The sequence below is a fragment of the Nilaparvata lugens genome, chromosome 1, assembly GCF_014356525.2.
Source record: "Nilaparvata lugens isolate BPH chromosome 1, ASM1435652v1, whole genome shotgun sequence".
Taxonomy (NCBI): Eukaryota; Metazoa; Arthropoda; class Insecta; order Hemiptera; family Delphacidae; genus Nilaparvata; species Nilaparvata lugens.
The window spans coordinates 71,517,793-71,947,596 of record NC_052504.1 but is presented as its reverse complement, the minus strand read 5'-3'; the positions used below and the strand labels follow the sequence as shown (position 1 = coordinate 71,947,596).

The 429,804-nt window shown below is 34.6% G+C and overlaps 11 protein-coding genes, 2 long non-coding RNA genes and 1 pseudogene across 71 annotated transcripts in view; 5 read left to right on the top strand and 9 right to left on the bottom strand.

Annotated features, from left to right (window-relative positions):
• LOC111053438 (leukocyte elastase inhibitor-like) overlaps positions 1-16,092 on the bottom strand; it is a 98,906-nt gene extending 82,814 nt beyond the window's left edge. For 6 of the 19 annotated variants that reach the window (XM_039442091.1, XM_039442105.1, XM_039442110.1 and 3 more), the window contains exons 1-7: positions 13,336-13,483; positions 12,815-12,921; positions 12,391-12,579; positions 10,891-11,098; positions 9,242-9,456; positions 6,013-6,213; positions 5,008-5,146 (exon numbers count right to left, since the gene is read on the bottom strand). In XM_039442091.1, the coding sequence (XP_039298025.1) occupies positions 5,008-5,146; positions 6,013-6,213; positions 9,242-9,456; positions 10,891-11,098; positions 12,391-12,579; positions 12,815-12,921; positions 13,336-13,465 (1,189 nt within the window). In that variant the 5' untranslated portion in view covers positions 13,466-13,483. Of the gene's footprint in view, positions 1-2,233; positions 3,166-5,007; positions 5,147-6,012; positions 6,214-9,241; positions 9,457-10,890; positions 11,099-12,390; positions 12,580-12,814; positions 12,922-13,335; positions 13,485-14,758; positions 15,153-15,898 lie in introns of those variants that run through there. The other 13 variants (XM_039442169.1, XM_039442115.1, XM_039442151.1 and 10 more) reach the window with 13 other exon arrangements.
• A 10,644-nt stretch (positions 16,093-26,736) lies between these two features.
• Positions 26,737-31,646, bottom strand: LOC111056389. The gene is made up of 4 exons (XR_005573095.1): positions 31,596-31,646; positions 29,454-29,692; positions 28,654-28,823; positions 26,737-27,155 (listed from the first exon to the last, which is right to left on the bottom strand). It is a non-coding gene; the product is annotated as an uncharacterized LOC111056389 (long non-coding RNA).
• An 11,153-nt stretch (positions 31,647-42,799) lies between these two features.
• On the bottom strand, positions 42,800-105,289 carry LOC111058361 (leukocyte elastase inhibitor). 30 transcript variants are annotated; one of them, XR_005573094.1, is made up of 10 exons: positions 80,112-80,226; positions 78,442-78,548; positions 77,118-77,306; positions 75,655-75,862; positions 74,006-74,220; positions 72,118-72,318; positions 71,102-71,240; positions 60,527-60,612; positions 46,758-46,944; positions 42,800-43,415 (listed from the first exon to the last, which is right to left on the bottom strand). XR_005573094.1 is itself a non-coding variant. In XM_039441993.1 (9 exons), the coding sequence occupies exons 1-8, from the start codon at positions 105,021-105,023 to the stop codon at positions 46,799-46,801; spliced, it is 1,266 nt and encodes a 421-aa protein (XP_039297927.1). In that variant the 5' UTR covers positions 105,024-105,197; the 3' UTR covers positions 42,800-43,415; positions 46,758-46,798. The 30 variants fall into 30 exon arrangements, 27 of the variants coding, with proteins under 27 accessions (XP_039297927.1, XP_039297897.1, XP_039297874.1 ...); XR_005573093.1 differs by lacking the exon at positions 42,800-43,415 and adding an exon at positions 44,309-44,688; XM_039441993.1 differs by lacking the exons at positions 60,527-60,612; positions 80,112-80,226 and adding an exon at positions 104,963-105,197.
• Positions 105,290-106,267: 978 nt separating this feature from the next.
• On the bottom strand, positions 106,268-140,444 carry LOC111053434 (tyrosine-protein kinase Shark). Its single transcript, XM_039438911.1, has 15 exons — positions 140,276-140,444; positions 139,125-139,223; positions 136,272-136,412; positions 134,449-134,634; positions 133,622-133,806; positions 132,549-132,636; positions 131,363-131,521; positions 129,023-129,225; positions 128,063-128,215; positions 127,259-127,519; positions 124,088-124,240; positions 123,342-123,447; positions 118,248-118,416; positions 110,312-110,438; positions 106,268-107,823 (listed from the first exon to the last, which is right to left on the bottom strand). The coding sequence occupies exons 2-15, from the start codon at positions 139,198-139,200 to the stop codon at positions 107,629-107,631; spliced, it is 2,202 nt and encodes a 733-aa protein (XP_039294845.1). The 5' UTR covers positions 139,201-139,223; positions 140,276-140,444; the 3' UTR covers positions 106,268-107,628.
• Positions 140,445-143,852: 3,408 nt separating this feature from the next.
• Positions 143,853-154,335, top strand: LOC120354576. Its single transcript, XR_005573091.1, has 3 exons — positions 143,853-144,280; positions 149,286-151,579; positions 154,321-154,335. It is a non-coding gene; the product is annotated as an uncharacterized LOC120354576 (long non-coding RNA).
• On the bottom strand, positions 150,232-174,415 carry LOC111053436 (gamma-glutamyl hydrolase A). 8 transcript variants are annotated; one of them, XM_022340327.2, is made up of 5 exons: positions 158,256-158,510; positions 156,300-156,520; positions 155,254-155,365; positions 154,299-154,528; positions 150,232-152,330 (listed from the first exon to the last, which is right to left on the bottom strand). In XM_022340327.2, the coding sequence occupies exons 1-5, from the start codon at positions 158,328-158,330 to the stop codon at positions 151,961-151,963; spliced, it is 1,008 nt and encodes a 335-aa protein (XP_022196019.2). In that variant the 5' UTR covers positions 158,331-158,510; the 3' UTR covers positions 150,232-151,960. The 8 variants fall into 8 exon arrangements, with proteins under 8 accessions (XP_022196019.2, XP_039297826.1, XP_039297821.1 ...); XM_039441892.1 differs by lacking the exon at positions 158,256-158,510 and adding an exon at positions 174,312-174,415 and having other exon boundaries at positions 151,573-152,330; XM_039441887.1 differs by lacking the exon at positions 158,256-158,510 and adding an exon at positions 173,338-173,369 and having other exon boundaries at positions 151,573-152,330.
• Positions 160,853-168,117, top strand: LOC111053435. Its single transcript, XM_022340326.2, has 3 exons — positions 160,853-162,620; positions 164,801-165,092; positions 166,097-168,117. The coding sequence occupies exons 1-3, from the start codon at positions 162,225-162,227 to the stop codon at positions 166,489-166,491; spliced, it is 1,083 nt and encodes a 360-aa protein (XP_022196018.1). The 5' UTR covers positions 160,853-162,224; the 3' UTR covers positions 166,492-168,117.
• An 871-nt stretch (positions 174,416-175,286) lies between the features above and the next one.
• LOC111055194 (lipoma-preferred partner homolog) lies at positions 175,287-197,298 on the top strand. Of its 2 annotated transcripts, none has more exons than XM_022342359.2 (10): positions 175,287-175,725; positions 177,949-178,095; positions 180,824-180,956; positions 182,004-182,210; positions 183,641-183,810; positions 184,536-184,755; positions 185,915-186,084; positions 191,038-191,216; positions 192,661-192,781; positions 193,848-197,298. In XM_022342359.2, exons 2-10 carry the CDS (start codon positions 177,958-177,960, stop codon positions 193,974-193,976), a joined length of 1,467 nt encoding a protein of 488 aa, XP_022198051.2. In that variant the 5' UTR covers positions 175,287-175,725; positions 177,949-177,957; the 3' UTR covers positions 193,977-197,298. The 2 variants fall into 2 exon arrangements, with proteins under 2 accessions (XP_022198051.2, XP_039297797.1); XM_039441863.1 differs by lacking the exon at positions 175,287-175,725 and adding an exon at positions 175,796-175,961.
• Positions 197,299-197,587: 289 nt separating this feature from the next.
• On the bottom strand, positions 197,588-255,804 carry LOC111055197. Of its 2 annotated transcripts, none has more exons than XM_039441912.1 (4): positions 250,093-255,804; positions 201,759-202,038; positions 199,358-199,489; positions 197,588-197,783 (listed from the first exon to the last, which is right to left on the bottom strand). In XM_039441912.1, the coding sequence occupies exons 1-4, from the start codon at positions 250,127-250,129 to the stop codon at positions 197,624-197,626; spliced, it is 609 nt and encodes a 202-aa protein (XP_039297846.1). In that variant the 5' UTR covers positions 250,130-255,804; the 3' UTR covers positions 197,588-197,623. The 2 variants fall into 2 exon arrangements, with proteins under 2 accessions (XP_039297846.1, XP_022198054.2); XM_022342362.2 differs by lacking the exon at positions 250,093-255,804 and adding an exon at positions 206,788-207,027.
• On the top strand, positions 228,365-241,991 carry LOC111056946. Its single transcript, XM_039441919.1, has 4 exons — positions 228,365-228,518; positions 232,674-232,858; positions 238,084-238,333; positions 241,027-241,991. Exons 2-4 carry the CDS (start codon positions 232,675-232,677, stop codon positions 241,124-241,126), a joined length of 534 nt encoding a protein of 177 aa, XP_039297853.1. The 5' UTR covers positions 228,365-228,518; position 232,674; the 3' UTR covers positions 241,127-241,991.
• Positions 255,805-263,527: 7,723 nt separating the features above from the next.
• Positions 263,528-297,751, bottom strand: LOC111056945 (chaoptin). The gene is made up of 3 exons (XM_022344355.2): positions 297,446-297,751; positions 272,626-273,078; positions 263,528-266,162 (listed from the first exon to the last, which is right to left on the bottom strand). The coding sequence occupies exons 2-3, from the start codon at positions 273,000-273,002 to the stop codon at positions 264,464-264,466; spliced, it is 2,076 nt and encodes a 691-aa protein (XP_022200047.1). The 5' UTR covers positions 273,003-273,078; positions 297,446-297,751; the 3' UTR covers positions 263,528-264,463.
• Positions 276,918-277,006, bottom strand: LOC120349532 (annotated as a pseudogene).
• A 21,098-nt stretch (positions 297,752-318,849) lies between the features above and the next one.
• Positions 318,850-419,362, bottom strand: LOC111056947 (chondroadherin-like). Its single transcript, XM_039441854.1, has 3 exons — positions 419,209-419,362; positions 363,386-363,503; positions 318,850-323,543 (listed from the first exon to the last, which is right to left on the bottom strand). The coding sequence occupies exon 3, from the start codon at positions 323,523-323,525 to the stop codon at positions 321,798-321,800; it is 1,728 nt and encodes a 575-aa protein (XP_039297788.1). The 5' UTR covers positions 323,526-323,543; positions 363,386-363,503; positions 419,209-419,362; the 3' UTR covers positions 318,850-321,797.
• Positions 419,363-422,694: 3,332 nt separating this feature from the next.
• The window catches only part of LOC111049290 (PI-PLC X domain-containing protein 2), a 7,413-nt gene continuing 303 nt past the window's right edge, over positions 422,695-429,804 (top strand). The window contains exons 1-7 of one of the 3 annotated variants that reach the window (XM_022335325.2): positions 422,695-422,831; positions 423,628-423,802; positions 424,603-424,923; positions 426,113-426,330; positions 426,960-427,158; positions 427,840-428,131; positions 429,745-429,804. The exon at positions 429,745-429,804 is cut by the window's right edge and continues 303 nt beyond it. In XM_022335325.2, the coding sequence (XP_022191017.2) occupies positions 423,745-423,802; positions 424,603-424,923; positions 426,113-426,330; positions 426,960-427,158; positions 427,840-428,131; positions 429,745-429,804 (1,148 nt within the window). In that variant the 5' untranslated portion in view covers positions 422,695-422,831; positions 423,628-423,744. The remainder of the gene's footprint in view (positions 422,832-423,627; positions 423,803-424,602; positions 424,924-426,112; positions 426,331-426,959; positions 427,159-427,839; positions 428,132-429,744) is intronic. The other 2 variants (XM_022335326.2, XM_022335327.2) reach the window with 2 other exon arrangements.

Here is a 429,804-nt window from a genome sequence, read left to right as displayed (position 1 = left end):
TCCCTTTCTATTGAAACACTGTAATAAAATATTTCTTTCTCTATTGCATAAATCACAAACTATCATCATACCTGAAAACTAAAATGTAGGCAGGTTTATACGATGCCAATTGACAAGACAATAATATTGTCTTCTGAAGTTTATAGCTGGTGTAAAGTATCAATTGAATCTTTTAATTCTAGAACCATCATCTAGGCATAGCTAAATAAAAACTAATTGACAATTATTATTGTTTTGCCAATTGGCATAGTTTAAACCTGGCATAAATGTCAAGTAAAAATTTAGATGATCTATATTATTTGCTAGAAAGAATTGAGCTATTTTTGCTCACCAGAGATAAAATTATCATACTAAAATTCTAGATTTTTCAACAACTGCTGAATTCTTAAAATAATAGTTTTAATTTATGTTTCTTACAGACATAAAATGTTTTTGAGCTTGGCAGAGTATATTAAATTACCATGGTAATTTGGTTGTAACCATCTTAGTTCTTTAAACAACCTTTCATCATACTATTTTTGTGGATCAAAATTGAAGTAATATGGAAATAGAAAGAAAAATAAAAATCTCAGTATCCTTTTTGAATCATTTAATAATGATTAATAATAGTGATTAAATAATTCGAAAAGGATACTGAGATTTTTATTTTCCTTTCTATTTCTATAAAAAGTAGCCCTATACAGAAAAGAGATGAATATGGTTTTTATTGTGTGTTTTTAATGTCAACTTACCAATGTACCGCATTGCAGGGTAATATTTCTGTTACATGAAATCATATGTAAATAAATGGAAATATGATTTCGTATTTTCATCTCTTTTCAAATGATTTTAGAAATATTACCATGTAATTGATAAGGTACCGGTTCAAAAGTATGGCTAATTCAACGTCTATTTATAGTTGAAAATAATGGTTGTCACAACATGCTTTCAACGTCTATTTATGGTTGAAAATAATGGTTGTCACGACGTGCTTTCAACGTCTATTTATAGTTGAAAATAATGGTTGTTACAATGTTTTTTCAACTATTATTCAACGTTGAAAATAATGTGGAAACGGCGGACATTTTCTTGTGTTTTCAACGTTGAATTTAAACGTCTTTTCAACGTTAAGGTATTACGTGTTTCTAACGTTATTTCAACGTTTCTGTGCTACCTGGGATTCAGCTACTACTGAAATCTTTATATCTTAAATTTGTCTTCTGGGGATAGTTTTGTCTCTTGGAATTTTATCCATCCCTGTACAAGGGAGGCCTCCCTTGCTAGAGAGGGAGCAAGAGAAGCTTCCTGGCATACCTATGAAGATGACAACCCTTGTGAACAAGATTTGGTGAATCTTTTTAGTCAATTTTTAATAGTTACCGGTACTTAAATTCCAGTCATATTGTAGCCTACACTTAATAAGCTATTTATGAGAGACGATGACGGTGCTGCACTAACATCAAAACTTGTTCAATTCCAACAGTCTAAACACATCAGCAGTCCACTGATGTTCAGTTCTCAGTTCTGTACGTATGGTCAGTACCCAATGCATATAATATTATCCAAATTGGATAATATTATCCAAAAAAATAATTTGGTCCAAAAATTAGATTTTTTGCTCCAAAACGTAAGCAGACGCAGCACCCGACTTCAACTTACTTACTTCAACTACTACTGTAACATAAATACAACACATTTTTTATCACAAGTTTAGAGTCGCTTCTCGTATCCCCTCCGCCATAGCTCCTTGAAAATTAATAACACAAATTATACCGATAACTGGAATACTACATAATGAAATGAAATCATTATGACTGAGGTGTAGTGAACATTTTTATATAAAAAATTACCAAAAAGATACACCAGATCTTTTTCACAACAGTTGAATCTTCATGGTTGAGTCGGAAACTTTTCAAACTGCCCTCCATTATACCCTGAAATGCTTAATTCAGAGCTCATCACATTCACAAGTAACACTATCGCTGTAACTGTCATGCTCTCCGTTGGCATTCGGCGAGAACCGCCCGACAAACAACGATACGCAGCTCACCCGACTCGAGATCAAAAACATGAACGGGTGATCAGCTAAGAATTCCATTTCTTTGAACAACAAACTTTTATTTCGAAGAATTTGCGCTGAAACAGATATTTCATGTGCAAACTAAGTTCTCTTACAAAAATTTGATCATGAGTGATAAAATGTTATCATTAAAACTTTCACTTTTATCGGTAACTGGACATTAATGAACAATAATTCTGCAAATACTGCGAATAATTTATTGCTATTGAACAAATTTTAACCAAGCCTTAGAATATAGTTCTGATTGTTTGAAAGAATAATGTAGGCTAGAGTTATGTTAGAGTATTCTAGAGTTAGCTCTTTAAATATACTAAATTGATAATTTTTAGATATGAATAAATATAATCTGCTCCTAAATAGATTATGATCATAATATGTAATACAAAGCACAGTATTTATCTTTGGTTTTTTCGGTGGTATCCAATAAATATAGGTACCAAATAATAGGTAGTAGCCTGCAAGCTTTAATATTGAAATGTGAATAGAATTATGAACACTATCATAATAAGGAAAACACCTTCAAATACAAATTAACACCTACTATTAATATATTGGAAAACATTTGCAAACAGTCAGAGGTTATAGAAAGCTACCGAACGTGTTCGTAGATTTCCAATGGAATTTGAACTTGAAGCCTTGTGCATACCACTGCGAATCGCATGACGGCGACGGGAGCGGGAGCATTTTCAAGCCGAGCTTAAATGGTAGAAATCGTCCACTAGCCATCGCTGTAATGCGAATCGCAGTGGTCTACACAAAGCAGTCAGTTTTCAAAGCATAATAAGAATACATTATTATTATACAAAATAAAAAAATTAAAACTAATCTTCTATTACTAAAAATAGAGTTTTAGCATAATTGGAAGCATGGACGGACATCATGCATGAGAATACTGTAATCATAAATACATTTAGAAATAAGACATAAATATCTGGATACTTTATCAGCAACTCAATGAATGAGTTAGCCTCTGAAAATGCCTGAGAATAAGGCTATGCACCCATCACACGTTTGAAGCCGTTTTGTAATGAGAAACATGAAAGGATGATCAGCTGTAAATTCCTCATGTCGCGGAATGAACAAGCTACGCTGAGCAAAGCCAATAGCTGAAACCAAATAACAATAAATCCTGTGATATCGAGCATTTTATCAATTCATTTTACAGTTATTGGTAGATCATATTTGTCTCTTCGCATCATTTCTATTTAGAATCTAATCTATTTAGAATTTAATTTCTATTAGAATCTAACCGAAGTCTAACCAAAAAGACTACTAAAGATGAAGCCTTAGTGCATTGAAACTTAAATTTGGCTGAAATAAATTATGTGGAACTGACAATTTTGTTATTATTCTACCTTAATATGGAGTGCATTGAAACTCAAATTTGGCTGAAATAAATTATGTGGAACTGACAATTTCGTTTTTATTTCACCTTAATATGGAGGAGCACGATATCTCTGTTCATAGTGTAAATTATATTGACATTTTATTGCTATTGTAAAACCTAAATCTGTTTGAGGTCGTATAATAAACCTTGGCTCAAGTTCATTCACACTCCTATTAACTTGTCTGTAACTTGATTACAGACACCAAGTACTTACAGGCATCAAGTGCAGCTTTCTCAGACAGAGTCCTCCATTCTGAATGGTTTCTTATGGTGTTTGTCACGATTTTTGTCAAGTATGTTATTTTTACATATTATTTTTTCCTTAATAAGAGATTAATTTGAACAATATTGATGACAAAATTAAATATAATGGATGCTAATATTGTTATTATACTGAAAATACAATAAACAGAAGAATCGAATAAAAATACTCGAAATTGTCAGAATTGCCTATTTATTGGAAAATTGAGAAACAACTTCATTTAAAAATATATTTTCAAATGTCGAGTTACAAGAGGCCGTTGAATTGAGATAATTGGAATTTTTAATACAGTAAATGAATAATAATTATACATGCCAAAATATAAATCATTTGGAATTTTTATACACCCACACAGGTTTTCTAACCTTTGGGATTATTATTCAACAACGGAAATCGTTCACAATAAACATATAGTAAATATGTTGTATAAGAGGGTTTTAAATTTATCTAATGTAAGACTGTAGCTCAATAAAATTACATTAATAAGCATTATATTGTACTGTTTTTGAAATAATAATTTGATTTAATTATAATCAGAACGGTTGGAAAACTAATATGGGTTAGTATTCGAAAATATATTTTTGAATGTGGAGTTACAAGAGGCCGTTGAATTGAGATTGTTAAAATTTTTACAGGCCTTATAAAAATAATGGCTAGCAATAACTGATTTCAAAATAAGATTTGAATAATATGATAATCATAAAAAGGAGATCAAAAATGATATAAAATTACTGAATTATTTCACTTGAGTTTCAAATAGATTCTCATAAAATGGCTAAGATTAGGCCTATAACTGAGCTTGAATGTATTATCACTAAATTAAGTACCAGTATAATTTGAGTATAATTCTATGTCAATGATCATTACTGCCATAGCCACCTCTAGTAACACATTATTCTATTAGAGGTGGATATGATATATATTGCATAGTCCAAGATTATATATGTATATATTCTATAGTCCAAGATTCAGAAGATCAACATAATATATACATGCTTTCAACTATAAAAGTGTGAGAGAATAAAAACATAAACATCTCTGGAAAGGATAGCTATTTATACAGCAGTCAGAATATCCATTCAAGGACAAACCTGGATAAGGAAGGAGAGAAAACGTATTTACAAGAACCGGGGAAAAGGCAAGCAGAAGCAGTAGAAAGCTGAAGCAACCAGATGCAATTGAGAATTATAATAGTATTAGAATTATAATTTGTTATTTGATTAATATTGTAGATAATATTTTTTGTAATTTGGCCAATATTATGGATAATAATTATGAGATAGTGTGAATTTAACTGACCAGTAGCCGCGGCAGCCTCGGTTCCCTTCTCATCGACAGACACAAAGGCCTTCTGGATCACTTTCGAAACTTTAATGTTATTTTCCGAGTTGATGTTCGAGAAATTCGCTTCATCGCTGAACATCTCTTCGACACCAAGCTGCAAAAAAAAACAATTTTATGATTTAATCAAGAAATCATCGGCTATCTATCATTTGCAAGGTGCCTTTGAATAATCTTGTTGGCTTTTTCAATTATTATAAAAATGAGCAGAGCTGAATATTTTAAAATTTAAAATGATATTGTTGAGGGAGATACTAAGAAATCAACATGGAAAACATGATGCAAGACAAGATCAAGCTATAGGTACCATTAGTTACCAGTGTTTTTGAAATGATGAAGCAATTTATTTTGTACAATTTGATAGGTATTGTAACAATTATTCAAATCTCAGTCTTTAGGCTATGAAACTTTGAAATGACAATTCTATAATAGTAAAATCCAATGACATCCACTTATTTAGACATCAACAAGAGGTATAATAATTTCACATAAATTAATTCAAAACGTGAATTTCTAATCCAATAATATTTCATGAACAACATTTTTGTAAGAAATCAAAGAATATAGTGTGTCCGGGCTAGTTCTGGCCTGGACGGTCATAGTTCAAGTCACACCTAAAAATGACAGAGCCTCTGACGAGACTGGTCTGATTGAGACTGGTCTAGGAGGATCAACCGATTTAAAGAGTCCCAGAAAATCTCTTGGAATCGAACTGAGACCTCTGGATTATCATATCAAGATAATCTTAATTAAAAACAAGGTATAAGTAGGGAAACATTCAAGATACACATTTCTTGGAGAATAACAAAAGTTTCTGTCAAATTCAAACACCAAGTATTTTATGTAAGTGTAACCAAGCTTAGCGTATACCTTGTGCACAATAAGTGCTATCAAGACATAACAATTTTTTGTTTTTAACAGCTCTTGATACTAGAAATAACAAATTAAATACAAATAGCAAACCTCTTTTAAAGTTTCTTCCAGGTTATGAGTTGATTCCATTTCAAATTTCGGAATGGAAACCATGACGCTGACGGGGCTAGAGTTCTGGATATTTTCGATCTTCTTGGTCAGATCAAAGTTCTGGTTGGTGATTGCCTTTTCCAAGTCAGGGAGACCGGTTTTCGAGTCGGGGAGCACGAGAATCATACTGAACTCATCTCCCTGAAAACAAACAGCCACTATCAATCTATTTTCCAATACATTCTATAATTATTTTATAATTTTGTATAGAATAGTTAGGGTCAATTCACATAAATTACATATAACTTTATATAGAAATGGAATGTGAGAGTCAAGGAATTTAAGAATCCAATTCTCAAAGATGACATTTTTCAATCCTTTTTCTGAATGGAGTCATCGCCTTAAACCCAGGCTTCATACTTCTAATGGCAAATATAATGCATTTTGAGGAAAGTAAATCAAAGGCTTGCGCATACCACTGCAAATCGTCGCCGCCATGCATCAATTTTAACCATTTAAGCACGGCTTGAGAATTATCCCGCTCCTTTCTTTGTAACGGAGGGTAGAGGGTTAATACCTGGTTAATAACTGGAAAGGATATTCTGAGTATTCTCTCCAAAGAATGGACATTGATATGTTCAAAGCTCCGCCAATTTGTGAAGATGCATAACAATATCATTATTTATAGTAATTCCCAATAGATTTTTTCATATCATATACAGTTAATCAATTATATTTTTGGCTTATATTATGTAAATTCATTTAAAACATTGTAAGATATTGTGTATATGTGTATAAGCCAGTATACAGAGTGGGTGAAAAGTCCGAGAACGGCTTAATATCTCAAACACAAAGGTAATTTGACGGTGGGTGTGATTGAGGATCCTAGTAAAATTGAAAATACTACTTTACTATGACTAAAAAAATCTGGTCCGCCATCTTGGATCCGCCTTATTGAATGCAACTTTGTTTTTTTAAATAGGAAGGTGGTCATGTGATACATGATTTCGATACGGAATTTCAAGAAAAAATGAATGGCGAAACCCGCATATCGATATATCAAACCGTTTCGAAGATATTCACATTATTAATCACTACTATTCAAAGTAGAAAGGGAAGAAAAAAGTATGATAATGGCTCATGAAAAAATGTGATTTCAAGGTGGGTGTGATTGGGGATCCTACTAAAATTAAAAATACTACTTCACTATGACTTCAAAAATCTGGTATGCCATCATCTTGGATCCGCTGTATTGAATGCAACTTTGTTTTTTTTAATAGGAAGGTGGTCATGCGATACATGATTTCAATACGGAATTTCAAGATAAAGTGAATGACGAAAACCGCACATCGATATCACAAACCGTTTCGAAGATATTCACATTATTAATCAATACCACTTATATATTTCATTTCTGATTGGCATTGTATTGATTAATAATGTGAATATCTTCGAAACGGTTTGTGATATCGATATGCGGTTTTCGCCACCTTCCTATTTAAACAAACAAAGTTGCATTCAATATGGCGGACCATATTTTTGAAGTCATAGTGAAGTAGTATTTTCAATTTTAGTAGGATCCCCAATCACACCCACCGTCAAATTACCTTTGTGTATGAGATATTAAGCCGTTCTCGGACTTTTCACCCACCCTGTTTATCGTAATCTACATAAATAAAGTACTCAATCGATCAATAAATCAATGCCGCGTGACAGCGACGATAAATACATGTATACTCAATAGCAGTTCAACTGAATCAAGATATAGTCGCATTTATTACACAATAATAATGGTTCAATACTGTTTAAACTTCTATCAAGAAATATTCGTTTGAATAATAGATAATTATAGTATAGTCAGTATTCTATAATAGTAGATTGGAGTTGTGTTAGTATTGGGATATTAATTATCTAATGTGTAACGGAATAATAAATTCGATGACACATTTCTACACATACATTATATCGTTGGGAAGCATTTATTACATGATTTTAACTTGAATAAATTAATCTAATACTTCCACAAAGTAAATTAATCTAAAACGATTTCCACAATAATTATTTGAATGATTGACTAATTTCAACTAGAATGACACTGGTCAATAAAAAATTATGACTAGGCGCATAACTGTCAGTACAGGAATGAAAGACTTTAAATTGTTCACACACTAGAATGTGAGTATAGAATAGTGCATGTTCAGTGTGCAAACACCTTACAGTCCGTTCTAAGTCAACCTTTCAGCTAAGTCTATTGAACTGTGAGTTCTAATTTGTCATGATACGCAACTTGATTCAGTTCTGAGGAATTTAATTTTTTTATAATCCCAGATTTCTATTAAAGTCCCGATCATAACACTCTGATTTTAGTTCTCTGGAGTTTTATTTATTCATTTATTTATTCACAATATCTCTTTGGAGACAACAGGTCGAAACCCACAACTGCCTCCGTAACTTAGATTAGATCATAATAATGTAAAAATACTATAAATTATAATATATCATGAAAATTCTCATGCATAATTAATTATATACCGTATTTAAACTATAATATTAAAATAATAATAAAGTAATTAAACTATTGAACAAATTATACCAAGTGATGATGCAAATAAAGTTTTGAATTAAGTTTGCAAATTAATCATGCTGATGAGTGCATATATATCAAATTATATAATTAAACCATAATATAAACATAATAATAAAGTAATTAAACTAAAACTTACTATTAAAGAAAGATGAAAAAGAAAAGCATTACTCAAAATGTCTCAGTAATATACTAACGAAAAACTACCACAACTGCAACAAACCTTATACTACAAATAAATTAAAGAGAAAAACAATCACCAGACACAAAACTGAAAAGGGAAAAAATAACTAACGTTCATTAAGGTATTATGGAAATGCATTAATGATGATGAAGATGATGACTAAGACGATGACGATGATGAAGTTGGAGTTGGAGTATTAATAAAATACATAATGTTAATATGAACCAACAACATAAATTGGTTTGGTTTCTTTAACGAGTGAGTGCACAGCTGAAGTTCTTCAGTGACATTCATTTAAAGCTGTCGTCATTCCTTGTAAATAATAATGCTAACAGTTTGAAGTGAATCTCATTATAGCTATTAAAAACCCTTTAGAGACAGAATTTTCCTGTATTATTTTCAACCAATTCTAAATTAACTGTATACTATTTACTAGATGAGTTCGATTCTACAAAACCCACCTTGTAAGGCATCTCCAAAAATTTAGCTTTCAGCTGTGTATCGTGGAAGAAATTGTACTCTTTCTTAATGTTCATCATGTCCACATCAACAGTTCTGGTCTCATCAAGATAGAATTTCTCCTTCTTAGTTAATCTCGCTTCAAATGCATACTTCCAGTCGGCTTTGAAATGGATGGCATTGATAAGTACCATCACAGTACCTGGTTTTAGAGCTCCTAAAATTGAGAATTCGATACTGTAAAAAGCTTCAAACTCATCCTAGACTAAAAATATAAAATACCGGAAAATCATTAATTTAAAGTTTACACAAAAATCTGAGTTATCTAGTGTACACTAAATTTGAACACAGAGGTGTTCACCAACACTAATATTTCACAAGTATGCATGAAAAATAATTAAGGAGACATACCTAGTATTGCTAAACATTTTTTCAAATGTGAAAATACGTTTGGGAATGAAATGACCTAACAAGCGGATAAGCTTTCTGAATCACATTGACATACCATGAATCTATTTACTTGCTTATTTGGCAATCAGCATGATGACGAAATTCCACCATGCATATATGGGATGTCTAAGAGTGTGATCACATTGAATGCGTATATATATGTGCAAGTGCACATCAGATCATGCATGAGCCGAAAAACAAAATCTGGAAGAGCCATTGAAGCACGTTGTGACTTGCATGTAGCTGCTCACAACCAGCAAGTGCACGCATGCATAACCAAGATGCTTTCAATGTGATCACACCCTAACCTCAAATTTTATATTAGACATTGATAAGTGAAATGAACAGGAAAATTACTTAAGAAAACTGAACATGTGTATGTGTGTGTCTGTAGTTAGTGGTAGCCTTATTCAAACAATTATGATATCTATTTTTATATTTATTTATATCTATATATTAATTTGTGAGTTGCGTGGAAGAGTTTAAGTGGAAGAGGGGGCTTTAATTGTCTCAATTTCGCCCACATCATTCTTAATGTTACAAAGTGCAAACAAAAATACATTTATCCATCTATCTATTTTTCATCTGATGATAATATTCACGCCCTTGGATTGTGCTTGTGCTCGGGTAAAGGAAGAATGATGTTTCTAGATTGTTGGTTGTATGGTAGTTTCAGTTTTGGTTTCCAAGCACATGAAGAGCTCATATCAGATAATTAGCTAATCTGACCTCAAACGGTCACCCAACCGACGGAAATAACAAAAGATCGGCGCTTATCTAATCTATAAGATTATGTTAACCAAAAGGCATTCATAAAAATTGTTTTCTTATAAGTTTAGTGTATTTGTCCTAGATAGAAACAGTGTTATTGAATAATTCATCTTGCAAAGAAAACTAGATCTGATATTGACTTATGGAGGCTATTTATGCTTTCTATCAACATAATTGACCACTAATTTTCGATCCCACATGTCAATATTGTGAATCTTGAAACATTCAGGCACTCAATTTAATCATGTACGTACAAATAAGTTTAATAAATGAGATAATAAGATTATACAATGTTGGCCTCTTCATCGGACAGTATTGTTAGATTAAATCACAACCATTGCTCAAGTCTTGTTGCTAATTACAGAGCTAAATTTTAGTCTAATTTAGTATGCTGTGTGACAGAATTGCAAAAACTGCTTTTATCTCTTACCTTCGGGAATCAATCCCTTGATTTTGTTGTTAGTCTGCTGTTCTACCCAGCCATTGATCTCTTGTCCTGCGTTATCAGCGTTCTTCTCAAAGTCAACTTCCTTGGCATCAGATTTGAAATACTTCTGTGTCGTTTCCAAATATTCTGGCTTCACTTTGAACTTCTTGTCGATGTATATTCTGTTTGCCATTTTCATCACATCTGAATTCTAAAAATTAACAAGACTTGTGATAACGAATAATTCAGAGAAAGGAAATGTTTATGAACTAGATCTAACATAGGTAACTAATCCCTAAGAAAGCCTAGAATTTTAGTATAGTACCTCGACATACTCATTGGCATTTTATTTTGGATTTATATGTTCAAAATGTATTATTCTATTTTGTATTCTCTATAGTGTTTGTAGAATTTTCTAATTTTGCCAATGAAAGTATAAATGAAAAAAGTTTAATATATGTGAAGTCTCAAGTTCAAAAGTTACTATTTACTATTATAAGAGTAAATCGACTGCTAATCAATGATTGATTTCAATTAAGCCATGAACTCATCAGTATCAAGTGTTTTCTTGAAATGGATACAAAACAGGAATCAACATATTCTATTAAATAAATTACAATTCACAATCTATTACAAATTTAAAATTTAATTAACAAGTATTCGAAAAAATGTGCGAGACCTAAAGTTCTTGGCAAAGAAGAAAAACACTATTCATAAAATGCCCATTTTGTAATAATTCAGAAATATAGTTATCTTTACATCCAAAATAGAATTAACAATTAGTAATAAACATTTCAGTTACTTGAAAATACTCAACAATTAATGAGAGGTAATTTTTTTCAAAGAGCCATTGATCATCTTGAATGTTAGGTTGTGCACCACGTTTTTGGGACATTCCTCTTACTGGTCCTGACAATCTTCAAAGTATTTCGATTTGAAAAAACTCCATGAATGAACAAAATTCTAGGGAAAACCATTTTCATCATTTCTAGGTTTTGAGATATGAACGCCTGAAGTTGAAATATTGGGAGAGATTCATTTCCGAATTGGGAGCAAATAAATTCATTAAATGTTTTGAGGATCATTCGCTATGATATTGTACTCATTTGATTTCACAGAATATCAATTCTAGGGAAATTTGTTCTAGGTTTAAAAACCTAACCCATTCTGAGTTTCCTTTTTCAAAATTGAATAAATTTTCCTAGTATGGATAATTCTGAGAAATTGAATTGGATATGTCAAGAGATAGACAATTTCTTAAAGAATGTATCCTCAAAATCGTATGAATTTATTTGCTCCCGATTCGGCAATGGATCTCCCTCAACATTTCAACTTTAGTTGCTCAAATCGCAAAAAATGAAAAGAATAAAAAACAAGTTTTTGCTTATAAATATGTTCTATTTTGCAAGCGTGATAGCATCCAAATCGAAATACTTTGAAAAATGTCACCAGTAATAAGGATTGCAGAAGTGTGGTGCACAGTCTCAACAAAGGAGCACTTACGGTAAGAGCATCAGACAGCAAACTGTAGCTGGAAAGCATTTTGGACTTGTCATCGGGAAATCTCAGCAATGCTTTCATCTCATTGAAGGTCTTGGAATGGTCAGCGGCGCCAACCGCAGCCATCGCAAGTGCCACTTGCAGGCTGAGCGGCGAACAAAACATATTTCCCGCATTTTCCTTGGACAAAACCTGAAAAAGGTTATTTCGAATAGAAGTTGTAAATTTCATGGACACCTGTTCAATTTTCCGATTATAGAAATAATTATCCAAAATCACTGGAAATCAATTCAATAGTAATATGAAAAAACGTTAGTTTTATTATTCTAATTAAAATTGCAATTTTGATGAATCATCCAACCATTTTTTACCAGATATTTTTTAATTAAATTAGCAAATCAAAGTTTGGATCAAAAAGTTGATTTACCTTGTGCAAATCAAGTGCGAAATGATTAGTTGCCGCAGCAACTTCTCTCAGTTGGTTTTGGGAAGTGACATCTGGCATCGCCATTATTACTTGGATGAAGACTAGAACTGAAACAAAACACTGTTTAAAATACATCATTCTTTTATGAGAGATCTCTACTCTAACAATGAAACGCTAAGACTGAACAGATGAGCGTTGAATAGACATGACTTTTACGACCGAGCAAATAATTTTCATCATCATCTAAGCAAGCTGATCTTTTTAAAGCAACTTAAACAATTCATACTTCAATTGGAAGTTTGAATTTTTAGTGTTGTGAATACTATAAAATCTACCAGCGTCAAAACATGAAGAACTTTTTATAGAATTGAATCACCAAGTGATTTGTCATTCTTATTTTTGCCCGAGATATCTTGATTTTTCTTGAAATGCTTGCTTGAAAGAGTTTATTATAATGAGGTGAGAAACTGGATATACGTGGAGGTATACTCGAAGCTTGAAATTTCTGAGTACTTGCTTACATTTCTTTAGTGGTCTTTGCGCATCAATTATTTTTATTTCTTCATCTACATACTTGGACCACCTGTGTTCTGTTTTCTTTGTGACCCGTTCTCTTGTCATACAGATATTTCTTATGGCCGGGACACACATAACCGCACCGAGCCCGCGCCGCGGACGTACTACGGCGAGTGAGAAAACAAAGGCTTTCAAACGTGTAGGGACACATACTACCGCACCGCGTCAGCACCGTCACCATGTTTGTTGACCGAGCCGTGCCCGCGCCGTCATCGACTAGTCCAGTTTACTTTTTGACGGTGACGGTACGGTCTCGATTAGCATAAAGAGTGGAAAACGTATTGAAGAGAAACGGAATTTTCCAGTTTTGTACGATCAAAGTGATGAGAAATATGGTTGAACGGAAAAATAAGTTAAACCAAAAGTAAAAGTAGAACCAAATAAGTTAAGCCAGAGGTATAATAGACATAAGTAATAAATAATGAAATAAACAACAAAAAGTATAAAAGAAGGAACCCGTAACTGTCTTAAATTTTAAATTTAAAACTAATTACGTCTGGATGCAGAAGGCAGAAGATAAAAATTTTATTGCTGATATATATTTCCGATACATGACTGATGATGGTATTGTTATGCACCGAAATATATACCAGCACTATGATTTTAATCTTCTGTGTTTACATGTAATTAGTTTAAAATTGAAAAATTTGAATTTAAATTGGATGTAACAAGCTTTTAATAGTGTTATATTATTAGCAATAGTTTAATACATTCAGAAATCAGACCACAGTAGCGCTATAGAACTGAGACACTGCTGCCACTCGGCTGTTGCATTGATATGTGTGTTCTCCCACTACCATCAACGTGTCGCGGGCTTAGCTCGGCCGTACGTCGGCGCGGGCTCGGTGCGGTTATATGTGTCCCGGCCATTAATAATTGTATTTGTAATAATTATTATTTGAACACCCTTCCAGAGCTCAAGCTTCAAGCTTTTCTGGAAGGGCCTGTATAATCATTTTTGGTCATTTTATTAATATACAGTATAATATGATATTTTTTATTATAATATCATGTATAATTTTGAATTCAACAATAACAATTATTTCAATTTCTAGGTCACACATGAATACACATGATACATAAACATCAATTTGTAACGAAAAACTGCAATCTATCTTTAAGAAAAAAAATTCAATTTAAGCAAAATTACAATCTAAAAATGTCAATTTTAACAAAAATAGTAATATTCAGCAAAAAAGTTGAATATGGGATTTTGAAAACATCTGTGATTATTAAAAAAAACTGTTTTGGTTATATCATAATATCAAACTTTGTATCATTCAAAAATATTTTAATGCAAATGTAAAATTCTGCAAGGGCGTCAATAATGAGTTTCTACAACTAGATGGATATACTGTATATGATTACACATTTGTTTGAAGACCACCATTTGAGGTGATGAATCCAGACTATAAAATGTTCCACTATAAAATGAAAGTTATTTTCTCGTGTGACAAAAAATGGATAAATACATAAAAAGACGGAGCTGCATTCGATGGAGCACGTAAAATCAGTAACGGATACACGACATATGAAATTAATCATAAAATTGAGCACGTAAAATCAGTAACGGACACATGACATAAGAAATGAATTATAGAATTATCACATAGAACTTATACACAAAATATTAGCATCTGAATGTTTCTCAAGAACCGACTGCTTATAAATCCTACAGCCATTTCCCAAAAACCGACTAGTTATAAATCCTTATTTTGTCATCCCAAAAAGTACTACTAGAGAGCAAAAATATTGATAAATTAATCTAATCGAATTGATAAGATGATTATTAGACAAGTAGAATCGATTTACCAACTTCTGATGAGTCCTAGCACTGAAATTTAATACTGATGTGCCTATAATTGCTATGATATTTCAGAATAACTTATTTGAAACATTTCAAAAATATATTCCACTCGAGAGAAACAGTTCGATTTATTCTGAAGAGGACGAGCCATGTCAGCTTACTTCGATATTTATCATATAACATTACAAATATAGAATTTGAAATATAATAGAATGAGTACAAATGAATAGGCCTACACAAAAATAAGTAACGATCAAGTGAAAAAAATAACTCGTGTTTCAAACATCAACAGTTATAATAAGTAAATGGGAGTGAGTTTTCAAACGTGCAATTGTGACATTTTTCTACCAAAGTTTCATATGTGCTATCAAGACTAATCAGGAGCGAATCAAAGTTAATCCAATTACAGAACTTTATTGACACAATTCAAATACTGCACGGTATATAACTTGATAGCTTGAACCAGAGTTATTTTTTACGTGTAATTTGTAAGATTGGATAATTGCATATGCATTAACGATTGGGAAGTCTACAGTGAACAATAAGTATCACAACAAAACACATGGAGCAATAAATAATTTTTCAATACGAGGAAAGTATGTTTCATGTAGAAAATCTTGGTTCTATTAACTTAATTGAATTCTAGTGAAAACAGTTTCCTGAAGAAGAATAATGAAGAAAAAACTAAAAATAAAACTTACTTTGATAGAAGGTGATTTTCAAGCAAATGAATAAGTATTGAGGTGCTTCAAACGAAGTTTAAGAAGGGCAAGTGTTTATGCCGACAGTGTATTGATTAATGTGTCATGTTCAGTAATACATTTTATTTTATAGCGTAACTGTTATTATGGAACAAACTATAATATTTTCCCGAGCATATATTTACAGTGTGAAGGAAGCGGTTGGTTTCAGGGTCACACTAATAAGATACCGCTATTATCTTATTAGTGTGACCCTGAAACCAACCGCTTCCTTCACACTGTAAATATATGCTCGGGAAAATATTATAGTTTGTTCCATAATAACAGTTACGCGATAAGATAAAATGTATTACTGAACATGACACATTAATCAATACAGGGAAATCATATAGGGAAATCATACGCTTATTCTGTACCGAGGTATGCTTAATTTCTTATTCTATGCTATCGCTTGAATAAGTCATCGCCTGCTATCCCGTTGGAAGGGTGACTCCCGGCCCCTCTAAATATCATTGATGGAGCACTATAAAAATAAATAATTTATGTATTTCAAATTTGCTTTCCGGTGGTTCGGAACACATAAAAAACTGTAGGTCAACTCATCTCTCATCATCATCATGTATCTTAATACACATGGTCTTCATGAACTAATAATGAGCTCAGGAGATGAAAATATGACAATGCCCTCAGCCAAGTTACTTAGAGTGGAGTTGCAAAATAATCTAAGATAGAATCATCACATTAGAGTCTTGATTGGCAGGTAATGTGTCCAGTCAAAGAACGACTCTCAGGGTATATCATGGTTATTTTCTGTCATTGATTCGCTACAGTGTTTTTTCTGGGGTGGCAGTGGATCTGATATGCATGATATTTTTATGGTGCAAAAGCAGTTTGTTATCTTGGAGTTTTAAATCATTTTCGTCGTGACTCTTGCAGACCAATATTTGGGAACCTGAGACTGATAACGGTTCCAGCTATATATAATTTGGAAACAGTTTTGTTTGTGGTCAAAAATAGCCATAATTTGATTCAGAGCCCAAAATGCAAATCATAGGCCAACTCGTCAAAAGTAATACATACCATATTATCCTAGACACAGAACAGCGTATTATGAGAGAGGAACTTATTATTCGGTTATGCGACTTGACAACAAACTATCCACATATTTGAAAAATGTGGACATAAAATCTCTCACGGAGACTGACTCGAAAGACTGATCGAAGGATGTCCCTACACAATAGATGATTGCTGCAATATTGCAATATAATAGTAGGGATCAAGGAAATTCAAAATAGAATAGGAATACATAATAGCATATAGAATATAGAATGACATGTTGCATGCTGCAGAAGCTCTGCTAACTTAAGCAGCTTGACGCAACAAATAAATAATAATAATACCCATATTTACCCCAATAGATATTTATAGAGCTCTATAAAACGATACATTACTATTATACAACTTGCGTGAGGGAACATAAATTTTAGCTTTCCATGAATCTTAGGTACGGTATTTTGCGTAACTATAAAAGTAATCTATGTAAATAAATGTTTTCAAGTATTACCACATAAAACGGAGTTAAAGACCTAGACAAAATATGGCATAAAATAGGCTATATTGTCTCTATGTTAATGATTTGTGGAATTACAAGGAGTAGAATGTATTCAACGAAAGACTGTGTGAATTAAGAAATAAATGTGCGAAGTAATTAGTTACCTGATACGATGAAGGCAATATCACAATAATTGTATCATAAGATGAGGGACATTTATTTCACTTTCCAGTGATAATTTTCTTATTCCATTGAGTGTTCTTTGAATTATTTTCTGTATAATTATTTTATTGTATCAGACATTTAATAGGATTCACCCCTAATATAGTGAACAGAAGCTAAGCAGTAAGCCAGTAAAGGGAGCTAAGTGAACTGTTTAATAATTTGATTTCAAACAAACTACTGTATCAAGAAAGAGTTGAGAAGAATGCATAAACTTACTGTCAGCAACCAAGGCGAGAAACAAAAATAAGTTATGAAATTTTATCAGGTAACAGAAATATTCTATTTATGAACTTGAAACGAACATGAGTATCTGCGGTTTTGGACCGTTTTAAGCAGATTTGAGGTGAATTTGAATCTAGCGCCTGCGCGACCGATCAATTTATTGGAAATTTTATTATCTTTGTAGAGAATGCTTTTTCTCGAAAAACTAAAGGTTTTCGAAATAAAAGGCCGGTTTCCGAGCTCGGGATTTAGCTAAGTTCTAGACTTTGAACAGCTGGAGTCAGAAAATTAGCTTTCCGAAACGGGGTAAATTCGCAGTTTTTATGATATAATCTTGATTTTCTCATTTCTATATTGGAAACGCTTTTCCTTGATGAAATGAAACATTCCTAAATAATTCAAGATAGTTGAAAATTGACACTATTTCTCTTTATTTTATTTTCAATTTTCTAGTTTTTCGAATTTTAATTTAAACGTGGACTGCAACTACGCCCCGTTTCGGAAAGCCAATTTTCTGACTCCAGCTGTTTAAGTCTAGAACTTAGCCAGGCGCCAGGCCCGTAGAGAGGGTACGGCAGGTAAGACTGGATCCGGGGGGCCCAGTCTCCCAGGGGGCCAGGCGTCAATAAAAAAATATATTTTTGTTTGTAACTGTGTGAGAAATAAAAAAACTACAAATAAGTTGGAGTAAAGAGCTATTGATAAAATGACTAAAGCAGCAATACAAACGCACCCTAACTAAAATAATAATTTTTTACTGAAACTTTCCTTATTTGATAGCAACTGATTCAATACTGGCCGAGCGGCCAGTATGGCCAGCTGGTTCGAATGAAGCTCCAGAAGACCGGTTCAAGGTTCATGTTTCTATGTTTTGATGGACACCATCGTTGAAAGTGTGACTTCTCGTTTTACAGCTGTTAAGAAAATCAATAAAATGTTCGGTTTTCTGTGGATGTATCCGAAGCTCCAAACAGATTAGCTATGTAACCAGATTAAAACATGGACTGCACTGCACAAAAATCTGGTGTGGCCCGATTTCAACTTTCCTTGCCGTTATGAAAATTGATCACCTGACGCTAGTGTTCACGCACATCTCAAGTCTACAATTCAAAGATCTGAGCCAGCTGGTGACAGGGCAATAAGTCTGGAGACACACGAGGTCTGCTATCTCTTCTTAGTGGATGACTAATAGAATCAACAGTTGCCAACAGTTTGAAATTGAATAATCACATTTTCTGGAATTTCGAGCTTATTTTCAATTTTAGGTGAAAATTTTACTGAACATTAATTGTAGAGACTTTCATGATCAATCTTTTCCACTGAAGATTTTTTGTTTAAATTGTGTCTAAAGCCTGATAATTGGGAATCAAAAATAAAACTTTGCATAGATGGGGCGGAGCTCCTGAAATTTTTACAGATATGGGACTTGTGGTAGTTGATAGAGCTTACGAATGACTATTTTAAGTATAAATTTGATCAAAATCGTTGGAGCCGTTTTCGAGAAAATCGCGAAAACCCATGTTTTTTATAACATTTTCGCCATTTTAGTCACCATCTTGAATAGCATTTGATCGAAATTGTTCGAGTTGGATCCTTATATTGTAAGGACCTTAAGTTCCATATATCAAGTCATTCCGTTAATTGGGAGATGAGATATCGTGTACACAGACACACATACAATCATATATACACACACACACACACACATACAGACCAATACCCAAAAAACACTTTTTTGGACTCAGGGGACCTTGAAACCTATAGAAATTAATTTGGGGTACCCTAATTTTTTTGAAAACAATAATTTCCTTACCTATGGTTTTATGGCAAGGAAAGTAAAAATGATGTTGTTGAAGAAGAGCTTATTTCAGAGATGGGACATCTCAAATGCATCCAGCCAGCAAACTTTAGTAAAAAGCTGAAACCTTAGAATTATTAAATGTCCACGTTCAACAGAAGATTTCCAGCCTTTTTCCCAGTGTAATGATTGCTTTGAAGATTTTCTGCACTTTGCCAGTAACTGTTGCTGAGGCTGAAAGGTCATTCAGCTTGCTGGCACGTGTGAGAAATGTTCAACGATCCACCATGGCTCAAGATCGCCTTTCAAGTCTAGGGGTGCTGACAGCTGATCTTAGAAAGCTGACCACCACAGCTGACCTTAGAAAGTAAACTAGCCCGATAGTTGGACTTTAGCAAAATCATTGAAATTTTGCTAGTTGTAAAGCAAGGAAAGTCAATTTGAAAATATATGGTATCTGTTTCAAAGAATGAAATTGGCATTCTGTCTCACTAGTATTTTTCTGTGTTTCTAATCCTTCAACATAGTTTTTTGCCATATTTTTACTACATGAAACATGAATATGTGTGTGTAATAAATAGACACATACTTGAATTATTATCAAATTATGTTATGTAATTCTGTTATCCTAATGAAAAGAGAGAATATTTGTGTATCATAAGTAACGTTGTAAAACATTGTACTCGTGTGTAGGCAATCTGGGGTTTCGTTGTAGTGATCAAGTACTATATGTCAATTATTGTATAAATATGTCGGGGCCCGTTACGGGTCTAGTCGGGTGGCACGCTACCGCTCTCTACGGCCCTAAACTTAGCTAAATCCCCCAGCTCGGAAACCGGCCCTAAATGGAAAAAATTAAAAAAGTCCGAACATTTCTGGGTTTTAGGGGTGAAGTCGCCATTTGGCGGGTCAGCAGATTTCAGATTCGAATTAAGCGCCCCAAAATACATTATAGAACCGTAGAGAAAAATTCTTTCGGGGTTGTTTCCGGGGTTGATAACAAGGCACCAACATGGATTCAGAAAGGGATGCAGCACATCGACACCGGTCTCGGAGCTATGCAATAACGTAAACAAATAATGGGAAGAAAAAAATAGTGACTGGTATTTTCATCGACCTCCAAACAGCTTTTGACAATTTTCATTGGAATATACTGAAACAGAAACTGAGAAATCTCAATGTAACTGGAAGAGTTCTCCAATGTTTAGAGGAATACCTCTCAAAAAAAACTTAATATGTCGAGTTGAACTACCATAAAGAAAACAGTATTACCCAGTATAAATCCTGTGGCCCAGGCCACACCAAACTCGCTCCCGCGGCGGTAGCGAAGTTGAAAAAACTTGCCTTCCATGTTATTAAATTGAGCAGGTCACACCGAGCTCGCTCCCGCAGAGGGAGTACCTCGGCGGTAGTTTCAGTTGGCCGTGCCAGGCGAACTTTTGAAACGTCTGCTGGTGGTAGCCTACTACCGCCGAGGTAGCGAGTTCGGTCTGGCCTGCACAATTATTGAATAACATAGTCCAGTCAAATGGTCGTTTCTCAGGAAACAGCCCCGAAAGAATTTTTCTCGACGGTTCTATATGTATTTTGGGGCGCTGAATTCGAATCCGAAATTTGCTGACACGCCAGATGGCGGCTTCACCCCCAAAAATTTCGAATTTCTCATTCCATCTCGAAAACCTTGAGTTTCTCAAGAAAAATCATTCTCGACAAAATTGAAGAAAATAGAATTTTCAATAAATCGAGGAGTGGTCTTGCAGGACTCTACCGTTTTTGGTTCCGGAGCTACGAATTTTCAAAAAAGGGGTATTTTTTAAGGGTTTTTCAAAATTATGCAAACTCACCACTTTCACCCTATACAACTTGGATATTTCACTAGTAATGATGAAAAATCACACATCATGTGAAAGAGCAATTAATTCTGAACAGGATTACTTGGGAATTTTCAAATTTAGTTGTGGTGGGAGGGGGGGGACACCCAAAAATAGAAAACAAATCATTCTGTAAAAATACAAATTTTTCATTATAATACCTTTTCAAGGCCTTCCTACCAAAAAAATAACATATTTCGGCTGAAATCATCAGAAGAGGGTTATTTTCTATGAGAATCACCCGTTAAATACACTCAATTCCATTATTTCCGGGTGGGGGGACACCCATAAGAATACGTCAAGGATCAAAACTTTAAACACTTATAACTTTTGAAAGACTTATAACTTTTGGCAACTTGATGCCAACCTGACAAAATTTTTAATTTAGTTACCAGAACAACTGTTTCAAAGAGGTACCTACTCTCTCTAGATTATAGTTCTATATTAACATATGGTATGGACATTTCAATTATAATTTTAAGATATTGGAATAAGAAGAATATACATGCTAAAAGAACTTTAAACCCTTAAAAACCACCCTTAGAGTTAAAATATCGCCAAAAGATTTCTTAGTGCGCCTCTAAAGGGCCAACTGAACATACCTACCAAATTTGAACGTTTTTGGTCCAGTAGATTTTTAGTTCTGCGAGTGAGTGAGTCCCATTTCGCTTTTATATAGATGAGTGAATTATTATGTGAGTTAATATTGGATAATACCTGTGTTACCTCTTATATAATCAATAGTGTAGAGTGTATGTTTCTGTCCCATTATTCTGAGGATGAGTTTCTGGACTTTAAAAACAGGATTGATATGGCAGAAATACGTAGCTCCCCATGCCAGGATTCCATATCTTGCTATTGACTCTACCAATGCGTGATATACAATTTTTAACGTATCCAGTGTGAGTATCTGTCGGAGTTGAATGAAACTGTAAACCAGTTTCCTGAGTTTTGTTGTTTGCTGTATGATGTGTTTGTCCCACCAAAGTAAGTCGTCTATTATAACTCCTAAATATTTTATATTATCTGTTCGTTCTACTGATGGACAATTGCAGTCTATGCGATTTATTTTGCAGTGATGTAACTTGATTGTATTTCGTACAGGTTTTTTGGAGTCCGTCAGTGAAAATGCTAGAAATTTATTTTGATGAATTGAGAGTCAGGATATTACTGTGGAGCCAAAGTGTAATTTTTTCCATGCCTAATTCAGCGGTTATGAAAGTCTCGTTCCAGTTGTTGCCTTGAAATATCACAGCTGTGTCGTCGGCAAAGACAATAATCTTGCCACCAATGTCGAGTGAGCACAACTCATTGGCAAAGATGAGGTACAGTATCGGACCAAGAACTGTTCCTTGTGGCACGCCGAATTTTACAGGAAGGCCTTCTTCTGCACTCAGATTTTTCCCTATTCTCACTCTCTGTTTGCGAATGGTTGAGAAATGAGAAAAAACAAAGAATACATTTCATATAAAATTTTAATTTTGCAATACTTGTTTATATACAATATTTTTTGTTTTTCCACTGTCTGCGTAAATATAAAGACTATCTGGTTTGCCGACTCGGGAACACGCAACATACAGTTGTCCATGTGAAAAAAAAGCATCGGTATGCTTTCTTTGTTCTGAATTGCGAAAGTAATTGAAATCCAATAATTGTACCGGAAAACATACGGTAATCAAGAGTGTAGTTTACCGGTACTCTATATCTCACGAACCTGTTGAAGCTGCGTTTTGAAACATGCGCGCTATCTAGCGGTCAGATTTTGCACTTTGATTGCAGCAGCGCTCAGCTCAAATCTGGCCAAAAATGGCCAAAGTTTCACCCCCTCCCCCCGGGCCACCCTGCGAGCCCGGTCAATTTTTTTTTTTTTAATCGACTTATTTTCGCGAGCTGACCCCGAATGTGAAGTCAAAAATCGGAAAAATCCATAAACAAAAAAGTTAAAAATTTTCGGGCGAGCGTAGCGCCCCTGAAAATTGTAAAAAGTAGATAAAAACCATCCTTGATGCGGATTTTATATCATGATAACACATTGACTGCCATGTGTATCATATATGAGGACAAGCAACTTTCCAATCCAGCCATGTGCATCATATTTGATCACATGCAATGGTTCAGTTCTCTGCCTTGTGCATCACAGAGAAGCACAGCTGGGTGCTATTTACAGTTGTGACGTTCAGTACTGGCCTGTAGCAAAATAATTCTACTCTTGGTTCAGTTGGCAGACCTGTGATTTCTGTAAACAAGACTCTTGAAATATACAGTATTTCTAACCTGAAATTTCTGATGTGTAGTTCATTTGATGTGGTTGAAGATGCTAAAACGTTTGTGTTAGACCTATTGAGTGCTATTATGTTTTGTTCATAGTTTATTGAGGCTAATAAATATATTTTGAAATGAATCAAAAAGAGGTTGAAGAATTTCTTGCTGCTTCTTCATCTGATGATGAGTATTTAGAACAATTTGATGATAGTGATTGTGATCCAACATACAATAACTCTGACAGTGACTCAAGTGACAGTATTTTCGAAAAAACGCAGTGTACTTCAAAACGAAGGCGTTTGAATGAATCCATTTCTTCGTCTGATGAAAGTGACAGAAATGTAAGTAACATAAATGACCAAAATGCTCCAATCCCAGATGTGATAGATAATAATGATGGTGTTCGTGGTCCTGATTTCAACATAATGTGGTCTGATGTGGAAGGAAATCTGACTGAATTCATATTTGATGATATTTGTGGGGTAACCAATGAATTCCTAGACTCATGCAATCCCGAAGTTGATCCAGCTAACATTTTTCTTCAGCTAATTGATGATGATCTGCTAAATTTTATTGTTGAAGAAACGAACAGGAAAGCAGACCAGGAAATAGTTCATGGTATTACAACTGAAACATTAGGCCCTTCAGCCAGACTTACATTATGGAACGATATTGATGTGTGTGATTTGAAAAAGTTTCTTGGACTAATTATTTGGATGGGACTGGATAGGAAACCAGAAATTTCCAATTACTGGTCTAAAAATGTTTTGTATTCTAATAAAATTTCACAAGTTATGTCTAGAAATAAGTTTGAGCTAATTCTAAGTTTGCTACATTTCTGCAATAATGATGACAGAGATGAGAATGATAAGTTGTATAAAATAAGAAAATTAGTTGATAGGTTGAATGGAAATTTTCAAAAAGCATATACCCCATCAGCAGATGTCTGTATAGATGAGACCATGGTCCCTTTTCGTGGACGCTTGCATTTTAGACAATATGTGCCAGGGAAAAGATTCAAATATGGTGTCAAATTATATAAAGTGTGTGCAGCTGGGGGGTACACTTGGAATTTGAAGGTTTATGCAGGAAAAGAAATGTCAGCTAGGGATGTAACTGCAAACACAGTGATGGAGCTTATGACTCCACTGCTTGACACTCATAGAACCTTATTCACAGACAATTTCTACACAAGTGTAGATTTAGCTTGTAGGTTACTAGAGAAAAAGACTCACCTTGTAGGCACTTTGCGTTCTAGGAGAAAGCACAACCCATCAACTGTTATAGGGAAAAAACTGAAAAAAGGGGAGATGTGTGCTTTGCAAAGCAACAACAAAATAATTGTAGGAAAGTGGCATGATAAGAGGGATGTTTTATTTCTCACAACGAAACATGTTCCAGAACTGGTCGAGGTTCAAACGAAGAGAGGCCCTGTCATGAAACCAAATGTAATAATTGATTATAATGCAGCAAAAACTTTTATTGATTTGTCAGATCAAATCAAAAGCTATTCTAGTCCCATAAGGAAAGGCATAAAATGGTACAGGAAGGTGGCAATTGAGCTGCTATGCAACACAGCAATGGTAAATGCACATTTCCTGTACCAAAAGATTTCAGGCAAAAGAATAGGCATTATTGCATTTAGGGAGTTTGTAGCTCAAAGCTTGCTTGGAATAAATGATTCCTCTCTTCAAGTAGTGCAGCCTGCCAGTAGGCCTAATCATAAACTGATAGAAACCAAGAGAGGTCGTTGCAATATATGCTACAATAACCTAACAAAAAAGTTTGGTCGACAACATGCTATCAAAAATAGTAAACAAGTGGCACTGAAATGTAGTAGCTGTGTTGCCGCATACATGTGCATGTCATGTTTCTTTACTATTCATAAATCACAATTATTATAATAGATAGGCCATATCATGAACTGTAAAAATTGCATAATTATATCGATATTGTAATGATAATATTCCACATTTGAAATAATCAATTTATGAAGTGCAACTAGGCTATTTTGTTATCATGTGTTTCTGTAGGTAATAATTAAATGAAATAATAAGCATTCTTATCATGGAGTTCTCAGTTTATTTCCCAATAATGCAACTTATTTATTCAGTAGTGGTGAAATGATGAAATTCCAGTTTATTTGAGTGTAATCATATATAATGCACATGGCCTAGCAAGGAAAAATCAAGATTTTTTTCCAAATCGGCCATGTGCATCACATATGATCACACAAATATTTTCATGAAAAACATTATTTTATTGAAAAAAATTGTATTTATATCAATCTAATCACTCCTTGAGAAGGATCAACCAATAGAATTACTCTGGCCAGAATGGAAAAATTGATGGAGTTGGACTGGCAGTTAAATTTCAACTCAATCGGTCCAGTACTTTTGGAGTTTTTGCATTACACACAAACCAACATAACATTTTTATATATATAGATAATAAAATATATATAATAATATAAATATAAAATAATAGTGTATTTTAATTTTTGTGTTTTTAATCTATTATTTTATATTAATTTCAAAGAAGGTACTAAATGCTATTCTATAAATACTTCATTTTATTATAATTCAGTGTACTTAATCATATTGTTAATTTAATTATTTGCCGCTTATTTATTTTGGAATAGTGAACTCATAACAAAAGAATGTAGGATCAACTTTACTACTTTTCTCATAGCATACTGTGAAGCACAAGTCTACTGATAGTTGTCTGCCTCTGCCTGTCTTGGGCTGCAGAACCATATTGTATGGAGAGTAATCTCAATTGTCTTAGGCTATTTGTCGCCTGTCTTGGTCTTTGGTTATGGAATTCTACCAAGCCCCACCCCACACGCAATACTACTACTATTAGGAAGGCTACAAACAATAATAATAATAATAAGAAGAAGAGACAGTTGATTTGGCATACATTTATTACAAGTTCTCATGAAAATATTAAAAAAGCAATTTTGAAAAAACACTTGAAACTAGGTCATGTTCATGAGTCAAAAATCTTCATCATCCTTGATTTTGGCAATCATTATCGTTCACATGGAAATCGCCTTTTATCGAATACATTCAATAAAAGTTTACATGTAAAAATTGAAATAACCAAATAAAAAAAAAATACTACTCGAAACTAGGTAATGTTCATAAGGCAATCTTTTTCATCATCTTTGATTTTAGTCAAAGAGCTGCTTAACGTCGGGGCTTATTGTCCATTTTACATTAAAACACCTAACGTAGGCCAGTCACTGTGTTTGTTCAAAAGGTACAGATTTGTAGCAGAGTCCACATATCTTCCGTTTTTTCAACTGATTGAGCAGTTAGGTACCTGAAACATTAAAAAACAAATAAAATAGAATCAGCAAATTGGTTTCTAGTTCAGAAATCTGTAACAATAACATGGCTCTTACAGAGAGGGAGAGGTGGAATACCTGTAAGTACCTCCCTACCAATAAAAGCAATAGACAATTGATGATCACTATTATTGCTATATTGATATATTTCATTATTAAATCAAATCTAAAACTCTTCATTGCTAGAAAACAATACATACATTTAATAATTAATAACAATTCAAGCATACAGAAAGAATTTAACTGACAAGAACCAGTCCCATGCAAGGGAAGTTTCCCTGTTTACATGGAGGAGTTGCTGAACACCTGAGAAACTATTATTTTTAATAGCCCAATGAATAAGTATGTAATCTAATTTTGAAAAATTATATGTCAAGTAGGTGAAAGTAAATGTTCAGTCTTCAAAAATTCTAATTCTAAAGAATAACAGACATTCTTTTGACAAAATATAGAGGAAATATAAATAATAAGACTTGGAATAACTTAAGGATAGAACTATTTGGGATAGACTCTCGAGAAATCATTGAACAACCTATAATAATGCCTCAATCTCTTCTGGAAGATGATTGAATAGTCACTTTCTGACTAATCTACAAAATGAGGAATATGACTGACAGCAGAAATTGCCACTATTACTGTTAAACATCTCTAATACTTTGAAAGCATACATGTATCTAAGTAGTATATAAAGAGTGTTCTGAAAAAAGGTGCTCATAAGTCAGGGTGTGATTCCTCACATCAAAAGAAGAAAAATTGTTCTAATTAACGTAGGTCCGAAAATGCTTAGTTAACAAGTTATACAGAGTGAAAGATTTCGTCTGCATTTTTGTGCCACTGCTGAAACGAAGCCCTACAGATATTTGTTGGCTACTAATTAAGATTTACAATTTAGCGTAATTTATGTGAAATGAACTGAGAAATTGAATAAAACCGTTTCCAGACCTGTAGTTACAGTAATTTTCATGATATGTGACACCCTTCCAGCGTAATTTATGTAAAATTAACTGAGAAATTGAATAAAACCGTTTCCAGACCTGTAGCTACAGTAATTTTCATGATATGTGACGAAATACGCGAAACTTGGTCCTGAAAAGCAAGTTCCTATGGTTTGAAGCAGAGTTACTATGTTAAATGTACGATAAATAAAGAATAATTTTTTACAGAACTTGTAGAAAAATTTAATTTTGAAGAGAGAGTTGTAGAATAAGTCTATAATAGACAAACGCAACCTTAAAAAATAATCCTTAATTACATATGAAACCGCATGAAAAATAGAAAGCTTAACAGATTTTGCCTATTTTATAATATTCAAGTGCACAAAGAGTAGAAAAAATTCATGCCATCTTGTCTTCCTCAAAATAATTCTTGTTTATAAATAATTCTAATTTTGCAACCTAGATAGCAGTTTTATTAGATATTCCTACCATGCTAAGGAAAATTCAATAAAAAATATTGAATAAATTCAATTCATACCGGTGAAGCTGTTTTCTCCATATCCATATTAGAATCTGAATTAAAATGAATGTCATTTTCATAATCTTTGTCGTTGTTGTCGTCTTCATCATTATCATCATCACAATCAACATCATCATAAATATAGAGGAACAAGATTCGGTTTTACTAAAAAAATTACGCTTGGCTCTCTGAAACAAAAAAAGAAAGATTTTTATACCTCAATAATGATTATACTACGTATAGCGAATTTTACTAAGTAATTCAAACACAACGAATTTCCTTTTTCTCACAGGTTTTTCAGCATCAAATTGCTTATTTATAAACATTACTATTTTTGCTCATGAACCGGGAAATAAAATAAACCTTTCAAAGATTGGGATGCATTATTTGGCATTATAACTCCAAACTTACAACAGTACACTTTTACAACATTAATTATTAACTAATATTCAATCAACAGTTGAAGATAGGATGACAACTGTAGAAATATTTATTATTCATTATTATAAAATTACAAATTCTAATGATGCTGGAATACGGAGAGTTCAGACCTGATTTAAAACCGAAAATCAACAGCCCAACATGAGAAAAATAGCATCTAACATAACAGAGCGCTTTCACACCATCCGATAGTCAGTGCTGACCATCTGTTTAATGCAATTTTTATCAAGTAATATCTGGCCGATAATGTTGACTGATGTGAAAACAACCATTAGATTGCTGTACTTTCAATGTGAGGGTAGCCTAACCACTTGAGGCCTACTCTGCAAAATATGAATTATGAGCATTAAAATTGCTTCCCATCGTTTGGAACCCACCTAAAGCTGTAGGTCCATTAACCCACTTCTTCCTTATCATTGCTCAAGACCTTTAGTGGGCATCACCTTTAGGAAAAATAGAAATAAAACAGAGAACTCGAGCAATACAGTACACTTACCAATGATGTGTTAGCCTTAATTTTTATCTCTGTTGTATCTATTCTTTCATTCAATTTGGTAATTCTTCTTTTGTAGATTCTTTCAATGTGGGTAACTATTTCAGCCGTTGCTTCTTGTACCTGGAATGAAATATTAACAAATTGTTAAAAATATAAAGTTTTGAAACTTGAACCGGAAATACTAAACAAATTCCGTACCGTATTCTACTGATTCTACATGAATACGGTTATCAGTGTTCTACTTGTCTCTGGTTGAACTAACAAATAATAGCAGCCTACTAAGGTACGGTACCTAGCCTAGGTCAAAATACAAGTTATGAGAGAAGAATGTAATAAAATTTCATTATGTTATATATAAAATAGTCACTATACTTCATAATCATACAATAATTAATTGAGAATAATTCAAATGGTACGGAATAATCAAGCATGTTTCTCCTAGATTTGTGGATTATTTATTTTCTCATCAGGACAAGTTCAATTGAAAGTTTGAAACTAGTGATAGACGATCATTTAAGCCGCGTTTACACCGAAGTTTCAAACAAAAAGTTGCAAACTTTTATTGCAAACAGCAGTTGCAAACAGTAGTTTCAAATAAAAGTTTGCAACTTTTATTTCATGGTTTTATTTCCATGTTTCATGAAAATGTTTTCAACCTTGATTATGACTCGCCTATGTTCTGGTTCCTGGGATCAGTCCTTCCGAGGATGTCAAGTGTCAAAAGGATGTCATTTTAGCCGCGGCGGCGTGTGTCGTGTTGTCAAAGCAACGTAGGCCGAGACGATACTGGGTGAGGCCGTCTCTGAATTCCAGAGCTACGTACAGTGGAAACGACCTGTTGGACGATTTAAATAGAGATGATGTCGACCCTCTATCAGGTGAACTGAGAACGGACGGAAGTTTTAAAAACTTTGTAAGAATGACCAGTGAGGATTTTGAATATATAACTTTAATGATTGGTCACAAAATTTCGAAAATGGATACGAATTACCGAAAGGCTATTTCTGTAACGGAAAAACTAGCCGTAACCTTGCGTTTTTTAGCTACCGGAGATTCATACACAAGCTTGAGTTACCTGTTCAAGATATCAAAATCAACCATATCTTTGTTTGTACCTGAGGTGTGCGAGGCTTTAATAGATCTTCTGAAGGATAACATAAAGGTAAGACGTTATAAGTAGACTATACATAGCCTATATTTGTTATTTTGACAGCCATTTTTAAATAATATAATATAAAATATTGTTGTTAACACTCAGAACCTGTTTAAGAACCCCCCGCTCTCGCCCCTAAAAGGTCCTAGGGTATTTTATGGCAAATATATTTTTATAATTTTAAGCAATAAATCTACTACTGGTATTTCGCTTTATTTGTACCAGAAGTGTGTGCTGCTCTTATACTAGATGCTACAATGCTTGTATTATAAAGTTAGGTGACCAAGTTGGCGCATTTAAGTAGTAAGTGGCAGGCCGGTAAAAGTGGTTTATTTACCAGGTAAAAGTGGTTTACATAGTCTAACCTAACCTAACCTCACGATAGCATTAAGCTGAGTCTTAAAAAATGCAGAATTAAAATATTTGTCGTTTTCGTAAAAACTCCATTTGTGCTAGTGCGCATGCGCAAACATCGTTCCCCTAACTTTGTAATACAACCATTAGGAACTAATCTGCTTCAGATAGGTTTGTTGGGAGAGACAAGGTGGTTCAAGTGATCACGTGAGTGAGAGTGGAGGTGGCAGCGTAGGGGATGGCGGGGAAATGTTTCTGTTTCGTGTTTCAACGGCACATAGTGACCGAAACTAGTGTTGCAAACAAAAGTTTGCAACTCCCTTTGATCTTTACCGACTTCAGGTGGAAACAAAAATTTCTGTTGCAAACACTGAAAAACTGTTTGCAACAGCGAAATGTTTCGTCTAAAAATGCGCGTTTTTAGAGATGTTTGCAACTTCTGTTTGCAACTCGTGTTTCAAACTCCGGTGTAAACGCGCCTTAATTAAATAATAATTTGAATGTAGGCCTACTTACTTTTCTCAGGAGGAGGCATTTATTTTTCTGAAGCTCACCGTTGATTAATATTGTGGAGCGGTATTTTACTCGCCTCACATATGTAGAGAGATTTGCCAAATCATGTAGTGTTGTATCTAAATGCCTCACGTTGGACCGGCAAATCATGTGGTGCGTTTTTTAACGGCTTCACACATGTAGAGTGAATCTTGTACTGAATCAATGGTGTAGAGGCTATAAATTTTGCAATGGCGTGTGTGGACGCTGAGTGTACACCAGACAGATTGACTCACTACAAGATTCAATACAATTGTCGGAATCGCGGGAGGCCTAAACGCTCGCTCACCCTTGATTCTTCTAATGACAGATTGTATAATGATGAAATTTTTATAAGCAGTGTAGCGACCGCTAAACACTGAATACGGATACCTTAAAATTATTACCTGTGAAGAATGAGCATACAAAATCATACAGGTCGAGCAAAAATCCCGATGTAGATAATTTACGGGACTGCGTCTCTAATAAGTTCTGAAGGATTAAAATACGGTATTTGGACCAAATATCGTTCAGAATATACTTCGAGAACAGAGTCTTGTCGGGTTTTAAGCTCTATTGTAGGAATTTATATGATCTCTGGCTGCATCTGCTGTACAATTGATGTATTCGCTCCTAAGTCGAGGTTGGTAACAGATAAAAGCTGATATATGAGCAGGTAAGGACAAAGAATAAATATATCGATCTGACCCCACTCGCTACATCCACTTAGACCTGTTCCAATATCCAGCTTAATTCAATTATTTCAATGATTGTATTCGATCGGTTCTTGATTATATAGAACGTATCAGACACAATAATTGACAGGCTTAAGAAATAATCGAACTCAGAAAACGAATTAACAAAACTGGAATATATTATAATAAAATATATGATCTCACAGTGCAGATTCAGAATATAATTTATAGATTGAAAGTGGTTTAACATTAACAAAATGATTAGCAAATTTCTTGTACTTGCATGATATCATGCGTGATTCAACAGAATTTTACACTTGATAAAATTGAACCGTTTTGAAAAAATAGTGAAAATAAATTATAAAATATTTTTAAAAAAGTTTGCTCGGGGTCGTGGTTCTGGCAGCGGAGGATAGCTAATCAAACTACGAATTCTTAGAAATGCTATATGGATAAATTCTAGGCTCTTAAATGCTAAAGCGCTTGTCGGCGTGGCCAATAATTTAACGAAGAAAAATTTATGTTTCTGCACTGAAATATTTTCGAAGCATAGATTGGGGCCCCTTTTAACTTATAACTCACGTGAATTTCCTTGGCGGTCGTGGTTTTCTTCTTTAGATCAAAAATCGTTTGATCGGCAGCAATCCAGGCTTCGGTTTCAGCACGTGGGGAATTTTAATTTAAATATCTCCTTCACCAAATTAATTAAGGGATGATTTAACTTTAAACTTTTAAATTTATCGATCGATGAACATAGATTTACGAATAACAAATAGAATAGCCTAAAATATTGGCTCACAAATAAAACATATAAAATCGAACGAAAATTTTACAAATAGGTCTTGGTAACTATAAAGAGATCTGAACGGTGAGGATTTCAAAAGGGAAGTGCTGTCTTTTTCTCTAAGCTTCTTGGCTAGACCTTTCTTCTGAGAATCTCGATGTAATAATTTGCATGAAAAATTTGCTATTGGTAGAACGATTGTGACATAGACGTGACGTCAGTGGCAGGCAGTAGAATATAATTCCTTTAATTACAATAATAATTCAATTTATGTAGTTCTTAAAACTGCTTAATCTTCTAGACATAGTTCCTCTCATACAATGTACATGTGCTAGCGTATATGATAAGGCGGGTTTGTTGTCTGATAGTAGATTAACATGTGTTGCTTTCAAACGATCACCTTTTTGGTGCTATTTCTATGCACTATGATTGGCTTAGGCTTGCCAAAGAGATTTAATTACCATGTGGTTCAGTTGAATGAATCATTAATAAATTAATATTCTTATACAAATTTTATTATGTTTGAGACTGTTATAATTAATTTCTGCCGTTTTATCAATAATATGCTGTTCATGCTATGACCTAGTTAGTTACAATAAGACCTGACATATAATATAATTTCTTAAGTAATAAATAATTTCAACGATAATACATACATTTTATTTTTTTATTTGAAATTCTTGGTCCTTTATTGATAGTTTTATAATTTTTAGAAATGGTATTATATCTTGTGTGAAGCCAGCATGACATTTGACAATACTTTGAATCAGTCAGCTGCGTTCGAACTGTTTTAAAAACATCTGATCGATAGTAAACAAAGTGTAACCTCAAAATCAGTGAGCAATTCACAAATAATTCGTTCTTTATTTGCAGAATAATTATAATTTTATTGAATAATTTTTCTAGAAAATATTCGGTACAGAACGGTACTCTTATCTAATATACAGTTACTGATAAGTAAGCTTTATCGCTCGGTTGCTAACTATTCCTTTAGCAAATTCTTTCATTTCAAAAGGTAATCACAATTTTCTCTCTTCTCATGAGATCTATTTGAAAGATTCATCACACAAAAGCCCCCAGGATATTTTAAATAGGTAATTGGGAGACGAGTTGAAACAATGACTATTTGAAAAATCCGATATTGTGATGAATACACCATTTCATCTCCTTACTTTTACGAAAACTCCACACTTAACACTAAAAACAATATATCGTGCACTTTTGGCTACGAGAAAATAAATAATTGATTGTTCCTTTCATTGGATACAATCAAAATACAATAATTAATGAGGTCTCTTTCGATCCTTCATTAAAACAACTCCACAACTTCCATTCACGGGTGGCTTATGAGCAGACCCATAACTATAACAAATATACAAAATTCAACATATTATCCTCTTAGGATTCGAACAGTATTGGCAACAAATATAGATTTTCATCATTTTTCATGGTTATTACAGGTTCGACTCTTTAGTTGGCTTTCATAAATTGGGTGAGAGGTGATTTAACTTCGGTGACTTGACAATTGTCTACCGTTTGACTCGAGCAATTCCTTTTTCACGCTTAGTACATTGTGTACAAGCAGGGTTATACTTGAAATGGTTTTCTTGATTTTTATCAATGCTGGTTATAAATATTATGCTTTCAAGATTATATTCATCAATTTGAATTACAATTCATGATCTTTGATGCAACAATAATAAATTTCACCTTTGAAGGTAAGAATTTCATTTTCTTTTTGGCTTTTTAGAGATACATTATATGACATAGAACATGCACATTTCGTGCAATTTAACATAAATATATATATATATTTTTTTTTTTTTGGTTGCGTTTTTTACTTATAATTTCACATTAAATAATAGGTTACAATAATTAATAACGATATTGCTTTGATTCCTATACATTGACTCTATGATTTCGCACACATTGGTTGGTGTGACGAAGAAAATTATCGAACAGGCTTTGGCTCTGAATAGATTTTTCTATCAATTCTGTATTTCGAGGTTAGATTTACACATTTTTCAAATAAACTTTGTTTATTTTCTTTCCTCCTATTCACTACTAACTTCATCTGATTTCTAATTTACAAATATTTTCTGTTGATAATATAATTCTTGTTTCTATTTTTCAGTTGTGCAGATGATACCAGGCGATTGTTTCGGTGATGACTCTGACACGAGGTGGATGGCTTGATCAGGTTGGTAAATTCTTAAAGTTGTTTTCAGTTTTATTTTCTTGACTTAAAGTTGATAATAATTTCTTCATTTGATGTGGATTTATAATATTTTCCTCATTAGCTGAGATGCGGCGAAGTTTAGGTTATGTTGATTAGGCTGCAGTAGAAAGATTCCAGTCTGCTAAGATATGATTCGATGTGTAGGCCGTGATTATGAAGTGTTTGATAATTGGTGTATTCCACAAATGTAGTTTTCAGTTAATTAAAACATTATTTCTTTCTTAAGCCCCCATCTAAATTTGATTTGGTGTCATTCAAGGTCCAATTCCGATTTGTGACTGTCCGTTTTACTAAACTTGGCTTAAAACGAACATGCCTGTGGTGTAAATCAATTCTTTCAAAAACTCGTTTCCTCTTTGTCGGCCGGTAACATGCAGTTTGATCTTTTTAAACCTGACATGCCGGTGGTGTCTGTGGGTTCTTCTAAATAATATTTTCCTTTTCTGCATGCTAGTGTACAGTCTGTTTGATTTCAACCTGACATGACTGCGGTGTGAATAGATTCTTCCTGATATGGTCTTCCTTTTTCCTTGCATGCTGGTAGGAAGTTTGATGTGGGATTTCAGCCTTATATGACGGCGGTGTAAATGAACTCTATTAGTTGGTTTTCTTCTTTGTCGTATTGTAATCCTTCTTGTTTGTTGTTTTGATTCATAGGTTTCCGGTTTTGGTTGTGATTCTAGTTTGCTGTGTGTTTCTATTTTACTTCTATTGTTTTGTGGATGATCTTCATGAGTATTGGTTTCACATGTTTCAGGTGCTGTCCTCGGTGGATGGGAGATACGTGCGGTCGGCGGTCCGGGCTGCTCTTCAACGTGGTGGGCAACGTCCTTGGACTCCTGGTGTCCGGCGCGCGGTGGTACGGGCTGCCCCTCTATGCCCTGGATGACGTCCTCAGCTTGGCGGGCGATGTTGTCTGGTCCCTCTCGGGTGCTCTGCAGGGTGCGGCGCGACTTCAGCCTTGACATTTTCGGTAGGTTGGTCTTCCATACATGTATCACGTCCGCTTGCTTGTTTGACTTCCTTTATTTGGTTGTAGTTCTTATTTATATTGTTCAGTGTTTCATTCCTTTGATCATAGTTCTTATTTATATTGTTTAGTGTTTCATTCATTTGATCGTAGTTCTTATTTATATTGTTCAATGCTTCCAGGATGAGACTCATCTGTAACACGGAAGGGGCGGGTATGTAGTCTTCGGTTGGCTGCAATGGTTCTATGACATGAGATGCGGGTGTCTGGACCTCTGGAATGGCGATGCATGGGTGTTTCTCCCGCACGACATCTTTCGTCTCTGAAATCGCTGATGTGGCCTCCAGGATGCGGTGTGGTTCTTCCATAATTTATTGGATGATACAATGATGCGAGTGCAGTGAAACGATCGCAAATATGTGGGGTTATGTGCAAGATTACAAATGAATGACCACAAGTTGAAATAGTGTAAAAAATTCGTTGAAGTGAAGGAATACAAAAGTGTGCTTCAATAATATGTTCAGTGATGAAGTGAATCAAAGTAGCAATATCGTTAACATAAAATGATAACAACATAAAGGATATACAGTGGATAATTATGCGATAACGAAGGTACGTCTCTTATAATTTATTATTATTATTATTATAAATATTTTACTCTATAATTTCTTGCCGCAATTCTATATATAGGGCTAGTATTCTTTGCAAAATTTTATATAAAAGCAGCAGTGTTCTGTTTGAATTATTCCGCAATATATCCGTGATTTAATTTGGCTTCCCTCTTTATGCTTTAAAAACTTTAAAAAATGTAAATAACTTCAATCCTCTTTTCCATAAAATTTTTATAAATTGTTTTAATATAGACCTAATGTTCATAAAATAATATGACTTTTCTTATGGTATTTCTTATACCTATGACTTATAGTATGACCAATTCTCGAATAACACAATAATGAAATTCTGAGTTCGATTTTTTCTCTAAAAATTCATCAATCGATAAATTCCTTTTCTGTTCAAAAATTGGGTATGGTACGACTGGTTATTTTATATAACAGTGAACAGTTAATATTAAATTTGAAGAAATTCACAACCATAAATTTTTTCAAAAACTTTTCCCATTGTCAGCGCTATAGTATACTGAGCAACTAAATAATCTTCGTAGTCGATTATCCACCTCATCAATGCCTATCACAGTTGGGCGCCAAATCATGTGGAGCGGTATTTTACTCGCCTCACATATGTAGAGAGATTTGCCAAATCATGTAGTGTTGTATCTAAATGCCTCACGTTGGACCGGCAAATCATGTGGTGCGTTTTTTAACGGCTTCACACATGTAGAGTGAATCTTGTACTGAATCAATGGTGTAGAGGCTATAAATTTTGCAATGGCGTGTGTGGACGCTGAGTGTACACCAGACAGATTGACTCACTACAAGATTCAATACAATTGTCGGAATCGCGGGAGGCCTAAACGCTCGCTCACCCTTGATCTTCTAATGACAGATTGTATAATGATGAAATTTTTATAAGCAGTGTAGCGACCGCTAAACACTGAATACGGATACCTTAAAATTATTACCTGTGAAGAATGAGCATACAAAATCATACAGGTCGAGCAAAAATCCGATGTAGATAATTTACGGGACTGCGTCTCTAATAAGTTCTGAAGGATTAAAATACGGTATTTGGACCAAATATCGTTCAGAATATACTTCGAGAACAGAGTCTTGTCGGGTTTTAAGCTCTATTGTAGGAATTTATATGATCTCTGGCTGCATCTGCTGTACAATTGATGTATTCGCTCCTAAGTCGAGGTTGGTAACAGATAAAAGCTGATATATGAGCAGGTAAGGACAAAGAATAAATATCTCGATCTGACCCCACTCGCTACATCCACTTAGACCTGTTCCAATATCCAGCTTAATTCAATTATTTCAATGATCGTATTCGATCGGTTCTTGATTATATAGAACGTATCAGACACAATAATTGACAGGCTTAAGAAATAATCGAACTCAGAAAACGAATTAACAAAACTGGAATATATTTATAATAAAATATATGATCTCACAGTGCAGATTCAGAATATAATTTATAGATTGAAAGTGGTTTAACATTAACAAAATGATTAGCAAATTTCTTGTACTTGCATGATATCATGCGTGATTCAACAGAATTTTACACTTGATAAAATTGAACAGTTTTGAAAAAATAGTGAAAATAAATTATAAAATATTTTTTTAAAAAAGTTTGCTCAGGGTCGTGGTTCTGGCAGCGGAGGATAGCTAATCAAACTACGAATTCTTAGAAATGCTATATGGATAAATTCTAGGCTCTTAAATGCTAAAGCGCTTGTCGGCGTGGCCAATAATTTAACGAAGAAAAATTTATGTTTCTGCACTGAAATATTTTCGAAGCGTAGATTGGGGCCCCTTTTAACTTATAACTCACGTGAATTTCCTTGGCGGTCGTGGTTTTCTTCTTTAGATCAAAAATTGTTTGATCGGCAGCAATCCAGGCTTCGGTTTCAGCACGTGGGGAATTTTAATTTAAATATCTCCTTCACCAAATTAATTAAGGGATGATTTAACTTTAAACTTTTAAATTTATCGATCGATGAACATAGATTTACGAATAACAAATAGAATAGCCTAAAATATTGGCTCACAAATAAAACATATAAAATCGAACGAAAATTTTACAAATAGGTCTTGGTAACTATAAAGAGATCTGAACGGTGAGGATTTCAAAAGGGAAGTGCTGTCTTTTTCTCTAAGCTTCTTGGCTAGACCTTTCTTCTGAGAATCTCGATGTAATAATTTGCATGAAAAATTTGCTATTGGTAGAACGATTGTGACATAGACGTGACGTCAGTGGCAGGCAGTAGAATATAATTCCTTTAATTACAATAATAATTCAATTTATGTAGTTCTTAAAACTGCTTAATCTTCTAGACATAGTTCCTCTCATACAATGTACATGTGCTAGCGTATATGATAAGGCGGGTTTGTTGTCTGATAGTAGATTAACATGTGTTGCTTTCAAACGATCACCTTTTTGGTGCTATTCTATGCACTATGATTGGCTTAGGCTTGCCAAAGAGATTTAATTACCATGTGGTTCAGTTGAATGAATCATTAATAAATTAATATTCTTATACAAATTTTATTATGTTTGAGACTGTTATAATTAATTTCTGCCGTTTTATCAATAATATGCTGTTCATGCTATGACCTAGTTAGTTACAATAAGACCTGACATATAATATAATTTCTTAAGTAATAAATAATTTCAACGATAATACATACATTTTATTTTTTTATTTGAAATTCTTGGTCCTTTATTGATAGTTTTATAATTTTTAGAAATGGTATTATATCTTGCGTGAAGCCAGCATGACATTTGACAATACTTTGAATCAGTCAGCTGCGTTCGAACTGTTTTAAAAACATCTGATCGATAGTAAACAAAGTGTAACCTCAAAATCAGTGAGCAATTCACAAATAATTCGTGCTTTATTTGCAGAATAATTATAATTTTATTGAATAATTTTTCTAGAAAATATTCGGTACAGAACGGTACTCTTATCTAATATACAGTTACTGATAAGTAAGCTTTATCGCTCGGTCGCTAACTATTCCTTTAGCAAATTCTTTCATTTCAAAAGGTAATCACAATTTTCTCTCTTCTCATGAGATCTATTTGAAAGATTCATCACAATATCTTTTTATATAACATATTAAAACCAAATACCACAACAAACATCATAACATAACCTCAATTGCAGAAATCACAATAATTATTAAGATCGCAGAAGTTATGTTTGTATTATCACAATATTATCAAAAGTTGTTAGCAGTATTATTAATGTTGATGGAGATTTGAAATATTGAAAAGTATTAGAATTAAAGATTCTGAGCTATGAACACAGTTTACATATCAATAATTGTAAAATCTGACAAAGCATTTATTGGAACGGTTCCACTTGTTACTCGTTCCGTTACTACGTAGACATCATGTCGTCATTTTCCGTCTGCGCTGTCCGGTGACGTCACAGTCACGGTTCTACAGCACTGCTAGATTCAAGTTGGTTTTCTATACTTTTCGTCGTGTTATTTGTCGTTTCAATTTTAATATTTGTACTATTCGATTTTTTGGAATTTATTTTGTCTTTAGGCATCTTACTTTCTAGATATTTGTTACTTTTTCACCAAACGTTTGTAAATGTTTTGATCTATTGATGTCTATCTTGACATTCAATTCACTGAGGCCACTGACGCCTATTAATTGTTCTATTGATGTCTATCTTGACATTCAATTCACTGAGGCCACCGACGCCTATTAATTGTTCAATTGATCTCTAACTTGACATTTAATTTACTGAAGGCCTATGCCGCCTATATTTTAATGTATTCTATTTGTTGAGCACTATCTACAGCTTATTGTCATTTATTATTATTCCTTTTGTCAATTGATGTCTAACTTGACATTTAATTTACTGAAGGCCTATGCCACCTATATTTTAATGTATTCTATTTGTTGAGCACTATCTACAGCTTATTGTCATTTATTATTATTCCTTTTGAAAATCATTAAGTTTGAAATTTGCAGCAATAACTTTTCATTATAGCACTCAATTTATATTCGCAATTCAGGTATCATTAATATTACCGTTCCGATTATTGTCAGGCTTCAATGGTCATTAATGTCATTGACCTAATTTCATTTAAATTTTGTATTTCTCTAACGTTTTTTATCACATGTTGTAATTATCCCAAGATTTTTCGACTCAATCTACTTACAATTGTTTTTGTATGTGGCCATCTGCCTATTATTATTTTATTATTATTAAATCTTATCTTGTTGACTCATTTGGTCTTTTATTGGTGTACTTACCACACTTCAAGCTATCAGTATTTTTATGCACAGAATTCAAAGATTTATTTGTAGATATTAATAACAGCTATCATTCACAGTCCACTGCCCTAAATTTGGATTCTGTCAATAATTATAATATTTTATTCAGTGAAGCTCACAGAAGTTATGTTGGTATGGGGCAGTTGTCAAGGTTGGCAACGCGTGTTGATCAACCAATGAAAGCGCGGTACAAAATGATACTATTAATGGTACCGCGGTACGAGAAACGAACGGATACCAAGGGATACCGTAATGCCCAAATCGATACCTAGATAGATAGATAGAAGATAGATAGATAGATAGATAGATAGATAGTAGATAGATAGATAGATAGATAGATAGATAGATAGATAGATAGATAGATAGATAGATAGATAGATAGATAGAGATAGATAGATAGATAGATAGATAGATAGATGATAGATAGATAGATAGATAGATAGATAGATAGATAGATAGATAGATAGATAGATAGATAGATAGATAGATAGATAATAGATAGATAGATAGATAGATAGATAGATAGATAGATAGATAGATAGATAGATAGATAGATAGATAGATAGATAGATAGATAGATAGAGATAGATAGATAGATAGATAGATAGATAGATAGATAGATAGATAGATAGATAGATAGATAGATAGATAGATAGATAATAGATAGATAGATAGATAGATAGATAGATAGATAGATAGATAGATAGATAGATAGATAGATAGATAGATAGATAGATAGATAGAAGATAGATAGATAGATAAAGAATTTATTGATACTCATAACAAAAAGCACAATTACAATTCCAAAGCAATAACAAAAATTCAATTGGCATGGCACATGCCGTCAGCCAGAGTTGGTAGTTTATCTGTATCATATCATATCTATTTTTCGATAAGCTGATTTCTCGAATCAGTTCTAAATTATTTCGGACAACATCTTATCGATACTCTCTATGCATTCAATCGCTCCGAATGAAAGCTATCAATTTTAGAAAAGAAAAATTCATCATCAGACCTTAGCGCATCATATAATTATTCTAAATGGCAGCAAGACTTCTCAAATCATTCACCCAATAAATCGAAGAGATATAGTATCACTAGATTATAGTCCTATATTAACATATGGCATGTTCATTTCATGTGTGCCTTTTGCCAAATATTCGTCCACTTTGATGTTCGACTCTGACCGGGAAAACAACGAGCACGAATGTTCACTGCTAGCCGAATACCAAACATCCATCCACACTACTAGCAATTCGGCGAGTCGCTGCTCGATGTTTGCCGAATGACGGCATGTCTGGAGCCGGCTTTTTACTTGATAGCCAGTATATTATCGAATTCATAAAGATACATATATTGAAAAATCATGGAAGATATTTGCTATGAATAGATTAACGTGAACATTCTTCAAAGACATGAAAGCAAAAACCTGAATTTCCTAGAACACAAGAGTACCTATACGAGTATATGAAGACAAATTGATCATAGGGATTCCAAGGTTGATCCTGTGTATGATCCTTTTGATCCTGTATCTTGCTCATTGCATGCAACACAAACAATATAATCTTCCAATAAAACTCTATATTGGCCAGAATAAGTTTTTTATTGTGATGAGAAATATTGCTGTCATTAGTGAATTATATGACAATAACCATACGGTATTCGAAATGGAATAATTATAATCAACATTATTAAATAATTATATTGTCATTGTCGGTTGAATGTACACTTATTACAAATTATTTTTGGTAACACTTACATTATTCTTCGTTTTTATCAATCATTTGTCCAAATGGGTTCAGTAATATAATTATTGAATTTTCATGGAATTTGTTAGATTATAAAATTAATTATACAGTAAATATATAGAATACTGTATTGCATCTACAATTTGTATAGTCTGTAAATGTAGATTTTCAGATTTTTCTTACAATACGTCCCGTAATCCCAAACCAAACCTTTTGTTATTTAATATTCTCATTTTCAATCAATTTATAATTATTGGAACAATAATTATTTTCATAAATTCATGCAAGAGTAATCTTGCTTTAATTTCCAACATATTTTCCACTGAAAATGAGGAAGTTAGTGGCTGCCATTTTCCTTGTTATCAGGCATAGGAAAGGATGATCAGCATGGAACTCAAAGGTTGGTGGTGGAACTGGTTCATATGAACTGGAGTATGCGCCGAATATTATAGCTGCAGAAACAGAAAATAAAACATGTAAAATAATATGTAAAACTATGTGCAGCAATTACATAATACTGGAATTTTTATATGGTTTTTTTTAAATGGGCGGAGCCAATTTGAGCTGGAAAAATAATTGAAGAAAAAAATTATTGGGTATATGTAGTTGGTAATTGGTGTACTTTACTGGTTCACTAATATTGAGAAGGATTATATTAATTAGAAAAGATGTTGTTCCTTGATTGAAAATGATATAATTCAAATATCGATATGAATTTCCTCACATTCACCAAAAGTTTTGTCTTTATGAAAATTTCAAGTTTTCAAATGTTAATAGAGTTTTCAAATTTCAATATCAAGTTAGAAATAACTTTTATGCTAAAAACATGAAATAAAACTGTATTGATAGATTTTTGAACTTGGTATATTATATTGACAATAACATTGAAATGACATTTTTTACTGGATGTTGTTAAGCAAACTTGCAAAGCATGTAAACAGCACTGACAACAAAATACATTAATCTCTATAATTAATTCAGGGGTGACCCACGAATATCTCAAACAGCCCTTCACAGGTAAGGCACCCTTGCAAAAAGAGTTGTCAGTCGTGAGTGAAATTGAATTGAAAAAATTGTAAACTCAGAAAAATTATTGTCGTCAATAGTCATCTTGAACAGAGATGATCTTTTGTTGGATCCTCCCACCACAAGATTTGATTTTGTGCCTCTCTCCCCCCACAAAGAGTTTCAAAGACGCAGTCTGCGTCCAAATCCCCCTCCTCCTCTGTGAGCACTCCTGATTAATATTGATCGGATCAATACACCACAGCAGGTACCAACAATTAACATAAATTATAGTACATTTAGGCCTACGATATGGATGTGTATGAGTATATATCAAATATTAGGCTATCAATTTGTAATTTTATTGATCTCAGAAATTTTCTCATTTTCAAAAATATACACTTTCCACTTTCATACTTTAGTTTTAGAATTTACAAAATACGTAGAAATCATTCTAAACTCGTCGTCATTTTTTAACTTTGATATTGAAATTGTTAGGCTACAATTGTAAAGAGAGAAGTATATCCAGATTTTTCCAAAGCCAATAATTACAGTATTATTGTTTATTTTGCTCTTCAATTCCAGACAATTTTCCACTGAATAGCACCAAGTTCTTTCTAACGGACATTTTCTTGGTTATCAGGCATAGAAAAGGATGGTCAGCTTGAAAGATGTAGGAGGGCAGAGGAATGACGGCGCTGATGGGAATGACACCTATACCTGCAGGAAAAAATGTGATAAAATAATGAAATAGGATGTATAAATGATAAATAAGCTGATTCAGCAAATAAATTCTATTCATTATTGAGAAACCAATTATTTGAACAAGCGTAGTGAGTTCTTTTACTGATTACTGGAGAGAGCCTCGAGTTGTCTGTTTGTTTTTTCGACTAGGTACCTATTAAATTACTTCAGATTACTTTTATCAATCAACCTCAATTTTCAAACAATACACTTTGCACGGCATAAGTCTCATGTTCTCAACAAATATAACATGCATAGGCCTACTATAGGTAGTATTGCATCGGAAGGGCACAATTTCCTTAGGCCTATAGGCTGGATGCATAGCCCTTTTGTTTGTTCACTATTTTTGTGAATGGCTTCTCCACAATACAATAAGAGACAAACTTTTCGAAATCGAGATTTTGATTCTCACGATCTATGTATTTGTGTATACATTATTATGTAGGCCTTCAACATCATAATGTACACTTTGATGTATCAGGCCTAATAATTAGGTCCATTCAAATTGTCATTTTTCAGGAAACAGCAATAATTTTTCTCAACAGTTTTATAAGTATTTTGGGGCGCTGAATTTGAATCTGGAATTTTCTATCACGCCAGAGGGCGGCTTCACCCCTAAAAAACCCAAAACCCCCCCAAATTTTGAGACCTTCTCAATTTTTCCGTTTTATCTCGAAAACCTAAGGCTTTTCTATAAATAGAATTCTCTGCAAAATTGGAGAAAATTAAGTTTCCAAAGACTGAGTAGTCACGCAGGACTACACGTCTTCTGGTTTTGGAGCTACAGATTTTTCAAAAGGTTACTTTTTCCAAAAGGGGGTATTTTTCAAGATTTTCTGAAAACCTATCACTTCTACCTTATACAACTTAGAGTATTATCAGGTAATGATGAAACATCACATATGATGTGAAGTAGAATTAATTCTGAAAATGATTGGGAATTTTCAAATTTAGTATTTGAGGGGGATGGGAAATACTCGCTAAAATCAGAGAACCAAGTCCTTCAGCAAAAATAATAGCTTTTCTAGGCCTTCCTAATCAATCAAATCAATATTTTGGCTCTCATTGTTACACAAGAGTTATGTTCTATCAGAATCACCTGTTTATTATATTATGCACTTAATTCCGGCATTTTCTATGCTTTGTGGAGAGGGAGAGGCGCACATAAGGATACCTCAGGAATCAAAATTTTAGACACTCAGAACTTTTGACACAACGATTGTATCTCCTCGTACAGCAGCTCATTCTTCTCAGCTTGTCAAGATTTGAAATCAAGTAACATAAGTTGAAATCAATCAAAAAGTTGTATGGGGTAAAAGTGGTAGGTATGCATACTTTTGAGAAAATCTTGAAAAATATCCTTTTACAAATTTGTAGCTCCGAAACCATAAATCGTATAATCCTGCGCGACCACTCAGTATCTTGGAAACGTTATTGTCTTAGATTCTGTAAAGAATGCTATTTCTGAAAAAAACCTGAGTTTTTCGAGTTAAAACGGAAAAATAGAACAAAGTTCCAAAATTATAGCAAAATATGGGTTTGGGCACGGAATAAGCATAAATAGTGTTTCTTTCCTCTGTGGTTTGGGGTTATTAGGAGTGAAGTCCTCTAGCATTTCAGTAAATTTCAGATAATAATATCCCAAGAGTCCCAAAATAAATATAAAAAGAGGCTGATTTAAAATTGCAGATCAAGTATCGTGAATAAGTAGACGTCTATAGATAAATGGATAGTAGGTCTCTCCCATTTCTGGGAAAGGATATTCTCTTATGTCTGACTTATGCGTAATATTCTTACAAGTAGGTAGATATATATAGCATACAGCAACTCTTTATAGTTCTTGAATTAATAGGGTAAGTGCAGCTTACAGGCAAACTGCACTCAGCGCAGCATTTATTTTCATGATTCCTGGAAGGAATCCAAGCAGTAGATAGCATGGAGGAAGATTTTTTCTTTAAAAAATCTTAGAAAATAAACAGACAATAGAAAAGGAATAAACAGATATATTGCAGCTACAAGAAATGATAGAATTGATAGATACACACATAAAGCCGATTATAACAGGTTACGCAAGGTTGATTCCAGTTCAATTTCCAGTATATTTTCCACTGAATAGGATCATGTTAGTGGCGGTCATTTTCTTCGTTATCAGACATAGAAAAGGATGGTCAGCATAGAATTCGAAGGACAGAGGAGGTGGACGAGGGGCTGCAAAAACGGCTATAGCGATACCTGTAGTAAAAGACATGCAAAAGTAAGTAACAAAATAGGTAATAAAATATATGGTAATCAGCACAAGAAACTAATCTATTAAGTAAGTATTGGATTGAGAAATGGATAATTGATAGAGATCTGAATTGAGAATACCTGCAGATTTCTTGTCTGATGTTGTTGAAAATCTAACCAATAATTTTTAACTTTCATAGGCTACTATTGAAAACAAATTGGGTGACACGATCTGAGAAAATCTAATTGCCAATTTCAAGAACTGAGGAGATAGACCGAACTATCAATCTATCTAACAGTTTGAATCAATTCGTTCAGTACCTGGCCACTTAGACAATATACACTAGCAGAGATTTTGTGAAACTACTTTGCTAATAAATATTAAGGTTGGTTTATCAAGAAATCATTTAGGCATAAGCCGCCATATAGTGATAGAGAAAAAATTCCAATAAAAAATTATCTAATGCTCGATTTACACGATTCCATTAGACTGCATTTGAAACCATGTTACAGGTTCAAGTGTACGTGTCCAAACGATTCAAATAGCATATTTTTGCATTTCCCTGCCCAGTAATCACTAACAAGAATATCTATACTGATTGAATCGTGAAAACTCGAGAAATTGGACATTATGATAGTGCCATTTACATAGTGCCAGTTCGAACGAAATCTCAATTTAAACTGTTACGGTATCAGATGCATTGAAAAATATATGAGCCATGCATTGAAATTTACGACATGCGACATATACGACATGCATTGAAAAAATATACCCCAGCCAAGTAACAAGGATTTTATGGAATGATAATAATTTATATGAGAGTACCGTGGTGAGCCTACTCATAGAATGGTAATTATTATGGATATAGAGTTTTAGCAACAATATTATTTATTGAAATAAAAGCTTTATAACCAAGACTACCATTGGAATGATAAGGTGTTCAGTTTACAGTAACTATATTTAGAATATTTTTTCAATATATATATAACTAATATTTAATAATATAATAATAATTACTAATATAGTTACTGTAGTTCAGTGCTGGTATTAGAATTTTAGCTTCAACAAACTGCTTCTAATCACCTGAATTCTAAAAAAGTCGAAATAACAATAATATTTTTGTTATGAATGTTCGTCTACATATTATATAATTTCTCACAACAAACAAGATTATTTCCAACATTACATAAACATATTTCCCAATGTTTCTAGAATCCAAAATCCCAGAAACTAATACCTTACATTACAATGTAGTATATAAAGGAATTTTATTACAGTATTATCATATTAAAATTTATTTTAAAAGATATACAATTATTTAATATACAGGGTGTTTCAGAAGTAGTGTCGAGAATTTTAGGGTATTGTACCTGGATGCTAGGAGACTACAAATGTCATATTTGAAGTGTCCAAAACTCAGCGGTTATCCTTATAGCTGCCATTTTGTTTTTTTCACTTAAAAATTTTTATCTCAAGAACGAAATGTTGTATTGATCTGAAATTTGGCATGAATATTTATGCTATAAAGACTCAACTATAAAAAATAAAAAAATTTTTTCGTTGAAATTTTTCAAAATGGCGGCCATTTTAAATTTTTGATGGCGAATATCTCGAAAACCGTCCATTTTACAGAAAATTTACAAGAGACAAAAAAGTTAGCAAATTTTTTCACAATTCCAATGATACCTAATTTATTAAGATTGGTCGAAGAATAACAGAGAAATTAATTTTTTTCGTACTGCATGCATGACCACTTTTCACCATTTAAAGATCAATATTAATTTTTTTTATAATTTCATGAAAACCGTTCTTATTACAGAAATATACAAGAATAACTTTCCTCCAAATTTTATTTTACATTGAAAAATATTAATTTCACTCAAATCGGTTCACTGATACTAATGCAGCAATTGCTCAAAATGCCGTCCTTCAACTTGATTACACAGTCTGCACCTTTCAATCATGGACCGTCGAACTGCTATAAAAGCATTTTCATCATCTTGAATGGCACCTGCTGCAGCAACCACTCTTGCCACAAGGTCTTCTTCGTTTTCTACTGGCGTGCTGTAAACAAGGTCTTTCATATGGCCCCAGAAAAAAAAATCTAAAGGGTTGAGGTCAGGTGAACGTGCGGGCCACGGTACTGGTCCACCCCGCCCAATCCACCGCTGACGATAGGTCATGTTTTTTTCGTACTGCATGCATGACCACTTTTCACCATTTAAAGATCAATATTAATTTTTTTTATAATTTCATGAAAACCGTTCTTATTACAGAAATATACAAGAATAACTTTCCTCCAAATTTTATTTTACATTGAAAAATATTAATTTCACTCAAATCGGTTCACTGATACTAATGCAGCAATTGCTCAAAATGCCGTCCTTCAACTTGATTACACAGTCTGCACCTTTCAATCATGGACCGTCGAACTGCTATAAAAGCATTTTCATCATCTTGAATGGCACCTGCTGCAGCAACCACTCTTGCCACAAGGTCTTCTTCGTTTTCTACTGGCGTGCTGTAAACAAGGTCTTTCATATGGCCCCAGAAAAAAAAATCTAAAGGGTTGAGGTCAGGTGAACGTGCGGGCCACGGTACTGGTCCACCCCGCCCAATCCACCGCTGACGATAGGTCATGTTCAGAAAGTCCGTAACAACATTTCCGAAATGAGCAGGGGCACCATAATGTTGAAACCAATTATTATATCTGTTTGCAAGAGGCACATCCTCCAAAAGTTCTGGTAGTATGTCTCTTAAAAAAGTAATGTACGTGGGAGATATATTAATATGAAATATTTTGATAGTTCATTGTGTTTCTTCACAGTCAACTTACGATTTCGCAAGAGCGCGGAGGAAGAAAATGATAGAGTTATATGCTTTGTCTTCTGACATACAAGAATAGCAAACCAACGTTGATCAGGTGCTGACTTGAAAACGTGAATCTCACTATCCTAGAAAGGTTGGAGAATGCCAAAATGACAGTAAATGCGTTTAGGTTCAGAATGGGTTTGAAATAACAACATTTCAAGTATCCGAACTGACTAAAATGAATACTAAAGCTGGGTTTACACCAAAGTTATAAACAAAATGTTAATAACTTAATCCTTATAGATTCTATTAGATTGAATGGAACTTGACAAACACATATGTTCATCATATGAATGATAAGTTATGTTCAATCTAATAGAATCTATAAGGATTAAGTTATTAACATTTTGTTAATAACTTTGGTGTAAACCCAGCTTCAGCAAGCACTGAAATAAAATGTGGGGTTATCTAGGTTAGTATTTAACATAATATTTAGGTTTATTATTTATCCACAAAAGACACATTTTGGAAGCAATAGATGATATGGTACTCCATCCATATTGCTTTCATACATACAAGATATTATTCAAGCTTGCAATCCTAATTTGATAAATAAGAATAAAGAACCAATAAGAAAATTATTTTACAAACATAATGAACATAAAAATGAATGAATGAATAAATAAATATAATAATGAATGATATAACTTAATGCTGATAATATAATAATAACAATAATACCAAATAATTACAATAATTTCAATTATTAATGAAATTTACAAATTAAAAGTTAATTGTAATGTGGGAAATGATTCTCAGTATTAATATTGAGTTAGAAAGATGATTATGTTGGATTTGTGTCAATTATATACAATAATACATCTTTAGGAATCTGCAAAACATGGATTTTCCAGAAAATAGAGACACTGATTCATGATTAAAGGGATTGATAAACTACAGAGAATATTACATACAAGAGGAAAGAAGAGATCTATCAGGGAAGAATAATTATTGGAAGGCCTTTACTGGGCATTATTCTGTCTTCTCAACAGAGCTTTTCTAAATTCCCCTTAAAATTCACCTTTAGACTTGTTGAATGAATCTATATTTCTCCACTCTCTCATTGAACAACTGAGGCGCCCTCATTAGTGTAAAAAGTGATTCCAATGAGATCAATGATATGTAGGAAATTATTTATAATAATATGTAGACACATTGAATTGTAATAACAAATATGAATTATTACATTATGATATTATGATATGTTTGAAAAAACTTAAGTATTTTAATAGAAGTAAAATAAAAACTAATCAGGTTAGTTTTAAGGGGATAAAGGAATCATACTTTCTGTCTCCATGAAAGATGTAAGAATCATACTGGATAAGTCAAGTTTTTAGTAAGAAATTGGAATAACAACTATTCAAGTAGGTCTATTTGAATGATGGACTTTAATGGAAGCCGTTATTTTATCATCAATTTTTGGTTAAAAATAATCATTATAATTGATACTAACTTGGAACTGGGGATTATGAAAAATATTAGTTTTAGGTTATTTTTGAAATTTAGAAGTAGATAAAATGATGATTTCCTGTTATGCTCTAATGGCACGCTTGTCAAACTTGAAATAAATATCATAGAAAAAACGGTTACTTTTGAAATGAGCAATTCTCTCATGTCATGTTTTCAAGTTTAGATTTGTTAGTATTGAGTTGTATTCAAGGTTTCACGTTAGGTTTGTAGTAGCCTAATATTACTATTTTGCTTTAAAGTGAATTAGACCGTATTCAACTAGTAATCCAATAAAAATATTGATATGATACAGTAATTCACACTTCAAGAGAGCATTGACCTACTTTTCGAACGAGTGATACATCGTCTGCTCTCAATATGAGCAATTCCGATTGTTGTACTTCTTATACTTTATAATAGGACGCTCTGAGAAGGGGTCTGTAAGTCAAGATTAGAACTGCAGCGAACCTGGTGGAAGATTGTCATACTGATTCAATTTTTAAATGCGGTACATTCAAAATGCTTCAACTCAACAACCTTGCAAAGCTTACTTTTTTCAGTTTTACATTGATCAATACAGTCTTTCATCCTGTTGCAAAGGAACTCTCACTCGTAGAATGAACACAATAAATTATTTACTTATTTTTAATGCTTAAATGAAATTAGTTCTAAAGTAACTCAATTACTAAAACATGATTGAAATCATTTAGGTACCTACACTTTGCATTGCACAACAGAATATAATAGTCTATTCTATAAACTATAAAGAAAAACTATATTTATACTGAAGTAGGCCTAGTAGGTAATAAAAAGTTACTGATAACCATGGTACCTATCCGCAGATACCGTACCGTATAACCAGTAAGTGATATGCTATGTAAATATTAAATGAATGTTTCTAGTGTGCGGTACCCATTTGGAACATTGATAATTTCTAGAGTATGGTACCGTAAGGTAGCCTAATCTCTGTGGAATGTCATGAAAATTAAATTTTAATAAATCAATGACATTTTTTTTCATGCACTGGCTCACCTTTCAGAGACAGAGGTAAAGGAATAACTGTAATAAAGCAATGTTTAATTTATTATCGTCGTTTATTGTTGAATATTATTATATTATCAGTTTTGGTCCATTTTATTTGGACAAAAACTATTTTTTCTCATTGACCTAATGATTAATGAAAAATAATGGCTGTGCAACATTTGAGGGACACGCATCACAAACTTACAATCACGAGGGCAATGGTGTAGATATGTTCCTGAAGGAACGAAGTTCGAGGGAAATCATGACGATCTGGAGAAATCCAAGCACATGTACCTACTATAGGCCTAATTATTTTCTCAAATCTGCTAAAATAATTATAGGACAGTAAAGTAGGATTTTTGGGATCAGTGAGGCGAGAATTATCTGTAGAGACTAATTATATTACGGTATTGCACAAAAAGAAAGCATATTCAGCTACTACTGAAATCTTTATATCTTAAATTTGTCTTCTGGGGATAGTTTTGTCTCTTGGAATTTTATCCATCCCTGTACAAGGGAGGCCTCCCTTGCTAGAGAGGGAGCAAGAGAAGCTTCCTGGCATACCTATGAAGATGACAACCCTTGTGAACAAGATTTGGTGAATCTTTTTAGTCAATTTTTAATAGTTACCGGTACTTAAATTCCAGTCATATTGTAGCCTACACTTAATAAGCTATTTATGAGAGACGATGACGGGTGCTGCACTAACATCAAAACTTGTTCAATTCCAACAGTCTAAACACATCAGCAGTCCACTGATGTTCAGTTCTCAGTTCTGTACGTATATCAGGTCAGTACCTAATGCATATAATATTATCCAAATTGGATAATATTATCCAAAAAAATAATTTGGTCCAAAAATTAGATTTTTCGCTCCAAAACGTAAGCAGACGCAGCACCCGACTTCAACTTACTTACTTCAACTACTACTGTAACATAAATACAACACATTTTTTATCACAAGTTTAGAGTCGCTTCTCGTATCCCCTCCGCCATAGCTCCTTGAAAATTAATAACACAAATTATACCGATAACTGGAATACTACATAATGAAATGAAATCATTATGACTGAGGTGTAGTGAACATTTTTATATAAAAAATTACCAAAAAGATACACCAGATCTTTTTCACGACAGTTGAATCTTCATGGTTGAGTCGGAAACTTTTCAAACTGCCCTCCATTATACCCTGAAATGCTTAATTCAGAGCTCATCACATTCACAAGTAACACTATCGCTGTAACTGTCATGCTCTCCGTTGGCATTCGGCGAGAACCGCCCGACAAACAACGATACGCAGCTCACCCGACTCGAGATCAAAAACATGAACGGGTGATCAGCTAAGAATTCCATTTCTTCGAACAACAAACTTTTATTTCGAAGAATTTGCGCTGAAACAGATATTTCATGTGCAAACTAAGTTCTCTTACAAAACTTTGATCATGAGTGATAAAATGTTATCATTAAAACTTTCACTTTTATCGGTAACTGGACATTAATGAACAATAATTCTGCAAATACTGCGAATAATTTATTGCTATTGAACAAATTTTAACCAAGCCTTAGAATATAGTTCTGATTGTTTGAAAGAATAATGTAGGCTAGAGTTATGTTAGAGTATTCTAGAGTTAGCTCTTTAAATATACTAAATTGATAATTTTTAGATATGAATAAATATAATCTGCTCCTAAATAGATTATGATCATAATATGTAATACAAAGCACAGTATTTATCTTTGGTTTTTTCGGTGGTATCCAATAAATATAGGTACCAAATAATAGGTAGTAGCCTGCAAGCTTTAATATTGAAATGTGAATAGAATTATGAACACTATTATAATAAGGAAAACACCTTCAAATACAAATTAACACCTACTATTAATATATTGGAAAACATTTGCAAACAGTCAGAGGTTATAGAAAGCTACCGAACGTGTTCGTAGATTTCCAATGGAATTTGAACTTGAAGCCTTGTGCATACCACTGCGAATCGCATGACGGCGACGGGAGCGGGAGCATTTTCAAGCAGAGCTTAAATGGTAGAAATCGTCCACTAGCCATCGCCGTAATGCGAATCGCAGTGGTCTACACAAAGCAGTCAGTTTTCAAAGCATAATAAGAATACATTATTATTATACAAAATAAAAAAATTAAAACTAATGTTCTATTACTAAAAATAGAGTTTTAGCATAATTGGAATCATGGACGGACATCATGCATGAGAATACTGTAATCATAAATACATTTAGAAATAAGACATAAATATCTGGATACTTTATCAGCAACTCAATGAATGAGTTAGCCTCTGAAAATGCCTGAGAATAAGGCTATGCACCCATCACACGTTTGAAGCCGTTTTGTAATGAGAAACATGAAAGGATGATCAGCTGTAAATTCCTCATGTCGCGGAATGAACAAGCTACGCTGAGCAAAGCCAATAGCTGAAACCAAATTACAATAAATCCTGTGATATCGAGCATTTAATCAATTCATTTTACAGTTATTGGTAGATCATATTTGTCTCTTCGCATCATTTCTATTTCTCAAGTATTGGAATAAATTATCCTCAGAATAATATAATATAGTTCCTCTTTGGTGCACCTGAGCAATCATACGCAAAGAAGCTTGGTCTAGAAAGTCGTTCACTTTGAATGGACAAAGTTGATACTCAAGATAAGATTCCCATCAAACTATATATGTTTTTGCATTAAATGAATGCACAGCATAATACTTGATGAGCAATAGCAGAAATTCAATGTGCATAAATTCTAATGAAAATAAGACTGCTACGAGTTTTAGCTGAATGCATTGCAATTCTAGAGATGATTGTGATTACAAAGATAGATTTAAAAATAATAATACTGAAAAAAAGATAAACGTTATAATAGAATATTAAAAATTTAATTAATACAGATTGATTGATTTGCTGTAAAAATTCTGCATAAATCATCACAGTAAGCTAAGCAGCAATTTAATTGCAAAATTATTGTACCTAGTATTAGTAAGGCATAATTTAACAACATATACAAATATACAAGTACAGTGACATTCAAAAACGTTCAAGCTGATTATTATTTTTTATTTAGATTCCAGTAGATACCATTTTAAAACCTACAGGCTAGAAATAGAATATTATTGCATTCATTAATTTATAATCGTGAATACAATAATATTGAGATAAGACTACAGGCTGAGCCAAAACCTTCCGTGAACCTTTTTTCCTATGGAGTTGAAAAAGGAGGAAGGACAACATTGATTGACAGAGAAAACGATTAGATAATAATGATATTTCATGAGCATTCATACTTTCAATTTGTTAATTATTTATTGTTTTTCCAATACTGTTTAGTGATACAAAATTGAAAATGAGTGGACGGACAATACTATCAATTACTATCACTAATAGCACCTTACAAATGAAAAGGATCAAAATTAAAATAAAAGTTCAAAGCTGGAAATAATATACATTATGAGTGATGTGTTTCACTAATACCAACTTATTATGATTTCATTGTATTCCACAAAAAAATGATAGAATGTAATTGAAAGACTAGAAAATACCTCTAAAATAGGTGAACACCTTGAATTCAGTAAAAGGCCCAAGATTTATATCTAATCTAGAATGTAATCACAGTATAAACAGTCATAGCCAAAAAACATTTTTGATTACTATAATTGAGTGGATAAAATTCGTTCCAATGTTTCAATAACGATTTGATACGCGCAATTAAAATAAGAAGAACCAGAGCCAAAATTAGATAAATGATATTTTCAAAGGCTGAATATACTTAATCCTATCTTGCCAAATCAGACTACAGTTATACTCGTATATTTTATTGTAATTTTATTTTTGCAAAAACATTTAAAATCTATAAATGATCAACAGTGAAAAATAGTCAACAGCAAATATAACTTAAAACTTATTTACTAATAATATAGAATGAATATTTTAAAATCTTACATTTTTCAAAAATATCAGATACGTTCTTAATAATTATTTATTATAGTAAATTACGTAATATTATTTTAAGTTGATAAAACTAGAAACAGTTACAGATGGAATTAAATAGAGAATGCATTTATTCAAATGCTAATTAGCTGTTAACCTAGTTAAATCCTAGCTGTTAACCTAGTTAAATCCTAGCTGTTAACCCTGTTGTCAATGTCTGCAATAGCAGAAGTCTTCGTGGTGATTTACAGCATTTATTTAGGATTTTCGTTAAATCATAATTATAAACTAGAAACAGTTCAAGTATTAACTTCAAAAAATTGGTTAGAATTAGGCTACCTGAGAACCGTAATAAAATAATTCAATAATGCCAAAATTATAGAAAATTAAAAAACTATAAGGAACAAGAGCAATAAGGAGGGCAATATAACATTAAACAGGTTATCATCATCGATGACTTCTATTACGAAATAGTTCTGTTTCGCCCTGCAACTATGTATTGGGGAATATGATGAATCACCTTACTTTTAAGCTGGTTACAAACCAAATTTTAGTAATAAGAATCACTAAAATGAACTGGCCAATCGATACTTGGCAGATTTTCACCAGATCTCCAACTAATAAAGGAGATTTTTGCTAATGAAAATAACATCTTACAGCATCTTTCCAGGCAGTTGTTATTAGAAACTTATGGAGTAGGAATACAAAATATAGTTTTTAGTAAAAGTATAGAAATGAATCGAATTATGACTGCCAAAGTAAGAAATACTAAATACTAATACTCAAAAAGACTACACACTAACAAACTATCTTTATAAAAATGCAACTAGCCTATAGGTGATGTTTTCTCAATAATTGATAAAGTCACTAAACAAGTGTAGTCTCTTAATAATTCATAATTTGACAATAAATATTATATATTCATGAGATTAAAAATATTATACGCAAATACAATACTAAAAACCATATGTAGGCCTACTATATTCACATTCATGATATAGAAATTCTCTTATAATCAATAAAATTTCGATAAAGCACAACTTATAATACATCATAATTTATAAAAAAATATGAATGAGTTCTGACCTTAGTCTGTTCCTTGATTCCTATTGTATTAATTTCATGTTCGAATGAATAAATAGATTAAACATTATAGTGTAGAACATTATTGAAGACTCATATGAATACTGTAAAGGCTAATGTTGGAAAAATGCATATTATATAGAACGCCCAAAAACAAAGCACGAGATATTACTGTGGTACGATCAAATAAACAAAATATAAATTGATTAACATGATTCCTGAACTCATTATATAATGGAATAGGAGTAAGAAGAGGAATATTATTGCTTATGGGTTAAGTAAATAATAATAATAGATGAATCGACAAAATAATAATTTTCTAAAAGGATACTGTATTCTTAGAGGCACGAAAATATCTCTTAGAACCTTGGTGATTGAGTGATTATATTTGAATAAATACTAGTGTTTATAGCCAATAATGTTTTCAAACATCAATATTCCAGATCGATTCTAAAAAAAAAATTTTATCACTGCCATAATTTGATTTTTTTTCTGCCATAAATCAACTACGGGGTTCTGGCTATTCAATTTACGAAAAACTAAGTGTGGGTTCAAGTCTGGGCTAGATTATTTTTGTACCAAATATAATTTACTACACATAAGACAAACCCATGATAACATCCATAAAAGATTAAGATCTGATTCATGGTGAAGAGTATCAAAGGTAAAGTAAAGTAATTTATTTTTCCTACAGATACCGTGAAAAGTGACCATTTCTGAGCTGATTGCAGGCCGCAAAGAATCACTTTTCCGCACTAATGCACAAAGTAATACTTTGCGTACTCCAGATTTGTAGCATGACAACGCAATGAAAATTATTCATATAATTTTGACGAGATAAATATTAAAAACTAATGAATAAATTATTAAGATTAAAAATTTGAAATTAAAATTTTTTAAAATTTGAAAATTTATAAATAGAAAATTATAAAATTTGAAAATTCAAATTTTTTAAATTTAGAAGAAAACAATTTTTTATTGAATTTTCAATTTTAAAATTAAATTTGTTATTAATTACAAAATCATACAGACAAACAAACATTGGATGGATTTCAGGACATTTTACCCATAATTACTCACTTTTCATAATTCAATGGTAACTGTAGGAAAAATTTAATGTGAAATACGTGCGCAAAGTTCCTTTGCTGCACTCAAGAAACCCTTCCGCACTCACCTACGGCTTGTGCGTAAACGTTTCTTTCGGTGCAGCAAAGTGTCACTTTGCGCACTAGTTGCACAAATAACTATACTTGTTTAATAGGGAATTTGGAACGGATTAAAAAATACGTCTGATGATGATATTTTCTGAACTTTTCATGAACTTTTTTGTAGAGCTGAATTGGGACAATCAAAGCAATAAGAAAAATTATTGGAGAGTAATAATAATCTATTGGAGAAGATATTTCGTTCCTGAACTTCTTAAAGATATTCAATAATTGGATGAAATATTTTTGTGAAATCAGAACCCGAATATAAAGTATAATTCAAGAAATTATAACCATTTGTCCTATATAATCTAGCTTGACTCAAATACATCCTAGCAGCCTGTATAAACATCAATTTATTAGTTGAATAAATTTGAATTAGATCTTTCTAAAACCCCTAATGAGATTATCATGAATGAAAAGCTGCTCAATAAAACGTCACATGTTAAAAAAGTTTTTTGAAAACTACTCAATAGTAGATTCAATCCCATGATTAAGAAAATAATACAGTAATGGTCGAATAAGATGCGGTATCCCATTCATCAAATGAAATGACAATAGTTACTTTTTCAAATTAATTAACACTCAGAAACTAGATTTAGAATATGTGATTCGATGAGAATATTAAAAAAGCTCTTCTGAAACTGATGACTTCAAACTTATCAAATTAATAATTCACATTTTCTGTGAAACGGATTTAAATATGGTGTATGAACAGTGTCACTCCCTTATTTGAAATTGGTGGGCCGCTTAAAAGCTAATATTAATGCCTTGTACGATTCGCATGACAGCGACGGGAGTGGGAAAATTTTCAAACCGTGGTTAGATGGTTGAAATCGTCGCCGTCATGCGAATTGCAGTAATATGCACAAGGCCTCCAACGACCAATCAATCAAATATAGATGCATCATACATGGATATCAACCTGAGCAAATATGGTTGTTCGACATTTTAACGGGCACGCATCACAACAAACAATTATTACACAGGGTGTTTCAGAAGTAATGTCGAAAATTTTAGGGTATTGTTCCTGGATGATAGGAGATTACAAATGTTGTATTTTAAGTGTCCAAAACTCAGCGGTTATCCTTACAGCTGCCATTTTGTTTTTTTCACTTAGGAATTTTTATCTCAAGAACGAAATGATGTATTGATCTGCAATTTGGCATGAATATTTATGCTATGAAGACTCAACTTTAAAAACTTTTCCATGTAAATTTTCAAAATGGCGGCCATTTAAATATTTTTATTGCAAATTTCACGAAAACCGTTCACTTTAGAGAAAATTTACAAGAGACAAAAAAGTTAGCACATTTTATCAAGATTTCAAGGATACCTTATTTATTAAGATTGGTCAATGAATAACAGATAAATTTTTCATTTTCGTATTGCATGCATGACCACTTTTCACAATTTTAACATCAATATTCCATTTTAAATTCCAACTGTATTCAAGATAAAGCTTTGAAACTCGGTATGGCTCCATATGGCCATCCAGTGATTTTAAAATGTTTTTCAGATGATCTTTTTTGTTCATGATCATTCATGCTGTACGAAAATAATCAATTTCTCTGTTATTCCCTGACCAATCTTAACAAATGAGGCATCCTTGAAATCTTGATAAAATTTGTCAACTTTTTTGTCTCTTGTAAATTTTCTGTAAAGTGAACGGTTTTCGTGAAATGTGCAATGAAAAAATTAAAATGGCCGCCATTTTGAAAATTTACATCAAAAAGTTTTTATTTTATTATTTTTAATTTGAGCCTTTAAGTGAAAAAAACAAAATGGCAGCTATAAGGATAACTGCTGAGTTTTGGACACTTCAAATACGTCATTTGTAGTCTCCTATCATCCAGGAACAATATCCTGAAATGTTCGACACTACTTCTGAAACACCCTGTATATGACGCAGAAATGATGAATTATTCACAACTCGTCATGATCGCTGCCATGCTCTCCGTTGGAATTCGGCGAGAACCGCCCGACAAATAACGACAAGCAGCTCACCCGACTGGAGATCAAAAACATGAACGGGTGATCAGCTATGAATTCCATTTCTTCGATCAACGAACGTTTCTTTCGAATTATTTGCGCTGAAACAGATAATCCATGTACAAACGAAGTTCTCTTACGCATAAACATTTTGAATCAGTTCGGGTTTGGAAATATATTTTCTTCATATTGAGCCACTCTCAAGCCTCTGCTCGCTCATATATCAAAGTTGATCATCTTCTTCCCAATTGTAATGATTACTTATAATCTGAAGTCGTTCCAACTTGTCTATATACTAAATTCTCATTACATTGATGACGTTAATTGAAAAATCAATTGAAAAAACTCCTAACTGAAGATTTATTCTAATAACAATATATCGGCAATACATTTGATACCATTATTAAGATTATAATATCCATCATGGAAAAATAATTCCTTCTATTTAGGTTGCATGTTTTTTCTGAGTTATAGGAAATTAAAATAATCCTGCATACCAGACTGCTATAATACATAATAGTTCCAGCAAGCATTCTCAACTATGAACGAATCGAAGTTTTAGTTTTTGACTACTTAAATGAATCAATCAAATATTCGTAATATTTATAACTAAAGGGTGAAATTTCATGCTTCTTGAATTAATATATTATTCAAGAATAATATAATGGAATATAATCATGATAATATGATTACATACACTGATAAATACACTGAATTAAATAAATTAGTCATTCATCTGCAATAATTAAATAGTTTCATTTTAGAATTAATTATTTAACGGACTGTTTTCATAGACAATAAAATTGCCAATGAATTGATAAATTGATAATGTTATGTTATTGTTCATATTAACTGATGAAGATTGTAACAAAGAATACAAATTTATTTTTATAAAAAACATATAAATAGAAGACTAATATTGGTGAATACAGAATAATTAATGAAGGCGTTAGAACCAAAAATACAATAAACCGATTGTGAATAGCATTCAAACCGCGATATTCAGAATTCAGTTCCTCGAATACGAATGATAAACACAAGCTATCCTACCTATTTGTAAGGACAAGAAAATATTGAATCGATCGATTAAATGAACTTAAGGGTTTTATAAATATTTGATCTGTCAATGAATTACAGTGATAAGCTGGTCGAATTAAGACACACCAATGCCTACGCCACTATTCACTATAAGGTAGCCCATGCTTTTTTATGTGAAATCACCAGGGGTTGCACAAAAAGCCTCACTACTGCAAATAGGAGCTCAAATGTGAATAATCTATAATAACCACTACACAAAAACGCTCATGTCAAACGTGATGAAAACCACAAAAACCAATTTGTTGTATAGTACAGATGACATCACAAAACAAAATCTCAAGGAAAAGCAGTAAGGTAATAAAAAGGAAGTAACTAGAAAGGATGATGACTTTAACACCTGCAGAACTACAGACAACTTGAAAAGAGGATATAGAATCAATAAGAGTATCAAATTCAAGTGCCTTATACATATCTTACTAAAAACAAGATTGTCCATTATAATGTTCAATATGAGTACAATTCATGAGTAATAATATGGTGAGAAATTAAATTAGTTTAAAATTAAATTGAGCCTTTTGTGTAATTAAATACTATACATTTTCTATAAATTTCTGTAAATAAATTTTCTGTAAATTTTCTATACAGTTTATAAATTTTACAGTTTCCATGAGATGCTCTAGTAAGTGGAATCTAGTTATGTGTAGACACTTACTTGAACCTGTTTCCCTTGTAACTGTTCAAGTAACGTACATGTCCATACGGTTCAAGCCACATGACTTCTGTATCCTCTGTTTCTGTAGAACGTCTACTGGAGTCATCAAGCATTAATGTTTAAAATATGGTTCAAATTTGAAGTTGAAATCCAAATTATCTTGAAAGGATATGAATTGTCGTAATATGATCTCAAGAGTTTTATAAAATATTATTTTTTCAGGTAATGGATGTTACAAAAAGAGTATGCATATTTTGAAAAAATCGACCAAAATTATTATTAAAATTATCAGATATCTATCCTCGCTATCTTTGAGCTAGTTAATGTTTGATAGTATTAAAATTAGTTAATTATGAAATCAATCAATGGTTATTACGTTAACAATCCTTATGTTTATTGAAATACTTTGGAAAAACGGATGTTAGTCACTATGAACGTTGAAATATGATAAACCATATGTTTTCGTTGTCATTGATTCATTCATAAATATCAAATGTTGTTGATCCGTTACTAGTAGAAAGTCATGTTCAATTTTATTTGATTAAAGCTCTACAAATGAAGAGTTTACTTATTTCAATTTAATCAAATAAAATGCCGACAAAGAAAAGGACAAAAACGATTGAAAACCGTAACTACGAAGAAGATAAGATGGAATCACATATTGACAAGTTTCTCAAGCAAAAGGAATTATCTATCGACCCAGATTCACCTACGGCAGAGAGAGAGTGGAAACATTGGAAAAAGACGTTTGAAAATTTCTTAGAAGGAACGACAACCAAAGACAAAATGAAAATATTTGTAAACTTTTCATCACCTGCTTTATACGAAATTGTGGAAAGCTATACTTCATATGAAGAAACTATATCCATGTTGGAAGATATGTTCGTTAAACCAAAGAACGAAATTTATGCACGATACTGCCTTGCTAATGCAAAACAACAAATAGGTGAGTCCATTGATCACTACTATTCTGAACTAAAAAGATTAAGCTTATCATGTAACTTCACTAGAGTGTCAGCCGAAGAAAACAAAAACGAGCATATGCTCTTGTTTCAGGGTTATGTTCTATTGAAATTAAAGAGAAACTTTTTCAACAAGGAGATTTGAGTCTACAAGAAACCGTTTCCCAAGCACGTGTTCTTGAATCCGCAAAAACATATGCCGACTCCTTTAAAAGTACTTGTTATACAAACTCTGTTGAAGAAAATAAAAACATAAGCTTGAGTGAATCTTTCTCAGATGTTAATGCTGTAACCCAAAATCGACAGGCAATTGTAGAGAAATCCGTTCAATGCCAACGTTGCGGATATAAAAAACACTCAAATTCTCAAGAATGTCCTGCAATAGGAAAGACTTGTCATAAATGTTCCCGAATTGGACACTTTTCCCATGTGTGTAAAAGTAAAACGCTCAAAGAAAAACTAACTACGTCAACTATTACTGCAGCTGGTATAGCCAGTAATCTTTCTAAAGCTACAATTATTGTTTCGGTGAATGGAATAAATACACCAGCTCTTATTGATACCGGAAGTGTTGCCAGTTTTATTGATGAAAAATTTGCAAAAACAAATAAATTTAAAACTGCATCAGATTCTTGTTTTATAAGATTTGCATCTGTTCAACATAACACCGCTACAAAAGCATGTGTTTATAGCAATATTGTGTACAAAGGAAATGAATACAACAATATTAAACTCTTGGTATTAAAAGAATGCTGTTGCAATGTGATACTTGGTCACGATTTTTTGATGAATCACTCTACAATAAGTTTAGCATTCAATGGTAATAAACAGCCTCTTGTAATAGATAATAATTCTACAACCACACCACCCTTGAAAGATTGCCTCTTGGTGGAGGCCATGATAAAACCATGTTCCCTTTTCAATGACTTGACTCCCGATTGCCACCCAATAACTACCCGATCCAGAAGACACCCACAAGATGACTATGAATTCATGAAGAATGAGGTCAATCGCCTCCTTACAGAAGGAATAATTGAGGAAAGCCAGTCCAGTTGGCGTGCCCAGCCTTTCATTGTAACCAATGGACAGAAGAAACGAATGGTCATAGACTATTCACAGACTATTAATAAATTCACAAATTTAGACGCATACCCTCTCCCATTGATCGAAGATCTTGTAAACACAATTGCCAAGTACAACATTTTTAGTACTGATTTCAAGTCAGCTTACCATCAAATACCGATTCTTGAGAATGAACGACATTACACTGCCTTTGAAGTAGGCCGAAAACTTTATCAGTTCAAACGAATACCATTCGGAGTAACCAATGGAGTAGCTGCCTTCCAACGTACAATAAACGGACTTATAGAAAGAGAGAATTTGAACGACTGCTTTGCCTATTTGGATGATGTTGTCATTTGCGGTTCAGATCAAGAAGAACATGACAGAAATCTTAAGAAATTTCAACAAGTAATTGAATTGTATGGCTTGACTATAAATGAAGAAAAATGTAAATTTTCAAAAAAATCATTGAAGTTCCTTGGTATGAGATAAAACATGGAGAAATTAAACCTGACCCAGAACGCCTTGCACCACTCATGAACTTTCCACCCCCAAGAAATGCTAAAGAAATGAAACGACTCATGGGATTACTGGCTCATTACTCCCGATGGATTAAAAACTTTTCTCAAAAGATTCACCCCCTTGTCCACATACAGAAATTCCCTCTATCTCAAGATCAGATGGAAACTTTGGAATTGTTGAAAAATGAAATTGCTTCCGCGGTACTGCTCTTTGTTGATGAAAATGTACCATTCATAATTGAGACAGATGCATCAGATTTTGCAATTGGTGCAACATTAACACAAAATTCTCGACCAGTAGCCTTTTTCTCACGAACTTTGTCCCAAAGTGAAACCAGGCATTCAGCTGTTGAGAAAGAAGCCTATGCCATTGTGGAGTCTATAAGAAAATGGAGACACTATTTACTACGAAAACAATTCACTTTGATCACTGACCAAAAATCAGTCACATTCATGTTTGGCACTCAACACAATAGAAAAATAAAAAATGAAAAGATACAAAGGTGGCGCCTAGAATTATCTGAATACAAATTCAACATAGTCTACAGACCTGGAAAAGAAAATGCACCAGCTGATGCACTCTCTCGTATATGTATTACAGCTGGTTGTTCAACATTGAACTCAGCTTTGGCAAAATACCATGATGAACTTTGTCACCCTGGTGTAACTCGTTTCTACCACTGGCTCAGAATGAAAAATCTCCCCTATACTGTAGATGATGTAAGGAAAATTTGCTCCAATTGTGCAATTTGCTCTGAAATAAAACCACAGTATATGAAGACAAAAGGAAATCTCATAAAGGCAACAAAACCTTTTGAACGAATTAATATGGACTTCAAAGGACCCGTACAATCAAAAACAAGAAATAAATACCTACTGGTGATGGTTGATGAGTACTCAAGATTCCCTTTTGTATTTCCTTGTCCAGACATGACTGCGAGAACAGTCATAAATTGCCTGGTCTCATTAATATCAATGTTTGGCCTTCCAAGCTATATTCACACAGACAGAGGAACATCCTTCATGTCAACTGAGTTGAAGAGCTTTCTTGGCTCAAAAGGGATAGCAACTAGTAGATCAACGCCTTACAATCCGAGAGGGAATGGTCAAGTAGAGCGATATAATGGAATTATATGGAAAGCAATAACACTAGCTCTAAGATCACGAGGACTTGATTCAAATCGATGGGAGGAAGTGTTGCCTGATGCACTTCACTCTATTCGATCTCTTTTGTGTACTACAACAAATTGCACCCCTCATGAACGAATGTTCCTACACATGAGATCCTCAACAAATGGACAGTCACTACCATCTTGGCTAATGAGCCCAGGACCAGTTTGGCTGAAGAAAATGAACCGAAATTCAAAGCAAGATTCATCAGTAGAAGAAGTTGAATTGATTGAGGCAAACCCAGAGTATGCTCACATTCGTCGCCCTGATGGACAAGAGTCCACTGTGTCGCTCCGTCATCTTGCCCCTAAGATAACACGAAAATCTATCCGGGTAGAATGATATGATAAACCATATGTTTTCGTTGTCATTGATTCATTCATAAATATCAAATGTTGTTGATCCGTTACTAGTAGAAAGTCATGTTCAATTTTATTTGATTAAAGCTCTACAAATGAAGAGTTTACTTATTTCAGATCTCAAGAGTTTTATGAAATATTATTTTTTCAGGTAATGAATGTTACAAAAGAGTATGCATATTTTGAAAAAATCGACCAAAATTATTATTAAAATTATCAGATATCTATCCTCGCTATCTTTGAGCTAGTTAATGTTTGATAGTATTAAAATTAGTTAATTATGAAATCAATCAATGGTTATTACGTTAACAATCCTTATGTTTATTGAAATAATTTGGAAAAACGGATGTTAGTCACTATGAACGTTAAACTATGTCAGGAAATGATTAGTAAATCTATATATATATAAAAGTGAAATGGCACTCACTCACTGACTGACTGACTGACTGACTGACTCACTCACTCACTCACTCGCATAACTAAAAATCTACCGGACCAAAAACGTTCAAATTTGGTAGGTATGTTCAGTTGGCCCTTTAGAGGCGCACTAAGAAATCTTTTAGCAATATTTTAACTCTAAGGGTTGTTTTTAAGGGTTTAAAGTTCGTCTTTTAGCATGTATATTCTTCTTCTCTCAATCTCTTAATTATAATTGAAATTTCCATATCATATGTTACTATAGAACTATAATCTAGATAGAGTACCTCTTCGAAACAGTTGTTAACTGGCAACTAAATTAATAATTTTGTCAGGTAGGCATTAAGTTGAGTTGACTTTGTTAGGTTGGCACCAAGTTGGAGATTTAAATGCATTTATCGCGGAAAAATTGATTGGGCACTGCTACTTCAATCCTGGGAATATTATATTTCTAGCCGTCAGGCTCGCTTCGCTCGCCATATCCGTTTAGCCAGACGTTTAGTCTGGACCCCCGACTGGATTGTCCTAACATATGATAAAAATGCTCAAATGGAAAATGCAGGCGAACGAAGCAAGCCTGCTGATCTCATTCTTTGACGACCCAGTCGGGGGTCCAGGGGGCGGAGCCCCCTGGCTAGACGGATATGGCGAGCGAAGCGAGCCTGACGGCTAGTTATTAATAAGATTAATAATATAATATCGAATGACCTAGCTTCCTAATAAGATTAGCATATACATCCATCTTCACTATAATATTATTTAATTTTGAATATTACTTATTTAATATTCTATTCTAAATAGTATTGTTATTAAATATTACGGTATTGAAACTATGTAAGGGATTTAATCAATCGTTATTTATACAGTATAAAAATACTTGGGCGAAATCCGAAACGAATGTTAGTCACTGTAAACGTTAAACCAGAACGAATTAAATCATATCACGTTGTACTAGTTATCAAGTAGCAAAATATAAACTAAAAGCTGAATGAGCTATTTGTTCATCAACAGAACATCAATAACGTCAACTGTTAAAATAGTGATTATTACAATACAATTATTTAATTACGGATTACGGAGTAGGCGACCAAGAGAGTAGTATTTTGAATGGAACGCCATTCGCATATACACATTATAATTCTTTGAGATAGAATGTGAAGAAGATATACGCGTACAAGGACTGAACAAGGACATTTTTTCTTATTCTGACGGTGTAATTTTGTGACAGTTGTTCAATGATATTCAACAGTATTTTAAATTATTGTTACTCTTCTTTGTATTTATACAGTGGGAGCCATTAAGTGGTAAATTATAATAAGTAGTTATTATCTAAATTTGATATTGAAGTTATTGAGTATTATCAACATTCTTCTCTCCCAATTGAATTCAGGTATTGAAGCATTTTACCATCTCCACATCCTAATAAGGCTATATCAAGGTCTATAAATACAGGTCATGACACTCGTGTTCCTTATGGAGCGGCCATTATGTGGGGTCTTCATGGCGGTACATTTAAAATTCCAAATCTGATCATAACAAAATCATGCATTATGCTTTTTAAAAACAATATTCTGGTTCGGATAATATGAAAATTCAGGTTTTTGATTTTTTAATAATGAAATTTCAATAATTTATTTATTTATACAATATGACAATTTCCACTGAGTCTAACAAGACCCATAGTGGTACAAAACAAAATAGCACTGTACATGAATAAACTATGAGTATTAATGTAAAACTAAAATTATAATAATTTTTAATTAAAATAATAATTCATTTTTTTAAATTAAAAATTGTTCTTATTATTGTAAATTGTTATGATTCATAAGGCATTGGGACAAAAGGCTAACCTCAAAAACAGTTTAAAGTTCCCAATCAATTAAATCTAAAAATCAACAATAATTCAGTTCCTATTTGGAATCTAAATATTATTATTCTGTCGGAAGAATTTAATTTACAATTCAAAGCCAAGCAATATTCCTTGAACAATATAACAAAATAACACATCATGTTGTTCAATTTATAATGATAACAGCTGATAAATTTGAAAATTGTTGAACTAGAACCCCATAAAATGGCGATTTTGCAATGCATCACGGGATTGTGTCATGACCTGTATTTATAGACATTTGGCTATATGATCGATCGAAGCTCATATGATACATCTGATATGATCGAAAAGATAAAGAGATCAAAAACGAGAAGAATCACACAAAATAGAACTTCAAATAATCCACTTGCTTAGGAATTAATAATGCAGTTCACGGAATCATAGCTTTCCAATGATAATTCGCAAAGTTTGAAAGGCTTCAAGAATATATACAGAAATTGAATCACCAAAAGAGCAATGAAAGTAAAGCAATTTCATTTCCATAAGCATTCCATGGAATTTCAGTCAAGATTGGTTTCCCACCACTAAAATAGATTGCACATTTGTACATCATTCAGCTATTTTGAAAAACCTTGGATAACGATTTTATTCTGTTGAGAATATATTGACATTTTAAGGTGAAATAAAAACGATATTGTCAGTTCCACATAATTTATTTGAGCCAAACTCAAGTTTCAATGCACTTAGGCTCAACTCACACTACCTCGACTCGAATCGTACGACTCCAGTCTCTCGACCTTACGACTTTTTCGCTCATTGTCACTACTTCAGTTCCATGCTACTCTATTTTCTAACCATACTTTATTAAAAGTATAAGATCTAATTCGTCACTAATATGCATGTAACAAATTTTATAATAATTATTATGAATATATTGTCTTATCTCAAATGATAAAACATCACTTTCATAAAATATAACCTCACTTTCATTGAAAATGCACGGTGCTATGCAACTCAAGTCGAGGCTCGACCAACATGTCGAGTCGACGCTCTTCTCAGACTCACAGTCAAGAGGTCGCGGAGACTAGAGTCTACTGGTCTAAGAGTCACCATTTGAAAACACATGCTGCGTCGATAAGGGACTGGAGCCGCAGTCTCTTCTCGACCTGAGTCGCGTAAGTGTGAGTTGAGCCTAGGGCATCATCTTCAGTGGTCTTTTTGGTTAGAATCTAACCGAAGTCTAACCAAAAAGACTACTAGAGATTAAGCCTTAGTGCATTGAAACTCAAATTTGGCTCAAATAAATTATGTGGAACTGACAATTTCGTTTTTATTTTACCTTAATATGGAGGAGCACAATATCTCTGTTCATAGTGTAAATTATATTGACATTTTATTGCTATTGTGAAACCTAAATCTGTTTGAGGTCGTATAATAAACCTTGGCTCTAGTTCATTCACACTCCTATTAACTTGATTATACTACTAGGAGAATAGATTACAGACAACAAGTACTTACATGCATCAAGTTCAGCTTTCTCAGACAGAGTCCTCCATTCTGAATGGTTTCTTATGGTGTTTATCACGATTTTTGTCAAGTATGTTATTTTTACATATTATTTTTTCCTTAATAAGAGATTAATTTGAACAATATTCATGACAAAATTAAATATAATGGATGCTAATGTTGTTATTATACTGAAAATACAATAAACAGAAGAATCGAATAAAAATACTTGAAATTGTCAGAATTGCCTATTCATTGGAAAATTGAGAAACAACTTCATTTAAAAATATATTTTCAAATGTCGAGTTACAAGAGGCCGTTGAATTGAGATAATTGGAATTTTTACAGGCATTATAAAAATAATGGCTAACAATAACTGATTTCAAAATAAGATTTGAATAATATGATAATCATAAAAAGGAGATCAAAAATAGTATAACATTACTGAATTATTTCACTTGAGTTTCAAATAGATTCTCATAAAATGGCTAAGATTAGGCCTATAACTGAGCTTGAATGTATTATCACTAAATTAAGTACCAGTATAATTTGAGTATAATTCTATGTCAATGATCATTACTGCCATAGCCACCTCTAGTAACACATTATTCTATTAGAGGTGGATATGTTATATATTGTAAAGTCCAAGATTATATATGTATATATTCTATAGTCCAAGATTCAGAAGATCAACATAATATATACATGCTTTCAACTATAAAAGTGTGAGAGAATAAAAACATAAACATCTCTGGAAAGGATAGCTATTTATACAGCAGTCAGAATATCCATTCAAGGACAAACCTGGATAAGGAAGGAGAGAAAACGTATTTACAAGAACCGGGGAAAAGGCAAGCAGAAGCAGTAGAAAGCTGAAGCAACCAGATGCAATTGAGAATTATAATAGTATTAGAATTATAATTTGTTATTTGATTAATATTGTAGATAATATTTTTTGTAATTTGGCCAATATTATGGATAATAATTATGAGATAGTGTGAATTTAACTGACCAGTAGCCGCGGCAGCCTCGGTTCCCTTCTCATCGACAGACACAAAGGCCTTCTGGATCACTTTCGAAACTTTAATGTTATTTTCCGAGTTGATGTTCGAGAAATTCGCTTTATCGCTGAACATCTCTTCGACACCAAGCTGCAAAAAAAAAAAAACAATTTTATGATTTAATCAAGAAATCATCGGCTATCTATCATTTGCAAGGTGCCTTTGAATAATCTTGTTGGCTTTTTCAATTATTATAAAAATGAGCAGAGCTGAATATTTTAAAATTTAAAATGATATTGTTGAGGGAGATACTAAGAAATCAACATGGAAAACATGATGCAAGACAAGATCAAGCTATAGGTACCATTAGTTACCAGTGTTTTTGAAATGATGAAGCAATTTATTTTGTACAATTTGATAGGTATTGTAACAATTATTCAAATCTCAGTCTTTAGGCTATGAAACTTTGAAATGACAATTCTATAATAGTAAAATCCAATGACATCCACTTATTTAGACATCAACAAGAGGTATAATAATTTCACATAAATTAATTCAAAACGTGAATTTCTAATCCAATAATATTTCATGAACATTCCAACAACATTTTTGTAAGAAATCAAAGAATATAGTGTGTCCGGGCTAGTTCTGGCCTGGACGGTCATAGTTCAAGTCACACCTAAAAATGACAGAGCCTCTGACGAGACTGGTCTGATTGAGACTGGTCTAGGAGGATCAACCGATTTAAAGAGTCCCAGAAAATCTCTTGGAATCGAACTGAGACCTCTGGATTATCATATCAAGATAATCTTAATTAAAAACAAGGTATAAGTAGGGAAACATTCAAGAAACACATTTCTTGGAGAATAACAAAAGTTTCTGTCAAATTCAAACACCAAGTATTTTATGTAAGTGTAACCAAGCTTAGCGTATACCTTGTGCACAATAAGTGCTATCAAGACATAACAATTTTTGTTTTTAACAGCTCTTGATACTAGAAATAACAAATTAAATACAAATAGCAAACCTCTTTTAAAGTTTCTTCCAGGTTATGAGTTGATTCCATTTCAAATTTCGGAATGGAAACCATGACGCTGACGGGGCTAGAGTTCTGGATATTTTCGATCTTCTTGGTCAGATCAAAGTTCTGGTTGGTGATTGCCTTTTCCAAGTCAGGGAGACCGGTTTTCGAGTCGGGGAGCACGAGAATCATACTGAACTCATCTCCCTGAAAACAAACAGCCACTATCAATCTATTTTCCAATACATTCTATAATATTATTTTATAATTTTGTATAGAATAGTTAGGGTCAATTCACATAAATTACATATAACTTTATATAGAAATGGAATGTGAGAGTCAAGGAATTTAAGAATCCAATTCTCAAAGATGACCTACTTTTTTCAGTCCTTTTTCTGAATGGAGTCATCGCCTTAAACCCAGGCTTCATACTTCTAATGGCAAATATAATGCATTTTGAGGAAAGTAAATCAAAGGCTTGCGCATACCACTGCAAATCGTCGCCGCCATGCATCAATTTTAACCATTTAAGCACGGCTTGAGAATTGTCCCGCTCCTTTCTTTGTAACGGAGGGTAGAGGGTTAATACCTGGTTAATAACTGGAAAGGATATTCTGAGTATTCTCTCCAAAGAATGGACATTGATATGTTCAAAGCTCTGCCAATTTGTGAAGATGCATAACAATATCATCTATAGTAATTCCCAATAGATTTTTTCATATCATATACAGTTGGTTAATCAATTATATTTTGGCTTATATTATGTAAATTCACTTAAAACATTGTAAGATATTGTGTATATGTGTATAAGCCAGTATACAGAGTGGGTGAAAAGTTCGAGAACGGCTTAATATCTCAAACACAAAGGTAATTTGACGGTGGGTGTGTTTGAGGATCCTTGTAAAACTGAAAATACTACTTTACTATGACTTAAAAAATCTGGTCCGCCATCTTGGATCCGCCTTATTGAATGCAACTTTGTTTTTTTAAATAGGCAGGTGGTCATGTGATACATGATTTCGATACGGAATTTCAAGAAAAAATGAATGGCGAAACCCGCATATCGATATCTCAAACCGTTTCGAAGATATTCAAATTATTAATCACTACTATTCAAAGTAGAAAGGGAAGAAAAAAGTATGATAATGGCTCATGAAAAAATGTGATTTCAAGGTGGGTGTGATTGGGGATCCTACTAAAATTAAAAATACTACTTCACTATGACTTCAAAAATCTGGTATGCCATCATCTTGGATCCGCTGTATTGAATGCAACTTTTTTTTTTTTTTAATAGGAAGGTGGTCATGCGATACATGATTTCAATACGGAATTTCAAGATGAAGTGAATGACGAAAACCGCACATCGATATCACAAACCGTTTCGAAGATATTCACATTATTAATCAATACCACTTATATATCTCATTTCTGATTGGCATTGTATTGATTAATAATGTGAATATCTTCGAAACGGTTTGTGATATCGATATGCGGTTTTCGCCACCTTCCTATTTAAACAAACAAAGTTGCATTCAATATGGCGGACCATATTTTGAAGTCATAGTGAAGTAGTATTTTCAATTTTAGTAGGATCCCCAATCACACCCACCGTCAAATTACCTTTGTGTATGAGATATTAAGCCGTTCTCGGACTTTTCACCCACCCTGTTTATCGTAATCTACATAAACGAGTGAGTGCACAGCTGAAGTTCTTCAGTGACATTCATTTAAAGCTGTCGTCATTCCTTGTAAATAATAATGCTAACAGTTTGAAGTGAATCTCATTATAGCTATTAAAAACCCTTTAGAGACAGAATTTTCCTGTATTCTTTTCAACCAATTCTAAATTAACTGTATACTATTTACTAAATGAGTTCGATTCTACAAAACCCACCTTGTAAGGCATCTCCAAAAATTTAGCTTTCAGCTGTGTATCGTGGAAGAAATTGTACTCTTTCTTAATGTTCATCATGTCCACATCAACAGTTCTGGTCTCATCAAGATAGAATTTCTCCTTCTTAGTTAATCTCGCTTCAAATGCATACTTCCAGTCGGCTTTGAAATGGATGGCATTGATAAGTACCATCACAGTACCCGGTTTTAGAGCTCCTAAAATTGAGAATTCGATACTATAAAAAGCTTCAAACTCATCCTAGACTAAAAATATAAAATACCGGAAAATCATTAATTTAAAGTTTACACAAAAATCTGAGTTATCTAGTGTACACTAAATTTGAACACAGAGGTGTTCACCAACACTAATATTTCACAAGTATGCATGAAAAATAATTAAGGAGACATACCTAGTATTGCTAAACATTTTTTCAAATGTGAAAATACGTTTGGGAATGAAATGACCTAACAAACGGATAAGCTTTCTAAATCACATTGACATACCATGAATCTATTTACTTGCTTATTTGGCAATCAGCATGATGACGAAATTCCACCATGCATATATGGGATGTCTAAGAGTGTGATCACATTGAATGCGTATATATATGTGCAAGTGCACGTCAGATCATGCATGAGCCGAAAAACAAAATCTGGAAGAGCCATTGAAGCACGTTGTGACTTGCATGTAGCTGCTCACAACCAGCAAGTGCACGCATGCATAACCAAGACGCTTTCAATGTGATCACACCCTAACCTCAAATTTTATATTAGACATTGATAAGTGAAATGAACAGGAAAATTACTTAAGAAAACTGAACATGTGTATGTGTGTGTCTGTAGTTAGTGGTAGCCTTATTCAAACAATTATGATATCTATTTTTATATTTATTTATATCTATATATTAATTTGTGAGTTGCGTGGAAGAGTTTAAGTGGAAGAGGGGGCTTTAATTGTCTCAATTTCGCCCACATCATTCTTAATGTTACAAAGTGCAAACAAAAATACATTTATCCATCTATATATTTTTCATCTGATGATAATATTCACGCCCTTGGATTGTGCTTGTGCTCGGGTAAAGGAAGAATGATGTTTCTAGATTGTTGGTTGTATGGTAGTTTCAGTTTTGGTTTCCAAGCACATGAAGAGCTCATATCAGATAATTAGCTAATCTGAACTCAAACGGTCACCCAACCGACGGAAATAACAAAAGATCGGCGCTTATCTAATCTATAAGATTATGTTAACCAAAAGGCATTCATAAAAATTGTTTTCTTATAAGTTTAGTGTATTTGTCCTAGATAGAAACAGTGTTATTGAATAATTCATCTTGTAAAGAAAACTAGATCTGATATTGACTTATGGAGGCTATTTATGCTTTCTATCAACATAATTGACCACTAATTTTCGATCCCACATGTCAAAATTGTGAATCTTGAAACTTTCAGGCACTCATTTTAATCATTTACGTACAAATAAGTTTAATAAATGAGATAATAAGATTATACAATGTTAGCCTCTTCATCGGACAGTATTGTTAGATTAAATCACAACCATTGCTCAAGTCTTGTTGCTAATTACAGAGCTAAATTTTAGTCTAATTCAGTATGCTGTGTGACAGAATTGCAAAAACTGCTTTTATCTCTTACCTTCGGGAATCAATCCCTTGATTTTGTTGTTAGTCTGCTGTTCTACCCAGCCATTGATCTCTTGTCCTGCGTTATCAGCGTTCTTCTCAAAGTCAACTTCCTTGGCATCAGATTTGAAATACTTCTGTGTCGTTTCCAAATATTCTGGCTTCACTTTGAACTTCTTGTCGATGTATATTCTGTTTGCCATTTTCATCACATCTGAATTCTAAAAATTAACAAAACTTGTGATAACGAATAATTCAGAGAAAGGAAATGTTTATGAACTAGATCTAACATAGGTAACTAATCCCTAAGAAAGCCTAGAAATTTAGTATAGTACCTCGACATACTCATTGGCATTTTATTTTGGATTAATATGTTCAAAATGTATTATTCTATTTTGTATTCTCTATAGTGTTTGTAGAATTTTCTAATTTTGCCAATGAAAGTATAAATGAAAAAAGTTTAATATATGTGAAGTCTCAAGTTCAAAAGTTACTATTTACTATTATAAGAGTAAATCGACTGCTAATCAATGATTGATTTCAATTAAGCCATGAACTCATCAGTATCAAGTGTTTTCTTGAAATGGATACAAAACAGGAATCAACATATTCTATTAAATAAATTACAATTCACAATCTATTACAAATTTAAAATTTAATTAACAAGTATTCGAAAAAATGTGCGAGACCTAAAGTTCTTGGCAAAGAAGAAAAACACTATTCATAAAATGCCCATTTTGTAATAATTCAGAAATATAGTTTACATCCAAAATAGAATTAACAATTAGTAATAAACATTTCAGTTACTTGAAAATACTCAACAATTAATGAGAGGTAATTTTTTTCAAAGAGCCATTGATCATCTTGAATGTTAGGTTGTGCACCACGTTTTTGGGACATTCCTCTTACTGGTCCTGACAATCTTCAAAGTATTTCGATTTGAGAAAACATCATTTCTGGGTTTTGAGATATGAACGCCTGAAGTGAAATATTGGGAGAGATTCATTTCCGAATTGGGAGCAAATAAATTCATTAAATATTTTGAGGATACATTCGCTAAGATATTGTACTCATTTGATTTCTCAGAATATCAATTCTAGGGAAATTTGTTCTAGGTTTAAAAACCTAACCCATTCTGAGTTTCCTTTTTCAAAATTGAATAAATTTTCCTAGTATGGATAATTCTGAGAAATTGAATTGGATATGTCAAGAGATAGACAATTTCTTAAAGAATGTATCCTCAAAATCGTATGAATTTATTTGCTCCCGATTCGGCAATGGATCTCCCTCAACATTTCAACTTTAGTTGCTCAAATCGCAAGAAATGAAAAGAATAAAAAACAAGTTTTTGCTTACCGTATAAATATGTTCTATTTTGGAAGCGTGATAGCATCCAAATCGAAATACTTTGAAAAATGTCACCAGTAATAAGGATCGCAGAAGTGTGGTGCACAGTCTCAACAAAGGAGCACTTACGGTAAGAGCATCAGACAGCAAACTGTAGCTGGAAAGCATTTTGGACTTGTCATCGGGAAATCTCAGCAATGCTTTCATCTCATTGAAGGTCTTGGAATGGTCAGCGGCGCCAACCGCAGCCATCGCAAGTGCCACTTGCAGGCTGAGCGGCGAAAAAAACATATTTCCCGCATTTTCCTTGGACAAAACCTGAAAAAGGTTATTTCGAATAGAAGTTGTAAATTTCAGACATAATTCAGGGTCATAATACAGGATGGAGTAGAAAACCGGAAAATTATGAAAAAATTGCATTTCCTTCAATAAATTCATAAAATGAGTGAGCTACTAACGATAAGGAATAAATTCACCCTCCCATTTATGTTTCCACCAACAACATGCTGAAAAGTGCTTCTTCACTTTCACGATGACAATGGAAACATGTGATCCCATTCGGTGTTCACGGATTTTTATGAAAGCTTTAAAATGACAGAAAAACAAATCTTGAAGAATGACAGTGATTTAGTTTTCAATGTTATCCTCTAGTTCATGGATTGATGCAGAGCGTGTAGGGTGCATCAAGCCTTCAAGATACCCCACAGGAACACGTCCATTATAGCTAAGCTGGTAATGCTATAAACTTGTCTGGCTGGTCAATATCACAATTTTACAGAGTCCTCTCATAGCAGATTACAATCCAGTCATGATAACATGATACATGATAACTGAATGACAATGCATTCACATCAATTGTGCATTAACAACATCACCTTGTATTTATTTGAAGAATCAATACTTATTTTAATAGTTTTTAATGTGCTTCGACAATTTTCATTTTAACCACTGCATTTCAATACTTGATCGCAACTAGTTCTAACACGATGTTATCTACATTCATTTTCACAAAATTGCACGAATACAGATAATGGGAATAGAAGTGATGGGATTCGTGTTCAAAATACGTACTGCTCATTAGAAATAATCCTCTGTTGCGTGAGTTCATATTACATTAGTTTTAATTCACAAAAAGTGATGACAGTTCTATAGAACTAGGAGGAAAAGTTAGAAATTCACAGGTAGATAAAGCTTGAGTTTGATAAATGAATAAAACATGTTGAGAGAACTGGCGGCTCATGTCAAGTGTTTTCAGGTCACACCTGTTCAATTTTCCGATTATAGAAATAATTATCCAAAATCACTGGAAATCAATTCAATAGTAATATGAAAAAACGTTAGTTTTATTATTCTTATTAAAATTGCAATTTTGATGAATCATCCAACCATTTTTTACCAGATATTTTTTAATTAAATTAGCAAATCAAAGTTTGGATCAAAAAGTTGATTTTACCTTGTGCAAATCAAGTGCGAAATGATTAGTTGCCGCAGCAACTTCTCTCAGTTGGTTTTGGGAAGTGACATCTGGCATCGCCATTATTACTTGGATGAAGACTAGAACTGAAACAAAACACTGCTTAAAATACATCATTCTTTTATGAGAGATCTCTACTCTAACAATGAAACGCTAAGACTGAACAGATGAGCGTTGAATAGACATGACTTTTACGACCGAGCAAATAATTTTCATCATCATCTAAGCAAGCTGATCTTTTTAAAGCAACTTAAACAATTCATACTTCAATTGGAAGTTTGAATTTTTAGTGTTGTGAATACTATAAAATCTACCAGCGTCAAAACATGAAGAACTTTTTATAGAATTGAATCACCAAGTGATTTGTCATTCTTATTTTTGCTCGAGATATCTTGATTTTTCTTGAAATGCTTGCTTGAAAGAGTTTATTATAATGAGGTGAGAAACTAGATATACGTGGAGGTGTACTCGAAGCTTGAAAATGCTGAGTTGAATTTTAAATTTAAAACTAATTACGTGTGGATGCAGAAGGCAGAAGATAAAAATTTTATTGCTGATATTTCCGATACATGACTGATGATGGTATTGTTATGCACCGAAATTTAAACCAGCACTATGATTTTAATCTTCTGTGTTTACATGTAATTAGTTTAAAATTGAAAAATTTGAATTTAAATTGGATGTAACAAGCTTTTAATAGTGTTATATTATTAACAATAGTTTAACACATTCAGAAATCAGACCACAGTAGCGCTACAGAACTGAGACACTGCTGCCACTCGGCTGTTGCATTGATATGTGTCTTCTCCTACCACCATCACCGTGTCGGGGCTTAGCTCGGCCGTACGTCGGCGCGGGCTCGGTGCGGTTATATGTGTCCCGGCCATTAATAATTGTATTTGTAATAATTATTATTTGAACACCCTTCCAGAGCTCAAGCTTCAAGCTTTTCTGGAAGGGCCTGTATAATCATTTTTGGTTATTTTATTAATATACAGTATAATATGATATTTTTTATTATAATATCATGTATAATTTTGAATTCAACAATAACAATTATTTCAATTTCTAGGTCACACATGAATACACATGATACATAAACATCAATTTGTAACGAAAAACTGCGAAAAACGAAAATCTATCTTTAAGAAAAAAAATTCAATTTAAGCAAAATTACAATCTAAAAATGTCAATTTTAACAAAAATAGTAATATTCAGCAAAAAAGTTGAATATGGGATTTTGAAAACATCTGTGATTATTAAAAAAACTGTTTTGGTTATATTATAATATCAAACTTTGTATCATTCAAAAATATTTTAATGCAAATGTAAAATTCTGCAAGAGCGTCAATAATGAGTTTCTACAACTAGATGGATATACTGTATATGATTACACATTTGTTTGAAGACCACCATTTGAGGTGATGAATCCAGACTATAAAATGTTCCACTATCAAATGAAAGTTATTTTCTCGTGTGACAAAAAATGAATAAATACATAAAAAGACGGAGCTGCATTCGATGGAGCACGTAAAATCAGTAACGGATACACGACATATGAAAATTAATCATAAAATTGAGCACGTAAAATCAGTAACGGATACATGACATAAGAAATGAATTATAGAATTATCACATAGAACTTATACACAAAATATTAGCATCTGAATGTTTCTCAAGAACCGACTGCTTATAAATCCTACAGCCATTTTCCAAAAACCGACTAGTTATAAATCCATATTTTGTCATCCCAAAAAGTACTACTAGAGAGCAAAAATATTGATAAATTAATCTAATCGAATTGATAAGATGATTATTAGACAAGTAGAATCGATTTACCAACTTCTGATGAGTCCTAGCACTGAAATTTAATACTGATGTGCCTATAATTGCTATGATATTTCAGAATAACTTATTTGAAACATTTCAAAAATATATTCCACTCGAGAGAAACAGTTCGATTTATTCTGAAGAGGACGAGCCATGTCAGCTTACTTCGATATTTATCATATAACATTACAAATATAGAATTTGAAATATAATAGAATGAGTACAAATGAATAGGCCTACACAAAAATAAGTAACGATCAAGTGAAAAAAATAACTCGTGTTTCAAACATCACAGTTATAATAAGTAAATGGGAGTGAGTTTTCAAACGTGCAATTGTGACATTTTTCTACCAAAGTTTCATATGTGCTATCAAGACTAATCAGGAGCGAATCAAAGTTAATCCAATTACAGAACTTTATTGACACAATTCAAATACTGCACGGTATATAACTTGATAGCTTGAACCAGAGTTATTTTTTACGTGTAATTTGTAAGATTGGATAATTGCATATGCATTAACGATTGGGAAGTCTACAGTGAACAATAAGTATCACAACAAAACACATGGAGCAATAAATAATTTTTCAATACGAGGAAAGTATGTTTCATGTAGAAAATCTTGGTTCTATTAACTTAATTGAATTCTAGTGAAAACAGTTTCCTGAAGAAGAATAATGAAGAAAAAACTAAAAATAAAACTTACTTTGATAGAAGGTGATTTTCAAGCAAATGAATAAGTATTGAGGTGCTTCAAACGAAGTTTAAGAAGGGAAAGTGTTTATGCCGACAGTGTATTGATTAATGTGTCATGTTCAGTAATACATTTTATCTTATCGCGTAACTGTTATTATGGAACAAACTATAATATTTTCCCGAGCATATATTTACAGTGTGAAGGAAGCGGTTGGTTTCAGGGTCACACTAATAAGATACCGCTATAGGGAAATCATACGCTTATCCTGTACCGAGGTATGCTTATTCTATGCTATCGCTTGAATAAGTCATCGCCTGCTATCCCATTTGAAGGGTGATTCCCGGCCCCTCTAAATATCATTGATGGAGCACTATAAAAATAAATAATTTATGTATTTCAAATTTGCTTCCCCGGTGGTTCGGAACACATAAAAAACTGTAGGTCCACTCATCTCTCATCATCATGTATCTTAGTACACATGGTTTTCATGAACTAATAATGAGCTCAGGAGATGAAAATGTGACAATGCCCTCAGCCAAGTTACTTAGAGTGGAGTTGCAAAATAATCTAAGATAGAATCATCACATTAGAGTCTTGATTGGCAGGTAATGTGTCCAGTCAAAGAACGACTCTCAGGGTATATCATGGTTATTTTCTGTCATTGATTCGCTACAGTGTTTTTTTCTGGGGTGGCAGTGGATCTGATATGCATGATATTTTTATGGTGCAAAAGCAGTTTGTTTAAATCATTTTCGTCGTGACTCTTGCAGACCAATATTTGGGAACCTGAGACTGATAACGGTTCCAGCTATATATAATTTGGAAACAGTTTTGTTTGTGGTCAAAAATAGCCATAATTTGATTCAGAGCCCAAAATGCAAATCATAGGCCAACTCGTCAAAAGTAATACATACCATATTATCCTAGACACAGAACAGCGTATTATGAGAGAGGACCTTACTACTCGGTTATGCGACTTTACAACAAACTATCCACATATTTGAAAAATGTGGACATAAAATCCTCACGGAGACTGACTCGAAAGACTGATCGAAGGATGTCCCTACACAATAGATGATTGCTGCAATATTGCAATATAATAGTAGGGATCAAGGAAATTCAAAATAGAATAGGAATACATAATAGCATATAGAATATAGAATGACATGTTGCATGCTGCAGAAGCTCTGCTAACTTGAGCAGCTTGACGCAACAAATAAATAATAATTTACCCCAATAGATATTTATAGAGTTCTATAAAACGATACATTACTATTATACAACTTGCGTGAGGGAACATAAATTTTAGCTTTCCATGAATCTTAGGTACGGTATTTTGCGTAACCATAAAAGTAATCTATGTAAATAAATGTTTTCAAGTATTACCACATAAAACGGATTTAAAGACCTAGACAAAATATGGCATAAAATAGGTTATATTGTCTCTATGTTAATGATTTGTGGAATTACAAGGAGTAGAATGTATTCAACGAAAGACTGCGTGAATTGAAAAATAAATGTGCGAAGTAATTAGTTACCTGATACGATGAAGGCAATATCACAATAATTGTATCATAAGATGAGGGACATTTATTTCACTTTCCAGTGATAATTTTCTTATTCCATTGCGTGTTCTTTGAATTATTTTCTGTATAATTATTTTATTGTATCAGACATTTAATAGGATTCACCCCTAATATAGTGAACAGAAGCTAAGCAGTAAGCCAGTAAAGGGAGTTAAGTGAACTGTTTAATAATTTGATTTCAAACAAACTACTGTATCAAGAAAGAGTTGAGAAGAATGCATAAACTTACTGTCAGCAACCAAGGCGAGAAACAAAAATAAGTTATGAAATTTTATCAGGTAACAGAAATATTCTATTTATGAACTTGAAACGAACGTGAGTATCTGCGGTTTTGGACCGTTTTAAGCAGATTTGAGGTGAATTTGAATCTAGCGCCTGCGCGACCGCTCAATTTATTGGAAATTTTATTATCTTTGTAGAGAATGCTTTTTCTCGAAAAACTAAAGGTTTTCGAAATAAAAGGCCGGTTTCCGAGCTCGGGATTTAGCTAAGTTCTAGACTTTGAACAGCTGGAGTCAGAAAATTAGCTTTCCGAAACGGGGTTTTTATGATAATCTTGATTTTCTCATTTCTATATTGGAAACGCTTTTCTTTGACGAAATGAAACATTCCTAAATAATTCAAAATAGTTGAAAATTGACACTATTTCTCTTTATTTTATTTTCAATTTTCTAGTCTTTCGAATTTTAATTTAAACGTGGACTGCAACTACGCCCCGTTTCGGAAAGCCAATTTTCTGACTCCAGCTGTTTAAGTCTAGAACTTAGCCAGGCGCCAGGCCCGTAGAAAGGGTACGGCAGGTAAGACTGGATCCGGGGGGCCCAGTCTCCCAGGGGCCAGGCGTCAATAAAAAAATATATTTTTGTTTGTAACTGTGTGAGAAATAAAAAAACTACAAATAAGTTGGAGTAAAGAGCTATTGATAAAATGACTAAGCAGCAATACAAACGCACCCTAACTAAAATAATAATTTTTTACTGAAACTTTCCTTATTTGATAGTAACTGATTCAATACTGGCCGAGCGGCCAGTATGGCCAGCTGGTTCGAATGAAGCTCCAGAAGACCGGTTCAAGGTTCATGTTTCTATGTTTTGATGGACACCATCGTTGAAAGTGTGACTTCTCGTTTTACAGCTGTTAAGAAAATCAATAAAATGTTCGGTTTTCTGTGGATGTATCCGAAGCTCCAAACAGATTAGCTATGTAAAGGCCATTCCATACAGCACGTGGCGTGCATGGCTGGACGCACGCCACGCCGGCCACGCTAGCCACATGCCAATTCACACCGCCACGTCTGTTGCGATGCTATACCGGCCACGTTTCCCGTCAGTATGCAGGAAGATGTCAACTCCGACGGTCCCGTGGTGTGAATCTGGATTTTCTTGTGACTTACCTTGGTTTGATGACTCCAGCAGCTCAAGGTCGCGCATGTAATGATGGAATTCGACATAGGTCTTCCTTTTTTTATTGATTGAATGTACCCACTGGTCCCGTGCTGTCACCGAATACAATAAAACCAGCTCATTATCACTACTACTGCTGGCTGACAATGATAAATTTTGTACATATTTTAGGTTAAGTTGTGACCAGTTTAATGAAGTGTTGTCGATGGTTAATGGTGACATAAGGAAGACCAATACCACCTTCAGGGAGGCAATTAGTAGCAGAGAGCGACTAGCAAAAACCTCAGCGATTTCATCCCATGCTTCAACCTTTAATGTGTTGTCTCTGTACAACTCTGATGTGGAGTCCCAAATCACTGGACGAGTACGGACCTCTTCAATAAGCTGCTCCATATCAAACTCAGAAAAGAAGAGCCATTTTTAAATAAAAACCACTACAAACACAACAAAACCAGTAGATACAACAGAGAAGCATGTGTGTTGGACAGCCGTTCTAAGTGAACTGTCTGTTTCCACGTGGTCTAGTATACGTTCTGCGCATGCTCGGACCAAATCGTGGCCGGACACGTTTGAAAAGATCGCTCAGAGAGCGAACGGTAGCCACGCGTGGCTAGTATAGCAAGCGTTGCCGCGTGGCCGTCGCTGCTATGTGAATTGCTTCATTTGATTAGCTGGGAAGCGATGTTTTGAAAAGTAGCTAGCGTGCGTCCAGCCACGCACGCCACGTGCTGTGTGGAATGGCCTTAACCAGATTAAAACATGGACTGCACTGCACAAAAATCTGGTGTGGCCCGATTTCAACTTTCCTTGCCGTTATGAAAATTGATCACCTGACGCTAGTGTTCACGCATATCTCAAGTCTACAATTCAAAGATCTGAGCCAGCTGGTGACAGGGCAATAAGTCTGGAGACACACGAGGTCTGCTATCTCTTCCTAGTGAATGACTAATAGAATCAACAGTTGCCAACAGTTTGAAATTGAATAATCACATTTTCTAGAACTTCGAGCTTATTTTCAATAGCATGTGATCGAAATTGTTCGTGTCGGATCCTTATATTGTAAGGACCTTAAGTTCCATATTTCAAGTCATTCCGTTAATTGGGAGATGAGATATCGTGTACACAGACACACACATACAGACCAATACCCAAAAAACACTTTTTTGGACTCAGGGACCTTGAAACGTATAGAAATTGAATTGGGGTACCTTAATTTTTTTGAAAGCAATAATTCCCTTACCTATGGTTATATGGCAAAAATGTAAAAATGATGTTGTTGAAGAAGAGCTTATTTCAGAGATGGGACATCTCAAATGCATCCAGCCAGCAAACTTTAGTAAAAAGCTGAAACCTTAGAATTATTGAATGTCCACGTTCAACAGAAGATTTCCAGCCTTTTTCCCAGTGTAATGATTGCTTTGAAGATTTTCTGCACTTTGCCAGTAACTGTTGCTGAGGCTGAAAGGTCATTCAGCTTGCTGGCACGTGTGAGAAATGTTCAACGATCCACCATGGCTCAAGATCGCCTTTCAAGTCTAGGGGTGCTGACCTTAGAAAGTAAACTAGCCCGAAAGTTGGACTTTAGCAAAGTCATTGAAATTTTGCTAGTTGTAAAGCAAGGAAAGTTAATTTGAAAATATATGGTATCTGTTTCAAAGAATTAAATTGGCATTCTGTCTCACTAGTATTTTTCTGTGTTTCTAATCCTTCAACATAGTTTTTGCTATATTTTTACTACATGAAACATGAATATGTGTGTAATAAATAGACACATACTTGAATTATTATCAAATTATGTTATGTAATTCTGTTATCCTAATGAAAAGAGAGAATATTTGTGTATCATAAGTAACGTTGTAAAACATTGTACTCGTGTGTAGGCAATCTGGGGTTTCGTTGTAGTGATCAAGTACTATATGTCAATTATTGTATAAATATGTCGGGGCCCGTTACGGGTCTAGTCGGGTGGCACGCTACCGCTCTCTACGGCCCTAAACTTAGCTAAATCCCCCAGCTCGGAAACCGGCCCTAAATGGAAAAAATTAAAAAAGTCCGAACATCTCTGGGTTTTAGGGGTGAAGTCGCCATTTGGCGGGTCAGCAGATTTCAGATTCGAATTAAGCGCCCCAAAATACATTATAGAACCGTAGAGAAAAATTCTTTCGGGGTTGTTTCCGGGGTTGATAACAAGGCACCAACATGGATTTAGAAAGGGATGCAGCACATCGACACCAGTCTCGGAGCTATGCAATAACGTAAACAAATAATGGGAAGAAAAAAATAGTGACTGGTATTTTCATCGACCTCCAAACAGCTTTTGACAATTTTCATTGGAATATACTGAAACAGAAACTGAGAAATCTCAATGTAACTGGAAGAGTTCTCCAATGTTTAGAGGAATACCTCTCAAAAAAAACTTAATATGTCGAGTTGAACTACCATAAAGAAAACAGTATTACCCAGTATAAATCCTGTGGCCCAGGCCACACCAAACTCGCTCCCGCGGCGGTAGCGAAGTTGAAAAAACTTGCCTTCCATGTTATTAAATTGAGCAGGTCACACCGAGCTCGCTCCCGCAGAGGGAGTACCTCGGCGGTAGTTTCACTTGGCCGTGCCAGGCGAACTTTTGAAACGTCTGCTGGTGGTTTCCTACCTACCTACCTACTACCGCCGAGGTAGCGAGTTCGGTCTGGCCTGCACAATTATTGAATAACATAGTCCAGTCAAATGGTCGTTTCTCAGGAAACAGCCCCGAAAGAATTTTTCTCGACGGTTCTATATGTATTTTGGGGCGCTGAATTCGAATCCGAAATTTGCTGGCACGCCAGAGGGCGGCTTCACCCCCAAAACCCCCAAAAATTTCGAATTTCTCATTCAATCTCGAAAACCTTGAGTTTCTCAAGAAAAATCATTCTCGACAAAATTGAAGAAAATAGAATTTTCAATAAATTGAGTGGTCTCGCAGGACTCTACCATTTTTGGTTCCGGAGTTACGAATTTTCAAAAAAGGGGTATTTTTTAAGGGTTTTTCAAAATTATGCAAACTCACCACTTTCACCCTATACAACTTGGATATTTCACTAGTAATGATGAAAAACCAGACATCATGTGAAAGAGCAATTAATTCTGAACAGGATTACTTGGGAATTTTCAAATTTAGTAGTGGGGGAGGGGGGGACACCCAAAAATAGAAAACAAATCATTCTGTAAAAATACAAATTTTTCATTATAATACCTTTTCAAGGCCTTCCTACCAAAAAAATACCATATTTCGGCTGAAATCATCAGAAGAGGGTTATTTTCTATGAGAATCACCCGTTAAATACACTCAATTCCATTATTTCCGGGTGGGGGGACACCCATAAGAATACGTCAAGGATCAAAATTTTAACACTTATAACTTTTGAAAGAATGGTCAGATCTCCTTGTTCTACAGCTCAATCTTCTCAGCTCGTCAAGGCGGTTCAAAATCATGTATCATAACTTAAATTTGATGGAAAAATATAAAATTCCTCTTTTAGTGTATTTTAGCCCATATTTAAATACACAGAAAAATGCCCAATTTCTATATTCAAAACTGTGTATCTCGGTAACCCGAAATTATAAAAAATGGTACTTGGTCTTGATTTGAAGAACAGAATCTCCTCTTTCATGTGCGTTGAATGAATTTTGTAAATAAATAATCATGAAGTAAGATACGTTTGTTTCAAAAAATCAAGAAATTTGCGATATTTTCCTCATTTTCACAGTCTCGACAGTTTTTCGATAATAAACAGTCATGCAAGATGGATTTGAGGCAACGTAGCTTATAGAGCTTGTAATTCTCTTTCATTTGAGACCAATCGCAAGTTTCTATCATGTATCTTACTCGTTTTACAGACTCTTGAATAACAGTGGAATAGCAGAAAAAATATAAAATGGAAATAATCATTTTTTCAATCGGTTGTAACTTTTGAACGGTATTAGAATGAGAAAAACTGTTTATGGTAGCGAAAAAAGGAGAAAATTCTCTACAACCTTGACTACTTTTTGGATTTTTTATCTGAAGTATTTCACAAGATACGCCACTTTGAATATGCGAAAAATTAGTGATATGTTAATCATTTTCACAGTCTCGCATATTTAAAGTGGCGTATCTTGTGAAATACTTCAGATAAAAAATCCAAAAAGTAGTCAAGGTTGTAGAGAATTTTCTCCTTTTTTCGCTATCATAAACCGTTTTTCTCATTCTAATACCGTTCAAAAGTTACAACTTTTGTTTTTGAAAATTCGTACTCCGGAACCAAAAACGGTAGAGTCCTGCGCGACCACTCAATTTATTGAAAATTCTATTTTCTTTAATTTTGTCGAGAAGGATTTTTCTTGAGATACTTAAGGTTTTCGAGATTGAATGAGAAATTCGAAGAAAATCTGAAATTTTGGAGGTTTTGGGGGTGAAGCCGCCCTCTGGCGTGTCAGCAAATTTCGGATTCGAATTCAGCGCCCCAAAATACATATAGAACAGTCGAGAAAAATTCTTTCGGGCTGTTTCCTGAAAAACGACCATTTGAAAAACCAGCACTTGCTGGTTGAATTTTTGAAGTCATCTATTCATAGTTCTAATGTATGGTCATTTATAAAGTTCAACATTCACTCAAGATCAAGATGAACAGTTGAGAAGAGTGTTTGAAAAACAATGTATTCACTCATATCATTCAGGGAATAGAGCTGTTCATAATATTTGGGATTTCCTCCATAATGAAATAATTTATGTAACAAAATCTAATAATGTGATAACATTGAATCAATAAGCTGATGTTAAAATGTTATCACATTATTAGATTTTGTTACATAAATTATTTCTTTATGGAAGGAATCCCAAATATTATGAACAGCTCTATTCCCTGAATGATAAGTGAATACATTGTTTTTTAAACACTCTTCTCAATTGTCCATCTTGATCTCATGTGGTTTCACGTAGTTTCGAAATATTAAGATTTCCTGTAAGCTATTAATGATTTTTTAATTCAGTCAGTTTTTCAATTATTTTAGTCACATACCATATTTATGTCTTACAATTTGAATATCTAACATCAAATCAATAATAAAACATTGTGGATAAACTTTTTGAAAAAATGGGAAACTGTATAAAATGACATCGCCCACATATAGTTAAAAATGTGTGGAATTTGATCTTACCTAACTAACTTATTCTATCTACGGGTTCCAAAGAATTTTTCCATCCTGGTCAACAAAAATGAATTCATATGCATTTCCTTTGAGCACATTCTCTTCAATATTTTGTTTGTAAATGGTACCTGAAAAAAGAAACATATTTAATCTTTCAACATATATCCATTTTGGAGATAAAGTGAAGTTAATCATCAATGATAATACATAGTTTGGACTTTGAATAAATTAGAAGTGAACTGGGCCTCAATAAACTAAAGAGTCCTAAACTGGAGTCCTAAAGACTCCAGTCATGGAGTATAAGACAAGTCATGTTATTACATAATAATTCTAACACTAAGTAGTTCAACCTAGTTTAGGTTTGAAAGGAATTCTTGTACACTATAAAAAGCTCTATCAACTAAATATTTTTTAATTTGTTTTTTGAAAATCTTCAAATCATCATTACTTTTCAAGATTTGAGGTAGCTTGTTATAAAATTTCCTACCAATATAATCTGGTTTTTGTTCAAATAACCTACTATTGTGACCCATTATATGATAATCTGCTCTGTTTCGCGTATTATACTCATGAACATCTGAATTCTGGATCACACCACTCGTTTTCACATGCATTACAACTTCATATACATACAAAGATGGCACAGTTAATAGACCAAGCTTTTTAAATAAAGGCCTACAAGAGTCTAACCTATTCACTTTCTCTATACATCTGAGTGCCTTCTTTTGAATCTTAAACACCCTGTCCATATTTTGTTGAGATGAAATAGATAGCAGAAACAAGTGCATACTGTTTGCAAATGATACTACTATACTTGTCTTGTACCAGGAGCCAAATCGAAGCACTGAAAGAAGCCACCCACAAATGCAATAGACTGGACCTTACTATAAATAAACAGAAAACAATACACATAAAATTCCAACCTACAAACAAAAGCCCGGAAGTTTCTCCAAATTGCCTAACCTCGCATACAATATTCTTGGGAATCATCATCGACCACAACCTAACTCTCATTGAACAACTAAGTAAGAAGTTATCATCTGCAATTAATGTAATTCGACAACTGACAAGTATAACAGGAGAAAAGACAGCACTAACGACATGTAGCATGCCCTGTTTGCCTCCCACATGAGATATGGCATAGTGGCCTGGGGCCCAGCATCACAAAAACACCTAAACAAAATATTCATACTACAAAAGAGAACACTCAAGACTATTCTTGGAATAAACATAACAGAGCACTGTAGACCACTCTTCAATTAACATAAACTACTCACCGTGGTCTCTCTGTTCATCCTGGAAGCAAAGATTCTGGCAAGGAAAGCAAACCACAGCGGGGCGACAGGCATGGAACAAAAAATTCCAAAAACATAGACCTTCTACAACATCGACTGAAAAAGTATGAAAACTCACCAGCATATTTCTATACCTGATACCGGCTACCTTGAAGGCGAAAAGCTCTTTACTGCTGCATTGATGCATTATCTGATAGCCAGAACATACTATGCGCTATCAGAGTACATCCGGACAACCACACCTATCAGCATCTGACAACATCCACTGACCTCCTCAAACATGAGGAAATATTGACAATTCCCCGGTCACCGACTGCGGCGAAGACGGACCAAGTTATTAACAAGTAAGAAAGTAACAAGTCTGCTACCTATAACAATAGAGCCGGTGTAATGAAAAACCGGTAAAATTTTTGATGAAGAAGAATTAGGCCTAATTTAGTTTGCTAACGCACTATTAATCTATCTTACATTTTTTAAAATAATTAGTCTTAATCACTTACCAAGACTTAAAATCAATAATTCCAAAGTCATCAACAACTTTAGAAACGCTTTTGAACGATTGACACCAAGTTTTTAGTACGGTCAAGTTAAAAAATCAAACCACACCTACTTTCATTACCAGAAGTAGGCACTCAAGTAGATTGCTATGATATGAATCACACACAATGACAGAAAAATATAATCAACTTCAACATTGCAATTTATGACGCCATTCAAAGATTGTATTATCCTTCTTTCTAAACGGAACGACAAAATCACTTAGGTTAGGTTTTATTTCTCGGAAGAGGAATAAGTTATTGATTCAATGATTCTGCTAGTATATTGATTTTATAGTACAAGTACATCACATTCAGTAAATCTTGTAATAGAACAGTTAAAACAAACTGCTCTGTTTATATTGAAATAAAACTTCTACTCATTCTACTATTTCTACTGTATAGCCTGGGCGTTTTGTTTTGGTTTCAGGTTACCATTAGAAACGCGCGTCTCGCTGTAGAAATGCTCCTCTAGCATAGAGGAGTATGCGCATGCGCTAGTAACGTATTTGTTGAAGCAGTTCTGTTAAATGTGAGAGCTGTGACTGGCTTTCAGTGGCGTCGGCTCAGTTCCATAAGGTTCTATGTGACAATTTTGGGCTTATTGAGTTATGCACATAGATCGATCCCCAAAAACAAAGAGAATGCACCAGTAAAAGGTTCTATGTGTTAAACTGTATTTTAGTTATAGAAATTGATATTTTCATTATGTCCCATGTGCATTACCCCTCCACTGATTTTAGCCATAAGGTTCTATGTGATCATACTGAAACATAGAGCATAATTAGGTCTGAACAGCTGCACTTCCTCCAAGTGGCTAGTGGTTCTATGTTATTAAATGCTTCATTTTTCCCAGTTTTATACAAAATGTGGTAGAAGTATCAATACAAACATATACATTGTTAGTTATTAAATCATGAAATATTTATTGAAAATATAGACTTACAGAGAAGGTCCTAAAGTAGGAATACACTGAAACAGATTTCTTAAAAAATCATGGAAACATAAATTTTCCTTTTACAATAACAGTTTCAACAATTTCATTGGGAATCATATTCTTATTGGAAAATAACTTCAAGTTAGAAAGCTAAAGAACCTTAAGCTGGTTCCATAATTTTCACAAACTCTGTACATACATTGATTGTCTGATTGCGCCCTTTCTTCTGCTTTCACTGTGACATCTTGTAACTTGTTAATTCTCACGTTGAAATATATGCAATAACTCACTTATTGCTCCCTGATCAATAATAGTACCTATTCTGTTTTAAGCTTCAACTATACCACAGAGAAAAATATATTCTCTATTACTCCGTACCCGTAGCCATACCACAGTATACATACAGTACGGAAACTTGGCTAGTACCCTGACGCTAAAATCCGCCATCTTGTTAGGAAGCGCCGCATTGTAATAGTATTGATCACTTCAATGATCCGGATCAATTGATCTCGTTCACTGTCACGAGCCAATCAGAAGACCAGGATTGGAACTTCCCAAGGTCACGTGAAGTGTTTAATATAGGCGTCATGTAAAAAGCATTGGTTAGATAGGCGATTGATTACAAGTTTCCATTCTGTATATTCTGTGGCCATACTTCCAAGGCAATTTTGCTACATTGTTGATACTGTAGGAGGAATAATTATACTACTGCTGTTTAAAAACAGTATTAAATCAGTATGAGATTTTAAGGATTCGTGTAGATAGACCCGCATTTTAATTATTTATCTGATCTTTGGGGGGGGGGCTAGGAACTACGTATAGCGAATACTTCAGAAAGATCTTTTTGAAGTAAGTCAGTTTTGTTTTTACAATTGAAAGTTCAATATTATAACATGTATTGATAATTGTTCATTCAGTTTCATGCATGAATATGAATAGATCATGGATGTAAATCATTTCATGTGATTGAAACGTAGTTCCCTCAGCCAATGTTTCAGCACCTTTTTTTTAGTATGGTACCCACAAAATGTCGCAGTAATGTTATGATTAAAGAGTAGTTTCCACCGGGGACAGGAGGATATACAAATCTCCTGTAATAACTGGGAACATGGATATATCTCCCCCAATATATTTTTTTGTACTTGAGTGAAAATCATAGGTTTGAAGACTATAACTTTGAAACTATTTTTTGAAACAATTGAATGACTAATAAAATTATGTTTCCATTCTATTTGTTATATGAACTGAAATATCATAGGCCTATGATATATTATTTTCTATGAAAATTAAATAATGATTTATTTAATAAGGAAACTTAATTATTAGGATGTAGTTTTACAAGTAGAAATTGCTTGAAATCACACCAAATTGAGGGTATTTTCTAAAATTTTCCGGGGGAGGCCACCCAGACCCCCTTCTCGTGATAGGTATAGAATTTTCTTGTTGTTTGAAGGTGTTTTCATTTTCACTTTCTTATGTTTTAATATTTTAAACATCAGTGGAAAAACATTTTAAATATGACTTTGTGGGTAATGAAATTGTTCAGAATTCAAAGACGAACCCCAATTAGAAAGTTAATAGCTTAATCCGAACTTAAACCTGCCTCCTAGCAGGTCTAAGTTGGAGTCCAAAATCATCAATTTTGCTCCTGATATTATTTCATTTTAGCCTGATCCCGATCTCAGCAATTCACCGAGATTATCTTTTAAACCCAAGTTGATGATCTACGCTTGAACTCAGAGATTAATTTTTAGTCTGATAATGAAGAGTACGTATTGATTGAGGCTCCGTAGCTTTTAATTTGTTTAAAATGTTCAATTCATACACAATTATCTATTTTCTTAGTTTGTTCCCTTCATAATAATTATTATTCCAGGTAATAAACGTTTGAATAAGCTCTAAATCTTTAATCAATGACCAATAATGTTTGATCAATAGAGCCTGCTTGCACTGTTAATAAAATGCTGGTATAATAGTTAATAGAGTTGGCTATCCAAATCCATGGATCATCATTTACTGTATACTAGAATTATTACTAGATTACTAGAATTGCATTTATAAAAAATCGATTGCTTGCCTTACTGCAGTCATGATTGTATAGATGTAATCAAGGTTTAACAGAGTATTGTAAAAATCTAAATTCTTAGATTACTGAAATTCTCAAATTCTTATCGATAATTAATAATATTTATAATAGTTTTTTGATAGAGAAATTGTCATGGAGTGGAGATATTCCAGTGATTTAAAAAATATCAACAGTAGAAAAATGGAGAGATAAAAGGTTCTATGTTACATAGTGGTTTCAAATGTGTGATGTAAATGAATAGCCAGAAGGTTCCATGTGGACAGTCTTCTATATTTTCTCAATTCCCAAAACTATTCCTCAAATTACAACATTGTTTTAGTTCCTATGATGATTGAAAAGGTATCTGTTCCATAAAACATTGAAAACATTGGAGAAAAGATGGTAAGTTTTGGTGTGAGTGTATTTCGAGCCTGCTTGAAAACTTTGAACGCTGATATCTCCAAAGTAGCAAAAATACACATAGAACCTTATGGAACTGAGCCGACGATGGTACTGCAACTGATTCGGCTTTCAGTGGTACTGCAACTGATTCGCCTTTTATGCAAGTACTGATTTATAATAATTATGTAAGTACAATAGAGTGGCCACTGCAGATTTCTTGTAATTTTATTGGATTATAGGAGGTCAATTCAAAATATTTTTTAATCTATTCCAACCAAACTTCATCTAGCACTAACTAAGTCTAAATTGATGAACTTAAATCAACCTGGTAAAAAATGTTTGAAGTTGAATTATTGAATTAAAGGTAAAGATGTACCACTAAACATCAGACATTACTATCCTTGGTCGAAGTCGTACGAAGTTGTTAAGGATGTTACTCTCATTATTTCATATTATGGCACTCTCTCTACATGTATAAAAATGGAGGTACCTAACATTGATGAAGAACCAAAATGCATTTCACAATGCATTGAATAATGAATTTCTATAGAAGAAGGGGATTCTGTTCAATTCCATTACACTAATAACTTTCTTCAATTGAATGAGTTAGATTGTCTTGAACTAATTGAACAAGCCTTAGCAAGTTCTCACTTTTGACTTACTGAAAGTCGTTGTCCGTCTTGATAGGGTGTCGATCGATATTGAAAAGTTGAGCAATAAGAATAATAATAGCAAAAAATGAAGAAAAATGTGTTTTTTTTTCAAAAATGTCACACCTTCGAAAGCGAATATCTCAAAAAGTAGAGGAGATATAGGCTATATAGAGAAATTTGTAAGATCAGTATTGTAGGAAATTATGTAAGCTTTAATACGCGACAAATAAAAAATGGTACCTTTGAACCACCCCCACCCCCATTCAAGAAATGAAATTTTTAACGTTTTATTGTTTCAAACATTTGAACAATTGTCATAATTGTTTTGTAGCTTTGTCTTGTCATAAATGAATGTGCAAGGTTTCACTTCCGTATGTTCAGTCATTATTTAGAGAAAAAACAAAAATGGCGGCTGTGTTTAGGACTTTCGGACAGTTTTGGAAATGATATTCAGATATGTTTTTTACTTTCCTTGCCCTACTACCATAGGTAAAGAAAGTATTGCTTTCCAAAAAATCTGGTGTGGTACACTCACACAACTTTCCTTGCTCATTGAACTGGGAGCCTCATTCTTAAACGACAATAATTTATAGAAATAACATAATTATTTGAAACTACGATCAGACTACTGTATATGTGTGTATATAATAAATTGTTTTCAGAGTACTTTTTCCTTTGTGTAAATTTTGAAATCCGATGATTTTTTAAAAGTCGTCAAAACAGCTGTTCTACAGATGAAATGTCTCGACTATGTGTTATTTTTATAGACTGCTCTACCTACCTACCTCATGCACGAGAAGGAGGTTACAAAGTCCATTTCTCAAGGATGGGGTGAACCCCCCATTAGTTTCCCAAAAAGGAGACTCATGCCAGTTGATGGAGCTGACAAATAACTATACAGAGTATGAATTTGAAATAAATCAGTCGAGCAATTTTTGAGAAAATCGTGAAAAACATGGTTTTTCAGTAATTATCCGCCATTTTTCTCGAGAATATTACGCAGCTCCTGCAATTTTCCTAGAAATGTGACTCATGTCAGTTGATAGGGCTTATAAATAGCTATCCATGGTATAAATTTGAAGAAAATCGTTAGAGCCGTTTTCGAGAGAACCGTGAAAAACATGGTTTTTTAGTAATTATCCGCCATTTTTCTCGAGAATATTACGCAGCTCCTGCAATTTTCCCAGAAATGAGACTCATGTCAGTTGATAGGGCTTATAAATAGCTATCCATGGTATAAATTTGAAGAAAATCGTTAGAGCCGTTTTCGAGAAAACCGTGAAAAACATGGTTTTTTAGTAATTATCCGCCATTTTTCTAGAGAATATTACGCAGCTCCTGCAATTTTCCCAGAAATGAGACTCATGTCAGTTGATAGGGCTTATAAATAGCTATCCATGGTATAAATTTAAAGAAAATCGTTAGAGCCGTTTTTGAGAAAATCGTGAAAAACATGGTTTTTTAGTAATTATCCGCCATTTTTTCCGCCATCTTGAATTGAATTTTATTGAATTTCTTATTGTCGGGTCCTCATTGTATAAGGACCTTAAGTTTAGAATTTCAAGTCAATCGGTTAATTAGGAATGGAGTTATCGTGTTCACAGACATACACACATACACACACACACACACACAGACCAACACCCAAAAATCATGTTTTTGGACTCAGGGGACCTTGAAACTTATAGAAAACTTGAAATTGGGGTACCTTAATTTTTTTTGGAAAGCAATACCATAGAGAAACAATAGCGTAAGTAGATATCCCATGATATAGGGCGTTTATGTCGCAACTTTTACTGTTATCCCAAGCCGATTACTGTCGATTATTGTTGATTTTTACTGTTTTGACCGGGTAAGAGTGTATGACCGGTACAATATGAGAGACTACCAGCGTCATAAAGCTTCACGGGAAAGAACTACGTGGGCTATCGGCTTGAGATAACAGTAAAAGATGCGACATAAATGCCCTATGCCATGGGATATCTACTTATGCTATTGTTTCTTTATGGCAATACTTTCCTTACCTATGGTAGTAGGGCAAGGAAAGTAAAAAAATTAAGGTACCCAAATTTCAAGTTTTCTATATGTTTCAAGGTCCCCTGAGTCCAAAAACATGATTTTTACTTTCCTTGCCCTATTACCATAGGTAAGGAAAGTATTGCTTTCCAAAAAAAATTAAGGTACCCTAAAATTTCATGTTTTCTATACGTTTCAAGGTCCCCTGAGTCCAAAAAAATGATTTTTGGGTGTTGGTCTGTGTGTGTGTATGTGTGTGTGTGTGTATGTGTGTATGTCTGTGAACACGATAACTCCATTCCTAATCACCGATTGAGTTGAAATTTTAAACTTAAGGTCCTTATACCATGAGGATCCGATAATAAGAAATTCAATAAAATCCAATTCAAGATGGCGGAAAAAATGGCGGATAATTACTAAAAAACCATGTTTTTCACGTTTTTCTCGAAAACGGCTCTAACGATTTTCTTCAAATTTATACCATGGATAGCTATTTATAAGCCCTATCAACTGACATGAGTCTCATTTCTGGGAAAATTTCAGGAGCTCTGTAATATTCTTGAAAAAAATGGCGGATAATGACTAAAAATCCATGTTTTTCACGGTTTTCTCGAAAACGGCTTTAACGATTTCCTTCAAATTTATACCATGGATAGCTATTTATAAGCCCTATCAACTGACATAAGTCTCATTTCTGGGAAAATTGTAGGAGCTCCGTAATATTCTTGAGAAAAATGGCGGATGATGACTAAAAAACCATGTTTTTCACGGTTTTCTCGAAAACGGCTTTAACGATTTTCTTCAAATTTAAACCATGGATAGCTATTCATAAGCCCTATCAAATGTCATAAGTTTTTTCCTGGGAAAATTGCAGGAGCTCCGTAATATTCTCGAGAAAAATGGCGGATAATTACTAAAAAACCATGTTTTTCACGATTTTCTCAAAAATAACTTGACCGATTTTTTTCAAATTCATACTCTGTATAGTTAGTTATTTATCAGCTCTATCAACTGGCATGAGTCTCCTTTCTGGGAAACCAATCCTTGGGAAATGGACTTAGTAACCTCCTTCTCGTGCATGAGGTAGGTAGGTAGCGCAGTTCATAAAAATAACACATAGTCGAGATATTTCATCTGTAGAACAGCTGTTTTGACGACTTTAAAAAAAGAACGACTAAAAAAATCATCGAATTTCACAATTATTCACTCAAAGGAAAAGTACTTTGAAAACAATTATATATACACATATACAGAAGTCTGATCGTAGTTTCAAATATGGGCAAGGAAAGTTGTGTGAGTGTACCACACCAGATTTTTGGGTATTGGCCTGTGTGTGTGTGTGTGTGTGTGTGTGTATGTCTGTGAACACGATAACTCCATTCCTAATTAACCGATTGACTTGAAATTTTAAACTTAAGGTCCTTATACCCTGAGGACCCGACAATAAGAAATTCAATAAAATTCAATTCAAGATGGCGGAAAAAATGGCGGATAATTCCTAAAAAACCATGTTTTTCACGTTTTTCTCGAAAATGGCTCTAACGATTTTCTTCAAATTATACCATGGATAGCTATTTATAAGACCTATCAACTGGCATAAGTCTCATTTCTGGGAAAATTCAGGAGCTCCGTAATATTCTTGAGAAAAATGGCGGATAATGACTAAAAAGCCATGTTTTTCACGGTTTTCTCGAAAACGGCTCCAACGATTTTCTTCAAATTTATACCATGGATAGCTATTCATAAGCCCTATCAACTGACATCAGTCTTATTTATGAGAAAATTTCAGGAGCTCCGTAATATTCTTGAGAAAAATGGCGGATAATGACTAAAAAGCCATGTTTTTCACGGTTTTCTCGAAAACGGCTCCAACGATTTTCTTCAAATTTATACCATGGATAGCTATTCATAAGCCCTATCAACTGACATCAGTCTTATTTATGAGAAAATTGCAGGAGCTCCGTAATATTCTTGAGAAAATTGACAGTATTACTAGAAAACCATTTTTAACACGATTTTCTCAAAAACGGCTTTAACAATTTTTTTGAAATCCATACCCTGTATATAGTTATTTATTAGCTCTATCAACTGACATGAGTCTTTTTCCTGGGGTACTAATGAGGGGTCCATCCAATCCTTGAGAAATGGACTTTGTAACCTCCTTCTCGTGCATGAGGTAGGTTGGTACACGGTTTTTACTTTTTCTTCTTCCATATACCGTGGGTAGGTAGAGCAGTTTATAAAAAGAACACAGTCATAGTCAAGATATTTCATCTGTAGAACAGCTGTTTTGACGAATTTCAAAAAAAAAAAAAAATCATCGAATTTTACAATTTACATAAAGGAAAAAGTACTCTGAAAACAATTGTATATACACATATACAGTAGTCTGATCGTAGTTGCAAGTATGTTGCCGTCAATCATCATTATGTTATTCCCCTAAATTATTCTCGTTTGATAATGAGGCTTATAGTTCAATGAGCAAGGAAAGTTGTGTGAGTGTACCACACCAGATTTTTACCATAGAGAAACAATAGCGTAAGCTATTGCTTACGCTAAGCTAATAGCGGACACTCGTCTGGATCCATCAGTCATTTGCTTTGTCGTTGTTTGTAGCTATTTTGTTATACGCGAAGCTAATAGCTTATGCTATCGTTTCTCTATGTTTTTACCCAGTAACAATGCTCTAGAAAATTGGTAGGGAATTTGGAAACACGCTGTAGGATCTTTGAATAACTCAGCTTTTTATTTGTACTTTAAAATTATATTGGGTTTTCCAAACCTATACAAATTGATTATAGGAGGCCGCGAGATTTAGTTGTGCCCTCTTATAAGGCTGTGCAAAGACTAAAAATAAACTTTCTATTGCATGGTGATATTTTTCAAAGTTCTACGATGTGTACCGTATATAATTAAGCTATCAAAATGGAAAAGTTTTCTCAGAAAAACATTTTTTTCCGATCATTACTTTTTGAGATATGAGCGCTTAAAGTTCAAATTTTTGGGACAGAACATTTCAAATCCGGTAAGAGATAAATCCATGAGATTAAGAAGATATAGATTCTTTATGGTATTGTTGATCTAGTAAAACAATTTTATTTGAAAATATCAATTTTTGAGAAAGTTATATCATTATATTTTTGTGGTGTGATGCCACAAATTCTGAGCAGTGCTCAAGTGGCATACAACATGTCATTTTAAGAATGTAGTCACATGAATGCTCTAAAACACTCCTCAATGGTATAAGGACAAGCCTCTACCAGTGTCCTAATTATCTTTGATACAAATAACTTATAGCTGCTACACAGCCTTATATCCTCTGGAATGCAAATTAAAACACCTGAGTCCTGAATAATACGGTCCCTTTTCGAGAAGAGTCAGTCTATGGATAGGGAACTGGAATAATCCTGTATTTTTACCTCGTGTTTCATGAGTACGGTATGACAAATTCGGTTAGCATTAAAAATATTTTTGTTTTTGAACACAAACGAAACAACTTCAAGGAAGTAAATCGCTGGAACTGTAAGTAGATGGAGTGCTTTCAATATGGTCTTATAGGAGAAAGATGGACCCCCCCCCAAAATCCGAAGTGCTTTTTTCTGCATTTTTAGGTTTGTGTTCAAATGAATTCTTCCAGCCCCCCAAAACAAAATACTATATCTAATGAGTGAAAGAAAATACCCATGGTAAACCTTTAGAGCTGTCTTGAGATTTGAATTCGACTTAACAGTCCTCAGAGCAAAGAGAGCATGGTAAAGCCTTTTCTGGAGTTTCTCTATGGGACTATCCCATTTTTTCAAGTTTGCCTGCAATTCAACCCCCAGAAACCTTGTCATATCAGTAGCAGGATACTCTCATCCCATAATAGCTGGATCATTCTCATTACCTCTCATAGAGAACTTAATAAAATTTGTCTTGCTTAAATTAAGCTTCAAGGAATTATCATAAAACCATCAATTGAGCTGCTGCATACCAATCTTAGCCTTCTCCATGACATCTTGATAGTTGCTTCCTTCAAGTAAGATTGTTGTGTCGTCAGCATACAACACCAATTTACCATCAACATTGTAGGGCAAGTCGTTAATATATTAAACAGTGTAGGCCCAAGTATTGAACCCTGAGAAACCCCTCGCTTAACCAGCTGCCATTCAGAAAGCACCTGAGAGCCCCCAAAATAATTTTTCACAGCCTGGTATCCATCCACAAGATAGAATCTCAAAAACACCTCTGCATGACCATAAAAATCAAGCTTACTCAAAAGGAGTTCATGATCGACCATCTCGAACGCTCTGGATAAGTCACAGAAGACACCCACAGCCCTCCGCGACCCATCCTGAGCCCCCAAAAAATCGGATATAACATCAAACGTGGCCGACTTAGTTGTTGCACCCCTTATGAAACCATATTGTTTATTATAAAAAATCCTTTCACTCTCCAAGTAAGCGGACATCTGTTGAAATATAACCCTTTCGAAAATCTTGGAGAAAGTCGTCAATAATGCAATAGGCCGATAATTCTTTACATCTTTTTTACTTTCTTTCTTATGGATGGGTTTAATGACAACGAATTTTAGTTTCTGTGGGAATATCCCTTCCTTCATACACAAATTTATAACGTGTGTGAGAGGCTGCAATATAATGGGACATACCTATTTCACTACCCTGGAAGAAATTTCATCCCAGCCACACGAACCAGTATTTTTCAAACCCAAAATCGCTCCCCTCAACTCACTCTCAGTAATAGCTCTGAATCTAAATATGCCATATTGTTCAACTATTTTATTTAGATAACGCTTCTCATGACTCAGCCCAGCAGAGCTCGACCGTTCAGCACCACATTCCAAAAAATAATCATTGAACAAAGATGCAACCCTTACTGGATCAGAAACATTAGCATTTCCATTAGTTAACTCAATTCTTTGCTCACTACAGTTCGACAGCCCCAATACTTTCCTGACAACAGACCATGCTCCGTTTTTCTTGATCACAATCATTACTGCCATCTTGATCCTGTCTCATCATTCCATTTTTATTTTGGGCTTTGTCAGTTTGGGCAGATGATTTTCTTTTACTATAATTTGCATCTATATTTTCATTTTCCTTATAAGACATAGCTAATTTTCCAGTTTGGCTAAAAACATTGAAACAATTGTCTACTCTTATTGCACCACACTCGAAAGATGAATCAATTATAGTGTAACCTGGTGAATAGAAATTTCTTAATTCTTCTGTCTCAATTTACAGAGATTTATTTTCGGCTCTCAATAAGATATTTTCTGCCTCCAGAAATTCTATTGTTGTCAACATTCTCGCATTGTTTTCACTGATGTTTTTCATTTTCCTGTTTCAATAAGGTTTGATATTGAAGGGCCGTTTCAAGTTTATCAATCTTCGCCTGGAGAGACGCTAACAAGGACTTTTTTCCTCCAACTCTATCTGTAAGCTCATAGAATGTGCAATTATGTCGTCTATTTGTTTTTGGAGTTCAACTTCGCTTAGAGATTCATTTATTAATGACACACAAGGTGATGGAGAATCTCCGAAGGTGTGTTCACCTCTGCATTTTTTATCGTTGTCTCGTCAGATTCACCTCCTTCTGCAGGTGTTTGAGAATTACTGGTGGCTAACATAGTTTGTTGATCATCATTTTTTTTTTACATTCAAAGTTGGTTGGGGAATTCAACACACCATTTTTTACCCCAGGAGATTTCAAAAAAGAATGAGAATGAATACCATCAGTTTTCACAACTTTACACTCGCTTGAATCTGTTATTACCGTAGCTGGACACGACCGGTCCAGACACCTCCACACCACTGTATCATCAGCACGTCAATAATCTTGCCTATATCTATAACCTTTCACGATTAAACCAGGTTTTCTTTGCTGCGTCAAAAATTTTTCAATTTTGTGTATGTGTGTGTGTGTGGTGTGTGTGTGTGTGTGTGGTGTGTGTGTGTGTGTGTGTTGTGTGTGTGTGTGTTGTGTGTGTGTGTGTGCATGAGTGTATATGCGTCTGTGTACACGATATCTCATCTCCCAATTAACGGAATGACTTGAAATTTGGAATTCAAGGTCCTTACAATATAAGGATCCGACACGAACAATTTCGATCAAATACAATTCAAGATGGCGGCTAAAATGGAGAAAATGTCAAAAACAGGGTTTTTCGCGATTTTCTCGAAAATGGCTCCAACGATTTTGATTAAATTCATACCTAAAATAGTCATTGATAAGCTCTATCAACTGCCACAAGTCTCATATCTGTAAAAAATTCAGGAGCTCCGCCCCATCCATGCAAAGTTTGATTTTAGATTCCCAATTATCAGGCTTCAGATACAACTTAAACAAAAAATTTCGAGTGGAAAAGATTGAGCATGAAACTCTCTACAATTAATGTTCAGTAACATTTTCACCTAAAATTGAAAATAAGCTCGAAATTCGAGAAAATGTGATTATCCAATAATTGCAAACTGTTGGCAACTGTTGATTCTATTAAATGATTCACTATGAAGAGATAGCAGACCTCGTATGTCTCCAACGTTATTGTCCTGTCACCAGCTGGCTCAGGTCTTTGTTTATAAGTAGTAGACTTGAGATGCGCGTGAACACTAGCGTCAGTTGATCAATTTTCATAACGGCAAGGAAAGTTGTGTGAGTGCGCCACACCAGATTTTATTTTTGAAAACTTTTGCTTCACTAGATCAACAGTACCATAAAGAATCTATATCTTCTTAATCTCATGGATTTATCTCTTACTGAATTTGAAATGCTCTGTCCCAAAAATTTAAACTCTAGGCGCTCATATCTCAAAAAGTAATGATCGGAAAAAAATGTTTTCCTGAGAAAACTTTTTCATTTTGATAGCTTGATTGTATACAAATCGTAAAACTTTGAGGAATATCACCAATAGAAAGTTTATTTTTAGCCTTTGCACATACCTTCCCTCTTAATTCGATGCATATGCAACTGACCACTGGAATCGTAATCCAGTCAATATAGACATGAAAAAGGGGGTGTGCTGGCAATATATATTGTAGTTCTGAATTTTTTATATATTATTTGGATACATGAGTCTAGAACCAATTTATTCATGCAAAATTTCCTTGTACTAGATACAGAGTGGGCCAAAAACCTCGTATTTTCGGTTAATTTTCCAGCCAAATCCGTTAATCGGACAGAAAAATTTGCTCTCACCTTTTCGTAAATTCAAAAATTCTGAATGAAATGAGATCTTTTGGAACTCTCAATCTCTAATGAGAACTGAATTATGATTTTTCAAAAATGAGTGCAATTTAAAGAAAAAATCAATATTGATGAATTTTAGTTTTTAAACAACAATATCTTCAATAACTGCAGATAAGGAACTTGACAGTCTACTTCTCGTTCTTGGGGCACCCTAATAGACCGATCTTGTTAATTTCATATAATGTAATATTTGATATAATAACTATTATATATCATTTTTAGGACAGTGTGCAAGCAGATAAAGAAAAGGATTCGCTGTATATGATACTGATACGCTGTGATGTGATGGAATGTATGGAATACACATAGGCTATATGTGCGAGTGATAAAGTTTCCAACTAGTGAGTGAGTACCGGTATTTAGCATACACTTTCACCGAAAGAAATAACCTCAAGACCTCTACATTATGTATATAATTATGTATAAATGAGCTGATCATTACCTACGCACAAGTAATAAATAGGCCACTTAAGTGAGCATCATCCATGAAAGTTACATTATAATGATTGATGGTAAATAAATTCAATTCAAATCTGTGTACATATATTACACACTTGATTACTCGTACTTGAATTTTCCATTGTTATTGAATGAGATAGGAAGCGATGGGACGATAAACAGAGAAAATAGTCAATGTTCTGTTGATATACGACAGAGCAACAACTTACCCAATGACAAGGTGAGAATCAGAGGCGGAACACTCCGAGATCGATCTGATCGCTTCACCATCCTGGATAATTATTATACTCGACTAGTTACACAATTTTCACTGACAAGTTAGAAGCTACACTATCTCAGTTTACCGATATTTTCATCAAAGCTTTTTAATTCAAACAACCAGTTCTACTTATACGTGATGCTCAGTAATTAGCAATCCAAATTATACTTGTTGACCTTCTCCGCTGGTAGTTAAGTAGACGATTTCTATTTAAGTCCATGCACAAATTAGATTCTAAACAAGGAATTACATGAAAAAATTACAATAAGTCTTTTCCTTTATGGAAAGTAAGTTCAATCAATCGGATAATTTATTTACGGAGCTTCCTCTTCTACTAGGAATTATGTGACATCAGAAATAAATAAAATTTACTTCAATGCCGACAGATTCACCTTATTCTTGCAGATTTTTTTAAGTCTTGAATGATATTCCTGAAATGGTGGGTTTATACTATCATAAACCTAATATAATTGAAGATTATATTAAATATGTACCTATTGTGATTGATGTTTAAGAGTGTTTTTTTAAATAGGCCTACCATGCATTCATTCACTGAGAAATGTAAATCATAAATATGATATGTTGAAGTCTACTTAACTAGGTAAATTTGAATAATATTTATAATCCTACAGCAACAACATGTCCATGAGAAATTTTTATGGATGGAACATGAATAATGCACGAAGTCGTGAAAAGTTTATTATACTTGAATGTGTATTTGAAACTTTCAATGACAGTGTGTTTTCAACTTTTACTACCACTCAAACTATTTTTTGACCAAGCTTTTTGTTATGAATCTTTATTTATGTTTTACAAGGTACTTGAAAGTCATCACTTAATAATCTTGATGGAGTTTTAATTTTTTCCCAGTAGTTGCAGCGAAGATAATAAAAGCTCAATGTCAAATCGACTTTAGTCTGGGAATGAATTCTTCGTCACGTACCCACAACTTTATGATTCGAATAGACTTGCATACCTGGATCACTAACTTAGGCCCATATTACACTAGGATACCAAACTGGGACACCAGTGGTGCAATGTGAAATAGCAGCAATTCGGTTGAATGTCATGCAATGATTGTCGGATACTAGTGTTGGGCCAGATCTGGTGTGATTATGGCTCCTAATAATGAGTGCCATAAAAACGAATTCTCTGCGATTTGCTCGTTGGTGTCTCACTAGTGTCCTAATATGATAAGAACCTTAATATTAGCATTAGTATTATGAAGTATTTTGACTGGAAATCAAACAATATAAACTTTCAATCAACATTTTTAATAGAATTCACATGAAGAAAAAGTTTCATAAAATATCTGTATAATATTCATTTCAATAGATTATAAAAATACAACAATGATAATAATATATTCAATTGATGCTAAACTACTAAATAATCACAAATGATAATCACACTACAGGATATGCTCGAGATAGATTTGAGGATGGAAGACTTGTGAAATGCAGTAAATCAAAATTAAACAACGTAGAGAAATAATTGACAAATTCCAAAGTTGTCCCAATGGACTCCAAGTTTGAAATTTATTGCAGTTATAGTTTTATAAACAATAAAAACCTATAAATAGCCTACTCATCAAAAATTATTTTTGAAGAGTATTATAGCTTTTATACTATGGCACGGATTAAATAATGATAATTCATAAATACCAAAAGTACTCTCAGTCAATGAAAAAAAGTTATAAAATCTTAATCTCAGGATAACGTTGAAAAGTTCGTTTTCCTACGTTGTGATGCAGAGTAGTTCTGCGTTGTGGAAGTTGATCGAGTATAAACTGAATAGTGTTGACCTGCGCTGAAGCAGATATGTGCGTTGCAACGCAGCTAGGGCAAACGCGCCTCAATATCAGAGAAAGAGCGACAATAAGAATTTTCCAATATATTGATAGTAAGATTCTTTACATACATGACTTCTTTACTTCTTCAGAGTTATGGAGTTGCAAAATAATAGTTTGATTTTGTTGAAATTTAACTATAAGTTACTTTTACCAATAGATATGCAGAATAATAAAGATGTACATCTATTAAGGTGTAACGTAGCTCGATAAAGCATCCATAACTAAAATAGGGTGAAAACGAATAACACCATACATTAAAAAGCCCTATTTCTGTCAAAATTGAGAAATAATTTCTTAGATTAACGAAAAATAAGAGGAAATAAGGCTATTGAAACACACATCATTGAAGAAATGTAGATTAGAGGAAGCTAATTGTGTCTTTGATTAATCTCAGCAAAGCTTAATCCGATAGTGATCGGCCTAATATACGGTCACACCTGGTTTTCTAGATTCAGGCATTTTGAGATAAGTGGAGGAGAGATTACAGCTTACCAATTCTTTTAGCTTCTTTCAAATAATAATCCATATTAGAATTTGAATGCTTTTCAAAAACCGTGTTACTCTCTAACAAAATTATTTCCGTTTCTAATAAACCTTTGAGCGAGAGCTTATTGAAATGATAAGAGAGTCACAAAACATTAATGATGATGTGGAGAGTATAGAAACAATCACAGTAGAATGAACGCTGAAGATGAATCATGAGAATGGATTCTCATAGAGAGTAATACATTTGGAAGACGAATGAATAGTGAGGAGGGACAGTATCAGCTGATATCCTTTTCAGTGACTAGTTGGTGTACATTGATGTAGGTTGTGTCAGTGAACGTTTCAACCAATTGATCGAATGTTGGCCTGTCCCTTTCGTGATAGTGCCAGCACCTTTCCATGGTTTGGTAAACATCGACTGGACAGTTCTGGGGCCTCTCTAGTCGTTCTCCTTTCTCAACAAGATCGATTGCCTAGGAATAAATTTTGATTATCATGTTTTTCGTGACGAAAATAATTTTCCAATTTCTATCAAAATAATACAGGGTGACCCAAAAGTAAAGTGCCAAACTTCGGGAATAGGTTCTATGGGTCAAAAAAAAGAGGAAATGTAGAATAATTTTTTCCTAAAACGCTTCGTTTATGAGATATTCGCCATTTTTTATTTTTTACAAAATAATTTTTATCTTCGAAGTTATCCAACCTATCGCTATAAAAATCGCTAGGTATGTTCAAATAAGAGGATGAACTGTAGAAAAAATATTCAACTTTGTCCAATTCGAAAATTCAAAATGGCGGCCATTTTAAAGTTTCAATCCAAAATTGCGGGAAAACGGTGATAGAGAGGATAAGAGGATGAACTGTAGAAAAAATATTCAACTTTGTCAAATTCGAAAATTCAAAATGGCGGCCATTTTAAAGTTTCAATCCAAAATTTACCAAGAAAAATTTTTTTTAGGAAAATTTTATTTACAATCAGTCAACACAAAAAAGGAGAATCGGACAAGGCAGCAAAACATCAATTTGTTGTAAATAGCAAGGAAGCCTACTGATTTTCTTGTGCTTGGATAAGAAAATTCATAATTCTGATGTTAATACAGACTGGTAGGCTTCCTTGCTATTTACAACAAATTGATGTTTTGCTGCCTTGTAACACACATTTCATTGTATCTCTGTTATGCCTTGTCCGATTCTCCTTTTTTGTGGTGACTGATTGTAAATAAAATTTCCTAAAATGGATTGAAACTTTAAAATGGCCGCCATTTTGAATTTTCAAATTGGACAAAGTTGAATATTTTTTCTACAGTTCATCCTCTTATTTGAACATACCTAGCGATTTTTATAGCGATAGGTTTGATAACTTCGAAGATAAAAATTATTTTGTAAAAAATAAAAAATGGCGAATATCTCATAAACGAAGCGTTTTAGGAAAAAATTATTCTACATTTCCTCTTTTTTTTGACCCATAGAACCTATTCCCGAAGTTTGGCACTTTACTTTTGGGACACCCTGTATATTTTAAAATGATTTCAGTAATAAGTAAATTTTGATGTAATGTGAAACATCATACATCGAATGAGTATTGAGAAGCTTCAATTAACCAATGGATTAAACAGAGTGACGCGGGGAGACTAGAAATGTTGAATGTTAAAGTTCGCAGCACAGTTCGTAGCTGTTCAAAAATTTGCACAAATGATTTGAATGCATTGCCATTTAGTTATCATTGACCACTGGACTGGTTTTGAAACTTTATGAAAATATCAATATAACTGCCACAAATTTAATATTTTGAAAGCACTACCACTATCCCTGTGTAAAGGCAGGGTGTTACAAAAAAACATGAACTGAAAAAAAGGTAAAACGAAATAATTGCAATTCCCCAAGATTTGTCACCCTGTTATTCCAGACTTTCCATAACAAGCTGTGAACGCTATAGTTTGAGTAAAATAAGTTGAGACTTGGCCCTCCATCCGAAGAAATCACAGGGTTGCCAAATCGTGTAAAATTGCAAATTTCCAATTCAATTTCAGAATTGGATGTAGAATATCATCCTCGATATCCTAGTAGTACAAAAAAGCTTCAGGGTTAAAGGATTGAAAGGAAATTTAACTTTTATGATAAAATTGGAAACATCGCGAAGATTTGTTTTTCTTTTGAATATCACTTTATAAAATTTTGAATATTATTTTATATAAAATTATTACACATTACGACGCCCCATGATTCTGAGAGAAGTGATATTCAAAAGAAAAACAAATCTTCGCGATGTTTCCAATTTTATCATAAACGTTTAATTTCCTTTTAATCCTTTAACCCTGAAGCTTTTCTAGTACTACTAGGATATCGGGGATGATATTCTACATCCAATTCTGAAATTGAATTGGAAATTTGAGAAAGTTGCAATTTTACACGATTTGGTAACCCTGTAATTTCTTCAGATGGAGGACCTCAACTTATTTTACACAAACTATAAATAAGAGAACATTCTTCAAAGAGACACCTATGAACAAGTGACGCCAATTCATTGGCAATCAAATAGTTTCATGAGTATGTTTATTCGTGGAAATTGCATTATTCCGAAATATTTGTTTCTCTGCGCCACTTGGTAAACTGCAGGACAGGCTTGACTGAGGCTATTAGACGCTAGGTAGCCTAGAAAACAGTATAATCTCTGGAAATTGAATTAAATTATAAAAAAATCAATCATTATAATACTGATGTTTTATTTGTAAAGTGAACACGTACATTCATCATAATTAATCAAAATTACTTTTCAATATTGACAAAGAATCTGAAAACTAGATTCGCAATCATTTAAAAAAAACTTTTAAATATTGCATTTTCAGATGCTGGTTCGTGCTTCACTGACCACAGTAGGTTTTAGTATTCGTTCTCTTGAAATTCAACTTGAAAATAATATTTTACAAAACAACAAAACATGTTTTATCTCAAAATACTCACATCTTGGCCACGCATTTCACCATAGGGCTGCTTTCCATAGGAAAACATTTCCCACAGTGTAACCCCGTAACTCCAAACATCGCTAGCTGAAGTGAACCTTGCCAGATTATAGGATTCTGGCGCATACCTGAAAAATCATTCAAGAATTTAACCAAATATTTTAAACTCGTTATGTAACATTTCAAGACAACAATATTTTTAATGCGAATGATGCCCACATAAGCTCTTTGCTTGTGCATGGGTAGTGGAATCAGTGCGAGTGTGATCTACGAGATGAACAGACATCCATTCCTACCAGCGGGATTCGAACACACGATCAGGTTGTGCTAGAAAACATGTAATAACTGAATGATGAATGGTGTAACGCGCTAACGCAAATGCCTTGAACTCGGTTGGTCGAGCGAATATAGAAAAAAATGTAGTAATAAATTACACATATTTTTTAAACCAAGGTGAAAACATTGAGAAAAAAATTGAACTTCGAAAATCTGGAGAAATATTATAGATTATTATGGTTTGATTCAAATTTGTTGATTAGTGGGGCCTTAAATGGCGAAAGATTATGACGCTTAAAATCTTTAAATATGTAGTTGAACAAAATAACAGTATTTGAAATTACATTCAGGACATTCTTACTCCTTAGAGAAAAATCTATAAAATTAAGAATTTCAGAGAAAATTCCATTTTTGCGAAAAGGTGCAATATCTAATTATTTTAATCGGAATATAAAAGCTTAAATTATTTGAGTAGGAATAAGAAATCATATTCAAATATTGAAATGAATAGTTTCCAGCTTAACTGAAAACGATTTAGAAGTTGAAAGTAGTTATAAACAACATAATTAATAAAAAGTCGTTCAACTACTCTATTATGAAGAATTCCACTGATCTAGTTGTCTGAATAATTATGAGATTTTAAAACTCACACTGTAATCCTGTTGGACAAGTTTTTATTGGATAAAAAGGTAATTCTTTAAAGAGAAGTGATCTTCTAACTATCTGTATAGTATAGCGCCATAATATTTTACTTTTCCTCCTTGTAAACGAGGCTTATGCTATTACCTTTTCTGTCAATATCAATTAGCTGTAATCACGCTTTATGATTATTATTTAATTTTATGTGGTATATTTTCTTGTGGAAATATTCAGCTCAAAGAGTGCAGCTCATTACTAATTACTCATTTTTTGAAATGTTATTACACCATTCAGTTAAAGTCTACTTCTCGTTCTGAACTCAAAAATTCTTTAAAAAAAACCGAGTGATTTTGAAGTCCCGCTAATCATATTGCAATACTCTTCAAAAGTCTAATTGAAATTGAAAGTACAATTTTTTCCATTTTTTTATTCTCATTAAGTTATGTCATTATCATTGCAACCTGCAGGTTCTTAATAAGAAGTGGACATTTCCAAATGCTGTCAATTAAACACACTTGTGCCTGAATAAAGGATAACATACACCCACATGAAAATCCTATTCAAAAATTAGCCTGTTACTACGTTATAGTCTGGGGGCAAATGTTTGAAAAAGGAATCGTAGGTTCCCGAATTATTCAAACGTAAGGACTGTCCCCTGTTTGCTATATCTGTAATATAAGAAGGGTTTTTATAATGTTAATGTCATAAGAAGTTATGTCCCAATAATGCATTTTAATTGTTTCTGTTTTTTCGGATTTTTGTTTTGAAATGTTTCTGTTTTTGACTATTGAATTATATTCTATCCTGAAACAAAGGCCGATGAGATGTATTATAATTATCCACACTGAATTGAAAGACAATGCCCCAGTTGCACAAAAGCCTGTTGAATTTTAATCATGATTAAGTGCTACGAGAACCAATCAGAAAAAACTTCTCTGGAAAGAAGGCTTCTCTGATTGGTTCTCGAAAAAATTAAGCATGATTGGAATTTAACAGGTATTTGTGCAACCGGGCCTAGATATTGTCCAACCACATATTTATTAAAAATCGAGATCAGTTTTTACACCATTATCAATCTCTGCTGATAAACTTAAACTGAAAGTAAAGAGCAGCAGTAACGGCCGAGCACCCCTCCAGAATATTTAGCAGTCTGCCTTTGCTATCAAAATTCAAAAACTTAACTTTCTCCTTGGCCATGAACTTGTGATCGTTTGTTATCGAATGTTCAGCGAAGTTTGATTCCCCATTACAATTATTCCATTTTCCGATATGCTCTTTGAGTCTACTTCTAAAACTCCTACCTGTCTGACGTAGTGTTGCAATCGCCACACTTGAGTTTCTACAAAATTTATGTATGGGACAAGAGTGGGGTGTATAAAAATAGCTGTGTGGAAAACAGCAGTCTTCTAATTTATACTGAGTCTTCGTGATACTCAATATAAATTATTTAGAATTCCGTTAAATTGATTATTCTAGATGAGATCATTGATAATTAATTAGTTGAATTCAAGATAGGGTATTAATAAAAAAAAACAAGTTACATTATTATTTTGGAAACATTTTTTATGATCCAAATCCGGGAGTGTGACAGTTTTGACGGGTAAGCCTGTTGTCCTCTCACAATCAAATTAAATCTCTCTCTATATATATATAAAAGCGAAATGGCACTCACTCACTGACTGACTCACTCACTCGCAGAACTAAAAATCTACCGGACCAAAAACGTTCAAATTGGTAGGTTCAGTTGGCCCTTTAGAGACGCACTAAGAACGGATTTGAAAAAAATTTCCAAAGATACGCCCAAAATCTGCGTTTTTCCAGCGTTTTTAGCGTTTTCTCAGCTTTATCGAGAACAAATGAACAGAAAATGTTCATATTTAGTACAGAAGCTCAGCTAGGGTGTAATAATGTTGTGTTAGAAGGAATTTACAATAACGTCAAAGATACACCCAAAATTAGCGTTTTTCCAGCGTTTTTTTTTTGCTTTTTCTCAGATTTATCGAGAACAAATGGACAGAAATTGTTCAAATTTAGTACAGAAGATCAGCTGGGGTGTAATAATGTTGTATTAGAAGGAATTTGCAATAACATCAAAGATACACACAAAATTAGCGTTTTTCCAGCGTTTTTTTTTTGCTTTTTCTCAGATTTATCGAGAACAAATGAACAGAAATTGTTCAAATTTAGTACAGAAGCTGAGCTAGGGTGTAATTTATAATACTGTAATGTTGTGTTAGAAGGAATTTAAAATAACGCCAAAGATACGCACAAAATCTGCGTTTTTCCAGCGTTTTTAGCTTTATCGAGAACAAATGAACAGAAAATGTTCAAATTTACTACAGAAGCTCAGCTGGGGTGTAATAATGTTGAGTTAGAAGGAATTTGAAATAACGCCAAAGATACACCCAAAATCAGCGTTTTCTCAGTTATTTCATCAAGTAATAGACAGAAAATTTTCAAATTTGATACAGAGGTTTAGCTAGGGTCTAAAAATTTTGTGATGAGGTGACTTTAATATTTTATGCAGGCGAGCGAAGCGAGCCCGCTGATCTCATTTTTGGACTATCCAGTCAGGGGTCCAGGGGCGGAGCCCCCTGGCTAGACGGATATGGCGAGCGAAGCGAGCCTGATGGCTAGTAATATAATAATTGTACCGGGTGCTTCAAAAAATGTATACACACTTTAAACAATCGTAGTTTTACCGCTCTACAAGGCTCATGTTATAATAATCGTCCAAAGTTAGCATAATCATCCCTCATCATCCTAATCATCCCATAAAAAGTTAGCATAATTGTCCCTCTATGTTATATTGTTAGTTGGAATTTGTAATATCAACATGGCGGACGTACGTTTGAGTTTTGAAGAACGTAAGCAGGTTATTAAGTGGTACTGGAAGTTTGAGAATGTAAATGAAGTTCAAAGACAGTGGAGAAGGGAGTATGATACAGAACCACCTTCAAGATTAACAATTACACGCATACGAGACAAATTCGAAGTTCATGGAACAGAGTGTGATGTGCATAAAGGTCATTCAGGTCGGCCTCGAACAGCTACAAGTGATGAGTCATCAACAGTCTTGGAACTGTTTCAACGGTCTCCTAACAAATCTTCAAGGCAAGGGGCACGTGAAAGTGATGTAAGTGCTAGCAGCGTGCTACGCATTCTGAAGAGAGGCAAGTATCGTGTTTACATTCCAAGGCTGGTGCAACAGCTAAATGACGACGATCCAGATCGAAGGTTGCAATTTTGTGAATGGATTCAGGAGATGGTGACGTGAACCAGGATTTATTGGTAGCATCATTTGGTCGGATGAAGCCCAATTCAAACTTAATGGAACTGTCAATAGGCACAATTGTATTTACTGGGGTGAAGAAAATCCTCACATTACAATTGAAAAAGCTGTAAATTTGCCTGGTGTAAATGTGTGGTGCGGTTTGTCTTCAAGGGGACTCATTGGACCTTTTCGATTTGAAGGCACTGTAACTGGTATTAATTACCTAACAATGCTTGCTGATTCCATATTTCCTGCCATTCGTGCATTATATGGTAATGATGATTTTTATTTTCAACAAGATGGTGCTCCGCCGCACTATCACAGGGACGTACGAGCTTACCTGGATCAAAATTTGCCAGGTCAGTGGATAGGACGCAGGGGGCCAATCGAGTTTCCACAGTAGAAGATGAGGTGTACAAACGTAAACCACGTAACCTAGACATTCTTTGGAATGAGATTCAAGCAGTGTGTAGAGAAATCTCATTGGACGTTTTGATACGATGTACAGAATCAGTGGTGACACGTACTCAGAATTGTATTGATGCTGCAGGTCACCAATTTGAACAGTATTAGCATTTGTTATTTATGTTTCATTTACATTGGACTTCCAGCTTTCTATTTTCCTGAAATTTAACTTTGTAGAACGGTAAATAAATTTTCAATGAAAGTTCAAAGTGTGTATACATTTTTTTGAAGCACCCGGTATAAATAATAATATAATAATTGTATGAATAATAATAATGATGTGTGGTTGATAATGAATGAATGTGAACTTACCACTTGATAGGCCAGCGTCCGCCCTGCGATGCGGTGTAGTAGTCACGGTCGCCGCAGCGGCGCGACAGTCCGAAGTCGCTGACCTTGGCCTGGTTTCGCGAAGCCAACAGGATGTTGCGAGCTGCCAGGTCGCGGTGCACTCTCTTCTGCCCAGCCAAATACTGCATCCCTGCAACAATTTATTTATTTATTCATGGAGACAACAGGTAAAACCCCATTTTGCCTCCTTCACACTATACAATAATTTCCAACATAATAAAATTTTCAATAAAAATAAGATAGAAAATATGATAAAATAATAAATTATAAAAATAGCCAATTATAAAAATGAAATAAGATGAAAATTATAAAAATAGCTAATTATAAAATTATGAAAATAGAAGAAATGTAAAGTCGTATATAGAAATACGATTGGAAATTATTACTCGTAAATAGTAATAGAAATGCAGTAACTGAATTCAATATGAAAAATGCACACATACCTTAGTAAACTATAATCATTACTATTGAGTGTTTCAAAAAGGACGCACATCGAAGTTTGAGGGAATATATTTTCTGTATAGGGAATATTTTGTTCCCCCAAATAACAGTTGGCACTACCGCACTCATTGTTGAACCGGCATGCACCATTTTACATTTACTAGTGCTTCTTAGTATTCATTTGTAATCTGTAGTGTCTGTGTATGTTCAACTATGGTTTTTTCAAAGGATGAACGTGTGTTTATTATTGAAAGTTATTTCGCATATAAATCTTACGAACGAGTGAAAGACGAATTCAGGTTGAAATTTCCCAATTCTGCAGTACCTAATAAACGCCACAATAGCGCGTCAGATCGATTAATTTCGTGAGACTGCAAGTGTACAGGATTGGAAAAGCACAGGTCGACGTCAGTGTTAACAGAACAAGTTCTGGACAATGTGAAGCAACGTTTGACTACCTCACCCAGGAAATCACTAAGAAAGTTATCTGTATAGGCTGGATTTTCACTATCTTCCACTTTCAGGGCTACTAAAAAATTGAATCTGCGTCCTTACCGCATCGGAGTCGTTCATGAACTGAAGGATGTTGACCATGGGAAACGTATACAGTATTGTCGTTGGATACGTTCTCTTGTCAATGACAACGGTATTGAAATATTGGATCGTGTTTATTTCAGTGACGAAGCGTGGTTCCACTTATATGGTTACGTCAACAGCCAAAACTGCCGAATATGAAGCATTGAAAATCCTCACGCATTTCAAGAACGACCATTACATGCACGTAAAATTGGTGATTGGTGTGTGATCTCCCGGCGTCGTATTGTAGGGCCTTTATTTTTTGACAAATCTGTAGATGGTGTTGTGTATCGCAGCCTTATTGAACAATTTATAGCATTGTTAGAGTTAGACCTTAGAGATTGTTGGTTTCAGCAGGATAATGCAACATGCCATACTTCTGCTGAAACGATGAATATGTTACGAGAATTTTTTGACCATCGTGTGATAAAAGGATTGTGGCCGCCAAGATCCCCAGATCTTACTCCAGCTGACTTTTTTATTTGGGGGAATTTAAAAAGTGAGGTTTTTAATAACAATCCTCATACACTTGACGAGTTGAAGGCTAATATTGAAAGTGAGATTAAAATCATTTCTGAGCAAACACTACGAAAAGTGGCTGCAAATGTTATGAAACGTGTTCGAACATGCATTACTAGTGGAGGAAGCCATTTTGAACATTTATTGTGAAGTTTTAAAGGTAATTTGAATATAATAAAGGTAATAATTTCATACAGCATAACTTATAAATAATCTAATAACTTAATATAATAAATTCACATTCTCAAACTTCCATGTGCGTCCTTTTTGAGACATCCGTTAGTATATAGTCAAGAGGCAAAAAATGTGTCTGTGTAATGTAGTATCACTAGCCTTTATGAGGATAATAATTGAATAAAAGAAATGCAAGCGCAAATCACTCACCTTCCTTCACTCACTGATTTCTCGGCTCCAAATTGTACCGTTTACTCATATTTTGGACTTTTTGTTTTCTTTTAACTCATATTAGATGTGCATTAGGATAACAAATTGATTAAATGAATAAATTCTGCGTTTTAGTGTTGATAATTTAATTCCAAATGTGACCCACATAACATGATTTTATTTGGACTTTTATGTGAATCGAAATGGGTTAAGTTTTAGGATTGAGCATGTTGTTCTATTCCAGAAGTGTGTTCAAAGTAATCATAATCCAACTATCAATCAATCTATACAACTTCTAGAAAAGTACCACAGACCAAAACGTTTTCAAATAAAATTTATACAACAATCCAAATGTTCTAGATTATAATTAACTTTGTTTCACATTATTAAATGACACTCAAATTAACAAACCAAAACAAACGAGAACACATAATCAAATTAATTATAGCAATTGTGTATCAAGTCTTACACGTCCTCAACAACGTAACTACATTCCTGTTTTATTTTAAAATAGCCTAGCTACACTACACTGCAACATTTTCCTTAAGCCGGCTCCAGACATGCATCATTCGGCAAACACCGAGCAGCGACTCGCCGAATCGCTAGTAGTGTGGATGGATGTTTGTCTATTCGGCAAGCAGTGAAAATTCGTGCTCGTTGTTTCAGCCGGCTCCAGAAATGCGGCATTCGGCGAACACCTAGCATACTCGCCGAATCACGAGTAGTGTGGATGGATGTTTGGTATTCGGCAAGCAGTGAACATTCGTGCTCAGAATTGTATTGATGCTGCAGGTCACCAATTTGAACAGTATTAACATTTGTTATTTATGTTTCATTTACATTGGACTTTCAGCTTTCTATTTTCCTGAAATTTAACTTTGTAGAACGGTAAATAAATTTTCTATGAAAGTTCAAAGTGTGTATACATTTTTTTGAAGCACCCGGTATAATATAATAATTGTATGAATAATAATAATGATGTGTGGTTGATAATGAATGAATGTGAACTTACCACTTGATAGGCCAGCGTCCGCCCTGCGATGCGGTGTAGTAGTCACGGTCGCCGCAGCGGCGCGACAGTCCGAAGTCGCTGACCTTGGCCTGGTTTCGCGAAGCCAACAGGATGTTGCGAGCTGCCAGGTCGCGGTGCACTCTCTTCTGCCCAGCCAAATACTGCATCCCTGCAACAATTTATTTATTTATTCATGGAGACAACAGGTAAAACCCCATTTTGCCTCCTTCACACTATACAATAATTTCCAACATAATAAAATTTTCAATAAAAATAAGATGAAAATTATAAAAATAGCTAATTATAAAATTATGAAAATAGAAGAAATGTACAGTCGTATATAGAAATACGATTGGAAATTATTACTCGTAAATAGTAATAGAAATGCAGTAATTGAATTCAATATGAAAAATGCACACATACCTTAGTAAACTATAATCATTACTATTGAGTGTTTCAAAAAGGACGCACATCGAAGTTTGAGGGAATATATTTTCTGTATAGGGAATATTTTGTTCCCCCAAATAACAGTTGGCACTACCGTACTCATTGTTGAACCGGCATGCACCATTTTACATTTACTAGTGCTTCTTAGTATTCATTTGTAATCTGTAGTGTCTGTGTATGTTCAACTATGGTTTTTTCAAAGGATGAACGTGTGTTTATTATTGAAAGTTATTTCGCATATAAATCTTACGAACGAGTGAAAGACGAATTCAGGTTGAAATTTCCCAATTCTGCAGTACCTAATAACGCCACAATAGCGCGTCTGATTAATTTCGTGAGACTGGAAGTGTACAGGATTGGAAAAGCACAGGTCGACGTCACTGTTAACAGAACAAGTTCTGGACAATGTGAAACGTTTGACTACCTCACCCAGGAAATCACTAAGAAAGTTATCTGTATAGGCTGGATTTTCACTATCTTCCACTTTCAGGGCTACTAAAAAATTGAATCTGCGTCCTTACCGCATCGGAGTCGTTCATGAACTGAAGGATGTTGACCATGGGAAACGTATACAGTATTGTCGTTGGATACGTTCTCTTGTCAATGACAACGGTATTGAAATATTGGATCGTGTTTATTTCAGTGACGAAGCGTGGTTCCACTTATATGGTTACGTCAACAGCCAAAACTGCCGAATATGAAGCATTGAAAATCCTCACGCATTTCAAGAACGACCATTACATGCACGTAAAATTGGTGATTGGTGTGTGATCTCCCGGCGTCGTATTGTAGGGCCTTTATTTTTTGACAAATCTGTAGATGGTGTTGTGTATCGCAACCTTATTGAACAATTTATAGCATTGTTAGAGTTAGACCTTAGAGATTGTTGGTTTCAGCAGGATAATGCAACATGCCATACTTCTGCTGAAACGATGAATATGTTACGAGAATTTTTTGACCATCGTGTGATAAAAGGATTGTGGCCGCCAAGATCCCCAGATCTTACTCCAGCTGACTTTTTTCTTTGGGGGAATTTAAAAAGTGAGGTTTTTAATAACAATCCTCATACACTTGACGAGTTGAAGGCTAATATTGAAAGTTAGATTAAAATCATTTCTGAGCAAACACTACGAAAAGTGGCTGCAAATGTTATGAAACGTGTTCGAACATGCATTACTAGTGGAGGAAGCCATTTTGAACATTTATTGTGAAGTTTTAAAGGTAATTTGAATATAATAAAGGTAATAATTTCATACAGCATAACTTATAAATCATTTAATAACTTAATATAATAAATTCACATTCTCAAACTTCCATGTGCGTCCTTTTTGAGACACCCGTTAGTATATAGTCAAGAGGCAAAAAATGTGTTTGTGTAATGTACTATCACTAGCCTTTATGAGGATAATAATTGAATAAAAGAAATGCAAGCGCAAATCACTCGCCTTCCTTCACTCACTGATTTCTCGGCTCCAAATTGTACAGTTTACTCATATTTTGGACTTTTTGTTTTCTTTTAACTCATATTAGATGTTCATAAGAGTAGAAATTTACTCTAAATTTTTTTTAAATCATATTAGATGTGCATTAGGATAACAAATTGATTGAATGAATAAATTCTGCGTTTTAGTGTTAATAATCTAATTCCAAATGTGACCCACATAACATGATTTTATTTGGACTTTTATGTGAATTGAAATGGGTTCAGTTTTAGGATTGAGCATGTTGTTCTATTCCAGAAGTGTGTTCAAAGTGATCATAATTAATTATAGAAATTGTGTATCAAGTCTATAATTGTGTTCAAAGTAATCATAATCCAACTATCAATCAATCTATACAACTTCTAGAAAAGTACCACAGACCAAAACGTTTTCAAATCAAATTTATACAACAATCCAAATGTTCTAGATTATAATTAACTTTGTTTCACATTATTAAATGACACTCAAATTAACAAACCAAAACAAACGAGAACACATAATCAAATTAATTATAGCAATTGTGTATCAAGTCTTACACGTCCTCAACAACGTAACTACATTCCTGTTTTATTTTAAAATAGCCTAGCCACACTACACTGCAACATTTTCCTTAAGCCGGCTCCAGACATGCATCATTCGGCAAACACCGAGCAGCGACTCGCCGAATCGCTAGTAGTGTGGATGGATGTTTGTCTATTCAGCAAGCAGTGAAAATTCGTGCTCGTTGTTTCAGCCGGCTCCAGACATGCGGCATTCGGCGAACACCTAGCATACTCGCCGAATCACGAGTAGTGTGGATGGATGTTTGGTATTCGGCAAGCAGTGAACATTCGTGCTCGTTGTTTTCCCGGTCGGTGTGGGACTTTTGAACACATCAAAGTAGACGAATGTTCATGTGAAATGTACATACCATATGTTAATATAGAACTATAATCTAGAGATACTACCTCTCCGGTTAAAATTGGTAACTAAATTATTACCCAGTCCAATTTTGTAAGGTTGGCATTAAGTTGAGGAAGGTTTCTAAACAAGATTTGAGCTCTGTCACTTTATTATCATGGGCATGCAAGGAAAATGCACTAAGTGCAATTTTTCATTATTTTGAATTAATTGTATAAACTATGCATATTAAATCATATCAAATAATAAATTATCAAACAAATGAAGAACACTTTATTTCTTGCACTATGATATTATTTTGTGAAAAATCACTATAAGGAAATTATGATTGATGTTAGAAATTAGAAATTGATTTCCTGAGAAATTTACTTTTATGGATTTAGTGGATTTTCCTTGTATGCCCACGTATGTTAGTACCAAGTTGAAGAACTTATCTATATTATAATAAAGAAAAAACTGGCTTATACACGTACGGGATAGGAAAATTATGTTTCATGCATCATCACGCCTAAACTACTGGACTGAAATTAACTTAAAATTTTGCATATAATTAACTAAAGATGGTTTTAGGCCTACTTCAAGCTCTTCAAAGATTCTACTCGCTCATGCTTTTAATTAGTCAACTTTTAAAATAGACCCTTGCTGAGCAAGGGTTACCTGCTAGTTAATGAAAAATTCAAATCTTGATGAAAACTAGATAATAACCAGTACCGTCCAGGTTAATGAATTATTAATATATTTCTACAAATATTTTTTTCTAATCAATTAAAGTTAAAATTCTAGGGCTATTCATGTCCTATAGTTATTGACCCGGGTACATAGGGTTAGTTTGGTTTATTTATAAAAGCAGAATTAGCATGAAGAGCATCTTCAATATCGAGATCCATGTTTATTTATTTATTTGGTTAGCACAAACAATACAATGATCAAGAAAGAAAAAACAAGCTATTGCCTTAAACTTTTCCAATTTCCTAATCTAGTTTCAAATTGTCCAAATATTATACATAGGTTATGTCCATTTCAATTTCTACACCAAATCACAATCTGAGAATATAGATTAGAATAAAACAAACAATTTTAAATTTGGATAGATTGATAGTAGAACTTTCGTAAAAACGTGAAACAAACTTTAAATTCACAAAATAAAGAATGAAACCACTTAAATTTTGAGCTCAAAAATATCATGTTCACCTTAGCTGTTTCATGTTGACGGTAGATGACATTCAGTTGACGAGTATTTGCTATACCCAAAACGATCAACTGCTCGGCAAACCACGCATGTGTGTAGATGTGTGCTCGTTAATCGTCAAATATCTATACGAATAGTTCGCTGAACGCCGAACATTTGCTGCTTGCCGAATGACACATGTCTGGAGCCGGCTTTAGAGGAGTGAATAATTCAACGGCAATATTTTTAGCTCACGTCAGCAAATTGTTTCAAGGTAAATTTCTCACTGCAGTTGACAATTATTGTTTCATTACAAAATTTCCATCTCACTTCAGTGTGTTGTTTTGTTGCATCATTTTTGTTCCTTTTTTGTACAAAATTAAATTGAAAATACTGTGATCATCACTACTTCAAATCAAATCAATTTTATTGCATAAAAAAAACAAGATACAATAGTCACTTATTGAATACAAAATATAAATAAGAAAAGCAACTTGAATATAATATAAGTTGATGCTACACGTGGTATTTGATGTTTGTAGGGACAGTCCCAGATTGAATACAATTTGAAACTAGAGCCTGCTAAAAGCAATTGTTGCAGATTCCAAGGAGATAATTACCTTATTTTATATCTCATGTAAAATTAACAATTATTCAAAGACATGGCTTTTAAAAAAGGCAAAACTTGATAAGATGCGCAGCCCTATCATGCAAATTGCAATTTGAGGGGTCTATATAACACAGAGTTTCTAAAAAAAATCATATGAAATCACATAAGGCTAAACAATATTTTCAGACCCAAGCTGTATCTGTGCACTAAATTAAAACATTTTCTGTCGAATGGTTCTCGATAAGCTGAGAAAACTAGAGAAATGCTAGAAAAAGGAGTCGAAAGTTCATTCAGATTTTTAAAAATCTGTGCGAATTGTCTTGCGCGATTGGCCTATGGAATCCCAAGTTGAAAGTAACACTTTATGACATCAGAATCCTTCAGAGAAAGCATCGTTCATCAGAGGAGGGAGAGATGAGAAAAGTTTATGAAATTTCAGTGAATATTAGGTTTAGCATCATGTATAATTAGATAAACTAGACACTCACCACAAGCAATCTGCCACGCCCACAATTTCAGATCACTTACTGAAATATTATTTTGATTTTTCAGAATATACATCAACATAGAGCCCAATGGCGCAAGTTCCTGAACCTAGAAAACGCAAAATTTCATGTATTTGGAGTTTGATCATATTGATACATCAGTTCAATTGATATAAGGAATTATTGGAATAGGATAGGAAAGAATATTCTTATTCATGACGTGGCGAAGTTTGCACAGTGAACCACTCTACCACTCAAATACTGTAAGAAACCACAGGTAAATTAAAACAGGATAAAATAAAAAAAAATGAAAATTGAAATCTTCACTATAATAAAGGAAAGAACTGGCTATACACGTACGGGATAGGAAAATTATGTTTGATGCATCATCACGTCTAAACTACTCAACTGATTAACTTGAAATTCTGGATATAGATTCTTAATTAACCGAGGGTGGTTATAGGCCTACTTTCAATTCTTCAAGATTTCATTACAAGTTTTCAGTTTGTCAAGATTTAAAATAGACCCTTGCGGAGCACGGGTTTTCTTCTAGTAACGAATAATACTAGACATTGCATGACTGGCTTTAGTTATATCAGTAAAAAGGGAGTGAAATTTGATCAATCAAATTACAAACCCAAGAACCAGACAGCGCTAGCAGACTGAAGGTACCTTAGGGCCACATTACACCTACATATATTTTGATAAGAAGTAACGATCCATAGCAAAGGAAGATAATATTTACCAACCATCAACAACTGCGGCCCCGATGACAGTCCAATGAGCCGAACTATACAATGGTGATTCAACCCAACCATTACTTTCACTTCTTTCAAAAACTGATCTTTATTCTTTGATCTATTTTCATCATGTAAAGTCTTCACAGCAACTTCTTCCTGAAATTGAATAATAGTATCATAAATTCATAATTTCATCACCTACATTTTCAATCGTATATTGGACACAGGGACAGTTCCGGGGTCATGGGCGTTCTTGAAAATGTTTCTATTGCAAAACAGGTAGTTCATCGGATCCAAAAAATTATAGAACTATTGCAATTATAAATAGCATTTTGAAAATTTTCACTAAATTATTATGTAGAAGACTGACTCATTGGGTTGAATTCTGTGGCATACTAGATGAGAGCCAGTCTGGGTTCGGCAGAAATTGAAATTGCTTAGAAAACATTTTCGTAATGAACACTCTTGTTAAGTATTATTTAATAAATAAAAGCAAAAATGTTTTCGCCGTTTACGTGGATTTTGAGTCCGCATTTGACTCTGTTCCTAGGGATATGGAATCAGCTGGGATCTTTAGGTGTGAGTAGAAATATTTCTTACAATATTTATATTCGAAAGCTTGCTTTAGTATTGAGGTTCAGGAAGAGGATTATTGTGAAGTGCAATCACAGCACATAAAGGTGACAACGGGAGTTTTGCAGGTGGACTCTTTGAGTCCACTCTTATTTGCGTTGTACATATCGGATATGGAATAATTTGTTTAGACAGAGGGGACTGAGCGGCCTGCGTCTTGGAAGGATCATGATATTTTAATGCTGCAATATGCAGACGATATTGTCATTGTCATTTTTGCAGACAGTATTCCAGATACTCAATCAAATCAAATCAAATCAATTTATTTTCCATTTTTACAATATATACAGAGCATAAAATTACATAGTCACTGAAACAATCACAATATAACTAAAAAATCACAATCATACCCTGAAGAACATTACCAAAAATCAAATATACATGGAAAATAATCCGAAAGGTTACAGAAACCTGTTTGGGCAGAAAAAAAGAAGTGTTACAGTTTACAAAGCAAATTGAGAAAGAGTAAAAAAAACTAAAAAGACAAGAAAAAAGGAAACAAAGGATACTAGAAACAAAGTTCGTTGTTTGTTCGAACTTAGTGAATCACTGGGGCTAAAGCTATAGCATAAGCTATCTTAAGACAAAAGTAATGCCATTCCATAAAGGACGTTGGCCGTCTTAGTAAAATGGAGAGTATTGCATGTCAGGGAGGAAAAAATCATTATTGCAAAGAATATCTGGGAGTAGTTTTTCAGTCATCGGGTGGTTTCAAAAATATGTGTAGTAGAGTGTTGAATAAATTTAAAGTACAGACCGCTGCACTTATGAATACGCTATCAAACCTCAAATCTGATACTTGGGAGACTGAAACAAAGTTATATGAATCTATCTTGATTCCAGCTACGCTCTACGGAGCTGAAATTTGGGCGCAGGGCATGGAAGAAGCATTAGAGATAGCTCAATTGTTCTTTTATAGATGGCGAATAACCGTTACTGGGGCGGGCTTCACCAGGATGGGCAATTGGGATGGAAATTGGTCCATCTCATTTAAAATTCTATATATTCAAGTTGATTCTAATATGACTCATAAAAATTCTAAACATGCGTGAGTCTAGGTATCCATACGTTTGTTGTAGAGTTCTGCTGGAGGCTGAGTTGGAGAACGAAATTGGGTTACCCACGTGATGAAATCCCGGTTTCGCACATTGAACTTCCGTCAAGTCTGGGGAAATTATGGTTTTTGTAGGGTTGATCTCACAAACAGCTACAATTGGATGATTATATGACATATATAAGGAATGAAGATGTCCAGTATGCGTTGGCATCGCAGAGCTGTGGCATATATTGGAGAATAAACCCTAATTCAGAAATGTCTAAATTGTTGTCATGTAGGATTCCGATTAATGTTTCAAGATGCGTGACTCAGCTCAGAATTCTTACTGTCTTGGGATCTATACTCAACTTTGGTAGTAGAGGATATTTACTTGACATAAATAAAGCCTGCCCATCTTGCAGCACTCAGAATCAGTCTTTGAGCTATTTTCTATTGAGCTGTGGAGTATATCAGGATATAAGAGAACGGTAGATTGCGACGTATGTATATAACTTAATATTGTGGACGATATAGATAAGGTTATAGTTTTACTTTCAAATGTCTCAAGGCAAAGAATATTAGATATTTATTCGTACAATGTGGAATCATTGAATAGAAGAGGATATGCTCTGGTTTGCCATAATTGATGAATCTGTAATGTGCCATTTTTTAGTGTACCGGTAGCTATATGTGATCGTTACCTATTAATCCAAGATCATTTATTCTGTTTGTTATAGTCTTTATTGCGTTGATGTTATAAATTGTGCTTCTGTGATTATCAATATTTCCCTGTATCCTACTCTGTTTTTGATATTGTTGTAATTTATGTATTCATTATTGATGATCGTGTGCAACTCTTTGTATAGGGCATGGCCCTTATGACAAATGAAAATTTCTATTCTATATTATGTTGTAAATTGAATATGATTTACACTTAATTTATTCTTCTCTCATAAAAAACATTGTTTGTAATTTGTAAATAATTATTCTGCTTTATTGATTATTAAATTTTTATTTTTGAACTCCACTTACTAAATTTCTCGTTTCAACTTATTCTCCCTCTTTTTATAGCCTACATCTTTTTTCATAGCTATATTTCTACAGCTATCTTGTGATTTAAATATGTTATGGAATACCTCTTCAACTTTCCTGAATCTAACCCAATTATCATCTCCTCTAATCTTATTAGTTATACTGAATCGCTGTGGATATTTAATGAATTGCGAAATTATATTTCATTTGTTTCCATTTTTAATTGTACTCTTATGCTATCAGACATGTCATTAAGGCTTCTACCGGAATTTGTCCGAGAGCCTTTCTATGTTTGTATCAAATGAATAAATGAAGTTTCAAAGTGAAAACCATAATAAATACAGCAGTGGACTGAAGAGATTATATCTAGTTATTCGGTGCGGGGGCGGGCGGACGTAGAAAGAAGCCAACTGCGCATGTCTGACTGCAGCATTCCTAATTATAAAATTACGCCATGCTGGCCGGTCGACTCAAATAACTGGGTACGAAGTTCTTAACTGTGCATGACTTATGAGTATGAGAAGCAAATAGTTACCTTCAACATTCTTTTCTAGCGACTGTTTTAGCGGAACGGGCGGAGGTGAATTTAGAAAATTGGCATCAGTTTCGAATCTTGAAATCACAGGCTTTGTTTTATGCTTTGCCGGCAAAGGCAGCGTGGAAGTGTGCAGTAGCGGCTGCTTCGATGTTCCATCTTTCTGATTATGCTTATGATGCTTTCTTGGCATTGTTAGTGACATCTGCAAAGATTAAAGACAGACACAATTATACAAAAATAACATTTTTATTCAAAAATAACTACAGTAAAGGATGAATGAAAAACGGAGTTTAATTACTAGTAAATTCCAGTAACGTTGACAATAATTCAGTAAAGTGCTCTCAAACCACTCACCGATGGTTTATAACCAAGGGATAATGCACAGCATCCATTCAGCATATTAATTCATTCTGAGCACAATTTCAACAAATATACAGGATGTCATAAATGAGGAGTAACCCGATTCAAATAAATTTATTTAACAACTTTCTTGTTTCAAATCAACCTTTGTTGATTTACATAGTTTGAACAAGCTGCTTGACTTAGTGCTTAAAAACGTTGTTGAATCGTGCTACCTGTATTTTGACTTCATTTCTATAAATGTGAGTGTATAGAATGAGATTAATAAACCAACAGAAAAAAATGAACACGATACGTTCACAAAAAACCCTACAACCAAAGAGAGGGAGAATTGAAAAATGAAAGTCTTAAGAGAACTGAAAGAACATAAAATGAGAAAAATTACCTCAGAAATGGGCGGAGGGAGGGGTGGTTTTGGTCTTGGAGGTATTGGCAATTGAAGCGTAGTTGGCAGTCCGTCTGGCATCAGACTGTAGTGCTCTACCACTTGTTCCAGGGAGTCCAAGAGTGGCCCATCGTCAATGTAATAATATTGACCCTATAGAAAAGCATTACATTATTTACCATGATTGAATCAACTAACACATTATAATTCAATCATTACATTTCAAAGTGATTCATCAATAATTATTAAAAAAATCATCAATAAACCTTCATACATTAATAAATCTTAAATATTGATAAAAATAAATTTTCATTTAATTGAACAACAAACGAACAACATAAAAGATGTACAATAAACCTCAAAAATTTGATCACAAGTAAGAGATGAAATCAAATCAAGTTTTACAATAAATTATGAAATTAAGATGTGGAAGAGCTGTATGCTTGAATGGACGTGATGAATAATGAAAAATAGTACTAGAAACATGAAGCTAAAACTTCCATACAGGCAGGAGAAACATGGAATGCTCAAGAATAATAAATAGATTCAAATCATACTTGAAGTTTCAATCAAATATCATAGAAGCTCTTTCGTTTTTCTAATGAAAATGAATCTCTTGAAAAGTATTAATTACTAAATGATATTAAATTAGTTGATTCCATGATAATGTTATGCTGGATTTACAATTTAGAAGTTATCAAACTATTTATTAATCCAAGTTTTACACAGTATCTTTCAACATATTTTTCTAGGTCCGTCATGCTTCAAACTGCAGTGTCCGACAAAATTGAACGTTCCATACTGATACAATTAAATTCTAGGTATAGTTCCCAACACAAAGACATCAGTTGTGAACAGTAAAGTTCATGAATAGATAGTAGGCTTAATAGAGATCTGGTGAAAACATTTAATAGAAAAATAGAGTTTAGATGAAAGTTGCAGATGTGATCAGATACGAACCTCTCTGCGAACTTGAAAATGGTAGTTCTTCTCATCGTAGATCATGGTCAAGATATCAGCATTACTCCGATCACTGAAGCGCACAACAAAACTGCCATCCTTGTTGCCTGCATTCGCCAGCAGTGCTATTGCCTCAGCTCTGTCCAATGTACCGTGGTACCAGTCACATTTCGACGTTTTTGGCTCGGGACATACAAAGTTATCTGCAAGGAAATTGAATATAAGACAATAAAAATAATCATTGCTATTGGGTTGATACTTTATCCCAGAGTAATTTTTCATCAAAGAGAATGGAAGCTTTATTTGAATGAAAGAATAACTTTTAGAGCAGAATCGGCTCCATTTAGAGGAAATAAGAAAACTTATAGTTAACAGAACGAGTTCTGAAGAAGGTCCCAATGTAAGATTATGGATAATTTGGTACCATTTTAGTATAAAATTAGATCTATTTAGAAGTTTATGATCTATAAACTATGGAATTATAAATTCAAATGTTGAACTTGAACTTTTTAAAACTCACTACAAGAACATGTGAATCATTTCAACACACTAAGAGAGAGGTAAAATAAGAAAGTGTATATTCGATTACTATTACAATTGAAACATGGCTTTGAGAATACTTTGCTCTCAGATCAAAATACATTGAACATCCTTGATTAGTTCCTTTAAAACTATAAAAGCATTCAAATGACATGTAATGAAAATTGTTTTACCTTAATATTGAGACAGGACCCACTTCTTGCGGAGGCATGCAAAAATGTAACATTTCTATTAATAAACAGTGAAGCCCTGTTGGTGAGTTTCAAACTGACTCATGAGCTTGATGAGAAGAAAAAGCCAAAAGCACATATGTTTTAGGTTTTCTTTACGGAAGTACTGTGAAAATTCCTAAGCGATTACATAGCTCAATAGGGAAAAGGAACTGTACAAGTTATGAAATGTAAGACCCGTATTACGTTGGAACACCAGCAGGACACCAAGAATGTTGGCCGGGTTGGCGACCTGAGTAATGCTGGACACTAACGATACGGTAGACATGTTATGTACGTTGTACACGACATGACACGTATATACACGTAAACATACATGTACACCTACATGTCACGTAGTTTGTACACGTTTTTGTGTCTGGCGAAAGCAACAAGCGAAAAACAGCTGTTTGAATTTGAGGTTAGGTTTGTCTGTCTACATGGCTTCGTTGTTTATTTTTTCTTTCACCGGTCTATTTGTCGTTGAATTATTTTTGTATAATAATTTGTGAGCTTCTAGTGGTTTATTCATTGCTATTGGTAGTTTATTTCATGTCAGAAACTGTTCAAGTCGTTTCGACTGATGAAACCATCGTATCATTAGTGTGCTCTTTCAGGTCAGGAGAGCATGACATGCCTACCGTTAGTGACCAGTCCAAGACAAAATGTGGTTCCCGGCTGGTGTCCCTATTGTAACGCAATTGAACTAATGCCCTGAGATTCGCTCGGAGACTTGGTGTCCTCATGTAATAAGGGTCTATATTATAGATTATTATTGTTATGGCCAATTACAACGATGACCAACAAGTATAATTCTTACACTCGAACTAATATCAAAGTTCTTCCAATAGTCAGTATGAGTACTTGGCAAATATAAGGAGTCAACTCATTATAAACTTTCTGAGGAATAAGAATATAAGACAATAATAGAATAGAGGAGAAATAATTTGATAGAGATAATAAATGACCATCTGAATTATGAATGGTCAGAAAATGAGTACGCAAGAATATTTCATTACTTTTTCAAATAATCTCATAACCAATCAAATGTGCTCTCCGAGCTACAATAAAATTACATACACTAACATATTAGACTTCATTGACTATTATACAACTTACCTACAAAGTCAAGTCCATCTCCCGGTTCGCAAGTACATCTATTAAATTCAACCGTGATTAAATGCCACGAGAACCAATGAGAGAAGTGAATGACGTCTTTGATCAGTGGTTAATCACGGTTAAATTTAATAGACGTACATGCAACCGGGCTTTCAACTTCGAAGTATTAAACTTGACATTTAGATCATTCCTGACAATCTATAAAAATATTCACCATTCAATTGAATAATGGAGATCATAAGAATTGTTATTTCAATTTTTGAAATTATTCATTCAGGAAGTAATGTACTTAATATCAAGATTTAGATTTTGTTCATTCACACACTTGAAGTATTTCAATTGCAAATTCAAATTTGGGAGAGAATTAGCACAAGTTTAATCTTATTTTTTCTCTCCCAAAAAAATGCGAAGTATTTTTTTTGTAAAAACGGATAAATGAATGAAAATGAAACCGAAATTTCTAATATCTCACCCAAAATTTTGGCGCAGTCTAAGTATCCATTCCTCTCGGCTAGACAGGCTGGTGTTTCTTTGTCAGTGGTTCTAGGCCTGAGGGGCGCACACAGGCTGATCAGAGTCTTCACAACCTCAGTATAGCCTCGACTAGCGGCCTCATGTAGAGGAACCCAATCTGACAGAGTCCGAAAAACATTACATTAATTCAACAATATCAATTTATACTAACTTATGATTAAATACAAGAGAACAAGTCTAAATCTACTTCATAGTCCTATCAAATGGCAGTTCTGTAAGGAAAGAGATGCGATATTATTTTTTCTTCGTTTCCGTATGTACTTTGGATGATGGATCAAAATCTTCTGAAGAGTCAAGGCGCGGCTATTTCCAAGAAACCAGAGGAATCAGAGGTGATTTTTCAGTTTTTCAATATTAGAAAAATCACATTTAAAAAAATTAAATTCCCTTGAAAATTTCTTTAGGGAAATTGAAGTATCCTTATACTTAAATATCTCATGATCAATGAGCATTTCACGAATTGTCGTTCCAGACCTACAGCAAACCAAAAAAGGATATTTTGGGCCTTTCACCAAAGGAATTAACTCCCTTTTTCACTTAGTACAACTTGCATTAATGATGTCAAATCATTCATCATGAGAAAGTAGAATTGATTTGTTATAAAATTTTTACTGAGTTTCATATTTTTGCATCAGGGAAAATATATTATGCTAATATTCTGTCAGGAAGGCTCTAACATATTAATCTATACAAATAATTATTAAACAAATTCATGGGTTCACGCTTCAGCTTGGAATCAGCTATTAAATTGTGATTTTAAACTAATTTGAAATTTAAGATATCGATTATTATAGATAAGCCTAATTCATTGAAATTGAAAAAGTCAAGTGTTGCTTCATTGATTTGGCTTTGATAGAAAAAATAGGTTATTAGTGTCAATTGAAACAAAAGTTTCAATAGGAGATAAGCTAATCTCAATAGGCTTAGGCCTATATCAAAGTTTAAAAGATTTATTCCAACGAACACAACAATATTCAAACAGTAGTTTTTCATAACAGAAGACCATAACTGGAGGTCCATTTGCAACTGACGGTTATAATGGGGAAAATGAATGGGAAAGAGAAGTGTAAAGAAATGTAAGAAACTGAAAAATATTATAAACATAATATCGCCAAAAAGCTTACTTGTTTGTGTGTTCCTAATTTGTACATTGGCTCCACCCTTCTCAACTAGTATTGCTACCGTATCTGGTAGATTCATCTGACAAGCATACTGAAAATAAAACAGAAACTCATGAAGTTGACTTGCAGCTCATTGAGAACCCGCATACAAATTGAAAAATGAATGAATACTGCTAGGCTACAAGCATAATATGATTGTAGCAGTATTTATTCATAATATGAATTCATTTTTCAATGAATATGTATTCAGGAGTTTTGATACATTGAAGAAGAGAAAGTAACATTATGGTATGAAAACAATATTTATTCTATAAATATGCAAGCACATGATCAGACATTAATCCTTTTGAATAAATGTATGTGTTTATGGATTCTTTGAATTTATTTATGTATTTATGGAGAACAAAAAAATTTGAATGGATAGTAGTAGACAAAATTTCTTTACTCTACGCAGTGCAACCACAATGAGCGGAAAATTTGATTTGAGGTCGATGCACAATATTTATTATATTGTTCAACCTGTGTGTTAGGAAACAATTATTAGATCTGTGCTGTCGTATACAAGATACTGGAGGAAAATTAGAAGTCAGGTTATCATAACTAATAAATTATCGAGTCTACTACAGGTTTATATGGAATGAGAATGAGTATACTATTAATATAGTATTCAAGTACTAGTTCCCAAAATGTAACTGACTTCCTGAATCACAGCTGAGGTTTTTCTTAATCAAGCATTACATAAGTTGGTAGTTGGTATTGATATTCAAAATTATCTTGTCAAATCCTCTAAGGAAGAAATCAAGTTATGAAGTTGGAAGTGATCCCCAAGGAAACTGTTCATGACGACAAATCCAATGTAAAAATTATTTTTCATCTGGATAATCTCAAACTTGAAGGTACCAATACGGAGATTTTTAAAAATATAGTGAATGGAGATGAAATCAAATTGTTTGAAATTGTATTTAAAATAAAATTCACACGCGAACCTGGAAACCTCAATTTTTTGTTCTATTATCTTCTGAAATGGAGTTAATCTATACTCGCCAAATATTGCTATTATTTATCGTTAAGCTTACATGCAAAGGAGTGCAGCCTTCAGTATCCCGACAGTTGACACTTGCTCCATGACTGATCAATTTTTCGAGAATATCATTCTTGCCTAAGCGACTTGCCAGATGAACAGCTGTTTGGCCATCTTCGTTTTTCGCTTCCAAACTTCGATAGCCGCACTTCAACAGTTCAGATACCACAGTTAGATTACCTGAAAACAAAAAAATACATTGATTGAAGTTGATTATGTTTGTTAATTAAATGGTGAGACATGAGAGTGAACAGTTCCTATTGATCGATCACAATCAATGAGAATGAGAGAATAAATACTAATTGTGTCTTTTTAGGAAACTTCAACAATTTTATTTGAATTGTAGTTCTCTAAACTAGCCAGTGTAAATAGTATTGCTCTTCATTTTTATAATCGTTTATACTTCCATATTAAAGACAATTTTAAGATGTGTCACTTGGAAAGCATGGCATAGGCAATACCATCGGGGGAATGTACTTCGTCCCGTGATTAACACAACATTTTTCGTCAATTTACAGTTATAAAAATATATTTTTATTATCTGCAAAATTGTCCTTTGCTTCAAAACCAGTCCACACTTCAAGCATAACCACAGGACGTGAGAATAATAACGACACTTTCAAATCACCATCGGTCACTATCATCATTAAAACGACTCTATCAATCTTGCCTCTGTCTCTCTGCTCTGCGAGCGTACAGAAAAAAATTCGGTGCGCTAGCCCTTATGTGCACTAATGATTATAATTCATGGGTCCGCAAGCCCTAAAGGTGGACAAATAAATAATTATAATGTGATGATATGGAATTAAAAGTGCTTGATACCTTCTTTGGTTGCGCGATGCAGAAGATTGGTGCGACCGTGCAGAATGGAATTGTGGGGCGGTCGGGTGCCGTTTATGGCACGAGTCAGTCTTGTCCTGTCGGCGTACAGAGGATGCGATTGCAAATAATCGATCAGCGTTTCCAGTCCATGAGTGATTTCCACATGCGTCACTTCTGGCTCTGTAACTGTTCATGCAAAACATTCATGAGTTCCATGTCCAACAGCTGGTTTCAAAAAGGAATAGAATTCTCAATTCTATGAAACAATCTAGATACTGATTCATTTCAGTTGAGAATTTGCATAATTAGGTCCCGGATGCACATAAACTTGATAAATTTAAATCATGGTTAAATGCCACAAGAACCAATCAGGGATGGCTTTTTTAAAAAGGAGACTGTTTTGTTCTCTGTTTTTTTTCATTTTTTTGTTGTGGCATTTAATTACAGTTAAAATTTTACAGGCTTTTGTGCAACCGACCCTGGGAGTTATTTGCCGCAAATGACTTTTCCAAACAAACTAAACAAAAGTCTTTAAACCGATTACAATGGTGTATTCAAGTCATTTTTGGCAAATTTATCTGTACATAAAAACCTTTCAATCACAACAATTTATCTTCATGGCAAGTAAGAATGGTAAAAAATGTTTGGTGAAGAATAAAAATTGTTATATTTACTAGTCCTAAACTACACCAATCGGTGGTAGAGAAAATATGCTTTCTTTATTGGATGATGTACTCAATCTGTACCACAGATTTCCATAGAAAACCAACAATAAAATACCTCGGAATAATACTGGGTTATTTTCGCTGGGACCATCATATATCTCTGCAAGAAGCTAAGAAAAAAAACATTCAAGTTCAAAATGCTTAGAACATTAAATTTATAGACGAGAAGTGCATGAAGATGGTCTACTATTCCTCAGTTCAGTCTTTGCTTAACTATGGAATTGTAGGATGGGGAGGAACAAACTGCGTTTACCTCGACCCCCTTATAGAAGTGCAAAAACTGATCATTAAAATCATCAAGCAGAAGTCACCTCCTTATCCGATGGACGCAAGACAACTCCACTCCCTAGAAATTATTTGCAGACTACACAAGAACCCAGGAAGCTTTCAAAACAGAAACCACTGTCAAAATGAAAGAAATAGAAGCCTTCTTATCACAAACGTGGCTAGGAAGGCAACATACCAACGACACTTCAACCACCTAGCACCAAAACTCCACAATTTACTTTCTGTACACATCAAGATAATAGAAAACTCAAGAAAATTTAAATGCGCCGTTAAAAACTGGAACAAAACAACTGGAAATCATAATATAGAAAGCATAATTTTGAACAATACGTGAGCTCACTTACCCAATGTATTTGCACTCCCACCCTAAATGTATTACTACTACATCTGCTCTAGTATATGGGTTTCCCATAGTTGAATAGGTTAATTTCCGAAAAAAATCAATTTATTTATATTTGTAGTAAATTTCATTATATTGTATTTTTGATTATTATGTACATTATTTGCTTTGTATTTTAATTGAAATGAAATGTATTATTTATTCTATTTAGTTATTCAATCTGATACGATTTCATGAGAATTGAGGCCTATGCACACAGCCACAGACAGATGGAGGTATAATCGAACGTCTGCATGCAAACGGGAGCAGACAGACGTCTGTATGCGTTCCAACATTTGGTAGCCTGGACGGGGAGATTTTTCCTCCGTCTGTCTGCATATGTCTGTCTTTTTTATGTGTGCGTTGGCTATTAAATACTTGTTTTGATTGTAAAATGTGAACTTATATTTTAAAATAGTTGATAGTCTTACCAATCGAAAAAAACGCATCTTCCCCATGCCTCCTGATTTGATAATGATCAACATCACCCAGATGAGTTACAGATAACACATAGTCACCAGCTGCCGTGCTGCTGTCTCTTATCAGGAATACGCCATCTTCTCCTTGGCATTCTAGAAAATAAGCAATAGATCATTTATTGATGTCGTTTCCCATGAAGAAACAATTGATAATAGTTGATCAATGAAGAAATAATTCCATAGTAACCTTTTCTTCTTTAAACTTTTTTATATAAAATACAACCAGTTTTAGCTTTCCCAAGCAAAAATTTTGGGAAAAACTTGAGAATGGATTGGGAAAGCCGAAACTAGTAAGTTGTTATTGTGTTTTATATAATTATAAGAAAAGTTTTGAAAACAAAAGGGTACTATAGAATTATTTCAAGGTATTAACTAACAAATCAAGTAACCCTATTGAAATATTTCACTTATAAATAGTTTTATTGTAGTCAAGACACTGTGTTTCTACGTGAAAAACTCATTAGGAGTGAAATGCATTTTTCATCAAAAAGTAAGTAGGCTACTATTTTTAATTTTCACGTGGAAACACAGTGTCTGAACCACAAAAAAGAGATCATCTATGTTTTTATTCGGAATAATATTTTTATTGTTCCAGTGGAATCAGGAATGTGTCCATAAGACTCTAGAAATGAGTTAAATGACTGTTGAGAATTAATTCAATGGGGACATTGTTTAAATCGTTTATTGATACAGCGTGGATATTTTTATTCGCAGTGTATAAGAGAGGCCTGTATAAGGTAGATAAGGTTTCAGCCAGCTTTCCATAAATTCAGATTACCTGACTGCCTGAGAACTGGTGTTTTTCCAGATTTCCTGAAGACCTCAAAAACCGTTCCTGTCTACAAGAAGGGGGACCACCAGAGCCTTAACAGCTTCAGGCCAATTTCAGTGACTCCAGTGTTTGGAAAGGTGGTTGAAGCAGTCATCAAGTCCCAGCTTGAGAACTTCTTTGAAAGACAAAACCTTCTCTAGAGTATGCAGTTCGGTTTTCGAAGAGGGAGGTCTACTGTGGATGCAGTAAATAAAGTGTCTGAACGTACTGGACAGGTGTTTGAGAATGGAGAGTCTCTGGAGCTGACCTTGTGCGACCTGAGCAGAGCCTTTGATTGTGTTGACCATTGCATCCTGATTGAGAAACTGCGCTACTATGGTGTAGTGGACTCAGCGCTATCCATTCTGGAGTCCTATCTGGCTGGGAGGCGGCAGGTGGTGTCTCTGGGTGGAGCTTCTTCCTGTCCACTCCCTGCCTGTGAGCCACGGTGTACCTCAGGGATCAATCCTGGGACCAATCCTATTTATAATTATGATAAATGACCTCGACAGTAATGGTTCAACGCTCTTGTTTGCGGATGATACATCATTGATGTCATCTGGCCGTGACCTTCAGCAGGTGTTGGAGATGTCAGCTGAACATCTGCGTTGTTCAACTTCATGGTTCCTGACAAACCGATTCCAGTTGAATGCGAACAAGACCCAGCATGTCACCTGCAGCTTGTCAAGAAACCTTCCTGGTGATCAAGACCCTGTCAAGCTGCTCGGTTTTGTTCTGGACAATAAACTCAACTGGGCCAGCCATATTCAGCATGTGACCACAAGACTGTCCAGAATTTGTTTTCTGCTGCTGAAGCTGCTTGGAGATGTGACTGAGGCCTATTTAGTCATGGTGTATCACGCGCTCTTCCACTGTCACGTTTCCTATGGCCTACTCATGTGGGGTCATTTAGCAAAGGTTGTGGACATACTGAAGCTGCAAAAACGGGCTGCCAGAATCATCACCGCAAGCGATTATCGCGCACACTGCAAGCCCCTTTTTGTTAGACTTGGTATTCTAAAAGTGATCTGCCACTTCCTACTTCTCTGTCTAATGTAGGCCTATGTCAAGAGGAACCAGCAGTACATGTTGACTCGGACTGATGTTCATGAACATAACACCAGACATCGAGAGCTGATTGATATTCCCAGAGTACGCCTTCAGAGATCACAGGTGTGCTTCAGGAGTTCGGCATTGCGATACTTCAATAGGCTGCCTACAGGTGTAAAACAGTTGGATTTAGGAGCGTTCGAGAGAGTTGTATTCAAGCACTTGAAAAGCAAGGCGTACTAGAGTGTTAGTGAATATATGAGTGATGATTTGTCGGAAATGCTGTCTTGCTAAACATGCCTTATGTATGTTTTTGTGTATTGTATTTTATGTTTTTGACGCCATCAATCCCATATCATGGGTAAAGGATGCAGATTTAGGTATAAAGATAAGCACAAAATACGGTTATTTCTTGGAAAATGATGAAAGTTTTTATGACGCTTGAAAAAAGTTTTTAATGAAGCTTGAAAGTACCACATCAATTGGCGTGACATTCACACTATTCAGATAGGATTAAGAATCTAATTCACGTAACTAATAAAACACCAACGTTTCACATGGATACGTAGTCAGAGACCCTTTCCCATTCGACAGCATCAAGACGCTATTAGACTATGCATAGCAAAATCATTTGATCAACTACCTTAATTTTGCCAGCTATTTGAGTCAAGAGCCTAAGCACGCAATAATATTATATTTAGTGCGGCTTGCACAGTGCCACTTTCAACGAAATACTATTTTAACTGGATTAAGTCCTCGTTTGATCCTAGATCAAGATCTCATAATGTGGTTAGTTTAAGCCACCACCTGATTCAATTTTGTTTGACCTTCTACTGTCCAAACGGCCCTTGGGAATATAGCAGTCAGATATGCGTAGTTGGCTATGTCAACGTCCCCACACCGAACTAGAATTAATAAAATAAAATTATCATATTCCAACTTACCATTTAGAAGGATTGTTTCCGCATCAGCTCGCTTCAGATTTTCATGGTACCAGTTGACATTATCTTCATTGATCATTTTGTCTGGAGAATTCTGTGATACTGAAAAGGGGAAATTGAAAACTAAAAAGACACTGTGAATCAGCTGAAATAGAAATGAAAAATGAGTAGCATTTATTTGCAAAAGGAATTGTCATTTTTGTGTAAGGACCAAAGGCTCCAGCATTGACACCAGAATCTATTGACAGAGGACTGTTTTAACTCATCTGTTTTATATAGGTTTTGACTTTGTTATGCATTTTGAAAAAATGTTACAGCAATAAAAGAATTTGATTTGATTTGATGTCAAGACAAGTTTAAATATGTGTGGATGACAGAAATGTTGTATGATATGCAGATGCACCACCTTGAAGTTGAGTGTTGCAATGTTGGAGACGAGGTTGTTTGCCTCGGATAGGTTTTCTGCAAGCCTCTTTCTCCTTAATGAAGAGAAAACCATGTCAATCATATTCAGCAGGGTATGAGTATGATTTTGCAAAACTCTTTTGGTTAGTCATGAACAGGAAACTGTCTTGGGCTGACCTCATTATATTCCACATATTACTACATGGGTACTAACTACCCTTCAAATCTATTCCATTTTTCAAGTAATAATGCTCCGATTGTCCATGAGTTTCCATCATTACTGAACTTGAAATAATTAAATTTTAGAGACCATTAGGCTAATCTGGAAAATTAAATTGACAAGCGCTTGATGTTTCTTAAAACGCTTTAAAGCTAATATCTAAGCTATGCAATTTATGGTTTTGAGAATGATATTATGCTCGTTGAGATATTAGCTCATTTAGTAACTAGACAAGTTGTCAAGACGAAGACACAAAGGAGAATTGCGGATTCCTGGAATGTTTTCCTTCTCAAATAAGAGGTTAAAACGTAATTATTGACTCTCATTTAGACCTAGTATAATATCTCGTGGATAACAACCCGATTGGACTCTTTATATAAGCGATATTTAAGAACTAGTAATATAATATTGTTTTACAATTAGACTCAATGGAAATACTGTTAAAGAATTTGAACGTAAATATTTGAGCCTAAATATATCAATAGCCTAGAACTATAACAATCATAATAAAAAAATATCATAAACGTACTTATATCAGTAGAATTTGAATACTGCAGTAGAAGAAAAATTGTTGAATATTGTCATTTTTACCTTAGATTAATAGCATTATTGTAAATTGTCTGAATAAATGAATAAAAGAGATACATTTATTTGACACTTGACACTACGTTTCACGTTTGCATTATTGGATTGCAAGTTGATTGTAACGCAGAACGCATATTATACGACGGGTGACATTCATTTCATCTGGGATTTCAGTTGTTCAGCTGTTAGCAAAGGTCTCAGTTTCTCGAAATTTTATTTAGTCTAGTTTTCTTAATAAGAGAGAACTCAGAACTTCTCATTAATTGAAATTCTTTTCTTTAACCTATATAATTAATGAAAGTCTACTAAATACAGTATGATTTGATATTCCAATTATATCTATAATATATTTCTCATGAATCAGCACAGCCTATTGCAATTAAAAAGTAGAGCCCCAACCTCCTAACCTACCATTTTATCTTCAAAACTTGAACAAACAAGAACTTTTATGTAATTCATTAATTTTTCAGGGTAAAATATCACAATTTTGAATTGAAATAACAAGCTCAAAACTCCATCTCTTCCTGAAATCAGTTTTATAAAAATTATGTCTTGTTATTTGCCACGTTTTTGTTACCATACTCTATTTGTTACGGAACTATACTCTTTGGCTCAACTCACACTTACGCGACTCCAGTCGCGGGGACTATAGTGAAGTCCACTTTATAATGGCAGTGTAGGATTGACAATACTGTTGCTGCCCTTTTCTATCATACAACAAAACAGATAGCGCTATCTCTCTCTAGCTTTGCGATGTCTGTTGTCCAGAATATTATATTTTCACTTTTGACAGTGTCTGTACAAAAGTAGACAAAGAATTCTCAGTCGCCATTTTTTTTCTTCATTCTATCAAAATACTTCAGTACACAAGTCATATAATTGATTTAAAATGTATTTTTGAAACAATTAAATAATTTTTAGACATTACTGTATGAGAAACACAAATTAAAATACCTGAAATGACATTTTAAAAGTAGATAACTAACCATCCTAGACTTCATTCATGCTTTAGTTAGCCTACACATATAGGTTAGACCTACTCGTACCGGTGTATGAATAATATTGAAAGGTTATTTCAGAATTATTTCCATTGAAATTCCTTATTTTTAATAGGATTATTTCTATTTTTCTTTCATTTTTAAAAGAAATTGGAATAGAATACCTGCCAAATAACTTAATTTCTGTTGTTTTGAAATTCAGATTGGTGTATCACAGCTTTTTAAAATAGCTGTCATTTCAGGCTTGTATAAAAATAAAGTCTGATCTCAGTTATGGAAGCAAATTTTTGAATCAAATTATGAAAAATATATATTCTTGATTGATTTGACATTAAATTGATTATTCTATCAAGGAAATTATAATTATTATTGGATCAAATTTAATGGAATTGAGTAACAGCTGTGTACACTCAGTGGCAAAATGGAGAGACTTGGCAACGTTTTTCTCCTATCTTTCTTCACTGCCATTATAACGTGGACCTCACTATAGAATCGACTGGTCTGAGTGTCACCATTTGGAAACACATGCTGCGTCGAGAACAGACTATAGTGAGGTCCACGTTATAATGGCAGTGTACGATTGACAATAGTGTTGCTGTCCTTTTCTATCACACAACAAAACAAATAGTGCTATCTCTCTCTATCTCTACAGTGTTGTCCATTTGCCGGAATATATTTTTTTACTTTTGACAGTGACTGTATACAAGAGTAGACAAACAATTCTCAACCATTTCAGGTTTGTATAAAAATAAAATCTGATCTCAGTTATGGAGGCAAATTTTTGAATCAAATTATGAAAAATATATATTCTTGATCAATTTGACATTAAATTGATTATTTTATCAAGGAAATGATAATAATTATATCAAATTTAATGGGATGAATCAAGTAACAGCTGTATACACTTAAGGCACTATAAAGACTATTAATAGAGCCCTATGTATCAGTCATTGCAATAAAAAGGCTAGGCAATCAGCATGGACTATTATATTTGAATAGATAGGTATCATTTTCAAAAATTATACTCGTTGCCAACTTGCAAGTGTAAAACTCACTCACCTGAACATAACATAACATACTTGACATTAAATTGATTATTTTATCAAGGAAATTATAATTATTATTGGATCAAATTTAATGGAATTGAGTAACAGCTGTGTACACTCAGTGGCAAAATGTAGAGACTTGGCAACGTTTTTCTCCTATCTTTCTTCACTGCCATTATAACGTGGAGCTCACTATATTTTGTTGAGCCTAAAATATAGATTGAGATGGACTGAGATCCGAGATAAAATGAATGTTACCTGATATGATACCAAACAGCTGTTTGCTTGTCACAAAGAGAGCGGTGAAGAGAAGTGTGTTCACCAAAGAGCGTTGGGTACCATCACAGAGAAGAAATAAAGAAGAATTGAAGTACATAATGTAATAAAGTTTGGATTATTTTACATTTTTATAATGGACAATAGTTTATCTGGCCACTGATGCACTTATTGTTTTCTAGTTCTTGTTGATTACAAATAAAAATTAATCCTCTTTGTCATTGGAGATGTAGCACTCATGCGATCTGGAGAGTTGAGAGTAGCAAGTGATTAGAATAAGAAAAATGAATGTCTAAAGTGCGAGATAAATTACTTTTAACATGGCTCTTTCTTGAAGAGGGAGAGGTCCGATGCTCTATCCTCCACTAATCACTCCCACTACCTAGCAGCATTCTCCTTCTTTTGTGTCTGAGTGAGAGAGCTTTGTAATGCAACGTGGCAACACTCCCCTCCATCTATTGCTGACAATGTTCCAACTGGTCAGCAGGTATATTGGTTTGTGTATGTTACAGAGATGTTTTCATCACAAGAACATGAAGCAAAATGACACATCGCACGCTACAAACTGTGGAGGGAGAAAAGGGTTTCTCCTCTTCATGTTAAAAGTAATTTATCTCGCACTTTAGTCTATGTATTATTAGCAAAACAATGACATGCCTCAAGCCTCAAATGCTGCCAGCAGTTGTTTTGCTGGGGGGAGAGAGTGGTGTGAACAGGTTTGTTGGAGAGGGAAGTGTAGGATGCCAATGACTCCCCACTACGTCCCCCTACTACAGCACTAATCCAGCTCAGACAGAAATCGTCATTTGCGTATACAAGCGCTTTCTACCGGTATAAGTTGATACTACACATTAGGCGAAACAATGGCCGGTAAGAATGTTCTCTCTGATTCCTCCTACTTTGTGGTACCATTCACTTCATCACGGATTTAAGATGAAAATAGTTGATCACGAATAAGCTGTTTGCTGTTCAGTTCATCAAGGTCCCGTCGCTTCAGAAAATCTAGTCGATACAGAAATAAATTGTAAATAAATATAATGAAAACAATGGAGACAGTTATGATTCTGAAGAAAGTCAAAGAGCCTTCAACTTATGAGAACAGTAATGTTATCTGCTTATCTCATAAATAATTGTTGGCCTATTAATGAAAAAATTAATGATATTATCCGTTGTCTCAAACGATGAATTCATTGCGAAGCACGGGCATATACCAAGGTACAGATAGAACTATTATAGCCAGACATGTATTTTTTTGAAAGAAAGTGTTTTATGGTTTGTTCCCTAGCCTAGCTCAAGCTCGCTATAAATAGAAATTTAGTAAGCCCACAGGAATCCAAATGGATGCCACACCCCACATTTAATTTAATCATTTTCATTTCTTCAAATTGAGGTTACGTACGTTGTAACTTGATTACTTGATTTTGAACGTGTTCCACTCAAGCCAGAGTCAATACTACTGATTAGGCAGTAGGCTACTGAGACTGAGTTTGCTGTTCTACCTGTTGAATCGTTGAATGCAAATTTGAATCTGTCCTGTAGCCGAATTCAGTTGCTTGCAAAATTACTGTACTGTACATAACTTGACAAAGCAAGAAATATCTTTTACGTTAGTGCCAAAAAGTTTTAAAGGTAAGAACTCGTCACTTGATTTGTAGGTTTACAATCTAAAATGCTAACCTATATTATATTCTGTTCTTGGTCTTATAACTTGAAAAATAGTCTTCTATTATAAAAGTACCACATTTTAGTTGTGTTTTATGAGTTACCAAAAAATTTTGATTAAGGTGATGTGATGTCTTTTGGTTGTTAGCCTTCATGACTTTAATAAAACCCCAAAAATCTGCTGATGAATTCGCAGACTACGGTACGGTGCCCACTTTCTGATTTCCGATTGCCACTTCCCTTGAATATTTAGAACAGGCAATTTTATTATTTCTCATTAATTTCTCTGTGATCCATTTATAACCTGATAGCTGTGTAAAGTTTTAGGCACACATTTACGGAGATTATTGTAATTTTCGTAAGCGTGCGCTAAATCCTAACTTAGGCCTATATTATGATCTCTTTGGACTCGTGTATGTGAAATGAATTGAACGTCAGAACATGAATGAACCGAAAAACAAAATTTGGAAAGTGCCATTGACAAACGTTGTGACTTGTCTGCAGCTGCTCGCACTCAAAGTTATAGTAGACAGAGTGTCTACTAACGTTGGCTTGCACTGACCGCGTGCACTTGCCTGTAGTTGCGTCTGCATCCAACCGACAAGTGCACGCGCTCAGTATGGGTGTTCCTTCATTGTATTGCTCTTTCCATATTTTTATCATTTGCGTGCTTGGTCATGCAATGACCAGTTGTACACTTGCACATTTATACGCATCCAATGTTATTATACCCTTATGCCCCAATTATACGGGCGTCTGAAGGCACAATTCCTTGCGGCTAGAATCGTCGCTAAGAAATTGCACCTATAGACGCGCTGGAATTTTTCCGCTTGTTGACTAGATGCATTGTCTTTTATGAGGTAAATTATACGATAAAAATGAACGCTCATCATAAGAAGCCATGCAGGTGCTAAATACCAAAAAAGAGGTTTCTCACGACTCAACATCCCTAGTGATTAGAGTGCCTTTCAACGAGTCTGTTCTTCACAATTGTGTAGAACCTAGAGTTCGGTTTGCTTTGTATCTCCTGGGGAAGGCTGTTGAAGCATTTTATAGTGAGAAGCTGTTGTAAGTTCCAGCCAGTCTGCTGCTAGGTGGGCCTATCTCCTATGAGGCAGCATGACCAGTATTGCATGCATGAATATCACCTCTTCATTGTAGTAGATCCTCTTTTTTGTTCATGTACATCGGTGAGCACAGTACATACTGGTTGTATACTGTGAGGATGCGAAGACTCCTGAAGAGAGGCTGGCAGTGATCCTTGAAGTCTGAGTACACTATCTTCAAGGTTTTTCTGTAGGGGCAACTCATCAGTATGAATAAACGCATCTAGCAATTCAAACACTCGACCGTTCAATTACCACACTCCGCACGTTCAACGTGTTTTCCATAATATGTCTTACACAAATACTTAAAATGAGATAGCTCAAATCTTTCTATTATTGTAGTAGAATTAATTTTGCATTACAAAATGGCTGAATAGATCCGATATTCTCAACATTCATCAAATTACAGGTGATTTCCTAAAAATCTACAAGTTTTTAGTCGCCATCTTGTATTGCATGATGGCAAATATTCTCGAGATCATGGATATTCTCTCTCTTCACCTGATTACGATAAAATTGATACTATTTTCAAGTCTGTATCTTCAAGGATTCATAATATAAACGGTTTTCTAATTGTTAGGTTTGACATGTCAAGGTGCATACAGACTTATGCGCCACGAATACGCGCATTTCAATTTTTATCAGCTGATGGTGTGCCTATTATATCAAAGCTATTATATTTCTATTTGTACAGATCAGATATAAATATCGGGGACCGAGCTTCGCTCTGGAGTACGAAAGCATAAATAATTTATAACGAAAGAAGAAATTATAATAATATTCATAGTAGTTCATACAGAATTGTTCTATCTAATCACAGTGAATTGAGATTAATTCCCAGAGGAATGCAAAAATTTCCCTCACAAAGGCCCGGTTGCACAAAAGCCGGTTCAATTTTAATCCTGATTAATTTCACGTGAACCAAATCAGAGAAGACCATTTCAAAAAGATGGTTCTACTGGAATTAATCAGGATTATAAATAACGCGGCTTTTTTGCAAACGGCACTAAGTACCTGGGGCCTATTTCACAAAGGTACAAGCATTGTTACCAACCATGGTTATGGACAAGTACTTGTAGTTACAAGTTTACAAGTACTCACGTTTCACGAAAATTTATGATCTACAAGTATACAAGTTTAGAATTTTACAAGTCTACAAGGGCTCCAATAGTAAACATAACCTATTTTGATGATAATTTCCTTTTTTCATGCTTTAAAAAGGTTACTTGTACTTTTTAATAATTACTTTGAAATTATTTGAAAGCAATATAATGTTTTTGTACAGTCTACTTCATTGATTGCTGAATTTATAACCTACACAGTATGTACTGTGTATACTGTATATAATATAGTATATGTACTATATATAATGTAAACTATATACACTGTGTATATATACCATAGTACACATAACCTATGAGGTAACTTGAAATTGGATGAATCTCTTCAATATTATAGTTTTGTGAGTCTAAAAACTCAAGTGCTAAAAGCTAACCGATACCTTTTAATACCATCAATATCGGGGACCGAGCTTCGCTCTGGAGTACAAAAGCATAAAAATGTATTACGAAAGGAGAAATTATAATAACATTCATACAGAAATTTTCTATCTAATCACAGTAAATTGAGATTAATTCCCAGAGGAATGCAAAAATTTCCCTCACAAAGGCCCAGTTGCACAAAAGCCGGCTAAATTTTAATCCTGATTAACTTCACGTGAACCAAATAAGAGAAGACCATTTAAAAAAGATGGATCTACTGGATTTAATCAGGATTGAAAATAACCCGGCTTTTTTGCAACCGGAACTAAGTACCTGATTGAATAATTACAAAAGTTCAACAGCTGAGCCATAACTCGCTCACTCACTTCATCGCCAACAGACGACGAAATAATTATTATCAGCTGTTTTTCTAAGGATGAATAATAATTATCCTTCTAATGTCCTTCAGCGAGTTTTCCCAGGGATGAGACCTAGTGCAATCGAATCTTTATATTATAAACCTACTATGTTCTGAATTTCGTGAGAATCGTTAGAGCCGTTTTCGAGATCCGGTGAAATACAAACATCTAAACATCCAAACATCTAAACATATAAACAGAAGTTGCTCGTTTAATAGTAATATCGGGGCACCGAGCTTCGCTCGTTATTTATTTATTAATAAACAGAAAACACTTCTTTTACATGATTGGGGAAGGACTAACAAGCACAGCCCAAAACTGTTTCTTCCCCGAATTTTTATTTATACACTACCAGCCGTCAGGCATAAGGTACTTTACAAAGTAAAGTAAAAGTAAGTAAGTAAGTAAAGGCTCGCTTCGCTCGCCATATCCGTCTAGCCAGGAGGCTCCGCCCCCTGGACTCCCGACCGGATCGTCCAGAAATGAGATCAGCGGGCACTTTGAATTTTTTATTTGAGCATGCTTCATTCAAGTACTGAGAAAACGCTGAAAAGCTGAGAAAAACGTTGGAAAAACGCTGATTTTGGGCGTATCTTTGATGAAATTTTAAATTCACCTCATCAAAAAATTTTCAGACCCTAGCTAAACCTCTGTAGGCTACCAAATTTGAACATTTTCTGTCTATTACTTGATGAAAGAACTGAGAAAATGCAAAAAACCGCTAATTTTGGGCGTATCTTTGGCGTTATTTCAAATTCCTTCTAACACAACATTATTACACCACAGCTGAGCTTCTGTAGTAAATTTGAACATTTTCTGTTCATTTGTTCTCGATAAAGCTGAGAAAGCGCAAAAAACGCAGATTTTGGGCGTATCTTTGGCGTTATTTCAAATTCCTTCTAACACAACATTATTACACCCTAGCTAAGCTTCTGTACTGAATTTGAACATTTTCTGTTAATTTGTTCTCGATAAAGCTGAGAAAACGCTGGATAAACAAAGATTTTAGCCATATATTTGGAAATTTTTCCAAATCCGTTTTCAGTGCGCCTCTAAAGGGCAAACTTAACATACCTACCAAATTTGAACGTTTTTGGTCCGGTAGATTTTTAGTTCTGCGAGTGAGTGAGTGAGTGCCATTTCGCTTTTATATATATAGATAAAAATTCAAAAAAGTAGTTTATGTTCCATACACTTGAATTCAGGTACAATTTTCAGTTCAAACTTTTAAAAACAGAAAAGTTCTAATTTAGATTGTTTACAAAACAAATTGAATAACAAAATAACACTCACTAATCACTTAAAACTGTAAAATAATGATCAACTTTGAAAATTATGATAATTATACTCTTATTTAGAATGATATACCATGTCATGTCAACAAATCAGATTATTTTTATCAAATCGATTAAAATTTCTAGATTAATATTTCTTGTGAATAAGCTGATTGATTGAAAATAGTTGAACCGCTGAACATAATTCTTTCTCTCTCCCACACAGGCACTTACATCTTCTGTTATCGACAGACGACGAAATTATCATCTGTTTTTCCAAGGATGAATAATTATTATCCTTTTGAATTTTTTATCATAAACCTACTATGCTCCAAATTTTGTGAAAATCGTTAGAGCCGTTTTCAAGATCCGTTGGACAAAAATAACCAGATAACCATATACAGAAATTGCTCGCTTAATATAATAGGATAGGATCTGTAATACTGAATGCAACCGACATAAAAAAAAACTCTGCCAATTATGGCCGCCATCTTGCATTTTTTTACAATGATTACGAATATTTTCGTTGTTTCAATTAAATCATCAATATTCTCATTCGGCTTGTTGTAACAAAGAGATTAAGACTTCGAGAATAAATGAGTTTTCATGGATCCATTGTTATTTCATTCTTATTTCTTGCATTTTAATAAATTTCCAATGGTTTTGAATCTGGTATATTTTGTTTGTTGCAGAACTTACCAGCCATGGAAGAGAGATATAAGCGTATCATCTATATGGTCATCATAGCTATAGTGCTGTTCATAGTGCTCAACTTCGTTTTGGGTTTGCTGTTTTCCTTCTCTGGCGTCATCATAATCGCAGTAATTGTCGTCATTCTCTTCTTGTTTGGAGCTTCGTGGTGGATGAAAGCAAAAGGAATGCTGCAAAGTGAAGGAATTGGAGGGGTGTAACCCATTGTGTTGCTGCCATCCAGTTGAAATAATTATGACACATCACCGTATTCACTAACATAATTCACTAACATCATATGGGTAAATCCGTTTTATTACAAGAATCCTTCTTATCCAAAACCATTTTGAACACATTATGTACGTATAGCCTAATAATGCTTTCCATCACATTCTTATTCTAGAAATGTGTATATTACAAAGTTTTAATAATTTATTCTATATAGTTTGTTGGCTTAATAACTTAATTGAATTGTAGAAAAAAAATCTATAGGTTATAATTATGGTGTTTTTCATGAAAAAAATAATTATTGAAATTTCATGATTGATAATGATGATCGATCTGGAAAAGGAGTAGAACACTTTCTTGTGATTAAACTGATAACATCCATTAATATTTCATGCTCTAATTATGCATTTAAGAATTATCTGCTTAGATATTTTTAATATAGAGTTCATATATCAGCAGCTATTTTAATAATGATATAAAAGCGTAAAAGATAAATATTTTTATACTGATACTCGTTCCGTTGAGTCATCGTGAAGTCCCAAGTATTATTTGAATAGTAGTGAAGTGATATAGTATAGTATACTATTGATCTATAGTATTATTTGATTGTGTAGATCGAATTGAGAGAATCATAATGACTCAATGTTTTGTTGCCATCCAATTAGCTTTAGTTGAAATCTGTCTCATAGTTGTCCACTAAAATATTGTTACTTGTTTTTGAGCATCCAGGGACCAAAGTTCACCTTTTTCCTGTGAGGAAAACGTTTACACAAAATGGAGTAGTTATGGAATATTCGCCTTTGTTGCAAAAACACTTTTCCTCCATCTAAAATTGATCTATTGTTCCACCTATCCTTCATTATGATCATTTGCACCAACAAATCTATCAATATGCTCCAATAACTGACGCTAAACGGATCGTGCTTTCAGTCTCATTGAAAAAACCTTGTTTCTTTCAAATTCTGTTGCAGAAAGTGAAATACTACCTACTATTAGATACCTGTGGAAGATGGAAAAAATGTATAATGTCATACCGTACTGTATTAGTTTTTGTTCAAAGTGAGGAAGCTATTGAAATCTTTTATTCTGGTGTTATAACTTGATAGGCCATAGCAATATTGCGGAAATACTGTAGATACCTATCAAAACATCTTTATAACAAAATTATTGCTAAACTTCAGTTAAAAAAATAATAATTGTGTAACATTGATTCAATAATTGAATAATAAGTAATAAATATACTCATAGATAATTGATAAATTATTAGTCTAGTGAAGTCCTCTGCTGAGGAATCTGAAATCAATTTTAAAACTAAAAGTACCTTACTGCCCAGTGAAGTTATTACTCTCATTATTTTTAAGGCAATCCGAATTATAAGACTATAATCTATTTTAAGATGAAAATAATATAAAAAAAGATATTGATACTAGGGAACTCTGGATAAGACTGGAAAATGCCAAATAAACAGCATGAACTTGTTAAACTGTGCATATTGAATTTTAACTACGTTATAACAGCATATTGTTTTTATTTTTAATCAAAGAAATTAAAATAAAATTTAATATTTCTAGAGCGTTTCAAAGTTATATTCGTTTCCTTTTTCCTCTGTTATCATTCTGATTATACTAAATTTAGATTTAGGTATGAAAAATGACGGATTCGTTTGAATTTGGCAGATAAGACAATGTGGCCAGTTGGATATTCCAATTGCAGCAGGCTAATCATTGAATTATTCAACAAACTTGGTTGAAAATTATTCTTTAACTATAGACGTGTTGAAATTATGAACCGTTATTATCAATACCGTACTGTAAATATAACATGATTACTTATTTACAATTAAATGTTTCACGTGTTAGTCCATAGTGCACCCAAAAATTGAAAACCCGGTATTCTATTAATGGAAGCATACTGATCATCCAATTTGATTTTTTTGTTTTTATGTTTTGACACCGCCAATTACTCATTTCTGATGTTTGGGAGCTTCTGCGCATTCTACGGTATCTTCAATTATCTACTGAAGGATGCAAGGGATCTTGATAACAAAATGTTAATTTTATATTTTTTGGTGAGTGAACATTTTTTACTTTAATGAAATTTTATTCAAGTTTTATTTATCTAAAATACAAGAATAGAACTATTTTATCTACAATAGTTAACCCTCTTCATACTTGAAAAATGACTATAATGATAAAAATGACAGTAATATTTAATCTACACCATTGCACGTTCTTCTCAAGTTGATTCATATCAACTAAACATACTATTCAAGTTTAAATTTATTAGTTTTCAAATAGTATAATTGCCATATTTAGCAAATTGAACGTATTTTTCTGGAAGTTTCAAAGATAATTTCTCTGTTGTAGTAGCGTATAGTTTTTAACCGATCGACTACGAAAAAAATACGTATAAGACAAGACACTCAAATTAATGCAACATAGATCATTTTTTAAAATGCATAGAATTCCTGGAATGTTATATTTTCATTAGTAGTGTAGATGGGAGAGTGATTATTTATTAAAGAGTTTATCTCAATGGATTGATTCAGGAACTTATGTGTTGATTTTCTTGACTCTTTAACAAGCCAGTCGAAGAAAAATCTTGAAGCATAGATGGAGTCGATTGAGTGGGAATTATTGTGTGAGATTTTCCAATCGTAGACATTCTTCTCAGGATGATACTGCAAGCCCACAAATGGGTACTTTTTCGATTCGAAAGTAGAAACAAATTCCAATGCATTCGAGTCATCGTTCAGCGAGAGGATTTTCCACTCCTTGTCCAGTCCTTGTTTGGTAAAGTTCTGCTCTGTTACACAGTACCTTCAAAAACATGAAGAAATGTTTAAATGGTCAGGAAAAATCTCTTGAAAATCAAAATAGAGCTGAACTACTCACATTCCATTTTGTATCTTTATAATTTATTATTGGGCCTCATCCTACTTCTATCTTAAATTGTTTGATAAAGTTCTGCTATATTATACGATACCTTCAAAAACATGAAAAGTTTGAATGGTCACGAAAAAAAATCTCTTGAAAACTAAAATAGAGCTAAACCACCCAAATTCCATTTTGTATATTTATAATTTATTATTGGGCTATAACCTTCTTTTATTCGTTTGAAAATCCTCCTTAAATTTCTTTTGTGAAGTGAAATATCAAAACGTGCTGTAGCCTTCAATCACTATCCATTAGTATACTCTTATGTCCGGTTTCACCAAGCTCGTTCTATAGTCTGTCCAAACAGGCGTAAGCTCTGAAGGATTAGGCCGACCCACCACTACTCACACACACAAACGCGGACTGCGCTTATGCGTTTGAGCGCAGTCCGCGTTTGTGTGTGTGAGTAAAGGGACGGTCTGCATACCTGCCCGCTAATGATTCATCTTCTATGAATCGCCTTGTGCTACTAAAAAAATACATTTTTCCAACTGTCAACTTCACTTAATTTGTACTCCAATTACTGAACTCTAAAAACTATTCCTTTCAAAATGAGCCCAAACACGGTACAATTGTGACAACAGTTTTATAGTCAATAGGTTACAATATAATAAATAAAATAGACTTTTTTAAAAGCTTAAAGTTGTCACAAATGTACCGTGTTTGGACTCATTTTGAAAGGAATGATATGTCGATTTCAGTAGAGTACAAATTAAGAGAAGTTAGAAAAATGTAATATTTCTCAGCACAAGGAATACTTGGTGATAGCACAGGCATTCTATTGGTTTCAATTGAATTGTTCTTCGTTCATTCCTAGAAGCCCCAATAGCGCAGGTAGGCAGGGCGTGTGTGCCTTCGCGTGGGGGAGCGAGGGTCAGCTTAGTCCTTTAGGGCTCACGACTGCTTGGACAGACTATAGACTTGTAAACATGGTCAGATCGTCAACGCTTTACAACGAGGGCTTTCCTACATTATTATGATTTCCATGTCAATAGTTACTATCAATATTTCAGCGCACGCGTGTAAAGCGTACCCGGTTTGATCATGTTCAAATGTCTTCACTGAGCTTGGAAACCGAGCATTAGTGTTTCAACTTGAAAGGTAGCGTGGAGGGACATACTAACATTGGAGTGAGATGAAGAATCAGCTTAGCTAATAAACAAGGAGAATAGCGGAACGCGGTTGTCAGGACTTACTTCCGGTTCTACCCTTATATGAATTTCTTTCAAAGCTACGATAGTGACCAATTTTTACAAATTCACAGTACAGTAGCCTGTACTCTTAGTACTTTGTATATTGTCAAGACTCTCTATAGAGCACGGCCTACGGCACGTTCGGCCACCATGGACGCTCCACCAGTCGTGCGATTCTGGTGGTAAAATATTTAGAACACTCCACCGATATTGCCATCAAGCGGAGCAAACATCTGTGTGATTATAAATAAAAGAATATTTTATATTTCAACCAATCAAACATTACGAATATGGTAGTGGTGAACTGACTGTTCGCGATTTTGGCAGCGTAATGGGAAATTGGGAAATGGGAAATATCATTCAATGAGATTACTTGGTCGCGCCACCAGCCGGTGGATCAAAAAGTCGGGTCCCACTGCCACCACACTTTTGGTCGAGCTTCCAAAACGTAGTGTGACATGTTCCCATTTGAATCTATGATATTGCTTGGTGGCTCCTTCACGGTGGAGCCTCCATAGTGGTGTGTGCAAAAATCTCGCAAATCAAAAATTAAAATTTTGAAAAAAATACTTTTTTCAAAAGTACCAGCGCGTACTTTATCGCGTCAGAACCAGCACTATCATAGTGATTAAAATATTGTTTAGGAATTAAAACTTACTTATGAAAATTTGCTGTTACAGGTTGTGTTGACAAAATATGTAGAATGCTGGGATCAGCGTCACTAAATAGTTTGCTATCTTGAAAGTCAGGTTTGAATCTAAGCGCCAGCATTGTGTTTGTTGCATTGCAATCGGTTCTCAGCTCTTTATTGTTGTTGGCAACGTGCATCAGCAGCTCAAATCCCAGGCAAATGCCGAGTATAGGCATGTGTCCACCATTATCGTTGACCTGAAAATTATTTCATTCAGACCATGAATTCGATTCACAAAACATCTTGAAATATTTATATTTCAACTGCAATAGCAAAGAGTAGTTAACAATTTAGTAGGCTACAATGGTGTGTACTAATAATAATAGCTAATAATTTCAGAGCAGTGTTAATTATGAGATTGAATAATAAAGTTATTCAGAAGTGCGTGAAAAATCTTCACTTGTAGAAGATTCTTAATTTTCATCTATTCTTTATTAACTATTTTAACTACCTCCGTATAAATAAATATTATTTATTGGTTTGTTCGAAGCAAGGAAAGTATAATAGAATAAAGTACCTAGGTACCTACTGTGTTCTCTAGATAGCCTACATTATTTTGAAGCATCAGCAAACAAAAACTACATTACTGATGAACTTGAAATTTTGCTTTAAGATTTTATATTATTGGAAATTTACTGAGCATGGGGCACATAATCATAGGCAAATTGCTGACTAATCTGTATTAGATATTTAATTAATTATAAATACATTTTATACCAATGACTTATTCTTACTTTGCATTATTACTAAAGAAACTATATTAGTCTACATCATGGTATATAAAACATTCCTAACTTGATAAAGACTGTCTCTATTCAATTCCATGATCAAGTCATCATGTATGAAGTCATCACATTTTACAACATATCAAATCATGTATGAGTAACTAAACAATTTGATACAATTAGAAAATGATGAACACCTTTTTGGCCATTTTGTATAATATGTGACCAGTTGAAGCATAACCATTTGCCACATCAAAGTCAGCATCTCCTCCCGGGTAGAGGAGGCCATTGATATTTTTCATTAGATCCCTGAAAATGAAGAAAATATCACGATTAACAATTCATCTTTTTCAAGCAAAGAGATAAGTACACTTACATATTGATAGATTGGTAATGTATATTCCGAAAATACCTTTTCAGTTCAATAAGTTATAGTTGAAAGGAGTATTCACGACTTTGGTTTGATTTCCAATTTTGTCTGAGCTCTATGGTATGATTCCCTTATTTTATTTATTATCTAAATACGTCGTTCGTGTTCATCAACAGCAAAACATTTTTTACAAGAATGAATTTTAAAGTCAAATACCTCAGCTACTTGACCTAAAACTACCATTGTATAAAAAAAATTGGAACTGTTTACTAGGATTTTATTTGGTACAAAATGACTTGTCATTGATGGTTTTTTACATGAAGTTAATAAGATCTCTCATTTATATAGATTTCAAATTAAATAGAAAAAATAAGACTACTAGAGCACTTCTCTTCTTCAGATATCTAGCAAAGTGAACAAGGAATTCACTGTCCGAGTGAGTGAAGGGAAAAATATACAAATAGAAGATTTATGTGATAACATTATCAATTTAATAATATTAATATCAAAATTGATATAAACTATCAATAATTGAAAATATTATTATTTTGGATATTTATGTACAATAAGTAAATTAAGGTTATTGAAGAGAAAAAGTAAGAAATTATTCTTTTAGTGAAGTGGCTAGTGTATGGAGCTATACTCAAAAAATAATTTTAGTTCTGCATGGTATGATAATTCTTCATAAATTCTAAATATTTATATTAATATTTTCCAGACTAGAATTTTTTACTATCACAGAAAACAGATTGAGTCTACAGATTAAAGGATACCTGTCTCAGCTTGGCAAAACTAGCAATTCAAAAATGGCTAATAAAATATTATTTTAGCATATAGTTTCAGGCCATCATGATTCACCATGGTAAAACTTACAAGTAATATTCTTCATCTTTTCCCAAAAAAATCGGCACAACCCTGGCACCTGATCCTTCAACAGCTTTCACATAAGAGGTTGGTAGGAAAGATGTGGAATTTGAAGTGATGTTCCTTAGTTGATCAGAGGTGATTTCATGTGTCAATATTCCGATAACTGGTCGATCTGTTGCCCTTACAAGACCCAACATGAGAGATAGTATTTGTAAAACGTATTCCATCTGAAAACAAAATTTTAATAATTGGTCTTATTTTATTAATCCAACATAAAGTATAGATGAGGATATGCAGTATGGTATCAATCAAATATTTCAATTTATAAATGATTAATTATAGAACAACTAGCTTACCCGGCGAACTTCGTAAAAAAGTAAAAAAGTCAATGTATCTCATGTCACACTTGACTTTATTTGGTGAATCATTAAATTTATCACAAAATCAATATTTTCATATTTTATCTCAATACGGACTTCCTATGTGCTTAGTCATGCAGCATTTATTATTCCGAAAGTAAAGTGTTGAATTAAAGAAAAAATAGGTTAAATCAGTGTTTCAAAGATGAATTTGTTTTTATAGTTGTTTATTGTCAATAGATGGTCCAGGAAATATGCGATGTACTATGAATTTACACAGAATTCCATATTCATTCCATCTTCCATTTTAGGATGAATATAAGATAGGCTAAATTAAAAAAAAATGTAAATTAGTCTGTCATTCTTCAGTAAAAATTAATGAATGCAATATGAACAACTCTATTCCATGAGGTGAATAATTTTTTCCCAACATTTTTCAGTTTCTCAATGATAGGGGAGTGATAATTATTTGTTAGGTCTTCTAAGGAACGATTATCTACAGCTGGTAACAATCAACTACACTAACTTCAACTCCAAACTACCGTTTTAATACCAGTACACAATTTATCACAGGGTGACGTTTTTATTATACAGCTGGTAACTTTAGATGCTAAATCATATTATCTCAATATGATCTTGAATCATGATCATCTTTCCGTTCTTCGGTAGCCGCTCGGCCAAAAATTTCGAAAACAGGTCTGTAAAATGGATTAATAAATAATATTATTATTAGCCACCCTATTAAAATTTCTGGTCAGAAACCATCCCCAATATTCACAGAACATATTCCCAAACTTTCATGCCGTTCTGTCAAGTAGAATTGGAGTCTATAGGGAACAAACACACAAACAGACATTCATTTTTATGTATATAGAACAAACTCATACAATTTGTTCAAAGGTTGAAACTCAAATACCTAATTGAGTTAGAGATTCAAGGAATCTGTGGAATTCATTTTTCAAAAAGAAGCTACGGCACGGTACTTGTCAGTTTCTCAAGTTATTGGTCTATTCCCTAAGTTATTATTTAATACGTTGCTAACCGGTGCCAATTATTGTTTATTTTTTCTACATGCTTCTAGATTTCTCAAAATCTTTTTTTTTACGTTTCTATTCAGCTGGTTATTTAGAAAAGGTTTTATGGAATTATATCATTTTTGATACACAGTACGCTCAAAACTGGATTTATCAACAAATAAGCTATTCACCCGAATTTAGCTGTCATACTGTATAGCTGATTATAGCTACAGTAATTATATAACCATATAACAAAGTTACTCTAATCATAGCTAATAATAACTGGTGATAGCATACACTATACACTTTATTTGTAGTCATAGCTAATCAAATTACTATAATATAAACTTTTTAATAAGATATTAGAACTTGAATTATTCAAGAATGAACTACTCTTACTGAAACTAGTTTCTAGGTAAGAATTTTAATTCTAAAATTTATTGCATAATATATAATTTCACTGCTTTGTAATTAATTTTTTTATTCAAAAATAATTATTCATTTCAATAGCTATAACTACGTTACCGTGAATAAGAAAAAAATGCATTATTTTTATTCTAAAATAATTGAGTAACTATCAAACTTACCAACACTGTCAATGTAAATAGAAATCTACATTTTGAGTAATGCGACATGCGGTAAATGGTTAAAACAGATATCATAATGAATAGACTAGTAGTTGGTAGAGAAGTCTCTTCAGAAATGTTTGTCAAAGACTTAATTAAATTTTGAAAAAGTGGTGATTAAAAAAAATTGATAAATGTTTCCTTTGAATGTACTTGTTTTGATAGATCTAAGCAGAAAGAGATCTATCAGCTGCTATAGAAATATTCCAATTATTGAATAGACTTAGAATAGACTTTTGTCAAAAATCCACTTTAATTAAATAAAAATTAATATTTTACAGGAGCATGCTTTCGTGTGTGCTCACACATCATATAATATTCCAATTATTAAAAAAATACCTATATTGGTAATTATGAATATCAAGGGCTATAGAAATAAAATGCTTTTTGTACCCTTTTTTCAAAATTACCTTTTATCTATTTTTACAAAACAATAAACTTTTTCAAATTATAAAACCACATTAAACATTCATTTAAAACACTACGGTATACATCTTAGAAGATTTATCCTATCCTCAGGTGCAATTAGAATAAAAAAAAATAATATTGGATATAAATGAATAATAGAAAATAGTTACTCGCATCATCGAGAACTATACGGTATTTCACTTGAATATATAACTTGGTGTACTTACTCCTGCGTGTGTGTTTGACAGTCGGTTTTGTAGTTTCTCACGTACTGACGATTGAAATCGAACTATCATGACAAACGACAGGAGTTTTCACTTGCAGTAGGCGCCCCTCCAGCACATCATAACACTCAAGGGAAAGGAAGAATATCAAAGAGAAAGAAAATTCGAGACGCTGTCAACAATAGCGGAGAAAAGTCGGAAAACTACGTTTTACGCATGAGGGATCCATTCACTGTCTTATGAAAAATTTTTCACGCACGGCTGTGATGCATGAGCTCGCGCTCAGGCGTGCGCGTGCGTTTGCTGTCATTGATGAAGATTTTGACAACAGAAAAACGGTTGTAACAAGCAGAAAATTACATAAATATCAACTGTGCATAACGACAACATTGTGACACCAAGCACGGTAGGGAAGTTGGTTCAAAGTAGCTGTCTCTGTAACTGTAACTAAGATCTTAGATTCACCATTGTTGCTTCTCAGATAAGGCACGTCATTAGCACCCACACATTCTTCTTAACAGTAAAACTGAAAGTGAATGGAAAAACTCTTATCTAAAGCGTTACACCATAGGATACCAACTTGCTATTTGTTGGTAGAGTGGATCCTCTTATTAACTTGATTGAGAGATTGAACAACGCAGTGCAGTCTGGGAGAGCTAAAGCTCAAGTGTCCTTTTGGAAGGACCGTCACCGTATTAAATATTTTTGTGTCCCTAGGGAAAAATATGGTGCGATCCCCTACTATGAAACCTCATAGCACAGAAGAAAGAAAGAATAAGTGCTCTCTCCTCCGTGCTCATAAGCTTTTATCTAGAATATTATTTCTTCGGTGAGTGTTGGGTCACAATATTGTCAATCTGAAAACATCTACTAGGCCTGCTGCGGTTGAAAACTTTATTAGATGTGGGATGTTTTAAGAGATATTTGAAAACTTTCTTATATGTATCCAAATCTAGCCATCACAGCTAGATTTGTTCTACAAGTTCCTCCACTCATAAATTTTTATTCCACATCTGTCTTTCCGCATACCACTGAAGACTACAAAAAAAACCATATTGGTTTACACTTACTGAATTTTATATAACTTGATACCCTTCTTCCTGTTATTTATTATCATTTCATCTCGAGTTGAGTCTATCCAAAAACTTATTCTATAAATTCCATGATTAATAGCCTAGACTGCCTATATTATAAGTAGGTACTTTCATTAAATGTACCGTATTAAAAAATATGATTTTATGTGACAAACATTAACTTCAAATCTTGCTCAGCTAACTCTAGTGGAGTAGACATATTTAAAATAAATCTTGGCTGTGAACTTGAGTGTTATAATTTTTCCTTAAAATTGTTCAACATTCTCCACCTTTTCCCTCGAATTGTCTGACATGAAGTAAAAAAATCGATTTGGTAATTTCTTTAAATGGATAACAATAAAGTGACGTGCTCTCAGGATTGCGATTGGAAGAGGGGTACTGCTTCAGGCCAGCTCCATCAACTGAGCTATGAGTTCTTAATAAAATTAACTTTCTGATATCCTGAAAGTTGGGAGCAAAGCTAGAACTGGATAGTTCATCCATCTCCTATTATCTTCATTCACAACGAATATGTTAAGTACTAGCTTTGATTATGGATACGTTTAGTATCCATAATCAAGGTACTAGTCACTCATAAGCAAGGTATCTAGAAAGAGAGGTTCTCTGTAGGAGTCTTGAGGGCATAATCCTGAGCTTCTTCTTTTTCTTCTTCGAACATGTCTTGTCATTAAATGTGTCTTTATTTACATGCTACACCGGCCGAATCATACTTTTTGTGAGTGAAGCACTGAACGTTGTGACCGTGTTCTAGGTCACAAAACCGGCCAAAATAATCAGTGTGTGACATGCGACGTGTGTCGAGACTCGTGACTCGTGACTCGTGTCGCGCAACATGTAGCCTGCTATAAGAACACAGAGGAGATGCGGTAATGACTGGTCGGTCAAAAGGCAAGCCATGCTATACATACTATGTCACACAACACAGCAATAGGTCGCTATAAAGCCAACGACCTAGGACCTGGTCGAATGTAGGTCGTCTCAGCCTTCTCCACTCATCCACACCACATTTTTACTCTTTCAAACACATTCTTTCTTACTTCTCTATCTCTCTTTATTTTTCTTCCCATCTTCAATCCTTATCACCAGCACGTCTCTTCATTTTACTTCTAGTCTCTATCTCCTAGTTATGTTCGTTTTCCTTTCTACAATTCTTCGTAGTGCTGCCTCCTCTAACATTATTACAACTCGTTCTCTCTATTTCTTTCTCTTTTCACATTATTCTATTGTTTCTCGCTAGCTTGTCTCAAATTCTCACTGCTTCTCCTCGTCATCTTTTCTCTCATCTTCCTTCTTCCGCTTCCTCCTGATGTTATGTAGGCTACCCTGTTGAAACTCATTCCCATAATTATCTAATTTCGTTCCCTTTATTATATTGCGATCTCTTCCTCTCCACTTCCTTTACATCCTCTTTCCATCTATTATGAAAATCATCCTATCCATTTCTCCACTCTCTTTTCTCGTTTTACTCATATCTTTCACCAGCTTTCTACAATACCTCATCTCTTCATCATTATCACTTTACTCTTTCAACACAATTTTTACCACTTTTTCATCCATTTTCAGCTTCCTCTTCATCTTCATTCCTCCCCCACCTATAAGTTCTTCTCAATGATTTTCTCTCCCATTTCCGACCATTCTAATAATATTAAGTACTCTCCCTCCAATATTTTTCTCTCCTGCAACTTCTAACATATTCTCTAGCATTGTCTCTCTTATTCATATTCTATCTTTGTCATGCTCCATCTCTCTCTTCATCACGTTTCCTTCTCACTTGAATTCTCTCGTCCTTTTCTTCTGTAATCAGTCTCCTTCCTTGTTTCCTTTCGTGTGCCCCTCATCTCACTTCATCACCTTTCAAAACTCGTATATTTTTCATCGTGTTTTCTTTTCTCATCCTTCCTCTGTTCACTATTCTTTCGCCTCACTCGTTCTCTTGTACTCTCTCTCGCATATTTTTCACCCTGTCTTCTTTTCTCATCCTTTCTTTGTTCACTAGTCTTCCCTCACACGTTCTCTTGTACTCTCTCTCTCTCGCTCGCTCTTTCTCGCCGCTCTTCACCGTCTACTTTCAATGTCAGTACCATTGTGTGACGAGCGCCAGGAAGATCAAACAGTAGAGGTTAGTGTAGGCAGCAACCTTGACCGTGCGTGTGACCGTTGCTGCAACTTTCTTTGCTGTCGCCGCCGCCGCCGCCGCTTCCTCAATGACGACCAGCATGTCTTCACCGGCGTCGCTCCTGTTTTACGCGCTGATCGCCTGTACGTTGGGCGTCGGTCGTGTCAACGTGTCCGTGTCGTCCGACAGTTCGGTGACAGTTGCCGTCAGTGAACATCCGTCTCCCGTCAGTGATCATACACATCCTGAAAGTGTCGCTACCCCAAGTGATCAAATAAATCCCGAAAAACAAGAAGTTGCCAGTGGATCAGATCAGCCGCAAACCGACCGGCAAGGCAAGAACTTGCTGCAGTGGCTGGGCATTGAGGAGCCGCCGGACGCAGATCCCTATCTGGCTAGAGCCAATCAATTGTGTCTGGAAGGCGATTTGTACGAGTGCTTCAAACATCGCGTTTTGTCCACTTTTGACGAGTTCCTCCTTCAGGTGAGCCTATTATTACTGACATTATATGCAATAATACCGTATTGAATTATAAGTGGTATATAATATCTAAGAACTTGCAATCAGATATAGGTAATAATGATAAAGCATTATATGGGCGACTTATTTATATACGGTAGGTAGGTTAATATTAATTTATACGGCTATTTATGTGATTTTATAATATAATATAGGGTTTGTTGGTAGAGAGATCCTTTTATTGAATATACTGTCACACCGACATTTTTATAGCTAATATGCATCTTCCCGTAATCAAAGTGTGAACTAAACATTTTTGTACACTATTTTGAGCTTGAATATTGACCACTTAATTCAATTCACTTTTCAATCATATAAACTGTCCACAGTAACACTGTAACATATAAAATGTCCACTTTATAAAAATAAAATTAATTCTTATGGAATTTTTCAATTTATCAAGTCCAAAAGTATTATTAAAAACGCCTCATAGATACTGTAACAACCTAATTCACAAGACAATAACAAAATACTAATAATACATTATGATGATAAAGTTAATATATATAGAGCTGGAAATTTACATTCGAATTTCCACTATTGAATCCTATCAACTAACTACGGTACTCAATCCTACACTGCATTACATAGACATGTGTAAAGTCTACTACAGTAAATAGCCTACCAGAATGACAGTTCATGAGTGTACTGTACAGTATTATTATCCTCTAATAATGGTGTCTACGCGAACACGTTATTTGGTACCTAGCTGAAAAAATGCAGTTATTTTCGTAGATTTTATATTATGACGTATTGACGTTTATTTCTCTGAGAAAATCATATTGTGATCTGTATAATAGAATAATAATTATCATTATATTCATAATAGATTTGATGTTTATTCATGGTTATTAATTAACATATTATACTAAACTAAATATTTTCATACCGTATTTGGATAATCCATTAGTGTGCTTGAATATTAATTATCATCTGAACAAATCTCGAATACTTTTCACATCAAGCTAACAATCTCCTTGATTTCTCCATTCACTTGACCCTTCAACTGTAATAATACATCAAATTCAATTCCAAATAGAAAATTCAATTCCAATTCTAACATAGAAAAACTAAATGATAAGTTCTTCCTGAATTGTTTTCTTCCATCAAAAAATTCCAATTTGCAAAAATTACCGTACTCTGTTAGAAGCAGAGACCAGAAATTGGAAATTTTAAAAATAAATGTCTGATGTTATGGGAAATAACAATTTTCTCCTAACAATGTGAAATAAATGTTTGACAAGAGAAACACAGGTAAGCATAGCACCGGCGTTACGGTACCTACCGTATGTGAGCTTTGGATAAAACAGTCGATGACCTCATTGAGAACACTTTAGAAAGGAAACTGTATTCGATATCTCTTTCACATCTTCAAATGGTAGACCAGACGTATTCAAGTATGATCTCATTCCACACTTTCACCCGTCTATCGGATTTTTAAAAATCCTCCACAAAAAGAGCAAACTTTCAGTGATAGGACATGTTCAGTTACATTTTTTCCATATCATTATATATTTATTATTATAATATATAATAATTATATTATTTGCCTGGGAAATTATACGTTGATAGTTGTATTCCAAACAATTATTGGACTATCGCAGATTAGATATAGTATCCTAATTACATTTTAACTGTCCTAATCCAATGAGATGTTAATCCTTAGATGAAGATGATAAGGTTCAAATATACAGAATTGACAGATGAGTACCTAGCAATAAAATACAGTATTTATTTGACAATATTTATTGTCACAGGGTGTACAGTATTTACATTCGAATATGATATTTCGGTGAATGACCCAATATATAACTAACGGACACATTGACTGTCAAATAATTAAACAAATTCACCTACCAATATATTCGGTCTGACTAAGTCATTCTCTATAAACGAAGTAGCCCAATGCTTTATCACATTGTCACGATAATATTCGGATATTTGTTTCTCGGTTATATAAGAATTGTCTGTTAGTCCTTTGAGCTGTGACATAAATGCACGAATCATATTTAAAATTACATTTTTTTCTTAAACAAGAAAATTTATTCCTTATGATATATATATCCCTAGCTATATATTTTATTTTGTTTGATGATATTGTGGAGAGTGAAAACTGATTAATAAACCAACAAAACTTTTCACAGGATAAATACAACCTGACGGAGAATGTGCGGTTGGTAAGAATGCCCAAAGAGGAGCTGCGTCGCCTCGCCACCGAGCCGTACGAGTTCTCAACGGAGCCGCGTGCCGAGGAGCCAGAATGGGACCAGTTCGTCAAGTTCGTGATGCGCAAAGTTGAGCGCTTCGTCAAGTCGGCTGCATTCGAGGTGCAGGTGCCCGATGACGTCACCGTGCAAGGCAGATATGCGCCCAGGTTCATCGACGAGATCTACAGTGAAATCGACACACTCGAGGACAAGAACGACAGTCCCTTCTGTAAGTTGCTCAACTATTTTCAAATAGCTTGTCAATACGGTACTTTATTGATGTAGTATGGTAGAATAGTATGGTGATATGATAAAATCTAGAATTGAATAAAAAATATAAAAATGGATAAATTATTGTTCGGAACAGTCACACTCACAACCCACCATGTTCTACTTATCCTATACAAGAAATAATTCAATCTCATTTTATATATTCATTCATTAAATTCTATTATATTTTCAACATAGCTCAATTAGCTACATTATATTAGTCTATTACTGTAGCTTAGAGATCCCAGGTTCCAACACAATTATCATCAAAAATAACCAGGTCACTCCCGTGTTTATCGGATGGGAACGTTGAACTGTCGGACCCGACTGAAGTATGACAGTCGTAAGGCACATAGACTGTTCAAATCAGGCGAGGTGGGACCTTCCCGCAAAAGGCTCTCCACCAACAAAAGCCACACAAATCACAAATCCACTTTTTTACAGTAAATATAAAAAATGTTGGGTTTGTTGTCAATATTTCAGATTTCAGCCATTCATTGAATGAGAACTTGAAAATTCAATTTTAAATAAATCTCATACTTCTGTGATTTTTGTATCTACTGTATTTTATGCTTGATCTGTATAGGCTATAATGCACCAAATCTATATTTTGTGTATCTCTGAAAGTACGGTAATTGAAACAATATAGGCCAAATAGTACTATGCTATCGTTTTCATCATTGATATTTCAATCCAGTACCTAATACGGTAATGTATTTGTGAAGTGTACAATGTCTAACTTTTTCAAGAATGAATAATGAATAAATGTTATAAATCCTTGCCTTATATGTTGAAGAGGGAATCCAGTATCCCAAAATATATCATTATTCATCCTATCCAGCATTGTTGTCTAAATAATTTATTCTATTATTACTTAATCTATGAGCTTTAAATAAAATCAACATTACAATAATATATAATCAACTGACGATCCATTGTGTTGTTTGGATGTTTGTGTTGCAGCTAGGACCAAGTTCAAGAAGCTCTTCATTCCGATGCTGATAATTCTGAAACTATTCAAACTGAAACTCCTACTTTTCCTGCCATTGATACTTGGACTTGCATCATTCAAGAAAGTGCTCGGATTCATAGCACTGGTGGTACCAGGAGTTATAGGCTTCTTCAAGCTTTGCAAGCCGGATCTGCACCACAACTATGGCAGCTATGGTCACAGCAGCTTCTATCACAGCCCACCACACAAGTACAACTTGGCTGGATTCGCTCTGCCAGATCGAAGGGTGCAGGCTGATCGAATACATTCCTATCAGATGCTGGATAGTTCTGGCCAAGTATCGTTCAAAGACTCACCAACTGAAACCGATCTACCTTATCATGGATATTATCAACAACAAAATTAGTACATAAATAACTCATCATATCCCAAATTATTCTGTGAAAATCTATAAATAATTAAATTGTAAAAACAACAGCAACAGCCCACATAAGTAAGTGTATCCTAAATCGTAATGAAGCTTTATATTCCTATGTTTTGTTTGATAGGATATTGATTTTATATAGCCTAAAAGTGGAATTTTCAGAAGAGAAATACTGCTTGCTGCCAAACAGTAGGCTGGCTGAAAGTAGAGCGAATTTGAGAATTGTAGATTATAGTATGCTCTCAATATATTGTAAATAATTTAAACCCTATTATAATGTTATTTACAATGTGAAAACATCATTTGTATGGTACGTCTTCTGGGATCAATTTTGTGATCCAAGACTGGATATTTTTTCTTATCACGGAATCAACTTATTTTGTTGAAATTTGACAGTTGAACGACAGAACGACATTACAAGACTGTAATGGGATTGTACAGTATGTACTTTGTAAATAATTTGTTTAAATTCTGGTAATCCAGTTTTGAACTTGTATAAAAATAACACTAAAGACGTTTTATCGTTCATTAAGAATGGATACAAGACTGAAATAGTTAGAAAAAAATAAATGTCTCAACATGTTTGTGTTTGCAAGTATTTTTCTGCCTTAATTTTCATCAGAAAAAAACGTAATTCTCATAGAGAGGAAAATCACTGTAGCCTACTGAAATAATTTTAAAATTATCAATAGTCTGTACAATCTTTAATATTGATTGAACCCTTATTTATTATAATATTGGTTATTGAATCATGTAGCCTATTTTGTAGAACATTTCAATATTATTATTATTATTTAATCACCGATTTTTTGAACGAATTAAGCTTCAATATCAGCCATCAAACGATAAATATCCAGTTATAGTTTTGTTTTTGTTACCATTAGAATGTTCATAGAATAAGTAGTAAAATATCTTGTGAAGTCTCATCTATTTTGAAAATTTTCAGGTAACCACCTATTTGCAACGTGATTCATATTCATCCTGATTGATCTAGGCTACTTATATGGCTAACTTTCAAATTGGAAGTGGATAAGACAAGTTTTGTGTGAGATCATGATTTTGGTCCGTCATCTTGAATAGCCTACAACTTCATATTGATATGCGGTTTTCGCCATTCATTTTCTTTTGAAATTCGATCTGTATCAAAATCATGTCCACCTTCCCACTTAAAAACTGAATTTGTATTCAAAATGGCAGTCCAGAGTTTTGCAGTCACAAAATTTTTTTCAATACAAATAAAATCCCCAATTTTCAAATTAACAGAAATAAGGCTGTTTCCATAATTTTCATCAACTCTGTAGAATATATAATAAATTATAGGTAGTGTATAAAATTAAAAATCTGGTGTGGCACACTCACACAACTTTCCTTGCCGTTATGAAAATTGATCAACTGACGCTAGTGTTCACGCGCATCTCAAGTCTACTATTCTACTTAGAGTCTACTATAAGCCAGCTTTTGACAGGATAATAGCGCTGCAGAAATACGAAGTCTGCTATCTCTTCATCGTGAATGATTTAATAGAATCAACAGTTGACAACAGTTTGCAATTGAATAATCTCATTTTCTCGAATTTCGAGCTTATTTTCAATTTTAGGTGAAAATGTTACTAGACATTAATTATTGTAGAGATTTTTATGCTCAATCTTTTCCACTTGAAATTTTTTGTTTGAATTGTATCTGAAGCCTGATAATTGGGAATCTAAAATCAAACTTTACATAGATGGGGCGGTGCTCCTGAATTTTTTACAGATATGGGACTTGTGGCAGTTGATAGAGCTCATCAATAATAGAGCTCATCATGAGATATCGTGTACACAGACGCACATACACTACATACACACACACACACACACACACACACACACACACACACCACACACACACACACACACACACATCAATACCCAAATACCACTTTTTTGGACTCAGGGGACCTTGAAACGTATAGAAATTTAGAAATTGGTGTACCTTAATTTTTTCGGAAAGCAATACTTTCCTTACCTATGGTAACAGGGCAAGGAAAGTAAAAAACTACACTACGGTAACCTATTTAAACTTACACATAAATAATCTCATAAATATGACAATCAATTTGAATATGAGAGTATAATAAACATAACCAGTATCAGGCTATTTAGAACGCTGGAAACGTTTAGATTTCTGAACCCTTTAGAATAAGAAAATCACCATAAACGAGTCTATAAAATAAGAACTGAACCATAATAAACCAACTCCAGAGTGTCAAAACAAAAAATTAGCAATTGGAATGTCAGAGTAACGTGAATATGTAGGTATAACTTAAAATGTTATATTCATATATAACATAATACATATATATATATATAATATATATATATATATATATTAATCATGGTAAAAAAGTACTCCTCTTAGTAACGGTAACAAAGAATCTGAGTAATAAAATTGATGACCGCGACATAAATCAAAACTTTGCTTTACAATATGTACCGCGTACGCTATTATTCAATAAGCCTATACATGTTAAATTGATCATTGAACTTTAATATTACAATAACAAGAATCTAGAAAATCTATGAGAAGTTCATCTCTTTGTGACTTGACTAATTATTTACTTAATCTAAGCCTTGCTTTAACCAAGCATTTTATCTTAGTTTCCATTTAATAAAAATATAGTCTATAGTCTAAACTATTGTCAAAATATAGTTAGGTTCTTGATTTAGAAATTTATTATTCATTTTCAAAATCTTATTTGATTCTTGATGTTAACTTGAAAATCTTATGTGATGTAAATAAATTAATGCTAATAACCTCAACTATTTGTGTCTTAAGCTGCGTGTACACCAAAGTTATTAACAAAATTTTAATACCGTAACTTAATCCTTATAGATTGTATTAGATTGAACGGAACTTGACAAACACATATGATCATCATGTGTATGATACCGTAAGTTATGTTCAATCTAATAGAATCCATAAGGATTAAGTTATTAACATATTGTTAATAACTTCGGTGTAAACGCAGCTTTATCCATTTATTATCCATATCTTATATTATTATATTCATGGCTAATCTCGTAACTGTAGGGTTTCCAAAAAATGAAAATTTAATTTGTTAATTAAATTATCGTCTATAAATATAATTCTACAATATTTTCCATTACAATGGAGAGTGCATTTGCGGTTTATTGTGGAACACAATATCATATAAAAATGCCCTCCACTACTTTGTTGATTCATTTTCACTTTTAAACCAAAGAAGTGTCTCCCTGGAGCCCTCTGAACTCACGGTGACACACTTTTGGTTTGACAGCAGCAATGTTCTCGATAGACCGGCCAAGAAAAGGGCGTCCTGGAAATCTAATGTTTCCTCAAACTTTCCAATGAGTGTTTTAACTTATAAAGTTAGTGAAATGTGTCGACCGAATATTCCACGAACTTTTCGGTTTGGCATAAATGTAGCGTTCCCCTACTTATAATGAGTTGCTACTTCATGTTACACTCCATGTCGACCAAGTACTAACCGCAGATATTACAACTGATGACAGAACAGATATAGGCTAACAGTAGTGCTACGAACGTAACATACCAACAATGGCCTGCAATTTAAATGTAGCGTTCTTTTTGGGACACTCTATAATGTTTGTTTTAGTTTACCCATGCAGTTTTAATATTAGGCTACAGTATATATGTATTTGTGTGCTCTACAGGAAAGATATACATCTTCTCACCATTCCATGGCCCTCTGCCCTCTGGGGGCACTCCCCCGGAATTCGTTGAAAAAAGTACCTAAATAGCATTTCAGAGTGATATTTAAGTAGAAAAACTTATTAGATACGGTACCTTACAGTACCTATGTGGAATTTTGCAATCTTTAGTCGAAAATACTCGAATTATCAAGCTATGAATTTATAAAAAAATATATATATATATATATTCATGCAGAATTTCATAGAAAATTTTTGAAGATAGATTGTAGCTCATACATTCATCATACTTTTTTGCAAGACATATGCTGGAGTCATATGGAAAAATATCTGAAAAATTGAATAAAACTAGTCTGGGAGCTGTGAGTAGTTTTTGAGAAAAAAGTTGAAATATGCAAAAAATCTAAGTAGAAAAACACTGACTTCTACGTTTGAAGCCTAATAACTTTTTTTAATGACCAGTAAACAAATAATTTTTCGCAATAAAAATTGTAGACAATTTAATTCTGAAAATAATTATGTAAGCTGTGTAAACTAAATTTAAATAAAAGTTGAATAAAATGTATTCCTATATGTAGTACATTACACCACAAAAACTTGCTGTTTTATGAGGAGAGAACTAATAACTCATAGGTTGTAGCTGATTGCAAATAAGACATGGATTTTAATTACAGCTGTTCCAAAACAGCTGATTTATTTTGTTTTAAATGAAAAAATATTTAAAATAAATTATCAGCTGAAAATTATTTTCCTTTACATCAACGCACGACCACACACTGCAAATGTGATGGAAAAACTTCTACAGGGATTTGGCTAGGATGTGTTTAACCATATGAAGTGATTGATCTACTACATAGGAACCGAGTGGAGGTACAAAGCAACACAACAATGGACGAGGTAGACATGAAATTGTGCATTTGAGTGAGATTAGAAGATCGAAAAGGAACTATAATGAAGATGAGTAAGGAAAGATTTCCAAAATGTTTTATTATGTTGTTTTCCATGTTTTGTTTTTATGAGTTCTATTTACATCTCTATAATAGAGATAGTAAAGACTGGAGGGGGGTAGTTACGGAAGCCTCAGCTGAAGTCTTTCACTATCTCTATGGAGACAGCTAAGATTATGATGTTGATTAAATAAACAAACATTCTTTGTCTGAGTTTGAATGAGACGTTTTATTCCTATCTACTTAACTTATATATTCATGCAGAATTTCATAGAAAATTTTTGAAGATAGATTGTAGCTCATACATTCATCATACTTTTTTGCAAGACATATAGGCCTATATTAGCCTATACTACCTACATGATTTCCCTAGAAGATACAAAATTTTTCAGTTTCAGTAGGTACTGTATTTTACAAGTGAAAATATATGGTTTTCTTTTAGATATAATTTCTCTGAGTTATGAGATGTCGCAATAAGTAAGAAGGATAATAACACCAATTTCAAGCAAATACTGACATTGAACAAAATAGGCCTAGTACTAATCAATAGTATTTATAATTGGAAGTAATAATAATTATATAAGTTATAATTTATATAATGATATAGTGTTTATATTCAGATAGACCTATGTTTTTATAGTATTAAGAATCAATCAAATACTGTCATATAACATGAACGTTATAACTTGATGGCAGTGAAGAAAGATGGGAGACAGGGTTGCCAATTCTTCATATTTAACTCCATTTTGCCTCAGACTGTACTAAAACCATAGTCATCTACAGGGTAATTCTTAATTATGGTAAAATAATTTAATACGTGATAGTAGAGGTGAAAATAAGAAAAAAATCTTATAAACATATATTCATAAATGCTTCATTAGCGAGTTATACAGAGTGAAAGTTTTCACCCGGAATTCAGTTCCTCTGGTGAAATACACCAATGCTGAATTGTTTGGGGACTAGTTTTTGAAAAACTTATGCTGGAGTCATATGGAAAAATATCTGAAAAATTGAATAAAACTAGTCTGGGAGCTGTGAGTAGTTTTTGAGAAAAAAGTTGAAATATGCAAAAAATCTAAGTAGAAAAACACTGACTTCTGCGTTTGAAGCCTAATAACTTTTTTTAATGACCAGTAAACAAATAATTTTTCGCAATAAAAATTGTAGACAATTTAATTCTGAAAATAATTATGTAAGCTGTGTAAACTAAATTTAAATAAAAGTTGAATAAAATGTATTCCTATATGTAGTACATTACACCACAAAAACTTGCTGTTTTATGAGGAGAGAACTAATAACTCATAGGTTGTAGCTGATTGCAAATAAGACATGGATTTTAATTACAGCTGTTCCAAAACAGCTGATTTATTTTGTTTTAAATGAAAAAATATTTAAAATAAATTATCAGCTGAAAATTATTTTCCTTTACATCAACGCACGACCACACACTGCAAATGTGATGGAAAAACTTCTACAGGGATTTGGCTAGGATGTGTTTAACCATCCTCCTTACAGCCCTGACCTTGCTCCTAGCGACTTTCATCTGTTCTTACATCTCAAGTCTTTCCTTGGCGGTCAACACTTCAACAATGATGACAAGCTGAAAGAAACTGTTCCCAACTGGTTGAAGACATAGGTGGCAAATTTCTATGAAGAAGGTATCAAAAACTTGTGCCTCGCTATGACAAATGTCTGCAAAATTTTGGTAGTTATGTGGAAAAGTAGTTTAAGAGTTGTAGAATTTCGTGCAATAAATAACTTTTCTGTATCTGTACACAATTTAATTTGATTACCAAACGGAACTTACTTTCTGGACCTACCACGTATGATAGAAAAGGATATAGTGAGGTCCATGTTATAATGGCAGTGTACGATTGACAATACTGTACTGTTGCCGTCCTTTTCTATCATACAACAAAACAGATAGAGCTATCTCTCACTAGCTTTGCAATGTTGTCAGTTTGCCAGAATATTTAATTTTTACTTTTGACAGTGACTGTACAAAAGTAAACAAAATTCATTATCAGTCGCCATTTTTTCCTTCATTCTATCAAAATATTTGAGTACACAAGTCATATAATTAATTTAAAATGTATTTTTGAAACAATGAAATAATTTTTAGACATTACCCTATGAGAAACACAAATTAAAATATCTGATCTGAAATGACATTTTAAATGTTGATAACTAACCATCCTAGACTTCATCCATGCTTCAGTTAGCCTACACCTATAGGTTAGACCTACTCATACCGGTATAAATAATATTGAAAAGTTATTTCAGAACTATTTCCATTGAAATTACTTATTTTGAATAGGATTTTTATTTTTCTATTATTTTTAGAAGAAATTGGAATAGAATACCTACCAAATAACCCAATTTCTGTTGTTTTGAAATTCAGATTGTTGTATCACAGATTTTTAAATTAGCCGCCATTTCAGGTTTGTATAAAAATAGAAATCCAATCTCAGTTGTGAAAGCAAATTTTCGAATCAAATTATAGGAAAAAAATTTTCTTGATTAATTTGACATTAAATTGATTATTTAATATTGAGGAAATGATAATTAATTTAGATAAAATTTAATGAGATGAATTGAGTAACAGCTGTGTACACTCAGTGGCAAAATGGAGAGACTTGGCAACGTTTTTCTCCTATCTTTCTTCACAGCCATTATAACGTGGACCTCACTATAGCAGCACTATTCTCAATCCAAAACTGCCAAGTCTCCTTCTCATTTATACTATTCTTCTTATATTTATACTCTTCTTCTATTGTCAATCCAAAACTGTTAAGAATATAACGTGGCTACCTTAGACCAGTTATAGAATAGACACGCTCGGAAGTCTAGCCTCTGAAGCCAACATCTACTGACAAATCCACCCATCTTGACGTCACACATCGTATGGAAAACTTTCAGATTGTGTCTATTTCAGATTCATGGTGTTTGTAGGTTATTTCTAGCTACGGGAAAAAACGATATCGGTTAAGTTATAATGTGTTATGCGATCTCGGCTTCAAAGCTATGATGTGTTTTGAAAATAATAAGGTACGGTAGCCTACAAAACTAATTTATTGTCATGCTGCAATGAGTTCACCTACATCATAACCAAGGATAATATTACAGTTACAACTTACAATATTTATTTGTATAAATTTCAACCTACGCATGAAAAGATATTCCAGTTTTATTCCTAAAAAGTTTTGTGCAATTATATGCTGCGCAGGAGATTACCATTTTCATAAATAATAACATAAATAAATAACAATCTGCTATGGAAAACAAGCTATGTTTAACAACAATGTAAGTTAAACACCACAAACTCAAAAAAGTATTCTATAATATTATTTCTATACGATGCGTATCGGCACTGTTGTGACGTCAAGATGGGTGGGTTTGGCAGTAGATGTTGGCTTCATCGACTTTTAGTATGAATATACGACTTTTAGAATTGACCATTGATATATATAGTTAGATGACTAAGCTATACCTTCAAGCGTTTGGAAGCATGATGCCTCCTTCATTTCTCGTCGCCATTGAATATCGGGCAAGAAGTCAGGCGCCCAGACAGACTTATATGGGAAAACATCGACTTTCATTGCGTTATATCTTTCGACATACTTTATGGATTTCAATATAATTTGTTTTCAACTTTTCATCATTTCCATTACCATATGATACAATGATTTGTTCATTGAACTTTATTTTTAACTCGACCAAACATCTAATTTAGTGAACCTACCTCACTACAGATTTTGATCCATTCTATTTGCAAATGAATCTTATTTTTACAATATTTTCCTATTACCATGTATTTAGGATATGGAAAATAAAACATTTATTATAGATTGCTAATATTACCATATATTTTATTAGATGGCAAATAATAATAAATTAACCATTATCACGATATTTCGTGAAACTGTTTCTCATTCGTTTTGCAACTTAAGTATAGGTACCTACTATACTCTATACTCCTATATTTAATATAAGATAATAATAAACTACATATTAAGAACGGGAAAAATAAAACAAAAATTATAGATCGCTTATATTACCGTATATTCTATTAGATGGAAATAATAATAAATTCCCTCCACAATACTAGCGCTCAGTGGGGATTTTATTAACTATTTGTAAAAAATAATAATAAATGTAGGATACCTATATTTTCTTTTAATAGCAGGAAATTTTGGTTGGAATAAGTTTTGAACAAATAGAAACATGAATATTATTTTTATTTCTTAATTGGATGTGATTAGTTAAAACTTACAAATAAAAAAATATAATATCAAGTTGAAGCATATACGGCACTGAATAGTCAGCTGTTTTCAGCTATTATAGATGCCAGTCTGCCAAACGCCAAGTGAGAAAGAAGTGAACAAGTGTTGGGTTGGGAGTTGAGAGAATGAGTGACGACTGACGAGGTATTTGCTTGGGTGTTGGACATAGAATGACTCAAATCTTGTGTTGATTTCTAGAAATATTGTAATAGTATTTTCCCTAAAGATCTATGACTCATCTTCCTGCTGAATTATACTGTATGAATTCTTGACTAGAACTGTGCAACAATTATAACCGTAAGTGCATTCACTAATCACCAGTTATCAACCTAGTTAATTGTAATAGATCAAGTTGATTTAGTTGAGGATAGTGATAATGTTAACATTAAATTAATTACTAATACTTACTCAATATTTGGAATTCCAAAGTGGATTATCATTATATAGTAATTGATAATAATTTTTGTATAATCTGGTCTGTAGGCTACCACTTTCAAAACTTTAGCAACTTATGTTTCTTCTTATTATAGAAAGTAAGTTATTCAAATATTTTACATTAATTCTACCATCTGGGTACATAAAGTGTACTGCTACATACTATGAATTTAAAGTTTCTACCAATTACTAGGCAGTTTCCAGGATATAGTTTAGTCAATCCTAGTTTATTGGACAATGCATCACGTCTACTATTTATAGAGGTACCAGAGGTAGGCTACCTAATTAATGAGTTCAATGTTATAAACTAAACGCTAACTATTCTCCCTACTATGTTGATATTGATTGACTCTAATTACCGTACGCTAGACATATCAAACCATTCATTTGCACAAATCTTAAATTTGTAACAAAAAATATTAAGTTAGCTTCAATTGGCCGGCACATGCTGTTAGTTATTGTAAAGTTGAACAACTCACGTTTTTTTCAAATTTGTTGACAGTCAAGCCATTTTATTCAAGTTACTTGAACCAACCAATACTTGGCATTTATATCTCAAAGCACATGTAGGCCTACAGTGAAATATCCATAAATGTAAGCTAGTTTATTCAATAAGGACAATAATTGTCCATTTAAATATGTAAAAAATTGATGTAATTTTCAATGTAAAAAATAGTATGCAAAACTTTTATTAATTGGAAATATTCAGCATGTCTCATGATTGGAAATATTCAGCATGTCTCATGACTGAATCAGTAGCCTACATTGGTTTTTGATTACATTGGCAACTTATCTTGGTTGCCGATTTTGCTAAGTTGTAAATTTAAAAATAGCTTCTAAAGTGGGGTGATTAAAATTGAAAGTATGTCACTAAATTTTTTTAATGCGTTGGCATAATTGAATAGATAGCATTAATTGAATGGGTCGAAACTAGTTTCTTTATTAAGTAACTTAGTGTAAGTATTTTTTTAATTGTGTCTAAGTCTATTTTATCATCTTCATCTTTATCTACTGTAGCCTATATATAAATCTAACCATTCAATACACCATTCAGTAGTTCATCAGCTCATGTAGTTCTATCTCTTGAATTTCGTATTCACAATATATGAATTGTAGTCTATTCGATAATGATGAGTGTAAAAGGAAACAAACAAATAATAAATATTAATACGTCTCATCTTTCAATCAGAAGACTGATCGCATAAAACCAGCTCCTATCAAACAGATATTGTTTTCATAATGTTTTTGAACTATTCTAATAAAAGTAAATGCATCGAATAGTTGGCATTCTATATTTCAACATTTTTAAGTTATTATGCATCACTCAACAACCTGTCATTAGAAATAGTGTCCAATTCTAGTAAAAACTGTGATAGGATTGTTCGAGTATCGATCTGGAACCAACATTACGTTCTACTTTAATCGGGGTTCAGCTTAAAGCACACAGGAGACGCGCCGTGCCTCCCAAATTAAAAACATCTAGTTGAATATTTAGCATCTATGTAAGTTAGAATGGGAACACCGAAAGCTTTAATGCTAATGCTAATTTGAAAAAGGCGGCGCGCCTCCTGTGTGCTTAGAGATGTATTTCAACCTCCGATAAAATTCTCAGCTCTATACAATCAATGATCATATCATTCAATAAATCGCTTCAAGTGCTAGTAGTAATAGTCATAATACTTTTTACTCATTTTTGTTCATTCACCTGAGTAAAATAATATTATTGTTTCTTTCTTCCCTTATTCGTCATATGGAACTGCAACAAGGAAGCAGCACTCCTGCAGTATATGTCACCTCAAAGTGTATTCTGATATTACTTTTATACTCCATCTGTACAAACACAACAGACAAGATGACACAAAAAGTCTCACTTAATAAACATGAAAGAAATTCTTCTTTTAAGGAAGAACGCTGATTTTTATTGACATAGACTAGTTCAATAAGGAATTCCCTAAGTGTTTTTACTAATTTGAGAAAATCATTCTAGTTAAATTCTGCAATGAATAATTGAAACGTGACCTTCCAGTTGATTTTGTAGTTGAAATTATTTTATTATGTAATAATTATGATAATAATTTCTTTCAGCTGAGTGAGATGGATTTGAAGAAGAAATCGGGCTCACTACAGGAGCAGATGGCCAAGTTGAGCATTGACAATGTAGCCACTGGGCAGCAGCCTGTCAAGAAACTCGGACCTGCCGTCCCCCCCAAACCAAAGAAACCTCAACCACAGGTGAGCCGAGCAAATCAAAAGTTGATACTCATTCAAACAGCGTGTCAGGTTACAACCAGTTGAAAACTTACCACACTACACACCATCTTATGTAATACACTATTTCATTAATGATTTGGAGATTTCTGGAACAAGAGCTACACTAGATAGTGTGTGCTAACTATAGAAAATACGAGGCTCTATTATTTTACACTACTGATGAATCTGGCGATTAGAAATTTCTAAAAGTAGATAGTGAGTTTCCGAGATTGAACTTATAAACGGGAGAAATGCTCTATAAAGAACAGAAAAATAAATCAAACAGGAAGAACTCCTATAAAATTGTTTATAGACTAATCGCATCTTAAAACCAATTTCACACTTTAAAATTATGATCAAAACAGTTTCAAAGTCCTATAAAATTGATATAAATTTCTTCAAATATTTTCCAATATTGAATTCCCCTTGAATAATGGACAAGATTGGAATCAATTCCAATTTCGTTCATATCTACATACATTTTAAATGGAATTCTACATTCATTTATTTGGTTGTGTGTAAACGGTTTGAGTGATGTCGATCAATTTGCATACAGTTATCTGACAATTAACTTTTTGGTTAGGACTACTTTTATTTATCAAGAAATACAAAATTCAAGTAGGCTACCCTTTTCAAATACTATTACTCACAACATGTTTCAACATTAATGTCATTTTCTAGTTGTGAGTAAAATTTTTAAAAAGGGTACTCAAATTTTTTGTTTTCCATTTCTTCTTTATAATTATATATGACCTATCAACTTTTTGGTGAGAGCTACTTGTATCTATCTAGAAATTAAAAAAATCAAAGTATTATTTTTTACTTTCCTTGCCCTACTACCATAGGTAAGGAAAGTATTGCTTTTCAAAAAAAATTAAGGTACCCCAATTTCAAGTTTTCTATACGTTTCAAGGTCCCCTGAGTCCAAAAACATGATTTTTGGGTATTGGTCTGTGTGTGTGTATGTGTGTGTATGTGTGTGTGTGTGTGTGTGTGTATGTGTGTGTGTGTATGTCTGTGAACACGATAACTCCATTCCTAATTAACCGATTGACTTGAAATTTCAAACTTAAGGTCCTTATACCATGAGGACCCGACAATAAGAAATTCAATAAAATTCAATTCAAGATGGCGGATAATTACTAAAAAAACATGTTTTTCACGTTTTTCTCGAAAATGGCTCTAACGATTTTTTTCAAATTCATACCATGGATAGCTATTTATAAGCCCTATCAACTGAAATGAGTCTCATTTCTGGGAAAATTTCAGGAGCTCCGTAATATTCTTGAGAAAAATGGCGGATAATGACTAAAAAGCCATGTTTTTCACGGTTTTCTCGAAAACGGCTCTAACGATTTTCTTCAAATTTATACCATGGATAGCTATTTATAAGCCCTATCAACTGACATGAGTCTCATTTCTGTGAAAATTGCAGGAGCTCCGTAATATTCTTGAGAAAAATGACAGTTACTAAAAAACCATGTTTTTCTCAAAAACGGCTCTAACGATTTTTTTCAAATCCATACCCTGTATAGTTATTTATTAGCTCTATCAACTGACATGAGTCTTTTTCCTGGGGTACTAATGGGGGGCCCACCCAATCCTTGAGAAATGGACTTTGTAACCTCCTTCTCGTGCATGAGGTAGGTAGGAACACGGTTTTTACTTTTTCTTCTTCCAGGTAGGTAGAGCAGTTTATAAAAAGAACACACTCATAGTCAAGATATTTCATCTGTAGAACAGCTGTTTTGACGAATTTCAAAAAAAAACATCGAATTTCACAATATTTACATAAAGGAAAAAGTACTCTGAAAACAATTGTATATACACATAATTATACAGTAGTCTGATCGTAGTTGCAAATATGTTGCCGTCAATCGTCATTATGTTTTTCTCCCAAAATTATTCTCGTTTGATATTGAGGCTTAGGTTTATTTAGCGAACTATATTGGAAATTTTAAGGTAGGGTTATAAAAAGGGCACTTTGTTCCGTAGATGTTTTTTTTACAAGAGAAATATTTGATCAAAATAAGGGGAAAGGTTTTTAAGCGAAAATAGATGTAAAATTTTAAATAGTTCAATGAGCAAGGAAAGTTGTGTGAGTGTACACACCAGATTTTTACAATTTTATTTTATCACCCATGACATGTTACGACATATTAAAAAACAGTATAAATAAAAATAGAAATCTGAGTACCCTTTTTAAATTATTTTATCACAAAAATAGTCACGATTTAAAAAGGGGTACTCAGATTTCTATTTTTATTTATATTAAAAAGTAGCCTTAAAGAAAAAATACAATAAAAACCGTTACTTTTTTCAATTTCCATTATCCGACTTTTATCTTGAGGGTATTCGAAGTATGGACTTTGAATGGGGGAGTGTAATATATCATGTAGAATCTATCTTTATTCCACACTGTTTTTTTTTAATTCTATTCGCAATAGTGCTTTGTCTTAGATTGTATATAAAAACGAAAAACAAAAATATGATATCAATCTTATTTCTTGTTACCTACAGCTTTTAATTCATCAATTAATGAGGACTAATAAATCTGTATTTTTTAGACTGTTCAATTATAATGAAAAGGTCGGCTGTTCTTACTCAGCTCCAGTTTCAATCCATTCCTTATGACTAGACCATCTATAATTGTATGTTGCTTTGTTAAAAAAATAAATATGAGTTGTAAAATTATTATTCATTGTTACAGGTACCAACACAAAATAGTATTTTAAATGGACCTTCTCAGCCGGCCTACAGTCCTGCTCCCCCACTCACTGCTGGCTCGTTGGATCGGCGAGCCAGGGACTCACCTATTTATTCCAATATTGAAGCACTCCCAGGTTAGTAAAAATATAATACTATTCGCCTGCTTAGTGGTTCACTGTTTCAAGTCTCGTCGATCACAAAATATCGGGGTTGTCGAGCTTCGCTCGAAACCAAAGGCTTAGGGACAGTTGCACGTGCGTCGATTGAATATGAAAATTGATGTCGATTAACAAATCGCCGTTAGTTCTATGGATTCATTTCTGTTGCACAAAGCTCCGTTAGTTTTTAATGCAGATTTAAAGACTTTATCGGTATCACAGTCTGGCAACACTGTAATTTAACCAACTGATTTATTCTGAACAATGAGTGTCATCTACAGGCACAGAATTGAGGTTAAGTTATTGGAGTTGAAACTGAAAAAAGGAGCCAACAAACGAGATCATACTCCGTTCTATCATAGAGAAAAGAATACTAATACAGTAGTTGAACTCTGATTCTATTCAGGAGTTTGATTTTTTAAAGAAGTTTCTATGAAGAATTTCCATTCTATGAAGGAGTCTGATTTTAAATCTAATAAGAGAAAGTATTCACATCATAGAAAACTTATAGCCTATAGCATTATTGAGGAAGATGATTGAACAAAAATTGTGAATGATATTAATTAAAATTCATTGGTCATCCATACCAATATTGTTGTTTTTTGAAAAATGAAACTGCTACGATAAATGAGAAAGATAAACAAAAAATACAACTACCACAAGGACCTTAATACAGGTCCTTTTTGAAGGACCTTCAGCGAGTTTTTCCAGAGTTGGGACCTGTTCCAACAGGAATTATATATATATACGAACCTACTATATTCCAAATTTCATCGAAATCGTTAGAGCTGTTTTCGAGATCTGTCCGTTATACAAACATATATTCATACAGAATATGATATGATGATTAAAATGTCAAACCTGATTTAAATGTGTTGAATTGAAGAGAATTAATTTTTATGAAGAAAAATTGTATTTTTTCGCTTGAGAATGTTTATATCATAGTCATAAAGAGCCATTATAGAATTAAGTTGAAGAATCAATGATAGAATTTGATGGTCTACAAATTGATGCCTTTTTTAGACCTGAGAACAAACGAAGTGCCAGCGCCAAGCTCGTCTGTGATGTATAGTAACTTGGAAGCGTTCAACCAACCGGCGGATCCCTACACACGGAGAAGCGACCAACACCAAGCAGTCTACTCTAACATTGGAAGCAATGCCACTTACAGTAATGCAGGAGTTAAGGACACATCGACGTATAGTAACATTGCAGCTTATGCTAATCTAGGTAAAAATACACATTTGTATAAATATAATATTGATTTTTATGCATCTCATCTTCAATACTGGAATATGCTGTATAAATACGTGTCAATTCAAATTTGTTTAATTTGTTGTAAGAATCAAATCTATAAGTTTATTACTGTAGATTACACTCGCAAATGCCAAAAACTCCACTGCTTGCTCCCTGGAAAAACTACTCAAAATCAGTCAGAGGGCACATGGGAGGCTACAGAAAAAACTCCAGTCCCAAGAAATGCTGCCCCCAAATTTTTCTTACACATTTAAATCAACTTTGCTCAAAAAATTCATTATAACTTTTTTGTTCAGTTTGACAAGATTAGTCTATATAAATGGAAAAAAATCGACCACCAGGTTTGGAGGGGTTCAGGAAAGGTCGTTTACATAAAAAAAATTACATTTTCAAAATTTGATTAATTTACTGCCTCAGTGAAAAAAGTGATTACAAAATCAATTTTGATTTTTGATTCAGCAGACTGGAAGTTACAGGAAAATTTCCAGATCTGTAAAATTCTGTCCCCCTGGCACCCCTGGGAACCCCAAATTTTCTTAACACTGTTCAAAGTAAGTTGTGCCGTTTGTTGTAAGAAATATCAATTGTAATTGAAATATCAATTGTAATTGAAATATCAATTGTAATTGAAATATCAATTGTAATTGAAATATCAATTGTAATAGGTAGCGTTATTATATTTTATTAATGTCTGACATGTTTCAGCACATTTAGAGTCAATTTCAAATGACTAATGAGCTGACCAGGTTAGGTTAGCCGAGACGACTAAGGCATTGCACCCTTCAGTCTGCTATATAGCGACTATATATATGCTTTTATAGCGCTATCCTGGTCGTGGTGCTATTTAATTGAAAAAAAGTTATGTGAATGTGTTTTTAGAAATGGTTTTTATTATTTTCGTTCTTTATGAAATAAAACATTGTAATCAGGAGGTGAAAGTGAAAATTTCTAATGATGAAACGTCAATCCATTTTAACCTATAAATTTGAGTTTCTATAGGAAATACGGTATAGTGCATAAACATTGTAATATCCGAATAATCTCTGCCAATAAAATCCATGAGAATAAATAAATGGATAAATAAATGATCAAGTAACTTAGTTCTGCGTAACTAACATTTGAGTTGTCGCCATTCGCCTTATAGATAATTTTTTTCTTCGACCTAACCCATTCACGTAATGTCATTCAAAATAGAAATTAAGCCTGCTCACATTTGACCGCTAACATTTGTTTTGGTACAAGTCACATGTAAATTGTTTCAGTACAACGTTCACACTGGCTAAATGTGTAGTACAAGTAAGGTTGATTATAAGTTTTCCAACTGATGTATTCTTAAATATGTTTAAGAATAAGGTGACTTATAAAGTGATTATGGTTTGTGTAACTTGACTGCTTGCTTCTAGATGATCTGCCTCCACCGCCCCCCGAACCGGTAGAATACTCAGACTTCCCTCCTCCACCGGCCGATTTACCCCCTCCACCGTCTCCTGTAAGTAGCAGTTACTCGGAGCTTCGACGGGCCACTCATACTGGCTACCAACCTGACTATTCAACGTATTCACCTCCCTCTCAGGTACAAATAGTAGAATAGATTGGTTTGAAAGTTTGAATACTAAAATATAAGCAAGAAACTCTATGTCTATGCTGTTAAAGAGTGACTTTCGCAGGTAACGTCAGTGATTTATGCACCCGAATGTATAATAGTTAATCCTTGAAAATATAAATCAATAATCAATTATTCAAATGCACAAATTTTGTTGTTAGTAATTTGAAGGCCTGAAAAATTTTGTTCTGCGTTTTGTTTTGCATTCAATCAGTGCTCCATTCTTTCCTATCGTATGATACTGAATATCATTATAATGATTGATTTTTTTACATTCGTATGAATAAATAATTGTCTAATCAAATAATTTGAATCAATTATTCAATTTAATCAATTACAGTATTCAAATTAAGCTATATTATTGGTAATAATTGTATATTAATCAATTAAATTCTTTTAATTACTGTGTACAAGTTATATTATTGAATTTATATTCAAAGAGACTTATAATTGGTTCATATGAGATGAAAAGAAGAAACTACTAACATGAGCATTGTAACGCTTGGTTCTTTTGTGCATGAACATCTATTCTTATTGTTGAATCGAGCATAATATACATAATATTGGACGATCTGAGACAAAATTAAGAAATAGTAGAAGTTTTGGGCAATAGCTTGTTTTTAATTTTTAGTTTCCTACTATTGTATTGTTTACTCTATCAAATGAATAAATGAATAATATAATTGCTATTACAGACTTCTTCGACGTACGAATCGATTTACGAGCCGATCAACCCTCGTCCCCCGAGTGGCATGTCGTCGCGATCCAACTACTCGCTGTACGCGCCCTACGTAAAGGGGGCGCAGACCGGCCCCAGGGCGGGGGGCCACATCCCCCAGGAGGCCGAAGTTGATGCTCTCACCGATCTACTGGTGCAGTCCATGGACTCATCCACCCAGGATTCTGAAGTATTCGGTAAGCTAATCACTATATCAGTTGTTGCGTATGAGTTATTGCGTTTTCCTGAGCTCTCTGTCCACAGGTGTTCTGTGTAATTTACTAAGTTTAAAAGTTCTTGAAAATAAATAACTAAAATGAAGATAATTTTCAATGTCATTCTTTATAATTATCTCATTAATTATGAATAAATTCTCCGGGTATCTCATGCAGAGAGTAAATTAAACATTTTAATTCAATACAACTACAATATTCTAGGAATTATTCTGATGAGGTCCACATATGATTCCAGCACACACACTGAACCGTTTGCGCCATACGTTTTTATACTCACATATAGCAAAGATTGGCACTTGAGACACGATTTTAAGAACATGAGTAGTTGAGCCGCGACGGCCGAAGCTTACCTATGATTCCAGCACACACACTGAACCGTTTGCGCCATATGTTTTTATACTCACATATAGCAGAGATTGGCACTTGACACACGATTTTAAGAACATGAGTAGTTGAGCCGCGACGGCCGAAGCTTTGTGCTAGTGTCCCATAACTATATATATTTAGTGTCCAACTATACAGGATACGTATACACCGGAAGCTGTAATAACAGGATAAAATACAGTAATCAGCTCTGTTTCTAGGAATAAGTTTGTTTTTCTTTCCCGGTTCAAAATTTTATTCATTTATAGAATAAGTACATTATCAAAATGATAGGGAGAGGAAAAATAAGGTAACCTTGTGCTATTCTCAAATTTAGATAACACATAGTCCGAAATAGTTTAAGTCTTGCAGTTCTTCAATTCACAAAATTTTCAGTCCTCAAGTATTTTCACAAAGTAGATTTTCAAATTTAGATGCTTCAAAACTAAACATAGGAGAAATATTTCACATTATTATAACTAAAATAGGAAATACTCACATATTTTGAAAGCACAATTGCACTGCTAGAGCCGTGCGGGGCTACAGTCGCTTCAGTCGGCGCTTAGGAATTGCACCTCCATAGTGGTTATTCTAGAGCTATGAAACGAGCTTGAAAACGATTAGAGCATGTAAAAACCTCAATAACATAAACCTCGGTAGCTAGAGTACATTGTCAATATTTTTCCTGATCCTTGAGGTTTGTATTATCGAAGTTGCACTTGGAGTGGATATGTTTTTATGTTGATTGTGTGTGTAGGGGACTGTGTGAAATGCGGCGAGAGAGTGGTTGGAGAAGGCACGGGTTGCACAGCCATGGACCAGGTCTATCACATCAGCTGCTTCACGTGCGTCCACTGCCACATGCCGCTCAAAGGCAAGCCATCCTACACGCTGGAGGGCCTGCCCTATTGTGAAGCCGGATACCTGGTGAGCTATGTCATGGGAGGCTAAACACCAAAGGGGATGTTAGGGGTTAATTAATAATGATTGATATAGTACCATACAATAGTACCTATATCGTTACAATAACAAAATTCCTGATTTGAAATTTTAAAATGACCGAATAATTTTTAATTTCATATCGCCATTTAATAGTTAAAACCTAACCTTGACTAGCCCCCTGTGGGTTGGGGAGCTTTGAGTCGAACATCGCACTCAAGAATGTGTTGAAAACCAGAATTCACCCACAGTATCCCTGCTTGTCGTAGGAGGCGACTAAAAGGTAACTCCAGAAGTTGCCTTGCCTTCAAATCCACAGGATCTGCCCCATCAGGGCAGTTTCGGAGGGACAAAAAGAAAAACCCAAGAGACCAGAGATAGGTGAAACTCCAGGCACAAATGTGGGTCAAGAGTCTGAGTCGAGGGTAACCAGGTGCCTTAGAGGCAATTTGGCGACCCCTCCTTCAGCGGAAGGATCTAAAAAAAAGCCAGGAGTGGAACTCACGTAGGTCACGAGTTTGTGGGTGGAGAGACCAAGCCTCGCCACTGCTCAAAGAAGGGCGGCCATTCAGGCAAAACTTCTTGGGAGAGGTGAGGCTCTAGACCCTGCAGAGTTTCGGAGGGGCAAAAAGAAAAAATCAAAAGACCAGAGATGATTGAAACTCCAGGCACAAATGTGGGTCAAGAGCCTGAGTCGAGGGTGGCCGGGCGCCCTAGAGGCAGTTTGGCGTCCCCTCTCTCAGCGGAAGGACCTACAAAAAGACTAGGAGTGGAACTCACGTAGGTCATGAGTTTTGGGTGGAGAGACCAAGCCTCGCCACTGCTCAAAGAAGGGCGGCTATTTAGGTAAAACTTCTTGGGAGAGAGGTGGCTTTTGACCCTGCGAAGTTTCGGAGGGGCAAAAAGAAAAAACCCAAGAGACCAGAGATGGGTGAAACTTCAGGCACAAATGAGGCACAAAACTTGGCCGCCCCTTCCTCAGTGGAAGGACCTTCAAAGAAGGCCAGGAGTGGAACTCACGTAGGTCACGAGGACTAATCAGTCTGAAGAGACTGCCATTTATAACACCCTGGATTGCGACAAGCAACCAGGTGATAAATGGGATGTTAGTATAAGGAGAAACTCCTGGTTCTTGTATAGGACACAGGTATTGGTTTGCCTAACTAACATACTACTTGGGAACACAATAAGCTTCGGTTGACATGTGGGGTTCTTTGAATCTTTGGATCCTTGAATCCGTCCCTTCAAAAACAATAAATAATAACTCTGACTAACTTCTCCCTAACCTTATCTAGTATGGCTTTCCCGGTTTGGATGTTTATGTAACCTAACCTAGCCCTTCGTGTAATGTCTAGCCAGTTACAGAACGTTATATTAGGTTAAGTAACTATCATTCAAGACCGTGTATTTAGGTGGAAGACTGAACATTTAATTTTCTTATCTCATTAACACTTTGCCGGTGGTTCAGTCCTTCCCTTAAAATATCAAGAACAGTTCATCATCTTATCCAAAGTTTGGTAGGGTGATCGGGATACATTGACTTTTCATTTATTTCTGTCAAACAAAATAATAAATTGAATCTTCTGAAACCCTCAACCTATAAATAATCTATTAGAGGGTATAAAAAAATATTAACCAATAACATTATAAGTAATTTTCTAATTCTCTTAGATTTAACCAAACTATTGTAATTGAATCGGCCTGAGGAGAAAGGGAACATGTCAACATTTTTCATTCTTTTATGGTTGAAATGAGTTGTTTACTGTGGGATACATCGATTGGAGTTGAAAGGGAACATGTCAGCATTCTCTTTATACGAGAAACAGATATCGTATTATTGCTGTACTAGTGTGAAAGGGAACTAGCATGGCTTACTTCTATCTATAGTAGGCTAGTAGGCTAGGCTATGGAACTAGTCATGACACACATGTTTCCTTTCAACGCCGAACATTTGAGAATCAACTGTTTGTCAGTTGTGATTTTTATGCTATTGTTAGGTTACCTTTGATTAACGCGTTGCTTTGAGGTTGGATTGCTTTCGGTTGAGGTGTTTATTGTAAAAGTTGAAGAGTAATAATTTATAATATGAGTAAATTTATATAATAATTTAATATGATAATATAATAATATAATATAATAATATAATAAATTTATATAGTAATTTATATAATGAGTAAAAGGAAGTTAACAAAAAACTCAATTTTGAGGGGTGAATCTTATATAAGTGCTTATACAGGATTAAAATTGTTGTCTTAAAAGAGTTTGTACCCTAATGACAAAAAACAATCTTGAAATTATCAATACTTTTATCTGTATTCAGTTTTTTCTCTCCCCTGAATTCTGATTTTTGACATGTTCCCTTTCTCTTCAGACCGATTCAATTATAATATCATTCCGTTATTAACCAAGTAAGATACATGTTTCTATGGCTAATATCGTCTATATTTTTATTTGTACATTAAGATTGCTGATTGCTGCAGAACAAAAGCAGTTTGAACATGTTCATTCATTATCTATTTTAACACTTTGAACTTGATAATTAATTCTTATGAAGTATAAATTTAACTTCTATCATTTTCGATATCAACATTACACATTCTATGCACATTTATCAATCGGGTTTACCTTGTTCCCGTTTAACGTTTACAACGGTGATCAGAAACCAATGTCCAATGTTATTGTTGTTTTTCAACTCAATCTTAAACCTAACAAATTTTGGATTTCATCACCAATGTGATGTCATTGTCATATCATTACAAATTATAATTTGATCCATTCTATCTCTGTACAACAAATGCACCGAAGTTGAAAAAAAAATCAATATTCATTGAAAGTATCCCAACAACTGGAATGAGAACTGGAACCTCTAAAAACTCAGTAGCAAATTGAAAAGCATTTTCATTCTGTAATGTATTTGAAATTTGGGTAGATGTAAAAATCCCTAGCTGAAGTACTAATAGGTCTGAGTAAAGTAACTGGCTAATATCGCCAATGAGATAACAATAAAGATTAGATAGCATCAGCTTGTTCTGGCTAAACGGTACAATAACCTAAAAAGGAATTGAAATAATTTTTGCTAATATATAATATATTATATAAAATTTTTGAAGATTGAGGTTAGGTATATACATTCAGTGATCGGCGACCTAACGATCGACCGAGCCATGCAACGTAGAATCTGACCAGACACCTTGGCAGAGATCTATTGCGGCAAAACGGTATGCAATTTGAAAGAACAAATGGTCACGTGGCTAACTATTAGGAAGCATGAAATAAATAGTAATATATATAGAATATTAACTAGCATGTAGAGAGCATACTTAAAAAGCCTTATAAAAATAATTAAGTGTATCCAGGAAATAGGAGGTTACCAAGCGCATGAATACTGAAACAATTTGCATGCACCAATCGCATAATGGCAGTTAATAGGCGGCAATAGTATGCCAATTCAAAAATATTTATATATATTTCTATAAATGATTGGGATTTATGTAAAAATGTTATATAGTCTATGTTATGGATATGGCCCGACGGCAAAGAAATTATTAAACATACAACATAAGTAATAATTTAATATTTTAGTACGGTCTATTTGAACCTTAAACGGCGGAGGACTAGAATATTCAAATTTTATGTAAACTTGAAAGTCGGAAATAAGAATTGTAAAATTGAGAAAGGAGAACCATCACTCGCCTGCCAAATGCCACCATGAGAGGACCCTAAATATTTTAGAGCGTAATACCTTGCTATAACTTGTAAAAGCTAAAGTTAGATTGAATTATTAAATTTCTTAAAATACTTTGTGATGCTCTTATAAAGCAGAAGTCATTTTCAATTTCAAATAATTTTTGTAACCCCTTGGAAGAGACGATTCCGGCTACCATAGCCCAGGACCACCAGGATTTGGATCGACATCAGCGGCTTATAAGAAGATTTCGACACGTGAGTGAGAAAATTGAATTAGTGATGGGCGCCCTTAGTGCTTCGAATTACCTAATAATCAAAGCTAGCTCGTCGAAAGGGTTTTCTTATAAATTAAGAATTTAATAAAAAAATACTTGCGCAAGTAAATATAGTATTAAAGGTATTTTATTAAAGGAATAATGAATCAGTACATTTCAGAAAATTCTAATAAATCAAAGAAGTATAAAATCTAGGCTATTAAAACATATTCATATGATCTTTAATTTTTGCAATAATTTGCGATAATTTGTTGTAGCTCTAATTCACTAGATGAATTGCTCTACTTATTCCATCAGGTGCCGAATCTTGCACCCTGAGATAAAATATATATTCAATACAAAGAAATCTACTAGATATTAGAGAATTTAATATATATATTTGGATTATTAGTTGCCAATTTATCAAGTTGATTTAAGGAACCTATTTTTAATTGAATTGTCCAAGTCGACAAGTATTAGCAAGCTTATATCGCAGCTACATGCAAAAGGATGCATATGTTTTAAAAATAAAGGCACATGGTAATGTTTCGTGCTATAAATCTAGAGTATAATGTTTAGCCTGTGATATTTTACTGATTTCAATTATTGTTCTATTTTTACATTTTATATTTTTATCGCTCTTTATATTTTTGCCTTGATCTATTTTTTGCATTATTTGTTAATATATGTATCAAATTGTTTATGGTGTGCAATTTATTTTTAATTCCTCAACACTATAGGATAAGTATCATATATATATATTTATTTTTTCAATGAATTACAAGAATTATAGGGGAAGCTCATACCTGGGCCTATAAAGATTTTTATGAGACTATGTCCTATTAAAAAACCATTTTTATAATTATATCAAATATTTCATGCTCTACCGACTGATGCCAAGCAGGAGGCTAATCGTTATTTAAATATAAAGAATAACGTCAGAATTCCTATATTTGTGTTATCAGCACATTGAATAAAGTTGGCTTTTGTGTGTTTGCAGGATACTCTAGAAAAGTGCTCGGTTTGTTTGAATCCGATCCTGGACAGGATACTGAGAGCGACGGGTCGGCCGTACCACCCTCACTGCTTCTGTTGTATTGTCTGTCACAAGTCATTGGATGGCATCCCTTTCACTGTCGATGCTACCAACCAAATCTACTGCATCGAAGACTTCCACAAGTAAGTTACTGTACTATATTAATCATTGATCGTTTAATCAAGTCCCTGAAATAATGTACGTTTTTAAACTATTTTTGACGTCACTACAGTCAGGTTTTTGTGTAAAAGTCATTAAAAACTAATACTCACGTGTGGAGCGCCTTCGGATTTTCAAATCCGTTTTCAACTCTGGATTTGAAAAACTGAAAGCGCTCCACACGTGAGTATTAGTTTTTAATGACTTTTATACAAAAACCTGACTGTAGTGACGTCAAAAATAGTTCAAAAACGAATTATCAACTAGCAGTTTGTCATGGATAGATGCAATAATGAATTCCGTTGAATAATTTTCCTGTTTACGGAATGATTGTGGGAATGATTTGGGTCATTTTAAATTCTAATGCTTAACCTAGCGATGACAATGATTTGTTCCTATTCAATATATCTCAACGCTTATTTTATTAATCTCTAGTGGTTTTTAATGTTCATTCAATGAAATATGGACATACAGCCGAGTAAGATCCTTCTCTCTTCATGGAAGAGCCGCTTGCTTTGCTCGGATTTCCAACCGTTCCTGTACTTGGGTGCAATCAATCCTTTCTTAAAATGAATCCTTTTTTAATGAAGCTGCATGTATAGGAACGCTAAGCTCAGGTTTCTTGCAATCCGCGGGTAATCGCCCCAGAATCAGGTTATCTGTGGTTGTCATTAGTTTTGCAGGAGTCTCAATATATAAGTATTACTGTACTTATTAGTATAAGTTATTACTACTAGTTTATTGAAATACTATTATGTATTTATCTCGCGGTTTCAGAGAATATTCTCACTAGTAGCATCATTTGTGGAAAAATGATGGAAAGAGGTATACCATAAAATCTTCCAAGTCATATCTGCTCAGCTAAGAAAATAATTTAGAGCAGGCAAAAGTTTTTGCGAAAAAATGTGTTTTTTAGGGATCTTCATGTATTTCTTCTGTACAGCTTAAACTTCTTTCTTTAGGTAGTTATGCCTCACTGTTCATGTGTTTCATCAGAAATATCCAAATGTAAGGTGTAAACAAACAACCAAGTGCTTAGAGAACAATGTTCTAGTTTAAACAACAGAAGTATCCTATTTGCTTTAAATAATCTCATCCATTGTAAAACACAATGATAAGTTAATATTCATTGTAATTGAACACATTTCAATTCCACCATTTTGTCCAAATAACTAAATGCAATGAATTTCTGATGTACAACGAATTTACTAGCGGTGGATTGAGTATGATGTGTAATGATACTATGCTGATTTAGAATCAACATCTATCTTCTATCTTCAATTGATTCTTGAAGAGGGCCCAACTTACATTATTTTTAAAGTATGGTGTTTATGTGTCTTATTTTAAGAATTCTTAAGCCTATACTTAGCTTATCAATTATTAGCAAAACCGAAATGTTTCAATGAAGATTATTTGTGTGCTTGACAGGCAATTCGCGCCAAGATGTTGTGTATGCAATCTGCCCATAATGCCGGAACCTGGTCAAGACGAGACAGTTCGTGTAGTAGCTCTCGACAAGAGCTTCCATGTTCAATGCTACAAATGTGAGGTGAGTGTTACTTAACAATCCGTGGAAATCAACTCTAGCTGGAAATCAAGGAATGCACCATATCCACTATTATAACCTCTCATTTGCAAATAATTCCTTCGGCACGGTTTAAGCTTTTATCCATAGAAACGGGTGAATCCGAAACAATATTATGTAACATGAACTGATTTTTTCAGTTGAAACTAAAAACAAAACTGGTATACAATGCAATAAGCTAGAGAAACGTTCCACTACTTTCCATCTGTGATACGTGTAACTTACATGCCTTCTGATGGTGTAGCAGATCTCAATATTACTTATCTCAGCTCTTAAATTAATGCAATTCTGTAAAAGAAGGTCGTAGTAAGGACAATAAAACTGCGTTTATCAAAGTTGAAATTTAAACGAAAAGAAAAACTTATTATTTTTATTGTTCTCTGTAGCTTACCCTTAGTAAAGCTGCCTCCTTCCTTGAGCTTGCTCTTTCGGTTTAGATTTTATTTGTTTTTATTATAATTTCCTTTGCTTTTAAATTTAATATTAAACTATACTGTTACTTGATATTTAATTTCTGTTTCAGTTCAGTGCTGTATTTTATTACTACGTATGAATTGTTCAAAATATAAATTTTAGCTTTATTACATCTGTTTATACAATTTTATAGATTGAAATATAGTTCAAGTGCTTTATAATGACTTTCCTAGAGAAATATATTTAGGATATTTTTGTGACTAATAATAAAGAACAAACTGCTTCTTGCAAGCTTGGTTACAACTTTCATCCCAGTCATATGTGAGCCTTCTACAGTGAAGGCTGACGTGTATTTCTTTTGTGTTAACAACTCATGCTCGGCCAACTAGGAACTAGGGCATTTAAAATTAACGATGGCGTTGTTCAAACCGCGTCTACATTACATCAATCTAGTAATCAAGCTCTCCCATAATATAATTAACTCATCAATTCTGTTCTTCCCTCAATTCATTGCGTAACTGTGATCAGTAAGCATTTTAATCTATTTCGTTGTATGTTTTTGTAGTCAAAGCAGCATTAAGTTCAGTTTCTCAATTTATTCTATCTTCTTTTCTAGGACTGTGGTTTAGTTCTTTCTACCGAAGCCGAAGGAAGTTGCTATCCACTAGATGACCACGTTCTGTGCAAGAGCTGCAATGCCAAGCGTGTACAGAAACTATCAATGAGTATGACCACCGAACTGTAGGATACATAATAGTTTGTATGTTTACATTGAAAGCATTTGCAGATATCCCATAAAAGCGTAGCTCCATTACCGCAACCGTTCTTCACATTTCACAAGCAGGATCAAACTAAATATGCCTCTTATCTTTCGATTAACGTCAGGTCAAAAAAACTGACTTAATAAAACACGTCAATTTTTTCTTGGAAAATAGAATTCTGGGAGATCAAAAGAAAGTTGAATGTCGTAATGTAGAAATCGGAGGTATAGAGACTCGGCTGCCATTACTCGTGACTGAACACATTGTAGGCGACTCGCTTTTATGGGACACCTTGTGCTTTCAAATTCTATAAAGATTATGCTAGTTGAATAATAGTCATTCACCATAATATTGTATGATATTGCATTTATTATTAGACTTATATTCGCTTAGTAAAACCGAATGTGGGGGTTAAAGATATTTTAGTTATATTGTTGACTTCATACCAAACTACGACACTAAACGATGCTTGATAATTTTGCTAATATTATTATTCGTTGGCTCTTATAAAATTATTCTAAAATATTCAATCGAAGTAAATTTTTAATAGTTGTATCAAATTGCAGAATTCACCACCCCTGTAAATAATTATCATGAATAATACAGTACCTAGTATGTTTGATTTAGTAAAATCTCTATTCAATCGTGTATAGTGAATTTTACTTTTAATTCCCATTTTTTCTAGTCTGAATGAGTCATCATACTTTTCTAAATATGATGAATGTTTTGTCCTATTCTTCTCGGATTCAAAATATTTCAAGTGTTAACATTATTTAGGGACTGTAGCTTGTTTCAGATAATTCCATCAGTGAAAGTTGAAAAATTATCATTAATTTATATTCATACATACTACATAATATTCATTGTTCTTTTAGTATTGTTATGACATTTCCGATTTTGTTATCAATTCTATGTTTAAGATTTTAGCCTCTTAAAAATTCAATATCATATTTTATCATTTTTATGCAGTTTGTTTGTAAAATCTACATTCATCTACTTTTCCATTCTAATAAATGTAATGAAAACTCGGCTCAATTTAGTTGAGCAATGGTTCTGTGACATGTATTGGAAATATTGTTGTTTGAGTCTGCAATGTTATAAGATATACTCGAAATTCATATTATATGCCTTGACGGTGATTCCCACATAAGCTTCAGGCCTGTGCCTGGGTAGTACGAATCACGATGAACGATGAGGAAATCTATAGCTTTAGGTGGATTACATCGGGAAGTAACTTTTAAACTCAAATTATATCTCAGCAGGAGTGGTATGATGTGCATATATTTTATTTCAATGATGAAAACCAGCCCTATCATGGACCCACTGCTTCCCTAATACCTATTCCATACCTTTGAAATACCTCGTTCCATTTTACTTACCGTATATCCACTATTATTTGCTTGAAGAAAATTGTTTATTTTATTTACATGAAATTGTTTTTATCTTCTCGAAACATATAACCAAACTGTAACCAATCTCAATTTATAATATGTATAAAAAGTGATTATTCTGTATCAATGTTTCTACTACGGCTGTCAATTCTAGATAAATGACAGTGCTTTCTATAGTATTAATATTGCTTGAAGTATTACTTGTGATGGAATATAGGCTATTTACATAGAATAAGTAGCTGCTAAATAGGCAAAAACTCATATAACGAGTACCTATATTGTCCAGAAATTTATTGTTTTCAAAGCCCTTCTCAAGTTCTACCAATATTGGTAGTGATTTGACAGGTCTTTGAATTAATACCCTAATTAATATCGGCTATTTTTCGCTCTCGTTGAGTATTTAATGATCAGTTGATCGAAGGAGCTGCAGATGTGGTCTGATGAGTTGATTCCTAGTTTTTGGGTGCGGGAGCGGCCGGAAGTTGAAATAAGCAAACTGCGCATGCCTGACTGGTGACTGCTGAGTTCCTAATTTTAAAATTACGGCGTGCTAGGCTCAAATAGATTGTAACAACTCAGCTGGTTAATTAAATGTTTTTGCTTTGCATAGTAGCGTCTTGGTGATGTGTGAGGGGTGAATTGGTCCAGGGATCACTCGTGAGACCGTGTCTGTAGTTAGAAGCACACAAACTGCGCTCCAATTTATTTCTTGTCCATTTCTTCCCATTGTCTATCTCCCTTGCATTATAGGTCCACGTTTTATTTTTTTCGAAATATATCAACAACCCGTATTGTATAGACGGCTAGTAGGTACTCATACGCTACATCTACTAAAAAATTAATCTTTCATACAAGCTTTTGAAGTAAGGTTTTATGTGAAAGGTTGTTCTAGACTGGATTATTAAATAATTACTCATAACAAATTATTCCTCCTTATTCACGAATCTATGAATTGAATGAATTTATCTACTATACATACTGATATATTGTAAGATATTCAAGATCTTCCTTGTACATATATGATATTTTTGTTATTTAGTTCTAAGTATCCATGCCGTTCATCTCGAATAATTTCTTCAATAGCATATCTCTGTCTTTCCCATGTTTTACATGTAACGAACTGAGAATCATTCTTTCCATGGATGTTCATTAGATCGATTGAATAAAAGCTAGTAATATTCTAATTCCAAGTCATACTCTAGCAAATGCTACAATTTGAGTATTCAATGCGAATAAACTTATCAGCTGTATAATATTATTAGCTGATGGCACTACAATTCTCTTAAGAATTTCTACGCTAACTCTTAGCTGATGTCTAGAGAACTAGCAATTACTTTTTCATCCGAATTTTAGCAATAGCTAGAACTAATGACTAGTTGATAGCCAATAGATTCTAGTTTTCATTCACTCGACCCATTGTATCCAGTATTTTATACAATCACAATTTACTTGGAAATCTCCAAGGTTACAGAACTATGATTGATCTTGGTCTAATTTTTGCTATGTCAATTATAATAATATTATAATATTATTATTATGTCTTGGTTCATATTACTGAGGCTTTTTTATTAAAAATGTTGAACTCTTGTAAAACAGGAATAGCTGACTACTGCATAAGACTCCTACACACTTGATATGCACAAATCATGTACATTATTTCAAGTATAATGTATGGGAATCTTGTAGTCAGCTTGTTTCTTCTTTCCAGACTTCAAATTTCTTTTGAAACAGGTTCCTGGTCTTTCTTCCAACAATAATAAATAATAATCGTTGATATTTTTACACATGATTTTTAAATTGTATTTGTTATGGTCATTTACATTTTTATATTTTGCCATTATTTATAAAAATTTGAAACTTATATGCCATCTAATGTGATGTATGTATCATTAAATGCATTTGTGATGAATTTTAACTGAACTAGTTTATTCATTAAATACATTTTATCACTACAAAATTTCTGCAAAAATGTTGCTAAAGATCTTCCTTGAAAAAAATCAATAACATTTTTTATCATTGTCGTTTTTCACAGTAACAACTTACAGGGTATCTTTTTCAGTATTAATATTTATTTTTTATGCGAGTAGAGTAGGTACTGGTTTATTTCTAGTAGCCTAAATAATTCGATGAATGAATAGGCTTCTACTATACATTTGAATTTACGAGTAACCTCAAAATTCAGTTGAATGAATAAGTCACTTGGAAACTTTTTCCTTGTATTTAATTGACATTTTTCAACACTATCCAATCGAGTTGCTCTTGTAATATTTAACCTGTTTTAGGGAATCATTGTCATTGTTTTCACTTGGTAAAACCGTGGTGCATTGTGGGTACAGCTGCCTGCAATCCCTCCTCTCTGGTGATCGTGGATCGAAATCTCTGTATTTTGCCAAATTGCTTCTGAAACAGAGAAAATATTCAAAGTATCAAACAAAAGCTTCATCCCCAAATCAGTTTCTTAATAATAGAGCCTTCAGTTATTAAGTAGGTATATTTCCTTGATAGTTATACTCGTCCACACTCACCCACACACACATCGACACATGCATGATGATTTCATAGAAACTGAGAAAATATTCCAAAATATTACACAAAATCTTCATCACCAAATCAGTTTTTCCAGTCTATTAGTTTTTCCGTCCTCATCCACCAACTAATATACTACTTGGGAACACAATAAGCTTCGGTTGACGTGTGGGGTTCTTTGAACCTTTGGATCCTTGAATCCGTCCCTTCAAAAACAATAAACAATCCTCACCCACACACGCAAACATGATGATTATGGTTGATAATAGCGCTTGAAGGGCTACTATAGGCCTACCTTCAACGCTCAGTTGTAGGATATCAAGGATCAAGCTTCAAGAAATTGATGAACTACGATAAGAAGTTCAGTTACGCTTTTGCCCAAATATGCTACTAAATTTGGTCGAGGCATATTCAAACATTCTAAAATTATAAGGGTTGAATTAATGCTGATAATAGATTAATCTGTACCACCCATCTACTAAAATACACTGCATAAGAAGTAGCACTGATATGATAGGGGACCGGGAGTTCGAACGCTACTGCTTCCGTGTTGAAGATCAGATGATAGAGGCTGAGTGCCTAATTTTTAATTCGAAAATATACTACTTAAAATTAATTTGTTTGATTTTTTAAAATAAGCACGAACACTAGCGCTTCCATGGGGAATGTATGAATTTTTTTGGGAAAAATTTTGCCACCAGATATGATTTTTCAGCTACAGTGTCTATAAATAAAGTAATTATATATTATAGTATCTGTATTTTTCAACTAACTTCTGTTCAATGTTGAATGAAAAAGACTGAGAAATTGTCAAAAAAAACCACTGATTTATTGATAATTAGAAAGACCATTTCGGTTATTACACCATTGTCAATCTCTGATGAACTCATAATTACCACAATATCAACTTCTCAACTACACAAAAAGTAACTTCTGTTCCCCTATAGATTAATACAAACTGACTGTTAAGCTGGGCTGAGCCCTCGACTTATTGTAAGAAGAAAATGAGAACTTCAAAGTGGAGTTCAAGCTAGTGGGGTCTGACGTAATCCGTCCATATGACCAAAAACTATATAACCAATGCGTTATCAATCTGTATTGTCAGGGCTTGTTTGAAATTATTAGCCTAGTTTGCCTCAGCAACCACTGCTGCTTCTTTCAATCTACGTGCAACTTGATAATATTAAACAGTTGGCTACTGGTCTTACAAATTTCCAATATACAAATTCATGCGCTCTCATTCATTAAGTGTATTTTTTTGAACAGATTTTTCTTTCACGAAGTTAGTGAGACTCAGCCCCACTAAATTATTGATGATCTCAACAAGCCATAGAAGTATTGGAATTTCTCAATCACAATAATTACTTTATTGTTAAGTCTTTATACAGGAAAACATTGGTTCACTTGAAAACGTTATCCCTATAATTACACTGTAAGTAATATCTTACCCTAGCAGCTGCAGTGCATATTCAAATATTCGATTGCCTTTGGCCTCATTGTCAGCCAAACATACGAATTTCTTCCGGCATATATCATCCTCGATGCCAAACATTCTGAAGCTCATGTCCATCACATCAATCCTGAAAAATTGACATTCTATTAATCATTTTCCATCTATCAATCTCTGGATAGAGCAAACAAATTATAGTATGTTATTCCTCGCATCAGTCAACAATAAATTAACTTGAAAATGATAAATTATTGACTTAATAATTTTGTATCCCTTAATACTATTGTCTCATTTCCCTCGCCTGTATACGAATTTCAATGTCTCTGTTCCTCCTTCAGCAGCTTCAAAGCTATATCCTATCTAGAGATAATATTCAGATATGCTATTGCTTCACTTCCATATATCATTGAAACTTTCAATAAAAATAAAACAATATCATTATATTGTCAAAAACATGACAATACACCAGCACAATAACATTACATAGAGAAGAAGATTTACTTGAGAAAATATTCAAATTCACTGCTCTATCACTTAGGGCCGGTTTCCGAGCTCGGGATTCATGTAAGTTCTATAGTGAGGTCCACGTTATAATGACAGTATATGATCAACTTTGGTTTTGCTATCCTTGTCTATCATTCGACAAAGCCGGTGGTACTATCCTTTTCTAGGTCCACAACGGTGACAATTATGTTTTTGACAGTGTATAAATATAATTTATTAATGCAGAGAATCAGCATCACTATTCTGCTATCTTTATCCACTGCCATTATAACGTGGACCACACTGTAGACTTAAAACAGCTGAAGTCAGAAAATTGACTTTCCGAAACGGGGCGTAGTCGTAGTCCACGTTTAAATTAAATGTCGAAAAACTTGAAGCACAAAATAAAATATTTTGACTTATTTAGGAATGTTTCATTTTCGTCAAGGAAAATCGTTTCCAATTATAGAAATGAGAAAATAAAGATTAAATACGACTACGCCCCGTTTCGGAAAGCCAATTTTCTGACTCAAAAGCTGCGTTTACACCGGAGTTAATAACACAAGTTTTTAACATTTTTGTTATCAACTGATGTTAATTACAAAAATTAATAACATCATGTTGTGTTGCGTTTACACCGGAGTTGATAACATGAGTTATTAATAAAAAGTTGTCAACTTGACAGAATCGACAAAAAATTCTCTTGAAAAAAGTTGATAAGTGTTTTCAACAGAAATTTTCTTGTTATTAACAAGATTTATGTTATTCATCGAGACTCGGTAACTTTTGTTAATGACAGGCTACTATCTTCCCCGCAACCCGCTCGCCCAGCATCCCTACCCTACTACTACAGCTGTTCCCTAATAACTACAGCTGCAGACAAAACACGTGACAAAGTATTAACTTTTGTTGATAACAAAACTAGCAGCGAAAAGAAAATGTTATTAACTTATGTTGAAAACTTTTGTTTTAAACTCTGGTGTAAACGCATTATAATTTATTTACATTAGATCAGATGAAGATCATTATTTTAATGATCACACACATGTTTCAATTCAGATTTGAAGACAATTTTTTGCTTTTTATTCCGGCTGTTATATCATATGAATAGTCTCGTTAAATGAAATCATATGGAAGTCAATTATATTGATAACAAGATCTTGTTAATAACAAGGAATTTTCTGTTAAAAACATGAGTTATTAACTTTTGTCAACAGAAATTTTCGTCGATTCAGTCAAGTTCATAACTTTTTGTTGATAACTCGTGTTATTAACTCCGGTGTAAACGCAGCTTAACTGTTTAAAGTCTAGAACTTAGCTAAATCCCGAGTTCGGAAACCGGCCCTTAAGTTATTACTTACTAGTAGTTCTGTGAACAGTAGACCTCGCGCAGTATTCTCATCCACAAGTACCTGATTGAACCTATAGACCTTATGGAAATACAGCAATAGACTGGCTTCTCCACACATCTGTGTACCTAATCACTTGGCAGCTGATTTATGATGAATATTCTATAGTCTGATTTTTACTCTAATATTGGGGTATGAGGTATGGGGTATTGAGGCTCCTTTTCCCTTTTATATTATCCTTGAAATGCAAAATTTCCAAAAAAAAACCTTGTATATACGTCGACGCGCAATTAAAAAAGGAACATACCTGTCAAATTTCATGAAAATCTATTACCGCGTTTAGCCGTAAATGCGCAACATCATAAACATTTAAACATTAAGAGAAAATGCCAAACCGTCGACTTGAATCTTAGACCTTACTTCGTTCGGTCAATTATTATTGCCTTGCTATACTTCTCCAGATGTAGTAATTATACAAAATCCTTCAAAAGTTGACAAATAATTAAAAATCTTCCAAAAATAAGGATTTAAAATTACAAAATTGATGCCAAAAATTCATAATCTCACCGTTTATAGAGCGAGTCAAAAATGCTTGGACTGTTGGATTTGCCCCGGTATATCTCGAAGCTGTTGTAGTCGGGGTTGTAGGTGGAGTAGGCTGAGAAAGCGGCAACACCGGGCGGACAGGCCACTCCGAGGCTGCTGCATGTGATTGTGCCAATGCCACCTAACAGCTTCGAGATCAGAGCCACTATGAAGAAGGCGGTGATCAGCGACAACACTATCTTGAATTTTATTATTCCAAGCGCTGCCAGTAAACTTGTCAAGCCACTCAATCCTCCTTGCACTGTAAATGGAGGAATAATATGAAGGCTGTGAAAATTGTTATAAGATATAGCCTACAACGAAAATCAATTAAAGATAAATAAATACAGACTAATGATTTACAGATCAGATTTGTAGTGAGCAGCCTACTACAATATACAATAGTCAGGGGTGAACCCCCAAGTCCATGGATGAACCCCCTCCAAATTTAGAAAACATCCAGCTTCCACCCCTCCCCTAAATTGGGAACTGTCAAAAAACTCCCAGTAGTCATTTATACACTGTTGACATTTTTGGGACACCCCCCCCAGGAATTTCAAGGACAGTGTTTACGCGTCCACCCCCCCCCCCCTGTGGGCACCCCTGCAATATATTAATGAATGTTCAAGTAGTATTTGTAATAATTATCGATAAAGAGAGCAAGAAACCAAATCTTCTTCAGTGTGTCGGAAATTATTTTGCAACAAAATACTCTATTCATTTCTCACACAGTACTGTTATGTATGTATATACTGCAAATGTCTGTATATAATACCAATACAAGTGCATAATATGCACCTGTGCTTAGTAAGGTAGATACACGCGAATGTGCAGAATTTCAGTAAAAAGACGTAGTATTATAATTTTTAAAAAAACTTTTTAATATAACATACAAAAATTTTCAAGTCTTTTTTGTCACCCCGCGAAAAAGAAATCTTGAAAATGGATTGAACATCCGAAACTATTTGTTTTTGTATTTTATATTAAAAAGTTTTTTACTAACTTATGGTATTTTTTTTAAACTAGTCTGATTCTTATCAAATTCTATTTATCTTAATGAGTAGATTTACGTTAAAACTCCAAAGGAAAACAAAGATGCATAGTAATTAGTTTTATGAGATTGAGTTTCTTTTGGAGCAATATTAGAAAGTTTTGGAAAATGGTCATTGTTTTTGAACGGATAGTATTGAACTCTAGTGGCTTCCACCGACAGGTGTAAGTTCTGTTGGAACTCTATTCAAATCTCACTCAGCATATACTGCAAACTGCTAAAAGTGAAAACACAGCATCTCTCTCGAAGAAACTGGGCATCCCAGATACATTTCTCTCAAAATGTTATTCTGCTTCTTTTCGAAAAGTGAATTTCGAGCTGTATGAGCAGTAGCATAGTCAACTGGCCGTAATTCTTGAGCAATAATTATTTTAAAATTATTGAAATTCAAATCAAATTAAGGCTAGCGGATTGAGCCTGCCAGAGCCTATAGGAAGTGCATGAATGGCTACGGTGTACTGAATCAAATAAAGTGAAAAGTCGAATTCAGAAGTGAGAAAGTTTTCTTCAAGAGAGAGGGTAGCTACTGTGAACTTCAGTAACATGTGCTCTGGATTACACTTGCAAGTGTTCCCTCTATGGGAATTTTTGCATACCCATGACAGTATAAGAGAGAGAGAAAGAAATAGAGAAGTGGGAAATTCAAGTGGGGCAACCGAGCGAGAGATATTGATATTGATTGCTGGTTAGACAACTTTCTTCACAAGGATATTATTGAAGATATCAATATACGATTATGCTGGTTCAGACCATAGTTCTTCACAATCAAACATTAATAATTTTTTCAACTCTTATGAAGATTATCTACATAATTTTTAACAAAATAATAAGTAATTATCCTATTTTTCATATTTCCTGGACATAAGGAGATTGTATTTTAAACCAATTTTCACCCAGTGCAAAGCACGTGTTATATGCTAGTTTAAAATGAAGATATCGATTGTCAAATAGTGTATACATTTTGTAATACCACTCTAATTAAGGCAAGTGAAGTCCTAAAAATCTTTACATATAAAAGGTTAACTTTGAACCTATTGTTTCGTGGATTTTGAATCCCCTATTTACACGGTTCCTATGTAACATTTTTTGGACATTGGACCTGTTAGTCAAATTAAAACTTTTCCGTACAAGAAGTTTTCAAAAAGTTAAAGAATAATAAGGAGTTAAATGCCTGATCAAGTTTTCAGATAACTTCTAAATTTCTCCCTTCAACTTCTGATTAAACCTTTATTGGCCACTGTTGAAACACTCCGATTCTCAGCATAATTCCAAAAATACTCACGGCCATTTGAAGAAGATTCGTATCACATTAAAGTGGATTAGTAAATTGGTATGACTTTGCTTGGTGGGGAGACCCAGGCATGATGGTCCCACCTCGCTTGATATAACATTTAAGCCGTCAATGGACCTTACGACTGTCATACTTCAGCCGGGACCAACAATGCTCATCCGATAAGACGGGAGTGACCTGGTCAAAAACTTTTGGTGATGGGCGGGTTTGAACCCGGGATCTCTAGGCTGTTACGCAATGAAATGGAATGTGATCACTCATAAAAGATACAAGATTATAAATATTAGATGAGGAGAGTATTGCTATCAAAAATAAAATTATCTTGCATCAACAAAATTGTATCAATATATTGAAGGCAAATCATGGCTTTTATATAAGGAATCTGTATCTTCAATCTTTTCCGGTTAAGGCTGTGCGAACGGCTAAAAAATCTTTTTACTGGTTATATTTTTGAAGGTTTATCGATTTGTATAACGTTATCAATATGGAAATATATTCTCAGAAACATTTACTTCCGTTTATATTATTTTTTGATATCTGAGTGCCTTACGTTTAAATTATTGAAACAGATAATTTAAAATTCAGCAAAGAGATTATACATTCATGAAATGAAGCGGATACATTCTCCATGATATTGTTGATTGATTAAAGAAACATTTCTCAAAACATCAATTTTTGCAAAAGTTATTCCATTTTCAGATATTGATGTTTTCTGAAAAAATCTTCATTTAATCTTTTTCAAAAATTTTAACCTTGGGCGCTTATATCTCAAATAATAATAATCGGATGAAAATGTTTTTCCTGAGAGAATGCTTTTATTCTGATAACCTAATAGTATTAAAATCGAGTACGGTAACTTTAATAAATATTATCAGTGAAAAGTTTTTTTAGCCGCTCGTACAGCCTCAATGAACCGCATTGGTTGAAAGGCCGCGTGCACAGCCTTTATTGCAATAACAAGAATACCTTTCTCAAGGAATATTATTGAGGCCTTTATATAGGAAAGTGGTAACATAATTTGAAACATCGAGAGATTATAAAAACTCTGTACTTTCATGAATTATTGCACCTAATTCATGAAAAATATTGAGTAATAATCATCACATATTGAGTTGACTGTTCTCATATTCATCGGTCAGTTGGTAGAGATTTTACTAGAAGCGGTAGATGCTATTAGATGATAACATTTTAAAATATTTTTCTGTGTAAATTCCTCAATACTGACATTTCTAATTCCTCAGTTCTTACATGCTACTTACTTGGCAACCGCACCATGAAGCATGAATATACAACCTTTTCACAGAAATAATTAATGCAACAGTGATCTTTCTTTACGATATCCAAAACATTGAAAAGATGTACGGCATTCAACTTCTTTCTTCTTCGCTCTATGTTTAATATCGAAAATCAATCATAACTTGGGGGAGGGTGGGGTTTTAATATAACTTTGAAAAAATAGCTGCTCATCTCTACATTGTGAAATGAGATATCGTTTTCATGTTAGGAAAAACTGTATCGAATTTGGAAAAATATGGCTAAATCTCAACTTTTCCAATGCTTAGATCTTATGTTTGATCCCTTAGATGTTATAGAAATAGCACCTCATAAGCGATGAAGCTCATATCAGTTACTTTCATTCATATTAGTAGATCATTCACAGATTTACGATTTACTCTATTTGTAAGAGTCCACGTCTCTTTCCGAGGAAATACGGAACCTAATAATCAATCGAAAGCAAGGAATTCCAAATCATCATCAAACCATTCTGAAGCAATGTGTAGCTTTTAAGTGACGACAACATCCCTTGCGAAATAGTTATCTTTTCGGAATCGATTCGACAGAAAAAAGCCGGGTCGGTGTCAATGTCAGCGTGCGCTCAGCTCAGTCACTGTTAACGTTATCCGCCCTCATTAATCTCGTTTGACACGACTTACACATTAAATGGCACCACTCAGCACATAGAATAGCGGCAGACGAACCCATATCCACACTGCTTTTTCCCACTTTTTTGCTGCATTCAGGGCGTGGGAAATGTTGCCGTCTGAAATGAAAGTTCACTTCGAAAAGTTGTAGTCTGTGATTTTTCCCTGTCTGTAACTCTGTAAGTCTACCACTACTTCTGATACGCTTCTGTTAATTTTTCTACCGTCGAGACAAGTCAGCTTTAAAAGTTCGCCCTTGTGTTTGAGCTGGGACGTATTTTATTTTATCTCCTTCCTTTTAGTGTACATTTGTGATCCATGAGGATTTTATCATTAATAGAAACGAAATATGTTCCATGCTGGAGGGACTTATAATTGGATAGAATAGAAGTAGACCTATTCGATAATATTATCTCCTACCAATAACGTAGGGAAGTACAGTAACTTCGAAAAAATCCTAAAGCCGCCTCATCACTACGCCGAATGGCACGATTGTATTGCCAATTGCCTTTTTCTGATGCACTCCAACAATAATTATTTCACCTCTCAAGCGAGTTTTTCGATAACAACAGAGGGGCCACAAACAAATGAGAAAGATTGATTGCCTTTATTAAGGGCGGAGTGAGGACTCCAGGTCCTCTCTGCCACACAACTGACTCCCATAATTTATTTCTACCTATCAACAGCGGAAGAGGTTTATGCACGGTTACTGAAAATAAAAAAAATTGAATTCCCATTTTCACTCACTGATATTTTCATCCGCTCGTATTGTGAGAAGTTTTCCTTCGTTCTTGAGGTTTCCATCACTACTCACTTCAGCTGACACTATCACTGATAAATTTATGCCGAAAAATAGTAAAAATGAAACAAACATTGAAGAAAAGTACACGGCCATTTTAGCATCACCGAACTAGCGCACCAAATAACATGTACTCGAAACAGACGACTTGGTTTATAGTGAAGTATGTCCCTCTCCACTAGACCAGCTCCATATGTAGGCCCTATATGTATTATGAATAGCTAATGAATGTGAGGCATTGTTTCGTTATGATGACTGTTATTAGAGTATGTCGCATTTTTGTTTTTCAAACACTGGAAACAGAGAGAAAATAAGACTCAGATCCTCAGTTGACGTTTTCCGTTACTTATCATTCGGACGGTGTCGCGCTACTCTAGTTCATCGTCATCATCATCATCATCATCATCATCATCATCATCATCATCATACATTTTTCGTCCTTACACATCCTTTATCATACTATTCTTTCGTTTCTCTTTTATCAAGTTTCTCCTTCTCTTGGACTTTTTATTCTCGACAAATCCACGCACCCTATCTCTCATCTTCTTTTATTGCTTTTATTTCTTTTCGTCCTTACACATCCTTTTTGATACTATTCTTTCGTTTCTCATTTATCAAGTTTCTCCTTCTCTTGGACTTTTTATTCTCGACAAATCCACTCACCCTGTCTCTCATCTTCTTTTATTGCTTTCCTTCTACAGTATTTCGAACTGGATAGCTTTATAATAATTGAATTTCTATTCACTTTCACACAATCAGGAAGATCAAGAGATGCATGGAATGTATTCTTTTTAATATTTATGAATTTAGTATCCATTCAGAGGCGTACTTGTATGAGTCATTTCCTTGATTATTTGTTACAATTCTATTGCTGGCAACTTTTAATTACAGCCATAACAAATTCTTCTACCAAAGAAAACTCATTGAATCTATCAGTATTCACAAACGTTGTAGACGAAAAAAAACAAGCGTACTAGATAGATAACTAGACTACTTTGTACACTAGATAGGTAATATACAAAGCTACAAAAAAGCAAACATTTCACTTTCGTATTCTCACTTCGTTTCAAGGAAAATTTCTTTCAATCGATGGGAAAGAGTGACAGCAACCACAGCTACAGTATTCAGTATACAGGAGGCAGTGGTGGTGTTTTCCCGCGTTTCATATTGGCTGCGCGCCAAAAGAAAGCGTTTCGTTTTCACATTGTGAGTTGTATTCTTATTTTCGTATACTTCTTCTATTACCAACTCCTTTTTCCTGTTCTTCTTTTTCGACTTCTATTTTCAATGCGCGCTGACAGTGTGTCGACTGTCGAGACGATGACAGGCATGCAGAAAAGAAACTCCACGATTTGCGATGTGTCTCAACAAAGAAAACATACAGCCATCTATGGGCATTGGAAAACTTTTCGTTGGATAACTTTCACGTGTAGAGCAATGTGCAATCGATTCACGTCTCTCTATCTTTGCCACTTGAAATTTGAATCTTGAGGAACCAATTTCATGAACTGATCATGCATTTATATCTTCACTCACGGTCTCTGTAGAAGCACAATGATCAACACTTCTACAGTTCAGTTCAAGTTCGGATTGTCACCATGAAGATGGATGATGACTGATTTATATCTTGGAATAACTGCGTCCCAGTTTCTGGAGAATGGTCGGTATCGAAGGAAAAAACTATGCTTCCATGTAAAATTGAATTTAAATGTACTTTGAACATTCCTGTTTCACCCTTGACCCGCTGATCATTTCAATAAGTAAAAAGAATTAAGCAAAAGCCCAATTCATCTATGCGAGTGCAAATCTTTTGTTGAAAGATATGAGTTCAATGGAGGGAGTGTGATTGAAGAGACGAACCTACTGATAAGTCAAGCATCAATGTTCAATGAAGTGAGTGATATACGTCATGAATAGTCTACTTTCGAAATGTACTGAGGGGGTGGGAGTGGTTCAAAGGTACCATTTTTTGGTTTCTCGCATATAACTAGAAAATTATGCATCTTACGGACATGACTACTCTTTAAAAAATTGAAGCTTACATAATTTCCTGCAATATTGATCCCACAACTTTTTCTTTATATCTTTCACTTTTCGAGATATCCGCTCTTAAGTTAGTATGTGACATTTTTGAAAAAACACATTTTCCTTTAATTTTTTGCTATTTTTTCTCTTATAACTTTTTGAATATCGATGAAAAAATCCATGCTGATCATGAGCTTATAAAGCATCAAATTCTCTTCAATTTTATGTATAATTTTACAAAATTGAGCACATCCCCAGACTGTTTCAGCAGCTTCATTGTTGAGTGTGAGATTTTCAGTTTTGCAACAATAGACCAATCGATAAAGGAATTCGGAGGGAATGTTTTGAACACAATTTTTTACTTTGAAGCCTTGTTGGGACCAGTTGGGGGGTGAACATATCAAAAGTCCCTATCCCTACCCCATGTGCTAAAGGGATGAGGGTGGTTTAAAAGTTCTATTTTCAATTTTTGCTTACACGCTTATATCTTGAGAAAAAACGCGTTCAACCGACATGACTAACTATTCAGATATAAAGCTTGTTGAATTTTCTACAATTTTTGTTAAGTAGAGTTCTGTGATATCTGAAACAGTTTTCGGCAAAACTGAAGATCTCACACTCAACACTGAAGCTGCTGCAACAGTCGTAGAACTGTGCGTAAACTTGTGAAATTATACATCAAATTGAAGAAAATTCTATGCTCTATAAGCTCATAATCAGCTTGGATTTTTTTCATTGATATTCAAGAAGTTATACAAGCAAAAATAGCAAAAAATTGAAGAAAGTGTGTTTTTTTCAAATGTCACATCCTTAAGAGCAAAATATCTCGAAAAGTGAAAGAGATACAGAAAAGGTTGTGGGATCAATATTGTAGGAAATTATGTAAGCTTCAATTTTGTATGGAACAGTCATGTCTGTAAGATGCATAGTTTTCGAGTTGTTCGCGAGAAACCAAAAAATTGGTATCTTTGAACCACCCCCACCCCCTTAGCACAGGGGGAAGGAGTGGGGACTTTTGATTTGTGTACCTCCTTACTAACTTGAACAGAACTGCGGGTTCAAAAATTGTCTTCCAAACTTTTCCCTCTATACCCTTTTTTGAGAATTCATTGTCTGGACTATGATGTGTGTTAGGTACCGTGTGATTCAAACTTTAAGCAAAGCAATTTTGAATTCCCCTAATTTTCATCATTGATGAGGGAAACCAATCGTTGCTACTTATAGATAATTTGTCACATTCAGGAAAGAGTTATTCTCCAACACAGAGATAACGGATAAGTTTCAAAGAGATAAAAACCTACAGGCATTCAATACGTTTCTTTTCAGGAGAGAACAAGGAAGGAGCTAAAAGAAGTGGAGAAATGTGTAAATAAGCTATTTTTCACGGTTAGTGGTTGGGTTTGCACTCAGCTTTTGAAAGTTTTTCAGATTGCCCCTCATTTTGCTAAAGGGAGGATGAAGAGATAGGGGAGAGGGAGGTTGAGCGAGAAAAACGATGAAGATGAAAAACTCGAGAAAAGCTCCACGACCGGGAAAATGTTTTTCGCGGCGAACTTGGGCCCATAAAAAATTCATTCCTCCCGCTAAGAAACCGAAATTAGAATGCGCAGAGTGTTTTGGGGCAGACCCTAGACCCGCAATAGGCCACCTGGACTATGACCGCTACGGGACAAAAACTGCACTTTTTCCAAACCCGTTGTGGAGATTGATATTCTGCTCGAAATTTCATCTGTTACATGTTTTTATCATAGCATAAACCATCTTCCTTACACTATATTCATATGCTTTATTATCGAAGTCGAATTGGTATAAGAATCAATACATTGGCACAAAAAAACCACCGTCTGCATCTACTCGTTGCTGATGACCACTCATGAAATCCATTACAATCCAAATGGTTATATAAAGGAAATAATTATTAGACTAAACTTGAATTAAATACTATCAACCACCCCAAATACTCTCCTTCTACTGCAAATATTGACAACTGGATGAACAAATAATGATACATTGTTTAATTATTCATAAGCATTTGAGCAAATACAATTCCTCATCTATCATTCTTCTATTGAATTGAATTGTTATTCGCGTGAAAGAGTTGTGCCTGAGTTCCTCAGGTTGAGCCTTTGCAATTCCAGTGCCTCTGAAATAGCTTTAAGCCTATAAATTATTTATGCAATCAAACTCTTTATCCGAATTTTGTCAATATATATTAAGACTATCCAGAACCCGCCTTCTTTGTATTCTCCAGGGTACTGTATTGGTGTTAATACTGTAGCTTACTCATTTCTTGGTATCCAATGCCCTGCAATGCCAAGAAGTCTTTCATTGATGTTGTTCATTAGTGAAATTGTCTCAGCTGCATGCCTCATATAGAGTTCGATGTGTTTGAGTGGAGGAAATGGCTGGAGGTTAGAGCATGAGGTGATAAGAGATAATACTTTCTCTTTTTGTCCAAAGGACTTCAACATCCTGTACGATAGTAATCACTGAGAAAACGTTCAATTTCCATTTTAGTCAAAATAAAAGAGAGAAATCGCAGTCATTGTGTATCCTGGCCGCTTAAGAGAGAGGCTTGTTAGTTACGAAACGACGACGACTGTTAGTTTTTCTTTTCAAATGTAAATGAAAAACAGAAAAGAAAAAAGAACTGGTAGCGAAAACCCCTCGCCCTGTTTCCCAGCCACGCCCATCCTGTGTCTCTTTGCTTTTTAATTAGGTCGCAGCTGCTGCTGCTGCAAGTGAAAAATAACGGATAACAAAAGAGAATTGACGGTAATAGCCAAACACAAGAAAAAACACCGATATCGAGATCGATAGAGAAATTTCCACGAGCGATTTTAAAACATGCTGCAGTACGAGTACTTTGGCCATTCATTAATCATCGTGACTGAAAACAGCTCTACTGTTTCAATCAATCCAATAATTATCATTAATTTGAATGAAATTTGAATACACCCGTTCAGTTCTGCGAAAAATGGTTGAAATTGAATTTCAGTTGATAATAGTATTTTGACAATTCAAATTTCTTGTTTACTCTATACTAGAATAATTTTCCAAATGCGAACTCAATGCATTTCTTATTTATCTTATTCTGTATTGAACTCTGCATACATCCCTATCCTACCTACATATTTTATGTTGGGAATGCTTTTTCTTATCCTATTAGCCTGGAAAAGATGGATAAATCTTGTGTCCCGAACATCAAATTATGAGTGCTCTCTTGAGATTTTTTTCAATGCACTCATGAGTCTTTCTCCAACAATTTCGACAAGTACTTTACTCTTCGCAGAAACTTGCAATATTGATTAAATAATGCATATCGGGGCACCGAGCTTCGCTCGTTATTTTTATTTATTGATAAACAGAATTCAATTCTCTAGAATGATTGGAGAAGGACTAACAGGCACAGCCCAAAACTGTTTCTTCACCGAATTTTTATTTATACACTATAAATTAATATTCCAAAAAGTAGGTTATGTTCCATTCACTTGAATTCAGCTCAAATTTTCAGTCCAAATATTTGAAAACATAGAAGTTCTAATCTAGATTGTTTACAAACCAAATTGAATAACAAAATAACACTCACTAATTACTTAGAACTGTAAAATAGTGATTAACTTTGAATATTATGATATACCATCTCATGTTAACAAATCAGATTATTATGATCGAGTCAATTAAAATTTCTAGATTTCTCGCGAGATACGGTAAGCTAATTGATTACACAGCTGATCTCCCACACAGGCACACACATCTTCTGTTATCGACAGACGAAGAAATTATCATCTGTTTTTCCAAGGATGTTTTATCCTTTTCATGTCCTTCAGCGAGCTTTCCTAGGTATGAGACCTAGTACAATCGAATTTTTATATCATAAACCTACTATGTTCCAAATTTCGTGAAAATCGTTAGAGCCGTTTTCGAGATCCGTTGAACATAAATAACCATATAGATATCCAGATAACCAGATGCAAAAATATATACAGGAATTGCTCGCTTATTATAATAGGAATACTGCCTGATTATAAGTTAGTTGACCGAGCGAAGTGAGGTCTAAGATTCAAGTCGAAGGTTTGGCATATCTCTCTATGTTTGAATGTTCATATGTTGCGCATTTACAGCGAAACGCGGTAATGGATTTTCATGAAATTTGACAGGTATGTTCTTTTTTAAATTGCGCGTCGACGTATATACAAGATTTTTGGAAATTTGGCATTTCAAGGATAATATAACAGGAAAAAGGAGCCTCCTTCATACGCCAATATTAGAGTAAAAATCAGACTATAGAATTATTATTATCATAAATCAGCTGTTTAGTGGACTATAATACTACCCGTTCAAAAACATCGAACATCTTGAAAATGTATCTTTCCATCAACGTTGTAGACAGTTGCAGGGTTGCAGCCAGACCTGATAACAGCGCTCACACTCACATTCCGGGACGACACGTCACGGTACGATAGGACAGAAAGCTCTATGTTCATTTGGGATTTTTTCTAGACATTTTAAATTGATAAATTATTTATTAATTTTTGAGAAAACATAGCAACAGGTCAATGTAACTTACTGAGCGCGAGGTCCACTGTTCACAGAACTGCTAGTATTTATCTAGATTTTTCAAACATAGGCTACTAGACAAAGAATGCAGATTGGTTCGCATCCGTCAACACAGGAGTGATACATCCGAAAAGTTGATCTCGACAAAAATTTGCATGCAGAGCAGCCATAACTCACGCCTGATCGATTCTGGAACGCAAACGCATTTACTAGCTGTCATAACGATATGAATCCTGCACCCAGCTGCTGCTGCCAAACTGAGTCTACGACAGTTTATTCACGGCCCAAGAAAAAGTTATAAAAAGTAAGTGACCGACCAGCTTCCAGTCCATAGATCATATTTTATTGGCGAATGCATTATTTTCTTGGGCAGATATATATCGGGCCACGTGTGCACTCGTTTCCTTGGCAACGTCACTCTCAGTTCTGCAGCGGCCATGATGCTTGGTCCATCCACATTTTCCGCGCTGTATGACAACAAAAAATTGCTTTCAAATATTCTTCGAGGCAAACTTGATTTGCTACTATATCTTCGTAGAGTGACCAATAACCACTACTGTATACCAAAGCAGTACATATTCATAATTTTTTATCCTCATGGATTATTCTGATTACTTCTGAAATGTAGAAGGTGTACTAAGCTCAGAGTCTCGCAGAGTTTGCATAACAAACGATCATAGAACAATGATCGATAACAATTAACGTCAAATGATCACTGTGACCACTTCGAGCATTAATACAGATCAAGTAAAATAATATTGTTTTCCCTTTCCACCGTGAAATTAACTTTTATAACTTATTTGAACATATTCGATTTCAGATTCAATTATTTCCAGTTATCTAGTTCAACACAGCTAACTTATCTAGTAAGGCAGCTAACTAGTTAGATGAATATTGATTTTTTGTCTCAAAACATGATTCCACCCAGTCATTCGAACTCCTATTTTTTCAAAATAAATTATAATTCAACTCTTATATCCAATAAAATCAATGTATCAACATATTGCATTCTCAGCATTCTAAATTAACAGGAAGGTTATGAAGTGAATGTTAATTAACAGGCTACGATGCTCTACTATTCAGGTCCAGTGAGATATAATAATACAAGTTTGGGGTAAAGCGAATGGGCCCAACTGATTGTGGACAGTGGGCTGATTGCTCTGCTCTGCTCTGCTCTGCTGTGTGCCTCAAGCGTGATCCATTGCCAGGCTAATGAGTGGAAATGTGAAATGGAATGACGCCCCAGTTTCGGCCAGTAGTTAATCGTTGGAAGTGGACGCTGCTGACCACAGGGCAAGGGCTGGCTCCTCGGGGTGTGGCCACATATTTCAAATATTCACTATAAGAACCACAACGTCCCTCAGCGCATTTCCAAAATACTAATGCCAATCTCATGCTTCTTTTTCTCCTTCATCTCATTCTCTGCTTCTCTCCTCTTCCTGGTTTCTTCATTTCCACTTAATCTGTGTTTCATCTCTCTTTACATTCTTGATTTGATTTTTTACAGCTTGTTTCTTCACCTTCTTTTCTCTTCTTCCTTTCAGTCCTTCCACTTATCATTCATTATCTCCTTGTTTTTCAACTATCCCCAACCCTTTTATCATTTTTTCTTCTTAATTCTGTTCCATTTTCCTCCCACCGTACATTCTTTCTCAGCTACGTATTCTTCCTCTCATTGATGTACTCCTTTCTCCCGCACTCCTTCTTGATCTACGTTTTCTTCCCATGTTGCTCTGTGACTTCTTCTTATTTTCTCTGTTTCTGAATTTTCAATTACATATCATTTTATAATCTTCGAAATAATAGAAATATTTTTGCTCTCTTCCTTCCAACTACAGTATTTATTTGGCCTTTCTTCTCCCCTTACAAATTCCCAGTCAAGTTCTTTCTCTACTTGTTTGTTATTCTATTATTGATCTAAAAATCCTTTTTTCTTCTTGTTTTCTTATTCCTCTTCCTCGTTTTCTTCTTTTTCTTCTTCCTATTCTTCTTCTTGATCTCTCACCCTCTCTCTCTAGCTCTCTCAGGTAGGTAGTGGGCCTACATTCTCGTACAATACGTGGGCCTATATATTCATGGTGGCTTGAAGCTGCGGTTTAGACTCATCTCGTGAGTTGGCCGTCGACCGACGTGGAGGAGTAGGAGGAGGAGAAGGAAGAGGAGAAGGAGGAGGTGGCGCTCTTGATTAAAAGGCGCGTTTCGTCTTCGTCATGGTTTGGCCTCCTCATAACAACGCCTGCGATGAGAGCAGGACCAATATGTCAGCGTCCTCTTTCCAAGCCGGTCGGGTCCAGTCCGGTGCTGACAAGCCGCCAAATTGGATTGTCCAACATCCTAGCCTAGGCCCGCCCAATTGGACAATTTAATTCGCTTTAGTGGTGGCATCGTTGCAAAGAGCGAGTCTGTCTCTGCCCAAAGCTATCTCCGGATAACAATTTGTAGTGCTTGTTAAATGTTACGGCATTTAGAACGATTTTATCGCAATTATGAATTATTACTCAACACCTCAAGCGAAAATGTTCAATATTTCCAGATTAGGCATTTTTTATTTTTCATAATAAAAATGAGAATTCTCACATGCTGAGAGTTTCGATGAATATAGAGTAGATCAGAAAACTTTATTACTCTGGATCATAGAACATAATATTAAAGCTCACGTTTCAGATATAAAGAAAATAAAAATCTCAGCACCCTTTTTGAAAATGGCATCAATGTCCGAAACATGTTGTGATAACATTTTTCAAAAAGGGTACTGAGATTTTTATTTTCTTCATATCTATATTACAAGTAGTCCTATACAGAAAAGAGATAAATAAGATGGCATATCAACACGTTTCAGTTATGGCTTTAAAAAATGTAAGTGTTTTATGAATATAAAATAAATACATGTAAGTATTTTATGAATTCGTCCTTTTCCAGGATATTAATAAATAACATAGAAATTGCATAATAAAAAATTGTTCTATCATATCACGAATCATGAACTGAAAGATCATTCAACAACCTGAAACGTTGATGAATTGTGTTCTGTGTATCTTTGAATAAATAAATAAAAAATGAGATGAGATGGCAGTAACTTGTTCAATGACAATTCAACGGTTACGTACGACTAACTACATGACTACTAACTACGTACGACTTGGGATACATGTAATTGAACGAGCGTCAGCGAGTTCTCACTTTTGACCCAAGGCCAAAGTCGTTGTCCGTATGCTCTACAATAACTTTTGGAATATTTGATCAATCATCTACAAATTCCAAACACATATTCTTGAAACCTTTTTACAGATCAAATTCGTATGACAATAACATTAAAATTAACTCACTCCTTCCTTATTTTTCAGGATATTACTGAATAACATTGAAAGTGCATAAGGAAAATCAATTTGTTGTGATTTATCATTGAGTCAGCTGAATTATTAATTGCATGAAATTTTCCCATTCATTCATAACAGCTGATGCTATTTGGGAGCCATTACACAGACTGTTCTTTATGCGCCGACACATAATTTCAGCTGTTAAATTATACAATTTTACATAAACTCGTTCTCCTTAATGTCTGTCTGCCTGTCTATTGTCTGTCTGTAACTTACGCGTATAATAATATTTCTTGTGATAGCAATTTCAATCCGTAACTCATATATCATTTATACGAGAATAGAATCAATATTCTTGTATCTATTGTTTATATTTTTATTTGAACTTGTTTTCGCTTTACATCATAAAAGTATGATTGGTTGAAGCTCCTAATTTGGATTGAGAAATGGAACAATGATTCAAGATTGTTTATATACTTCTCTCATACATCCTCACATATCTCTTTGTAAGATTTTTAATCAACAGCTTTTTTGACAAAATACTCTTGTTGAGTGGTTGTCCAACTCTCACATGTTGCTCGAAATGCTCGCCAGGGGGCACTAGTCACCCCTTGCTCAATTCTATCCTTCTTCTCCAATCATTACTCTATCTTCCTCTAATACTGTATCATTCTCCTCCTCTTCCTATCTGCCTTTCTCTCCCACAATAGTTTCCTTCCCTCCGCACAGTCAAAATGGCGCCAGAGAAACACGGAAATAAACTTCGAGTGTATTCTCATGTTCAAAATTGATGGACACTGCTCTCTTTTTCTCCACAACTTCCTTCTTTCATTCTCTATTTCTCTCTCACACTCTCTCTTACTCTATGAATCATTCTCTCTCCCTCTGTCCTCCCTGTATCTGTGCGAAATATTGTCCTCGGAGGAGAATCGTCGACTAATGGGTGGTCAAAACGTTGGCCCCGACTTGCCTCAAGGTGGCTTCATCTAGCGAGAAGAGTGGTAATATCCCCTTGCTCCTCTGTGCAACAAAGAGAATATTATTTCACATTTATAACGAAAAAGACCTTTTGTAGCCTACTCTTCTCTCGCCCCACTGAATGCGCACATTGATTCATGCTTGCTTTTCAATTTTTGACAAGAGAAAAATGATTATTTCCCTTCTAATACCTCTGTGCAACTGGCTTATTCGTTGATATTTGATGAAATTGAAATTGTGGATAAGCGAAGTTCCATATAAGGTAATATTAACAAGGAAATAACCAATACCATTCAACATAATATTGAATCATATTTCTACATGATTACAATGTGTATAATTTTTTTCGTATTTCATACTATAGTTTTAAGTTGAGTATCCCAGTTACTCATATTAGATAGTCTAGATGTCTAGAGTGTTTAAATACTTTCAGATTGAATTTTCTATATATTTTGATTTATTTTTTGGCGTTGAATAGGGATTCAAAGTTTGCTGAGAAACAATATTATAGAGCCTCACCAATCAGACGCATTTAATCAGAAGTTCTTAATTAGTATTATTTAAAATCAACGAAGTTAAAACTTCTAATATTACCATTGAGGTTGCCGCAATTGGGAATTATTTCTAATTAGAACTGATACTCGTTATCTGGGAGGCTCTTCAAATGAAGAGCCAACGTTTTTATTAGAATGATGCTCTACTGTGCGGTGTAGAATAATTTACATAGATTCTCACAGACATTCACTCAACATCAATATCTCTAATAAGCCTCGATATCAAACCAGCTACGAATATCCAGATTTCACAGGATAAGCAATACCTATCGTACTGTTCCCTTATTACCCTTGCCACATCAAACCAATCAACAACTGTATTAGAGAATAATTCTAATTCTGTCGTCTGAAACAGTAATATCACGAACATATCGATTTCCGAGAGATAGGATCATCTCCAGTACTTGGAATTCGGTTGTGATTTGTAGGGAGCAAACAATAATTAATTAATATATTGGTTGAGAGTATTTAATATTTAATCGGCTTAGAATGAATTGAATACGACGACAAAGGTGATCATTCCAGAGTTTTATGATCCGGAAATATGATGGGAAATTATAATTTTGGATGTTTGCTTCATAGCAATGAATCTCTAATGCTCTTCATTATCATTAGATTAGAGGCTTTTCAATTCAATTTGATTCTTATGTGTACATTCAAGAGGTGATTCGAATAAGTTCTATTGATTATTTTGATTCAAAAAAGAAGACACTGTTCAAAATTAGTTCATCATTATTGTATTGTTGATTTAATATTTTTGTAATAATGATGTCACTTGAATTCCAAAACTACAGACCAACTAGAAAAAGAGACGAAGGATGCCAAGAAAGAGATGGGTATCGAACATGTTGATCAATAAACCTTATCCCTGAAGTGAAGATGATTATGGAAATGATGATTATAATGGAATGTTGATAGAATGAATGATGATGGACTATTGAGTCTTCTCGAGGATGAATAAACGACATGATAATTAATGATTGAGGAGCTAGAATAGGACTGATGATATTATATTATTGTAGCTGTTCAAATTATTTTGTTTTCTTTTATTTATAATTCATTGTTTTATGATGTTCTGTTTCAGTTTGTGACGTTATTTTTGGCGTCGCATATGCCCTGCTGGCAGCAGTCGGTAGAGCAAAAGATTTTTGAATACTATTAATATTTCCTGAAAGATTTCCTGAAAGAGAAATACCACAAATTTCTTACCAGCTCTTCAAGAAGCTCAAATAATTTCCTGCTTTCAATGGCTGCAAACGGTGGCTGCTTTAACAATTCACAGTTCTGATGACTGATCTGGTCGACTCCACAATTATAGATGCAGAAGATGTAGATAGATATAAGGGTTCTGATTTTTGTACTAGACAATATGGTATCGACACCAATGACACTCGCCACCATCAAAGGGGTCAGCAGTGTGAGATGATACCGAGCGGAATCAAAGGCGACACTCTATCAGAATACCTTATAAATTCTATTAATTTATAGTGCTGCTGCAACTTAATACTATGACCCTTGGGTTCTTCCAAATCGGATGTGATAGTTCTGAATAATTTGAATAAATCTTGAGAGCGTAATATTTCTGAAGATTCAATAATCAACGTTGTATATCGCCGATTTTAATTGATAAGCTGACAAATACTTTGAGGAAAACTAGAGAATTGCTAGGAAACGTAAGAGAAAACGAGAAAAGAAAGGTTCCAAGAGAGATTATTAAGCTATTGGAGAAAAGAAGAAAGCTTAAAAGACTTGACAGAGACAAAATAAAACTCAGTGAAATTTCGAAGCTCATCAGAAAGAAATGGAATGAATGGATAACTGAAAGAAAAACAAAGAAGTTAGAAGAGACCTTGGAATTTGGAAATAGCATTAAAGAGTTCAACAGAAAACAACTACTTGAAAGAACACAATGATTTGTATGAAAGATGAGAGAGGAAATGAAGTGAGAGAAATAGAAGGTATACTCGAGATAATTTGCGATTTCTATGAGAATCTGTATAAGAAAGATGAACCAGAAGAATGTAACTCAGAACAAGAAATTGGAGAACATGAATGTAGAAATGAAGAATGTCCACCGATATTGAAGAGTGAGGTAAAGCGAGCAATCGAGCATCTCAAGGAGGGGAAAGCAACAGGCCCTGATAGAATATCAAAGGAGGAGTTAAAAGCAGGTGGCGAAAGAGTTATTGAAATAATAACAAAAATATTCAATTTATGCCTTATGAGTGGGAAGATTCCTGAAATATGGCTCAAAGCTAACATGATATTACTCTTCAAGAAAGGTAATAGAAAGGAAATCAAGAATTACCGACCAATAAGACTCCTGTCAAATATTTACAAGATATTTATGGCAGTAATTTCCAACAGGATAGATGGATATTTGACGGCAGCAACTTCAATCAACCAGACCGGATTCAAGAAAAACTTCTCTACGCTGGATAACATCCTAGTCTTACAGGAACTGATAAGGAATTCTAATGAATACAAATTTCCACTAGTGCTGCTATTCATTGATTTCGAGAAAGCATTCGATAAAATCACCACTTCTTCCTTATTACGAACGCTTGAAGACTTGGGAATTGACAATAAATACCTGGAATTTCAGAAATGTTTCACATTCATGTTCTCCAATTTCTTGTTCTGAGTTACATTCTTCTGGTTTTCAGAATTTCAGAATTTCAGAAACATGAAAATTGGATTCAAATTGAGAGGAAAAGGTAGAGTGGTTAAAGTAAATAGAGGCTTAAAAGCCATTCCACACAGCACGTGGCGTGCGTGTCTGTACGCACGCCACGCCGGCCACGCTAGCCACATGCCAATTCACACCGCCACGACTGTTGCGATGCTATACTGGCCACGTTTCCCGTCAGTATGCAGGAAGATGTCAACTCCGACGGTCCCGTGGTGTCAATCTGGATTTTCTTGTGGCATACCTTGGTTTGATGACTCCAGCAGCAGCAGTAGTAGTGATAATGAGCTGGTTTTATTGTATTCGGTGACAGCACGGGACCAGTGGGTACATCCAATCAATAAAAAAGGAACACCTATGGCGAATTCCATCATTCAATGCGCGACCTTGAGGCTGACTATGATATTATACGTTCTATATGATAGTATACGTTCTGCGCATGCTCGGACCAAAACGTGGCCGACACGTTTGAAAAGATCGCTCAGGGAGTGAACGGTAGCCACGCGTGGCTAGTATAGCAAGCGTTGCCGCGTGGCCGTGGCTGCTATGTGAATTGCTTCATTTGATTAGCTGGGAAGCGATGTTTTGAAAAGTAGCTAGCGTGCGTCCAGCCACGCACGCCACGTGCTGTGTGGAATGGCCTTAAGGCGGGAAATATACCATCAGCGAAAATATTTAATGCAGTTCTGGAAAAATCTCTAGAAAAGAATAAGTTTTAATGTAACCGCTTCTGAGGTCTTCAGAAGCATTACCTCCGTCACAATGTACAGCAAATGTCACACATACAATACAATAATTGGAAATATACTATTCTAAAAGAACTACAATATCATGTCCAAACAAAGAAAGATATTAATATATATATATATATATATATATATATATATATATATATATATATTCAAATATAAGATATTCTGGTCTTGAAATATAATGCAGTCACACAAATAAAAAACGAACAAACAGAAATGAAAAGTAGCAGTAGTGATACAGTATTTACTTAATGTAGGTACCTCAACATAATATTAATAATTTTACAAAGTCCTAGCCTTCATAGAACTCCTGGAAAGTGTAAATGGGGTTTATGATTAGGAATATCTTCAGCCTCTGCTTGAAAACTAGATTTGGCAAACCTCTAAATTGTTCAGAGAGCAAATTGAAAAGCTTCACACCAATGAATAGAAGTGTTTTTTGCGTGCTAGAATACTCGTAGCGGCTGGTGATCAAATTATTCCTGCCTCTAGTCTGATGCTCATGGGATACTCCCTGCTCAACAAAACCATTCAAATTCTCCCTCACATAGGTCAGACACTGAAGAACAAAAATAGAGGGAAATGTCAGTATTTCTAATTCTTTGAAGCTCTCTTTGCATTGAGCGCGTTTTGGCAGACCACAAATAAGCCTGATTGCCTTTCTTTGAATACGAAATAGTTTTGAGCTATATGCCTTTGACCCCCACAGTACAGCACCATAAGACAGGTGTGACTGAATGTGAGCAAAGGAAACTACCTTTAGAACATCAACACTGACACAAGTCCTTAACTTTCTTAATATAAATATTCCTCTATTAAGCTTTCCAGCGGTTTTATCAAAGTGCCTGGACCAACTCAAACAGTTGTCCAGAGTGAATCCCAGAAATTTGGCTTCCTTCTCCGCATCTACCACCAGCAGTCTCCTATTATATTAGTGAATCTCAAATCTTGAACCTTGTTGGAGTTCACACACAGCAAGTTTGAGTTGCACCACCTCTCAATTGACTGAGTCACCTCTTGTGCAGCAGCATTCAGGGAAGCCTCTGTTGGCGTGCTCAGAAACACACAAAGATCATCAGCAAAAAGATAACTCTTAGCTGGAGGGTCAACTATAGTTGGGAGGTCATTAATGTAGATTAGGAATAGTATTGGACCTAATATTGACCCCTGAGGAACCCCATGAGAGACAGGCAAGTACTGAGATTTTGATCCATTGAATGCAACTTTTTGAAAACGATTGCTGAGATATGATTTAATTATCCTTATGGATCTGGACTGAAACCCATAGAATAAGAGTTTATCTAGTAGGAGTTTGTGAGAAACCGTGTCAAAAGCTTTCGACAAATCAAATAACTTAGCCTGAGTGAAGCACTTATTCTCTAAGGAGTCCAAGCAATCCTTATAGAGATCCTCAGCAGCTCTAATTGTGTTTCTTCCCACTCTGTACCCAAACTGAGAGTTACTGAAAAGACCATTAATCTCAAAGTAGTTTACTATTTGCATATTCAAAACACTCTCAAGAGCTTTGGACACAGTGGTGGTTATATTCATCGGCCTGAAGTTATTTAAGTCGGATTTGCAACCTTTTTTATGGTCAGGTAAGACTTTACTCAATTTTAAAGTCTGTGGAAAAACACCATCAATAATTGAACTATTCACTAAATTTATCAAAGGATCTATAATATAATCACAACCCATTTTCAGCATTTTTGGACTTATATCAAATACATCTGTGCTATTGCTGGCTTTCATTTTCCCAAGAACACGAATAACATCGTCTTTTTCAATCAATTCAAATTCAAACTTAGAAGAGGGTTTACAGTAACCAGAATATAAAAAATCAATTGGACTACTTGTTGAATTCCTACTTTCAACCTCAGCAACAACTTTACTAATATTTTTCATGAAGAATTCATTGAACTGGTCTGAACTTAATGGACTATTGTTTTTCACCAACAATGATTTACTAGACTGTTTTTTAATTACATCCCAGATTGCCTTGCTTTTGTTCTTTGATTCAGAAATTATCTTGTCATTCTTATTTCTTCTGATAGTCTCTAGTTTGTCCCTAAACTCTTTTTTGTTTCTCTTATATTGTATTTTTATGTCATTATTACCAGTAGCAAGGTAAGCGCTGTACAACAGATCACAGATGTTCTTTATAGCGAGCAGTTCTAGATTGTAAACCTTACTGGGTTTGGGAGCAGTTGATTTAATTTTAAGTATTTTCAATGGAAAAGCTGTATCTACTATCTTTTTCAATGTATCTAGAAAGAATGACGTTTTCAATTCTAAATTATTCTCTACATACAAACTAGTCCAATTCATGGAAGTCCAATTCAACTCTAGATGAATTACAATGGCAGGAAAAAGGAATCAACATTAATGGGGTGAAATTGAATACATTGAAATTCGCCGATGATATTGTTATTAGAGGAAAGAGCACCGAAGAAGTAGGTAGAATGATGAAGGAAATGATTGAAGTAACAAAAAAGGTTGGATTGAACGTAAATTTTGATAAATCAAAAGTAATGATTTATAACAGTGAAAGTAACGAGAGAGTATTAGAGACCGAAGAGATAGAAGCAGTTGAACACTTCATCTACTTATGACAGAGAATAGGGAGAGATGGACAATGGGGAGAGATTACTAGAAGAGTGGCAATAGGTTGGTCAATGTTCAAGAAATACAGCTATCTCTTCAGATCTAATATTCCCATGGAAAGCAAGAGACGCCCACTTCAAACATGTATTCTACCAGCAATTTTATACGGCTGCAAAACGTGGACTCTCAATGAGAAAATAATCAAGAAACTCAGAACAAGTGTGAGATCGATGGGAAGAATAATGATAGGAGTGAAAAGAATAGATAGGAAAACCAAAATATGGATCAGAAATGAAACAAGAATTGAAGATGTAGGTAGAATGATAATGGAGAGAAAATGGAATTGGGCAGTCCATATCGCAAGGACAACGGATGGAAGATGAACCAAAACAATACTCGACTGGCACCCACGCACGCTGAGCAGAAGCAGAGGAAGGCCTCCGTACAGATGGGACGAAGAATTCAGGAGAGTATGCGGCGGAGTGACGTGGCAGAGAGTAGCAAATGAAAGGAAGGAAAGGGAGAGAATGAAAAACGTATTCAAACAAGTCTGGCTCTACAAGGATTGAAATGAAGAAGATGAAAGAAATCTTTACTAAACGCACTCGTACAACACTTTCCTTCTATGGAAAAAGGATAATTATACCCCAGCATCTGCTGATTATTGCCTTTTGAATTGTATATAGCTTCTGATTTTGAAATTTTTTTTGTAATTGTTTAAGAAAGCAATAAACGGGTTATTTATTTTATTTATTCATTTATATCGCCGATTTATTCAACTTATTCGGTGAAGAATATAGTTGAATGATAATTTAAATATTTTGTCAATAATAGAAATAAAACAGACTAGAACAAGATTGGTCATGCATGAAGATAGGATCATAAATGAATGATACACCATTCAACAAATAAAATATATAATATATATGAAAATATCAACAAGCAATAATAAAAAATAGAACAATAAATATATAAATAATATGAGGATATATATTGCAAAAATATCACAGATAGCTCACAAAAAGGTTTTACTTTGCTTATTAGCATAAATAATATATCTCGTCTCTAGACAATTGATACTGTAACTGGTGATAAAATTTTCCAGCTTCTTGTGCTGAGACCTAACAATTTCTTTCAATATTAGTTTTTGGTAAACACCCAAAAAATATTGTTATAAAACGTAATTTAGAATTGTATGGAGGGTTAAGTTAAGAGAGTTGGAAATATAAGAGAGGACCGGCTGCGCCCTTCTAGGCTTTAAATAAAGGCAGCAAATCAATCAATAAAATGTGAATAGAGATGTTGATATGGCAGGTGCTGGGGTAGTGAGGGTGCTTCAACTCAATAGATTAGGTTGGCGAATAATTTCTACGAACAAGGTTAGGCTGATGGTTGTTCATGTTCATGCTTTGGACTTTATAATTAGATGTGAAGCCTAATTTTGGCTTTAGAGCCTAGATTTGGCCAGTCTAAAGTATAATTTATGCTTTAAACGTTAAGAATAAGGTTTAATAAGTTATGATAAGGTTTACCGCGGTTTAACGTTTAACGTTTAAGGTTTAACGTTTACAACGTTATGATAAGGTTTACCGCGGTTGGGCACTGAAGGTTATAGGCTTTTTACAGCTTGTACCAAAGATTATTGAATCATTGGTTGCTCATGATTATGCTTTAAACTTATTTATTAGTTTTTAAATATCAAAATTTAAAATTTTCAGTTAAGTCATTAGTTTTGAAGTGGAAATTGGACTTTTTGAAGTGAAAGGGAAATCTAACCTCATTCTTTTTTGAAACTTTTATTTGTAAAAATTTGGGAGAAGACAGTTTTGGGCAATGCCTGTTGTCTTCTCCCAATCATATTGTAATTATGATTTGTGATTGCCAATGAAATAAATAAATAATATTTAATGCTTAATCTAGGCTTTGAAGCCTAGATTTGGTTAATCAAAGAGTATAATTTATGCTTCGAAACTTATAAGGTTTATACCGCGATTAGGCACTCAATGATTAGGCTTCTTACAGCTTGCACTTAAGATTTTTGAATCATTGAACAATCTTAGCTGATGAGTACGAACCATGTCATTACATCATAGGCTCTCTGCCTCTCTCTGATTTGGGATCAACCACTTAGACTCCGTATTCGCAACACGAAGCATCGAACTCTGAAAACAGTTCCACGTCCACCGTTCTTGGGCGAATTGATAAGCTATACGAGCCAAACCAATTCATAAGCGCAAAAATAAAAATTTAATGAGGCAGAAGATGTGGGGTGCAGCCGAGCCGAGTAGTGAAGCGCTCGCTGTCAGGTGAGTGAGTGAGTAAGTGGCTAGGACAGCTAAGTGAAAGTATAGTGAATGAGTGTAAGCGGAAGGAAGAGAGGAAGATGGCGGAGAAGGAGAAGCGAAAGAGTGAGAAGAAGAATGATGCAGAAGAAGAAGAATTGAGGTAGTTGAGTTGAGGTATGGTCGGACGCTGCTTTGGCAATGGGGCTGAGGCTTCTTAGGGGATGAATTTTTGAGGAGGCATCGCTTAGTGACGCCACACTGAGGCAATCTGCAGGTGTTGCTTGCCACTGTGAGCGAAAGAGTGAGAGAAAGAATCGATGGTTGAAGGAGAGAAGAGAATGAGGAGAAGGAGTGGAAGAGCAGAAGAAAAAACTTAATATAAATTTACGACGGCATCTAGAAAACCCAGCGGTAAGCGGACTGAAAGTAATGGCCGGCTAAATCATGAGCGAGCATGCGACCTCTCGTTGCAATTAATTGCATCTCCTTTGTAGTGAGTAATACTTTTTTGCGCTGCCCAGGCTAGTTGGCTTCAGGCTCAACAATATCCAGCCCTGTAGGCCTACATGTACAATCCATCACTGTTTGTAACGTAGCTTAGCTTTTCCACATCAATGCTGAAATTTTCCATTTGGTTGCAAAACCACGCTTTGAAATTGTTATTTATTTGTAATAGATATAATCAAAAGTGTTCTGTATTCATAGTTCATAGCGTATGGATGAATGTTGAATGATCCATAATGATGATAATATCATTCCTATGTTGAGACTCATGTAAAATATTATTTAATACATACTACTATTATGTATGTCACTATTTCACTCATGTTTGGTTGACATAGTCCTATAGACATTCCTTCTGGCCCAAATGGTGTTATGCGTGGTGATGGTTGGGTTGGTGTATGGTTATAGTGACTTTCAAATAACCGGCAAATAATTTTGAAAGTGTTGAACTGAGTAAGAGAGCCCTCAAAAAGCAGTAGAGCAGTCACCCTTCCAACCAGAGTACATATTATAATAATTATCGCATTGTCACTCCTCTAACCTTATTGATTAGGATTAGACATGGCAAGGCTAATCACTCATGCTTCTTACATACCTTGCATGCATTTAATGCATTGAATAAGGAAAATTGAATTGCAATTTATGTCTAACAAATTTTTAGATGGAATATTATTAATTATGAATAATTTCAAAATATCCAACATGCAGGAACACCATTGAAATGTGCTTGTTCTTCTCGAAAGGTCTATTGAATTGCTTAGTTTGCATTAAACAGTTCGCTTTTGACGTTAGCAGGAAAGTTTCTAGTAACATTGTAGTGAACTCGACATGCATTCTGCTTTGAGTGAAAGAACAAAACGTCTGAAAAAAGTTTGTTGTTGTCTTTTGACTGCTGGGCGCATGTAAACAAGATAGCTTATTTGAATTATGCAGATGAGAGCAGCCTGTCTCTTATCTCACTCAACTTCTCATTGAAAAGGCGAAGTATTTCAAATTTCATGAGCGAAAAAAGTGGCTTGCTTTCAGAGCATTTTAAGTTGGTTCTAACTTTGTTCTAATGCTGAGTAGCTCAGCTACAGCTATGGGAGAAACTGGTTAATGAATCATTAATGGAAAAATGTCTTACCCCAAGATAAACATTCCACCTGTTGGGTGGAACGATCATTTTTAAAGAGAAGATAAGAAAGAGCTCAGTTGAAAAGGGTGTGGGAAATGATGCCCTATCATTTTTTACCTGGTTTTCAGTTCATTTCCTCATTCCATGGGTGGTTTCTCATCCCCTCTGTGATTGGTTCAGCAAAGGTTTCTTCTGTTGTATAAATAGGGTGGTGGAGAACATTTTGAAATAGTCTGTGAATGCCTAGTGAAGTGGACTCATCACCAGAAATCTTCCAACTCCATAGCTGATCAGGTATTTCAAAACAACCTTTCTTTATCCATTTCCTGGAAAAAGTGAGATGAACATCAATTTCTCCTATCTAAACTGTAATGTCTTATACTGGATTCTCTCAAAATTATTGGGAATTCACTTGTTACTGTTTGAAGAAGCTAAAACCTATCAACACAAGTACAAAAACATTCCCTTCTCTTTCCAGTTTGGACAAGAAATTGAATTTTTTATAGTAAATAATAGTTTTCCTCATGCTTGATTACCAGTACAGACATACGTCCATTCAGCTAGTTCCAGTTATCGGTAAATAGGCAACCATAGCGTGCTTGACTAAAAAAAATCAAAATAGTTACTATTTTGATCAACTGTTGATAAATACAACCCGTATATTGAGGAAATCAAGCCAAAGTTTAGTAGAGCAATGCAATTGATATCGATGTGCCGGTCTCTGTATCAATGAGTAATAATAGGTCCTGAGGAATCCACATCATATTGAAACCAAGTGGGTGTTTCTCGCCCTACCACTCTCTAAATGGATATTCACATGCTGTAATTTCATGTAATTTCATACACCTACTCTAGTACATGTGTTTCCCATAATTTAGTAGGTTAATTTCCAATAGAATTAAATTCCATACATTTTTTTATAGAACTATTGTATTGTATTTTAGATATTTTGTGCTTTCTATGTTACAATTGCTTGTTTGTAATTTTTGAGGGAAATATATTTATTAATATTATAGTTTCACTCTAGAACATAAATTCATCAATTTCCTCATCACAGCTTGCATCTTATCTTCATATTCTCAAAAAAATCTGCAGTTCTTGCATTTTTATACTCATAGAAGTACCTATATCTTTCTTATCATATTATAATCTACAGTTTGGAGAGTGTTTTTGATGCAATGAACATGATTTGGACGACCACACATCGATTAATGGACGTCCGATTTTCTATCGTCCTTATTTTAAGATTGAACGAAGCTACATTTTGTTCAATTCAATAGAATTTATTAAGGACGACAAAAAATTTGACGTCTAAAAATCGATGTGTGAATCAACCCTAATATTATACGAGTTTTCTCTTTGTTACAATGTGGATTGAATTATATTGTAATGAATTGAATTAAGTAATTTTTTTTCGAGTGAATGAGCTATGAATGCATGTTAGAAATTTTAATTGCATCATGAACACAAGAAAGCAGATCAAGGTAACCCAAACCATTAGGTCAGAATATTAAAAAATATGATAATGGTCAGTTATTCAGTCATAAAATCGTTGAATAAACTCAAGCTGCCTCATGACTTCAGAAATAATATAAATAATCATTCCGCCATAATTGGAACATTATTATTTGAACATCATCATCATCATTGGACAAAAATAATGAAAATATAAAATTGAATAATTCAATTGAGATTCAGTTTTCAGTTTGGCAGACAAACAAATCAAACTGCTTCCAGAATTCGGAGATACCGAATCAATTCACAAAATGAAATTACGAATTCAGTATAAACAGCATTAAAGCCAGCTCATAAATTGGTACTATCTAGTCACTGGAGGGACAGGGACAGTATCCAAACATAATATTGTTTGGAAAGAGAATGATTTAATAATAATTGAATACCAAGTGCTGTAGCATCCTCATCTATGCAGACTTCAAACCAGATTGGAATTGTAATTGGATGCATTTTAATTTGTTGTTAATTTTTAAAATGAAAACACTTTTTGTATATCACAGTTGAGTTTGCGTCTGATTATAGAGAAATTTTCAACAAAGTGGGAAAGACCAGCACTTTTTAATCAGCGCTCTTTTCATTTTCTATCCTCACAACTCAAATTGAGAATAAATTGAATTCATTTCCACCCAACAGCACATACTTAAAACTGAGTCTTTTAAGTTATAGTTTCATCAGGATAATGCTGCTCGAATCAAAATATGGATCAAAATACCAAGAATAACGAAAAAAAATCAAACACAGGTGGCTCAGTACTGTGATTTATTGGTTTGCTATTTGTTAATGAATCGAATTTCCAGGAAGGATTCCTCAAAATAGCTGGTGACAGATTCATGTTCTTGGGAAATTAAGAGAGACAATGAATTTGAGTTGAATCTCAGCCAAGTTGGGGATATTTCACAAGATTTTCAGTGTAGAGAAAGAACGATCTGACATGATAGCTTGATAGGTCAGGCACAGTTGTGATGTCTAGATGTCTGTCGTTTGTCAGGCCAGGCTTCAGTCAAGACCTCCTATATACCTATATCTAGGTAATATATAAGAAGCCCGGCTTCAGTGCATGTTCCACTGACAGGTGAAGCAAACCATGATATTTCACTACAAACAGAATAATAATATTTTCCACGCTTCGGCTGTCTTTTCTTTGTGTCTCTGTCCTGATCATCCTCGCTTATTCTCCACTGGATTTCTTCCACTTCTATTTTCAAAAGATTTGCTAGTTTGGAATGAAGAAGTAACTGAATTTGAACCTAAAATATCTTCTCGATTTTTATTTACTGTAATAAGCTAATAGTGTGATTACTCTATTTGATGATCAGAAATCATTAATTTCGAGTGCTTAAGTGTAATGTGCTTGATAGCACATTCATTCATTTACTTCTACTATTTGTTTGTTTTATCAATTTTATTATTTGCACATCATCTATCACATTGTTTACACAACATCTATCAAATTATCTATTTTTACTATTATGTAACAATCGCAATATCTCAGATTTGGATGAAAATTTTAATCTACTGTTTGAAAAATCTTCTCAACTCACAAAAATATGCAATGGTTGATCAATATGTCAACAGCAATTAGATAATACAAGAGCAAGTAGAATTTAATAATAAATTATTTATTGATGAATTCAGTTTCATTTTTAATTGTTATGCAACAGTTCAACTAAAAGTATCGTGGTTAAATGACAAGCTCTTGTCCTTCACTCTCATGAAACCTATATTTGAATACTACTTATACTCTAATCCTATTTCTTTCTCTATCTCTATCTGTTTATCATACTCTACTTATCAGACTCTCCGTGAATTGAATTGAATATAGAGGGTCAAAGTACTCATTCAAAGAGGTACTCCTCATTCAAAGTACTCTCCAGACACTAGACACACATTAGCTCTAGTTCTTCATTGCATAAATAGAAAAGTATTATTTACTCATTGATGAGGACATTTTTCTTAATGAGAAAATCTCATCCTATAATATTATAGTTAGTTGGAAAATGATTCCATAGTATCCATTAAAAAAAAATTGTAGAACAGTTTTTAGTTTTGAGATAATTTCAAAATAGCAAATCCTCCACAATGAGCATGATTATTATCAATATAATAATATTACTATACCTTCTTTCAAATGTCCTACATTATTTGAATTCTTACTATATATATATATATATATATATATAATATATATATATATAACGAGTTTTTGCAACTTCAATTATGTCGCTTCTCGCACCCCAATCGCCATCTTTCCTTATTTATCCAGTCTCCTTCAAAGAGACCTCTACTCTCCATTTGAATGTGGACATTGGATACTCATTTCTTTCGCGGTCTTCCACGCCTATTTTTGTTCGCTGGTACCCAATTCCATACTTTCAAAGGGAGTCTTCCTTCATTCATTCTGCGCAGGTGTCCATACCATTATAATTGTTTCTCTCCAATGACATCCATTATTGTGTTTTTTGCACTCATTCTCTCTCTTATTATATCATTCCTGATTTGATCCAGCAACGTAAATCCTAAACTCCTCCTCCAGTACATCATTTTCGCTGAAAGAAGTTTTTGAGAAGTTAATTTGTCCACACACCACACTTCTGACCCATAAGTCATGACTGGCTCAATCATTGCCTGGTATATATTTTTTTGTATTTTTGGTTATGTTTTATTCCATAGGTTTGGATGTAGTGCTCTTATCATATTTTTTACCTTCCTTATCTTCCCCATGATAACTCCACTCCACTCTATCCCTTCCATCATCACTAATAACAACGCCGAGGTACTTGTACTCCTTAACATTTCTAATCAATCCATTTTCAGTTTCAATATCCTGTCCTGTGCCTCCGAACTGCATTTATTGTGTTTTTTCTGTGTTAACCTCCAAGCTCCATTATTTTGTACTCTTCTTATTCTGTCGTCTTACTGTGTGTGTAATTGCAGGATGGTTTGTGCACGTGGCTCGTCGTCGGTTTGCCTGGCCGTGGCCGTCTGCTTTGTGGCGCTTGCATCGATATCAACCGCATCCACTGCAACGACATCATCAGCATCAACGGATGCCACCAAAGACAATATCGACCGCAACAGCAATAGCGCTGTCGCTCCGACACCCGTTCCTCATAATGATGGTATGTGTGTGCTCTACAATAGTTTCACTTTGTTATCTGATATTCTCCAATAATTTTTTGAAAATCTTTTTTCCTGGGAAAACTACTCATTCAACAGGGATAACATACAGTAGACAGTTCTTTCATCTATCCTCAATTAATACGTTTGGAGAAGCCAGTATTAAAATTTAAAATGTGATAATAGGACCCTTCAGATCTTCAAATTCCATAATAAAAATATTGGAAAGATGTCGATATTCAAGGTAAATTGAAAATTGAAGAATATGCAATTATTTTTTTTAATAATATGAAGAATATAAAAAGAATAAATAAAAATAATATAAAAAGAATGATAAATAGAATATGCCATTTTTTAAGTCATTCAATAGGGATGAGATACAGTAGATAGTTCGTTCATCTCAAGGTTCTCAAGTTACATTGATTTTTTCCTGGGAAATCTACTCATTTAATAGGGATAAGATACAGTAGACAGTTCTTTCATCTATCCTCTATTAATACGTCTGGAGAAGCCAGTATTAAAATTGAAAAATGTGACGATAAGTCTCTTCAGATCTTCAAATTTCAATGGAATAATAAATAATATCAGAAGGATTCAAGATAAAATGAAAATTGAATAATATGTCATTATTTTTTTTCAATCTAATTGATTCAATGCTCTTGATCTCTCATGATCTGCCCCTAGCAGTTTTATGTTCCAAAAGCTTTTGTCATGTTATAAATTCGGGAATTAGTTTAAATTGAAAAAGAGAAGTGTAATAACTGCCATCTCTTGAAATCCCTTCATCCCATTAGTTGTTGAGATCAGAGACGTTTCAGAATGATAAAACTTGTTAGAGATACTTCAAAATATGGCAATCCTAATTATGTCAAAAAATGATTTTAAATTTGTTTCCGATGGAAGGAGGATAGATGCTTCCCATACTAGAACTGGTGCTAATACTCTGGGCCGTTTGCACAGTATAGATTGCTAAACTCGATTAATTAATCGAGTTTAAGTTAATCTGAAAGTTTAAACTTGAATCGGTTTTCTCAGTGCATTTACTAATATAAACTAGTTTAGCGTTAAGTTGGTGATAGAATGTCATCGTTTATAATATCAGGAAGGGTAATTTTTACAGGAAATTTGCTATTTGTTTACAAACCATCAGTGAATTGAGGTTATATAGCTACTATTTCCTGGTTCAAAATCTACAGAGCAGTAAGCCGTATGGTAATAAAAGTGAAAAGCGATCAAGAAATTCTCCAAATAATGATGAAATGCTATATTACTATTAGAAACAAACTTATATTTAGTTGGCACCAAGAAATATAATCTAGAATGTAAGATAAAAGCCTTATTTTGTTATGAAAATCTACTTAAATCTACTACGGTCTTCCTCGTTTATTAGAAATCTCTCGAAAGCAAAATATATCAGTTATTTGTTATTAAAAACATGTTTTCTAATCAAAAATCACTGATAAAAATTGTCTTTTTTCTATCAAGTGGCTTATTTAATCAAATACTAAATTGGCATTCGCTTTACTCAAGCAAAACCGTTAAAAAATTCTCTATCATCCCAGAAATTTAAATGATTCGTTTTTTGCCCAATTTTTCTCAGTTCAAAATTTCTTCGCAGTCATCTTCATCAATCGCATTAAAAACTTTTATCAATTCTATCAATAATTATTCACTATAACCTAAATAATTATTATCGTCTACAGAAGCATTAAAAACAAACGTCGAAAAATAATTTACTATTAGGTGTTTCCCCATCAAATTTTACAGATGACTAGTTGATCCAAATTATTTGGTTTTAACCTCCTGTTTTGGAGGTTTAAACTTTCCCAGAGTTTAAACTCAATACAGCGTATCAGTTTAATGATACTGCGCAAACGGAATTTTAGTTTAAACAAAAAAAAAAAACCAGATTTGGTTTAAGCTTTAGCTTAAACTTACTCTGTGCAAACGGCCCTTAGGATACCTAATCACCGAACTACTATCTATTCTAAATCGTTCCTTGTCAGTGCTTGTCGTGAATCGAATAAACTTTACAACTCTATTAGATGCATTGAGAGCCGAGCGGGCTTTATTTTGTCCTTGAAAAAATATATTGTAGAGAAAATGACTGAGTCTATCCAACCCTAGAGCACTGCATGACAAATATTCTAATCTCCCTTCCTTTCCATTCTTCATTCCATTCATTCATCCATCTTACATAATACATATTCATCATCTCATCTCAACATTTTCTGTCATTTAGTATTGTATATCGTCATTATTACTCAATCAATTTCTAAAATCTTAATAAATCCCACCCTATAACGTTTGTTCCATTTATCTATTTTTAATCATTAATGCAATATTGTATTCACTATTACTCATTCTAATATAATTCATATTTTTCATCCATCCCATAATTCTAAGATTCAAATCACATATTCACATGTTATATTATTCCCAACAGCTCTATTCCATCACAACCCGGTCGTGTGTTGATGGGTAGGATATTATTTCATATCCTTCTTAAAGAATCGACAATTATTTGTTGAAACACCGCCGATTTATGAAGTTACATTATAATTTTATAGTACCATTATTGCATTCAATCTTTATTCTCTTTGATTAATTTGAATTATCTATAGTTTGTAAAATTCGTTGAATAATCAGCATTACCATCATTTGATTTAAATTAGTGTATAAGCCAGTAAATATTGTAACATACATAAATAATGAAATCTAATTCTAATCTAACTCTGGCTAACATTTCTCAATTCATTTATTACTTCTTCTTCTCATTCATTCACTCTCTCTCCAGCATTGCATCTCCATATTAGTAGACTGGAGACGATCGTATCGCTTGCTTTCTCAAATTGAATCACAGTATTTTGTAAAAAGCAGCACAAACTCGAACGCCATGAACTCTTGAAAGCATTTGCAAGCGATAACTAAATGCAGCAATGCTCGAATTTCAAATTCGAACCAGGGGCTACACTCCCTTCACAATTCGGAGTAGGCGAGATAGGATGATGAAAAAGGGCTTTTCTGATGAAGCCCTCCATGTGCTCACGGCTATGTAGGAGATTAATTAGATTTGCAACTCAATCCAAACGGAAATATTCCAGAATAGTACGCTCTGTGTTCATTGCTAACAAAATACTGTTCAGCAGTACTGTAATTCATCTTTCCAAGATATTGTTTGAATAAATTATTATTCATCCTTGAATCCCGAAGCTTGTTAAATCTGTGAACGCTGAAAATAAATTGCCGTAGTCAATATAGAAAGTTGTTGAAATGAATAATTTCTTTATTATAGGATAAATTTGGCACAGAAATAAAGCAGACTCTGGAAAAATAGATCTATTACCTAGTAGAACTTGCTTTTATGGTATATAAGCTCCTTCTTTCCAATGATTCAGATTCACAATGATCGGGAGTTAGAATTCCTTGACAGAAATACTTGTTGCACAAACAAAAAAGATAAATTCAAACTTCAACTTTTCTAACTCATGAGATAATAATATAGTCAGCTGTATTAAACTATCACCAAAAGATTTCTATATCTATTGAGGGAATATTTTCATCTGAATCACAAGGACTCATAGAGATTTATCACAAGGACATAATTATGTCATATTTTTTATTGATACTAAAAACAATCCTGATATAAAGTAAATAAAATGAACTATTAGCACTCATACTAATCATATCTTGACACTGGAAGTATTGGATATTATTCCTTCCTCTCAATACTGAACACATAACTAAACACACTTTTTCTGCTACTGGAGCTCCTTCTTTCTAATGATTCAGATTCACAATGATCGAGAGTTGAAATTCCTCGACAGAAATACTTGTTGCACAAACACAAAATGATAAATTCAAACTTTAACTTTTCTAACTCATGAGATATAATATAGTCAGCTGTATTAAACTATCACCAAAAGATATGAAACTTCTTGAAAGATCACAATTTTCATAGTAAAAAACCAAGGAATTCATCGTGAACTTTGCGGTGTAAGATGCATGAAACCATCTCCATAACCAAGTTTTGCGGTACGAGAGAGGACTGGATCTGAGATGGTGTGATTTGTGAAATTGGGAAAATGAAGACGCCGCTCTTCAGTTTCAGCTGCAGTCGCGAAGTAGAAGTAATAGGATAAAAGTAGGTAGGAGTAGACTAATTGAATTCGAATTTCCCGAGCTGTAGAAATAACGAGTGGATTATTTATGACAGGATATCCTCTACTAATCTAATTGCAGTTCAAATTTGGCTGGCTTTGTTCGAGAATTTCATTCTATCGTGAATAAGGAGGGAAGGGGGATCTGGGTAAAGTTTCATTGAACTTCTCCGTCTCCCTCCTCACTCGCTCTCTTCTACTCTAGAGGTCTTTCTGTTCCACTCTGCATAGCAGCGCACTCAACTTGGCTCAAAGTTTTCGAAGCGCTCATGTAAATTTGGCGGAATTAAATATATATGAATGCTGCTATAAACAGAGCCCTTAAACCAACTGGGAAATAGTTGGAGTTGGGAAGTAGTGAGCTCTTAAGAACGACCTGGTCTTTTTGTCCATCCTGAAGGTGCTGGCTAACTTAAGCACTTCGAATCCCCATTTCGAATAAAAAGTTCCAAGCTTATACCATTTACTTTGATGAATACGAAAGATACTGCGTGCAAAATGCAAATTTCACATTGAGATGGCAGACAATTAATTTTTTCATCTATGATTGAAGCTCAAATTGGAATTCCTTGGTTGAACTACTCTCATATCGAACTCCGGAAATAAGGAGTAAGAGTTCACTAATCATGAGCTTAGCTATGTCTGACAATTAAAAGAAAAAAGTATTTTCCACGCATGTGCAGATCTGGGATTTTTAATGTGAAAACAGGTTGGTAACTGAGCCTTCAGCACTGAGCCACAGTCATTTGTAATAGGACTACTCAGCACATCCGGATGATTATGGAATTATGGTTGTATGAATCGTTGAAGCCATAGACAAGAATCATAGTTGCTTGACAAGCAGATAGTTGCGTCTGTGGTTGCAGCCTTTTGAACAATGTACCATAGAGAAAATAAAACCTCATCATTTAATTATTTAATTTAGTAATCATTTAATCTCTGACTCTCTCTACGTTTCTACCATGCACAGCTTAGCTCGTGAAGGATTGACTGTAGTACTCCATTCTTGATAAATTCTTTATTGCACCTGGATCCTACACCCCTTTCTGATCGATGATTGTTTTCAGATAGCGAAATGACATTGAGCAACATTCTGTCGAACCTGACGTATCATGGTGGCTTCGTGGCAGCAGGGGTGTTGGCTCTGTCGGCGCTGGCCGCCATGATCATGCCCATGTTCGGTCTGCGCCTCTGCTCACTGATCGGCACCTGTGATGCCGTCTACCCCGCCACCAGCTACGCCTCCGGATACTCCAACGACGCCGCCTATGCAGGCTACGGTCAGGCTATGTACTCGCCATCCTCCTACCAGAAAAGGTATCTTATAAACTTTCTGCAAAGAAAAAATAAACTATGCAGAACTTAAATAATCACTTATGCAATAATGAATAGTTTGTTCTAGGCTACATAATTTATTCATTCATCCATCTGGTACAATATCTTTACATAATTTATTCATTCATTGAACCGGTACATTTATTCATCTGGTACATTGGCTCATCATTTGAATTATGAACTAGCAGACAACCCGTGCTCAGCAAGGGTCTAATATTAAAAAGTTGACTAACTGAAAAATTTACGTAATGGAATCTTGAATAATTTAAAGTAGGCGTATAACCATCCTCGGTATATTGAGACTATATGCAAAATTTCAAGTTGATCAGTTGAGTTGTTCAGACGTGATGATGCGTCATTCGTTAATTTCCTATCCCGTACGTGTATAAGCTAATTCTTCCCTTCATAGATGATTGGAAAAGGAACAGAGTTTGTCCTCTGCTAAATTTCGAGATAGTCCAATTCAGATTACCACAAACAATAACCTGAAACCTTACTACGCAAATCTGATTTTGCCAATAATTGGAAGTGATTCTCCTTACACACCCTCCCCCCCAAAATAGTGCTGTCATATATGAGTCTTACATACAGTATAATAAACTTTAGACTGTAGACTACAAGAGTACCTCATGCCTTTTGATTTGAACCTAAAAACCTACCCTAAATCTGATCTCGCCAATAGGCAGTGATTTCCCAAAAAACAAAAATTGATGCTGTCATGAGTGCTGGAAGAAACTTTAGACTGTAAGATATATTGCTGGCTTTTGAATAACATCAAATGGCTCCAGGGGTAACCAGGAATTGTTAAAGCACTAAACAAATAAATATTATACAAAGTAATCCACCTGGGGAATTCCAATAGAGTTCATCAGTGGTGGATTTTAATTATCCACGTGATTTTCATTAATAGAGTTCTTTATATAGAGTAAATTAGATATTCAAGGGGCCCCTATATCCCTCCTGGGTGCGATTCTGTACTGGAAACATACAGTTTCTGTAAAGTTCATACCAATTTTAGTTATAGTACTCATGCTAATTTCAATTTCACAGTGGTTGACTAATTATTAAGTTTATGAGACTTTTTCTGTTGATTCAAAACAACATTTGAAAGCAAAGCTGATTCAATAACAAACTCATTTCAGAATATACTGTAAATAATGCTTTCATTTCCACAACATTTCATTCTCATTATCTCGTTATTATGATTGTCAACAGCAACATTTTCATAAGTGAACATTATAATGACTGTTTTGTGTTGGACTGGCGGCACCAGATTTGAATTTTGTGGTTGGTTACTACTACTACTTAGTTCAAATCCATAATAATAATTACAATGTGAGCGATGGCAGCCTCAGTCAGTGGCATGCAACCACAGCATCATATCAAATTCGGACAGCATGTTTCAAAACTTTCCATCAAACGTCCGTCTGTTGCCCAAATCTAATAACATAGCTCAAAACACATTGCTCAAATAAGCAGTTTGTGGAATAACATTTGCCTTGTTTCGACCTTACTTTGACAGAATATGGTTTATCAAGCATCATGGAAGAGGATACAATATTTTGTAACTCAATTATCCGTGGTTATGGCTATGATGATTCCTCGAAAAATGATGAATAATCAATAGATTGAATGTTATGAACAAAGCTGCTCTTCTCATCAACTGTGACCTCACAATTAGAAATTATCTCCATATTATTAAATATTGAGTACGGTAGGTATTATTTAGAAAACCAATTTCAATCTTTCCATACTCCCCATATTGATGATGTCATATCCTGATATACCATATTATGATGAATGATATCTGAGTTGAAGGAGTGAGTAAATTTCATTGGTCAACGAGCCAGATCTGTAGGCTACAGAAGTTCAAGAATGTGTGTTCAAAACGTGACTATGATAGGTTGAAGCATTCGATTGCTGTTGTCGAACTTACATAAGTAAATAGTCTCGATCATGAACTTACAGACTTGCACTTATTAACTTAATAAGTCTCGATCTTCCTTTCCATGAATACTTTTATAATATACGGGAGAATATTCAATGACTCTTGTAGAGGATCTTCAGAATAACTCCTGTTCTGTTGACAGAATAACAGTATTCATAATATAATTCTGAATCAATTTACTACATAGGAAGTTCTTTGGGTTATATAATTGAATAGTGAAACTCGAAAATCAGTTTGGAAGTTCTTAAAACTTCAAAGCTTCATAAATCAATTCAGTGCCATCAGCTTATCAATACTATGTCTGGTGATGCGGAATAATGTTCGATCCCAAGATTTAGTTCTGCGGGCTTCAAGTTCATCTCTGGAGAAAGGAGTTGGTTATGAATATTAATGTACTTTGCTAGTTATTCACTGAACAAACTTTGAATTCGTGAAAGCATGATTTATGTTATTTTATAAGAGTGGAGCTTACATCTCTTGTTGAACGGTTCGGAATAAATCGGTGGAAGAGGGAAATAGGAAGAAAGGGAGAGTAAAGGTTGAAGGAAGAGAATGGATAGAGAAGTAAAATAAATTTCTCATCTTTGCAAAAACCTGTGACACACGCGAGATATCCGAGCTGAAATTCACCGGATGAACTTTGGTAACGAATGAATATTTATTACTCTTCCATGTAAATGTGTGAAGAACTCAATGGCAGGTGTCAATTACTAGTTATAATTTTCAGGTCGATTGAATACATCGGTCCTATATTGAAGGCTCTCAGCTCGGCTTATGACAAATACGGCAAAGCAAGTGCAGTCGCGTCAACCAAGAAATCAACGTGAACAGGAATATAGATCCATAAGACTCCACACTTGACTCCAGAAGAGACGAGAATTCTGATCGCCTCAGCTGGATTTAGCATTAATTTTAGATTTACATGCCTTTCAATGTTATTTATACGTGTAAGTACTGTGAGTAATAGACTAATAGACTGTTAAGTAGTTTCTAAAGAGTGGATATTTTAGAGATTTTTAATTTATTCAATTCCAAACAGAACATCCAATTTAAGGATAAGGATCTTCTTCTTAGGGTGTAGGGTACTCAATCAATCAATCTTGAATCTAGAAATATCTTGATTTTCACAAAATATACAGTTTGAAATAATCAATAATTCAGAAAATTATTCCTTAAAGCATCCAGGAGTCTTACCATGGAATTTCATCTCATTTTATCGTTGTATATTTGGAGTGACTATCATGTAGTTACAATAGATTCCCAGCTATCAGAAGGGAATTGGCTAGCGAAGAATCTGTTTGGCCGCATTCTCATTGTATTTGTTAGAGATTTCAAACGATTTGATTTTATCCCATATGAAGTTGAAAGTTGAATAATAGAGGATAGTACTTAGTAATGAATTCCAAGATTCATTATTAAACTTGATACGATAAAATTGGATTCTCTAAAAATGTGAACGAAGCTAAAGAATACAATTTGTAGACTTTGAACCTAACCGTAGTAAATAATTTTCAGACTGAATAAGGTATATTGTGCCACTTCTATTGTCTCTCGGGAAAATAATTTTCATGTATATTTTATCCAACGGTGAAGGTGTAAGGAATAGGATATGATAATGACTGATATATTTTGTTACCCAATTGTAAGTAGATTTTATATAAATAAATACGCAATGAGCTCCAAAGAAGAGAATGTCTTATTTATTTGTGAGTATACTTTTTCAGTATAGTATCCAGTTCTTGAGATGATGTGAAATTGTGAGTGTTGAAACGTCTTGATGAATTCACAATCCATGGAATGCGAATAAAAATGTAATCCATAGATTCATTCATTGTTTCTAACGAATAGATTGGCAATCTTATCAATTGGTCTCACTTGGGGGCAATTGTGGACTCACTTGCCTTCTACTAATACGATATTCATCATAACCTGATAAGTAGTAATTGATTTGCTGTTGGTGGTTCTGGGCACTGGAAATTAGAGATAAACTTATGGTAGTTATAAGTAGCAGTAGTAGTTAGTAGTACCAACTTATTTATTTATTTTTTGATACAATTACGAATCATATGAATATGATCGGGATAGAACAACAGGCATAGCAAAAAAATATTTTGTTCCCAAATTTTGATAAATGATAAAATATACGAAATAATAGGTTATGTTCTTACTGAGGAAAGTTGAAGTTGAAAGCTCTGTCCAAAAATATATATGAGCTAAAATTTTTTGAATTTAGAATGATTGAAATACCAAAGTATAGTCGGATATTGCACTCAATATCACCGCACTTTGAATAAATTAAGTTATTTCTGAAAATTTTGAAGCCAAAAATATACACACAACTTTCCACTAGGCACAGCTGTTACCACTTGTGATAACTTATTAGTAGTTTATTGAGTTATAAATTTATCTGAGGAATAATAATTGATTTTATAGGTGACAGGAACCAAACAAAATACGGAATCATATCTTTTTTGGTGCTCAGAACCACCACCAGCACATCAATTACCAATTATTAGGTTATAATAAATATCGTATAAGTACGAGGCAAGTGAGTTACTATCACATTTTCCTTTTTACTGTGTGAATATTGTAAATTCGTGAAGACATATATCATCAAGTTTAGCTCTCGAAGTCTCAACACATGATGGACGCGATAAAATAGATTATTCAACCCACATCAAAATTTACTTTCAGAGACGTGAATAGGGAGTTCTGATCAGTGGAGTTGGCGGCAAGCAAAAAATGGTTGAATGTGTGAAACAGTGCGTTACATAAATCTGGAATTAGAAGGTGATGGTTGGATAGAGAAATATGAAAACGTGAGAGAGTAATAGATGTAAAGAGAGAGAAGCCATGAGTGGGAGAGAGTGAGATGAACAGATTAGAAATGAGGGATTGTGGCGTGGAACGACCACCGGAATCCTCTTAAACCGAGACTCCGGAGCGGGATTTGTCTTGACACGAGTTCTTCGGTCGGTCACCGCAGGGAGCTTCCGGGGTACTTCCGGCCCCCTTCAACCCCCCTCCTGTTCCAAAAACTCACCCCCTTGCCCCAAAAAGCATCCCCTCTCACTCTCCTGATTTATGCTGGGTAGTTAGTCTGTAGTTGTGAAGCGACCATGTAGAAAGTGCGGTGCTTCGATTATCCGATATTTTATATGTGGGAGATAAAGTTATTGAAAGTTCTTCGAGGCTACTTCATTCTCTCTCCTCCAAATCCTCTCTTCTCCCTGATCATCACTATATTTCATTTTATATTTCTCTTGTGAAGTTCTTTTTACTCCCTCCAGGATTTTGTCTGTAACTCTATATATCCTCGTCTCTCTATTCTCTGCACTCTTCCTGTACAATTATTCTTCACCTCTCAGGTCTCTGTAATCCTTCGTTGAACTCCTCTCTCCTTCGATTATCATTCGCTTGTTGGCTGAGTGCTTCATAGCTCAGCATGCAGGTGTCAGAATCACTGAAAAACTGCGATCAAATAAGCCCTTTGTTTTATAAAAATCCATAGTAAAGTGCCGTTTTAGGCTGTTCTACGTGCTACAATGCAACATAAGTGAATACAGGTGAACATTTTTGAGGTGAACTCTTACAAAATAATCACAAACTTAACCTGTATTTTCTTCAACAAAATTCCCTACAAGTAAAACTTTCTACTTCATAGATTTCTTTCAATTAACATAAATAATGAAATAATTCTCACTTGACCTGCACCTTATCAATACAAAGTTCCCAGTGTCCAGTTATTTTCTGAATACAGCCCGTATTCGATGATTAATATTTGACCTTTTTTGAGTGTTTTGGATGTGTTATCGCAGCTTCCTCTACAATCCCTTGGCCGGGGTTGACAATACATATTTGGAAGTACACCAAATAGATATTGGGAAGGACGATGCCATTCCAAGTGTCTCAATATTTTTTCAAAATCAAGCTCCAATTTGTTTTCCCTAGAACTATTCGTCGTTACAAAGTACTTGAGAAGCATTGGTCTCTCCATTATTAAAGTTCCTGAAAAATTCAGCATTTCAGGTGTACATAATTGAATTCTAAATATCTTAGAAACTTGGAAAGCCAGATTTGAAAATATTCAATCTATCGTTTCATATTTCATATTTCGGATTTCATATCTAATCTATCTTCTAGAAATCCGGAAAAAGTCGTCCCTGAATATGAAAGCTGGCAAGTAGCAGTAGAAGGATAGAGAGAATGCAGGAGTTGGAGAGAGGAACTCAGGCTTGAAATGATCATTCAAGCATAACTACAATCTAGTTGATATGCTTTTTCACATCACTTTTGGTTTAAGTTGAGTTTGTTTCTGTTTGGTTTATTCGAAATATGTAATGCTCATAACGATATATTTAAAGATGGAAATTACATTTATTCGAATACTAATTAATGAATAATAAATCACAATTTATTTCATGACAAAGAGGTACCAGTACCTATAATCTTTCCGAGGAAGCTGGGCAATCTTATTGAACTTTCGAATAAATAATTTCAAACTATTTAACAGTTAGGAATTATAACACACTCAGTTTCCGATCTCTGGATTCAATAACTGTTATATAGAGAGGTGAGTGAGCTGAATGTGGATGTGAATCTAGACCTGTGACTTAAGCCTTCAAATCTGATGAATTTTAAATTGACACAGCACTCAGCTTCTGGAACAATAGAACTGATACTTAATATTCTGATGGGAAAATATATATGCATATGGGTGGAATTTGAGAGTGTATGAAGATGAGAAAAGAGAAGAAGAAAAAAAGAGTAGAGATAGAAATAATAGAAGAGAAGAAAATTTGAAGTAGGAAATGAAAAAGTAGAAATACCTTGCTTGTGAAGAATGAATGCAGGTCCCAATTACAACTCTCTTCAGAAGAGGGCCCTTGTTGAAAGGTGTGCTAATTACCTCCATCCACATCGCAATACACAATCTGCGAGGAGAGTGCTAGGCCAAGGCAGACTTCAGATTTCAAAAACAAACTTCAAAAAAGATTTCTTGCCCAAGTTCAGAGATGAAAACACAGCCAGTCGAGTAGAGCTGATTCCTGCCATTGATAGACAAGCTGACCTTAGCAGGTCTGCAATTGGTTTAATTGATAAACTCCTTCATTCCTGATCCCTGATTAGGCCTGATTTCATTCACTCTTTCCAGGACTTATATTTTCAGCCCGAAGAGCGTGGTTATAATAAATTACTAATACCACATAAATTTACAACTTATGAATACATTTATTGTGGTCATCATCTACAGCAGAGGAGTGTATATAATTTAAATCAATCATTTGTCCTGAACATCTCCTGAAATACAGTGAATAGACAACCACAATTCAAAATCGAATAAATCTTCTTTCTCAATTAAGTGGTAAGTCAGTGCAACTACCAATATATTCTTCCTACACAATTAAAATATACAGGATGCTTGAAGGTAATCTTGTTAGTGCCAATGTTTGTAGGCATGTTCATGATGATTGCACCGCTGTTCAGAGTGACAAGTACCTGCGAAGGGCATTCTGCCAGAAGGTAAATCTTCCACCAACCACCACACAAGTAAAACACAAGGCAACCCCTAACCCACTCACTCTCAACCACAATCTACAGTATGTCAGTTGCACATTCGCACACTCACACATGTTTTCTAATGACATTTGCAATTCAGATCTGTAAGCCATGCTCTCTAATGTGTTTTATTCATGATGTGCCTTGATAAAAATGCGCGTGCTCTATTTGAATTGCCGCTGACAATGAGTGGGGACACCGCAGACCACAGACCGCCATTCTCATCTTTCTTTTCTTCCCATATTGCCACACCTATTCTTTCATATCCGTATTGAATTTCACAGAAAATTTACATGTCTGTCTACTGGTGAATGCGATATGAAAGAAAGGAAGTATATTTCATTACGGTCTGTTCAAACATGTCTTTTATCAGCTTCTGTACACTGAAACACTAGAACAGCTATTCAAATTCGTATAAGAACATGACTGCGAAATACTATTTTATTGGTCAAATTTTTTTCTCCACTATGTGTAGAAAATACCTGGAAAGCAAATGAGGAGATAATAAAACAGATAATGAAACACTAATAAAATTCAAAGTGTGCCATAACAATGATTTATGATATAATTTTTTCAATTACTCATCAAATTTTGGAAAGTACTCCTTTCTGATGCACAAAAGGTTGACCAAGAATTTACACTTGGGAAATGTCTAAAAAATAATCTCAAGTAGTATTTGAAGAAGTTTTTAACCTAATTTGCAAAGGAAATTTTTAAATGTACTAGAGTGCATCCCATTGAGTAAATTCATATTATCATCATGTAACTTGCTAGAAGTGGATGTGTTCTTCTTTTCTTCACTTATTCTTCAACGTCCTTCTTATTCTCCAACTTTTTGTTAGTCTTTTCTCAGACAAAATGGAATGTTACTGTTTAAAACAAGCACAAACGATGGAAATAATGAAATTATTAAAATTATAATTAAACATCAGAGCAGAAAGATGATAAGTTGGAAAAATATATACAGAAATTTATCTTTGAAATATAAATTTCATGATAATATGCATGGTTCCACTGTATAGAAAATGAGACTATTGGTAATTCAATCCCAGTTTGTCTCAGTCTATCGATGAATTATTCTGAAAACGTATGCGTCTTTAATAATAATACAACTAGCCAACTTGAAAATCTATGAAACTGAATTAATTGATGAACAAATTTAGCTTGTGTAGTATGCATTATGCATAAATGTATTAATTTTTGAGATTCACTTTTAAGTAGAGGTTGTTGTCGTTATTCTTACTTCTCATGTAGTAGGAATAAAGCGATGATTGAAATAATTTTATTCTGTTCATTCGTTACAAAAATAAATAGATAAGATGACTGCATAATTTGATTGAAAATTTAAAATAATGGATTGTTCATTCTTCTCGGTTAAGATAACTACTGAATGTAGTAGAAAACCAGGAATAACATTCAAAGATGATTTTAAATTATCTGAACTCAAATTAAACCGATCAAAATGTCAAGTACGATTTGCCTGAATGCTAGCAATAGCTCTAGGCCTCCATTGATAACTTTCTTCCAAAATTCCTATCTAGACTGGTGGCCTTCAATATGATATGAATAAATCAAGAAAGTTGTTAATCAGTGCTAAATGTAGGCCCACGTGCAACGTGAAAGTGAAGTTCATCGTGAATTTCCGGCCGCTTGCAAATGAATAATCCGAAGCGCAGATAATTTCATCCGATGATTCTCACTCCTTTCCTTGGAAGAGAAAATTAAGAAGCGAAACTTGGAGCAATCGAAAGTTTTAATAGCAGTCGACTTTTCCTATCTCATCATTCTTAGTTTCTGTATTGAAATTAAAAATTGTCTCTTCCGCCGCCGACGCTGTTAATGGAGAATGCCGGTCCGAGTCTCTCCTTCACTCCGCAATCAAATCTTTTGTACTTTTCCCCCCGGGGGCACAAAATTCAAAAGTGTATTTCCTTCATAAATAATGCAGTATCCCTACCGTTATTCTTCTTATTTCACAACTCTTCTACTCTTTCAATACTCTATGAATATTCATTAACAATACATAGAGTATTATTTGAATGATAGCTGAGAGTTTTACTCCCCGGATTCAATCGTTCGTATCATTTGAAAAATGATGTTTGTATTCATCAAGAAGGGAAACCAATCCCAAGCAAGAACTTATTCCATCAGTTTGTGATGAATCGGTGATCCACTCAAAGGAGATTTGTCAACATTTAGCAATCTAGGTTATCATGCTCTAAGCTATAAATTGGAAGTTACTGATAACACTTATCAGTGCTGTTTTGCTAAAATGTTCTTGTTCTGGTATTCAATCTTTGGGGGGGGGGGGGTGGCTCTACGTTTAGAGTATATGCTTAGAGTCTATGATTGAAGACTATGTTTTTGAGAGAGGGGTCTAGCCTTTTGTGTGGGGTTATGCAATACTGAGAGTTATTTAAAAGGAGAATAAGCCCCCGGATAAACTTTTTAGATTTGGTCTTAAAAACTTTGTTTGAAGCTATTTCGGATCAATGGAAAAATTGAAATCGTAAAATTTCGAAAGAGAAGGATGAAAACTTTCCCGATAGGTACTGGTACGTCGTACGGGCCCTCTCAAAAACAGGACTGCGATCAATAATAATGAATATGTAACCGAAATATAGGTGGGGTGGTAAGGCAGAGAAGATACAGTTTTCGGAACCAGGCACTATAATCTACGCCCTTCCACCGGCTCACAATAACTACAATAAACTACAATAACTACAAAGCTATAATAACTATAATAATAATTAATAAAATAGTCAAATAGTTAATAGTTAAATAGTTAATTAGAGTCAAAACTATAATAACTACGATAACTACAATATTAAACTAATATTCAGTAATATTATTATATTCCCTAATCAATATATCAATAATGTTGATAATCCCATATCAACAACTTCCAAATAACAAATCCTCAACCTTATTGAATAAACAAAGTTCAATGGGCAAAAATCAAACCCAGTTCAAATAAATTAAATTAAGTCCATAACAATATAAAGAAATCAAACAAGAATATAATAATCAAACTTTTCAATCCAATTCAAATAAGACATTGTTGTCTACAATTAAATTGTAGACAACAATAAAAAGCAGATCGAAGTGAACTAATAAAAAGCTGAATAATCGAAAGTTAGATCAGTCAATTATTCGAAATTTCATCTATCAACAATATAAAATATTATTACAGTAATAAGGAGAAACAACAAAAGTTTTCTAGGCAAATGTTTATCCAACTAGCTGATTTGAATTACCAATCGATACCGCTCGAATAAAACAAAACTACAATTTGGTGGTATCCTCACTTGGATGAGGTTTTAAAAAATATACATATATAATTTCAGTTATTTCTAGTTTACGAATAGGCCTAATGGTGTATGAGCTCGTTTCAATTACAACCAATTTCCTAATCGTTTCAGTTTAAAAAATTAAAGAATATCTTTCGGTAATAAATTCGAATAATTACATTGGATCCTCGAGAAACTTCAGAATATATCGAGCATAACTATAATATCATTACGATTAAGATATTGATACTAAAACAGAAATAGGTATCGTTCAGTGATAATTTAAACGAATAATAATATCGGGTGGGTGCTTATGACAAAGAATAATACAGCGAGCATAAACTGTATCACTACGGTTGGAATATTACAACAACTAAAATGTCAACAGAGAATAGTTATCCTCCAGTGTGGATTTCAATAATAATATCGGGTCCTTGAGAAAATTTCAATACAATAATAGCAAGATTAACGGTATCAATATAGTTGGGATATAACTACTATACTATCAATAGAATTGGCTATCCTACAGTGACAATTTCAAATGATGATTAAGTAATACTAAAAATACCGAGTACAATATAATAATATCCAGACACATATTATGTATCTATACGGTTGGGATATATAACTATGTTATCAAGATAATATTAACAGAACTGGGTATTATACAGTGATAATTATTTCAATTATTATGTCGTCAATTCGATAATAGTTACACTGAATTCCAGATTAAAAAGATAAAATCAACAGCTCTTCCAACTACATATTATGAAACAATATTATGACCTCTATCTACTTTCTCTCTCTGAGTAAAACAATTACAGTGGAAAAGAAAATTGTATTCTTGAACAAAATTCGAAAAGGGAGCCCGCCCTAGTCTGCCGAAAATTTGAATATGCAATAAAATTTGATGATTTTGTATGTTCAAAATTGTTTTCACTCACCGATCACAATTAACAAAAAGATCACTTTTACGAACATTTTTGAGTCTTCTGCTTGGCCTCTGGAACCCGTCCAGGCTGTGTTTCAATCTAATGCTCGGCCATGACTGCCTTTTCAAGACCTAATTTTCCTTGCTGGTCACTCGGAAAATCACGCCACTTTTCAGAGAGAGAAATTAGTTGAGAAATTAACTAGAGTTAGAAAGATACAGCAGCGAGAGCGGCCTGCACTGGCTGGCTTCATACTGCTGACTCCTCGTTCATTGTTTCCGTTACAATTCACAATCATTTCATCAATATTGATTCCCAATCTATTACAAATAGTTCCGATTATCACAATTCCATAAGATTCTTTAATAATAATATACCGAAAATTACTAATAATATGATGAATAAATTCACCTAGGCTATCACAAATTTCTCCGATTGTAAAATACCAGTACTAAAGTTCACTGACTTCTTCATTTACGTTTTTTTACAGTTATTATCATTATATGAGTCGGAGAGACTCAACGGATTTCCCACCTCGCCAAATACCAGATGTTCCAGTTATATAATGTATCATTTTGAGGTAAACACCTTGAGGCAAACGGTGAGGTGATAAACCTACAGATGTGGGTATTCCTAAGTTGTGGAAACAGGTTCAGGTGTATGTTGAATCTACTGGGTGTTCTACCACACCAATCTGGAGTAGAATGCATATAACTAATCTATTTCAAGCTTCTTTCAACTCTATAGTAATGTAACGCTCCCATTTTACTGTAGTCGGAGTCTCATAATCCTTCAAAAATAACGCTATTTTAAAAATCTGATCTTGATTTTAGATCAGAGGAATATGATACCTAGATGTTATCAAAAAAAATATTAACAACCAGGAAATAAAACTACCAAAGTTGAATATGTATATGAACTGAAATTGACTGATGTAATTTAAGAATTAAAGTACGGTAATTCATTAAAGTGGCAATCGAACTTGTTACACTCTCTCAATAGCATTACACGATGCTCATGAATTGTTATTAATTCAGTTCAAGAAATGGCAGAGCATGTAGAAAAAGGACCAGGCCAATAATAACTAGACAAACTGCGACCTCCTCTTTCTCTATGATAAACAGATATTGAGTTTGTAGAGTGAATTTGCTGATGTGTGAGCACACACGAGAGCATGCTCCTATGAATTAATAATTTTTATTTAAATAATGTGGATTTTTTGAAAATATCTCAAGTCTCTTTTATTGGACAGATTTATATGGGAAGAAAGTAACAAGTTATTTTATGCAGTTTTTTAACGCACAAGGAGCTGGTCCCTGGAATGATCGACTTGGAAATCACCAGAGTAATCAAGTCAAGCTCAATACCATGATAATGAATGACTCATGCAAGTGTCAGACGCCATGAATCCCTAAGTAAACTTCTGAGGTTTTTGCGCTTGATTTCATTTTGTCTGAACTGCCAGCAATAACTTAAATTGCTTGAATAAAATAAGGGGGAAACTGCTTTTATCAGCGCTACCCGTATAATTTTTCGATTAAAACCTTGGATTGCTGTGCGCTCTAATTTTGTGTGGCACGAGGCTGGCAGGTCTCATGGGTGTGAAAAGAGAGGAATATGAAGAGAGAAAGTAAATGATGAAAGAGGTGGGATGAGAAGGAATCTTTACGGTTAGCAATTCGGTGACAGAGAGAGCTCAAGGGATCTCATCCATCGTGCAGGTGTCATTCTGTTCCCTACAGACTGCTCACTGCTCACTGCTCACTGTTCACCTTCCAACATTCCAGCCTCATTCATCAACACCTAATCAATCTTTAATTATTATTACTCTGAGAAAACTGGACTTCACGTAGAATGTTGTAGAAAAATCGCTTCTTTCTACAGAGTAATGAAGCATAAGGATAACAGAGATGGATTCAGGGGTCAAATTCCAAATTTTCTAATCAAATACTGATTTTACTATCCATCATTGAAAACGTTGCTTTAAGCTCTTCAATCTGGAAAATTCTCTCTCTGAATGAGGGATGGATGTGAATGTGAAGTTCACAGAAATAGGAATGATCATTCGAGGTGCTATTACTCTTGCTTGAAGTGATTGTTGAGTTCAATTGAAAGATAAACTTCGCTGGAAGCTAGATTGAATTTATCTAGCTGAGCAGTTGGACTCTGCTCTTCTGGAAGATTCGCTCTGACTCATCATCTCGAGGGGTTCAGAACTCATAAAATATTCATTTCCTTCAGACATCAACGAGAAATAATTTTTACCAATCATCACTCTTATTTTGAAATAAGAGTTCTGCAATTTTACATGCTGATCTGATACTGTTTCATGTTGGTCTTATCAGTAATACTCCTTTTTTTAGACTATTGAATGCGTGGATCGGATGAGGAAATGTGATTCGAAACACTCATCCTGTTCCCAGTTTTGTATATTCCGTTTTTATTTTGGAATTAATCCTGAAGTTTAACTTTTTGTATTTATTTCCTATTGCAGGATCATTTTAATCGACGATGTAGAGTAAATGGCTCATGAGCTTTTGGATGGATATACGAGACAAATGAGTGGATTCCCAAAAACAGATAAGATTATCACGAAATACAGTGGATAAGTCAGATGAGTGTTGACCATCACTACAGACACGCATTCGACGGAAAAAAGTTTTGCAATAATTGCTCAATATTCCCCAGTATGAAATTTCCTAAATTTACGAAACAACTGCTTATAAAGTGCTTGAAGTTTTCAAACACAACTATTGAATTAATCTTCGGAGATGAACAAGGAAGTCATTAATGTTGAATACAATAATCTATGTCGTATTGATATAATAAAATTACTCACCATACAAGTGTTTTGGTCTTACCTACTATATATATGCCTCCACATTAACTAATCACTTGAAAAATAGCCTCTAATGGTCTAACCAGTAACTGGAATAGAAACCCACCTTTGAAATCATGGTAGTGTGATAATCTAATGAATTAGCGCTTCCAGGTCACAGATTTCAAGGTAGTTGATTGGAGGGTACTTATGTGCAGATTTTCCACATGAATGGAGATGATGATGAATTGGAGCAGTTTTTCTGTGTTGTTTCCACTCGCTGCGATGTTTTAATTTATCGGAGCCCGTTACCAGTTACGAGTTACGAGTTACGAGTTACGAGAGTAATCACCTTCAACGGTCACCTACTGAATTCGACGGCTGGGTTAATTTATTTGATGTGGCGTTCCGCGCGGCGATTACTCGAAAAAATCGCTTGGAAGTGATGACGAGTGTCATTCGCACTAACAGGTTAATTTTGAAAAATTGACGAATATTGGCCCGGTAATAGGCTGTCACTTCCAATTTGGGGAGAGTGCGTTGTTCACTGCTTCGTAACTGTCGCCTAAAACTGCACTTCTTGATTAATATTTACGACCTGTTGGGGTTCAAAAAAGGCATTATTTTTCAGAATATTTGCCTATCAAATAGTGGATTTTGTTTTTTCTTTCTGTAGATCCATTATCACTCGAAACTTATCAAAACCCTGTAAAAATTGCCTAATGGAATTCAATTCCATTTCTAGCGGCCAGAATTTTTTTTTGCTCTTAGTATCATATTTAAAATTGTATTCCCTACTGATTACAAGACTACTAAATCGTTCAGGGAAACATCAAGAATCCGTGAATGAATAGTAGTAGTTTGATTCCGAACCAGGATACAGAAGGAGAGAAATAGTTTAAATAAGAATGATTATCAATTTTGGAAGTACAGAGAATACAGGCAAACTTTCTGCCAATTCCAGCACTGTATCTATTTTCTGACACAGTTTGAAACTCATCTAAACACAGTTTGTATAATGTACCTTGATTAAAACTAACCTTTATCCTCCATAGTTTGTTATAATTATTATATTTTGTGATTATTATTATTTGTAAGTCGAGTAATTATTGTTCAATCTTACCATCCTTCTTAAATCCTTCCAGGTGAGACAGAAAATATAATTACCAACTTATCAACGTTTTGGTAATTCATTTAAAGACGCGATGCTTAATATGTTGATTCATATCGAATATTGTCATGTCAAGCTCAAACTACAAGTTGTTGAAAGCTCAAACTACAAGTCGTTGAAAATAATACTATTCATCATAATACTGTTTATGGTTATGGTGAAATTCTTTCTGATTTGCGTCAATGATAGGATATTATTTTTTAGTGATGTATACTTGAGAATATGTAGTATCAATGTACCCATTTTATTATTGATTATCCTTACGGCGGTCCAGAATCACTGAATGATAATAAACATTTGTTCATGGTTCCATGAAGCCAATCCTGACAAGCGTAACGTTGAGGTGGGTGGCATTTTAAAATTCATACAGAGAAGCAGTAATATTTAATGGCCCTATCTGATTTTCGGCTGTTATTAAAGACTAATATTAGCTTTGCGCAGAAAGTAGGCGTAGGTTATTAATTTGCTGCAAGTAGTCAAGGGCGTTGAGTTGCTGAAACACATTGAAGCCTTGCAGAGCGAAAGCAGAGATCTGCGATTCCCCCTCTCATCATTGAGTTAGACATTTCCCGAGGGGTCAGCAGCTTTCTGTTCATTGAGCTTTTTGATGACGTAATGAGAGATCACTAGTGCTCTGGAATCTGAGGGGAATCTTTGTTGTCTTTGCTGATTGGGGAAGAAAGAGGGAATTATTCTGGCTGAGATTTCTGATTTGATGAGACAAGGAGATCTGTACCAACAAAAGAGCTTCTACGAGCAGGCTTGCACTAAACATCTTGAAAAATTGATATCGACGTGTAATGAATAAGAAGAAGACTCTATTGTTCCAGGAATTCAGTTCTCTTTAAGGTAGTCATTATCATTCAAAATATTATACTTGCTTTGAGTAGTACAAATAGCAGTTTTGCTGAGAAAATAGATTGATTGAGGATTTGTATTGAATCTGGAAAGTTCCGGGTTACAAGCTTCTTGGATTAGTAATGTTATTACATTATCATGAATTTGTTATTTTACTATTTAGATCTTTCAAAAGTGATTTCCACCACCAATTATACTCTTAAAAGTATTATATCTTGGACTGCAGTCGTATTCAGAATATTTGAAAGTAGATAATCACGCTGGAACTGGAACTGGAATTATAGATTAATACCAATCGACAAAATTTGTCAATTTTTTGTCTTACCACATTGCTATTTCCATTTTGAAGGGGTAGGTTGTCGTTGCCTCAGCCTTGCAGATCTCCACGCCTTCTCAATGCATTGAATATATTCAGTGGTGCCCCCCATGAAGCCAAGCACGCATCCTTCCCTAATATATCTCCTTTCCTTCTCCGCTGTGGTCACCCCTAGTGTATTCATTCCTATTATAAAATGATTAAAATATTGAATGAATTGAAACATCTAATAGATTCATATTGAATATTATTTTAGTTGAATGAAACATCTAATGGATTCATATCCATTCATTAATTAAATTTTGGGAAAGTCGCATGAAGCTCAAAGCTGAGAACCACTCTTCGCAAAAACGATAATAAATAACACTTCTGAAGATTTATGTATTATCCACATATGAATACTCCCAGTTTGATCACTTCTTATTGAATTCATCCTGATTCATAAGATTTCATCCACCCTGATTCGAGATATAATAATATGGCTTTCAACCCTCAACTAGTTTTTCTTGCATATTGATTTATTCATTCATACAATAAGTACATCATCAGAATGATAGGGAGAGAAAAAATAAGATAACCTTGTGCTATTTCTCTCTCAAATTCAGATGGGGTTACACATAGTCCGATATAGGCTGCCTTGTAGTTCTTCACTTCACAAAATTTTCAGTCCTTAAATATGTTTACAAATTTAGATGCTTCAAAACAGAAAATAGAACTGATATTTCTCATTATTATCACTTAAATAGAGAAGATTAACATATTATTTTCATATATTGTGATTATAAGCCATTAAATGTATGAATGCGAAAAAATCAACATGATACTGATTGTATGTTGTTGTTTGAAATATATATTCAATCAATGGAAAAGTGACATAATATACTATTGTAGTCGTACAACTGAAACTGTGATTTTTTTAATTACAACAGATCATCGTTCAGAGCAAAAAAGTGATGGGGTCAAAATTGATGTTTCAATAGAACAATAGTTTAACTGTGTAAAGCTAGATGCATAGATTTTGGGCATTATTAGTTCGAGCTGCGTTTGTAAGAGTATACGGAAATTTAGATTATTATCATGTACGACGGTAGCATGGTAAATGTAGTTGAGTGTCGAGAACAATAGTTTGAGAGAGAATGAAATGGGAAGTAGAAAAGGAAGTGGAAGACAAATAATAGGAGAAATAATACAATGGAGAGTGATGAGGAATGTAAGAGAAAGTGAGTGAAAGCGAAAGAGAGATATTTTTTGAGTGAGGGACGACTGGAGATTAAATGAGAAGTGATAAGAATGATAGAATGTGAGGGTGAGTAGAGAAAGATTGATAGATGGAGAGAGAGTATGAGAGAGAGAGTGTGTGAGAGAGAGAGAGCGTGAGTCAGTGTGAGAGAGAGAGAGAGCGCGAGTCAGTGTGAGAGATAGAATAGAAAATCGGACAAATGGAAGCATGTGAAGAACAAAAGGAGAGAGTTCCAAATAGAGATTAGAAAGAGGACGAAGAGAGAGAGAAATAAGAGATTAGCCGATTATTAATACGGCTCCAGTTGAGTTGAGACGCGATTATTTTTTATTCGTCACATGTGTGGTAGAGCATTGATGCGAAATAATGCCACACCATGTGACGTCACGATGGTCACAGGCGACTGAGCACAATCACGTCACATCATCCATTTCCAACGTTGCCACTAGATTGCTAGTAAATTCTCATATTTATTTATTCAATCTGCCACACATTGAAAATTTTCATTCAATGGGGAACAGCGCAGAAAATCGATTGTCTTTTTTAAATTTGTGTCGACTTTGTTCAAATTTATATCATGGATAGCTATTTATGAGCCCTTTCAACTAGCATAAGTCTCATTTCTGGGAAAATTTCAGGAGCTCCGTAATATTCTTGAGAAAAATGGCGGAAAATGACTAAAAAACCATGTTTTCACGGTTTTCTCGAAAACTGCTCTAACGATTTACTTCAAATTCATACCATGGATAGATATTCATAAGCACTATCAACTGGCATGAGTCTCATTTCTAGGAAAATTCCATGAGCTCCGTAATATTCTTGAGAAAAATGGCGGATAATGACCAAAAACCAGGTTTTTTACGGTTTTCTCGAAAACGGCTCTAACGATTTTCTTCAAATTCAAGCCATGAGTATTTCAAGCTATTCATAAGTCCTATCAAATGACATGAGTTTTTTCCTTGGAAAATTGCAGGAGCTCCGTAATATTCTTGAGAAAAATGGCGGATAATTACTAAAAAACCATGTTTTTCACGATTTTTTCAAAATAACTTAACCGATTTTTTCAAATTCATACTCTGTATAGTTATTTATCAGCTCTATTAACTGGCTTGAGTCTCCTTTCTGGAAAACTAATGGGGGGTCCACCCCATCCTTGAGAAATGGACTTTGTAGGTAGGTAGGTAGAGCAGTTCATAAAAAGAACACATAGTCGAGATATTTCATCTGTAGAACAGCTGTTTTGACGACTTTAAAAAAATGACGACTAAAAAAATCATTGAATTTCACAATTTACACAAAGGAAAAAGTACTCTGAAAACAATTATATATACACATATACAAAAGTCTGATCGTAGTTTCGAATATGAGCAAGGAAAGTTGTGTGAGTGTACCACACCAGATTTTTTAAATTTGTGTTGACTTTGTTCACTGCGGATTTCCTGTGGAATTATGAGATTTTCAAAAAGTAAAATCAGTTTCCATCATCACTCTGTAACTGTATTGATATACGTGAAAGATATCTGAATATATCAAATTAATATAAAAGATAATTGATTATTATTCTTTGTGGAAGTCACAACAACTCAATTGATAGGAGTTTTATTACTAAAAATCATTCCATTTCTAAAACTGAGAGTAGCTTTAAACTTTCAGGATTTCTCGTGAATTACATTGATACATCCCACTAAACAAACAGTTTAATTTGCATTCTACTGTAGTAAGCCAGTTTGTCTGTATTGCAGTGAGAAGTTTGAAAAACTAGATTGTTGAGATACATGAAGTTTCCTTATTCAATGAAATTGAATATTCATGACATGATTTAATTTCAAAATCAAAGAGGACAATATTTTTTTTCAACGGTAGTATAGATGACTGATGAGTACATCCTGATTTCCTGAACTCTGTTCCTGCCACCAGAACAGTAAGAACGTTTCACAGAAGTACTTTCAGTTGAATTCATAACGTTGGTCCATAACCTACACGAAAATATACGCTACCCAGTGCATCTATTCCACGGCGGATAATGCAAACCATTTTTCTTCATGAAGGCGAACATGTGATACAGTGATGGTAATAACGGAGGGCGAAATGGACTGCATTGTAGCAGAGTTGGGCAAACTACAATGAAAAAGGTGGTGAAAAAAGAAGAATATTTCTGCCTCACTAGACAGAATAAAGCGACATACGAGAATAGAGGAATCATGATTGATGACAATGATTGCATATTATGAGGATTATGATGTTGTTGATGATGATGACGAAACTTATGATAATGATGATGATGACGATGATGATGATGAAGACAGGGAAGGAGTGAGAAGACGCTTGAAGGAGAGTAGGACAATGAAGATGAGAAGAAGATAGAGGATGAGTTTGAAAATGGAAAGGTGTGAAACAGGAGATGAAAAGGGAGTAAATGAGGATAAGGAGAAGGTGGAGAGGGAGAATGATAGAGGAAGAGAGAAGAAATAGAATTTTGAAAAAAGAGGAGAGGGAGAAGTAAGAATATGAGAAAGAGGTCTGGTGAAGATTATAGCATAATAACAGTGAGAGGACAAGGAGAAGAAGAGGAGGAAGAATTAGAAGACAGCAATGTTAATGATGATGATCTGTGGCCTTCGAAATTGAAACGCAACGGGCCGCGCGGAAAGTTATTAAATCATGAATTGATAACGACACGGCTTACAAGGATTGTGTTTGTTGTGCACCCGGGGTGGCAGACATGGATATTATGACGGAATGAGGGATCACCATTCTCATTCTTGACTAAATTGTGGAGGGGATTTAAGATCGGCTGCCATAACCTCCTTGGTGCAGAAGAAAGCGTTCTCGTCCCGTCCTGGAGCTATCAACCGAAATAAAGCCTAATTCTAATAACCGGCACTCATTAACTATTTACTAACTGGTAGGGTTGCAAAGTAGCAGCCGGGAATGATACAGTATCATTAAGTGGGCATCTCATTGGAGAGCATGTTGCAGGCTGACTAACCGAGGAGTAGTGTGCGCCGCTTCTTTTGTTTCAATGATTTATTTGTACAGATAACGGCAATATAAAGTGGCACAGCTTCATTAAGTTAGACTAGAGAAGCGAGGAAGACATCATTTTAGAAAGAAGGAAGAAGGTGATATGGGAAGAAAGGTATGAGGTAGTCGTTTGAAGAGGAGAGAGGATCAGGAGGTGGTAAAGAGGTGAAGTAGTAGGAGGAGAAGAAGGAGGAGGAGGAGAAGAAGGAGAAGGAGGAGAAAGAGGAGAAGGAGGAGAAAGAGGAGAAGGAGGAGAAGGAGGAGAAGGAGGAGAAGGAGGAGAAGGAGGAGAAGGAGGAGAAGGAGGAGAAGGAGGAGAAGGAGGAGAAGGAGGAGAAGGAGGAGAAGAAGGAGAAGGAGGAGGAGGAGGAGAGGAGAAGGAGGAGGAGGAGAGGAGGAGAAGGAGAGAAGGAGGAGAAGAGGAGAAGGAGGAGAAGGAGGAGAAGGAGGAGAAGGAGGAGAAGGAGGAGAAGGAGGAGAAGGAGGAGAAGGAGGATGAGAAGGAGGAGAAGGAGGAGAAGGAGGAGGAGGAGGAGGAGGAGAAGGAGGAGGAGGAGAAGGAGAAGGAGGAGAAGGAGGAGAAGGAGGAGAAGGAATATAAGAAGTAGAAGGGTATGAAGAGGGAAGATTGATTGATTGATTGAGAAAGACACAGGGATTGGAGAAGAGGTGAAGTAGTAGGAGGCGAGGAAGGAGAAGGATGAGTGGGGGAGAAGGTGGAGAAGAATATCCTGTAGGATGGGAACAGGCAGAAGAAGGAGAGGGTGATGAAGAAATTAAAGATAGAATATCAACGGCGAAGATTTTTATGAATGAATAGGAGAACGTTGGTGGGATAAAAGGAGAAGAAAAACAACGGGAAAACAACAAGCAGTGAGGGGAGACAAGGAATGGGAGAAAAATGAATGGAAGAGATTAGAAGATTAGGAGAAAAATTCAAGTTAATAGAAAAATTAGATGTTCAAAGAAGGAAAGAAAAAATAATGAATAATTAAAAAACATATCAGTGAAAATGTCACCTATACAGAAGCCTATACAGTTGTAAAAATAATGAGTTGCATATACTGGGTTAACAGTGAGATAAAATATTCAAAGTAGTAGACGGAGAGGACACGGATGAGTCAGACGATATAGCAGAACCAGAGGATGATAGAAAGAGGAATCAACAGGGATGAAGGTGATAAAGTGGTTGGAATGAGTGACTATGATGGGGAGGAGGAGAGGGGGTTGCGATTGGTGGCTGACTGAGACAATAGCTGCAGGCGGATGAGTGATGAACCGCTACTACTGCTGCTTCTGCTGCTGCTGCTGTTCCCTTGCAGCCGAGCACGAGCTGCGCGCTATGCCATGCGATAAGGTCGTTCCTTTCTCGCCCACACTAATTCAACTGCCTTCGCTCCTCTGCGCCATCTAGCAGCAGATAACTGAGCAAATTTTAATTTCGTCAAAGCTACAAACGCCGCCGCTCTATTTATTCATCCTGGTTTATTCATTATTTCATTCCCATGCTACACTTTGCCGAGTCTCTTATGTTGTGCGGAGTGGGACTTGATTTGTATGAACTAATCAAATGGAATTATAGGTAGAAAAATGTGTAGTAGAGAGATTTATTTATTCGAGAGATTGTAGGACATTTTTTGACATTTCTGCCACCAATTATTCATTCTCATAGTAAGATAAATGTCGGTAACATTCAATAAGTATATTTGCACAAAGCAATTCTAGCATTAGTTAGCAGCACAAACTATCTTCGCTGTACTCACGATAGGTACTATTTTTAACTGAACCAGGATTTGTTCAATACTAAAAAGTACAGTAAATGAAACTCCTCTTCCAGTGTCAAATTACAGTGAATATTCAGTGCTCTTTCTAGAACTATTGCAATTAAAGTTACTTATTAAATACTAATAAAATCACTTTATCAATCAATATAAATTAAAATCACTACTATTCATTAATTTCCTATAGTGAGGTCCACGTTATAATGACAGTGTATGATCAGCAATGGTATTGCTATCCTTGTCTATCATTCAACAAACTCTTTCTCGCTTTGCTGTTGCCAGATCGTCTTTCAATAATGTAGAATTATTAATTAACTAACAAAATACTCCATCTTAATTATGTTTTAAATAATGAAGACTGTAAAAAAAATTTCGGTGACAAGTTTGTTAGAAAAATAGTAGGTGAAGGGAAGGAAATTTGGCACTTACTTTGTTGTCCAGCGAAGGATTTTCAGGGCACAAATAACGTCGCCAGCGGTGGACGTTTGAGACGGCAAGGGTCTCCACGTAGACGGCACGGTCTCGTTGAAGAAGAATAGAGACAGCACGGGTCTCGAGCTAGCTCACGGAGCCGGCATGGCGTACAGCCGTACAGTAGAACGTCTGATCGTGCACTGAGTCGTAGAATAGCGAAATACAATTGTACCATTGTTCTTCACCCTTATCGCAAATTGCGTAATGCCAGGAACGGGCGGAGAAAGAAGAAAGAGAAATAAGAGAGAGAGAGAGAAGTAGGATTGAACATTATGCAAATTCATTATGAAATTATTGAAAAATATAATTTCCTATTTAATAAAATATAATTGATTATTTTAAACTGGGATGAACAGTTAATATTACATCAATAAACCTGTATCAGCTACCGTCTATAGATGGCATTGACAAGACGGAGGATCGGCAACGTTGTTCTCCTATCTTTCTCCACTGTCATTATAACGTGGACCTCACTATATAATTAATAACTGTACTGAGATAAAATTATTTGACATTTTGATAATGAGATAAAATTATCTGAGCATTTTGATAATGAATTACATATTTTATCCAGAACCATAACTTGTGCATGGCTCATTATGGCCGTTGAACCTTTTTCTGACGTTGAGAAGCATTTCAGTGTTTCTCGTTACACATGAATGACTTTATGTGTGGAAAATGTAGAGCAACAAAATATGTCTTGTACAAAACAGCGAATATTGTGACAAGTGTAGTAGGCTCATCAAAGTGGCGTGGAGGGGGAATTTCTGTGGAAACAGATTCATCCCCTGAATCCGCGCTTCGCCCCCTTCCTCCTCCATGGGCCACCCTTTTCATTTGCAGCTGTAGGCAGTGTATTTTACAACTTGCATTATCAGCCAAATGCGAGTTGCGCGCCTCGTATTCGCATCTAATAGACTCTCCCACCATCACAATGTCTACTTTCACTTCTATCCACTTTTCACTGCTTAAAATATATAATAAAATTATCACTCCACTGAGGATATAATCAACATTTATCACACAACTTCTTACCCAGTCTGCTGTACAGAAATTTCCATTTCAAAAGAGAGAAATATGGTTACAAGATATACAGACAAGCAGACCCAGCGTGAAATGAGATAACTTTCAGCATCACCTATTTATCTCTCCGGGTATAATATTCTCTCTGAGTGAGTTTGTTTATATTTATCTCTAAAATGTAATCCAAAAATTTCACAGGACGAATTGTATCCATCTCTAAATAAGAATATTCATGTTCATAGCATATAGTTTTTGCTTCTCAATAATATTATTATCGATTGCTCCTTCATATTTTAAAAGACAAAAAACGTAATATTATTTGAAGAAATTCAGAAATCTTTCAAACAAGCATTCTGTTAAGTTGGAGTGAGTATAGCTGTGAATTATAATAAATAAATTTAACTCAATCCATCATTGATGATATTCAGACTCCAATAAGATCATCTAATTGGAGTGCAGATTCCATAATAGCCTAAAACAGTGTAATTGAGAGCAATAAATTGTGAAGAAAAATGAGATTTGATGATTAATTTTGAAAAAGACGTTATAATTCACAGGAAAGCAGTTCTACACATATTAATACTAAGGAGTCTTTCAATGGCATAAATATCTTTATTGTTGTATAAGTTCAAATGGAGAATTCATAGTTTACTGGCTCATATTTACGGCTCATATTTACTGTAGATAAAAAATATGGAAGTGTGACATAACATAAGCTATCCATATTTGTACTGTTTTATACTTTGGGTTTCAACATTATGTGTCACTTTGGGCTCAAGTCTGTACTCAGTAGTACTTTTCCGATAGTCTTATAAATCCTGAATGATGTAATAAATACTTCAAGACCGCGACTCAAGAAGTAATATAATTATCGAGTAATATCAATAATATATCAGTAATATACAAAGTTTATCTATGATACTGTATTTTGTATTTTAATTATTGAATATCAAATGAGTATTATTGATTCAGGCCTTGTAATGAATGGATTTTCAGATTATTTACTGATAATAAATGCATATACATGGAAAATTCTCTGATGAAGTACATCATATCATAAATTCAGGACTCAGTGAAAAAAAATATGTTTATTGTTACTTTTTATTTCAAAATTTCATACAATAACGTGAAGCACAATGAATGCATTCATGACGAATACATTATTTTCAACAAAGTCAATAGAAACAAAATACATGAGACTTGATAGAATACATCAAACAATAGCGTCAAGCATATTGATAAAAAATTAGGAATGTTGAAAATGAGAGACTTTCAAGACAAACTCACATTTATTCAATTGAGAATCAAGTGCCCTTATCACCTTTCTTTATAAAACGGGTTTGCTCTTGTTTTAGCTTCCTCCTTCAGTATTGTTATTACCTTTGACTTCTCATTGTATTTGGATGTTCTTATGCTATTTTGTTGTTTATGTGCTGATGAATAAATTAATGGCTGACAAGAATAAAGTTGCACAATTAAAAAAATAATAACAGTACAATTCCTAATAAAACTCTTAACACTGAATACGTCCCAGGGCGTCCCAGATTTTCAGCCCTTCTTACCGCAAAACATAATTGAAGTTTCTCATCTTTTCCTACTTTGTTTGTCATCATAACAACTCAACAGAAAAAAATCTGTTACTATCCCCTGCCCCTACTTATTTCAAACTATTCTTATTTCAGACAGTTATCGGCTGACTTTTCAACAATCGAGCAGGTCTTAGACGAGCACTTGACTCACAATCTGCCTCCCTGACATACCTGGCCCAAGTTCTATTAACATTATCCACAGAATCCTTGCGAGCCGGTTTCCTGAACTGAATATCCTTGCTGATCGGAGAGGTTTTCGAGTCGAAATGGCACAGGAGTCCCTTCTTCTTCTTCCGTCCGCCGGTGGATATCGCTTCGGGATCAGTTGTTGAGCCAATCAGAACTCCTAGATCACCTTTGACTGTAATTGCCCACTCCCACATGTCAGCTATATGACAACCGCATTTCCATGGATTACCCACCAGTTTCAGGGCACTCAACAAAGTGTTGTTATCGAAAACACTTGGAGTAATATCAGTCAGTTCGTTTCTACTCAAATCAAGAAACTCCAACTGAGGGAACTTTCTCAAAAACTCTAAGGAATTTCCTACAGAACTATTAAACTTGTTGCCAGCCAATTGAAGTCGTGTAATATTCACAAAAGATTTCAAGGTATCCGGGGGAATGTATGTGAGATTACAGTCTGAAAGATCTAAGGTTTTCAGACGTTTTATTTGTACAGGAAGCAGCATACCTTCCTCTGATATCTCTAAAGGATTACCAGCCAACCTCAACTCTTCCAAATCAGGATAAGTGAAGTTTTCTGGAAATACTGTGGAACTGAGCGACTTTAAGCCACAATTGTTGAGCTCTAATGTTTCTAAATGTGTAAGTTTCTCAAACAGACCTGATTCAAGGCTAGTCAACTTGTTTCCAGATAATATCAACGTTCTCAGTGCGTCCATGTTTGAGAATGTTGTCTGAGATATATGGCCCAAATTACTATAGCTCATATCTAAACGTTCCAAGGAGGTGAGCGGAGAAAGAAGTTCAGTGAAAGCATTATTCAGAGGATTTCTTGAAATATCCAGTTCTTGGAGGTTTTCAAGGTTATGAAAAGTATTTGCAGGGAGTCTTGTCAAGTTACAATTTTTCAATCCTAGTTTTTGGAGTTTTGATAATGGCGGTAAGGCTTCAGCGAGATCAGCAGCTGATAGGAGATTACCAGATAGAATCAGAGTTTTTAGCTTTGTGCAGTTAGTGAACGCATTTGCAGTAAGACGGCCACTGAAATGACAGTTGGATAGATCTAGATATTCCAGATGCTTGGGGTTATCACCAAGGATGGACGATATTTCCAAACGCATGAGATCATTTCCAGCTAGAATAAGACTCCTTAGCCACGTGTTATTGTTGAATGCATCCTCAGGGAGATTTGATATGGCTGATTGTCTGAGATCGAGATATTCCAATCGTCCCAATGCTCCAAGGACAGCAATCCAATCTGTTGGTACCATCAAATTGTTTTCAGCTATTTCTAGATATTTTAGATGTTCCGTGAACTTAAAGGCATCGTTGGATATATAAGTGAGGTTGCATCTATTCAGATTGAGAACCTCCAAGCTTATCAAAGGATCCAAAATGGAAGGATGCAGTTCTTTAAGTGGATTGCCGGACAGGTCCAGTTTGTTGAGAGTTGTCAGGTTCTGAAAGAATTGTGGTGTCAGCTTTTCCAGCTTACAATCGCTGAGGTCCAAGTACAGTAGAGAACGAGATATGAGGAAAGGTCCTTCAACGGGGTCAAGTGGATTCATTTGCATCTCCAAGGTTATTAGGCCGGGGCTGTCCCTGTAACATAGAATATTTTCATGAGCAATTTTCCATTTCACCAGTAAATATTGTTAGTGCAATCACTTTCATTTCCGGTTCCACCAAGCTAAGTCAAGACATTTGAACTTGGTAAAATTAGGTACGCTTTACAACGAGTGCAATGGAACATATGAATTCTATAGCGATAGTAACTATCGCGATAACTCCAGGACACTGTTGTAAATTGAACCTGGCTTGACCATGTTAACATTTTTCAAGGGATCTTGATGAAACCGGGCATAAATGAACATTATGAAAACGCCAAGCATAAAAAAATAATGACTTTATTATAGATAACCGTTAAGAAATAGTCAAATGGAAATTGGAATGGGTGAGTAGCTTCTCCCCCTCCGAGTCCTTAGAAGCTACCAATTCGTTAGATGCATCATAAACATATTAATCAATACTCTTTAAAATTAATAACCAGTACTTACGTTACCATTTGTATTCTTGTTTTATTATTTTATTAATTTTAAAGGGTACTACAATTCTATTTTATGATTACAAGAAAGTAGCCCTGAATCCATACATTTTAATCAATACTCAGTTGAAAAATAATCCCATAGTACAATTTTTAAAAAACTTTCTTTAAATAAAATTCAAAATTCAAAAATTCGAATTCTTTATTTTCTGCACAAATACAATAACAAGAAATGTCTGTATATTGCCGTCGTCATAAGTAGACATATAGGTAACATGTTTTTTTTTGGATTTAGTCAACATAATAAAAGGTCAGAAAAGGTCAGCCAGACAAAAACTCATTCAACGAGTAAAGCTCTCCTTCTACAACAAACTTTTCAAGGTTTTTTTTGAACAAAGCATCATTATTAATCGACTTCAAGCTATCTGGTAATTTATTTTAATACCAGTGACATTTATATCCCCTTCAGACAAGGCAAGACGATGTTAGGGAAGTAGCAAATTGGTACCATGTATTGTATCAACTAACAAATCAAGTAGCCCTGAAGAAATAAGTTATTAATCAACTATAGGAATGTTGCAATCAATGTCCATATTAAATCAACATTGTACATTGTTCTCTCATATCTGTTACACTCATGTTGTCTCATATCATATTATAGCCAACCGCACGAAAATAGTCTAATGGAAATTGGAACGTAACAGATGAGTCCAATATTTCCACATAAGTTGATCAACGGTTACGTGAAGAATTGGCAACATTTATGGGTGAGAGGTGAGGGGGACTCATCTGCTCCGATTTCAATCGTACTATTTTCGTGCGGTTGACTATAGTAATTTGGTATACAAGACAAAGTCAGATTTTGTGAGCAAACTTGGTATGACTGACGTTTGTGACTAATATGGATATTGCTTCTATGTAATCCCAATCCAAAAATCCCCTGCAAGTTCACAAAATTGTCAGCTCTTTTGTTCAAGAGCTTCTTTCATGGGAACTCAAGTCGTTCTTAATAGTGGATGCCATCATATATTTCCATGCCATTGAACAGGATGCAGAACAGTTGAAGTGGTAATATGCTGCAACATGTTACGGTGCAACATGATTGTAATGGAAAGAGGCGTTGACCGGCGGCGATTCGCTATTGGTCGACGAATGGGTCAGCAAGCTTTTCAAACTTTCACGCAAAGCTAACTCAGCTTGATGTCGACAGGTGCTGTTGTACTTTTCAAACTTTAACTTTGGATATGTGCAGTCAGAGCGGGGTCTAAAATTGCCCGCCACTTGTGAGTGAGAGTTCAGTATTGCATATAGAGAGAGCCCATTACCCTTGATTACCTGAGAAAATTTATTTCACTTGAAAGTCGCAAACCAACAAGGCTGACGGCACGGAATAAGGAGAGTCACGATTAGAAGAGAGTCAAGAAGCAGTCATCTCGGCATTATGGAGAATGCAGATTTTTGTCTATAATGCACTCGTGCGATAAAATTTTAAAATGATACTGATTGAGAACATTGTATTAATCACGAATTTCGAACGCCAGTCCACAACTCTACTGTTCTCCTAACTCAAGAGTTAAGAATTATTGGGACCTTGTCCCATACAAGGTGGGCTTAAAGCTTTCTGCCGTATTTAATAGAGAAGCTACTCATACAAACAGAAATGACTGGCTTTTTGAATGGAATAAATTATTCATTTAATCCTCAGTTCAACATTTTAGAATAATATTATCCAGACCCGTCATGTATATTACAATAAGTTTTCGTTCTTTTGGTATAAGAGCTGATTGACTTCTTCTTATCTCTTCTTATCTCTTCTATCACTCAAAATCTACAATTGAATGTTTCTTGTAAGGATATCCTGAATAAAGAATAAAAAGAGACTCACTGGTATCCAATTTAAACATATGCTACGAGAAGTACACTTGCTGTTTCTGCCGTTGGACAGGTAACATCCCTCGCACAAGCGTGGGACTCAAGAAGGCATTTTTCCTCAGGGAAAAAATTCATAATATAATTGAAGACAACTGAAGAAGCTCGAATAATTGTGATAGTGAGAAAATATTGGTTTTACAAGAAAAGCAATAATGTAAGAAAGGCACAGTTTTCCTTTACGGAACAGCATCAATCTTCCCCAGGCCTACCGAGCAAAAAATTAGCTCACTTCATCCCCGATGTTTTACGATAGCCATAAGCCATTTTAATTCTCTACTTGCGAGATAATTTACAAGTTGGTATCATCTCTAATCTATCATTCGCTGGCAACGTTAGCTTGAAACGCATAATTTTTCCATTAACTTGGTCGTAAAATTGAAATTACAACAAGTGAGTGTATGATGGCGGCACAATATTAATGGTTTAATCTTGGTGGAGAGCGTGTGATGCCAGACTAATAATGTGTTTTCAGAGCAATAATTGGGAAGTATTCAAAAATGCAGGAGCGGCCCTGCTATCTTCCAACAAAGAGCAATAATTTCCGCAAAAGTACATCACGCCGGTTTGGTCTGTGGAGAGCATTAATCTGTTATCACAATACGCCACTAGTGTAATTAGAGTCACATGGCTGCCAAAGTACGTCAGCATTCACTCAAAGCTCTTCAATCAGCAAAATTTATTTTCTGACCGAGCTTTATTTCCAGCTTTATTCTTCTGAATCTATTCTGATGGGAAATTACTCATTTTGATGAGTTTCAGTGAGTTTCCATTTCTGGAGCTATTAATCAAGGGAGGAGTAGGACACATCTGGTCCTGTAAATTGGTATTTGAGTAGTTTCACAATAATTATTTTCTCATAGGATATTGGGCTATACTGTAGACCACATATTAATTGTTTCTTCCCCTTCATAACTGAGTTTTAGTTATTCAATTATTCTATTCAAAGATTATAAATATGATTCTTCGTATTTTGAAGTGAATTCAACTAGAATTTCATCCACATATGAATTGAGAGAATAATAACAACTTATCACTATGAAAATAATAAATTATTATACAAAAGATCATACTCAATCTATTGTGATTCGAGAGCAAGTGGTAGATTGTAACATACATTTTAAGATTAGCATGTCATACTGGTCATAAAGTTTAATAAAAATACGATATAGTGTAGTAGGAATATAATTATATTTATTGCATGAAACTAGCAATCATTTGATGAGAAAATAATAATTTATTTTAGTATGATGATGCGTCGTCAACTTGATCAAACGTATAATCCAATAAAGACAATAGTTATTTAAGTAATGTCGCCGACGAGTATCAACTATTTACTATTCGATACACCTTTTCACCCTTCACCAATCCAACATCGTTCCCCTCCTCACCATCGGTCAATTCCAATTAAGCTGCGAAAACAGTCACAGCACAGAGAATAAACACCCAGTTCGACAGAATTTGCACACGAGAGAAGAGCCAATAACTGCTGATGAATTTTATAAGCCACCATCGATACATTTCAGCAGGATTATAAGAGTATATCACTATGTACTGATCGATCCAGCTCTCAGACATTTAGAACTGAAAAGTTTCTATCACTCTTTTAGAGTTCGATAATTTTCTAGTCGGTCGGAGTTGATGATGATCATGAAGGTAAAAGACCCTAGACTGGTTTGCGAAAGTTAGCAATTTCAATTGGAAGTTTATAGCTATCTTATGAAAGAAAGCAAAAAGTTAGTATTGTTCTCATCTGTGTTCAATCATTCTGTGTTTGATAGTATATACCCACACGACCGTTCCAATTGTACGTGGATGATGAGACCATGAACAGGTGCTTGTATTGGTGAAATTTGGACCCACCACTTTTCTGGAAGCAGCATCTTCTGCTATGATTCAACAACTATTGGAGTCCATCCGCTGAAGTCTTCTTTATCTGATTGCTGTATTTTGCTCTTTTCCATTTATCAAATTGCTTAGTGTTTATCCAACTTATTACTGTAATGTCCAAGTCTTGTATTTATAATAATATATTTCTTATATATTTTACAATATTATATATATTTGTACTCATCTCATTTGTATTCCATCACATTTGTATTCCATCTCATTTGTATTCCATCTCATTCAGATTGAATCCTCTTGGAGTAATTGTATAGTCTGAAAAATTTGTATTATCTGGAGTAATTTGATACATCTAGGAGGACTCATATCAATTATTCTTTTTGAAGTATCGGAATGTATCCATTTGGCCTAGAAATAAATCAATGTACAGAGCGGCGCAGGGGAACGGAATATTTTGAATGTTCGCAGAACTGAAGATTCGGTAGTTGGTCATAACTTTGCATAATCCATGTGAATGTATTCCCATTCATTGGTCCATTATTGGACAATATCGTGGAACGTGTAATAGAAGTGGAAGCATTCTATCAGAATGGTAGCATACCTAAACCACCCTACGTAACCCACCTACTTAACTTACCTTACCTAATAGCTGCGACACAAAAATATTATGATGTAGCATTGCCATATTTCACATCATAAACTGTTATCACAGTTATATTTCAGGGAAAGTTGAATCCTGTCCTAAATGCTTCAATTACTACTAAAACATACCAGAGAGGATTTATCAAAATTGAGTTTTCACATCCAGTTCTTCTCAACACTTTTCTATCTGCCATGTCCCAATCCCTTGCCACCAAATCTCTACTTTTCCCTGTTCTACCCCTTAGACCCCCTACCATAGTTTCAATCTCTTCTTAAAAATTCATCTCCCTTCTTATCATATACACTACTGAGTCAATGGGAGGAGCACTTGCCATCAAAACGTTACAAAGACCATCGATGCGAATATCAGCAAACAAGCGCCAAATGCTGCCTTTCAATTGGCTGGCAGGCTGGCAGTATTGGCAGGAGGGCAGTAGTGGCAGTATGGGTGGAAAGGCAGGAGTGGCAGGAGAGGCATGCAACAGACGTGCCGCATATTGCCGCCGAATTGCGCTTGTTGTTCGGCAGTTGAAATGCGGGTAGTTCTGATTAGTGGGGGAGGAGGAAGATAGGGGCAACAACGGGGGATTAATTGAGGGGTGAATAGGGGTGAAGTGAGGGGGTCTCTGTGCCGAACAAACGCTGACAATCACCGATGCAAGTTGCACAGCAGCATTCGGCATTCCTTGAGCATTCGGCATGATCCTGAATTAGCAGGTACAACAGCATAACGAGGCACCCTATATATAGATGTCTGGCACCAGCTGTCGCGTTTTAATTATAAAGCAACCTATGCGGATCTGACACCCCCAGCTTCCATCTTCCGGTTCAGCTCTGTTATTGAATCACGAGAGATGTAATCAACGTTTTGTTGATGAATTTCAGAGTATTCATTGATACAAAACATTCATCCAAATTTTTTATTCAAAATTAATTTGGTAAGTATTGGGAGATCTAGATACTCTAGGTGATTGAACAGTGCAAAATTTTAATCTATTATTTCTTCATGAAAATATTATTATTCTATTTATTCAGTGATAATGAGTATATATTTGGTGTTTGAGCATAAATCGTATGTTCAGGGAGCTAGAAAAGTAGAAAATCTATTAGAAATGTTAGTTTTGGAAAAAACTTCTTTTTTTTACATTGAAGCAGAGATCGGGAGAGAAAAACATAAGAATACCTTGTACTATTTCTCTCCCAAATTTAGGTAACATCAAAAGTCCGAAATGAGTTTATGTCTTCTTGATTTCCACAAAATGTTCAGTCCAAAAATATTTATACAAACCATTCTTTTGAATTTAGATGTTCCAAATACCAGAATAATAATAATAATTTATAAAACTCAGTTATTTTTAAAATAGAGATTATTCACTTATTAGAGAAATTTTTAAACACGAACCGTAAAACAAACTTACTACTAAAAGTATAACATGTTCGAGACCAACAAATTCAGACCGAATCAAAATCATAAAAAATGGATTGCAGTAAATGAAATTTTATGTTCAGGATTTGTTTATTATTTTTTTAGCTCTTTGCAGAGTTTTACTGCATACTAACATGCTTGCTGAATTGAATTGAAATCTAGTTTACAAAATAACTCACCTGAACGCATCGGGATGAACACTGGTGATTTTATTTTCTGACAGGTCTATTTCAAGCAGGAAGCCCAGACCAGCAAAGTCATCCTTGGTGATGTGAGTGAGTTTGTTGTCAGCCAGCTGCAATCGCCTGAGCTTTATGTCGGCGGGGAACGGCGCAATGGCAGTCAACTCATTGGCATTCATGTTCAGGATGTAAACGTTGAGACTGAGTCCATCGTCGGGAGTAGGAATCTCGGTGAGGTTACTTTCGGAACAATCAGTGACCCAGTTGATTCGGAAATAATGGCAGTCACAATCATCGGGGCACTCGAGATCGGCCAGTTCTCCTTTGACTGCGGCCAGTAGTGCGACTAAAGTGATGATTGACTTGGCAATCATTTTGATTGGACGCTTGTCGATGTCCGATCAATCTGGACTCTTCTCTGCGGGTGGTTTACACTCGTTACTTCTCAGCCTGTAACAATAGAAAATATGGATATATTTTAAATAATCAATTGAAATTAGGTACTGGAGCTTATTGAAACATTTTATGACATTTTAGCGCTAGTATATCAGACAATGATGTGTGATTGTACCGCTTCAGTCCGTTTTGTACCCTTCAGTCCGCTAGCGCTACCTGGTCATGGGTTCGAATCCCGCCGGTAAGCATGACCATCCAATCAAATCACCAACTTGCTTTCTCCTACCCACGCACATGCTGAAAGTTCATGTACGAAAAATAAACAAAAAATATAATTTTGAGCATTAGATTGTTTTTCAAAGAACAATCCATACCTCCATATTCACATATGAGGGGAAACCTATTTTTTCAATTTCCGTAAATGAATAATAAATAAATTCTCATTCTCCATATTATCTCTTATACAGTTGGAAGTAGAAAAATTTTCAAAAATTGTTTTGATTTGTACTTTTTTCATCCTCTACGCAGCTATCCAGCAGCTTATTCTATGCAACTTTGCAGCTGTTCTGCAACTATTTATCGAATTTGATAATTATTGTTCCTGCTTGTGAATACTTTATTTCAATGTACAGTCTCTGTCAATCATAGCCTTTCAATTTATAAAGGATGTTAATTAATCCTAAACAATTCAATCTCTCAAATATACCTTCACCACATGCATCAATGCGATAGATCAGGTAACAAAGACAAAGATGTGGTCAATTTGTAAGCGAGTGAAAAGAGTTTTCTTTATAAGACAAACTGGTTCAGTTAACATGAACCAGATTATAAAATCTTCGCCGTCGAACTCAAACTTTATCCCTATTCCGATTCATCAATATAAGTTTATAAGATTTAATTGAATCATCAAATGATTCGAAATTCGGAGTTCATTAATGAGATATATTTGTGAGTTCATTCATGTGATTGAGATAATGTAGTTGGAATTTCATTCGAGCAATTTTATATTGTTGGAAATTGGAATTCATCAATAATGAAATATATGAAGTTGACGAATCTCTGCCCAGTTCATTATAAGAATAGTTTTGAAGACAGACATACATTTTCTTTCAACATTCTATTCATTAATACAATCACAAATAATAATTTATTGATAAGCCTGAGTGAAAGTTTTTATCGAATTAAAAATATTTTATAGCAGTAATGAGTGAAGCAAGACTTGAAATGACTATTTGGCTGGAAGTTGAAACTGTTGGACCTTCTTACAGCAATCCCTAGAATACAAGAAGGAGATCTTGTGTCAGATCGAAAACTTATCTGTGCAGTTCACATTGTTCAACTTCGCAGCAAGAATGTTTCAAGAAGATAGAGCCAGTGTAACCGAGAAGTGGGTAACTTTTGATGAGTTGAACTATGTCTTATGGAAGGAGAAGTTTATTTTTCCGTGGATAGAGCAAGATGAGATGAGCAGCTACGCTTTCTGAAGACGTGTGTCTTCCCGAGTACACCAGTATTTTCCAGTATATTTCTTCATATGTATATATATATTTTGCATTTCACTTTCTACTTATTCATCTACAATATTAATTTATCCATCAGAGATGATTTGACATCGCTCTTCCAATTTCTACTTATTGCTCTACAGACAACAGTGAATCAGGGATAAATTCCAAAAAATATATTGCAAATATAATCAATACACTATTTCAATATTATTACTCCCATTTGTTATCAATAATAAATATCAACTGTATTTTTACCTCTTTAATAGAGGTGAAAGATAAAGAGTAACAGGACACTTCCAATCTATGGAGATTTTCTGGATTTGGGTGATCGGTTAAAGTCAAGGCATCCTCCCATGTAAATGGCAGAGCAACTGAGGAGAAGAAAAGTTTTCCATAAAAGCAAGCTGAGAGGAAGAATGGATGAAAAAAGACAACCCCCCCTCAGCATCTGCTTTGGCTACTCAGTTGGTGTAAAAGTGGCTGAATTCGATCTGTCAAGACAGCCGAGGATGGTCCTCAACAGGGTTTGAACTGGCCACGGGAAATGTGGGGCTTCTATTTATGACGGGCAGTTTACCCTCCCCTGCTTTTGATTGTGGAGAGGCTAGACTGACAATGAAGCACTCATCAGGAATTGCAATGAATGTGCCTACCAAGGCGATTTAAATGATTTTATCTCGGCTTCTCCACAATCAATACACTAAATACACAATCAATAAAATCTTTGTATTTTGATCATTCTAAATTCAAAATTTCTAGCTCATATATATTTTTAGACAGAACTTTGAACTTCAAAGTAAGTTATGTTCTTTCTCAGTAAGAACATAACCTATTTTTTCGGACATTTTATTATTTATCAACATTTGGGAACAGAATAGTTTTGGGCTATGCCCGTTGTTCTATCCTGATCATATTCATATGATTTGTAATTATATCAACAAATAGATAAATGAATAAATAGATAAATTGACATCCTCGACATCAACATTTTATATATTTTTAGAGTATTTTATCAACCTGACAATGGTCTCATGACCAGATTTTCTTTGACTACTTCCATGTATTTGTGTACGCCTATATATTATGCCATACGCTGATAATAATAATAACCTTTTTAATCTTCCGTAATGGATGTAGCCTAAATATTTCTTAAGAGTATTTCCAATGTATTCCATATATTATCCCTCTACGTACAATATATGAACTTCTAATTCCATATGGATCAGAATAAAAACACCTTTTCCATGCCAAATTCAGTATACTCTTGCTCTTGATCTGACTCAGTCCTTCCAGAATCAAAGAGAAACAAATGCAAATGCAGGGAGCAAAGTAACTTGATAAAGGTTGGAACACGAATAAGTTGATCCATCTCAATTATTATTCCTCTCAGAATAAAAGAAAAACAGATGAGCATAGTAACTTTAGAAGTGTGGGAACACAGATTAGTTGATGGGGTGGAAATGATATGAGTAAGTGGAATATTTCAAAACGGTGAAAGATAGAGTATGAAAAGAGTAGAAACCGACAAAAAACGTGTATATAGAGATAATTCGATTTTTCAATTCAATGAAGAACGAATGAGCAGGTAGGAGCAGTTGAATTTATGAAGGTGGTAATAGGTGTGAAAGAAAAACATGATAAAGCTGAAAAAAATATTGAGAAATTGATTATGAAAGGAGTTCTGAAGAAGAGTAAAAAACTATGGGAAATGTGAAGTAGGTTATCACGTCGGGCCCGGGACGCAACGTGACGGAAGCTCATAATTCGAGAGTGTGACGCGACGCCAAACTCTCAAATATTGGCACTGTCCTCGGTTCCGGGTTGAGGAAGAAGTTCCAGTTTCCTGCCGCAGATAGCGCTGAACTGCTAGGCAAAGAACAACGCTGCCGCCGCAAAGAAATAACATTAACATTGAACTTCACTCTTCCAGTACCCGTCCCCTATTTGCATAATCCCCGCTGCTCTCGATATATGGAGGAAATTACTTCTTGGCCCGCTTCCATAGTTACACTTAACATACAAGTGGCGCAAGATGTGAACCGAGTGAACAATGCAATGAGTGCCGGCTGATAATACTGTTCAACTCCAATGGCAACAAATGAAAGTTCAAATCTGAAACACCTTGGGAACTTTTTTCAACTTTTCAACTCTATTCACAATATTTATGTAATAGAATAGTTACTTTTCGAAGTAACTCAAGTAGAAATAATCCAAGCTCTTTATATCTTATACATATTGGTTAACTCTACAATAATTATTGTGAATTTTCCTATAAAAATAACTCGAGAAGTTAGGCCTTCCTTGTTCCAGGTATAACTTGATTTCATGAAGCAGCTTTCAATCTATGGACATAATATAATATTATGTGACGGTTCAAGACCTTTAAGTTCAGACTTCAGCAACATACTTCAGCAACAAAAGTTGAGATTTAGATGAGAAATACATACTACAGAAAAGATCCTGTCAAGTATGATTTCTACATCATTTTACATTTGGAACTGCAATCAAATTTCCTGATAAAATAGATAAGCAGTTGTTCTCAGTGAAACTGTTGAAGAGTTGAAGTGGAGTTATCAATACATAATATGATTAATTAGGTTCATGCAAAGAAGTGATACTTCTAATCCCAAGATGGAATTTTGAAGTTTGGAATAAATAATACTCATACATTGATTTTTTACAGGTTAAAAGTATCTCCTAAATCATTCATATTGTCAATAATTATTTTTTTCCATTCAAGAGAGAGAAACTGCGAGAAATTCCTTATCGTTATCGGATGACCCAAAATATCTCGAAAACATTATTTATGTTTAGTAATAACTCACTTGAACTTGAGATCTTGGAAAATTGAGCATATAACTTATATTGAAGTTTCACGGATGCTTCAAATGCAAAATGGGATCTTTGTTTCTTGTATTGTACGTGCGTTTACTATACAAATTTTCTTATCATATTCACAAATCTTGAGTGTTTGTTATATTGATGTATTTTTACAGACTATCTCCATGCTAATAATATCAGAATCCTGATTTTATCTGTTCCTCATAATATCATTAGTATAATTGGTTACAGGCTAGACACTCTTGAACTCGACGATCCTCAGTCACCTATAACATAACTATTGTTCCTGTATTTCAAGAGGATATAAAAAAGAAAAACCGGTAATAGTCATGTATAAACAATGAGGTAATGCATAGATTATGTTGCAGTTGATGTTAATAATTTAATGTTTATAATAAAATATGTCTAACAAAAAATATAAATAATTAACCAGCACAGTGAATATTATAATTTCCTTGGACTATTTCCACTCTGCACTCAAACTAGGCGAGTATAAATTGTCCCATTAGAAGGGGAATAGAATTCTGACTGTACCGGTCACTTTCTCTGTCACTGATATGTGAGAATCCAGCTTTATAGTTCACACAATCCACATAATAATCATATAATTTTGTGTCGAGAATCAGCTTCTCAATAACACCTCATGAATGAAATAAAAATTAAAATAATTTTGAAGAGTCTTGTGTTGCTGTTGGCCTCGTTCATCAATTTATCATGATATTTGAGAGCTTCTGAGCTCACCTAGTTTCTGAATACAAAAAAAATCCAAAACCATGAAATCCAAAATCCAAAATATTTATTCTTGCGTTTCTTTCTCGTTGTGTCAGAGGCCAAATTCACAGTGTTTCAAAAACATACCCGAAAGTTATAGAACTTTGAACGAATGAACTATAATGTGTGTCACTTTCAGGGTTAAAAAAATAATGTAGCGTTCCCATTACTATAGATACTGTATAATTTCATGATAATAGAGTTTCTATAGACATCAGCAATAGCACACAAAGCAGTCACATATGGGAACAACGCAATTTACATGACTAGTAGCTTACATGGTATCAATAACGACAGAATAGAAGCGACAAGACACGTCAAGTTGGTTCTAACTTGATGTTTGAGAGTTTAGAAGCAGCGTCGGGATGTCATTTACTTATTAAAGCTTCCATTGCCGAAATCATGTTCAGAAGGTAGTTTAGAGAGGCCAGAGAAGAGGTCTGGTCTGGTCTGGTCTTCTTGTCCGAATTATCAGATTATTTCCCCGACTAACATGAGAATACATCTCGTATATCCAATTAATAGGTATGAGACAGAAATGGAGTAGCGTTATGATTCGGACGCGAATATCCTTTTCAAGTCGCGAATACTCGTTTCACATGGGTAAATGTGTCTGATTTACCTATTCATGATGAAGCTCGTGAAATTTTCAGCTTGACTCTTTCGGCTGGAATCGGATCGTCCTGTCCAATCAGATAAGTGGGGAGGTTCAAATTTATTTCTTTCCATGAGGATTTTCGCAGATCTCAAAAATATGATAGATACCCTATATTTGTGCAGTGTTTCACTGTCAATGTATGAATGTTAGTTGAATATTAATTATGATTTTATCATACACAATGCAGAAGAGTTGAATTTATTCTTGCGGTGATTACTTTGATTATGATAATCTGAAATATTAATCTGCATTTGATGAATTAATAAATGAAATTCAATTCAATAATACGAATAAGTTCTGTCATGAATAATGATAGGCTGATAGTCAACTATGCCACAACATAGAATGGATTCTTTTATGAACGACTCACATTACACGGGTAACTCAAATACACGGGTATTGGAAATGGTTGCAATTAAGGTAAATTAAATTATTCCCCCATTTCTTAGAGCGGGGTAACTCACGATGAAAAGGTATCTTATTGTTTATCTAATTCTGCCTGATAAGTACCATCACGACTGTCGTTACCGTCACTACCGTCAGACAAGATTGCGAAATAGTATCCATCAAAAAACACTAAACTATTATGACAATACACTCGTGATTTTATTTCCTCTGTCCACTATTTTATCGTGTGATATAATTTGATAAAAAATGAAATGATACTTATAATTTCGATTGTCTCAATATTACTCACGAGTCGACAAGAGGCCAACATAATAAAAATATCAAAACCCCGTCTCTGAATGACAGTACAGTGACTTATAAATTATACTGATTCATATTATAGATTGTTGTTTGCACTATCTGTATAACAGTCAACCGCACGAAAATAGTCCAATGGGAATCGGAACAGGTGAGTACAATATCTCCAAATAAGAGTTGATCAACGTTGTCCACAGCTGATTATGAATGATTGACCGAACGTAGTGAGGTCTATGTTTATTGTGGATTATTCATTGCATGCTTTACACAGACAGATGTCTGGCCATGTCTGTATCTATAAGGTAGGGTTTCAATATTTTTTATGATTCGTGTCCATCAGTAGCCTATTCTCACATTCAAAAATATATTCTCAAATATTCTCACATTTGAAAAACAAATTCAATAGGTGATTGGAAATGAAATAAAAAATGATTAAATGAACTAAATAATGCTGAAGAGATTATAATATTCTTGATTGAAAAAAAATAATTTTAAAATATTGAGAAATATTTTTCTCAGATGGAAGGATTATCAACTGGATAAATTATCATATGAGATAAAAATTCAAACGTGAACTGAGTTTATTAACATAAGTGAGTTTTTGATCTTGGAGAAAACAAGTAGCAGCTTTTAAGAGTAAATTATGATTCAACTGTGAATTGTGATTCAACTGAATCAACTAGAACAGGTGACATCAGATACTTGTGGATGAAAAACAGCGTGAGGTCCACTGTTCACAAAACTACTAGTAATTGATTAAGACTTTCATATTACACCTGACGAATTGGCAACGTTTATGGGTGCGAGGGTGAGAACGGTACTCAGCCATTCCAATTTTGATCGGACTATTTTCGTGAGGTTGAAAAGACAGATTCACAGAGATATTTATCTTAATTTACTGGTTGTTGGTTGAAACTTGAAAAGTTGTGAGACCAGAAAAAGATTAAAGGACTATTTATGTGCAGAACAGTTGGTTTTGTTATCTTCAACTATTTCCAGATAGTTCGGATTCCACAAGAACAAGTAACATTGAAGACTATCAGTTTTTCAAGTAAAGAAAGCTTGAACTTTTGGTAATGAAAATATTATTCTTCCATCTTCAATACCTCATCTTTATGTCTTATTTTTCCGTACGAGAGAGAGATCCAGAATCTCTTCGAGTTACCTCTACACTATACTCCGGGTATACCTTGAAAGCGTTTGATTGAGTTTCGATTCAGTGCCGTGCACTTTTGTGAGTGCAGTCATAGCAACACTGGAGGAGGCGATCTTGATAGTTGGAAACTTTAATAAACCTATTAGTCGGATCTGGCTCGAGTCCCGGTCAATTTCGAAAAGAAGCAATCTTATTTCCAGACCTTATCGTATCTATCGCGGCAGTCGGAAACTTATTCAGCTCTTTTCTACAACGCACACGACTAGCTCTTTTCAGGTTCCCGGAAACTTTTGCTCAGACTTTGAAACGCGTCTGTTTGGTGGACTTGGACTTGTATGGATGGGGAGGGGTGAAGCGGTCCGACTTAATTGACCTTGTCGAGTACAAACGGCCCGAAGAAGAGACAACATTTCCCCAGTGACATCTTCATGAAACGAGACCAAACAAAACGAGACCGGACAATATGCGAGCTTTCCATTATTATTTTCCCTTTCATAAAAATGACTTCGGGACACTTACGAGAAACTTTCAAACGAGACTATTTGTACTTGTTCAAATTAATAATATGGGTCTTTACTGTGATTGGGAATTTCATGTGCCTTATAATGCAGCACTGGATTATTCAAACATACACTTTTTTCTCTTGATTTCGGTCGGTTGTTTTGCTTCACATCATAAGTTCAAATGACGCTTCTTTCCTGTCAATTTTCATTATCTAGTACAGTATAATATACATTTCCTATTTTATATAACATATCTAGTCATTGCATGATATACAGGACTTCAAGCAGTGCAAAGCAAGCACAAAGCTGACCTTGTTAATTTGGCAGAGAAGTCACAACTAGCTGATTCCTCTCTTTTGAAGCTGCTCACTTAGTTTGGACTCGAAATCAAATTACGCTCCACTGAATAAGCATACCAATTAGGCTACAATAGACTGCAGAGTCCACTATCAACACTGAGGCAGGCCTGATTTAATACAATAATTTATATTTAGCCACTCAATAAGGCTACATATTACTAGCCATCAGGATCGCTTCGCTCGCCATATCCGTCTAGCCCCGACTGGGGCTACCAGCTACCCTGGACCCCCGACAGGATCGTCCGAAAATGAGATAATCGGGCTCGCTTCGCTCGTCTGCATTTTTCATTTGAGCATGCTTCATTCCATCAGAAAGTCAAAGTACTTCCTCGCTCGATTCAATCTGAGCTTGGGCTGTCCAGATGAGCTTCTGTAGTAAATTAGAACATTTTCTGTTCATTTCTTCTCGATAAAGCTGAGAAAGCGCAAAAAAACGCTGGAAGAACGCAGATTTTGGGCGTATCTTTGGCTTTATTTCAAGTTCCTTCCAACACAACATTATTACACCCTAGCTTAGCTTCTGTACTGAATTTGAACAATTTCTATCCAATTGTTCTCGATAAATTTGAGAAAAAGCAAAAAAGCGCTGGAAAAACGCTAATTTTGAGCGTATTTTTGACGTTATGGCAAATTCCTCCTAACACAACATTATTATACCCTAGCTGAGCTTCTGTACAAAATTTGAACATTTTCTGTTCATTTGTTCTCGATAAAGCTGGAAAAACGAAGATTTTGGGCGTATCTTTGGCATTTTTTTCAAATCTGTTCTTGTGCACCTCTAAAGGGCCAACTGAACATACCTACCAAATTTGAACGTTTTTGGTCCGGTAGATTTTTAGTTCTGCGAGTGAGTGAGTCAGTCAGTGAGTGCCATTTCGCTTTCATATATATATATATAATATATATATATATATATATATTATATATATATATATATTATATATATATATATTCTGACGTTATTCTTTATATTTAAATAACGATTAGCCTCCTGCTTGGCATCAGTCGGTAGAGCATGAAATATTGATATAATTATAAAAATTAGGTCGTGGTTTTTTAATAGGATACAGTCTCATAAAAATCTTTATAGGCCCAGGTATGAGCTTCCCCTATAATTCTTGTAATTCATTGAAAAATAAATATATATATATATGGTACTTATCCTATAGTGTTGAGGAATTAAAATAAATTGCACACCATAAACAATTTGATACATATATTAACAAATAATGCAAAAAATAGATCAAGGCAAAAAACATAAAGAGCGATAAAAAATATATAATATAAAAATAGAACAATAATTGAAATCAGTAAAATATCACAGGCTAAACATTATACTCTAAATTTATAGCACGAAACATTACCATGTGCTTTTATTTTTAAATCATATGCATCCTTTTGCATGTAGCTGCGATATGAGCTTGCTAATACTTGTCGACTTGGACAATTCAATTAAAAATAGGTTCCTTAAGATCAACTTGATAAATTGGCAACTAATAATCCAAATATATATTAAATTCTCTAATATCTAGTAGATTTCCTTGTATTGAATATATATTTTATCTCAGGGTGCAAGATTCGGCACCTGATGGAATAAGTAGAGCAATTCATCTAGTGAATTAGAGCTACAACAAATTATCGCAAATTATTGCAAAAATTAAAGATCATATGAATATGTTTTAATAGCCTAGATTTTATACTTCTTTGATTTATTAGAATTTTCTGAAATGTACTGATTCATTATTCCTTTAATAAAATACCTTTAATACTATATTTACTTGCGCAAGTATTTTTTATTGAATTCTTAATTTATAAGAAAACCCTTTCGACGAGCTAGCTTTGATTATTAGGTAATTCGAAGCACTAAGGGCGCCCATCACTAATTCAATTTTTTCACTCACGTGTCAAAAACTTCTTATAAGCCGCTGATGTCGATCCAACTCCTGGTGGTCCTGGACTATGGTAGCCGGAATCGTCTCTTCCAAGGGGTTACAAAAATTATTTGAAATTGAAAATGACTTCTGCTTTATAAGAGCATCACAAAGTCTTTCAAGAAATTTAATAATTCAATCTAACTTTAGCTTTTACAAGTTATAGCAAGGTATTACGCTCTAAAATATTTAGGGTCCTCTCATGGTGGCATTTGGCAGGCGAGTGATGGTTCTTCTTTCTCAATTTTACAATTCTTATTTCCGACTTTCAAATTTATATAACATTTGAATATCCTAGTCCTCCGCCATTTAAGGTTCAAATAGACCGTACTAAAATATTAAATTATTACTTATGTTGTATGTTTAATATTTCTTTGCCTTCGGGCCATATCCATAACATAGACTATAAAACATTTTTACATAAATCCCAATCATTTATAGAAATATATATAAATATTTTTGAATTGGCATACTATTGCCGCCTATTAACTGCCATTATGTGATTGGTGCATGCAAATTGTTTCAGTATTCATGCGCTTGGTAACCTCCTATTTCCTGGATACACTTAATTATTTTATTAGGTTTTTTAAGTATGCTCTCTACATGCTAGTTAATATTCTATATACTACTATTTGTTTCATGCTTCCTAATAGTTAGCCACGTGACCATTATTTGTTCTTTCAAATTGCATACCGTTTTGCCGTAATAGATCTCTGCCAAGGTGTCTGGTCAGATTCTACGTTGCATGGCTCGGTCGATCGTTAGGTCGCTGATCACTGAATGTATATACCTAACCTCAATCTTCAAAAATTTTATATAATATATATATTAGCAGAAATTATTTCCATCCTTTTAGGTTATTGTACCGTTTAGCCAGAACAAGCTGATGCTATCTAATCTTTATTGTTATCTCATTGGCGATATTAGCCAGTTACTTTACTCAGACCTATTAGTACTTCAGCTAGGGATTTTTACATCTACCCAAATTTTCAATACATTACAATATATATATATATATATATATATAATATATATATATATATATTATATATATATATATATATATATATAATATATAGCTGATACTAATGTGGATGAATTCAAAGAGCCTCTTTTTGAGATTTCTTCAAGGTACGGTAACTACTATAATTCAATGAAGAATATGCCATCAGATAGAAGAATTGAAAATTATGTCTGTATCCAATTCTTCTAGCAATACAAATAAAACTTTTAGTTAGTTTGCCAAGTGTGAGAGAGATTTTCCAATTAGTTTGTGAGTAAGAGAGTAGCAAGCCTGTTTATCACATTGTATCTTGTATTCCACAGTTCACAACGTGTCCTTGTGTCCTTGGGAACAACAAAAATAACGATAAGTCGATTTTGGGTTTAATATTCAGAACATCTTCAATCTCTCCACAAGATGCTCGTGCACCTCTTTGTCTATATATGCTATCATGAAGATCCTCAGTCAAATGTACACAGTCCTGTGTAATGGATTCTGAATGTTTCTGGAACTGCTTATTGGAATGTGTAATCAGTAAAAACTATCAAAATCATCCAGCGCACTAACTTCTAAAAGCCCTTGGAAGTCTCAAGTGTTAAAAGCCGTCTGTAAAAACTCACTGTGCCACAGTTGAGCATCGTTTACTGCTCCATCCTATGCGTGTGCAAGATCATTCCAATCTGGTGAGATAATATAGCTAACTGAATTAGGCTCTCATTCGCTGCAACCAGTAAACATGTGTGGATACGGAAGGCTATGTATTGCCTGGATTTATGTACGTTTAAATAGACAGTGATCCAGGGACAAAAGTGAAAGAGGAAGGGATGAGAGATTGAATGAATAGGAAACTGAATGAGTTAATGGTGTTGATTTAACATGGAAACAACACAGTAATATAGAGCCCTACAGCATCATGTGTTGAACAAAACCGTGTAGCTGACATTAACGTTATGTTACGCTGTTTCTGTTGTAATGGACGAATTGAACCATCCTCATCATCACAATATTCAATAACGTATGTTTAAATAATCCATGAACAGTAGATCTGACTTCTGTCAATGGTTAACAGCTGAGGCTTGATTTAGATAGCATATTATTATCCTGATAATCGATAGTCGGATGAATTGGTCCAGAAGAACCTTGGATTTCGGCTTCCGAACGATTTTTGTCAAGTGGCTGTAATGGAGTCCAATGTCCAATTGCCCAAGAGTGCAGTAGACTGTTAAAATATAAAATAAATAAGCTTGGGTTTTATCAATAGTGTATTTATATGACTCAACAACTGGTTTTGTTTTGTATGTTGAATAATCAACATCAAGATTCAAACTTTCATATTGCTTCGCATTCTTACAAGTAAGGTACTATTGGGCTATTATCTTGAATAGCGGCCTACATTGATTATAATTTATAGGCCTGGATCCGATCATAATGTTACTACTAAAGCAAGATTTGCAAAGTTATGAATGCTTGCTTTGACATAACATCACAAGAACTTGGCAAGAGATCATCTTCGGCTGCCTATTAAATGTTTTATGACGTTGTGATTGTTGACAGGTCGTAACTGTTGTGTTAACTTTTTACTGCTGACATCGTCTGAGTTGAACAGGGATGTCGGGTCGGTTGAGTGGAGAAGGAGGGTTTTATATTTTGCCATTGATTTAACAACTGGAGAAGTGATTAAATTGAATAGTTAAGAGGAACTTCATTCCAAGTTCATCATTACCTCTCCTCTTCATAAAACAAAAAAGGAACATGATGAAAACGAGAGATTTGTACTCATGCGAGGCGTTATCTCATTGCTGCATATTTGTATTTTCTTATACTTCTATTTTCTCATTCTCAATTTCTTCTATGAATATGAATAAAGATAACTAATTTCTCTTTTTCATTCCACTCCATCGTTGTCTTCTTGCTCCTTATACTTGTTAATCCAATTCTTTTTCAATATTACTCAAACTTCACCATTCGTTCCTCCGTATCCACCTTCTGTTTCACATATTATTTGCTTGTCTCTTTTTTTGTTATTCTGTTGGTAAATATTTTGTTTTGAAGATAGTTCTGTTTTGGTTTGCTCCTGCCCTCCTGTCATCTTCTCACCATTTTCTCCCTCACCCTTCCACTATTCATTCTCATGTTCTTGATAATATTATCCTCAATTCCCTTCTCTCTCTTCATCTGAAGGGGACGGTATCATCCAATGGCTTGGGAAAATATTAGTTCGCTACCATTTTGAGGTTATGTCAGGAGAGTCTTTATCGCTCATAGAGACGAGACCGTCGCTCCCACTTTTATTGCACTTTATTCTCAGTTTTACGCCAGTATTTTACGACTTCATCCTCAAACTATTTGTTTTTTATTAAAGTTTGGAGCTTGCACCAAGGTAGCTTCGTTCCGTTATAAATTCCTGTTTATGGTGTTTCTAACAACTTTTCCATTGCCCTCGTTATGATTAGAACAGTGAACTCGTATACCAGAATGCACTGGATGATAGGCAATCAAACCTGTTTATCGCATTGTTATCTTGCAAATTAGAAATAATTAGAAGTGGGATGTATAAATGGAAGGCTTTGCTAGTGATTTTCAACTCTTCCAGGCTGATGTATCCATGAGTAGTATTCTCGTATTTACTGTATAATCTTTTTCTTCTTCGGATATCAGTCCATATTGATATCGAACATGCGTTGATATTGTTATTAGAACATGTGTTAGCCTAAGAAGAGAGAAAAGGAAAATTATATAAACAATGAAATGTGAGTTTTGATTGTGAGAAGCTAGTTTGTGATGAGTGAGAATTCAACCAAATTACTCGAGCGCTTCATTCCGCTATCTATTTTATTTTCAGTGAATTTCGCAATGATTGTAGCAATTTCGCAATAAAGTCTTTTAGGGCCGCTTTCCGATCTCGAGATTTAGCTAAGTTCTAGACTTTATAAACAGCTGGAGTCAGACAATTGGCTTTCCAGAACGGGGCGTAGTCGCAATTTTTATGATAATCTTTATTTTTTTCATTTCTATAATTGGAAACTTTTTTCCTTGACGAAATGAAACATTTCTAAATAATTCAAAATAGCTGAAACTTTACATATTTTCTCTTTATTTTATTTTGTGTTCAATTTATAGCTTTTCGAATCTATATATATATGAAAATGAATGTCTGTATATGTGTTTCTTAGTTCCCTATAGACTTGAAAACTACTTGACAGAACGGCATGAAACTCTTGGAATTTTTTGTGTGAATTTGTGAATATTGGGGGTGGTTTCTGACCAGAAATTTCAATAGGTAATAATATTTTTTTATTAATCCATTTCACAGACCTATGTTTTCGAAATTGTCGGCTGAGCGGTTACCGATTTAACATCATGTTGTGATAATTGACCGAGCGAAGTGAGGTCTAAGATTCAAGTCGACGGTTTGTGCATTTCTCTTAATGTTTAAATGTTTATATGTTGCGCATTTACGGCGAAACGCGGAAATAGATTTTCATGAAATTTGACAGGTATGTTCCTTTTTAAATTGCGCGTCGACGTATATACAAGGTTTTTGGAAATTTTGCATTTCAAGGATAATATAAAAGGAAAAAGGAGCCTCCTTCATACACCAATATTAGAGTAAAAATCATACTATAGAGTTATTCAACATAAATAAGCTATTTAGTGGACTATAATTAATACTACCCGTTTAAAAACAGTAGACAGTAGACAGTAGACAGTAGACAGTAGACTTAGTAGACAGTTGACTATAATACTAGTATGTTCGATGTTTTTAAACGGGAGACAGTAGACAGTAGACTTAGTAGACAGTTGACTATAATACTAGTAGTTCTGTGAACAGTAGACCTCACGCAGTATTCTCATCCACAAGTACCTGATTGAAACTATAGACCTTATGGAAATACAGCAATAGACTGGCTTCTCCACACATCTGTGTAATCACTTGTCAGCTGATTTATGATGAATAATTCTATAGTCTGATTTTTACTTTCCTTGCCCTATTACCATCTGGTAAGGAAAGTATTGCTTTCCGAAAAAAATTAAGGTACCCCAATTTCTAAATTTCTATATAACAGACCTCATGTGTGTCTCCAGCGTTATTGCCTGTCACCAGCTGGCTCAAATCTTTGAATAGTAGACTTGAGATGCGCGGGAACACTAGCGTCAGGTGATCAATTTTCATAACGGCAAGGAAAGTTGTGTGAGTGCGCCACACCAGATTTTTACTCTAATATTGGCGTATGAAGGAAGTTCCTTTTTCCTTTTATATTATCCTTGAAATACAAAATTTCCAAAAGGTATATAAATTATGTCAAGGCGCAATAATTAAAAAAGGAACATACCTGTCAAATTTCATGGAAATCTATTACCGCGTTTCGCCGTAAATGCGAAACATATAAACATTCAAACATTCAAACATTCAAACATTTAAACATTTAAACATTCAAACATTCAAACATTCAAACATTCAAACATTCAAACATTCAAACATTCAAACATTCAAACATTCAAACATTCAAACATTCAAACAGTCAAACATTCAAACATTCAAACATTTAAACATTTAAACATTTAAACATTTAAACATTAATAGAAATGCCAAACCGTCGACTTGAATCTTAGACCTCACTTCGCTCGGTCAACTAACCGTTCAAAAACATCGAACATCTTGAAAATGTATCTTTCCATCAACGTTGTAGACAGTTGCAGCCAGACCTGATAACAGCGCTCACGTCACGGTACGATAGGACAGAAAGCTCTATGTTTATTTAGGATTTTTTCTAGTCATTTTAAGTATTATTAAATTTTGAGAAAACATAACAACAGGTCAATGTTACTTACTGAGCGCGAGGTCTACTGTTCACAGAACTACTAGTATAATATAGCATTTCAAGTTACCAGCTGCAATAAACAGATAAATTGTGCTCTGGTATTAATACGGTAGTTTGGAGTTGAAGTGTTGTTGATTGGTACCAGCTCTGTAGATAATAGTTCCTTAGAAGACTTATACAAATAATTATCACTCCTCTATCATTGAGAAACTGGAGAATGTTGGAAAAAATGATTTACCTCATGAAAGAGAGTTGTTCATATTGCATTCATTAATTACTGAAGAATGACAGAATAATTTACAATTTTTTGAATTCAGCCTAGCTTCTATTCATCCTAAAATGGAAAATGGAAAGAATATGGAATTCTGTGTGATTCATCGTATATCGCATATTTAATGGACCATCTAGTGACAATCAACAACTATGAATGCATTGAATTCACATTTGAAACACTGATTTAACCTTTTTTTTCAATTCAACACTTTAGTGATAAATATTACTATCAATTGATTGAGAAGAAAGTGTTTTTAGAATAATAAATGCTGCATGACTAAGCACACAGGAAGTATGTATTGAGATGTAAATGAAAATATTGATTGTCAGATAAATTTCATGATTCACCAAATAAAGTCAAATGTGACATGAGATACATTGGCTTTTTGGCGGTACGAAGTTCGCCGGGCCAGCTAGTATAACATAAACGTGGACTGCGACTGCGCCCCGTTCAGGAAAGCCACTTTTCTGACTCCAGCTGTTAAGTCTAGAACTTAGCAAAATCCGAGCTCGGAAACCTCCCCTGTGTTTCAGAGAGTATACAGTATTTATTTGGAATTTCGATCAATCAATTATTACAATATTACATTTACCCTCTTTCAAAAACTGAAAACCTACTGTTTGTTTTCCGGACAAAAGGCATAGTTTTCTCTCCTTTTTGGTTCTTTATTGAACTGTCTATCTTATTATTATGTTGGAACAAAGTGAAGAGTTGTTTATTAGAAAACTGTGCAATAGGTTTTTGTAAAATTATGACAGTGAAATTTTTCTAAAGAGTTTTTTGATTTGGATATTGTCAAGTTATCAGTATAAAAAATCTTTGTAAACGATTTTTCTATAACTTTTTATATGTAATATGAACGTCTAGAGTTGAATTATTATAAATATATTACAATTGCTTGGGGGTACATTTATAGAATTGAAGAATACATTTTTTATTCAATTGATTGTTCATAAAATGTGATACTGAATCTCATCAAATACAAATTTTGGATAAATTTATCTCACTTTTAAAAAACAATCAACCTCAAAGTGAGAAAACTTTGTATACCTCAAATTGAGAAAAATGTGATTTCAGCATCTAATACCTTATGGTAGTTATATAGAGAATGAAAAGGTTATTATGTTTTCAAGGAATGCTCTAGGGCATATTATCTAATCCATATCTTACTTCAAACTAACCTCAAACCTCAAGCCTTCGCCAGAGACAAAATAACCTTAACTCTATGTATCTAGTATCTTTCCTCTATGCCTTGGCTCAAAAACATGTGGTCATCCTCTCCATCGTCAATATCCTAGAAAATCTCCCTCTCCAATCACATTGAAACTTCGAAACTATTCCCCAGATTACATAGTAGAAGAAAACTAGAGGAATATAATAGAATAGTGAAAATGAATTATTGCCATTGGAAAAAGGAGTTGACTCAGAAGGAGCAGTGGGGAAATATAAAATTCAAGATAAAGAGAGGAAACGGAAAATTAAAATTGTAGGAAGAATGAGAGGAGCAGAATGAGGAGAAAACCGAAGGGCTTATACTTTATCAATTCAGGTTCGCTGTACCATAGATAACAGGAAAGTACAGAATACTGAGTTATCATTATCGCTTTCCCATGCATAAAGTAGAATGCACTCACGCCCAATTCATTTATTTAGCAAGTGATCTGACTCCCATTCTCAACTTTGCACGTTTTTCAATTTTCCGAGATAATAGAATTTTTTATCAAGTTGCGTCAATTTTCATTAGCAGCGTGAAACTCAGCTCTCAAGCATTTGATAACATGTCCATAGCAAACTAATCGGACTCCTGTTTAACTCAATCTGGGTCCAGAAAAGTTTTCAAACTCCATTCAACGATTCCCAGCCTGGTTGCAGCAAGGACGCACGTGCAACTCCTTCAAGCATCGTATTGCTCTCCATGGAGTATATCAAATCATTTTTTTGTTTGACCAGCTTCATTTTTCCGATATCCAACTATACAATATAATTACGCCTGTAAATTTGATGCAGTTTAAGCAATTCATACACTGTTCTTGTACAATTTGGAAAAAGTGTTAATTCTCTGTTTAGTGAGTTCACTCATAACTTTCAAAAACATTAGGCTACTACATAATAATCTACAATAGGAGAAAGGAATGGATCATCACAGCACCGTTATTCTATGTTATTCTGTTTTAACGTGGCAGTATATCATGCCTGAAAAATTCAATTAATTTACATTCAAAAATCGAAGTAGCAGATACCACCTATGAATAGTTTTTATCCAGGAAACCCAATTTTAATATGAATGTACAAGTTAATAATTATTATCTTCTTCAATTTTGTTTTCCATCACGAACTGCTTATTATTAGATCACTTTTTTTTGCTATTAAAAAGTACGACTAGCAGTCTGATTTCTCAATTTGTCAACGAGGAAGATGGTGGACCTGCCGAAAGATTTCGTTGTCATAGTGAGTCAATAAATTCATTCATTGAAAAATCAGACTGCTAGCAAAAAAAAAACGAATATCATCTTCTGGGAAGATGATACTATTTAACAAAATCACTCAATCCTAGCTAATCCTATTTTTCGTATCATTTGGTCTGTCTTCCGGTTCCAAAATAGTGTGAGAATTCTTCATGTACAAAATTAAATTCATAATGACTGCGATAAAATCTTCTCTCCTTTCCAAACTCAACCAAATTACCGGAAAATCATCAAAATGTTCTCACACGACAAAACTCAAGAAACCCAAAAACATTGACGATCAACAGTTTCTCGACAAACTTGCTTGAATATTCTGCTAACAGAATTCTCACGCAGCTTATTTATTTTCAGAGAACAACAACTTCTGTCGTCAAGACTTTACCGCACGTTCAAGTTCATTAGCAAGTTCTCGCTCCGCTGTGGAGTCTGGAGGCGGCTGACTCCTTTTCATCTGCGATCAGAGCGCACCGCTGTCTGATGGCGGCAAATGGAACTAGGCTTAATTAAGAAGCGTCTCTGTTGTATAGGTCTGAAGACGAACTTATAACGAGTGAGCAGGCCTTTGTTATCAGCTCCAACTATTATTATCGTAAGATATTATCTTGTGGACATTGGCTTCCGTCTTGTGCATATCCGTTTTCGTTTCGGCCGGACGTGGGCCTCATCCACACAGCCGCCTCCAACTTAGTCCACGTATCGATAACTTAAAGCGATCTCAAGCCCCAACTTCACCCAAACTTCGCCGAAGTGATCCGGTAACTCGCTAAGCTGACAAAATTCTACACAGCAAATTGAACCCATATCGTTTGAATAATGAGCTGCACATGTAGGAAGACTATTCAGCTAAGTTCAAAGTTGCAGGCTCCAGTCAACAGTCTGAACTTCAATCAAGTTCAAAGACCCACCAAGATAGATCGTGATGGCAGGAATGCATAATTCAGTTGACTCAGATCAATGATAAAGTTTCCAACTGAAGAGGATAGTAGTTTAATGGAAACTTGGATGAAATTAGAGAAAACAGTTATTTAACAGTTACTGTCCATGGAAACTAAGGTGAATAGATTGAAATGTGGGCTGTGAGCTATGAGTGGACTCTACCAGTAGTAATAACTACTCAACTGCAAGAGATCGCAGGTAATTCAGTTATTGGATAGTGTTCTACAAGGTTGTCAGGGGTCAGAGAATTGATATGAAATATCTTGACATTGGCCCAAGAAGCAATTGAATGAGAAAGATCTCTATAAATTATATACCGTTTTGAGAGCCTGACAGGCTTTTATCCAAGGAAAATTTGAATAGCCTTTAGTGAGTATGAAGTCATTTACTTTTTTCTCTTCATTCCTTATGATTTCTGGAAATGTGGGGTGCATTTTAAAAGCCGCAAAACCCCTTATAAAGCATTTTGATTCTGACACCTTGTTCAAAGGTTTCTGTTGACGCTTGACTACAGTACTTGTACGATGCAAAAAATAATAATCCTGGAATTTCTGTCGATATAGCAATTTATTGTGGGGAGTTCTCTGAATTGATTGAATACAAACCACTCTTTGGTCGATCTGGAAAATAGCGGAGCAATGCGTATGTTTCTAAAGAAAATGAATGCTTCCTATTGCTAGGTTTCGAAAATTGATTCAGCATTATTACTAATATTTATTGATCTGCATTCATCAATCGATCGATTTATAATGTGAAGCTCATCTTATTATTATTTCATATAATACCTGAATTATTGTAGCCTTTGGCTTTGGCTATACTTCAAGCTGCTTGTTGAAATGCTATCGGATAACATATAGTGCATACTGGTATAAAAAATATTTGAATTCTTGTCTCCTCTTGAATTTTTATTTTTGTGTCTTTGTATTTTTGAGCAGCTATTCCTGGTATTATAAATATAATTTAGAATCAAGGCGTAACTTGACAATATTTACCCAGCTACTTAGCATATAAATAGGCCATATCAGTCAGATCAATGAATCAATTCTTAATTTGAAGCCGTGACATACTTGTTACTTGTTTAAAGAAACCATTGCAGTTTCGAACTTCGGGGGGGGGCGTCCCTGGGGGGGGGGGTGCTTGTAAGCAAGCGGTGAAACAATGGGGACTCTTCGTTTTTCTAAGGTACTACGTGCCGGTTGCACAGAAGCCGTTTAAATTCTAACCGTGATTTAATCTCACAAGAACCAATCAGAGAAGGCTATTTTAAAAAGATGGCTTCTCTGATTGATTCTTGGGGAACTAATCACGGTTAACATTTAACCGGCTTTTGTGCAATCGGGCCTATGTATACAAACAACTAACATCCTGCAAGAATTCAGCTTTCACCCAATTTGTTGCGCAAATCCCTTTTTTTGGGAGAAAATCAATTTTCTCATATTATCAGTATAGTTTCTATGAAACATAACCAAGCTGTCATATCAGAACTCGAATACAGAACGGTTCCATTGTCATGAACAAGTAAATGTTTTGACAAAGTCAATAAAAATTATATTTATACTGATTCAAGTTGTTATTGAATAGCTTCAATTTTTTTTATTATATTATTTCAGTAGAGTTATAATTTGTTGTGAAAGATATGGTATATCTACTCACTGGCTTGATCATGCTTTCGAATCGCATGATTGCCCAGGTTGACAATGCATCCCATGTGATTCGAAAGCATGTTTCAATCAGTGAGTAAACATTCCATGATTTTCACAATAATTATTGTAGACTGAAAGTCATAATTCCAGTGTTATTGATGAAACATATAGCAGTTCATAATGGATGAAGAAATTCAAGACCTCAGTGAATACTGTATAAACTAGCTCTCTAGCTCAATATTCGCTAAATAGTTCACTTCTATCACTACCATGCCTCTGTTCATCCAGCAAATCTTCAATACATTGTCTATACTTATGACCTTGGTGACAAAGATGTCAACCTACATTTCGTAGAAGCTGTGTAGCAGTGTAAATAATATAACGTGTCAAAGTGCTTCTGCATTTTGTTCTTGCGCTACTGACGTTACGTTGTTTCGACGAAAACACTCCAAAGATTAAGAAAATCCATTCCAACAACCTGTTACCACTACATCCATTCTACTGTATAGCAGCTCGCTGGTAAGTACTTATTGGCAGTCCAATCGATATGCTGTAGTCGGGTGATGGCACTGTTAGTGGCTCCACCACACTATTGAGATTCCACTCTATAGAATCGTTCTGTATAGAATGTAGGCTTCTATAGAAGGACGCAGATTACAGAGCCTGCCAATTCCATAAACACCGGACGCGGCTCGAAACGCGTCTTCCGTCACGTATCGCTGCCGCGTTGCTCCACCCGGAACGGTCAACAAACCGCCAATAATTGCGTCTCGCTCACGTTAAACACTACGCTATTAGATCGGGCCGCTCACACAATAGGACCGCCCGCCCGCCCAGTGACACAGCCTGTAATAGATGATACCAGCAGCTAAAGCGTCGTCAAACTCTCTGTTTACACCGATGTTCAACACACAGTGGGTCTATATTGTCCGGCTGTTATTAACTATTAGCACAACATTATCGGTTTATGTCGACGGTTATTGCCAACACTAAAAAGTGTATCACATAGAACTGTACAAATTCTATTGATTATCCCAAATGTTCATTGATCAACTCCAATCGAGTGTGGTGCATTACTATGTCGTTTGTGGATCAATTTGAAAGTTTTATCCCGATGTGTAGTATTCTATAGTACTTGGTAGCAGAGCCTAGGAAATATTAATGCACTATTGTATAAAGCATTCTTTTGATTCTAGAGTACTTTGTAGAGAAACCCCAGAGTAGGCTACTTAGAATTATAGAGACTATCAAGTTTACTTCAAGTGAATAGTTAATAACAATAACATCATTCTACTGAAAAAAATCCATACAGTTGAATATTTACAGAATAAGTAGGCTACTCACTTACATTGGTATGATCATGATAATTTTCAAATGAATATTTCAAATTGCTAGTTCGTGACATTAACTATTCAGTAAATCAAGGTGGAGAATATTATCGATGATTATTAAACAAGGTCAATTAGAGAACTCTAAATAACGCTGTACAGTTTGTTCCAACAGATCTACTGAACAACTTCTTATCACGAGAATCCAGAGATTAGACTTGAGGCTAGACTTTTTCACTTTACACTGATAATATTAAAGCCCGCTATACATAAGATGGTAAGAATAATACCGACTATATTGGTGTAGGGAGAATGTAGGGCGTAGGGAGTTCGCATTAACGTTTAGTTTATGAAGAATATTTTTCTATTATTTCTCCAAAATTGAATTTATAAATGATAAAACTGTACTTCTGTGATTCTGTATTTCTTTACTGTAATGTCCATTATCCAGTTATAATTCCATAAATGGATAAATTTGATATATTAGAATCGAGATTGAGAGGACTTTCAAGTCCTATCTCAGAGCTTTAAAAAAAACAAAACAAAAATAAAGATTTTCCATTTAATTTCATAATATACAATTGAAGAGAAACCATCAGCAAGGGTATGAACATTGATTTTTGTTGTCTCTTCTAAACCAGATGACACAGTCAAAGTGAACTACCAGATAATGATGAAGTCTTTCAAACCACTTATGTAATCCGAGGAATTGCATAACAAGGTCATTGTACTATGACCAGGAATAACAGACGATCTTCTCATTCATGAAAGACTGTCGATCTTCACTATCATAACTGGTTACGACTTTGCAAATGTTGAATCTAACAATAATTCATTCACAATCCTAGGCTGTATTCACTAGATATAATATGAGTATGATTCTCATGTGCTTATTCCCATTCAATGACTCTCATGAGCTGTTCTTGAGCTTCTCGATTCTACGATTATACTATTTTAATATAATTGTTCAAAATAGTACAAAAATCTGGTTTCAGTGAACTATAAATCATCGAAAAATATGAGGAACAATTTTTCTGAATAATAGTTTGTATAATTGAAAATAGTGATGATTTGGGAATAATGAATTTATAATTATAGAATTACTTTTACAATTCTTCGATGAGCCATTAAACAAATATTGTGCCAGAGCACTAATTTTATTGATTTTTGTACATGAAGCATGTAAATCATATACGTTTGTTCGTGAGTGTCAGGTGATCTACATGCCAATATTTATGTAAATCATATACAATAATAGCGTCTGGCTAGGTGATTTCATGTGTAAATTCCTTGATGATTCTATGGATATTATAAATAATTTGTAATATGACTTGAGTGGTTATATATTATAGGCCCAAAAACAATTTCAAGTATTGGCATCCCTTAATTGTAAAGAATTGTGAGAAATAAACAATATTCTGATTCAAATCTACAATAATATTGGAATTGTTGAGGTTTCATAAGAATTATTTAGGAAAATAACAATTCAAATAAATAAATTGATGAAAAACTGCACTTACATGTGAAGAGTGTAGCAGCAAGGTGTGTGAGAGATTAAGCAGGTCGTCGACGAAAGAAGAGTTGTGACGAGCTTCGGGTCAGCTGCACCAACAACAACAAGCACTGTCACTGAATGAATAATGAGATTTGAAATGCGACACACAACACTGTACTGTGTACTGTACCTTGAATTCACAGAGGTTTTGGTCAGACTGATCACTGATGCTTTGCCGCCGCTTGTCAGTGAGTGGCCAGTGGCTGTGACGTCACTCAATCGCCTTGTGCAGACTAGCACACGCAGCGAAGGTCACTCCCATCCTAGTGTTGTTGTTATTTGTTGCTTTTGTAAGTGGCCTGTAGTAGTTGTTATAGTTGAGTTGTTAGAAAAAGTAAGCGAGTGGGATGTTTGATTGCACCGGCTAATTTGTTGATTGTTAATAGTGACCTCACTCATTGCGAGTTCTTACTATTAAATTTATGATTGCTCACTATAAAGAATATCTCATTAAAGATGATAGGTTTTATTGCATTCTGTGCAATACTGACTGTAATGATTATATTATTCATACACAAGATTCAAGATATAATAGCAGTGGAGAAAGATAGGAGAGCAGCGTAGCCGGTGCCTTCTATAGAGGACAGCTGATACCCTATATATGATGTAATATCAACTGTTCATTCTTGTTAAAATGATCAATTATATTCTATTCGTCAAAAAATAATATCCAATATAATATATTTAATATTATATTTCCAATATAATATACTGAATAATATATTTCCATAATTGAGATGGAATACTTTGTTAAATAATCTGCATTGTTAAAAAGGGTCTAGCTTCTGGCATCATTGCAGAGCTGGAAAAGGATAGCGCTATTTGCTTTGTTTAATGATGAAAAAGATAGAAACACTCAACATAATGTTGATCAAATACTTCCATTAAACGAAGACCTCACTATTTCATGGTTCAATGAGAATTGTATTAGTTTGGCGGCTACTTGCCACACTTTACAGCAACCGAAAAGATTCGTTTCGATTATAATAATCATTATCATAATAGTTTTTTTAATCCCAATGAATGTACCTATTCAATAATATTCAGGGTTCTCTCTGAATTTCTGAAGTTCTTATTACTTCTGCTCCATCCTCTATCTTCTCTATTTCCTCTTGGCGCTTTAACATCAATAATAATAATAATTATGGATACAGTAATCTTATTAACTTCTCCTCAACCACCAGCCAGTTGTTCACTAATTTTTGTCATATTTCTTCTCTTCTTTATTTTATTCGAAATTCTCCTTGAGGAAACTCTTCCTTTCTTATTTCTCCTGGTTGTCGTTTTCATTCGTCATGTGATTGTCCCTACTCCCTTCGTTTTCTACATCACTATAAAGAGTCCTATTTTTTCTTGTTACATGTCTCTTCCTTATCAACTGCAGAGTTTTCTTAGTTTTTCTGCATCTTCCCTGCAGTGAGTGTCATCTCACGGTTTCACTTTTCCTATTCATTATTCTCTTTCTCATGTTTCAAATAATGTTTTCATTTCTGCACTCTTGAATCTTCCTTTTCCTCATCCTCCTCAACCTTCTCCATCATTTTCTCCTTTCGAGCAACAAATTCAGCTCCTCTTTTTTTGAATGGAGTATAAGTCAGGAGGTCCGATTATTTTGCCAGCAGGTACTCCAACTCATTCTTATTTCCTCATTCATCCACGTCTTTGTGTTCTAGATCTGCCGGAAGTATTGTAGTGTAGTTGAATCGATCAATGCATTGAATCGATCGGAGCTTCAATAATTGAATGCATTCAGAATTGAACTGGGTCACGGGTCACGGCCTTCACGCGCTTCCGCCAAATGAAGAAAGTCTCTTAGGAAGCAAGAATTGCTTTCAATGAGTAAAGGAGTCAGCTTCTATTGAAATCAATGTAACATCGGTAACATTTTCTTGACTTCTCATGAATGATTGAAGATTATATTAACAAAGGAAGTTATTTCATAGAACAAATCTGCCTGAACTTCTCAACTTCTTCAGTGCAAAGCGCTGTTTGGTTTATTCAAACTCTGGCACTCTGTAGGCAGTTCATGTATTTATAATTCACAGGATATGGAAATTATGTATGTGTTATTTGAAATGTCCAACATAGGCAATATTATATTTCAAACAAACTTGAATTTCATCTAAACAATGTCTAGCTCAATATTACACTGTATTAAAGTTCTCAATCTCTCATTAACTTCTGCAGCCTCATAAAAAGAACCAGTATGATAATACGACAATGCATAATTAGAAGGAAATGGAATTAATTAATATACGAATAATTATAATAGAATTTGAAGAAACACCCTGATTCGAGTTATCCGTTCCTCGTTTCCAGTTTTAAATAAAAAACCATCAAAATCTGTTCCAATGAATATTAGTAATATATATCGGTATTGAATCATGATCTACAAATCAATTTTTTCTGCAGAGAATTAATCACATTTTCATAAAGAAAATAGAGACTCCTGATAGAATTGAATACCTAAAAAAATACCATAAATAAAAACAAAATTTGCTCAGTTCCAAATTATCATTTACAATATGGTTGATTAGAGGAGAAGAAATGAGAACAACAATGAATAAAAAACGCAGAATAAATTAATTCTTATTATGGAACTCTCATTACTTCCGAATCATACATGATTATTCCATTAATGTCCAACTATTCTATCCAAGAGTAGGACTACATATTTTCACCAGAAATCCAATTCAAACTTCAGAAAGATATTAAAGATTATTAAAAAAGCATGATAATCATGCAACGGTACTTCATATACCATGGAAACATGAATTCTAGTGTGATGCTAGCAGGGTGCGCATTTCTTGAAATCGCTTTGCTGGCATTTTCCATGCTTGTGACGCGTCGCGTCGCGTCAGTGGCAACGCTGTAAATTTTTAAAAGAGTTGCCAGCCGAAGTGGAGAGGGAGCAATTAGTGACTCGGTGTTCGCAGTAATGAATAATGAATTATTAAAAACGGCCACTACCATCCTAAAAGCAACATGCCTCTGCCAACCATCTGCGTTATTCCGGCCGTCATGTTGCCATCCTGCTTCACCATTGTCAAAACCAATTGATAAATATTTGCTTGCACCAAATACACTCTCATGGCTCCGCTTGCAACTCATAAATGATTCGTTGAGTTATAGATGCAATTCTAGAGGTAGTAAAAATTGCAAGATCTTTGTTTGAAAAAAATGCTGCGTCGGTAGTCAGTCATTCGACTAGTATAGTAGAGTATAGATATTTCAGTATTTTTCATTATTATTTTAGATTTAGAGTTTTAGTTGGTATTGAAGTTTTAGAGCTTGATCAAGAGTTTCTAATGTAAATTTCCTTGACGATAGCGACCAATCGTCAGTGCTGCTAGATGGACTTCTTACTTTCTTTCTCTCTCTCACTCTCTCACACAAAATAAAAGCACTCTAATAAAAAAAAAACCGAAACAATGCATAAAAATAAGGCATTTTTAAAGATATTTATTTAATATTCTGCTCTACAATTTTAAGTACAAATCTACTATTTCCAATAAAATTCAAGCAAAACATTATTGTAGATGACATTACACCAAGAAAGGAATGAGATAAATCACTTTCGACACGAATACTCTACGAGTTTATGGCGTTGATTTTCAATTGTGAATTCCAGTAGATTGGGAGGAGGAGGAATGATTGAAGCTCATTATTTTTTCCTATGTTCTAGAGTGGAAAGTTGTAGGATGTCTAGAATAAGAAATGGTTCAATACTACTCTAGACTTCATTAAAATGTAATCTGAATAGCTTATTTGAATAACTAGCACAATTTATGGTCATAGGTTGGATCGTAATGAATATCCAAAAGCCTATGAATCTCATCATATAGCTGTGGGTTACGGTAGCGATATTCACGGTGGATGTTCAGATGTCTGTCTCGGCTGCTGGGAGATCTCTCTCATCTCTCAATCACCAGGTCTTTCGCACTCATTCCCTCGCTCATTTTCATATGACCTCTCTTTGTTCAGGTGTCTAAACTTACCTTTCCTCATCATTTAATGGTATTAGGGTGATGGGTGGTGGTGGTGAGGGTTTGACGGTGACAAAGCCATAAATCAGCAGCTGGCCGGAGTAGAGGGGTTTGTTCGGTGGTGTGAGGTGTGGTTTAATAAAACCGAGCCAGAGATTGACAGCGCTGTCTCTTTATTAATTTGTTCACCATTTCATTTATCACCTATACAACTCTTTCCGACGTAATCTACTCACTGTGGGTATGAGGAAAAGCCGTCCATTATAAACCTGCTCGTGGAAAAATGGTGAACATGTTTTCCCCAAAATGTTGGGATTGAATTGAGTCTACAAAATCTGGGATTCCAGGCGATATTAAATTCTTCAATAAACTTTATGAGAGCTTGTTCGTTAAAAAAAATGTTCTATTTCCAATACTAGATATAGAAATGAATAAGTAAGTTATTCAGATTTATCCAAGTTTATATATGCTGTTGATCATTATCAGTTAGTGATTATTATATATGTATTGAAACATTGACAGACCAGAACAAATCGAAAGTGAATTGAATATTAGGGGCAAAATTCATTGAGATAAGAGCTAGCAGGTGTAACATGTGCTCCGCAAGAATCTGTTAAAAGCACAAATTGTTTGAATAAAGTTCTGAAGTTTCATGATTATGATGATGACTAAAAAAATGAGTCTGCATTTTCAAACAATTCGTAACATAAGTTGTGATAGTATAAGACGATAAGATTGATAAGTTTTTAAAATAAGCTACTCAAGTATAAGCAAATGAGAGTTTGTGTGTAGGTGTGCGGTGGTTGCGTCTTCCCCTTCATCATCATAGTCATCTTCCTCCATTCGCCCTTCTACTTCGTCCCCTTCTTTCCCTTGTTTACGACGACGGGGTGGGTGGAGACTCACTGTAGACTCGAAAACGGTGTGTGGCAAAGACGTGAACACTGCTAATTGAGCCCGCTCGACTTCTAACATCCTTTAATTTGCTGAGTCATGTCTTACAGAATGGGAACCGCACCGCAGGCAGGGCAAATGACTGCCGCTCGAAATTAGCTACTGCACAATCAGAGAGTCCAAATTTCTCGGTTTAACGATTCTGCCTACCAAGCCAGACTCGGGCCTAACTAATAAGGAAGTCATCACACAGTGGCCTTCATCTCATCACAATAGCCGCTATTATCTTAGTCAAGAATGTCCTCGTCGAAAAATCTTTTATTTAAGCCAGAAAGAGAAGAAAAGCTTTGACGTTTGAAGAACGAGTCTAACAAAATGTTTGAAGAATGAAGTGTAGTTGCTCATATGAAAGGAAAGCCTTAGAACAGAAGCAAATTTAATATTTATGTTGTTAACGGACTTTTTAAATGTATTCAATAATAGTGGTGCTGTTCATTGCACTTATGCTGAAATTATCTTCAATTTATTCAACCAATCACACAATGCGATATCACCCAATCTTAGAAACCAGCCAGAAAAGTAAATTCATCCACAAGAGCACACATAATGTATTGTGATGCGGTGAGTATGAGGACAGAACTGATAACTGATTTTGTTGGAGATCAATAGACTGCTGATGAAATTGACAGTATGAAGGACCAATAATCCCACAGTAGATGATAAGGGAATCAGCTCGTGTTGTCTTCACGGATGAGCTCGGTACGGAAGCCCTGCTAAAATAAGCATGCAGGGCCAGCCATTGTCATGGATTAGTCAAAGACATATCGGTCAATAGAAGCAATATATTGTCGACATGCACAATATTGTTATCCACCAAAGTCGCAAGGCAAGCTCACAAATGCCAATCATCAAGGACAGGATAAAGCATGTGCTTACCTTGCGATGCACTCATTGTTGTACAATGTTGTATACATAAACTATATTCTATATAACGTATTTAATCAATGTTCAATGAACATCAATAATTCACATACAATACAATACTCACACTACAGCATGATAATTATAACCAGCACAATCAGAAATCAAGATATGCGTAACAGAGGAGCAATAATTTCTATTTCAACAAATCGTTTGGTGGCAATAAATATACCTTGGATAATGCAATTAAAAAAAAATATTTACTAAAAATTGAAAAACGTAGGAGGAGTAACTTAAGATAATTGAAAATATACACATTTTCATAAAGAATGTTACATTCTATACTCACTGGTAGTAATAGTCCAGGCACTGGCTTACATTGAGCATACATGAGAGAGGCAGAGAATTTGACTTCGGATTATTGTTAGGGGGTCTTTAGTGTATATGAAACTCGATGTCGTCACGTCCCAGGGTGGTCGACAGCTTGGTGGGGAGGGGGGTAAGTTGTAAAAAACGTGCGCTTATAAAATCGCCTGTCCTGCAGTTACTATTCATAGTACAGCTTTTAATTTTTTCTCAAAATTATGTACACATAACTGTTTTTCAATGTGGTCCTGTACATTTTTGCGATAAACTGCATAGTTTTTCCGTAAAAAAATAAAATATCTCGAAAAATGTATTTTTTTATTATGGACTTTTTGTTATTTCTCGAATATTCAAGTCATTAGCCGACTAAGAGGAAAATGCTCCTAATAAACGTTGTAGGCCGTTTCTTCCTGAATCCAATGATATATATATAGTTTGGGGGTTACGATCATAGATGCGGCGGTGGGAGGGGGATAAGTAGCATTGTTACGCTGCGGCGCGGTCCTCCCTCATGATTAATGCGCGTAATGGCCTGTCTATCGCATCGCTCCTACTAGTTATGCATTCGAATTATGTATTTCAGGAACGCTATCTCATGTATTTTCGGTCACTGAACACGATTTTTCAACTCTCAAGCCTCAATAATTGATAATTCTCATCATAATATACAAATTATGGTCTCCTCATTAGTGTGTAAACCAAAAACAAGTCAATCCGAATATAATATAAAAAGCTTTGGGTAGACTGAACTCATAATTAATTAACTTGCAATAAAGTATGACCTTTTCATATTGTTCATTGTTTTTTCTTAGATCTTTTCAATTGATCTATTTTTGTGGTGTGGAATCACGATTCTGGGATGTGAAGTCAACCCAAAGACCTTAAAGATGCAGACCTTATCTCTTTAAGGTCTTTGAGTCAACCAATAAATTTTGTTTTGATGGACTTATGGATGATTTTGAAATCTTCGAGTCAGGTTTTTAGTAATGAAAAGTAATAATTAGAAAAATGAAATTCGAACTTGAAAATTGGGAGTTTTCTCTTTTCCATCATCAATTTGTTCCATTATAGCCGGCAGACTTGCTTATTTTTTACTTTAGGATACTATTCAACTTGAGAGATTTTTTGTACTCTTTTGAAACTTTTTCAAGTTCCATAATGATGAAGGGGAGTATTATATGAATAATGTGAATTCATCAAAAGAATTTGTTGGCCCCTAGTACACTGTATTTGATTCAATTATTCTTTATTAAAGTGAAAGTAAAAATTGTCATTATTTATTATTTTTATCCATAGTCATTTTACTTTTGTTCCTTGAAATCTGTAACTGGCTATTATTGGAGCTCAAATAATAACGTGCTACCTCTCCTCAAACTGAAAAATTGATATTCGATACTCTTGATGAAAGAGTGATTTATTGATAGATCTACTATTATTCAACAATAGTATAAAAAGTAATGAAATTACTCATTAATTCAAGTTGGTTGGATATAATCGATTGGGGCAGGTAGGTCTCATTTGAAGTCTCTCTCCAATGATATTGATTCCATAATGGTACTCTATAAATAGTCAACATTCAATCAAGGTAAGTCATTTTTGAAAAGTATTGTCAGTTTTTTGTCATTGAATAGCTTCAAAATCCCGTGAAAAAATAAATTCCCAACAGATTGATATTTTGCAATATTGTAAACCTTAATCAATCTCCAAAGAGAATCAATCATAATGTCTGTTCCCATTATCACGAAACACTCATCAATAATAATCCTGTCTAGCATTTTGTGCATTCACTGCAAGATATTGAAATATTTTCCAGTTGGAAGGCAGAGCAAAACTCAGCAAAAAGGGTTATTCTTTTGAAAGCGACTATTAGGAGATTTAATTAAATTATAAATGAGATGAGTGAAAAGGGGACAATGCAAAACGATTCGAGCGATAGAGTGTGAGGGAGAAAGAAAAGAGAAAAAGTGAGTGGAGAAGTGAGTACGAGTGAGGGAATAACAGTGGGAGGAAGAGAGAAAAGGAGTTGGAAAATTAAAAGTAGTCCGATGCCAGATTGCTAGCCGAGTCGTCAGGTGCTGTGCTGGTCCGTCATGCTCCGAATTAATCTCTGGAGAATTGAATTCGCAAAGTTCAGATTGTCCATCTGTGTTCTATTATTCGGAATAATGATTATTTACTTCGCCAAAGTCATGATGAACTCTTTTCAGTGAGCTGAAAAAAGCTGCTTTGAGTTATCTAATAATTTATACAGAGTCATGAATCATTTATTCATGATCCAATTATCAATTTAGAACCGACAGATAAAAGTTTCTGTGCAGTCCAGAGTCCACTGTGTATAGAAGCTATCAATGATTGTTGTTTGCAAATTCAATTATGTGATTTTCAGAAATGTAGACTGCTTCAATGGGAGTTTATTGGAGCATCCGTCAAGTTTCAATAATTTATTGATTAAATGACAGTTGCATTTTCAAATACTGTAAAGTGATTTTCAAAGTGAAGTAGTGCTTACTGATCTAATGTTTAATAACGTAGAGTGACTAAACTATCTTCAGATTTTCCTTGACGAAGTATAAAACTACAACTCGAATCAAAATGTTATTTAATATATTCCACCACATGAGAAAGGTTGCTGAGGAGCATTATGCGTGTCAGCGTGTAGTCCGATTGTCGGCCAACATTGTTGAAGCCTCTCCCACTTAACAAAATAAATAACACTTAACCGAATCTGTAACCTTTACACACAGGCAGGGCTCCAACTATTATTATTATTATTCATATTAGTGAATAGTCATAGCCTATTATTCGTTTAGTCCAGGCACTATAGCCTTATACATTGATGCATGCAATTTGGGTACATACTGTAAGAGAAATCCAGAACCAATTTCTTCATGCAAAATTTCCTTGTGCTACATACAGAGTGGCCCATAAACCTCGTATTTTCAGCTCATTTTCCAGTTTTCAGCTATTTCTGCCAAATATCGTTATCGGACAGAAAAATTTGTTCTTGACTTTTCTTTAGATTATAAAATTCTGAATCAAATGAGATTATTCGGAACTCTCTATCTCCAATGTTATGATTCTTCAAAAATGAGTGAAATTTGAAGAAAAAATCAATTTTGATTAATTTTAGTTCTTGATCAACAATATCTTCCGATTGTTACCATTTAGATGTATAACTCAAAATCCCTCTAGGCGTATTTTTGTGCTCTACAATCTGAGATCAGGTAGAGCGCTCTATCTCATATAGATTTCCAAGTACACCTGACAACAATGCTCCTTGTATTGTGAAAAACACCTAATTTTCAGCTTCAACCATAATAACCAACTACATTGTCCTCACATTGATATTTAGCATATTGATATTTTATCAATGGGGGACAATGTAGTTGTGATTATGGTTGAAGCTGATATTATTTAGCACATTGATATTTATCAATGTGAGGACAATGTAGTTGGTGATTATGGTTGAAGCTGAAAATTAGGTGTTTTTCACAATACAAGGAGCATTGTTGTCAGGTGTACCTGGATATCTATATGATAGCTATAGAGCGCTCTACCTGATCTCAGCTTGTAGAGCACAAAAATACGCCCAGAGAGAATCTGAATCATACATATAAATGGTAACAATCGGAAGATATTGTTGATCAAAAACTAAAATTAATCAAAATTGATTTTTTCTTTAAATTTCACTCATTTTTGGAGAATCATAACTCAGTACTCATTGGAGAAAGAGAGTTCTGAATGATCTCATTTGATTCAGAATTTTATAATCTAAAAAAAGTCAAGAACAAATTTTTCTGTCCGATAACGATATTTGGCAGAAATAGCTGAAAACTGGAAAATGAGCTGAAAATACGAGGTTTATGGGCCATTCTGTATCTAGCACAAGGAAATTTCGCATGAAGAAATTGGTTCTGGACTTCTCTTATGCTCCCAAATAATATATTAGGAAATCAGAACTACAATATAAATTGCAAGCATACCCCCCTTTTTTATGTCTATATTGACTGCACTTGTTCTACTTGTGCCTTGAAACTTGTAAGTGGCTATTGGAGCACAAATAGCAGCGGGCTACCTGAAACATCAAACTGGAAAAATATTGTATTCAAAACTCTTGATAACAAAGCGATGTCGACCGATTCAATCGGCAGCTATTAGTGGGATACTCTCAATGACACGATAACAACTGTCAGTATGGGTGGAAGCTGTTTCATATGGGATATGACACCATGTAATTTTGAGATTACATTCAGGACTACGATTGATAATTTACTCATATATTGAAATATTACAATCAAGTAATATTCATAAAAATGCTTTTCATTAAATTTATAGTGATGTCTCTCTTGAAAATTGGTAACAAGAATTGAAATTCCCGTTTGTTCACAATCAATATTCTTGTTATTCTGTTTGGACTTGCTTAGCAAAATATTGTTGACACATAATTTTTTTACTAAAATTGAGGAAATACCGTATCTGTTATGTGACAGTTCCTACCCAGTACACCCAAAATGCACAAGGGAGTGAGGGGCGGTTTACTGAATTTATTTGTGCATCGCCACCAAAATGGAAGTCTGTCTTTGGCTGGTGTATATGGCGCATAGTAGAAGTTCAGGTTTCAGTGGAACAACGGGATTATTAAGCGGACACGGTAATGCAATTACTGCCTTGTCTTGCATTCGCATCGCCTTTGATTAGCTAAGCCGCTGCTGTTGTCTGTGCCCTTTACCTAGCAGCTAGCAGCTAGCATCGCTCCCATCATTTGGCGCATTGATAGAGGGAGCTGATTGCGTTGCAAATTCTTTTCAGCGCTGACATCCACGTCATTATTCGCATATTCCGTGTCATGATGATAATGATGATGACGACTTGGCTTATTAGCTTTGTTAGCTGATAAATTCAAGTTACGAATTTTTGGACAGATATGAAACAAAGGATAATATAATACAAGGGGAAATGCACAATGATGTGGTCCAACGGGTATAATAAGAGAGAACATGATAAAATGATGGAACACAAGATATGATAAAGGATTTTAGACGACAGATATTTTTACAAAATATGAACAATATTTTCACAGAGGGAATAAAAGGGAATTATCAAAAACTGGAACGATTCATAATAGAACTCCATGTGTTCGAGTGCTGTAATAAAGGATACCAAAGAAAATATATTATTATGATGCACACACTATGAAATGGTATGTTATTAAAGCAACTATTCAAAGTTGGAAAATTCTTGATGAATACCCCTGCTGAACTTTTTCATGATACCTTTTCAAGCTTTGATAGGACAAACATGAAAGGAAGGAGAAGGTGATATTAATTCAAAACTCATGGTAGCACTGCAATAGATGAACGCCTGAAAAATCAAGTCAGTGTAGTTTGATGCACAATTCCTTTGCATTTTTTCAATAAGACTTCAGAATCTAAGTTGGAAGTAGGATTAGTTGTTTAGTTGGTGAGACAGAGCGGTTTGATGAAATTTGAGTTCATCCACGATGTGTTTGTGGAATAAATAGAGCGTGCTTTGTTATTATCGATTGCACTTGGATTTTGAGGGGGAAATACGAATTGAATAAAAGAGAATAATAATTTTCTCATCCTGTTCCTTGAACAACAATCCCATCAATCTTTTGTTATTCATTTGAAAATGAATAAGTCTCCACTATGAATATTACAATTTGTCTTAAGTTTGTTTTTGTGAAAAAGTTAAGTGCTCCCAGAATTTTTGAAATGATTATTCAAATGGTAACCATGATTTACTAGGATTTACTAGTACGATATCGACAGTGGGTCTTGGGACCAGGTCTTAGGTGTTGAGGCTTTGAGACTTGTTAACACTTGTAAACAAGTATCAAATGATGAACAAGATTAGTTCAAATATTTGTATTCAGACTGAAACAATCCGAAGATGCAAAGTTGAACTCTAGTTGTATCATCATTGTTGAGAGAATTGACCCAATATAACTGGATTGTCTGAATTAACATATTCCTAATCATACCCAGGCTGAAAATTTCCTTAACGAGAGCTCAATTGATAAGATCCAAGAACTTCACTGTTTGTTAAGTTCGGAACTTGAATCGCTATTCTATAATTGAACAATTGCAGCGTGGCACTTGGATGCGGGTCGACAGGTAACAAATGAGATTTATGCTTCAGCCTAATTAGCATTGTCTCCTCGCAGCCTCATCAGATGAGTTCCCACATCAATCGGGATCAACGCCCGTATAATTTAATAATTAGTAGCCTAATACAGGAGGAACGTCGAACAATCAAGGCTAAAATAAGATGGATTTGTTATGAAAATTATGAGATGAGAAACAAGAAACTCACGATGCTAAGTTGGATTCTCTTACTCTTTTGTGAATGGTAACAATGAACGGAACTGAACAACAACCGCTCCTAGTTTTATATTCTCTTCCATCTCGAGTTGAAAGGGAGGTGGTTCTCAATCTGCCACTGTTCGGGGTTCAACTGTTTATAATTAGAATAAAGAGAACAATCCTTATGCCTTCAAACCAATAAACCGAATGAACCATTTGAAATATTATTCATGATGAATAAGTCAGTAATGAATCAGTTGAAATTTCATGAGAAAATATTCAGATGGATATTTGAAAGTTAACCTTTGCTCTAATAGAAAGACTGTTAAAACCAATCAGTGCTGTTAATTTCAATAATAAATTAAGAATCAATCCAACTAGCATCACAAGCTTATTTAGGTTTAAGAAGTTAATTTCATTTGAAGATCAATCAGTTTGGCATTTCAAGCTCATTTAGGTTTATGAAGTCTCTAAATTTCCAGGAATGGTAGTGAACAGACCCAATTAACTCGAAGAAAATTCGCTTGGAGATGAATGAGTATCGACCAAATCCTTAGATATTAACTCGGTATTCCCGCCAAAATTCATTGCTGAGCAATCAACAAAGTTGATTATGAATATTATTTACCAGAGCGATAATATCATTAAATTTAATTTTATATTACTTCGTATTTGACTTGAATTGAAGCAGAATAAGTGAACTGCAACTCACTGCCAACACACAAGGAATCTTATGTTGGCAGTGCCAAATATTACATTGATATTATCGTTATGCTCAAGTTAAGATCAAAAATTTTTCATTTGTATTATATACTCTTGTAATTATTATATTGTATGAATATGTATTTATGATTTTTGGCAATGAATTCGAATTCAAATTCAATTAATTTATTCTAGGTAATTAGAATTGACAGCTTTGACTTCATGGTAGATTATGAATCTATTTCCATGGTCAAGTGAGAGGGAGTCTTCTAGATCCTGGATCATCCTTTTTCAGGAGAGGTCTTTTTGATACTCTCCATTGATTTTAATCATCATATTACAGCACTATCATAGTATAATTATCATCATATTAAACAACTATAACGTTAAATCGCCAAAAATCTTAATCCACCATGCAATAAATTGCATTCTCCATTCCAAAAACTTGCGTTCCACATCTGAAATAAACTAGGATTAGATTGGCACACTTCTTTTTATTCTAGAAAAATAATAATTATAGAAATTTCAAAATAATATGTGGAGAAAGTAGCTGAATTTAAAAATTGAGTTCATGAAGTTATAATGGAATCACAATTATGAAATTTACATATTTTGAATAAAAAGAACGCTTATCAAAAAATCTAAGTCAAACCTTGCAACTGATACGTTAGGCAACAAGCATAACAGTGCTGCTGTGCTCATGGTATCTAGATCTTTGAAGGCGCTGACAACGCTCATGAAGGATAGAAAATGAAAATTTCTAGTTATTTAAAATACTCGAGAATGAAATCAACAACATTGAATTGGACTCGAAGGAAATTCCGATGAACTTGAAGAAAAACATTTTAGAAGCTGAGTTTTTATCAAGTTGCAACTGTATGAGAGAAAAATTGTAAGATTCATTCTAAGAACATTTTCAAAGTGATACAATCGCTTTTAGGAAAAATGAAGTGGCTTGGTAACCAGCTACATCTGAAAGCTGACTTGGGGCCCTTTTGTATTGGAGCTCAGATAGGTTCTGTCAAAACAAGAAAATTGAATCCTCACCCGATCATTTTCCAAGAGATGAGGAAAGGAGAAAGTAATCTTGCTACTCGATATCACGGAAGAGTCAAATGTCGTCGAGCAGGCAGTAGGCAACTACTAGCCTACTACTTCAATGCAATCTGACGAAAAAGCTGAATCGAAAAAGCTTTTTCTTCTTCCCCTCCTCCTCTCGTATTCTTACATGTGGCAATGGATTTCACTTGACTTGTTTCTGTCAAAGCATTCATTCATTCAATGAATCTGTATTCGAGAAATTCCAATTTCCTCTAATGTACTCACTACTGAGAATAGAATTTTCAGAGGGACAGATGAAAACTTGTTTACAAAAGCGTCTAGATCAAGATTGTGGTAGTGCTGTGGAAAGAAATTTTTGGGTAGTTGATGATAGATATTCAAAGAACAGAAGTTGAAAATTCAATGTTGAATTTTATTAAAGAAGAAAGATTTGTCCAGAAAGTATAAAAAATGGGTTAATTATATTTATCATTTTGTAGAAATAACCTAAATGATATCCATCAGAGTTAGATATTTCCAGCAAAAAAATGAGATCGATTGGTCTCGAACCCGCAACCCAATCTTGAGTTGCACTTGTTACCAACTAAGCTTTTGAAACATTTCGAGAAAGCTCTATTCGGTTGGGCTCTCATATAACTTACGTAACATTTGAATGAATTTGTTTCAACTATTAAATTAGAATTGATTGATTAAGAGCAAAGAAAAAATCCTATGTCGGTAAATTTTGGCATCTTCATTGCTAGTTAATCAGCTCATTAGTTCATTACTGATAAACTGATAAGGCGTAATTATTCTTGTCTCTCTTATTCCGTACATGTATAAGCCAATACCTTCCTCTATAATATTGAAGATTATAATATAGGCTAAGGTGTCTTATATGAGTCTGTGTCAATCAGGTGGAGCTTGATTTGGAATATGAACTGTTCACCTCCAGCCAATATACTGCATTTCCATGGAGTGCACTATGAGGGTTTCTATATTATAAGAAATGAAGTAAACAAACTGATCTTTTGATGACCAGTTGATGAATTTTTGACGAACTGATGGTGATCAGTTGATTTGTTCTTTAAATAACCAATTCAGTGAGAGAAGCCCATATACTCCACTTCTCCATATAAGTTTCTTCCATATTGTGCAATATATGGGACTCCGACAAAAGCCCATATATTATGTTTTATACTGTATACTTGAAATTTCAAGCTCAAGGGTTGATACTATAACAGGCATCCATTCGATGAATAGAGTCATTCAATTGATGATACATTCACTGGGTATATGATTATAGTAAATCAACTGAATAAATTTATCATTAAATTCATATCTAAGAAGCTGTATAGTAATATAATAATATCAATGAATAATAAAATAAACAACAAAAAGTATAAAAGAAGGAACCCGTGACTGTGTCTTAAATTTTCAATTTAAAACAATATAATAATAATAATATAATAATAATAATATAATAATAATAATAATAATAATAATATAATAATAATAATAATAATAATATAATAATAATAATATAATAATAATAATATAATAATAATAATAATAATAATAATAATATAAAAATTTATTTCCTTAAAAAAATACAAACAAGCAATTAAAACATATAAAGTACAAAATATCTGCAATACAATAGGCTTATGAAAAAATATGGAATTTAATTCTATTGGAAACTAACCTACTCAACTATGGGAAACCCATGTACTAGAGTAGGTGTTAGTAGTAGTAATAGATTCTGGGTGGGGGTGCAAACTGCAAATACGTATTCAGGTCATCTGATAACCATAAGAAGACTCATGATTTGATGTACTGTATTGGAACAAGACACTACAAGATCAAACTGGGTATAAAATATTATAAAATTGAATATCAGTGACTGTTATAATCACACGAAATGTTTTGTAGAATTCAGTGGTTTCCTTTGAAAATCCTTGGCCATTAATGAAGTAATTTATGAGGCTGTAAGAGCCGGGAGATAAGCAGTCTCTGGAGCGCATTTATATTCCCAAGGGAGTACTCCAGTGGGGGCCGAGATAAGCCTTTAGGCCTCTCCTCCATCACTAGACCCCTACCCTTCCTCACATACCTCTCAAAAACTAACCACTGACCAAAGTCCTCCCCCGAAAGCCAAGGGTCAATTTCGCATCCCTTACGCTCGGTCCCCCTGTATCTCATGGATTACGTGGAAAAACTTCATTATGATTCATACAGGTTGACCAGAATATAGACTTCAGAATATAACTATAATTGATGGAATAGTTCGTATGAGAATGAGTCTGGGAATAGTGTGATATAAAGATTAAACAAACTGTAGATTAAACTGTATGATGTGTGACGGTTTCCGTGTAGAACGGACAATGAACACTAAATTTGGTCAATTAATTGTCTGAATAAGAATAAAAGAGATATTCAGGGGGGAATAATAAGGGTGAAACTAGGTACATCTTTTTGAAAACACATTTCAAGTTTTTTTAAAACCACAAAAAATGTCAAAATTGATAACTGGGAAGTATTTTATTACAAGCACCATAATTATATCCCGTAGATTGTTTCAATCATCTGAGATGAGTCAATATAATATTATAGTGCTTTTAGATTTCTTGATGGTTTCAAAAATTTAAAAGAGTTTGTTGTATATTTCAAAAGAAGTAAAATATGTTTTGGCAAAAATGTAATTCACAGACTTTTAAGTAATCAGCTCTCAATTATTCGTTTCTTCTTTACTATTCAACTCCACAGTAAAAGTCTTATTCCTCTCGTATAAAATTCCAAAAGTTCTGATTAGGAAAAGCCACATCCACTGATGAATTGTTTGGGAAACATATAATCAGTGAGATGAGGGAAGAACAGGGTAAGAGTTTCTCCATTTGTGTGATGGACTTTACATCCCGTTGTGACTGGGAAAGAAGGGGTCGGAATTCAGTCGTGGTCAAGATAAAACATCAAATTAGGGAAAATCGTCGAACCAGGCGAAGTGGAATCGATGGACATCTATGAATAAAGAAGGAAGAAGAGGTGAAGATGGTAGGAGGGGAAGGAGGAGCCGATGATTCCCCTGAGCCGCTTTGGGGCTGTAAATTTGTAGCGCACTGAAAATGGGGGAAAATTGAAAAAAGCAAAAACCAGGAATCGTCGTCAGATTTTGTGCTGGAATAAGCTGATAGAATTTATTTACGATGGTATTTTTGCAGAGATCGGTGCGTAGCGTTGGCTCTCATTTCTTGCGACCAATCTAGCGTGAAGCATAGATACTGTATATTTATTGGAATTATTGAACGCTGAACGAATTATTGTTATTGACAGGCAGCGTTCTAAGTGATTACGCTTCTTAAATCGTTTTAACGGAAACTAAGAATTTTCAAGTTTTAAGAAAACACTTATACCTTGCAGAACCTCATTGATTTGTGCAGTATTAGGTGAATTACTGCACCTGGTACGTAAATGCTGGTTCTTTAAATTTAAATAGCTCAAAATACAAACTTTAATTACTCTGATTTGGACTGTAAAACGAATCAAATCTTTGTGTAGAATAACATATCCATTCAGGAAAACCACATACATAGAACATAGAAAATCCGAAAAGGTACTCACCAAATCCCAAATCCAATATGTTTGTCTTGAATCGAATTGTTTGCCTATTTGTGAAAGGTGGACAGTTGGATAGGATAGATGAGAGGAAAAGATAGGTGAAATTATGCAAACCGAAAGTGCGACTATAAAAGTAGGTTCCTTGCTGTTTCCCGGTTCTAAGATGGAATTTACTGACTGGATATTTAACACTAAGATTTGAATAGGAATAGAAACAGAAAACTAAACTTGCGTTCTGGCATTCACTTTCCACTTATTGATACGAAACGTGAGTAACTTTTCACGTAAAACGAAAATGTAGTTTATGTTCACGAATAAATGTATAGGCCGAATTTCCTATGATATTAAATGACACGAATATTCAGGCAGATTCAGGACGAATTTCCTGAATCTTAAAGCCTCGACAGGGCGTGCTAGCAGTACGAGAGCTGATTTCACACTGACACTCAAACCGGCCGATGCCTAAGCGATAAATTTATGAGTAATAGATATTATAAAATTATAGAAACTCTCTTACCATCTGGCAGTTAATGAGCGAATGAATACAATTTCAAAATGGCCTCAACAGCACCTATTTTAAAGTGTTAAATTATCATGTTCAAATAAAACTAAAACTTCTGAAGTACTTATTACCAAATCCAAATATTGGAATTCCTTGTTGATTTTGATAGTTCTCTCTTCATTTTTCTGCTGTTGGCTTTCATTATATTATTTTAAGTATGTCGGACTCAACCAAAGTCTACACTCTCATCAAAATTAATATAATATCATATCATTGGGAAGTGCTCAAGTTATCAGAGAGAAGTATTCTCGTGTTCTACAATTTGTAATATGGATAGTGAACATTTCAGCAGTTGTGTAAATCATGTAGTATACCAATGCTGGCATTCATTTTCGAGAAATTATGCTATAGTTTGTCAGTTTTATTGTGAATAAATGAAAAGAAGGTGGGTCTGAGTGTAAAATAAACTTATTCGGAGACTATGAAAATGGTAATTCGGGGATGTTGAATAGTAGAGGATCAAGAGCTGGAGATAGAAATGATTATGATAATCTTATTGGAGATAAAGTAAAATTTGAAAATGTATACTCTTAACCATGATAACAGAGAGTAGGAAGGCACTAAACTGCTGAGTTGCAGCACAGAATAACTATTGTATAACTTTGTTTCTCTATGGCTGAGATGACTCATTCACTGACTGGCAAGTAACAATCCATCAGCTCAAATAATAAATATTTCTACTAACTTTATCAATATTCATCGTATCAACGATCTTGAATTTGGACTTTCAACTCGAATATCATTCTACAGCAACCGTATTGTTATGATCTGGAAATCTCTTTAGTTGATGTTGATAATATTTGTAATTGAAGATTGGAAATAGGAAATAAATGAATCGGAACAATTATTACTGCTAATACTGCTTGAAACTCACTAAATGCCTTCACACTACACCACGCTCATACACTAGTTGATCCTCGAAGATGTAATTTCTCATTTTCACGCTACATGTTTTTTGTTTGGGCTTAAAGTGCAAGTCAAACATTTTCACTTTCATGTCATGATCTATCGTTTCTTGTTTTCTCTCACCAGAGAAAGCAATCTAGGTTCTCCAACAGAGCTAGTAATTCATCCAAGTCCATTCTTATTGGTGTTTGAACTACAAATTGATACTGCACTAGGCAGTAATACTAATACCGTGTGTCCCAGACATCCGAAGGCTGGGACACCCGACATTCCGCATGGTTGTTTGTTATCCTATTCTGCTTGCAAAGTTGAAAGTAAAAAGTATTATTCAAGTTAATTTTTCAATTTCTCAATAGCATCAATATATCTTTATATTTAATACATCAATATATATTTAATACTTTTTAATACATCAATCTCTTCTCTTTAGAATAAGGTCTGCAAGAACGCATTGTATTAATCTTATGAATTATCCTAATGGCTTTCTTCTGCAGTATGAATAATCCATTATTCTCTATACTTTTTCCCCCAAAAATTACTCCATATCTCTTAACTGACAGAAAATAAGCGTGATATACCAAAAGAACAGTTTTTTCACTCCCTACTCTAGCCATTACTCCTAATGCAAAAAAGGCTCTATTCAATTTACTAGTGACATGAGAGATATGTAGCTTCCATTTCGAATCACTCTCCACCATCAGACCCAAGAATGTCGTGGAATCAGAAGTTTCAACTCTACTCTGAGTATTTAAGTTTATTCCAAAACTCTTATACTCTCTACTAAAGGGAATTACTTCAGTTTGTTTGTAGTTCAAACTAAGACTAATCTGAACAAACCACGAATCTAATTCAGCAAGACACCTCTCAGCTTCTCTTATCAAACATTCACTGTTCCTACTGGAGATTAAAGCTGTAGTGTCGTCCGCAAAAAGAGAGAGTTTGAAATTGACGTGACTCTCGATGTCATTAACATTGACCAGGTATAAGAGGGGACCCAATATTGAATTATCATTTAAATTATGATGTTGTTGCCTGGGGTAATGATACAAATGTAAAAAACTATTTGTGTTACAGAAACGAGCAGTAAGTTAATGGTCATTGCTAATGTGAATAGTCGATTTCATTGTGTAGATTTATTTTAAAAATTCAAAATTCTGACTACACCAGCTATTTACATTCTCAAGTGTCTCATGTATGTAAAAATTAATTTAGCAAGCATTTTTGTAAATAGCATCGTTCAGAAATTCCATTACAGAAATAGCAACCATTACACTAGAAATTCTGAATTTCTTAGAGTAAACCGGTGAAATTATGCAAATACAATGAACTGCTTTTTCCTGAAAAAGGAGTTTGGTATAAGAGCTTATAATAAGCTTCCAGCACATTTAAAGGGGATAATTTCAAGAGAGCCATGAAAAAGGTTTTAATAGGAATATGTCCATATAGTAAAGAGGAGTCTCTAATTTGAAGGTATTTTGTTTGTTGTTTGTATGCTTGTGTACGAGTTTTTATTTCTTCGAATGTGAATACTTTGTATCTATCATGTGTGTTCTTGACGATGCTATGCATTCGTACAATTTTTTCTGCAATAAAGAAATCCTGAATCTTGAATCCTGTATCTATGTCTGCTCACGTCTGCAGGCAGGCGTTCGGTTTGTCTCCGTCAGAGAATTATCCACTGAACTGAATATCTTGATGGAATATTGTTGTACAACCTCAAATTCATGCGGTCAATAGTATCTTGAAATAAGATTGATAACGTTGAAAACTGGTAATGTGTTTAATATGGCAATTATCTTCGAGAATAATATTAAGTACTGTAACAAAATAATACATGTTGATTCTGAACTTGAAGGACAGATAGGGTGAGTTGTATCTGTGCTTGTAGGTGATTGCTGAGCCTTAGACAAAAGCCTTCAGTTCAACTCATAATATTGTTATTTTCCCAATCAAAGGATGAATGAAGGAATCCTCTTTCTATTATACTGCTCTTTGATGCTCATAATAATCAATTGAGAAGAAGGGTGGAATAATAATTGTTACAAGACAATAAATGGAAAAAATCGAGCAAGAATTTATTTTGATAATGGTAAATAAAATTCAAACAATGTTCATAGAATAACAAACAATTCATTACATAATTTGAACAACGGAACTCCGCAGTTTCTTCTTATGTTCATTTCAGGATGGATAATAACTACAATCTTATTTCACAAAACTCAAGTTCCGATATATTACTTGTACAATGTACACATTTAAAAAGTTATTCTATAACCTCCATAATAGACATAACAAAGGCATCAGTCTTCACGTGAATTATATTCATTTTTTTCCATAATTCATAAAAATTACAATTACATAAACATCTTCTCACAGATGAATGATAAATACTGCACATTACAGTCTTATCCTAGTTAGAAAAATTTGGATCATAGATACAAGTGATAGAGTAGTTTGGCTACGATTATATTATTCATTCAACTTTTTTGGAAGGTGATCTGTTATCAAATGAGTTTGACATCAGCTCCTCTAAATGCGATTTCGATGCATAATTTGAAATCATGCTTCAAATTATATTGCAATGTATTCATTTGTATGATATCTAAGCGATGTGACATCGAATATGACTCAAAAACAACATGTCTCATAATTGGAAAAATTAAATGATTGATGTTAAATGTCTAAACTTGATTTGGTTAGTTGGAGAAGCATACATCACGTTTTCCAGAAATTTGAAAAGATTCTCTTATCATGCTCATCCAAATAACGAGCTCAATGACTCATTATCAAAACAATTAGAAACAGGTATATTAGCATCAAATGAATAATATTATATAGCTACGAAAACCCATCTTTTTTAATTATTTGAGAACGTCAAATAATTATAGTTATTGAGAGTATATTTTCCTAAAATCTGGGGAATAGCAGTTCAAGAAGATTTAATTTGAGAAGCATGCTCAAGACAAATTTTACTCTGAGGAACTAATATCATCTTCTGATTCTAAATTGATCCCTGTTGATTAGAAATACTGTGATTCATTCTTCATATTTTACTGCGATTGATTGAGAATAATCAAAAATTCAGAGATTTCACATACTGGGATTCAGCTAATCAAAAGCATAAATCCGATTAACTCAGAATGACACACACAAATATAAGAAAATAGCTTGCCATGAAGTTTTAACAGCATCTTTTAAAATTTACTTGTTGACAAATATCAAGAAGTAGAAAAATTCTAGTCAAATTGAAGTCAATATGAGTGTATAACAATTCAGAATTAAATTTTATAACTGGCGTTTCCTTTGCATACGTATTGCACAAAATCACAATTGCCGCACTATAATTCAGCCCGGTCAAATCATATACAAAGAGGGCTACAACCTGCGAAGAGTGTAGTTACTCATATATTTATATTATGATCTAGAACTCAACTGGCATCAGAAATAGTAATATCCTTGAGGTTTGAAAACCCAAGTTTATGGGGATAACTAGGCTGAAAGATCTGAGAATTCGAGAACTCATGTCCTAATAAAATGAGAAGCTACATATTTTGCAGGTTGCATGTAATATTTGACTGGACTGATTGGGCTATAACTATAAATATAAATTCACCAAATACTATTACTTCATACGTACTTAAGTGAAGTACTCCATTGGGAATAATAAATATACTATCTATAGTGTACTGAAATAACATACCGAGATATTCACACTTTAACAAAAATATATATTTCTTACTTTTTCACCTCCCCTTATTGCAAAATGGATGAATTTGTTCACCAATCTGAGTTCAATTCGATATGCGAAATGTTATTACTATTCATGAACACCATCACCACTTGAAAAACCGCTGGAAATCAACTCAATATTGATATAAGATGAAAAATAGTAGAATCTTGATTTCCATTCTTGATAATTATGAGTTGTTTATTTCTTTACTAATGATGACTAGAAATGAAATTGAATGGAGATGCGGTGCAAAAAGAATTAACATATACCAGAGCTATCATTGAGTTTTTTTCTCTATCATTGCTTATTAATATTCTTGCTGCAACTTATTTCTCATCGTTGAAATTTCAGAAGTCTTTAAAATTTTGAGTGAGTGAACGATGAATATTGTTTTGGATGTGATGAGTACAGTAACAACATTCCGCAAGACCCAATCTTCACTCCCATGTGGCATAATAGATTCTAGCATTGTATTATACTTCACGCACATTTAATTTATTCACTTTTTGTCAATCCAAGAACTGTTCTGTACTAACTTATATCGACTGAAATGCATTATAGACTCCATTAATTATTTTTTAAATATTGCTTCCAATGGCCTTTGGACTCAGCAGGGTAGAAGTGCACTTGACTCTTCTAGGAAGATTGTTGATAGAAATGGAATGTGTGCTCTTGTAATAATTCGAATATTTTTGTGCATAGAAACATTCAAGAAACAGGAAAAAATTTTGGTTTGGTGTTCGTTTTGCAAAGTCTATGTTTTTAATAATTGTTGGAGCTTGATATTCATCCAGAATTAATGATAATTGAATACCATACCGAGGTTTTGCTTTATTAGTTAAATTTTGGTTTGCCTGAAAAAGCATGAAGGTTTGTACTGAACTGAACTGAGCTCGAACTCTATGCAAAATGACTATTCTTACTCCATGGAATAGAATCAATTCAATATCCATAGAATAATTAATAATGTTGGAAATTATATTTCATATTGAAGAATAAAAGCTGGTTCGACTCGACTGAATGAAGAAACTGAAACGGACTAGTGCTCATAATATGTTTCTTATATTATTATGATCACAGTAATGTCTTATTAGAAGAGGCTGTGATATAATACATTCCTATAATAATCATTCCATTCCTCTCAACAATCACAGCTGATCCATTAGACCTAGCCTTTACAAACATACGTCAACAATAAAGCTCACAGTCTAACTTGTAAATTAGTGTCACATATTATTATATTTGTCTCAAGAAGCGAGCTGACCAATTCAGACATAAACGATGTGCGGCGCTTTCCTGGCAGTCATATACTCGTTTTTGACAGACATGTTGGGCCAGGGCTCCATGTAGGCGGGCTTGTCAGGCATGAGCATGACCATGGGTGGCGGCATGGGCCCTGCGGCCAGCCGCTGCGTCTCCGCGGCTGACACGTGGCTCTGTTCCTTGTCCCTGCCGCAGGTCCACGAGCGCCGCTCCGTGCCAATCAGCAGCAGAACTATGCAGAAGGCAGCGAAAAGTGCCATCACAAATGACGTCACAACTGCCACATTCGTCCACGTCGCCTCGCAGCGCACAGCCGATTCCGGCACTTCACTCAGCAGAACTCCATGCAGAGCTTCTGGCTGATCGCATCTCAACTCTTCTACACTCAAACTCACAACAGGTTCTTCGTTGCTGCCCACTGTTTCATTTGTAGCTTCTGACAAAATCTCCCTATTACTTTCCTGCTCGGCCAACTCCCACAGCCACAGCAACGAACAGTTACAGTTGAACGGATTGCCAGAGACATCCAACGACCTCAAACGCTCTAACGGAAAAAACGAAGCATCCAGTGTCGAAATAGAGTTGTCTCTCAACGAAATATGCATCAAATGAGGATTGCCATGGAAGACCCTTTTTGGCAGTGATCTAACCAATCGATTCTCATTCATCACAATCCTCTCGAGGTGTATGTTGTCGACAAATGCTCTCGCATCGATTTGCTGCAGGTACGGCATTCTTGATAGACGAAGCACTTTCATCTGAAACAAACTTTGAAACGCTACGGGTTGCAATGTCCTAAACGCATTGCCACTTAAATCCAACTCATTCAACAAGTTCAACTTTGCCAATTGTTGTGTTGGCACTGATGTGAGGTTGTTGTAACCCAGGTCGAGAGATGTGAGCGCGTGTAACGGATTAAAGCACGAACTGTGAATGTCTGATATCACATTTTCACTCAAGTTCATCAGTTTTACATTCCTGAATATCACTGGTGGGAAAGCATTTTCGTCTAGATTCTCGATTAGATTGTCTGAGAGGTCTAGTATTTCGAGGGAAGGAACAGGGAGGTTTTTGAATACTGCACCAGGCACATCTAAGATTTGATTGCTATCTAGTGACAACACTCTGAGTTTTTCTAGATTCTTGAATAGGGTGTCATCATGGAAAGCGGTGATTTTGTTGTGTGACAGGTCGAGTATTTCAAGCTGCTTGGTTTCGTGTAGAGAGCCTTGTTCAAGTTCTTGGATTTCATTGTAGCTGAAATCAAGAACTCGCAGAGAGCGGAGGCCTTTGAACGCGCCCTTTTTGACAGTTGAGACTAGGTTGTGACTGAGGTTGAGGAAGATGAGATGCTCCTGCAGTTCGAAGTTGTGTTTGCCGAGGTAGCCGATCTTGTTGTGCGACATGTCGAGGGTGTGCAGGTGCTGGTAGATGCGCAACGTGTAGTCGACGTTGCTGATGCGATTGCCGCGCAGGTCGATGAGTCGCAGGTCGGGGTTGAGCTGGATTGGCACGAACTCGAGGCCGGTGTCTGTGCAAAGGGCCTGCAGCGTGTCGTCGCGGCACGTGCAGCGGGCTGGACACATGGCCAGCGTCACCGTCAGAGACGCCATGAATATGCACACCGGCAGCAGCAGCCAGGTGCCGTGCTTGGCCGGGCGTCGCAGCCGCAGCGCCACCGGCGTCGACGTCGACGCGCGACCACACGTGCAGCCCTGCTCATCATTCTCCATTCCACGTTGGCATCGGATCTGAAACAAACCGTACACAAATCATCATTCATATGGACACAATTTCATAATAGTTGAATAACATTTTCTACAATAATACAAAGTAGATTGAAAACATTTCCAATCTCTTGATTATAGATAGGCATATACAAAATAACACTTGGTTATTGATTACAAAAGTGATGCATTGACCAATCCAAAAAGGTTTGCTCCATGGCCAAATAATTTGAACAACCTTGATTCACTGCAATCGAATTATCACACATTTATATTGTCAATGATCCTCTCATCCTCCCATGCATATTGTAATCTGCATAAATAAGTCACTCGATCAATCAATCCCTACAACAGTTAATAATCCTAGTATGTTGGAGAAGCGAGGAAATATTATCAACTACTAAGCCATTACGGTTTTTTTCAAATTATGGAGAAGTGAGGAAATGTTATTAACTATCAAGCCATTACAATTTTCCAAATTATTCGGCATGTCGTATTTTTTATTAAGTTATTAATGAGAAAAATTATTTTATAAATGCTTTGTTTTTGGATAGAAAATTGATATAATTATTTATGTAAATTTTAAAATTATCCAGCTCAATACTTATTATTGAGTGATTATAATAATAACAATAAAAATGTGATCTGTTGGATAGAGTGCTTGCGTAGCAACCCCGGTTTAAAACTGCTCATTACCAAAAGCTTTTGACCAGGTCACTCCCGTGCTATCGGATTTGCACGTGAAACTATCGTCCCCGACTGAAGTATGATAGTCGTAAGACCCATTAACAGTTAAAATAATATAATTAATCAGGAGAGGTGGAACTTCCGTCAGGCACACCCCATCAATAAAAGCTATAAAAATATTATTATTATTATTATTATTATTATTATTATTATTATTATTGAGAAAAATAATAGAATAGAGTGAGAGAGGAAAGAGAAAAAAATGTCAAGCGATAAGCAAGTAAACCGAACGGTGCCAATCAATAATAACTCAAGCAAGGAACCAATATCCATATTGTGAAGTGATAATGTATTCTGATATCCATTCTTGAGAATGATAAGTGAAAGATAAATTTATTTTAAGAAGCAGTAGCAAATCATTATTGAGAAGGATATTGTTAAGGTGCGTACAGACTTTCGCTCTGCTCCGCAATCGTCACTCGAGCAGATCGATTGATGATCGCAGGTGGAGCAAGAGTGGACGCGAGAAGAGCGTGTACTAACAGAGCTCGAGCTTGGTAAGTTCCTAGGTCGAACTAACCAATAGTTTCGCATGCGCGGTCTACGTTTTTGTTTGTAATGTTTGTTAATAGTTACGATCTTTGTGTTAGCAAATAAAATTATCAAAATAATTAATTGATTAATAAATCAAATAATATGAAGTTATAAAAGCATTTATAATAATAGGTACCGGCATATTAGCATTTAGAAGAAAGAAGCCAAACTCCAAATCAAACCTTTCACCTTTTGAAACATTGACAGACATAAAATGCAATAATCATAATAATATTTATTATAAATTTATCACATAAACATAATGTATTATTAGGCTACCCAGCAATCCCCTGGTAAGAATATTTTTTTCAGTTTTGTCACTCGATCAGCTGGATTGGAGGTTTCACATTTGTGAGGTTAGGTTGTAGTCAATTCAAGAATGAGAAAAGAGCGGAGCGATCATCCTTCGAACATATCTAAAACCTCAAGCGAACCCTTGTGTAACATCTTGAGTTAAGCTGGGTCTTCCTTTGCGCGTAAATGCCGTCGTCGACCACGACAGGTAGAGAATCTCAGATTGGATAGATTCCAATTGTTCACATAACCTAAAAGATTATGTTCAGTTATGTTTTTTTAATGGGACAGGTTGAGCTTATACTTTTTCAATACTTTCAAATGGCAATATGTTGATATTATTAGAAATGTTCAATTCTTAATAAAGACAGATAATGAATAGTTATTTGTATATCTAGAGTGAAAAGTACTGTTTTTCTCGCTGAGGGAAAAGTTTGAAGCCCGAGGCGAAGCCGAGGGCAACAATTTTCCTGAGGGAGAAAAAACATTTTTCATTCGTGATATACACAACATCATTCCTCCACCTACATTTAAAACTGCAAATAAAATAATTTTTAAAAACGTACGTTACCAAATAATGTGTTACAACATAATCTAATAAAGAGTAAACAGAAACAGTTGGCTTGTAATCACAGTTCTCCGCCGACAGCGCTATCTGTTGGCAAAAGTTGTAACAACAATGGCCGCCACGATTACAGACAGCTATGATTAAGTTCCCGTTTAAAATTTCAGTAGTTAATGAGAAATACTCGTTGGCTGGTATTTTGAATAACATGGAATAAGAAAAAACGTATACATTTTTTTAGTATAGTGATATGAAATTTGTAATAGTTTTAGCATACAAACATTAATTTCATAATATATTGATCAAATTTCTGGTTGAGGTGTTGAATTTAGTTGGTTTAATGACTACTCTATATGCTTCCTCATCTGAGCTTAGACCTCCTAACCTATTTGAAATGTACTTCTTTAAAATAGAGATGCTTCCCATGTTATTTGAATGGAGTCACTTTTACGCTCTAGGGAGTTTTCCTGTTTTTTCCTCCCGAGAGCGAAAAAGTGACACTTTTGTATTATGTTCCAGGGAGTAAAGTAAGCACTTTAGATAGGAGGTGGAGGAAAAAGTTATTTGATCTGCTGTTTTACACACTTGAAATTTGAACAATATAAATGTCAACAATGCTTGCCGTTGTCGACTGCAGAAATTTATGCATAAACGAAAATGCACCTTAACGTTCATGATCGGAGCGAGTGCTGAGCGTGTTCGAGGCGTGTATATCTGTACGCACCTTTACATCAGTTCTAACATTATCAATTTTCAAATCCACCTGATTATCCTGAGATTTTAATAACAGGATGATAATGAAATCTTGAAGTTCAATCGTAATCCTCATTCAACTCTCCTAGAGGTTCTTGGAATTCTATTATTTTGATAGAAAGGAATGGGAATGGCAGATGCTTTTTCGAAAATGTGACAAAGTTCACATTGATAAATTCGTAGGCGGTGACTCAACAAACACAAACAAGAAAGTTATTTGCATTTGAGAAACTTCAGTCTCAGTTTTTTTTTGTGAGATCCGGGAAAACAACAAACTTTTCTGTGGTTAGTTAGTTCGCCCTTCGTCTCTCCAGTCTTACTTCTTTTGTTGTAGAAGTCAAACTAGGTTATGAAGTTGCATGGAAGTCTTTTAGGAAGGCCATCATGTGGTTACGCGTTTTTTGTTGACCATGCCTTGTTGAAGACTTTATGTCATTTTGAGCAGCCTCGTCATTACAAAACTTTGAAATTTGAATTTCACCCACAAAAAGGCTGGAAGTTCCTCGATATTTATGAGAATTATCGTAGCTTACTCTCAAGGCCTTCCTATCACAAATAATAATTATCTGTTACAATTAAACCGTGTGGTACGATTGTAGTTTTTGATTTTTAGTCTTGATACCCAGTCTCTTATGTATTCTATGAAACGAAAATTCAGTTGTAATAAAAATGAAAGCTGTTATATACGAATATTATACTGAATTTATATAATTATTCAGATACATCAACATAATTGAAGTATAGCATAAGTATAGTTAAAAATTCCCATTCATTGAGGTTATACACTTTGACACTTTTCTCCATGACAGAATTTCACAGAGCACAAGGATAATAAACTCGCACTGTCGATTGAGTAGGGCTATCAACTTCGAGTGACAAGACAACATTTTCTTCTCTAAGAAGAAAGTAGATCAATTACCATACACTTAAAATGGGTAACAGGGCTAGAAAATCTATGTGCATTATTATTATTTTCGAGGCTAATTCAGGGGCAGTTTTTGGATTCAGCGTTGATTATTATAATAATAGCCTATCTCGAAATATTATCCCATGCAATCAGATAATTCAAGTCTGTTACCAACTGGTTTGTTTTCTTTCAATCTCCCTATTATTTATGTTTTTGGGAGCGTGAGGACGGGACAAGAAAAGCGAGCGCTAGCGTACTATACTGCGTTGCAGATCGGTTTTGTTTGAATTAATCATATCTAGGAGGCAGTGGCTGCCGTCTGCTGGGTACCATGAATATGCAAATGACTCTCTGTGACGCATCGATAAGGAAAGGTCCTGTCGGAACCGACTGACAAAAGCGAGACGATGCATTAATCAGCCACCGACCAACGAGGCTACTCAGCTCAGAAGCCTGGAAGCTGTGCACTGAGCAGTGAGCAAGCTGCTCTAATAATACCTATGTCTCCTCCAGTCTTCACCAAGTAGAGGGGTCTCTTCACTGTCAGGTTTCAGGTACTGGGTTGCACAGGTGGAGTGTTGTTTTGAGGTGACAATATGGCAGCATGCAAAATACAGCAGAGACTAGCCGGATTAGCCTAATCATACGGAGCATTTGAATTCAGTGAATAATTTATACAGATTTCAGTCTGTGTATTTGTACTGTACTGCTGTGAAATGGAAAATAAACATGGTGGATTGTTGAGGTTGTCGACTGCAGAAATTTATGCATAAACGAAAATGCACCTTAACGTTCATGATCGGAGCGAGTGCTGAGCGTGTTCGAGGCGTGTATATCTGTACGCACATTTACATCAGTTCTAACATTATCAATTTTCAAATCCACCTGATTAACCTGAGATTTTAATAACAGGATGATAATGAAATCTTGAAGTTCAATCGTATCCTCATTCAACTCTCCTAGAGGTTCTTGGAATTCTATTATTTTGATAGAAAGGAATGGGAATGGCAGATGCTTTTTCGAAAAAGTGACAAAGTTCACATTGATAAATTCGTAGGCGGTGACTCAACAAACACAAACAAGAAAGTTATTTGCATTTGAGAAACTTCAGTCTCAGTTTTTTTTGTGAGATCCGGGAAAACAACAAACTTTTCTGTGGTTAGTTAGTTCGCCCTTCGTCTCTCCAGTCTTACTTCTTTTGTTGTAGAAGTCAAACTAGGTTATGAAGTTGCATGGAAGTCATTTAGGAAGGCCATCATGTGGTTACGGGTTTTTTGTTGACCATGCCTTGTTGAAGACTTTATGTCATTTTGAGCAGCCTCGTCATTACAAAACTTTGAAATTTGAATTTCACCCACAAAAAGGCTGGAAGTTCCTCGATGTTTATGAGAATTATCGTAGCTCACTCTCAAGGCCTTCCTATCACAAATAATAATATCTGTTATAATATTAAACCGTGTGGTATGATTGTAATTTTTCTAGGTTGATTTTTAGTCCGGATACCCAGTTTCTTATGTATTCCATGAAACGAAAATTCAGTTGTAATACAAATGAAAAGCTGTTATATACAAAATGAATATTATACTGAATTTATTTAATCATTTAGATACATCAACATAATTGAAGTATAGCATAAGTATAGTTAAAAATTCCCATTCATTGAGGTTATACACTCTTTGACACTTTTCTCCATGACAGAATTTCACAGAGCACAAGGATAATAAACTCGCACTGTCGATTGAGTAGGGCTATCAACTTCGTGTGACAAGACAACATTTTCTTCTCTAAGAAGAAAGTAGATCAATTACCATACACTTAAAATTAATGGGTAACAGGGCTAGAAAATCTATGTGTATTATTATTTTCGAGGTTAATTCAGGGGCAGTTTTTGGATTCAGCGTTGATTATTATAATAATAGCCTATCTCGAAATATTATCCCATGCAATCAGATAATTCAAGTCTGTTACCAACTGGTTTGTTTTCTTTCAATCTCCCTATTATTTATGTTTTTGGGAGCGTGAGGACGGGACAAGAAAAGCGAGCGCTAGCGTACTATACTGCGTTGCAGATCGGTTTTGTTTGAATTAATCAGCCACCGACCAACGAGGCTACTCAGCTCAGAAGCCTGGAAGCTGTGCACTGAGCAGTGAGCAAGCTGCTCTAATAATACCTATGTCTCCTCCAGTCTTCACCAAGTAGAGGGGTCTCTTCACTGTCAGGTTTCAGGTACTGGGTTGCACAGGTGGAGTGTTGTTTTGAGGTGACAATATGGCAGCATGCAAAATACAGCAGAGACTAGCCGGATTAGCCTAATCATACGGAGCATTTGAATTCAGTGAATAATTTATACAGATTTCAGTCTGTGTATTTGTACTGTACTGCTGTGAAATGGAAAATAAACATGGTGGATTGTTGAGGTTTGGGTGCCGATTAAAGTGAGAAAATAGTTATCTCAATAATATTGATTTTTCGTGTTGATATTGATTCTTATATTTTCTGTCTAACAATAATTTTCATTCGAGAGTGTCCACTTAGGGGGCTTGGACGAAGACTCAGTCCTTGATTTTTCCTGGAGGGCTCAAAATCAAATCTTGAAATCGTGTTTAGAATGACTACTGACGATATTTTTGTGTTTCCAATTAAAGGGGGTATAGCAGCTGAATTTATTGTTTATAATTTCATGGGAGAGACAAGAACAAACGTTCATCGCCTTGGGGGGAGCAACCCTGTATCTCAATAACTTTAGTATACAATCACCTGACATCATAATTCCTGATTTTATAATAATTATTATTATCATCATCATATCAGTAAATATACTGATGATTGAATTTTTTTGTGGAAGTAAATGAACTATTGAAATGAATGTTATATTATGTTCTTTCATTTAGTGATAACATTTTCGAAAGTTTTTGTAAGTTACGAGATCAGTTAAACTCATACATTTGAATCGGCGCAATTATTCGATCATATTCTTTCTTCTGTGGTATTCTGAGAATTTTCTATATTTTTTTGTCATATACTTGAGTATTCCCAAGCGTTCGTTGTTTTCTGTCAACCTCAATATTTTGTGATTCATTATTTGATATCCAATTTAAATATCCTCTGCTTGAGGGGATTGATTGTTAATAAAACAATTCCAATGCTAGGCATAAACTAACATAGAAATTTTAGGCAACTTAATTTCGGAAAAAAGAAGTCATGAGGAAATATTAATTTTATCAACTAGAAGCTATGAATACAAGATAAAATTAATATAAGATGATACATGGATGCTGATCTTCACAAACCGTTATAATTATAGTGAATAATGATCAACGACCAAACAGATATAATAAGTTGGAACTTTCAAATTATTCAACTTAATCCATCCAGAAAGATACATTGTTATTCTGTCATTCAATTACGGAATTAATTATTTATTTTAAGGGTGCGCCACCATTAATCTCAGCCTCGTAATAAGCAAGCATGTTGGTGATGGTGCTGGTGCTACTCAACTTGGCCCAGCCAGATAATGCAATGCAAACTGAGGCGACGAACGCTGCTGCATTAAACAACCCCACTTGTTTTTCTTTTTTCTCTCACTACACCAATCTCACTCACACTTTTATCAATTCTCACTATTCTTCCCTCTTCTGTCCAAACTCTGTTCAATAATCTTGTAGCTATTTCCTTCTTTCTTCGGTTTTGTTGTTCTTCTTCAATTTCTTCTCGGTTTATTCTGAATTTTTCTTAATGAATTATTTCCCCATTATCTTCTTTCTCAGTACGTATATTTTCTAATTCCCCTTTGATTCATGCTTATTAACCTTTTCCATTCCCTCATCTTGTCATGCCTTTCAATTTTTATGCTTTTATCTTGATGCTTCATTCGACGTTCTCTCTTCTTGTTCCACTTTTTTGGAATCCTTTTGCTCCTATATATAGGCTACTCTTCTTCACACTCCTGTCACAAAATACTCTCTTTTCGCATAATCTCTGTCTCTCCAAATTGCTTCTTCAATTCAACATCCTGTCTCACTTACATTAAACAGCTTTGTTTATCTTTTCTCTCCTGTCAATCCCGCTATCTCTCCCAATTTGATTACTTTTTCTCCTTTTTGCACGTTTCTTTTCTCGCTCACTTTCACTTTCTCATTCACCCTTCTGTTTTTCTTATCCGAGTTTCCTTCCTCAACGTATTATCACTTTGACTGTCTCATTCGCACTCAGTCACTTTGACTTCTGTCTCACTCTGCCCGTCTCAACGGAGAGACACGTGACATTGGCAACGAAATTCTCTAATAGAGGGTGTAAAACAGGAACAGACCCGATAAGGGATAAAGATGGGGCGACAACAGTGAAAAGCCGGCTGAATATACAAGACGTGCGCTGTCGTTTTCTTTGCTTAGAAAAACACAACGCCTCATTTTACCCCTCTCTCCCTCACACCCTTAATAACATTCCCCTTTCCACCATTACGTCTTATCCAAATTACCCTTTATATCATTGCACACTTACTAGTGGTGTGGCAGTTGTGGGGGGGGGGATTTTCGATCCAGCCCTTAACATAAATTTAGCAGCTGGCCGAGAAAATTGGAGCTGTCAAAATAAGGAATTACGTTGCATTATTTCGTCTGCCGCTGCTGTTGTTATAATTAAGATCCGGAAACCCGGCGGAGGCAGCGTCCGAGAAAGTCCATTTAATGGAAGTTGGTTGGTTGGTTATTCGAGAAACGTTCGTTAATCTTTCAAACGCCACTACTGCGAAACTCCAACTGCAACTTCATGGGAACTCTGGGATACTTAATTGTATAGTTGACTGCGATAATGGATAATTTGTGAATATTTTTCGAGTAGCAGAAATAGCTCTTTAGATAATACAAAGTAATAAGATTTGTTGGGTATTACGTTGAGTTGCGATGCGATGTCATATTCTATGACGATGGTGCATAACATAATATGGTTTAATATTTATTCATTAATAAATATTGATATCTCTAACATTTTAAAGACTGGATGAATGAATCTTCCTTACCATATTGATTGAGTATGCAACTAAGGTGATAAAGACACAATATACTCTGTAGTAATCTATATGAACAATATAGGATTGAACATTCTCCATGGATAATCATGTTGTTATAAATTTGAATTTGAGTTCAAATAATTCAGGCAGTTTCAAATACTAGCAGCAAGCTAAGAGAGTGAAAAAATAAAATAATAGAAGAAAAAGAAAATTGTCATAACTCTATATGATCTCAACATCATTATATCATTGAATACTGTTTGGATGATTGTTTTAATGTGTTTGATTGAAGTTCACTTTGAAATTTTGCTAAAAGGATTTGACTGTGATATTCATTTTGCATGAATAAACTCTTATGGATCATATACAGTTCATATTCTCAATATGAGTCAACTCTTATGAATCATATCCAGCTTATATTCTTCAAATGGATCAACTCTCACGATCTGATTCAACTCTAAAAAATAAATACAAAGATTCATTCACATGCTAACACACAAATAACTGTATAATACAGTATCACGCGTCAGTATTTTCTCCGCCCAAGTAGGTGGATTTTGTTCAAGAGCATGTTTATTCTGGATCCAATCTATTCGCATACGAAATGCTGGTTTTAAAATAGTGGCTTCCACCCTCTTATTGACTCGGGGAGTCAGGTCGCGGTACCCCTATTTGCCCCTATAAGTCTGTCGCAGGGTACGCCTTTGTTATATTATTTGGGAGCTGGAACTTTGTAAACTTGATGAGAGCAGCTAGTAGTAAACCTCAACATACCATATTGTTCTCTTATTTTATCGTTTTTCCATGACATCAATACGACATGAGAGTACAGCACATGGAGCCAACACGCCAGTTCGACATGTAGCTGGTTTCCAGTTACCGCAAACATGGAATGAATAAACTAGAATGTTCACTGTGTCTTATTCCAGAGATTGAAACCATTTCGCATGAGCATATATAAACAGTATCATTCATTAATTTGTAAATATGGGATCCATGAATCCTATCAAGATGGAAATTTATGATAATTTACCTATATCATTTATAATCTTCGGGTTCAATGCAATATATTGAATATGTAGTCTGTAAAAGATGGAATGTTGTCAAGTTCAATTCAGTTCGCCACGATTGTCGGTGAAAGTTGATAAAATTGTATTGTAAAATCGATGAGCATTATTGAAAATCGTATAAAACCTTATTCCAATTAACAAGTATAATTTCGCATGCAGGACTAACTGACAAAAGGACAGTTAATATTTGAGTGGAAAGTGAGAAGTCACGATACCTCGCTCTATAAATATATTTCTGAGATAATCATAGTCTATCCAATGATCGAATAGAAAATTATTATATTGAATGATTAATACGTTCAATTTGAATAATTTATTGCAGATCGTAAACTGAATTCATTGCTATACATGACATATTAATATGAGGAAGAGGATGGAGTGGGCTGGGGTTAGAGGGACAGGAGGCGGCGAGAGAGATAGACACCAATAAGTCGAGAAGAGGGAGTTGTATGTATGCTTTCGTGAGTACAGTATAGAATCGGACACATACCGTTTGGGAGGGAAGTCGATGATAGAAGAGTTTTCTACATTCGCCGTTTCACAGGATTAAGAATTTGTGTGAGTTGATACCAACCGACTCACACACATACTACCTTAAATCTTTCTAGAGAATGAGCGAATGAAGTAGGAGTCGAAAAGATAGGCGCGTGTATGTGTAGTGCGTGCGATCCAAGTTGTTGGTGAGAGTTATAATGAAGAGTGCGAATATTCGATTTAGATTTGGTGCGCATGAAGTTCAGTTGGCTGTTGTTCTTGCTCTCTCCATTCCGCAGCTAATTGAGAAATATAAATATCAGAGGCAGTGGGAGAGAATTGTCAAGTGCTTGAAGCAGGAGATATGGCCGACGGGAAGTTGTTGGCTCAGGATTAAATTCCGAGATAGGAGCGTGGCGACCGGACAGGCGCGCAAACTTTGGTGCAGTAATGAGAGCAAAAAAGCAACGGAAACCTAGTAAAATATGGATTCAAATTCCCCCTAATTCGGTCGGTCCTCTTTAATCTACCGCGCGAAACAAAAGAACCATAAAGCGAAGAAATTCGTCTCCTCCCGCACATTCCTTCCCTTCCTCCCGTCAATCGTTTCAAGAATATTACCAGAGCAATTGGAAAGGCAAGCAGTGAGGCTGCACCCCTTGCAAAAAGCAACACAGTAACGAGCGATGATGATCATTGAAAGAGATGTTGCACACCCATGAAATGTGATGATCAATCATCTTCATCTCTAATTTCAGTTATTGTTACCCCTGTTAGTCCACAGTATTTGTCTTGGTAGAGGAACCCCATGATTATGATTAACTTATTTCCACTCCACTACAGTCGACAGATATAATAAATCAATCTTGAATCTATTATATTGTTCTATATTTTCATGGTTTTTTCTATTGTGTAGAATGATACCTTTCTGGTTCTCATGTTATGTTTCAAAAAGAAATTACTTAATTGTTTTAACATTCCAATTATAAAGATGAGACTATGCTGTTAATTAGTGTAGGAACGTCTACCAAGGATAATCATCATGTTCATGTTTCGGAGTTATCACTGTTCAATAATTATAAACGAATCATAATTCAAGTGACAATGGATATTCCCGTTAATTTATATCTAGAGAGAATGTAAGTTCCCAGAGAACTTATTCTTATCCGACAATAGTATACTCATTAATGTTTTGTAACTTATTAAGTGTGTGGAGTATTCGTTTGAAATTATTCATTGTGATACTAGATAATGGTAGTGCTAATGGATTCAATTTTTCGAGAGTGGGCTCAGGAAAGACTTTTAAACCGTCAGAATTTCCACTCATTTCAGATATGTGAATGGTGAAAAGCTTCAAAATATGAATATTTTAGAGACCATTATTTCGGTTCCCACGAATCATTTATCACTAACTCTAGAAGTGTTAACAAAGTTGGAATTGCTATGCTAGTCATGATTTCCACTCAACCGAACTGTCATAGAATTATAAACACCGAAATCTATGAAACTTGTAAACAGTCCTCCCCTCAGTCAAGTTTCAGAGTACTTTATGTATTCTGGCACTGATAAGAATGCATTATTATAGATGTAACCTATATAGAGGCCTAGATAGAGAATGCAAATCAGAGAGTTATTACCGTAGAGGAAATTTACAGGCGAGGAGAGAGAACATGGCACAGGAAAACTTTCAGAAATTACATCCAGGTGTAGTAGAGTCTGATGAATATGCACGACGTGTACGAACCAGCTCTCCCCTCTATCCACTGTCATTCTCATTCGCCTCTCACTCAGAAACACACTCAGTCACCAAATCTCTCTCACGAACATATAAACAAAATCACTCCCTCTCTTCCACATTCTCATTCTTATACATCACAAGTTAATCATCTGAAACCTTTGATTTCCCCAGTGAGAATCAAAATGATAGGTTTTTTCGAGATGCTTAAATATGTTTGGTTATAGCAGTGAAAAATTAGAACTATTGTGACGGAAAATTTTTTCAAGAGATTGCTATTATCCAATAATCATCATTGTGTTAGCACTGTTGATAGGACAAAATAGTTAGAAACATGTCAAAAGATAGACAAACTTGAATTGAACATATTCTTCATGAAATAATTATTGATAGGAGGAATAGGGAATAACAGATGTAAATAACTGAGATATTGCAATTATTAAAATGCTAATGAATTAATCATTATTATGAAACGAAAATCCAAATTAAATGCTGTAATTCACCCCGAAGACGTCTGCTACTGCAAATATTACAACAGGGTAAACAGCAAAGATGGAACCATTTTCACCTTCTCCAAAATAATCAATTTTCAGAAATTTGCCTCTATCAGCTCGTGTATACTCGTATTATTCACAAGCAACTCTTATCTCTTCATGCTGTCTATTCTCGAAAATTCGTGTCATTTCATTACCACATCCCGGGAATCGAAACCAGTACCTCCTAATTCCCTGACCAGCAATTAGGAAGTATTGGGTTCGATTCCCGGGCTGACAAATAATTTTTGAATAGTAGCGGTCATCGAATTTCCATCTTTGCTGTTTAAACTGTTGTCAATATTTGCAGTAGCAGAAGTCTTCGAGGTGAATTACTGCATTCAATTTGGATCTTCGTTTAATTATAATTATTAATAGGAGATAACTCAATGGGAGATCGAATATTAATTACACCTAAATGGAAAGAGTGGAACAGCTTCCCTTGAACTTCAAGGAAGGGACGCTTCAAAGAAGTAGAGGATATGAGCTCATCACCACAGGCGAAAAAATTCTCAATTAAGGAAAACCTGAATGTAAATAAATGAGTTTGGTAACTATTGGTAGAGGATTAACTAGTTGATGACTTAGTTTTATAACTAGAAACATAATATAACCATGGTAATATTTACTTCAAACTGGTTGGATGGGAACCATTACAAAAGTTAATTTTAGTAGGATGGAAGAGGAAGGGAAAAGAGAACACAATAGTCATACAATACAGTGAGGTTTTAAAGATGAGCAAACAATGAGCGAGAATCGAGAATTAGGTAAGTGAAGAGAAACGGTGAACGAGAGACTTGTTTGGAGGCTGGTGAAAGCAGTGAACGGTCGGTTGCTGTAGAGAAAATACGTGGAAGGATAATTTGCAGAGAGAGAAGAACGGTAATCGGGTTCGAGTTTAGTTGGAAATGCATGATAGCAGTTCGGTTCAATTTCCATGCTTCACCAACACGTGATAGGAGTATCCACTAGTGCTTTGGGGACTAAAAGCTCCCATTCAGTTAACAATCGGCGCGCGGTTGTCTACACTTCCACATACACACACACACACACACACACACACACACACACACACACACACACACACCACACACACACACACACAACACACACACACACACACACACACACACCACACACACACACACACAACACACACACACACACACACACACACACACACACACACACACACACCACACACACACACACATATACATACAAGGTAGAATTGTTCAAGTTGAGCTTTACAAACTCTCCACTCAGCAACTTTCACTGTCAAAACAACCGAAATATCAGTCCGGGAAAGACAATCATGTGAAGATACTGTACACAAATCTTCAATAACTGGGTCTGTGGTAATTGAAATGACATGAATTTTCGAGAATAGACAGTATGAAGAGATAAGAGTTGCTAGTGAATAATACTCGTATACACGAGTTGAAAGAGGCAAATTTCTGGAAATTGATTATTTTGGAGACGATGAAAATGGTTTTAATGTATTTGAGAAGTTGCAGAGAAACCTCACTTGCAATTAATGGGAATGCCATCCTGAGAATTGGAAAATCCAAACAGACATATCCTGAGAAAACATATTATATGTGATTTGTCTCAGTTATATTCTCATGAATAAGAGTGAATTATTGCACTCCCCACAACTTTTAAAGAATGAATAACTCAAGATTATCTGAAATAATCTCTACTCAATAACTGGATATGTGAGATAATTGAATGTAACTGAGTGTCCAGGAATAATGTGTTAATACAGATTACTCGACAGGATCTGGTTATGAATTAGGGTTAAATGGGTGGAAAACTTGATCAATTTTTTTTCTGTTATCATCGGGGAAGAAAAAATATATGGTAAAGTGGGAGACTGCTGCAACAAGAAGAGGATAGAGATAGAAGAAATCGGGAGCGAGTAGAACAGTGAGGAAGTGAGAAGATTATCAAGCCCGGGGCACCTAATTCAGCTGTCTGATCAAGTTCAGGTACCGATGACTGTTGCATGGCTTAGAGATTGGAAGGTGGGGGAAGGGTGGCTGAAATCGTTGTGGTCGCAGATAGGGAAAATAAATTGGTTGCTCGTACAGTACCTCAACCAATGAATAACCACCACCAGTCTTCCTATTCTCATCCCTTATAATCCGACCACAGGCACAAAACTCGATAAATACTTCTTTTTTCCCGCCAACAGCGAGAGGAAAATCTCATCAGCAGACACCACCACCACCACCACCACCACAATGCAGTCCGAGTTGAGTTGCAGATGAAAGATTATCAGCTGAGAACATTTTCTTCTCTCTCTTCTCAGCTTGTTTGTCTCTCTTATCTTCTCCACGATTGTCTTCTTCTACTCCTCTTCTTCCCACTTTTTATTTTTTCTTCTCATTCCACTTTCATTCTTAGTCATTGTGTAAGTGAATCAGGACGCCGATTCAGCAAAAACTGACTGATGCATTTTCTCATGTTCAAGTAAATTTACCACTTAGTTGAACACTGATTCAGCAGCAAATCACAGGTCTGTTGCCACGGTCATCCCCCAAATTTAGAGATAACTGCTGACTCTCGACACTTTAGCTAATCAATGTCTCTGAACTGTCATCATCCAAATTATAGATGTGAATCTATATTCTTACTAGGTTGAATAGTAGCTAGAGATATCTCAAATTATAACTATCATTAAGTACATTTGAAGTCGTACATTTCAACAGCGACACACACACACACACACACACACACACACACACACCACACACACACACACACACACACACACACACCACACACACACACACCACACACACACACACACACACCACACACACACACACACACCACACACACACACACACACCACACACACACACACCACACACACACACACACACACACCACACACACACACACACACACACACACACACACCACACACACACACACCACACACACACACACCACACACACACACACACACACACCACACACACACACACACACACCACACACACACACACACACACACACCACACACACACACACCACACACACACACACACACCACACACACACACACCACACACACACACACACACCACACACACACACACACACACACACCACACACACACACACACACACCACACACACACACACACACACACACACCACACACACACACACCACACACACACACACACCACACACACACACACACCACACACACACACACCACACACACACACACACACCACACACACACACACACCACACACACACACACACCACACACACACACACACACACCACACACACACACACACACACACACACACACCACACACACACACACCACACACACACACACACCACACACACACACACACCACACACACACACACACACACACACACACCACACACACACACACACACACCACACACACACACACACACACACACCACACACACACACACACACCACACACACACACACACCACACACACACACACACACACACACCACACACACACACACACCACACACACACACACACACACACCACACACACACACACACCACACACACACACACACACACACCACACACACACACACACCACACACACACACACACACCACACACACACACACACACACACACACCACACACACACACACACACACCACACACACACACACCACACACACACACACCACACACACACACACACCACACACACACACACACACACACCACACACACACACACCACACACACACACACACCACACACACACACACACACACACCACACACACACACATTAAAGATGAGCAAACAATGAGCGAGAATCGAGAATTAGGTAAGTGAAGAGAAACGGTGAACGAGAGACTTGTTTGGAGGCTGGTGAAAGCAGTGAACGGTCGGTTGCTGTAGAGAAAATACGTGGAAGGATAATTTGCAGAGAGAGAAGAACGGTAATCGGGTTCGAGTTTAGTTGGAAATGCATGATAGCAGTTCGGTTCAATTTCCATGCTTCACCAACACGTGATAGGAGTATCCACTAGTGCTTTGGGGACTAAAAGCTCCCATTCAGTTAACAATCGGCGCGCGGTTGTCTACACTTCCACATACACACACACACACACACACACACACACACACACACACACACACACACACACCACACACACACACACACACACACACACACACATATATACATACAAGGTAGAATGGTTCAAGTTGAGCTTTACAAACTCTCCACTCAGCAACTTTCACTGTCAAACCAACCGAAATATCAGTCCGGGAAAGAGAATCATGTGAAGATATTGTACACAAATCTTCAATAACTGGGTCTGTGGTAATTGAAATGACAAGAATTTTCGAGAATAGACAGTATGAAGAAATAAGAGTTGCTTGTGAATAATACTCGTATACCCGAGCTGATAGAGGCAAATTTCTGGAAATTGATTATTTTTGAGACGGTGAAAATGGTTTTCATGTATTTGAGAAGTTGCAGAGAAACCTCACTCGCAATTAATAGGAATGCCATCCTGAGAATTGGAAAATCCAAACAGACATATCCTGAGAAAACATATCATATGTGATTTTTCTCAGTTATATTCTCATGAATAAGAGTGAATTATTGCACTCCCCACAACTTTTAAAGAATGAATAACTCAAGATTATCTGAAATAATCTCTACTCAATAACTGGATATGTGAGATAATTGAATGTAACTGAGTGTCCAGGAATAATGTGTTAATACAGATTACTCGACAGGATCTGGTTATGAATTAGGGTTAAATGGGTGGAAAACTTGATCAATTTTTTTTCTGTTATCATCGGGGAAGAAAAAATATATGGTAAAGTGGGAGACTGCTGCAACAAGAAGAGGATAGAGATAGAAGAAATCGGGAGCGAGTAGAACAGTGAGGAAGTGAGAAGATTATCAAGCCCGGGGCACCTAATTCAGCTGTCTGATCAAGTTCAGGTACCGATGACTGTTGCATGGCTTAGAGATTGGAAGGTGGGGGAAGGGTGGCTGAAATCGTTGTGGTCGCAGATAGGGAAAATAAATTGGTTGCTCGTACAGTACCTCAACCAATGAATAACCACCACCAGTCTTCCTATTCTCATCCCTTATAATCCGACCACAGGCACAAAACTCGATAAATACTTCTTTTTTCCCGCCAACAGCGAGAGGAAAATCTCATCAGCAGACACCACCACCACCACCACCACCACAATGCAGTCCGAGTTGAGTTGCAGATGAAAGATTATCAGCTGAGAACATTTTCTTCTCTCTCTTCTCAGCTTGTTTGTCTCTCTTATCTTCTCCACGATTGTCTTCTTCTACTCCTCTTCTCCACTTTTTTATTTTTTCTTCTCATTCCACTTTCATTCTTAGTCATTGTGTAAGTGAATCAGGACGCCGATTCAGCAAAAACTGACTGATGCATTTTCTCATGTTCAAGTAAATTTACCACTTAGTTGAACACTGATTCAGCAGCAAATCACAGGTCTGTTGCCACGGTCATCCCCCAAATTTAGAGATAACTGCTGACTCTCGACACTTTAGCTAATCAATGTCTCTGAACTGTCATCATCCAAATTATAGATGTGAATCTATACTCTTACTAGGTTGAATAGTAGCTAGAGATATCTCAAATTATAACTATCATTAAGTACATTCGAAGTCGTACATTTCAACAGCGAAACTCCCATAACAAATGTTACATTGATATCTTGAACAGAATAACAAGTTTAGAGACTATTTATTAAGTCATACAAGTTTGGTAAGGTTCCATATGAAGTCAATTGAGCTTTTAATACGTTTGTACTGTTGATACATGATGATATATGAAAATTATTTCCCTTATTCTTGAGTGTATGATGATCCCATACTGTTATCCGATACTTTTCAGATTCAATATTTTTTTGAGATCACGGAGTCCACAACAAAGATATTAGAACTCATCATTATCCAGATTAGGTCATCACAACAAGGACTGTGCAAAACGATCACACACAACTCACTTGACTCAGAACTGTTGATTAATTTTCTGTTGATTAAGGAATAAGCGACTATCTTTAGAGAAATTGATTCAATTCCAACCATGAAATAAAAAATGAATATTATCAAAACATGTTTTCATCCGCTGAGAATCAATTCCTCTCTGTTTATGTCAGCTTGTTCAGAGGTCAAATGTGTTGAAATGGGAAAAATTCAAGATAATCGTTCATCGATCAATTCACATACAAGCTCCGTTTCTGTTTGCCGTAAGGTTATGGAGAAAGTATCATCTGAATGAAATGCTCCAATATCCTCATGCTATAATGGGAACGATCCAATCCCGGCACTCAAACCAATCCAGTTGATATTCCGCTTGGATCGCATATCACACACACGCACACACGCACACACCAACCTTGAAAGATTCAGAATGCGGTTGAGGGTTTGCTTTGCTTTGCATTGGTGAGGTCAGATGAAGAACTAGCGCCTGATGTGCTCGGCAATATTTATTGAAATAGGAATTCTGGCAGGAAGAAATACATTTCCGCCTGAGGGACCTGGGCTGGCCGATATGTAAATGGGGTGGTGCGGCCATATCGTATATCGGTGATAAATAAGTGCGGCCACAGTGGGATCGTTGAGCTGCTATGCAGTGTGTAACTTAACTGGGCTTCCTTGAATTCCATTCCAGTTTGAGTTTTCAATTTCGCTAACCTTGTTCGAGCGATACTTTTCAGATACAGAAACGCGCCATTGTTGTGAATTTCCAATATTCAATAATGTATTGTTATAATCGAATTTGCCTGCAACGATCATAGAATTTTCTCTATTATTTTACCTTTATGATTGAAGTAACCAAGCAAACATTTCTTGGATAATTGAAATTCATCTTCGATAATATACATGTATATAATACAACCTCATGAAGGTATATTCAAGGTTGAAAAAAGTAAGTTCCCTGTCCCTTGTAGAGTTTCTTCATTGCCTTTTCTATTTAATTCTTAGCTTTTAAAACTTCCTCAATATAACTTTTCTTTTTATGCTCCCTTATTCTCTCTTTCCATCGTTATTCTTCCAAGGCTCCCTTTTTCTGCATTGTTTCCTCCTTCTATCTTCATTATTATATGCTTTTCTTCTCCACCCAACGCCTTCTTGATATTAACAACATCACGCTATCTCTATCTTCTTTCATTGAGATGCTTCTCACCATCCACTTTCATTCCATTTCCATTCCATCATTTCTGACCCTCTTTGGTGTTTCTTCTTATCTGGGGGAAGCTTAATCAGCGCCCCCTTAAGACGTTTTAGGCCTCGTCTTGCTCATAAATAGCTTCCACTGTAAGGGAGGCCTGCATTAATACAGACATTGCATAATTACACGGTCGGGGAATAGCAAATAGTTGGTGGGGTAACCGCGATGAGACGACTTTTCCATTTGCTTTCCGAGTAAATCCAGAACACACCGGAATTCTGAAAATGCACAGCCCCTGTTTGGGCGATGGGAATGGAAGCGTCTGTGTACCAAGTCCATAATTCTCCTTGATGTTAACCATTATTGACGCCTGGGGAGTTATTCTAGATGCCAGCACAAGATCAATACTAACTGTACTTGAACTTTGGTTAAAGGCATCTCACAATATTATTCTCTGAACAGGGAGTTTCACACACGCTATGGCATTATTTTGTTACATACCAAATGTATTATTGTATTAATATTTGGTTACAATAATAATTGTAATTCATGTTGATATTTGACTTTGGAACTATCGTCTTAACAACCAATTTTATCCATATTTTATAACAGGATCTCAGTGTAATACGTAGGATGATACTACTCAGGATAATTGAGTCCTAGCGGAGAGAAAAGATACAAGATATTTTTTTTCAATTCTCATTGGTCTTAGCAATAACGGTATGAATGTTATAACGATGCATTTTGGCACACATAAAATTTATTTGATAAAATGAATTATTAGGTCTCATGGAAAGAAACCAGAAACTTTTATCAATTGTATTATCAGTCGAATAACAGAGATAAGATAATAGCGACTCTAAAGACTATGATTATTTGCAACAATACGAAAATGGAATTCATTTTTCAATTATTTTTTAAAAAACAATAATAAAGTATTGAGGTAAGGTTCTTCGGTAATAGAGCTTGTCGGCAACATCAACAGCGGTCAAGCTGTACATCTGAAATTCAGTCAGATACTTTCCAGCAAAATAATTGCAAGTATACAGTACTCAATAGGGTGAGGACAAAGGGGTTTTCTAAATTCTAGCATGCTAAATAAAGGACATAAACGTTTGAAAACGTATAAAAATATTCATTGTGTATAAACAAGCAGATAAATTTATAAAAATATAATAAAAATGAAAAGGAAATGGGATCTAGTTTCTATTAAGCGCAGTAACACAATAGCACATTTTGTACAAAAACTGGTGATGTACCAATTAGAATCCAGTATTTAGTAGGCGCTAAAAATATATATTTCAAAAAGTCACCACGTAGTCTTTTATAAAATTATATAATTATTGTAAAATTTATGTGTAATCGTAAGTAGCATGAGATGAAATTTAAGTGTGAATATGTTTAGGTATAATTAAGTATTATGTCTTTGTATTGCGAACTATTCGACAGAGTCAAATTACATCATTGGGGATTTGTTGGAGTCCACCAATAGTAGTAACTATGCTAATTTATGCCAATTTGGAAAAAGGAAGTATCATCGAGAAAGAATAATGGAGGATCACCATACCACATGCTTGCCAGATATCGACCGGGATACCAATCAATATGAGAGCATTAGACTGAACCCCTTATAATATCAATTCTCTTCTGCCAAAGTTTAAATTTAAATGTTCCTATTAAGCAATCGCTATAACTCAGTGAAGTTGCTCTATGACAAGAGTTATAAAACTAACTATTTCCACTGGAGAAGACGAGGTCAGCCCACCAGACCAAAGGCACATGAGGCGGAAACCATGCTACTTTGCTACATTCAAGAATCTGTGCACGTGAGTTATAAAATATTTTAGAGGGCCCTCAGTGCTACGAATCTATAAAAATGTGATAAAGCTCGTCGAAGGTTACATTTAAAAATCAAGCTTCATTTAGACTTATTTGCACAATTATTTAGAATAAGGGAAAGTCTTATTAAGGAAATTGATGAGAACTAAATATTTAAATATCCAAAGAATGTATATCTATCAATATTATGCTGATAGGAATATTACGAGAATTATAAATAGATACTAATAAGTATAGTAAGATTTTTAGTGAGCTATCTGTGATTTTTTTTCTTGTGTAGTTTTTCATTTTGTTTTTATATTTATCGTTTCATATTTTATTATTGCTCATTGGATATAAATTGGTGCAAAATTATATATTTTATCTGTTGAATGGTGTACCTTTCATTTGTAATCCTGCCTTCATTTATGACCAATTTTGTACTAGCATATTTTATCGTTGTTGACAAATCAATAAATTTACCAACCAACTATATTCTTCATCAAATGTGTTGGATTAATCAGTGATATGCAGCATTGATCGTTAGATCTTCAGAAATATTACGCTCTCAAGATTTATTTAAATGGTTCAACATAATTACTGAAATCGAATTGACTGAAACACAGGGTCATAGAATTATGTTGAAGCAGTACTACAAGTCATAGAAAGTATAAGGGATTCTAACTAAAATACTGTCGTTGATCACACTCGGTATTATCTCACACTGCTGACCCCTTTGTCAGATGGTAGTGAGTTGGATTGGTGTCGATACCATATTGTATTGTGCAATATTCAGGACCCTTATATTTATTTATATCTTCAGCACCTATAATTTTGTGGAGTCAATCAGAGCAGCGGTAAGGATTGCAGATTGATAAAGCGGCAGCAGTATGCAGCATCTGATAGCAGAATTTTATATAAGCTCCTTGAAGAGCTGGTAAGAACTATATGGTATTTTTATTTCAGTAGGCGCATAAGTAGTATAAAATACATTCAAATCTCATTCGCTCTACTGACTACTGCCAGCTGGGCACATGTAACCCCAAAAGGACGTTACATAAACATGTCACTACCAACGTGGGACATTTATTATATGTACAAGTCAATACAGCTTTACAATGTGTATTTGATGAGGTATGATAATTATTATAACTTGTATAATAAACAGATGAGAAATCAAAATTTTATTCCATTTCTGATTGGTGAAGATTTCCTTACCAATTTATCGGATAGAGTTTTGTATATATCTGGACTGGAGTATTTCCACACTCTAGAGTAGAAACACTCTTTCCAAGAAGATCTTTTTCAAGAAGACAGTTTTGTGTACACATTGATGAAGAGAACTTTACCGTCTCTGAGTATTTCTCATCACTGTAGTATTATTTGAGAATGTGCGAATTTAAACTGAAACATGTGGGTTTTTTCAGATAATGTACTCATTAGCTTACGAGTTTCGCTACTTCCAATATCATTCCATTCAGAGATTCCTATCTCAGTAGGAAAGTTGAGCTATGATAAATTCACCCTTCAACATTTTTTGTAACAAGATCAGATCAGATTTTGTAACACAAAGACGTATTCCATTGCTTTGTGCAACAAAGTGCGCCACATGTTACGGCAACGGAAATTATTTGCTACGTATCTCTTCTGCTCTTTAATGGATCCTTTTTGCTGGTCTACAAAGGACAGAGCCGCCGCCGTTATTAAATGCCTGTTTCTACTAGGGAAAAAAGAACGAAAAAGCGAACCGAACGGACGATATTTCGCTCGAGCAATTACTCGAAACTATTGGCCGTGAAATCGGGAAAAGATGAAAAGATAATTTGTTGACAAAATTGGAGAGAAGCATTCAGTCGTGACGCTATTAAAACAGCAACGTTGACAGATGTCATTTTCCAGCTTATCGTTTGATTCAATTTGCTGACAGCCCGATGCACACACAACTCGACTCAATTGAAATGATGGTCTACTTTTGATCCTTTTCTATTCGGTGGTGTACTTTTCTCAAAATACACAAATTAGAATGCAAAATAGAATCCTATTTTGTAGTTACGATCTGCTACCAAATTATTTCGAATATCAAATTCCATTATCGAATCAATATTATCAAGTTTACAGCTCCAGTAGTGACCAGAAGTCACTTTGATTAATTATTCTAATACAGTACCCCATGCAGTACGAAGAACATGCCTTCCCTTCCACTTTGGAGACTCGTTCTTCACTTTAAACGGATTCTATTGAAATGAATTATGTTAATGAAAACAATCCTTTCGCTGGTGATGCCGGATTACCATTGAGAAGTATCTAATTATGATTTTGGTATTATTATTTATGATTAATTTTTATTTTATTATTTTATACTTTTGATTATAAAATTATATATTTTCTTTTAATATGTATTTATTGTATGGCAAATAAATGATTTGATTTGAATCCAAACATGGCCAAAAACTCCCCTCCCCCCTCTCCACCATCAACAAACCATGCTGGAGCCGCCCCTATGAGTTAACACTGGGATAAGCAAATTTCTGACTATTCAGTGATGAGATTTTGATATTGACCTCTTTTTCCATATCAACTATCATTGCCCACAACATTCCAACTTATTTTTCTTCTTCATCTAGTGAATAATATGATAACGCCCAAGATCTAGTTCATGCTACCTAGAGGAGGAAAAATATTTTTTATTTCCACAATATGGATATATTTTTTTTACATCTCTATAGCATTATTTTTCAAACACTATTCAATTTCTCTCAAGTTATCTTATTATGCTAAGGGAAATATTATGATCTTCCACCTTTACTATTCATGTAGTTTATGTTTATGTAAAGTATCTTATATATTTTATGTAATTTTGTCGATTTCTTGGTATTCGTAACAAATAAATCTCATTCGATTTGAATTGGTTCTTTGATATTTGGTATTTTTTCCGAAGTGTTTATTCAATTGCTTTACTGTGGTTTTAGTCAGCAAGGCAGTGTTCCATCTAGTATCTTTTTAATTGTGATAGTTTTGCAATCGTGTGAACAGATTGACAATATTCAGTGGTTTGCGTAGGATGACAGATATGAAGACAATGTCTGTGGTTCATGGCACGTAACAAAATCACTACGGAGATCCCTTCACTTCGATAACAGGTCGCAGGGGTGATCTCACAACACAATCGGGCTGTTCCGGAGAGCGTAAAGCTACTAGTTCTCTTCTCTCTCATCTCGATTGTCCTTACATGATCCTCTTTTTCTCTTCCTCATATCATTTTCTGCATCTTCTACATTGAACGCATCATCGCTATTAATATGCTTTCCTAGTTCTTTCCTCACCCTCATCCTATTCTAATCTCTCTTTCATAATTTTCTCATAAATAAATTTATTTAAAATGAGTGGATTTATTAAAAATAAAATCATGGTTGTAATTTTTCACAATTTACAAATAATACAGTACAGTTACAGTACATTTATATATACCCTCACGTTGTGAGAGACTCACATGTAGACTTAAGCCTGTGTTTGTGTTGAAATAATAATATTATTATAATTATAGTGTTATTACAATAATATAATAATAATATTATTATAATTTTAATAATAATAGTATTATTATTACAATAATAATACAGTATAATTGGAATAATAATAGATATTGTGTGGTCCTGAAAAGAGTTAGTTGTTCTATAACAACGTTATCATCGCCGTTATCTTCTCATAATATCGTTCTCCTCTTAAGGCTGTGCAAAGGCTAAAACTAAACTTTCTACTTGTGATAGTTTTCAAAGTTTTTTGATTTGTATATCATCAAGCTATCAAAATGAAAAAGCTTACTTAGAAAAACATTTTTTTTCGATCATTACTTTTTGAGATATGAGCACCTGAAGTTTGAATTTTTGGGACAGAACATTTCAAATTCGGTATGATATAAATCCATGAGATTTAGAGGATGGTATTGGTATTGTTGATCTAGTAAAATGAAAATTTTCTGAAAATATACATTTTTGAAAAAGTTATTCTATTTACCAAAAATAACTCAACTAAAAGTTATTTTTGGTTATTTCTAGTAAATTGAATAACTATCTTAAAAATTGATATTTTCAGAAAATTTTTGTTTTACTAGATCAAAAAAACAATGGAGAATGTATCCTCTAAATCTCATGTATTTATCTCTTACCGAATTTGAAATTTTCTGTCCCAAAAATTTAATCTTTAGACGCTCATATCTCAAAAATAATGATCAGAAAAAAAAATCCTGAGAAAACTTTTTCATTTTGATAGCTTGATGATATACAGATTGGAAAACTTTGAAAAATATCATGATTAGAAAGTTTATTTTTAGCCTTTGCACAGCCTTAAGCCCCGCACACACACATCGATGGACAGATGATTTCAAACAGATGATGTTTGTAAAGTTCCGTTTAATCTGATAGAATTCATAAGGACGGCAAAATATCGTAGGAACAAAAATCGGGGCTTCATGCTATTCTATTCGTACTTCTTCTAATAATTATCCTTTTTCTACTTCTCATCCTCTTCTCCTACTCCGGATTCCTTCTTCTACTATCCTACTATCATTTTTATGCTCCAACTCCACTCGCTAATCACAAAGATCTCCTTCTTCTCTTGCTCCTCAATTGTCTTCCTAGTTATCCATTTTCTCAATCCTTTTTACCTTGCGTTCACAAAGTAACATTCTCTTGTTCACCATGTTCGCTATAAATTTACTGTTTCTGCGTCCTTCTACTCATCTCGCTCCTCTACTCTCTCCCCTTACTACCTTCTTCCTTTATTATTCTTTTTTACGCCCTCCTACTCCTCCCTCTCTCGTCACAGCTGGAATGCTTCGTTTTACGCCTGTCGAACCGAATTTTATAGTATTCACCACTGTTGGAAAATTGTAAAGATTTTATTCGGACTAATAAAATGCTGAATAGCCAACATTCTTTTGGAACGACAAGCGAGATGTCTGCATTCTAGTCTTTGCCTATACCGGGATGAGTTACTGTAATGTAAGCACTTCTAGTAGCACAAGTGCAATAGTAATTCAGATTCAGAGAATGCTACATTTCAAATGTATGCTAGAATCTTGAGAGGCATTCAATGAAAGAGATGAATATTTCATGAATTCACTAATACTAGCTATATTGAATTGAGTTCGCATCAGCATAATCCAATTTCTATTTCATATTATATGGTGTATTATTTCTTCCATAGGAATGTCGAAATCGTATTCTGAAAGAATCGTATTCTTTTCATTCAGTTTTGAAAGTTCATCAGCATTACTATTCCGTCCAACAGTCTGTTGTCCTTTGTGGATTGAAAGTCCTTCGCATTATGCATTAAAGTTAAATAATTTTTCATTGGATTCATCCACAATTGAACTTTCGCCAACAATTAAAATATACTAACTTGCTTTATACAAATTACCATAAAATCGAATGATTTTGTTATCTCAATTGGTTTCTTCAGATTTTCTTCGATACTTCAGTTTCAGTTCACAATCAGTGGTAATGATATAAGGAGGTTGAGAGAAATAATATTCAAAATAAAGGAGTTCTATATGAATCATAACTTTTTGTGTGTTCATTAGTAAAAAATAAGTTTGTAGATATTTTTCTTTTCGGTGCCGTGATACAAGTCCTGATTTTAGAATCTATTCTGGTGTAAATTAGTTACATAATAATTTTCATCTGGATTCAGCAAGATATCATCAATATTCTCGGCTACATTTCAGTTAAAAATAATGTTGTAACGATTTGATGAGCTGATATTACATCACTGATCCATGTACTGGAACTCCTGATGCTGCTCAGTTGAATAGACACATTATGACTCAAATTTAGATCACATGACCCCGTCACCTAAATTGACATCTTTCTGTGTCCGATCTTATTTTTGGATTCGATTGCAAAGACGTAATCAAATGCGAAGCCACTGCACATTTAACTCTAGTGCAGAGCAGTGCAGTGCCGCTGTTGAAGTTGACAAGTACTGTATTTCACGTAAATCATGTACATCCATCTTTATTTCATTTTTGTACTTGTTATGGAGTTCATGAAATAATGAAGTCACTTTCTGATGTTGGTTTTCATCCAATAATTGACAATGATGATTAATACACAATAATCGACTCAGTTCTTTTAAATTTATCTGAAATTGACTTTAATAATATCTTACTGATTTATGAATATCTGATTGATAAAGTCATTTAATACATTGTCAAATACCGTAAATGCAAAACTGGGCTCTCATGGTCTTAATCGTATTCGCAATAACTAGTCTTCTTTCTAATCATGGATTTCTTCCGAACAATTATCTAGCAATAAAATTGGAATAACCAAACACATTGTAACTACTTTTCATAGTATGTTATGAATAACTTTTGAATGCTAGCAATCATAAATACTGTACAAATCCGTCTGCAAGTGACAGGCTTCAAGTATTAATTTCGCACTAATGGATGTAGGGCAACCCTACCGCTGCCCCACATAGAAAATCAGGTGTGAGACCATACATACATCACACAGCATGTGAACGGAGCTGCTAAGTTGCGCTAACTACAATCTAATTTGAGAAGCCTCATAGCTGCTGCCGCTGCTGCTCAGTCCAAACTTGATTAATTAGTTTCCTAATGAAGGCCGGCACACACCTTTGGTGCCGCTCGCGCGAGAAGGATAAAACAACTTTCATTGTCTGCCAGAACACTTCACCCTCCCACTTTCATTGTATTTGAATACAGCTTTCAAATTAAAAACAACCCTCGTGCGGAACTTCAAATATTGGAAGACTTCCTTCCTCGCTTCCTCTCTCACACACCATATTACTCACACTTCCCCGTCTCTCACATCCTCTCTCTCCCCTTTCGATTTTCTCCTTCTCGCTAGAAACAATTAATGGAATAGCCCATTGTTCCTGGAACGCCGAAGCTCAATCCAAACTTTCCAAACGTGATTAATTTCTTTGATCGATCTAGTAGAGGTCAATTGCTTGATAAACCTGCCACGGAATTTTTCACTTTTTCATTTAGAAAGAGCTTTTATTTTTAGCCTTTTTTCCAAGATTATAGAAAAGACGTACAACATCAATTGCATTCTCTTCTCTCGCATCCAAATAATAAAATTATGATACGCATTTCAAGATATCTCAAAACACGTAGAGTAATGGATAAAAAGTTTTTGAGATTGAGTGCTCCAATAGAACACGACAATAATATATCGCTTTATCACAACATCATTTTGAATAAGGAACGAAAGATGATGGAGTATAAGATATAAAGAACAAGGATAGTAGGATCTATTTGAGTGATAGTATTGATGGCTTTGACAATGAAAAAAAAATCCCAAGCTCCTGCTAAAGTATTATTTTCATAGGATTGACGTTTTTTAAAAATATGAGAGTATTATTCTCATTGTATTGAAATACTGAAGATTCCATCATGTAAGTACTCTACAGATAACATTCATATGACAAGACCCATCTGGAGCAGAATTCAACTGGATTCTTGGTGATAGACTCTAGATTTCGTGCATGAGGCAAGTGAATGCTGTTTTCACAGTACAGAAAAACGGCTGCCTCCAGATTGCCCCCTCTGGGCCTGGAGGCTGTGAACCCCCTTCAACCCCCCTCACAACTCATGGGTTTTGTTGGACTGCCTCCTTCCAGCCGGAAATCACATCTGTGGCCATCTTAAATGCACAGACAAAAAAGGATGGTTCACAAATAGGGGGAGTGGATACTGAGGAATGGAGAGAGGAGGAAAGAAAGATGTAGGAGAGTGAAATACTGGAAGTGAAGGAAGAAGTGAGATGAGTATAAAATAATAGTGAGGGAAGAAGAGAGGATAGGAGAAGATGAAGAAGACTTTGGAGACTGCAGAGAGGAATGAAAAGAAGATATGAACAATTGAAGGACCAAGGAGTAAGAATATTACTGAAGGAATTGGTTGGATAGAACAGGAGGAAGGAAATCAATGATTATAGTAAAAATAGGAGGAATTGAAGTGGGAAAAAAGAGATAATAAGAAGAGAGAAGCGTTTCAGAGAGAGAAGAATGGTACAAGAATAAGGAGCTGAAAGTCTAAGAATGTGGGATTGATAAGTTGAAGTACAAGAAAACAAGTGGAGGATGATTTGATAAGAAAAAGATTATATACGAGTAGTATAGAAAATAGAATAATGAGAAGAAGAAGAGGATAAGAACAGTGGAAAAAGAGAGAAGACGTGAAAAGAAAGAAGTGCCAAGAAGAGATATAGCAGAAGAAGTACAAGATGGATTTTGTCAAGTTTCACAATGGATGGTTTGATGAGGAGAGTGTGGTGACATAGAACAGATGACATAGAGAAATATCGAAGAAAGGAAAAGGAATTATTCAAGAAAGAAGAAACAAGAAAAGTATGAGTGAATGGGAGATAGAGAATGAAGGCATAGCCAGATATTTGATATTCAATATTTATTTGAATACATCGTAGAGAGAGAAGAATAAACAAAGAGAGAGATAAAATTGAATTGAATAATTTCCTTTATTACGGGCGGAGTTAGGACTGTAGGTCATCTCTGCCACACAATCCCAAAGAGTGAGTGAGAGCCACAAAGAGATAGGGAGTGATGAGTGATAGATAGATAGATAGATAGATAGATAGATAGATAGATAGATAGAGAGAGAGAGAGAGAGAGGAGAAGAGGGAATTAATGAGAAAAAGTAGGTGAGTGAGAGATTGATTGAGAGAGTCAGAAAGAGAGGAGGAGAGAGAGTGAGAGAGAGAGAGTAAGAAAGGAAGGTGATGAGTATGTGAGTGAGAGATTTCAGATGTATTTATATCATGGATTAATTTATTTTATTACAGAGAGAGTATGAGAGAGAAAGAGACAGGGTTAGAGAGGAAAAGAGAGACAGAGAGAGAATGATAAAGGAAGAAAGTAAGTTAGGGAGAAGTACAGAATTGAGAGGCAAGATTCTTTACCAGAATTATGAAAAAGAGAAGCTGTGATAGAAATGAATGGGAGAAGAATAACTTCAAGAAGTAGACGGAGGATGAAAAAGCAGCTATTCTCAGGAAATCACATCTGTGGCTGACTACCACGTCGACAAAGGAATGGTCCAGTCAAGTAGTGGAGTCGAGTCTTTCCTGCATTATTCAGTCCCAACACACAATCTGAATAAAACAGAATGCGTGGCGACTGCATGTGCCTGGCGCATTTCACTGGCTCAAATCGTCCCACTGCCTCTAACTTGTCCCCTTCTGCACTTGTCCATACATGTCACACTGCAATCCACGCCCAAGCCATCGACTAACCTGTAAACTGATCTGAGAAAATCAAATCTTCATAGATGTTCTTGAAAGCTGAAACCTTATACTTCAACATAATGAATAATATTATGAAGGCTGGATCTGTGCTCAGATTTATAGAAGACCTTTCTAGAAACTATAATCTACTAAAGTCTTGAATGTTAAAGCATTGTTAATCTAGTCAAGTTATTGTTTTTTTCGTTCTCTGTTTTTTCATGCAGAATTCCCAAATGAATGGTTGTCTTATGTTATCTTATTTATTATCAAAACCTTGTTTCCATTTTGTAGTATCTACGCTCAGCTCTTTCCCACATACAAAACTAATATAAGACGTTATTGGAAAAAAGTAATGTATTGATGTTTGTGATTGTTGATTATGATCATCATGGATAATAATATTGACAAGGAATGGTTGATTGGCCACTCCTTCCTTTATCAATGCAAGTGAATTTATATGCTTTAAAATGAATTTTTGTTGACTCTGCACTCTACAAGAAGGGATTCTACTTCTAGGTACGGAAATCTTTCATCACTGTTAATGGCTTGAATCCATCCCCCTCCATTTTTCTGCCCCGCATATCCTTTCAAGTCGGAAGTTGTTTCAATTCAACTAGGCCTATAGTGGCATGGATCATAACCGAAATCAACACCGTGAATTCATCGTTTTCTTCGAACCTTTAAAGCTAGTAGTTATACACCATCGATTTTTGAACGTTCGATTTTTTCCGTCCTTTAAAATCCTATTAGATTAAACAGGGATGATGTTTGTCAAGTTTCGTTTAATCCGAATTTATAAGGATGGCGAAAAATCGTTCGTCCAAAAATCGATGTGTGTGTAACTGGCTTGACATACTGACTAGTTAGACGTACTAACTAGACTACAGTACCGTAAAGAAGGTGCATTCGCACTCATACTAGCGAATGCTTATTCTATGACAATACGGACTACATTTATTCACCAATCAACCTTTGTTTGAAAAAAATAGAAAACGTGTTATTTGCGCCGTTTTTCAGCACTTGGGGACCGAATAGCGAATAACAAACGTCGAAATAGCTGGGCATTGTATTGAACAAGCAGCGCCCAATGCCGGAGTGGAATGCACGTCACGTAGAGTGCAATGGACTCGCCAGGGGATTCAGAACGATCGGTTGTCGATTCCGCCGAAAACTCAACTTGTAAATGGCCGCGTTGAACGTCCGTTTCCTTTGTAGAACAAGGCGCGCGGGCACTAAGCCATGGCAGACACGTTTCGGCGCGTAACACGCCTTCTCAGCACAAATGTCAAGCTTCTGCAATAGTTCTGCCTACCCTCGGTCTTTACCTTCCCCTTTGCAGCACCAACTACTCATAAGACTTCCTTTTTTGTTCTATGACTACTCTCTGTATGATCTTCCAAGCGTGATATTTTGATTGTGAGAACAGAAAAGAATCACGTTCGTTAAATGATTCTTTCCTTTACTCCTTGTATACCGGTACCCCTAGATGAATGTATCATCAAGATCGATTCAAACCTTACATGTTCAGTTTTGTTCCTTACAATACCATCTTACTGAGATCAAATCTATACAATATTACAGTAAATAGCCTAAATTGAAAAAAAAGCCGACCAAATGTGTCGATTTAGAAGTCATTCCCTTGTGACATGGTGATAAGGGCCAAGTAATGTAAGATCAAACCGTTCATTCAAAGCGACTGAAATGAGAGCTTGGATAGATCAAATTGAATTGGATCAAAACATTGTGCAACAAGGAATAACACTAAAGCTGGTCGAGTATCGAACTCGACTTGTTTTTGGCCACAGAATACCCTAAAGTAGATTGATAGGAATAGTATGTTCTCATCACAGCATACAAAATAAATAGATCTCTTCTCCTCTCTTCTCAAATCATTTTTATCACCAAGTACAGTTGTTAATTTCAACTATCAGAATAGTGATAAAGTTGAACTCATTAGACTGAGTGGTTTTGTTTGTTCAGACTTTGTCAAGTCAGAGAAATAAATGAGTCATTACATGTGGAACCTGCCAGTTAAGACTAGGAGAGCACACTTTGAAAACCTCGGCTCAAATGTCTTCTTTTATTAACTCTAGTTTGTATTTGCTATTTTCATCTATTACAGAACCAGTATGATCCATTGTCCAACAACTCCACTTTCATAATTCCAATAGATGTAGACAACAGCTTTCCCAATTCAATTTATTTCGTAATCAAGCTGTGAATAGTGCAATTCACTTGAAAAGGTTATTAATTCCTTATCAAAGTAGCAGGTATAGTTAGGTTAAATGTAGGTCTGGGTCCAAGTATCAATGTCGTGTCTGGGACAAAAACTGACTGATTGTATCATCAAGGGAAAAGAAATAATCTACTCTCGTCGTCAGTAGAGCAGACCTGCCTCATTTCTATGAGACCAGAACTGCCTTATTTTGTCTATCTCACTCATAAGAAAAAGTGGAATTAGCCCTATTTTGTCGATACTAAACGAATTAATCTGTTATAAAACACATTTGCAGTTTTGCCCCAAACTCAAAAGAGAATTGGAATTTTTCGAATTTTGAGAACTTCTAAGCCAATATTTGTAACCTCATCTCTTAGAATTTCGTCGACCGGAATTTCCAATATCCAACCTCCATTGAACAGTTGAACAAATATCAACACACCAGTTCAACCTGGTGTATAAGGCTACATGTCTTAAGGATATTCCCATTAATTCAATTTATATCAACGCAACTTATTTGATTCAAACATTTATTTCAAAGTTTCCCTCGAAGATCTGGAGTTGAACGGGATATCTGCAAATGAGAATCGTTGCACAGCACTGCACAGCAATCACTCTCAAGTTGAATCACTTCTATACGAATCGAACATCAATCGAAGAGATTGGAAAGTGCGGTCACTGAGCTCAACTCAACAGTTCGGGCTCTGCGGTGGCTTCACACTTTTAGCTCTTCAAAATCAGAGATAATGGCCTGAAATGCCAGGCCTGTACATTCGATATCTGTCTTACGAATGCCACGTATATCTGTATATATACTCGATTCTCAGCTGCTTCTCCTTGTTTTATTGACTGGAATGTCACCCTCTGTCTGAAACCACACAGCTGTCACAACAGCGCTTGACAATTCGTTAAAATCCATTCTGATGGAGAAGTGCAGTGTCACACAGCTTCTACTTGATGATCATAAAGGGAATTGGAAAGAGGAATATAGGAGTGGAAAGAAGAATGAGTGAAAATGATGTGTTGGAGAAGTATGATATAGATGATAGAGGATTTTTGTGTTGTTGTTAAGGTTATGTAGTAGATGTCCAGATATGCTGTGAAGTTTGATAGAAATAGCAACTGAAACTTGTAACTTGAATTGTTTTATGAAAAATGAGAGGTTTTGAAGATATCCAGTTGTTTCCATTGAAGAAGATAGAGGATATTGAAAAACGATAGAGTGAAAAAATCGCAAGCATAAATAACAAAAGCCAATGAAAATATAATATATACTCTAGAGCAGCATAAAGTTATCAAAACAATTCTACTTTTCACATCTTGATAATCATACTATTTCTTGTTTTAATTCTCTTACTTCTGTTTTTTCATTTCACAACATAATTTTCATCTATCCTTCCCTTATTCATATAAATTGTTTTCATTTTTTCTCTTCCTGCTTAAGAAGTGGATACTTCTTCTCTCTCATTTTCTCACAATAGATCCTCATTTATTCATATGAGAGTACAATGGTAATATCCCATTGTTGCTCTCTTAACACATAATACAAGTGAAACAATTGAGAATGCAATATTTAATACAAATATATGCCTATACTCATCCTGGAATTTGAAGTCTGTACAATTCCAATTTTATATGATATTTATATTGTTTTCTTCGTGCTCAACCTTCCCCATTCACATATACCTCTCCTTTTTCTCATATTTAGTGTTATCTCACTATTCCAATTTTCATACACATTTGTCTCCCGATTTCTTATTCTTATCGTCCTTTCCACGTGTTCTTGGTTCTTGTAACGACAATGGAACAGGAATAATATTGAAGTTGATTCAACATGAAGTTGATTATCATGATGAAGATGATGCTTTTGTTGTTCTAGGCACACCCTCTCCAATTACTTTCGCACCCCTCTTTCATCAACAATCAACCGAGCTTGACGATTGCATGTTTAACAATGGGACGAGTTGAGACTTACGCTTGTAGGATGAGTTAAAATATTCAGAATTCTGGGTAATAAAGGTTCGGGTACAGAATTCCAGTATTTGTGTATGCAAACTCAGATATTTGGTAGTTCAGGAATATCTAGGCTCAATTACATTTTTCCTAATTAATCATGTCAATTTATCATAGTAAATCCATATTAAGATGGGGAAAAACACCAGACAAATACAAAAGAAGAAACACGCTATGGTACAAGAGGTTTTCAAATTTGTGATTTTGAATCAGACATTTATCAGACACGTATCCCTTGTTACCTAACTTACTCTTTCATCAAGTAATGCTATATCAATATTACGATGTTACGATGAATATGCCAATATCAAGCGATCTTACAACATTGATCACATATTAAGGATTCTCATATACGTTTCAGGATGGATGATTGGATTAGAGTTTGGACGTTTATGATAATTGAAAAAGTCCATAATATATAGGCCTACAACCCAGGAATCAAATTATTCTGTTGCAGTCTTGATACAAAACAGTACAATCAGATTGTAAATTGGAGTATAATAAAAAAAATTGAAAGTGGCGTATTGATATTACCTATAATAATGTAAGTTACCTATAATACATTACCTACTATATAAGTTGGAATTATTCAACCGTCTTGGGCTTGAGCCTGTGGTACTTTCCTTTGAGTTGTTGAATTCTGAATGATTGAAATTGAATAAATAATGGGAAACAATAATAATACTCGTAACATAACACATCTTACCTCAATACCTTCCCTTAGAAATAATTTATTATTATATTGTGATAATGCTGGATGTGGAATTAAAGATATGTAATGTTTTTTGAAGGAATTCATATTATGTGAGGCTTATGCTCGATCATATAATATACAGTAAATTCTAGGTAGAACCTCAGTATAGAGATCTTTGCGTTCTTCATACGCAACTACCTGTATCTCAAACTAGTTGCATATTGCAACTTCTCCTTACAATATTCAATAAAAGAGACAAAGAATTTGTCTCTTGTATAGTTTGTCTCTTTTTGTATGGTTATGGACATTACATAATGATACTTGCTGAAATAGAAAACCTTAAAGAATATTCTTCACATAACAACCATTGACACTTCTTTGAATAATATAATTCCTTCATAATGTTTGGTGAATATTATATTTACCATATTATCATATTCGGTTAATTCTCTGTTGTCATTCAGGTATAATAATTCTTAATTATTCAGGTATTTGAGATACAAAGTTCTTATATTCAATTGAATCGATTCAAAAATTGATATTTCATGTTGATTACTTCCAAGGATATGTACAATTTATTTTTATTCATAGTAGTGCATGTTCAACGTCATTTCAGAGGAAGTGATATTAGATTTTCTGAATGAAAAATGGTGTGCTCTCGATGACACTGAAATATCTAAGACTAGATCGTCTCAGCACTTCAAAAACTAGATTCATCCAGTTTCAAACGTACTCTACCTAACCATTATTTCCAAGTACTGAACGGCAGTATTCACTGTATGTATCAAAGAATTTCTCAAACTGTTACTGCGGCTATTTGGCACCAGAAAATGGAGCTGGGGATGTCAGTTCTACTTGTTATTACCCTTCAACTGCGGAAAAGGCAGGGATTTGGCATTTTGACGTATTCTCTTATGTATTTCTAGAGAACAAAGAGTTGCAAAATCACTTTGAGTTAAGAGTTTCTTCGTTGTGACGAAGAAGAATAGGAATGAGAATGGAGAGCCGTGTATCCACAAAAGTATAGTTACAATGAACGTTTCCACCAAATCTGTTCGGAACTTTATAATAATAATTTGGTTAACGATCCACTTTCTCATCTCAGTAACTTTGATAAATCTGACATGAATATCAATAGAGTGAGGTTGAATTGAAATCAGTGAGATTGGTGCAGTTAACCAACATAAACATGTTGTATATCTAGAAGAAAGTATAAATAATAATTAACAATAATGTGTTACAGAAGTTCCACAAAAACAAATTATGAATCATAGAATCACTCAATGCATTTTTCAGTTTGATGCCTTTATATGTAATGATTCACTTTGAGAAATGAAATGTAAATATTGGTAGTGAACTTATTGAACGAATTAAAATTTTCATGATTTAGGTCCGTAGATTTCAACTTGCATCTAAAAATATACAAAACATAGTTACTATATAGCCTTTTTCATGGGAAATGTAGTGTTTACGGTACAATACTAGTTTATTATCAGACGTTTTATATTATAGAAATAAGCCACATTTTGTTTGAAATCTGTTTCGTGTTTGTCAAGACTTAACGAATGCAGTAAACTGAGCCAAAACCGAATTCGCTAATAACCAGGATTTGACAAACGTTATTACAACGTTGTTTCGCGTTGTGGAAATTGGAATTGGCAGTACTATTCCATCAGGAGTCCATCAGTGATTGGAGCGCAGCAATTATTGCCAAGCATATGGGACCCAATTCGTATAATTGACTGCTGACGTGTGTGTTGTTCTCGTTCTTTATTGGCGAAATTTTCTCGCAAATCCCATGGCGATATTCCAATAAAAAATTCATTGCATTCCCAATTTTTCATTTCCAAAACATATTGGATTGGTATCCTGTTGCTGATCATCATTTATAACAGCGAATGCATTGCATAGCATTATTATTCATTATTGTGGAGTATTGACATCAGAGAACTCCTCATTGGATACAGTGCATTCAGAACTGTCATGTTTGAGCTCTTGAATTATTCCTTCTTCGAAATTATTGAAGTGAGTTCCTGTATTTGAACTTTATATCATATTTATTATAGATGTAACGTACAAGTTGAGAGGGTAGAAAAACTGTATGAATCGATTTTCCAAATATACTAGATTGGATAGGTTTCTGACTCATCATGGTAATGAACAATTCAAGAGATATATTGAGCCAAGAAAGGTATATAGAGAGTCATATCGAGAAACAATATCATGAGATATTTCGAATTATAGAAGATTATCAATAAGGATTATTATCATTATTAGAAAGAGAGGTCGGGCTGAACTTTTTCATCTATCTCACAATTGAATCGAAATCTGTTTATCATCATTCGGGGTGAGAAGGTACAAACATATCACTGATGAAAAATGAAGCATGGAAATGTAAATTCTCAATAAAGAAGTTCGAGTTCTTTAGGGAATACAGGGAGATAAGTGGAGAAAGAGGAGAAGAAGAAAAACAAGAACCTATGCAAAACTTTATTGAATATGATCAAGTTTCACAGCTAATTTAGACTTGGTAATATATTCCATCAATTTGTTGCAGGTCTCTGTAATTGAAAGCGATTGTCATTGATAGCTGGCCATTCGCTTACATCAGCAATCTACTCTCAAGTTTTGCAAGATGTGATCCCTCCTATCCGGCAAAGTGACAAAGATAGAATTTCAGCAAGAGCTACTTGAACTTGAAACGTGAAGCTCAGTACTTAACGGGAAATTGCATTAGTGTTTGAAGTGTTCTGAATATCGGTGAGGGAGGAGTAAAGTGAGTGAGGAATCATGGTAAGGAGGAATAGGAGAAAGAGAGTGAGGGAAAATATGATGGGGTAGGAGGAGAAAGAGGAAAAGGAGTAAAACAAGAAGCACGAGGAATACAAGAGAGGGTATAGGGAGTGGTGTGAAGGAAGAAGAGGAGAAGGAAAACAAGTAGGGGATGTAGAAATAGAAAAAGGCAGAGAGAATGAAGGATGAGGTAAAATCGATGGAAGAAGAAAGTGTAGGGGAAATATGAAAAAAATATATTAAAACATAGAAAAGGGAGAATAGAGGAAAAAATGATAGAAGAAGAGAGGAATCAGCTGATAATGAAAATAAAAAAAAGTAGAAAGTGAGTTGGAGGAAGGAATTTGAGGAGGAATGAGATATATAAAAGAGCGGGAATGAGAGAGAAGGATAGAGATCTGCTCTTGCAATTTTCCTATCATCAGCTTTCAACTCACCCCTCCTTGTTTAGTGGAAATATCAATACACCTCACTCCATGTCATGTACTTCATCCATTAAGATATCTATTATTAATAATGCAAAAGGCTCAAGTATCAGGTTTCAGGAGGGAAAATGGGAAATTCTTCTCTCTTGAAAGTTGAATGAAAGTGTAAAGTGAGATAAGTCTGAATTGGTGGTGGATTTCAAATGCGAAATAATTCAATTTTCTTCCATTGGTAAAGTTGAATCAAAAATAGTATTCAGTCAAAACAGTCCTATACAAAAGCGATGAGAACATGACTATTATGACATATTGGCTAGTTTCATTGTGCTGATGCTGATGTTCACATTGATATATGATTTACGAGTAACACCCGACATCATCAAGCGCATTATTAATGAAGCTCAACTTAATCATGTTATGTTGTTTATGGCAAATAAGATTATCATTTTTATCAATATTATTATCAGAATATACTTACCAGTGGATCGCTCACCAACGTTTCTTCTATTAATTCACCTCTCACATTCACACTATCTCTATTTCTATTCAGAATCATTCCACAATATACTTGTTTTCAGTTAATTGATATCAATCAACCTATGAATTTCAAATTGATTGTGGTTAATTAATTTTTGGAAATATAAATTTATGCATTTAAATATCAGTGATCATTTTACAACTCTAGATTCTATCCACAGATTCTAAACCACTATCTTCATATCATGTAGAGGATAGCCCTCATCAATAATTATCGATCGCAAATTAAATGGAGAGCTACGATGATGGAAGCAAATACCTTGAAATGTGCTGCTGAGCTGCTCCAAGAGAGAAGGTTTTGGTGCGCTGCCAGAACTCGAGCTCTAGCTAATCCACTTGGAGCAGGACCCGTCCATTAATCCCGGAACAGCTCATCTCTGAAACCAAGAGTGAAAAATCATGAGTGAATCTTGGCTGTAGCAAACTTCAGGACTTGCGAATGATTATGATTTGCACTTGGTTAGTACAATGAAAATCAGTTATCGTACAAAGGAAGATCTATTTACAATATTGATAGCACCTATTCCACAAGAAAACTATTCAAAAACTGATAAAACTCATGAAATAACCATTCTAATGTAACAAGTATCAAGTTCTGAGATCATTATTATATATGGTTGAAGAGGTGATGATTTTGATTTAATCTCTGGAATTATGGATTGAAAAATGTATAGCCTTGGCAAGTTATCACACAGTTACCGTAATATTATTCAGTCCGTTTATTCCATCCTTGAATATTAACTTCTACATAAGTGAGGGAATTTTGTTCATGTTGATCCGTTGTCTACAAGCAAGGTTCTAATTTACATTTATGATCTGATGGTTATAATTGATCTACCCTCGGATAAGATAAGAGTTCAATAGAGAATAAATGGATGAATGAACATGCATATTCAATCAAATCCAAATCCAATTCATGCATTCAGAAATTAATTAGAATTATCAATTTGTAGTAAATTTCAGTTATTCACATTTCATCAGTAATATAACTTTTATTATGATGTGTTTTTATGATGACTATAGTTTTTGATAGCTAGCTTGTAGTAGCTATTCCTTCTTGTCGAACCTGAACAAAATTAATACTGAGCTATCTGGATGAATGTAGAAGGTTGTAGGCTTGATAGATCAGAGTGATATAATTCATGATTGTAATTTCTTTTCTAGTGGGACCACGAGATTGCAATCGGCCTACTGTCCGATAGTTTTATTGTGATGCCTGCCAAGAATTTCATTTGTTACTATTATAGGTTGGTTGGTTAAAGGTTGGTTAGAGAGATCCGATGGTTGGTTGGTTAAAGGTTGGTTAGAGAGAATCGATGGTTGGTTGGTTAAAGGTTGGTTAGAGAGAATCGATGGTTGGTTGGTTAAAGGTTTGTTAGAGAGAATCGATGGGGTTATTCAATACATTTGAAACACGCCTCAAAAATACAGATTGATAGTCGAAGACAAAGCATTTTTTATCATTCCAGTTATAAGGAATTAAGAATAGATGGATAGATATGTCTTATATCAGATAAAGTTATTGAATTATTTGTCAATTTGAATCATTCTATTGAATAACCACAATTCCAACATTAAACACATATTGATTCCCATAGGAACAATAGGGATACAATGCCCGACAATATGATTATGATGCTATTTTGACAATCAACAGACCATTCCATCAAGTGGATTTGATCTCATTACCACACTATTGCAATGCCTAGTTTCCCTAATCCAATAATTGACTCCTCTCCTCCTGCTCTTTCCCGTCTCACTTTCTCGTACTGGATGGTTATGTATCTCTCTCTCTCATACTCTGTTTTCTTCTCACGAAATCGCTCTCGCTCCCCATATATTCGAAATGCACCCCAAAATACCGTTACGTGAGTTCTTGTCGCACAATACACTGATGAGAGTCCCCCTAATGACCAGCAGCTTCCCCTTTGTCACGTCTTGGGTGTGACCAGCTACAGTTCATCCCTCTCACGCCTCCATCCAGCTGCTGAAATTCATATCACATAACCCTCCTCACCACCAACAATTATAGCGTTTGCAAGTAACGCGAGAAATCAGTTTGGTTGCAGCGATTCAAATGTACGATCTGTCTCATCTATTGATCTAGCCAATTTACAATAATCACTCGCTTGCAACTCGGAGGGTTCATAAATGGACATTGAACCTGAATCTGCACTCGACTAGCGACTCTGTTGAGCATTTATCAAAATTTCTCCAACACTCAACGTATAAAGTACAGTATGGTCTTTTTCAAATCACAAAAATAACATACTTTTTGTTGATTGATTGATCAACAATCAATAGACTAGCATAGCCTGTGAAGTGAAAGTTCTACTGCCAGGAGTTGATTTCTTATAATCCTCTTCAGTCCATATAGAATTCAATCTATAAATATCTAGAATCTACATAGCACTGTTGACCTTCCTCTTTAAAATCAGTTAGGTAAGCTGCCAGTTAGCTAAGAGACAACTGCTTTTCTCAAAATATTAATGATATGAAAATAGAGAATGAGAAAGAGGGAGAAATGAATGAAGAGTTCAGAGAAAGCTGACAAAGCAAGAAATAGAAAGGAGGAATTATAAATGGAGAGTATCCTTAATATCAATAGTCTTCATACTATTTTCTATAGTTATTATGAATCAATTTTATTTAGTCTATGGTGATTAACTAGCTCGTACCATAGAATAACAGCTATATCAATAGCTGATCAGTTACTTATCAGTAGCTATATCAGTTACTTTATTACTATTAAACAGTAGTTGTTAAAGTAGTCCTTCATAGTTACTCATTGCTCGTAGTTTGTTGTGATCCACACTCAGCAAAAATATTGACATTTCACAAACAATTGCTTCTTGACATAAGAAAATTGGAGTAGCTCCAGAATTTACGCTAAAAGAAGACACTAGAATAATTGAAGTGTATTAAACAAGGCTAACGAGGCTCTCAGCATGTTTTAATTAGTTCTTCATTTCTTTCTTTTGTTGTTCTCCAATTGTGAAGGACTCTTTCATCTCCCATGTTTTTTTCGGTGTGACAGCTATGGCTTCTCATTTAGACATTTGTAGTGTGATCCCAGAAATGACCCCAAAAATGGCAGGTTGCCATTTATAAGGCCATGACGTAGGTATTGGCTGGTACATCGTAAACAGACCAATTTACCTCAATGCGTATTTCGAGGAGTGCGCTGCATCAATCAAAGTTCTGCACCTGCTACTAATCAGAGATCTTGGAAATTTGACAAAATGTAGCAGATTTCAACGTCTGATGGTTCATTTATTCTCTAAATTAGTCTTTTTGCAGTCATCCAGATTCTAATCGGAATCCTGGAAGTATTACGGTACTGTGGAGTGAAATTCATGGTAATGATTTTTCATTTAAAGGATATAATTCATTGTGAGACAAATAATGTGATCGGATTGATTGGGTTACCAATACTTGTAGTTCGCAAAATCCAATCACAAACAACTCTTAATTATTTAGTAAACGTAAATAGTCTGATGGGAATTGGAACGGTTTAGTACCTCATAATTTCCTCGCAATCATAGAAATGATAAACTTATTGATATTGCATATTATCTTTTATTAGCTGTGAAGAACATTGATCAACTTTTATATTAGGTAGGCCTACTTATCTGTTCCAAATTCCATCGGACTATTTTCGTGCGGTTGACTATAACACAACAATGTTGTGGTAATAATAATACCTAACATCCTTGGACGTATGATCAGTAACGTCTTCGGATGGCTTCTTGCATTTGACTTTGGTTTTCCGTTGAATAATGATGATTATTATTTTCATTTCATATTTGTTGTCTATCTTATATTTTTAGAAACATCATGAATGTATTCAAGTTGATGTATGGATTGAAAGTTTCAAGTGATGCCTCAGAATAAACAATGTAGGAGTATAGAAGTTTTCCTGGTGATGCTTTGAGAGAATAGTTCCATCATATCTATATATATATATATAGTCGAAAAATATTGCACGAACATGTATTAATGGATTCTTTAAAAAACGTCAGAGCCCTACCACCTGTAAGGGGATGGATGAATGAGTGATATTTCTGGTATGAACCACGTAAAACTGTACTAAGATTTCTACACGAGCAGCGTTTTCCGCTGGAAATAAGTGATAAATGTTTGTTTGGAAACCTCCCCCAGCTCCTAGTGGTCACCCACAGATAAACTATAGGTACCTATATGAAAATATCATGATTTGCAACAACATTTTCCAGAAAATCTATCTCGAGAAACTTATAGTGATTGAATCAAATTATTGATTCAGTTGTTATCAATTCACTTATTAACTTAGTGATTTACTTTTATCATCATTATTTTTGTTGACAAAATCCTTCTACTACTAAGCCTCTCCAAATGCAGGGCGCTATTGATGTTCGTCTTCAGTTCTCCACCTGTTTAGGAAACGGGCAATCAAGGAGAGTAGTTCTCTGAGCGATCCCTGCTTCAGGCACACAAGATATTCATAACAGACAGAAAGTGCAGTAGTTGTGTGAACTGTGGTGGTCGCATGCAAATGAGTAGCAGGCAGGGAGAGAGAGAGAGAAGGATTGATCGTGAGGTAGAGTGAGCGAGCACCCACACACGGTCGAGCTATCAGAAAGCGTGCGCAGCAAGTTTGTTGATTAGGTTAGTTGCCGATGTGGTATGAGGAGTAGGACCGTGTGTCCTGGTCCTAGGATGTCTCAAAGGAATGCCTAATCCTCGGTGCCTCATAAATAACAAGGAACCCCCTCAACTCCCCAACCTAAAGGGAAGGTGATATCAGCAATGACCGTTATAATCTGCAAAATTAGCCGTGTGTTATCGGATTAAATACATACGCGCGCGTTTGCTGCATGCTCGAGTCGTGTCTCCTATTAATGCAGCACAACCTGGCACAAAGCACAACAGGCTATAGACGAACAGACAAGCAGCCCTGGAAGACAGACGTATGTAGCAAATGGATTACCTGCACATCAAGCACCAACCTTATGAATAGTGATTGTGACGGTACTCCATTACATTAGTGAAAGACTCAATACATGCATGGATTAAAATTGATATTGAGCGAAGAGTATCAAGTGAATGCATGAAACCAGTTAATTCATCTTTAATATTTTCGTTTTCAAATGAAATAATGACTTGGATCATTGACTGGAAAACCACAATGAAATTTTAATGTAAAAAGTAAGTGAGAATATATTGGTGTCGATATGAGCTTCATCCAATTCATGTACTGGGATGGAAATATGATAATGTAGGAAAATGGAATGTTCGAATGAGTTAATATCAACGGCGAGATTATCAATGTTATCAAAATTGACTATAATATCATTATATCACTGAAGAATTGAGAGCATTTCTTGTACTTTTCTTCCAGTCATCTATCTCAGAATAGAGAGATATCAGGTGCATAGTATTTTAGGATAATTTCAATTAATTCGGTACTGTGTTTTTGGTCTCTTCTTCATCGTTCCATTGTTACATTATCAGTCATTCCATTATTCTTTATCAATGAATTAGAACTTACTACTCTTACATCCATCAGGCAGTCACTTATTCATTTAATTATTTATGACTGTCTTTTTTCTCCAGAGCTACTTTTAATAAAAATGAAAATATAAATTTCAGTACCCTTTTTAATTATTCTGTCACATCATGTTTCGGACACGAATTCCATTTTTCCAAGTCACAAAATGACTCAAATTATGTTATATGACAAAATAAAGAGTACTGAGATTCATATTTTTATTTATATTCATGACTGATATGCTGTGATAAAAACATCTTTTGTTCCAAACACGAGGGATACAACTTAATTGTCATTGTCCTACATCTTCCTCCGCTTTGTAAGCTTATTTTGATAATCTGGATTGGTATTCGTATTTGTGATTGATATTATCTTCTCCCTTCTGTCTTCTTTACAATTTTACAATCTTCTTGCCATGCAGTTGTGACAAAAACTGGATTCTATCACCATACTCTATCTCAAAAACTGTCGTTGAACGTATAATTTGGCTTGGAACACTGTATACAGCTGTGGACCAGCAATGGCAAGATTAAAAGTTGAAATTGCTTTTTGAGAGGTGTGTCGACACAACGGTCAAACTGTGCAGTCGTTTGCATTCACAGCATATAGGCGGCTACGAGCTTACATACATGCTTTCACATAAAGTCGACATTTTACATGTGGAGGTGAGAGGTGTTCGCTGTGAGTGGACAGGAAATTGAATTCTAACACGTTTTCAAGTGTGTTCATCAAATTAAATCTTGCCGAACTTAAATGCGAGCCCGTGAAGTATTTGGACACTACATGTAGGAATGACAGACATGGCCAGAGGAATGACAAAAACATTTCAATAGTCTTGTTTCGTACTGATATTCAGTCCAGCTACTCGTGAAGTCATGACTTTATACTTATGTGGATTTAAGTCTTAACTTGAAATATCGGTCCTGCGCGAATTGTAAAATTCCGGTTCTGTGCTACTGGAAAGAATATTATTTTATATCCTCTTCCAAGAATCGACAATAATTACTTGTTGGAACACCGCCGATCTTTGCAGTTAGGCGGGATGCACACCGGAGAAACGCGTTTCGTGAAAAGAGTTTCAGGAAACGTGAAACGAATGTTGCTTGCAATCGACTGATAAGATTACAGAGGATTGTGCACACTGCGTTTCATGAAACTCCTGTTTCCTTGATTGCGTGAAACAAGATTTCGTGAAACTCGAATAATCGGTTTCCTCTAGTTTTAGTTTCACGTTTCGCATCGAGAAATTGTGTGATTTGTAGAAATTTGTGTGATAGCTATTTGTAATTTGTGTGGTAGGTTTAATTTTACTGAAAATTATGGCAGGAATTTCATTCTAAGTAAAGTTGGCCGAAGCTGTAGAAAAACGCCCGTGCCTTTATGATTTTAAACTGAAGGAGTACAGCAACAGGGACAAAGTACAGATTGCATGGGAAGAAGTGAAAATTCTGGTACTCATTTTTATTTATTATTTGAAATAGTTAATCGGAACCAGTGAGTCAACAGCACACACAATTCAGTTTTGAGGAGAAAAACTAAATATAAAATGAAAATGACAAATAACTATTACTTAGCATTTGATCCCACAACGTCAAACTTTATATCTCATCAAATAGGTACATTCATTACTATAATAATAAATAATATTAATTAGATAATAATACCTGATAATAATACCAATAAGATACTGAACAACACCATCACGTTATTTCATTGTAACTATAGCCTATACATAGAATTTAAATTTCTGTTATTCGAAGAAATTATTGTAACATGTATTTTTTATGCAATGAACGATTTGATTAGAGAATTGAATAGAGAATTTACAAATAAAAACAAAGAATTTACATTATTATTCATTTCTATATTTATATTCATTTTAATGAAGAATATATTCGGGCTGATCCCTTATATTTTTACTAGATCAAACTTGCTATTATGGATTTGACTACTTTTTCTGAACAAGCTATTAGCACTCGGAACTTTGACGTAAACATTCCAAACGTGCATTCTACAGTCTTGCGACCCATGTCATTCGATAATTGAAAATTCGTTTCTCGTCAGTCAAAGTAGCCCTCGGATATGGCCTCATTAGTTAGGGTTTAAGACATTCGGAGAAAATCCTTAAATTTGATAGGATCACTTATGAGCAAGTTCGCAACAACGAGGGAACTATGGTCTCGATCCCTGATCAGTGGATGCACCCTGTATTTTCCTCTTTTCTTTTTATTCCTTAGCCACCATGACAAAACAACCACATCGTCATCGGAATCCATCGTTAAACTGACGGGAAAACCGTTTCTTTTGTATGCATGTGCGAGTGAAACGGATTGCATGAAACAAGTTTCATGAAAACGCGTTCACGAAACACGTTTCTCCGGTGTGCACTCCGCCTTACATTACAATATTGAATAATCGAAATTCAAATTGCATTCAATCTTCAATCAAATTAATAATTCTCCATATTCATTGTATAATAATTATAATTGACTTTAATTTGATTTAATGTGAATAAGTGTTTGAGCTAGATTTATTGTGACATACATGATCAAGAAAAGTGGAATAAATACATCTGCCAGGATAAATCCACAAATCGAAATAGTGAGTCATTCATTCTCATCTCCTCTATTACACTTTTTTCGAGTGATAGCTATCCCATTCTGTGTGGAATAATATGTATTTTACACAAAACACTGATTTTAGAATATTTAAACCATAATCATCTAGAAGAGTGTATCATCCTAATATTGAAATGTAACAACACGAAATTCTCTATAAATAATAAGGGTTGAAGAGGATCAGGCATTTATGCACTATTCTTAGGGATTGGAGTAAGATCAAGCAGCAACGTTACAGAAATACCGTATTGGATATTCACTCAAAGAATGTGACAAGAAGGGAATCTACAGAAACGTGATGTTCTCATTCTCTTTAGAACACAAATCCTCTCCTTAGTGTAGCATTCATCAACGGAATCCCATATTGACATGTGAAGCCCCTCACAGAGTCACAACACAATCATTGCAGGCGGTTTGTGGCGGCAGCAGCTATAACAGACGAGATCCTTTTCATCCTCAAATAAGTGGATACATCGCAGCCTAATGAAGCCGCGACGTCGAGCTTCAGTTCAACAATATTCGTTGTTAAGTTAATCCGGTTATATGAGACAACTTACATGTGGAATTGCGATGGTTGGCCACAATCGTAGAGCGGTCTCGAACAAGAAGATGGTGAAGAAGGACTTAGATTTGGTAAGGAAAGGAAGAGAGTAGAAAGATGGTGGAAAAGAGAGAGTTAAGAGTACTTTTCTGATAGGAGATCAGAAGATAGACGACACGAGTAGGACAGGAAGGTGAAGAAATGAGAAGTTATTAGAGATGTTAAGAGGGGGGAGATATTGAAAAGGAAATAAGAAGGACATGAAAAACAAGGAGCACAAGGAAGTAGAGAAGACTAGAAAATTGAAAAGAATAAGGGTGTGAGAAGAGAGAAATAAATGCATGGACGATCAAAGAGAAAAAGAAAGGGGATAATGGAGGGACTGAACTGAGATGAGAGAAATGAGGGAATGGGAAAGAAAATGTATAGAATATGAAGTAAAAGAAGGAACAAGAAAGAATGTGAAGAGACTAGCAATGTTAGTGAGTAGAAAAGGAGGAGAACAAGAAAGATAGAAGAATAAGGAGAAGGTGAAAAAAGAAGAAAAAGAGGAAAAGAAGATGAAAGTGATGAGTGAAAAAAGGTCTATGAAGTCGAAGAAGAAAACGAGAGAAATGACAAAAAGTAGGTCAAAGCACGAGAAGGAGAAAAAGCTGGAAAAAACAATGAGACATCATAAAGAAGAGGAAAAGGAAAATAAATAAAATCAAAACTCCAATCAAGTTATCAGGTTGAATAATTTGATATTATTGATGGTAAAGATGAAGAGATAAAACATGTTTGAAGAGGAGAGGGAGAATAATTAAGTAACAAGTAGGAGAAAGACAGAAAGACAGAGAAAAGGCGAAAGAGGCGACAGGAGGAATGAAAACACCGTAGAGGATGATAGGTGACACTCAAGCCAAGAGGATTGTGGCTTGACTTGAGAGTTGAGACTCGTCTGTCAAGTGTGCAGAGCAGAGCAATGCAGCTGTCTGCCGCGCATTTTATATCCCTGTTTCTTTGACAGGCAACCATCGCCAACACAAATGTCACATGAAAATCTATCTTTTCTCATTCTCCTGCTACAAATCAAACTCTGTACACATGAATCCTATTAGATTCATTTTCAAGAGATGTTTCAAAATTCTCAGGGAGGTCTGACAAATGTTTATGGTTGTTTTATTTGTTGATGATACTTGCTATGTGGCTACTATTCTCCCTGTAAGTAAACTACTGGTTTATTAACAAGATTGTACCTGTGACAGAGTGATAGAAAACATGCGACTAATTTGTGAATTCATCCGCATTTGGTGTTTGAATACTGTAAAAAAATAACGATTGATGCATGCGACAGACTAATCAAATAGGATCCATCAAATAGATAGAATATATGACAAACATCATGATTTGACACGAAACTATTGCAAGATCATACGATGAAGCCAGAAAAGATACCATGAAAAGGTATCATAAAAAGATACCGGTCACAATCTTGACATATTTTTTTTAATACTATTCCTAATAATAATATTATTATTCAATCGATTAAAGGATTCTCATTCCCAGACTACATAATCAAACCAGTTATTTCTGCACATGAGGTTCCAGCATGATTAAAAACAATGAATGATAAGACGAGCAATTGCAACTGTCAGCGAGGCAATTCAGAATGGGAGATCTGTTCATTGCTGCCTTCTGCCCTGGTTGGTGGATGGAGAACGCTTTTGTTTTATGGGCAGTGAATTCTATATTTTGTATCACTCAGTTTTTATTGTTTTAGGCCAGTGTGCGGTGGCTTTATCGGACATTACAAACAACTGGCGACCGTAAATTTCGTTTTGCTGCTACCGAATAGACTATAAAAAATTCGGAGCCGACAATAAAAAAGTAAATCTGTTTTACGACGACTGGCGGCTTGAAAGCGAATCTGTTTTCTCGACTCAATGTCAACTATGCTGACAGTAACTATTGTGCAATTGACGGACGTCTCTGAGTTATGAGGCTTCTTCTGAAGGATAGTTCTCTCTATTCCAAGAATGGGGTAGGAGTTGATAGACTGGAATCAGTAGAATGGATGGCATGGCAATGGAAGGAAGTAGAAATCATGTTACAATATAGCCTATACTCTACTCATCCAAACATAATTATTGCAAAGGCAGATCGCTAGATTTCACGGACGGTATAAAGTCGATCGATTCATTACTGATCTATTATTTTTTCAATCGCGTAGAAACCGCATGAATATATGCGTCATTCATTGATCTTTATGAACAGTTCCCTTGGAACATTGATACTTTAATTGAACTGATTTTTCGTCATTCAACGAATCATAAGCCACTCTAGCTAATAAACGGGCGGGATGGGCTATGTCCAATCGTAGGGAGCAGAATAAGAACATCATTGAAATGATTCATTATCAATTTGATTGATAATTATTGTTTCTCCGTAATCTCCAAGTTGATTTCCCGTCCATTATTATTTTCATTAGTCCTCATATTCCCTATTCCTATCACTAATCTCATCGATAGTTTATATCTATCTATGAATGTGTGATATATTAGAATTAACCCATTTCAATCTCAAACCTGTTCAATTGTCAATTGCCCATGAATGTATTTTCTCATGATTCATTCGAAGATTTTTATCTTAAACTATCCAGGAAAACTTGAAAATAAAAATTTCATACGAAACTTATTTTTCATGATTGGTGTTGGAAAGTTGCAAAAGAGATTTCCAAAATAAGTGACAGTGACAGTTTATATGAAAATATTCTCATTCTTGAAGAAGATGGAGAAAACAGCTGTGGCAAGGAGAGAAAGACCCGAAAACTTGGTGAGAACACAGAAGAGAATAAATAGTCAGATGACGAAAATCCTTTAATATCTGGAAAGCATCCTTAAGCCGTCCGTGTCCACACTGAACAAATGTTTGACATAGACTACATGTTCGGCAAACATGTTTGTTGCGGAACCCAGGGACAAAAATTTAAAATTTTGGACAATCATTATGTTGTCAAACATAAAAGAATTTGCCGAAACTTTTCCCACAAACAGGTTTGTCGAACATTTCTTTAGTGTGGACACAGCTTAACAGAAAACTCAATAACTCAGTAATTAACAAATGGTAAAAAGGAGCTTTGATTGGCTTTCATATGGTTCAAATGCTTTTGTACACATAGTATGTTACATATTTTGTACATATAGTATGTACACATATTTGTACACATAGTATGTGGTGTGATGAATGATTGAGATGGTTTTATTATTATTTGAATGACAAAGATAATCAGAGAATTCAGTTCAACCACTGAATACGAAATCTATGATCTTCATTGTTTGTATGGAATTGGCACAAAATACAACAGCTGTATTCTGTGATAATAGCCAGAGATCAACGCTTAGTGGGCTAGTGAATATGGCAGTCTGACAAACTTATGTTCTACTGACCAAACTCTACACAAGATCTCGAAGAAATAGAAATATTTATACAGTGTATATGTGGCTTTGAGACTTATGAGCTCTATGTGTGTGTTGTGTACCTATACGCTGAATAAAAATAGCTAGAGAGTAAAATCATCTTAGATCTTATAAACAACTCAATATTAACTTTATCAGATTAATATGAATGATCATAAAGCCTAGGCCTAGGGCATGGATGTCCAAGGCATGCTCGTGAACCAACGTCAATAACTGTGAATAGCGATAGGTTACAATAATACACGAGTCAAATTACATTTCTATATTATAAAAATACTAGCTTTCAAGAAGCAAAATTATCTAGAACTCACACGTATTTATTGGGTCTATTTCAGTTGAATTGGAACTTGAGGAAAACAAACCATACACAGTTATCTCACAGCTAACACTGCCGAGGCCAGGAGATAAAAATGTCTACTCTATTTTATGCGCAAATTTGCAATTTCCAAGCTAGCTCCATTTGAAATGAAATTAGAATAATCTAGAAACTGTGCAAAATAATTGGCGAAAAAGGAGCGTTTTGGACGGATTCCAAGTCAATGCCATGAGACAGGTACACACACACACACACACACCCACGCAAATAATCTCATTCACCAACTTGTCCTAGTTGAGAGTTGAGAAGCGAGTATCAATCCTATGAAGCAGCAGATCTCAAAGCGCTTGGAGCGTCTCCAACCAAACAAGCAAGCGCTTTGTAGCCAGAAGGAAGTTTGTATTTTTGGACTGTCACACGTTACGCAAATCTACATCTCGAATGAAACTTCTGACTAAAAGTTTGTAGCGTAGGTGAGATAATAAATAGCGTTCAGGTGGTCAACCACTTGCAATTATAGAAAGAAGGCAAGAATAAATACTAAGTAACGTGTTTATAAATAAGTGGCATGAGTAATAAACACTCTCACTACTCTTGTTTGTCATCCAATTAATTTCACCACTACTAAATTCTCAATGGACTAATTTTTGTTGTCTGTGAAGCAATTCCTGAACGAGTCCGACCTGATATTCGAGTTCTGAAACTTTTTATAATAGAAATGCGATTTCTTTGTAATCTCTTTAGTATGTATAATAATTATCATCAAAATTTTAGACGATAATTTAATCTAAAAAACAGACTTAGTTATTCAGTATTGATATTATCACTTGAAAATCAAGAAATTTCATTCACAAATTGGTTATGAATTATGGAATTTGTATTGTCAACAGCATTTTATCAGTTATTGTTCAGAGGTGACATTTTTGTCGAATATAAACGTTTATTAACAGCATACTAGAACAATGACCATAACATATAATAATGAGGTATGTAACCAAGTTAAAAACACTGTTATTGGTAAGTTCACATTTTACATTTTACACCGTTTTTCCATACATTCATTTAATCAATTCAATTTATTTATTATCATTTTTATAATTTTAAATAATTATCTATTTTTTCCCTTGTAACACTGTTGTTAATTGGCGAATAAACTTCATTCGATTTGATTTGAATGACTTCGAAGAGCGATTCCCAGGTAATTCTTTTCTGAGCTGAGATATCACAGTTCTAAGTATAGGTTTCACCCTAGCACAGTTTAGAATTACTTGAGATGAAATAATATTGAAAATAGCATTGGGATATGAAACTACTTGATAACAGTGCTATAAAACACTCTTGATCTATTGGTGATTCTGTATTGTATATTCTGAAATATTTTTCCTAGAACTGTCCCGTGTTTTGTATAAACAAGTTAACCGTTGATCCCGGCTTCATCGAAACAGCCTTTAGGTCATGTCAGAAGCGATGAAATCGATCAGGTATGAACTGAAAACTTCGACACCAGACCTGAGCCACCCAGGTTACACGATATTATTATTATTATTATTATTGTTCTGCTTTTAAGATTTCATATCATCAATTGCATTTCATCATGTTCATATAATTGTATTTTCACATTATTATGTGATTCGATGAACTCAGCTTATTCATTCATATTGATAGACATTTTAGTTGGATATTCTATAGTTGGATATTCTGCTACTAGGAATGAACTTTGATGTTTCAAGTCATACTATCACAATAATCGACCATGAGATGGACGACAAATTGTTGAGCAGGTTGGTCGACGCAGAAGCACTCAGCTGGGGCCGAAGCCAACCAACGAAGCTCTATTCGCTTGTGTTAGCGAGCGAGAGATTAATGACGCGATTTTCTCTGCGCGGCTCTGCGAAGTGCCTCTATATTACTGGATTAGTTTCCATTGTTCAAGACAACAGAGATGCTGTCAGAAATGCGCGAGTAGAGAGATGGTACTGCACAAGATAGAATTCGGCGATGATGTTCCTGAGAATGAGTAACAAATAATGGTTGGTGGGGCATTGATGCAAACCTAAGTGGGATAAGATGAGGTAGGAGGAAAGGTAGAGTGAGTTGGGTTGTTGAGAGTCCAGGCTATGGGAAGAAAGATAACATGAAGAAGGAGAAGAAGAGATGGAGAAGGGTTGCAGCCTGTTAATCTGCACTTTATTGGTGAGTCCGGTTGGTCCCTTCCTACTCACCAGTCCCCACAGGTTTAAATCGTTGCACACAACCATTTTTCACCTGACCCTTGAAACGTAACCCGTGTTTCTAATCTTCTTTTAAATCCTTGCCGTATTTTAATTACTGGACCGTGATTTCTGGCTTACTCTCTAAATCTCGAGCGTTAAAAACGTCTGGAGGTTTTTTCTTGTTAGAAAGCACCTAGAATAAAACCGACTGGTGTTTCTATAGTCTCTTCCAAATGGATTTACGAGACACATTATTGAGTACTGTTCCATGTTGATGTACAGAATGTTCTGGTAGAATAGTAAAAATACATCACTGACATATCTTATAGATCACACTCATAGATCTTATTGCTTATGTTACACTCAATATCAAAATGGATTTGCCAAGTACAAACCCTTTAATCTTGGCCGATCTTGAATATTTTGGTGTTGATGATGCATTTAAACTCTATCAATGGGAGAAAAATGGCATTTATTATAGGCTATTCTACATTCAGAGAACTATATTGAGACAAAGTTTCATACAAAGAAGTAGTATAGTGTCTAGAAGTAACTTACCGCTCATATACGGACAGGCGTACTGACGCAAGGAACTGGCGAGTTATTATTGTATGGCAATTATTGATGTTTCATTATATGATACGTTGCACATTATCCATCACCAAAGACTGTAATTGATGTAAATTATGATAATAAGAAGGGGATCACAACATAATCCTGTATCGTTTTGAGTTGTTTTTCTGTACTCCTGGTTTTTTAGTTCTCTCCCATCTATCTCAAAGTAATCAGAGTCGTAAATGCAAGAAATAGAAGATTACAGATAACCGGCGGATGCAATAAGTTATCTGTTTCCACCCTCCACATGTGTCATCCCCCTTGTTAGGAGGTGATCGTCTGTGTGTGAGGGTGAGTGTGCGTGCAGTCGCGTACTGGTGTGAGCACGTGTGCTGTATACGTGTTTGTTTTCGGCTGAAGTCATTCAGTTTATATGTGTGACTAGCTTTCCTCTTGAACCCTGCCTTCTTCACTCACACCGTCTCACTCTTTCACAGTGGAACATCAGGATGAATTTCGACTGCAGCGACAGCCAAAGAAGAGGGTATCAGATGTGCTTGTAACGGAAAGACGCTTTCAAATCGTCTGAAGGCTTCATAGCATCTGTGTACGGGAAGAAGTAGAAAGTGATCAAGGAGAAAAAGAAGAAGAAGAAGTCAGAAAAAGAAAAAGAAGAAGAAGAGCAATAAAAAGAAAAAGAAGGAGAAGAAAAAAAAGAAGACGACAGAAAAAGAAGAAGTTGGAAGATGATACGAATGAGAAGATAAAAAAAGCAATAGTTGTTTTAAAGGAAGAATACCACAAAGTGAAGGAGTTCAGGAAAACATGAGAAGCAAGATTAATAAATGATAAGAATCAAGAAAAAGTGGAGTAATATGAATGTGCAACGATTAGTGGGATGAAGGCAGAAGAGGGGAGGCTGGTGACAAGTCAGACAGAAGAGAAACTTTTTATAGCCGAAGAAAAGAGGAAATTGTCGGGGTATCAGGCGAAAGGAACAACCCTGTCCACTGACTTGGTCTCGTATTGTTGTTCTCCCTGCAAGACATGCGAAATGAAACCCAGCTTCAGATTGACTTGTGTCATCTGACAAAGCAGAATGAATTGACAAAGTTGAATCTGACGAAGCAGAACTGTTATAGAATGAATATATATATATATATATATATACATACATACATATATATATATATTATATATATATATATATATATATATATATATAATATAAACTCAAGTTATTTTTATCATCCACTGCATACTGTTGTATATTACTGGAAGTTGATAACCCTGATCTACTCTCAGCCTACTTCATTTTATTAATCAATAATTTGATCTTATCCACCTATATAATTATTTTACTTCATCAATTTTCTGTTTTTTTTTCTCTCAAATATTCATATTAATTAAAACTTTTACAATATTCCCATTTAATAAATAAATCCTTAGTTTAATTAATGAAATTAACGTTTTGGTAGAGAGTTAGTGGGGAGGATATTTTTAATATTCTTTCAGAAGAATGGACATTGATATGTCCAAAGCTCCACCAATTTTTGTAGATGCATAACAATATAATTATCTCTAGTTATTATATTACAAATTGCTTTTTCATATTATATGCAGTTCAATAATTATTTTCTTAGTCTATATTTTGTAAATTCATCTATAATTTTGCTGTATTGTAAGCTATTGTATATAAGTGTATAAGCCAGTATATATTGTAATCTACATAGATAAAGAACTCAATCAATCAATCAAAGCAGTGATAATGACAGAGTATTCCCTGCATTGCAAAATATTGTTTCAGTGTAACAGAAGAGATATCCTATGATGACACTATGGTTTTATAGAATCAGCTTGTATTATCTGTAGCTTGTATTAGAGCTATAAAACTAGTAGATGCATGAAATGGATAACAATGATTTATATTGCCAATATTTGATTAATGAGGGAAAGTAGTTTATTAGTAAAAATAGACTAGCAAATAATGGCGGTCAGACAAACTTATGTTCTCCTGACCGAAAACTACACAAAATCTCAAAGAATTTGGAAATATACAGTGTATATCCAGGCATTTGAGACTCATTAGCTATATATTTGCTGTGTATCTGCCATACGCTGAATAATAATAATAAAAAGATTAGTAAAATAGGGTTTTGAGGAGAGGCAGAACATCTCTCTGCAACGAGGATTTCTCTGCTAAAAAGTATAGCATAAAATGTATGCTTATTAAAAGAAAATACTATTAATTGATAATTTAAAAATGTTAAAAAAAATTCAAATTTATAATTGCAAACGTCTGAATAATAAGGAATCAAAAAATGTGAATTACTCGCTCCTAGTGATCTGACTTACCATTTTTTTCATAAGTGATGATCATAAAACTTTTTCTTCTTGATTTGAAAGATAAACTTTTGCTGCTAGAGATATACTGTGGAGATATAATTTTGATAAAAAATAAATTTTTCAAGTTATAGATAAGGCATATTCAGAATTCATGAGGGTTTTATCAAAGAATTATAATTACTAAAAATTTAATGATTCCATAGAAAAAACGGTTTCTTTTCTATAATTTGTAGCCCAGCAAAAAATGATTCCCAAGTGAAATGGAAGATCAAGGATAAGGGTCTGAATTAATTAGTTAGAATTGGGTTGGTAACTAGAGAGTGCCTGGAATGCTCATAATCAATAATAATATAATAATAGTCAATAATAGACCACTTTCCTGTATCCTTTCACATGTTAACGTATGTACCTTTTTCTTAAGAACCATACCGTGTAATCGGATGGGCACGTTAAACTGTCGGTCCCGGCTGAAGTATGACAGTCGTAAGGCCCATTGACGGCTCAAATTATATATTCAGGCGGTGGGACCTTCCCGCAAGGGACTCCCCACCAACAAAAGCCATACGAATTTACTTTACTTTTAAGAACCATGAAAGATATCATAGTTCTGATTGCACTTTCAGAATGAGCAACATTTTCTGTGTAAATGGAAATGATAAAAACAATGCTGTCATTAATTTTTAGTTTGTGGAAAACTCTCAAACAAAACATTACAAGAAGTTGAAAAATATATTTATAATAAATAATAATGGAAAATTTGTTTAAAGATAATTTGTGATTTTCGGAATTTCCAATTGTACAGAATAACATCAGGAACATAGCAAAAAAAGAATCAAACAGATATCTTGAATGGTTTCTGAGAAAAAGGTACATAAAGTTGAATGAATATGATTTTGAGAAAATTGCAAAAAACAAAAAAGTTAGTAATCACACACTTTTAGTACTGTCCTGGAGCCTAAGACGGGGTGTTTTCGTCTTTCTCTTCGAATTGGTCTTCCAGTCTCCTCTTCAACACATGTCTTTGTTGTTTGATCTTTATTTCTAGTTCTTTTTTGTCCCTGATTTATATGCCTCTTGTCCAACATCTTCATCACAATTTATCCCAACCCTAACACCAATTTTCCAAAATATCATGCACTTTCCTATGAGTCCATCATTGAAGTTTCTTACCACCTTATATGAACCAAATCTTAGAGTATTCAACCAAACAAATTTTTGCTTGGAAATATAATTCCAAATCACATTATTCAGAGACTCATTCACATTTTGCATTCTACCCTGAACAAAAATTAAAAATTCCAATATGAATAAATTAGCTGTTGGATTCAGGTTATGCAACGGATAAGTCATAAAAATGAAAATAAATGATGAGATATTCAAAGAAAATAGAAATATATGACATTCATTCACAGTAAAACCTGAAATGAATAATCCGTAGAAATAACTGCGTGTTCTTGAAAAAAATAATTAAAATATTTCTAGCCATCTAATCGACATGAAACCTATCCCATTTTTAAGAGGAAGATCCAAACTAGTAGATAGAGCAATAAAATGAAATTTGATAATTTTTTCAAATCTTTGAAAAGTGCTCCCCTTCTTTCGTTGACTGGACCAGTAAACTAATTGTAGATTAGCGCATTCTTAAGGTCGGTGTATTGTAAATTAAAAATTGAACACAAATAAAAAAGGTGCTTTCCGTAGTGGATGAAAAATTGGTGAAAAATCAATATCTACGGACTATTCGTATATGTATACTGATTGTAGGTTTGCACACTCGTGAGACCGGTGTATGATAGAATCATCATTTATTAGTTGAACATGAATAGAAAAGGTTGTTTTCCCTAATGAATTGTGCATTGGTGAAAAATCAGTGATTGGACTCACCCACAGGGAAATCGTTGGGCTGCAACCAGGATAAAAGCTCCCCCAGGTAGCCGAAGAGGAACGATCCCTCGGCCAGGCCGAGATCGTCGACGCGCAGATCCTTTTCCGGAGGGACGTCGGCGAATTGGATGCTGGCCTCTGGGATCGCGTGTGCCTGTCTGAAAGCCGAATTCTCGATCTTGCCCTTGCTTCCGGATGCAGCCCCCGTCACCGGAAGAATTCCCAAATCACAACCTGAACAACCACCTTCTTCCTCTTTCTGATTCTGTAATTGTTTGATGGTCTTATTCCTCATGAATTCATCATCATTCAACATGACATGCTCAATATGTTTAGAACTCAATTCACTGGCTCTAGGTGGCTCATTAGTTGATTGGTTGTCAGAACTGTGTCTCGGAAATACTTCACTATTCATAGCCGTTCCATTATCAATAGATTCATTCTTTCTGTCATCTTCAGAATCTCCCAATAATGAATCACTTCCTATATCGTCATTTACCTCAATTGGAGCTACATAATGAAAGAGGTGGTTTTCATTCTCTATAAAATCGGAATTGGAAGATTTTTCTGTTGATGCATCATCAATGCTCCCAATGACTTTGAAGTCACTTTGTTTAATCGTTTTCTCAAGTTCATCGTTACTAAAACTTGATAAAGTTTCATGTATATCTTCAACTTGTTCTATGATAGTTTTTGTATCAATAGATTCGAGTCTTGTCCTCTCGTCTTGATTATCCAAAATACTTTGATACTCAGTGTCCATCGTTCTAGGATTCCTTGATTTAGTTAAACTTTCTTGAGAATCATCTGTCGATCTTGAGCGAAAGTAGTTCAAACTCTCAGTATTGATCTTATTGAACAATGAATTCTCATTTGAATGCAGCTCGCTCGTCGATATTCTAAAGTTCTCAGTTGTAGTATAATCTTCACCAGTAGTAGACTTTTCGGTGATTGGCTGAGTGGTATCTTCTCCATGAATATCCTCTTCATTATATGATCGCTTCAATGAACTAGTTTCTGTAGTAGTTATTCTATTTGAATTACCTGTAATGTCATTATCCCTTCCTTGAATTTCGTATTGCTTCGAGTAATCCAAACTGACCTCGTTGTATTGTTCTGTTGAATGTCCATTTTGAATTGTTTCGATAATTCTATCAAGTATTGTTGAGGTGGCTGTTTCACTCTCGAAGTGATCAAGGTTTTTTGTTTCGTCGGTAGCTGTAGTAATAACTAATTCACTCTCATCCAAGTCACTCAAACACTGATCGCCTGGAAGTTTCGAAATAGTTTCCTCCTCACAGTCATTGTACCCCGACACTACGCTGCACGTTATTAACAGAGTAATAAATATTAAACGAGAAATTTCCATGTTTATCACTGAGTCAAACTTCAATCTGAAGGCTAGCTGTTCGGTAGACGAGTTCTAATAACATTAATAACTGTGGAGTAATTTTTGTGAGGCAAAGTCAAAGTTTATGATTCACTTTTAAAGTTTTTACCAGTGGTCCTGTTCCATTTGTTGGTCGGTTCGTGGCGGAATCATTAAAGCAAATACTTGCACCTTCACCCTGAGGGAGGCTGTATTTGCATTTAAATGAGTCGGTCGCGCACTGAGATGCGTGAACGCGGCAATGCCCTTACATTATTTTAAGAACGTGAGGCGTCATACTGCGCGCTGAGGGAACTAGAGAACAGAATGGCCCTAATTGGCACAAGCGTGAAGCTGCCAAAGCTTAGGCCACACTAAACTCGGCGTACTTGCAACGGCGACTTAGCGCCCCATTAACCAACTGAGTAGGGCTTCTCCTTCACTTCTCCTCTTCTCCGTCTTACCCCCTCCTCGTCATCTTCGTATCTCTTGTCTCGCCACCTTCGCATTCGATCTCGTCAACTATTTTACCACTCGACCAGCCCTTCACACCGAATGACTTATTACTCTCTGCCAACTCCATTTTCTCTCTTCTTGCCAGATTTATCCGCAACCGCAGAATGCACATTAATTACTAGGCATTCATATTAAGCCTTACATGAATTCAGCATTACGCGAATAAGTTTTCCATTGAGGTTATTTGAATCTTAACTGTCCTCTTGAGCCAATACGATCAAATATTAGAGGATTAGTGATGGAATTCAGAATTCTAAAGATATCAAATTTCTATAACTAAGATGGAGATATTCTCTCAAGTTTCCTGTGTTGCTGTGGTGAATATCAATATCAAATAAAACTTTGTCAAACCAAACGGGCGACTGGTTTTAGATACTAGATAATGTTGATAGTTCACTAGAGATAGTTAGTGTAGAACCGAATCTATTGACTAAAATTGTTTTAATAAACCAGTGGCTTTGACAATATCATGTAGTTTCAATCCAATATTATCTAAATTATAGACAATATGGAACAGTTGGCATGCATTTACCAACATATAGTGAGGTCTACGTTATAATGGCAGTGAAGAAAGATAGGAGAACAACGTTGCCGATCTTCACTCTCTTGCCAATATCTTCTTGACGGTAGCTGATACAGGTTTATTAATTGTTCACTTTCGTTCAAAATAATCAATTATATTTTATTAAGCAATAAATTATATTTTCAATAATTTTATAATGAATTTTCAATTCAAAAATGTTTTCAATAAATTAACAAAATAACGAATTGCTTATTTTTAATTCAATCTCCCAAGCTGGGCAAGGGATGTTTCAAACTGAACTGAAAATTTAATTAGAATAAATTTTAATTGAACTGAAATTGTAATAGAATGTGCTCTATATGTGGACTGCTCTGCTCGAAACCGCTCGGTTGACTGAAGACATGTGTACGCTCTCATGCCTGTTCTAGTATATCGAGCCGCCCGGCAACCGAGCGACAACCGAGCGGTTGGACTGGAGACTACAACCGCCGCGATTCGCCGGCGACTACTAAAACCGAGCGATGCATGTGTACGGCACAACAACATTAAGTTGGCTCTCCACTAAAATATTTTTGACTACTAAAACCGAGCGATGCATGTGTACGGCACACCAACATTAAGTTGGCTCTCCACTAAAATATTTTTGAAATCTCTCAACGCCATCGTTTTGAGCTCGTTTTGAGCTGATTTGAGCAACTTTTATTTCGTTTTGAGCACCCACCGTTTTTGAGATATGACGTCTCAAAAATTGGAGAGCCAACTTAATGCCAGCTCTCCACTTTTCGAAATCGAAAAACTAAACACGCCATCGTTTTGAGCTCGTTTTGAGCTGATTGAGCAACTTTTATTTCGTTTTGAGCACCCACCGTTTTCGAGATATGACGTTTCAAAAATTGGAGAGCAGCTCTCCACTTTTCGAAATCGAAAAACTAAACACGCCATCGTTTTGAGCTCGATTTGAGCTGATTTGAGCAACTTTTATTTCGTTTTGAGCACCCACCGTTTTTGAGATATGACGTCTCAAAAAGTGGAGAGCCAACTTAATGCCAGCTCTCCACTTTTCGGAATCAAAGAAGTGAACACGCCATCGTTTTGAGCTCGTTTTGAGCTGATTTGAGCAACTTTTATTTCGTTTTGAGCACCCACCGTTTTCGAGATATGACATCTCAAAAATTGGAGAGCCAACTTAATGCCAGCTCTCCACTTTTTAAAATCGAAAAAGTAAACACGCCATCGTTTTGAGCTCGTTTTGAGCTGATTCCTAATTCAGTTCGCACGGCGGTGTGTAGGCAACCCGGCGAACGCGTTTTAAACCAGAATCAGATCCTGCAAAGATTCATATTCCATCTTCATAGATAAATGATTTATGTTTATATTTTGTTTCAAAAATCACAATGAAAATTATTGGATGAATATTATATCATGAATAAAACCTCATCGTTCAATCGTCCTATTGAATATTATTAATATCAAATTTTGTTTATTGTTTTTATTATTGTAGCCATAGAATGATATGATTATAATGATTAATGGATTATATTATTATTGTATGATTATAATAATAATATTCAGGTTAAATATGCTACACAACATAGAAGCTGTATGAATATAACTTCCTAATGAAATTATTTTCATATTAGCCCGTCAAACAATTAATCATAATTGAGAGAGAATCTCACTGTGAATTCCCACATTTCAATAATTGAAGGAGCACTCTCCACTCATGTCTCCTGGTAGCTACTCAATCACTGGTTGTAAACAATTTAATCTGAACTATTCCATCAAACAGCACTGGAGCATTAATGATAAGTAGATAGAGTGCTCCCTCCAAATACCTCCACCATTGAGAGATTGAACTTCAGTCTACGTAATCCTGTAATGTCTAGTATCTATTATTCTACAGTCGCTCAACTGTAGCAAACTGAAGGATCTGGAATCGATTCATATGAACTCTGAATCATGAGAACAGGAATAATGAAAGTTGTGCTACTGATAGCTATATAGTATTATTCAATAGCGATAGCTCATAAAATACTCATCTATCAATACTGAATGGACTTGCATGATGAATACCCAGTATGTTGGTGAATTGTTGATAGAGTTATCAGGCATCATCAGCCGGTAATGAGATGGATGTTATTGGAAATTACAAAGGAACAAAACCTGATATGTGGACCAAACAGATCATGTCAACTTTGAGTCCAGTCTGTCAAGTTCTACAAAAACAATGTAGGTGGTGATACAGTATGATTCGTGATCTATTGATTTATTTTTTAGATAGTTTTGAAATGGAATGTTGAAGTGAGATGCATGTTCAGTGCTTTGTAATCTTTTGCCTTGAAATGAAGATTCAGTCTGTGAATGTTCTGATTTAAAATCAACTCCGCTCTAAAAAATAATTAGTTGCAGTATTTCTTGTTTTTCTTGATGATGCCCAAATGAGTATTCAATTGAACACGGATAATGAGTTCAGATTAGATAATGAGTAGAACAAAAAACCTCGTGTTTAGCGGGATTCGAATCCATAACTGGTTTTATTTTAACAAAGGTTGATGAACCTTTTTGATCAAACTATCTTAGTGGGTGTCATAGCTCGTAACACTAATCTGAATAGATCTACAGTATGATTTATTATGAGGATTTATGATCTAAATGAACGGGCTTATTGATCGGTGCATAACATGATCATTCCAACAACAGAATCAGCATACAGATTATAGATTGAAATTTTGTTCAAAACCGACAATATTTATCATTCACATTTCAATTAATCCGATCTCCAATCTGATCTGTAAATTTGATCCACCGTTATCTCTAATTGATATAATGGAAATAGTTTTCATGACGTTCAGTCTTCTGCCTTTTTTGCTCGCATGCTCGAATACAAGACAGAAAAAGCATGAATAAAATGTCACGTTCAATTCATGCATTATGATTGCAAAAGTTCCTGGTACCCGGCTTTCTCATACTAGTAATGAAACTCTCCAAGAGTCAAACTCTCCGGCTGTGACATTCTTGCTTTGAAATTCTCCCGGAAAATGTACTATGATTAATCACCTCCAATTTGAGGGGCGATTCACACAAAGAAAGAGATCATTCTCTTCACCGAAAAAGATGCTCTGACGCTTTCACTGGCCGTCATTTGAGTGGCTCCAACACAATCCAGCCTGATTATCCCTGAAGTACCTATTAATGATCCACTCAAGAGGTTAAAAGAATGTTTCCAGTTGAAGTTTGAGAGAAATAGCTACTCTCACAGAACAATTCCGATGGTGGGGCTCGTGTTGAAGATTGCTACAAGTTAGTGTGTGCGTGTGAGTGTTGGTGCGAGGGAGGATGCGCAGGAAATGTGGGGGGTTGTGGGATGATTGAGGGGGAAGGAATCTGCTCCGTTGCAGATCCAGTCCGCAGTTTCACGCGTCAATTCCATCTCTAAAGAACGCTCACGTCTCTGCCATCGGCACACCTTGCTGTGAGTACATCAAACTTTCATAAACTTTATCTCAAAAAAATTTAATTTTTCATTCTTGTTCTCATAAAAACTATTCTTTGACGAGATTTATTTAAACAATTTTCCAGATGATAAATTGCTCTGAACTAATCTCCATGTGTCGACTTGGAGAAAAGAACTATTCCGCCAAGCCCAACACAAAGAAGCGCCAGATTGCAAGTACAATTTACTTGAATTTGTATTGTTAATAGAGTCTTGTTTTCAAAACTGTATGATCAAATGTTTGAAAATTATGAACGAGAATAGGATAATGTTATCAAAAAATATTGATTCGGTTTAAAACCAAATTTTGGGTTGGTTTCTAGAAAAGAAAACAATAATTGATTAAGTAGATAAGAACAAGGAAGAAAAATGATGGAATGATGAAGTTTTTTTTCTAAATTACGAGTGATTCGATGTATTTCATATTAATAACATTCCAATAGCGGTGACTCTCATAAATAAAACTATAAATAGCTTCGATGGTTTTGATTCTTCCAGTACCTTCTACTTCTACTATTAATGAGAAATTTTCAATGGAGTACAATTCTATGATATCACATTATTCAGTAAGACGTGGAATACAGCCTAAATTTTCCACCTGTCTCGTACTGCCCTGCTGAATTTATGTAAAATCAAACCAACAATTATTGAAAGAAACAATTAGTAGTGAGGTTGATAAAATTACAGGTGAACATGAAATGAGGTATCATAATAATTCATATCAATGAATCAATGTGATTCATAGAAACTTCGACTCCAGCAGAATAAATTCTTCGCTTTATTATAAAGAACTAACTCATCATTATTCTACCACATAATTCTTTTATCGATTCAATGATGCAAAATAATAACCATCCGTAATTTATTCTATGATCTGTATCACTTATTGTTATGTCGATAGCAGACTACCACTAGGCCTAGATGTCTATCCACTCACAAATGAATATGCATGGTGATACCTGATATGGTCTCAATCACATTATTTGGATGATTAAATCCCATAAAACTCAAGTAAACAGTTGACATCTATACTCATTGGGCAGACAAATCTGGAAATTCTATTATTGTGAAATGATCAGGAATAAAATTCATCGATAAATTGGAACGATATTTTCAATTAAAAAAACGTTTAAAATAAAAATTATTCTCTGTAAATCTATGATGATTCAACTGAATTCTTCACTCCATTCAAGGGCTTCAGCTACAAAAAAATGTTTTTAATTATGTATTATCGAATCATGCTTATCGTTTATATTATAGAAAAATCATAATTCAATAACATCCAATCGATATTTTGAATATTTGATAAATATGGAACGTATTTTAAAATCTCTTAGCTCTTCGGATTTGCTAGAGAATGTGAATTGTTGCTATTTCAGTGTTATAGATTTATCAGCTCGAAAACAAGTTCCAATATGGAAATTTTCCGTTCTCTCTTAGAAAAAAAATAAAAAACCGTCTTAAATAATAAAAGCCGAAAAAATAACCGTCTTAGATGAGAGATGCAAAATTTTTGATCAGTTTATTAATCCCCAGGCTTTGAAGATTTCAATTTGTTCATTTCTATAATACTATAAATTTCAGGGATGTATGTAATTTGAGGGTGAGAGTGAAGTAAAAAAAATATACATTCAAGAATTGGAGTTTCTTCGGACTATTTATTCCATGTGTCAGCTTCAGCTTTGAAGATTTTCAATCTCCTTTTATAAAACTCAAAGACCTCATTGCATTAAAGTAATAAGTAATTATCATAGAAATATTAACATTCATTATAAAGAAATCATTTCGAGGTGTCTCGAAAGTGGATCTCAAAGTTCGAAATGAATAAAATATATGAAACATCATGGAACATTGTTTTGAATAATTTAAACATGATGTTATGCAGTGAGACTTGAAAGACCAATTCAGGTTTGGAGAGGGATTGGTGATACTAATAGATGATCATAGCGCAGGTAGTTTCATAGTAGAGCTAGATAAATAGCAACTGTAGAATACAACGCTGATGAACAACTAGGTAATTTGGATTTTGGAATGATTCAGTAATGTGATTGTTCACGAATATAATGCAGTAGGACGGGGAAAAGGTTGTTGTGATTTGTTCATGTGCCAATTAAGAGAGATAGAGTTGAATCTACAATGAGGAAGGTAAATATTATTCGTAGCTGCCGGCACAATCAGCTATTCGAATGTGCTTTTTAACATCAAGCGATACTGAACACCAATTTGGCCATAAAGTTTGTCTCCATCCGAAACTCCTTTGAGATCAAATACTCCACGTTCAGTGATAGGTTAACGCTGATTTATTACAAATTAGATCGTTTTCGGAAACTTGCATCGAATTCGAGGGATAGCGAGCTTTGTAGGCGCCGATCCCACTGAGAACGTCGAAGTTTAATGTCTGGCCACATTCTGAATAATTCATCATGGCTGGTTGAATTCACTCGGATCTCCTCTATTACTTATAATATTCTGTGTAGAATATAATCCGTAGGCTACAGTGAAAATGAATCCATTAATTGGTCTGATCAGATTTAAAAACATAGAGTGCTATGAATAGTTACTCATTCCAATAGAATTTGGAATGATGCAGTAAAGTGATTGTTCACGAATATAATACAGTAGGACGTGGAAAAAGTTGTTCTAATTTGTTCATGTGTCAATAAAGAGAGATAGAGTTGAATTCACAACTGAATGAGTTGAAAAGCACAATAAGAAAGGTGGATATTATTCGTAGCTGCACGGGAGGCCTAGGAATATGTCAATTAGCAAGTTTCAAAATCATTAAGGAAAATCAAATGTCACGAATCCAATCAATCAATCCTTTGTTACGAACAATTATTATTATTGGAGCTTTTCAATTCACTGTTGATTACCACTGAGTGTACTTTAAAGTTGATTGGACAGAGCTCATCCTGATAAATCTACGCTTGTTTGAATACCGTTAATTCCAATCCAGTGAATTCCAGGTTTTCAAATCAGAGAATCTGATTCTGAACTATAATAGAGGTGGAAGAATATCAGATAACCAATAACCGTGATCAAGGCCTCCAAATCAGATCAACTCTGAACTGATATTGAAAACTTATATCGGAACTACTTATCTTAGCCTATTTAACTAGTGCAGTTTATGACCCTTTCCAAGGGCTATTATCCATTTTCATTTTGTTCAATCAAAGAGTACCGAATTTTTACATAATATTCATAATTTAAAGATTCAGATCCGCTATCAACCGGTATTCATTCTATATCGATTAAAAATCATAATTTGTAAAATCTGTTCATTATTTTATTCAATATTTGCTGTAAAAGTATATCTTTCAGAATATATCCATATTACCGTTTCATTAAACTGGGTTTACATCATTACACCTCCAAGTTCGTTCTTCCTCGACTGACACATATTGATCGTGCAGGACACATCCTGTTTTGCAATAGTCAAACATTATCAAGTATAGTATCTATTATTAGATTATTATTCCTTCTGGTGGTAAATGGTGGTCGATTTTCTTATCAAGTAATAAATCTTTTTATTGGGAATATCCCGCAGAATCAAATAATAAATCGACTCCCACTAGCCTACCACACCGAGGTGAAGTGATTCCTGCATTATCAGCCGATCAACGTTGCAAGGAGAGATAATAGATCGTATAGACAACGTTAGAATTAAACTCGGTACTCGAAATATTTACTATTTTGGTTCAGCATTTTGCCTTCTTACAACCTATAGTACTTATCAGAGACCTGGTTCGCATGGATTTGCCATTCTGTCTGTTGTTTCATGCGGTCTAATATCTTTCCCAACCACGGCACAATTATTGGATTCTAAATATATTAGTCATCATTTGGGGAAAAAGTTCACTCCAAAATTACTATCTCCGTCTGATCCTAGTGACAGCATAATTTTTACTCAGCAGATTCAAGTTGAACTGCATTTTATTATTAAATTGGATTTAATTCCATCTCACTATAATATAACCACCTACAGTGTTAAGTCAGAAATTCAGATCCCTTACTTCGGCTACCTTTGTAGACCGCCAAACCCTCTATTGAGCAAATTAATTTTTTCAATCTGTTCCATCCATACACCAGTCATTCTACTTGGATACCCTGAATTAAATAATATCGATAGTTCGGTTAAACAAAGGCTGGTCAACCTAACCTACAACTACATACCGTTAAATCATAACCTCAAATACTGTAATTGTTCAATTATTTTATTTAATCCAACCATTTTAATTATTAACTCCCTTTTTACTGTACATCCACCCCCCTCCACGGAGCAAAATAGGCTGCAATATTCGCCAACACAAGGTAAGACCTACTATACGAAGAAATCGTACTCATGGTTGAACGATTATAATCTTAGTTTATTGTCTTATAATTCAAATCATATATTTCCGTGTCCCCCCCCCCTTGGAGTAAGATTATGACACATGTCCTCCCCATGGAGCGGATCTGTCACACATGGCTTCAACGTGAGGCTGGACTGTAACATTTAGTATGTCGATATGTTTATATTATTAGTAATGTTTTGATTCTTGAATAATAAACACAAATAATGAAAATAAGTATTTATACTATTAATTTTTATAATGAAATGTAAATTCAAAAATGTTTTTAATAAATTAACAAAAATAACGAACTGCTTATGTTTAATTTAATATCCCAAGCTGTCAAGGGATGTCTTAAACTGAACTGAAAATTTAATTAGAATAAATTTTAATTGAACTGAAATAATTGTAATAGAATGTGCTCTATATGTGGACTGCTCTGGTTGAAACCGCTCGGTTGACTGAAGACATAAAAATGTACGCTCTCATGCCTGCTCTAGTATATCGAGCCGCCCGGCAACCGAGCGACAACCGAGCGGTTGGACTGGAGACTACAACCGCCGCGATTCGCCGGCGACTACTAAAACCGAGCGATGCATGTGTACGGCACCATTTGTTTCCCTATACCTGGCAACCGCTCGGTTGGTCAACCGCGTGACAACCGAGCGTAAATAATTGCTGTTATGTGAAAAGGCTCTAAGTAACTCCAATGCATCTTACTCCAATATAACAAAAATGAGTCGAGACCAACAGTACAAAAATATTGATGTTTCCTGAGGAGTAACAAGGTGCATAATTTACTGTTCTGATCCAACCATTGAGGTTGAAGAATAAAAACGTTACATTCTTCCAACCAACATAAGTAAACTAAGTCAATGATTTTGATTATGGAGAAAATAGCTTGTGATTGACCAGTTGACCAGCAATTGTATCGTAATGATACCAGCAATAGCGATCTGATTGATTTGTTTATTCCGCCTATTGGTGGAACAAAGTTTCTTTCTTTCTACGATTGAATTACACTGGGCTGTGTCCAGTCAAATTGAAGTTCCGCTTCAGTAATACTCCTGCATAATTCATTATCAATGGGAGCATGATGGCTCATTTTGTCGTCATTATCATGATTCAATCTATTATTTTTTAACGTCAGGGGTTCATAATGGACATGATTATCACATCGATCTGAACAGAACCATACTATTCAATTCTTTGACCTGTTTGAAAAATATTATACGTCTTATGCTGTATATTTCAAGTTGCAATCTTCATTCAGGTACATTTCGAGAAGTTCTTGTTTACTTATTTGATTTTGAATTATTCACATCTATTATAATTCAATCTCTCTGAATATTATATAACAAATATATTATAATACTAAATATATATAATATAAATATATATCTAATAATAATAATAATAATATTATACCTCTCCACATACAGAGCGTCAAGTCGGTCTCCTTTAGAATATTATAAGTGGAGAACTTGAATTCTTAAGTTTATTGATACCTTACTTAAAATTACAGCATCAAACTTTTTCTTATATAATTTATCGTATATGGAATTTAATGTAAATATGAAATTCATGGATGATCTTCCTGCATGTTAAGCAACTTACGATGGATTTCTAGAGACTCATTGAAAAAGACTTGTCATAAGAATTCTTTTCGAGTTTTTCGATTATTGTCGATAGTCAAGAGGAATTCGAGTGATTTCTGATATATGACTCAAAGTTGGAGATCTCTTATCGTCTCCCAGAGAGACTTTTAAAATGAAGTTTGGGAAGATAATTAAGTCTATGACAATAAAGAATGCTTAGATGAGTTAATAACTCCTGTTACAGATATGTGGGCAATGAATGACGAATCAGAGTGGTTCTTGGAGTTAATTATGAACATTAAAGTACCTTCATCACTACCCACCTATTCATAGGCCAATCGATAAAGCACCTGAGATCATTTCTTAACTTTCCAAAACTCCTGTTTTCTGTAATCTGAGAAAAATATTCTCATTTTCCAACACTTTTTCTCAAGCCCTCAATACTTGTAGGAATTAGGTTGACAGCTACAAACTCTGGCCGTCTGAAATTAAGTTTGCACAAGTTTTTTCTAACTTGAAAACTTTTCACGACTGAGGTTTGCTGTGGAAGACCGCGCGCCTGAATCCTCAGAGATTTCTCCGAACTCTGACTGGAAACTTTCAGTCACAACTATGAGAGAGGGTTATTGTTTGAATCAGAGAATTGATGTAAATATGATGGTTGACTGGCTGAGACAGTAGAGGATAGAATTTTTCAGAGAATAGGCGCAGAAATTTTCTTTTTAATCCAGCGACAGGACTTCATGATTCACTATTACGTATCGAAAATATCCAAGTCCTTCCTGTTTCTAAGAGGCTGGGATAAGACCATACGAGCGAATGCTTGTTGTGAACAGGAATCTGGAAAAAAACCAGTATGAAAGCTCTAAAGCCATGATAGATAACATTGGATTCATACCCATTCGGAGACATAATATTCAACTTGAATGATTGTGGGGTTGTCTCTAGGTGTTTTATGTTCCAGAACTTGTCTAGCTCCAGCCCAAGAGTCCCATCCATTATTTTTTATGCTCCTGACATATATAATGAATTCAATGTACGAGTATGATACATTCTAATTAAATCAATGAATACCATTTCACTCAATAGGAGTATTTCTAAATACACTTGAAGTATCTAGAAGTCCGAGTCCCAATTCAAAGAATGAAGGACCTGGATATACGGACTGAACTCTTCAATCGAATCAATTCACTTGATACACTGACTATGATGTTTGGTCAATAATGATTGATGTTGTACACTCTGTACAGTATCCTGGCTGATGAATGCGGTACTGCAATGAAAATTCTAATATTCATTCAGCAATGGTGACTAAAATAGCTTCAGTCCTGTCTCTTTCAATCATCGACAGTCCCAATTAAAAACTTACTTCTGAAGAGTTGATCAATTCTATTAATAATATTTTGAAAAAAATCATTCCCACTCCAACTCTGTTTGTATTCTGTCTAGTACTTCAAATACACTTATTTCCCATTGGTTCAGTTTGTGGGATTATTAATCTTCGCACATAATACGCTGAATAGAATGGCATTGGATGCTACAGCCACTCATATCTCACACTTCGAATCCAGTTATTGGATTTGTGTGTGGAATAAAAAAGCGCATCTCTTTTCATCACTGAAATGAAATTCTCGAATGAGATCCATTCATTATTATAGTTATGGCTTTTGCTATGGAAGCTGAAATATTCCAGTCTGTATTACTAATACCGATGAGAACTCAATAATGTATTCATCAGTTTTCTATTACTCCAACACAAAAATTTGAATGGTGATCAGTGTATTCATTGAAAAAACGAGTTTATTAAACCTTTTACAGATCTTTCTGATCATACTTGCTTGATTGGAGAACTGAAGCTCTTTATAATGGTAGATTGATCAATTGATGATAAAAATTATTCCAATACAACTATTGTCAGTAACAGTATCCGCTACTCCAATATTCAAATGATCCGCTCAAGTTAGAATCAATAATCAGTATCAAGTATCCGCTAGACAATTCTTACTATTAAATGAAAAGACTAAGACATTGTCAAAAGCCACAGATTTCATAGAAAAACTAGAAAGACTGGTCTCGGTTGTTACACCATTGTCAATCTCCCATGAAACTGAGTCAATAAATCATCCCATAATTTAGTTTTTTTGCCTTTAGCATGCTTCAATGATTCTATTTGAATGAACATAAATCTGGAAACAGTATAAGACATTATTGCCTGGAGTAGAAATATGAATTCCAAGTACAGAACAATTATTGCATAATTACTGTATAATTACATCAATAAACAATCAGTATATTATGTAAACGGTTTTGTCGAAAAACCTCTCTCACTGCTCATTTCTCCAGGAATTAACCACTTCATTGCTGATAAGCCTTGTCTCATATCTCCTCCTCACACATCAGCAATTACTTGAATTGAATTACACCGGCATTCAACTAAGAATATCGTGTGAAGAGCTCACGTAGGCCTACAACCGCATTCCCCCAAAGCAAACTCTTGTTTAACGCATTTCAGTTTGCCCCGAGGAGGCAGGAGGCACTCCTCTAGTTTCCCTGCTGCATGGAATTAACCGATTGCTATCTCCCTGTGTGTGAGTGAGCTTTATCCGCAAATTGAATAACGATTAAGCTAACCTGTTAATTGACGCTTTTCTTGTGCAAATGAGAAGGACTTAAGTCGTCTTGTGGCGACGCGGTTGAGTGGAGAGGCGCCAATAGGAATTGTCGTGTGTTGGTGGAGGGGGAAGTGAGGCGTCGGAAGAGGGGGCTGTATCGTAGTTGGGTATAGGACTTCAAATTAAGTTTATCTCGGGGACCGATAACTGATTACTGAGCCGGCTCTCTCACAAAGGAGCCCGTAATTCTCCATTCCTTCTCTCATCCTCCCTCTCATTTCTACTTTCCTACTTCCTCACATTTTCTATCCTCCTTCTCAGCGTGGCGCGAAATTCGCCCCCTAACAAATTCATTCGAAGCTGAGCCTCTACTATGCGACCAACTTTGAAGGTCCTTCTTCCTTCTTCTTCACCATCCTAGGAGGATCCATTCCGTTAAATTACGACGCCTTTAATCTCCATTCTTCACGTTATTACTTGGTACGCGAGCTAAGGCTGAGGTATGCGGTAACTTGGTGCTTTTTGTTCCCTTCTTCACCACTCTACGCGCACACTCTCACTCACACACACCCCAGTTCTCATTCATTCCACTTTTATTGCATCTAAATTCTTTCAGCTAGTACTTGAGGTTTAACTAACTATTGGAGTCCACCTTGTGCAGTTTTGTCTCGTGAATATTGATTGAGATCCTTGCAAAGCTGTATTATTTCTCAGTTACTTCGTGTTCTTAATCGATTCATCAGATATAGAGTCCTCAGTGATTAGATATTATTTGATGAAGAACTCTGATTCCACATTGAATACAAATAGCTGAGTGGAAAAATCCTTCTTTAAGGCTTTTTCCATAAATTTATAATTATTGTTCATCTAATGATAAATTATCATACTCGTTTATCTATTAACAATATTCTAAATAGTATATTTCAAACTCCTGTGATATTTATACATGTTTGAGCCTTATTACAAATAAGATACTTCAATTTTCTTCCAGTGGGACCAATCCTGTAAAACATAGCGAATGGTCGAAAACTTCTCAATTGACAGTTATATAGTATGATATTTTTGATACAAGGATATTATATAATAATTTTAGGAATTGATTCATGATTGAACATGAAGAGAAGAAGCTGCCACAAACAGATTATTTATTCATTTCTGTTTGAAAATAAACTTGAAACAGTTCTAGTCTCAGTTGATTATAAAATAATACTTAACTGACTCACCCCTTGAAGTTGATAGATTTTTGAAAAAAATTGGCAGAAAAACAGTTCAAGGAATCAGTTCCAGAAAGCCTCAGTTCATGTAGTTACCTGCAACAGTAGTTGGATAATCGATCAACAATATTAATAATTGTATTTTGATAGATACAATTGCTAGATTGATCCACATCTGGAGGGCCCATTTACAATATTATGGTTGATGGTGCGAAAAAGCACCTCACCCGATGTGAATAATGAATAGGTTAAAATAGGAGAGTACAATTTATTTTTTACCCAATCACTTTATAATGACATCATATACCGGAAACATGTTGTGACTAAATAATTTTAGAAAGGGTACTTAGATTTATATTTTCATTGCAGATGTTTGGTACTGCTTGTTAGTAGGTTATCTTATGATAAATTCAGTAATTCTTTCATAAGCTATCTGCTAATTATCATCAGATTAACTTATGAACTGAGTTCGGGTAGATTCAACTGGAGTTTAATCATTACTATTAACAAAATTCAAGATAATTATCACTTCCATTAAACTCAACGATTGACAAATTCAACTCACTTGTCCATTCATAAATCAATTATCATTTCATTGAGATGTTGAATTTTGAAAAGAGTGTTCTTAGATGAATGGTTTTCGATGGAGATCTGACTCTTCATCACAACACTCCACAACTTAAAGCATAACCGCACCATAGGAAATTATTCGCTGTGTTTTTAATTCTTTCCCTTTTCCACAACATCTGATACAGATCCCCGGGGCAAAAGCACCCGTCCGCTTTTTCGTGGTCTTTTAATCGTTGAGAAAACGCAACACTGGCGCTCTGCTCTTGACATTGCACGCAACGTTCATGTTAATAACTTAATAACAGAGTTTTTAACTGCCGGCGACCGACCTCAGTTTACTGGCCAATAACAACGGTTGTTCACCAGCTTGATAAAAAAATACAACACTAAACTAGCTTCACAGCGGAACGTTACAGTTATCAAGTGCTAAGTGTTATATGTTTGCAGAATGTGACATAAATGTAAATAGACTTCTCCATGTTATCATTTTATGAGATCAGTTGAAACTATGAGCTAAATAACTAATTGCACGCCATAACGGAGATAAGGGCTACGTTCACTAGTAATCAATAAGGCACTGAAAAGGGCCACAACTTTATATTTAATTACTGATTCGTGTTTTGGGGCTCATAATTCATTTCGGTCATGATACCGGTGAAACCATGATATTATTATTTTTGATCAAAGATATTTTTGATATTTTTATGTATATAATTTTGTTCGAAGATCAAAATTAGCATCGTAATGAGAAAATCCATAATTACAGTTTGCACACTCATATTTTCTAGGAGTAGAAGCTAGTTGTGATTTCATAAAATAGAAAGTTTACACTTGAAAACTGCTATTATGAGTTTAAACTAGTTGCGATTTGATAAAATGAATAGGGTGATTGATAAACTTCCATAGTCTTTTTCAGTTTGAAGTATGTATGAAAATGTATGTACTGAGAATCAATTATAATAGAATTTTAAAGAATACAGACCAGTGTGAACTCCCATAGAGTCATCCATTTCTTCTCAAGATTCTCACTTCCATCATGAGAAAAATGTTTAAGATGAATTTTTGTAGATTTTCAGGGCAATCCCTTGAATTTAGAAGAGAAGTTGTTATGAGACTAAACAATAAATTGATGGGTCTTTCCTTCTCACCAATCATAGACGAGTAATATTAGAGTTGAAGGTTTATGAAATTTCACGTGAGGAGTTTGAAGTAAACACAGTAGTTATATTCTTTGACTTCAACTATACATTTAATATTATTGTAACAGGCTCTTTCTTAATAACATTCCCGCTCAATTGATGCTTTTCATACTAAAACAGACACAAAAACAGATAAGCAGTAGTTGCTGTTTCAACTGTTTTATATTGAATAAAAATTGTTGTATGAATAATAAGACTAAATTAATAACATCATAACAAAGCGAACTGGACTAGAATAGGATAAAGTGAGTGATGATGTCTGATGATGATAATAATGTCATTACAGTTTGTTCTTTTTTTCCACAAAACCTTGCTCTCAAAAGGATAGTATCCAATTATTTGAGCATCGAATTCCCACGAATTAGTGTTAGATTGGAGTTAGATGTTTCTCATCCTATATTTCAACTTCGCAATTTCAAATGCATGATAGAAGCAATCTATTCCACTTTAATTATATCAAAATTATCATCCAATGTGAAGTTAAATCTGATACCTGTTTCGTGAACGGAACATTATTCTATTTGTTTTAATATTCTGAAACAAGTACATTATGATCACACGAGTTCTATTTCTCATCATTGCTATGTAACTTTATGATTAAATTATAATTCAACATAGTAGATGATTCGTGAACTAACCATCTGCTGTTAAAATACTGGATATGAATGATAATATATTATTATGATTTAATTAAATAACAAGCTCTTTACAAAACATCATAATATTATCACTATTTCAATGATCCAAAATGAAATTTTATGATACTATGACTGGTTACTCTCACTCTATTCAATATTGATGATCACCCTGATTTATAGGTATTCTATGGCACAAAGTTATAGTTCATATGCATTAGCTATGTCAATTCCAGTTATCAAACGAAGTACTTTCATACTATTGCAGATTACAGGTAGAATAAAGGCTAGGAGATTAATTATCTCACTGAAATCAAATTAATTCAAGCTTAGTTATCCTCAGAGAAGATCCATATTCTATGGCAAATTCAGTGCTAACCATAATTTGGGATGAATAATCAAATTAATTGAGACAATAAATGCTGTATCCATTCACCTGAGATGTGAATCATGATCTACTGTCATTACTGTACTGCTACATTCTACTGTCATGAAAAGTGAAACTCTCATACTTTGTATTTGTTCACCATTTCACAAGTAGTCAACGTGATAATGATAATAATATTCGTAAATCTTATGAAGCTCCTGACGTGAGTTTCACCTCACCTGAATACATCATCAATACATAGCATTTGAGCCGTCAATGGGCCTTACGACTGTCATACTTCAGCCGCCACCGACAGTTCAACCCGCCCATCCGATAACTTGATATACGTAAAAGAAAACTCAACTAGAGTCCCACAGTCAATGTGATAAGAAAATATCAAGAAAAGTGATTGGAGAAGTTCACTAGAATGAGCCCAGTGCAACGTCAAACTTTAAACAGAACTCTGAACTTGTACATTATGACACACGTAAGATAGACGAAAAAATATTGAATATGGATGTAGAATGATTAGAGTAAAACCTGAAAATGAGCAAACTAGAATAACTTTTCAGGAACAAGTCAGCTAAATGAATGAGAAATGAATAGAGATACACCAATAGAAAGTGATTGATAAACAACAATTTTTGGAAATGGATGTAGAATAATTAGAGTAAAACCTGAAAACAAGCGAAATAAAATAGCTTTTCAAGAACAAATCAGCTGAATGAATGAAACAAGAATAGTGATACACTCACAGAAAGTGATTGATAAACGAAAGACATGAACAAATTTAATGCGGGAATCATAAAAAACAGAAAGAGTTTATATTAAGCATGAAGAATAAAATAGTTGGAAAAAAGAAAATTAAGAGTTTTACCTAAAACATGGTCAGTGTTGCCAAATTTGAAGGAATTGTTCCGCAGCTAAAAAAAACTAGCCAACTTCCGCTGTTTTTGCTCGTAGGAAAACACACTGAAAGAAAGAAATGCATGCTGCAAATCATTGCTGACTAATTACAAAGTTGGAGGGCGCCCACAAGAGACAACCAAGTGAAAGAATTCCGAGCAGCTAGACAAAGCAACAGCGGCTACAGTGTGTAACCCCTCTTCCCACTCTAGTGTTCTAGTAAAAGCAACTTTCCGCTTTTCCCAGTTCTCAACCCTCTCACAGTCACTCCCTACCATCTCCACAAGACCAAACAAGAACGGTGCTCATCAAGAGATCTCACAGACGCTCTCACTCATGGAGCTGTGCTGCTGCCTTCAAGTGAATAGCAACGTCCACCACCAAGCTTGTTTTTTCTGCAATCTTGACGTTGAATAGAAGGCATGATCTTTACGCTTTTGCTTTGGTGAGAAAATTCAAAGCAAGCGAAAGAAACGAGTGAATGAGATGTTACAGCGTTCGTGGCGACAAGGAATAAAACACGGTACAAAGTGCTACCAGAATTCAAGATGGTGCTCCCCATCGTTTCAAGGTGTTTAGAGTAGCACTGGTTCTTGGAAAGGTATCAGCTAGTGAAATCGAAGAACATAATAATAGATTATTGAAGATGATGTTTTGGACTCAACATTTTTAACATAGTGTAACTTAACTAAAAGCTTCCATTAGTGGAATTATAGATACCTTAAATTTCCTGATAGAATCCTATATATATAGTATTTTTCCACTCTCATAGTACTTGAGCAGCTATATTGTATATCCAAACCATATTGCACATTTAAATGTATATCGTTGAAATGAAAATCTTACGAAAATCTCATCAAAAATGATCACATACCAGAGTTTAAAATTTTGATTTAATAATATCTTCATCAATGGGAAAAACAAATGACAGAGCATTCTTCCATGAGGACAAAGCCTTCTTCCATGTTGTAAAGCAAATTGGGTTCGCTAGTTTGCATTCCCTCAGGGAACTCACATGCTCTACTACTTATTGTGATGCTTATTATGTCATACTATTCTCCAGGTTTTATTCCAGTTACATCAAATTGAAACACTGAAATTGATATAAATGGTTCTAAAAATTAGTATACCAACTAGTAATTATTCACTTCCCAGTGTTTATTATCTTCTCTAATGTATTTAATATTAATGATATATGTGGCGAATCATATGATTGCCACCTGTGATGTTTTCAACTGTTATAGTTTGTTTATCACTTGTAACAGTTTATTTCAATATTTATCCAGAGTTCAATTTTGTCATTCCAACATTAAAATTATTTCATCATTCATCTAGTTTCATTTAATCAATTTCAACATAGGAAAGCAACAAATTGGAGAATGCTTACAACTGATTGAAGGCGTATGGCAACCTCTTGCTTTCTTTTCAAAAAATTATCTTTGGAACAAAGTTGCTGGCCAGTATACTATGGCAACCTCTTGCTTTCTTTTCGAAAAATTTATCTTTGAAAGAAAGTTGATGGCCAGTATACTATCTCAAGCTACTTGCTGTTTATGAAGTGGTACAGCATTTTCGCCACCTGTAGAAGGACATCCCTTCACTATCTGCACAGACCACAAGCCTCTAGTCTATGCTTCCCAACCAATCAACTCCACAAACTCAACCCATCAACCAATCAACTTCTACCAATTCAACTCAACTAATCATCATTCGACACTGAGTTCTCCAGCATACATCCTTCAAGACGACTCACCTCAGCAATCCCACCCTGTTCCAGGAAAAAGTGAGCTTCAACATTTCAGATGGCCAAATCGTCTGCCCGGGGGGGGGGGTAATGTGGCGAATCATATGATTGCTACCTATGATGTTTTCAACTGGTATACTTCGTTTATCACTTGTAACAGTTTATTTCAATATTTATCCAGAGTTCAATTTTGTCATTCCCACATTAAAACTATTTCATCATTCATCTAGTTCCATTTAATCAATTTCAACATAGGAAAGCAACAAATTAAATTGCTATATATACATAAATATGTATGTATGTGACTCCCTCTTATGGGTGCTATCGACTCTGACAATATTATAGAACAAAGTATGAATCATATGCCTCTGTCTTATCTTGATCAATCAAAACTGGTTACAATATTTCCTATTATAAATCAAATAGCTCCTGAAATAGGGAGTTATATTGTATAGAAACCGAGACAAACTTTATGATGTTGAACAGTTTTTTACAAATAAATAAATGAAAGAAAAAATACCAAAAAAAGCCGAATTTCAATAGATGAGAGAAAATCAACCTGTTCCAGAAGTAATAGAGAGATGGCGATAGAGTTACTTCACCATGAGGTAAGAACCACCATTTCACATAAAACCTTTCACTTTAGGAGTAATTGGAAACTCATACTCCAAGTAAATGAAAATGAAAGTAATTCTTCGTTTTGCTCTCTGTGACCGCGTTTCAAGGGAAAAATGATAACGTAGTGTGGGAATTAGAGAAGAAAAGAGACGAAAAATGCGGAGAGGACGAGTAAAAACAGGAGAATTGCAGTTGGTGGGACACACCTGCGCCGAACTGGCAAGAAATATGGCTCAGACCGACTATTTTCAATTTGAACGTGCTCCAATATAATTCTAGAGCCACCGTTACTTTTGGTGAGAGTTTTTTGAGCGAAAAGAAAAATCGAAAAATTGAACTGGAGACAATCCAGAAGCAATTTTACTCGACGTTGACTCTTCTTCGATTCTTTTGATAATTTTTAAAGTCCTGGAATTGGAAAATTGATTATTTCATTCAAATTCTACGAAAATAGACATGCCCTATCTGGATGAAAACAATTATTCAGGATATACGCTACAGCGATAATTGATGACAATACAAGTGCCTTCCATGAGCTCAAAGACTCAATTATATTCTTCCACCATACTTTCATGGAATCTATTTCACGTGTATACCATTTCTATAAGCAGCCACAGCACGTAACCAACATTACGCGCCATAACAACGTAATCACCACAAGCGTAACTCGCTGTCATTCTGCGATATTCGACATCACGCGTCGCTCAAATACAAACAAAAGTATAAAAAGTGCGATAAGCGAGAAAGGAAGGAAGCGTGTACTGTGTAATGCGAGCTGTATCGCAGGTGGGAGTGGAAATAAGGGGAGACGTGGATGATGATCATTGAAATTGTAGGAGGTGGTAGAGAACAAGGTAAGAAAAATATTATCAGATGATAAGACATGAGAAAGGGGAAAGAGGAAGAGAAAAGGTAGAAGAGAAGAAGGGGTAGATGAGGTGGAAGAAAAGGAGAAGGGAGAGAAGCAGGTGAAGAGGATGAAAAGGTGTAGGAGAAGGAAGAGAAGTAGAAGGAGCAGAATGGAGACGAAAAGCAGAAAGTGTGTGAGAATAGGATGGAGAGAATTAGGGGAGAGGGAAGAATAAGTTCAGGATATTGAGAAGAATTTCTACATTCAAAGAATAAAAATGGTTGATAACAAGGAAATGAGCTGTAAAGGGCGACGAAAAGCAGTAAGAGATGAAAGAAGATGCTACATGCTGGAAAAGAAGAAGAGAGAAAATATAGACACGTAGGAGTAGGATAATGGGAAGGGTGTTTACGTTTTCCGACGAGCGACAAAGTCTCTGGAGGACAGAATGAGTCCTGATAAGGATGAAGGGTTCAAAGACGGGTGGAGGAAGCGTGTGTAGCCAGTACGTGGCTAGAGTATGTGTAAGAGCATAGCTGGTGAGAGCGAAGGAGGAGGAAGAAGAAAAAGAAGAAGAAGAAGAATGTGGAAGATGAGGTGATGGAGGTGGTGGAGATTTAGTTGGATGATGACTTGTAGAAGAGTAAACAAAGGAATCAGAAGTCAAGATGGGAGTATTAAGCGAGTGTTGCGTCCTTGCGTTGCACCGGGGTGCGCTGCGCTGGTTGATACTTCGGAATATAAATAAGGGTGATGGCAATAACCAACGACAATAGGGGTGTCGTAGCCTGCTCCTTCTAGGTTTTCTATTTGACTTTCCTTATTCCTTGTCATGTCTTTCTGCTTCTTTGTTACTTTTATTTTATCCACCTCATCGTTCATTCCATTTACATTTAATTCTTATTCATCCATTTCTGTTTCATACACCGTTTTCATTCCTTTTTTCTTTCCACTAACAGTGTCCATTCTTATTTTATTATTCTTCCTCTTTTCCATTTCGATTAGTCCTCTTCCATCCTATTTTTCATCGTTGATTCATGTTCCTCTTCATCAACTACAGATTTCTACAGCCTGCATGTGAAAAGCTCCAAAATGTTCCTTGATCTTGAGCTTTTCATCATCCAGTTCTACCTAATTCATTCTCATACATTATATTTCTTCGCCGTTATTCGACTCTACCAACTTTTCTAATATTCATAATTTATTATTTCTTCTGTAATATTGTTATCTAAGTATCATTTTCTAAATCCTTGAATCCCTCTTGAATCTTTGGTCCCTGAATGTTTATGGTTCTATTGTCTCTATATTTCTACAAGTGAAGTACTCCTTTCCATTTCCCAACATCCTCTTTCACCTCCATTTTCCCCTTAATATGCCATTCTCCTGCGTTTTCCAAGAGCATTTTCCGTAATTTCTCTTCTTCATACACTTCTCTTCTATCTGATTTCTCCACACTTTTTCTGAAACTTTCCTTTCTTCATTCTCTTATACCTGCTATCCTTCCCAGCCATTTTCGCACAGTTTCTTTATTTTTTCCTCCTCCCAACTTTCTTCAACTCTCCAAGTGTAAACTATCCTAGAGAAACGTTCCACCATCACTTTACCTTATTATTTTACATAATATAATCTCCTACCTCCTATTATTTTCTCCTATCCCCACTTTTTCTACTCACTCTATTGATATTTTTTTCCAACCATTCCTTCCTCCCATCCTCCCTCATTCTCGTATTCTCACCCTCCTCCTGCTCTCCTCATCGTACTTCATGTAGCCTTGTTATCCACGATCTTCTCTCACCTTCCTCAATAGCGCTCACCCCTGCTCACTGGCGAATGTCACTTGCATTCTTTCCCTCGCCGCACCACTTCACAACTCTCATGTATTTCGACTTATTCATTTCTTTTATTGCTAGTTACCGCACCGTGACATCATCCCTCTTCTCTCCCCCCTCACCATTGCTGTCAGTCCCCAGCTGCGTGACTCCATTTCGTAGACGCATTGTGTGTCGCAATGAGCGATTCCCACCCTCGCTCACGTCTGACGAAAAACACACTTCCCCCTGTTTTGACGGGGGAGGAGACACTTGACATTGGGATAGTTGACTGTCGTCGTCTGACCACGCCAGCACACTTCATAGAGCTTCGAGAGCTATCTAATGACTTCTGGAAAGAAAAGAGGGAAGAATAATTGGCAAGGGAAACATCAAGTAGCTTTCGATTTTGTCTGAGTCGAAATCAGAGAGTCTCAATGATCTTCAAAAATGTATAGGTTTCATGAACATCGGAAGTCATCGAACTATGAAGTCGAGTTATTTTATTTAGTTTCAATTATAATACAGAAACAATGGAAAAGTCAAATGAAAGCATGGAAAAGTCAATTCACATCTGTCACAATTTATATACCGGTCCACATCATATGCAATCGAGGCCTCTCGATTCTCGAAGCTTATCTAGACTTGTCACCAACTATAACCCAGCGTCCAACTCATAATAGAGGGAGCCATACAGTAGTCAGTTTATAGTAGGGAAGTTCAGTAGTCAGTTTAGTAGGAGTACAGCTTCTTGTGTTAAACCTTAAACAGTCAATTATTTTATTATACAGGTATATCATCCTTCCCTCTGTTTTTTGAAATATTTCTTATTTTTGACTCTCTTGTTTCATATCTTTCATCAATTAGAACTCTCTTGTCAGAATGTTCATGAATTTCTATTGTAATCTTTTTCATTTGCATAATTCAAGCTTGGTGGTTCAAGTTATCCATCAATTAAGGTATCTTTATTTTAAAAAGTTCAACGCATTCTGTCTCATAGCTTTTTCAACAGACAATTTAGAGTTGATATTAATTCAATGTTCAAAGATTGGAAGAAAGGAGATCTGTCGGTTTCCTCTTGCTATCATATGATATCCTAAATAATCAAGTATTCATGCAAAAATTTATAAACATGTTGCAACTCTATGTCCCATTTAATAGACCAAGACCAAATATTCTGTTTCACATGCCATTCATCAGAACGACTCATCATTACAATTATTACATGTACAGAACTTTACGTTTGTACAGTAGAATAAGCCACTGCATTGATCCGTTTGCTGACCGTTTCCAAAACTTTAATAAGAAATCCTGTGAACTAGAATATCGCTCTATAGCTGACTCATGATTGGTAAATAATACTAAACTCCGTGATTTTTTTTCTCTTATCAAGTCCTATCTTTCTCTACTCTATGATAACATTATTATATTTTTCTATATTTGTTTTCTTTTTTATTCTACTATTATCATAAGTTCATTTTTTTCAGTTGGCCTCATTTCGCCTCTGCTCATATTACGTACTATTCAAAAATTGTGTTTACTATTCTTTTTTGTTTTTTCATTCTTCTTTGCAACAAATATACGTGACTAAGCTAGTTGATGTCATAAAGACTCTTCATGGATTTATTCTGTGAGCTTTTGTATGTAAATGAATGAATAAATTGTTTACAAAAATCTTCTACACTATTCCAAATCCCCCAAAAAATCAATCTATGGCTGAGCCTTGAAACATCAATACAAACGCAATATCACATTGATCTCCTATAACACTCAGCTTTTTGTTCCACATTCGAGTTCACCTCCACCCCCCTCCTGCAGGAAGTAATTATGAACCAGTGTTGTCTTTGAAACAGAAGTAAGATTGGTTCGGTATGAGGCCAATCGGATATTTGCTTCGGTTTCATCATTATCCCCTGTTATGACTGACGATGTACAGATAGAGGGAGTGGGATAGACGATAAACAGATGAAGAGAGAGAACGTGTGATGAAGGGAAAGTGAGCGGAACAGAGAGGGCATGCGAGAATTGTCTTCGAATAGAGAGCTGGCGATTGCTTGTTTGTACAGCACTCAACAATGGACTCTTCCTCGTATCCATTAGAGGGTGTAGTTTTCCGGACCTCACTACGGTCAACCAACCATTGCTCCATCTCTTGATACGTTCCTGTAAGCTGCTCTCCACAATGCAGCAAGCCGGAGATCAGAGTGCGCATTTCAACTGAACAATGACTCCACATGAGTCCAGCTCCACATTGAGAACCATTATTGAATGTAAGAATATGTGAAGAGTTGTACATCTTCAATGATTCAGAGTTAATCAGTAACTCAGGTCTGAGAAAACCTATACATTGTTTATTCCAGGTAAGATTGATAATTCTATTCTAAGATGTTTCAAATAACCGTAGATTGAGTCAATTTGATTGAAGTTGGTTCTTGAACTAGTAGAATACAAGTATATTTTAAAATATGGTTTGTAGCTGAAGCTCTGAAATCTGGTTATTCAATGCTGTAGTGGAGCAATCAATATTTGAATTCAGGATTGAAATCTTCACCGAACCGTTTTTTTCCCAAAAATGGTAGGTGAGGAAATAGAATAACATGAGAGAAGATTTTTCTTTGAATTGATTTATTTGTAGATTTTTCAGGAAGAGAGTAAAATGTTGCAGACAGCAAACTCTCTCCCACTCATTAAACCTCTTCTTAATTGGTAAATTTCAAGTTGAGATAATTAACTGAGATTGCATGAAATTGAATGAGTCTTCTATGGAAAATCGTCATTATTCAACAAACAAGACACAGTACTGCATGCTTTGTTCAACATAGTCGCCGTCTCTCTTAATACTCATTATAGTAGTTGAGCTCATGTATTCCTGTCTGAAAGACCAGATATAGCAGAAATAATTCCAAATCATTCTATTGACTCTTTCATGAATATAAATGAAATCATAATAATTATTAATTATGAGGTCACTATAACTGTTACTCTTACACAATGTAATTTGATTCAACATGAAGTTTGAAAAATCACTTCACCTGTATGGGCTACTTTATTAAAAACAAAAGGTAGCCTTCTATTTGAAACATTTCAATGGCTGATGACCAAAACTAGTTGTTTGGAATGTTTTGAATAAAAGGGTACTTCATGTTTTCATATTGTTTTTTATGATAAAGTTTGAAATAACTCTCATGGGTGTTCTAAGAAGCTCTCAGAAGGATTATTCGATAAAGTTTCATAATGCAGCATTACAAAATAGTGAAATATAGTTTCAGTTTGGATGGAATAAGTACCGGTAAACTATTATCTGATCCCAAGGTACCTAGTTATCCTCAGTATGTGGATTATTCGGCTACTCTGGAAAGCAGTATAGTTGCAATGAAGATCGGTTGAAGAGGACTTCAATAAAGAGCGAGAATAGCAATGATGAAGAAGTTTGAGGCAGCTGCAGTGGCCAGCAGCCAACAGCACACAGGTCCTGGATATTTGGTAAGCCGATTGGGAATCTGATTACAGTGCCGGCCAGCCGAGCTAAGCTCTCAAGGGACACGGGGCTTGCACAAAGAAGTCCAATGCATGCTTGACCACCGTCAGCTGGCAACACCAATCTTGACCGGAGTTCAAAGCTCTTCTCTCAGCATTCGACTATCTTCAAACTCCTCCATTATTCGACTTGAGACTCTTGGCAGAAATCCCTTTCACCAGCCAGGTATGACTCTGATTCAACTCAGGTGATTCAAACACTTCTGTACCTACCTCATCCAAATACGACATCTGGCATCGACTCGCTTTATGAATCATACAGTTAATTCATTGATATTGTGAAGATTTCTTAACACTATTTACTTATTTAATTCACTTGGAGAATTACCTAGTTACAGAATAACATGAAGAGAGTCAAATGATCTATTTGAAAAGTATCTTTACTCGGAATTGAACAGTAACTTTTCCATTTAATAGGCCTAATCCATGTACGATAATGTTAATAATTATTGTTTTATTATGTGATTATAATGAACTATCGATTAGATGATTCATCATATTATCATTGTTCATCTAACTGATATTGTAAATGTATCATATCCAGTTTCATTAGTTTATATTGTTACAGTTTGCAGTAACAATAATTATTGATGTTAAACTATAATTTAGTTATGAACAGTGTGAACACAACTTTTTGAAGCTGGGCGAAGAGTTTTGAAAGCTGATTCCAGGAAAAGCCTCTGGAATTTGTTGGCCAACTTCAAGAATGAAATCCATTCGAAAAGATTGGATTTGAATGTATCCATCAGTGTAGTCTATCACAGTTGAGGAACATTATCGAATCCCTAAAAAAATTGTAATGTTTTTATTTCATCTGAAATAATGCTGGATCCATCAAAATGGGAATAGAAGAGATTAATTGGAACAGAAAATCTCCGGATAAATGAAGTTTTGAATCTCAACTCAAGGCCAGATATCACTATTATTGTTTGCTATTCGCAATCGTTCTGTCACTTCCAAATCTATTTTGGACCAAAAATGGGGAGATGGAGTCTAAAGCAACAGTTGATTGAAAAATTGGCCGGTTGTGGAGTCAGTTACTCATTTGGGGGCCACGCTCTCTTTTCTACAGCGATTTTATCTCTTTGACAGCAAAATCAATGCAATTGGACGGACGTCTCTCTATCCAAAAAACCGTGTATTGTTCACTTGACAGTTGACTTTATTGACCATCTCTCCATACAATCATCATTCTCAGAATCATTCGAATGGGAGAAAGCGATTGGACGTGGGAATTCCATGAAGGTCAGGTTTATCCGCCCATATTTTCAGCTATGGTAGAAATTCGGTATTTATGTTCGATTCTACTACAATAATACAACCCATTGAGCTGATTACTCAAGAAAATTGTTTTATCTAGAATAAATTCCGAATAATTATTATCTTTTCTTGACTTCCGAGAATTAAAGTACGTTGATAAATTGGTCATTTATGCTTTTATGAGTTTGACGCTCTATAATGTAATTTGAAAGCTCAAATACTTCACAGTCAGTCCAACAGTCAGTCTGTTCAGCTTCGAAATTCAATATTAGCAATCGGAACCATTCAATTCCATCGATTGAAGCTCTGCATCTCTTTCTAAGTGGTTTTTATACCCTCAAGCCAGTTACACACACATCGATATTTGGACGTTCGATTTTTCGCCGTCCTTTTGAATTCTATCAGATAAAACGGAACTTGACAAACATTATCTGTTGGACATTTTCTGTTGAATCTAAAGCAATTTATAAGGACGGAAAAAATCGTAAAATGTGAAATAGAATTAGAAATGTAGTGAGAATGAGAAGCAATGAACCTCAAATTAACTATAAGACTAAATCAACTCTACGCATGCACTGTTGTAGCCTACATTTTAATAATACCACATTTTTGAAGTTGTAGAGTTAATTGAATTCTCAAAAGTTATGGAAGTGATAGTCTAAACACTGCTCACACAGATAAGTTGATTATTACTCCAAATAAGTTGATTAATAATCCACAAGTTCCGGTAAGAATAGTGCACTTTCAACAATTTTCTCGAAAGCTTACTCGCTTGGAAAGTTGACACACATAATAAGGAACTACCTGATGCGCTCGAGTGTCTCTATTTGAGCGGGGATATGTATATCAGCTGTGTACGCGAGAGAGAAGGTGTGAGGTGACGCTGCAAGCGAGCGAGTGAGACAAGATGAGCCAAGGGCTGAAGGGTCTTGGCGATGGCACCTTCATAGCGTAGGGCAGGCAATCGATAAGGGCCAGCCGTTGGCCCTTGAACAGCCCTTCACACAGGTGATGACAACAGCCTGCTTCTGCTTGCTTGCCTGCTTCCATAATATTATACGCTTAGCAGGGATCTACTGGATTGTGATAGGAGATTGTACACTGTACAACATCGTACAGCGCCGCATTAAACCTACAGGCGGTGTACGATCTTCTCATCGTACCTAATGAAACTGATACGCCGTATGAGTGGCATCGTTCACTCAACACTCTCAAACTCAAACTCTCATGTGGGTTAGGTATCTGCAAGTCATCCAAGTCGGTTGAATAGAACTGTTATGTGAGGGGAAACAATGGTTATTCATTTCAATTATAATTTATCTGTTAACAAAAAACATATTATCATTAACAAAAATTCCAAGCAAACATTTTAATATGTACTACTTCTAAATTATGGAAATAAGAAATAATTAGATATATTATTGTTTATGAACATAAAATAGATAAAATCGAATTTTCTAGGGAATTTGCATTTTATAATTTTTGTAGTGCATTGTAAATTTATATATTTGTAAGGGTACGAACAGAACGGTCAGTTCTATATGTAGATTGCAGCTAGCTATTGACTTTAGATATCGATGTCTATTATGTATATATAGGAGACTCTAAATGCTGTTACCGTCAATGTCAACTGTTTTATCATTGCACAGAAGTTTGATAGGATCGATCTTACCGCGAATTACTCGTTCTGTTCACACCTAAGCTATAATCTCACACAACAATGACAGTTGACAGTGAAAATATAATTCTCATAATTTCCAATGGGATTATTCAAACTTGCTCGTTCGGGCTGAATGAGTCCAAAATAGTCCAATTAGAGATTGTGAAAATTATATTTTTACCGTTCACTGTTAAAGTTATGAGGGAATCTAGCTTTAACCTTCACAACTCAGTAATTTGCTTCTCTATCAAGAACATTTCGAGCTCACTAAAATCAATACTGATTGAGTATTGGAGAAACGGAAATGCAGGAGATGATCCTCTGCACATATATAGAACAATGTATGATTCGCTATTGTGGTTGTGGAAATTGATTTCCCCATGATATCACATAAAAGTTTGCGAACAAATGATTATAGGTTCAAGAATAAGTTATGTCTGTTCTTCTATGACATAGTTTAAGGTCATGAAAATTTATTTTGAGTTTCATTGTGATGAGTCATATACTCATATTGTATGATACAGACATAAACTATTACAGTTAATAGATCATGTAAATTTCTCAATGGATCTATTAATTTTATTCCCGTGTGACTCATTATATCCACTCCTGATGTATCTATTTCGCAAACTGTACGCCAAAAGCTACTCAATTTAATTCATTTTAAATTATGTATGATATTTTAAATTTATATTTATCATAAATAAATACTTCTTTTTACATTTTATTTTCAATTATGTATCATGTTGTAATCTTCTCAATGGATCTATTGGTTGGATTCATGTGTGACTCACTTTATCAAAACCTGATATATTTATCTGCAAACTGTACGCCAAATGTTACTCAATTCATTAAATTAATGTTAATAATGAAGTGAATATACGGATTAAAATCAACATGAGCTTCATGAAACATGTCCGTTCGCTTCGGCTCCTAAATTCTGAATGCATCTTGATGAAAATATTAATCGAAAAGAGTTACAACTTACCACAATGTATACGGCCCTAAAATCTTCACAATCGAGAAAACTTATCCACAAAACAATGCGGAGAAATACGCCCCCACAGATAACCAATCTTACTGAATTATTCATCTTGAAGCTTGGTGGGTTCTATAATTAGGAGTATTGCTATTGTTATTTGGACTCATTCATTGAACAATGGTTGAATTGTAATCATTCCAATACTAAAATATGGCACGAGTAATCATGGACCCACCTCGCGGTGGGATGCTAGCGATGAATATAGACCAACGATATATATATATATATATATATATATATATATATATATATATTCCTATATAAATTCAATTCAACTAGATTTACTCTACCCAAATAGAGTACTCGTCTGCCAGAGAAACAGCTAGTCGCTTGGTACTGTCAGAATTCCTCATAAATACCATCTATATTCCTCGTTCAAACGATGCTGACAGTTCAAAATGGATCTTACTGTAGTATTTGAAAGTAACGCCCAACTAGCGTGTCAACAAGCACTAATGCATCGCATCGTTCGTTTGACTTCTCAATCGATCAATTCATTTCCACAAATATTCCCTCGGCATTTTATTTTTGGTAATGCGTTCAAATGTCTGCCGCTAACTCACTATCTGACACATATATTTGTAAGGAAGCAACAACCAAACTAACAGGCTTGTGTTACACACAGTAAGCCGACTTAATTATATTTGTCAGCAGTCAACGGAATGTAAATATTTAACAGTGGAAGAAGCGTACAAAACGAAGGCTTCAGTAAGGTAGGGATGTACATTGGGAAATTGTAGGTATTCTATAGATTGTAACTGAATCTGCTTTAGAAATTCCTCTCTTAATTGGGTGGAATATCTCTCTCACAGCTATTCTATTTTATCCATTTGTCAATACAATAACAGATAACATAAAATAGGAATAGAACAACAGGCTTGACCCAAAATTATTCTACTCCCAACATGAATAGGAGAATAGGTTATGTTTCTACTGTTGGAGTATAATTTCAATTTTTGTCCAGATATATAGTATAGTATAGTATATGAGCTGAAAATGTTGAACTCAGAAGAAATAAAACACCAAATTATAGTCAAATATAACACCCGATGATCAAGTTATTTAAGAAAATTTGAAGCCAAAAATACACAGCCAGTCACGAAGAACAACTGTTTAAATGGTTATAAATATGAATTATGAAATATCTTGAAAGAATAATACTGGTATTATGTGAAATTGACAGATTTTCTCCATTCTATAATACAGTAGTAGTGGCAATTATTCATTCCAATCAACACTATTATATGACCAGATTGGTCATTCCGATACACCCAACCTAAAGACGTAAGCACTCGTCATTATACTGTACTCTCAGGTGATTTGATCTTCTAAAGATACTACTCTCCTCATGCCTAGATCAGAGCTCAACCTTGACCCAATTTTCAATTCCAACAAAACATACTGATACTTATTTATGAAACCTCGTTTCTTAGTATTCATGATGATGATGATATAATTCTATTGCATTAGATACTACTTAAATACCAGTACAGCTTAGGTTGCTGCTAACAAATTTGTATATTTTTCAGTTCTGTTTAAAAAATCAATGATTCAACATTCTAGTGAAACGTTGTAGTACTCAGTAGGTAAGTAATACTAGTAAGCTTACTCAGCACAATATAAGCACTCCATTGCTGTTAGTACAGTATTTTTTACCACGCACAGCGCTCACTTACTCCTCACATTGTATCATTCTGCATGAAAATCGTTTGGATTTCATTTTCATGATTAATAGAGGGAGGCATTTACACACGCGGCACAGCTTGGTGGAGAATGAGACCGCCGTGTTGGCTTTTTAATGAGCACGATCGATAGCCCTGCCTTTAAAGCGTTTCACTTGAAACTTCCAGTTTCAGCCTATATAGCCTGCCTACTGCACCGCATCAAGCAGAAAGAGTTTTAAAGAGAGTTGGTAATGATAGCGGTTTCCGACTCACATTTTATCGGGACTTTGCAAAGTTATTTACATGCAATGGAGAACGAGTTTGCGCGAGATATTAATGAGGGATCAGACAGATTACTCAACTTTAAGATGAAATATTAATTCATCGTGATGGATGGCGAATTACTCTCACATCAAAAGCGGTAGTGATAGTGTGGTAAATGTGAATATTGTTGTGGTTGTTATGATTGATTCTGATAACTTCTTTCAAATATTAGTTTCCAGATCATCAATAAGCTGTGATTCGATAGACAGGTATAGTAGGAAATGGTATTCCTTCCCTGGCGTCAGTGAGTTGAACCATAGAATAAGCATAAGAATGGATCGTGTTCATTATCTTGTATAATATAGTTTCTCTATGGTTAAAAGTTGTCATGAAATTTGATGTCATTGCTATATTATTTTGGCCATTCACTCATTAATAATCATTATGAAAATAGAAATAATTATTATGAGAAATGAAATATCATTTATTTTTAATGGTTGTTGTAGAAACAACCGTTCTAAGCCTCCAAATTCTTTTTTTCTCAAGTAAATTGATTGAGTATTTTAAATTGATACAAACAATATTATAATTTCTAATGGAGTACCATACGATCTTGAGTCATGGAAAATTGAAGTGATTTGAATATTTATTCACTATTCCCTTTTCATCAGCCTCGAATATAATTATATAAATGCCTTATTGAAAATTTTTTAAATATTATTATTTTCATCTCGAATACATAATGTAGTCTAAAGAGAATTACAATTAAGTGCTTCAATACGAAGGAGGAACCCTTGAGACATCGCTCCAATTTGCGGTTTTGATTTTTCGCATTAATCAGGGTATACCTCATCATTTTTCACAAGATAATTTTTTTGTCGGAATTGCTTTCGATGAACATTGGAAACAAACTTCTGAGAATTGATCCAGATACTTCTAAAAACGTTCAAATCAGACATTTTTATTCAATGTGTACGGTATGACAAGCTAAAATGGTTACAAGCTTAATGACAGTTATTCTAAAAACGTCCTTAACAGACAATTTCATTCAATATATTATATATAGCATGAGATTAATATTTATGGTGACAAGCTCTCTTCCATATCATGATGACTTGCGTAAATATGCAAGCTATACAAAGCAATAATCACCCTCAACCTAGAGACTGACATGATGATGTTGAGACTTCAATGATATTAACACAATAGCCCATCAAGTCGCTATCATGGTACTATTGTACTTGACCAAAACTGAATAGATAAGACAAATGAGCTCGAATTGACATTAGTAACAATAATTGATATTAAGGGTATTCAGCAAGATTATACTCAAATTCAAATTCAAATTTATTCATTCCTTGTACAATATTACAAAAATAATCAAACTGACATGTTCAATGTATAAATACAAAAATCAAAGGACAAAAGAATGTAAAGCTCACAAGACATGAGCCCGTTCGTGAGCTTAATTAAGAAATATATCAACTTTAATAACTAGAAAGTAAAATATAACAAGAATAAAAAAAAATCACTAGACCACATTGAACAAGTTAATCGAGATGGAAGAGTTGATTATTGAAAGGATAAATCAAGAAGATTCGAAACTAGAAATCTAGACAAAATATGGGACAAGGAGATGAAACTAATACCATCAGCAAGATTGTTTACTCATGATAATTTATTATAAATACCAATAGTATTTCAGTTTTGAAACTATGTAGGCTAGAGTATTTCATATCAATTCACAGAGGATTAATCGCCACATAAATTTGAAATTATAATACATGCTGCGTATTATTGTTTTTCAGTTCTCTAGTGTCTAGTCTTATAATGTATTATTATTGTCACAGATGTACAGTATGCTTTATCTATAGTGACACTACCAATATAATATGAAAAATCAACTGTGAGTACTACTCCGCATCCGTTCTCCAATAATTTGGTAAATACACACCAATTTCATCTGGTGCAAATTGATAATATAAGAATCAATTTTGCACGGAGTTAGAGATGGAAAAATTACCAATTGGAACTTCATTAGTTGGAATGAATTCTTCGATGTATTCTAAATGTTCATTAAGTTGTCAATTCGTGCATTGTTAGCTTGTATTTGTTGAGAGAGGAAATCATCAGTGGAGAGTTCAGTCAGTGAACGTGACAGAGTGAACATAACCTCTATCTATTCATACTGTTGATATTTTAAAATACAAGATTGAAGCAGTTTTCTGTCTGTTTTATTATCATGTATTTTGTAATAAAATAGCCTTTATATTGTTAATAAGCGAATGAACGAATGAATAATGAGGAGAGAATCCAAGAAGAATGTATTCTATGATTAAAACCTCATAACATCAGAAAAAAATCGATGAAGAAATTACTCAAGAGTCAACTATGAAAAATGAAAATCAACTCGACTTGACTTGATGCCACACATTTTCAGTTTTCCTATTATGAGTGTCTGGGAAACTTATAATGTAATACAATCAAAGTGAATTTGAAACTTCAAGTGGAGTTGTTCCAAACATAGAAATAATTTCAATCACTCATACATTCAGCATATAATCAAATTAATTATTGCAGTGCAATACAACTATTTGATACAGTGGGAAACAATTACGTATACAACACAGCTCGAGAAAGGATCATAACAGTTAGATAATCGAATTATCAGTAAACTACCTACATCAGAATCAAAATAGCTATTAACAAAAGACATTTTTATTGGAACCGCCCTGAACGATAACAAACACTTGAATTATTCAGCTCGCCACCATGTGGTAGGAGGTTTTCGAGGAAACTGACGTTTATAAGTCTAGATTAATAAAACACACAAGCTCTCACCTTTGATTGTTTATCTCAGTAAAATCAACGTAAATCCATAAATTTCTGCTGACAACGAATTCCGTCGACAAGACGCGCGGTTCGAACGCCAAGAAGCACCGCGACCGACTGACTGAACGTTTTCAAAGTCAAAACCAGACTAGCACTGCTTTTAATGTCCGTCGGTGGCGCAGTCTGAATCTCCCTGCGCAGGTTCTGAAATCTTACCTCTCCTCATCACCAAAATAACCCTCCAGACACCCCTCCCCACAAACGTGTATCCCTTCAACACCCCCTTTCACGGGATAAGGGACTCAATAGCCCAAACCTCCACCGATAAAAAGCCTGCACATCTGTAGGCGACAGCAGCAGTTAGCCTACTCAACAAAACTATTGCTGGCACGCACAGGTGAAGAAAACGTTACGAACCTACACTTAAAATGCAGATTCTATTATTTTTTAGTGTGAATAGATGGAAGTCATAGAAAAACGCAGAAAATATATAGGCCGACTTCTGAATATTTGATTATGAGTCGGTAGAATATAGTTTTAGTTTAACCATATTGTATGTGCTCTTCTCCCAATAACTTATTAAGCTATCCATTTTTCTAATCCCACTATAATACAGATAGGGATCTATCGACTTGGATCATTATCTCAAGAGTAGTCTATCCGAATAAGAAGATTCATCATTCAACCAACATTCTATTATTCAGGCTGTAAATTATAGCATATTTGAGACAGTCAAATGAAAAACCCTTCAAGATTTTAAATCAATAGATTCATTCAATCTCCAGTGTATCTGTATATTAACCTTGAGTATTAATACAGTTATCCAGAGGTGTCCTCAAGGTCATGGATTCACCCCAACATCCCCCTTTATAACAAGGAAAAATTCAGCTATCCACCTACCCCCATACAAAAAAAATGTCGTCGTCAGGGGACATTTTAAATCAAACTTTCCTTGGGACCCAGTCAAGATTTGAGTTTGAGCCAAACTTGAATCCATCCATATCATCTTAAATGGAAGATCTTTTTTCTCGACTGAAGTTTTGAGACTAGATCAGCAGAGGTCATCAACATTGAGAGCAATAATTTTTCCCAAGTGAATACACTTACTAACTCACCAATGTAATAGTAATACGTTGCATATTGAGGGAAACAGAAATATTCTTTTCAACAACAGTGCCTTCAACACTAAGAACAAATTCGTTCCCAGTGGTGTTTTCTCATTCACGTAAAGTGGCCCAAAAATTATGTCACCGGGTTGTAACATGACCAATTTCATACAACATAAACTCCACCACCTCGCACGGTAATAGTTGCAGGTTTGGACCTGGATTTATTGCCTTCATTAATTCAGGAAGCGAGTAATTCTCGAGGAGGAAGCACATCATTGCAGTGCAGACCTTGGTTTGTCTCCAGCTTGGAATTTGGCAATAAAAGCAACGAGCACTCGTTAAAGAGATTGTCTCTGAATGATGCACTTGAGAGACCTTATTCTTGGTTGCCAGGTGTATTTTCAACTACAAACTAATGGCTAATGAACGAAATGAACAAGAGTATTCAACCTCATTACTTTGTGTTCTAATATTACGTGATAAAGAATAATTCATTCACGTTTGAGAATCATTCAATTTATTATTCCAAGCATGAATAAACTTTTGAAGTCAATTATTGTGAAATGATGGTGATCATATGATTTTTAACTTTTTATTGTTGAGGGTAATGGAGATAAGGATAATTTCAAATTTCCACGTGAATTAAATGGAATGAATCGAAAGAGGTGAAAATCGGTGATTAGGTAGCCAATATTATAGTTGGACATTATTATTTATTGAGTAGGTTATAGGTATATTCGGAAAAATATGCAGAATAATAAATTCCATACGTATACATCATTCATATATATTATGTGATTATGTGTACTGAAGTTTCTGTCTGTTTTCACGTTATAAGTGAATTTCTACAAACAGCATGACGTCTTTCAATTGGTTCATCATTGTCAAGATACGTGTGAAATAACGCTCGCCTCGTTGGATTTTCCAGGAGTGCCCACATTACTTCCTCACAAGTCCAACGACGCACACACCCCAGAAATCCCAGATTCAGAACCAGTCCTCCACAAATTTTAGTACCCTTGCAAAAAAGAGGTCAGTCACTATTTTAAATACTGCTTACCTTTCTCTAAACCCTCCTCCAAGAATTTTAAGGAGGCAGTCCTCTTCCTTGGCTCTCCTTGTGCACGTTACTGTGGGTCTAATATGATGATAAAAAAAAATTGCGAATAATTCATTATAATGTGTGTTAAAACATAGAATTCATCGGATGATGTGATCATAATACAATAATTCATCAACGAAAGCATGAATCATAAAGTTTGTACAAGCTCCTCAGTATTATAAATAATGTTCCTTTGCGAATTTTCAATTTCCAATGTTCATTCCGAGCTACCATCTCAAGGTCATCCAATAATTTTGATAAAATTAGAACGCTATTATTATAAAAAATATCATACAAACTTGGCTTGATAATTTATCCAACCAACAACCAACTGTCTTTATACATAATAATACATACTATAAATACAATAATAATCTATGTCTAAAGTTTTCCCAGTCCCTCATGCACCTACGTATAATATGATTATAATCGTCAAATTGATTGCTCATTGGATTAGTGTGAATACTTGACTAGAACAATAATAATAATATTCGATGCACTGAACAATATCTGTGGCGAATATTGTAATCCATGGCGGTGACTGTCTGGGGAATACGGATTTCCTATCTCAAATCGCTCTCATACCAACAATACAATATAGGAGAATACTGCAGCTTCATGGTGCATGTAATAACTAGTTGTTGGTTCGAACACGAGCCAAAGCCACTCTTCAAACATGTCCGGTAGGCTACAGTAAAATCTGAAACAGCAAATCTGAACAACAAAAACTTGTCATTCAGTTTCACTTCAATTTTCCCAAAAGAATTTCAATTTATGATAAGAAAACAAATAATTTTCATTTAGTTTCATAATGCTTTTTCATGAATCAGCCACCTATACTAATAAGTTATGGAGTTAATTGGAGAGTTTATTGACACTGATCACATCTCCAGCACAGAATTCGAACGATTGCTGATATAATTATTGCCTAATAATGATATATATGGTAAAAATATACGTATATAAAAAAATACAGTACTATTAAATAATGTGAGTTCACATTAACAGTGATTGTTAAAAAATGAAATGACCTAAGATTCCTAATGTGAATTGATTTTCTTATTTTTTACGAATAGGCTTACTATGAAAACCCTTGTGAACTTAAGTTCTGAGTAACAACATATTTTGCATCCATGAATACACTATTGTTAATAGAATATTGTTTACTTCTTCACAATGTATCCTTGATTAGTAATAGTGATTTCGTCAATTTCTGTTGTATGGATGCAAAGCTGAACAAACCTCTGCTCAGTACTATTGATATCAATACTATGTGTTCATCAATACCTTGTTTGTAAAAGTAACAAGTTCATTGATCACGGTAACAGTACGTACAACGTTTCAAGTACTACGATCTGGAATGAATTATATGATTTTTTGAGTTATATTTCACGTGAATACCAACATATCCCATAACATGGGTAAGTAAAGTTAGCAGAACATGGTCATTTTTGCAGGAGTAATTTATAATATCTCACATTCGTTATATTCTATATCACAAGTCACAATTGGGGTTCACCAAAAACGTAATAAGTTTCATAGAAGGGATCATGAACGCTTTTGATATGTAATGCAGATATGCAGCCTCTCAGTAGCAAATTCCGTTTCAAAAGAATTGTTGTAGAAATCATCATTTTGCAACATTCCAATTTAAATTGATTCTTACACATGTTTTGTGTCCAATAAACATAATCATTTATGAAGTATTTTAACGAAGCTTAATTGTGATTGACCTTTCCACATTCAATTGGACTTGAAAACAATTATTGTATCCATTGATTATTGGATTTTATTCACTTGTGATAGAGTCCTTCGATGCTAGAAAATATTGCGGTTTTCTGTCCAATCAAGAAACATGAGACATTCGTGTTGGTAATCAAATAAATATTATGATATTACTTGAAGCTTATAAAATTGAATTGAAGTTTTTCAAATCATTGGAAAAATATCTAATCATTTTTTTTAATCGAAGAGTTCGTAGTTTTTTACCATTTTGGTACACATGGTCGTTAAAGTGTTTTAACAAACTCAAAGCTCCTAGAAGTCTCTCGTATGGCTCTGACGTTGTACGTCTGAATTATTACAAGAAAAATATATTCGGACACGTACCACACCTCTTTTGTATTCTTAACTAGCAATATAGGTGATAACTTAGTATGAAAATGTGTAGCGATAAAAAAATAATAATTACATAAAACTTGATTCAATGTTCACAAGGCAGGTAATCGAATATCGGGAAGATACCAAAAGATTGCCGGAACGTTTGAGAGTTGAAAAATCTGGAGATCCACGAAGTTGGTCGGAATAAAGCTGGAAGATTCACTCCTGCAGATAATGTTCTCCTCTCATATTCGAATTCTATGGCTAGTAATTTTTTTAGGAAAAAATGAAGGTGAATCACCTTGTATTAGTAGAGATATTATGAAAATTGAATATTGATTAGGCTTCAATGATTTACTTGTGAATTTGATTAATTTGTTTTTATTTTAGTGGAGGTTATATAAATCTGCACTTACGTTAGCTCATATCATAATGATAGCTTATATATAAGAACATATCATTATCTAATAATAACAATAGTTATGTGAAGTTGTAGGCCGAACAAGTCTCATAATATTGATATCATTAATATTGGACTTCAATACTTGAAAATTATGCACTGGCATTCTCACAAATTCGCAGCTTACTTATAGGCCTATTACACCATGGAATTACTTCAAGTGCTTCATTTATTAGCATAATAAGTTATTTGAATTATTGAAACAATTTCAGAAATTATTAACTACTTTTTACAGATAATGCGAACTGAGCAATTATGTGAGAGGTGAGATGTGCCTTGTGTAGGATTGAATTCCATTTTTCCTACAGTATTCTATCATAGATAAAGTTCAGTCATTTGGTACGAAAAAATATTGGTCACTATACTCAACTATTTCTTATATAATATACTCATCGGTTTTTTACTGACCTAATTTCGACAGAGATTTTGAGTATGAGCAGAATGTCGCATGATGAGGTCGCTCTGCTACTCTGGAAATTACTGTATTCTGCAAGTTACAAAAACATTATACTACTTTCAATAGCTCAGCCTCAAGTGATTCAATATTCTTGTAGAAAACTTTTTAATGCCAATCAAGTCTTATCACAAGGATTATCATAAGAATTCGCTCACAGAATGATTTTTTCCTCCAGTTGCATCCGATTATAGCTGTTTGAAACCGCAACTGGAACTAATGGTGACACCACCAGACGCTAATCTAGGTAATAACATACGAGTTTATTGGAACTTCAACAAAACGTATGATGGATGTTGGATTGGAATCTATTCAGACGAACCTAAGAAGAAATCAGATGAGTTTCTCTTGGCCAACAGAATCAATGTAACCGAGCTAACCGGCTATGTTAATACTGGTTTCTATGAAGTCAGTGATGTGACCACAATGACGTACGATCAGCCAACCTATCTTGGATACACTGCTGTTGCATGGACTGTCGAACATGGCACAGACAAGGGTGAAATTATTTTGTTTTTCTCCATTACATAAAATGAAACTAAAATCTATTTTCAAATATAAAAATTGAATGGAAATACAAAAAAAAAACTGAAAATTGCGAAATATTATTAGCAACTTCAGCAATGTGTTGAGAAAACTGTTAGAGAATAGTAAATGCCCATACTCGGAACATACTCAATTGTAAAAAACAATGTAACGCAGAATTATAGTAAAAATCTTTCAAGGTCCAATTTTGAAAAATTACACAAAATGTTTAAGGAAATTTCTCTGTTTGTTAATTTATGAAAAGTAATATGAATTATTCCTCTTGCTATTCTAGCTATTCTCAATATTTGCAATAGTTGCAGAAGTATTAGGGGTATTTCTAAGGAGTATGCTCTGGATAAGCGTCTAGTTCAGTTATGCCTAACCATTTTCATTGATGAACATAAGTGGGAGAGATAATGCTATCTCAATAGTTCATTATACTTTTATATTAATATGTCCCTGCACGCAATATGTTGCATGTAATATTGATTGCATCCAAATTGCATAATATATTTATTAAATCGGCTTCCGTTTTCCGTTTATAGTCATATACAGAGAAACAAATAAAAAACGGGAGCCGATTTAATAAAGAATATCGGGGCACCGAGCTTCGCTCGTTATTTTTATTTATTGATAAACAGAACACAATTCTCTAAAATGATGCTATTCATATTTCATAGCTGGCTATACGTCATCTTATGAATTTCGGGGATGCGATATTTTGATTTTTCACATACTCACTTTTTTACTATCCACAGCTGTTTCAGCCAAGGATGAGTTATCCTTTTAATGTCGTTCAGCGAGTTTTCCCAAGGATGAGACCTAGAGCAATAGAATCTTTATATCATAAACCTACTATGTTCCAAATCTCGTGAGAATCGTTAGAGCAGTTTTCGAGATCCGTTAAACATAAATAACCAGATATAAAAATAACCAGATATATAAATACAGGAATTGCTCGCTTGATATAATAGGATATTATGCAATTTGGATGCAATCAATATTACATGCAATATATTGCGTGCAGAGACATTTTAATATTACACTATCATCTCGCACTATCTCTCCCACTAATTTATATATTCATCCTCCGTCACAGGTCAACTCAGAACATTGATAATGCATATGTTGTCATAGTTATTGAAATCCACATTTTCTAGCTATTGTAGTCACCAAACTACAAACCTATCCTCAATGGATGAAGCATTATTGGAAATTCATAAAAGATGTGCCAATTGCTGATCTATTCATACCTGGAACTCATGATACTGGCAGTTACAGAGGAGATAATCCTGATCAAGAAGCACATTCTTCCGACGCTAAATGGTGGAGCTTTTTAAAGAAAATTCCTCTTCTAGACAATTGGTCTCTTACACAGGTAAACGAAAAACTCAAGCTGCAAACCTGTTTTTATTTAATTATGCTAGATATACTAATGATATATGAGTTAAAATTCACTATTTATTTTTTATTTTATTTATTCATTTATTGTATAAAATACTATAATCATAATACAATTATGACATTGGAAGAAAAACTAGGCTGAGCCTGTACTATTTCTCTCCAAAAATTTTGATAAAAATGTTGATGTTGTCCAAAAGATAAGGTTATGTAATCTCACACTGCTTTGTTACTTGATTTTCGGTCCAGAAATGATGATTTAAAATTTTGAATTTTGAAGGTTGATTTTATCATGAAATCTGTTCGATCTGTATATTCTACATTATTTTTTGTAGTTTTTAACTATCTACTAATTTATTACATTGACTTGAATCCACTAATTCAAAAAAAAAAAACTTTCATCATGCAAGTTAATGAGCCAGTAAATGATCAAAAACTCTATTTCGGTACAGTAATTTTCCAAAGAAGGCTGTAAATCCTACAAAATGGAAAATGAGAGTGTATTTCATTTTTTCTACATCTAGTCATTGACAGATATTCATTGCTGTTAGTCATTGACTGCACTTCATGATAGAGTTAAATTTTTGATGAGTGAAATTATTTCAGAATCGAACTATTAAGGGGCAATTAGTCTCTGGTATACGATACCTTGATATGCGAGTGGGACGAGATCATGACACTTACTGGGTTTGTCATAAAACAGTAATTATGCATACACTTGATCGAGTTACCAAGCAATTGATTGAATTCATATCGAATACAGAGAAAGAAATTGTTTTCTTCGATATTCACATGATTTTGAAAGGTGAGAATCTCAACAGAAATATGAACATGATTAAAAATGTACTACTATACTATAAACACTATAAACATTTTCTTAATTCATTGTGAATACCCTGCACGATATTACACATAGCTGTACTATGATGCAGAGTGTATTCAGCTAGAATCTTGGACTGCATATTCACGGAATGACTGAAACATTCATTCATCTTATATTGTATGTGATTGAAAATTTATTTCGACAACACCATCTAGAACTAAGAGGCGCCTGGTGCTCACCTTCTTCGTCTCTATAACGCCACAGTGGCAAAAGGCAGATACAGTGATGAAGTAGTTTCATGCTAACATGTTAGTTCCGTGTTAATGCGTTTTGTGATCATACAAAGGTCTTCAATGCGTCACATTCAGTGAGTTTGAACTATGCAATTCCATGCTCCATGCTCTCCCACTCAATCAAGTACTAGTACTGATATTGTGTGGAATTAGAATTTCAAGCTACCATTCGAACCTGTTAACTCTTTATTATTCTAGAAGAGTCACCGATTTTTATAGCACTGTTATTCCATGATATTTTGTGGATTATTGCATTAATAAAATCATTCTGTAAAAATTAAGATAGCTATTTAAATTTCAAGAATAGAATCATTTCTTTAAAATCTGAGTTCATGGAAATTTTTCATGTTTCATTTTTTCAAATTGCCAGGAATAGAATCAGATGAAGAACAGGACGCATTTGTGAACTACTTGAAGCAATCATTCACTGTCAATAACACACAACTGTTCGTACCACCGAGCAAAGTGAGCCAACTCTGGAAAGCAACGCCTGAGATGATATTAGCACAGGGAAGGATCATTATTTCTTATAATTATCCTGATTATCAAAAGAAGAATACACTGGATATATTATGGCCTCCAATTTTTCAGTATTTTGGGAATAAACAGCAAGTAGAACCTTTGAAGGACTACGTATATAGTACTATTGGAACACGAAAAGCGTGAGTGATTTCTTTACATGGATTTTGTTAGTAGTACATATCAAATAATATATTGAGTTTTGATGTATTGAGATTTGTGACAAAGGTACAACTTTTGATGACCTCAAAAGTGACTAAAATGAAAAATTATTCTATTCTATTCTGACACAGACATTAACAACAATAATTTCCAAACTGATGTTGAACCAGAATTTGAGAGTCGGGAATTTTGCTGTCATCCAGCATTTCAACAACAAATTCTAATGAGCTCACAACATCAGATCGAAATCGATCTGATGTTGTAAGCTTTGAGACATTTCAGTTTTTAAAAATCATAGAAATACATAATATCATCTAAATTCATCGCGGAATGCTAATGCTTTAATAGACTGATGGTGGAAAAGTTGTTCGAAAAGTGGGTTCGTATCACGACAAGAATGTTATTCAGATTATGTCATCATTACATCATCCACGCACTAGTGAATGGTTTTATTGATACCAACCACTGAATAATGAAAGGTTGTACTGGAAATAGTAATTTTACTTTCCTTGCCCTATTACCATAGGTAAGGAAAGTATTGCTTTCCGAAAAAAATTAAGGTACCCCAATTTCTAAATAATTTCTATACGTTTCAAGGTCCCCTGAGTCCAAAAAAGTGGTTTTCGGGTATTTGTCTGTATGTATGTATGTATGTATGTATGTATGTATGTATGTATGTATGTATGTATGTGTGTGTGTGTGTGTGTGTGTGTGTGTTGTGTGTGTGTGTGTGGTGTGTGTGTGTGTGTGTGTGTGTGTGTGGTGTGTGTGTGTGTGTGTGGTGTGTGTGTGTGTGGTGTGTGTGTGTGTGGTGTGTGTGTGTGTGTGTGTGTTGTGTGTGTGTGTGTGTGTGTGTGTGTGTGTGTGTGTGTGTGTGTGTGTGTGTTTATGATGGCGGATAAAATGACGAAAATGTTGTCAAAAACAGGGTTTTTTGCGATTTTCTCGAAAACGGCTTCAACGATTTTGATCTTATTTATACCTAAAATTGTCATTGATAAGCTCTATCAACTGTCAAGAAGCTCCGCCCCATCTATGCAAAGTTTGATTTTAGATTCCCAATTATCAGGCTTCAGATACAATTTAAACAAAAAATTCTAAGTGGAAAAGATTGGACATGAAAATCTCTACAATAATGTTCGGTAACATTTTCACCTAAAATTCAAAATAAGCTCGAAATTCGAGAAAATGTTATTATTTCAATTGCAAACTGTTGGCAACTGTTGATTCTATTAAATCATTCACTATGAAGAGATAGCAGACTTCGTGTGTCTCCAGCGTTACTGTCCTGTCACCAGCTGGTTTGGATCTTTGAATAGTGGACTTGAGATGCGCGTGAACACTAGCGTCAGGTGATAAATTTTCATAACGGCAAGGAAAGTTGCGTGAGTGCGCCACACCAGATTTTTTGTTTTTCATAGGTTCCTCATGAATGGGATCATCCCAAAATCATTCAATGAAGAGTATTCTGATAAGTCCTTCCTCTGGATTTATTCTTCAACCCATTTGTTACATAATCTCTTGACCACTGAGATTTGTAAGAAATAAGCACATTTTCGAGCGATGTGTTTTTAAAAATGTCTTTATGTTTCAGACGTAATGATTCTTTAATGTCTTTGACGTCTGTGATGGCCGAGTTGACTGCTAATAAGAA

Bases quoted from the DNA above. Each gene is read 5' to 3' on its own strand.
- LOC111058361 (XM_039441928.1), bottom strand. From the start codon at position 80,211: ATGACAAAATATGGATTTATAACTAGTCGGTTTTTGGAAAATGGCTGT. The intron at 72,319-74,005 runs GTGGGTTTTGTA...GTTTGTTTTCAG, and splicing joins TTTTGGAGATGCCTTACAAG to GGAGATGAGTTCAGTATGAT. The intron at 53,674-71,101 runs GTCAGTTAAATT...TATCTGTTTCAG, and splicing joins CGAGGCTGCCGCGGCTACTG to CGCAAATTCTTCGAAATAAA.
- LOC111053434 (XM_039438911.1), bottom strand. From the start codon at position 139,200: ATGATCAATGAAGATAATGTCAACTGGTACCATGAAAATCTGAAGCGA. The intron at 129,226-131,362 runs GTGAGATATTAG...ATTTCCTTGCAG, and splicing joins AGACTGCGCCAAAATTTTGG to ATAACTTTGTATGTCCCGAG. The intron at 127,520-128,062 runs GTAATTTTTCTC...TAATCTTTGCAG, and splicing joins TCCCTCCGCCCATTTCTGAG to ATGTCACTAACAATGCCAAG.
- LOC111053436 (XM_022340327.2), bottom strand. From the start codon at position 158,330: ATGATATCTGTTTTAACCATTTACCGCATGTCGCATTACTCAAAATGT. The intron at 154,529-155,253 runs GTGTTCATCATT...AATAATTTTCAG, and splicing joins TATACAAAATGGCCAAAAAG to GTCAACGATAATGGTGGACA. The intron at 152,331-154,298 runs GTAAGTTTTAAT...ATGTTTTTGAAG, and splicing joins GTAACAGCAAATTTTCATAA to GTACTGTGTAACAGAGCAGA.
- LOC111053435 (XM_022340326.2), top strand. From the start codon at position 162,225: ATGACGACCAGCATGTCTTCACCGGCGTCGCTCCTGTTTTACGCGCTG. The intron at 162,621-164,800 runs GTGAGCCTATTA...AACTTTTCACAG, and splicing joins TTGACGAGTTCCTCCTTCAG to GATAAATACAACCTGACGGA. The intron at 165,093-166,096 runs GTAAGTTGCTCA...TTTGTGTTGCAG, and splicing joins CAAGAACGACAGTCCCTTCT to CTAGGACCAAGTTCAAGAAG.
- LOC111055194 (XM_022342359.2), top strand. From the start codon at position 177,958: ATGGATTTGAAGAAGAAATCGGGCTCACTACAGGAGCAGATGGCCAAG. The intron at 178,096-180,823 runs GTGAGCCGAGCA...TCATTGTTACAG, and splicing joins CAAAGAAACCTCAACCACAG to GTACCAACACAAAATAGTAT. The intron at 182,211-183,640 runs GTAAAAATACAC...GCTTGCTTCTAG, and splicing joins TGCAGCTTATGCTAATCTAG to ATGATCTGCCTCCACCGCCC.
- LOC111055197 (XM_022342362.2), bottom strand. From the start codon at position 206,935: ATGGCCGTGTACTTTTCTTCAATGTTTGTTTCATTTTTACTATTTTTC. The intron at 199,490-201,758 runs GTGAGATTATGA...TCAATTTTTCAG, and splicing joins TTTGACTCGCTCTATAAACG to GATTGATGTGATGGACATGA. The intron at 197,784-199,357 runs GTAAGATATTAC...TCTCTGTTTCAG, and splicing joins TATGCACTGCAGCTGCTAGG to AAGCAATTTGGCAAAATACA.
- LOC111056946 (XM_039441919.1), top strand. From the start codon at position 232,675: ATGGTTTGTGCACGTGGCTCGTCGTCGGTTTGCCTGGCCGTGGCCGTC. The intron at 232,859-238,083 runs GTATGTGTGTGC...GATTGTTTTCAG, and splicing joins ACCCGTTCCTCATAATGATG to ATAGCGAAATGACATTGAGC. The intron at 238,334-241,026 runs GTATCTTATAAA...TATAATTTTCAG, and splicing joins CCATCCTCCTACCAGAAAAG to GTCGATTGAATACATCGGTC.
- LOC111056945 (XM_022344355.2), bottom strand. From the start codon at position 273,002: ATGATTGCCAAGTCAATCATCACTTTAGTCGCACTACTGGCCGCAGTC. The intron at 266,163-272,625 runs GTGAGTTATTTT...TCTATGTTACAG, and splicing joins GTTCATCCCGATGCGTTCAG to GGACAGCCCCGGCCTAATAA.
- LOC111056947 (XM_039441854.1), bottom strand. From the start codon at position 323,525: ATGGAGAATGATGAGCAGGGCTGCACGTGTGGTCGCGCGTCGACGTCG.